This window comes from Pungitius pungitius, chromosome 19 (assembly GCF_949316345.1).
Source record: "Pungitius pungitius chromosome 19, fPunPun2.1, whole genome shotgun sequence".
Lineage (NCBI taxonomy): Eukaryota > Metazoa > Chordata > Actinopteri > Perciformes > Gasterosteidae > Pungitius > Pungitius pungitius.
In genome coordinates, this window is record NC_084918.1 from 9,387,644 (window position 1) to 9,964,359 (window position 576,716).

General features: G+C 43.5%; 19 protein-coding genes, 1 long non-coding RNA gene and 1 pseudogene across 32 annotated transcripts; 10 read left to right on the forward strand and 11 right to left on the reverse strand.

The window, feature by feature from the left end:
* The first annotated feature begins 15,144 nt into the window (after positions 1 to 15,144).
* LOC134107505 (piggyBac transposable element-derived protein 4-like) lies at positions 15,145 to 16,869 on the forward strand. Its single transcript, XM_062559331.1, has one exon. The coding sequence runs from the start codon at positions 15,145 to 15,147 to the stop codon at positions 16,867 to 16,869; it is 1,725 nt and encodes a 574-aa protein (XP_062415315.1).
* Positions 16,870 to 19,716: 2,847 nt separating this feature from the next.
* LOC134107518 (uncharacterized) lies at positions 19,717 to 24,639 on the reverse strand (annotated as a pseudogene).
* A 1,538-nt stretch (positions 24,640 to 26,177) lies between these two features.
* On the forward strand, positions 26,178 to 38,493 carry LOC119199020 (beta-1,4-galactosyltransferase 1-like). Its single transcript, XM_037456684.2, has 3 exons — positions 26,178 to 27,936; positions 28,452 to 32,762; positions 37,647 to 38,493. Exons 1-2 carry the CDS (start codon positions 27,577 to 27,579, stop codon positions 29,118 to 29,120), a joined length of 1,029 nt encoding a protein of 342 aa, XP_037312581.2. The 5' UTR covers positions 26,178 to 27,576; the 3' UTR covers positions 29,121 to 32,762; positions 37,647 to 38,493.
* Positions 38,494 to 38,538: 45 nt separating this feature from the next.
* Positions 38,539 to 55,928, forward strand: LOC119199018 (beta-1,4-galactosyltransferase 1-like). Its single transcript, XM_062559251.1, has 3 exons — positions 38,539 to 45,412; positions 45,920 to 50,197; positions 55,082 to 55,928. Exons 1-2 carry the CDS (start codon positions 45,053 to 45,055, stop codon positions 46,586 to 46,588), a joined length of 1,029 nt encoding a protein of 342 aa, XP_062415235.1. The 5' UTR covers positions 38,539 to 45,052; the 3' UTR covers positions 46,589 to 50,197; positions 55,082 to 55,928.
* Positions 55,929 to 57,399: 1,471 nt separating this feature from the next.
* On the reverse strand, positions 57,400 to 60,276 carry amer2 (APC membrane recruitment protein 2). Its single transcript, XM_037456681.2, has one exon. It carries the CDS (start codon positions 60,042 to 60,044, stop codon positions 57,957 to 57,959), a length of 2,088 nt encoding a protein of 695 aa, XP_037312578.2. The 5' UTR covers positions 60,045 to 60,276; the 3' UTR covers positions 57,400 to 57,956.
* A 4,251-nt stretch (positions 60,277 to 64,527) lies between these two features.
* mtmr6 (myotubularin related protein 6) lies at positions 64,528 to 75,086 on the reverse strand. The gene is made up of 15 exons (XM_037456444.2): positions 74,862 to 75,086; positions 73,604 to 73,735; positions 71,972 to 72,134; positions 71,710 to 71,867; positions 70,791 to 70,919; positions 69,750 to 69,884; positions 69,528 to 69,660; positions 68,324 to 68,433; positions 67,971 to 68,096; positions 67,780 to 67,829; positions 67,577 to 67,670; positions 67,381 to 67,487; positions 66,475 to 66,609; positions 66,238 to 66,364; positions 64,528 to 66,063 (listed from the first exon to the last, which is right to left on the reverse strand). Exons 1-15 carry the CDS (start codon positions 74,883 to 74,885, stop codon positions 65,644 to 65,646), a joined length of 2,043 nt encoding a protein of 680 aa, XP_037312341.2. The 5' UTR covers positions 74,886 to 75,086; the 3' UTR covers positions 64,528 to 65,643.
* Positions 75,087 to 75,609: 523 nt separating this feature from the next.
* nup58 (nucleoporin 58) lies at positions 75,610 to 86,656 on the forward strand. 4 transcript variants are annotated; one of them, XM_037456046.2, is made up of 14 exons: positions 75,610 to 76,052; positions 76,558 to 76,721; positions 76,852 to 76,887; positions 76,970 to 77,242; positions 77,525 to 77,690; positions 77,879 to 77,944; positions 78,214 to 78,388; positions 78,539 to 78,618; positions 78,800 to 78,918; positions 79,008 to 79,090; positions 79,188 to 79,389; positions 83,617 to 83,700; positions 84,652 to 84,747; positions 85,129 to 86,656. In XM_037456046.2, exons 1-14 carry the CDS (start codon positions 75,982 to 75,984, stop codon positions 85,293 to 85,295), a joined length of 1,782 nt encoding a protein of 593 aa, XP_037311943.1. In that variant the 5' UTR covers positions 75,610 to 75,981; the 3' UTR covers positions 85,296 to 86,656. The 4 variants fall into 4 exon arrangements, with proteins under 4 accessions (XP_037311943.1, XP_037311945.1, XP_037311944.1 ...); XM_037456048.2 differs by lacking the exon at positions 84,652 to 84,747 and having other exon boundaries at positions 75,611 to 76,052; XM_037456047.2 differs by lacking the exon at positions 83,617 to 83,700 and having other exon boundaries at positions 75,612 to 76,052; positions 85,129 to 86,655.
* Positions 86,657 to 89,356: 2,700 nt separating this feature from the next.
* On the forward strand, positions 89,357 to 93,112 carry ropn1l (rhophilin associated tail protein 1-like). The gene is made up of 6 exons (XM_037456116.2): positions 89,357 to 89,440; positions 90,185 to 90,317; positions 90,742 to 90,862; positions 91,447 to 91,608; positions 92,184 to 92,359; positions 93,058 to 93,112. Exons 2-6 carry the CDS (start codon positions 90,187 to 90,189, stop codon positions 93,110 to 93,112), a joined length of 645 nt encoding a protein of 214 aa, XP_037312013.1. The 5' UTR covers positions 89,357 to 89,440; positions 90,185 to 90,186.
* Positions 93,113 to 107,761: 14,649 nt separating this feature from the next.
* ankrd33ba (ankyrin repeat domain 33ba) lies at positions 107,762 to 120,591 on the forward strand. Its single transcript, XM_037455805.2, has 6 exons — positions 107,762 to 108,516; positions 117,047 to 117,176; positions 117,261 to 117,401; positions 117,608 to 117,749; positions 117,939 to 118,137; positions 118,735 to 120,591. The coding sequence occupies exons 1-6, from the start codon at positions 108,082 to 108,084 to the stop codon at positions 119,269 to 119,271; spliced, it is 1,584 nt and encodes a 527-aa protein (XP_037311702.2). The 5' UTR covers positions 107,762 to 108,081; the 3' UTR covers positions 119,272 to 120,591.
* A 4,210-nt stretch (positions 120,592 to 124,801) lies between these two features.
* On the reverse strand, positions 124,802 to 134,537 carry dap (death-associated protein). Its single transcript, XM_037455807.2, has 4 exons — positions 134,324 to 134,537; positions 133,469 to 133,574; positions 129,176 to 129,218; positions 124,802 to 126,610 (listed from the first exon to the last, which is right to left on the reverse strand). The coding sequence occupies exons 1-4, from the start codon at positions 134,376 to 134,378 to the stop codon at positions 126,491 to 126,493; spliced, it is 324 nt and encodes a 107-aa protein (XP_037311704.1). The 5' UTR covers positions 134,379 to 134,537; the 3' UTR covers positions 124,802 to 126,490.
* Positions 134,538 to 140,579: 6,042 nt separating this feature from the next.
* ctnnd2a (catenin (cadherin-associated protein), delta 2a) lies at positions 140,580 to 361,860 on the reverse strand. The gene is made up of 25 exons (XM_037455312.2): positions 359,406 to 361,860; positions 331,897 to 332,027; positions 295,623 to 295,735; positions 272,896 to 272,930; positions 272,280 to 272,384; positions 268,731 to 268,903; positions 264,341 to 264,395; positions 263,667 to 263,877; positions 263,334 to 263,451; positions 261,620 to 261,752; positions 256,655 to 256,828; positions 246,901 to 247,201; positions 227,566 to 227,698; positions 217,343 to 217,556; positions 206,715 to 206,901; positions 196,045 to 196,162; positions 188,559 to 188,741; positions 183,878 to 184,051; positions 181,362 to 181,512; positions 171,134 to 171,380; positions 169,713 to 169,797; positions 148,616 to 148,742; positions 144,600 to 144,731; positions 144,013 to 144,089; positions 140,580 to 143,163 (listed from the first exon to the last, which is right to left on the reverse strand). Exons 2-25 carry the CDS (start codon positions 332,023 to 332,025, stop codon positions 142,744 to 142,746), a joined length of 3,795 nt encoding a protein of 1,264 aa, XP_037311209.2. The 5' UTR covers positions 332,026 to 332,027; positions 359,406 to 361,860; the 3' UTR covers positions 140,580 to 142,743.
* A 2,428-nt stretch (positions 361,861 to 364,288) lies between these two features.
* On the forward strand, positions 364,289 to 373,999 carry LOC119198320 (uncharacterized). The gene is made up of 6 exons (XM_037455313.2): positions 364,289 to 364,417; positions 364,521 to 364,607; positions 370,994 to 371,122; positions 371,605 to 371,688; positions 372,016 to 372,135; positions 372,923 to 373,999. The coding sequence occupies exons 1-6, from the start codon at positions 364,307 to 364,309 to the stop codon at positions 373,085 to 373,087; spliced, it is 696 nt and encodes a 231-aa protein (XP_037311210.1). The 5' UTR covers positions 364,289 to 364,306; the 3' UTR covers positions 373,088 to 373,999.
* A 120-nt stretch (positions 374,000 to 374,119) lies between these two features.
* Positions 374,120 to 380,907, reverse strand: zc2hc1a (zinc finger, C2HC-type containing 1A). Its single transcript, XM_037456245.2, has 9 exons — positions 380,812 to 380,907; positions 380,053 to 380,126; positions 379,369 to 379,485; positions 377,804 to 377,945; positions 377,299 to 377,441; positions 376,739 to 376,841; positions 376,520 to 376,595; positions 376,187 to 376,288; positions 374,120 to 375,578 (listed from the first exon to the last, which is right to left on the reverse strand). The coding sequence occupies exons 1-9, from the start codon at positions 380,825 to 380,827 to the stop codon at positions 375,449 to 375,451; spliced, it is 903 nt and encodes a 300-aa protein (XP_037312142.1). The 5' UTR covers positions 380,828 to 380,907; the 3' UTR covers positions 374,120 to 375,448.
* Positions 380,908 to 386,258: 5,351 nt separating this feature from the next.
* bco1 (beta-carotene oxygenase 1) lies at positions 386,259 to 392,324 on the reverse strand. Its single transcript, XM_037456244.2, has 11 exons — positions 392,080 to 392,324; positions 391,864 to 391,992; positions 391,644 to 391,773; positions 391,245 to 391,392; positions 390,996 to 391,146; positions 390,540 to 390,760; positions 390,139 to 390,396; positions 389,941 to 390,046; positions 389,748 to 389,842; positions 388,351 to 388,462; positions 386,259 to 388,122 (listed from the first exon to the last, which is right to left on the reverse strand). The coding sequence occupies exons 1-11, from the start codon at positions 392,141 to 392,143 to the stop codon at positions 387,968 to 387,970; spliced, it is 1,569 nt and encodes a 522-aa protein (XP_037312141.1). The 5' UTR covers positions 392,144 to 392,324; the 3' UTR covers positions 386,259 to 387,967.
* A 1,871-nt stretch (positions 392,325 to 394,195) lies between these two features.
* LOC119198381 (TLC domain-containing protein 4-B-like) lies at positions 394,196 to 407,611 on the reverse strand. 2 transcript variants are annotated; one of them, XM_037455454.2, is made up of 7 exons: positions 407,226 to 407,611; positions 404,616 to 404,788; positions 403,663 to 403,752; positions 402,590 to 402,648; positions 402,341 to 402,435; positions 397,447 to 397,520; positions 394,196 to 397,303 (listed from the first exon to the last, which is right to left on the reverse strand). In XM_037455454.2, the coding sequence occupies exons 2-7, from the start codon at positions 404,777 to 404,779 to the stop codon at positions 396,985 to 396,987; spliced, it is 801 nt and encodes a 266-aa protein (XP_037311351.1). In that variant the 5' UTR covers positions 404,780 to 404,788; positions 407,226 to 407,611; the 3' UTR covers positions 394,196 to 396,984. The 2 variants fall into 2 exon arrangements, with proteins under 2 accessions (XP_037311351.1, XP_037311352.1); XM_037455455.2 differs by lacking the exon at positions 407,226 to 407,611 and adding an exon at positions 404,959 to 405,064.
* A 945-nt stretch (positions 407,612 to 408,556) lies between these two features.
* Positions 408,557 to 441,463, reverse strand: phldb2b (pleckstrin homology-like domain, family B, member 2b). Of its 3 annotated transcripts, XM_037455922.2 has the most exons (25): positions 441,235 to 441,463; positions 436,245 to 436,301; positions 435,920 to 436,043; positions 434,427 to 434,525; positions 433,751 to 433,834; positions 427,912 to 428,031; positions 425,780 to 425,964; positions 424,235 to 425,437; positions 421,342 to 421,740; positions 420,612 to 420,773; positions 420,256 to 420,393; positions 419,038 to 419,166; positions 417,889 to 418,044; positions 417,663 to 417,773; positions 417,454 to 417,528; positions 417,240 to 417,362; positions 416,688 to 416,840; positions 415,995 to 416,138; positions 415,674 to 415,773; positions 414,341 to 414,491; positions 411,951 to 412,041; positions 411,697 to 411,843; positions 411,065 to 411,284; positions 410,879 to 410,964; positions 408,557 to 410,733 (listed from the first exon to the last, which is right to left on the reverse strand). In XM_037455922.2, exons 1-25 carry the CDS (start codon positions 441,235 to 441,237, stop codon positions 410,593 to 410,595), a joined length of 4,401 nt encoding a protein of 1,466 aa, XP_037311819.2. In that variant the 5' UTR covers positions 441,238 to 441,463; the 3' UTR covers positions 408,557 to 410,592. The 3 variants fall into 3 exon arrangements, with proteins under 3 accessions (XP_037311819.2, XP_037311823.2, XP_037311824.2); XM_037455926.2 differs by lacking the exons at positions 416,688 to 416,840; positions 417,240 to 417,362 and having other exon boundaries at positions 441,235 to 441,460; XM_037455927.2 differs by lacking the exons at positions 433,751 to 433,834; positions 434,427 to 434,525; positions 435,920 to 436,043; positions 436,245 to 436,301; positions 441,235 to 441,463 and adding an exon at positions 431,684 to 432,122.
* Positions 441,464 to 443,904: 2,441 nt separating this feature from the next.
* On the reverse strand, positions 443,905 to 449,472 carry plcxd2 (phosphatidylinositol-specific phospholipase C, X domain containing 2). The gene is made up of 8 exons (XM_037456395.2): positions 449,099 to 449,472; positions 448,802 to 448,938; positions 448,548 to 448,667; positions 448,134 to 448,187; positions 447,844 to 447,999; positions 447,019 to 447,129; positions 446,624 to 446,754; positions 443,905 to 445,462 (listed from the first exon to the last, which is right to left on the reverse strand). The coding sequence occupies exons 1-8, from the start codon at positions 449,199 to 449,201 to the stop codon at positions 445,303 to 445,305; spliced, it is 972 nt and encodes a 323-aa protein (XP_037312292.1). The 5' UTR covers positions 449,202 to 449,472; the 3' UTR covers positions 443,905 to 445,302.
* mak (male germ cell-associated kinase) lies at positions 449,186 to 462,220 on the forward strand. Of its 3 annotated transcripts, XM_037456393.2 has the most exons (17): positions 449,186 to 449,272; positions 450,231 to 450,440; positions 451,729 to 451,936; positions 452,948 to 453,002; positions 453,152 to 453,273; positions 454,032 to 454,114; positions 455,110 to 455,242; positions 455,388 to 455,559; positions 455,912 to 456,079; positions 456,740 to 456,985; positions 457,158 to 457,366; positions 457,653 to 457,792; positions 458,711 to 458,854; positions 459,964 to 460,050; positions 460,688 to 460,807; positions 461,088 to 461,183; positions 461,416 to 462,220. In XM_037456393.2, exons 3-17 carry the CDS (start codon positions 451,833 to 451,835, stop codon positions 461,574 to 461,576), a joined length of 2,040 nt encoding a protein of 679 aa, XP_037312290.1. In that variant the 5' UTR covers positions 449,186 to 449,272; positions 450,231 to 450,440; positions 451,729 to 451,832; the 3' UTR covers positions 461,577 to 462,220. The 3 variants fall into 3 exon arrangements, with proteins under 3 accessions (XP_037312290.1, XP_037312291.1, XP_062415242.1); XM_062559258.1 differs by lacking the exons at positions 449,186 to 449,272; positions 450,231 to 450,440; positions 451,729 to 451,936; positions 452,948 to 453,002; positions 453,152 to 453,273 and adding an exon at positions 453,517 to 453,597 and having other exon boundaries at positions 461,416 to 462,218; XM_037456394.2 differs by lacking the exons at positions 449,186 to 449,272; positions 450,231 to 450,440; positions 451,729 to 451,936; positions 452,948 to 453,002; positions 454,032 to 454,114 and having other exon boundaries at positions 453,195 to 453,273; positions 461,416 to 462,218.
* A 33-nt stretch (positions 462,221 to 462,253) lies between these two features.
* On the reverse strand, positions 462,254 to 463,910 carry tmem14ca (transmembrane protein 14Ca). 2 transcript variants are annotated; one of them, XM_037456397.2, is made up of 5 exons: positions 463,768 to 463,910; positions 463,245 to 463,338; positions 462,908 to 463,009; positions 462,669 to 462,756; positions 462,254 to 462,435 (listed from the first exon to the last, which is right to left on the reverse strand). In XM_037456397.2, exons 2-5 carry the CDS (start codon positions 463,318 to 463,320, stop codon positions 462,378 to 462,380), a joined length of 324 nt encoding a protein of 107 aa, XP_037312294.1. In that variant the 5' UTR covers positions 463,321 to 463,338; positions 463,768 to 463,910; the 3' UTR covers positions 462,254 to 462,377. The 2 variants fall into 2 exon arrangements, with proteins under 2 accessions (XP_037312294.1, XP_037312295.1); XM_037456398.2 differs by having other exon boundaries at positions 463,765 to 463,904.
* Positions 463,911 to 467,052: 3,142 nt separating this feature from the next.
* Positions 467,053 to 480,622, forward strand: tfap2a (transcription factor AP-2 alpha). Of its 4 annotated transcripts, none has more exons than XM_037456386.2 (7): positions 467,053 to 467,184; positions 471,599 to 472,018; positions 473,219 to 473,270; positions 474,737 to 474,962; positions 475,719 to 475,837; positions 477,598 to 477,739; positions 479,005 to 480,622. In XM_037456386.2, exons 1-7 carry the CDS (start codon positions 467,152 to 467,154, stop codon positions 479,291 to 479,293), a joined length of 1,281 nt encoding a protein of 426 aa, XP_037312283.1. In that variant the 5' UTR covers positions 467,053 to 467,151; the 3' UTR covers positions 479,294 to 480,622. The 4 variants fall into 4 exon arrangements, with proteins under 4 accessions (XP_037312283.1, XP_037312282.1, XP_062415245.1 ...); XM_037456385.2 differs by lacking the exon at positions 467,053 to 467,184 and adding an exon at positions 468,772 to 468,958; XM_062559261.1 differs by lacking the exon at positions 467,053 to 467,184 and adding an exon at positions 469,971 to 470,226.
* A 40,696-nt stretch (positions 480,623 to 521,318) lies between these two features.
* Positions 521,319 to 526,822, forward strand: LOC134107476 (uncharacterized). Its single transcript, XR_009942746.1, has 4 exons — positions 521,319 to 521,685; positions 523,772 to 523,873; positions 524,020 to 524,080; positions 526,400 to 526,822. It is a non-coding gene; the product is annotated as an uncharacterized LOC134107476 (long non-coding RNA).
* The last annotated feature ends 49,894 nt before the right edge of the window (positions 526,823 to 576,716 follow it).

Consider the following 576,716-nt stretch of genomic DNA (forward strand, 5'->3'; position numbering starts at 1 on the left):
AGGGAAAGCAAGTCAGAGGATGATTTAGCAGTGCTTGTATGATGGGCAGACCACCCATTTAAGGCCCGTTTGTGTGAGCGCCAGAGGTGGGATCAAGTCACTGTTAGGCAAGTCACAAGCAAGTCTCAAGTCATTGCCCTCGAGTCCCGAGTCCAGTCGAGTCAAAGACGAAGCAAGTCCCAAGTCGAGTCACAAGTCACAGCCAACAAGTCTCAAGTCGAGTCACAAGTCGTACCATTTTAGTTTCGAGTCATTTCGAGTCCTTTTATTATAGTGGGGACGGGGAACCCTGGGTGATGGTGCGCTGCCTCACAGACCTAGACTACGAAGGGAAGGGTAATGGTGGATCGACTGTGACTGTGTTATAGTACTGTAACGCTCACCCCAATGCTGCAGCGTAAATAAGGAGGCGATGACTGGCTTGCAACTCCGCTGCATTTATTTATATAAAACAACTCAACTTCGGTCACTGTTGGCCGTCACCACGCCGAACGAACACTTCCGCATACACGGACCCCCAAAACTCGGGTTGTCTCGCGTAACTACAGCTGGTAACGGAGCATAACGTGAACACATGCAACATCTGCATAACTGATTAACTAATAACTTTAACTCAGCTCATTACACTACTTTAAAACGGACGTTGACATAATGTTGGCGAGGATTTCCATCGGAGTCTGAATCCGGGTTCAAAAATCCCGATTTTTGTAACCATGAACGAGCTGTCTCGTTGATACGGTCAAATGGACTGCAGTGGTTGGATGTCGTGCAGGCAGCGCTCTCTGCATACAGGTGTCGCATATTTTTTTGGCAGATGCAGATAAACAGAGCAGCGCGGTGGTGTGAAAATGTTTTCCCCCAGTTTTCATGGGAAGTAGCAAGTCTTCTCGAGTCAAAAGGCTCGAGTCCAAGTCAAGTCACGAGTCATCGGTATTCAAGTCCAAGTCGAGTTGCAAGTCTTTGTACGTTTTGTCGAGTCGAGTCTCAAGTCATCAAATTCATGACTCGAGTCTGACTCGAGTCCAAGTCACATGACTCGAGTCCACACCTCTGGTGAGCGCCATGCGTCTTTAAGACGATCTTTAAAATCTAAAGCTCACTGTGGGATTCCAGAATTTCATCTTTGTGTGTTTATAAAGAGATAATAGATTTATATTCATTTTGAATATAAAACAAAGTTTACAATCCTCTGTAACCTAGACGAACGTAATAAAACAAATACAAACACTAATGGTTGAGGATTGTTTGCAAAATGAGTAATAACTTGGGCTCATGTTTTGGGTTTGAGTGATGCTGGAGTTTATCTAGAATATCACAGTTATGATGTGTTTAGGTCTTGGCAGAGGAAGAGTGTAGCAATAATTTCGTTTTCTACTTGAATTCACCGCTTGGCTATTTTGCACCGAAAAAAGAAAAAAAATTCTAATATTATACGATTATGTCTTGCACACACAGTAAATCAATTCCACAATGGATTATTAAAAAAATCCAATTTCTCTGTTTTTTTCTATCAATGGAACCTCGAGCCATTTCCTAAATGTGCTTAGTGCGAGTAAGCAAGTATCTGCCAATAAATAGAACAATGTAGTTTGTTGAAAATATCAGAGGGCTTCTTTAATGACTTTGCGAAAAAGACATCGCCGATTCAAGAGGCTCGAAGCTATAGAAATCTTAAGCTCCATCAGCTTATGATTTTCTGACTTTTCAGCAAATAGGTAGTTGTTGTATCACCATAACGCCAGAATGATGTGCAATCACTCTCCCTGCAAGACACCTTTGTTCAGTTTTTTTTTGCAGAGGAACAGTTGACATCTAATTCACCTCGTGTTCATGGATTTAGATTTCATGAATCCCCAGGACGCGTTCATTTCTCCGTGTGCGCGCATGTGAGTACATGCCAGGGCATCTGTGCATTGTGTGTGTTTGCATGTATGTGTGTCACCAAGGTAATTAGAAATAGGAGGAAGGGAGAGATCAAAGCAGGCACTTTACACTCTCTCCGTTTCAATTCTGATGTGAGTGTGTGTGTGTCAGGGTGTGAGTGCATGTGCGCTTGTGTGATGATCTCCTCCAAGCTTTGATGCTGTAAGCTCCGCCGGTTAATGTACTACGGATAAAAATACTACACCATGTAATCTGGCATTTATCCCTCGAGAGCAGAAGCCCAAAATGTGACACATGTCAAGAGCAAGGAGGTAGGAAAAGGGGAGAAGAAGAACGAGCGGGGGGGGGGGAGAAGAGGAGGAGTTATTGAAGTAAGAGACCAAAAGTCTTTGGTTCTTCTTCTGCTGCTGCTGCTCAAATGATTCAAAGATTGGCAAAGATTTTTAACTGTAGAGAGAATTTCCCATTAATTATAAGAATTAATTCTGCATAGTAAAATGAAATACAAAGCTAGGAAAGAGATACCCAGCGCCTGGAGTGTACTTGTCTCTAGAGTTAATGCAACCCATTACACGCAGTAAAGACGGAGCCAGATCTCAAATGTAATGACTTACATTTCATATCCCAAAAGAAAAGTCATAAATTGAGTATTATTTTATACATTGTCTATCCCTCTAGGGTTTATTCTAACAGGATTAGATGTACCTGTAAGACTAAGTTACAAAACGTGATTTGTGTTTTCATAACACGCTGCTTATATTCAGAAACGTACATACAATACAATGTACAAAATCCTGCAGAACGATACACAAATTAGGAAACCAAAAGCCTGTGTCTCCGGCTGTGCTTCCGCCTCAGAGCAACCTACAGCATGCATATCACAAGTCTATTATATGGGAATATAACGTGTGTAGGTCATCAGATCTATTGACTGATAAGACTCAGCAGAGGGACAAATTAATTCAGAGTATAATACAGTTCAACACAAAACCCAGCGGCCTAAAGAAGAGAAGGTAATGTCGGTAAATAAAAGAGTAGAAGTGATCTGTGATGAGAGAGAAGCTGCACTGGAAACGAGGCGTCAACAGAAAAACACAGGCTCGACAACAAGAGGCTCGACAGTCCACTGACCCCTCGGGACTGAAGAAGAGCGCCAGGTGAAGGCCACGCATGGCGTCACTTAATCACGCAGTTCCTCACCTGTTAGAAGGCTATGGTCTGGATGCAGCAGCAGCAGCGTACTCCTGTCGGCTCGATGACGTCGGAGATTCGCAGAGTCAAAAGTTAGTAAACATTACTAACACCCCCCCCCCCCCGGCGCCGAGGCACGTGGGGTGCACGTTTTTAACATTTGCTACTTTTCGTTTCGTGGGGCCCGGCTCGAGCCCGTCGCATGCGCGTCTCGCGTCACTCTGCATGACGGCCGTTAGCTGAGGCTAGCTAGCCCGACCCTGACCCCCGCGTGACCTTCTGCCCCGCGCAGAAGGAACTTGTTGTTGTTCTTGTAACGGCAGACATTTGGTGGTTCGGTGGTTTTTAAGTGGGGAATAATTGATGAGGAAGTATGGAACTAACTTACTATTTACTTACTACTTAATTGCACCTGCTCGCATTCTCTTGTGACGTCAGAAAGGCTGCTACAATCTTACTATAACGTTGCTTTATGAATTAAAATGACATTTTTGTTTATTTTGGTTTGGGTTTTTATTGATAGCAGCCATTATGATATTTAGTTTGGGTTCTGCATTTGTTCATAAAATTTGCTGTAATTTATCTTTTAAAGAAAATGCTTCTATTCACTTTCTTACTGAAAAAAGCCAGTTTGTATACTAGTATGGTCAATATGGTGATATTTGATATCCGCTGAAGTACAAAGACAGGAAACAGCTGGAAAACAGCTGGCCTGAATCTGTCCATAAGACATCAAATCTGCCCACTAGCATCTGAAAAAAGTTGTTGTGACAGTGAGCCACTTCATCTGGGTGATGTTACGGCCTGGCCACACAAATAATGCTACCGTTAAGTATAGTTAGCTTGTTGCGGACTTTGGCTTGCATACAAAAGTGTGGTATGATTCTTGTGCAGCTCTGGTGGCATGAAAGCTAATTCGCAGATTTCACAAAACGTCAAGCTTTTCCAGTTACTATTTGTTAGCAATGGGCATTCACAGAGCATGGCCAGGGAATAACTTCAGACGGCATGTCTTTAAGGAGAGTGAGTGAAATATGACTTCTATGATAATATTTGACATATAGATATTTTACTTAATACTTTATTAATCGCACAAGAGGAAATAATTCTGCTACAGTAGCATTCATATTTATAGGTCAAGAAGGAACCACGACATATACAAAGAAACCATAATAATAATATGAATTAAATTAGATTAAATTAACTAACTGAACAGTGGTGCAAAGATTTAATCAAACAAGCCAACAGTGTAATGGCGTTAAAGTAGTATGATTGATTTTGCCCAGAGGTTATTTATTGTACGACCTTATTGCAGCGGCAAGGAACAATCTGGTGTTTCTGTCCATGTGACAGCAGAGCTGGACAAGTCTGCTGGGTGGTCCGGGGTACCGGGCCTATATAATCTCAATTTCTTCAGTTTCCTTCCCTTCCTTCCCAACACCTTTTCCAGACTTGGACTTTGACTTCCGTGTAGACGGAAGCCCACACTAAAGTACAAAAGTATTTTGAAATTTCACTGCTGTAACACACACCTTAAATGAGCACAGTCACCTGAGCAGATTTATTACCGAAAAAAGCATTTATTTACCTCGAAAAAGTTTTTATTTATTTTTGTATTCCTATATCCGAAATGCCAAGTTCTGTCTTTGCATTCAATGAAATGTTGTCCAACCCAAGATAGACACCAGATATTTGCATAAAGCCAGCCGCAACTATTAGATCAAATTCCCGGTGAATGACAGCGTCGCTGAATAGATCTTCTCATTCAGCAGGTCGGGAATAGGAAGGGCCGTGTCTTAAACTGGTGGCAGGCGAATAAATGAGCAAGGAGGTCCATCCACCTGAGATAGAAGGGACCCACGCTAATGAAGAGGAAAATGAGTGAACGAGCGTGTGAGCGAACGAGACAGCTAGTGCGTGGGTGTTTGAGGTATCAAGTGTGCGACTGAGCGAACAAGTGAGGGAGAGTGAGCCTCCGCGGTGCAGGAAGCGATAGTTAGGCGTGAAGACCATACGTCAATGGGCCCTAATTGAGCGCTTCTCCTTCGTTCTCCACTTGCCGACTGACACGTCGCCCCGGGGCCTATTGGGAGATTGCCGGCTTGCCGCCACATGGAAGACGAGGCCGATGGATGATAAGGGGAGCGGAGGATGGTGCTCGTTGTCTCTTCCTTCCGTGGCTTCAGACCTGGTGCAGCTCCTCGCGACTTCAGGTGGATGTTTCCTATAGCATTTGAAGAAGCAAAGTTGGCAACTCAGCTTTCTCCTAAACACTGCAAATGGTTTTGGCCCGAAGGCTCGAGTGGCAGTATTGTGACCACAAAACTGCAATAATCGAGTTCCTGGACAGGCTGTGAAAGTAGAAGATTGGAAAAATACTCATCTTTAGCAAGGCACTGAAACTGAACCGTGAATGTTAATTAAGAGATATCGAGACATATTTACCTCATTCACCCTCTAACAACAGCTGTCATGTCCCCAGTTGGGGATTATATATATATATATATATATAGTGTGTGTGTGTGTGTGTGTGTGTAATCTTTGTAAGTGGTGGACTGTTGTTAGCGGCGAGGTTAAATGTTCATGTCCACATGTTTCTTTTGGTACTCTCCTCACCGGTGAATATAATCACACAGCCTTGGAGCCCAGTAATGTGGCATAACTACTTTGAGGATATTAAAATAAACCTGATTGGGATTTTCCCTTTTGGTTTAATCTATTCATGCCATTCCATTCCTATTGCTGTCATGTTGCTGTTTAACTGCTTGAAAGACACTGTATTGTATCCTGTAACATCATTTTATTTTGTCCCACTGTAATATACAGTTATTTATCTTTATCATTTCTGTTTATGTCACTTATGTAATGTTGTTAAAACAGCAACAGATTGTGTTATATATCAAAAATTGCAACTACCGTATTTTCGCGACTATACGGCGCACTGAATTACAAGGCGCACCTTCAATAAATCGCCAATTTTAGAACTATTTTCATATATAGAGCGCACCGGATCACAAGGCGCATAGAAGTAACTGCAGTAAAACGTTTGACTGGGGCTGCGTTATGCATCCACTAGATCGGGCTGTGCTAAATCAAACGTTATTAAGCGTTCTGAAAACTCTTCACTCCCATGGTAACGTTGTTCAAACGTTAATGTGGATATTAACAATATCTCTTTCGTTATTGGTTAATGAAAACATTCTTGGCAAATGCTTTGGTGCATCTTGCACCGAGAGGCAGCGCTGGAACAGACGGTGGACCGTCAGCGCGATCCCGACATCCAACTACGAGCTTTAATATACTGTAGCGACTCTCGCTAATGAATCTCTGGGTGTGCTTATCTTCTGGTTTTATTGTGGAGAAACAGGCTACTGTCGGCCGTAGCCTACGCCGAACAAAAACACACCATCGCTCTCCAAAACAACAACAATTCCCGCGTCCCCATAGGTGGCACTAAGATGAGTGACGTCACATTGTGCGCCCTTCACTGACCATCCCAAAACTCTGTAAAGTGCAATGCCGCTCCAGAACATGAAAACACAGTCCGTTACAATACGCTGTTGGAGCTGGAATTACCGCGGCTGCTGGCACCAGACTTTCCCTCCAATGGATCCTCGTTAACCAGTATGGATCAACCAATTGAGCCATATATACGGCGCTCCGGATTACAAGGCGCACGCGCCGTTTTTTTAGGAAAAAAAGGATTTTAAGTGCGCCTTATAGTCGCGAAAATACGGTAATAACAATCTTTTATGTAAAAAAAACACAAAGAGACTAGATGTTCAAAACAACCCATTGTCTTTAGAAGTTTTCTACCAAAAGGTAAAGTTAAATCAGTACTGCTGCAAGGGTAAATTGAAATAGCGTTAAACCCAGCTGATCATGATCTATATTTTAGGCTGAAATTGAAGTAAATATCAGATTCAAACAAATACTTGAAAGAGGCCGACACAAAAAGACAATTGATTTATTTATTTATCTATTCAATTTAAATAACTTTAATACATATATAGCAATAAAAAATGTGCCTTTGGAATAAAGGCTTCGAAACAGGAATGGTGAATACATCATAGAATCAGATTTTGTCAGAACATTTGAGCAATGAGAAGCAGGTGGAGAGCACAGCAAGGTTGAGAGGTGTGCACACAATACACGCTCACATTCATTCATACAAACATGCTCACACACACACACGCACACACATGCACACAAACTGCTTTGTTCCCCCCGGGTAGACTATGGAGCCGTCAAAACCACTCTGATTCTGAATTAGCTCTGATTGGCTGTCATTGCAGTGTGTCCCACACAGCTGAGACCACTCAAAACCACACACACATAGACACAGATACACACGCACACGCACACAAGAATACTTTTATGGTCTGGGTATCATGTTTCACTAAACTGCTGAGTTCTCGAGGCTGTAACCAGGGCTGTTTTAAGAACTGTGGTTGAGTATAAATGTGCATCTGGGTGTTTGTGTGTGTGTTTGTGTGTTTGTATGCCAGTGTGTGTGTTCACATCTGTCTGTGTGATTACAGTAAATGCATTTAGTATATTTATTCAAAAGATCAGATGTTTGGTCAGTCTGTCCGGCCTCTTGCAACCTTTAGATGTTGTCCTAGGATCTACACAAGGCTATAATAAATCTAGACGTGTTTAATGTATTTCAGCAACAACGATCTACTGTAACATCAGTTCTGTGAAAATGCCTTTTTGTCACTCAGCCCTCAGAAGTAATTTCAAAGTTAACTTCCCAACAGAGTGAAGGAAAGTGATTGTTTTAACACTGCACTCAGATTCAGAAGTGTTGTTAATGTTAACATAAAGGTTGCTCTGACACCACAAGCATGCGTGCGAGGTGAAATGAGAGGCCAAGAAAAGCAGAGGCGCCCACCTCCAAAGGGATTCACACCGCCAGCAAAGACCTGGGGGGGCTAAACCGGCGGGGTGGGGGGGGGGGGGGGGAGTTTCCCATCTGGCTAGCTCTTTTGGGGTTAGACGTCCATGTAACAAGCCTACTACTCCAGTTAGGAATATGTCTTGGTAAGCTTCATTCTAATTCCGAAATTCAAGCTGGGAGCAGCAAAAATAAGAAAAATGGAAAGTGGGAGAAGGTGTAAAAAAAAAGATTCTATTACAATGTTCAAATCCAAAAACTAGATTCCATCTGTAGAGGCCTCGGTATCAGGTTCCTCCAAGAAAAGCACCACATCAATTCAAAATGGTTCCACTTAGAGCGGAAAGCTGTACTCCTCAAGAAAGCAGACACACATGTGAAGTAGCATGCATGGACACACCCATTAATGCATAGTGCATGTGTGTCTGTTGTCCTCCACACAGGAATGCCAAGTAATCCTGCCAAGACATTTCTCTTCTGATATGGTGCGGCTCTTTGTTTATTAGTGATGCGTGACTAGCCTCTAGTGGCGTTACACAAGACTACACTTGTGATATTTACAGGTACACTCGGCATACACTAATAGATCCGGCACACTGTCCTCCAAAATAATCAGCCTTTGTGTGCCCACTGGTGGTTTGCTCACTCTGGTTCTCAAAGCACTGAACCTTCCGCTCTGTAATTAGCTGTGTAACACCTTTTATTTACTCTAAATAGTAGGTATGTCATCTTTGTTAGTTCCTCCTCACCCTCCTGTCTTTAAAACATCTGTGAAATGTCTGAACCTGGAGAAGTGCACATGCATTATTCCAGTTTTTGAGGAGAGCAGCTTTTATGTTTGCCATTACTTGAATTGTAGTCAGAACACTTCACTTCAGGGTATTTTTTTATTTTTTTCCCTGAGAACTACAGTAGAGCGCCAACATCAACATATCAACCACGTATATCGCATGACTATAACAACAAAAAAAGGAATTCACATGGAACCATGGTTTAAACAAGACAACATGGGGAGAAAGGAAGGATCTTCATAAAAGTCCTGGGAAAAGGTCATGGAATGTGGGAATATTTGCTTATTTTTTACCAGCTAACCCCAGCATTACCACCAGCAGTCTGCAACCCTGCTCAAAGCCAGCCATTAACATAAATGGAATCAGTTGACTGATGTAGCATTTAATCAATCGTGAGCCCAACTTGGCCTCAGCAAACCATGACTTGGACACAACGTGTACATGTCACGGAATGACCAGGAGACTGACGGGAGTTAGTTGAAATGAGTTTATTGCACAAGAGGATCCAGCAAAGCAGAACTTCAATTGATGAGAAGGTATTACGATGAATGGTCCAAGGTTTCTCCGAAAGGAACGAGCGAGTCTCAACGTCGTGCATCAAACAAGACTAGACAAGGAGGGAATGTGCCTGTGCTGTTTATAAAGGTGGTGACTGATGAGGTGCAGGTGGTGAACTGGTGACATGGCGTAATGACGTGCAGGTGCGTGTAATCAGTACTGTGGCGATAGTGATTGGCAGAGAGGGTTGGGTGATGGGGAATGTGAATGAGTGGGTGGAGTGAGTGTCAGTGAAGGTGGGACCCTGACAGTACCCCCTCCTCCAGAGACGGCTCCCGACGGATGAGAAGAGGGGCGAACACGGCGACGAGGGTCTCCCCCGACCCCTTGGGGCAGGGCGATCTGGATGGTCAGCATGGAACTGGGCGAGGAGAGTAGGGTCCAAGATGTTATCACGTGGTTCCCACGACTGCTCCTCTGGACCGTAGTCCTCCCAATCGACTAGGTACTCGAGACGCGGACCTCGCCGCCGTGAGTCTAGAATAGTGCGGACCCGATAGATAGCCTCCTCGTTGACGGGAACGGGAGGAGGAGGCACCACGGTGTCAGGGTCTGTGGGAGGAGGAGAGACAGGGTCAGTAAAAGGTTTCAGAAGTGAGACATGGAAAGATGGCGAGATTTTATAGTGAGGTGGGAGGTTTAGCCTGTAGGTGACGTCGTTCAACTGCTTCTGTATAGTGAAGGGTCCGATGTATCGAGGACTCAGCTTACGGCACGGCAGGCGGAGGCGCATGTCCCGAGTAGAAAGCCACTTTCTGGCCAGGTTGATACTGCGGGGTTTCGGACCGATGCCGGTCTGCTTGTATCTTGTGCTTGCGTACCGCCTGTTGGAGCTGTACGTGAGCCGAGTCCCACACCCTCTCAATGTTTTGGAACCAGTAGTTGACAGCTGGCACTTCTGAGGGCTCACCCGACCAGGGGAAGAGAGGTGGTTGATATCCCAGTATGCACTGAAACGGAGTGAGTCCTGTAGTAGCCCGACGAAGGGAGTTCTGGGCATATTCCGCCCAGGGGAGAAAACGGCTCCAGCTGTCCTGGTTCTGGTGGCAGTATGTCCGCAGATGACGTCCAATTTCCTGAATCTTCCGTTCCGTTTGCCCATTAGTCTGAGGATGATATCCTGAAGACAGACTGACTGTAACCCCGAGGAGCTTGAAGAAGGCTTTCCAAACCCTGGAGATGAACTGTGGTCCTCTATCCGATACGATGTCCTCGGGAATGCCGAAGTTTCGGAACACATGGCTGAAGAGGGCCTCTGCAGTCATAAGAGCAGTAGGGAGCCCGGGTAGGGGAATCAGCTTACAACCCTTGGAGAATCTATCCACCACAACAAGAATGCAGGTGTCGCCGTTGGATCGGGGGAGGTCGGTCATAAAGTCAATGCCTAGATGGGACCATGGACGTCGTGGAACAGGGAGTGGCATAAGCTTGCCTTCTGGTTGGGAGGATGGGTTCAGGCTGGAGCTCTTCGGATTCTGATAGGTGAAGCCGAGAAAGAGCATCTGCTTTGCTGTTCTTACAGCCTGGTCGGTAGGTGATGTGGAAGTCAAAGCGAGTGAAGAAGAGGGCCAAGCGAGCTTGGCGGGGGTTTAACCGTTTTGCCTCTCTGATGTACTCCAGATTGCGATGATCAGTGATAACTTCAAACTGGTGATTGGCTCCCTCCAACCAATGCCTCCATTCTTCCAGGGCCAGTTTTATGGCCAAGAGCTCTCGGTTTCCGATGTCATAGTTGTGTTCAGCCGAGGAAAGCTTCTTGGAGAAGAAGGCACAAGGATGGAGTCGGTGGGGTGTTCCCTGCCACTGAGACAGCACCGCTCCTACCCCAGTGGAGGACGCGTCAACCTCGACAACAAAGGGTAGGTCTGGGTTGGGATGGGAGCGGTCACAAAAGCCTCCTTAAGGCATGAAAAGGCGGTGGTGGCTTCCTGAGACAGGAACAGGGATTTGGACTGCCCCTTAAGGGCTGAGGTTAGACGAGCGCTGATGAGACTGTAGTTGTGAATGAATCGCCTGTAGAAGTTGGCGAATCCAAGAAACCGCTGGAGGTCCTTGACAGTAGAGGGATGAGGCCAGTTTCAGATGGTATCCACCTTCTTCTGATCCATATGGACTCCGTGTTGGTCGATGACGTATCCCAGGAACTGCACAGAGGGGGTGTAAAACTCGCACTTCTCCAGTTTCAGGTACAGTCTGTTCTCTCTGAGTTTCTCTAGAACTAGGCAGAGGTGTCGTCGATGCTCTGATAGGGAGGGGGAATAGACGAGAAGCTGTTCCAGGGCCGCCGGAACAAGCGGAAGGGGATATCTGAACTTTACTGTTTGGGAATTTAGGGACCTGTAGTCTATGCACGGTCTCAAACCTCAGTCCTTCTTGGCCACAAAAAAGAAGCTGGAAGCGGCAGGAGAGGTGGATGGGCGGACGAACTGCTGCTGAAGCGCCTCCTCCACGGCTTTCTGTTCTGGTATGGAGAGGGGATAGACCCGGCCTTTAGGAATAATGGCTCCGGGTTGCAGGTCGATCGCGCAGTCCCAAGGTCGGTGAGGAGGTAACTTCGTTGCCAATTGTTTGCTGAACACGTCCTTGTAGTCCTTGTACTCAACGGGGAGGTCCACTTGGTGTTGGACGCCGGAACCTTCGATGGAGGTGGAACAGACTGGATACCGGGGTTTATCCCTTGTGGATGAAGAAGGGCTGGACTGGGGAATCCTCTGAAGCGGGGTGATACATGAATGGGAACAGTCCTCACCCCAGCGAAGGATTTCTCCAGTTGACCAGTTGATGGAGGGTTGGTGCTGCACTAGCCACGGCCGTCCCAAGATGAGCTCAGCAGTTGAGTCCTCCCGTACCATGAAGGTGATTTCTTCAGAGTGTAAACTGCCTATACGGAGCGTCAGTGTGGGGGCGAAGTGGCGAATCAGTCCCTTACCCAGCGGTTTCTACTGAGACACTCACACACACTATTGAGACACTCTCACACACACTATTGAGCCACTCTCACACACACTACTGAGACACTCAGCAACATTTCTGCGGTCGTTTTGTTAACATTCAGCCATCGTAAAAAATTCCATGGAGGATGTCGGAGACGTGAGGCGTAGTTAACGGGACCACCTGATGCCCCCAGCACCGGGCGGTCAGCCTCATCTCACGCCGCAGACAGCAGCCTGTTCTGGGCCAGACTTCTGTGAAATTGACTACTTGTATTAGGGGGATGTTGGATCGTCCTGATATGCAATGCCCTGACGCGTATTTGTCCTCCTTTTTTGAAGTTGCGCTAGGAAAACTGTCGCCCCCCCCCCCCCCCCCCCCCTCCTCTCTGGCCGTAACGTCCGCGCCACCCCCGCTAACCTGAATTGACTTTGACACCCGTGATTTACAGCCTCACGAAATATTGTCCTTTTTTATGGTGTTATGGATATGGTCACCCTACATTGTATCTACTTTTCTATAGCGGAGACACATGTGGATCTTACAATAGAAATATTCATTAATTAATATTTGGATTTTAATGTATTATTTAATCGATTATTATCCTTTGAAGTCGCTTTGAAGCTGATGTCCTGCTGCCGGTTTCCATGACGGTCTCCCCACAAACCTTTAATTAAGACACGGTTAGTTTTATTGCACAATGATAGACAGTACAACAAGCACGCACACTATGGATACAGTATAGTTTACGTATCGTTTATTAAGGTTATGAATTTAAACTCTGCTCGCAAAATAGCCGGTAAACAAACACCAGTCTCAGATTAAAAGTTATGAACACTCATCCTAGTTATACTCTCGTATATATAACCGCTACGGAAAAGTGGATGGAAGCGGAGTATTTCACAGAAGTCTGGCGGAGAACAGGCTGCTGTCTGTGGCGTGAGATGAGGCTGACCGCCCAGTGCTGGGGGCATCAGGTGGTCCCGTTAACTACGCCTCACGTCTCCGACATCCTCCATGGAATTTTTTACGATGGCTGAATGTTAACAAAACGACCGCAGAAATGTTGCTTAAACACCTAATTTCTCGCCTGAAAACGTCCTAAAATGACATTCCGTCCCTTGAATATGGTAGTATTTATAAACTTGGACGGGCGAGCCCGGACTTCAAGGCATATGAAGGAAGGGCGTATGATTGGCGCATTGCGCTGTTCAAAATCAGCGCTCTTTGCTTCCGCCTTCCGGTGTAACTGAGATGCCTTCCGGTGTAACTGAGATTCTCTCACACTGTATACTGAGATTCTCTCACACTGTATAGTGAGATGCTCTCATGTTGTATAGTGAAATGCTCTCATGTTGTATAGTGAGATGCTCTCACACACACTAGTGAGATGGCATGAGTGTCTCAATAGTGTGTGTGAGAGTGTCTCAGTAGTGTGTATGAGAGTGTCTGAGTAGTGTGTGTGAGAGTGTCTCAGTAGTGTGTGTGAGAGTGTCGAGTGTCTCAGTAGTGTGTGTGAGTGTCTCAGTAGCGTGTGTGAGAGTGTCTCAGTAGTTAAGTCCTAAACGGCCCCTCATTAAACTGGCTTACTCTCAGCTGTAACCACCACACAAGCAACCCTTTACTAAATTCAACAGAAAAGCTCTCAGAAAGGAGAAGATGGTTTTAAAAAATCCACACTTCCACGGATGGTTCGTGGATTGTAAAGAGTGGTCTGGCCGGCAAGGGACAATAACATAACTTTTTGGGGACCAATTTGATTGTCTATTAAAACAAATTATTATTTTTAGCTATGCTACTGCCACACGTTCCTTCCTGAAGCGAATCAGGACCCCCAGGAGACTGTTATTCAGGTCTGGTCCGGTGAGCAGGACATTGTTCAGAGAGATGGCATTGTATTGTGCACTCTGATCTGGTCTGGCTTTTTGGGATGATAGACTCCAAACGTCGGCAAATACCAGCACTCTTTTCCCTTGTGCAGTGGCGGAGCCAGCTCTGCATGGTGGTTGTCGAATACTCTCTGCATGAAAGTAAAATACTGCTCTTTTATTTTGGGTTTTCGGTCTAGGGTGCGTCGTAGAGAATTGAGGCGCCGCACCGGTTGCTCCCGATTTCCTGGCAGAGGTGGCCTTGGAAACTTGAAGGGGAGAGGCGCGACCCAGCTGTTTGAGTCGTCCTGAAAAACTTCTTTGTCCATCATTTTTAACCCTTAGATGCATAAGTGGGTCAAAAATGACCCGGTGAGGTTGTTTTCTTGAAATATCTTCGAAATAAAAAATTGTTATCCTTTCATATTCCAGGTATTCCTCAAAAAACATGTTTTTGATATAATGCCATTTACATTTCTAACATACCTTTTAAACATTTTAAGAAATTAAGGTTTTTGTACTACTACCCCAAGCTTCCATAAGTGGGTCAAAAATGACATGCATGCAGTTTCTATGGAATCCAATGGGAAGCTTCGATTCTTATGAGCTGTGGCTGTTTGGAATAAATTAACTGTGGACCAAACAGACTATTTCAGAAGTTTGACCCTTCAGGCAGATTGTTTTACAGCAAGAGCTGATACATGTAAGTATTATCTTCATACAGTATTGTGTGCGTCCTTCATGATTGTTATTTACTGTTTTTATTCATCAACAGATTAGCCTACTTTATAGTAGCTAACACTAGCTAACACCAGCTAGCTAACGAAGTTAGCTAACATTACTATATGTATTGTGTTTGTGCGTGTCATTCATGATTGTTGTGTGAAAGAGTTAGTATTATTCATCAATAAATTGGCCTACTTTACAACTAGCTAACACTAGCTAGCATTGCAATATGGTATTTAGTGTGTATGTGTGTGTAATGAGTGCTACGTGTTGATCTATTGAAAACATTACTCTCATGTTTCTTCATCAAGGATTCATGGCTGCTAGATACACAGCTGAAATGGTCCTACAGATGCTGGATGATGGAGAGGCAGTAACAGGGTTGGACTCAGAGTCTGAAATTTCCGATGATGAGGACTCAGACTATTGTCCAGGTGGCAGTGGCAGCCATCTACCTGGAAATCCTACTGAACAGGATCAATCTGATTCAGAAGATTCCTCTTCAGTGTCCTCTGAAGAAGAAAGCCAGAGTACCACCCAGGGTAGAACACAGAGCCACAATATCATCAGAAGTCGATCAGGGCCTGCACAAGGGCTAAGCACCACTGTCTCACCAAAAGATGCATGGGAGCTCTTTATCACTGATGATATAATACAAGAGGTGATGAAGTGCACAAACTTGGAAGGACGGAGAGTAGCAACAGCTAGAAGAAAAGAATGGAAAAATGTCACTAAAGATGAATTTATGGCCTTCATTGGATTGACCCTGCTTGCAGGAAGTGAGAAGAACTGGGATGTTTCAGTCCGTGAGCTTTTTGGGAGTCCTCTACATAATCCCATGTACAAGGCCACTATGGCTATTGGAAGATTTGAAGACATTCGCCGCACCTTGCGCTTCGATGATAAGACGACCAGAGCCTTCCGACTGGAAAGAGACCATATGGCAGCCTTCCGCTATGTATGGGACCTGTTCCTGGTCAACTGCAGACAGCGATTCATCCCCAGTGATTGTGTCACTGTGGATGAACAGCTTGTGCCATTCAGGGGTAGGTGCAAGTTCTTACAGTACATGCCAAGCAAGCCCGCCAAGTACGGCCTAAAGATCTTCTGGGTTTGTGATGCACACATCCCCTATGCAATAGATGGTATAGTTTACACAGGGAGACAACCAGGTGAAGACGTTCAGAAGAATCTGGGGGAAAACATTGTCCAGCAGTTGTGTAGTAGATTTAGAAACACAGGTCGAAACATCACAATGGATAACTTTCTCACCAGTGTGCCTCTTGCGCAGCATCTTCTGGAGAAGGATCTCACTATTGTGGGGACTCTACGTCTGAACAAGCCAGACATCCCTCCTCTGATGAAGCCTTCCAAGTCCAGGGAGGTTCACAGCACAGAGTTTGGATTCAACAACAGCCTTGCCATGGTCAGCTATGTCAGAAAGAAAGCAAAAGCTGTTGTGCTCCTGAGCACAATGCACCATGACAAAGTAGTGGATGAAAATAGCAGAAAGAAAAAAACAGAAGTGATCACATTTTACAACAAAACGAAAGGAGGTGTAGACACGACTGACCAGATGGTTGGAACCTACACCTGCAAGCGCCAAACACAGAGGTGGCCCATGGTGCTGTGGTACAACAAGATTGACATCGCCACCCTGAATGCCTACACTTTTTTTACGGCTCAGCACCCAGATTTCAAGAGTGGCATCACCAATGCACGACGGATCTTCCTCAAAGAGCTGTCAAAGGAGCTTGTCACACCACACATGAGGAGTCGACTGGAAGGCTGCCCCCAACTGCAAACCACGATTATTGAATCAATGGAAAGGTGTGGGGTGACAAAAGCCAAAACCCAGCCACAGGAAAGAAGAGGACAGGACCAACCAAAGAGAAAGAGGTGTCAGATCTGCCCAACTAACAAAGATTGGAAAGTTAACAACAGGTGTGGGAAATGCAATGTACCTGTGTGCAATGATCACAGCCAGAAACAAGTAGTTTGTCTCAACTGCATACAATGATCAGACAAGAAGGCAAAACAGGGAAAAGAGAGAGAACTTGTCAATGACTGGGCAGTTACATACATGCACACATGTGAGCCACAAAGTGCTTTATCCGTACCGCATACTCGTTTCAGCCGAGTATCCGGCTCATCTCTAATGTAGAGCAGTAAGATGATGTTCACTGTTGCACTCCTCACACTTCAATGTGCTTTTGCAGTTTCGAGCGAGATGCGATGATGATGAGCAGCACTTGAAGCAGATCCCCTGCTCCTTCAAGTACGTCTTCCGTTCTTCGATGGTTTTGAGTCTGAAGCTACAACATTTCCGCAGTGGGTGAGGTTTGTTATGAATTGGGCAGTGTTTAGCTATGTCATCCTTATGTGCTGAATTGTCCTGAGCTTCAACAGGGGAGACATTAGTCTTATGCACTGACACTGGAGCTTTAAAGTTAACATGCTTTAAGAATGTTTTTTGTCTTTGAGGGGAGCTGTTGCTAGGGAGAGCGAAGCTGGGGTCATTCCTCATTTTGGCTTCATGACAAATGAAATTGGTGAAGAAAGAAAAAGGGGGATATGAGACTTGATACTCCTCCTTAAACGTTGATCCCTGAGAAATCCATTTCTCTTGTAACCCATATGGAAGCTTTTCCACAATGGGTCCGACACCACGGGCAGTGTCCAGGTATGTTAAGCCTGGTAGATAACCATCTTCCTTTGCTGCGAGTAGCTCCATTAAAAGATCTCCCAATTCTCTTAATTTGTAGTATTCTTTGTTTGCTATTTTAGGAAAGCTGTCTAGCTTCTTAAAAAGGGCACATTCTATGACCTCTGGAGAGCTGTAACATTCATGAAGCCGGTCACAAACCCTTTTGAGAGCGGCTTCTGGTTTGTCTATGTGGACTGCCCTCAAACGCCGTACATGTTCAGAAGAGTCCTTGCCAAGCCATTTTAACAGCAAGTCCAGTTCTTCGCTAGCAGTAAGAACCAAGTCTCTTATTGTGTTGAGGAAAGACGACCTCCAAGACGACCTCCATGCTCTGTAAGTTTCGGGGCGGTCATTAAAGTGAGTCAGACCGCTGCTCACGAGCTCTTTGCGTGCCAAATACTTAGCCATGTCCATCATAACAGAAGATTCGGATTGGCGTGCAGGGGAATACTCTGCAGACTGTGGTGCATTATAATTTGGCTGTGCAGGCAAAACGTTGCGGAATGGTCTTTGCAATAAATGCTCTCTTTCAGATTGACCAAGATTTGTACTGCGTTGCTGGATCAACGAGTGGGGCTTATGAGAGGTCTGGTGTTGGACGTGTGGTGAGGCACAGGCATCAACGACGACATGCGGGTTGTCTACTTCCTTGAAGGCCCTATTAGACTGTTCAGAAGAACGCAAAGCGGGATTCTTTGTTTGTTGTTTGTGTGGCAAGTTTAGGAATGACTCTGGATGTTGGCTAAAACGACTGGTTTGGTCCCTGATGTAATCGCTCACACGTTGATGTGTGGCTTTTACTATTGCTGGGTGGCTTTTCCTACTACGAAGCTCACCCTCGTACTCTGCAGCTGACTCCAATACCTCTGCCTGGGCAATAGCAGCTGCAGCCTCCTTTCAAAGTGCAGGGCTTCCAGATTAGCTTCTAGTCTGGCTTTGTCAACTTTCATGGCAATCTCCCTCTCCGCAAAAATAGCCCGTGCTCGCGCTGCCTTTGCTCTTGCTTGTGCTGCTGCAGCCCCAACAGATGATCTAGAAGATCGCGATGCACCAGAATGTTTGGAATTGCAGACAGATGCTCCATCTTGTAAGCTCTGTGTTTCCTCTTCAGTTGCAGGTTTCAGATACTTTTCATCCATAGTGGTTGTTACTCACTGTGATCCGTTTCTTTTGAGTTGTTTAGCCAGCTGCATATCAGTCTTTTTACTATTCTGCTCTCCTTGTGTGTGTAGCTCCGTACACAATTTAGCAGTTAGCCAAACTCCATTTGAAGACATATGGGAGTCAGGAATCAGCGTCCAAGCTCCAAGTGCTTTATTTTGCAGCAGTTACATACACTATTCAAGTTGGAGTAAAACTAAAACAGACAGAAAAATACAATTAGCAAGATGTCACACATGAGTATAGAACAGTATGTAGCTTCTACGCTTCTGTAGCAGACATACGTATAGTGAAACAACAACATGCAGCACGTACAAAATTAACTTCTCTAATGGACAAAATGACATTATAGAGTTACTTTATGGTCAATGCAAAACAAATACTCACAGACTATTCTTTCGAAGGCTTTTAAATGTAAAGGATGATAGCGGATGACTTCTCTGAACGAACGATCCAAAACAATAACTCAGACGGCGAACTTCCGGTTCCGGGTTAAAGTGCGTGCCAAAATTAAGGCGAATTAATTAAATAATCAATAGCGCCCAGAAGGGGGAGCCAACTGCCCAGTTCTGAGGGCATCACAGTTGTGTTGCCTCTCATTTACTAGTGCAACAGTGCTGAATAAGTGTGTACATAGTGTGTAAGATGGCCTGTCAGGTCATATTTCTTACCTGTTACCAGAAAAGGAACTACTTACTGTAGTAAGTACTGTTACTTAAACAGGTTATTCAAACTTTTTGGAACCCTGAGGGAGAAGAGTTTAAGCAAAACAGAAAACCACACATAGAAAATTTAGACAATAAAATTGAAGAAAAAAACATTTGCTCAATTTCCAAAATGTTATTATTTTACTGTTGTTCTTTTCCTGCTTTCGTTTTGGTTTTAGCAAGTGTTTCCATAAATACACGTTGCCTGTAATTACCCAAGACAAGTATAACAATAGCCTTGCATGAAACTTGTAAAATTTATTGCACCAGAGTTCAAAACAACTGCAAGTAGGAACATTTTCTGATTGGTGAAATTGGTGCGGTTCTCGGTGGACCCCGAAATGCAGAGACAGGAGGCGGGATGGTCTTCAAAAAGTTTAATCACCACAGCCGGGCACACAGAAAAACACAAGGCGCTGGAAACGGAGGAGACGACCGAGGTTGAGCTGGCTGGGCTGGGCTGGGCTGGGCTGGAGTCGAGCACGGGGGGGGGAAAAAGCCGGGAGCCACAAGTTGCAGCGGGTACGAGCGGGGAGTGACGAGCAGAGCCTGTCTTTATGGCACAAGTGATTAGGTGGGATGGGAACCAGGTGTGTCTCGTTCAGCACCAACCTCGCCCTCCGCCGTCTCCTATTGCCAGGAAAATGGAAGAACACAAAAACAACAAGTACCAAAAATCAAACCACGACAGAAATATTACTTTGTATAGCAGCAATGAAGATATCAGCCATGCAGAACCATTTTTTTCCAAAAGGCAATGAATAACTGAAACCAGAAAGCCCATCTCCCTAAAATAAATAAGATACAACCTGTGCATCACTGCCACCAAAATGACCTTTCCCCTTCTAATTTCATCATGCATTCCAGCATGTACAAAAGTATTAAGACAATTGTATCGACAAAAAAAACATTACAACGTAGAAAGATCTAAATTATACAATATAAAACCCTATATTTATTATACTCTCCCTTGTAATGATATATATATATATATATACACACACACACACACACACATAAACGAATCAAATGGATGCGTCTACTTAATCCAAACCGCCATCTTTACTTCTTCATGAGCACACGGTTGATGTCTCTAAATCCACCACTAAGCGTAGCCCGATGCTCCACAGGTGCCTCAAAAGAATCCCCACCCTAAAACATTCACATTATGTGTGAAAGCCACAAAAAAATGATTCACTTTCGATTTTGACAGTAACGACGGTTGGTTGAAGATTGTACCGAGAAAACAAAAATAGAAAGAACATCTGCATACTTCATTTAGACACACCCGAGCACAGGTATGCATACAACACTACACCAAGCCAAACAAGAGGTTTCAAGAACATGCTCTCACTTGAAATAAATCCTGAAAGACCAAGAAATCACAGCTGTCTAATACCCACAGGTTCCATCTTCATTAATTTTATGGGAGCTTCAATATCCACGTTGATGAAGGTGAACAGTCGGTCCCTCTTAATCTCTTTGACTGTGTATTTGAGAGTATTAATGCCGTCTGTATCGATAGTGTGTTCAGTGTGTTGTAGTTTACCGGGATTCTCTGGATTAGCCTCATTGTGCAGGTCCCGGGTATGTTTGATCATCCTGTACTTTCCAATCACGGAGTCAGGGTGAGATATGGTCATGCCGCGGAGGACGATTCGCCCGTAGATATCGTCATCCTCACCGCCCCAGCCCCATTAGGTGTTCGGGAAACCGTTGATCTTTAGGTATTGGCTTTTGGACAACGCGGAAACTCCACCAAAGTTTGTGTTGTAGGGTAACTGGAAGTTGAATTTGTCGATGGCCACAGCCAGGTGTCGAGGATTGTCAAAGCACCTGTAGAGGTTACTGTCACAGCCGGTGTCTCGTTAAGTGTTTGTCTCTACCCCTCCCAGGTGTTTCTCGTCCCCTGATTGCCTCCCCGGTGTATTTAACCTCTGTTCGTTTGTCAGCTCCCTGCCAGATCGTCTTGTGATGTCTCCAAGCTTTCCAGCGTTCCCGTCTCTGTCTTCTCCCGGCCTGCCCTTCGTACCTGACCCCCGCCTGTCTGACCACCTCTGTCTCCAGCCTGACCCCCCGCCTGCCTGATTGCCTCCTGCCTGACCCCCGCCCGGCTGAGTACGCCTGTCCCCTGCTTGACCCCCGCCTGGCTGACTACGTCCGTCTCCTGCTTGACCCCCGCCCGGCTGAGTACGCCTGTCCCCTGCTTGACCCTCGCCCGGCTGACTACGTCTGTCCCCTGCTCGAACCCCGCCTGCCCGACCGTCCCGCATCGTGCCCCGCACAGACCACGCTACTCATAAATAAAAGCGTTGCACCCTGCTTACCTGTGTCTGCGTCTGCTATTGGGTCGCCCTCTGTCAGTGTCCTGACAGTACGATCTGGCCATGTCCGACCCAGCGGACGCCGAGGACTGGCGGGACGCCATCTCCCGCAGCCACGCTCGATTTGCCCACCACGAGCAGGCGTTTCGAACAATCATGGAGGAACTGGGGGAATAGCGGCACCTCTGTGCGGCGGCAGGGCCAGCCAGCCCCAACACCAACGCCCCGGTTCCAGCGCCTCTTCTTTCGTCCAGCACGCCGACCCGGGAGCCCCACCTAGCTCCCCCGGAGCGTTTTTCCGGAGACGCCAGTGCCTGTCGACCGTTTTTGTCACAGTGTTCCCTGCTGTTTCAGCTACAGCCGTCATCTTTTCCGACCGAAGCCTCCCGGGTGGCATATATGATTTTCCATATGTCGGGGCGGGCAGCCGCCTGGGCTACCGCGCTCTGGGACAATCGATCACCACTTTGTCAGAGCCACGACGCCTTCGTGGAGGAGGTGAGGAGAGTGTTCGGGGCACCCTTGTCCGGGAGGGAGGCGGCCAGGAAGCTATTCCGTCTCCGCCAAGGCGCTCGCAGTGTGGCGGATTACGTCGTGGAATTCTGGCCGTCGACAGCCAGTGGGACCAAGCAGCGCTCTTCGACGTATTCCTACATGGACTCGCCGACGCAATCAAGGACGAGTTGGCGGCACGGGACATGCCCGCAGACCTGGACTCGCTCATCGCTCTAGCCAACAGAGTGGACGGTTTACGGGAGCGGACGAGAGAACGCTACGGACCGGGAGGAACGGCACTTCCGGGTTCTCGGGACGAATTTCGCCTACGCCGAGGATTTTTCGCCAGACACAGCCGAGACTCTCCGGGCGCAGCCGAGTTTGCAGCCCCGGAACCCATGCAACTAGGTCGCTCCCAGCTTTCTCCGACCGAGCGGCAGAGGCGTATCAGGGACTGCTGTTGTCTCTACTGTGGGGAATCAGGCCACACCAACGAAGGACCCAGCGGAGTGGGGTCCCCAGAACCCATTCTGGGGAACCCGCCTGGCCTTTGGTGGGCCCCGCAGCGTGCAGCAGGCTGCCTGGCGCAACGCCAACCCCAGCTCGCCAGCAGGCTCCGGGCGGCGCCCCGGTCACCGCCCTCGCCCCTCTCCAGACCCAGGTTGGGCCTCGCCGATGGAGGCCAGCGTCCAGCCCCCAGTCCTCAGCACACGCTGGGAGCAGGTGCTGGAGCTGGCCGCCCGCCTCCAGGCCAAGTAGGACCCCCACGCCCTGGACCTCCGCATTCGGCGGCAGCGACGGCGCCAACGACACCCGTCTCCGCCCGAACCGGCCCCAAGACCCACCCCCCCAGCTCCAAGACCCACGCCCGTTCCGGCCCCCAGAGTCTCGTCTCCGCCCGTTCCGGCCCCCAGAGTCTCGTCTCCACCCGTTCCGGCCCCAAGACTCCAGTCTCCGCCCGTTCCGGCCCCAAGACTCCAGTCTCCGCCCGTTCCGGCCCCAAGACTCCAGTCTCCGCCCGTTCCGGCCCCAAGACTCCAGTCTCCGCCCGTTCCGGCCCCAAGACTCCAGTCTCCAGCCCCGTCCCCACGGCCACGACGACGCCGGAGCCGCACAGCTCGGCGCCCCACGCCACGACGACGCCGGAGCCGCACAGCCCCCCGAGACCCTGAGGCCCGGTCGCCGACCCGGCAGGCGGCCGGACCATAGCTGTCGGGTCCCCACCCTCCCGCCCCTTGTCTGATTTCCATGGTTCTGCCCCCCTTTAGGACCGTCTGGAATTCGGTCCTTGAGGGGGGGGTTCTGTCACGGTTTGGGTCGGCTTCTTGTCTTATTTTGTAGTTTTTATGTCTCTTGTGATCCTGGGTAACTTCACTTCCTGCCTTGTCCTGTCTTCCCCTGTAATTGTCTGCCGTGCCTGATCGTTTCCACCTGTGTTCAAACACCTGCACCTCCCTTGTGTATTCAAGCCCTGTGAGTCCCTTGTCTGGTGTGGCGTCATTACATGTCAACGTTCATTTGTCAAGTAAGTCAAGTCAAGTCTGTTTCGTGTTTTCAAGTCCAGGTCCCTGTTTTTGTCTGTTTTGTTTTCTCCTCCTTCCTCCCTTTTTTGGTTGGAGCGATTTTGATTTAGAGTTTTGACAATTAAAGTCTTTTATTTTTCAACTCCGCATCTGAGTCCTCCCTCCTTGCCCTCGACCGCGTCCCCCTGACATTGTGAGTCTCTTGTCTCGTGTGGCGTCATTACATGTCAACGTTCATGTCAAGTAAGTCAATTTGTGTGTTCAAGTCCAGGTCCCTGTTTTTGGTCTGTTTTGTTTTTGCCTCCTTCCTCCCCTTTTTTGGTTAGAGTGATTTTGAGTTTGAGTTTTTTGATTATTAAAGTCCTTTTATTTTCCAATACTCCGCGACTGAGTCCTCCCTCCTTGCCCTCGCACCCGCGTCCTGACACTATTATCCCCAGTGTTCTAACTGTTGTTCATATTCAGGTTCTTTTTTTTGGATTTTATTTTTTTCAAAAGAGAAAATAGAATGAGGCAAAAATCAAACCGACAACATGCAAGTAAAATATAAGTGAATGCTAAATACCGACAAGAACCCCCCCTCAAGTATAAGCAGTGTAGGCCCAGTCTCAGGACAGGCGTATAGGCATTGGCTGTGTAAACACTTAATATACAAAGTACGGCAACGTGTGAAAACAGGTGAAAGTTTGGTGAGCTTTTATGGCAGCAATTAGACTGTTCATCACCTACCTTCTGTTGTGCGATACAGCCTGACGGCTTGTACCGGCCTCCTTCCTGAAGAGGAGAACCGAATTTCTCTCTCACCTCATCCAGAGTCTGTTTAGAATTAAACTCCACAAGCAATGGACCCAAAAGATCTGGGGGGGTTTCATAATGACACGGTAATGCATAATGACACAGTATTTCATTTCTCTTTCTTATATGCAAATCAGGGGGCGTGGCTATCTATCACATTCAGAACAGACAACAGAGCCTCAGCCGACACTTGAATTTCAGTGCACGTTTATGCTGACATTTACGGTATTGAGCAAGTAACCGGACCAAACTTTGAGAAATGGTACCGTAAATGTCAGCACAAACGTGCACTAAAATTCAAGTGTCGGCTGAGTTGACCACGGATATCCGAGTGTCGCCTGAGTTGACCGCAGAGCTGCCGAAGTGGGAACCGCAAGCCCTAGTACTTCCAAAAAACCCTCAATATGTGTCAAAATAGTATCTGCAGATAACCCATGTTGATCGATTTGATCCGCTAATGCTAGCATGCTATCTCGGAGCCCACCGATGTCTTCCATTATGTCAACACTCTCACGTCCCTTAGCCAGCCTTTGTTGCATACGGCCGCACAGCTCGGCGCCCCCCGCCACCCTGAGGCCCGGTCGCCGACCCGGCAGGCCCCCCGAGACCCTGAGGCCCGTTCGCCGACCCGGCAGGCCCCCTGAGGCCCGGTCGCCGACCCGGCAGGCCCCCCGAGACCCTGAGGCCCGGTCGCCGACCCGGCAGGCCCCCCGAGACCCTGAGGCCCGGTCGCCGACCCGGCAGGCCCCCCGAGACCCTGAGGCCCGTTCGCCGACCCGGCAGGCCCCCTGAGGCCCGGTCGCCGACCCGGCAGGCCCCCCGAGACCCTGAGGCCCGGTCGCCGACCCGGCAGGCCCCCCGAGACCCTGAGGCCCGGTCGCCGACCCGGCAGGCCCCCCGAGACCCTAAGGTCCGGCGGTCATCCCGGCCGGAGGGACCCGACACCGTGCCGCCGACCCTTGGAGTCCCCTGGGCGGCCGGGGGTTGTCGGGTTCCCCGCCCTCCCTCCCTTGTCTGTTTTTCTGGGTTCCACCCTCCTTTAGGACCGTCTGGAATTCAGTCCTTGAGGGGGGGGTTCTGTCACGGTTTGGGTCTGCTTGTCTTATTTTGTAGCTTTCTTGTGTCTCGTGTCTCTGGGTAACTTCACTTCCAATTTAGTAAAGGGTTGCTTGTGTGGTGGTTACAGCTGAGAGTAAGCCAGTTTTATGAGGGGCCGTTTAGGACTTAACTACTGAGACACTCTCACACACACTACTGAGACACTCGACACTCTCACACACACTACTGAGACACTCTCACACACACTACTGAGACACTCACACACACTACTGAGACACTCAACACTCACACGCACTACTGAGACACTCTCACACACACTATTGAGACACTCTCATACACACTACTGAGACACTCTCACACACACTATTGAGACACTCTCACACACACTATTGAGACACTCATGCCATCTCACTAGTGTGTGTGAGAATCGAGAATCGATTGGAATCGGAACTAGCTTTGCCATTTACCCGGTATCGTTCAAAAGTTTAAAATTTGATTCCTAGTTTCGATTCTCAGTCCGCCGGCGCCGACCGAAAATAAAAACCGCTGAACACCAACAAAGAAGCGTCCACCGGAAGTGTTGGCGTAACAGCGCGATCGAACATGTATAGCGTGCGTCGGCGGTCCAAAGTGTGGTTGCACTTCTCGAAACAAACCGAAAACTCTGCAAAAAACTCCCGGTTGTTGTGAATTTGTGACGCATCAGACCAGTGCGCGCGGGTGCCGGGTGGCCAGAGCGGAGCTGTCCTATCTGTTAAAATGAGCAGTGAGGCTGGCGCTGCAAAGAAAAAAAAAGAGATTGTGCTAGCATTCCCCGCGTCGACCGCTAGCAGCCCCCCGTCAGCGAAAGTGTCCCTGATTTGAGGTTGGGAGAGTTGTGCGCCCCCCCGCTCCGTGTGCCCCGTGTTTGACGCGCTGCGCCGCCCGTCCTCCGCTGCCTCTTCCTCTGATTCCAAGCGTTAGCCCATTAGTGGGAGCAAGGTAACGTTTAAGTACCTGCAGTATCATACACTCACGTGTAAATGTGTTTTTGTGAGGTTTCAAAAATAAAGCTCTCTGGAGGAAAGTGTACCCCTGTTAAAATATATTCATAATTTATAATGTTTATACAATATTCAAGTTCATAGTTTGATATTTATTTTAGTTGAAAACAGCCCTGTTAGAAATTCATAGTAAAGTTAATAAAAAGTTCATAGAACTAACATTGATGGAGAAGGTCAGACTATTTCCTTCAGAAAGACCCTTGGTTAGCTAGCTCATTTAAAATATCTTAAACTTATACTTTTTTGACCCTGCCTCTTAAAAGAATCGGAATCGAGAATCGCTGGGAACCGGAATCGAAACCAGGAATCGGAATCGCTCAAATTCAAACGATACCCAACCCTATTCACAGTGCACCTTAAAAACCCATTGATCACATGTGTGAGGTGTTAAGATATCCTGTTGCACATGTGGTTGACATTTCAACCTCCTTGATATTTAAATGAATTTGGTTTTTTTCCCAAACCTGGATGAACTTTGATGAACCGCATAGTGGCTGTGACTTTATTCACATGAACTTAAACCAATCAAAATGTTCTTCATGCTAAACTGGAAGAACAGGTTAGTTGTTGCACACACGTAGGAAGTAATCTACGGGGCGGAACACTTTCCAGGAACATTTTACCAGAAGAGGTCTGCTACAGAAAGAAATACTCCACATCTTATTCCGCCCGGCACGAGACCACACTGTTGAGCAGGACAATAGAGATCATCTCAGGATCTTGCTGAGGAAGTCTATTGATTTAATAGTTTTATGGTCATACTAACCAAAACACAGCAATATACTTTAATTGAGTCTTTAAGTTGTTAGATCTGGGAAAAACAAGAGGAAACAAAATTGAAGTATCGTGATCGGTTGTTAATAACAGGTGTGAGCGGCTAGGTTTACAGAACTCACCTTCCGGGGAAGAAAGCATGTTGAAAAAAATCTTTCAAGGATTGGCCTTTTTTGTTTCTTTAAGTGTGGCATGTTTTATTTTTTATCAATTCAACAAGAAAGAAAAAACGTTACATATTTTTGTATCGTCGAATCGTTCTGTAAATCGAAGTAACCCACTTCTCCCAGTCCTGAATGTCAATGACGAAGAGAAACCAATGCAGACCACTCAAGTCCCGACTTTGGAACGCTGTCCCGAAACCCCCCCAGATCTTTTGGGTCCGTTGCTTGTGGAATTTAATTCTAAACGGACTCTGGATGAGGTGAGAGAGAAATTCGGTTCTCCTCTTCAGGAAGGAGGCCGGTACAAGCCGTCAGGCTGTATCGCACAACAGAAGGTAGGTGATGAACAGACTAATTGCTGCCATAAAAGCTCACCAAACTTTCACCTGTTTTCACGCGTTGCCGTACTTTGTAAATTAAGTGTTTACACAGCCAATGCCTTTACGCCTGTCCTGATACTGGGCCTACACTGCTTATACTTAAAGGGGGGGGGGGGGGGGTTCTTGTCTGTATTTAGCATTCACTTATATTTTACTTGCATGTTGTCGGTTTGATTTTTGCCTCATTCTATTTTCTCTTTTGAAAAAAATAAAATGCAAAAAAAAGAACCTGAATATGGACAACAGTTAGAACACTGGGGATAATAGTGCACCTTTACGTGGGCCTACTGTTTAAGTTCAGTAAAAAAAAAATCTATAATTCACTTCCATGAGATGTACCAATATTATAATGGTTTTAAGGATGCCACACGCCACGTTATCAGTGTATTTTGTTAAAAGGAAAACCCCCCCAAATATGAATTATTAGAAACATTTATGTTAAAGCCAACTAACTTATTTAATTTGTTAAGGTGGCAATCATCATCCCGTTCCGCAATCGGCACAAGCACCTCATTCATTGGCTGCATTACCTCCATCCGATACTGATTCGACAGCAGTTGGACTACACGGTGTATGTCATCAACCAGGATGGAGAAGGCGTGTTCAACAAGGCTAAACTGATGAATGCAGGCTACGTGGAAGCAATGAAGGAATATGATTACGACTGCTTAGTCTTCTCTGACATAGATTTGGTGCCTATGGACGACCGTAACCTCTACAGGTGCTTTGACAATCCTCGACACCTGGCTGTGGCCATCGACAAATTTAACTTCCAGTTACCCTACAACACAAACTTTGGTGGAGTTTCCGCGTTGTCCAAAAGCCAATACCTGAAGATCAACGGTTTCCCGAACACCTACTGGGGCTGGGGCGGTGAGGATGACGATATCTACGGGCGAGTCGTCCTCCGCGGCATGACCATATCTCGACCTGACTCCGTGATTGGAAAGTACAGGATGATCAAACATACCCGGGACCTGCACAATGAGGCTAATCCAGAGAATCCCGGTAAACTACAACACACCAAACACACTATCGATACAGACGGCATTAACACTCTCAATTACACAGTCAAAGAGATTAAGAGGGACCGACTGTTCACCTTCATCAACGTGGATATTGAGGCTCCGATAAAATGAATGAAGATGGAACCTGTGGGTATTAGACAGCTGTGATTTCTTGGTCTTTTTAGGATTTATTTCAAGCATGTTCTTGAAACCTCTTGTTTGGCTTGGTGTAGTGCATACCTGTGCTCGGGTGTGTCTAAATGAAGTATGCAGATGTTCTTACTATTTTGGTTTTCTCGGTACAATCCTCAACCAACCGTCGTTACTGTCAAAATCGAAAGTGAATCATTTTTTTGTGGCTTTCACACATAATGTGAATGTTTTAGGGTGGGGATTCTTTTGAGTGACCTGTGGAGCATCGGGCTACGCTTAGTGGTGGATTTAGAGACATCAACCGTGTGCTCATGAAGAAGTAAAGATGGCGGTTTGGATTAAGTAGACGCATCCATTTGATTCGTTTATGTGTGTGTGTGTGTGTGTGTGTGTGTATATATATATATATATATATATATATATATATATATATATCATTACAAGGGAGAGTATAATAATTATAGGGTTTTATATTGTATAATTTAGATCTTTCTACGTTGTAATGTTTTTTTTGTCGATACAATTGTCTTAATACTTTTGTACATGCTGGAATGCATGATGAAATTAGAAGGGGAAAGGTCATTTTGGTGGCAGTGATGCACAGGTTGTATCTTATTTATTTTAGGGAGATGGGCTTTCTGGTTTCAGTTATTCATTGCCTTTTGGAAAAAAATGGTTCTGCATGGCTGATATCTTCATTGCTGCTATACAAAGTAATATTTCACCAATCAGAAAATGTTCTTACTTGCAGTTGTTTTGAACTCTGGTGGCAAAATAAATTTTACAAGTTTCATGCAAGGCTACTGTTATACTTGTCTTAGGTAATTACAGGCAACGTGTATTTATGGAAACACTTGCTAAAACCAAAACGAAAGCAGGAAAAGAACAACAGTAAAATAATAACATTTTGGAAATTGGGCAAATGATTTTTTTTCTCCAATTACTTTTATTTTCTAAGTTTTCTATGTTTAGTTTTCTGTTTTGCTTAAACTCTTCTCCCTCGGGGTTCCAAAAAGCTTGAATAACCTGTTTAAGTAACAGTACTTACTACAGTAAGTAGTTTCTTTTCTGGTAACAGGTAAGAAATATGACCTGACAGGCCATCTTACACACTATGTACACACTTATTCAGCACTGTTGCTCTTGTAAATGAGAGGCAACACAACCCGCTTTGAAAGTAATGTTAATCTGGTCATTTATTTGTGAAATCAGGATATATTTCGGTTGTGTGTCACACAAAAGTTCAGTTAAGTGAACACGTACAAATGTTGAGTACTAAATTGAAGACATTGTGCTGTGTATCTCTCTCCCGACCTTTTAAAGGGAATTTCAGGCAAAATTCATCTTGTGACTCCTAATTCAATTCATATTCTAATCTGCTGCTCACAAGGTCCCATTGAGTTTGGATCATAATTAAACATTCTTAAACAGGAACGATTATAAACCAGATTCGGCTGAAGCTTTCCTGTTCTGCATGCTTTCATTTTTCACACTGAGCCAAAGAGCACTCTCTGCTCACAGCTTGTCTGATGGTGAATTATTGACAAGTGAAAGGATTACACAACATTGCCCTCGGAGGATCCGTGGCAGCATGCCAGAGAGTAAAGCAGAGTGATAAGGTTGGACAAAAGGGTCGTGTTAGTGTAGGTGATGCTGGGGGCTTTGCATGCTGTTGCAGAGGTGAAAAGCAGTGGAACCTCTTCATGACTTGTTGAAGTGTTCAGAACGACATGTTGGTTAGTGCATGGTTTTTATCTGCGTGAATGTTCAATCACGGCAACCCCCCAAACACTGGCCCATCCTCCTTCCTGCCCAGCCCCCTCTTTTCATTGGTTGACCTAGTAGAGTTACTATGGGAACAACTGTAGAGAGGCTGCCATGAAAATTGTGGGGTGCAGCTTGGTCTCCATCTCACACACACACACACACACACACACACAAACACACACACACACAGACGTTTAACTTGGCATGGTAACCCTACCTATAATATATATTATTAAATATCAGTACGACCACAACTCAACTGTATGATAGCATTTTTCTCCACCAGTATCTTTGATATATTGGTAGAGAGGGGTTCTTTATTGTTCTTTCTGAAAAGCCCAAATGAATATTGCTGTTTATGTGTCTATCTACTCCACTACTCTGCTTTGTAAACATGAACACCTAACACAATATAGTTTCATTGGAATGCCCCCAGCTTCAAACTGAGAATCAGCAGACACCAATGTAGCTTTAAACACAGACAAAACATAAAAAATTCAGACATGAGCTGGAAAGTAGTTGATCAAAACAAACTCATAATTGATGTAAAAATGAAGAAAAAGTGCCCCCTCACGCCTCTCATTTCAAAGACTATGCTGCTTTTTAAAGAATTCAAAGCTCATATGCAATAATTCATGTCACAGCATAACAATTCATCTGTGTTTCATTCACTACACTCCTTGGTGTACAGATTAGTTCAGTTAGGGGCTGACATCAGCTAATGCTAGCAAACCATGGACAGATGATGCACTAACTTATAGAATCAGTTTGCCAACCCTTCTCTTCTTGTGTTACTAGCACAGGAAGCTTTAGCAATACCACTAGGCCACTATTGCCACTTGCGGGTGCTGTTAACCAGATGGCTATATACGCTGGCTAAAAACTTCTAACGAAACAAATTGAAGCCAGAAAATCCCTTACTCACATCTTGTTCTCTCACTTTTCTTTTCACTCCCTCACATGTTTGCTCTCTCTTCGACGGCTCATTTTATGAAACGTATTCTTTGGCCCAAAGTTGATCCTCCCTGTCCCGCGTCATACCTGATTAATGCAAAGGAACAAACACGCACCCCGTAGGCTCAAACATGGCTCACGATGAGGACGAGTGTCCGCATCCAGCATCCGGGCAGCAGCAGATTAATGATGAGATCAGCCGACGCACACAATTTTCACTGTCAGCATCACTGGCCTTGATCTGGCGGGCTGGTACAACTGAGTGTTATGCTATTACGTAATGCTTTTACATAAAGCTCAGCAGAACCAGAGGGAGAAGGAACTGGGTAGAGGGAGGGGGGGGGCGCTGCACCATTCAAAAGGGGGATTCGCACTGCACCAAATCCTCCTCCCACCACACATGCATGCGCACCCACACCACAACAACATATGAGCTTTCTCCATAGCAACGTGTGTCTCCCTCTAAACAACGAAACCCTCCCTTTGATTGATATTAAGGACACATGGATGCAAACAAACAGGTTTGTCGTTCACAGGCATCAGCTGCCTGTCCACATTTTGGCTCTCTGTCCCTGTCTCAACTGTGCAACTTTACCCCCCCCAGAGCCCCAACAGCAGACAATTACACATCACATCAGGCTCTCATCTCAGCAATCAATATAGTGTATTGATAACCTAGTGCTTCCCGAGCCAAGCAGACCTCTCCCCACGACACAAACGCCACACACTGCAACAAATCAACAAAAGTATCTCTGTTTCACAACCTCTCTCACACCCGACCTGCTCTTTTGAGACTCAAGCCATGTTGGTGTTTGGGGAGGAATTTGCTCTAATCATACAATCACACAAAGCTTCTGACATGGAGTGTATGAGTTTTTGTGTAAATGGGGTTAAAAAGATGTACGGTGGGTGCGTCGTGCGGATAAAGGGCTCGGAGCCAGGATCGAGTATTTACAACAAGTTTTATTGTTTTCAGGAAACCGTGCCAGCGTCGGGCTCTCTCGTTGTCCCCGCTCTCTTCCTCCTCGCTCGTCCTCCCCTTACTCCTTAAATGCAGAGGACCCACACACACACACACGCACACACACCCACACAATCACCCACAGCTGATAATTATTATTTCCACCTGGCCCTGTTCCCCGAGCCACTCCCCCTCTCTCCCCCCTGCAGCCGAGCTGAAACCACGCCCGCCACCACATACCCCCACCGCCCGACTTAGGCCGGGGAGCCGTCCGGCCTAGCTTACTCCCCCCCCCCTCCCTCCAGAGGGCGGGAGAGGAAGTCCGCCACGACCATCTGCGTCCCCGGCCTATGGACCACCTTGAAGTTAAAAGGCTGCATGGCCAGATACCACCGAGTGATCCGGGCGTTAGTATCCTTCATGCGGTGGAGCCATTGGAGCGGGGCGTGGTCCGAACAGAGGGTGAATGAGCGTCCCAGGAGGTAGTAGCGCAGGGAGCCCACCGCCCACCGGATGGCCAGGCACTCCTTCTCCACCGTGCTGTACCTGGCCTCCCTCTCCGACAGTTTCCGGCTGATGTAAACCACCGGGCGGTCGACCCCCTCGACCTCCTGGGACAAAACGGCCCCCAGCCCTCTGTCCGACGCGTCGGTCTGCAGCACAAACGGGAGAGAAAAGTTAGGTGTGTGGAGGAGCGGCTCCCCACAGAGAGTTTGCTTTACCTTCTCAAACGCCCGCTGGCACTGCTCCGACCACTGGACCGGATCTGACGCACCTTTCCGGGTCAGGTCGGTCAAGGGGCTGGTGAGGTCCGCAAACCCGGCGATGAACCGTCTGTAGTAACCTGCCAGCCCCAAAAACCGCCTCACCTCCTTTTTTGTCTTGGGGCGCGGGCAGGCTGCAATTGCCGCTGTCTTGTCTACCTGGGGACGCACCTGCCCCCCCCCCAAGTGGTACCCCAAATACCGTACCTCCCTCCGTCCAACTGCACACTTCCCCGGGTTGGCGGTGAGCCCGGCCCGCCTCAGCGACTCCAGCACCGCGTCCACCCGCCGCACATGCTCCGCCCAGGTGGTGCTGTGGATAATGACGTCATCCAAGTATGCGGCTGCATATGCGGCGTGCGGGCGCAGCACCTTGTCCATGAGGCGCTGAAACGTGGCCGGGGCACCGAACAAGCCGAAGGGAAGCATGGTAAATTGGTACAAACCATACGGAGTGGAGAAAGCTGTTTTCTCTTTGGACTCTGACGACAGGGGAATCTGCCAGTAGCCCTTAGTTAAATCCAGGGTCGTAAAAAAACGTGCAGTGCCCAGCCGGTCCAGGAGTTCGTCGACCCGGGGCATTGGGTAGGCGTCGAATCGTGACACATCGTTCACCTTGCGGTAGTCCACGCAGAACCGCACAGTCCCATCCTTCTTGGCCACCAGAACGATGGGGCTGCACCAGGCGCTGTTGGACTCTTCTATTACCCCCATCTCCAACATTGCCGCTAATTCCTCCCGAACCACTTTTCTTTTGTGTTCGGGCAGTCTGTAGGGTCGTGACCTCACCGTCACCCCCGGGGGTGTCTCGATTTGGTGCATTATCAGGTCGGTGCGGCCTGGCTGGGGGGAGAACACATCAGCAAACCGCTCCTGCAACTGGGCAATGTCCGCTCTCTGGTCCTCAGAGAGATGACCCTCACACGGGAGCGGGGTGGGATTGGCCGCTTTTGGCACCTCCGGCCCCAGGTCCTCTCCTTCCGATACTGTGGAAATCAGAGACACAGACTCCGCCTCCCTCCAGGGTTTCAGGAGGTTGAGGTGGTATATTTGCGTAGCCCCGCCCCTGTCAGACCGCACCACCTCATAATCAACATCCCCCACCCGGCGTGTGACCTCAAAGGGCCCTTGCCACTTAGCCAGGAGTTTTGAGTTGGAAGAAGGAAGTAATACAAGTACCTTCTCTCCCGGTGTGAATTCTCGCAGCTTGGCTCCTCTGTTGTACAGCCGCTGTTGTCGTTCCTGGGCCTGGAGCAAATTCTCCCGTGACATCCTACCCAGTGTGTGGAGCTTTGCTCGTAGGTCCAGGACGTACTGGATCTCGTTTTTCCCGGGGCTCGGACCTTCCTCCCAGCTTTCCTTAATAAGGTCCAGCACCCCTCTTGGTGACCTGCCAAACAGAAGCTCAAAGGGGGAAAACCCTGTGGAGGCCTGGGGAACCTCCCGAACTGCAAACAACAGAGGGTCAAGCCATTTATCCCAATTACGTTCATCGTCGCTAATAAATTTACGAATCATGGACTTCAGCGTCCTATTCATCCGCTCCACCAACCCGTCCGTCTGGGGGTGGTAAACGCTGGTGCGGACGGACTTAATGCCCAGTAACCCGTAAAGTTCTCCCAGTGTGCGCGACATGAACGAGGTGCCCTGGTCTGTTAGAATCTCTTTCGGGATTCCAACCCGGGAGATGACCTGAAACAGCGCTTGCGCAACGCTCTTTGCAGAGATATTGCGCAATGGCACTGCCTCCGGATACCGGGTTGCGTAATCCATGAGGACTAACACAAAGCGGTATCCGCGTGCACTCCGGTGAAACGGCCCGATTAGATCCATGCCGACGCGCTCGAACGGGACCTCCACCAGCGGTAGAGGCCGCAGCGGGGCGCGCGGGATGGCTGGTGCATTGACTAACTGACACTCCGGGCAGGACGCACACCAGCGGCGCGCGTCCGCCCGGATGCCTGGCCAATAAAATCGGGCCATTATCCGGTCTAGTGTTTTCCCGTATCCCATGTGACCCGCCATCGGATTATAGTGAGCCGCCTGGAAAACCATTTCCCGGCGGCTTTTCGGCACCAGTAACTGTGTGTTTTCTTGCCCCGTTCGAGTGTCACGACTCACTCTATACAGTCTGTCCCTAATCAATGAGAAGTGCGGGTACGACTGTGCGGCGTCAGGGCGCACCAAATGACCATCAATTCTTATCACTTGGTCGTAGGCTGAGCGTAGAGTATCGTCCCGAGACTGCTCGAGTGGAAAATCTTCCATGGAGCGGAACTCGGGAACCGCCAGAGTCTCCACGGGAGGCTCCGCCGGTTCCCCCTCTCCCCCGGCGGCGTCGGACGACCTCGCGTCACCGCTGAGCACAGCACAAATACCGCATGTCCCTGTCGGTCGTGAACGCACCCCCGCAGCCTCACCCAGTAGCGCGTTAAATCCCTCCCAATCCGTTCCCAAAATTACCGGGTGCGTCAGGTGGGAGCTAACCGCGACCTTTAATCTATATTTTTTCCCCTTGAACCTAAGTTCGACGGACACTATGGGATACTCATGAACGTCCCCGTGCACACACCTAATTTTCACCCGCGACGCCTCCATCAATGCCCCGGGCCGAACCAGGCTCTGGTGTATCATGGACTGCGAACAGCCCGAATCCACCATCGCCTGGCGTGTACCCCCCTGGATTCTTACCGGAACGCGGTACGTCGCTCCCGGGCCGGGGGAGGGTGCTGGAGCGCCGGCAACCCGGATCACCTGCCCCACCTCCATTAGCGGGCACTCCCTCCGTAGGTGGCCGGGCCGCCCGCACCTCCAGCACTCCTGCCCTGGCGCTTGAGAACCTCCCTGTGGGTCGGGAAGGGGGCCGGGGCTTGCTGTGGTTGGGGGGTCGCGGTACGGGGCCGTCGGTGTCTGCCGTGGGGCCGGTCCGGGTCGTCCTGCCGCCCGCTGCTGGCTCCATCCCTGGGGTGCCGCCGCGGGTCGGGGCGGTGGTGGCGCGCCCTCCTTGTTGCCCGGTCCGCGGGGGTGTACCGCCAGGTGGTCCTCTGCCAGGGTGACGGCTGCCTCCAGTGTCGGTGGGCGGTGATACCGGACCCACGCCGCCGTCCGGGCCGGGAGCCCCTCCACGAACTGCTCGAGGACCACCTTCTCGAGGACGTCCGCGGCCGACCCCACCCCGCCTGGCAGGAGCCACCTGGCGGCCGTGTCCTTGAGCCGCTGCCCGTAGGCGAATGGCCGGTCCTCGGGTCCCAGCCTGGCCCCCCGGAACCGCCGCCGGTGGTCCTCCGGCAGCAGCCCCAGCCTGTCGACCACTGCCTTGCGCACCGCCCCGTAGTCCCGCCGGACCGCCGGGGGCAGCCCCATGGCTGCTGACTGCGCCTCCCCTGTTAGTAGCGGGAGCAGCCTCACTGCCCACTCCCCGGCCGGCCACCCGCACGCCTCCGCCGTCGTTTCGAAGGCCTCCAGGAATGCCTGCGCGTCGTCTTCCGCCGTCATCCGGTGGAGCGTCAGGCTCGCCACCGCTGTCGGGATCGGTGGTGGTTCCGCCCGCGCCACCAATTGCTCCAGGGTCTGGGCCTGCCTCCCCACCTGTGCCTGGAGCGCCCCCAGGAATTGGCGGTTGGCCTCCGCCTGGTCGCGCTGGATTGCCGCCATTTCCGCCAACATCCGGCCCAGCGCGAGCACTGGCTGGGCCGCCATCCCCTGCCGTTGCTCCTCATCCGCCATTTCTCCTCTCCGCCGAGTTGGGCGCCACTGTACGGTGGGTGCGTCGTGCGGATAAAGGGCTCGGAGCCAGGATCGAGTATTTACAACAAGTTTTATTGTTTTCAGGAAACCGTGCCAGCGTCGGGCTCTCTCGTTGTCCCCGCTCTCTTCCTCCTCGCTCGTCCTCCCCTTACTCCTTAAATGCAGAGGACCCACACACACACACACGCACACACACACACACAATCACCCACAGCTGATAATTATTATTTCCACCTGGCCCTGTTCCCCGAGCCACTCCCCCTCTCTCCCCCCTGCAGCCGAGCTGAAACCACGCCCGCCACCACAAAAGAGTCTGGAGCTATCAGCGCAAATAGTTTTATTCATTAAATATGAAAAAAGTGGAAAGATCGTCACATTGTGAACAGACTGTTAAAAAAAGAGAAGGAAAACCTAATGTGCTTTTCCATCACAGCAATTGACCACATATGAAGGCTCAGATTTCCGAAAGGAAGGAGAGATGCATCGACAATAAATATACAACGAATCGATTCGGTTAGCAATGTGATGCATCTGTGGTTGATGTTATTACTGTATACAGGCCAATGCAACTGATAAAAGTACCCAAACTTTACTCATTACTGTCATACTTGGAAAAAGTGAAAAAACAAGTTCTACTAAAACACCAAACTGCAGCATATGGGACATTAACCAAGTAGGATGCCATATTTAAACTAAGGACTGATCATTCCTTTTTTGTTAATAGCACCCCACTCTCCCTTAATCTTAACAGTGATGTAATTTGATTGGTGACAATGTGACAAATTATGATTTTTAGATTCTAAGGGCAAGGTTTATGTCAACATTCAACAACCACCACGTCAGCTGTTACAAAAAAAACAACTCTTTTTAGTTATTTAACCAAGTTCATAATAGTTTCACCCCAAAATCATCCGTCTTTTGTCAATTGGTACTCCAAAGAAGGGAAGATGGAAGTGATTGCATACTGAAGAGCGAAGAGCACAGTGCGCACACAGAAAACCTGAATGGATATGATCTTTGTCTGCTCCCTCGATGACCTTTAGCCTGCCCTTTTGAGAAACACTCTCACTGTGAACCTGGGATCAGGTAACCCCGTGGCCTGTCCTGCACTACACCATTCATAGATTGAACAGATATCTGAACCTGGAACGGGTCGGCTTGGATCAATCCTCACATTCTAAATGAGACAGAAAGCTATCATGAACTAGAATGACCCTCAAAGGTCGTTACTATCCTTGCGGTAAAGATTAGAGAAGACTTGGATCATCTCACAAACCCCCTTTGTGTAAGTGAATGTTAAGGAACACTCTGCTCCCTTTAACTTGACTCGCTGCATCACAGACAAAGGCCTTACAGGACTGTAATACACCCCCTCGCCCTTAAAACAAGTGCTGCTTTGCCAGACACAACGCACTGTGCAGCAGTTTTTCAGAGCACGGGGGAAAACAGTAAACTCAACCATTTGTCTCGCCCCCACAAAAGAGGGACAGAGAGAGAGAAAAAAAAGGGACCAACACAGCTGACCAATGGTCTCCGAAGATGACGAGCTACATTCAGATTCACACACAGCTGCGGGGGTTTCTTCGGTGAAGCTGTACAATGTTTGTATGTACAGCAGCATAGAGAGTGAGGGCCAAACACCCTGACTTCATTTAGCATAAGTCCCCAGGTTTTACTTTGCATTTTAAGCTGTGATCCAGATAATGATGCGATTCAGAAGTATTTTACTTATCCGAAACCCTATTAGAATTTCTTTTGTGTCTTTTTCTGGGTCACATCTTATTTTAAAACTCCTACAGGCATATTCTGGCTCTCTAAAAGTGGCAGACAGCAACAGTCTCCACGTCATCCATTCACATCAGCGCGTTTGGAGCAAACAGAAGCTGGTGCAATCACAGTTTAAGATCCGAGCTGACTTGTGAAAAAAGAATGGTTGTCTTGTGTCCTCGCACATACGTCATCCAGTGTAGCTACAACGACGATGCCAAATGTTGAACAATGTATGTGACATTCAGCATTAGATGATGTTCCCTGACCTTTGTGCCTTGTATGTGCAGCACTGCCTGCAAAGAGGGAGGGAAAATGCATGTGTCCATGTCTGAAATTGCATGTGTGTTTGTGTGTTTGTGTGTGCGCGTGTGTGTTTTGAGGCATTAGTGCACGGGATCCCTCCAGGTTGAGTATTGCGACAGTTCTGCAGGTTTTCATTGGTTATTCAACAGTTGTAAATCCCAGAGATCGACATCCTATGGATGCGCTTTGAGTGACGCGGTGCGGTGTAAGTGAAATTCAGATGCAACAGGCTGAAGCCGAACTTTCTCCATCCACAATAATAATAATGAAAATAGCCAGTCAAAACAGAACAGCGCCCGTCCTCAAAAGAAGGACAAAAAATAAGATATCGTGTGGCCTTCTGTGGTGCAACTTTGCGACATTTCTAGCTGCAAAGTAGGTAAATAATACAACCAGATCTCAGTCTCAGTGTTCATTCGATGGTCTGCACATACGGTTCAATAATCAGTGTGCGGTCAGAACAAAACCATCTTCAAAAAGCAGAAAAAACAGCCAAACAAAAAAGGCTGTGTTATTTCAGGCTGTGGGTTTTGTTGAATCTGTTAAAGAGGAAATGAGGAAGATTTTCTAACTTTCGCTCAAAAATCAAAAGATTTAGAGGTAATTTGTTACAGATTAGACAAGATGACAATTTTAGAAAAAACAACGTTGATTAGATTAGGTCCGTATAAACAAATTAGGAGATACCGTGTGGGGTTTCATAGATAAAAGGTGCTGTGCGTTTCTCCTTTTTTGCAGTGTGCAGTCATTAGCCATTAGTCAATCTCTCAACAGGTCAGGAGCTTTTCCAGGAAGTTACAAGGCAAACGTGTCAATAGCGAGTCCATGGATTGTCAAAAGTCCAGCTCTTAAGTTCCATGGAGGGAGGGTTCCAAGTGTTAACCCAGCTTTTTGAGTCTCCCTGTCACTTTCTCAAGTGAACAAAACCACCCATTCAATCCTGGGCCAGTCGTAAGCAGGAACTCTTGAGGAATGAGTGTTTTTAAGATTTCACAGGAATTTCTAAGCTGTTAACTTTACAGCTCAACATTTTTCTTGGTCTGGGAAAACTTTTGGCTCTGCTTATACACTCGAGTTTTTCTGCGAGCGGGAGAACTCCCCCCCCCCCCCCCCCATGTGACTGGAGCTACTTCTTGTGGGCCGCTCCTCTCGTTGTGCTGCCAGGTTTGTTCCCGGAGCGACGGACTGGCACCTTGGATACAGGGATTCTGGTGCGAACTGGGGCAGGCGCCTGGGTCTTTGGTGGAGGGGTTTAAGCCTCTAGAACGGACGCCAGGGCCGACTGGCTCACAGAGTGGGGAGGTGTGTCAGGCTGGGTGCTGGTGCAGGCGGAAGGAGGCAGGACTCAAATGCAGGAGTTTCAAAATTTCCAAAAGTGCTCTTTATTCTGCACAAAACCGAACAGAATCCAAAGAACGTGTCCCAACGATGACTGACTAAGACAATGACGCGACGAGGGACAACAAGCACACGGGGCTTGAATACACAAGGGAGGTTCAGGTGATTGGACACAGGTGGGAACACTCAGGCAATCACAGGACAGGACAGGAAGTGAAGCTCACCCAGAGACACAAGAGACAAGAAAACTACAAAGTAAGACAGGAAGAGGACCCAAATCGTGACAGAACCACCCCCTCAAGGACCGAATTCCAGACGGTCCTCAAGGGGGACAGAACCGGAGAAAATCAGACAAGGGGAGGGAGGGTGGGGACCCGACGATCCTGGGTCGCTCGGGGAACTTCAGGTGCTGACGGCCATGTCTCGGGTCCTTCGGGGGGCCGGCCGGAACGGCGGCCGAGCCTCAGGGTCTCGGGGGGTCTGCCGGGGCGGCGCCCGGGCCTCAGGGTCTCGGGGGGCGCTGGGCTCTGCAGCGCCGGCGTGGCAGGGGTAGCCGGGCTCTGCGGGGTGCCGGGCTGTGCGGCTCCGGCATAGTCGTGGCGGGGGGCGCCGGCCTAACCCCTGACCCCACCCCTCCCTCAAGGGCCGGATCCCAGACGGCCCCCAGGTGTTGGGGGAAGAGGATCAAGGGACGAGAGGGAGGGGGCACGATCAGGGGTCGTGGGGACGGGGCTGGAGACAGGACGGGCAGTGACAGGCGTCGGGGGGCCGGACACGGGTCGGGTTGAGGATGTCCCGTAGCTCGAGGCACGCCTTCTGATAGCTTCTGGGACCAAAAATGAAATTGGTTTTGCGCCGGAAAAACGGGCTACTCACATCAAGGTAGTCCGGGCCCAAATCGCACAAGGAGTCTGCTGAGTCCTTACTTGGTCGCGTCATTCTGTCAGGCTGGGTGCTGGTGCAGGCGGAAGGAGGCAGGACTCAAACGCAGGAGTTTCAAAATTTCCAAAATGTGCTCTTCATTCAGCACAAAACCGAACAGAAGCCAACGACCGTGCACCAACGATGACTGACCAAGACAATGACGCGACGAGGGACAACAGGCACACAGGGCTTAAATACACAAGGGAGGTGCAGGTGATTGGAAACAGGTGGGAACACTCAGGCAATCACAGGACAGGACAGGAAGTGAAGCTCACCCAGAGACACAAGAGACAAGAAAACTACAAAATAAGACAGGATGAGGACCCAAACCGGGACAAGTTGAGGTCTGTCTGCTGCTTACTGGGATCTTGGAATCCCGGGGAAGGCTGGCGCTGCCTTTCAACGATTGGAAGGAGGAAGAGGAGGATGAGGAAGGAAGAGTTGTTTGGGAGGTGGGGCTCAGTTTGTATTCACTGGATGGAGAAGGAGTGCTGTTCAGATCTTCATCTCCCTCCTGCTCCACATCCTCTCCCGCCTCCTCGGGCTCGTTGTAGAGGTCGTACAGGTGGTCTCCAGAGCAGCTGTCGCGTGGCAGGGCCGTCCTCCGCTCACGCTGCTGCCCGCTCTCGTCCGGTGTTGTCGTGGGCGTTGCCGTGGGTGTGTCCCAGTAACCCTCGTCGCTCAGCGGCTCTCCGGGTTACGCGGGATGACGGACGTGCGTGAGGGACGGGGGGTTTAGCTGCCCGCCCCCCCGCTGCACCAACCACCGGAATCTTACTGAGCCCCAGTGCCTTCTGCCTGCTAGTTTTCTCTCTCTGCCTGCCTCCCTCTCTCTCCTTCCCTCTCTCTCTTTCTCTCCCACGCAGGCAAACACACACACACACACCAGCTGGGAGCTGTGCCTTACTGTATCCATGGCAACCGGGTGGGCTAAGCAACTTTTGTCAACGTTGGCGGAGCGCCAGTGTCTGTCCTCCACACCCTCCCCCATCCCCATCCTCCTCCTAAATAGTAGGTATGTCATCTTTGTTAGTTCCTCCTCACCCTCCTGTCTTTAAAACATCTACCACAAACCGCTAATGAAATGTCTGAACCTGGAGAAGTGCACATGCATTATTCCAGTTTTTGAGGAGAGCAGCTTTTATGTTTGCCATTACTTGAATTGTAGTCAGAACACTTCACTTCAGGGTATTTTTTTATTTTTTGCCTTGAGAACTACAGTAGAGCACCAACGTCAACATATCAACCACGTATATCGCATGACTATAACAACAAAAAAAGGAATTCACATGGAACCATGGTTTAAACAAGACATCATGGGGAGAAAGGAAGGATCTTCATAAAAGTCCTGGGAAAAGGTCATGGAATGTGGAAATATTTGCTTATTTTTTACCAGCTAACCCCAGCATTACCACCAGCAGTCTGCAACCCTGCTCAAAGCCAGCCGTTAACATAAATGGAATCAGTTGACTGATGTAGCATTTAATCAATCGTGAGCCCAACTTGGCCTCAGCAAACCACGACTTGGACAGAACGTGTACCGCTAAGAACAGATGGGAATCATAAATGAAGGCCCAACTCCTCAGCGTTCCTTCTTTGTTGCAGGTTCGTTGTTGTGTAGAAAGTCACCCAAACTGAAACCTCAGTGTATTTGCCTTTATTGTATTGGAGTTTCTAAAGCCGCAACATGTGCACTAGGTTGTGAGCACAGTGGTTGTAAAATGCCACCAAACTGGCTTACTCTCAGCTGTAACCACCACACAAGCAACCCTTTACTAAATTCAACAGAAAAGCTCTCAGAAAGGAGAAGTTGGTTTTAAAAAATCCACACTTCCACGGATGGTTCGTGGATTGTAAAGAGCGGTCTGGCCGGCAAGGGACAATAACATAACTTTTTGGGGACCAATTTGATCGTCTATTAAAACAAATGATTTTTTTCAGCTATGCTTCACAGTGCACCTTAAAAACCCATTGATCACATGTGTGAGGTGTTAAGATATCCTGTTGCACATGTGGTTCAAAGGACTAGATGGGTGAAGCGTGTTATTGGTGCAGTAAGAATTTGTGGCCCTTTGAGGTGAACTATATTTACCTCTTGTTAATGCGGGACTTCTTAGTCTGATGTTTATGCCAGGATTCATTCATTCATTTCTTGTCCCTAAAAGCCGAACAGTTATAAAACTGAGCCAGTAAACTCCCCAAAAATTTGTTTGACATTTCAACCTCCTTGACATTTAAATGAATTTGTTTTTTTTCCCAAACCTGCATGAACTTTGATGAACCGCATGGTGGCTGTGACTTTATTCACATGAACTTAAACCACTCAAAAGGTTCTTCATGCTAAACTGGAAGAACAGGTTAGTTGTTGAGGTGGAAACAAAGCACAGCCGGGCGTGTTCGTTGAAACTACCCCCCCCCCCCCACCCCCCTCCATTTGTTTATCTAGAACCAGTTTCCTCCTTTGCATGGAACTTCCCTCAGTGTAGCTTGTGTGACGTGCACACACATAGGAAGTCATCTACGGGACGGAACACCTTTCAGGGACATTTTACCAGAAGAGGTCTGCTACAGAAAGAAATACTCCACATCTTATTCCGCCGGGCACGAGACCACACTGTTGAGCAGGACAATAGAGATCATCTCAGGGAAGCCAATGCATTTCAAGCAGAAAAAGTTGCAGCACCTGGGGATGTAACTAAAAGGTTTTCTAAAGGATCTGGCTGAGGAAGTCTATCGTGGGTTGAGAACGTCTGTTTTGGTTCTGAAGCTCTGAGACCTTTTCGACAGCATTCTGCATTCTTTATTTTTTTTTCTCTACCAAATCTAAGTAGGTTGTTTCTTCCAACATGTGACAAGTCTTACACAAGGCACTCGGGAAATCCGGTAATATCTATCCTTGACCACTAGAGGGCAAAGTTTCATAACAAAAGAAGTATTTCTCTCTATTATCTGAAATAGTTACACTGAATTTAAAACATAAAGATATATATTATCGAATAAGTTGTTTTTCATTTCTGTAAAATATGTTTATGCTGGGTTTGTTTCAACAAACTAACACCAGTTAGATCAAATTCAAATGAAAGGAACTGATTTAATAGTTTTATGGTCATACTAACCAAAACACAGCAATATACTTTAATTGAGTCTTTAAGTTGTTAGATCTGGGAAAGACAAGACGAAACAAATTTGAAGTATCATGATCGGTCATTAATAACAGGTGTGAGGCCGAACCTGATCAGCTGACGTAAGCAAGGAAGCTGCTTCCAGGAAAAGTCGTGTTGCTCTATTGTTTGGGAAACATTTGACTTCTAAAGAAATATGAGCGTGGCAGAGCTGTAGCAGAGCGGCTAGGTTTACAGAACTCACCTTCCGGGGAAGAAAACATGTTGAAAAAAACCTTTCAAGGATTGGCCTTTTTTGGTTCTTTAAGTGTGGCATGTTTTATTTTTTATCAATTCAACAACAAAGAAAAAACTTTACATATTTTCGTATCGTCGAATCGTTCTGTAAATCGAAGTAACCCACTTCCCCCAGTCCTGAATGTCAATGACGAAGAGACACCAATGCAGACCACTGAAGTCCCGACTTTGGAACGCTGTCCCGAAACCCCCCCAGATCTTTTGGGTCCGTTGCTTGTGGAGTTTAATTCTAAACGGACTCTGGATGAGGTGAGAGAGAAATTCGGTTCTCCTCTTCAGGAAGGAGGCCGGTACAAGCCGTCAGGCTGTATCGCACAACAGAAGGTAGGTGATGAACAGACTAATTGCTGCCATAAAAGCTCACCATGCTTTCACCTGTTTTCACGTGTTGCCGTACTTTGTATATTAAGTGTTTACACAGCCAATGCCTATACGCCTGTCCTGAGACTGGGCCTACACTGCTTATACTTAAGGGGGGCGGAGTTCTTGTCTGTATTTAGCATTCACTTATATTTTACTTGCATGTTGTCTGTTTGATTTTTGCCTCATTCTAATTTCTCTTTTGAAAAAAATAAAATGCAAAAAAAAGAACCTGAATATGAACAACAGTTAGAACACTGGGGATAATAGTGCACCTTTAAGTGGGCCTACTGTTTAAGTTCAGTAAAAAAAACTTCTATAATTCACTTCCATGAGATGTACCAATATTATCATGGTTTTAAGGATGCCACATGCCACGTTATCAGTGTATTTCGTTAAAAGGAATACCCCCCAAATATTAATTATTAGAAAGATTTATGTTAAAGCCAACTAACTTATTTATTTGTTTAGGTGGCGATCATCATCGCGTTCCGCAATCGGCACGAGCACCTCATTCATTGGCTGCATTACCTCCATCCGATACTGATTCGACAGCAGTTGGACTACACGGTGTATGTCATCAACCAGGATGGAGAAGGCGTGTTCAACCGGGCTAAACTGATGAATGCAGGCTACGTGGAAGCAATGAAGGAATATGATTACGACTGCTTAGTCTTCTCTGACATAGATTTGGTGCCTGTGGACGACCGTAACCTCTACAGGTGCTTTGACAATCCTCGACACCTGGCTGTGGCCATGGACAAATTCAACTTCCAGTTACCCTACAACTCGTACTTTGGTGGAGTTTCCGCGTTGTCCAAAAGCCAATACCTGAAGATCAACGGTTTCCCGAACACCTACTGGGGCTGGGGCGGTGAGGATGACGATATCTACGGGCGAGTCGTCCTCCGCGGCATGACCATATCTCGACCTGACTCCGTGATAGGAAAGTACAGGATGATCAAACATACCCGGGACCTGCACAATGAGGCTAATCCAGAGAATCCCGGTAAACTACAACACACCAAACACACCATCGATACAGACGGCATTAACACTCTCAAATACACAGTCAAAGAGATTAAGAGGGACCGACTGTTCACTTTCATCAACGTGGATATTGAAGCTCCCATAAAATAAATGAAGATGGAACCTGTGGGTATTAGACAGCTGTGATTTCTTGGTCTTTCAGGATTTATTTTAAGTGAGAGCATGTTCTTGAAACCTCTTGTTTGTCTTGGTGTAGTGTTGTATGCATACCTGTGCTTGGGTCTGTGTCTAAATGAAGTATGCAGATGTTCTTTCTATTTTTGTTTTCTCGGTACAATCTTCAACCAACCGTCGTTACTGTCAAAATCGAAAGTGAATCATTTTTTTGTGGCTTTCACACATAATGTGAATGTTTTAGGGTGGGGATTCTTTTGAGGCACCTGTGGAGCATCGGGCTACGCTTAGTGGTGGATTTAGAGACATCAACCGTGTGCTCATGAAGAAGTGAAGATGGTGGTTTGGATTAAGTAGACGCATCCATTTGGTGTGTGTGTGTGTGTGTGTGTATATGTATGTGTATATATATATATATATATATATATATATATATATAATTACAAGGGAGAGTATAATAAATATAGGGTTTTATATTGTATAATTTAGATCTTTCTACGTTGTAATGGGTTTTTTTGTCGATACAATTGTCTTAATAGTTTTGTACATGCTGGAATGCATGATGAAATTAGAAGGGGAAAGGTCCTTTTGGTGGCAGTGATGCACAGGTTGTATCTTATTTATTTTAGGGAGATGGGCTTTCTGGTTTCAGTTATACATTGCCTTTTGGAACAAAATGGTTCTGCATGGCTGATATCTTCATTGCTGCTATGCAAAGTAATATTTCACCAATTCCTACTTGCAGTTGTTTTGAACTCTGGTGCAATAAATTTTACAAGTTTCATGCAAGGCTACTGTTATACTTGTCTTGGGTAATTACAGGCAACATTGATTTATGGAAACACTTGCTAAAACCAAAACGAAAGCAGGAAAAAAACAGTAAAATAATAACATTTTGGAAATTGGGCAAATGTTTTTTTTGTTTTCTATGTTTAGTTTTCTGTTTTGCTTAAACTCTTCTCCCTCAGGGTTCCAAAAAGCTTGAATAACCTGTTTAAGTAACAGTACTTACTACAGTAAGTAGTTCTTTTTCTGGTAACAGGTAAGAAATATGACCTGACAGGCCATCTTACACACTATGTACACACTTATTCAGCACTGTTGCTCTTGTAAATGAGAGGCAACACAACCCGCTTTGAAAGTAATGTTAATCTGGTAATTTATTTGTGAAATCAGGATATATTTCGGTTGTGTGTCACACAAAAGTTCAGTTAAGTGAACACGTACAAATGTTGAGTACTAAATTGAAGACATTGTGCTGTGTATCTCTCTCCCGACCTTTTAAAGGGAATTTCAGGCAAAATTCATCTTGTGACTCCTAATTCAATTCATATTCTAATCTGCTGCTCACAAGGTCCCATTGAGTTTGGATCATAATTAAACATTCTTAAACAGGAACGATTATAAACCAGATTCGGCTGAAGCTTTCCTGTTCTGCATGCTTTCATTTTTCACACTGAGCCAAAGAGCACTCTCTGCTCACAGCTTGTCTGATGGTGAATTATTGACAAGTGAAAGGATTACACAACATTGCCCTCGGAGGATCCGTGGCAGCATGCCAGAGAGTAAAGCAGAGTGATAAGGTTGGACAAAAGGGTCGTGTTAGTGTAGGTGATGCTGGGGGCTTTGCATGCTGTTGCAGAGGTGAAAAGCAGTGGAACCTCTTCATGACTTGTTGAAGTGTTCAGAACGACATGTTGGTTAGTGCATGGTTTTTATCTGCGTGAATGTTCAATCACGGCAACCCCCCAAACACTGGCCCATCCTCCTTCCTGCCCAGCCCCCTCTTTTCATTGGTTGACCTAGTAGAGTTACTATGGGAACAACTGTAGAGAGGCTGCCATGAAAATTGTGGGGTGCAGCTTGGTCTCCATCTCACACACACACACACACACACACACACAAACACACACACACACAGACGTTTAACTTGGCATGGTAACCCTACCTATAATATATATTATTAAATATCAGTACGACCACAACTCAACTGTATGATAGCATTTTTCTCCACCAGTATCTTTGATATATTGGTAGAGAGGGGTTCTTTATTGTTCTTTCTGAAAAGCCCAAATGAATATTGCTGTTTATGTGTCTATCTACTCCACTACTCTGCTTTGTAAACATGAACACCTAACACAATATAGTTTCATTGGAATGCCCCCAGCTTCAAACTGAGAATCAGCAGACACCAATGTAGCTTTAAACACAGACAAAACATAAAAAATTCAGACATGAGCTGGAAAGTAGTTGATCAAAACAAACTCATAATTGATGTAAAAATGAAGAAAAAGTGCCCCCTCACGCCTCTCATTTCAAAGACTATGCTGCTTTTTAAAGAATTCAAAGCTCATATGCAATAATTCATGTCACAGCATAACAATTCATCTGTGTTTCATTCACTACACTCCTTGGTGTACAGATTAGTTCAGTTAGGGGCTGACATCAGCTAATGCTAGCAAACCATGGACAGATGATGCACTAACTTATAGAATCAGTTTGCCAACCCTTCTCTTCTTGTGTTACTAGCACAGGAAGCTTTAGCAATACCACTAGGCCACTATTGCCACTTGCGGGTGCTGTTAACCAGATGGCTATATACGCTGGCTAAAAACTTCTAACGAAACAAATTGAAGCCAGAAAATCCCTTACTCACATCTTGTTCTCTCACTTTTCTTTTCACTCCCTCACATGTTTGCTCTCTCTTCGACGGCTCATTTTATGAAACGTATTCTTTGGCCCAAAGTTGATCCTCCCTGTCCCGCGTCATACCTGATTAATGCAAAGGAACAAACACGCACCCCGTAGGCTCAAACATGGCTCACGATGAGGACGAGTGTCCGCATCCAGCATCCGGGCAGCAGCAGATTAATGATGAGATCAGCCGACGCACACAATTTTCACTGTCAGCATCACTGGCCTTGATCTGGCGGGCTGGTACAACTGAGTGTTATGCTATTACGTAATGCTTTTACATAAAGCTCAGCAGAACCAGAGGGAGAAGGAACTGGGTAGAGGGAGGGGGGGGGCGCTGCACCATTCAAAAGGGGGATTCGCACTGCACCAAATCCTCCTCCCACCACACATGCATGCGCACCCACACCACAACAACATATGAGCTTTCTCCATAGCAACGTGTGTCTCCCTCTAAACAACGAAACCCTCCCTTTGATTGATATTAAGGACACATGGATGCAAACAAACAGGTTTGTCGTTCACAGGCATCAGCTGCCTGTCCACATTTTGGCTCTCTGTCCCTGTCTCAACTGTGCAACTTTACCCCCCCCAGAGCCCCAACAGCAGACAATTACACATCACATCAGGCTCTCATCTCAGCAATCAATATAGTGTATTGATAACCTAGTGCTTCCCGAGCCAAGCAGACCTCTCCCCACGACACAAACGCCACACACTGCAACAAATCAACAAAAGTATCTCTGTTTCACAACCTCTCTCACACCCGACCTGCTCTTTTGAGACTCAAGCCATGTTGGTGTTTGGGGAGGAATTTGCTCTAATCATACAATCACACAAAGCTTCTGACATGGAGTGTATGAGTTTTTGTGTAAATGGGGTTAAAAAGATGTACGGTGGGTGCGTCGTGCGGATAAAGGGCTCGGAGCCAGGATCGAGTATTTACAACAAGTTTTATTGTTTTCAGGAAACCGTGCCAGCGTCGGGCTCTCTCGTTGTCCCCGCTCTCTTCCTCCTCGCTCGTCCTCCCCTTACTCCTTAAATGCAGAGGACCCACACACACACACACGCACACACACCCACACAATCACCCACAGCTGATAATTATTATTTCCACCTGGCCCTGTTCCCCGAGCCACTCCCCCTCTCTCCCCCCTGCAGCCGAGCTGAAACCACGCCCGCCACCACATACCCCCACCGCCCGACTTAGGCCGGGGAGCCGTCCGGCCTAGCTTACTCCCCCCCCCCTCCCTCCAGAGGGCGGGAGAGGAAGTCCGCCACGACCATCTGCGTCCCCGGCCTATGGACCACCTTGAAGTTAAAAGGCTGCATGGCCAGATACCACCGAGTGATCCGGGCGTTAGTATCCTTCATGCGGTGGAGCCATTGGAGCGGGGCGTGGTCCGAACAGAGGGTGAATGAGCGTCCCAGGAGGTAGTAGCGCAGGGAGCCCACCGCCCACCGGATGGCCAGGCACTCCTTCTCCACCGTGCTGTACCTGGCCTCCCTCTCCGACAGTTTCCGGCTGATGTAAACCACCGGGCGGTCGACCCCCTCGACCTCCTGGGACAAAACGGCCCCCAGCCCTCTGTCCGACGCGTCGGTCTGCAGCACAAACGGGAGAGAAAAGTTAGGTGTGTGGAGGAGCGGCTCCCCACAGAGAGTTTGCTTTACCTTCTCAAACGCCCGCTGGCACTGCTCCGACCACTGGACCGGATCTGACGCACCTTTCCGGGTCAGGTCGGTCAAGGGGCTGGTGAGGTCCGCAAACCCGGCGATGAACCGTCTGTAGTAACCTGCCAGCCCCAAAAACCGCCTCACCTCCTTTTTTGTCTTGGGGCGCGGGCAGGCTGCAATTGCCGCTGTCTTGTCTACCTGGGGACGCACCTGCCCCCCCCCCAAGTGGTACCCCAAATACCGTACCTCCCTCCGTCCAACTGCACACTTCCCCGGGTTGGCGGTGAGCCCGGCCCGCCTCAGCGACTCCAGCACCGCGTCCACCCGCCGCACATGCTCCGCCCAGGTGGTGCTGTGGATAATGACGTCATCCAAGTATGCGGCTGCATATGCGGCGTGCGGGCGCAGCACCTTGTCCATGAGGCGCTGAAACGTGGCCGGGGCACCGAACAAGCCGAAGGGAAGCATGGTAAATTGGTACAAACCATACGGAGTGGAGAAAGCTGTTTTCTCTTTGGACTCTGACGACAGGGGAATCTGCCAGTAGCCCTTAGTTAAATCCAGGGTCGTAAAAAAACGTGCAGTGCCCAGCCGGTCCAGGAGTTCGTCGACCCGGGGCATTGGGTAGGCGTCGAATCGTGACACATCGTTCACCTTGCGGTAGTCCACGCAGAACCGCACAGTCCCATCCTTCTTGGCCACCAGAACGATGGGGCTGCACCAGGCGCTGTTGGACTCTTCTATTACCCCCATCTCCAACATTGCCGCTAATTCCTCCCGAACCACTTTTCTTTTGTGTTCGGGCAGTCTGTAGGGTCGTGACCTCACCGTCACCCCCGGGGGTGTCTCGATTTGGTGCATTATCAGGTCGGTGCGGCCTGGCTGGGGGGAGAACACATCAGCAAACCGCTCCTGCAACTGGGCAATGTCCGCTCTCTGGTCCTCAGAGAGATGACCCTCACACGGGAGCGGGGTGGGATTGGCCGCTTTTGGCACCTCCGGCCCCAGGTCCTCTCCTTCCGATACTGTGGAAATCAGAGACACAGACTCCGCCTCCCTCCAGGGTTTCAGGAGGTTGAGGTGGTATATTTGCGTAGCCCCGCCCCTGTCAGACCGCACCACCTCATAATCAACATCCCCCACCCGGCGTGTGACCTCAAAGGGCCCTTGCCACTTAGCCAGGAGTTTTGAGTTGGAAGAAGGAAGTAATACAAGTACCTTCTCTCCCGGTGTGAATTCTCGCAGCTTGGCTCCTCTGTTGTACAGCCGCTGTTGTCGTTCCTGGGCCTGGAGCAAATTCTCCCGTGACATCCTACCCAGTGTGTGGAGCTTTGCTCGTAGGTCCAGGACGTACTGGATCTCGTTTTTCCCGGGGCTCGGACCTTCCTCCCAGCTTTCCTTAATAAGGTCCAGCACCCCTCTTGGTGACCTGCCAAACAGAAGCTCAAAGGGGGAAAACCCTGTGGAGGCCTGGGGAACCTCCCGAACTGCAAACAACAGAGGGTCAAGCCATTTATCCCAATTACGTTCATCGTCGCTAATAAATTTACGAATCATGGACTTCAGCGTCCTATTCATCCGCTCCACCAACCCGTCCGTCTGGGGGTGGTAAACGCTGGTGCGGACGGACTTAATGCCCAGTAACCCGTAAAGTTCTCCCAGTGTGCGCGACATGAACGAGGTGCCCTGGTCTGTTAGAATCTCTTTCGGGATTCCAACCCGGGAGATGACCTGAAACAGCGCTTGCGCAACGCTCTTTGCAGAGATATTGCGCAATGGCACTGCCTCCGGATACCGGGTTGCGTAATCCATGAGGACTAACACAAAGCGGTATCCGCGTGCACTCCGGTGAAACGGCCCGATTAGATCCATGCCGACGCGCTCGAACGGGACCTCCACCAGCGGTAGAGGCCGCAGCGGGGCGCGCGGGATGGCTGGTGCATTGACTAACTGACACTCCGGGCAGGACGCACACCAGCGGCGCGCGTCCGCCCGGATGCCTGGCCAATAAAATCGGGCCATTATCCGGTCTAGTGTTTTCCCGTATCCCATGTGACCCGCCATCGGATTATAGTGAGCCGCCTGGAAAACCATTTCCCGGCGGCTTTTCGGCACCAGTAACTGTGTGTTTTCTTGCCCCGTTCGAGTGTCACGACTCACTCTATACAGTCTGTCCCTAATCAATGAGAAGTGCGGGTACGACTGTGCGGCGTCAGGGCGCACCAAATGACCATCAATTCTTATCACTTGGTCGTAGGCTGAGCGTAGAGTATCGTCCCGAGACTGCTCGAGTGGAAAATCTTCCATGGAGCGGAACTCGGGAACCGCCAGAGTCTCCACGGGAGGCTCCGCCGGTTCCCCCTCTCCCCCGGCGGCGTCGGACGACCTCGCGTCACCGCTGAGCACAGCACAAATACCGCATGTCCCTGTCGGTCGTGAACGCACCCCCGCAGCCTCACCCAGTAGCGCGTTAAATCCCTCCCAATCCGTTCCCAAAATTACCGGGTGCGTCAGGTGGGAGCTAACCGCGACCTTTAATCTATATTTTTTCCCCTTGAACCTAAGTTCGACGGACACTATGGGATACTCATGAACGTCCCCGTGCACACACCTAATTTTCACCCGCGACGCCTCCATCAATGCCCCGGGCCGAACCAGGCTCTGGTGTATCATGGACTGCGAACAGCCCGAATCCACCATCGCCTGGCGTGTACCCCCCTGGATTCTTACCGGAACGCGGTACGTCGCTCCCGGGCCGGGGGAGGGTGCTGGAGCGCCGGCAACCCGGATCACCTGCCCCACCTCCATTAGCGGGCACTCCCTCCGTAGGTGGCCGGGCCGCCCGCACCTCCAGCACTCCTGCCCTGGCGCTTGAGAACCTCCCTGTGGGTCGGGAAGGGGGCCGGGGCTTGCTGTGGTTGGGGGGTCGCGGTACGGGGCCGTCGGTGTCTGCCGTGGGGCCGGTCCGGGTCGTCCTGCCGCCCGCTGCTGGCTCCATCCCTGGGGTGCCGCCGCGGGTCGGGGCGGTGGTGGCGCGCCCTCCTTGTTGCCCGGTCCGCGGGGGTGTACCGCCAGGTGGTCCTCTGCCAGGGTGACGGCTGCCTCCAGTGTCGGTGGGCGGTGATACCGGACCCACGCCGCCGTCCGGGCCGGGAGCCCCTCCACGAACTGCTCGAGGACCACCTTCTCGAGGACGTCCGCGGCCGACCCCACCCCGCCTGGCAGGAGCCACCTGGCGGCCGTGTCCTTGAGCCGCTGCCCGTAGGCGAATGGCCGGTCCTCGGGTCCCAGCCTGGCCCCCCGGAACCGCCGCCGGTGGTCCTCCGGCAGCAGCCCCAGCCTGTCGACCACTGCCTTGCGCACCGCCCCGTAGTCCCGCCGGACCGCCGGGGGCAGCCCCATGGCTGCTGACTGCGCCTCCCCTGTTAGTAGCGGGAGCAGCCTCACTGCCCACTCCCCGGCCGGCCACCCGCACGCCTCCGCCGTCGTTTCGAAGGCCTCCAGGAATGCCTGCGCGTCGTCTTCCGCCGTCATCCGGTGGAGCGTCAGGCTCGCCACCGCTGTCGGGATCGGTGGTGGTTCCGCCCGCGCCACCAATTGCTCCAGGGTCTGGGCCTGCCTCCCCACCTGTGCCTGGAGCGCCCCCAGGAATTGGCGGTTGGCCTCCGCCTGGTCGCGCTGGATTGCCGCCATTTCCGCCAACATCCGGCCCAGCGCGAGCACTGGCTGGGCCGCCATCCCCTGCCGTTGCTCCTCATCCGCCATTTCTCCTCTCCGCCGAGTTGGGCGCCACTGTACGGTGGGTGCGTCGTGCGGATAAAGGGCTCGGAGCCAGGATCGAGTATTTACAACAAGTTTTATTGTTTTCAGGAAACCGTGCCAGCGTCGGGCTCTCTCGTTGTCCCCGCTCTCTTCCTCCTCGCTCGTCCTCCCCTTACTCCTTAAATGCAGAGGACCCACACACACACACACGCACACACACACACACAATCACCCACAGCTGATAATTATTATTTCCACCTGGCCCTGTTCCCCGAGCCACTCCCCCTCTCTCCCCCCTGCAGCCGAGCTGAAACCACGCCCGCCACCACAAAAGAGTCTGGAGCTATCAGCGCAAATAGTTTTATTCATTAAATATGAAAAAAGTGGAAAGATCGTCACATTGTGAACAGACTGTTAAAAAAAGAGAAGGAAAACCTAATGTGCTTTTCCATCACAGCAATTGACCACATATGAAGGCTCAGATTTCCGAAAGGAAGGAGAGATGCATCGACAATAAATATACAACGAATCGATTCGGTTAGCAATGTGATGCATCTGTGGTTGATGTTATTACTGTATACAGGCCAATGCAACTGATAAAAGTACCCAAACTTTACTCATTACTGTCATACTTGGAAAAAGTGAAAAAACAAGTTCTACTAAAACACCAAACTGCAGCATATGGGACATTAACCAAGTAGGATGCCATATTTAAACTAAGGACTGATCATTCCTTTTTTGTTAATAGCACCCCACTCTCCCTTAATCTTAACAGTGATGTAATTTGATTGGTGACAATGTGACAAATTATGATTTTTAGATTCTAAGGGCAAGGTTTATGTCAACATTCAACAACCACCACGTCAGCTGTTACAAAAAAAACAACTCTTTTTAGTTATTTAACCAAGTTCATAATAGTTTCACCCCAAAATCATCCGTCTTTTGTCAATTGGTACTCCAAAGAAGGGAAGATGGAAGTGATTGCATACTGAAGAGCGAAGAGCACAGTGCGCACACAGAAAACCTGAATGGATATGATCTTTGTCTGCTCCCTCGATGACCTTTAGCCTGCCCTTTTGAGAAACACTCTCACTGTGAACCTGGGATCAGGTAACCCCGTGGCCTGTCCTGCACTACACCATTCATAGATTGAACAGATATCTGAACCTGGAACGGGTCGGCTTGGATCAATCCTCACATTCTAAATGAGACAGAAAGCTATCATGAACTAGAATGACCCTCAAAGGTCGTTACTATCCTTGCGGTAAAGATTAGAGAAGACTTGGATCATCTCACAAACCCCCTTTGTGTAAGTGAATGTTAAGGAACACTCTGCTCCCTTTAACTTGACTCGCTGCATCACAGACAAAGGCCTTACAGGACTGTAATACACCCCCTCGCCCTTAAAACAAGTGCTGCTTTGCCAGACACAACGCACTGTGCAGCAGTTTTTCAGAGCACGGGGGAAAACAGTAAACTCAACCATTTGTCTCGCCCCCACAAAAGAGGGACAGAGAGAGAGAAAAAAAAGGGACCAACACAGCTGACCAATGGTCTCCGAAGATGACGAGCTACATTCAGATTCACACACAGCTGCGGGGGTTTCTTCGGTGAAGCTGTACAATGTTTGTATGTACAGCAGCATAGAGAGTGAGGGCCAAACACCCTGACTTCATTTAGCATAAGTCCCCAGGTTTTACTTTGCATTTTAAGCTGTGATCCAGATAATGATGCGATTCAGAAGTATTTTACTTATCCGAAACCCTATTAGAATTTCTTTTGTGTCTTTTTCTGGGTCACATCTTATTTTAAAACTCCTACAGGCATATTCTGGCTCTCTAAAAGTGGCAGACAGCAACAGTCTCCACGTCATCCAGCTTGTACAGCGCGTTTGGAGCAAACAGAAGCTGGTGCAATCACAGTTTAAGATCCGAGCTGACTTGTGAAAAAAGAATGGTTGTCTTGTGTCCTCGCACATAAAAGTCATCCAGTGTAGGTACAAAGACGATGCCAAATGTTGAACAATGTATTTGACATTCAGCATTAGATGATGTTCCCTGACCTTTGTGCCTTGTATGTGCAGCACTGCATGCAAAGAGGGAGGGAAAATGCATGTGTCCATGTCTGAAATTGCATGTGTGTTTGTGTGTGCGCGTGTGTGTTTTGAGGCATTAGTGCACGGGATCCCTCCAGGTTGAGTATTGCGACAGTTCTGCAGGTTTTCATTGGTTATTCAACAGTTGTAAATCCCAGAGATCGATATCCTATGGATGCGCTTTGAGTGACGCGGTGCGGTGTAAGTGAAATTCAGATGCAACAGGCTGAAGCCGAACTTTCTCCATCCACAATAATAATAATGAAAATAGCCAGTCAAAACAGAACAGCGCCCGTCCTCAAAAGAAGGACAAAAAATAAGATATCGTGTGGCCTTCTGTGGTGCAACTTTGCGACATTTCTAGCTTCAAAGTAGGTAAATAATACAACCAGATCTCAGTCTCAGTGTTCATTCGATGGTCTGCACATACGGTTCAATAATCAGTGTGCGGTCAGAACAAAACCATCTTCAAAAAGCAGAAAAAACAGCCAAACAAAAAAGGCTGTGTTATTTCAGGCTGTGGGTTTTGTTGAATCTGTTAAAGAGGAAATGAGGAAGATTTTCTAACTTTGGCTCAAAAATCAAAAGATTTAGAGGTAATTTGTTACAGATTAGACAAGATGACAATTTTAGAAAAAACAACGTTGATTAGATTAGGTCCGTATAAACAAATTAGGAGATACCGTGTGGGGTTTCATAGATAAAAGGTGCTGTGCGTTTCTCCTTTTTTGCAGTGTGCAGTCATTAGCCGTCAATCTCTCAACAGGTCAGGAGCTTTTCCAGGAAGTTACAAGGCAAACGTGTCAATAGCGAGTCCATGGATTGTCAAAAGTCCAGCTCTTAAGTTCCATGGAGGGAGGGTTCCAAGTGTTAACCCAGCTTTTTGAGTCTCCCTGTCACTTTCTCAAGTGAACAAAACCACCCATTCAATCCTGGGCCAGTCGTAAGCAGGAACTCTTGAGGAATGAGTGTTTTTAAGATTTCACAGGAATTTCTAAGCTGTTAACTTTACAGCTCAACATTTTTCTTGGTCTGGGAAAACTTTTGGCTCTGCTTATACACTCGAGTTTTTCTGCGAGCGGGAGAACTCCCCCCCCCCCCCCCATGTGACTGGAGCTACTTCTTGTGGGCCGCTCCTCTGGTTGTGCTGCCAGGTTTGTTCCCGGAGCGACGGACTGGCACCTTGGATACAGGGATTCTGGTGCGAACCGGGGCAGGCGCCTGGGTCTTTGGTGGAGGGGTTTCAGCCTCTAGAACGGACGCCAGGGCCGACTGGCTCACAGAGTGGGGAGGTGAGGTCTGTCTGCTGCTTACTGGGATCTTGGAATCCCGGGGAAGGCTGGCGCTGCCTTTCAACGATTGGAAGGAGGAAGAGGAGGATGAGGAAGGAGGAGTTGTTTGGGAGGTGGGGCTCAGTTTGTATTCACTGGATGGAGAAGGAGTGCTGTTCAGATCTTCATCTCCCTCCTGCTCCACATCCTCTCCCGCCTCCTCGGGCTCGTTGTAGAGGTCGTACAGGTGGTCTCCAGAGCAGCTGTCGCGTGGCAGGGCCGCCCTCCGTTCACGCTGCTGCCCGCTCTCGTCCGGTGTTGCCGTGGGCGTTGCCGTGGGTGTGTCCCAGTAACCCTCGTCGCTCAGCGGCTCTCCGGGTGACGCGGGATGACGGACGTGCGTGTGAGGGACGGGGGGTTTAGCTGCCCGCCCCCCCGCTGCACCAACCACCGGAATCTTACTGAGCCCCAGTGCCTTCACCGGAGGTAACTTGCGGTCGGCACTCCTGTGGGCGGAGAGCAGGTGGCTGCTGGCCGGGTTGGACGCCGCACGAGGGGGATGGGTAGAGGTTGGGGTGGTGGAGGGAGTTTGGTGTGATCGGGGCAAAGCGGGGGAGTCGTCGCCCGTGGAGGGAAGCATGTGCCAGAGCCCCTGCATGTCTGCGTCGTCCACTCCCTCCGGACTCGCCATCTCTTCCCCACCGCCCATGTAGGCCACCACGCCGCTACCGGCCGTGTGCGGCTGTGGCGGAGGCGGTGCTCGGGCCCGGGCCGGGAGGGAAGAAGGCAGCGCGTTCAGGGGGACGGAGAACATCGGCTGGGTCAGCTGCGGAGGCAGGTGGGGTTTGGTTGGGGAGCCCCGAGACGTGGCAAGACTGGCGATACCAACGGCTCTCCCAACGCACAGTCCCACACTGCCCCCTCCTCCCCCGCTGCTGCTGCTGCTGGTGCCGCTGCCCCCGTTGCCCCCTGGCCCGTCCTCCTCCGCGTCGGCAATGATGTCGCCGCAACCCGTCAGTGAATCAAAGCTCTTGAGGGAGGTGACGTCAGTGAAGAGGAGAGAGCAGAGGCGGTCCACCGAAGGTTCTGATGGGGGGTCACCGGTGCTGCAGCGATCCAAAGGGGGTGTAGCGAGGGAGGGGGTGAGGCTGGAAATTGAGGCTTTGGCTTTTTGGGTGGGGGGGCGCAGCGGGGAGTCGGTGGGTGTGTAAGGAATGGGGGAGTCTGGCTCACAGGATTGCCCTGGCATGGCAACAACACACAGTGGTGGTGTTATGGTAACACTGGTACTGGGAGTCTCTGGGTCAGGTGATGCAAAGGCATCCCCACAATCCACTTGGTGATGGTGCGGAGGCGGTTCAAGGGTAAGCGTAATGTCCTTTGCCCTTTCGGGGTCGCCAACATCCCCATCCTTTTCCGCCTTCCGCTCCGCCTCTTCCCCGTCTAGCTCGTTTGTTTTTTCCTTGCGTCTCCATCGCATGCTGCTAAAAAAGCCCTTTAAGCCCCTCCCTCTTCTAACAAGCCCTGCCCCTCCATTTTCACCCGACCTAAAACTCCCACGTCGGAGTAAAGAGAAGAAACTCAGAGATTTGCTGAGGGACCTTACCGGCCCTGCCTCCAGGATGGCGAGCCCTTCCCCTCGCTGTCCATCAGCATCGTTATTAGAGCCCATTAGTCCATCGTGGGTTTTGCTCCGGACGAGCTCGACCGACGCCGCGGAGCCGTTCCCGTTCAAAGAATTCCCATTGTCAGGGTTCCCGTTGCTCCCGCTATTGGTAGCCCCTTTGTTCCTGAAGGAGAAGAAGCTGGCCATCCCAGACCCGGTGCGGCGCTTTCCGAAGAGTTTGAACGCAGCTTTGTTGATCTTCCCTGTGGGCTGGGGGTCACACTGAGGGGCCACGGGAGGCTCCGCACACTCCGTCTGTACCTCCATTATCTAGCACTCTATCGCTCCCACTCTATCGACGCCCTCAAGCTCTCCAGCAGCCTCTCTCTCTCTCAGTCTCCCGGACCACACATACAGCCACCCTCTCTCTATCTCTGTCTGTCTCTCTCTCTCTCCACCCTGTTGGCTGGTGCTCTTTCACTCCCCCTCTGACTTGCTCTGATGTCTGCCTGCTAGTTTTCTCTCTCTGCCTGCCTCCCTCTCTCTCCTTCCCTCTCTCTCTTTCTCTCCCACACAGGCAAACACACACACACACACCAGCTGGGAGCTGTGCCTTACTGTATCCATGGCAACTGGGTGGGCTAAGCAGCTTTTGTCAACGTTGGCGGGGCGCCAGTGTCTGTCCTCCACACCCTCCCCCATCCCCATCCTCATCCTCCTCTCTTCCTCTACCTTCCCCGTCACTAATGCACTGTTTGCTCTTTTCTTTTAATGATAATGCACACATTCACTGCGTCCATCCTTGTATTTGTGTCCGTGTGTGTTTTCATTGTATGTCCAAGTATTTAAAGATGCACACAGTAATTAATCATCACGGATTAGACATGCGCTCAATATGTTTATGTGCTTCCTCGTGGATCACGAGAGCGAGTGGAATGGCTAATTAGGAAGACTTAAATAGTTTAGGTGTGATGTTGTTTGAGGAACTTTGGATGACGTGAGGACAACTCTAACGTTAAAGCACACAAGTTTTTGTTTGAGGTAAGTCACGTCAAAGCGTTGTGCAAACATTGCTTGACAGGAAATTTATCAGCATTACTTACTTGATTCAGTCTTGTGTGCACCATTGTGTCTTTATGTGTGTGAGGGTGCGTGGAGGAGCTCAAAGTAAATTAAAATAACCATGTGAGAAGCCTGTATTAGACGACTCAAGTACGAGATCTGCTGATCAACAGTATGAGTTGGTTATGCCGGGATATAGATTTTGAAAAAAACATTCCAGTGCTGCTGTGAACTCAGGCGCACACACGCACACATACAGCCAGACGGCCCTCAAATTCGGTTGGGGCCAGACATATAGGCCATATGGCCCCAAGCCCTCTTCCATATGGACACACCGTACCAGGTGTCTAAGAGCCATGAAAACACATCTAACCGTCATCCTATCAATCTATGCGCGTGTGTCCGTGTGTGAATTTAGAACATAGCTATACCAGCTATACCCGAAGCATCTACCGTGGCAACCAGCAGAGTATCCGTAGGGATGGAGAACTAGTTAAGTGTTGCCCGGCTGCAGGAAAAAGCCTTTTTTTTGGCTTTGCCTAATCGTTGAGTTATTTGTTCTCTTAAATGTACATCGGATTGATGTAAAGTGTTTCAGGTTTTACACTGATAAAGAAAATGGGTCATCTCTGTCTGATATGAGACGTTGGAGGACGCCCTGTAAAACAGAGATTGTAAAAAGGCGATGCCCATATCTCTCCTGTTGAGCTATCGTTTATCTTTTCCAAAATATATGTTACCCTGGTCTGCAGGGCATTCACCCCAGAGTTCCCTATTTTTTTTCTCTATGGGTGCTCTTTTAACTGCCTTTTCTATCCTTGCAACCCCCCATGAATCTTCCTGATACCCCGACCCACTTACAACCCCCCCCCCCCCCCGTATCCTTCCTTCCCGCCCCTGCTCCTTGTCTGTCTCTCCTCCTCGTCCTCCTCCTCAGGGGCTTTGGGCACAGGCTCTCCTCTTCCAGCCCACTGCTATCAAACAATGTCTGCATTCACCAGCCCAAGGCAGCACACACACACACACACACACACACACAACCAGAGATCCACAGACATGTTCACACCCACACAAACACATTTGGAGGGCTTTCCCAGAGTGAAGCACTCAAGCATATCTTCCATGTGCTCGCCTCCAATGAGAAAGATAATCTTCCTCCGCTCAGCCAACCAGTCTGCCGTGCCAGTCAGTCAGTCGCCTAGTGTGCAAGTTTTCAGGTACATCAGATACTCAGGCTGCTGCCAGGTCAGCCGGCTGTTGGATGGACTTGAAACTGACTCTGAGCAGCAGATGGCCGGCTGACAGTGTGGACTGACGAGTGGGCTCAGTTATCGCACAATAAGACAAAAGAGTTCTTATGGTGGAAATGAGCTTCCATTAACAGTGAATAGCTATTGGTATATTCAAGACCAAGATAACCAATCTTGTAGTCATGTGCCAGTCTTCAGAGTCTACTTTCTAGTGCAGAAGAACCTGATTGGATTTGGTGTGAATGCAAAAGAGTTTAGAGGCCAGTAGCTATTGTCTTGAACCCTTATACTTTATCGATATGTATATAGATAGATAGATATATATATAAATAGATAGATAGCTAATATTGAGAAAACAAAGATGCTACTCCTCGATTGATGTTCCTTCTTCTAAAATGCAGGAAAAAGTGCAACTTTCACTGATTCATTTATTTCTCTGATAACTGTGCGCAAAAATATATCCACAGGCAAACAAGCAATAAAAGAAGCCCCCTGGCCCCCAGCTGCCCATCCAACCTCCATCTGTCTAAATAGAGTTCCCATTTCAGCCCCCCTGAGTGAAGCACATTACAAAGTGGGACAGTTAGAGGACATTTCTCTCTCTGCCTCTATGTCTCGCTAACTGTGTTTTGGAACAATTGCACAACAAGTGCATTTAGTACAGTAAATATCCTTTGCACTTCCTCTGTGAGTGAAAAACAGGATGCAAATATTGAATCACTTTCAAAAGCACATGGTAGCCTGTGTGTTTGTGTGTGGCACGGGGAATGGACGACTGTGTTATGCTGAACACTTGAGATCTTCATTTGCCTCTAAGGCCTGTACATCATTATTTGAAAGTAAAATAAAAGTGCATAGGCAAATAAGTTCCTTGGAGGCAAATGATCTGGTCCTTTTTACATACTACTACCAACCTTTATAACCACAACATTATTTTGACATAAATAGCTGCTCCTGTCAAAAATGAATACAATCAACAAAATAAGTACATGCCGTACGTCCTGCCGGTACCGGGATCTGATTAAACTGTATAATTACACACAATAGGATATGATGAATAATGCAAACAAGCCACAGGTGCAGCTGCTTGTCCGTTATTGGTGGGTACGGTGTGATCACACACACACACACCTTCTTCATTATTACCACTATCGGTCCTGCTAATCAAGGGGTTTCCAGATGAAGTCATAGTGCTTGTGTGTCTCTTTGTCGGCGCACATGTTCGCACTTTTGTGTAATTAAGCCCCCCAGGGGTAAAACCCCCCGTGCTCTTTTCTTACTTTAGTGATCAACAAGGACTGGAACTTACGGCTGTTAATCGGTCATAGTGCAGACACTTTTACATTCTGTAGGATTCCATACGAGCATGTGGGCCACAAAATGAATATATATATATATATATATATAATTATTGGATTAAATAATCTTAATAAAATAAATAATACTAACAACTAGAATAGTTCTATAGAGAATGTGTCATGTTATGATGATCTATTCTATGAAAATTTTGGTGATGAATGTTTTTGACATAAAAGCGCTATACTTTCTCAGTGTGCTTCCCAATAATCAAAGTATAGGTGCCAATAACTAATAATTGAAAATTCTGCTCTGTATAAGAGAGACACTCAAACGTATTGACACTACAGACAGACATGTAACCTGCATGTAGACTATATTTAAAGACTTTGTATACAGCATGCACAGCAATGTGGGCTCTCTTTATGGGCATTTTCCAAGAGTACTACTAGCGTTTAGTAGCGTTTATGAGTGTACAAGTACATTGTTCTCCCAACATGGCGTGCAGTACTCCTCTGAATGATTCAAAGCCCTGGGAGAGGACCCAGCAGCTTGCCTCTGGAAGAGACTCCTCAATATTTAATGTGAGGTAACGTGCACAAGTAGGCTACAGGAGGACTTCTGCAACAGAAATGGTGGTGACATGGTGATGGAGATTCCTGAACCTGAATGACGCCTTTTGTCAATATCATGAATAGAACACGTGCAGAACTCAGAGCTGACTTTCCTTAAAGCAAATAAGTATTGTTCTTGGTGGAAAATGACATTAAAACTTGAACTCACAAAAACATCACAACTAAGGTGGAAGATTGAAGATGAGAGAAAAAGGTTTGAAGATTTGTCATTCTTCTCCGTGTGTGTGTGTGTGTGTGTAGAAACACAAATCTCAGAAACGGGAGTGGCGTTTCAGGAGAAACTAGTTTACTGCCAGTACATAAAAGTATGTAGAAGCACATTGGGTGGCGTCTCTGGTGTGCTTTGCTTCTTAAGTGCCAAACCCAATTCATGTGGATAATCCTGAACTTGCAGACACACACACGCACACAGTCTTTATGGAGCAATCTGATAGACTATCAAATAGAGGAAGATGTCTTCCTGTACAGAAGGTTCAATCCAATAAAGATCAAATCCTCCCTGAGCTCCCATGCAAAATAAAGTTACAACCTCGGTATGGCATTAACAGAGAATTATTATGGTCTTTATTAAAAGCTGAGCCAAAGCACACATTCTGGCTTGCAAATATATATGCAATTCAGGCTAGATCAACAAACCACATCCCGGGGGAAACAACTGACCTAGTTCAAATAAGGGTGTATAAAAATGATAATGATGAGATTTAATCCTAATCCAGGAAATCCTGTTTGACTGCAGTATATTTCATGTATAGCATTAGCTATAATAATAACTAAAAAGTTAAAGAACTAAAACAAAATCATAGACTCAAAATAAAAATACATCCGAGTCAAATTAACCTAAAGGAGTCCAGCATTTGTAATTTGCTAGACACCTTGTATCCATGACCCCTGATCAGGGTCAGCCGTCATTAATAATCAGTCAATGACAAAGGCGGAAAGAAATGACCAATAGGAACCTGGGCTCAATGCGCTTTACTGAATGGGATTATCTGATCTATGTGAGAAGTAAAAGAGGATTACATGATCAATGAGGGTGACGGTTAACAGCTAAACCTCTCTAGGGTCTGGACATTACAGTTAATTTGCCCAGACAGAAATAATTACAGAAATAGTATTGTGAACAACAATTTTGTCTAAGCATAGTTTCCAGTGCTAGATTATCTTAGAATTTGATATTTTTGGCTTTATCAATCAGCCACATTCAAGCTAAATCAGCTCAGGTCCCAAAAGACATTCAGATTAGGTCAGTTTCAAGCCTTTGGATGAGATGAAATATTACCAGAGCCAAAAAAGTGATTTTCTGTGGGTTTTAATATAGATGAATATGATAATTTGTTGAGAGCATCAAAGTCGTATCCATCGGATTATATAAAAAGCTGAACAAACTGGAAGAGTCACTTTTTTTGGATGAATTTATTCACTTATTCTATTCATTAGTTCTCTATAGTGCTTTTCAACATTCATAAAAAAGAAGCTTTTTTTTCCCCTATAGGTGCAGTATATAACATAATAATGACACTTTCCATTGAGCTTTAGACAATACACACACACATACAACTTCATTCACTCCGCCCGCTCAGGACCATTGCGTAATCAGCCGGTCATCAGCTTCCTCTTAGCCACACACACACGCCTTCAGTAAGCCACGCGTCTCTCACTCTGCATCCCCCCCCCCGTTTGGTCTCAGCAGGTCATGCGTGCCACGCCAAACTCCAAGCTGACGACAGCTGGCTCCTCTTTTGCCAACTCGCTGTTGTATGTCCCTTCCAGCTCTCCGTAGCTCTGCTTCCTGCTCTCAGTGCCGCTGCTGCCCTCCACTGTCCGCTCGGTGTCGGTGATCTCTACCGCCTCCTCGCCCACTTCATCCTCTTCATCCTCCTGCTGCTGCTGCTGCTGCTGCTGCTGCTGCTGCTGCTGCTGCTGCTGCTGCTGCTGCTGCTGCTGCTCGTCCGCCTGCCGCTGCACTTCCTTGTGGTTTATGGCTGCCCCAAGAATGAGGGAATCGGGACGTGGCGGGAGGGTTTTGGAGTTGGAGCGCTGATCTCTTGTTGGCGGAACAGGGTCAGAGGTCACGACGGGGGTCACACCGAGCTGGTGGAGCCGCTGGAGAGGGAGGGCAGCAAAACAAAAGGAAAGACGTTTTGAAAATGAAAAAAGATTTTAGACAATGATATTGTTCATGAAAAGATAACAACCTTGTCATCCAAGTCATTGTGCTCAACCGTTTGTTTCCATATCGTCACAAAAAAAGTTTAGTTAGTCAACGCGTGAACTCACATCCTGCAGGGCTTTCAACGTGCTCTCTGCCTCGCGGCTGTTCTCTCTCAGAGTCAGTACAGTCTTGAGGACAGACTGGCGTGGGTGCATAGACCGGTCAAACTGGTGGTACATGTTCCTCCAGAACCTTGGGGGAAAAAAAGAAGAGTAAGGGCCAACACATAGTTAACATGCCACCAAAAGGATGGCATGTTAACTATGTGGCCACAGCAGGGAGGTGATGACGGATGCACTGACTTGAAGTGGTGAGGCAGAGTGGAGGGCTCCAGCACAGGGTGGCTTTCAGAGTATGCAGCGCTGTAGAACGGGTTGGAGTAGATCTGTTTTTCGCTCATCAGATATGCCCAAAGGGAGTGGGTCCGCTCTCTGAGCCTGAAAGAAAGAAAAACAAAACAACACTTAGACACTTTCACACAAAAGCCTGGATACCGCACGCCTTATGGGAGCTGTGTAAACAAAGTTATTAAAACTATGACAATTTAAACACTTCACGCCAATGTGTTATCTAGGTAGCACAGAAACCTTCCATCCTTTACACAAATACCGTAAATCCTCAAATAGTGACCGGGGCTTTTATTTACATGGGCTGCACAGCGCACAGGCCTGTATTTGGGGCAGGCTTGTATTAGGGGCAGGCCTTTATTTCTTACTTACCGGTGTCTTCTGTTATAGAATTGTATTATTTAAATAAAATAATGGGCATAATTACAGTAGGCTAATATCATTCATTGCATATGCGTTCAGCAATTCCTGCAACCATTTACCGATAGGCTACCGGTAGAATGAAACCGGTAGACCTAGAGCTAATCAACTTTCTGGAGACTAACTATTTAGAAATGGATCAGTAATAAACCATAGTGTCAGTCTTAAGTTTATCGCGTATAGCGCTTTATTTGCAGTGTCCTCCTCGTCGTTCTCCTCATCCTGGGATACTTGCGTGCGGTTCTCTTCCCCCCCCCCGCTGCCGGAGCTGCGCCAGCGCATTCCTACCATACTCTTTATTTGTCCGTATCGACCGCGCCCCCGGCTACTATCTGAAGCCCGGCCACTAATTGAATCCCGGTCTTTATTTGAGCATTTACGGTATATATATATATATATGGGTGTGTGTGTGTGTGTGTGTGTGTGTGTGTGTGAACTCACCGCAAGTCCTCCCTCTGCCTCTGATTGTTGCCGAGGAAGTTTCCGTATTGACAGGAGTGGACGTGTTCATGGATCTGCAGCAGGAACCAGTCGCTGAACTCAAACGCCTACGGAGATCATTCAATAAATGAACAATGAGCACACTGCATACAAGACGTTGAGCACTGTGCAAATACGGCACAAAGCTCCTGCACACCTGAGGGAACTGCTCGGTCAGCTGCCAAACACACTCCAGGAACTGAGTGAAGATGGGGGACACTTCCTTTGGATCCCCGTCCAACTGGTCACACCTTAGGGTTGACAATTGAGACACAATGGTAGTCCCAAGATCGCCGTTAAAGAGCCAAGTAGTACAAAACAGCATGCATGCTGGCATGTTGGATCCGGTTGAAACCTCACCTGTCTGCAAACTTGTGGCCGAAGGAGATCCAGTCTTTCTCAATCAGTACCTGGATTACACGTACAAGAATGGAGCCCATTTAAAGCAAGATGAACACTAATTAGCATAATAGGAGGCTCATATTATTATTATCATCAGCACTGCAAGTGTCCTGTATTTGTGCCAAGCTGTGTGTGTGTGTGTTAGGTACCATAAAGCCCTTGATAGTGCGGTAATAAGGGTCCATGAGCAGCGCCCCCAGTGAGCAGACCTGGGATGTTCGGTCCCATCCGTCTGAACAATGAACCAACACACTGGCTCCTTCCACTGTCACCGCCTGGGGGTGAATGCACACAGCGAATGATTACATTATATATTCTGCTTATTAATGAAGATACATACAGCCCAAGTGGAACTAGTGTAGTGGGTGGCCAGAGAAGTCTATACATCTATCTAAATATATAGAATCAATGCTTCAAACTAGTAATAAAAAAAGTCAATTTGCAAATCGATTCATATCGAGAGAATCTAAAGACGAGGAGCGCGAAGGGCGGAATGTTTCACCTTGCTGAGAAAGATAGCGGCATCGATGACAGCCTTGATGTGCCGCAGCCAGCCGCTGCTCTCCAGCCCCACCAGGTGGTCGCTCATGGAGACCGAGCGAGTCCCGATCACTGAGAGATGCACAAAGGAACATCAGGTGAGCTCATTGACTACTTCTTTAACATCAAAAGGACCCTTATAATCTGTGGGGGATTGCGATGAAGTGTGCGTTTGTGTTAAAACTTCTACAGGGGTGAAAGTAGTTTTTATTTCTTGGTGGTACTATGATACGTCATGACGTCACACGTGACATTTAGCCTCTTCTGGGTCCAAGCGCTCCGCTCGTCCAGATCTAATAATGGCGGAACCTGTTAATTTATTTACGATCACGTCCTACTTTAGTGATGCACCCTTGGCGGTCAAAAAGGGTTTAAGCTTAATTTGGTCAATTTAGTAGTATGATCTGACACAGCCCGGGCTAGCAACAGTACAGAAGTATTGTTATGATAAGGAGCGCTGGCAGCAATGTGTTTTAGAAGTGTTTAGGGTGAGGGTTAAATTGTTTTCAATACAGGTGCATGTTGAGGGTCAGGCAGTCAGGTACAGCACATGCGAGTGCCCAATCGGCAGAGTGCCATCATATGGCAGCTTTGTTGATTTGGGCAGAAACAAATGTGTCCCACAGCCCGCTCCCCCTAGAATGACAGCTGAATGTCACTTGTTTTTTTAAATCTATTTAAACAACACGGGACGCAGCACTGCGGCAAGTTAAAACGAAGTCTCTGTCTAACGGACTAACATAAACATATTTTTGCTAGCCTACCTGCTGCAAAATTACACCAAGACAAGTAGAGCTATTGTATCCAGTGTAATTTATCACTTATCACTATCTTGTTTTGTTTTTTTATCCTCCTCTTCCTTTCTCTTCTACCTTTTCTGGCTTCCTGAAGCATAATTCCGCTTCATGATGACTGCCGAGGTTTTGTTTTTAGCTCATGAGCGGGGCCCCTTGAGGGGGATCCCGATAACAGTGTAATTGCACTTAACTGCATTGACCATCAAAGGGGTCAAGCCAGCTCGGCGCCCCAAGCAATTGCTTGTTTTGCTTGCCTTGTCGTGACTGGCCTGTGCGTGTGTCGGAATTTCTTCCCGGTACGGCGCAACGTGAAGAAATTTCTTACCGGTGCGCCGTACCGGCCAGTACCGGCTTACTTTCACCACTGACCTTCTAGCAATTTCTGCAGGCTGGTCCTCATGACGTGGATGTTTTCAATGCCGACAAATTGAAAGCGGATGTTGGAGTAGTTATCCTCGTTCTCGTAGCCTTTACCTGCTGCTCGATTAGCTAGAGCATTCAACTGCAGGTGGAGATAAAACAAAACATTAAAAAAATAAAAAAATGATTGCAAATCATCTGCTGCCATGGCACTACGTGTTTAGCAGTCACCTTTGGCCTGGTATCCATGACGTAGACGAATCGGCTGTTGTGATTGGCCTTGCTGATGGCCTGCAGCATGCTCTCATCCTCTAAGCATCGCGCACTGAACCCAGAGAGAGGCTGACTGCATCGACACACTGCCGCCTGTCGGGGTGAACAGCACAAAAGAAAAACATAAATCGGTGTAAGACCTCTGCGCATAGTCTGGTTTACACTTTTTTGCTATTAAATTGGAATATACCAAACTTGTTTATGAAAATATTCTGTGGACCAACATCCTCTCCCTTTTACAGAACCATACCATAAGAAAATGATCATGTAACTCAGTTGGACCCTTATGAAGACTTAACAGGTTGTTTGAACTATGAGCACGCTCTGTTTGAGTTGTTAGAAATGATTTGGCAGCATCATATGCACCAAACAGTTCAGACAGTCCTTTATATCTGACCCCTCTGACCAGCAATTTCCTCTGAATAGGTGGTCATTTCGCTAATGGACTGAAGAAAGATGAACACACAGACAAACACATCAGATTATGTAGACCCAGAGTTAATTCCACTAGGAGTGAATGAATTGAACTAGGTTTTGTTGTGACTGACTGGCCAATAAGCTGCCGGTCTTGATTCCTTAAGTTCAAGGTTTATACACATTTTGACCAATGGATTTCCATGACTTAAAAAAAAAAAAAAAATTCCATGACCAAAAATGTTGTGATATCTCGGTGAAAAAGTGAGAAAATGTAGTATTTAAACTAACAATGAAAATTCTAAATTTTAACGTTTACAATTATCAAGTATGTGAGTATTGTTTGGCCTTTTCCTGATACCAGTGCTAAAATGATACTTTTAAAACATACCGGTGCCAAAACAGTGCCTGAACCAATACTTTTTTCCCCCCTTTTCTTTTTTTACTTTATTAAGGACAATATATGAACTGTCTTACAAGAAAATCCCGAATTACTTCTGATACTTAGTATCAAACTTTCATTTTGTGTTAGGGTAAGTACATATTTTCTTTCACATTCTTTCTACAAACCAAATAAAAACAAACCTTCTTTTCTTGGTAGAAGTATGTGAGAACAGGAAAGCGTCCTTTGCTTCTGAACTTGGAACTCCCCACAATGATGGGCTTACTGGCCGTGATGGGAACATACAGGTCCCGTGGATATGTCTCACACACCTGGAAAATCAAAACACAAAAAATATGAATGCGACACATACACAGAAGATATCGCCGGATGTCCCCTGATTTGTGACCATCTAACTTAGTATTATAGATCGGGTTCTGCACTTCCCTGCAAGTAATCGCCTCTTAAGTTGTTTGGACTACGGCTCGAGCCACAGTGAAACTCCAGCGCCCTCTGCTGGCCATATATGAGTCATGTTTCCATAGTACGTGGCGCTGCCTAGCTGGATACTCCATCACACAAATCACAACACATGACAACGGATTTGCCAAAATTCCACCAGGCCCTGATTTATAGCCTGCTTAATGCTTGATGTTTCAGCCGGCAAGCAGAGAACATCTACACAAAACACAACAAAGTGTTACAGAGTGTCAGAGCACAAGACTAAACCATATGAAGTTTTTTGCTCACACCATCTGTCCCACCCTTGGAAGGAATATACTTTCCTGCAGGTCATGTTTATGGCACACAGACACGTTCCAAGGGCAAACAACTGACAGGAAGTGCAGCTTTAACTGGCCTATTTATTTAATAAATGTCTATGATCCAATAATATCTTTCCACTTACCAAAACCCATAACATTATTTGAGGTGTTCCATTCCATCCCGAGGAGGTATATATATATAAATAATAAAACTTCAATTACATGTGCGTGTTCCTCTTCTCTGACACGCAAGAGAAGCATTCATATCTGAAGCATCAGGTGGAACAAGAAACCACCATCCCAAAATATTCTCCTCCTGAGGATTGTTCTCCGACCGCATTGCTAATTGGCCGCCTACCTTGTAGTCTCTGTTGACGTTGGTGAGCTGCCATTGGTCGCAGGGGACGCCCATCCTCTCGAACTCCGCCCCGAGGTCGATGATCTGCCACCCTTCCTCTCTCTGTCGGTCGCTCTGTTTGGGGTTGTAGGAGAAGGCGTAGAGCTCCTCGTATGACACTGCGCGGAAAAGGAGAAAAGGGAACAAGGGAAGGAGCCTTTAGGAAAACGCAGACCACAAACAGAAGCAGGGATCCGTCCCCTCGGGGCGAGCTGAAACCCACCAGGCCGCAGGAGGCGCAGCAGCGAGCTGTAGATGTCGTGGCAGTCTCTTTCCCTCTGCACCACAAAGTGAACCACGCGGAAGTTGCGACACTGGATGACCAGAGGACATCCGGTGGTGGTCAGGGAGAGCTTCTCCACGGACGCTATGTGGTGATGCAAAATCTGCAGAGGAGGGGAGAAGACGAAGGGGCAAGAAAGAGGGAGAGACAGCTGGTGATCTTCAGTCTTGGCTCAAGGTGGTTTTTGGCGAAGGACAACAACTGAAATACAAATGAATTACTCAACTATTACTGTTGAAAATTCATAGTATTGTAGCGTCTCAGGTATAGTAGCTCACTCAGAACCCAGAAATCCTTTTATTCATTAACAGTACAAACAGTTAGCAAACACCCCCACGCCATCGGTAAGCTATAACATTACTCAACACGCGGTTATCAACCGGAACTCTTCTACCCAACTTTTTTATACCACAGGACGGGAACACCCGCCTCTCCCCCCTGCCTAGCATGCAGTGCCTCCCCATGATTGGCCGGAATGACGTGTGTGGCACGCGCACGCACGCACGCACACACACACACACACACACACACACACACACACACACACACACACACACACACACACACACACACACACACACACACACACACACACACACACACACACACACACACACACACACACACACACACACACACACACACACACACACACACACACACACGCACGCACACGCACACGCGCACACACGCGCCAACAAAACAAACAGAGGCATATTCTCCTTACTCGACATATAAAGCAGGAAGGATGGTGGGAAGGCGGTCATGGTCCACAATCTGCTGCACAAGGCATTTTGGACCAAGCAGACCAGTAAGTTAAATATTCAGAGTACTATTTTCAGTTCCCTCAAACAGCAGGCCACCAAAAGGGTGTCCTCCGTGCGTGGAACACCACCGCAATTGTGTTGCCATTGCAACAGTAATAAAAAGGCGACGATCGTCAAATCAGATGCCTTACTGATAGCCAAATTAAATCAGCCACTTCTTAAAGTCTTTATGAGATGGAGGAACAAAACCTTGCAACTTTATGATAAGGGGTTGCAACCTCTATACCTGGCTTCCTCTTAGCACACACAGGCTTGCAAATGATCTCCTTTTGCCCAACACACACTCACAGACTCACAGACTCACAGACTCACAGACTCACAGACTCACAGACTCACAGACTCACACACTCACACACTCACACACTCACACACTCACACACTCACACACTCAATCCTTTGAGGTGGTCACGCTGTATCCTTTTTAAACTGTCTGCACATTCAGAACTAAACAATCTGACAGAAGCAGCAACTATTTGGCAAGAAGCTACTGGCACCATTACAGGTCCTGCCAGTGTGCAAGTGCATACATTATACAGTACAATACAGACTAAATGTTATTAAATACACTAAAAACAAGTACACATTGTCCACCATACCACATTGGAATTGGGGGAAATTGGCACTATGAGGAGAGAAAATATACAACTTGGGGCACACGGAGTAGCAACCAGGAGGACCGGTCCCCCCCCACTTTCCCCCTAGCAGACATCCATCTGGGTGTTGGTGGTGCATCAAAGTGACTCACCCAAATCTCCTGAGCGGCAGCCGTCGAGTTGTTTGAGCTGCTCTCCACAAAGATGAGATGCGTCGCCGTCAGGTACAGAGTGCCATTTGTGGATTTGTTGCTGAAGCGGTCCAACAGTCGCACCTGCTCCACCTGTGCGCGCGCGCACACACACACACACACACACACACACAATATTCATCAAATTGCATGTTTGTTTGTTTTTTACACATAAATCTTTATGAAACAATCAACTTAATTGTGGATTTGTTTCTTCCCCCCCAAAAAAAGAACCAAAAGCACCCTCCATAAAAATGTTGTATACCAAAAGATATGGTGATATTATCTTTCTTGGAAATCCAGCATGAAAGAAATCCTCAAAAAGGACTATTCGACTAAGAGCAGCTCAGCCAAAAACTCACACACCAGGTGAATACGTTTTGCTTTCCTCTGAACCAATACACCCTTCTTCCGCTTTTATTAAATCAAACATCCAAGAACATTGGAGAAAAAGGGGCCACACCCAGGCTGCTTGCATTCACACCCGTAGAGCCTAGCACATCCCTTATTAGATCCCGGATTCTATAGAAATGCATATCCCCAAAGAATCTCGTGCACTATAGTGGAGTCCTCAGAATCAGGTCCTGCTGCTTCCTCGCCCCATGACGAGAGCCTACCTCTCAACATAACGTTACATGAATCACACATGTGACGTCATATACACATGTGAATAGTTTAAGGCATGTTCCAAACTGTCAGCTATAGCAGCTAGTCCAAGATAAGTGTTGTTGATTTCCAGGGAATTGCACCAGAATCGATCAATGGTGAAATCTAAAAGTAGACGAACATGAAGGTGTAGTCTGTATAAACCGTAATCTGAAGGTTTGTGTGCGTGCGCGTGTATGTGTCAGAAATACAGGTAATTGGCCTGCTACACATGTGATGGGTCCATAAAACACACAGTCAAGCTTGGATGTGCTGTGGTGTCTCCTTTCGGCGTTTTACCACATTAAAACAGCATTTTTGACACCATCCCCACCAGGCAGTAGCATCTCATTTGCTGTACGGGGAATAAAACAGCTCACCGATGAGCTCGTCACGACGAACGAGCTCAGCATCGCGCAATCTGATGCACGGACATTTAACGGCGGGTTAACTTTGGCAGTCCGGAAAACATGATCAGACTCGAACGTTAGTGAAATCCCAAGTGGTCAGGCCCGAGCTGCTGACTTCTTTCGTATCAATTTGCGATTAGCTTACAAGTGTTAGCTAACGTTACCTTTGGCGTCCGGATGTGCTCCATTTCACCCGTTCGAACAGCTGTCAGCGCCCGCGAAGCTTCACACAACCACTCACGCCGATGGATGTATCATTGATAATGTTTGGGGAAAATTTGCTGCACAAGTAGCCCGCAATTTATCGGAGACGTACGATGTGTGTTTATTGTCAATTATTGCTCTCCTCCATCCGCATAAAGGTAGCGGTAATCACGTCAGCGCATCGTGTTGAATAATTTTCAAAGTAAAAGCACGATTTTATTTCGGTGTATAACGTGTATCACGACATCGCGACGGTCTCCCGCCACTCTGCAGGATGTGTTTGCGTTTGTTTCGGCTCAATCAAGTTCCATGTTGCCATTGAGGAAAGTGCGCCATGTGTGTACGAATACATGCATGCAAATACGCTAGAGTCCTAATGGTATTACAAATGGACATGTATGACCTACTAATGCAAATATGAAACCTAATACCCCCAAATTATTTTAGTTTATGATATGCTGTTGTATATGTGGGGTAGTTGCCAACTTCACAAGCCTTTAATTAGACAAAAAAAATATATATTTGCGAAAAAAGAAGTATACAACCCAACATTGATTGATTGAAACAAGCATAGGATATACAGAAACTGACGTCCTCTTTTAGATCTCAAATGGCGTGTTTTATTTTGAAAGAAGGTCTGGACGTGTTCGGTAAAGAGCCATTGGTATTTTGCTCATGTCACGGGACACAAAACTGTGATACAGACGATGGGGGATGTAGTTTTACAACAACAAAACATTACCCAGAATGCAATAGCCTACGGGAAATACCAGGCGGGTAATAAGAAAAGTAACACCATGAGAAAACTCATCTTGCGACATTTGACAGTTGTAAAAATATAAAGCACAATTTTAGTGACGCGGAAAAATAACACGTCAGTTGATTATTTCCCGTTAGTCGATAGCATCATTTGGGAAAGCCGAATTCTGGATCGTATTCTCAGTAAAGACGACAACGTGGATTCGGCCCTCACGCGGGCATCTCTGAAGGCTAACGTGTTAGCTGGAATGCTAGTCATGAGTGGCTGAAGAACTAAAGTTAAACGACAGTTGGTGTTGAGTGTTTACCTCCTAAGACAAAATGTCTGGCTTCAACTTTGGATCGGGGGCCACCAACACTGGTGGGGGATTTGCATTTGGTGCCACAGCAAGGTAATTAACTCAAAAAGCCGACTAAGCTAACGTTAGCACAACCTAAGCTAACCTGACGTTAGCAGGCAACACACTTCTCAGGACTTGTTAACATTTGCTGGGTGCTTGCACGTTATCGCTCTATGTAATTTACACAAGTCTGCGAATAACGTTACTGTGGGAGAGACCCTCGTTACTCGGTGTAACGTTCGCAATCAAACGAGAGAGTCCAGTGGTTTCATTTATTTTCAAAGTTATCTTCTTCTGTTGAATATCGTTACATGCGGGTTATCCTGCAGAGCATGGACTCATTTGGCTCGACATTCCTATGCAGAATAAAAAAGTCTAACCGATCAATTTTTCAAACATTAACTCCGACGTCTTTTTATTAACTTAAGTAGTTCTAACACGTTCTGTTTTGTTATTTTTTTGCATTACTGTGAGAGATGTTCTCGGGCTCCCTGACTCTCGGATCGTGAGAGGATTTTGACTATGTAACATAACCGGCTGCTTTCCTCCCCATCAGTGCACCTGCGGCCAACACTGGCGGCTTCTCGATCGGAGGTGCTCTGGGCACAGCAGGCACAACACTGGGCGCTGCCACCAGCACCCCGGCCTCATCTCTGGGTCTGGGAGGCTCTCTCTTTGGTCAGAAAACTGCAGGGTTCTCTTTCAACACCCCCGCATCAAGTAATCACGGCACACGCACACAAAATCCAACCTGTTGACTTGGATGCCCTGTGGATGCCCTGTGTTTATCAAGTCTGATGGATGCTCCTGTTTTATGCACGTCTCATGTTGGGATGTCGTTCTCTTTTAGGCGCCGCCGCCGCACCCACCACTGGCCTTACATTAGGTACGTTTTGTGTTTCTGTGGTATTTATTTGAGGGAAGTAAATGGGAAAAATGGATTCAAACTTTGATTTTTTTTTTCTCAGGTGCTCCGGCAGCTACAGCTGCGTCCACTGGCTTCAGCTTGGCCTTCAACAAGCCCACCGGCTCAGCCGCCCCCTTCTCCCTCACCACTGCTCCCACCTCCTCAGCGGCCCCTGCAGGGGCAGGTTTATCATTTGGCTCTGTCCTGACAGGCACAGCTCCCCAGCAGCCCGCGGGAGGCTTCTCGCTGGGTCTGGGCTCAACGATGACCACAGCGGCAGCATCGACAGGCCAATCGCTGGGCGGGAGTCTCTTCTCCAACACTTTGTCTACAGGTGAGAGTCCAGGTGCATGACACGTAGCTAACGCCAAGGTGTACCCCTGTTTTATGATTTATTATAGACAGAATTTAATTAATAAGTCTAATTTAATGAGAAACAATTAAATGATTTAGATTTACTTATAATAAATGTGTGTTATGGGACAAGCAATGTAGTGGTGCCATTGCACAGCGCTGTGATGTTTTTAACGGAGGACATTTCTACTGCTGCAGTGGTTCTGAATCACAACATGGCCCCATGTTATAACCCCATGTATATATTTACTTGGCGTGGCAGGTTTGGGTCAGACCACTCTTGGAGGAGGCGGGTTAACGTTGGGTTCTCTATTGGCTGCATCCACATCCATATCAGCGGCCCCGGCCCCAAGTATGGGCCTGGGCGGAGTCGACTTCACTACTTCCTCCGAGAGTAAGAGCGACCCGTCGTCTGGAGCCAATGCAAAGTAAGTCCTGCTGACCAACAAATGCATGGTTATTAAATAAATAGAAACACTATAAACGTTCATCAATGTACATGCTTTAAAATGAAATGCTTTAAATCTTTTATTGGCCCCATATCCTGAAATGTATAACTGAAAGGCAAAATTAAGTCTGTTGTCCTGATGAAAAGCATTATCTCTCTCTCCCTCAGGGACAGCAAAGCTTTGAAAGATGAGAACCTCCCTCCGGTTATTTGTCAAGATGTTGAGAATTTCCAGTAAGTGTTTTATGTATGTGTAATGTCACAGGATTTTAATCACCGGTCACATCCATCAGCACATTCTTTAGCAGAATAATAATCTGTTTTACCAGCCGTGTTACGGTAGTGAAGTAAACTCATTTGTTTGCTGTTTGTTCCATACTTGGCTGGAATTAATGTTGAATTTTACCGCAATGCCCTCTAAGAATCAAAAATCCATATTTCACATTAGTTCTAAGTAAAATAATATCCAATTGTCTTTCTAACTGTTTTAATTTTTTTAATAGAAAATTTGTGAAAGACCAGAAACAAGTTGAAGAAGACATCAGCAGGATGTCCTCAAAGGGCATTTCTAAAGTCCAAGATGACATCAAGAGCCTCAAACAGCTTCTCTCTGTCAGTGCCAGTGGCCTACAGCGCCAAGCTCTTGCCATCGAAAAGCTGAAGCTGGAGACGGCACAGGTAGAAACAGCACACGCAGGCTTAAGTGTCAACATCCATATGCTTACTCAAGTTTAGATCACATGCCTATTTGTTTTTTCAAATGTTTACACATATGGTATTGTATACTGTTGCCCATTTAGAATAACAATCTGTGCAATTGTTCTCAAGGAGCTGAAAAATGCAGAAATATCATTACGTACACAAAAGACTCCCCCCGGACTTCAGCATGAGAACACCGCTCCGTCAGAGTAAGTAAGCCACGAGGAGTCCTGAAGCGGCTGATAGGGGGATATGCAGTAGTTCATGTTGCAATAGTGTCGGCTCCTTGGCGTGTTAATGTAATATGCCCCTGCTGGCTAGTAGATCAGCTGTTTTCAATCATTTATATATGAAACCATGATTCATAACTCGTTGTTTTTCTGTGTGTAGTTATTTCCACAGCCTGGTCGAGCAGTTCGAGGTGCAGTTGCAGCAGTATCGGCAGCAGATAGAAGAACTGGAGAACCACCTGACGACGCAGAGCAGTGGCTCCCACATCACTCCTCAGGGTGAGTGGACTTCAGTCGGCCTTTTTAACACGACTCAGCAAAGTGTCTTACTCACGTCAGGGTTTTGAATGTTGTGTGTTTGTTTGCAGACCTGACGTTGGCCATGCAGAAGTTGTACCAGACATTCGTCGCACAGGCGGCCCAGCTCCAGTCCGTTCATGAGAATGTCAAGGTCAGTTGTTTTTTGAAAAGAATGCACACATCCTCCCCAAACTATAATTAATTTTAGGATTGCCATGTTGATTATACTCGTGTTTGTGACATCACAGATCTTAAAGCACCAGTACCTTTCGTACCGCCGGGCCTTCCTGGAAGACTCAACAGATGTCTTTGAGTCCAAACGGGCATCGAACAGGAAGTGGCAGAGTGCTCCGCGAATCACCACCGGGCCCGCACCGTTCTCCAATGTTCCCAACGCTGCAGCAGTTGCCATGGCAGCCACGTTGACCCAGCAACAGCAGCCAACTCCAGGTCTGACTGCCTACAAGTTCTAGAAAGTTTTCTTCATCTCGCTTTTAAAAAAAGAATAAAGGAAGAAAAGGAGAGAGGTAGGCGTTTAGACACACATTACGTGTGGTTTTTAAAAATTATTCTATTTTTAATTTTTTTACTGATTAGAGTGGAAAGGTCAAAAGGGGACAGCGGATGATTAAAAACTATGAAATCAACATAAAAGCCTCAGCTGGTCCCGAGCTATTGTGTCTCTACTACTTTGTAGAGCGGCACAGATGAGACGTGTTGCTTGATTTTGACAGGAAACCTTTGTACTGCCTTACCATCTTGTTATACTTGCACTTACACAAAAAAACGTAAATACTACAAATGTCATACAAACTCTTTTTAGTAATGCCAAGGACGTATTAACCTACTATACACAAGTTCTCTTTACCCAAGCTAATAGTATGTCACAGCATTTTAAAGCAATTGTATAATGGGATAAAAAAGTCCAGCTCTCAATTTTACTCACTTGAATTGTGAAGTTGTAATAATAGCTTTTCAATTTAATTTGAGATTAATTTAATAGATGCTTGAAATGAGCCTACTCCATGACTGTTATGTGACGGGTTTAGAAGCATTTGCTGTGCGATTAAGATACTTTACATGGTAGATATTGCCTGAGTCAATCGGATGTCTGCTATAGGTTTTTATTTTGTGTCTCGGTGATGCATCGTTCCCTAAGGTATGAATACATTTTAAGGTAGCGCCTAATGTCTTCAATTCCAGTGTTAAGAGGTGTCTTTAATGTGGGAGAGCTCCAATTGAGGAGCGCTTACTTGGCTGCTACATGACTCCTCTTAAAGAATGTATCAACATTATTTATTGAAGCATGGAGTTGCTTGATTGGGGTCTTACTGATCTTTGGCCTAATTCAGGCCAGGGTTAGGCCAGGCCCCACATTTAAAAGCAACCATACATGTAACTAATAAAACTTGAGGCCTACTTATATTTAAAAAGCAAGTTTATTAATATAAATGCAAGTTATATTCCTTAACTGTTAACTATCCTACCACACGCTACATTGTTCCCATCGTCAGCCGGTCAAAACAAATGTATTATGCATACAATATTCAACACAGTGTTATTATCCAGCATATGCGGACAAGTGAAGACTGATCTTTTTATTTCTCTTACACTGCCTACTCCCAGAGGAGTCACAGCTGTGTTGGGTTGTTTTCAGGGTTGGCGATTTATATCGCAAGAAATCTTAAATAAGCCAGTACATTAATGCTTGTGTTATGTTATTACTCCATTGCACACAAATTCACTTGTATTAAATAGTACAACTACGTCATTGTGTTGCCACATCACTAAGGCGTTGAACTAAATTTCAGACTTTTTGTAGGCTTTGGTTCAGGGGCCATTTCACTGGTATATCAGGGCACAGGCATGTTTCTGCTGTCCGTTTTAGTTTTTTGTTGTAAAATTGTAATTCAAATTGGATGAGGCGGCAAAAGCAGCATGGCTTTAAAATTCACCAATTTATTTTATTTGCACATTTCTGCTGCTTCCTTCTTACAAAAATCTTCAATAGTGCTTAGACTTCCATCATGTCCAAGAATGTGGCTTATATTTGAGTGTATAAATATATTTGGACTTCCCCATACTGTTGCTCTCTTACCAGAACAAGCTGTAGTTGCTCTGAATTAGCATCTTGCCTATTTAAGTATGTGCCAAGTAAGTTACCTGTTGGGTCATCTGTTGCTTGGACCCAATCTGGAAAGAAAAGCCCCACACAAACCAGTGCTATTGCCACAGTCTGTTGAACCCCCCCCCCCCCCCCCCCCCGGGGTAGAAGTGCACAGTACCGTTTGTGCCTGCTGAAGATAATTATTTTTGTTGTTCTCTCAAGCCAAATCGGTTTGTCATCATTTAAACACACATATGAACTAGTATTTGACTCAACCATTTCATTGACTAAGACCAATCACAAATGGTGGTCTTTTGTCTCTTTGGTATTTATTCACTTATTTATTCTTATTTTATTTTTGTGTGTACTTTTTAGTGTTATTGGAGTTGCATAGCGGCAGCAGGCCGCACCAAGCACTTAAAACACTAACCATGCAGCTGGGTGCATAGAACGATTGTGCCGGCCAAATGCTGGATTAGATTTGTGCCACAAAAGGTGCCAAAAGACTCAGGATTGAAAATATATAATATTGAATAGCTCAAACTAAGGTATTGTCTTTCCATTACCACTTTTACTCTTAGACGACCTTCTGAGACGGCCCCGCCCGTTGTCACTCAATCTGCCCGAAACAAATCTGTGATGGGTGTTTGTATACGAGCTATGTGAGCCAGATTGATTGTTCAAGTTGACGGCTCATTTTATACACGGATAGCCAACATTGATGAAAAATATTCGGGATTACCTCACAGTTCATTGCGACATTTGGTCGGCCTCATCACCGCTACCTGATTTTAAGCTGGATCACCTAAGGGCTACTGACAGAGTAACGGGGCTGGATCATTTCACATTCAATTCCAACCTAGAGTAAAAGTGCTATTGACAAGCAACTAGTCATTTCAGGTATTTTATCCAGCATAGTTGTGCTTTGTGTGTAAAGTGGACTTTCTTGTTGGTTTGATTTCATTGGTGGAGAGCAGTTTATTTGGAAGCTCGGAGGAGAGTGGTGCTTTTGCTGCTCGCACTGGTCCTAAGTCGCCACAAGAGGAGTCTGGGTGAGAATGTTGTTGGCTCTCCGGCGCTCGCCTGTATATTGATGGTGGATCCGACCTGGCTGGTTCTGTCTGGACGGGCTGGACGTCCGTTGGCCGGATTCCCAGAGTTGTCTAGCATTTTGACTTGTGTGGTGATAGTGAATATTAGGCCACCTTAATCCTTTGAGTTGTCACTCTGTCAGTAATGTGTATGCAAATGCAGTACTTTCTTGAATGCCATTAGTGACGCAGGCAAAATGTGAATTTATTTTACCTTGGACACAGTGCCAGCGCCAAAATGCACCTGCAGTGCTCCACTCGACTCAAGTTATTCTGAAACTAAATAATGAATCTGAACTCTTTGTGTGACGTTGAGCTTCAGCACCGCTGATCCCATGTCAGAAATGCCAGCCCGTTCTCTCGAGTCGTTGGCTGTCAGACTGTTTTGAATGTTCTTATTCTCTTTGTTATTTTTCTTTAAACCATTCATCATATGCTTATCTTTAGCTTGTTTTCTAGTGGTGTATGTGGCTTGCTGACGGTAGTACTATTGCAGGTAGTTTTTTTTTAATGGGCGAGGATCTCTGAAAAGGCTAGTTTTTTTTCTCAGGTGCTTCTCAAGCTAGTTTTTTGCTAATGTTCACCCGAAAACTAGACTGAATCTCTTTCACAATATGCTAACCGCTCACTTAACACAAACGCTATGATCCAGCAAAGAGTTCGTAGCCTGCGATCGAGTGTAGGTTTATCCGACGTGCAGCACTTGTGTTTTGTGGCTGTTATTATGTCTGAGAATACACTGGGGGGGGGCTGACTTCCACAGGCCACCTGTAACATGTCCCTGGGTCTCCTTGGCTTGGACCCGTTTACGCCAAATTATCTGAATCGCGTGTGCTCTTTGACTTGCAGATGAATGTGTTTTGAACCTATATAACCAATGCCTGTTGATATAGTATATCTAATATATAATATGGTGTGCCTTTTTTCTTTATCTTGAAGCTGTATTCAATAATTGTGTGGTTGTTTTGTTTTTGGGCATATGCTAGTTCATTCACTCTCAGAAATCTAAAAAATTTGGAAACTTGTCAAATGCAGTAGCAGTTAGCAATTAACAATCAATTATGTTCTACACTGTTTGTTTGTGTTTTATGTAAGTTGAATTGCATATCAAATTGACAATAAATCAATTTTAAAATAAAGAAATTGTCCTTGTTTCTTTTTGACTGAAGTTGTTTTAACAATCCAGACTAATTGGAAGCCTTACAAAATATGTATTAATTAAAAGAACAAACTGCATAGACAAGTTTCTGAGTGAAAGAACTAGCAACATTTTCCCTCTATCATCAAAGTTGAATGTTAAGTCTAAATCCTTTTCTAATACTATTAATGACCCAAATACAACTGTTTAATTACTAACTACTACTAATCTATTACAGACGGATACATTTAAAACCTTTTAAAGTAAGCTATTGATATTTCACCCACGGATACACAATGCATTAAGAGGAGTAAAGCATACGCTGTCTCTCTGTGCCTTAGGGACCCAGGCACCCTTGGGGGCGGGGTTTGGAAACCCCTTTGCTTCGGCAGTGGGCAGTAGCTTGGGCTCTTCTACCCTTGGAGGTATTACCTCTGCCTTTTGTTTAAATGAATATTCCCTTTTACTTTGAACGGTTCACCATTACCCTGTGAGCATTGTGTGTGTGTGCGTGTGAGTGTGTGTGTGTCAGAGTGGTGCAGTTCATGCTTACCAGTGTTTTTCCTCCTCGTTCAAGAGTTGAAGTGCGTTCACACCACAAGTAAACTGAGCAACCACTTGCCACGGGTCACTGTACCGTTTCACGTGACCGTTTACTTAAATAGGAGATATGTGGTCAATATCATTTTCTCCCTTTTGGATGTCAACTGACAAATCTTTTTGCCCTTAACAGCGCGTTAGGAGTAACCTGGCAGTGTGGTTACGGGTGGTCTGAACGCACAGCGAGCGGGTGTGTTCTCTCATAGTTTGTGTACTTGTTAAAAGGTGTCGTCCTGTGGGCCAGTGTACTGTGAGCACTGTTTTGTCTCCAGTCAGAAGGAAATGTGTTAAGCGCTGTTGATTAGGTTGTGGCATTTGTTTTGGGTAATTCTGTGTCAAATCAGACAACAGGTTTTTGTTCTAATGTTTGATTTTTGTTCAAGCTTTCAAAACTTTTGTGTATGTTATATATAATTTGGAGAATTCTTTTTTGGGGGGGGGCATTTCATGGGTGATTTCTGAAAAATAACTTCTCTGGGTCAGTTAACAACGTGTTAAATAGATGGGTGGTATACAAAAAATTCAATAATCAAAGGATTTCAAATAATATTGCCAATTTAGCAAGTTGTAATTTATTGCCTCCATTTTTTGGGGGGTTTTAAAGTTTTTGTTCTGAAGTTGTTTTAACAATCCAGACTAATTGGAAATGTAATCAAAAATTCTGATATGATGGAATGGCACCGACGTGTCTGCTCATGCCACTGCTCCTGATGTTCATGCCTGGTGTGGCCTTTGTGCATCGCCCCAACTGACGTCCATGTCACTCTCTCCCACAGGTTTTGGTGGTGGGCCAGGATTTGGTGGGGTGGGGACTGGGGGGTCTTCTTTTGCCTTCTCCACCAGTAAGCCCACAGGAGGCAGTCTGAGTGCAGGTACATGCATAATGTTTATACCCCCAGCAATTCCAAAAAGACTACAGTGTGCCCCCTGAAATGAGACATTTCTCTGAGCATATGTCATCAGAAGCAGTTGGACGACCTTCCTGTATCAAGCTACTCTTTAGCAATGTACACACACGCTGTATATAAGTAGGCTTCGTGCTTTTGCACAAGTTTTGCTGTCAGTTTGGCCAACAGGTTTTGGGATACGGGTTGTTACACCACATGGACAAAATCTGTTTACAACTTAGCTGAAGTATGTGTATTATAAGGATAGCTTATATTTCAATCCCTAGTTATTTGTAACATTTCTTGTGTTGTTCTCTCCTTATTTTTTCTCCCCTGCCCCCTCCCTTGTCTCTTTTTCATTTCTAGGTTTCGGTAGCAGCAGCAGCTCAGGCTTTAACTTCAGTAACCCGGGCCTCAACCCCTCGGCTGGCCTGACCTTCGGTGTGTCTAACCAAGCCACTACGGGCTTTGGTGCTGCTCCCCTCCTCCAGCTCAAGAAACCCCCCGCTGGTAATAAACGGGGCAAGAGATAAAACCAAGAGTCAAATCCCCTGACAGGCCAGCTGACTAACGGGTTTGTATCAAGTAAGGCCTGGTCTCCCAAAAGCTAACAAGTGCTCTATTAATCACTATCCAACTACAAAACAATCATTTACATTGAGAAAATCAGCAGGGATCAAATTGAAACCACAATACAGAAACTCATGTTTAAAATCACACGACTGTTTACACGTTCAGATAAAAACGTTATTGGTCGTACATTCTGTATTGTCCATCAATTTTAATCCGAATTGACATCCCGTGCCATTATTACCTCTGTTGTTGATACATAAAGTTGTCGTAGTTCACATCCTCCTGTTAGATTAGACCGTTTAATTGCATTGCTTCTCTCTTATCTGCAACCTGCGGATATATGTGGTAGATAGTGGAGTGCATCAAAATGGCGTTTGCATCATTTTAAACATTATTTTCCCCGTTTGCGTTAAATCCATAATGTTTAGCGCTGCAAAGCTTTTGGGAATGCCAGCCATGAACACAGCTGGCTCAATGACAAATAGTTCAGCTCTCTGCGAGGAGATGTGTTTTTGTGCTTTGAGGTCAAGAGAGCATTTGGTTTCATTGAGTTAAAGAAACTGTTGATCGCTTAGCTGCACTTGAACTCCTAAAATGGTCAATTGGCCCGAGCCACGTCCAGGGAAGGGTAAGATTCCATTTAAGGAAAGAAGTTTAGTGGGTTTGGAACAGTGTAGTTGCTGCGTACGGTGTCCAACCGGAGTATTATGTGATCCCAGGTGCTTTGTTTAGGCACAGGACAGTCCAGGGGAGTTTGGGGGAAGCACAGTTTTATTTTTCTATTAAGCGGAGTAAGAGAAGACGTATGGGAGGAGTAAAAGGGTACCAGCACCTTGAGATAGTCCATAATATAGTCCACATGATCTGTGTTGTTTTGCTAAAGTCCATCCTTCCATCATTGTTTCGTGGTTGCGTTTTCGACCCCTTTAGTTTGCCATAATGTAAGAACATGGGAGAGGAAACGCTGTGGTGTTTGTATTACATGGCTCCCATCATATGAAAAGCTGGTTGAACCTGGAGAGGATTTTACAAGAAGATTCTAGCTGCTCAAACCTATTTGTGTGCTAGAAGAGATTGGCACAGGTCTTTGTATATGACCTGACAGTGCTTGTGTGAATGTGCATGCTTATCGCACAAGAATGAATTTGTCTCTGTGATCTTTCATAATTGCTGACTTCTTTTGAGTGTCAAGAATAATGGGGAAATTCTTTTTTTCTTTTAATTGTCCATTTCTGTTCAGTTACCAAATACTGGGAGATGTGCTATTATTTACGAATCACTGTCAGTGTAAACATTATTTTCAAGAAGCTGTTTATTAATAAAATCTTCATTAGGATGTTTTGCCTGTTTGTGGCAACACTTCAATAAATGTGTGTGTTTACACAGAATGGTGTCTGTCATGTTCTTGTCTGAAAAAGTTTTTTTTCCACTTTCATGGTACTTTGTGGAACAGAATGTCAACTTTTCCCTTACATTTTGGCTGGACATTTCACAAACAAGTGAATTAATGAAAGACTTTGCTTAATCTAGTAGTTACAAAAACAGAGGCACTTAATCAGGGCGTTATGTTGCATCGTTTATTCCAGTTTCTTAAATGCTAAAACACAAAAGCCAATCCTCTAAACCGAATGACCAGTTGTCTAAACACAATTACTAAATCTAGCCATCATTTTCCAATATCATAAACACATTTCACATGTCACAAAACACAATCCTCCGTTCTCTTAAATCTTAACACATTTTTCTTTGCTAAAACACAAGTTGCAAAAAAACTGCTCATTTCCTCAAATGAAAGCTCGTGATGCAAAATGCTTGCCACAGTCAGCAATATTTGAACACAATGAACACACCTGGCGTCATTCATCGCACACAACGACTCAAAATTGAAGACACTTGTTGCTAATGCTGTGACCACATGGATAAAAGCAAGTTCAGAGTGCAGTTTGCTGAAGATTCCAAACAAACACAATGGATGAAGGCAGAGTGGTGAGCGGGGAAGAGGAATTTGAGTCAGAGGAGGGAGAAGAGCTGGCCATGGAAGAAGAGGAGCAGGCTAACAAGGGAGAGGAGGAGGCCAACAAGGGAGAGGAGAAGGTGAAACAGGTCTATAGGGTTACCTTTGAGCGCAACTCTGCGCAACACAAAGTCCTACGTTACGAGTATGTGCTGTTACAAGTTGTGGTGGAAGATTTTGCACAATCGTAAAGTAAGAAACAAAATGCTCTGAGTAAAATATTTCTTTCTCTGTTTATTTCCTTGCAAGGGAAGAAAGGTCACAACAGCTACGTGCTCTGCAGACTGACAAGATCCTCCTTGTCCCCTAACAGAACGAGGCAGTTCTTATACCTAAGTTCAGTTAACGTGGCATCAACAGAAACCTTGACCACCTTGTTGAGTATCTACAGCCAGGATACTGGGGACATCTAATCCATGTAAGACACATCAGTTCTTTGACCATGGACTCGCCCTCCCAACACTTAAACAAATCTGGTTATACACATATAAACCACTTTGTTTAGTCTCTAGAGCTAGGACGCTGGGGACATCTTATAAGTGTGAAACACTTCGGCTCTCATACCATGGCCTTTGCCATCTCAGCAGTTGCAATTGATAAATTGGTTATACAAATGAAGCATTTAGAAGAGTTACATATATTTTTGCCATTACAAAGTAGGTATACATCCATATTCACAGTACATTTAGTGGACATACTGTGTTGCTCAGTGGCCTACATTACTTCTGGACAATACTGTGCTACCTGATGGACTGTTGTTCTGAACACCTGTGCACTTTCACATTTTCACAGACGATATTACAGCCTCATCCAGGAAGGGTACCTCTTCCTGGATGAGGCTGGCTTCAACCTGCAGAAACCAAGGCAAAGAGGCCGTAACATCATTGGCCAAAGAGCCATCACTGAGGTTCCTGGCCAACGGGGGGGTAATATTACTCTTTGTGCGGCCATGGGTTTGGAGGGGCTTGTCCACCAGCATGCTGTTCTTGGGTCTTACAACACCCAAAGTCTCCTCACCTTCCTAGAGGAGCTAAAAGACATCTATGTGATCATTTGGGACAATGTATGCTTTCACAGAACAAAGCAGATCAGAGTGGTTCACCACAGTAGCCACTTTTTAAACGTCTGTCTGCCACCCTACTCCCCTTTCCTGAACCCTATAGAGGAGTTCTTATTGTGGAGATGGAAGGTTTATGACAGACAACCATACACTAGAGAGAACCTCATAAGGACAATTGAGCTGGCCTGTGTTGACATCCCAGTGGAGGTCTTCCAAGGATGGATTTGCCATTCCAGGGCGTTTTTCCCGCGGTGCCTGGCAAGAGACAATATAGCCTGCGATGTGAATGAGGTGATGTGGCCCGATGCAGCTCAGCGACATGATGCCGCACAGTGATTGTGGTGTGAATAAAGTAAAAAAAACTTCAGACCCTGATCATGTTTTCAAGAGTACTGTTGTGTGCAATAGATTCTGTTTTTCCATTGAGTTGTGTTACAGTAGTGTACATGGAGAATTTACTATAGATTTATACTCTTCATATGAAACTCACAAATCTAAATGCCTAATCCTCTGCAGAGATCTAAGAAGATCCATTACTGTAAAGTTTCTAAAAATATGCATTGGCAGTTATGAAACAAAGAACCTTCTCACAAATTGAGCATTGTGTTTTTGTTGTGGCAATTGTTTTGCTGTAGTGTGTAATGATGTGTATAGTGTTTACATTTTTGAAAGCTTTGAGCTGCTTTTTTGGTGTGAAGTTTTGAGTTTTGAAGTGAGAAGGTGTGGTTGTGTTTTATGTAGCTTTAGAAAAGGATGTTGTGTTTGGACATTGGGGAACATGGAGGAAACGTAATGTGTTTTAGCATTTGAGAAAAACTGTAATACAATAGACCAGAAATTAAGCTTACGTAATCAGTCGTCCCATGCACTGGCATCCCCAACAGGAGGGGGCAATGTCGCTCTTCACGTGGCATGACATCTACCCTTATAAAGCAAGGGAAGAAGACTGTTGCTATGCAACGGTGCTGCAAGCGACACACAGGCTGTCTCTCATATTGTCTCCTTTTTCTAAACATTATTCAGGAATCCAGGTAACGGCACATTGTTTTAATTCGTAGGTTCGTAGGTTTATTCAAAATAACGTTTCATCGTTGTTTGACAACTTCAGGACCGTAAAGTTGTACAAAAAAGTTCGCGGTAGTATTTTAACATTCGAGCAACTTGCAGTAAGGGCGCCGGTTATTGGACTTTCTATACCAAAACAAGAAGTATAAATACTTGATCAACGGATACATCATGTAACAGTTAATTACCTGTTTCTACTGCATCCTTTCCGGGACGAATGTTGATTTAATCTCGTGTTTTTTGGCAAATTCACCGTTAATCACGTCGGTTTTAGCTTTTGTTAACTTCCACCTTTGAGTCAGGAAAATCCCGTTGATAACACGTTCGGCTTTTTACTAACTTGAAGTCTTCCATCATTCACTTAAAAGCCTCTCAAGTTGACGGACGCATCGTTCATTTTAAAACATGGTTTTCAATTTGGAATTTATCTGATTGGTCAAGATGAGGAAATACATCTAGAGATGTTATCTTTTTTAAATATTGCTGCTATGGTCTTTAACTTCATATTCCTCTCAAACATATTGAAACCGCAACTTTTGATCCCTGAACCACCATTATATTTTTAAGTTAATATTCTGGTTAATGTCACTGCGTGAAGTTTTAAGTGGCTATCGAGCTGGGACTTTAGTTCAGATTATTTCTCACTGATGTTCTCTCTACTAGAGCTCCTATCTGCTAATTGGACTATGTTGCAATGTTTTATATTGCAGCCATGCCTCTTCCAGACACAATGTTCTGTGCCCAGCAAATTGACATCCCTCAAGAACTGCCAGACATCCTGAAAAGCTTCACCAAGGCCGCCATCCGTACGCAGCCCGAGAACCTGCTGCTGTGGTCTACAGCGTAAGATTCAATCTCTTGTCAGTGGTCGTTTTGTACAGGGAAGGGATACATGTGATTATGCTTAAGTTCAATCTTGATCCCTTAAGCAACACCATGAACAGTTTCTCCAGGCTACTTCGTGTATGTAGGGGAAGTAGACTCTATAGTGGCCATCTTTGCATTGACCGGCTGTAAAAAAAAAGCACGTTGGAATAACTGGAGGGAAATGTTCTACCCCTAAGGAAAGTCATTTCAGCTCTTCTTTTATTTGCCAATGTAGCTTGGCAGTGTTTACAGCAAAGGACAGTAAATAAGCCATCTCTTTTTGCCATGAAAACAGAGGAGATGCGGGACAAACAGGTTAAAGCCAAGCACTGTGTTTTTAATAATAGAAATGTGTGTTTAAAATGTGTTTGTGTGTGCGCGTGCGTTTGTGTGTCCGCAGATACTTCACTGCGCTGTCTAAAGGAGAGCGTCTGCCTGTGAAGGATAGGCTGGAGATGAATGTCACCTATAAGACGGACAGCAGGATGACTCCTGGTCTTCTAAAGACTCTCCATAAACAGGTGCTGTCCTTACAACGGGACCACACCTTAAATAACCAATCACAACTTTTGCTTTATCTACTGTCTTTAAACCTGCTCTTTGACCTTTCAATATAGCTATTGATTATAAGTTGCTACAATCTTGATACCCCCATTTTGCTTAGTCTTTTATTTTGTTTCTTTTTAGCTGCATCTGCATATTGCAATGATGTCGTCTCCCCCATGTGACTCATTCAAGTTTAGACTTATTGTAAAAAGTACATTCCAAAAGGTTTGCTCACTTCATGCCCACAAATAAACAATGAATGCAAAAAAAGTATTGTTTGCAGACATGATAGTAACACCCGGACATTCATCTTTTCAATCTACCAGCTCGGAGCGGTAACCGACCCCCCGTATGCCCATAAATCCGTGCTTTGTGTTAATTACAAACATGAAAGTCCTCCATCAGTCGTCACAATGTGGCTGATAAACAACGGCTTGCTGATTCACCGTTCATTAATGCACTCATCTGTTAATCTAGATAACCTTTTTTCTTCTTCTTCTTCTTCTTCTTCTTCCCTTCATCTTCCCCCGCACCTGCTGATCCCTCAACCCGATCTCAGCTATCCATCAGGGAAACGTGCAGCGAGGAGGAACTGCGGGAGAAATGGAGGGGTCTGTGTCTACCCACGGTTGAGCTGGAGACCCTGCTGTCGCTGGGCAGTTTTGGCTCAGACATCAATTGGATGGAGTTTTTTGCCCTGGGCTGCAGTTCTCTGGGAGTGGTAAGATGTTATATTAGGCCAGATATAAATGCTAACACCACTTTATGCCACTCCCTTTGAGGCCTAAAACCTACTGGGAGGCCACGCACAGCAGGAGATCCTAAAAAATATTTTTCATAATCATCTCACAGTCCAGTCTTCTCGAGTTTAAACTAGACATCAGTGATCCAGACTTCAAGGTCCGTCGAGGTCCCCGGACTCCACAGATCAATCCTTCTCTGACTACTTGAATGCTTTTAAGCTAATGATTTTGTTTCAAAGTAGCAGAAAGAGCAGCAGAGACACTAAAGAGAATTTCCCTCACGCGCGGAGAACTATGCAGATGACAGCTTCATAGCTCAGCACTGACAACACAATGTGCTCAGTGAGGGTATTAAACACTTTAAGCACATGATGGCAGTCATGTTCTGCACTTGTTCCTGTATTTTGCTCCTTTTTTTGTAACCTGTCATGGGTTGCTGCGCATGCATATAAGTTCAAGTTAAGTATATACTCCAATGCTGACCTCAGTTTTTTCTTATATTTCCTTCGAAAAAATGTCTGTTTCTCTTGTGTTCCTGCGTACACCCTCTCAGACGCTCATGAGTTCCCTCAAGGTTGCTTGCGAGCTCCTGACGGAGGACGAGGAGGGCGGCCCTGCGAGGATCCCGTTCAACACCTTTGTTAAACTCTACACCTACCTGGCTCACCTGGAAGGGGATATGCCACAAGATCACATCGAAAACTTCCTTCGCAGCCTGCAGGCACAAGTGTAGGTGCTGCGTGGATGTGTGTTGGTGTGCATGTGTCATTATGCTTCTAGAAATTAAGGCTAGTTCCTTTGCGTCTCCCACAGGGATGCTGCCGACTTGTCTTTTCTCAAAGCGCTCATTTGAATCAGTTCTCCTTGGGTTAACTTCCGTCTATGAAGATGATTAGTCATATGGATGGAAGAGACAAAAAATACTTTTTTCTTAGACTCACGTGACCTCAAAAACTCCAGTACTATGCACAAGCTAGCACAATTTGTCCATTGTTTTGATCACTCGATATAACAAGTCACCGAGACTTTAATAATGTCATAATGCGAGCACACATGATTCGACCCCCTTTTTGCTGCTGAAAAGGGCACATTCTGACCTTTTCAATTCAACTCTACATGAATGTTAAATCGATGCACAGTGGATTTTCTTAGAACTCCAATTTGAAACCATTGTGTGTTTGATAAGCCACATTCAAAAAGAAATGCAGGAAATACACTCAAAACGACTTTCGGCATTATGAATGCATCAATACGTCCTTTGCAGTGATTACTGTGGCCTGTAAGTGTTGGTTAGACACACAGACAGCTGAAGCCAGATCCCTTGGCCTTAAAAGATGCTGTGAGCTCACAATTGTTACTGTTGTGAAAAGCCTTCTTCTGCCAAGTCGAGCGGTTGCACTGATGGACTGGTTTCTCTGCCCCGACAGCAACAAGCAGGGCAACATGATTCAGGTTTCCAACTTCTACATCGGCAGGAAGTGAAAGCAGTGGACGACAGGAAGGGAGAGATAGAGACAACGAGATGAGAGTGTTCTATTAATAAATGGGATAGCTGATGCTCCTTCAAGCACAGCTGTTGTTTTATTACCCAGAAATTGGCTCCATTTCTTGTTAGCGTCAGACACTGTGTTCTATTGTTGGTCATTGTCCGGCACAAAAATGATGCCATTCTCAGTCAGATTTTTTGTTTTTAATGAGCAGCAAGAGAAGCACAGAGATTCCTTCCTCAATTGTCAGGTGGAGTGTGTGTCATTTTTTCTTGCCTGTTCCCTTCCGTCGAGGTTAGCCAAAGTTAATTTTTCACACACACAACTTGCATCAGCTGGCGGCCTCACCGCGTTTGGCCTCTCTGCGGGTGTATTCAATTCACTCAGCAGGAGAGGTATGGAGATATAGTCCGAGGGCACGAGAGCCTGATTTCCAACTCCTTAAAAAGCTAAAGCCGCTTGTGTTTAGTTCACTCCAAGGTTGGAAATGAGAATAGTACATGGAATCTCTGAGACACACACAGATATTCTTTTTTTTTTTTTTTCTACTTTTACTTTGTTCAACATAATAATGACTTTTTTTAACATATAACTTTTTGCGAGATAATGCATTATGACATTTTTTTCCGGCATTCTACACTCTTCATTTTCAGCAATATTGTCCTATACCTTTTGTTACCATACTTTTATTAATTTGTAAACCTATTTAACAGCAACAATTTTTAACATACAATAGTATGACTTGTAGTTAAAATACTACACCATAACATTTGTATGAGTTGTATGACCTTTTCCACGTCCTATACACCCATAGCTTTTAATTGCACGCTGCACAACACATCCTTAACATACTTTACTGTGACTTGTTTTTACATACTATAACTTATTTTATAATTTCTAAAAACAGACTTTACGATCTTTTTCTTTTTACATAAAATGGTCTCTAAATGATATATGCTCTACTGCAGCATGATTGTTTTGGGAAAAACTAAAACATAACTTTTTGATGACTTTTTACAATGAAAAAAACACACTATTATCTTATTATCTTATCTGTCATAGTATTGTATGTCAAAATACGTCATAAAAAAACTCGTAGCAGTATCAATTGTAGTAGTACTACTAAAGGTACTAGTCATTATAGTAGTAGTTGTAGTATTTGAAAGAGCAATACATTTTTAAAACAGCTTAATTCTGAGCCTCATGGTTAAGGTACAGATAATTGAGGCTTTTTCTTTAATTATGGATTGAGAGAGGGGGACTGAATGTTTGTCCTTCAAGAGAGAGAGAGAGAGAGAGGGAAGGACAGAGTTTTTCATTTTTTAAATTTGTATTTATTTAAATATATATATTATATATATGTTATTTGTTTAGAAGCTATTGACACGACGATCCATATACATACATAATAAATACATCATAAAAAAGGGAGAAAGAAAGGGGGACAGATAAGGGGAGGGGGGGAGGGGCGATAGAGAGAGGGATAAAAGGGGGGGAGAGAGAGAGATGTCCGTCTGCGGCATCAAGTGGCTCCACTCGTCGTCCAGTACTGTTCACCTGTGTGAGAAAAAGACACAGAGACTTCAGCCCGTGTCCGAGTTACCACGGGAACCGCACCCTATCATTTTATTACAAAATGAAGCATGAAGAGTGAATATTGTGTCACACAAAACCCATAGAATGTGACTACTTTTTGTGATACCTACCTCACGCTTATGTTGCATACTTGAAGAAAGACACTCTCAACAAGCTGCTGGGAAAGTTAGCCTCCATTTATTCATTATTTTCTCGGATCACTGCTCACTTTTCAAACACAACTTTTTCACGCTTCTTCTTTTCTTCTTCACCGTCATGATAACGGCCTTATTCCAGCGCCATCTATAGGCCAAAACGTGTAATTCGGGGGTATGCCACACTCTCCCCAGCTTAACAAAATGTCGTCCCGACATTTCCCATTTCCGTTCGTTCTGTTTTAAAACAAACAGTTTTAACCCTTATAAGGTGAGTCCCTTATTCAAGACACACATCTGATGACAGATTTCACATCACATAGAATCTCAACTTGATGTCATGTGTTAAATAGATGAAGTCATTGTGCACAACGACAACCATCCATTTACTCCGCCGTGGTCACGGGTAGCTTGTTTTGACTTGAATAGTCTTGATCTTTGAGCTATAGTGTAATCACATCGCATAGAATATCTCACTTCAATTATATAATTGAACTGCCTCCTTAATTGGCAGGGGGGGGGGGGGAATTAAAGAAGGCAACTCCAAAAACTCTCTTAGTCCGTGGGCGATCTTAGTTCAATCAAAAACTCACTCTCAATAATCACAGGAAAAGCTCTGCGTTGGAAATCGAGAAGCATCTCCAAAAAAGGAGCACAGGGGAAGAACGACCTCCTTCTCTGGAAAAACACAGAGCTCGAACTCGCGGCAAGCCACTGGCAGTTCTGATCCTTAAGTCCCCCGTAGGATGAGCTAACGGTGCGCCCCCAGCTCGTCCCCGCCACCCGGTGTGTAACTCTCTGGCTGGTCGAGCCCTAACACTACCCCCCCTTGCCAGGCTTCTCGGGATGGGCCCGATAAAAGGCGGTCAGAAGCCCTGGGTCCATGATGAGCCGGCGAGATACCCAGCTACGGTCCTCCGGGCCATAGCCCTTCCAGTCCACCAGGAACTGGTACCCTCGACGCCGAACGTCCATCAGTCGGCAAACCCTCCAGTGAGGGTGCCCATCCACAATTGTGGGTGGAGGCGGGTCCGGGGCAGGAGGCATCAGGGGACTGCAGGCGACGGGCTTAATCCTTGATACATGGAACACAGGATGGATCCCCATAGAAGCCGGTAGTTTCAGCTTCACTGCGGCAGGACTGAGCACCTTTGTGACCTCAAAGGGGCCCACGAAACGGGGGTCCAGCTTCTTGGCGGTTGACTGCAGGTGGAGATCCTTGGCGGACAGCGAAACTCTCTGCCCTGGGTGGTATGTTGGCGCTGGGTTCCGGCGACGGTTGGCCCCCCGGCTGCTACTTTCAGCCGCTTGGAGTAGGGCGGCTCTGGCGACTCCCCAGATGCGACGACATCTGTCCAGATGAGTCTGCACAGACGGAACTGCCACCTCTGGTTGTTTTGCCGAAAACAGCGGTGGCTGGTACCCCAGCGACACCTCGAAAGGTGAGAGACCTGTGGCAGAGCTGTCTCCACACTCTGGTTCATCCTCTCCGTCTGCCCGTTAGTCTGTGGGTGATAACCAGAAGAGAGGCCCGGTGAGAGGCCTTGCTGCGGGCACAAACGGGCAGAGGTGTTGACTCGAGTCATGTGACTTGGACTCGAGTCAGACTCGAGTCATGAATTTGATGACTTGAGACTCGACTCGACAAAACGTACAAAGACTTGCAACTCGACTTGGACTTTACCATCGATGACTCGTGACTTGACTTGGACTCGAGCCTTTTGACTCGAGAAGACTTGCTACTTACCATGAAAACTGGGGGAAAACATTTTCACACGGCCGCGCCGCTCTGTTTTTCTGCATCTGTCAAAAAAACGTCCGCCACCTGTATGCAGAGAGCGCTGCCTGCACGACAACCAATCACTGCAGTCCATTTGACCGCATCAACGAGACAGCTCGTTCATGGTTACAAAAATCAGGATTTTTGAACCCGGATTCAGACTCCGATGGAAATCCTCGCCAACATTATGTCAACGTCCGTTTTAAAGTACTGTAATGAGCTGAGTTAATCAGTTATGCAGATGTTGCATGTGTTCACGTTATGCTCTGTACCACCTACCAGCTGTAGTTACACGAGACAACCCGAGTTTTGGGGGTCCGTGTATGCGGAAGTGTTCGTTCGGCGTGGTGACGGCCAACAGTGACCGAAGTTGAGTTGTTTTATATAAATAAATGCACCGGAGTTACAAGCCAGTCATCGCCTCCTTATTTACGCTGCAGCATTGGGGTGAGCGTTACAGTACTATAACACAGTCACAGTCGATCCACCATTACCCTTCCCTTCGTAGTCTAGGTCTGTGAGGCAGCGCACCATCACCCAGGGTTCCCCGTCCCCACTATAATAAAAGGACTTGAAATGACTCGAAACTAAAATGGTACGACTTCTGACTCGACTTGAGACTTGTTGGCTTTGACTTATGACTCGACTTGGGACTTGCCTCGTCTTTGACTCGACTTGACTCGGGACTCGAGGGCAACGACTTGAGACTTGCTTGTGACTTGCATAACAATGACTTGGTCCCACCTCTGCAAACGGGGCAGGCCAACACAAAGTCCCTCACCTCGTTCCTCATCGTGGGCCACCAGAAATGTCGAGCTAGGAAGGTGAAGGTGCGGTGGACCCCGGGATGAAAGGCAAACTGGCTGGCGTGGCCCCACTGAAGTACTCGGGGCCTGACAGATTCCGGGACAAAAAGCCTTCGTGGAGGTACGCCACTCGCCGCAGGGTGGGAGCGCGGCGCCCCCCTCACGACAGTCTCGATGCCCCAGGCCACCATGCCGATCACCCGGGTTTCGGGGACGATGGGTGCCGACTCCTCGGTGGCCAGTCTCCTCCCCTGATGTAGTCGGGACAGGGCATCCGCTTTAATGTTGCGGGAACCGGGGCGATAGGTCAGAGAGAAATTGAACCGACTGAGGAAACCGGCCCAACGAGCCTGTCGCCCATTGAGACGCCTGGCCGTCCGGATGAATGTCAGGTTCTTGTGGTCTGTCCAAATGGTAAATGGCTGCTCTGCCCCCTCCAGCCAATGGCGCCACTCCTCCAGAGCAGATACCACTGCCAGCAACTCTCGATTACCGATGTCGTAGTTCACCTCCGCGGGAGAAGATGAATCCCAGCACTTTCCGCACCTCACCCACTGTAGCTGGCTTCCTCTGCTTCATGTCTTGCACTGGGGCTACTTCTGCAGGATCCATTGTGTAGCCTTCCTTTGATACAATCTTTCCCAAAAATCGGTCTTGGTTCTTGAAGAGCTCACATTTCTTAGCAGTCAGCTTCACCCCGTGCTGTTGGTAGCGCTGAAGCACCTTCTCACATCTTTCAGGTGATCATCCACCGTTTGGCTATGCACCAGGTTATCTTCCAGATAAGGCTTGCAAATTTCATCTCTGAGTCCAGATAGGCACTCTTGCTGGAATTCGGAGGGTGCGGCCGACAAGCCGAAAGGGATTTCTATCCACTCGTATAGGCCCCAGGGTGTTATAAAGGCTTTGAGTGGTCTACTACTCTCCTCTATGAAGCCCTGATGGTAGGCCTTGCCTTGGTCCAACACTGAAAACCATGCACTACCATGTAAGCTATCAAGCATATCCTGAATGCGGGGAATAGGATGGCGATCTGGCAGAGATTTACGGTTGAGTTCTCTATAATCACAGCAAAGACGGAGGTTCCCATCTTTTTTCCGCAGACAATGGGAGATGAGTAGTGTGACCTTGATTTTTGGATCCAGCCCCTGTTTAACAAGTCCTCTAAGTACTGTTTTACTTCTTTGTGAAGTGGCTTAGGCACAGACACGTAGTTGCGTCTTACCGGTGTTGTGTCTGTAAGCCTGATTTTCAGTTGTCATCATCATCTCTGGCGAAAGCTTTGCATTCCTCTCTCAACATCTGCTTTACTTGTCGCTGCTGGGGCAGTGCGAGGTGATTCAGTGTGATTGGTGGGTCCCACCTTTCCTCGTCCTCCGCTGTCCTTCCACCAGGCTCAGGCAGGTCCTCTCTGCTGATATCCCGACATTTGACTGGAGAATCTAGCCGGAGGGTGACTGGCTTGGCGTCCACTGGATAGACAGCTTTGACAAGTTGAATCTGTCCCAACACTGTGCGTGGGCTCAGGGTGACATCATGACAGGTGTTATTGGTGATGGGCAATGCTATGCGAGAATATGCCCCCTTGCCAGCCGCAAAAACACCAACATCCGGGAGACTAAGGTAGAGCAATCGATTCTAGATTCAAGATCAGGAGCGTGCGTCAAGCAAAAGGAGCGAGCACCCAATGCACCTTCGGCTTCGGATTGTAGCCATGTCCCATAATAACGGGGCTTTAACTCTTCTTTATTCCATCAGAGAAGAAATACATAAAAGAACATATAATGTTCACCCTGAACCAAAACGTTTGCTTACCACTGACAATATACAACTTTATTACAACTATACAAATCAGCTAAAATCCTATAAGCCTGGTTGACTGAGTGTGTAGCACAGCTGCTTTGTGGGACAACATTATTTTGCGAGACACGGTTCGAATCCAGGTGTGGCGAACTTTTAATAAATGCTCTTTTATGTATTTCTTCATACGTGGCAGTGAAAGCAAGTGCTCACTTGTACAATCGTAATCGCTGCAATGGATATGGGATGCATTTTTGAACATTTTCAACAATATGTTTGCAAATGTGTGCCGACTCAAGTGACGGAGGCAGACAACACCTGCCTGCCGGGGGAAAACAAACACGCACCTGTAGCCAAACCAGTAGTTCAAAAAGCAGTAAGTTCAAAAACCAGTAGGCACGTAACACCGTCACTGAAAAATGGGTTCTCATTTTAGACTTTATGGGAAAATACAGGATCCCTTTGAGTTAAATTCTAAAGCCTTGCATTAAGACGTACATCCCTTTATGTAAGACTCTGCGCTACTTGAAGGTCGCTGTGTTGTGCCAGATCCTCAATAAAGTTTACCCATGGCCATGCAGACTCATTTAACGTTACGTGGACTTTGAATGCCGCTTAATACCCAACTGAGAACGGCTTGTGCCACTCTGAAAAAGGATCCTTCCAACGACCACTTTCCGCACTCGGCGGTACTGCGGTTATTCCTGCATGTCCTGTCAGGTTTATGCGTCTCCACGCTCCGTTAAAGCCGCTGCCCTCCTCCCCCACTACGATACAGCGGCTCATGTGCCTCTTCAAGCGCGTTCCTGGTTTCAAAACTCCGCCAATCACTCCTAACAGCTTGTCGAAGGATCTCAGCATCATTAAATGAATTCAAAACTAGAAGAAGAGGCGTATTCTGAGCGGCTGTACGCTCTTGTTTAACTTCCGCTTAGTTCATGTCCAATACAGTCTGTTAATGTACAAATGTCAGCTGTCTATTACGGAATCTTACAGACACAAACCACACTGATGGCATAAAGAAGAGTTAAAGCCCCGGTATTATTGGACATGGCAACAATCCGAAGCCGAAGGTGTATTGGGTGCTCGCTCCTTTAGCTTGACGCACGCTCCTGATCTTGAATATAGAATCGATTGCTTCCTTAGTGTCCCGGATGTTGGTGTTTCACGGCTGAATTTTTTGGGTTGAATATTGTAACCCTTGATTTCTTTTGCGGCTGAATATTGTAACAGTTTTTTTTTTTTAGGTTGAATTTTTTTTCAGTGTTTTAATGTTGAAAAACATTCAGGTACATAATTTCAATGCATAAATATTCAGTGCTATAAATTCAATCACCTTTTTATTTCAACCCCCGATGGCACAGATTTACTTCCATCCACTGGGGAATGGAAGCTCTGGGGAGCTAGGTGTTCTGTTCATTTTATCCCGCAGTTCTTCCTCGAGTTTTTTGGTCGACGTCAAACGTCGTCAACTGCACTTCGGCATACTGTTTTTGTAGCCTTTGTAGCTCCTCGCTATTTTGTACATCCCTCTTTGATTCGGGCGCGGTTTCTCTCAAGCGCTTAGCTGTAGCTAACAACCCTCGTACCCATGTCTCGGCTACGTCATGTTCCTCCTCTTCAAAAACGTTATCAACTGTCTCATTAATTGCTCGAATCAACGTGTGCCTTTTCTCCTCATCTGATGAAACTTTGGCTTGGATACACACCTCTTTTAGCTGTTCAATCTTTAGCCGACACAGTAGCTCCGTTAGCTGATCCTGTAGCTCTTCCAGCTCCATGTTGCGTGTCCCAACGTTTCCTTTTTTTTCGGACGTCTCTTTGCATCTTTGCATACTTGAAGAAAGTAACACACTCAACAAGCTGCTGGGAAAGTCTCCATTTATTCATCATTTTCGCAGATCACTGCTCACTTTTCAAACACGACTCTCTTTTTCTCTTCTTCTTCACCGTCATCATAACGGCCTTATTCCAGCGCCATCTATAGGCCAACGTGTAACAGCATCATAACTTCAAAACATAAAAGGCCACAAAATCGTGGAAAGGGACCAAAGAAAAGAGAAACTCGGGGGTATGCCACACTTACGGTGAGGAAAGCAAGATGCGGCATCTGAAGCTCACGATTTGTATAACTAGCACCAAATGAGGGCAATGAGGGCATTGCTGGTTGGGTGGGATTTCTGTTCCAATAGCTGGAGTCCTCATTCTGCCTGTGTTTCCTGGCAGCATTGTGGAGTCATTCCACTCTGGTTTGACTTGAGCAATTGGTACAGATTTTTTTGTTTGTTTTCTGCTGTTGGCTACCTATGGCTTTCTTCTGTGGAATTGGTGGTAAAACACTTGTTCCTGTTGCTGCTTGTTCTCACAGAGTCGGGCGTCTTGAAGGGGGATTGAAAGACTTTTGGGGAATTGTCGGAGGCCTTGTTTCCGGTGTTTTTTTTGACATAATCAATGGTTCCTTTTCCTTTCTTTTGACTTTTAGCTGGTGTTAAAAGTGGTGGTCTTATTTTGGGGATTGGTTTAGGTTCTTCCTTTGGGTCTTTCTGGCCTTGGTACACTGGATTCTCTCGGTTTTTGTGGAGACCTGTTGCTAGGCATTTTCGGGCTTCCCCCCCGGTCCCGTTGGTAAAGGCCTCCTGGGTTTAGGGGGCACATCGACGTTTGCTGGAACTTTAGGTGCTGCCTTTCTGGGTATTGTTTTCTGTGTCCATGGATCCGGTGTTTTCTAGATAGGTTCATTATTCCTGGATTTAGTGGGCACTTCTGCTGGAACTTTAGGTGCTGAGTTTCAGGATGTTGTTCTCTGTGTGTTCTCGGCAACAACAGGGGTAAGAGGTACAGGCTTCCCTTCTTTACCTCTAATCAATGGTGCTTGCTTATTCCTAGCAAATTATTCCAAATCTGAGAAGATAAAAACGCATTTCAGAAACATAAAATGAGTACACGAGATTTAGCAATAAGTACAAGTTCTTAACTACATGTTAGTACCGAGCACCATCGGAGCAATTAATAATAGCATTACATTTTTAACAATGACCTTTAAACCATGGTTAATTTTTTTCAAACGTTTCTCACTTTGTGAAATTATCCGATTCTAGACATAAAAAACAATTACCAAAACATACTCTTTTATATATTTAAACAATATCTTACCGCAAGCTTCTTGGTATCGAAAGACTTTTTCAATGGGATTTGTTTTTCTTTCTTTTTTGATGAGAATTGATGAGAATCCGGTACACATGTAATTGCTCTTTAGCAGGCAGCATGGTTTGTTTTTACACCTCATCACTAGCGCGAAGCGGTCAGAGTTACTTATCTTACGTGTATTGAGATTTAGTTATGGTTATAAATATAACAACAATGAATAACCCGCAACACACGCTCTTTAACAGGGTGAAATATCACAACACAACAGATTGTGACACATAAACAACAAAACTCTATTGAAATTGAAAGTGATAATCTTCAAATCAAATCCATTAATTTGGTTCTGCTGATTTAGTATATTAGTAATATCAGTTGCAGTGTCACCACTGCTAATATAAGTGGTATTTTGAATACCACTTTTAGGAGTAGGAGTCATTTCAGTATTAATAACAGTTGAAATAGAAGTAGTGTTAGTAATAGTATGTTGAAAAATGAAAAAAAGTATGTTTGAAAAGGTTTTTCAAAAGTCATAGCATAGTTGCCTTTTTTTACTTTACTTTTTAATAACCTTTTTAAAAATACTATACAACTACTTTTCTGTGATTTCCTTTTACTAATACAATAATGTGGTTTTCTATATTAAATTGCACAATTTACGCTGACTGTTATGCCTTACTATACTATGACTTGTTTTGACTTTTTAAACATATTATATTGTGGGTTTTCAACACACTTTACTATACTATATTGTTCTCTAACCATTCTTCCATGAGGGAAGAATACCTTCTTTAATGACTTTTGTATGACATATTTGGGCTTTTCTTCCTTTTTAACATACTATACTCGGACCTCTTTCACTACACTGTATGACCATTCTAAACATACTTTTTTGTGACTTTTGGATATATTCACACATATCACTCTTTCCTCAAGCGGTGCACACAACATCACAGCTCCAGGGACACGATGAATGTGGCAGATCAGTGTGAAAGAGAACGTGGACACAGAGACTCCATCTCAGCATCCCCCTCTTTAGCTGTTATGTAACAGATTTCAGCAGAAGGATGAGGGAACGTATTCATGTCAGTCAGTTTGACTACTGAATTCAGTGCAGTTGTCCTCTCTTTTGTCGACACGATTTGCTATGCATTTGGTTGTATTATGCGGATTGTGCATTTAAAATATATTTCGTATATGTCTGACATCACACTTTGTTTCAGGGAGCTCCAATGTGGGATGATAAAACCTCTGGACTTCATCCATTTGGAGGACATGAACTCAACTGCTTCTTATCTTTCAAACTTTTCCAAAAAAAACATCAAAAGCTGATTCAGAATGGTGAAAGACGGAAATAACCAAGCCAAGTTCAACATCGAAAGCTGAACCAACTTACACATGATGACCCCGGACTCCTAAAAGGTGGTGGTGAGACCAGGATGCATCACGTGTAAGTTGTTGTGACTGAAAAAGAGATTTTGCTGGAAAGGCTTGACACTACACTGTAACTGACGTAACTATTATGCTGTCCATTCTGCCACTGATGTCCCACATACTTTCCTCAGGAGAGGTTTTAGGTAACTCACTCTTATCTTACAGCTGGGTGGAATGAGCCTGCTAAATGCACAGGTCAATCATGCAAACACCCCAAATGCATTTTTCTATTTAAGCCCAATTATCTTCTTAATGGAATCATGATCTCACAATCCCCACTGTGACAACCATAGATATAACATACATGAGTGAGAATATAGATGAAATATACAATCACTTGTAATGTATTTCAACAGAGAGGTCAGAGGGGTTTTTCTCTGATGTCAACACATTCTGGGAATTCAGGCCTCACCCAAAGACGTTACGAGTGTGTGTGTGTGTATGTGCATTGTTTTTTTTCCCTTTCTTAACAATATATATACAGTATATTTGATTCTTTGTAAAGTTGTGAGTGTATTTAATAATAATACTACTTTCCTGATCAGTTGTACCAGCATTTGTAGAATATGTTAACAATAAAGGATGTTGATTTGTCCAGTAATGGAGAGTTTTTCTTAACCACATGAAAACACATTATAAAAATAACCTAATTAGGGGTCGTTGCTGGCTGATTAAAATGTGTACATGACCTCTTGTGGAATATTACATTACCTCAACTGGAAGCCAACCTTTCTCCGCCCTTGGTTTACGTAAGTGTTCTCTCATAGCTTATGAATCCACAGTGTTGACTCTCCTGGCGACCTTAACTGATTAACAGTATGAAGTCTTTCTAATCAAGCTATTGCTAATCACCACATTAGGCCTTTGCTATAAGTGGAAGTCATTTTCAGGCTAATCTTAGTTACAAGCAACCCTGTTAAAACCTGTAAAAAATGTTGACTTTAGCATCACACGCCTACTGAAGCTTTAACAGTTGAGCACTTGTGTCAAGAGGAGACTCACAGGAGATCTTTGTATGGTGCTCCTGCTTCAGGTATGTCAGAGAAGAGGCCGTGGTGTGTTGGTGTGTTTTGGCTGCTTGTGGTCTTTGGGAGTGTAAATAAACGACTGAATGGGGAAAGGACAACAGGAGCTTGCCAAAAACCTTCCCTATCAGGACTGAAGTACATTGAAGTACATTGGCTGCATTTGGGATGCAGGCACATCTAGAAGAAAGGAGATGTTTGAAAATTGTATTTACATAATTAAAAAAAACACCTTTGAATAAAGATGCTTTCCCAGAAGTATAACGGTGGAAAGGGAACATTTCAATGCTAATAATGTGGACACCCTTTCTGTGCTGATGATCAAAGATGTATTTGAAACACATTCTGGCCAGTGAGCCTTTCCCACAGTGCCTCAATGTTCACATGAGCTTCTCAATAGCAGACCTAAAATTTAAAGTGCCTGTTAGAGTTGGGTTCTGATCACTTCCGTCCAGCTTAAACAAAACCTATTTGATCAAAAAGTATGCAACAAAGAGAAATAGAAGACATCATCAATCAAAAAATCTCGTTCTTATTAGCTCATTGAATCTATCACAAAACTGCTCTACATTTTTTTTGGGGGGGGGATTAAAGATATTAAATATCAAACTGCTTTTGAGCACTGAGGTCTTGTCAAGTATTTTCATTTTAAAACCAGCAACCCAGTAATGTACATGACACACACAAACACACACACATCTACAGAAGGATTCAAGTTATTAGTCATTTAGATTTTAATCAACTCTGCAAGTGATGGTGTTCCTATTCTTGTGCTATTTTTTGCACGTAATATAAGTTGATGCATGTACATTGACGTGAACACATCAAAGCTGTACAGCACTCCACAATAACGCTGTATTGCTGTGCAGAAGCACGTGAGGGACATTGTACATGCGAAAAATGGGATCTGGGACCATGTCTTCGTAACGGTTCTCATCCTCAACTGCAAGCCTTCTTAAATAATCAACAGTTCCCTTCCATTTTTCTGGAGATAAATATTGCCCACTAACCGCAGTAAGAATGTCCAATAAGTGCTGAGCACAGTGAGCATGGGTGTTTATTTGAATTCATAATACAGCTCCCTTAACAGCATATAATGCAAAACAAATAAATGAATTCAATTAATGCAACATGGGAAATATTGAGTATTTTCTTTTACTGTCATGCGGTTAACAGCGTATTTCTCTTACATTTTGCAATATTGTGGGATCTACAAACAGTATAGTGTCGCCTTTATTGTGCATGTGTCGTGCTCATTGCAATGAAGACACAACTTCAATACTGAATAAATGATTAATAAATCAACATAATATAAGCCACTCCAATACATGATTTTTCAAACATTTGTTTTATTTGAAATTCTGAATGTGGTCTAACACAACAGCCTTGCAATGAATCCTATGTACATTAAAATATTCAGTGATTATTATAGAGACGTGTATACAACTTTGTATCTATTTTGCCGTTTACTGGAGTTCTATTCTGTTTTACTAAGGTTTTTCCAACACACTTTGTCCACCCATTTTGCGTAAATGAGTATTGACACATGAGGAGGTTTTTTTTTTTCCTAGTCTCTTTTATTCCAATGCAAATGTTAATTTGTGTAAGGAAAATGTTAAAGGTTAATGCAAATAATGAGGGAGGCTGATGATACAACATGCATAATTACACACTTGACAATCCAAGATATAGTCAATGAGTGAGAAGTTCAAAAATGGTGATTATTTCAAATTAACCCTAACTTCACCGGAAACCTTTTTACTGAAAAGTATTATTTCATCACCACCTCCTCGAGTGATTGTGCATGTGGCTTGACCACATATATATCTCTGGAAGTGCCAACAGTGACTGTCAGCAGGAGGCCGATACCATAGAGATGGAAGAGCCACAGGAGAGCAGAGCCCTCAGGTGGGCGTAGATGAAGGTATAACAATAATGGGTAAACACACACTGGGACTGTTATGAACTTGGTTTTTCCACAGCAGCTGGTGTCAGCAAACTGATTATATTAATTACTGAAAGAAGGGGAACATATCTGTAAATAACTCTGTTAGGAAGTGCAGAAATCCCACAAAACTGTCACACATTTCTAATAATATCGCATCATTTGAATCTCTATTATATGTTTAGTCTTTGACTATCTTTGAATGGTGACAACAGAACAATATATATATATATATATATATATATATATATATATATATATAAAGACACCTTGAGTGGCATCGAAACAGCATGCAGAGGTCGAATCTTAACCCTACTAGTGTAAACCTCTTAGCCCAGCCTTATAGGACTGTAAGAACAAGGTCATCCCACCACAATAACAGCACATCCAATAAAGAAGCTGATGCAAACGGTCAGATCAATATCAACATGACAAGTCACATAGACACACTAATTGTCGTCCTATTAAATTATTTCTATGAAGTCTTTTTGAAATGATGATTTCAAAGTGATGGACGTTAAACCTCCTGTGGCGTTTTATGAATCAGATGTAGAATATCAGCAATTTTATTTTTCCCTTAAGCGTTTCGACTTTTTTTTTAGTATCACCCGAAAGCACAAAAACTTTGTAGAAAGACGCAGAAACAGATTTTCAAAAAAAGAAATAGCGAGGAAGCAACAAATCCTATGTATTTCGTGAGAACATTCATGATTCACCACCGGGTTGGTTTCAGGCGAGGGATTATAAATAATCTAGAGAGAGAGGGGGGGAGAGAGAGAGAGAGAGAGGGAGGTCTAATCGGATTATTGTGACTATAGGTTAACAGGCTGCTGTCTCTCCGCCCTACATGGGACGGCCGTGTGCAGACCTTCAACAGTCTGCTGTAGCTGCACTTTATTCATTTGTTTTCTATGTTGCAGGACCCCTGGATATTTTTTTCCATTCTCGTGCGCTGTTCACCGATTTGCTTTAATTGCATCTCAACGTCGCTTCGTTTCGGGGGGATTTTTTTTTTTGCGCGAAAGAAGAAGAAGTGTGACACTTCGTGGGGCGTTCAAGTTCTCCCTCGTGCAGCGATGTCAGTTCTGGGCGTTTAACTGCACGCGCGCCATGTTGCACTAGAAGGCCCACGCTGGACTGCGGGGTTTCTGTTATTTACGCTCCAAGTGACTCTTGTTATTTGTTTCAAGTCAAGCTACGGTCGTCTGGCTCCTCCGGAGAGACGGCCGGTCCCATGCCAGCGCCCTGCTCGCCTGGCTGCACTCCACCCAGAGGACGGTGCCCTGGGCTCGGGGGTTAGATGGTGCTGATCACGGACGACAGGGATGGAGGCGGCGTTTCGTCGCTCCGGGTTAAACAGCTCCATCAGCAGCATAAAGTCGGCGGAAACAACACCCAAGTCCACCCTACTATTGTTGAGGAGCCGCTGTCCCGCCCCGACGACGAGGACTACCTGGGCTCGTGCGAGGAGGACGAGGAAGAGGACGACGACGACGACGAGTCCGAAGAAGTTGACTTTGAGGACTTGCAGGATTGCCGGAGCATCGTGTCGGACGACTCCTTCTACCCGCCGGACGATGTGTTCGCGGACTCGGAGCGCACCCCGTCCCCGCAGAGCCCGGAGCCGCTGTCCCTCTTCCAGGCGTGCTGCTCCAACAACGCGTCCATCGTCCGGATGATGGTGCGGCACGGCGTGAAGGAGGAGGAGGTCCACCACAAGGACAGGAACAACAGGGTATGGCGTGCATGTCCACCAGGACCACTTTGAGTCAGGAACAAGTTTTTTTTTAGATGAACTGGCTGTTATTTCATATAGAAGTTATGCAGCGAGGAGTCTTATGAAGTGGTCCTGCTCAGGGGCACCTTACACCTTTTTTCTCTGCTGGTATCAAATTTAAACAGTTCTCCAGCAAGTCAGCCTTCATCACTTTACTTTAACTTAATGCAACAAGTTAAATGTTAAAGAACCTCAGATGCTTGCCCCGTCTCCCTGAAAACCTCAAAAAGTAAATGCTGTGTACCATAAATATGCATGCATCAATTAGTAAACAACTACACACAACAATGCATGTGATTTAGCTGACGCTTTTATCCGGTGCATTGAGGGGCCTGACCCAGAACAACAGGCATCCAGAAAGTACAATTCTTTCAAGAAAGCCAAACTAAAAAGTGCTATAGATCAGTGCTGTGTTAAGTGATACTAAAGCACCACCTATTCAAGGCAAGAGGTGTGTTTTTAGTTTTCTGCTCTGATTCCATTGGGTAGTTTATTCCACCAAGTGGAACAGTCGCCATGGTACTTGAAAGAGACGTCTCCTGCATGTTTTCTTTTTACATCGCTCTGGTTTCGCTCATTTTTATGAGCTCACACCTCCACCCCAATACATTTTTCATACCTAACATTTTTTTTCTGACAGGTCTGTGCATGTGTGTGTTGACTATACTCAGTTTTGCATGAGGGAGCAGCCTCAGGTTCTATAAAAACACAGAAGTCACGGTTAGCCCAACACACGGCCCTCTGTGTGTGATATAGTGTGTGTATGTGGGGTCATGCATATGTGTAGGAGTGTGTGTCTGCATTTCTTACTCTGGATTCCATTTGGGAGCCCAATGGTAAACACAGTAACTACCACTGAATTGATGGCAGTACTGTGTTTAGGAGCATTTCAAACCATACTACTATAAAGACCCGAGACACATCTTAAAGCCATCAATTCCACAACCAGAAAGAATGCAGTGAAAACACTGTTATCAAAAGAATGTGTGTAAAAGTTGTACAATTTGGGCCCCGTTGACTATAAATAATAGAACCACATTTATATTTTTCACTAAAAGCAATTCATTAAAAGAGTTACTGCTCAATGGGAAATGATTGGACATGCTGTGCAATCAAAGCATGTCTCCCTTAATGTGTATCGCTTCACTCCTGCCAAAATACTGCATCCCGAGGCAAAGAGACAAATCCATAGTGATGGAACGCCAGACTAGTTTTCATTCATCTGGACATTTTGTTAATAGTAATTGAATTAACTGGCAAAAGGCAATATGCTGAGAAGAGATCATTGGTCCCAAATATTTTCTATTGTTGTGACTATGAGTAAATGTTTTCATTTCTTATAATTGGATTCATAAAAGAGTTGACAAAGCCCCTTTTCTCATGAGCGGCCCCTTCTCGAATCCCATGGGGAATATAACTGCACTTTTCTACAATTGACAACTAAAGAGCTCCAAAACAGAAATTGGGGTGGAATTGTAGTCGCTTTCATTGTGTTTCATGTACTTTCTGCTTGCAAAATGTCCCGACTCATCTGTGTTTAAATACTACTGAGCTCAGCTTACTGTGTCCTTAACCTTAAGGTTACACCCATCTATCAAAGTCCTTTCTACAATGAGGTCATGGGAAGGAAGCATCGAAAATGACATCATTGGAATGCCAAGATTTCCCTTCTCCTCTGTGGGACATGCAAGACAGACTGGAGTAATTTGTTTGGCACACCATGAACGCTTTGACATAGCTAGTGTGTGTTTGTGCGTGTGTGTGTGTGCAGCAGTGAGCACCGGTTATGTGTTTGCGTAGATGACCAGGATGTGTGCTAGTGCGTTCACCATTTGCTTTGTGGTGACCTGTGACCTCAGGGGTGTGCAGGAACTTCTCCATTGTGCATCCACTCCTCCATTAGAAACACGTGTTAGTATGAATGTGTTTGCCTCTGCGTATGTGTTCAACATCCTGACTCAGATGTCCACACCCTAAAAGAGCAGACAGCCTGACAGTGTGGTTTGAAGACAGGGGGGTGGGGGGGGGGTACATCCCGGGTCACTATTAGATACACTATTCCCCCTTTATCCTCACGAGTAGATTGTGGAGTGAGGATATTTTAGGGAACTTAAAGGCTCTTGAGACGCAGAAAAGGTCGTACACTTGCCTGGTTTAGCAGAAATTATTGGGAAAACAATGGGGAGGTCAGAGGTCAGAGATTAGCTGCAGAACGGCAGACCAGAACCTGCTGGGGATTCTGAATTATTCATAAAGGAACTCGGCCAAGCCACAAATCTACTTTGCAGAACTTTTACTTTCCACCAAAAGAATTGTATTTATTTATTATCATATACTAGACTATGACTTTATTATGACTATGTAGGACCTTTTTTAGAATTGTACTATAACTTTACAATGACAAATGGCAAACTTTTCTCTTACGTTGTACTATTTTGTGTTGCATACTATGCAACTTTTTTGGATATTACATGATAGTGTATGTAATGATTTGTTATAATTTTTAAATGATTATTTATATGTTGTACTAAACAATAGCTGTTAATTATATTTTTACTTTTACAGTGACATTTTCACATTTTTACAGCATACTATTCTATGACTTTTTATGAAACATTCTTGGGATATTATTTCACTAACTTTTTATATCTCATAATACAATTACTTTTTCAAGATGACTTATGGTAGAAATAATAAATTAAAATCAATTTAAGATGTGAGTGTTTTCATATCTGATGACAATCAGTAACAGGAGAAAATGTTTTGTTCTTTGGTTTTGAACCAACACTTAATTGGCAAGGTTTAATAAAATAAGACACGCATCTAGTCAGACAGCCTCAAACAACATTTAGCGAAACAAGAACCCACTGGAAATATCAGAAAAGACAAAGATAAATAATGTTGGAAAGGAAAACAAGTCAAATTTGAAAAAAACTATCTATCTACACTGAGCAATAAAAGCCTACGCTTTAGGTAACTTAGTAGTAAAGTCTTATCAGAAGGCTTAAGCACATTCATGTATTTAGTACAGTGGTTCTCAACTGGTGGGTTGCGGACCCGTTTTTAGTGGGTCGCGGGCCGTTGCATGGGAAAATAAAAATAAAAAAATTCATGTGATTTTATTTTGAAGGGACTTTTTCTAATGCACCTTCCATGTTTTCAGTTGGCGCCGCAAAGACAACTGCTCGCCCCCCCCCCCAGGTCGACGTCGACATCGCTAGCACCCCCTCCTCCCCCGTCGACGTCGACACCGCTTGCACCCCGCCCCCCCCCCCCCCCCCTCCCCCGTTGACAGATCGATTTGGGTCGCGGCTTGTCATTAAGGGGTGATGGTCGGTCCCGGAGCCAGACCAGTTGAGAACCACTGATTTAGTATATTAAATTATTTCCTCCAGGGAAACTTCAATCCGGCCAAGAAACTGCCCATGTTTTGACTAACACATGCTAATTATAGCAAGACACGTAAGACCAGCCATTATGAAAGTCGTCTTACGTGTATTGAATTTTCATTCTATATGATTGTGCCACAGTAATTATATGCCCCATGTATCAGAATCTCCTCAGCGTATTCTCACTGTTGTGACGGGGATAGCGGATGTGTTGGATGAAATCCCCACAAACTATTGGCATTGGCTTGACAAAAGATTAATGCAAGTCAGTAAACATCAGGATTACCTCAGGAGTATGTTAATATATATTCATATATCAATATCATCAGCCACCTTTGACCTTGTTTAGCGCAGTGTCATTTTCTCATGCACACACACACACACACACACACACACACACACATAATTCAATACATTTTAAATTAGGTCACCCTGCAACTCCCCCACGCTCTCCCTCTTCTCTTTCTCTCTGTAACACACACACACACACACACACACTTCTCCGGTAGAGCACAATCACACTTTCCAAATAGCGGGGACTCCTTTAATCCAATGTATATGACAGGCAGCAGCCAGGCAGGCGGACCAACAACATTAGCTATCGGGGGGACAGGCAAGTAGACTTAACGGCACACTGGCGAGAAGAGGGAGAGGGAGATTTGGCACTGCAGATGGTACCGGGCCTGATGCTGTGAATGAGTGGAAAAATCAAAGCGACAGTCATGCACATCTGATTTGATACAGCCATGCGGACCCTCGGCTGAGGACGGGTACGCGGTTAAACAGGGAGGCTATTGACAGAAACCTGGCCCAGTGAGTCTGTGTAGGTGCTTCGGCTGAATGTGATTGAGGGCGTTCTTCGGTGTATTTGGCTGTGTACTGTACTGCAAAAATACAAGAGTGCAGCGTTTTAAACTTGGTCCGAGCAGGCTCCAATGACAGCGCTGGTCTGACGCTTGGATGACTTGAAGAAGCCATATTGGTGAAGCCACAGGGGAAGCAGACCCTTGGTTTCTCCAGCATGGAGGGCTAATCCATGACATATTAACGCACGTTTCTGTTCATAAAAAGGAAGTGCTTTAGACTTTTTGAATAAGGACAGAGCGGAAGGGCCAGCTAGATAGCATAGTTGATGCTAGGAACCCTGTAGCAGGTATTGTGTCTGTAAGGAACTTTTAAGTATTGTGTCATACTCACTGTAGCCAATTACTACAGCACTCTCACATCCACTGTAGATGCACAGTTACGTCTGCCTCCCTCCCCCTCTCTCTTTGTTGCTGACTGATACCACTAAGCCTTTCTATTCCTGGCTCTGGATATTCCCCAGATTACATTGTGTGTGTTTGTGTGTGTGACTGTGTGCTTCTGTCTTTGTCTGTGTGTTAATATGGGCTAATAATAAGTTGACCAAAATCTGTGTGTCTATATTCAGACAGTTTCAGAACCCTGAAATGCCCGTTTCAGTTGAATTCAAATTGAATTTTAAATTAACCAGAATGACGGATCCTCCCAAATCGTTGAATGTTTTAGAGTAGATTGAGATGCTAATGATTTAATAGCTGTGTAAAAGAAATACAATTTTGTCTCCACATTTATGTCCCATGTGAATGCCAAAAAATAAAGACATTTCTACCTACTTGTAACATATGCTGCTTTATACTTTGCTTTACAAGCTATTATAAAAGAAAATGTGAAGAAAAAGTGCACTATCATCCAAGAGACATTTTAGGGGTAAAAATAAACTCAATTTGTGAAAGCGGTGTAATGGAACAGAGGAGATTACAGTCAGGAGGGGCGTATGTCTACGTCCGTCAGAATAAAGTAATGAAAGCTTTAAAATTACCATAGCGGGCATCTTCATTTGGCCTACGTACAAAATTCAAAATCCTCCCTGAAGCCATCGGCTCTGCCGTCATAATCAAAGTCTGGCCTTATATTTTTCTGAGTCACACACACGTGCACTGCGCACACACTCATCCATCCCTGGGAGCACCTCTCTCGATGTTCCAGGGTCGTTGAGCTACCTGGTAGCGCTGTTATTTTCATCCCTTTGGCCCTCACATTTAGACAACGAGTGGGTAATCTCGTGTAGCACATGATTGCTTCTCCAGATTAATGTGCGCCTCTGCAATTGTACGCTGTGTGTGCATTTCACCGGGGTTCTTCTCTCAGTGCAGCCGCTGGTTAAGTGGCTTATAGTAGATGTGACACACATTCGAGATAGGGATGCTTTGAGAAAAACTCGAGCCGAGGAGAAAAGGGTAAAAAGGAACCATGTCCAAAATGCCCATGTGTTGATTGTGTTTGTTTGGGGAAAAAAAGTTCTCGGAGAAAAGAAATAGGACAGTGCCAGACGACTGAGATTGCTCCAGACGCGCTGCAGGGCACGCTGCTAAAGCACAGCACAGCGAGGCGGGAGGCCTGCCAAGAGCGTGTGTGCATGTGAGTGTGAGACGGAGACAAGGTCGGCATGCGTGTGTCGATCCAGATAAAGCCGCCCGGAGCCGTGCCAGTGTGAGGCGAACTTCTTCCAGACGATCCATCCGCTCCTCCGCAGGACCCCTGTGCACCTCAGCCCTCGCTCTGCTGCAGCGCCAACGCCACCTCACCTGCAGCTGCATAGTTTCAGCCCAGGGAAATCCACGTCTGACACACAGTAATACAATTAAAGGCAAATTCATAACAATATTAAGATAGATTTTTGGCATAAGACTATTATAGATTTTCACTTTTATGGGTGGCAATAGGGTGGAAGTCTTATCTCGTCCTTGTGTGTGTGTGTGTGTGTGTGTGTGAAGTAGGTAGACATGGGGGAAGTTGGCACCAATTTTGTATGTCGTCTGTACACCTCCAGGCCCTCCCTTTAGTAACCTCTCAGTCATTATTACATTTATTCAGTTCAGGGAGACATAACTTTTGATCACATCTACAGCAGCTTGATGGAATAATTTGGGGGAGTAACGCGGTGTGCTCGTACCAAGAGGTGCAAGGCATGAAGTACGTTTTATGAGTGCCATTACGAAGGGAACATTGTGTCACAGAAGAAGGTTCACGAATCAAGTAAGGAATATCAAATGTGGAACATATTGTAACAACTCATCGAAACATTATAATACTTCCCTCTTTCCAGCAAAGTTTTAACTGATGAATAAATGAGAAAGGTCTGATATTTACAGCATCCGACAGGGATAGAAATTGCTTATATTTTACTCACCCCGCCTTGTGCCATAAAACTAAAAGAATACAGGACTTTTATAATGACTTATTCTTTCAGGTTATCCAAAGTATTACACACCCTAATGACCATTTAAAAAAAATGGCATGTCAAACAATACATGATGAGCCATTAAAGCCAGGAAAGTTCATTCGGGATGGATTTTAACTGGAAATAAGAGGTCAATGCAGATGCCGACACTAGTGCAGGCACCTTTTTCAGAATAAATGAATATTTGTCTTGCCGCTGATTGACCTTTCCAGGATACTCAGGTTTAATAAAGCACTAATTAAGAGTCCCAATAGGTTCTGCTAGCTTGCCTGGATGTTGTGAACAACAATTTTATCTTGACTTTTTGCAAATTACATTTTTACAAAACCGCAGTTTCAGAAGTTTACATCATTTACTGTTCTTAATCCACCTTTTTGTACATTTTGGCTTCCTGTATCACCCCTCAGCATGTATCCACCTGTGCTGTGAGTGAAAGTAAAAGATTTGTCTTTCATAAATACTTCATACACACTATGTTCATGATACGTCAACTGAGAACTCAGTGTTCCTAATTTGCTGCTTCTCCCACCATCCCTCCTCTGGTGGTAAGCCTGTACGTCTTGGCGAGTGAACCTTTCAGTTTTCCAGGACCACCGGAAACTCACACTCGCAGACTAACATTTACACATACGTCCATACACACACTAAAGGGTTCTTATTCCGGCATTATCGCACAAAAGTACACAACATGTCAGCTTGTTTTTCCCCTTTGCCGGAAAACGTTCCCCACTCGGTGTCCAAATGGGCTTTATTAAGGCCAGAAATGTCCCAAACACATATACAAATATAAGAAAAGCTTTTCAGAAGCCGGCTCTGTGCAGATACACACATCATACAGACATTGCCATGTACTTCTGGTTAGTCATTAGTGCAGATGATTTTGATTTTTTTTTTTTTTTGAAGCATTTTATTTCTTGAACATGTAGACATTTAAAAAAAAAAAAAATTTAAATTTATTTAAAAATCAACATAGACATAGACCACAAAATTAGAAAAGTCACCTTTTGTTCAAGAAAAGGAGTAGAGAGAAGCAAAAGCTTATAGATACCCACCCCTATCTTATCCATATTCTCAATTTGTATATATTTGGAGATTAATATCATACATACATACATACATACACACACTCTCTCACACACACTCTCTCACCCTCACACACGCACGCATACTCACACTCACAAATAAAAACAATTTAAATTTCCGTCACTGAATATTTTCACAGATCTCATATTTGGCTAATGTGTATAATTTAAGATGTTTTTTGAACTGTGCAATATGTTTACAATCTCTGATCTTATCTGGTAAGTTGTTCCACAACTTCACCCCACAGACCGATATGCACCTGCTTTTGAGTGTAGAGTGCACCTTTGGTTGCCTCAGTTTCAGTCTCCCTCTTAAATTATAGTCTCCTAGTCTGTCGCTAAACAAACTTTGAAGGTTTCCTGAGAGTAGGCTGTTTGTTGCTTTAAATACAATCTGTAACGTTAAATTTTAATATATTTAATTTCAGAAATAATGTGTTTGTGTGTTCATAGTACCCCACCTTATTAACTATCCGTATTGCTTTTTTTTTTAATTGTGCATATTGCCTGTAGGGTGCTTTTGTAGGTATTACCCCACACTTCCACACAGTAACTCAAATAGGGGGCAAACAGTGTACAGTACAGTGTATGCAGTGATTGTATATTCAATATATGTCTGACTCTGACTAGTATCCCTACACATCGTGCCAATTTTGAGTGTACACGAGTGACCTGTGGCCTCCAGCTGAGCTTTTCTGATATTGTTGCTTGTTAAACTTTAACTCCTCTCATGACTCTTTTTTTTGTCTCAGATAGGGCTGTTGGTCGCATGCTACCAAGGTTATGTGGACGTCGTCATAGCGTTGTCTCAGTGTCCGTATCTGGATGTCAACTGGCAGGACAGCGAGGGAAACACGGCTCTCATCACTGCTGCTCAAGCAGGTAACACACACACGCACACACACACACGCACACACGTACACGTATAACTCACGGTAACAACCGTCCGTCCCTCTTTCCTTCAAGGCCACATAACCATCACCAACTATCTGCTCAACTACTACTGCGGGTTGGACATCGAGAGGAGAAACTGCCACGGCTTCACCGCTCTGATGAAGGCCGCCATGCAGGGCAGGGTGGAGTGTGTGCGCTCGCTCATGATGGCGGGTGAGGAAAATGTGTCCGATTCACTCGTGCGCACGTATTATCTGTTGTGTGAGGGTTGCACGCCGCTGGTCACAGAGACAAACAACAGCATCTTTTTCTGTCATGTCTTTCATCGCCTCTCTCAATCCGACCTACATATTTATGTGTCCACCTTTTGCTCCACTCTTCACATATTTGACCTTGTTTTTTTTTTGTGTGACCAACAGGAGCCGCCTTGAATGCCAGGGACTCAGGCCGCAACTTCACTGCCAAGGAGTGGGCCTTTTTCACGGGCCGTTATGAGACTGCTTGGGTGATGACGCGCCTGATGGAGCGGCCCTGCCCGCAACAGTACTGTGAATCATACAGGTAACGCTGTAGCCGGCTCATGCTGTGTCTCTGTGTAAACTGTATATAAATAAAATGTATACATACTGTACAAGACTCAAACAACTGAAGTAGCCTTGAGAGAGTCTATGACTGACTTCATAATGGTGAGAGGCGTGACCCCACCCTGCTGCTGTGCAGTGGATTCATATCCACATTTGTTCTCACCAGTCTAGAGTGGCCCCCACTGGCATCACTGGCGGCCAAAGCCCAGGAGCCTCGTGGCTGCCTGAAGCGTCTGTCCGACACCGTGCGGAACATCTTCAACATCTCGAATGTCACCAACCCTGAGGATCAAGGTGTTGTTGACCACATGGTTTCTATAACGACTGCCATGAGGAGCCCAGTGGTTGCTGTGGCATGCCATACAGTGAGTAATAGGCTCCAGATCATGTTTACCCTTCATTTTCTGGGGCACTCATTCATGTCCACCAATGTATCCCCTACACCAACCGTTTGAAACCACTCTCCTCTGTATCATTCCAGCGTACTCAGCAGGTTGGAGATATCACAGCTGTATCTTTAGATCAAACCAAGCATTCCTGTAAAATGTGGAAATCACCTTCCACAGACTAATAATTGTGTGTTTTTGTATCAGTAGGCAAATGACTTATCATATTGTTCTCATCGAGTAGTAGGATAAATAAATATTCAAATGATAATACTTTGGTAATGACGATATTCAAGGAAATCTGTCTCTAATTTATCTTTGCTTTTGATCATTAAATTATCCGCTTTTTCATGGAATTTGCACATAATAATTAAAGGCTATAATTAATCGGTCTTATCTGATAAGCAGGGTATATTGGATTACCAGTACTGCAATTCTGCAAATAAAAGGGAAACTGATCACTGCATTTTGTTTATAAAAAACAAACAATTATCACTACTATTGCTACTGCAGTGTTACAAATACTGATAATAAATATAAAGTAATACAACTCAGGGGCCGTTGCTCTTGTTTCAGGTGTGTCCAGACAGCCTCCCGAGTGTGGGCAAGCGGCGTTACGCGGTCCCGGAGATCATCCGCCAGCAGCGCGCCAAGGAGCTCCGCTCCATCAACCCCGACAGGGTGGACACCCACCTCAAACTCTTCCAGAACTCCCGGGTCACGCTGGTGGCCAAGAACACGGCCGACCGGCGGGCCAGCCTGCAGGCCCAGGGCCTGCCGCCTCGACACAGGAGCTCCAGCCTCAGCGCGGCGACTCATAACGAGGCCCTGGAGCTGCGGCGGACCAGCCTGCTGCCCATGCACATGGTGCTGAGGAGGAGCAGCGTCAGGCCGGGGTTCAGCATCCCCAAGGTGAGGGTCTCCAAGGCCCCCACGCCCACCTATCATCCAGAGAAGATACGGCGGAGGAGCAGCTCCAAGGATGGAGGGGGGCACTTGTTGCAACCACCAAAGTGGCGGTACAAGGAGCTAAAAGAAGAACGGAGGAAAGCTGAGGATGCAGAGAGGAGGAGGCTGGAGGTTTTAACCAAGAAACATCTTGATGGGAAATAATATAGCTTACTATACTTTCAGAGATCAGAGTTTTGGCTTTAATATTTCTCCACATGATAGGAATAACAGGATGTGTTTTCTAAAACAAGAATAAAATACTGAAGGCTGCAAGGGAGGTGCAAGTTGGCAGCATTACATGTACAATGCTCAGCGTTCTTCATGATGTCAACCAAAGATTTCCGGGGGGATTTGATACTTGAAAGGATTTGAATTAACTTATTTTTTGTATTTATTACTTTTTGATGGACGGCCTAGTCTATATTTTTTAACGCTTTGGGTGTTCAATACAACAGTGCTTTTACAGTGAGTTACACTGTAACCACAGCAGGAATAAGTTAATATTTCTGCATAAAAATTCAAGCAATTTATTAAAGGTGTTATAGTCGTGAAATGATTCACTGGAGAATACCCATCGGTGTGTCACGTTGACTGAAAAAGCTTTAACAGCAATATTTTAGATGCTTCTTGTTCTGCTTTGTAATGAATCCATGAATGTAATTACATAAACTTTCTATTTTAGATTTTAATGCTTTTTGATGAGAAATTTTATTTTTTATTAAAATTTAGACTTTTTCACTTACTGATGTACAAACAGCGATGTTTTCTAGTCTTAACTCTCGAGACCAACACTGAATTGTGAAGCACTGTTACTATCTCAAATGTTTACATTGCAAAACCCCAAATCAATGTGCTGTAAGCCACCCTGCTATTACATTCAGTGTGTACAGGCTATAGTGATGCTTTATTACAGTAATCAACCCCCCCCCCCCAACACGTTTGTGTGGAAAGTTAATAACAAAATGATGGTATTTTCTACCCTTCTTTATTTTTTATAAAATCATTAAGCAATACTGGCATGTGTTGGATCTATCTAGGGTGAACCAACGTGACATTATATGTGATAATAATGCCGAACATATGGACCCTCTGATAAAACTAGATGAACCATTATAGATTTAGTGGCAAGCTCCCTGTTTTAACATTCAAACAGTGAAAATAATGGCTGTGAGTTTAAAACACACTGAACCGCAAGGAGAGCATTGATAATGTCAGAGCGCAATTTCACGGTCGTAACTCCTCACGGCCATCGCAGCGTAAGTACCATCCACAAGCGTGTGTCTAATTAACATGGTGATGAGTTGCTAAGGGGTTACAAAATAATTTCATCTAAACCCGACAAACTGACCAAACTGCAGTGACAAACGGTAACTGTGAGGATTAACATATTTACCATCAACATTAGAGGATTTTTCATATGAAAATGGCTTCATGCTGGCAAGGCACAATCATGGCCAACACTGTCTTCTGTTTGCAGTTTGTTTTGCGGCCATGAATAAAAACTACATTCATTCATCTGTGTTTAGTGATTTCATGTGGAGCATTTTCACCAGGCTTCCGCAGGCTTTCTGTGAACTGGAGAAACTTGGAGAAGATGCATTTAAATGTATTACATGACATTGGACTCGGGTCTTCGTGTGTTTGTTTTTTATCATCCTCTATTCCAAGTTTGGAGGAATGCACACTACTGGGTTGTGTGTGCGTGTGTGTGAGAGACAGAAAACCTATTAGACCTGAATGCATCAGGTATTATTTAGGTCATGGTTGATGCTCAAACGGCTGTTGGCTTAGATTGCAACCTGAGATTATGAGGCGCCGAAGGCTTGGTCAGCGGTCCCCCTCCCCCCCCCCCCTCCCACACTCACACCCACATCCCTGTAGCAATTCAGCAATGGCCAAATAAACAGGACTGATATTAAGGCACCTATTATGTAATGCCAAGATGCAACAGCTTGGGATTCAGGCAGGAAGGCCTGATCCTAGATCAGCATTGAATGCCGCCGGAAAACCTTTGAAATTGGGGAAACTCTTAATTGAAGCCCTCTGCTGGTTGGTTCTAGTACAACACTTAGAGATTTGTGGAAGTACATCTAGAACAAGCTGCATCGACAATTACATACACTCACCGGCCACTTTATTAGGTACCCCATGCTAGTAACGGGTTGGACCCCCTTTCCCCCCTTCGGAACTGCCTCAATTCTTCGTGGCATAGATTCAACAAGGTGCTGGAAGCATTCCTCAGGGAGTTTGGTCCATATTGACATGATGGCATCACACAGTTGCCGCAGATTTGTCGGCTGCACATCCATGATGCGAATCTCCCGTTCCACCACATCCCAAAGATGCTCTATTGGATTGAGATCTGGTGATTGTGGAGGCCATTTGAGTACAGCGAACTCATTGTCATGTTCAAGAAACCAGTCTGAGATGATTCCAGCTTTATGACATGGCGCATTATCCTGCTGAAAGTAGCCATCAGAAGTTGGGTACATTGTGGTCATAAAGGGATGGACATGGTCAGCAACAATACTCAGGTAGGCTGTGGCGTTGCAACGATGCTCAATTGGTACCAAGGGGCCCAAAGAGTGCCAAGAAAATATTCCCCACACCATGACACCACCACCACCAGCCTGAACCGTTGATACAAGGCAGGATGGATCCATGCTTTCATGTTGTAGACGCCAAATTCTGACCCTACCATCCGAATGTCGCAGCAGAAATCGAGACTCATCAGACCAGGCAACGTTTTTCCAATCTTCTATTGTCCAATTTCGATGAGCTTGTGCAAATTGTAGCCTCAGTTTCCTGTTCTTAGCTGAAAGGAGTGGCACCCGGTGTGGTCTTCTGCTGCTGTAGCCCATCTGCCTCAAAGTTCGACGTACTGTGCGTTCAGAGATGCTCTTATGCCCACCTTGGTTGTAACGGGTGGTTATTTGAGTCACTGTTGCCCTTCTATCAGCTCGAACCAGTCTGGCCATTCTCCTCTGACCTCTGGCATCAACAAGGCATTTCCGCCCACAGAACTGCCGCTCACTGGATGTTTTTTCTTTTTCGGACCATTCTCTGTAAACCCTAGAGATGGTTGTGCGTGAAAATCCCAGTAGATTAGCAGTTTCTGAAATACTCAGACCAGCCCTTCTGGCACCAACAATCATGCCACGTTCAAAGTCACTCAAATCACCTGTCTTCCCCATACTGATACTCGGTTTGAACTGCAGGAGATTGTCTTGACAATGTCTACATGCCTAAATGCACTGAGTTGCCGCCATGTGATTGGCTGCTTAGAAATTAAGTGTTAACGAGCAGTTGGACAGGTGTACCTAATAAAGTGGCCGGTGAGTGTATATTGCTTATTATTTAAACAATTATGCTGTAATATCACAACGCAATGTTCTTACTTCTTTTCACGATTGGTGTGTAAAATAAGTCACCTTCATTGAACTGATAATAAGCAATAAATCGCTTTTCAGATGCAGCCTCATTGGTTAAATGTTTTGACAGTTGTTACACTGTCACTGCAGATGTCAAATCTTAATATTAGTTATTTTAATAATACAAAAAAACTTGTATATGGACGAGGAAAGGAGCTGAATGTGCTATAGTGAAGATGAAACGGGAAATATAAATGATTTCATTATTTCCGTCCTCCCAATAAAATCGGAGGCTTAATTTGTAAACAATCTACGCTCAAATTATTATCCTAATGGTCACAATCACTGACTCCAGGCTTAGCAAGTACTACGTGTAATATATCCTGGCGCTGAAGGTACAAGAGCCATATCATTTCAATTTCTTTTTTTAAGGATTCTGTGAAATGATAGCGTGATATAATCAAGGATAAAGTAGCTCCCCTTAATGAATTCCATTTCTGGAAAGCTGAAAAAGTATGAATAAATGAAAATGACTCCTGATTAAATCTGCATCACAATGATCTCCAACGTGTGAACTAAAAATGAACTGCAAGTGACGGTGCTGTCACTGATGCAAAGCTGGGAATACTTGTCAGAGAGCAGCTCTCTTCTCCCTGGAGTCACGATAACACCAAAGTTCATAAACAGTTCTGCATCATACTTCCTGTTAGACATTTTCAGGAGCTTCCTAGACCTAAATAGGTCAGTTTCATATGCAATCCTGTCGATGCGGCATGGCGACTGTATTATGTATAGTATGTGATGCTTGAAAGACAAAAAAAGTAGTTGGTTTTTACTGAAACTGAAGCCAAAATGTCACAGAACATTTGTCATTTCGACCGTGATGCCTTCCCAAAAAGAACTCGACCTGGAAATGCCCTTTCTTCCACTGGTGGAAGATTTTCAGCCGGCTTTGCTAAGGAAATGACCAGTCGCAACTAGCTGAGGCCAGTTGTAATGTCCCTGAGGGCCCCCTGGCTAACAGCTGCTGGTGTATACTCAGGGCTAATAAATGAGGAATGGGCACTAAGGGAAAATTGCATTACATATCAACCTTGACTGTTTTTGTGGTGTTGAAAGAAAAAAAGTAAAAAACATTTCGGTGCATGTTCAGTGTGGTCCCTTTAAATAGGCTAAATGATAAGTATGATAAGTGCTATTTAGAGGACACACACACATACACACACACACACATTCACCATAGGACATAACATGTCCAATTTAGCACGTCCAACGTGTGATTTTCATTAGTTCATTTATAGCTATTATTACTTATGCCAGTTTCTCGTTTTTTCAGCGACCTGGTTACCAGCTGCCAGTACCAGCTAGAGCAGACCACTGAGCCAGTAAATGTGTGGGTCCACCAGCTAAAACAAAGCTGTCCCTCTAAAGACTTCAGACAAGCTGAACTTATGTTCCTATTATTTAAAATGTAATAGATGTTAATCTATGAGGCAAATTCAAAGGGACAGTTCAATTAAACTTAATAGGTATTTTAAAGCACTTTTGCGATATCGTGAGAGACCGGTTTATTTGTCCCGGGTTGTCATGGTTACAGGTGAAGACTTATTTGCAGGGTCACCAATATATGCTAATGACTGACCTTATGTTCATTGGCTAGACTAGCAATAACGTGCAGTCTTTTTCAATGCATTTTGATCTTGATCCAATTTACCTCTTCATACAACTAGCGATTCCTGAGCAGGGCGTATAATGCATTTCGAGCAGTGGCTCGCTCCCATTCTGTTCTCCCAGTCAGTCTAATGCGGCATGGCAGAGGATGAGGGTTGTGCCACGTGGGGAGAACTGTAAAAAACCATGCAGAGACAGGGGGCTTGTGTCTGCTTTAATGGGTGTTACAGCTTGCTGAAAGAGGCTCGTACCAACTAAGCCCGCACTGGCCGGTTTATTGGGCTAACATAAACTGACAGAACACCTGGTTGCAGATGCTTGTGTAAAGATGGATTATACGCACTAGCACCTGGTGCATGCAGTGTGTGTGTGTGTGTGAGAGGAGCAGAGGGAGGAAACACAGTAGACAGCTCTCGGAGAGATGCTTCTGTTTCATTTCAAATCCCCAGCTGAGCCGTAATCCCTGAGCGCAGGGTGCTGCATCATGGGATGCTCCAATGCTTTAGGTAAGACACAATCAGTCAAGTGGGACTACTTTGAACCATAGAACTTCGGGGAATCTACTTGTACAGGAGAAATTCTATGAATCAAGGTGACGAGTATGTTTTTTTGTCAAGTCATCCCTCATTTCATTCAAATAAAAAGAGCAATATTTTTCAAGATTGATCTTTATTTACTATGACAACCACACCTAATACCAAAGATTCATACAATTTTGAACAATTTACGCAAGAAAAATAACTGAGAAAAACCCCCAAAATAAAAAAAAACCTCTTTTGAACTTAAATTAACATCGGAAATCATTCCTTCTTGGCAAGATATCTTTTGCTCTTTCATGAAAACCTGAATATTAGTGTTGCAACAAATGACATTTGAGTGTAAGGGAATGGGTGATTAAAGATAAGGCTGGTGGGCGTCTTTGCGTATTGATCATTTGAGAAGATGAAATCCTGGTGTGTTGATTTAAGTGTGTACTTAAACACTGACAATCCGCCACACAGAAAAGATATTTATTTCAAACACTTTTCTATGGAAAGTTATTGCCCAGCGATTGAAAAGTTACCTCCATTGTACAGTTAATAGCATCCTTATTTTCCCAGCTGCTTTGATCGGCATTGTGATGTTCAGACTTGTGTTAAAATAAACACAAAGCATCCTGCAGCCGCTTCGCCGTACCTCAAGATTTCATTACATCTTTGGATCTAATTTCATTCCAGTTGACTCTGGTGCGAGGCAAATAAAATGGAAATCCATGCGAGTCAAATGAGACAGAAAAGAAATACCGCACAATGAGGCACTGATGGGATACTTTTACCGCGAAGCAGGTCGAGTTTGCATTCGAAGAACATCATCAGAGAAGGATAGATATTTCAGCTCCGACAAGGCAGCATAAAAAACAGATCACTGGGTTATTAGACTCCTCTCGTTAAATAAAAGGTAACAACGGTGACATGGAACCTGTTGCAAAAGCAGAATAGACTTTGCGATGGCCCCAAAGCTACACAAGCGTTAGCTTCAAGCGCAGCTAGAGTTTTATTCACTACACTAACGGCATGCATCAAGTAGCTACTTGGGTAATAAAAGCCATCATAACAGCAATGCGGGCGTTTTCTTTTTCTTCTTTTGCATCTCATTGGTTTTCCTTATCGGGCATCTATAGATGATGAAATATTGAAATGGAACGCTTATCAAGCCATTAACCTCCGCGTTAGGGCCAATGATTGGCTAATGCACTCTCCTATGCAATTTGGCAAAAGTCTCAGTGATCCACACATCAGCCGCTCTTGTTTTTTGTTGATTCATTTAAAACTGGTGTTCCCCCCCCCCCCTCTTGATTTATTTGATTGGTGTGGTTATTTGCGTCTGTGAAAATCAAAAGTAGAAGGCTGGAGCTTAGACTGAGGTGTTTAGTTAGCTGAGTGACAGCCTGCTGTGAATGGCTTTTTGCTTTGATATGAGGATAGCCGCCACGTCGTTGTCCCCCCCCCCCCCCACAGACTCCGATCTGATATTTATTTTTATTAATGTTTCATTCCTAGAACGGTAGCAATTAAAACACCACCCACCCACGCGTTCCACCTTAAGACTGTACAGCTGTAAAAACAATATATCTTAAGAAGAAGGCCCAAAAGTGCAGAACTGATGGTGCAGCACCAAAAGCAGCGCGGGAGTGGGGTGGGGGGGGGGGGTGTTTCTGATACATTTCTCACACATTGAAATTCAAGAGGCTTACAGTGGACTACTCTGATTATTTGGAGCAGATCTGTGCCCGGTGGGTGGGGGGGGGGGGGGGGGGGGGGGGCTGGCTGGCTTGGGGGGGAGACTGCTCGCTGCCTTGTTCACTTGCGGGGCTGGTGGATGTGCTGGTTGATGTGCTGAGCAGCGGGCAGCTTGGAGACACCAGGCTGGGGCTTCTGGTGAGCCACCTGGGCGGCTGCAGGGGTGAAGTCCTTATCGCCCTGAACACAACACAGTCAGTCAAAACACACAACATAAGTACTGCAGCTCATTACCAATGGGCACTTACAATAATTGGGAAGGAAAAAAACAGAAAACCCAACAGGAATGTGTTCAATGAATTTGTGAAAGTGTTGAATACAAATGTTTTGAAGTTTGTTTCTGAGCCCATTTTTGTCTCATTTTTAAATCCTTTCCCTTTGATAATTGGAACAATGAGGATCCCTGATAGGTGAAGGCTCTCATCTGTCCTCGGGCATGTGCTCTGCAACCTCAATCTCTCATTCCAGGAAAAACACCCATACCCAAGCAGACGCTCGCTACGAAATCGGGTCAAAAGCTGCAATTTGATCATTCACAGAGGAAGGCTGAATTTCAATCAGAGACTTACTATCATGACTACATTCCTCCCTTATTTCTTTTTATGTTTACCGGCCAGGTTTCTTTTCTGTTCTCCTGAATGTTTCTCTCTTTCCTTACAGTGCTGTTTTCCCCCGGGGGACGTCTCAATTGTCTACATGTAGATTCTACCACGCTTCACTTCTCCCCATCGCCGAGAGAACATTAGTTCTAGCGAGTAGATGAGATTAAGAGGAACTGCGTTGCACATTCACATACAACACATAACATTGTTTAATTAAGGGGATTAACATTGAAGGATCTTAATTATTTAATTTGACTTTTTATTATTTAGTTACACTGATGTTCAGCTGATTCTATACCCAGGTGTTGCCATCATATTGGGAATGTTACTACTTAATAAACAACATTATGGAACCAATAGATGTCTCAAAAATATGATTTATTAGGATGCCCATATGTTAACATTTTTATAAGCTTCTGGCGAAACTTTATTACAGACCCTAATCCTCTCTGTATGCGTTTGTTTGGTACAGTGTGCCAGGCTGTGCACGGATTCACCTGCATGGGGTTGTGTGTGTGTGTGTGTGTGTGTGTGTGTGTGTGTGTGTGTGTGGCCACAAAACATTTACAATCTGTGTGTTTCTTTCATTTGATGCCAATTCCACAACTAACTGATGAGATGAGTATGGATTTGACCTCCATTTGCCCTTCTCCTCTCTCCTGAAGCTCAGCCTCTTTCCTCTCCCTCTCTGTCCTACTGCAGAGGTAGCAACCAATTAACTGTATTATTGCACCAAACTGTGAACTGGGTTTTGAATCGATTTTTATTTCTTAGGTGCAGCCATGTGAAATAGTACCATTTCTTTACAGATCATTTGCAATTGTATTTGTTTTGTTTTTCTGGGAGTTGCTAATGAAGTTGCTGGCCTAAACAATACATTTCTAAATGGATTTTAGTAATACAACTGTCAGCATCTAATACAAAAACTATAAAACGTAAGCCTCATCATATTTTTCTCTTCTTGAGATTTCTTGTCGCTGACTTTTTTGCTGAGGTAGGATGGATTTATTTGACGCTAGAATATTTTTTTGTAGGGAATGTAAAGAATATCAATTTATGGAGGGACCTGATCCCAGCATGGAAAATGAGTTGTGGTCTAAACCACAAAACCCAAACCTGAACCCATTTCCAGTTTGAATTATGGCTCATTTTATTGCACCGGCTTTTTTTTAACTCTGCAACTTTATGTGTAACCTAAATAAACAGTACAGATTATTTCCTTTTGAAGAGAAAGAAAAAGGTAGGAAATATCTTTATTTTTTCTCCATTACAAAGAAAACTCCACACACACTGAAGTGTTGCACTTAGCTTCTAAAAGGCATTTGTGCAGTGCTAGCCTCAGGGTGTGATGCCAGTGATAGGGGCGAATAGGAAGGCCAGAGGAGGATAGAGGGATAAATGGAATGCCTGCCACCTTGCTGATATCACTGCAATCTTCCGCAAACAATCTGCCTGGTGTGTGTGTGAAGCTTTTTCACACAGAAAAACACACACATATCTAGGCTCTTAGACAAAATCCAATACAAACATTTGAAAACAAACAGGTCCTTCCACAGACTTTGACCCACTGTTTAAAGTGGCAGGTCAAGCCCCCTCAGACAGACAGACAGACAGACAGAAAAAGGGAGAGACAGACCTTTTGACCTCTAACACAATAGTTTTAAATGAGTGTTGTGAGGTGCAATTATTAGGAAGTTATTTGTTGGGTTTTGGGACGCATTATTAAGGGTTTCCAGATTAAACCTTATATTAGGGATTTTCAATATACATAATAAAATATTGTTAAGATACTGATGTCACTCGCGGATGGGTGCCATGGTAAAGAGACAGGCCGGCTATCCGGTGACTTGTACATAAAAATCAGTTTGAACAGAAACACTTTCAAACTCCATTCATACAACAATCATCTTTAAATAAATACATTTAATTACTGATCACAACCCTTCCTTACTTTAACACTATTTCATGTTGATACGCTCAACCCTCTCTCCTCCTGTTCTGCCCTGTGATCCCCTTTGCTCCCTTAGTCTCAGCACTAAGCCTCCACCTCTCCCTGCAGACATCATGTCCCAGATATAATTCACCGGATCCTGCTGACTTCAACACCTAAGGGGGTCTTTATGGGAGTTTGTGTGCGTCTTACCTTTGTCACCACTCCAGACACAATCACAGGGACCTTTGGTGGACTAAAATGGAGAACAAAGGAAAAAGAGAGAACAATATATTGAAAACCATTTATATAATTCAAACAGTATACAATGCAGTCAACAGAATGTTTGTCCACTGATTTTTTTTTTCCTGATTGTGTGTTTGTAATTTGATATTTCGGATGAATCTTGCTGCATGTCTAAATTTACAAAGGGTTTACCAATCAGGCCTCTTCAAGACCCCCAAAACAGAAGTAAAATGGAGAAACCCAAAGTTGTCAAAACACATAATATCCAGTCTTACTCTCTCTGGCAAAACACACAAACACGCACACACACAGACACACACACACACACACACACACAGACCGGATGGACCTGCCAGCCGACTAAATAGCTCCCATTCATCCTGGCCAAACACTGGGGCTCACAGCTCCTGGATGGAAAGCATGACAGGAGAGAGGAAGGGAGAGAAAGCTGAGGCTCGGACGGGAAAAGAGTTAAAGAGCACGATGATGATAAAGGAAAAAAGGAGATGAAAAAGTAGTGTGAGGAAGGAAGGGGTGGGGGGGGGTTGGGGCAGATGCATGGGAGGCAGGGAGTGAAGGACGCAAGAGGGCAGGGTGGGGGGGGAACGAAACGCCTCTATAAACACGGGCCGTTAGAGAAGAAGAGAAAAAGATGGAGGAGAGAGCTCACTCAGACACTCAGAATGGATGCAGGCAGAGAGAGAGACAGACGAGGAGCACGACTGCAGAACCCCAGGAAAGGATCGACCTTGACGTGACAAACGAGCGTTGTAGTCACACACCCTCCCTTCGGCAAAAGAGCACATTTGTTGTAGCCACCTTTAAAACTCCACTTAAAGACATTAGCTGCAGCAGCAAGGGTGCCCAACTCACGGCTTACCTCATTATATAAATAAATAAATAAATATGATGGAAAGATGAAAAGTTGCTCACAGAGGCCACAAATTGCCGCATCAGCAGAGAGAATCAGAGCACTCCGGAAACATCTGCTACTTTCTGATTCATTTTATGAACCGTGCAGAACTTTTTAATCACTATCAATTAACAGTTATGGATTTTAAACACATCTGGCTCACCTCCCCTTCTGCAATCAACATCTTGGCACGGAATGGCCTTGTGCCATTTATCGTAATGAGTATACACACACCTCGCTATTAGATTAATGCATGGTGGATATGTTGAATCTGGCTGATGGCAACTTGTCATAATAACGTGGGCTTGAAAAGTTCCACATTAGCATCTCAATTAATCTGGCATATTAGCGCCGCGAGTGTTGCTCAGTCAAATGAATGCATTCATCATCTCGCCCCTGGCCGGTCAAAATTTAGCTTTGCGGTATAGTTTTTTATTTTAATCTTAAGGTTATCTGAGGAACAACCGGGGGAATAATGTGCATTGTATCAGAGGAAGAAAGAAAAGGATGCAAGATTTTAGCATTTATTTACAGCTAGTTCCAAGGGTAGAGGGGAGACATCTAACTGCACTGCATTCTGATGCACGCAATGCAACAAACTTTTGCACGTTGCTACCGGGATGGTGCATCGGCGCTAGAGAGACCGAGGGCAGACATACGAGACCTCGCTACGCAGACGGACAGGCGTGAGGAGCGTAAGCTTTGTCAGGAGGATTCTTATAATCCGACAATGAAAGTATCAGCTTTCCCCCTGAATGCTAGTCAGAGGACACTACAGAAATGATATGCTGCTGACACCTAGTTCTCATCCCTGCTCCCCTGGCTGGCAAAATGGAATGAGAAATCTAGAGAAGGGCACCACGGGGTATGGAGGGACAGAGCCAGCCTGCGGGGGGCAGCAGAGGTCTGCAAGGAATCTTTTGGGAGGAGTCGCTTTGTGCCAGGCGAGTTGGAGTCAGAGGGGAGGAGAAGAACAGCGGAGGAGAAAAAGAGAGGTGGATGCAGATAAGAATTCTAGCTAATAATTGGGAAATGTTAATTAATGGTATGGTGTTTTCTTCCTGGCCTTTTACCTCTAAAGGCACGCCTAACCCCCCCCCCCCCATCTCTGTTTGCTTCAGCAGAGCGGGAAGTTTGTTGCCCGTGGGCGAGGTGGTGGTGGTTGCCATAGAGACTGATGCCTGTCTCCGCTGCTCCTCCTCCTACTTCCCTTTCTTTCCTCTCAACTTTCAGCATGAGCTGTCAGCTTACTGCACATTTCACAACAGCTCCCACATTCGGAAGGGATGTGCAGAGATTTAGTCAAGCGCGCGCACGGCACCGCCCGCTCTCCCTCTCTTTGGAAGCCTCTGGAACATATCCACCTCTCACCAAAACATGCAGGAGAGGCGACAGTGCAACCAACCAAAAGGCCTCTGATCCCCTTCCATGAGGACGTGGGAGCAGTTCATTGACCACGTGTTCTCTCACTGTGACCGGACGGGTTTTCTTTTACACAAAGGCGTGGATTTAGCTGGACGTGTTCCTCCTCAGTGGTCAGTGGGCAGGGAGCTTCTGCTGCGTCATCAGCTCACTGTGGCTTATGCCTCTCAGGTTTCTGCCTGTTCTTCACTCCTACAAACGTGTCCGCTGCTAGGCCCTCTCTTCTTTCTTATCTCCATATCAACACCGACGGCATCTCTCACTCTCCATACCATAATCAATCCCCCCCCCCCCTCTATCCATCGCCTTAATCCTGGCAACCTATCTCTCCACCCCTTGCCCCATCTGTCCATCTCCGCTTTAATGGTAACGGCAGGTGTTCCCCTGACTACGACGCTTCGCCGGCTGCAGCTAATGCGAAATTTACCCAGCAGCCACCTGCTAGACGTCCATCAGCGTGACAGGGAGAGACAGAGTGTTTCACTGACTGCATTTACTGATGGAGTGTGGTTACTCGGCCTCTCTTTTAACGACGGGCTGACAGGTCATTTTTTTAGTAAAAGAAACATTTCACAGGTGGACGGTAAACCTGCGTTCACACGCCAGGCCAAGAGGAGTTAAACAGCTAAAAAAAGGACAGAAATTGTTTTCCTCAGCGGTTAAATTCCCTCTTCGTCCAATTTATTTATTCTAATACAAGGAATGATTCTTCCTCTTTGACTCGAAGCTAAAAAAAGGAAACATTTGAAGGAATAAATACTTACTGGGCAGTTTACACAAGAGGGGGGAGTGTCAGATATAAAGGGAATAAGGCAGTGGCAAAACAGGAAGCAACTTCTTTAAACTTCAATATTTACTAATTTTGCTCTTTAAACCTTGGATTGGTTGGATTGTCTTTGTCTCTTTGTCTTTTTGTTCCACAACATTGTCAACTAAATAGCTTTAGTTTTTGGACTGTCAAATATTGACCGAATTCCATGAATGCAACACACTTCTTGGCAATGAATCGTTTCGGATTCTAGTATAAACATTGAGCATTGAACAGGCTGGAATGGTGGACACACCATGACCAGTGTCTGCAACAGCGTGAGCGTTTATCTCATTTTTTGTGAGTGTCCTTCCCTTCTCAACAAAGCCTTTTGGGATTTCTACTTTTCTCACTTTTGCCACTCGTCTCAACACAAAGGAAAGAGGAACAAAAGGAAAAGACCTAACACTTCACCTGTACCAATATTCATTGAGTGGTCAATGTGGGTGTAGAATCAGACACAGTTACACTGGAAATAGGCAGAAACTTGCTTGCACAATGGAGTGACCTCGGTAGAAACCATGCATTCAAGCAACAAAAAAACCCAAAACACGCTAAAATGGAAACATAACTGTGGTCCCTGGGAAATAGAGCCGTGGTGACTTAAAACATGCAAACAAGGGCGGTTCGGAGCAAACGATGGCGACTGACGAATGTGCTGTTCAAGTTAATGCTGTAATTATGCAGTAATTATGTTGTTTACCAAATAAGCTGCAAACAGCACCCAACAAGTCTGCTACAAAACTGCCCACAGCTTAGCCTTATAGAAAGGACCAAGTGGCTTCTGTCTCCAACAAAAGGGCACAACATCTGGACTCAAAAGAGACACAAAATGCCCGTAAACAATGCAGCCATTTAGTTGGTCTCTATCTCCCTTTGTGGTCATTTTGCATCCCTGTGGTCATTGTGTGTCTCTCTGCTGCCATTTTGCATCCCTGTGGTCACTTCGTCTGTCATTGTGGTCATTTCGTCTCTCTCTCTGTAGCCGTTGTGTGACTCATTGTAGCCATTTGATTGCCCATCCAACCCGAAAGAGTCACGGGGGCCTTCTCCGCCCTCGGGCCCCTGCATCGTAGGCCTTTACAGTATTCTTTCTGTGACAGTGTGGGTGTGGTACCTCCTGCTGACGTACTCCTCCTCATCCTCTTCGTCGTCTTTCTGTGGTGGTTCTGGAGCAGCAGTCTGCTGGTGCTTCTGCACTATCCTCATACCGCCAGCTTTTACTGCAACACACACACACACACACACACACACACATTAGATGAGTTCACAGATTTAAAGATGAAAAGCTTTTAATGAATCTCTATGCATGATGTCTATATTGTTTACTGATTTACAACATCTGGGCTATTTCTGTGTCCTTGACAAAGGGCCTAATATGTAAACAGCTGGAGCTGAAGGACACATGATCCGTCGCTGCCTTGATCCCTGCGGCCTCACCTCAGTGGTGCTGCTAATGTGATATCAAGCCAGCAAGTGCAGGCGTTGTTCTCCCTGGTTGGGTGCGAGGGGGCATTTGTTATCTTCGTTATCAGTCCCTGCAGCGGCTGAGGGCCCCGTGACCTGCCACGCGCCTCATGTCCACGTACACCTTAGCCCACATCCAGAGACTACTGCGCCCCCCCCGTGTCATCGCCATTCGAACGGCATTCCCCACTACATTATAAATAAATCAAAACCTTTAACGAGCGACTACTACGGTGATTGCACCAGGTGTGATGACGATGTTGCACGGAGCCAACCCGGAAGTAGGGAAACGTGTGAATTTGAGAAACACGGCGTGCTGCGCGCCGTGCTACGACACGTCGTCACTCGCTGGCGTCGAAGAATTTAGTGATTGCACGAATGAGGATCGTCACGCTGTGATTTCTTTTTTTTGGTTTTGACAGGCCGAAGAAGCAAAAAGGCCCCTCGTGGGTTAAAAGGAGCCTTCCAAAAAGCAACACATCAGCAGCACTCGGAGCAGCTGTACCTGCAGGGAGATGTCCTCCTTTGGTTTCCACCTTTTCCTTCGGTGGCGATGACATGTTTGTACTGATCTGGAGTCTGCGGCGAGAAGAAAACCCAAAGCGTCTGAAACACCCAAATCCTGCTATATTCTGCCCCCTCAAATCACGGACTACACTTCACTCTTCAAACGTCAACGTGGCTAAATTTTTTTCATGGGCATTGTTTAGGAACGGTACGTGATGACGTAGGGGGATCGTCAGAAGGGGGAAGGACGTGAGGAGCGTGCTGACGTCAGTCGGAGCCAATTGCTGGTTGAAATCCGCTGTTAGTTGGTACAGTTTTGTGTATCAATGGAAATGATAATAAAAAATAGAAAAATAATAAAAATCAAATGATTTTAACTATTATACAACTAATATTAGCATTATTATTGACATCATCGAAAAAAATGTAATTACTATAGCATTATGTTTTTATTTAGTTATGTCTAGTCAAGTAAAGTAAGTAAAATAATGCATTCAATTTATGTTAATTGTAGGAATAAATACTGTTGTGCTCCAACTGATAAATGATTGGAATAAGAGCAGATTGAAAACGTAAGACACAACAAGTGCCTAATGGCTATCCACCTACGCACTGAAACATATATAAAGCACTAGTCTAATCTTCTTCTAATGAAGCAGACCATTTTTCGTGTCGTGACAAAACAGCAACAGTTGGAGCAATAAACTGTAGTGTGTGTGTGTGTGTGTGTGTGTGTGTGTGTGTGTGTGTGTGACAATGGTTGACTTCTCAGACCACCTCATTTTATTTTTTGTATTAAAGAGTCCACAATGGCTCGTTAAGTGACTAACGTGACACTGATATACGTGTTGTTGCAGTAAAGGTGTTACAGGTAAACAAGAACAGTTCTAATAAAACTGAAGCGCTGGATAATAGTTTAGAGGTATGCACCTCTGACTATTATATGATTAAGAGCATCTACTGTGAATATACACCACAATAGGGCCTGTGTGTGTAAGCTGTGTGTGGTGGCAGATCAGCTTTAATTTATTGTTGTTTATACTGCAATGTGCTTTATGCGAATAAAGAATCTGATCAGTGTGCATACATCTACAGTACATGTAGACCCATGTGAGTGTGTGCTATAGTCACAGCGATAAGTGAAGACCAGTTGTGAACTGAAGTGGCAGCTGCATACTTACCCGGACCACCAGCAGAAGAGATGTTTGCTGCACTCTCAGTCCACATGCACAGACACCGAAACACACAAACACAGACACACGCAGAGCCATTCAGCTGCACAAACAACATTTCTAATTGAGTATATTTGAATTATTTATTGGCATACACGACAAAGCACAGGAGCACAGATGCATTTAAATAACTTCCAAGACATACACACACACAGTGCTGATGAGCAATGGGATTTAGCAGTGGAGAGGTGGTCACAGCAAGTACAAAAATCTGCTGCCAGGGCATTGGTTTCCCTGAGGAGAGTGTTGACAGCCAATCAAATGCCAGGAGTTCACTCGCAGGTCAGGGAGCAGTCTTCTGATAAAAAGGATGAATCAAGATGTCCATTAAAATGTTTGGGCTTTGTTAACTCTTACAAGACAAGTTGAGTTGCCGTTTCTAATGGGAGTATCCCTGGCACAGAGGGATAACTGTCCCAAATGCTGTGGCATCCTAAGCCTCAGAGGCCAAGTTATTCATTAATTTTAGTCTCTTTATGGATCATGTTGCATTATGCATCTTGATACTATTTTCTGTCTGATAAATGCTCACATCGTTACCTCTGTAACTCAAATTTGTATTAAATTCAAACTGCAATAACACTAAGGGTATTAAAATAATAGGTTAGAGTTGGCTTGTTTGATTCTGCTTTAAAAAATGCACTCATCCATAAATCCATGCAGGTGAGTGTTGGTACATATGAGGCCACTAGATGGAAGAATACCGGTTAACTCCATCAGAGAAGCGTTTCCAGTTGTAAAAGTGGGAGTTTGTGCCCTGCGGGACGTCACTGTCGGCTTGGCCTATGATGTCCCAGAAGAACTGGAGTGTCACAGATAGAAACTTCACAACGTCAAACCAAAAGATACATCCAGCTCATATTTTTCCTCCCTCTAACACTTTTTTTTTGTGTCACTCTCCCTCCATGCTTTTTTCCTGTTCCTCGCTTTTTGCACTCTCTGATATACAGACACATGCAAGAATGAGAGAAGGGGAGAGCATTCATTGCACAGGGTGGAAATACATGGCAGACATTCAAACTGCCAAAGGTGAAATCCTCTTCAGAAGTCAGTGATCTCAACACCTGCCCATGGCTGATATGAATGTGCATGTGTGTGTGTGTGTGCGTCTCACTCCATGTGTTGCCTGGGCCTTTGAGAGGAGCTCTCTCATTGACGGCTTACAGGGAGACAGAATGAGGACGTCACAGGTGAGTGAATTTGCTCAAACTGACAGGTATGCACGCACACACACACACACACACACACACACACACACACACACACACACACACACACACACACACACACACACACGCACACATTTGTTCCCACACACACGTGCGATCATGCCACTGACACATACATACACTCTCTCCCTCTGTGTCACACACATACACGCGCACACCCACACCCACACACGTGTGAGGCTCTGTGGGAGCCAGCTGGGTCCTGTGCAGCAACACTATCACACATGAATAACCAGGGCTTCTTCTCTGCTGCACTGACTATTCAATACCTGACAGGGCGCCTTATGTTGTGTGTATTTATGTGTGGGTGTCTTGGTGTGTGCGTCTTGGTGTGTGCACGTGTGTGCATGCGACATAGAACCATCCATATTTGCGTGGACGCTTGCATGCATGTGTCCATGTCAATCGCCGTCAAACTGAAACATGGTGGAGAGTGACAGGAAAGAGAGAGGAAGCTGTGCAACAAGCAGATTGATTAGCAATGATGCAATCCTTTATTGATTGCCATGGTTTACATCCTTTGCTCCAATTCACCTCCACAAGAAGGCGGGGGGGGGGGGGGGGTGGGGGGTCAGGTTCAGTAAGAACTGAGTGCCGACTCTGAACATGAAAATTTGAAATGTCCGATATTTATTCGGAGGGCAAAAATATTCCAGCTCCCTTAAGACAGGGTAGCCATCACAGAGACGTGAGTGCAAAGTGCTCACTGATCTCTGTATGGTTTTGGAGTTATTCCTGCATTATGCTTCTTAAAAGGATTCTTAAGGCTCAAATTGAAGCATCCTGCCATTTCCGGCAAGGTGTAAATGAACCATGACAACAACCATATCAAAAAGCGGTAAACGTCTTTCTGTAAGGAGGGTCCCTGACATTTTTTCTTTTCTTTTGTGGCTAAGCTAGTAAATGCTGCAGAATGTATGACAGCGGGGCAAATAAGAAATGAGAGGTGCATGCAGACCGCTACTGCTCTCGCACTGGAGTCATGGTTTCCCAAGAAAGCCTGCTTTTACGCCTTCTCCACTCTTGTACATTATCTCTCCAATCATCTGACACTGTCTGTAATTTTGCATTCCATAAATCACAACCCATCCCTTTCCTTACCTCCCAGTGCAGCTCCACACTCATTCTTTGCTAAAGATCCACAGTGTGCAGCCTGAAAGTTAGCCGTCAGCTGATGCATCTATGGAGCATTTAGCAGTGTGTTACCTGGTCTTTGGGTTGCCGCCCTCCCTGTATCTTGTTGGTTTAGGCAGCCACTATATATGTGTCACTCAAATGTTGGATGGGGAGACAATTGAAGGGGAATCTTTGCAGTGCTAGACCATCAACTACAACAGTTATGGTGTCTTTAAACTGGGGCTCTAGTTGTCCATTAATTGTTTTGTGTTCTTCAGTGAGAATTGTTTGGCTAAATAAACCCTTCTGCAGTGAGAAAACCTGTTTCTTGTGCCTTGACAAAGCAGCTACAGAACCACATGATTTGAACTGTAGGTTGTCTCTGAACATGGTCCAAACTCCAGCTGGCAGAAGTGGCAGAACCGCTTGACACGCTTCTCTTCATTATTATTTCTTAGTAGTTAAGGTTCGGAAAGCTCCTCGAGGGAGAGTCACCGTGCTCGAATTTTAAAAATTAAAAAATATTTAATAACTGATAAGTGATAAGGAATACAATTTACAAAGTGAAATACAATGTGAACAGTGAAATATTTCGCTAAATAGAGAATTCTCTGACCAAGTCAAAGGTGACTTATCAAAGCGGCTGCAGGGGGGGTCTTTACGGTGCAAAATGTCTCCTCCTGGTTCGGCCTTGTCACAGGATGTGTACAGTATTTATATGATTTACGTGACTATAAATTGTCATTGATTCTAATGCATTCACTTCGTCTAACATACAAATGTAATATCTACTATCTAACATCACACAAACTACAATTCTACATGTTACATGTACTACAACATTACTACATTTAATATACTTCCCACCACTAGGTGTGCACTTCTACTTAAATCCCTAACATAGTGTACCATAAACCTTGTTGTTTTCAAACTTTTAGTGTTCATGGCCTCCTTCTTCTGCTGTTGATCCTCACATTGTTTAACTATATTATATCTGAGGGGTTCTCATCTTTTCTTACCTCTCCATCTTCCCTCCCCTCATTCATCCTACTTTTCCTCCTTTCACCTTCGTCCTCCTTCCGGCTCCGCTATTCCCTTTCAGATGAGAGCAATCATTTGTTGCGGTCTATCTGTGGCACGCAGTGGCTCTATCGAGCCGCACTTCTTCTTAAACACAAATTGATTTCACGCTCAAATCCTCAGAGAATAAATTCCAGACCCCTCCACCTGCTCCCAACTAGATCCCTGTCTTCTTTTCCTCCACATCTCACTGTGACCCTCCCTTAATGCGGACATGCACCTGCGTGCACTTGTATATGTACACACACACACAAACACACACTCCTGAGGCGTGTGATGGCTGAATGGGCAGGGAGGCTATGAGAATTAGAGGGCGAGCGAGCTATGAGAGAGGGAGTGAAACAGTGAAGGCCGCAGGCACACGCAGGGTGGAACAAGGCACTTTCTAGAGAGGTTGTGCGTAAGAAAATTGAGGATTTATATGTTCATGCCACATTAAGTTACACCATCCTTCCGCTATGGGACTATGCTCACACAGAGGAGGCAAGCCTCTATTGTGAAGTCTAATAATCAACACGATGGCGTTATTACCGAACGGAGCATTTCATAGGCCTAAAGCGAGACGGCATCAAAGAAGAAGAGGGGAGGGGGAGAGAAGTGGGAGAAATGAATGCCAATGGATTGTAACAAATGCTCAGCCTCATTCATTTAACATGCTTTGAGTTCAGTTCAATCTGGGGATGAATATCTGGATGAATGGGATGAAAGTCAGAGGGGGCGACGTGAAAAGAGAAAAAAAAATACGAAAATGGGAATTCCCATTACGGCATCTTTGATGTCAGTGCACTGTGTTATTAACGTGAGAATAGAGGCTGGTGAATTTTGGAGCCCTTTTATTGGCTTCACATCTTTGAATTATACTATTAACACCACTCTAACCAAACATCAATGAGGCAACATCACAGCGTCCTGTCATTTTTGTACATGCTTATGACTGCTGCACTGTGTAAAGGTAAGTATGATAACAGTCCGACATCAGAAAAGACTCATTATCAGTGGAAGTGTGAATAGGAACAGGATTACACATTCCCTTAGGCCTGTCAGTCAGGTCCCCAGCAAGATGTTAACAGCGTTGCCTGTCAGGTAGGGGAGACAACAGTGTTAAATTGTCTATATTAAATCAGATTTGACAGTGTTTCGGCATTATGCTTCATATATGAGCATACAATATATGTGCAACACTAATATTGTAAGTTCACAGGCATATATTTTGGCTTTGAAATATAATGTCCTTCAGCTCAGGCCTATAATAAAATGAGTGAGTGTAAAATCATGCCCCTTCAAAGTCTGGTGGTGTTTTATTAGATTTGATCATATTTTAAGCCGCTTTTTTAAAGTCCGGCTGAGAAACCTAAAGACAGGGAAATGTTCTTGAAAGTCACTTCAAGTCCTTTTTCTAAATGAGAGAATGAAAGCACAAGCTTAATTGTGAATTCATCTAAAATACATCAAAGTGTGTCAGATTAACCCGCACTACACACCAAACACCCTGCGATAGAAAAACGCTCTATACAACGTACACGTGAAGAAAACATCAGCTGCTAATACTAGAAAGAACTGGACATTCCTAACTAAAACATCAGTGGAGACCATGGGGTTTGATTGCAAAGAGTCTTTTATTTTTCCTCGTGTTCAAGTACGGTACGGTCCTCTCTCAGCAGGGTCATCTAAGAAGCATGGACACACAATAAACACACAACTCGCACCAAAGCCTGAGCATCTTCAGGTGGGATTTCTCTTTTGTCTTGATTAGGGAGGAAGGGGGTGGGGGCCCGATCAGCAGCTTCCATGTCTAGGTCAAGTGAACAAGAGTCCTGTTGTACACCACATAATCATTTTTTGTCTGCGAACATTTGTTGCATTTAGTGACATTGACATCTGCACATAAAAATTATATATATATATTTATATTTATATTCATATATTCATATATTTCTCATTCTATTTCAACAATTCATTCTAGTGATTTTTACCTTTTCATGTTGTAAAATTGGACAAACTGTCGGTAGGAATGCCTTGTTTGGACATTGATTTACACAGGAACGCACACGCACGCAACAGGAGGCACACGCACACACTACTACACACATGCATGCATAGATACGCTCGCTCAATTTACGTGTACTCACACGGGCCACCCATTCGGTCACATACATGCACACGTACACAAACGCACGCACACACGTGTCCCACCACACGCTCAGCCAACACAGAGAGGCAGGTCTGTACATCTACGGGAGAGAGATGTTTCCCCTCATCCCCGGCAATAAGTACTGCTTTACCTGATCAAAAAACACAAGAAAAGAAGAGTAAGGTCACGCACCCCATCGTCCAGAGAAACTTCGACAGAACGTCCTTCCGGACTGGTCCACGAGGGGTGTCAAAGTTTGGCACAATGTCATGTCTCTCTCTTCCTCTATCGCTACTGTACACTCGGACGGGACCAGTTTTCTATGCACAGGTGATGATGAGAAACCACGGGATAGTCGGCAGGGTCAAACGTATCAGCTCCCCAAAAAAGGAAAAGACAACCCTTTGCCGACGACGGAGTGTGCTTTAAACATACACATGTTTTCTTTAGGCAGTGAAAAAGCACTTTTCTTGACAGGGGCTCGGGAGCGATACAGCTCTGCCAATCGGATGCTGCTGCTGCCGCTTGAACTTGTCCACAATGACATTTATTTGATAGAGGGAGAAAAACACAAACACTGTAATGTTTCCTCTTGGAAAAGGTCAAAACAAAAGGTGTCCACTGACATCCATCCTGACGATGTCTGTCTCTTGCACATATTTTTGTTGCTTTTGTTGTTTCAGTCAGTTGTCAATCACAGGGGGAAAAAAAATCATCACATTTTCACAAGTGGCCTCACTTCACACACACTTCACATGTGTAATATACACACTTTATCACTTTGAAACTGTACACAAAATAAAAATGCTTTTGTGAAAATTTAGAAAAGTACAAGTAAAAACAAAAAAAAAGCTGTGAAAGAATGATCGCAAAAAAAGATGTCCGTTGACGATGACATTCTTTGAAATAAATTCAGAAGCCTCCGTAGGCGGCAAGGCCATTGCAACAAAAAAGGAGGGGGGTGGTGATTGGGTTAAAGCAGTGCTACGTTTGTCACACATCCACTTCTTGCTTTGTGCCTGGTGTGATTTCATTTTCTCTGTGCTTTTATTCCTCCTGACCTATTAAAAAGAACCTCACGCCATCTTTGTCCCTCTCCTCGTCTTCTCTGCCTTTAACAAAAGGTCGGGCCACTTCGTGCTCCTACAGAGTACAAGCTCACCCTCATCCCCTCCCCGGTATTTCTTGATCCCATCTCCCTCCTCTCCTCTTGGTCTCTTGAGTGCTCGCTCCTCTTGGTCTTATTCTCTCTGTATTCTCCTGCCCACTTCTCACTCACCTTTTAAACCAACTTCTTCATATCTAGTCCCCCTTTATCCACTCGATGGTTTTGCAATGGAGCCGAAATAAAAGAGAAATAAAAAAAGTCCGGAAAATGTCTGCATGCACATGCACAGTATCTCTTTGTCACTTGACCTGACGTTGCTTCTTAACCCAATCTAGCTCTGTCTTCCCCCCTTATTTAAATAGCACACATGTCTTGCCACTGGCGACCAGATCCCGTTGCAACAGGCCATTTACTGTCATCCTGTGTTAATCTGCTGTTGATCGCTTGCAAAAAAAATCCCTTTCACACTCGCACACACAGATTCTCTCTGCCCCCCCCCCCCCTCCCACAATTCTAGCCCAACTAGACCCAGGAGTCAGGCGAGGCCGGGTAGTGGCTGGTCTCATAGTTCAGTTCACTATACGGCCGAGAGGCTGAGTAGAAGTCTACGTAGTTGCCGGTGGATTTGAGGCCCAGATGCATGCGCAGGTCCTCCCGCGGGTCTCGGGGGGGTCCTGTGGAGCTTGGAGGCTGCTGGGGCTGGGCCTGGGGCTGGGACTGCGCCTGGACCTGAGGCTGTGGGTGGGACGGAGGAGGTGGAGGTCCCTGGTCCTCGTAGTAGACCTCGCTGAAGCTGCGACTCTGGCTGTGAGGTGGCGGTTGCGGCGGCTGAGGCTGGGGGAAGGAAGGAGGGGGAGGGTAGGGGTCGTAGTCCTTTAGCACGGCTGCTGACGGGCTGTCCTGCTGGGGCTGGGGGGGCAAGGCGCCGGGCTGGGTTGGAGCCTGGTGGGGGAGGGGGGGGGGGGGGAGCAGGTGGAAGTGGGGTAAAATTGGTAGGTGGTGGTGAGATTTAGCAAGCAAGAATGACTACTCATCAGGAAGGGAGATAAAGGTGGAGAGATGGAGAGGAGAGGTAGAGAGCTCATGGGGGAGGCGGTTGGTGGTGCGGGTAAATGGGCTCACATAGGAGACTCATGCTGTGAATTCTCTATTACATGCAGGTACTGAAAGAGGAAATTCCTCTTAAACGCTAACACTCACAAGCTAGTTGTGTGTTAATGTATGTGTGTATGCGCACGTCTGCATACACTTTGAAGGGTGAAGTCATACTTTTTCCAAAAACACTTTTTTGAGGCACCAATCGTGGTTATTCAGTAGTATTCATAAACTGCCAAGTGGGTTTTCTTTCCCATTTAGGGAAAGGTATTCAACAATGTATAAAATACATATATCAATATAGAATGACTCAACATATTCTTATCACTGTCGTCAAAGGGTATCTGCTTTCTGCTCCCTATTCACCAGCAGAATCCACAAACAGAGGCAAATAATTAGCGCAATCAGCCGAGCTAATGCTTCTGATTGGCCCTCGGGTGTGGTGCTAGGCTGCAGTGGTTTGATGCAGACTGAGCTGAGGGCGTGTCTCTGTAGTGAACACTGCCATTGGGCCTCTTATCACAGCCAGACACCTTCTGCGTGCATTTGTGTGTTTGCGACGCAGCCGTCCTGCGGTTATCTCACTTAATAACCACCTTGTTTTGACAGCGTTTGCCAATTTATGAGACGCCTGACCCCTGAGGCTAAAAACCATAGCTGTGTGCGTAGTACATGTATTGATCTCCAATTACTCACCTGGTTTTGCTTGATGTCATCACAGGCGGTCAGGTAAGAGTTTCGGAACAATGTCGATGTTCCACAGGAAACTTGAACTGGATAAAAAGGGTTATAGAAAGAGAAGCAAAAGATTACACCTTATGTGAAAGATAACTAGATCCCCTACTGCTGCTAATGATTCATAGACAAACAAAATCGTGGGAAACTGCACAATTGGCTTAGTAATAAAATCAGTTAATTAGATCCAAAATCTCCCTGCAGTTTGTCTAAAAGTCTGGCAATTACTACGTCCCTAGTGCCCTCAAGAGAACACTGTGAGAGAGACAAAAGAACAGCATGAAAGAAGAGAAAAGAGACAGAATGGAGAGAGGATGAAAAAACAAATCATGAGTGGAAGGATATTAAGAGAGCAGTGCAAAAAGATACTGTGAAAAAAGACGGCAACGATAAACAAATCTAAGCGTCTGAGAAAGAGAAGAAAGACCAGTGTGGTGTCAGAAAAAAGCGAGAGGGGAAATGATGAATAAAAATGGATGAAAGATAGATAAAGGCAGAAAGAATAAAATAATTTAATTCTGCTGTGTCTCTCCACCACACATACGCACCTGCCATGCCGTCTTTCCGGGATGTGTGCTCTCCTTTGTTGCTATGGAAACCAGCGTTGGTTGCTGTGGAATCATAGTCCATCTTGCGTTCCTTCAGACTCATCATCTCTCTGGGGGAGGCTGGAGCGCTTGCTACACACACACACACACACACACACACACGCACACACACACACACACAAACACACACACACACACACACACACACACACACGCACACACACACACACACACACACACACACACACACACACACACACACACACACACACACACACACACACACACACACACACACAAAATAATGAGCATAGACCCTGAACAGCATGTAGCGTCACACTGCATGCTTATATTAGTGTGTGTGTGTGTGTGTCTCTCCGCCTTTCAAGGTGCACAGTCATTATTCATCATTTAGCTTGTCAGCATAAAGGGTCACCTCCAGCATATTATAGGACTCCTGGGAATTTACACACACACAACAGTTTTGGGAATACATTATTTGACTATCAAATTATTTAGATCTGGTAAAAATATTCTCAAATCAGACAATGTATTTCTTCATTTGGACATCTTCTCATCACACCAACAGGCCTGAGTTTCTAGCAAAGGTCGACCCAAACTATGTTTTCACTGGGAAACGTAGCCCCAACTCTTGCATGGAGGCGGGCCATTATAATGCTGTAAAGACTTTACGCAATTACAGTTTACATCAGTGGTTCCAATCCTTTTTTGTGAGACCCCCTTGAATGCTCTATCAAATAAGTTCAATATGCCATCAACACCCCCCATCATGTCCCCAATGGGCTCTTTTGAATAGGGATTTAACTCTATGTGTAGAATCAATTGCTTTCCCAAACAAAAAACATGGTGATTGTGGATTTATTGATGCTTATGCTTGGTTTATTAATAAATATTCCCCTTTGTTTTCTGCTTGTTTTCTGACTGGTTTTGATGCAATCTCAATCTCAGCTGACAGTTATGACTGATGCCTTGAGCCCAGATCTACTTTACACCCATGAATGCATCACCAAATGGATGCCTGTGTGAACCCATAGTATAAAAAGCCCCCCCCCCCCCCCCCCCCGCCCACACATACACTCCCACACACACAAGCAGCACGTCCCAATGTAATCACCAACAGCATATTTAAAGTGCTTACTCTGTCCCTGTTATCTTGACAAATCAAATTGCCAGAATCCTGCCTACCTGTGCATCTTGCTCTTGCTCTTAACCTTCCTCTTTGGGTCGGTTTTGACCGTTGTCTTAAATCAGTTATAAAATACACTAAAAACATTTGTCTTGGTCACGTTGTTAGGTTTCTTTATCCATGTGTCAGTTGTTTTCATTAACTCCATACTGAATTGACCTCACATGGTCGTCTTTGTTTTGTCTCTGTGGAGGTATACTGGATGACAAAGGCAAAACGAGCATCCCCTAAAGCTCACATGACTGGGAGTGGTGCTGGCTGAAAGGTGCACTTATGATTTTAGTCTTGGCTCTTATTATTATAACTGGTCCAAACCGACCCAAATATACAGGTTCCTCCACAGACCCCTTGGACCTAACCCTGAGAATGAACTGTAGCTATGGTATGTCTCTCGCTGCTCAATATATGTGTCTGAATACCCACATACACACATGTTGGATGGAGCGCACCACTCTCAGCTGTGCAAGCAGAAGGATTTTGAAAATGTTGTTGTTTAAAAAAAGCCTCTTTTCTCCTGTACCGAGAGTCTAAGCTGGGCAAAAACCTGTTGATTAGCAGAGAGTAGAAAAAGGCTTTTCAGGAGATTTTGTCGTATGTTTGAATCTCACTCCGTCTATTCAAATACTAAAGGACTAGCTTCTTTAATCCAACTCCTAACATTGACAGCAGGGTCGCAATCTGACCGCTTATTGGTTCAACAGCTTTTTTGTGTCTTCCCGACAAATCGTGCAATTACGTTTGTCGGCAATGCCATAGAAATGTCTGTAAAGAAATGCGACCTGGATTGCGGTGAATTCAATTACAAACATTTAGTAGGGCAAGATAACAGGGGGAGACAGGAGCTACAGGCTATTATAACGTTTTGACACATTTTAATTTACATTTTTCAGAATTTGTCACCTCCGCAGTGAATTCCATTAAGGTGGATGCTCAGCCCCGTCACAGGCGGCCTCAGAGACTGTGCCGTCACTACTGGTTACGGCTACCGTGGGGACCTGGCTCTTAACTGCTGGATATAAGAGGCTGATTCCATCAGTCCAAGACACATCAGTACCATCAGTACCCTCCCTGTGTAATCCTTGAAGCCTGCATCCTCCTCTACTCCATTCTCTCTTTCCCCATTTTCTCTCCCAACACTAACTCTCACATTCCTCGTCCACGCCATCATTACTCCATCTGCTTTGATCCATCTCTAAGGGGTCAAATTAAAAGTCTGGAGCGTATGCAAAGAGGAGATACAGATGCATGTGGGTATGTGTGTCTGAGAGAGAGTGTGTGCCTGTGTGTGCACATTGAGGCAGCCTGTAAAAAGTGAGAGATCAGTGGGAGAGGTGAGAAGAAAGTCGGATTACTGCAGGAGGGAGGAGGAGAAGAATGAAACGGATGAACGGGAAGGGGCGTAAGACTGGAAAGGCAAAGGGAGGAGCAGGAGAGAAAATGGGAGTCATTTCCAGCCGTTCCCATTCCGACCCTCCTCCCCTCCATATACTACAGACATCCACAAATTTCTCTCCGCACTATGATCTCAAAACTGCTTATTTTCAATGTCACTGGCCAAAGTGAAATCCTCATCCTTCACTTCCTCCTCACTGCATTACCCATCCCTCAATCCCTAATTCTTCTTGCCTCCTTGCCTTTTCCCTTTTTCTCCCTCTCTGTTTATCTCAATCCTCCCTCTCTCTTTCTCGCTCACTCACACACACACACTAAGACTTTTTCTGCCCCTCCCTCCATCCCTCGTTCTACCGCTCTCTCTTTCAGCTGGGTCCTTGAAGACCTATCTAAGCCGAGAGGAAGGAAAAGTACTTTTCTGCCTCATCAGCTTGCTAAGCCCAGTTTGGAGAAAGCACAGCTAAAGGCTCTTAAACTACGGATGCTAACAGCTAATGCTAATGCACCCTTTGCTAAGCATGAAGGGCAATGGGCTCACTTTAGAGGCTAATGATACTTTACAGCATGGACCCCTGTGATGGGTGAGCACTAGCGCTAACAGTCACTAAGCCCTGATGTGACGACTGATGCACTGGTAAATGTTGATGCTAATTGTAGTATCATAGTTCATTATAATCCATGTGTGACATGCACCTTCTGGTTGTAATCATATCACACACACACACACACATGTAAAAATATGGGTTAGTTGTATCGTCACACACTGGACTAAAATTATTAATAAAGGTACAAACAATACGACTCGGTTAAATATAAAGCTTAATCGTGATTTGTTAAGTCTAGCATAAAGACAGGAAGCAGGGGGAACAGGCAGCATGACTCTGCAGGAGGTCGACGCAATCAATTAATAGCCACTATTAAACGATTAAACAACAATTTGTGGATTATATATTTATATTTCTTTTACAAATGAATACCAAATAAATTTAAATAGCAGTTGAAACATTTTAAATCAGCAAATCTGTTTTATCTAGCCCCTGCAGACAGAGTGGTAACAATTTATTTAACATAAATCAAAAAGAAACAAAAATATCACAAACTCTCTGAGCCATGAAACAACCTTTGAACCCTAAAAAAAAAAATACTCTGATAACTTTTCTGTTTGAGCTATAACTTTTGCACCTGCGCGAGACTTCATGATGTTGCTTAGCCAGTGGTCATATGAGGCTACACCAGCCTAAATCTAAATGATCTAAAATCAAAAAATTGTTACAATGGAAATTGTATTATGCAAAAACAATCCTTAGTTGAGAAACTTTGAACTGAAACTAGATGTTAAAAGGACCAAGGTAGGAAATCAGGCACAGACACAAACAAACGCACAATCGCTGCATTAAACGTTTCGCAAGGTCCTCACCGGAGCGGTTATTCGGGGATGTCCTAACAGGGGAGACAGAGGGAGTTCTTGAGGAGGAGTAGGGCCTCTGTCTGTCTCTCTCTATCGTTGAGGCAGAGCCCACAAAGTGGTACTGGGAGTAACCATCCTGCAAAGAGAACACACAAAAACAAAGATCAGCCACCTGCGCAAGCTCAAAATCCATTTATTTCTACTTTTTTAATACATTGACCATTATTCAGATACGTGATCAAAAGAGGTTTAGGGAAGGAAAGAGTTTTCTGTTTTGCGACAACGCTGATCCGGCGGCCCTTAAGGCCTCTTTTAGGAACAATTGGTTACTGAAGACAGAATTGTTTATATGACAGGATGATTTAAATGTTTGGAATTAAGTGGACAAAGTAAATGTTTGCAGAGGACCAAGTTTGTTGTTTGTTTGTTACGTGTCTGCATGTTTTGAATGTTTCACTAAAAGAAGTTTCTCAACCAGGGCGAGTCAAGGATGTATTCTGGACGTTAAGGGATACTGACAAACACTCGTGCAGGCATATTCAAACGTCCACACACTTGTGTGAAGCCCGAGCATAGTCAATAGCCAACTGTCCTCGTACAAAAAAATGAACACAACTCCACAAGCGTAATTACTGGCAAACCAATCTGTATTAGTTCAGCGATGATTGGAACAAATCCCTTTTCATAAAAATGGATTATGAAAGTCAACAACAATCACAGAGCTGGAACCAAATTCAATTTAGCATTAAGATAATTGGGTACCTCTGAAAGCAAAGCACAAGCATGTGATAAAAGCTAATGCAGACATGCTCTCTCATAGGTTTACCGCCTGAGGACCTCGGCTCAGGATTGGGAAAACCGGTTGGGCGAGGAGAGGTGGAGCTCGTCTTGAGACGGATGGAAGGAGGACGAGACGACCGAGAGATGGTGGAGATGAGGCAGAGATGGGGGGGGGCAGACAGAAGCAGAGGGAGACAAAAGATGACAGAAAGTAATGAGAGCAAGGAGGAGGAGGGAGATGGAGGTAACGAGAGGGAGAGGCGCAGATGGAGAGAGAGAGAGATATAGTCTGGACTGAGCCCGGCCTCACGGCCTTTGCCCTCACTCCCATTTACCGGCACAGCAGTGGGGACTAATAGAAAGCTGGATCTTTTGACACACAGAGGTATAAAGGTAGATCACTTCTAGTCTGCCCTGTACCTCCTGCCTTCATCTATTTATCCACCACTCCTTCAGTCTGCTTACTCAACCCGTTTTACAAACCCTGAGAGCGCCGTACAGAGCACAGGGCCGCTGAGCAGTTGGACTTTGTCAAACTCTCATGTTTCTCAAATGAGCGCTGTTAATGAATATTGAGTGACAAGTGTGTTCTGCACATTGATGTGTGCAGTCTCCTGTCTATTCATGTGACTCGAGGTCTAGAAATGAGGTTTAGGAATTACCCACAGGGGTCTTTAAGCCCCCCTCCACCTCCCCCAAGCAAAATGAGGACAAAATGAAATGGCAAGAACGGTTATAATCAGTGAGGAACACATGAAAATATATTCAAATAGCTGTCAAAGCCTACTGATTATCTCTCCCCATCTATTAATTGACTTTACACCCATATCTTATTGCAGTAAGAAGCTTTAAGATTTGAAAGATCATTATTTTACACACCATCTGACAGTATGATTTAGATTCTTTCACAACTTGTTCCAGCTCTTCATTGATTTTATGATGTTGGATTTATAACAGGCTCAATATATACATCACATCAACATTTCATATATGATTCCAGTGAAGGACTCAATCACTCAGAGCAGTTTCATTACTTTTAAACGGGGGTTGGAGAAGAGTAATGCAACAATCACTAGGCAAGGACCGTCCAGAGCACATTATACCAAAAACACCAAAAGCCCAATCAATTTACACAACACACAGAATAGGAATCAGGTGGGGAAAAAAGACAAAGGTAAAAGAAGACAGGACACATGTGGAGCGTGAACTTTCAAAATAAAACAGGAGACAAGTGAAAAACAAACTCTTTAGGACCATCAAACTTTCATTTGAGTCATTCTGTATCATATCCAATGTGCAATACTTGTTCAGTGTCTACTCGTCCTCTTTTTCTCTTTCACTTTCTCCAACACTTCTTACAGCCCCTACTGTAAATTAAAGGAAAAAAAGAGGTTGCTAGGCAACCATTTTGCCTGTTGCTCTTACCATCCCTGGATGGTTAGTTGAAGGTCACAGGACTGCGAGCTGAAAAGCGATTACTGCCCCAACAAAGAGAGGGTGTGTGTGTGTGTGTGTGTGTGTGTGTGTCTCAAGCGACACCTATGCCAGACAGCAATTATGGCAAAAAATTGTAAAAGGTTACCCATGTTGAGTGTTGAGCTCCTCTCTGGCCCTCGTCCACCACTGTGAATTGTCATTTTTTTACCGTCCTTCAATCAGTTTTGTCTCTCACTCATTTCACACACATTTTACGGTTTGCAGTAGCGAGCCATTCACTCACACATGATCCATTAGTCCTCCCTGGAATAATGTGCCTCTGACCTTTGCATTCTTTATTTTGTTTGCCTGTAGCTCTGCGGATTACAGAATTGCCCTTTATCCCACTCTCGCTTTTCTTGTAAATGACCAAGGACACTGTGAGCCTCCTAAGATGCAGTTATTAGCCTCTATAGTGAGACCCACATCTCTCTCTGTGTCCCGTACTGTCTGATACAGGTGGACATCAGAGGGAAACCAGGCTGAACACAGAAGCAGCTTCAGAGGCCTGAGGTGGGTTTGATGTCAACTGAAGTTGTTCCACTGTTTATGCAGTGCGTCAGTGGAGGACGGATTTATCTTGGCTGCCTCTATAGACAAAAAGCATATTTGATGAGTAAAGTTTGTTTTATTAAAATCAGGTGGTCACACATACACACAACAGTTGAATAACTTTATCAGTAACACATTCGGACAACCTTTAAATATTTTTATATATAATTTTATTTTACAGCAACATCGTGAGCATTTTGTGTGCAACGATCCTGCAAAGGACCAGGTTGTGCAATCAGTGACCTCACACACAAACGTCTCACTCACTCCCATCCCACATATGGAAATACACATCCCTGGAACATGTAAATCTGTCACACATGTGACAAACGCAGCCTCTCTCTGACCCTCAACCCCATCTGTCTTCCGTGTGCGTAGCTGTTGTTGTGATTTGTGTGATGTAAGTGTGATGTATGCCATATGATAATGATACATGTGCCTGTGTGTGCGATAGAGAGAGAGAGAGAGAGAGAGAGAGAGAGAGAGAGAATATGTTTGTCTAAGTGAGACAGAGAATTGGCTCCTTGTGGTCCGATTAAGAATAGGTTTATTTACAAAGTGACCCTGTTCCTGGTCCTTGTTTTCTCTAGAAATCCTGATGTAAACAGTTCTGCACATTTGCAGTTTACTCCTCGCCAGGGAACAGTAGCCTACATGAAACACTCATACACAGAATAAGGACGCATTCTGTCAAATAATCAAAATAAACTTGGTAAAAGTTGGTAAAAAAAGACTCTTACTGCACCCCTGGAGACTTTTATAAATGATTTATCCTCAAATCAGTGCAAGGGTTGCTACAAACAGATTTGGGCGCTGGTTTATTAATGACTGCTGCACCACTGATCTTTCAAGTCATCTCAGAATGCTATTTTCATACCAAGTTACTGTTTATTTATGGGCAGTCAACTTTTCATTTTAGTGCGTTCTACAACTGCTGGGCAGCCTCGGTTTGTTTGGTGTAATTCTCTTTTCTTTCCGTCTCTCTCTAAGGCTAGACTGCTCCCAAGGTAGGAAGTGATTAACTCATCTTACTCATCTTTGACAAAAACACGTTTTCAAAGACACACTTATACTCTCACACGTGTGTACCCACGCCCATGACTTCTGAAATGTATGTTTCAAAATGCTCTCATTACTTCATAAATTCAAAGCAAACAATTATTTGCCAACACATCTCAGACTATCTCACTATACCACACACTTTTGGCCTCTTATCAAAACTACACGCACACAAACACACAACTCGGCCCTGCTTATCTTCAAACTACAACATTTTCAAAAACTCCCTTCATTTTATTTGCCCACTTCTTTCTTTGGTTGTCCTCTTTAGCCACTCTCTCTTCCTCCTCCTCCACTTTAGGTTGCAAACATCTTGAAGAGACTCAAACTCCGGTCTCGTCTAAATTGTATGCTAATGTCAGGATCCGGGTCTCTCTCTCCCCTCTCCTCTGCCATATACACTCACTGTCACACTCAGTTACCCAGTAGTCTCACCTTAACGCACACACCCACTTCTCACATAGTCTTCCCACCCACCTGCCGCTCATCCCAATCAGTGCCCGCCCTGTTTGGTGTTACACCTGTTTCTTGTCCTGTCTAATCACCCTGGCTATATCTTGCATGTGTTCCCTGTGTGTCTTGTCGGATTGTTGTTTTGAGTTGAATCCGTGCCCTGTCCCGCAGCCTCAAGACTCCTCTACCTCTCACGCACAGCTTAGGTCTGCGCGCTCGATCTCCAGCGACGTGCCGCGGAGGCTACATCCGATGACGACTTCCCCGTCCGGAGGATTACTTTGTGTTTAACCGTTTGCCCAGCTGATCTCCTAGAGAGTACATTTTTGTTCTGTGTTCTACCATCGAGCTCGGCTCGTTGTTTTCGTTGAAAATTAAAACCTTGATTTTGTGACTCCCTCTGCGTGTGGATCCTTTCCGCCGATACGTGCCTCCGCGTGACAGAACAATCCGACCAGACTATGGATCCAGCAAGGGAGGAATCCATTGCCACTGCCGTAGAGTTCCAGGGAGCGATGCTGGGTCGACACCAGGAGGAATTGTCGGCAACCAGGCAGGCCGTGGAGAGCCTGGCCGCTCAGGTGAACGACCTGTCTATGCGCCTCACCCAGCCCCATCCCGAGTCTCCACTTTCACTCTCTCACTCGTCGTCTCCTGAGCCCCGCATCAATAACCCCCCGTGTTACGCTGGGGAACCGGCGGAATGCAGGGCATTCCTGACGCAGTGTGAGGTGGCCTTCTCTCTGCAACCGCGGACCTATGCGGAAGACCGAGCCCGCATCGCCTATGTGATTTCCCTACTGACCGGACGCGCCCGTGAATGGGGAACCTCAGTTTGGGAGGCTGGAGGTCCCCGCTGCGGACGCTTCCTCCTCTTCAAGGAGGAGATGATAAAGGTATTTGACCAGTCAGTCTTTGGACGCGAGGCATCGCGTCTCCTGACCACCATTCGCCAGGGAAAGAGGTCCGTTGCCGACTTCGCCATAGAGTTTCGAACTCTTTCCACGACCAGCGAATGGAACGAACCCGCCTTGGTGGCCCGTTTTTTAGAGGGGTTGAACATTGAACTCAAGGAGGAGATTTACGCTCGTGGGTCACCTGACGACCTCGACACACTGATCGAGCTGGCAATCCGCCTCGATCGGTGCTTTCAACAACGACGACGAGTCCGCACTGCTGCCCCGACACCTCAAGAGTTATTTCCCCCTTTTTCCCCCGAACCTGAGCCCATGCAGCTGGGGGGCATTCGTCTCCGGCCAGAGGAGAAACAACGCCGCCTCTCAAACAGGCTATGCCTGTACTGCGGTGCGGCGGGCCACTTCGCCGCTTCATGTCAGGTAAAAGACCGGGCTCGCCAGTAGACAGAGGAGTACTGACGAGCGCGGCGGTGTCTTCATCCTCATCCAGATCCCGCACCACCCTCCCCGCCGTTCTAAGGTGGGCTGGCTCATCCGCCTCCTGTCCGGCGCTGATTGACTCGGGGGCAGAGGGAAACTTCCTAGACGAGGGATGGGCTCGGGAACAAACATTCCCCTGGTGGACTTAGAAAGACGCACCACTATATTTTCCCTGGATGGTGGAACTCTAGCTGAGGTCCATCAGGTCACCAGTCCGGTGAGTCTGACTGTCTCCGGGAACCACCAAGAGACTATTTCTTTTTTCATTTTTTGTTCCCCCTATTCCCCCATTGTCTTAGGGCACCCCTGGCTCGTCCAACATAATCCCCATATTAACTGGGTCAGGAGTACTATTTTGTCTTGGAGTCTTTCGTGTCATAGTAACTGTTTAGTGTCTGCCATCCCTGCCGTGTCCTCTGTCTCTGTTTTTCAGGAGGAGCCCGGTGATCTGACTGGCGTGCCGGAGGAGTACCACGACATGCGGGCGGTTTTCAGCCGCTCCCGGGCCGTCTCCCTGCCACCTCACCGCCCTTACGACTGTAGCATTGACCTCCTCCCTGGCACCACGCCCCCCCGCGGTAGACTATACTCTCTCTCATCACCCGAACGAGAAGCGTTAGAGAAATATCTCTCGGAGTCGCTGGAGGCTGGAATCATTGTCCCATCCTCTTCTCCTGCCGGTGCGGGGTTCTTTTTCGTGGAAAAGAAGGACGGGTCGTTGCGTCCTTGTATTGATTACCGAGGGTTAAACGACATAACGATCAAGAATCGCTACCCCTTGCCCCTTATGTCGTCCGGGTTCGAGATCCTACAGGGCGCTAGATTCTTCACTAAGTTAGATCTGCGTAATGCGTACCACCTAGTTCGTATCAAACAGGGGGATGAGTGGAAGACCGCGTTCAATACCCATATTGGCCACTTTGAATACCGGGTCCTTCCCTTCGGATTGGCCAACGCCCCCGCGGTGTTTCAGGCACTGGTAAATGACGTCCTACGCGACATGTTAAACATCTTCGTATTTGTTTATCTGGACGACATTCTAATCTTCTCACCCTCCCTCGAGCTACACGTCCAACACGTCCGTCGGGTCTTACAGCGCCTGTTCGAGAACCGCCTGTTTGTTAAATCTGAGAAATGTGTCTTTCACTCGCATTCGGTTACATTCCTTGGGTCTGTGATCTCCGCGGGGGGAATCAGCATGGACCCCCAGAAGGTACGGGCGGTCCTCAGTTGGCCTGCCCCGGAATCTCGCGTTGCTCTCCAGCGGTTCTTGGGATTCGCTAATTTTTACAGGCGATTCATTCGCAATTTTAGTCAAGTGGCTGCCCCCTTGTCCGCACTCACGTCGACCAAATCAAGGTTTTATTGGTCAGAACCGGCGCAAGAGGCCTTCAATCGGCTTAAAAAGTTATTCACCTCCGCGCCCATTTTAGTCAACCCGGACCCCGCAAGACAATTTATTGTTGAGGTCGACGCCTCTGACGTAGGGGTTGGGGCTATTTTGTCGCAACGCTCCTCCCATGACGATAAGATCCACCCGTGCGCCTTTTTTTCGCACCGGCTCTCACCCGCGGAGCGAAACTATGACGTCGGCAACCGGGAACTATTGGCTATCCGGTTGGCGCTGGGGGAGTGGCGGCATTGGCTAGAGGGGGCCAGTGTGCCATTCATTGTCTGGACCGACCACCGGAACCTCGAATACATACGCTCCGCTAAGAGACTTAACGCGCGACAGGCCCGCTGGGCTTTATTTTTTGGCTGCTTCGACTTCTCCATCTCGTTTAGACCCGGTTCAAAGAATGTTAAACCCGATGCCCTCTCCCGTCAGTTCGATTCCACGGAGGATGCCTCAACCCTGGAGGGAATTGTTCCCCAACGCTGCGTGGTCGGAGCGGTTGTCTGGGGAGTTGAACAGACTGTTAAGAGGGCCCTGGCGCACGCCATCAGACCTCCTACTGCCCCCGAGGGGAGGCTGTTCGTCCCCGAGAACGCACGAAAGGCCGTACTCAAGTGGGGCCATGCCTCTAAACTATTCGCGCACCCCGGCGTGAAGGGCACGTTAGCCGCGATCCGTCAGAGATTCTGGTGGCCCACCAGAGAGCGTGACTGTAGGAGCCATTTTTGAAGCAAAGTTAATTGGGTGACGCCTGCTGGTCGAAGTTGCACACCTGTGGCAATTAGTGGACAGTAAGACAAACGATCCAGGAAGTTGTCTTTTTTGCTTCGGTGTTGAGTGGTGGGAAGACGTGGACGCCAGCAGGCATATGGTTTTTCAATTGTTGTTGTTAGTTTTTGCTTGTTAATTTGTTGGTTTATTTATAAGTTTAGTGACAGTTTATTTTTGTTATTATACGTGAAAGAAACACTGGAATAAATGAACAAGCCTATTGAAACCCCTGAGGCGTCCGAAGTGACCTTATTGGAAGGCACTGCATAAGTTGAAAAACCTTCTGCAACTGGAAAATGAAACCTGCTACATTGGAATATACGGATGTCACCTGAGTTTGGAAAGTTGGATTTACAGCCATACCCTGAGGATACTTGGAAGATTGGGAGCTGCATTCCTTAAAGTTTGTGGATTATATACGTTCCCGCTGGAAATACGTGAGGATTCAACCATTATTTCCTTGGACGTTTGTGAGTAAAACGCTGAATTGAAGCGAGCCGCCGCGCTCATATAATGACTTTGAACGTGAGCTGCCGTGTTTAGCCTACACTACAAACTGAACGTTGACTTTGAAATGCTATTTATTTCGTGTGTGATGAACTCTTGAGTTAATCTTTGAAAAATGGCTGACGAAGAGCCTGAAGAGCTGGATTGGAATGAAGAAAAGGAACTGTTTAAAATAATAGCAACACGTAGGGGGAAGCTTGGTGTTTTAACACGCAAACGAAACGAAATCCATAGTTTAATTGAAGCTGGACAGGACAAAGAAACTGTTAGGAAACAAGTTAATTTGTTTGAAGGATTTTTCTCTGAGTTTATTAGTTTACAAGCAGCCGTACAAAAATTGACAAAAGACGAATACGAAAGGGAGGCTGATAACTTAGACTGGTACCAACCCAAATATCACCTTCACAAAGGCTTCTTAAAAGATGTCATGAATTGGCTCGAGGTTGATCAAGTTAATGAGGAAGAAGAAGAGCAGGAGGATATAGGGGCTGTTAAGCCACAAGATAGCGCATCTCAGGTAGCGCACAGTGACACGCATAGCCGCAAAGCAACAAGCGCTCTCAGTTGCGCGTCACGAGAATCTACGTCTCATCTAAAGGCCGAAGCTGAATGTGCGGCAATTAGAGCAAAGGCGCAGGCTTTGGATAACAAATTTGATCTTGATATTGAAGAAGCAAATATCATTGCAAAATTAAAGGCACGAAAAGAAAAAATGGTCATAGATTCCGAACTTGCTGCTGCAGAGGCAAGAGTTAAAGTATTCAGAGAAGCGGAAAAACAACGTTCAGTGTCGGGCGTATACCGATACGTTACACCAACGGAAGATGATACCCCTGCAACAGTACAAAGACCAATGAGATCCCAGAGAGAGAGATTAGCCCCTCAAACTGTAGGTGCACAACAAAATGCCAATCAGAGCGCCTCAGCACCGATAGGAAGCGGAATTCACTGGGATCATAATGATACAAACGTCACTGATGTATTAAAGAGACAAACAGAAATAACTGAAATGTTAGTGAAACAGCAAACACTCTCTCTTTTGCCAGATAGAGAAATTCCCATATTTAACGGTGATGCTCTTCATTACAGGACGTTCATTAAAGCGTTCGAGCAATGTATTGAGAATAAAACAATTAATATGGATGACAGACTATACTACTTACAACAGTATACAAGAGACCAACCCAGAAACCTCATCAGTAGCTTTATGCATATGGATTCCTCCATTGCGTATAAAGAAGCTAAAAGGCAGCTAGAATACAATTTTGGAAACAGCTATAAAATAGCATCTGCTTACATTAGTAAAGTTGTGAACTGGCCAACCATCAGACCAGAGGATGGCAATGGGTTGCGATCATATGCTCTCTTTTTACAAAGCTGCCACAATACAATGCAAGATATTGATGGCCTAAAAGAGCTTGAAAGTTTCACCAACTTAAGACTCATCGTGTCTAAACTTCCATTTAGGCTACGAGATAGATGGCGAGCAAATGTGTGTAGCATGCAAGATAACCAGAACAGAGCAACGTTCAAGGACTTGGTAGGCTTCATTGAAAGACAGTCCAGAGCAATGCTTGATCCAATTTTCGGCGACATACACAACTCGACAGAGAGTAAAGTAACATCAAGACCTAAACCACAAAACCCATTCACCAAACTTGGTGGGAGGACCAGCTTTGCCACTACAGTTGCTCAAGCACCTGAACTAAAAAGGAACGAGTCACAATGTGGACCCAAACTGAATACAAGTAAGCGTGCACTTGAAAGGCTTTGCTTATTTTGTAAAAGAGATCACACATTTGAAAATTGTGAAAAGTTTAAGTCTAAACCAAACAGCGAGAAAATAGAATTCCTGAAATTAAACGGGATCTGTTTTGGATGTTTAACCATGGGGCACGTTAGCAAAACCTGCAAAAACAGAATGAAATGCGAAACATGTTCTCTGTCTCATCCAACCATCCTCCACATTCACACTGGCAGGGAAAAGGATGGAATTAGAAATGAAGGTGTGATAACTGGAAACAAACCACTGAGTAGTGCTATGGTTTCGTTAGAAGACGATGACCTAATGGGGGTCAGTCAATCAAAACAATGCACACTTGCAATCGTGCCAGTGAAAGTAAAGGTAGCAAATTCAGATAAAGTCATAAATACCCATGCATTTTTAGACCCTGGTAGCTCAGCTACATTTTGTACAGACTCATTGAAAAGAAAGTTAAACATCACTGGTAAAAACACCACAATTCTCTTGTGCACAATGGGGCAGGAGAAAAATGTCCACAGCAGTGTAGTCTCTGGTCTTGAAGTCAGCAGTATGGAAGGCCTACTGTATCACAAACTCCCAGAAGTCTATACTCAAACAAAATTACCAGTTTCAAAACAACACATACCAATACAAGAATCAATAGACAAATGGAAATACTTACATGAGGTGAAGGTTCCACAATTGGATGCTGACATTGAGTTGTTAATAGGCACAAATGCTGCAAAGCTTATGGAGCCTTGGAAAGTAATAAACAGTAGAGGTAATGGGCCATATGCTGTTAAAACTCCTTTAGGATGGGTCGTCAATGGGCTCATGCAAGAAACAACATGTCAAACGCAAGGAAGTCACTCATGTACTGTAGTTAATCGCATATCGGTAGCAGATTTGAATGACTTGTTGATTAAACAGTATCATCAAGATTTTCCTGAACTGGCAGCTGAGGAGAAATCAGAGATGTCAGTCGAAGACAAACAGTTCATGTCTATGATGGAAAGTTCAAAAGAACTAAGAAATGGTCATTATTACTTACCGTTACCCTTTAAAGAAAATGATGTAATGATGCCAAACAACTACCAACAGGCACAGCAACGTATCATGTCTCTGAAAAGAAAATTTGAAAAGAACGAACAATTTCACAGAGAATACACTGCATTTCTAAAAGGAATGCTTGAGAAGGGCCACGCAGAAGTCGTGCCATCTGATGAACTGGAAACACAAAGTGGAAAGGTGTGGTATATTCCACATCATGGGGTGCACCATCCGAAGAAGGGCTCCCTGAGAGTTGTATTCGATTGCTCCGCATCCTTCCAGGGGGTATCCTTGAATAGCAAATTGATGCAAGGTCCAAATCTCACCAGTAACTTGGTAGGCGTCTTGTTGCGCTTTCGCCAGGAGCCAATCGCTCTTATGGCAGACGTGGAAAGCATGTTCCACCAGGTGAGAATTATGGAGAAGCACGTGGACTTTTTGCGCTTTTTATGGTGGCCAAATGGTGATACAGGTCAACCACTCAAAGAACACAGAATGACAGTGCACTTATTCGGGGCAACGTCTTCACCAAGTTGTGCAAGTTTCGCCCTCAGACAAACTGCCGAAGATTTCAAAGATCTCTTTTTGCCCGAAACAGTGGAAACAATTAAGCAACATTTCTACGTAGATGATTGCTTGAAAGCTGTGGCTACTGAAGCCGATGCTGCGAAGTTGTGCAAAGAGCTTGAAAGAGCTTGCTCAATGGGAGGCTTTCATTTGCACAAATGGATAAGTAACAGCAGAACAGTCCTAAAGTCCTTCCCACAAGCAGCCAGATCAAAAGAAGTCAAAGACCTTAACTTGGAATCCAGTGATCTTCCTACAGAAAGGACTCTTGGTATACAATGGCACATAGAAAGTGACAAACTCACCTTCGCAGTGAGCCCGAAACAACAGCCATGTACTCGAAGGGGAATACTGTCCATCGTATCCTCAGTATACGACCCTCTCGGCTTCATCTCTCCATTCGTCCTTACTGCTAAGAACATTCTGCAGGATCTCTGCAAACTGAATTACGCCTGGGACAAAACTGTACCAAGCCACTACATACAGCTGTGGCATGAATGGATGGCAGGCCTAAGTTGCATTGGAGAGCTCCGTGTCAACAGATGTTTAAAGCCAAAAGGCTTTGATCCGATAACATCTGCACAACTACATCACTTTAGTGATGCGTCTGAAAGTGGTTACGGCTGTGTCACGTATCTCCGTCTCACAAATTCAGAGCATGAAGTGCACACCTCCTTTATAATGGGGAAATCACGCGTTGCGCCACTAAAACAAACTACAATGCCAAGAATGGAACTTACTGCAGCAGCACTAGCAGTACAAATGGATAAACTGATCAAAGCAGAGTTACAACTTGCTCTTGAGAACTCCATGTTTTGGACGGATAGTACATCAACACTGAAGTACATTCAGAATGAGAACAAAAGATTTAAAACATTCGTGGCTAATAGAGTGAACACAATCAGGGAAATGAGCAAAGTAAAACAATGGAGATACATAAACACTAAACAAAATCCTGCAGATTGTGCATCCCGTGGTCTCAAAGCTAGTGCTCTTCTGAATTCAAAGGTGTGGCTGAATGGTCCAGAATTTCTCAAACGTCAGGAATCTGAATGGACAAATTCTGACATTGCCATACAAACACATGAAGATGATGATGATGACGCGGAAGTGAAGAAAGATGTTCTCACCATGAACTTGATTGTAAAAGAAGAAAAAAATCCTACTCACACATTCATACATTATCACTCAAAGTGGAACAACCTAACCAGAGCAGTAGCATGGCTACTTAAGTTAAAAGACGTTCTCTTGCAATTAAGTCTGAAAAGAAAGGAAATACTTACCAACATGAGTATTAAGACCTTAGATGCAGAGAAACAACGTCTGATGGAAAGTAAAATGCAAACAGTCAAAAAACGCATGAATGTGCAGCAGATTACTTTAGAAGACGTCAAAAGGGCAGAAAAGGCAATCGTACACTTTACACAAATGGAGGCATTTCCAGGAGAAATCAAAACCTTGCAAAGGGAAAACGCTCATGTCAGTCATCAGAGCCACATTCGTAAACTGGATCCTATTCTGCAAGACGGATTACTTCGTACAGGAGGAAGATTAAGCCGAATGGCTATGCCCGAGGATCGAAAACATCCTACAATTCTTCCAAAACACCATCATGTGTCCAAGCTGGTGTTAAAACACGTTCACGAACAACTAGGCCACTGTGGAAGGAACCATATGTTGGCCAAACTGCGACAGCAGTACTGGATTCCAGCAGCAACTTCCCTTGCTAGAAGGATACGATCTGAGTGTGTGTTCTGTAGACGCCTACATTCAAATTTGGGAGAACAAAAAATGGCAGATTTGCCAAAAGAAAGAATAACACCAGATTTACCACCATTCACCTTTGTTGGAGCAGACTTCTTTGGTCCAATCATAGTGAAAAGAGGACGCAGTGAAGTGAAAAGATATGGTGTCATTTTTACGTGTTTCACAACTCGAGCAATACATTTGGAAATAGCCAATTCACTTGACACAGATTCATGTATCAACGCAATCCGCAGATTTATAAGCAGACGAGGGCAAGTACGCCAAATAAGATCTGACAATGGAACTAACCTGACTTCAGCTGATCGTGAACTAAAAAATGCCATAAAGGAATGGAACCAAAGCAACAAACTTCAAGTTGCTCTGCAACAAAATGGCATAGAATGGATTTGTAATCCACCTGCCGCTTCACACTTTGGAGGAGTATGGGAGAGGTTAATAAAACAGGTCAAACTAATACTTCTATCACTAACAAAGGATCAAATAGTAGACGACGAATCCCTTCACACTTTCATCTGTGAGGTAGAAGCCATAATGAATAGTCGCCCACTTACCTCAAACTCAGATAGTCCAAATGACCTCGAACCTTTAACACCCAACCACCTCTTACTTCTCAAAGGACAACCCACATTACCCCCTGGCTTATTTCAGAAAGCAGATGTGTATAGTAGACGCAGATGGAAGCAAGTACAGTACTTAGCTGATATGTTTTGGAAAAGATGGGTTAGAGAGTATATTCCAAACCTACAAGAAAGACAAAAATGGTTTAAAGAGAAAAGAAACTATGCAAATGGCGACATCGTGTTAATTGCAGATCCTACTGCCCCTAGGGGATCTTGGATGTTGGGGAGAGTTATTGACACAAAGAAAGATTCAAAGGGGATCGTTCGTAGCTTGGCTTTAAAAACAAAGACTAGCGTTATAGACAGACCGATAACAAAGGTTTGCTTATTGTTGGAAAATCACATGTGGGTATGAATGTCCAATGTATGTGTAATGTTTACTCCACCTTGTAGGAATTGACATGTATACTGATCTTTACACACGCACAATGGACTATGGACAATTCAAGCAAGGAATCTCTTGCAACCTGCACACATGCGTACATAAATATACCAATGCACACTAACATGGACCTTTGAACGCACAACGCCTTTGTGGCATAATGGACTATTTGCGTTATACACTGAAGAAGGACTCTGAAAAAAGAGCATTGATTGCATTACTATTTCATTGATGGACTTTAATTTGAATTGAAAAGAATATGGTCACAAATGAACTGGAAAAAAAAAAACTTGACGTGTTTCAAATGAAACCAACGTATTCATGTTTGTATGAGTGACCAATCGTGATCATTGATGATTCGACAGATTTATATCTTTACTGTGTACTGTATATTGTGAAATGGCTCCATATTTTGTTTTGTTTCTTTGTTATTGTACCTATTTAGCCGGTAGCAATAAGAGGGCCGGTGTGTAGGAGCCATTTTTGAAGCAAAGTTAATTGGGTGACGCCTGCTGGTCGAAGTTGCACACCTGTGGCAATTAGTGGACAGGAAGACAAACGATCCTGGAAGTTGTCTTTTTTGCTTCGGTGTTGAGTGGTGGGAAGACGTGGACGCCAGCAGGCATATGGTTTTTCAATTGTTGTTGTTAGTTTTTGCTTGTTAATTTGTTGGTTTATTTATAAGTTTAGTGACAGTTTATTTTTGTTATTATACGTGAAAGAAACACTGGAATAAATGAACAAGCCTATTGAAACCCCTGAGGCGTCCGAAGTGACCTTATTGGAAGGCACTACAGTGACATACGTCGGTTCGTTGCTTCTTGCCCTGTCTGCGCGCAAACTAAGTCAAGCAACGCTCCGCCGGCGGGTCTCCTCAGACCCCTTCCCATTCCATCACGCCCGTGGTCACACATCGCGTTAGACTTTGTCACCGGTCTCCCTCCGTCCGCCGGCAACACAGTTATCCTGACGGTCGTCGATCGTTTTTCTAAGGCGGCGCACTTTATTCCACTTCCCAAATTACCGTCCGCCCGTGAGACCGCGCAGGTCATGGTCGATCATGTGTTTAAGATCCACGGTCTTCCCTTGGACGTTGTGTCCGACAGAGGGCCCCAATTTGCCTCTCTGTTTTGGAAGGAGTTCTGTCGACTAATTGGGGCTTCCCCCAGTCTGTCGTCAGGATTCCACCCACAGACCAATGGGCAAGCCGAGCGGACCAACCAGATTCTTGGGCGCATGCTACGCAGTTTGATCTCTCAGACCCCGGCGTCCTGGGTAGATTTCCTGGGCCGAGTTCGCCCATAATTCTTTACCCTCCTCCGCAACCGGTCTGTCTCCTTTTGAGAGTTGTCTCGGCTATCAACCCCCACTTTTTTCGTCACAGGAGTCGGAGACTTCTGTCCCCTCCGTGCAGGCTTTTATTCAGAGATGCAAGCGCACTTGGAGGAGAGTGAGATCCGCCCTATGTCGCACCAGAGAGCGCACTTGTAGAACTGCCAACCGCCGCCGTGTAAAGGCACCCAGATACGTTTGTGGGCAGAGGGTGTGGCTCTCCACTCGCAATCTGCCCGCACGCGAAGGCTCACGGAAACTCTTGCCTCGCTTTGTCGGTCCCTTTTCCATTGTTAAGGTCTTCAACCCGGTAACCGTTAAATTAAAGCTGCTCGGTTCGCTACGCCGGATACACCCAGTCTTCCACGTTTCGTGTCTCAAGCCTGTCATTCGTGCACCCCCCCGCCCCGCTCCCCCCCCCCCACCTCTTGACGAGGTGGACTCTATCTATAGGGTTCGTAAACTTCTGGATGTTCGTCCCCGAGGGCGGGGCCACCAGTTCCTGGTGGATTGGGAGGGGTACGGTCCTGAGGAGCGGCAGTGGATTCCGGCCCGGGACGTCCTGGACCGCTCGCTCATTGAGGACTTCTACCGGACTCGCCAGACTCCCTCCTCGGAAGCGCCTGGGGGCGCTCGTTGAGGGAGGGGTACTGTCAGGATCCGGGTCTCTCTCTCCCCTCTCCTCTGCCATATACACTCACTGTCACACTCAGTTACCCAGTAGTCTCACCTTAACGCACACACCCACTTCTCACATAGTCTTCCCACCCACCTGCCGCTCATCCCAATCAGTGCCCGCCCTGTTTGGTGTTACACCTGTTTCTTGTCCTGTCTAATCACCCTGGCTATATCTTGCATGTGTTCCCTGTGTGTCTTGTCGGATTGTTGTTTTGAGTTGAATCCGTGCCCTGTCCCGCAGCCTCAAGACTCCTCTACCTCTCACGCACAGCTTAGGTCTGCGCGCTCGATCTCCAGCGACGTGCCGCGGAGGCTACATCCGATGACGACTTCCCCGTCCGGAGGATTACTTTGTGTTTAACCGTTTGCCCAGCTGATCTCCTAGAGAGTACATTTTTGTTCTGTGTTCTACCATCGAGCTCGGCTCGTTGTTTTCGTTGAAAATTAAAACCTTAATTTTGTGACTCCCTCTGCGTGTGGATCCTTTCCGCCGATACGTGCCTCCGCGTGACAGCTAATCCATGTCTGGATTGGAAACTAACAGGATTTTTGCTGCACTCAACACCCATGACCTAATACTTCATGCAGGGATTCTAGCAGTAAAGTCACTTACTGCACACTCTGGACTGCAGTGATAAAGTCAAAGAGGGGATCCTCTAACGCAACAATTTCCACAATTATGAAATTAGGTTTGTCACTCACAGGGCTGTGTTCATATTATTTAGAAAGTAAATAGTCAGGAATGGTGTTGATCGGCCTTTAAAAGTATTTTTTTGAGTGAGTATATAAGACTATAGAGTAGTGTTGAAAATGTCTGTTAGAGAAATGCCCGGCATTTAATAAATACAAGATTTTCTTGATTAAAGCATCATTTTAACTAACATTTACTTATGAAAAAATTATGATGAAGTACAGGTTGATAAAATTGAGGATATTACAAAAGGACTGTAGATATCTTGTTTCAATAAGCACCCCCCCAGTAAATCAACGATCATTTCATATCTGATCAAATGCAGTTGTTTTGAAATGTGCATCCATTAAATAAGCAAATTGCTTCTTTCATTATGAAACTGCCAAATTATAGTCTGGCAAAAAAGAAAAGAAACGACAGGTGGGGTGAAAAATGAACAAAAAGATAAATATCACCTAAAAACAAAATGTAGCAATATTGGTCAGAGCCGTCTGCAAAGCCAATGACCTTCATGTCTGATCACTGGAGTGTTATGCCATCCAGCCGAGTGTAATGCTATCCAGTGGCAATGATTAGAGAAGTGTGAAGCAGATGAGGCTCCAAGGGGCCACATGGGGATACTGTTGAGTGTAATGCTGGGGTTGAGAGGATGAGGAATAAAGAGAGCGACACAGTCGTCGGGATGAGGCGAGGACACGCTGATGCCGCAGGGCGGCCTCTCATGAAGTGACTGCTGCAACAGTCAGAAGTCATAGACGTGGAGCGGGAACCCGCTGCAAGATGCTCATGCAAAGTTTTTGCAACTCATTTCTAAAGCATCGAAACATACAGTTGTGTTTATACTGTTTTTTTGCTTTAGAACGTCAGCTCACTCTTGTTGTTTTTCGGGTTTGACAACATGTGCAGGTACATGAAATGCATGTAGGAATTCCATCACTTCATCATCTGCGTAAAATAACAAGATGTAATGACTGAGGTGAATCGTGTTTCTAGTGTACAATCCGTGTTCTGAAGAATGTCCTCCAAAGACATTTTCACATTAAAAGCCAAATGTGGGACAAAATTGAATAGTAAGATTTTCGGCGCTGTGGTGGACACCATTGTTTATTTTCCCTTCAAAACGCAGATGAAGAAGACACATTCAAAGCCAAGGACACCTTCCTGGAATATTTCTGCGTATTTCATTGAGACTTGTTGAACTTTTGGTGCTGTGAATGGCAGCTAACCTCACACAACAACGCCGTTACTGACAAGTGAAAGGAACGAACATCCGCCATTACTTTAAATCAAGTCGTTTGAAAACAGTTGTTGATTCTTTGAAAAGAAACAAAAGAGCCAGGAGGAGAAAATGGATCTACACTGTTTGTATGTGTGTGGGGGGGGGGGGGGGGAAGAGAGCGATAACGGAGTGTGTCATAGTCAGTGCAGCACACACACACACACACACAACTCTCCTCACTTTTGGCTTGTGGATGTCCTTCGTGTTCTCAGAGTTTCCTACTGCATTAATGAGCTACAGCATCCTGGTAGCCAGCGGCATCAACACTGTTTTGGGTTAAATACCTATTAGCTACGAGGTTAGCTCACGTACGTGTGTGTGCATGGTGAATAAAAGAAAAAACAATAGGCTAGAGAGTAACAAAGTTATTGATCCACCTGCCTCCGTAAACACTGTTGCTCAGTTGCGATGGTGCCCGCCAGAGCTCCACTATTCTTTTGTCTGGAAGAGGTCATGAGAGACCTGAGGGCCACAACGCACACGACTGCACACACACTCCAAGCATTCGTGGAGACACACTTAGTGCCATATACCCCACGGACTATATTCAAATATGACACTGAGGATGTCTAGAGGGAGACCTTTTAGTCATTTAACGGCATAGAAAAGAATGTCTTTTTATCATGTTCTTCGCTTTTCCAGCCAATCTACTTCACACTGGGTTAGTGTATCATTGGAGGGCCAAATGGAGTGTTTTTCTAATTTTGTGCAATGAGGACACGTGTGACGTTCAATAATAATACTACTTTGTACAAAACAAGAACACGGCTCTCTGTGGGGTCGGCTTACATACACGTGTGATTTTTTGCGGGCAAACGATGGCTAGTTTATTGACCGCGGTGAACCTATTTTTTTATTGATTTAGTAAAAGGCTGTTTACAGCCATGCACCTTATCTTGATATATCAAGTGAGATAAATCATTATAATTATTCAAGGAAAGTTGCTGTAAACTGTTTTCATGGGCCGTTGGTACTTGTGGAGGTGTAGGTTTGGTGGAGATTGCGTGATCCAGTTGATCTTTGACCTTTTCACCTTAACAGACCTCAACCCTGATGCCCTCATACAGCCCGGGTTGCTCCTGTCAGGATGGGCAAGCGGGGAAATGGAGTCAGGCCTAGGGTTAGGTCTTGGGTTGAAGGTAGGATGGAGGTTGAGGTTAGGAGAAGGGTTTGGATTGGGGTTAAGTTTTAGAAAAGGAAGAGGTTGATTACCAGAGGTAAACAAGGCACAGGCACAATAAAAGGTTTCCTTTACCTTCCTTTGACAATAGGCCCATGACGTCATGATGTCATAACATGTCTTTGTGATGTCGGAGAACTGTCTTCCTATAAAACGTTAATCTAACTGATATTCCTCCTTCATCAATGAGGAAGAGAGCTGTCCTATTTTCCTGGGGGAGTGGCGAACTAATCCAGAAGCTCAAATGAACCTGCGCCAGAGCAGTTTCAAGTTTTTCGATGTGTTGCTATGGCGATTTAGCTGAACCTGCTTCCAGGAACTGAAAAGCCTGATCTACGTCAAGTTTATTTGTATGGTTTTCCTGTATGGTGTAAAATGTTCTTGTTGAAGGATCAAAGGCTCTTTCAATTTCCCAGCATACTAGCGCATTTGCTTGGAATTTTACGGAGCAATGTGCGGATGTGTGTAGGTAAAGAATAAAAAAAGATGGATATAAAAGCAAGGATCAATGTCCATTATAATTAAAAGGCAGCAGCAGCGAGTTCTTGACACGCCCAACATAAGAAGAATTTATGAGGGAAAATGAGAAACAGGGAATATATGTAGAGAGAAGGAGGAGGAGTTTGGGTAAAAGCTTCTGGTTGGTTTAAAACCTTCATCACACCTGTATTGATCACATCACCTGATTAAGTAGTAAGTAACGGCGAGTTCCGTGCATCCTTTAATCACATGAATACAAAATACATTCAACACACTAGTAGTATTTGGGGTTTTCGTAATAAAAAAAAGCGGTCTTTGCAGTCTCCCGAACATAAAAAAACGTTATGCATTTATTTGTGTGATATTTAAAAGCATTCCATTAGGATTTAAACCCAGAACTCAGTGATATCCCAAAAATTAAAACAGAAGTCCTCCTGGCATTGTTAGCTAAGGGGCCCTCCGAAGAGGCCCACAAGAGGGATACAATTTAATAAAATTGTAGGGTTACAAATTTGGTTAAAAATACTTTTTTAAGGGTCAAGGTCCAAGGCCTAAATCGGAGGCAATGTACAAAGCACTAATCAATTATTGGATGACGTATGAAACATCAAACATGATTCTTAAAGAGTGTAATTAAATCCATCTTTCCAAAATTGTATTACTTATGATGCATATTGTTGTCTACGTGGACGTCAAGTAAATTGTCATGATCCGTAGGTCTCATTACTTCAACTATTAGACATACGTACATACTATTGGTAACAAGGAGATGAATGGTAGCGTTGCTTGCTTGTGACAATATGTAGCACGGTTAAAAAGTGCCTGGTATGAAAAAAGGATTCATTGTGCAGTAAGTCAGTGGAGAGTGAAATATAACCGATAAAATAACAGAATGCAAGGAGTTTGAGATGGTGAAATGAGTACATGGTGGGTAACACCTCCTACCTTCTTGTAGAGGGAGCGTAGGTCTCTGTACTGCCACATACAACTTAGGACCTGAGAGGCTGCCTTTACCACCTTAGCTGAGTGTCTGGGGACAGTCAGGGGAAAGAGAGAGAGCGAGAAAGAGAGAGAGAGAGAGAGAGAGTCACTTCTCCTGGACAACATTTCTTTGGGTAATGTCGCTATGTCCTTCGGCCCCCTGCCTTTACCAGCTGCACAAGATGGGTGCAGGCCAGTAGCCCTTGTGATGGCTGTAAGAGTCTGAGGGCCATTGCTCATTTCTGCAGAGAAGGACTTTTTATGTAGAAAAACTGAGTGTTTCCAGATGAGTTTTAAATGACCCTCTCTGCCATGCTAATGGCCCCATTCCTGCCACGTAGCTGAAAAATGACTTTAGAAGAAGTCAGTTCAGAGGCCCTGCCCTCCTAGCAGCGAAATAAGGAAGCAGAAGGGATGCTCATTATCCATTTGTGCAACAAAATGTAGTAAAGTCCACCTGAAATCAGCTTCACCCCGGGATTTAATTTTTCCCTGAATGAAGTACAGGGAGCTTTTCTGTCATTAATGTTATCAATGACATGCTGCTACAAAGACAGTCCACTGGCATGTACCATAACCGGCTAATCGCTGTCGATGACTTTGCAGTTTCAGACATATCTTCTAAGTTACCTCACAACCTTAAATATCATCAAGGCTTTTGATCTCTGGATTGTGGTCATTAACTGCATTTGACTGAAGCATTAATTCAGCGGGGTGAAACTCTGGGGAAAAAAAGACAACATTTTTGCAGAGTCAAATTTGTTGTAGTTTGTATGACGGGGATACACTCAGCCAACGTTTCAAATACAAGGTCATATACCAAAATCTATATCATTCTTTCAATTCAATGTATCATTTATCTTCTACTGTTTCAAATAAGTTGGTGAACTGGCTATGGTGATGTTATAAAGGCATTTTACCAATCTGAGTGTGTAAAAATGTGAACGTCGCCTGGCGCCGCTGATAAGGAGTATTTATCCTCAGACCACCCATGGAAATGAAGATGTGTGGGCCATTAGCAGCCAACTACCCTTACTGTGAAATTTGCTCTTATGAAAGTTTATTCCAGCACCTCATCTCTCTCTGTAATGGTGCCCCTGAGCACCATTCCTCCAATAGAGCGTCTCTCCATAACAATGAATGAGCGGTTGACCTCTGATAGCAGTCGTTGCGTCACTGCAACCCCTGACCTGGCAGTTTCCACAGCAGCTTGTTGGTCTCCCATCGAGCTGAAACAGTTATTCGGTGGTTTTTTTTTTCCGAATTTCATTGGAGAACTTTCTTACGTTGTCCTCATGCTCACTCTGAAGTAAACGTCTCTTTGTATTTGCTCTCGCATTGTGGCGTTAAGGCTGCAGTGTTCTCCAGAATATTGTCCTACTCACTTGTCTCCTTTGCTGCGGGCGATGCCGATGAGCTTTTCGATGCCCCCGGCATCACGCAGGGCTTTTGCGTTCTCCATGTTCTTGGTAATGACTTCGTGCAGTGCGCAGCAGATGGCGGTTACCGTGTCGTCTGACATGGTCTTGCTGGGTGGGCCGCTGGTGCCGGTGGTCCCACTGCTGGTGGCGTTGTTGTTGCTGCTGCTGCAGCCCGGTAACCGATGGATCAAATCTCTCATGGCGTATTTACCTGGGAAAAGAAAACGTTGGTCAAATGTTATTCTCTGCACATTTTTTCTGTTTAAAGACAATTTGTGTGAAAGGTTTCCCGGAAAATTGCCCTCCGGTAATAGAAGAAACACCTAATGAGGCAACTGGAAGGAGTTTCTTTTGATAATCCAATGCGTAGGGGGGGGCACTACATCACCATCATTCTTCAAAGCCTCTATGATATTACAGTAAAATTGTCCTCTTACTGTGATTTAAAGCAAACATCTAGCTAGTCTTGAGTTTGGATTACTGCACAGATCTTTAATTTGAGGGGGCACAGTAAGATCCTCTGGGGCACACACACCAATAAGAATCCAATAAGAAGGGCGACTCTTTTCTAAAAGGCTGGCATATGAAAAAGAAAAAAGTTGAGGTTCAAAGAATCGTTCTTGTTGAGATCAAGCACAAAGAGAGTAGGAGTCATTGAGAAGTGCAGGAGATTCTGGTAAATAGGAAGCTAAGCAGAGCAGATAGAAGAAACCACACTTCTAGTGAAGGGGACTTTGAGAGAAGCTGGTACGAGTATTGAGATGATGGAAGTTGAGGACAAAACAACCTACACAGTAAATGTAATCTCAATCTTACCCACACTGTCAATCAGGCTTAAGACGAGACTTAAATAAATACCATCTCCGAAATATAGATTGTTTCGAAGAAGATTTTTTTTCAGATTGACATATTTGATGTTTGGACAAATAAGTTTCACACACACAGTATATATCACAATTCTACTTGTCAAATAATAATTAGGTTAAATTGAGTGTTATGTCCTGCAGTGTTTCTGGCTCATTTACTCCAATACTCCCACGAGAGAGTTTCCCATGTGAGTGAGATCATAAAGATGACTGAGGACAGGGGCCAATAAAGGAGAGCTCAGGGCGAATAAGTGATGAGTGGAGGAACGGAATAGAGGAGAGGGATTGAGGAGATGAGGAGGAAAGAGAAGATTGTGCTGACCGAGGTGGTGTGTGGACATTCATCAAATGTGAGCGGCAGTCAAGGGGCTAAGCTATGCCTTGACTGTCATATAACCTGTCAATTACACTTGAGTCATCTTGAGCCCCTTGGGACAAAACCCACAGGTCATGTTGCAGGTAAAGAACCATCAATTTGGATGCAGAGGTGATTGTTGAATAATGAGCCAACAAAATCCACTCAATAGTGCCCCTGAGTACAAGCCCTCTTACCCCGATGCACATCAAGAAGGAGCACTTCCGTCTACGGAGCGTCTCCAGACAAATGATCAGCCTGCAATCTATGAGGCATGCATGTTGAAACTTTGCCATTCAAGCTGTGAGTGAGACACAAACGAACACCTAGATGCAAACTGGAGGTGTTACATAAAGTTTGGATTGCATTGTGATACATATTCCTCTATATTTTAACAGGCACAAAATAGTTGTGTATTTCACAGAGAGAATTTTTGGGTTGTTCTTTGAATTGATTAAGTCTTTGTGCAACAGTATTTCCACAATTCTTCCTATAATTACACTTATAGGTAAAAAAAATCTGTTCTGTGAACCTGCAAATCAACACAGAGCGGGGAAGTTGGATGACACTATCAACCTTCATGGAGTAATGGAACACACACACACATAAGAATAACACATGATTCTACCTAGGCCCTCTTATCATAAACATTGTTGTTGGACATTGTTGTTTGAGGCGCACTCATGAAGACAGGTGGTGGTTTCAGCCAATATGCATTCACAAACAGACATGATCAATCAAACACTTAGACACACACACACACTCTGATGCTAACTCTTTCCATAAGGATAGAGTGGGGATGGAGTTGATTGGCCGAGTGCTATCTCAGGCTGGCAAGCTGAACAGAGGTTAAGCGGTCATTGTCTTTCTGGCTGTGAGGACAAAATGAAGCTGCATCTTAAGAGGGAGACTCATTATTCCTCTATTTTCCTGATTGATTCACTGGCTGATGAGTAAATGATTCATTTTCTTTCTTTATTTAGTGATCAGACACAATTCAGCATCAGTGACTGAATTGTTTACTGACTTGCTGCATGACTAATTTACCGACTGGCTTATTTACTGACTGACTGACGGATAATTTACTGCCTGAATGATTGAGTGACTAACTAATAAAGTGTCAAATCTTTCGACTGACTGTAGGGAATTAAGCGATAACAACAGGTACCCCCTCTTGGGCCATCCTATCATATTTGTTGGTTGTTTTTTTCTGCCTGCACGCAGATGCTCTGATAAACTGCTGTCAGCATTTTCCTGAAATATGCCTGTGTGTGTGTGTGTGTGTCTCCACACAGGTGTGTGCGTGCATATCCCTATCAGGCTCGTCATCCCATTCTTCCCACAGGAGGCAAGTGCTTAACATAGAAGATGATACGGCAAGAAAGAGAGGAGGCGAGGTCGAAGGAAGCCCAGCAGTCAGCCATGTTTGAGCAATTGGAAAGAGGCAGAAGAGGAACAAAGGGAATGACTGAAGGAAGCAAGGCAAGAGGAGAATTAGCCTGCATACACATTAGCACACGCTGAGACGAATGCAATGTGAAACGCTTTGATAGCTGAAGAATGAGACAGAGAGGCCTTTGTTATTTCCAACCCTTTTAATAACACACCTTGTTAGAGACTGTTAATCACTAGTGGTAAAAGCATGACTGAAAGCCTAACATCCCGCAACCCCACCCACAGACACACACACACACACACTCCAATACACACAAAGCCAATAAAGCAATTCATTCAGACTGACGCAAACATACATATCACTCATTATCAGGGTTTCTGGTTGTTTGTTTTGTTTTGGGAACATTGATTGTTTTGATATAAAATGTTTATGTAGGGTAATTTTCATAATCCCATGAAACCATGCAATGCCACTTTTTGTCTCTTTTAAAGAGTTATCATAGAAGAAAGCAGAGCTGTGTTCAGACACCACTTAGGCCAAATAAAGTTGGGCCTCTTTCCCACATCTATAAACACCACAGCCTGCAAGAAGCGTATTGATGAATTATAGATTCATTTAAACGAGAGGGAGTTTCTGCCCTTTTCTAATGTCAATGCAAAATTGAACACATCTTAAAAGCTGAATCTTTTGATGTTCCCTTTACCCTCATTACCATTTTTCTTTAAATATGAATTATTACTAAATACACATTGTTTTTTCTACCAAGGCCATATTCAAGTTTTTGCTATTCAATAATATAATAATGTATTTGTTAGAATTAATAGAAAGGAAAACCCATCATCATTCTGTAGTACAAACAACCGAAAGTTAAGCTACGCGTCAAGGGCAGAAACCTATTCACGTAACCTCTCAGTGATCATAGGTAGGAAAGGAAAGGAAAGGAAAGGAAAGGAAAGGAAAGGAAAAGCGTGAAAGAACCGTGGAGCAAATTCCGATGAATATTTTACGAGTGGGTGGCGACTCCTTCTACTCTAAAGTCTTACTGTGACAGCTGAAATATGAGCTACACCTGCAACATGTCCTCAAGGAGAGAAACAAGCCCGGTGCTGATCACTGCACCGTCTAATAAACCTGTATTACACAACTCCTCCAATATAGCCATCTTCACCTGGGAGGCAGACATTGTAATGTGTTGCTCTGCTGCCTTCCCTCATGTGTCGCTAACTTGCACTGAGCGGGCCATGCTTCATCGGGGCCATAATGGCTGATTTGATTTAAAGGGATCCAATTACCCTCAACAATCGAGTGATTTGATTGTTTACTGACGGCGAAGGGAGAGTGTTATCAAAGTAAAATTGGAGGTAATTGTCTCAGGGAGATGTGGGGAAAGATGAAGAGGCTTGATTGGTTGCGGCGTCCTACCGTCTGAGAATAAAGGTCATCAGTGACTGAGTGGAAGTCCCCTCTGCGGGCGCTTCCAAAAGATTCCGTCTACTTTATGTCTATGTTTCTTCTATGAGGCTGAGCAAAAGCCCAGGGGCTATGGAAAAATATTTAGACTGCAGCTGTGTAATCTGTTGTTAGAAAATAAGTTGTGAATGTGATAACTGCTTTCTTAACCGACTCATTTGATCACTTTTTCAAATTGCAGATATGTTAATGAGGTTAACCTGTTCTAAACTCTGTATGTCTTAAAACAGTGTCCCCACAAGTTGTTAATTTAATATCAGCTAAATGTAAACTATACACTGTATAAAACATCAAGTCACAGCTGCAACATTATTCAGTGACAAAATGAGTGTTTCGTTGCCTTTGTAGGATTCGTGTGTCAGTTTCCTGGGGGTAGCAGTACACACATCACATCAACAACAGGGGGCACCAGATTCACATCAACGTGGGTATGAACCCCGTTCTGTGGGAATATTTCATCATTTTAAGCATTAAAATTATGATCCTTGTATGTTTTTTCAACGAATGTATGACTGTAACTCAGAACTATATCAACACACAAACCCGACATGTACTCTCAATCATTAATGTTGTCATTAGGGGGAGGCAGGGGCATTTTATTACAGCCAATTGTACTTACTTCCCCCTTAACTAAATAAGAATCATAACAAATTAAGTATTATAATGAGTTTTGGGTCATGGGCTGACATGGAGAACAGCCACAGAGAAGTTAGAATATTACAAACATACTGCATGAACACACACATAGAGATACACACACACACACACACACACACACACAGACCCTGCAGTGCCCAATTATCAACATCCTCACATTCTCATAAAGCTGAAATAGATATGAGTGATCTCCGAAGACAATCTGGTCCCTTACTGCAATGTGAGGTGCATTCCTTTAAACTTATGAATAAATGAATAAAAAATATATAAATGTATATATATAAATTAATAAATAATTCACAGGAGAGTACAAACAGATGAAATGAAACCCCCGTTTAAGCAGGCCAGAAATGGAGGTAAATTGAAAGCGGCACACCGTGGCTTCCTCATCATAAAATATTCTACCTTCCTCGTGTTTTGGTGCTTTTCACACCAGCTGTATCTCGCCCTCTGTGTCCCTCTTTGATGTCTATGGGTGACAGGTTTACATCATGATACAGAGAGAGAGAGGAAGGGCCGGGGGTTCCTGCCCCGCACCTCTGCGAGAGAGCAAAAAGACATTTTACTGTCATGGAGGAGAAGATGCAGACTTGAGGACAGAAACAATGAATAAAGCCAGACAAAGTCTCTCAATGATGACTAGTCAGGTCCTTAAGAGAAGGCGCACTCAAAATCCCAAGGGGACGATTGGGATTGTGAATATGTCGAAAAAAACCCAGAGGCATCTTGTATGCATCCGTTTACCTACCAAGAGCAGCCGAACAAGAGTCCGAAGTCGCAGGGACAGCTGTCAGACCAAACAAAAAAATAAACATGTATATCTCATGACAGCCATCTCCTACACTCTCTCTTTATTGCGCTCTGTTTCTATTTCTCTGTCTGTCGCGCTCCCAGTCTGGCAGAGCGGAGGATGGGAGGGGGAGACGAGGTGGGAGGGCGGGGAGGCATGAGAGAACAAAGTGGGCAGATAAAAGACATGCCAGACCTCCACACGCAAGAGATAGAGACGAAAGAGAAACTTTTGCAAAATCCCACAGCAACGGGGCCCGAGAAGTGTGCAGACCTGGTGGGAGTCAGGGGACGAGGCCACGCCGTCTTTCTGCTGGCTATTCTTCCACAAGGTTTTAAGTTCAGCACAGTGCGACCCGCGTACAGCAACAGCAAAGCGTGGAAGCATTGGCGTGGGTGAGAAAAACACAAAGTGGACATTCTCTGGTGTGGCCAGGGATCCACACATGTCACGCTCCCTTCTCTTAGTTTGATCCTTCGACATACCAGGCTGTGTCTGTGTCTGTGTGTGCCAACGAGGCGCTTTGATTTAACGAAAGTGGTGAGTGTTCTGTGTATCGCAATGTCGGAGACATGTTTCATGCGTGCACTTTACACACATAGCGGGAAAATGCGTCATCAAATCCAAAAGAAATATACAACTCATTTGGTCTTTATTAAAGAAAATTACTTTTTTGTACTGTATTTGCGATCGGATCAACCCGACCCAAGTGTTATCCGGTCCACACTCAGGCACACACCCATTTGCAATCATGCAATTAGTGACATCCCTGTGGTGCACTAGTTCACTTTCCACAGTAACACTCCTGAGCACTGATGTCATTAATGCGAGACATAAAGAGCGAGAGACGGAGGGAGAGGCGGTATGAGCTCATGTCTGAGACAGAGAGGGAGGGGTGGGTGGGTGCGGGATAAAGGGAGGAGGAGAAGGAGGAGGAGGAGGAGGAAGGAAAAGAAACAAAGGCGCAGAAAAGGGTGGAGAAAAAAAGAGGGATACTATTGATGTTGGGGACAAGACGGCGGCCACGGCTTGGAAAGCAAAAAAGTGGAGAGTAAACCAATGGGGGGGTGTGATCTGACCAGAGAAGAAGACAAAGAAACAGGATGAAAGGGGAGAGAAAGAGAAGAAGAAAGGAGAAATGTAAAGAGGGTGGAAGTGGACAAGTGGTTTTCTTTCGTTCTAATTTGAACGTTTTTCTTTTTCCTTTGTCATTATTTCAGGTTTTCCTGTGCTCTGAAGGCGTTTTCTGTTCCTGTGATGCAAACAGAACAAGGGAGCTTCCACATATATCACACAAGTGAACATCCTGATCAAATTTAGGCGCGGAGAGGAACAAGCACCCTGGGTTTCACATGAAAGAGTCGGTCTTCAGTCATTTTCAAGGAGCCCCTTGCATGCTTTGTTTGATGTATGTTAGTTGTTGCAGTCCGAATACAGGAGGCGAGATTTGGTATAATGAAAGTTTACTGGTTCGATTGTCTCTCTGTGTCAAACACAATTTTTTTTTGGTTTCTACAGTTTATGACTAAAAAGTATGAACCATTTGTTTTTAAAACATAGCTCAAAAGCTTTCACACCCAACTTGTTATTAATATATATTACAGACTAAATACAATCCGCAGTACACTGCAGGACTTTGCAATAGAATTTCATTTATGGAATTTAAATAAACCTCACTGGAGAATCAAGAAACCCAATTAGATGTAGTAGTTGGAGCCTCATACAAAAATGTCATGAATTCATTAACTGTTGTAAATTAATAGAGATTTTTAATTAGCGATTTTTTCATTAAACAGTCATTTTGGTTTGGATTTGGTTGCAGGCGCTGTGTGTGTTTATGGGAGTGTTTAGGATATGGGTGCTGTGTTTGGAAAAGACACAGCACCCTGTAATTCCAGTGCTGTTCCCAATTCATGTGCGTCAAATTACCATCTGTAAGTGAATGGGGAAGAATTGCACTGACAGACGTTGTAGCAGTGAATGGGACTCATTTATTGCTACACAGGCATACAGTACATTATGCAAATCAAAAACTATGAAGGAGGAGAAATCAGGAGAGAAACAAAAAAAGGTTGACAGATGAGGGGAATGATTCTCAATGACATCAATATGCCGGTAAATCCCATTACGGAGGGATTGGAATATAAGTATACATATGTGGATACAGTAGGTATTTAGCTCACTCTTCAGTTTCATCTTCCGTCTACCTAGCCCGACTTTGCCTTTCTCTGCTCTTCTCCTCCTTCCTTCACTAGCCTTGTGCCTCTCGAGCTGCTTCCCCGTTCCTTTCCTTGTCCAAAGATGATTCTCATCTCTGCTCGCTCAGAACAAGCAGCCGTTCCCTCACGCTGATGCTGCCAAACTCACCGACACTAACATCGGCATGACACACTACAGCGTGAAGATTTCTCTTTTCATTTTTTAGAAAGAGGTGATTTAGTCTAGATTAGCCATGCAAAATGCTATTACAATTTGGTGGAACTTGGATCTAACAAAGGCCGTCAAACGGCTCAGAGAAAATGCTTTGTTTCTTCCGGTAAAGCCCTTGTTTTGCAGAAGTGCATGGTGTAAAGAAGAATGTGTTTGACTCAGAGTCAGAGCGGTGAGTAAAGCTTGTGAACACGGGCCAAATGGGGCTTGTCTCTTAGGAGTGCCTGGCCTCTACCTCTTTTCTGTCGACATGTATCAAATCACACCTTGCCAAGAGCAAAGGCTCAACCCTGACTGATCCCTTTTACTTTTCTCCTCCTCTCTTCATTCTCCCTCTTCCTCTCTCAGGCTTTTCTTGTTTTTGTGACATTGTGTGTCATTAACTCTGACTGTGCTGTCTAATTCCCCATGTGCATGCCTCGACAGTCGGGAAGAGAAGTTGATGCGCCAGCTGCTTCTGAAGGCAAACGGATGATTTATTGCATAGATAGTGATCGGTTTTATGAGATCTTAATAATCTCTCATGGCTCAACAGAGCCAGGTTGCCACAACTTATTCTTATTCTGTGAATCAACAACCCACCCTGCAGCTCCATGCAATTTAAGGAATCAACTTACATTTACGTTTAAGTTGATTCCTTATGTTTTCCAGGCAGTAATACCACAACAGTGTTGGTTTCCAATGAAATCTTAGCCAAAATAACACACAAATTAGCATAGTTTCTGGTGGAACTAAACATCCAGCTGATATTATTGTAATTTGAGGCGAAACGAACGAATCAAAGGGGCAGAAAAACACACCGAGCCAGGAATCACAATCAAACATTTCAAATGAGGACTGAGAAATGTTTGAAAAAATAAAATACACAAAAACAAAAACAATGACAACAATCTTGCTCAGGATGTCTGTTTTTTGGAGCACTGTATCTATTTTTAAAAACCTCCCTGACTGCGAGTGCAGAATGATGATCTGCAATACCCCTAATTATCTCTGTTTTATATACACAATGTTAATTTGCATCCATCACACAACTCTCTCATTTTTCTGTCTCTTGCTTTGTTGTCTTGATCCTCAGAAATAACACTGTGAGATCTAATTCAGAAGCGGGCCTTAAATCATGTTATCCTGCAACTAAATAAGTCGAGCTTGTATTCAAATGAAAATGCCAATATCATTTGAATTGATTTTCTCTATGAAATTGTATGTGATTACATGTGATTATCCTTCCTGTGTATTTTGTTTGCTTTTCTCTCTATGAGGCAAAGAAAAGGGTTTTACTATGTTTCCATAACTGTTTCCTGTATTTGTTTGTGCTTGGGAAGCCAATGGCAATACAAAACACAAAAAATGAAAACTGACTATCATCAAAACACGTTAATGCATTCCTTCTAATATTTTTAAATCTAATATCTGGAAGTTACATTTTATATTTAGAAGAAATCCAAGGGATGGCGTGCCTATGTCTTTGCCAATCTTTTAAAGAGAACTAGAATTACAACGTGACAAACAAGAATCAAATGGCAATCAAATCAGACAGATAAATGTCTTTCAGCAAAAGCCTCAATCATCCCATAATATGCTGCTTGCGCCAGATAGACCATCCCAGTAAGGACGCATCGAGCTTTGCCGGCAGCATTCCTTGTCATCCTTGCAAAAAGCTCCAGAAGCCCTCGCCAGAGACGGATGGTAGCGGGGTTGCCATAGAAACCACCGAGCGCCACCAGGAAGCCGAGAAACTCAGAGAAACCACAGACGGAAAGGGTGTGGTAACACGCACCCAAATTACAGACAAAAGCTCAAACAAATCTATGGACGGAGAATGAAAGACTCACCCGTACAGAAACACACAGTAAGTGTCTCATTGTGTTAACCAATGATATGTAGTCCCTAGATGGAAATGTTGTTTTTGATTCAATGACATCCTCTGCAACAATATCTATCTTCCTCTTTCTACAGACGTTGTTTTTTTAACTCGACATGTTCCAGCAGTTTAACCCTTTCATGTTAGATTACACGTCAAGCCCTGTTTGATGGTTCAGCTCACTGCGTAGACTTGATCCCAGTTTGTGATTACAGATCAATGGTCTAAATCACACCCAATTCATTGTACGTGTCAAAATCCACCAGCAAAGTTGTCCACTTGGCTTATGAGGTGAGTGCAGAATGACAATAGGTTTGAATATAGCAACGACAAATGCAACCATTATTGAGCATTTTTGACTACTTACCAATGAGCTCTTTGTTCCTAATGTCCAGGGCCATATTTCTGAGGGCAGTGGCCACGGCACACACCACCTTGTCATTGTCTATCCTCAGTAATTCCACCAGGATGGGAAGGCCTTTCTCCTTACGCACGGCAGCCCGTATGTACACCGACCACTGGCATGGAGAAATCAGGGGGAAGGATGTTAAATAGCAAAAAATGTTATCGCAACAGTAGCTGGTTGCATGTACTGTAAAACAAACACTAATCCCATTGTGTATTTGTGGGGGAAACAACACAGTGGGTGTTTTGTGGCAATTATCATCTAGAAAGTAAAGGCATTTTATGTTTTTAAAACGTTAGTATTACCATGCAACAGCAATTAAGATAATATGCTCACAGCATGATACACAAACGACAGTATAAAAAAACCTTGTTTTGCTTGTGGAACTTGCTAACGTTAATAGCAACTCACGGTGCCTGTGCTTTGTGATATTGGTTATTTTCAATGTACACATTTGCATTCCTACCCTGTTTAATTGTCACTAGGCTGACTATTTTCTCTCTTTCTTTCTTTCTTTTACCAGACAGACAGAGCAGAAGATCAGGCCTCTAGTTGTTGCAGTGGGAAAAAGGGACGAGAGACAGACAAAGAACGATGGTGGAGTGTGAGATTTTTATATCCAGGGTCAATATGAGAGGGGCAAGTGATATGCTGTGAGAGGGAAAACTACATGAACAAAAGAGAAGAGCTTTGAGCTTGGAGACCACTCTGTCCTCCCTCAATAACCATCAAGGTACGGTTAAATGGAGCACTCGAGCCCAAGCAGCGAGAGTAAAGTCGCCTTGTGGGGCAACTCGAGAAGACTGGGAATGTGGCAAACAGCACCCAGATATTACCCAGATATTAGTAAGGACGAAGAAGTATCCTAGGTATGTTAAAGTTTAAAGTACAAAAGGGGCAAACTGTGGTTTGAATAAGTATTAGTGAATACTCCCCCCCGTTGGAGGGAAATGGCTATGATGCCCTAAACCATGCAATGTATGGACTCACAACTTCTATGGAAACTGTCAAAGTCGGGAGAGAGGAGGCACGGCATAGCACACACATGCATGTAGTGACACCTCGAAATAGAAAATGGGATTTCCTGAGAACCACCTGCCACCCTCGCCCTTGGCTTTCTACAGCCTCCTCCTCCATCTCCGCCTCGCTCTGTTTCTCTGTCCATTACAGTAGAAATCTACACCCCCCCCCCCCCCCCAAAAAAAAATAAATAAAGACACAGATGCACACAGCTCCCACACGCATTGTCAGAACCGCAGAGAAATCACTCTCAAGCACAGTGCGCTCTTTCATCTGAAACTGAATCAGCTCGATTTGGCCCAGGAAAAGTTTGACGGAGCACATTTGACCGCATCAACATTTCCATCAACATCACCACGTAGCCTATTTACAACCGAAAACGTCTTGACGCAGTTTCCCAATGTCATTCCCAGATTAAGTCCATACACTTTCTGCCTTTTAGCCTCATATACCCCTCCCTCTGGGCTAAAGCTGCCTTCACCGATTTCTACAACATTGCCACATGACTCATACATTATGACCATCTCGCTGTTTCCATCAGTCAGCTGCTGTTTGGCTCTATTCCCTGGTGTGTTCAGGCTTGGAGCCTTTACATTTTTGCAGTGATTGCATTGCGGCTCTAAGAATATTATATACTATAGGAAACATAAAACATTGGCTTGCGATTGATATTTCAAAGTCAGCAGTATAGAGTAGTGAGCAAATACAACGTTATTCCGAATGATTGAGTTTTGAGTTGTTTATCCTCTGTACTCTTTAGCATATACTGCAACCATATACATCAGCCTTTGACTTTTTATGAAACCAGAAATGAACTGTAACCAATGAGGGTGGAATTACTGTTGCCGAACAACCCGCATTCTGTCTTTGTGTCCTTGTGGATATTAAACTGTGTTCACCTTTTGATGGTTATATATATTCCTGTCATGGAAACTACATTTTTTACTCACTGAGGTCAGTCTGATTTATATTTGCCATCATGCAAAATGCCAACCCTCTCTAAGAATCCATCCATGTGACATTACTTAATAACCAACAATAGGCCAGATGTGGCAAACAGCACAACATCATCGTGGGTGAAAGGACGGAGTTCCAATGGCACAGAGGCTGGGTGCAGACAGTCCTTAGTCGCAGGCCGTGAGGTTTGTAAAAAAAGGACTCCTAGCCTACACACATATACGCAAAGTCGTGTGCACACACACACACAAAAAAGCACACATGCACACACAAACACTGGAGTTTGTCCAACTTACAATGTGGATATATTGTTCAATCTGTCATACTAATGAAATGGGTAAAAAAAGACACCTTTACAGTTTCCTATGTACCTGCAACACCCGGGCCTGATTATACTCTTGGTCTCCAAAGATATTTCTCCAACAATATTTATGTGTGACCAAAAAAGTGAAGTGAAGAAATAGGACGGCAAAGTACTTTTCAACTTTTCAAGCCGTTACCTTCCAGCTGCCTGCGGCAAGGTTCTGCAGAGCCCCGGCTGCTCCCTCCAGGGTGTCGGGATTGGAGCATTCAGACAGCAGGGTCAGGTAAGGTTTGACGATGGTGGGGTGCCACAGCATCTGAACTCCTTTGGGAGGATCAGCTGTGTCCGGAAAGGGGCCCACGCCGTCCCACTGTGAAAAAAGAGACAGAAAGGTGTGATGCTAACCACTAACGGTCTATAATCTGTCAACCGATTCTGTATTCAAATGAAGGGTTTCATGGAAATACTCTGGTTGCAAAGTAGGTTGCAGGTAAATGGTGGTTGTGGAGAAAAAAAAAGGCAGAAGCCAGCACAATGTTGTAATTTTGTTTTGTGCTTTAAAAATGAAAACTTGTTACTTCAGTTCTTGCATAGAGTTACGGAATATATTTTAAAAAGATTATTTTGGGGTTGTTCCAGTAAACCATGGAACGTTACCCGTTGTTGTGGACTGTTGTTTAGAGGCCTCTGGTTTTTGTCCATCGCCATCTTGGTTTTTTGCATCTAAAAGTGACTCGAGGGGGTTGATTAAAGTACAACTGATTGTAAGGCGACCAAAAATAAACACAAAGGGAAACGAGTAGCGGGGAAAAACACCACACTCCAAAAATCAGAAAACTCCGCGGTAACAACCTGTCCTTCGCAAGGGGGGGCAAAACCTGACGCATACCCTGCTTAATCATCTATTTTACTTCAAACTGAACCAGTATTTACAAAGTGCACCTGGTGCGGTGTTCAAGAAGAAATGACCATAAACTGGTTACAATGTGTGAGGTGATAAAGTAGCGTGATTTTTTTATTCATGTACAATGTGTTTTCTTTTTGAACCACAAGAGTCATCCATGAAAGCTTTTAAAGCGCTTCACGTTGAAGAAGTGTTGGTTGGCCTTCGATTAACATACCTAAGCTGCATTCATCCAAACTAGAGAAACTATGAGAGAATGTTTCCCGCCGATATTTGCTTTGAAAAATAAACCTAAAGCTCCATTCCCCTTCACCTCCATCCTTCTCTTCTCCTCCGCTGCAATGGATTCTCTTGATGTTTGAACCCCTTTGTTGAGTGACATGCCCACACCCGTTCCCATAGGCACGAACCCACAGCTAGCTCTCCCCTTTCATTTCCATCTCTCTCCTCTTTGACATTAATATCTTTTCCCCCCTTTTCTCTCCTGTTGATTCCTTCTTGATACATCTCTCTCTCTCTCTCTCTCTCTCTCTCTCTCTATCTCTTTATCTCTCTCTCTATTTCTCATTCTATTTCCATCCTTCTCTCAGTTTTTCCTCTCCCTATCGACCTTCTCAGTTTCGCTCCACTGCTTTCCCTTCTCCCCTGGTCTCAAGGTAAACTAGGCTAGTGTGCGTCTTGAGAGATGTGCTGCGGATTGTGTGTCTGTGCGTGTGTGCGACTATGCATGCGTGCATGTTTTTGTCTATACATAGATTCTCTTATCATAAAATCAAAGACTTCTTCTTAGTTTGAAGTGTGTGTAACAAAAGGCATCAATGCAGTACTTTTTGTTGCCTACAGACATCCTGCATATTAAATGTTCAATTGTGTATCTAAAATGTTGCAAAGATTATGTGTATCAAACATTTTCAAATGTACTTGCTTCCATTCAAGACAGTCTTACATAAACACATGAATGTGAAATTCCATACATCATATTTGTATCCTACATTGTAAAGAAACATAAAACCAAAGCTGACACATTCACTGCGGCTCAAGCTCCCCATCATCTGCCGTGCGGATCGGGTTATTATGTTGCAGCTGTCCAGCTTCATAACTCCAGTCAAGTAAATATTACATTAAAAAAAAGTTATTTGATCAGACAGCTGAATACCAAAGCTATCTATTTATCTAGTGAGAACGTTAGATGATCTGCCATCTGCTCTGTAGTTTTGTGGAAGTTCTTTTAAATGTTTTATTATTCAGCTATAATTTTGCATTAAATATCCCAGGGGGCCGTTCCTGTATCCATTAGGACTGTTTAGGTCCAGTTCGGGCCCCCATGCTGCTCCCTGGCCTTTCTGTCCGAATCTTGAATAAATGATTAAGGAGACAAGACTACATAGCTGCTTGAGTCTCCACCCCCTCTATTCAAGGATTGTCTGACATGGGGAAGCTGTCTTTGTTTGTACCTTTTTCCCAAAACAGTAGATCAGAGTAGGGGGTTACGTTGCTCATGATGAACAACATCTACCTTGAACAGCTTCACTGTCTTGAGGAGATTGCGTTGATCATTTTAGCTGTGCGTTTAACAACATCCAACCCAGCCGGCTGTGAGGCACAAACAGCTGGTTTTTGGGGTTAATTGAAGGCTCGTTCCATGGATTTCTTTTGAATCGCAGCCAGCAGGATGGATTCCGCACAGCCATTTACCCATTACGTTTATAAACCCATAATCTCAGGGGGCGCTGTTTTCGTCTACGATCCTCTATGCACTGAATACCAATGAGTGTCTCCACTTACTCTTGTTTTTAAATATGCAGATGATACTGTCTTACCTTAGGGCTTTTCAAAATGGTGTGGGTCAATGTTGGGTCAAGGATATACTCAAAAAAGTTAATTATGAACCACTCAAAAGAGTTATTAGTTATAATTATTTAGGCATATAATCCGATTACTGCCTATTAATGGCATTCATAGCCTCACATTGCAGCTGGATTGTCAAAAAGCCACAAGATCACATGAGAATCACAGGATTGTGTATCAAACAAAGATCCATCTTGTCGAACTTCGAGCGATGTGCATGGTAAACCTCAAATCAGCCTTCCGGGAGAAGCTTCAGTAGCTACAGGTGTGACTTTGTTGTGTCAGAGACGTTAAGATAGAAACCTAAAGAGGTTATTAGAAAAACAAAGATGTTTCTGCCATGGTTTGTGCAACCACCTTCCAAGTATTTCATATCTGTGCTTGCCTCTTCCTGGACTGTTCCCAATGCTTCTGAGATGGTTGAGCTTAAAGGCCGACGTTAAAATACTTCCACAGCAATTTCTTTCAAAAGAAAAGATACAATTTCCGTTGGATTTATAACATTCCACTGAGCATCCTGTCCATTAGCATTATTTGTGGGTTTGGTATAATGAGCAACCAAGACCCAAGCTAGGTTGGACTGCACGATCAGGTTGGTGAGTGGGGTTATTGGGGCATTAGCGGTAATCTCTCAGCTTTTCTTGGCACCACATGCCCCGTGGGCCCATGCTCGGTGGGGTATCAATAACCTGATATGTTCATGTCCTATCCCCAATAACCCATGAGCTATCCTGACCCTAGCTACTTGAGGCCAATGCATAACTTCAACCAATCGTCTCTGCATCAACAATCTATGCAGATCTTGCCAAAAAAATAGATAGATATTCATATATAGACGTCACGGGACGTGATCAGATGTTTGCTCCTCGGTTGGGTAAAGATCTAGTTAGCAAAGGGAGGATGCTGCGTGGCAAAATAAGAGCAAACAGGTTTTGAAAATATTTTATTGGTTTGTCAATTAGACGGCCAATTGATAGGGACACTCCAAAAACTTGGAATGTGGTGTTTTCTTGGTCAGAGCCATGAAGAATGGAAATTCTTATGCAGTTCTTCTATGCAGCATTGACCAACCATATTTTTCTGTTTGGAAAGATGCGATTTCTATGAACTAAAACTACTACCCATCTCTTTCTTAGCTGGAGTTCTAATTTAAATAGGACAAAATGTACAATAAGAATAATTTCTCTCTCTTTTCTCCTGTTTTGCTCGCTCTTTGCGAAAACGGTCTGTGCCCACGGGTGTCAGGTGTTTCAAGATACAAACGGAAATTGGAAAGAGCAAAAGAGACACAGCGTAGCAAATGAGTTTTATCAGCCTGGAGACCAAATGGCTAATAATGGATGAAATAAAACGAAACAAAGCTCCGGATCTCAGGTTTGGTTTTCAGTCTCAAATATCAGTCCAGGTTAAGCATGGTTAGGTGTTATGGGCTGTGTTTGTGTCTCGAGTTTGGGCCCATGGAAATTTCTAACATACACAACATAGAATAGGTCTGCGTTTGACTTCCTTCAGGAAACACAACCCCTTGAGAAGGGCAGAAGAGAGTAGACAACAGCATTTAACATGAAAAGTTAAAAAGCTCCAAATACATAAAATGTAATAGAAAAAAAGCAGAAAAAAATGTTTTTTGAGCCTATACATTATAAAAGAAGCCAATGTTTTTTCATTTTTGCTACTCTGTGATGTGAGATTTCCATTCCTCTTTTCCATTATTTACAACACACGTCCCTGTTGAAGGCTCGGCTGCTTCAACTGCTCCCACTGCGTTCCTGCCTCATCGTGAAAGTGGTCTTCTCATGTGGGGAAGAATAAAAGTAAGACCTGGAATAAACAAGTGGAGAGGCAAGGCACAAGCAATCACGTGGCCTTTCCAGTCACTCGGTCTCAACCGAATGGATCAACTACGAAGGAATTTGACTTAGACCGTGTCCTCCACAGCCATCATCTATACACCAAATGAGGAAGAATGGTGTCAATTCCACTTTCCCGAGTTCACGACAAATAGCATTGATGCTATCGTAGTTGCCTGACACTAACACCACATTTTGAGTGTAAACGCAACTTTTTTTCATTACTTAAAAGTTAATCGTTATTTTGTCGCCCTCATCACCACATCCATCCTTACCTGATCGGCTCCCTTCTTTTTCTTCTTCTTCTTGCCCCAGCAGCCAGAGCTCTCTGCGTCGCGGCCGTTGGCGTCACAAAGCAGGCCGTCCAGCTCCTCCAGCCCCCCCTGCTGGCCGTGGGACGTCTCGGCGGCCAAACGGTACGACAAGTTCCTCAGGATGCAAACACAATTCTCTACAGTCTGGAGATAGAGCGAGTTGGAAGAGATGAAGTGAGTCAGGAGAAAGAGGAGGTAGGAGATAAACAAAAAACAGATATAAATGAATAATTGATAAAGTTAAGGGTGGAAGATTTGTGTTTGATGCCATTTAAAGAAACATCTTGATCTAAACCACATCAAACCATGCTGATAAAAACTGCCCACTCACACTTTTACTATGAGCCTTCCACCCCACACCCACGAGCCAGACATAGAAACAGAGAGCGACAGAAAAGGAAAGAAGAAAGATAATCTCCCCTGCATTCTGTTAGCGCTGACTTTGAAAAGAGATTAGAAAAAGCCAAGCAAATGAGGAAAAACGACATGCCCAATATATTGTATCACACCCCATTAAACACTAAGTTTAGAGGCGATTCCACTGCGTGAGTGTGTGTGCATGAAAGCAAACCAATTCTAGCAGGGAATGGCATCAATGCCTAAGTGTGTACTTTCACTTTGTTTATACTTGCGTGTGTTTGTGTTCATTATAACAAAAAAAGGGGGGAGTCAGCCAAGTGGAAATTGACAAAGACAAATCATCAATCTTCTCCCTGTCTGACCGTTGGTTTACACAAAAGAGAACTAAGGAGTACAACTGAACAGCCTCAAGAGATGCAACAAACAAACCAATGTCTCACTCCAGCAAGCTAAAGTCACGTCTGAAGTTCTTTTCATATGCTGTTATAGAAGGATGTAGCAGCGAGTTTTATTTACAATTTACTTTGACATTTCATTTTTCGATCTGTTATTCCACATTCATTCAGTGCCCTGTTCTTTCCAGCTGTGTGGTTTAGGGAACCAAAAGGTTTTTTAAATGATTATGTGGTATTTCTTGCCTCCACGGGAAGGTCATAGGGAGGAAAAACTTTCAGAATAGCTGCCTTCCCACGAAGACTCCATTCCTATTAATCGTATAAAAATCAACACTGCAAACCAATACGAGACCACAGGCATTGATGTCGACAAAGGGGTTTTGTTGTGGTGACCTTGTGTGTCTTTCCACACTGTGCTTTTAGAATACACTTGTCCACAACCCTCTGGGACACCAGGTGATGGAGATTCATTGATTTACGGTATACTCCTTAATGTAAGCTGTTAAATAACAACATCAAATAAATAATCTATAAAATGTCAGCATCAAATTGGATGTATGTAGAGTGGCGAGCTAGTCTGTTCAAAAGGCTGTATCAGCTATAATAATGACTTTTGTGCTGTGTAGAGGTCAACACTGTGAAACAAGCCTGCCTGCATTTAAGCATCTCTAAAACCTTCCTTGCAGTATTACAGCGGTCATCTGTAGATTGTGTTTAAAGGGACAGTTGACTGTAAAACAGAGCCGATCTTGCACATGCCTGCCTGAATTTGTGAACATGAGGCAGAGCAGAAGAAGGGCCAATTGTGTTGATGATCAAAATTACAAGAATACTAAGAGTTATGGTGAGGGGAGTATTTATGAGACCTGTTTGTGGGCCTATGTGCCGGTTGATAACCGGTTATAATGTTACTTTAAAAATCTCAGCTTGTGTTTTCAAATCATTTCTGCTTCTACAGATTTTTTTAATGATTTCCACAAATTAGAGCTAAAGTGGTGTGGTGGTGGGGTGTGATTAGCTCAGCTGCAGGGGGGGAGAGCTGGGAGGAGGGGTGCAGGGAACGGTGCCGGCAGGTAATAAGCGCAGATGGGAGGCATTTGACTAATTGTCTCCCTGTGCTTAAGAACAGTGAGCAGGTCTGGAGAGGGACGCTGAACCCGGCACACAGAGCTCGGAACGCAGGAGCGAGCGCGGGTGGAGCGAGAGCGACGGCGTGCAACCCAAAAGAAATAACGAAATAACAAAATAAGGAAATAAAGAAATATTGAACTGAGCTGCCTGGTGTCCGCGTGTCACTCCCTCGGGATCTCTGCTACAGTGGCACCCAACTAAGGAATGGAACCCGGCGATCACCACGCGGAGGGGATGGCGCAGCCGGCGGTCACGCTCGGGCGGATGCTGGGCGAGATCGCCGCAATGCAGCGTGAGCAGGCCGAGTCTAACCGGCACTTTCTGGGGGCGCTCCAAGCCCAGACGGATCGGCAGACCCGGGTGTTACAGCAATTGGTGGCCCGGCCAATCGCGGCAGGACCGCCGACGGGTCCCCCGGCGTACGCGGGGGTGGTGCTGCACAAGATGACGCCGGCGGACGAGGTGCAGTCGTACTTGGAGATGTTCGAGGCGATGGCGGGGGCGTGCGGGTGGCCGGCGGACGAATGGGCGATCCGCCTGCTGCCACTGCTGACCGGGGAGGCGCAGACGGCAGCCCTGGGTCTGCCACCCGGGGCGAGGCATGACTACGCCGGGGTGAAGAAGGCCATCATGGACCGGCTGGGGCTCTCCCCCGAGGACCACAGGAGGCGTTTCCGGGAGGCGAGGCTGGGGCCGGAGGACCGTCCATTCGCCTTCGCTCAGCGGCTACGAGACGCGGCCAACAGGTGGCTGCAGCCGGGGGGCGCGGGCGGAGCACCGGCGGTGGTGGAGAAAGTGGTGGTGGAGCAGTTTCTGCAAGGGCTGCCGCCGCGGACCTCGTCGTGGGTCCAGTACCACCGCCCGGCGACGTTGGAGGCCGCGGTCACCCTGGCGGAGGACCACCTGGCGGTTCACCCCGGCGGACGGGGCGACGGCGGACGCCCGCCCGCGTCACCGCAACCAGTCCCCACGCCGCGAAGGAGGACCCAGCAGCCGGCCGCGGCGTGGCCCCTGCCGACGCCGCGATCACCAGCGCGTACCAGGGGGGGCGACCATGCGGAACCGACCGGGGCCGGCACTCTTCCCGACCCGCCGAGAGCGCCTCAACCGCCAGGGCAGGAGTGTTGGAGGTGCGGGCAGCCCGGGCACTACCGGCGGGAGTGCCCACTGATGGAGGTGGGCCAGACGGTGAGGGTTGCCGGACCTCCAACACCCTCCCCCGGTCCGGGAGCGACGTACTGCGTTCCGGTAAGGATCCAGGGGGGTACATACCAGGCGATGGTGGATTCGGGCTGCACGCAGTCCATGATCCACCAGAGGCTGGTTCGACCCGGGGCATTGGTGGAGGCATCGCGGGTGTGTATTAAGTGTGTGCATGGGGATGTTCACGACTACCCAGTGGTACCGGTAGAGATTAGGTTTGGGGGTAAAAAGCATAAGATAAAGGTTGCGGTTAGCTCCCGCCTTACGCACCCCCTAATCTTGGGGACGGACTGGGCAGGGTTTCATAAGCTAGCGGGGCAGTGTGCGGGGGTGCGATCACGATCAGCAGGGACATGCGGGATGTGTGCGGTGCTCAGTGGTGACGCGAGGTTGTCCGACACTGCAGACAGGGACGGGGAACCGACGGAGCCTCCCACGGAGACTCCGCGGGCTCCCGAATTACGCTCCATGGAAGATTTTCCACTGGAACAGTCTCGTGATGATACTCTACGCTCTGCCTTCGACCAGGTGATACGTATTGATGGTCACATGGTGCGCCCTGACACCGCATTATCATACCCGCACTTTTCATTGATCAGGGACAGGTTATACAGAGTGAGTCGTGACACTCGTACAGGTCAGGAGAACACCCAGTTGGTAATACCAAAAAGCCGTCGGGAAATAATTTTCCAGGCGGCTCACTATAACCCGATGGCGGGCCACATGGGTAGTGACAAAACTATGGACCGGATAACGGCCCGATTTTACTGGCCATGCATTTGGGCGGATGTGCGCCGATGGTGCGCGTCCTGCCCGCAATGTCAGCTAGTGAACCAGCCGGCCATTCCGAGAGCGCCGCTGCGACCGCTCCCGTTAATGGAGGTGCCGTTCGAGCGCTTAGGTATGGACCTTATCGGGCCGTTTCACCGTAGTGCACGGGGATATCGCTTTGTGCTAGTTCTGGTGGATTACGCAACACGATATCCCGAGGCAGTGCCATTGCGCAACATCTCCGCGAGGAGTGTTGCGCAGGCGCTGTTTCAGGTCATCTCCCGCGTTGGAATCCCGAAAGAGATTCTGACGGACCAGGGCACCTCGTTCATGTCACGTACACTGCGGGAACTTTACGAATTACTGGGAGTTAAGTCTATTCGGACCAGCGTCTATCACCCCCAGACCGACGGGCTGGTGGAGCGGCTGAATAAAACCTTAAAATCCATGATTCGTAAGTTCATTCACGACGATGAACGTCATTGGGATAAATGGCTTGATCCTCTGTTGTTTGCAGTACGGGAGGTGCCTCAGGCCTCCACGGGATTTTCTCCCTTTGAGCTGCTGTTTGGCAGGAAACCACGGGGGGTGCTCGACCTGCTTAAGGAACACTGGGAGGAGGGTCCGAGCCCCGGTAAGAACGAGATTCAATACGTCCTGGACCTGCGAGCCAAACTCCACACACTGGGTGAGTTGTCACGTGAGAATTTGCTCCAGGCCCAGGAGCGTCAACAACGGCTGTACAACAGAGGAGCAAAGCTGAGACAATTTACACCGGGAGAAAAAGTTCTTGTATTGCTTCCTTCCTCCAGCTCAAAACTCCTCGCCAGGTGGCAAGGGCCCTTCGAGGTCACACGGCGGGTGGGGGACGTCGACTATGAGGTGGTGCGATCTGACAGGGGCGGAGCTACGCAGATCTACCACCTCAACCTCCTCAAACAGTGGAGGGAGGCGGAGTCTGTTTCGCTGGTGTCCGCAGTAGCTGAGAGAGAGGAGCTGGGGCCCGAGGTTTCTAAGTCCACCGATCCGACCCGGCTCCACTTCGATGCCCATCTCTCTGCGGCCCAGAAAACGGACTTAGCCCGGTTGCAAAGTCAATTTAATGATGTGTTCTCTCTCCTGCCAGGTCGCACGGACCTCATAGCGCACCACATTGAGACGTCCCCGGGCGTGACCGTGCGAACACGGCCCTACAGGTTACCTGAACACAAGAGAAAAGTGGTTCAGCGGGAATTAGCGGCAATGCTGGAGATGGGGGTAATAGAGGAGTCCAACAGCGCCTGGTGCAGCCCCATCGTCTTGGTCGCTAAGAAGGATGGGTCTGTGCGGTTCTGTGTGGACTATCGCAGGGTGAATGACGTGTCACGTTTCGATGCCTACCCGATGCCCCGGGTCGACGAACTCCTGGACCGATTGGGCACCGCACGTTTTTTTACGACACTGGATTTAACCAAGGGCTACTGGCAGATTCCCTTGTCACCAGAGTCCAAGGAAAAGACGGCTTTCTCCACTCCGTTTGGGTTATACCAATTCGCCATGCTTCCCTTTGGGTTGTTCGGGGCCCCGGCCACCTTCCAACGCCTCATGGACCGGGTGCTTCGCCCGCATGCTGCATATGCTGCCGCCTACCTGGATGATGTGATCATACACGGCACCACCTGGGCGGAGCATGTGCGGCAGGTGGGCGCGGTGCTGGAATCCCTGAGGCAGGCCGGGCTCACTGCCAACCCAGGGAAGTGTGCAGTTGGGCGGAGGGAGGTACGGTATCTGGGGTACCACTTGGGGGGCGGGCAGGTGCGCCCTCAGGTAGACAAGACCGCGGCTATTGCGGCCTGCCCGCGTCCCAAGACAAAAAAAGAGGTGAGGCAGTTTCTGGGGCTGGCCGGGTACTACAGGAGGTTCATCCCGGGCTTTGCGGAGCTGACCAGCCCCTTGACTGACCTGACCCGGAAAGGTGCCCCAGATCCGGTCCAGTGGACCGAGCGGTGCCAATGGGCGGTTGAGGGGGTAAAACAGGCTCTCTGCGGGGAACCTCTCCTCCACACACCTGACTTTTCTCTCCCTTTTGTCTTGCAGACTGATGCGTCGAGCAGAGGGCTGGGGGCCGTTTTGTCCCAGCAGGTGCAGGGGGTCGACCGCCCAGTCCTCTACATCAGCCGGAAGTTATCGGAGAGAGAGGCCAGGTACAGTACCGTGGAAAAGGAGTGCCTGGCCATCCGGTGGGCGGTCGACTCCCTGCGGTACTACCTCCTGGGACGCTCATTCACCCTCTGCTCGGATCACGCCCCGCTGCAGTGGCTCCACCGCATGAAGGATACCAACGCCCGGATCACTCGGTGGTATCTAGCTTTACAGCCTTTTAACTTCAAGGTGATCCATAGGCCCGGGACGCAGATGGTCGTGGCCGACTTCCTCTCCCGCCCTCCGGAGAAGGAGGAGGGGGGGGAGTTGGTTCGGCCGGACGGCTCCCCGGCCTAAGTCGGGCGGTGGGGGTATGTGGTGGTGGGGTGTGATTAGCTCAGCTGCAGGGGGGGAGAGCTGGGAGGAGGGGTGCAGGGAACGGTGCCGGCAGGTAATAAGCGCAGATGGGAGGCATTTGACTAATTGTCTCCCTGTGCTTAAGAACAGTGAGCAGGTCTGGAGAGGGACGCTGAACCCGGCACACAGAGCTCGGAACGCAGGAGCGAGCGCGGGTGGAGCGAGAGCGACGGCGTGCAACCCAAAAGAAATAACGAAATAACAAAATAAGGAAATAAAGAAATATTGAACTGAGCTGCCTGGTGTCCGCGTGTCACTCCCTCGGGATCTCTGCTACAAGTGGTACTAGATATAAACCATATGTTGTTGATTATATGTAATGTCATACCAGATTATTTTGCCACCTTAACTGGTGGATGAGTAGATAATGTAAGGTGGTTGCCTAGGCAATGCACGTGGCAAAAATTAAGAATAAAAGCCAGTACAAAATGAGCACATGGCTAATGAACATCCCTATTTCCACAGTGACCACGTCCTGTTACACCTGCCAATCAGTCTTTGTTACCGAGGCGACAGCAGTACTCCTCAGGTGACTTGGTTCAGATGGAGAAGAAGGGTGGGCGGTTAAACAGTGATTAAAGATGGCCATTTAGAAGCGAGCTGGGAGACAGGGAGACCTTGAGAAGTCAGCCATCCACAACATTGTTTATGTATTATTGACTGGTGCCCCACATACTCTGTCAAGATCATATGTATACACTACACACCAACCCGTGAACCCATCCTAACACAGGAAATCACCAAGTGAACATAAACCAGATCGATACAATGAATTTCAAAGCATTCATTTATAATGTTTAAAATATGTTGATGAACTGCATCCTCCTTAAAAACTCAAATTCATCTTACTTGTGCAGCTGCATTGAACAGAGGTTGTTGTTTTTCTCTCCTGCAGCCCAACTTCATTTTTGAGTTTTAAAACGCACGTCTACTGCTTAACGATCATTTCATTCATGTATTTATACAGTGATGCACCATATAACACACACACACATCCACACACGCACAGACACGCAAACACACACACGCACACACACACACACACACACCTTGCTGTCGATCTCGTTGCTGCCTAGAGAGGTCTGGATGACGTAGAGCAGAGCATCTGTCAGGCCGTCGCACTCCCTCATCCTTCGTCTCGCCTCCTCACCGGCAGAGCTTACATTCCTGCAACGCACATACAGGAAATACTGCTCTGAGACTCTGTGTGTGTGTGTGTGTGTGTCTTTGTGTTTGCCAGGAAGAGAAAAAATAAATGGGAAGAGAAAGAGAGAGTTGGTGAGAAGGGGAAGATAAGACTGAAAGACAGAGGAAAGAAAACAAAAAGGAAGCTGGTAAGGAGGGTGTAGAGAGACAGAGAGGCGGAGAGACATAGAGAGAGAAAGAGAGAAAGAGAGAGAGAGAGATACCGTTAAACCTGGAAGCTCTCCCTAAACTAAACAATTGAAAATGGAACATTAAAATTCTGGATACATCTCAATCCATGCCCCGAAGGCTTGCTTCAATTTAAAGCACTTGACTAGAGTCCAAAAAAAGCAGGGGAGGGGAAGAAAAAAGAGCCGCTTTACTCAGACAGTTGCTTCCTGAAGTACATTGCCAAACACTCACACCATCGCTACTTTGATGAATTCAAAATATTGTACCATTTATCATGAGCCACCCTGCCAATGTGTTGCATGAAAATAACAAATCTAATTTGAATTAAACGGGAGATACAGGTGGGTGGTGTTGGGTTTGTTTCAACGTGGAGCTGTCTGTGAAACAGACACTCTTAGTCCCAGATGCTGATTCATTAGCCGGTGTCAATAGAATAGATACAAAACCGAGGTGTTGAGTGCCAGATTATTAGATAGAATATTCATTTTTTTCCCTCAACACAAAGAAGAAAACACACGGCTGAATGTAAAAGAACTTAACACAACTACATGATTCAAGGTCACACAATATTATCCATTGGCCGGAGCACAGCAATGCTTACGTTGCAGTAAATTACTCTACAGGGATTAATGATGATGGTGTAGTGTTTATGCAAATTCAAAGGGAACACTTTGAAAATTGAGAAACAAGTAGACTCATTTTACATTGAATAATAACTTTGACGTGAAGCGCACACTTTGTGTTTACATGGAGCTATAAAGAATTAGCAGCATGCTAGTGAGCTCTCAATCACTTTGTTTTTTTTAAACAAGTTCCTGGAGTTAGCTTTCCAAAGAAAGAAAATATAAAAGCATTAAATGTTTTTAAGCGTGTCTCTGTGGCGCTGTAGCCAGCCTCGAGGGAAATCTATATTAAAGCCAACAGCAAGTATAGTGAAGTATGTGCATCTGTCCTTTTGTAAGTACCAAAGTGACAAATGAATACACAGTCATAAAATCCTATTGTCACAACCTCCTGATATATTTCCTCAGCATAGTCATAACGTGTGAAATCAATCCCGCTAAATTCTACAGAGTACTGTCCTATAAAGTTGCTATATTACACAAGATTGTTGCTATTAATGTCGTGACATTATAGAGTGGGAATACATTCTCTCTATTGGCTGTCTCAGAGTTCATTTCTGTGCAGTTTTTGGTGGATGACTTTGATGGATGACTTTATCACAGAGGCACCCAATCTGACTTGGTGTTGAGATGATATCTGCTTTGAGGTTCAGTTCATAACATAACTTGATCATATGAATCAATAGCATAAATATTATTATCAATATCTTCAAATGATATCGAGTCTTCAAAGCAGGACCAAGGAGTAAGGCGATAACACACAAGTGCCATCATACAACTGTGTGAACATACAGCATATGTTACCTCTCAGTATTTATATGCTGTTACACGCTGGACCTTAATTTAAGGACCATATTGTAATGAACCTCCATTAGTCCCCCAGACAAGGGGGGGCATGGGTACAGAGGACAAAAAATAGAGCAAGAAATCAGAAATAATTAAGAAACCACTTCACAAAGTTACTCCACACAAAGTAAAACATCTTTCTATAGAGGTGAAATGTCAAAAAAACAGATAAAATGGACAAAAGAGGTTTGTACCAGGAGACAACGCGACGGACGAATAACTTAATCCATCACATTGGCTTTATAAAGAGATCACAGCTGTTTGCCCACTCTATGAAATGAGGTCAATCATTCATTGTACTGATGAGAAAGAGAGAAACCAGTGCGAGAGAGGAAGACACAGGAACTCAATTAAAACTTCAAGAGAAGGTCAAGTCATTTTCACCCGCGTGGAATGCTAATGGGGAAACAAGCATACGATGGAAAACTCGCTCAGCAGAGACAAAACCCTCAATATATAAAACAACAGAACAGCGAGAAACTTCACCTTGAGTAATGTTCAAGCAGCAAAGACAGCATGTGGGTGGGTGGAGAAAGCGAGAGGGTGGATTATGTATTGCTTTAACGCTCATCTTTGAATATGTTGACTACTCAAAGTTTTATTAGCTGATGTGTCATCATGGCTGGAAGTGCAGAAACCTGCCTGGGCAACATAAAGGTTTAAGAAAAAGAGCTTAAACGAAATGGTGGTGTTCCCAATGTCGATGAACAGGTTGAAAGAAAATGAGTGCCTGAAGATGCCGCTGCTTCTTTTGTTACTATATTAGACATTAATCTAGTACGGAAAAAGTCAAGGCAGTCTCTTGTTAAACTGTGAACAGCCCCAACTAAAGCATGCAGCACTTCTTGCGTTCTCTAAGTCTGTGAGTGGAGAAAAAGGAAGACCTTTACAAATAGTTTTTTTTGTTAATGTAATAGCTAACTAGTTTTTGGATGTACTTCGACTAAGACTAAGCACTGTACTGCTGTAGAATTAGTTTCAACCCTTTCTGACCAGATTCTATAAAAGCACAATTCTGCTTTTTCTACTTCAAACTGTATTGGACTGATTATTCTTATAAGATTTTCTGTATTTCACAATAATTACAGCAGAAATGTTTGATATAGGTCATCATTCTGATCTGAATGTGCTTTCATCAGTTTTGTAACAAGTGTGTAAGCATGTGAAAAATATCCTGCAAAAATATACAGTTTTTTGCTGTTTGTGGAGGGTTAATGACAAAAGTGTTTGTGGATTTTGAAAAAGGTGGTGATTAAATGCATTTTGTCTGAAACCAATGTGAATGTGTGAAGAGTTGAGAAAATATGGTTTGAGTATTGAACAATGCTTGTTAGCCATTGAAATAAAACTGTAATCCAATCAGGTTTAAAAAAAATGTTCAACTTGACAAATGATTTCATCCGTAGCCCAGCGAAGCAACCGGTAGCAAAGCCAGATCCCAACGGAATCCATCGATGTTTATAAAAATACGTGCATGCTTCAGGAAATCAGAAAAGATACAGCGTATTACTGATTCATTCCCTCGAGTCTCCAAGTCCCTGGAGCTCGTTACTTGCTCAAATCCTCTGTGAACGTTCTGTGCAAGCAAATGGCAATTATTACGATTTGTTGTTCTTTTTCAATGTCGTGTCCATAACTCCACTGTGTTGGTGTGGATTAGCAGATTTGGAGGGTTATGCACACAGCTGGAGACCAACATGCCATGTCTGTGTGTATATGCCATAAAGAGTGCATAGACGTGTCTGTGCTCACTGCCTGTTCAGATGTCTCGTGCTGCTGTAACGAAACATTGGGACACGCTTTTCCTTCTGTGCTACTTTTTGGCAAGCAGTTTGGCTACATTTTCTTACGCAGAAAATAGCCCGCTAACTTTCTTTTTTTGGGTGTAATGCGTCCTCAGGCGTTCTCACATCTCGCTGTGTTGCATCACGGAATATTCAAATGACGGTTGCTTGTTTGAGTCAGCTGCCTCGCTCTAACAGAAGGGATTCATGGGCCCTGGTAACCATAATCTGAGCGTATGGTTATGGCTCAGAAAAAGAGAGCGAGGGGGAGAGAGACACAGAGAGAGAGACAGAGTGAGAAAGCAGATCAGATGACACGTTTCATGAGGAAATGATGGATGGTTTTTATTTCTATTTTTACCTCGGTGTGTAAGTGTGTGCAAGGGTGTGAATGCCAGGTCGTTTTAACTGGTGATCTCAACTATTTAACGAGTCCATTACGGGCCTGCACTTCATCCTATCTGATGTCACTCCTCATTAATTCAGTCTCACTCATTAGCCTGCCGTGTTAAATAATGACTGAGCAAAAAGACACAGTACTAGATGAAGCATCCCATTCAGACGTTTAGAGTTGTTATTTTAGCTGCCAGTAAAATAAAAGCAATAATGTATTGTTGCTGTTTTCAAACTCAACTCAAAATCTCCTCAAAATGCACAGTGTGTGAGTCCTAATGGTAAATTACATTTACATTTTTAAGTTGTCAGCTCTCTTATCCAGTCTAGCAAACTGTCAAACGTTTTTATCATCAAAACCAGTACGCACACCTCTTCTGATCGACTGATTTGGTCCATCACACAAAAACAAAAAGTGCCATTGGAATATGGCATAACTATATATGCCTTTTCTCGCAGAAAACATGGCATAGTGATATCGCAAATAATCACAATTAAAACATCCTTATGGGTAAAACGTTTATTTTCTGAAAACTATCCAGACTGGTCTGCAGGAGGTGGATTGGAGGCCATTAAATCCTTTTTCATTTCCACATTCACCAATCAGACCAACAATCTTTTCAAACATCCTATACAGGTTATGCATTTGATTTTCAGCTCCAGGGTACAAAAGTGTACATTTGGAAATTAGTTGAACGTTGCTCAGGGAATCATAGTATAGACACTAGTCTTCAATTTTGTCTGTTTGAGGATTCATTTGCGGGAAAGATGTCGACCTGACTGAATCTCGGACAGATGGCTCTCTAATTTTGTTCAAGGGACAAATGGCCACTGAGTGAACTTGTCTCAAACAGCTGGTGTGTGGTAGCTCTTCACAAGTATTGGATAGTGTTTGTCTGTTTGTGTGTGTGGCTGTGAGGGGGGCAGCTAAGGGTCATCCACAGATGGAGCGCAGAAGCATACGAACCAATTAATATCAATGAAATATAGAAACAAAGTTATTTGTGACCACCTACTCTTAATCTTCTAAATCATCTGAAAACATATTATACCGCACTGTCACAACTGTGGGTGTCAGAAAGGAGGCAAAATCATTGTGTGTGCTGACTAGTGCACAAACACAAGCACACACACACAGTGTGTATAGCAGCAGGTTTTCTACAGCTTGGCTGAAGACCAACAACCTGCAGGGAGGTAAACAGCCTCTGAATGGGGGATATAAAAACTCCTTCACAGGATACCGTGTGTCTGGCCTGACAACATTTTGTGTGGGAGTGTATGTGTGTGTGTATGTAGGTGTGTGTGTGTGTGTGTGTGTGTGAATAGAGGAGAGAACTAATGCTTGCTACCTGATTAGACAACATATGGGTCCATCATCATTATTAGCTGCTTAGCCCACAGTTAACATAATAACACATGGACACACAAAGCTACATAAAAAGGAACATAAACACACCTAAATGAAATACCTGATGTCGTAAGAACGGTTCATTCCCATTATCATATGCAACTCCCCCATTCAGTTTAAGGCCGGACACTCACACAGCCATATACAGTGCATACCTATAAACGACAGGTGCATGCGAATTCCAACACACACAAACAGACTAACATCTACATACACCAGGGGGGTATTGCACAAAAGTAGAATAAAGAAATCCGGACTAAGTGATTAAGCGCCGCTTGGCTTAGTGTGACCAGCTCGTCGCGGCTTAATCGGTTGCACGTTTGCCAAGTCGGGCTGAGAAGGAGGAGCTAAGTCGATCAGGTGTACATAGCTGGGATGAGTGCACGTGCACGCCTTTCTTAAGTAGACCACGATATCGATCACAGATACACTGATGCTGAAATGGAGAAAACGCCGCGCGCAGCATATTTCTCACCCGCTGAGTAGCAACTGATCAAATATATGAGGAGGTGAAGCATATAATACGCAATATGCAAAAAAAGGAATACGACAGCTGTAATTAAACAGAGAGAAAAGGCCTGGCAGACAATCCCGGACCGACTGAATGTGGATGGATTTAAAAATATCTACTTACTAGGAAAGTTGTACACTCTTGTTTTAATTGCTTTTAATATGATTGTTTTATGTTTTGGCTTTATTGCTGTATCTGTGTCGATGTGCTAAATGTGCTTTGAAAAAGTGTCTTTGAGTAGCCTAATATGTAAAGCAATATACATGAATAACATGTATTATTATTTAGCCTATACTTTGCCTTAAAAGTGAGCAGAGGGAATTAAAGTTCCTCTGGAAATTTACCCTAAAGACTAGGCCTTATTTCAAACCCTTATTCACAATGTACAAATGTGTTTTACAATATGCACAAATCTCTATAAGATGTGTCTTACTTCTAAATATCTTTCTAAAATAATGTGCACGGAACAAACAAGACTGGGAAAGATCCTGGCAACAGGTCAAGATGAAATATAAAAACATTTTGCATAGTTGGTGAGTGCCAGTTTGCAAATGGTGTAGAAATGACTTAAGATGCCTGCTCAAATATTTTATCTAAACTGATTTAAGCAGTTAAAAAAGGCTACTTTGTCTGGCACTGGAGGGGGGGGGAGGGGGGGGGGGGGGGGGGGGGAGCACCATGCAGGCTTCCCCCCCTGCTTAGGAATCTGCCCTTGTTTGCAGGAAAAACTCCTGACTTTGCACCTGCATAAACTGTCCCAATCACCCATTTATAAGCATATGTGGAAATCCTTTAATGTAATACATTCTTCTGTGGCCAAGGAAGGTAATAAAGATGTGTGCCAAACACACACTTCTGACAAAGTAATAATAGTGCATTTATTACAGTTTCGGCATATAAAAAGCGCAGTGCCATACAGAGCGTCTGTAAGATGGTGAGAGCTTTGTGCTGGTCCGATCTGTCCCCAAACGTCTCCATACCAGCGCTTCTTCAGCCAAGACGTGGTTCAGAAATGGGCATCATGTAGCAAGAAGAAACATGGGACTTTATGAATTGCCCTCATCACGTTTACAAATATTCACTCCTCAGTGCGCAGTTTTGCCCACCAGCGGACGCCCCCCCCCGCCCCCTCCTAACCCCACCCTGTCGGTCGGTCCGGTATTTTGCGGCGCTTATTATCCGTAGGACCTTCTTATATTCTAATATTGTCTGACATGAAAACGATCCGTGAGGCAAAAAAGGTTGCGGATCACTGATCTAAACAACTGCAATAGTGTTTAAATCAGAATCAGAACACATTCAGAAAACAACAGAATAACTGTTAAACACAGAGCGGCAGCTGATTTAACACATGAGACTGCAGGATTAATCTTAGCCTGACTCTTAGCCTGGTCTGGAGCAGGCTAACTTCAAAGAATAAATCGCCATGGTTACTTGGCCAGGTTTAATTCAACCTGCTTTCGTGTAACCAAGTCCAAGCTAAATTCTTCCAGGATAACCTGGATAGCCCGGCTTAATCCCTTATCCGGGTTTTGTGCAATAGCCCTCAGGGAACACAAAAGCATACACACTCTCACCTGCAGTGCACAGACACACACAGACGCACACAGCGAAGGAATAATGAGCGGGGTGAGAGGTCGGAAATTGAGCTGATGTACAATGGGACCTGAACATTGTGCCCTTGTGTCAGTTTAACCCCCCCAGGCAACGACTCTGTGATAGAAAAGAAAAAACCTGGTTAGCAGCAGAAACACCTTCATTACTCTCTGTGTCTCAGCTCCCTTCTTTCAGATCTGGTTAGTCTTGTTCACCACTTTCTCTCTGATCTCATCTTTGAAGCGGCTGGTCTTCTCCCATCCTCCCTCTCTTTCACCGAGCTTTTTTAATATGATCTGTAACCTCACAGTATGACAGCGTTGTTTGTCTTTGCCTCGCACACACACACACTGAAGTCCCATAAACACCTTAGTGAGTTAGGAAATAATAAACTGGAGATAAAAGTGGAAAAGTCCATAGATATCAGCGGAAAAAAATTAGTCTCAAAAGTTCAAGGCAATACATATTGCTTTGGGATGAACACAAAACAGATAAACAACAAAAACACACTCAAAGGGTATGATTTCCTTGCTGAACAAATCTTGGCGAAATCGAGGAAGCACGAGTCTCCTTGTGCACAACATTAAACACATTAGTTTTAACGTTTTCACTGCGATCATTAAAACATATCCCCATGGGCCTCTGCTGGTATCAAGTCAAGCAGATGGTGAGGTATTTTTTCAAAAGTTTTTAGATATATGATATGTCTGTCGCCACCACAGTGCAGTGGGGGAGAATTTAGTTTTAATATGCAAAGAATTAAAAACTCAAAAAGCTGAAAAGCATAATGTTTCCTATCTGCATCAATAGATTGAAAGATGTCGGGAGAGTCTTTGGAAAAAACGTATTTTCATGTCATCAAAAGCTTCAAATTTGCCTCCTCTTTTTTGGTGTCATGAACAACACTAAGTGATTTGAATAGGTATTACTAAATATTTGTGACATGTAATAAAGATCCATTTCGGCTCATTTAACCTGAAACAGCAAAACAATTCAAATGAAATTGGATTTTTTTTATTTCTTTTTAATTTACAAAATGTAGTGTGAATATACTAAACTCATTATCGCTGATGCACAAGGTGCTACATCTTCCAACTGCAAAAGGAAATGTATTTAATTAATATCAAACAGATGAATTAGTTCATAATCACAATCACCTATACTGTGAACTGTGTTGCAATACACCCAGATTTTTCTCTGGTTGCCTCTGACAAAGATGTTCTTTTGATACTTAATATTGTGAAAATTACCTATTGAACCACCTTTTTTCCCCCTGTTGTCCTTCCTATTCACACACACAGGTGGAAAATATTGTTCAACAGCAGCCAAATTAAAATACATGAATGCAAAATAGTCTCAATTTTTCCAAATGAATATCTATTTCAAATGCAAAGCTATTAGTGGAATGAATTTTGATGTACAGGGGTTGGGGACATTGAGTCATTGAGTCAGGGAACATGACCGTTCCTGTGCTGAACCATTACAATTCTGACTACAAAGAAATAATACTTAAACTGGATTTGACCTCAAATGCCTATTCAATGACATCCAATACACCTGGCACTGTGGTTAAAATGTAGAATAGATATAAAGGTGCTGTACTTCCCAAAGGTCCTATGAGGCAGAAAAGTAGTGCACCAAAAACACAGAAATGTACAAGAGGTATGTAGCTAATAAGTCTGAGTTAGTTTTACTGTTTTAATGAATAACAATTGATAAAGGTTAATAAGTGCGCTAGTGTTGCATGGATTGTTCCCACTGAGTGGCAGCTTGGAGATGTTTATTAATGCCTGAGAAATCGCACTAAAAAGCATTCACAACATATTTCAACCAGAAACGCAAATTTTCATAGTTACATATACTGTATGTTTGAATGTTTGAGAAGACCACAAGTATGCAGGCTGGTTCTCATTTTAAAGCACAAATGGAACAATTATCAGAGCAACTTTGTAATGTTGATAATTGGGGAAAAATGCAGCAACTAACACACACAATTATATGAATTAAAAAGCAAGGTATCCTGTTTGTAATATTTTCAGATTGGCTTGAAATGCTTTTGGGAGACATTCAATAGCTGGAGATGAGCATTCCAAACAGCTCGAGAGAAGCTTTGCAAAGCGAGTGGACTCAGGTTTAATCCAGAAGGCTGCTGGCGGTTGATTGAGTGCACAGCTGTAAGAAAGACAGCCAAGTGGACATGGATTTTTCTTTGGAATCGTTTCAGTGCTCTGTGGAGCAGGTGTCACAGTGTGTGTGCATTGATGAACAAAGGTTGCTGTGCAGGATCAAAAACCACAGCTATTTTTTTGCGCTTTTGTATCTACAAAGGTTGAATGTCATAATTTTAACCAATAGACTCTAATTATCCAATGTGTACAATTATTAGTTTTTCTGTGATATCTCGATACAACAAGTGTCCTGTTAATTAATGCATTTTTAATTTTCACAAATTATTGTTATTAATAAATATTTGTTAAAGAGATAATTCAGCTACAAGATAAACTTGAAAATGAATTGATGGACACATTGCATGTATACAGTAGACATTTACACAGTGTTACATTATAAACTAATCTTTAAAAAATAAATGTAAGAGACAGACATGCTCGCACTGTTGTATGTCCACTGTACCATTTGATCAATCAAATCAAGCATAAGTGTGTGCAGGTTGATTAAAGATGAGAAAACTTCTCTGATTTCTGACAAGACCAAGAAAACGCAGTGATCAACAAAACTACAAATTGTCCATTGAACGACGAAAGTCTTGACACACAAAGAATATACAATTGGAGGAGTTGCTATGGTACCAGCACAAGTTAGGAGGAAAGATGTAAATGGGAGAGAGGGAAAGAGAGAAAAAACTGCACTGTGTTCATAGTTTGTGAATATATGCATCTATAATCACACAGCAGTGAACATTTAAAAGAGACGACACTCATTTTCACACACAATGAAGTTGACTCATTCCAGTGAATCCCAGCAACAAATAAACACAAGAAAACAACAACAGTGGAGTGCCTTGGCACGTTGATATAACATTATAAATGAGTAAGCTTTAAGGGAGAGAGAGAGAGGATGAAAAAAAGGGCATGTGCATTGACAGGTTTGTCTGTATATGTGTGTGTGTGGTGTTCTTTAGGGTCTGTGTGTGTGTGTGTGTGTGTGTGTGTGCTGCCTTTACCTGAGACACCCTGTAGCATTGCGCAGCACCTGTGAGGTATGGAGATGGAGCTTGCGGTCATCGAGGTGATTGGGGGAGGAGTCCCAGCTCGAGTGCGGTATGATGACGCTGTTGGTGAGAACGGCCAAGGCGTCCTGAATAATCGGCATCTTCAGAGCATCACATGACGACAGGTTCCAGAGCACACCTGCACACACACGCACACATGGAGAAACACACGTTTCTATAGTTGATAGTAGTCACATGAAGTTTACATGATAATTAAACCAAGGGTTACATTGTAAACAAAGTAGTCATGTAATTAATTACACATTTATTTGCATGTCAATTAAGTACATTTTTTGAATTCATTTTTCAAAAAAGTGATCATTAAAAACTTTTATTTTATATTTGTTCATTCTGGCGATATAACATTTAAGAAAAAAAACAATGTTAATGTTATCTCTGTGTTCTCCAAGTACAGCCCTACTCCTAACGAGGACATAAATTGTTCCTCTTTTTTAAATCACAGTTTAGGATGCTTTCCACTCCACTCCAACTTAACAAAATACCTGATAACTTACTATATCTGAGAAAGTTAGTCAATTGATACAGGTGAAAAACCCAACCATTCCAACCCATCGTCTATCACACTCCGCAGGAACACAAGCATGCACACACGGAAACACCCTAAGCGTATGCAGAGTTAATCAGTGAATGTATGCAGCTCCATGAACACAATTTGGAAGAAAAAAAATGTGTAAGTTTGTGTTATGTACACAAGGATGCTTTCAATCAGCTGGAAGGGCAAACATTCTATACACACTGAGAGGCATCTGCGTTCTAACTTTAACACCTAGTCACATACAGTGTGGGTACACACACAACTATTTTCCCTCCTGTTGTCAGATGGAGGACCAGATGCCTCCCTGCAGACGGGTGGCGGCGTTGGCCTTGTTGGTCAGCTGTGACACACTTGTGCACAAGCGAGCCACACATTCAATCCTACGGGCCTCATCAGTATTCTCCCAATCTCCATATGTTAATTGAGGTAGGAAAAAAGATATAGAAACAAAGAAACACACAATGAGATAAGAATGGTGTGATACAGGGCGGTGACAGAGATGAAAGACCCACACATAGATAATAATAAGTGGGGAAAGGAAGCTGCAGGAGCTGAGTGATAGGTTTGGGAGACAGGAATGGAATGAGAGGACGGAAGAGACGTGCAACACATTTTTTAATATGACAAACTATGAAAAGCTGATTTGTTGAAGGTCCCCCCCGTTTGTAACGCATTCGGTGTCGGACTCCACATGTCGTAGGTCCCGGGTGACTGATGTCATTAGTTACCACACAAATAGAACATGGTTACAGCTCCAGACTCTAAGTGCTCCCGACGCAATGGGCCGTGTTCTGTCAGCCGCAACGCAATGGGCCTGTTAGACGTGAATGTAAATGAAATGTAAAAAAAAGGGGGCTGGGAGGCTCGCTGTAGTGAGACAGCAGAAAAGACACCGCGTGTCAACTGAAAGGAGCCGGCACCAGAGAGGAGCCACACACTCACGGGCGCATTGGCAGGGGATGGATTGCTGCCGCTGAAAAAGCGCAGAACTTACAACCACCGTCTGCCCCGTCTCTAGGTCTCATTCGCAAAATATATTTGGGATAGTGATAATGCGCAAAGAATTGTAGCTCAACTACTGTAGAAGGTAGAGTAAAAACATGGGGAGAGAGAAATGGGGCAAACATCTCAACTCCCTGGATTACTGTACCCAGCCTGCCTCGGAGGCACTGCATGTTGATGAGCAGCCAGTTGTGCGTCGCCAACAGCAACGCCAGACTTGATGCCTGACGGTATAGTGCAGTCATAATGGAAATCTGAAAATGACCGAAAAAGGGACGGAAGGAGAGAATCAGGTCTGGGAATGAGAAAGCATGAGGAAGAAGGAATCATAATGAAGGGAGTTTTAGATGAAGGAAGGAAACAAGATGCAACCTCAGGCTTACTGCCGCCCTACTGCTCATATCTGTCTTTACTTGGGCCTGTTGTTGCAAAGCTGTTCAGTAATTGTGTGTGTATGCTTTGGTTAACCATAATTGACTTTGCTTTTACTGCTTCTTATTTCTGTTGATTGTATTTGTCTGGTTTCCTACGACTGTACCGATAGGCCTTATATCACAATTAGTTTTTGAAACGTTCTTGATTTCAGACTGCCAATTTGGCAGGTACTCGTGATGAAAACTAACTAATCTGGCAATGTATACAATAATGTTAATCAGTATGCATTGACCCTGAATCACGGTAATAATACATTAATAAATAAGATTCTCATTCAGAAAATATGCATGTCACTCATAACACACAGACCTAAAAAACACAAGCAACAGGGAGCATCATGAACTTTCATTTTCAAAGCATACGTCTGTAACAAGATTGTATTCAAAATAATTTGTTTTCAAAAAAAGAAACAAAAATTCCACAGCAAAATAAAAATAGTTAACACATTAACAACACTTTGGTCTAATCACTGATTGTAAAGTCATGTGGAGGTTCTAGTGCTCCCTCCCTCTTGCATTAGGCCACAAGTTCTCATCAACATTACATCTGATGTCCTCTCTGGCAATGCATCTTGGAAAGTATCTCCTGGAATGTCTAATCCAACCCTGGCAGTCTTCAGAAGAAATGCCTCCACACCACGCATTATTGCCTCCAGTAAAGTAATCTGGTCATGTGCAGGGTGGTCATAAACCTCCCACCTCAATGCAGAGAAAAACTTCTCTATGGAGTTTAAGAGGGGGGAGTATGGAGGCAGGAATAATACTGACATCCTGGGATGTGCAGCAAACCCGTCTGTGACTGCAACAGCGAGGTGGCAGTTTGACGGCCCTCGCCTTCTCTCCTCTGCTGACACAAGTCCATTATGCGGGTCATTCAGAAAAGAAAGAAGCCTCTCTGTATTGTAGGGGCCAATGAGTGGTTTGTGTAACAGCGAACGACCATTGGACAGGGCTGCACACATGTTAGCTCCCCTCTGGCCTGGGACATCCACAGTTGCTCTCTGTCCAATCACATTTCTTCCTCTGCGTCGTTTTCTTGCCACAAAGATAAAAGTATGTGGAGTTCGACTGGCTTCCATCTCCATTACCCTCTAAGTAACAGACCGTTTTACAGTAATTAGTAACAGTATGCATAACTGCATGTGTATGTACCCGGTTACTGAGCATACATCTTACCTGGACACACTGATACCGGAGTTCATTCACTCGTTCAAAGTTTCTCTCAAAAGGGTACAGTGTACAATTGCTTCATCCTTATTTTATGTTTCTCTAGGAGTCTGGCAATTGTCGTTGTGCTGACTGTATTCACATTTTCCAAAGTGATATTGTCTGCCAGCACTCTGTCCTGAATATCTCGCAGTTTTATTGCATTGTTGGCAATTACCATGTCAACAATGGCAATTTCCTGCACATCCGAAAAATATCCTGCCTCTCCCTCCTTTCGGGGGCAACCTTTGGATCCTAAAACACAACAATTACTGTACTGTAATAGGTTTTAAGGTTTCAAAATGTAGACGTATTGTACTGTAATATGTCGTCTCACCTGTTGTTCTGTCGGAAAATTTGTACTATTGATGCAACTGTTGAATGGGGCAGATTTGGTTGCACCCTTAGACCAGCCTCTCTCAGAGTGAGACCCATGGTTCACAACATGGTCAATAATTATGGCCCTTATTTCATTGGATACCACCGCTCTTAGTCTTCCTCTCCTCTGTCCACCACGCACTCTCCCTTGTAGCGCTCCTCTTCCCCCACCAACCTGCCTTCTGTGATCCATGATTCCAAACCAAATCAGTTCCAAGCCAACCCCTTTTACTGAAACATTGTAGTTAGACTAAAGCAGGACACCTGGGCTGATTGAGCTGAAATTGCAATTAGCTTGGAATGATTATTATTTCATTTTCTATATATTTCAAAATAATTACTGAAGGAATGTTTGAAATTTGAATGTGCTTTTATCAGTTTCGAAAGCAGTGTGTTAGCATATGAAAAATAACCTGCAAATGTGTAGTTTTTTGCAGTTTGTGGAGTACGAATGACAAAAGTGTTTCTGGATTTTGAATAATTTGGTGATTGAATGTATTTTGCCTGAAAGCAATGAAATATTATTCACAGTTACGTCCGTATGCAATTGTGTGTCGCTGAATGTGTGAAGAGTTTCGAAAATGTGGTTTGAGCATTGAACAATGCTTGATAGCGATTGAAAAAAACCTGTAAAAACAAGAAGTCTAACCAAAAATGAAACTGTGCAAGACAAAGGGTGTAAGTGTGTGGAAAAAGCTATAAGGAGAAAAACAAAGCTTGAAAGAGGGTGAGAAAATGTGTATCAGTGTGTGTTTGTTCCAGAGAGTGTGAGAGGACAAGAAGAGGAGGGTGATAACAAGGCGATGACCTTGTATGATGTTTGGCAGCAATCAAGTGCTCACTCTCAAGCTATGAATGTGTGTGAGTGAGTGAGTGCATGTGTGTGTGTGTGTGTGTGTGTGTGTGTGTGTGTGGCAGCGTGACAACATTTGCCTTCACCTTTATTAATCAGGCTCTTGTTTCTCTTCTCAAGGTTCTCTTTTTTCCTCTCGTACTCCCCTTTTCACAGGCTCCTCTCAAACCAAGGTAACAGCTCAAACATCGGGAAACACGCGTGCACTCTGTGGCACTCTAGTAAAACCCTTCCAAACATCTTTTTCTTCTCGCCTCGGCCCGTTTTCTCAAGTGGCGAGTGCTCTCAGTGTGTGATTGCAATCATGTAAAACCAGTGTCGTCTCTGATGACAAGAACCTGTCAGCGGGATTATAAAGATACAGGCACACCTTTTTTTTGGCTTCTCCAACTAATGCACATTGATGAATTAAAACACGCGTACACACAAGACACACTAGGGGTGTGAGAATTTGGGGTTAGGTTTTTTTTTTACAGACAGCGGTGAAGACAAAAATCAAGCAGAAGGACGGAGGACAGATTCTTCTGCCATTGTCTGCCAAGAGTCAAGGTTGACACAAATTCAACGGCACACAACTGCCAGCTCTGGAAACGCAGCCCTGAAAATGCTTCACTAAACCTCAGTGTCCTGAGGAGTACAAGTACAATCAGGTGAGCATCAGACTATGATGTCATCCAACTGGAGCGTTTATGTCCATGCGTCCGTGCTCTCATCCTGTTTCCCTTCCTGTCTCCCTTTTTCTCTCTCTCTCTCTCTCTCTCTCTCTCCCCTCTCACCATTTCCCTTCAGACACTTGACGGACAGTTTCTCGGGAGCCGGGTGGTTTGGGGCAACGGAGGAGATGATTGCATGAATTCATGAATAAATGACAGTGTGACTTGTAAGGGGAGAGTGAGGCCTGTTAGGCCTCAAGTGGCAATGTTTTATTAAACAGCCTTCATCTGTGCGGGTCTATGTGAATTAGTTAGCCGTGGGGTCAGAACCCGGTGATGAGTAAAGCCAGAGACGGAGAATTACATTGCTAATGTGGCTAGTGAAATCTGTGAGCGAGAAATCCAAAACGAAATATTGATTTGGGGTAATGGTTTAGGTGACAGGATGTTAACAATTGTTGAGCTGACCTTCAGGTTCATACAACTCAAGATCCTGCAGTCGGTCAGTCAGCTCCGGTCCTGTATTTTGGTTAAATTGTCACTGCTTACACGGGAGGTTTTCAATCCAACCAGGGCCTCCGCAATGGAAGTACTGCAGATACATTTCTGCAGGACTTGTATAGCATAGCAGCAGCAGCAGAGAATAAGGCATCAAGGATCTCCACTGGAATCCCAGTAACCACTGTGATGGAACATGGAGCATTTTTGAAAAAACGTTACAGGCTTTGCCTTCAATTAAAATGGCTTTGGCAAATACTGGAAAAGTAGTGGGGACATGGCTTTTTGGACATCTCCGGCAGCGAGAACTAATGTTTTCACATAACAGAAAGCAAACAACTTCCCGCTAAGGAATCGCAGCAGCAGTGCTATTTCTCTATGGTAATTCATTTATGTTTACACAGTAGAGTACATTTATTTTGCTTAGGGTTGCCTTTATGCAACGAGCCTTCGAGCCTCAATCCATCTAAATCTAATCTTAACTCTTGTTCGCTCATTGCTGTATCAATCGGCACATTACAGCCACGTGTACACTTGTCCCCGTTTAAAAGCAATTAAACAAAACACAGTTGTTTGTAACAGCGTCGTAATGCATTGAAGATGTTTGCACCAACTGCAGCATTTTACACACACGACTTTCCCCAGCTATTGCTTCTGCGCCCAGAGCAATGAGCAGCAGCTAGTTAAGTTATGCCATGGTCCACTGCTTCAAGGTGAGCCCACGAGTAAGGATAGCATCTCCTATTGACACCCGAAGCCCGCGCATCGACCAGACTTTGACTGACAGGCCCGGAAGCCTTGACTTCGTCCTATCTACCTCGCACTTATACCCGGGAAGCCAATAAAGCTTGTCTATATTTAAACTTCAGGACCAACAGGCAGATAGGGTAAACTGTTGAGGGAAGGTTTTACGGTCGTTCTCATTTCCTCAGACCTAAACAGATTCTTTTAATCCCACAGAATAGGAAAGTGCTTTGACGGAGCTGACAACACTGAGGCCGTAATGAGGAAGCTGATTTGTTATGACTACAGTGCAAGCACTTCTTTTAACGTCCAGCAGTTGAAGATTGTGTCTATTGATGTCATTTGAGTATGCAACACTGCCCCTAAAGAACCTCTCAGACTGCCATTTTCTTGCTTTCAAATCATTTAGCCACCAATTAGTAATGAAGGTCATGTCCGCGAGGAAAGTAATTTGGCAATAAATCCAATGCCGTCTTGGTACGTATCCCTGCGGAGCCGCTAATGCGGTGCCTGGTAACTCTTTTTAAGAAAGATTACAAGGATATGTCGAGCAATGGTCTGAGAAAAGAGTTTCTACGCGTTCACACTGACTTATCCAGTAGCTGCCCCTCACACGGTCCAAAGCATCCACAGGTTCAGTTCTTCAGGAGGGGGACGGGGAGTTACTTCATCAAGTCTTGCCTTCTGTATTTCTGTCACTACATGAATCTCAACTAAAGATCTCTCAACTTATTTTTGTCATGAAAGTTTTAAAAAAAAATCTGTCTTTTGTCCCTCTTTTGAATTACAGCGCCTTCTCCAGTTTCAACCGGTACACATTAAGTTTGACTTATTTAACGTGTCATTTTCTAATTAGAATAACGAGTGACCTGAACACAAGCACTGTTGATGTGGCATGTCCGCCCTCTACGACACTCTGGCTTAATGATCTGACATCTGTCAAATATGCAATAAAGGCTTATTTTGCTAATTTACACAAACGATAGAAGCTTATTTTCTCAAATGTAATTTTCTCAATGCGTAGTGGCCTTCTTTTACCTCTTGCCGTATTTTTGACTGTGTGAGTGCATTTGTTCTATGTCATTTTGTTTCTTTTCCGTGACCTTCTGCGAGGTTGGGTTGGGTAGGTGCAAAAAAGCTGTGCTAGTTACTGGATGTGGGGAAAAAGCATGGCGTTTGTTAAAACTTTTTCAAAAGCATTTACAACATAATCCAATGATTTTCACACGTGGCACTCATTGTCTTTTTTTTTTTCAGAAAAAAAATTCTCAACGCACTCCCTGATTGAATTAAAGTCATTATGCAAACAGTTTTGAGTGGTAAATTAGAGCCCAGGCAGGTGTTCCTTGAAACAAATGAAGATTGACTTCAAAATGCAGCAGTACTGGCATGAAAGCAATTGAAATGTGGAGTGCAACGCTAAGTACCAGAGTAAACAGACAACAGTGAAGAGTCCTGCATGACACCGATTCCCTTAGCCAGCCGCAAGAGAGAGAAGGCAAAAGCCTCAGCGAAAGCGAGTGGGAAAGTAGACTCTCAGTGTGTGTGTTTGTGCAGGAAGACTATTCATGAAAGTCAGAGCTCAACATATGATGCAGAATGACTTGCGGTGCACTTTATTAATTCCTTAAACTGCTTACAGATTGCAAATAAACACATTCCATCTCCGAGCGGTGCCTTTGATCTATTCCAGTGCTGCGGTGATATTCATCAAGGTGCCAGCGCATCCCCGTAGATTACGTCTATTGACTGCCATAACTGACTCATTTATCTGGAATACACAGTAAATGTCCTTATTGTTTACTTTCTATATTCTTTTTTGAAAGAAGAATATAGGAAGGTGGTTTATCCCTCCCATCTTTTTCATCCTTCTTAGTAATTTCCATCCCATTTGTTTTTAAAAATGTTCTCTTCCTTACCTCTTTCTTCCAATCAGGTAACCAGCTACTTTATTAATAAAAACTCATCTTCGCAAAAAGAACAGCTTCCTTCATTGGACTGGTCCTATTTCTTTCTTCTGCATCCACTACATGCACGTCTCTGTCCTTCCATTTCCTGCCTCTGCCCAACCTGTTACAGCGGTGTCAATAATATTGAATAATAACCGACCTCCATCCTTCTTCTACTGCTTTGCTGTGTCCAGGCTTTGTTTGTCCCCGCCATCCCCCGCGGGATGTCTGTTGGCCCCTTCCCCAAGGGACACGTGAGGATCTAAGCATCTAGGGATGGATATGTGAAGATGAGCTCCGTCCCACTGAGATAAAATGGGGTCAGAAGTCAAATTGAACATGGGGGCACCACCGACTTCAACTCAATATTCTTTGTGTGCATGTGTGATATAGTGTGGTTCTCTTTGTCTGTTGGGTTCTGTGTCCACGTGTGAATGAGCATGGTTGTACTTCGTCATCGGGAATGTCCAATCCTCTAGCACACGCTCTCTTATCTCCGGACTGACCCGGTGCAACAAAGTGAGCTTTTGTCTGAGCAAAGAGCGAGAAACAATGGGGCCACAAGTGCAGATACATACCGCCGCAGCACCGGGTGGTGCACGACACTGAACCCCATAGAAGGCCAGCGTGCACACGGATAACAGAGAGATTACATTACATTCCATGTCCAAAAGCCAAAGCCACTTACAATATGTGCCTTTCAACCATAAGGATACAAACCCAGAAGAACAAAAACAAGAAAGTGCAATTTCATCAAATAAGCCAATCTACAACTTGCTATCGATAAGAGCCATTATAAGTACAATTGAAGTGCTACAATTGGTTTAGTGTTTTTAGTCAAGGTGTAGTCTGAAGAGTCTTTAGATGGAAGAGGAGCCGGAACGAGACAAGGACATAAGAAGTGGAGAAAAGGAAAATAGGACGAATTAGATCAGTGGTCCCCAAACCACCACTTGATACCAGGGTGCGCTGAAAGAAAAATATTATATTTTGAAAATCTCCCAATTACATGCGCTGGATCCTTTTGACACATTTCCAAAAGTGTCACCACATGTGTTGTGCGCAGAGACTACTGACAAATTAGATAGCAAAATGTTGTTTCAACATAACTGCTCATTGTAACACCGGTGCTATCATCCCCACCTTTCAAAAGTCACAGCTACCCACTTCATTTAATTCAAAATAATACTTACAGAGACACACTGGTTGTTACTTGCTGAATTCCACGAGTGACACAGGTTTTAACCGCTAAGACCTTGTGACACATATGGGCAAACAAGATTCACACGCACACACATGCTCACCCTTCATCATTATTACCTGTCCTGAGGCTGGAGAACCAATGTCATGCTGGGAAATAACTGTAGCTGCACATTACACATATGCTGGAGGTGGTGTATGTGTGTGCGCATCTGTGAGATTGCGGTTAGCAGAGATGGAAGAAATAAAGGGCCTTTATTAGAATATTAAGTTCTTAGTGTGAGGCATGTAGCAGAACAGCGAATTATAGAAGCTCATACTGTATAATGTTGGTTTGCTCAGGTGGGTGTTCATATTTAATCCATACATTTGTTTGCCTCCACAGATATCCGTGTATCTTTCTGCAATAAATGCTGCACATCTGAGTGTAGTTGAAGGAGTGTGTGTATATGCTCATCTTAGTTTCTGTGCGTGGGCGTTCAGCCGGCTGTATGTGTGTGTGTGTGGGTGTGTGTGTCTCCAGTGCCGCGGCTAACTTGTTTCGCTCTCGCCCTCCAGGTTAAGTCAACATTGACCAGCAATGGTAAACCACCACACTTGCTCGTAGGGACGTAAATGTTACGCACACATTTTCTGTGATTATTTGCAGGCACTGAAGCAAAGAAAAAGTAGAGCCAAATTGCCATTAAATAAAAACTCAAACAGATGAAAAGAAAGGACACAGAACAAAACACATTGCTAGAGAAAGAGGGAGAGGCCTGATGCTTCCACTGCATTCTTTCCAGATGTTATGCCTTTGAGTCCTTTAATCTTTTAAGAACTGTGATTTAATATAAGACATCAATCAGGTGAAATGTTAAATTGTTATGCCTCTGAAGGAGCTAAATTTGAACAGCCTTGGCTTCTGCATTGTGAAAAGTAACATGTAGCAGCTCCACTGATCCTTGCATCTGCACACCTCACCGTACACACACGTTCAAGTACTATTTAAATCTCTCCGCGGGCCAAAGCAGCAGAATCTAGCATGGAGAATAAACGTAGCTTAACCCGTAATATATGTATACGTGCGAGGGAGATGAGGTGCACGTTTAGCCACAGCCACGGTACCTGTGACCAGCTCTCTGATCTCCACATCTGCAGTTTTCCTCAGCAGGCGGACCAAGGCAGGAATCCCGCCGCAGTTCTTCAGGGCAATTTTGTTCTCATCGTTGGCCTTGCCATACACCAGGTTCCTCAGGGCTCCGCAGGCGCTGCGGTGAACCTCACTCATCCTGTGGTCCAGGAGGTCGACCAGCAGCTGGATGCCTCCCTGTCTGCGGATCTGAGGATCAAAGGAGACGAATTGTTAAAAGATTCAACAAGAAAAACATCACTAACCAACATATTACCCACTCCGCCACCAGAAAGGTGTTCAATAAAATGATCAACATTTGTATATGCAAGTAACTACTTATGTGTTTTCAGGATTTGTGTGCGGCCTATAGTATCTGTCAGTTCTGCCAATAAGATTAACAACCCAGAGTGTACTAATTAAAGATAATACAACACAGCTAATGACTGTGCTTTCACAAAATCACACTTAATCACACTGGTGAGGGAAGGAACGGAGCAGTGAAACCCGCTTTGCTTATAATCTAACAAAACGTAGCGTTATATTAATTTTGCTTGTCCTTCTGCGTGTCTGTGTTGAATAACTGCTCATAACGAGCCTAAACTGGACATATGAGGGGCTTCTTTAGAACACCAAAAGACCTAAAGCATATGGGAACAAAAATAATATACTGCGCTGAACTCACTGCTTCTGCATTTAGCTAAAAGAGTTTTAATTGAAAAGAAGAAGATTTAAAAAGGCTTTGTAAAATGTTCCTATTAATACTTAGAAGTCTGCTCCCAGACATTTGCATCTAATATTTATTTAGTGATTAAAATATGAATGAATTAAACCTAATGGCAAAATTCAGGGTGACTAATATGCTCTCAAATTGATGTTGAGATTTTTTGGTTTTAACCAAGTAATCATACCAGTGTGACTCCTCAAACACCCTCAATAGTAGAATCAACAGGCTATATGAAACATATTCATGGATGGATACAAGCAACATCTTCACTCTCCAAACTGCTCATCTAACTCTGTATTCTATGTGAGTCTGTGTTTGCTAAGTAAATACACACATTCGCACCAAGAACACACAAAGAGCGAATAACAAATAAGCCAATCAGTGCAGATTTATGATTGTGTTCCTGATTCTGAGAGACAAGACATTCAGGGCCGTTAGCCCAGTGGAGATCACATTGAGGGCACTCGGGTGTTACACATTGTTTCTTCCCCCTACGGTGTTACCTATTATGCCTTCCCACCATGGCGATACAAGCATTGCCTTCTCCCTACGTTGGTGCATTTTAAAGCCTCCCACTTTGCTTCTCCCCTGCAGGGATCTTCATCGGCCTTAGGGGGCCACAGAGCTTACAGCAAGTCGTGTTTAGTCCAATCGACAGGGGTGTGTACTAATCACCAGAAGCAGGCTGCTGTGATCTCCACAGGGGCCAGTTGTTCAAAACATTTAATCTGGATCAAAATTATCCGCATTTGGAAATCCCCTTTTTTCCTATCCAGGATCAGGTAATCCATCTTACTTTTATGCCGGTTTTTCAAAGCAACATTGGACTGGATCACTCTGATCCAGATACACAGTTTTCAAGATTACCAAATCCGGATTACAGTGCTCTAAATGGGACAACATATCACAATGTGGGCTATGTAAAGAACAGGTAGAAGTAAGAGCCAACATAGGGTCACTGTAAGTGTTTATTTTGAGCCAAAACACAAAAATAACATAAACATCCACTTCCATTCATAATTTAACTTTAATTAAATTATATTAAATAATAATTATATTAAATAATTACTTTTATGACCCCTCATCTGAACCACAACAAATAAAAAACAAATATACATTAACAAATACATAGTGGATATTTTGAAAACATCTAAAAAATAAAATGGCTAAATATCCAATTGTTAACGAAATAAAGAATGTTCAGGGTTCTTAGCATTTACCAGCATTTCCAAGCCCTGCTTTTAGGAGGCGGATCTGAAGTTTGATTTGTCTGATTTGTTCCTCTGCCAGGAATATCTGTGCTTCTGCTCTTTCAGTTTCTCGTTTAAGAAGTGATTCATAGGCATCATCATTATTATTCGGCAAAGGATGCTTCAAGCCTCTTTTCTGAGCTCCTGTGACTGCTGGCTCTACCAGTGAGGATCCAGGTTGTTCTTCAATAATAGGGCTGAGATCCAGAATGAATGTTTCCTCTGCATTAGGAAGAACTGGCTCACTTTCCTCTACAATTGTAGGCTCACCATCCCCTACAACACCATGAATCCCATGCAGAGCTTTAGAGTTCTCACCTCCAATAATGTCCAGAACCACATCTGTGTATTCACCTTTCTTAAAGGGTTTGTTGCCTGTTTGGGTGTTTTTTGCCTCAGCAAGGTCTTTCGTTGCTCTGGCCCTCAGATTCTTCGATCTAAATTTCACTTGCTCCAAGGTCCTCTTCTGGCCAGACCCCATTGCATTTACATTCTGGGTGATTTCAACCCAAATGTCTTTCTTCCTTTTGTTAGTCACCATTCCACCTGCAACAGAGCTTCCTACTATTGAGGCATAATGGCACTTAACACCCTCCAGCAGTGCATGGGTTTCTGCAACAGTGAAATTAGGTCCTTTTGAGTCCATGGTTTCACCGCTTCTGTTGTAGTGAAAATAGTATTTGTAGGCCTTGGGCATGATTGATTTAATTGAACACAAGCCACAGCACGTCAGCCAATTGGTGTGTGGGTATTTGACAGCCATCTTATATTCAGCCTTTCTCAGAGGACTTAGAGAGAGACACTGACATGGCAGGTATTGTCCATCGCTACCACCGTGTTGGTGGAAGAGGATACCGTCAAAGGGTGTATGTTGAGCGTGCACAACCACTGGAGCAATACACCACTGAAGAACTGTATGCTCGCTTTCGCTTTGGGAATGCTGATATTAAGTACATTGCAGACCTTGTCAGGCCAAAACTTCAACGGAGAACCCGAAGGAGCCACAGTCTGTCTGTGGAAGAACAGGTCCTCTTTGCTCTGCGCTTCTATGCATCTGGGACTTTCTACCAAGTTGTTGGTGACAATATAGGAGTGGACAAATCAACTGAGTGATGTAGTGAAAGCTGTGTCAATTGCATTGGCCAGCCTGGTCAATCAGTTTGTTTCACTTCCAAAGGATGTCCAGATTGCCCAGACCAAGCACAAGTTTTTTCTTTTGGGGAATATGCCCAATACTATTGGGGTTATTGACTGCACTCATGTGCATATCCAAGCACCTCATGAGAGGGATTGGGAGTACATCAACCGAAAGGGGAGGCGCAGCATCAACATCCAACTTGTGGGCGATGCTGACCTCATCATCACAAACTGTGTCGTGAAGTGGCCTGGGTCTGTTCATGATGCACGCATCCTGAGAGAGAGTGCTTTATACAGAGAGCTCCAAACCAACCGACCGGATGGCATAATATTAGGAGACAGTGCCTATCCACTCCTACCATGGCTGATGACTCCTTTTCTTGCAGCAACCACACCTGCGCAGGCACGCTTCAACACTGCTCATTGCAAAACAAGATGTGCAATTGAGCGTTTAAATGGAGTTCTGAAGAGACGCTTTGCATGCCTTAACTACTTGCGAGTGGAACCACAGGGAGCATGCAACATAATACTTGCATGTATCGTCCTGCACAACATCGCTACCAGGCGCAATGTCCCTCTCTGTGATGATGTTTGTGATGCACCTGGGCCTGTTGAAGAACCAGACCAACCTCTGGTGGTCTGTCAGAATCAGGGACTGACTGGACGTATAGTAAGGGATGCAATTGTTAGACATTATTTTTGACAGGCTCATCTCTGATGATTGTTTCTTTGAAATTAATATACGGTGATGAATGACCAAAAAATGAATATATTATTTTAGTTTATTGAAATCTGTTTGGGGGATTATTTCATGGGGACACAATCATTTTTATTTTATTTTTACTTTACTATACTGAATAGCTTAATTGTTAGCCTATGTCTACTTTATCACTGTTACAACGGTTACACAAGTTAAGTGCAAAATATAAATAAAAGTATATACACTAAATGATACAAATGTATTATTTGACCAATTTTAAAGTTTTACTACATTTTCTTCCTAAAAACCACCTTGAAATCCTACCCCCTGTTGGGATCAGGATAATCCTGTTTTTTTGGATCAAAGTTATCCAAATCCCACTGACAAGTTTTGAACAACACAAACTGAAGGTTTGATCCAGATTAAAACTAGGATTGGATTCCCTGATCTAATCTGATTTCAGATTCCTTCTTTCCCTTTTGAACAACTCATTTTCAAGATTTGATCCAATCCGATAACCAAAATCCGATCAGTTTACCTTTGAACAACTGGCCCCTGGAGTAAAGCAACAGGCATAGTTACTCATCCAGATAACTGGAAAAACTGTTTTTCACGGTTGACTGCATAATCAGGCTTCTTGAAAACCTCCATTATTTTGTTGCACATTCTCCACAACACTAGGGATATCAGGCACATGTACTCTAAACTGTTCCTTAATGTTTGTTTTAATTGTGAAGCAACAAATGGTTGGAATGTACCATTCAGACATGTTGACAGGGATGCAATGAATAGACTTTCCTGTGATTATGCCTGCAGATCATTATTTTTTCATTACATCTCAAGCATTTGCCATGAAGAGTCCAATAAAAAAGGAAAAGGAAAAGAACAAAACATATTCACGCCGGAGAGAGTGTTTACAAGTGCAATATAACTTTGATTGAAAAAAGATTGATAAGTGTGGGCAAGGTGGGGAGAGAGGATTACTGTGAAAGGAGGGAAAGAAAGTGGCGAGGGCAGAGAGTGGGTGGAGGCTTGTGATGACACAGCAAGAGTTTATCGAGGAAAATGACTTTGCTTATCTATTCAATTAAAATGGATTAAGGGATGCAATGAATGGCAAACTAACCTTGCACCACTGGCCACAATTTCCTCAACCAGATTTGTTGCTTCATTTTATGCCCACCAGTCCTCACCTCAACCCCTCTGCACCTCTCACCCTCCCCTTTCCACTCTTGTGCTCCTCTCCTCTTTATTCTTGTGTCAGTTAATCGCTTATTTCATAAAAACCTTCGGGCTATTACTCCGAAATGCCTCGTAGAGTCACCTACAAGGCTCGACAATACCTCTGTGCCCATCCCTCTATTTCATTTAAGGAAGATCAGAAGCGCTGATTGATTGGTCTTTGTCTCGTGCTGTTTTGCAGGTAACCCATGGCGACGGCATTGCCGTGGTAACAGTTAGCAGGGGTGACAACTGAGATAGTGGGAATCGGTGGTGCTGGCGCTATAAAAGTGGGAGGCTCATGCCAGGATTGGTGGCACGTCTAAGGAGTGTGTTCCAGTCATTACATTGGAAACAACAATTAGCAGCAGAGTTGTGTGCAATGACACAGGGTGAAGACGTGTCACACCTTTCAACCTCATGCCGGCATACACACACACGCGTGGGCATTTGTTTTTAGCTGACACTGAGCCGCGGGCTAAATTCATTTTAGAGCCTTTCAACCTTCGGCTAATTAAGTTCCTGGCCCGGGGCTAATATTTCCCTCTAGAGCCCTCTAAACTGGGCCAAACATGCCATTAACCTATTGCTAATATTGTTCTGAAGAAGAAAAACAGCTCATTTTAAAGTAAGAATATCACCAATAAGACCCCCAACATACCTTGACAAGTACACTAGAGCCACTACTCTGTTGTTTGAAAATGATGGCAAAAGAGAAGCACTACTCTTGGCAGCAGGGGAGAGTGTTAAATAATCTCAGTGTGTGAGTATACGTGCAGGTGCGTTGGTTGGTGGGTGGTCCTCTGTGGTTTCATACTCATGACCATTTATTAAGATGTACACACATTTATTTTCTGCACCAGAGCGCGGAACTGAGGTGACCAGACCAGGGTATTGTGTTTTGTTAAGAAATCAACATCAGGAAAGAGGCTTTTCTCTTCCAGAAATATGGCTAAACAAATTAAAAAAAGGTATTTTGAATTAAAGTGGTCATTGATGACCTTTTTGAAATTTTTGCCACTGGTGGGAATTTCCATTGGGATTAAAAATAAACCTTGCGTCTACTCCCATTCACTATTTTACAGAGTAATCAGAGTGTAAAATTGCATACACAGAATGCGTAAAGAGGCTCGGTAACATGAAATATCATTTCAATATTTGCCATAGATCATTCACGGTGTCTGTTACATCTTTCATGCTGATCTCTGTTCAAAGTTTGCCAGTTTCACAGTTCACGCTCTAAACAATCTAAAACCAGAAAGAAAGGAAAGAAAACATTTCATATAGTAAAATGGTGCAGGGGGGGTTGTGGGGGTGACACCGTGTCAGGGGGCACGTTCCTCTCCCCCCAACCGGTCTATTGGATAAATAGATATCGACAAGGCTGCTACACAAAATGAATTACTGATGTGACTGAACTCTAGTCTGACACTGTGTGTGTGTGTGTGTTGTGCTTCTGCGAGGGTGTAGCTAAAGGTGATGGAGGCATAAGTCAATAGTGTCATGAGTACGTACGTACTCAAGATGGCAGTTTGCAAGTGAGCATCAAAGTGTGTGTGTGTGTAGAAGAGGGGGGGTATAAAGGATGTTTAAAATGAATATGGCCAATTGCCTCCACGCTCAACTGTAATCTTTCTCTCGAGGTACATGTGAATGGATACAAGCATACAGGAAGTGGCCGCACTCCACATCAACGCATGACCTTAAATGCACCAACAGACAGCAAATAATCTCACACAACGACTTGAAATATCAAGAGACAGAAAAACCACAGGGTGCGTGCTTGTTCCCATCCTGATAACAGTAAGTCATATTTTCGGCGAATAACAAGTCATGTTCGCGGCTGTGTCTAGCGGCTCAGTGTGTCCCCTGCCATCTGTGTTTATCTGGCTAACTGGGAGATAAGACTTTAGTCTTCAGTGCTTCACAAATAGCTACAATCTAAGTTTGTATTGCCTGTTACTGGAAGTGAGATGGCCCATCTTACATGTAAGCTATGCTGTGTGTTTGGTGGATCTTTTACACTACCTGCCACACTAGTTGACATTTTTGGTAGCTATCATTTTGTAAGAGTGGCACATTGTTAAATGCCTTGTATTACAAAGCATGATACAAAGATGAATTATGTAAATATATATGACTAACCATCAAACATTGTGTTTTGCCTTTGGGATAAGTGGATACCTGCGTGAGACGGGGCACACCAGAGAACCTGAGCAAAACCACAACATGTGACCCCCCTAAAGGAAAAGCACCCCCAGGTACAGAGGACCTCCTTTTAGGAAATGTCAACTGTGTCAACAAGAAAATCTAAATGCCTTAACTGTCCTCTTTTTCTTCTGTGGCACATGCTGTGATAGGGTAATAGAGCTGTCAGGGACATGCATATTCAACTACTGCTGCAAAGGTTATAACGGGTAAGCGTACAGATTTGAACACATACAACTCTACTTCTATAACATGCATTGTGGGAATCAACTATTGCTAGAAGACTGCGGGATGTCCTTTTTTACTGTATATCTGACTCAGCAAACGTCAATTTCTTTTTTTTTATATCACAACAAAGAATGTTGGTACTTTGGATATGAGTTATTGTAATGGCCCTAGAGAAATCAATAGTCTCCTTTGCAACCCAAAGTAATCCATCAGACTTCGTCTTGTCAAAAATAGCCATAATAAAAAGAAGAATGTACCCTTTCAAAATCATCACAGAAGTCCAGTGTTTCCCCACCACATCTTGTACTTTCCTGTGTGGTCCAAATCACATGACTGCTGGTTTCTTAGAAGAATCATTCAGTGCTGCACAGCTGCACATTATGTAATACTGTTTACACAATCTTGTTAGTTTAAAAATCCATTTGGAGCCATTTTAAAATAAGAGAAGCATAAATGTACATCATTGTCTTACACTTGGGTAATCATTCTGAAGGGAAGGGTTTTTGTCACTCCTGATTTGTTCAATGACTATTGGACCTTTTGAAAATCCAGCAGTATTGTAAGCGACACGGGGGCATGCTAATGAAATTATTCAGTCTAACGTTGTGGGTTTTCCTCAATTAACTCTGTGATTCTTCAAATTCTTTCAAACCTGCCGGCGGGTTGAGGGGTTCTGATGGTTGTCAATTAAATGTCTCTTTTTCACAATTAATTCTTGTAAACAGCGTCAGTGATATCCATGGGTGGATGAAGAAAAGAAAGTATTACTAAATTATGCCAGAAGTCTCACTAGAGATACGGCTGCCTCTCAGAATTAATAAGAGATCATTTATTCGCCTGCCTGTAGAAAAAGAGTCAAAGATGTTTATTTGATTGATATTGCATTCTCCTAACTAAATGTCCCTGCAGATGTTTTTTTTCAAGCCTGGCAGAACAAAGACATTTACTCTTCAACCTTGAAACTTATTAAAATTATGAGAATAAGCCCTACCTAGACCAAGATACATCAAGAGATTCACAAGTTGAGTGAACATTAATAGACCATATTCATTACATCTTAATTTTGCTCTGGAACTTTCTTTGGAATCTTCTTTTTGTTGAAATTGAAAGAATACTGCAAGAAGATCTGTGAAAAAACGACGCCAACGAGAGCCAGGATGTTCCGAGATGTGCTCCGCCATTAATGTGATGGCTCTACACAGTACATACACAAGCCTCTGCCTCAGCCTCTGTAAATGTAATACAATTAAAGGTGTTGAGCTTTTAGACGCAAAAGATAAGCTGGAAGATGCACACGATGGTTTTCACTCTCAAATGTGACAAGAATAATGTCAAATTCTAACTCAATGGAGGGTTGCATCATCATATTAGAGAGAAATCAAACGCAAACACTGTTGGTAACAGAAAAGGATTCATTGATTTGTTCTCTGCGTAATGAAATAAATGTGCATTTATCATGTATCATAAGAAAACAAACTCATTACTTTCATCACTTTATTAAAGCATACAGCAAAATCTTTCATTCCAACAATACTATCTTTAACAAGACTAATATCCCGTATCTGGCTTAGTGATCGTCTGTCATCTCTATTTTTCATTTAAAAACAATTAGGAAACATGATTGAGGGCACATTTCTGTGCCTCATTGCAGAAGAGTTTGCACAATGCATTTTGTCATTGTAACCACATGTTGCAACGTGTGCATGTAGATGTATCTGTGTTAAAGCCTGCTTTTATTTGTTGTTATGCGGAGCATCAATTTTGGCTCGTTGATATCTCTTGCCAATTTAATTTGTGTAAATAGTGTTTAGCAACGCCTTGGGCCATGAACAAGACAAGCAAACAGACCGATGAAGACATCCACTGTCAACAAACAGTTGCTATTTTCTCCATTTGTGGAAACCTCCATTAGGCCACAATTACCCCCATTACAAAAGACATGTACTCTTTGCTTTGTTTCACAGGCGCAGGGAGTGGACTGAGATTTTTTTTGCAACTATAAGTGTGATCTCATTTTTGTACTTATATAAGTGTGTATCTTTGTTTGCACGGGTGGATTGATGAGAGTAGATATAGCAGTCTTTGAGTTTAATTGCCTAATTTTCAGTTTACATTCATTATTCATTTTTTCCCAGGATGCATTTAGAGCTTTTAAGAGTGTGTTTGCATACCACATGTGTGCACATCATGCTGATGTTTGTTCCTTTGCAACTGTGAATCAAAGAGCCTTTTAGCGATGTGGGATCACACTGACATTGCAAAAGCAGCTATTGACTGTACAGAAATTATCTTGAGTGAAGAAAATGAAAGGTCAATTCCCTTGTCTTCATGTACTTGTAAATTGATTACGAAGGTAATGGGTGTGTGGGTTGAGTGGCATTTGAAGAGAGACAAAAAGGAAATGGAAATCTGTAGAATCTGAAATTTGAGTGTAGCAGCATCTCACTGCGAGCATTTTAAAGGACTACAGCCTCGTTCAAGGTGTTTGAGAGTTCAAAAGGGACTTCCAACTAAAATAGCTTCTGAGAGACCATCTTACTTTGGGTCTAATTGAAATCCGCTTTCACTATAAATACTCCTCAATAATAGGCAAAGCTTGATCCTTGTGTTTGATCATTAGTTAAAACTTTCTCCAAAGCAGCCTGAGCTGTCACGACGTCAACTCAGAAGAAGGGATTCAGTTTGTATTACTTTTATCATCCACGTTACAATCATTCCCAAATACCACAGACGCACACAGACACAAACCTCGGCTTTGATCTTGTTGTCTCCGAAGCAGAGATGCTGTAGGTAAGCGGCAGCGTTGGACTGCACCGATGGGAACTGGTGCTGTAGCATCTGGATCACCTCTGGCAGCTCAGGATCTCTCCACCCAAACTCTCTGCAGAGACGGACAGAAAGAGGCACTTCAATTCCCGCAGCACTTTAACAAAGCATCTCACCAAAACACGGGAGATTAACCAAAAGTAGTCCATTAAAATCACAGACTCCTTTTCCCCAACATGCCCACAGATACACATATTCCCACTCTCACTCATGTGGTTACATAGGGTACAAACAGAAAGAAAGAAAAAAAGCGAGGCGAAGGAGAGACTGATTGAATTGGAAAAAAATCAACTTCCGTTATCACCAAAGAGCTCTCGTGTTAGGGGAGAGGCCTTTACAAGATAAGCATACAAAGGGATAAAAATCATACACTGAATGCCCAATTTGGCAAAACATTGTCATTTCTACCCTTCACAGGAAGAAAAATGAAGCCAAGTGGAGATGATGTCTGCATCCATGTTTACTTTTACAAATAGGTAAAGAGAAAGCAGGCTCAAATGTACTAACAGCGCAGGTGAGTTTGGGCTTTCTTTGGGGAACAACACAGTGAGTCCTCTGATGTCTCTACTCTCTTCGGCCAAGTGATTCAATGTGGCGTAAGATGCCATTTTATGTAAACTGCAAATTGCAGTGAACACAGTAGAATATGGTTCTTGGCAAACACGAATATGCTCTGGATTACCATGTCAAACCGAAGGCCACCTGAATGGCCGTGAAGTATTGCAACACACTGCAAACAAGTTTATAAATAGTAAGAGAATTTCAGTGCAACCACACATGAGAACACACAAGTCCCGAAATGGTTTTGAGTAAACTTAGAAAACGATATAAAAAGTTTGGAAGAATTGCACAGTGCAGCATTACTTCCGCTTGCTTGCGGTCTGCAGCGTGAGTGGTGTGAGTTATGTTCTATGCTTTCTGCCATTAGGACTTTACAGCACACTGGACAAAGTGACAAAGTGAAATAAATGTTTTGTCCCTTGGTAATACCCAGGAAATGGTGTACTTTATTGTATTGTACCCTGCTGATAATTGTTTTGCTACGGTCCCCCAAATGAGAAAATTATGACTCCGCCAGAAAGTGTGGGTGACTGTGTGTACACGTGTGCCCACAATCCTCTGTAACATTTTCTCCAATAACCACTCTGTGGGCTGGTTTTAGTTGCGTCCTCGCTCTCTTTCTCCTTCTCTCTCTCTCTTTTTATCTAAACGCTTGAAAAACCGTAACTCCCGATATGATCCGGAGAAAACCTGCGTTGAAAAGTTGCCGCTGCCATCGATTTTTGTAGCTTGAGGATCGATTTTGTTGTTTCTGGCGCCAAGCTCGCTGTTCTGTGCCAAAATGCGACTCAACGTAATCACCCATGGAGATGGTGTAGAGAACCGTGATTTATTTTGCCTCCAAGCTCAGCCTCAATAACCATGAAAATGTGACAACTACGGGACAATTGTGGAGGTCTTATTGACGGGGTGGAGGACTGTGAGTGCGCTGGAGAAAATGAAGCCTCGACAGTGCACTCTCATCTCAGTCAGATGAAGCTAACGTGCTCTGTGAAACATCTGTGAAAAGCAGACTGTTCACAGGGAGTAAACGTGGCCCTTAAAGATAAAGCGAGCTCCAGCGTGGACGGCTCTTTATCTGCCAAATGATAAGTGTTCATTCAGCCAGAAAGCAGGACCGAAGGAGGGAGGTAGAGGAGAGATAGCGAGAGGGAGGAAGAGGGAGGGATTCCCAAGGCTTTTAGGGGATTTAGGAGGAGAGACCCTCAAACAACACCCTTTAAATCACGCAGCCAGATACCATCAGGACAGTTTGTTTATATGTGTGTGTGTGTGTGTGAGTGTGTGTGGTAGGAGCGAGATAGGATCGTGATGTGTGTTTACGTGGACGCAATTGCCATTTGTCTCTGTGTGAGTTTGTGTCTATTAGTGTGTGTGTGTGTGTGTGTGTGTCCATGTGCACAGGTGTGTCCATATTCATCCTTGTCTGCTCTTCAGTGTACATATGAATCTGATTTGACTGTGTGTGGATGTGTGTGTGTGTCTGTGTGCGCGTGTGTGTGTCACCCATCCTCTACGGCCTCCCAGCTCCGTCGCTGTAGTTAATAGAAAGCAGAGTGATCTGCTGATAAGATAAGCATCACGGCACGCCATTAATTAAAAATACGCCTGGTAGCGAGAGAGGCGGTGGGAGAGGCAAAGAGCACGGGAGAACAGCGAGGGAGACGGAGTGAAACACGGAGGGAGAAAGACAATGAGGACGAGGAGGCGATGGAAAAGGGTGTGTTTTTCGAAAAGTAGCCTCGGATCCATCGTTGCAAAAGAAGCCGGTAGAAGATGGAGAAAGTAAAAACAAAAAGAACACAAAAACATCCCTCAGAAGAGATGCCAGTCATGTCAACACAGGTGCTAATGAGAGCCAGAGCCCTGGTAGACGCACCGCTAGGCGACAAGCCGATGACGTAAACCAGCGGGATGCAAACAAAGAGGGACACATTCTGCACAAGGGACAATTGATCAAAGAGGCACTGGCAAAGAACTTCTCAGGTATCCGCCCCACAGCACGCACCCGCCCATGTGCCATATTCTCTATGACACTTCATTATTTCATTCCTGTGGTAATAAATGCCCCACGGAAGAATTTGTTGACTTGCCTTTTTTTATTTTAACTTGAGCTAAGCGTTCTTGGTGCGTTTCTTGTGCACAAGGATAATTTAGATGGCACTGTCTCTACTTGGCTGTTACTCGAGGCATGCGTAGGCGTGATGCAGCGAAATACTTTGACTGAAAAGATGAGGTGCGGCAGGAGAGCACTGTGACATGCGGAGAATAAAGGTAGGTGGCAAGGGGGTCTGTGGAGGCAGAGAAAGAGTGATATAACTGGGACAGAGGAAAATATGTGTGAGGGGCGAGGCTTTGATGCAGGCAAACACACACAGCCACACACGCACGCACAAAGGAACAGGAGGAAGGCAAAATGTGACAGCAGAGAGCAAGACGTGAACATGTGAAGATTATCAAAGGATTTTTTTTTTTTTTTCAAGAAAAACTTCTCTTCATATTTCTTTCTTTTCATGTCCAGGTCTCATGGGACAGCTGGATCTCTGGCTTGAATCCAAACATGACCACTGATACATGTATGCAAACACACACATGCAAAGCTAATTTACTAGGGAAATAAAAAACACTAATTGGATACATAAACAAGCAGTGGTTGATATTTGGATTTTGATAATAACTCGATGAAGCTTGAGGCATAGCTTGAGGCATTACATCATCCCTCTGTTGCATCAGTCATTGTCATGTTTTCCGGTACCCCTGTAATCTAACGAGTGAAATGGCAAAGAGTGAATGGATGACTTTTGTATTTGACAATGTGTTAAAGAAGACAAAAGAAGAAGGAAAAATGATGATTGTCTTCTGTTATGAAGTTCTGCAACTTGTGTTCATGAAGAGTCCAACTGCACATAAGGGCGCTGCAGTGGTCATCTGCTATTGGTTGGTGTACAAGCATATCTGATTCATTGTAAGCCTTTTTTGTATTATGTTTGTTGTTTTAAAGTCCCCCTTTTGTCTCTAATTTTAACACGATATGGGGAGCTTCACAACTTTTTCGGATAGACTAGAACTGAAGATTCACTTAAGGTTTAAATAGAATCAACACCATCAATAAGATTCAACATGAAATGGTAATAATATTCAAACAGAAAGTCAAACATGTATAACTGTGGTGCTGGATTTATTTGTTCGTAGCTGTAATATATGCCGTGCATGATCAAAAACACAGTGGCACACGATTTGTGTCTCCTAACCCTAATCACATTCATCAGCAGGGACCACAATGCACCTGGAGTGACAGCTCCACACAGGAAGTCTATGCCGATGGCCTTAAGCTGATTGGACAAGGCCTGTCATGTCTGTTAACTGATTGGATGGTCCGGAATGGACGGACTGGCAGTGTGCATACCAAAGCAGATGCTAATTAGGACTTGAACATCAATCTTCATCACTGTTTTGGGATGGATGGGGAGAGAGAGAGAGAGAGAGAGAGAGAGTGAGAGAGCAAGCGTGGGGGGAAGAAGACAGATCAAATAGAGCAAAAAACGAGGAAGAACACCAGAATGAAAATGCAATTTATGTTGTTTTCTGCCTTGCTGAACAAATTATTCTGTTACTCGAGAGGAATTGAATAAGAATTTGAGTTGGACCGAGAAGCAAATGGCACATTTCAAATCAAAACTCTACACTCTCCTTTTTCCTAAGCCCTCTCTTTATGTTTTTTATCTCTCACTATGTGAATCCTCTCTTTGCCTCCTACTACACATTTTATAACGGATCTATTTATATTCCCTCCGTATGGATGGAAATGCTGAGGGGAACTGCATATGAATGTGTAAGACTTGAGTCCACGGTATGTTTTAGTCTGGTTTGGATGCAAATACATGTTGGTCTTCTTTTGACAGTGTGTGTGTGTGTGTCTGTGTGTGTGTGTGTGTGTGTGTGTGTGTGTGTGTATGTGTGTGTGTGTGTGAATCCTTCGGTGACTCCTTCAGTATGCTTTAGTTAAAGTAAAGTCAATACACAGAAGAGACATCAGAAATTACCCCAATGAACAGCAGTCAGAATAAGGTAGAGGTGAAGATGCACAAGCATCGCCTCAAAGTGGAGTGCCGGGTTTCTTTAATTAAAACCTAATTAGGATGCTATCCAGGAAACAAGCCAAGTCTTTCGATGTATCCTTCTGACATGGCTTGAGAAGAGAAGTTTCTCTTTGACACGCACAGCCAAGGCTGTGGAAGTGCAGACGGTTGTACTGGTAGACATAGGAAAGGGTGAAAGATGCGTCTAAATATTTTCTCACAACCCTAAAAATATATTCGTTTCTTGTCTAGTCTCTGTCCAGGTGAGAATATGCGAAAGAAGTGCATTTGTGGGTGTACAGCATGATAATATGAATGATGGTCTCATCCAGCATTTGTAGCTAATATCTATTAAAAAAAAATCACAGTAATTTGTAGATATCCTAACAAACGAATTTCTTATATTTTGCTCGTAATTATAAACAAGAAAGTATAAAGACGGCAGTAATGTTTATTTATTGTATTGTAATTTATTCTGTTAAGATTAACAACAATCTTTCTCATTAACCTGACTAAGAAGTTATGTTGTCGTAATCCAACTATTTCATGATCTATTTCTACGTCTAATGAAGTTCTCTTCCCTAAACCTGACAAAAAAAGATGAACAAAATTATTTAGGGTAACTACAAATGACTTGACAAAAATGACATGCAAAATGTCATGTGCGTGTTATCTTGGCTGAATGGCCTTTAGCATGTTGCATGTTCTGCACATGCTCCTCTCTCATGTTAAATAAAACTCTGTCTGAGAGACCTGAACTCAAAACCCTGTAAACAGTAAAGGGGATCAATGAAAGGTAAGAGAAGAGAGAGGGTGACAAATGGCCTGGGATGAAACCAATCTAGAAATAGCCAAAGAACAAAAATTGGTGGGGATTGGTGGTGAGTAAGCTGCAAAGAAAACATCCCAGCTTCTGTCCCCTTCCCCCTCCCCCCCCCCCATGCCTACCACACCCCAGTTACTGATAGGAGAATGACAATGATTGGTAGTAAGAGATCCCTCTCTCCACTGAGAGGAAAGGTGAGATGGTGCAGAAGATGAAGGTATCATTAATGAGTCAAAGGAGAGAAGAACGTAATACGAGAGACCAGAGGGAATGCAAAGGAATAGAAATAGAAATAGCAATAGAACGGATAAAGGAAAAGTTGTTTCTGCATCTCTACAACAGTAACTACTGGTCCGATGTTTATTTGACCCATCCATAAACCCAAACTCTGAACCAACAGTACTGATTACTATTGATCACATTATTTTAAAAGCCCATAGCTGATCAGCTTTCATTTAGATGTCAACAACAACACACTAGTAAACACACTACAGTACTTTTAACATTAAAAGTGCTAAAATATAGTTAATGTAATATAGTTATATCCTATATTTTTATCAAGTATAGATGTTTTTTTGTATTCTGTTATTAAATTCATCTCTCATTCTTTTATGTAAACAATAACAATAGTTTTGGTCCTGGCATTCTCATACGATCACTTTAGTATGAGAGCCACGTATGACCACTGTATCTCTTTCCTCTTTACCTCCTTTGGGCCACACACAGCTCCATCCTGTTTCCCTCTATTTACCTCCTTCTCTTTCTTAGATTAATCTGGAGTTGTTATTGTTTTTTTTCTCCTTCTATTTGGAGCCCATGCGGCAACCACATAGAAGAGGAAAAAAATCAATACGCCTTCTCTCTGGCCGGGAGTAGGAGGCTCAGGAGGTTGAATTAAAGCGAACAAAGAACGGAGTAAGAAGGATGATATTGACTTACATGAATGGGACAGAGGAGGAGATGATGGAGGGAAAAGAGCTGGTGATACAGCGAACTGTATACTAATACCAACCTAAGAGAGAACTTAAACAATGATAATATAAAATAGTAAATAGTTACTTTGCAGAATATTATTCAACCTCATTGGTAAAAGAATCACGGTTTTGGGGGATTTTTCTTTTTCTTTTTTTTTTCCTAGTATCATGATTTTCAAGTAGGAAAGTGCACTTCATCAACAATTCTTGTACAAGTCCTACGTTAGTAGGAGGAGTGATTACGCAAGAGGTGTCAAATGCAAAGTAGACTTCACAGGAATGAGAAACGGCGCCTTTTCATCTTTGAGGTTTCATTTGGATCTGTTCTCTTCTTGCACCGTGCATTGAACTGATCTACTCCCCAACTCGCAGTTTATGAAAGTTGCCTTTTTCTACTCTTTACTGCTTTGGATGATTTGTTCTGTGTCTACTTAAAATCAAAAGTCATTTAGGAGTGTTTTTGGTTTTCTGGTGAGGCTGGCATGAATGGGGCTGTTGAAGGGCAGCATTAGGGAGCAGGGCCATGGAGCGATTTGCCAGAGTAAGGAAAACACAAAGGCCGCCGCTAGTCCTTGCAAATAGCTGATCACACAGAAAGAGGCCAAATCGAACACGACATTAAGCTGAATGACAGGTGTTCATTTATACACAAAGCCAGCATACCGAGCGTATTGAATACACACACACACTGCAGTAAGGTGCGCACACTCCCATGCACTTAAACATTCAATAAAGCCCACCCACACTTACGCACACAAGCACTTGTATACTTCTTGTATATTGAAAATATACAGACACACACACTGCAAACATGCAAATAAACACATTCACACTGCTATTATCCCACTTCTGCTGATCGGTCATTTTAGCCCGCTGGCACTATTCCCCCCCGTAACACGGTGCAATTACTGGATGTTTACAAAGCCAAACAATAGGCCGGTAAAACATACACTCAGTCAAACATTCATTAGACAGGCCAAAAGAAACGGAGGTGATCTGGACCAGTACAATGTATCACTTGCTCGCTCATTAAGATTAAGCAGTGTGCTCTACTGTAATCTGAAGCAGGAAGAAAGCACTATTGGATTCTCCGATCGAAAAAAACAATTTAGTAGCAGTAAGAGATTCAGTGTGCTACAATGCTGACTTTATCAAGGTGCTATCCTCGTAGGCAAGGACTTCGTCATGGGGTGAGTAGAAACGCACAGTTTACTATTGATGTGTGTAAGGAGGTCTGCTCATTGAAGGGGTGTCCGGCGATTGTGCCCCCCTGCTAACATCGAAGCAGCAGCCGTAAAAGATGAGATGAGTGCGACACAATTCTTTTCCTCAAGGTTGAATTTGGGATTCGAGCGCATTTGCAGACTGGGGTTAAGGTTTTTGCACAGAGCAATAAAAGAACCGACATCGCCGAGTCCCGCATCAGCAGAATGTACTGCAATGGTGTCCGACATAAGGCCGAGAACCTAAAGCGTCCGCAGTGACACAACACGAGTGAACAGATTGACCAATCAAAACTCCATCCGCTGCACTCAGCCAATCACAACGCAAGCAGAAGATTAAGCTGTTGCATGAAGGCGAGCCCGCTGAAAAATTACTGTCCCATTGTCACTTGATTTGTAAGCCGAGATGCAATCATGTCACAATCTGCTCCGGCCTCCGAGCGACAAGCGGGGAAAGGTGAGCTATTTATACTGCGATGGTGCGAATGAGGATGCTAACCTAAGCCATGTATCCGTGCGTGTGTGCGTGCATTGGACAACACATATGCCTCATATCAGATGACCGTGCCACTGACTGTCAGTGTGTGTTCGTGTGTATCACCCGAGCAATAATTATCCAGAAGTATTCTGTCCGGTGAATATCGCACTGATAAGGTCAAGCTCGACATTGGCATGATCTTAATATACAAATACGTGCGTCACATGCACCCACTGTCGGACTTACTTATCAGAGGCATCCATTTAGTGTTGAGGTCAATGACCTGCCCAGATATGAACACATACACTATTTATTTCCCTTTTTCTAGACAACACATATACGCACACTAGCAGATGTCAACCATTTATTTGTTTAACAAGAAAAATGAGGCACAGAGGTTCCTGTTGAGGTGCTTGCTGTGAGAGCCAAATATGGTGATGCTAATACACGTTATTTTCTTTGTATGCACTTGGGCTCATGGGCTCAGGTATACACGTCTTAACCCGACGTCATCAGGTGTCGGTAAAGTGCTCAGTGAAAATAAATGAACTGTCTACCAACCCAGTGTCTGTGGCTCTTGTATCGACTGCAACGCAACAAAAAAAAAAAAAGGTCGGCCAACTCAGTAATATATCCATGTCTGACTGCTGTTAAAGGAGCCAGCAGCATTTACCCATGTACTCCTCGTTACACCTTTAAATAACCACTATAAAGTATTACTAACAAACTCCCCGGTCCAAGTTCTGGCCTTGCAAACATTTCTAAACAATCATTTTAAATAATAGGTAGCTGTGCAGCTTCCTTATATAAAATCCAGCATTACTGGGTAATTATGGAATAAGCTTACATTTCACCGTGACGTGACTAAACTCTCCCTGGGCATGTGTGTGAGTTTGGTTGTGGGCACATTTCGCATTTTGCATTTCCTTGTGTGCAGCCTGTGTGTGTGCGTGGGAGAGATACTGTAATAAGCAAGGTGACGCAAGAGGGAAGACAAACTAATAATCCAGTGATTAGCTGCCGCACCTGCTGTTCTCATTAGTTCATAAAAATACAGAAGTGGGAGCAGCACTGTATTTTCTCAAAGCCGTGCAAGAAAATACAAGGAATACAAAGACGCTGACAAATACAGATGACGACATTTAGGGTAAAAAGATGGCATAGATGAAATATTACAACAACAAAACATGAGGGATGACAGAGGCAGTAACGAACAAGATGCAATCATGACGTCTCAGGCTTTGGAGATTTATCCAAGCATCAATAATGACTACTTCTGCTATGTGTGTGAAAGACACTGCGATGGTTGTGATGACTACATCCAAGGCTGGGGAATGCGGTATGACACAGAAATAGCCAGTTGCATTTAAAGATTTTTCATGTGAGAACGCGTTAGCCTAAGCTCTCACACATTAATGCAACCTTCAAAAGCGGATTAAGTGCGACTGAAAGCAGTCATCCACTTGAAGGATTGGGGAAGGGGGGGGGAGGTGGGGGGAGGAATGAGGGTGAGAACTGTGCGATATAAACCATCACAGGCTGGATCGTCAACATGGATACATCATGCAGTATGACAGAGTGACGACTATATTCACACTGGATTTACTCAACATCAAGTAAAAGGAAATACTTTCCAGTGGTGTGTACACAACTACACAAACACTGGCTCCCTCCGTAGAGGAATGTAGGCGGAGGAGACTATGGTGGTTACCTTTCTAATCAGTTTGATCTGAGGTTTAGGTGGATTTGCTGCCTTATATTAATTTAACACGTTTTCAATGACACAGATGACTGCATTCTCTAAAGTGGTATCATTTGGTAAGAGACATTACATTTTAAACATGTTCACCCATACTTGTTAAATGACTGCTGCCATGAAAGCAAAACCCGTGACGGAATTGGAGCAAAATGATTACCAAGCAATGGCTGTTTGACACCTCTGTGACAGCTAGAAAACAATGAATCCAAAAATGATTTGCTCAATTTGTTTTACTGAGGTTCTCCGTATATTTGGGAATAAACCTTTGGTCCTACTCTACGCTTGAGTCGTGTTTACACTGTGTGCACGGCAACTCCACCAATGTTGACAGTATTACATGCAACATGGCACAGAACTGGCAAGAAGATTTGCCCACAATGTTGAGCTATCCTGAAGTAATTACATGGTTTTTGGTTCATAGGATGCTGGTCCAGGCGGTGACAAATGCTGAATCAGTGAAGTGATTCAGAAAAATACACACAAGGTACAAAATATACACCAGGGAAAAGCCATAACACGTGAATGCGCCAGTGCCCAGAGATACACACATCCTGTGTGTCCATCACACACACCTTTAATAAGAGGGGGAAGAAAACACCAACAACTTACCCTGCACATATTCCTCAATTTGTCTTTCTCTCTCTCTTTAACGGTTTCCCTCTTTTCCCTCGATATCTGTGTGTTTCCCTACCTCGCTCTGCCACCATTTCACCAAGATCAGTGTTTCACTTGAGTCCCGTTCAGAAGAAGCTTGTGTCTGGCTGACAGGATGACCTTTATTGATACTATCAGGTGAAAGCACATGCCTCGGTGCAAGGCGGAAACGCACACTCGGATGCAAACATGCACAAAGGACTATTGTCAGCATGGTCCGTAGAGCTTGGGGATCATTGATAGAGGGGGAGGAAGCCAGGACGGGGAGGGAGAACATTGTGGGAGAGGGATGAAGGGATTTAAAAAGGGAAGAAGAATAGACGGGCTGCTGTAATAGATGCAGAAGACCACATGGACGGAGGGAGGTGGGGGGGGGGGTGTAGGAGAGCCGTGTGTTTAGAGAGAGAACACAGCGTTTTCAGGATGAATGCCTACACCTCCCGACCCATCATCACTGTCACACGCCACCCTTACCTGCAGAAGTGTAATGGAGAGATGGATAAAGGTGGAGCGATGGATGCATCATAGAGGAGTGTTTCTAAATTGAGTCAGCACCCCTTGGATGCATGAGAGTCATTCTGTCATGACACTACAGATCACAAGTGTGTGTGTCTAGGTGTGTGTGTGTGTGTGTGTGTGTTTGGTGGGGGGGCACTTTTTACACTGTAGATAACTATGCCTCTCCACGTAGTAAATAACCATGTTCATTCCTGACAAAAAGCAACCACCAGCATTGTCTCATCAATGCATCTGATTCAGTGGAGATGGATGCTTTTCATTGCAAGGCACCAATCCACACTGGACACACAACCCGATGGGGTGGACACTGAGCGGCCTGCTAGAACAGTTGAGAGGTTAAGGGCCTTCCTTAAAGGCTCTAAAGTGGTTACTGGTCAGGAGGGAGGTGCGGTCTCACCTCCAAATCCAGACGTTTTGTGAAGGTCTGGGGATGGAACCAATGACTTTCCCGGTCACAAGACAGTGATCTTGCAAGTTTTATTACAGCATATGGAGTTTCCATATTAACATATGTTGCGCCATTCTCCATTGCACTTATGTCACGTTTTGAATGTGACTTTGCTATTTACAGGGCCTTACTGGAGAATTATGTCCTACGTGTGTCAAATTATTATTAAATTATCTGAGGTAAGAAGTTAAGTGAAATCTCATGGAGGGCAAAAAGAGTAACCTGCTGTAACCTACAACAAGTCACTGATAAAAAGTCAACATACTTTGCCTTGACGTGTGAATAAATAGCATGCTTATCCTCCTAAGCCCAGTTAGCTGCTGCTGCTTTATGATTATGTGGACTTTGCAACACACGTGTGAGTCAGTTGCCTCTATTCAGCGTGTGAAATAGAAAGTTGAACAAGTATACAAGCGATGTCAGTTTAAGTTGCTGTGCGCATATGTATGTGGGTATGTGAGTGTTTTATATTAGGAAGCTCACTTACACAGGAAGGTATTTTGACATGATTGTACTGTGCATGCGGTTTAATACCTATTCAGCTAGCAGATTACGTAATGGCAGCATTGCTAAAAGCAATCAGCTGAGAAAGTACTCAGCTTCACTTCACTTGAGGATATAACTTTCAATTTTCTGCCTTTCGCAGAAGTTACTTTTATTATTAAGGAGACCTTTCTCTTTTTCCTCATGTCCAACTGCTTCCCTATTATTACTACTTTAATTTCGGTTCTCCTAATTTTAGCGTTATTTAAGTTCAGTGGACATAACTCGGTCCTGATGGGTCCAAAAGCAAGCATTCGAAAGGTCAAGATTCCTCTCCTGGACATGAGATATACAACTCAGTGACCTTAAAATGTGCAGCCGCTGGGAAGATTGAGTCTTGCGCAAAGATCGCACCGGCATGCAAGATGTACAACTCCTTGACATTAATGGCTGTGGTGGATGTTAATACAAGAGGTAATTAAAGAGAAGATACATTTCTCTGAGTGCAAAGTCAGTAGTGCTGAGTTCATGCAATACTTCATTGAAGTGTAAGGGCAAATAAAATGATGAGGGTAGTTAAACATTGTTTTTTGTTCTCAAGCCAAAATCATAACATTAACACTAACCATTTGTTACAATCTTTATTCATGTATATATTTGCGCTCCCAGTGTACCATTCATTCAATAGACAGAGTATAGTTAAGCAGGCTTCCTCTCAAGTGAGTGCTAGAGGAGAGGAAAGGTGTAGTGAGACGTGGGGAATATATAGTAGTTCTGCTGGTGTGACATTTTCCCATAATCCTTCCCAAAAGGCGCTAGTGTCCTGAGACAGAATGACAGGGAGGTGGTGGGAGAAGGCGAAGGAAAGCGGCTGTCGAAATACACTATGGCTATCGCTAAAAATCATTTATAAACTATATATATAATAACCATTCATCAAATCATGTTTTTACCCCCTGTAGGTTGTTTCTAGCCCTGAGTAGGGGTATTTGCTTGAGTGTGCCTGTTTCTGTGTATGTGTGAAAAGAGGTTTAATAATTTAACAACTGCACATATTTTGGGTAGATATACACACACATACAATGAGGAAACTGAGAAAACTTAAGTGTATTGCATGATTTCTATTCTGATTTCGTTGTTAGCCTTATGTATATGTTTGATTCGGTTCGTCTCCCTGTACCTACATGCATACTTTCTACTGCTAGCAAGAGTGTGTCTTCTGTTGTCCGTCTTAACCCAAAGGCAGACACACAGGGCTCTTATCATCCCAAGGTCACACACTCACACACACACACACCCGCGCACAAACAGAAAAGGAAAATAACTACAATGGGCAATTTACCCAGAACAGGCAAGGATGATGGCCAGGGCACAGATGTGTGCGCGCGCACACACAGACACAGCTTTGCCTCAGGGCCAAGGTTCTGGCAATGCATCATTACCCTCCCTTGGAGGTGATTCCATATCCCAGCATGCATTTCTCATGTGGAGAGGAAATTACCCCTGGGCCGTGCTGAGAGCCAATAGAGTGTGTCCTCTCTCCTCTATCTGTCTCTCTCGCTTCCTTCCTCCTTCCTCTTTTAAATCCCCTGTGACTGTGCCTCTAACACCCTCACACCCCCCCCCTCCCCTTACCCCCCTCCCTTGCTCTCTCTCTCCTTGAGTCATCTAGTTTCTAACCCATTGTTTCATCTTTATTTATCTTCTTCTCATTGCCACTTCATTTGCTTCTCTCTTTGGCTTTTTCTGTTCCATGATGTCGAACACAGATTAATAACAGAGGACAAAAAAGGACTGAATGGCATACTCCAGTTTTGTGTCCTTCCCTCGCTCGATTCCTTTTAGTCAAGCAGTTGTTTTGTGTGAAGATAAACATCAGATTTTGCCTTCGAAGAGACCCGAAAGATATAGAACATTTGACAGAGAAAACCTTTCAGGAATTTTACACAATGTTTTATTAAGATCCATATGCAACATACATAAATGAATACTATCATCCACTATTAACAAACCAATATTTGGAGGTATCCGCTACATTATGTAAGCATCAGCCTGAGGTGTTTGGTTTTAAAACAGTTCTGTAACATGTGCATGAAATTGGTTATTTAAAAGAAAGAATGCAGTGATGATCCCTTGCCACAGCGCTGTGTATTCCTCTGGTCTGGATAAATTATTTGAAATGTACATCTAAAGTGACAAATAAGCCACTTTTTTAATACTGTGCAATACCAACACCCTGAATCAGGGTTGAATATTTCTATGGTCTCGTGTAAGGAAAGGAAAAACAACATTTTTGAATTATTTATTTTCACCTCAAAAACATACTTTTTTTCCATGTAGTTGAAAAGTTACCTAGTATGACAATGCATAGTCACAGGTATGAAATAGTCAATGCTTGTTCGTGTGTAGTGGGTGAAGTTAGAACGTGGTACACGCAGCAGCAGCTGTGTAACACTAGCAGAAGCTGACCCTCTGTCCCTCCCCGTGGTGCTGAAACTTTACATCCCAAAGTAGCTCTGCATCTCTGTCCATGGTGCTGAAGCATTCAGAATAAAAAATCAGCTCTGTTTGCCATGTAGCTTACAAAAACATTGAATTTTACTCTGTTTTTTCTTTTACTCTCTTTGTCATAAAATAAGCTACAAACATTATTGTCTCAATTCAAAGCCCTGTATGTCTTACACCAGTACAAACAGTGTCAAACAAACAGTAAAGTGCTTCCCATAAAGAGCACCGCTGACTATTGAGAACACCATTCATTTCTGAATGCTGGACTTGTTATGTGAAAAAAAAAAAAACTACTCGACATAAAGCCAGTGAAACATAATCTGTGTCCAGAAATCCCCAGGTGCATATTACTGTAAACTGTGAGCTGTTCTTAAGTGAGTGAGGGACTTCCCGAATGAATAGAATTGTAGGGTCAACAACTACCACAGAGGCCCACACACACGCATACTGTCCACCCACCCACACACACACACCTTAAATTTTCCTCTATAGTATGTGGCATACATAATCCATATGTAGTCAACACACAATGCACTCGTGAAACCATTCAGTTTTACAAGAGGGTGATAGAATCTCCTTCACACACGTGTGCACATAAATAAAAATAAACATCAGTGCCCAACTGACAATAAGAGTAATTCCTGATGCTCTCTCTGCTTCCTGAGGACGCAGACACACATGGACATGCCAGTGTCCTTTAAACTGTGTGGCAGCTGGGAATGCGATAGAGAAAGCTAGAAACACACTCAGCGCTGACCATTGCTGACTGTCCACACGAGTGTGATATGTTTTGAGTTTTGAGCCAAAAAACTAAGTCATCAAATAGCCACCACTGACTATGACATTTCACACCAGCTGACATCATGTCAAGGTACTGTAAATAGTGACTTAGTGTAAGCAATGTCTAGTCTATCTGTATGTATAAATGTTGGACTAAAGACGGAGTGAATGAGGACAGTTTGATTTAAAGGAAGTGAGTTTGATATATCGTATCTCGAAGTGGTGCATCCAGGTTTCAGGCTAATTGAGTGTTTGGTGAGATAAGACAAGCAAATCCTGAATGCTGTGAGGCTGAATTCTCTTCGCTTGATGTAAATACCCGTTTTCTAACTGGCTTCCTAAATTCCAAGTGTAAGCTATATAACCATAATCTCCTTGGTCCCATCCTCCCGTAGCTAATGTTTGTGTCGCTCTCTTTCTCATTCGAGTCCTTCCCCTATGCATCGACCCCTCAAGGTATGTCTCCCTTATTCCCTAAACAAATGTCTCTGTGCTTTCTGCCCTCACTGAACATTCTACCAATCCCCTTTATTTATTCCCTTTTCTTCTCCCTCATTGTTTTTTAGCTCCCAACCCTCCCAACCCTCCTTACTTTTACTGGTTCCACATGCTCAACATCTTCTTCTTCATCTTTCTCCCTACCATGTATATTAAGATTCAATTTAAGAAGACAACCTAGTGGGAACGGGAATCTCGTTTTGCAAAATTAGCTTAATTAAAGGAGAAAACAAACAAAACAATGATGGGTAACACCTACTTGTGTTTTAATCTGCCTTCTGACTTCTACATATTTACCTTTCTCCTTCTTGATATTCATCATCTATCATCCCCTCATTATCACGTGCCTCTTTTCTCCCCCCCTTTCCCTTATTCTGCGTCGCTCATTTACCTCCCTCCCCTTATCTATCTCATCCCCCTCTCTTCACACCCATCCATTAGCAGTTATTGAGTTTTCCCTTTGTGTTGCTGTCAACCCCTCTGCTCTATCGTGCTCCCTCCTCTGCAACTGTAATAGCCCCTGACTGTGTTACTAGCTGCCATGCAAACACACACACACACACACAAACACGTTAGGTATAGCGTGTGCTGCTGAGTTATGAAAAAATACAGTTGTCTCATGAACGCACAGTGCACAAGCAGATGGTGAACACACACAGACCTCTGCCCTCAGTCAGAGTGTTCTTTATATCTGATTGATGCTAAATCATTTAGCACTTCATGTAAGCTGAGCTAAGTCCAATTAGAGCAGGAGAGAGGGTGAAGCTTGAGTAAGGCTATTTAGCCTCATGGTAAAGATACATGTAACACATGCAATGATAGTGAGCGTAAAAGATTATATCTAGTACCAGTCAAAAGTGTGGACACATTTTCTCATTGAATTGGATAAGAAAATGGGTCCAGACTTTTGACTGGTACTGTATCTATTGTAAATATGTAAATATACTTAATTCATCCATCTATCTATTTATTTATTGTTCTAAACCACTTTAGGAGACACAAAAACAGACTTAGGGTGGTGACACTTCAATTTCCCTAACAGAAGAGCTACTGTAACACAATGGGACCTTACTGGTGAAATAAAATAAAAACATGGTGAACTCAATAAAGAGTCACATATTGACCAACATTTAGGGTTATGCAAAGTGTACCTTTCAAGCTATAGTCAGAACAATGTAGCCATGCTTTCAGGGATACATCTTTGGGGACTGGAATACAAAAAGCAGAATTGCTATTTAATTTTTAATCTTAACATTCTCTTTCTAATCCACTGGCTAACTGTTGCTATAAATGACTAGGATTTCATCATCGCTGGCCTAAATTAATTTAAGTAAACAGTTTATGCTGAGTCCAAAGCATTCTCCCCTACTAATACAGTTTGAATTATAAAATAATAAAGATACATTTGGCAACTTTTAATTAAAACATTTCCTCTACAATGTAAAAGAATTAATGGCAGAAAACCCATTTTGTTTCTTCTCTGCAATATTTTTAATAAATGTGAATAACTGCAGGTTTTCTGACAGGCAGGGTGTTATTATTCCACTTTATTATGAGCATAATCTTCCTTCATCTGATTTCATATACATTATACAAAATTCAGCGTGTGCACTCCATGTATGAATGTATGTATGTATGTCTTTTTCTTCTCTCTGTCTCCCTCTCCTGTGATTGAAAGCTGCTGCTGAGACTGGATCCACGCATGCTTCAGTCCCTCTCGCTCTGTAATTAAATGAATTGGATATCAAGAGCCTTTTGAAATATATATATATATATATATATATATATATATATATATATATATATATATATATATATACATGAAGTACGAAAAGTGAGCTTTGCTTAATTGCTTAGAGGAGAGAATGGAAGTGATCACAGCCCAGTAGGACTCCTTTACACACAGCGTGACACTGGGAGACGAAATGGAGCTTCTAAAGCAACCGGTGTGACACTCTATTAAATTCATTTTTTATTTGTCTTGATTGCGATCGGGGCCGATGTCTATACTTAAATAAAATCAGCATTTAGCGCAGCAAAAAAAGTTTACCCAAGCTTAATTTTAGACGCAATGTGACATCATCCACCAACCTCCTGAGTGGGCCTATAAAATATAAGCAAGTGCATGTATTCTGCTGTTTACCTCACAGAAGGCTAGATGGAAGATAAATTGGGGTTGACAATAATACTGAAAAATAGTTGTAAAGTACTTCCTCATTGTTGTTGGAATGCTTTTTAACATCTATTCAACTTTGTTCAATATCACTGATTATGTTTCATGAGTTTTTTCGATCTTAGAGATTGAGATTTACATTAGTTTGGGCGGAGCCGTCTAGAGTGAATAACAAGAGCTAGAGTGGAGAGCAGCATCAGGAATATTCACCCCCCATTTTGGGATAAAATGATAGGGTGCGGTTGCGGTGGTAATTCGGACACAGACTAAAGTACCTGTGTCTTTTTCTCACACAGGCGAACAGTACTAGACGAGTAGTGGAGCCACCTGACGGAGCTGTGCAGCAGACGGACAACACTTGAAACAACATCTCTCTCTCTTTGCCTTTGTCCTCCTCTATCCCTCTACCCCCTCTTTATCCAGCCTCTCTATCCCCTCTCTCCCCTTCTCTCCCCCTTTATTTTCCTACTTATCTAATTCAGATAGTGAATCATAAAGTGGTGTTTTGGAACCAGGTTTTTATCAGGGTGCAAGGTTTTGAAGATGTAGTGGTCACAGATCAAATGTTTGAGGTAACACATCATACCATCAGCAAGGACAGGGGAGAAAACTATATCAAAAAGAGCACAAAGTTCCAGTGATTATTGTCCCTTTCAACTCCAGCCCCAAAGATGAGTGGAGCACCTCAACACTGTGCATGAGCATCACAGTGATGATCAGGTCAGTACTAATCAGCAACCAGCCACACAAAGACATTTTGGAAAATTTAAGTCATCAGCCAACGAGTCTGTGTTTAAGGTTCCTCCTGCTATCACACAGAACTCGCTTGATGTCATGTGCTGCAGGCATGCGGTCTTTCTGAAAGCACTGTCCAAACAATAGTTTGTTTAATGGAGGAAGTTGTCAAAGTAAAGCCTGAGAAGCAGTTTTCTCCCAAAACAAAAGCAGTCAGACCTTTTTGACCATTTTGTAAAATGCTGTGCAGAGTTCTGGTGTCTGCATAGCTTCTAAACTCATGGACATCTCAATAAAACATTCATTCTACCTCCAGTGAAAGGGGAAACAAGCAGCCTGATGTAAGAGAGAGCCTTTAAAGAAAAGAAAGATACAGATTCACAGTGCATATATCAATTTTAATTTGTACCTCTTGGTGCAGGAGGACTTTTGTGAGTAAAAGTTAGAGTTAAGTTGGAGTGAGGCTCAAACTATTGAATGTGAGTGTACATTATGTGGTCTAGTGAACACCATGACACACACACACACACACGCACACACACACCACTTTCCACCCTACCTGGGGTCTTTCTGGATCGAGTCGATGGAAGGTGAGCGCTGCAGGCTGCCTTCAGGTGGCAGGGCTGGTCCAGACTTGCTGTAGGGCGATTCCACCACTGAGGGGCAGTACTGCAGGGTGCGATAGGGGTCTGCCACAAAGGGGTCTGAGCCGTACACGTCTCCGCTACCTCCGCTCAAGGTGTAGCCCGGTCCCACTGTGGCGTAGTTGTTGGTCCCGCCACGGCTGTAGTTTCCCGTCCCGGTGCCATGGCTTGCTGTGCGCTGCAAAGGGGCGGAGTCGACACCGGGGGAAGAGGGAGCTAGGACGGGAAAGTAGGGACAGAGGACATAACTTAGGACCTGGTCATGGACACGCTGGGTAAGGTCTGCAGGGCAGAGGAGGCGACATATTGAGAAGCAGGAGGAAGAGACAAATGGAAAAGTGAAGGGAGAAGCACAGCAGATGAGAGAAGAAGAGAGAGGAAAGGAAAGGGGAAGCAGAAAGGCACAGAGATGAACAGGTTTTTGGGAAAAGACAAGTGCGTCATCATATGGTGCGACAAATGTAGGCCACATGCCAAGGATTAACGACAGAGGGATTGATTGCAGAGGGGAGAAGAGAAAAGTAGACAGTAACAGTTGTGTTGGCAAAAGTTTGAGTTTTGTGAAGATAAGCAATAAGCAACAAAAAATGGCAGTTTTTACTGTTTTTTTCTGTGGATCTTTGGGAAACCATACAATATTTAGGTTTTTAACCAATAATACAAATGATAATGAAAAAGTTAACTAATAGCTTTCATTGTAAATTTGTTTAAGCAATCAGAAAGAGCAAAAATGCAATAGTTCTACTCCAGGTAAAACCATAGTTTCAAATGAGGGTTATTAAACAAAGTTAGTTTGTCACTCAAATGACTCATTAGCCTTCCATTCCCATGTAATGAAAAATATGAACCTCGCTCGTGAGCCTATTTTCAGGTACCTAGGGGATAATTGCAAAAACCTCACCGTGAGGCATCTGCCTGTTGAGCAATAAGTAGAAAAAAATACATTGACAAAATAAAGTAAAACATCACACTTTTCTCTCTCTTTAGAGTGAGATTGAAAGGAATTGGGGATTTGCCCATTGGATGTAAGCGGACTGCAGAGACACAGTAGCTGTCACCTTCCCTCCCCGTCGCGTCAAAGCGGTGGATCGGTGATATTTCAAGGTGTTAATGTAAGTCTGGGGGCTTCGTATCTTTGGCCGTAAAAGCACTGAGACAGACGGCATCATCCGTCATTAGAACCAAGGTACGTGCACACAGACACACATGTACACACTAACATAAACACCATCTTCAGACAGTATGTGATTAATCACAGAGCCTTGAAATCAATATGTGGCCAAGTGTTTGGTGCCTTTGGTGCACAGGGCAACGCGCCTGAGAGTTGGTCTTTAAAAAAGTGTCTGGATAGGTGAGTGAACACAAAGAAAACACAGAAACACGCGCGTTAATACATTATATAAGTCCCTCTACGAAAAACACAGCAAAAAACGAAAGGGTGGTGGTTGTGTTAATATGAGGTCTCATTGTCATGTGACTAGAGTCTTGACCTTGACCTTCACGACCCTCTTACACATTGTCTGATCCGTTCAACCTGCTTGGTGCATCTTTAACAATCGTCTTTCAAAGCTCTTTTTAAAATTCTTATCACCGACTCTGGTAAACCCCATTAGTCGGCCCACCAGAGGCACAAGGAACCCTTTGGATGATGGCACAACATTAGCCTACTTTTTTTTTTCTTGACGCTATAATCAGGTTACAATAAAAAAATGAAAAATGAAACTTCGGGGCTCTGCCTTGAAAAGCCCATGAGGCTAAAAGCTGTGTGAGCTCTTCAGTCGATGCCCTAAAGATCTAAAGAAAGACCAGGCGGGGACACAGAGAGCAGCTGAGAGATGGGGGTTGACGCCGAAGCCAAAGCAAAAGGAAGAAGGTTGGGACACGAGGTCGTGAAGTTAGGGACGTACAGCCGAATAGAACTGAGGGTATATGAGGGTAATGAAGCAGAGTTGCTCCAATCAGCAGCAAATCCCAGTCTTTTCTGTGCTCTTTGAGTGGTGTCTGTGGGGTGTCTGTCCTTCAGAACGTCTCATTAGTTGCCGGGGCTTCAGGCTAACACCACCAGAGTCGGTGTGCGCTCACTGAGACACTTGACACCCGAATAGGACGAACCTCTGAGCCAAAGAGGGGGAGGCAGAGCAGTAAAAAGAAGAAATAGGGGAAAACATAAAAATGGCGTGTCAAATTATTTTAATAGCCTTTGCTGAAAGCACTGAATAGGGATCATTTTGGGTGCAAGCTGTAAAAATATAACATAACAAAATAATAAATTACAAATTACAAATAATAGAGAGAGACTGAAGACAGAGAAATCCCCCTAACATTGTTAAATTACTGTTTAAGTCATTTTTATTTTGTTGTCACTTTGTATTCAGCATCAGCACAACACTTGCGTTTCATCTTCTTCTTTCCACAATTCTTAATGTCTGTCTTCCCTTTCTTCTTCTGCTGCTGCTGCTGACGTTATCATTTGCTCTGTTAATGGTGTGTTCAGGACGATGACTTCACCTTCGGGGCCAATGTGGCGAGGCAGAATCCAGCGTGTGGGTGCCTGTTTATGCATACATTTGTGTAACGGTGAATGCACTCCCTGTGTATGTGTGGTGTGAACATTTCATTAAACAGTAAACAGTTGGGGTTTTAGATCAGTCTTTAGGTTTAAAGTCCATGGAAAGAACGCAGAAATGAATTGTCTATAACAAGGCAAACATCTGTGTGTATGACAGTGAGTGTCATTCATGAATTAAAAGGCCGTCGTGAAATGCGCAGGGACACACACCCACGCTCCACTAACACTTCTCCCACAGAATGCTCTGGTGGAGCTAAATTGTGTCAGAAGAAGAAAACACGATGACGGGTGTGTCTTTGTATTCCCTTGCTTCGAAGTAGAGTAAACAAATTGCTGTTGACACACTGATACGTCTGCAATTAGCCAGGCGGCTGAGGGGCCGGCGAGCTGAGAGCGGGAGCACCATGTACAAGAGATAGAGTAAAACAGGAGGCAGGGGATAAGAAAGAGGGTGAGAGGGAGAAAGAAAGAAAAAAAAGCAAGAGGGAGATCAAACTAATCAGCTGATGTTCATACTTCCTTCTCATTCTTTCGTTGCCTCCATTTCCTTCAATCCTACTCCGACTCGGTCGCCCCCCTTTCGCCATCCCTCCCTTGCCCTTTACTCCTCTTTCTTTTCCCTCTCTCTTGGCCTATCCCTCCAGCCATCTTCTCTTTCCCCATCTCCTCTGAAACCTTCTCTTTCAATCCCTCTTTTGCTGTTGTCCCCCCCCCTAAACACCACCACCACCTCCTTTCTTCCCCCACGCCCTTCCGCCTCTCTATCCCCCTCCCTCCATTGTGGTTGTAGTAGACTATGTGATCCGAGCTGAGGACATGTCCTTTCTCTCGACACGCTTCAGCGCTCAGCGCGATTACACAAAACCCCTCGCAGTCTCTATCCCTCTCGCACACGCGCACCCGCGTGGGCACGCGCAAGCACACAAACACACAATAATAGAATACGCGTGTGATTGACATGGAGTAAATATGCATGCCCGTAACACATCTTTTCCTAATGCTTTAGGGTAATAGAACAGCATGAACACCCAACCTTGCCTACGGAAGCCACGGGTGAAGCACACATGCGCACGGACACACACACACACACGCACACACACTGCATGGAAGTTGTGGAGAGCAAGGATTATGTTTCTCCCTGTTTATCCCTGGGAGATCCTCCTGGCCAACACACAGCTCTTGATGTTCCTGAGCCGGAAGTACTGGAGAACACACTTGAATACACACACACACACATGCACACGTGCACACAGGCACGCGCACACACACAAACACCATTTTGCAATTTCAGTATCAAGTATCCAGCGTTATACAGCGTGGGAGCTGTCAGACACTTGGCTCTTTGAGTCAAGGTGCCACATCTTTCACTGGCCACTTAGACACAGCAGGGGCCTCCGGCCGGCGGCTGCTGAGTGTTCATGCTGCTGAAGGACAACCAAAGGATGTATATATACAGTATGGTATACAATGAGATATGTGTATAAAATACCTACTGTATATGTTTTCTTGCAGTTAGCTGTCTTGAAAATAATTCAGCTAACTAACATAAGAATTGAGCTATGTTTCTTTCATATCTTTACGTGTACCTTTTTGTCTTAAGTAACATTTTGAATGAACTTGTTTTCAATAGATATTATACCTTTTCAGGGATTTTCGCAAGGAAAATCTGTGTGCCTGTTTATCCTACTTGCAATGTGACGTGGTAGGATTTTTTAACTGTTACCCCGATTAAGATTGATAGACTTGACTAAAACATCACTTATTAATGTAGCACATTTGAGTTGTTTTTAGTATAAAGAAATCCAAACCATGGTTGTAAGCAAGCAATGTATGCCTAGATGAACTGTGAATCCATTAACGAATGAAACCCATTTGAACAACAGATATAAAGGTTTTGAGTCATTGCTGATTTTGTGCTGACTTCTAGCGTATCAGTTTCATCTCTGAGGACAAAAAGAAATGAACAATTCTCTCTCAAGTTATGAATTCATTACTGCTGATAAAACAGAGAATATGCTAATCATGTAAACTAAGATAGCATGGGATGCAAGTACAATGTGTTGATGTGGGTGAGCTTCTGTGGATGCTTTCCGCACGCATGCACAGTATTTGAGGACAGTGTTGGTGTCTGTATGTGTGCGTGCATACGTGCGACACACAGACAGAGGGGGACACGAGGAGGCTAGCACCAACTTCACTTAAAACCTGCATTTATAAGGTGCCATATGTTTTCACGAGGGAAATAATTTGTGCTGATGTGTGGAACTCAGATGCTTTGAGCTGGTAATTAAAGCTTTCTGAGGCTTCAGCAAAAATCTCACTGCAAATACTGCACGAGTTTAAGCCACAACATAAGTAACCTGGATTAAACTCAGAAATTGAGCTGTTGTCCACTAACACACCACCAAGATAAAAAGCCCAGTATTTGCTTACATTGCCTGTCAGTGTAGTCCTTATATTAGAAAGCAGACCATAGCAGAGAAGAACGTCCCTTTATAAGTGAGAGCAAATAACGTCCTTAATGGTGCTTTAACACCAGGGGTTCATTAAAAGATCAGCAGGAATGTTGGAATTGATCCTGGCCAAACCAATGATATCTGACCTCGCAATAGACAGAGTGTGGGGAGCGACACGTTCAAGAAACTGTCCAACGGTGCTGTAGTTCCTTACAAACTGAAAAAGAACTAGTGATTTAGGTCTACTGAGACTGGTCTACTCCCCATGCGACTCATTCTGCACTTATTTCAATCATGAACCCGCTACCCTTGGAAAAAGATAACTTAGTGAACAGTGATTTAACATATTTTCATATTTTATGAGACTAAATGCTTATGAATGCATGTGCATGTATTCATACATCTTCGCATGTGTTTACAAAATGTACAAATAATGTTGACATCTTCGAAGTAATAGGCTCAAAGAAGACTGGTCAGTCACTAATTGTCACTGAACGAGGTAACGAGCCGGTGATCGGCCCTGTGGCGCCTTAACATTTTGCTGTATCACAGAGAAAGACAACCCAAGTATCAACATTGTTTAGATCTCAGGAATGTGAGATTACACACACCTGCAATAAGAGATTTTCACCACAAAGCTGAAAGAAACGAGATTGAGATGCAAATCTTTAAGATTATAAATTTTAAAAAAACTTTAAAAACTTTAAATCAACTATATCCACAAAATTGAACGTGCACAGACCAACTGTCTGTAATTAGATTCACAAATCCCATTTGGATGAAATGTTTTTGTTTAGTTTCAAGGATTTGTCACTTTCTCTATTCAATACGTGACGTGCTCTTTGCTTCCCACTGGTCAGAAAAAGGACAAGAACTGCATCCTCTCTTCCATCCTCTTCATCTTTACCTTCTCTCTGAGGCTTGATTCGTTCTCTCTCCTCTCCCTGACCATCAGTCTCTGGTCTGTCCCCCTCATTAGCATTTCAGATCTCATTACAGAAGGAACATAGCAGATTTAAAGTGGGAAGCAGATCGCTTTAATGCGTTGATGCAAAGCCCTTTTCAAATTTCATCTTCTCTTTTTTACTGTGCACGTGTAGAGCCGGTGCTAAATTTTAAGTGAAAGCAATCCAGCTATGGTTTTAAAAAAACAAAACACAGACACACACAAACACACACACACCTTGCCCTGATGTGTATTGATCCCTTGTTGCTTGTTGAACAAGCATGGATTTAATTGCAGGAACCTAATGTTGATAAAGTGTGTATTGACATATTTCAACAGAAACCTTCAAAATAAAACAGAAAATAGAATAACAAATATTATGAACAAAGATATGTTACAAGAGAGTAATTATTCATGTGCAAAGAATCCATAACCGTCCTCATTTAGAGGAGGAGTGAGAAAAACAAGGCTATGGGGCATAGACTGAGGTGCTTCAGACCAAGAACATATGCCCAAAGGTCAAAGATTAGGCCAAACATTTACACATTCACACAATCACAAAATAGAAAATCTGTTTCTGGAAAGGTTTACTCAAAGAAATGCATAGAAAATCTAACAAGATTCTTGATTTGGGAAGCTCCTGCAGTGGATGAAGAATAAAGCACCGTCAATTGTGTTGTCTGGTTAGCAGGTTTACGCACTCAAACAAAACCAGAGGACTGCCCGGAATATTGTTTGCAAATATGTGATGTGGAATGCATCTGCATGATATGGGGATCTAGTTCTGTTAATAGCTGAGAAAACAAACCCTTGTTTTTACCATGGCGCAGTGATTAATGGTTGCTGAAGAATTTATGTCGGTCTCCTTCAAAGATACTGGAGGGAACAATGTTAACAGCCCTTATCAACAGCAATAGCTCAGTCTGGCTACTAGATGCACCTGACAAATAGTCTGGGCAATGAATCTACCCAATCTCTCAGCCGCTACCTGAGCTACATGCCGCTCTGATGATGAGCCATTAAAGAGAAAAAGTGCCACATCCGTTCAGAGCTGATGCCATTCTCAGTGGTCAGAGTCATTAATACGGACTAAGATAGCTTTGATGAAACAAGGAGGGAAGGTAGAAAGGCAAAAATAGCCAGGACGGGAGAAACAAAAAGGGAGCAAGCAAGGAGGGAGGGTCAGAGGAAAGGAGGGAGGAAGAAGAGAAAAGGAAAAAGCCAAAGTGAAATAAAGGACAGGGAAAAAAGAGAAGAGTGGAAATACATTTGTAAGTAGGAAAAAATAGTAAGAAGCAGAAGGAATGAGGTCACTAAAGAGAATAGATGGAGCATTAATGTCAGGAACATCAGGATGTAAGAAAGAAAAGAAAAAAAACATATAAAAGCAACGTCTTAAACTGCATGCTGATTTTAAAAAAAGACAATGTCTTCTTGGAAAAAAACAAACAAATGTGTAAACCACATCCTGAGGCGTCTCCTGTTTCCGTGCTTTAATTTATCCTTGGAAGCCGAATGAATGTGTGTGGATGTGTGTGTGTGTGTGTTAGCGATGCTGTGACCATGCAGGAATAATCGCTTGAAATAGGCCACATTAACCTGCAGTCCTCTGGGGCGCTGGCCTGGTTTAATCCAAGAAACGTCGCTCGCCGACTACACACATGCACCGTGCAGAGAAATCCAGATACACACTCTCACAGAGAAAATAACATGACGCTGTGCTGGAATATGCGGAGTGGATATAAAACTGGATGAAGAGGTTAAGACAGGAGTTAGTGATAATATGAAGAAGTGTGTGTGCAGGGGAGAAATGCTCTCCCAGATACAGACATGAAAATAAGGATGTTTTATGCATGTTCCTACTATAAGGAGGATGCCGAGGGAAGACACAAGTTCCTAGAAAATGGTGAAAAAAAATAATATCCTCAGCAACAAATACAAGTTATTGTGTATTGAGTGTGGTGATTGAGCAAAACGTTTTTTAAAGCAATGTTGGCAAACTGGCTGCGAACCAGGCGTGTGACCTCCACCAATTCACCGCTCCATATTTCCTTCCACCTGTTTCTCTGCCCTCAACTGGGTGTGAAAAAACGATTGAAAAACCAGTGCGTGAACAACTACAGTCACTTAAATGGCTTTTGTACCACGCGGCTCCTCTTCATAGTTAAGTGTCCAGTTAAGTAATGTGGTGGCCCACGCTCTCAATGAATGCTGTGAGCTTCATTTGACTGCAAGTGCCTTTTTTAAATTGGCCTTGAATTAGCCTGACACTGTGCACCGTATAGACACATTCTGGAGTGAAACACACACACACACAGACAGACAGACACACACACACACACACACAGACGTCTACATTCACGTTCCACCGCAGAAATGACTTATAGCATTAATTACATTGATCAATGCCGGTTTAATGAACCAATAATGTGAGCCTGCCGTTGCTAAGAAAAGGCACTATGACATAATTAATGACTTTACCGCTCACCATGTCAGCACCGCTCTTATCAGTTCACCCCGTGCTTTTATGAATCCTTATTAGACACACAGACTATTAACATGAATTTGAAAACATGCTGCGCTAAAGCCGAGCCTCAATTCAGTGGCCCAGCGGCTTCAAGGTGCGGTGCATCATCGGCATGTGGATTTACTACGGTAGTTACATGGTCCGAGATCACAAAGGAGGGAAATAAACGGAGGATTTAGTTTCAACAACATGGGACAATTCAAATACTGTATCACAGGAGAAGCCTATTGTGAACCTCAAGCGTTGCAATTAAATGTACACAGTCTAATCCACAGTCTATTGATTTCTGTAGCTGCGGTACAAATTCCCTTTGTGAGCTTTCTCGTACCCATCATTCAAAACTACAAATAGAAGGCACGGTAAATTATAGATTATAGCAGTAGATCCTCGCTGCACACTTCTGAAGAGCAGTTACTATATTAATTCCTGCTTACTAAGATAATCCTATGACTGGAGCCTATCGATTGCTCGTGATTTCACCGACAGTCATCAAAGCACTGAAATATGTTCTTCAAAAGCCACTATTATTTTTTAAGGGCAACTGAAATGAGTCAAACCGATCAACTGAACAAACACTGGTCCATTGGCATATTTCCCGCTCTGATTCTGACCCAAATGCTAATGATAGCTATTAAGGCTAGGCTTAATGACATCGAGGGGGCTGGGAACATGGCGTGACCGACTTGGGTGTTTTCATGTGGGTATGATACGGTAATGGGATTAACAAGGCTTACCTAAACCCACATTGAGATAAACTCAATGAGGCCCTATTAAAAACACATTGCTGGCAACAATGGAGTTAAGGGAAGAGCGGGTGTGAATGAGTGTGTGTGACTGAGTGACTTTCATAAAAACACATCAGTGGCACACAACAAATGTGTTATTGATAGCTCTATTTTCTCTTATCTACTTTCTCCATTTGTCCCTGGGTTGAATGAAGTTATTGGAAATGTCTACAAGTAATCATTCAGCATGAAGAACAAGGATAAACCAAATGCACCATTCAACTCATGTGGGAAGAAAAGTGTCCTCATGTCTGTTGTTGCAACAGTCGAGTTGTCAGCGTTGAACTATTAGGACTGAAATTTGTAGGATGAATTTCAGCTTTAAAGAAAAAGGAAATTACAGTGAAGTCAATGAAAACAGTAAAATGAAATTTCCAAAGCCTTACCGGTGTTGTTGCGGTATGGGCCTGTGTCAGACCCCTGGCTCTGGCTCAGGCTCCTCATGGGGCCCTTGTTGTGGTAGACACGTTCTTCGTATATGGGATCAATATGGTGCTCTGGGGACCCCAAAGGCCGAAGGGGCTCCTGACTGTGCTGACTACTGTAGGAGCCACGGGAGCCTTGAGAAAAGAGACATCAAAAAACGACGTAAGGAGGATAGGTAGAGAGGATGAAAGAAAGAGGCTAAAATGAGGAAGAGGAAAAAGGCAAGACGGGGTACGAAGAGGGTAGAAAAGACACTGTATTAACCCTCCTGTCATGTTGCGGGTCAAATTGACCCGTTTCAAAATTTAAAAATCTAGGAAAAATATTTGAAAGTACTTTTTTTGTATGAAACTTCTTCTGCTTGGCTTAATTAGTGTAACCAACGTAAAAAAAAATTAAAAAAAAATATCATGCATTTGAAACCCCCCCATGCAGGTTTATATTACAGAGATGATGTTCGGGTCAATTTGACCCGGCAGTGAACGTGGAGGCTATAAGGGGTCAGAAGTGTCAAGTTTAGACCATTTCTTTCTTTGAAAATGTGAGACTGTCTTTCTTATTCACTCTTCACCACATTTCTCTCTCTAACACCACACACACACACACACACACACACACACACACACACACACACACACACACGTTCACAGCCCCACATATAAAGTTGTCCACATTTCAAACTTCAAACAAAGAAATCAAGTGTTTGTTATTGGAACCGATCTCTGTCCTGCACTTATGTGCCCATCCCCCCACGTGAACCAGACGTGCGTCTCAGATGCACTCTCTTTCTAACGGCCCCCACCTGTACAAGAAATAAATATACTATTTTGGTGGGAAAACCCCGGCCACATACAAAAGGGTTGCTGTGGAATCTTACAAACATTACACTCTGAAGAGCATGCATACAACTCAGCAGCTCAGTAAAAAACTATGAGCAAAAAAAGAATGATGGCCCTGGAGGCTCTGGAGCTCATCTTTGATCGCAACAGCGAAATAGAGGAGGATGTGTCCGAAGATGAAGACCATCTTGAGATGAAATTCGGATTCTAAAACATCGGATGAGGAAAGTATAATATCTGTTCCAAGCGAAACATTCCTTTCAAAAAATCGGGAAATACAGTGGTCATCCTCACCTAACGCAAGTTAGCTGAGACTGACTGCCAAAAATATTATAAAGACCAGGCCAGGCCCCACCAGGATGGCAGTGACTCGTGTCACAGACATCAAGTCAGCTTTTGAGCTGGTCCTCCCAAAGTCATTACAAAAAGTAATTCTCAAGATGACTAATCTAGAAGGGAGACGTGTTTTGGGGGAGGATTGGAAGGAGCTGGACGAAATGCATTTTCATGCATATTTGCGGCTTCTCGTCCTTGCTGGGGTCTATAGGTCAAAAGATGAATCGGTAGCCAGCCTGTGGGATGCAGAGACAGGCAGGGCGATATGACAACAAGACAAGCACAACATGTGTGACATGTGCAAAATTTATTTGCACAAAGCACACCGTGACGACATGTCACTCATGTGCTGTGTAGACACACACACACACACACCCACGCATACACGCGCATACACACACCTCGTTAATTTTGCTCATCTCTTGTTCATTTTTGTAAATGTCTGTTTCTTAACACTATGAATGAAGTTTACTTTCAATAGAAATTCTTATTTACTCATTTGGCTTGATTTTGAGTAAGCGGGTCAATATGACCCTGAACAGCATAGGTGTCTCATCTCTATTTATCTACATCACCCCATGACATTTTTTTTTCTTCAAAAAAATAATAAAATATAGCAAAAAATACATGTTATGGTAGACTAATGCAAATTATGTCTAGGTCAAATTGACCCGGGAACATCATTGCTGTACCTAAGAAACGAACATAGCAGGAGGGTTAAGAGGATGTGAAAGAAAGCGGATGAATAGATAAACAAGGACAAGCGAGTGTGGCAGAAGATGATGAGTAGCTACACATGAGGGATCAGATGAACGTAAAGGAACAACGGTGGACATTATGGGTGATAAACGGCAACAAATTATGAAGCACAGGACACCATTTTGGGGGGTTTAGAATGAGTGTTGCGGTGTAAGACAGCACACTATTCATATAGTGGACGGATTAGGGTGCATGTGTGTTTGTGTTACTGGTGTGTCTACTGGGGGTGGGACAAGCGTTGACTTACTACTGCACCAAGTTGAAGTAAAGGAATATTCAGACAGTCACACATGAGGAACACATGAGATAAGAATAAATAGGCCGATATAGAGAGAGGCAGAGAAATCAGATCAAGTAAAGGAGATGCCTTTGTAATTCATTTTTAAATCTCCAAGGAACACATTGCTGGTCAGCTATAAAACAATGAGATATAGTGCCACCCCCACCCACCCCCCCTTCTCCATGTCTGGCAGGAATCCTACAGACAGAGGGCAAGGAAGACATTGACAGCAGGCGTTTGTTCATGAGCCAGCAGAACACTTGTAAGGCCTCCCGTTTGAAACCACGGAGCTAAATTAAAATTAGGAAGGTAAAGAAGAGTAGGGGACCGGGGAAATGGGATAAACAATGAGTTAGCAGGGCCTGGGTGACATGGCAGGGAAAGGACATGCTCGCACAGCTATGACTGGGGGAGGGGGAGACATTGTATCATATCGCATTAGCCCTCAATCGATGGCGAGCCTTTTTAAGTGGAAGAAGAGAGACGAGAGACTCCGATTCAGACCAATGTGTGCATCCGCCATCAACTTAACCTCGCCAGCCTTCGGATCATATCAGAAAGCAAAGCACGTGAGGTGCTTTCAGGGCCATGTCGCCATGCTCTAGTTTTTCATGCAGCTTAGGATCTGCGTCTAGCTCTTGTTTCAACTGCCCAATGAAGAAGACCAAGTCCAAAAGAGTATTTTAACACTGAGCAGTGAATACTGGGACGCAAACATACAGGGGAATCTGTTCTGCCCTAAAACCTCTTTTATCGAACAGCCTACAATAGGAAGGTGCAAGCAGCGATGGGGATAAACAAGAGGCTGCCTGCACTCCCTATACTATGGAAAAAGACGAATCAGCGCTGTGCCTCATTCTGCCCTGTCTGGAACATGGCCGCGGGGCGAAGAGGCGACTGCGTTATGCGCTTTGAGTCCTCCTTTTCAGGTTAACAGACTTGGCGGTTTGACCTGCTCGCTAATGAAAAGGGAGGTTGTTGACCGTCACACTCTAGTAGCCAGCAGCGGAGAAGGCCAACCCAACGATGGAGACAGTCGGAATGAGCGAGTGAGAAAGTAAGAAGAAGGAGATGGAGGGAAAATGACGGAACCGTATACGGACATTTGTGATCCTACAAAACCCATTGGGCTCAATTTGAAATTAGAATTTTGAGACGGAGAGGAATAGGAAACCTAAACACGATAGAGGCAGAGACGGTCAGCATATTCATTAAGGAGCACTAATTAGAGTCATGGACACACCCATTAAGCACATGATTCATCCCAGCTCTTTCTCTTTTCCTTCATCCCTTTCATCTTTGAAGTCTTGGGGAGTCAGTTTCAGTTCTTCATTCATTCATTTTTTTTAACTCACAAGGGTCCACTCATGGATGTACTGACCTCTTTCTTTCAAAGCGAGAGGGAACTTTAAAAAGAGAAGATAGACTGATGTAGAGGAGAAATAGACAGATACCCTCCCATGATGTTTCATTCTGTAAAATATTTACAGATATTTTTTTTTCCATTACTACGTGTTCCTGTTCAGACTTGTCTTTTTCCTTCATCTTCATTTAAATTCTTTGGAAGAGGGAACAAACCACAGGCGTTGCTTCGAGATCAGAGTAACGCTTCAGGGTAACGTATGAAGGTCATGTTCTTAATCAATATACCTCAAAGTTAAAGGACTAATCATTTAATTTACGCCAGAGCTTCAAAACATTGCTACCTGGTTAAATCAGGATTAATCTCGTCAAAAGAAATCTTTAAAGTCATATGAAAAATTGAAAACACTCAAACTAAAACAAGATTTTAAAAACCTGTGGCAAAGGATTCACTAACAGAGGCGTCAGAGACTGTTGTTACTATACTAAGCTCACAGATTACCCCAAACATAACAAATAAATAAAAAGAAGAAATAAAATTGCCAATTTAAAAAACGGTAAAACCCCTCAAGGTATACAATTTTTTTATCCATCCACATGACTTTGTAATCGTGAATGAGTTTGAAAATACATGACATTTTAGCAATGTCAAATGAGAAAAGGTAAGGATATGTAAAACGACTCCCCTACTCTGAATGGCACTTGCCGTGCAACCCTTAAGAATCTAAAGTCCTCGAAACAATGGGTTATCAATCATATTTCATTTGAACAGGAACAAACATTGAACCTCAAGTAAAATTGCACACGCTGGACCATTAAAGGTTTCCACAAAACGGTTTCATTTTCACTTTGATATTCAGCCAACTCAATTTTGTAGTCAAGAGAGAAAGCAATTAACTTGTCAATGCAGCTCCAGGGGCAGATACAAGTCTGTTGCTGCTTGTCGTGACACACCAGTGTCATCCTAATACATTCAGCTCCTAGTAAATAGATCTTATTAGACAACACAATTAGAATCAGCATCACTTTAATCTCCTTAAAGCAGGTCTCTCCATGGTATTCACAACACACCTGTTCATAAGCAGCCCAGAAGTACGCAAATGAAACTGCAGAACACTGGTGCATTTTATTTTGAAGTTGGTATTCATAAGGGGAAGCCGTGACGAGGTTCAGAAAACGATGTGCGCATGCTGTGATGTATAGAGCAGGTAGCAACACATTGCTTGTCAAAAGATTGACTGATTCCTCACACATGACTGTGGGCCTTTGCTGGTTTTTGGGGGATGGCTATGAGATATATTGGAATGTACACGGAGGATGTTCGAGTGCATGAGTGCGTGAACTCCCACCTGCCAGGCTGCCCGGCCTCTGGAGTGTGGCGGTAGCGTAGAGCTCGTGGGCGATCTTGTACTGGTCCGAAGCGTGGTGAGCTGCCAGCCGTTTGGGAGACAGAGTGGCATAGCTCCCTATGCCCGAACTCATCTGCAAAGAGATTTTTTTTTTCAATAATTGCAAATTGACTGATTTGAAATTCGAAATAGGTGAAATATTCTGTGTACGATTACAATGTTATGGCAGCTAAATGTGTAAAAGCTGATTTGTTTTGATTTGCGTGGTTCAGATAGCAGGGGAAAATGATTTTTCATCACGGTACAGTGGGAGATATCAAACATAAGCAACCAACTTATTTGGTTTGAGGTTTAAATGAGATGCTACTTGAAGATTACAAAGTTTAACACTCCAAGTCAAGATATGGCTGTACCTAATTGATCTTGGGGGGCATCACAACATTCTTTGTTCTCAAGGAAATAATCTTCAACCTAACACCCAGCCCACTTGGCTTTCATTAGTAATATCACAACACTAACATGCCAACCCTCACACATGATCAGGATATTTTACTGGCCACATGAAGCCTCAACATATTCGTACATGACCTCACAATTTTCTGCACTGAAGAAGCGAGAAGGTTATTTGTGCATACACAAAATCCTCAAAATGCTCTCACATGTGTGATACATTTATATTCCATCACTCATTCTTGACATTGATTGTACTCCGACTAATCAGGAGAAATATAGTTTGTAATTTTGAAGCCACTCTTATCTTCCTGGTATAAATAGCACTGAATAAGATGATTAAATAAAAACTGGTTGTTTTCTCTAAACCATGTGGCCCTATTAAATGTGAAAATGAATATATCACCACCTTGGATCACCAGCATATGGCAGTAATTGGGACAAGCGGTCCCCTACATTATTTTCCAGGATAAAATAGCCACTTTAAACACTGCTTTACGCTCTGGAAGTGGAGCTTATTTCTCCAGGGTGATAACAGAGGGAGGCAGTGGCTCCAGAACACCGTTTATAACTGTGAATCAACGGTTGAATCCCTGCCCAGTCGGTGACCTTCTCAGTCAAGCGTCTCCTGCAGCATGTGAGGAGCTTTTTGGATTATTTTCCAATCGTATGCCTTCTTTAGGGTAGAAATGGTTACAAATACTCATCCTCAACCAGGATTTTTAACACAAAGAACACTAATTACACACAAAAATGTTTGAATTGTGTAAATTTAAACTCATACAAAACCTAACTCTTTCAGAGATTACTTAATGTATCCATTGAATCTGGATTTTTTCCTGCTGCCTTAAATACAGTAACGAAAGGATTGCACCTTTCCTGAAGCTGCATCAGTCCTCCTTCGTTTAATATGCTCTTTTCTTAAGATCATTAGAATCTTCATTTATTTTTTCATAGTTGCACAGATGATACACAGATGTCTATTTTGCTTAAGTCTGATGATGATCATCCAAGAAAGCCAATGCAATGCTACGTTCCATTGGCAGCAGGCATGAATAGATCCTAAGGTTATTCTACTTGATTTACTTGATTCTTCTTAATGATCCAATTTGACTGACGAATCTGCTTGTGTTTTACTATTACTATTTGTTTTGTAAAGCACTTTTAGCAATAACCTTTGTAGGAAAATTGCTTTGAATATAGAGTTACTTAAATTACAACTATATCTATTGTACAAAATGCTTGAGTAGGTAACGTTCTGTACCTGGTGAAGAGGGGACGATGATGAACCGGCCCCTCCCCCTGCTGCTGTTGAGTTGGGTGGAGATGCGACCCTCAGGGGAGACACGCCCCCTCCTGCTGTAGTCACAGCAACCGTGGTGCTGGAAAGAAAATGGACACAAAAACAAATAATGACTTGAAACACTTTTACATACATTCCATTCTACTCTATTTATTCACAGATGCTCATTGTTCATTTATCTCTCATTCTGTCTGTAAAACTCAATCAAAATCACATCTTCAAACACTATAAGACCCTATCATACAACAGTGTTAACACATAAACATGAAAATCAATATCAATGCCACAGGCTACCTGTATGACTTGGCGAGTCGAGTACCAGGTGACTGTTTGCTGGGAGAAGAGGAGGACGGCAGGCGCTGAGTGGTAGAGTACCCCGCTGCGTCGGAGGCTGATCCCAGCCGCTGGAGCTTACCCGGGGAACCGGATCCCGAGCCTCCTGCTCCTCCAGAGAGAGGGGAGCTGACACGCTGGGCGGGTAAGGTGGAGCTGGAGTAGTAGATACCTGGAGAACATGGTGAGAGGAGAGAAAACGTAACAAATGGAGAAAAAGCAAGAGAATGAGGGAGAATATAGTGATGCTTGCTTCAGTCAGACTTCTGGAGACTGGTTCTTGAAAATAATCCTGCCTGGGAACCGTATAGTCCATCTGGGGGACTTAAATAACCACATGGGCAACAATGGAGAAACCAGGAGGAATTGAGATAAAGGGTCTGATCCAGTGTTGCTTTTTTATCGGACTTCTGTGCTCGTCATGGATTGGCCAAAAATCGACGAATGACTTTGTGGTAGCATCATCACATCTGGAGTCTTACCATAAGAGAGAATTATACTCAAAAACGTCTTCTTCAAGTTCCAATCCTCATGCATGTCTGTTAGCATCTCTGATTGTTAAGTAAAACGCATCGCAAGAAAGGGAAAAAGAGAGGAGTAGGGAAGTGAAGGAGAAAGGAGAGGAGAGTTCTTACCTGACCCTGCCCCAGAATGTGACTGTTGCTGCTGGGCGGCACGGCTAGAGGTCACCTGAGGATATGTGGGGTAACCCAGAGCGAGAGAGATGGGAGACGAGTCATGACAGGGACCAAAGGATGAATAGAGGGAGTGATTTGTGGAGGATGAGAAGTCGGGAGGAGTGAAAAAGAGAAAAAAAAAGTTAAGAAAAACTGGATAAAAGGGATAAGGGTAGTGGCCATTAAAACTCTTTTTTATGTACAATGAGTACAGTCAAGCCTTTGAGGAGCTAGTAATGAAATCCCCACAGAAATCAGAGGGGGATTCAAACAGACTCATAGAAGCAGGCAATGAAGTCCTCAGAGCTCAGCTAACTGAAATTATTTCTCATAATGCCTCGTCGCACCACCCACTCAAAGTGGAGGGAACGATTACAGAGTCATTGTGCATACACGTCTTATTATTCATCCTCTGTAATCTCGTAAAACACAATATCCACAAAGACCTAAAATAACTCAATCGTTGATAAAAATCACATAGCGACAAAGACATTTGTTAAGAAATCACTTCAGTTGATTTTTTGGTACGGTAACATCTATAAAGCTATTAATATTATACAATGTATATCAGAAAATCTTAAATCTTGATTTAAAGGAGGACAGCGGAAAAAAAATCAGTTCTGCTACCTACGGTGATGACTGATAAAAGCAATTAATTCTTTGTGCCAGTGAGGAAAACTTAGAGCATGAGAAGCCTTTTGTATCCCAAATCACATGCCGGTCCATTTTAATGTATCCTCCTTAATATCCAGAGGCAGTCGGGGAGAGCATATGCCACTGCTCCACTGAGTGTCATTCAGCCTTATGTGGATGCTCAAAGCTGTAAAAGGGAAAGGCTTGTCGCTAAAGTGACAATTTCTGGTCCAAAACAGCTAAACTACAGACTACGTATAAAACGATAAAGAACGGAGCGTCTTTATTTATGACCTCCCCAAAATTCTCTAGTGTACCACCCAAGCCATTTGGAAGCCTGACATGGCTGCAGCTGTACAAAGGCCACATTATGCAAGCACAGTCCCTGAGTCACCTTGGAGCTTTGTCATTACGTCACAGAGAAATTAAAGCATCCGTTTCTCAGAATTAAGACTAGGCACACAGTCAATTTCATACATGGACATATCAGGGGAGACTAACAGATGTCAATGTACACTGGCAGAAAAATTCTTGTCTGTACCTGTTGTTCATATCTGAAGCTGACAAACTCAAAAACACATGTAAACCCAAATGCAAACACAAAACATAAAGGACCACAAACATTATCTGTCTCACAATAGGCCAACACACACCCGCATACACACCAACAACTTGGAGTAGGCTATTCTATAAAAAAAAGATGCCTGCTCAGCAAACCTTCCCCGGTTAAATAAAACAACACACACACACACACAGGCACACGGTTTCCAATTATGTTCTGAACAGCGGTTTCTGGTTATGTTTTCCAGCTTTGCGAGGAGCTGTGTCTGCGGAAGACAACAGGCCTTTGGTTCCAGCACATGCTTTGTTTGCATTGGGGTCATAGAAACTGATTCTTCTTTGGCTGAGTGGATTAGCGGTCTCTTTAAAAAAAAGGACACACAGTTTATGGAGGCAAGCAGCGTACCAGAGAGAGAGACACACCGACAACAACTGAGAGAAAAGAAACAACAAGGAAATAGTTTTTATACGTCATCTTACAGGGTCTTGATTCAGTAACATGCTACCGCTTTATGTGTGGAAGCGCTTGTGAAAGAGTACAGTAGAGCATTCAACCATGATTTGTGAATGCACCCTGCTCTGGATGCTGATGGAATGCATCAAAACTAGAATCCTTTTGAATGGCCAGCAGGTGGTCACTCCTCTGGTTACAAAAAGAAGTCTGGAATGAAAAAATGAAATGGTAATCCTAGTTCCCTGTCATGCTACTTCTGGTTGCAAAAAGCCAACTCCACATCTTGCTTCTACTACCTCTTCATAGAAGGCAACAACGCAGTTTAGATCCTCGCCATTTATCAAGCGATGCTGTTTAGCTCACAGCAATACATGAAGCAGTTCAGTTCAGTCCAGCTTACAGCTTTTCAGGCGAGTTTAGCTCCTGGCTCTCAATCCTGCCTCGCAGCTTCTCAGCAGCAAGCTAAATAGTATTCGCTAGTTTTCATCTTTCCTTTTAAAAATGAGAAAAGCTAATGTCAGCAAGACTCATGACATACAGTATATGTAAATAGCATAACTCAAACTGCCGTGACTGCTGGAAAAAACGGGCCCAATTGAGTCCATGCAATCCTCTCAGGCTAATTTTCTGCTTTCTTAAGACGGAAGTTTTAAGTTTTGCCAAGCAGTCATAACCTTAATTTGCACAAATTGCATCAGTTTAAACACCATCACTTGATCTATTTTTTTTATTTGAGAGCACATGGAAAGGTTTTTCTTTAATCAAATCTGTCATGTAACAGAGAGAAATAGAAAACCGATTGTTGACAATAAAAGTATTTTACATAAGTCCCTTGCGTTAGTTTAGTAAGTTATGAAGCCAAGAAAGAGAACTAAGGCTGATGAGATGCAGGCCACAAACCTTACTTTAAGACTCCTACTAATGGTTTTACATGCATATGAGCTACAGCTATCGTGATGCAAAGTGAGACAGAAATGGACTTCTGACTGATGAAGAGGTGAGCAATTGAATTAATAGATAAACAGATGGATGGCTGATTGTAATAAATAAACAGTGAGTATAGATGACTTGTTGGCTGTCCACTAATAAATAAAAAGCCAGACAGACTGCGAGAGGGAGAGCACTTCCTCCATCCCCTTCTGTATCATCTTGCAGTTCTGCTTCTCTTCTCCTCCTGGAAAACACTGCGATGTTTGAGGTGCCATGTATCCATGCATTATTAAAGCAGGTCCTCTCAGGGTTATAAATACCCTTCAGTAGAGCAGCAACCCTCTCAATCTCCCTGAAACGTAACTTTTATACACACATGGAGTGCAATGAACACCCCTTGTTGTAACTGCATGAGCACATGACTGCAAGCACACTAACAAAAAAATACGGCATTTAATGCACATGCATTCGAACTTCACCTCTCTATCGGCACTGCCTTGTATGAAGCTATTCATGAGCAACAAGCCCTGCTGACAAGACTGGCCCCATTACACTGACAAGCCCAAAACATCAGAGAAGAGGGTACACACAAACACACACACATACACACACACACACACACACACACATGCTAATGCTCACATAGACAGAGATGGTGAGCAGGAAGGACAGAGAGGGAAGATGGGGGGGGGGGAGAAAAGAGGACGGGAACACTGCAATACAAGGGGAACAGAGGACGAGAAGTAATTCAGAATTCAGACTACGGACAATAAAAACTCCCTTTGACATAGCTGCCCATCCATCTCCAGCACATGCCTTCATCGGTTTGTCTGTCTATGGAGTTCGCCTCAAGTATTTGTGTTACCTATAAAGGGAAGGAATGGGATCTCTCTCTCGGAAAGCATCTCTTTACAGACTGTTGGGACTGTCTAAGGCGGGGGGGGGTCCAATGAATGAATGTGTTCACAAAGACAAATATCACCTTTCTCTTTCAAAAGAACATGGGTAGACAGACGTACAAACACAGATTTTCACACCCACAAAGCAACAAAAAATAAAACGGTCACTTCATGCCTGCTGTACATGTTTTCAATGAGGTTGAAAACATGTACAGCTTCTTTAAAGGATACAGATAAAGGTTTCCCCAAAGAGCTTGTTATTAAATAATAATCTGGTTTATAAATATAAATATGTCCTTAAATATTTATTTAACCATCTAGCACTAATGGACAATTTGCCCCAGACGCTCTCAATACTTTTTAAATCAGATGCTTTACTAATTAAGCAGTTCTTCTCTTATTAAAAGGATGCATGTGTGTGTGTATGTGTGTGTGTGCGTATGTGTGACCATTTCCTTTAAATATAACGAAAATAACTGACGGTAATTTGGTGGGGTTTCTCTCTTCATCAGCTGTGATTATCATGTGACTTTGTCTTAAGCTTTTAAGAATACATTTAATCAGATTTCCTCTGTGTGCATCATCTTTTGGTCTATGAGCATCTGATTTCCCTCTATCCAGCTTGGAGGAATTTGTATAACTCCATGTCTCACCTCTAGACAAATGTGGTACGAATTACGTTACAAGCCAGAACATTTTTAAATTTCATGAGAGAATAGCGTTTAGGTGGAGAAGCTCTTACTGTCAAGTTTACACACTAATACGAATTGACTGTTTCAGAATATCTCGTCTTTTTCATAATCACGCACTTCACCCACATCAACACTTCCGGGCATCCTCATCATCATCTACGTAAAGCAATCTTTCCTACCTGGTTGTAGCTGTGCACGGCTCCTCCAACCTGCCCGCTGCGCTGAGAAGTTGCTGCGGAGATGCTGTCGCTAAGGGCGAGGGTCTGGTTGCTATGGTAGCTGGCAGAGTACTGGAGCGAAGCCTCCGGGGTGGAGTTAAGCTGCAAGGTACTCTGGGAAAGAAGAGCCGGTCCTACCGATAGAGAGAGACCCAAGAGTTGTGTACGGTTGGGCAGTTGTTGGGGGTTGGTTGGCAGTTGTTTAGTTTGTGTGTGTGTGTGTGTGTGTGTGTGTGTGTGTGTGTGTGTGTGTGTGTGTGTGTGTGTGTGTGTGTGTGTGTGTGTGTGCGTGTGCGTGTGCGTGCGGTCGTTATATATAGTGATAGCAAGAGAGTGAGTAGAGAGAGATTAAGAGTGAGAGAGAGGGGGCGGAGGGGAGCGATTGAGAGGCAAAAAAAGTGAAATGGGGAAGAGAGAGAGAGCAGCAATTTAGAACAGATAGTGCAGCAGTGCAGCACTCCGTGAGTTAGAGATGGCATACATAATTTATTAGCAAAGGGAAAGAAAAACACAGAAAAAAAAGAGAATATGAGGAGAAGGAGGAGGAAAAGGTGCAGGGGGAGAGGATGGGATGAGGATGGCTGGGAAGAAGAAAGTTATAATCGATGGATCACCTTATAACTTGCTACCTCCCAAAACATTTTTTCCTTGTTCTAGACCAAAACTTTCCTTGACCTCGTTTCTATGATATCGTAAAGTTCTGGTTGGGAATGAACTACTTAATGTTGCTTTCATTAGCTGTTTATTAAGCTCTGCGGGATTTTAGAGTATTGCCTCATAAATTTCATTAGCTGGAGTACATAGTTAACCGTCTGCACATGAAGCTCATATTGATTGTGAATAAGAACATCATAAGGCAGTGAGTGAGAGGAACCACCTTCCAGACTGCATGCAGACTGATAACTTGGACTGAAGGGAAACGGTTGAATGTGAGCCGTTATATAGGTTATCGGTTCGTGAGTTTGTGTGTTTTCGCTTTATTGAAGAATATTTGGGTCTTTGACATGTTCAGAACAGTGTTTACATGTATACATGTGTATACATGTTTCAATTAGCAATTAGCTTGCTATTTTGACCCTCTCTCTGACTACACATTTCAATATGAGTCAGGAAGTGAAAACTAAGATGTCAAGTTTTGTGTTTTTTAAACACACATATCATGAACACGTCATGCGTCTTCAATAAATATCCGCCCCAGAGCTCACAGGTATGTTAGCTTATTTTTTTTCCCCCAAAATAACAAAGCCCCCCCCTCACCATCATATCATCCCCCTTTATCTGTTTACTTTCTCTTTCTCTCTCTGTTCCCCCAGAATCCCGTTCTCGCCTTGACTCCCTTTGCGCTGTGAACCAAGATCAACTCCTCCGCTTCTTGCCCTCACAAAAGACTTGTCTTCTCTCATCTTGATTCATCCCTTGCTTTTATGAATTATTGAACAGCACTTTGAGTTGCGCTGAGTGAGTGGGAGCTTCCGAACTCATCATCCCTCGGCCTTGATGTTTGTTACATTGTGTGCGCAGCTTGACAAAAAAACTCTTGCGCGTCAGTTTCAGCGTTGGTATGCGTGACGTAAAGTGATGGTGATGACTCAAAGGTTATCAGGCGGGTCGATCGGGAAATGTATCAAGGAGCTGACGTGCTTGTGCATGCGTGTCTGTAAGCACTCAATGTGCGTGTTTACTGTTAGTGTGTGTGTGATTACGTGGGTGAGAATGAGAGGGGGAAAAATAAAAAGCACTGACACCAGATCCTGTTTGAGTCTCATTGAGTCTCCACTCAGCCGCTCGGTCAAATGACGACCATCGTATTCTCATTCAAACTGTATTCACCAACATACGTCCCACACAAATGCAAAAGGTGCTGTTCCTTAAACAAAGGGTTAAAGAACAGTACACCAAGGCCTCACAGTACGTTCTTTGAGACGTATATTAGTTTCACGATTTTAACTTTTTTGTAAGGTTGGGACTCAGAGTACTCATTTATATGTATTTGTGCTGCTCTGTTATGACACTTTACCAACTACAGGATTAGCTGAAGGAAAAAAAGCCTCCCCGCTTTGTGCAACCTTTCACTGAACAAAGCGACATGTCACAATGCTGTGTGTTTACCGCTAAGCTTTTTGCAGTGCTACCATTTTGAGGAAAAACACACACCCAAATAGCTATGCAGAATGCATCTGCACCCACACATTGCAATGCTTTTGGTAGAAATCCATTTGCAAGATGGGAAAAAGAGCTGGGTGTGGAGCATGCACGTGTGCTGACAATGATGGGGCACCTATTTGGACTCATTTAAGGAGAAGTGATTCAGGCCCTTTCTGCAAATGTCATAATAATCTTATGTCTCCCATTGTTTCGCAGTCTTATAATATGAGAGTGTACTCTTCAAGTAGAAATGCCATTTATTAGAGCAATATTAATCATAAAGGTCACAGACAATAATAAGTCAAATGGCCATGCAAGTGTTCCCAGACCAATTCCATGCACCTTTAGCAGATTTAACACACGGGCTGCCCCTCAGCCCCTGCTTGAATTGGTATATCACAATACAAGGCCTACAGGATGGAGGTGGACGTTTGTTGGTTACAAATTCAGGAGCATCTGCCTGGCCGTAATCCGCTTGTCTCCATATCAAAGGAGTTGGGACATTTTTATCTGCCTAATGAGGAACACGTGTAGTTGTGAATAAGTTGCCTCAAAGTCCCTGTTTTGGGGTTCAGCTTCACTTAATAATTGACAACATGAATCTCTCAATGCCAAACTACAGCTGCCCCCTTTCTCTGCATGAAAATACTTTGCATTTTGAAATACTTATTTCTAACTATAATGTCCAATCCTCCCTTGACTCAACATGCTTATTGTAAGTAGAAATAAAATGCGAGGAAGAACTCAATATTAACTCAGGGAATTGCTGCACTTAGGCCAGATATCTAATGGCCTACGGGACTAATAAGAGAACATTTTCTCATTTCCTTTCAGGAAAACAAAAATAATTGACAAACAATACACGCCATAATCCTTCCGTAGTAAAACCAACCACGTGCTTTGGTTTTATTAAGATTGCCCCCATCGTCGCGCTTTTTAAAGACAGACTGTGCATGACAATTAAGAATACAATTTATATTCATTTTGAGGTAGTAAAAGGTTTGTTTACCCCATGCTCAAGTGCCCGCTAGAGTTGGGCACAGAAGACCTTAAAGTGTTAACAAGGTCTAATTCCCTCTCTATGAATTAAATCCTTCTACAGACGTGACTTCACATAAACGCATGAAAGCCAAAATGAATTCACATCCTTTTCTTCTTAAAACTGAAATTGCACTTTGTTGGGGTTGAGTCTTAAGATGGTCTGAGTCAACTCAAAACAGAATGAATTGAAACTAAATCTAAATAGACACTTTATGTAATTAACTTCATACTCCGCTGCCTACTGGCAAACACACACACACACACACACACACACACACACACACACACACACACACACACAATGCTGCTGATTAGTACACTTACGTTCTCCACTGTCAAGTATTCCTGATTCCTGGAGGGAGCGAATGCAGGAATCCACCAACTCCAAACCAGTTGTCAACTCGTCCTCAATGTCCTTTTGTCCATCGGCTATAAAGGGGAGAAGAGGATGAGGATGTAAGCAGAAGATGAGTGAGAAGAACCGCACCGCGTTGTCTTGACATGATGCAAATGAACCCTGACTAAAACATGAAACACTAGTTTTGTGATATGTATATGGGAGGAGATTATGTCTTTGTGTGAATGCGTGTGTCTGTATCTGTGTGTGTTTTCACAATCATGTTTTCATCCTTTTAGATCATCATGTGGCTGCTGCTGCACATGCATTCATACTGGGACGCTGATTATAATTAAGAAGTTCCTTGACACAGAAGATCCAACACAAAGTGGGTAAAGTCCTTGTTGGGAGGCAAGGCAATTCATCTAAACCTTAACTCAAGATGTCTTTCAGACATACAGTATATCCTGTGTGTGCTAGTATGTGTGACCAGTCTACAACTTAAGCTACACAACTGCAGCAAAAAGGATTGGCGTCAGATCTCGCAACCTTTGCACAGTGTGAACATGGGTGATTATTTGTATCATTTATTGGTAACTTTACCTTGAGCTCTCCACCGAAACTGCTCATCTGCTGAACTGCAAGAGAGAGATAATGTTAAAAAACAAGATAAAAAATAACAACATAATATAGGAAAAAGCAGCAGTATATTAAGATCTTTCTTTAAAAAAACAAAGAAATTACGATAGAGCTTCCAGAACACTTTCAGAATATGAAGCACAGTAAAATATATTTAAAAAAGACATGACATGTTAAATCCCACAGCTCATTTGCATTGAATGTACTGCCATTCAAAAATTAGATATTCAAAAAGGGTAAGTAAGCATTTTAATATTTATAAAATATGTTAAACAAACCAAACATAACAAACCAAATGTACTGAAAGTACAAATGCCTAAATTCTGCTAAAATATTGTATGAAAAAATAACTGAGGAATACAAAAATAAATGTAATTCCATCTGTTAGACAGAATGATAAGACTTCCATTATCATTAATTATTATACAGTTTACAAATCTAACATTTTTGTTTGTCATGTTTCAGTCCATTAATGGATGGATGGTGTTGTAGACACAATTCATGACTAAACAAAGACACACACACACGCATACATGCACACGGACACGCAGCAAACAAGACTTCTTTCACTCTTCATGGCAGTCAATGGATCGTTGATTGAAGGGTGGTTGAATGGAGAGAAAGATGACAAAGTGGAAATAGAAAACTGGAGATGAGTATTGAGTCGCCTGCTGTGTGATCAATGCAGACACAGACAGACTAACTGATACGTATAGACTCCGTCATCTGATTTCATTCACGCCATCGGAGCTGTCTGGACTAGTTGGCTCGGGTCTGCGTTTGTCCCGTTTCGACTGTTTGCTACTCTAGATGCCTGACTTTCAAATTGCGGGTCCCTGTGCGTGTGCATCTGGGTGTTATTGTTCAATTTGTGGCTGAAGGGCTTGTGTGCCTCCATGTGAGAATAATGTTGGAAAAATAAAAGCACAAATTGGGACATACTGTACATCTCACAATTAGCTTATTGGAGTATATGCAAATGGACAAACACATTAGCTTATTTGTATAAAGTCTATTTGCCTTGTTAGTAGAGTCTTCCAGTGATTGGCCTGTTCCAAACATGTTTCCTAGATTGACTTGACTGTCAGAAAAAGTCTTGACTTTAAACACAGTCTCGTTTTTTTGGAGCATCAGTGTGTTGAAAAGCATTGGAAGAGGTTAATCTCTGCCTTGGGAACAGAGAAGTGGAGCTATTTGGTGAATTTATAGATAAATTCATTCAGTCACCCGGTTTAGTCAGCGACTGTCCTCGCTGCACCTCGAGACTTGTGCTGCTGACAGGACAGCTGCTTCCAAAGCGTAACGACCACACCAGAGGTCAAAGGTGGTGTGGACTGAATGGATGGACGCCTCAGTAGCGCTTAAGAGCCACTGACCCAAGGTCACAAAGTGGTTCCATATGTGCTTTTAGATTCAAACAAAAGAGAGGAAGCTGCTGCGCCGCGAGGCTTCCCTTCATAAGTCGGTTTGAATAAACACTCAAGGGGAAAGCAAGTTCTCTATTATAGATTGATCTCTGCCGTTTAATACCTGTTTGTATTTAGCAACGTTTCTGATCCTTGTTACATAAAAAATAACCATAATATGCCTCTATTGTCACTCTACAAGTAGTTTAATTTGCTGTTAAAATGTGTTGTAGAGAGCTGATTCTGGAACAGTATCCTACTTTTTAATACCAAACTGCAACTACAGGACTAATGTTTTATTGGAAAGGATATCTGGAGAGGCGAGGTAACACTGGAATCATACACACAAACAAACCAGCAGAGACAACGGCGAAGGAGAATGACAATAACAACACGTTGGTGGAGGAAGTGTTCTTCTTTCATGTGCCTGCAGGAAACACAACAGGATAAGAGACGCAAAAATTGTGTCACTTTGCCAAAGTCTACTTGATGAGCGAGGGAAACAAGGGGCGAGCGAAAGGGAGAGCAGACTTTGCGTGAGTGAGCTGATAGACAGCAGACAGCGATTCACTGAGCACGCTGTCCTTGTGCAGCGCTGCACGCTCACGCCTGCGATGCAACGACACCAGCGAGGCTCTGTGATCCCGCGTTAAAGACACAATTCCAACGCACTCCTCCCCTCTCGACGGTCACGTGGCTTGAATCAACAGACAGCGTCCCCTACCGTCTCTCTACCGTTCCCTGGGAAAAATCAACAGTCCCACACAAGCTATTTTTGCATTCACAAACGTGGAGACTGCAAGATAAATATGGTTTAGCTCAAATAGTCCCAACTTGTGTGTGTTTGTCTCTCCCGGGAATGCGGATACTCAAAAGAGTAACTGCTTTCAAAAATAGGAAGTAAACACAAACAAACAAAAAGTCTCTGGTGGTATGGCAACCTTGTGGTGACAGAAAAAACTTTGTTTACCAATTAGAGATCAACTTGAGCACAGTCTTGTGAGTGTGTGTCTAAATACGTATATGTGTGCTTAAAACTGCGCTGTTGTGTTAACTGTTGTACTAATTCGAGTTTTGCTTAAAAAAAGATGTAAAAAAGCTATAGTTGTGTTTTAAATTGTGACTACACCGATCAAAGCACGTTGTGTTGGTTAAAGTGTGTGGCCATCCAGACAGGAATCCCAGCAGCTACATTCTTCATGACTCATTAGTCCCTCAGAGAGCATTCCTCCGACAGAGCCTCACGCTGCTTCACAAGGTTCTGCTCAAATCCTCCTGCAGCATCCCCTCATGGAAAGAAGCACTTAAGAACATTTGTCCATCCTGATAAGGCTGTCAGTGGGGCTGTGTGTATGCATGCTCCTCACGTGGCCCTCACACACAGGTCAGGCATGCAGATAAAAAGCACTTCAACACTCAATGTGTTAAAAAGCGATTTGAATCTTTAAGCATTTCTATTCTGTTGCATTGTAGAGGGGAACCGGCTCGGGCAGTTTGTTATTGTCAGTGCAAACCTTACAGGCCATGATGCTCCGTCACATATTTACAATACCGTGGTATACATCTACACATACTGTATATACAATACATTTTTTGGACAAAAAGACACTTCACAGTTGTTGTTGTTGTTGTAGTAGTAGAGGTGACAGCTGTTCATCACGGCTGAAATAAACCTGAAGGATAAAAAAAACGTTGAAGCCAAACGAGGGTCATTACAAAGCAGTCTGGCCGTTTTCATTAGGCTATAAACCTACTAATTAGCTCAGAATTGTTTCCTACCCATATTCCAATACACATAAAAGAGAGGGAGTGAAAGTAGGGAGTAGTAGGGGAGTAAAAAGTAAAAAATGTAGCTTAAGCGCAAGTTCAGTCAGGAAGACAACCAGTCTGACTCTGTTCGCCTCCTTTGCAATTACTCTATCAGCTGATTGGAGGCGGGCACATTTTAGTAACCAATCAGATTCTACACACGGTTTCCTTAAGCCAATCACGTTGTCGTTGTCAATCTTTAAAAGTGTTCTCCTCTCTGTTGGCTGTCAGCTGTCATTTCAGCGTGTAGCTGAAGCGAGGCGAAGCGAGGCAAAGCAAAGCGTTCAATTAGCGGGTCCGGCACCAAAGTGTTGCGGTAAACTCCAAACTCCGATTGGACGATGATTGATTGTGGAGAAACTAAATCAATAATCTGAGCCGTCGTGCAGCCCGCCGAGGTACCGGCGTAGTAGCACTCGCCTACGAGGCGCAGCAGGAAGCAGTCCATGCTAAACGGAAGAGCGCGGTACCAAGCCTCCTCTGCCCAGGTGTGAGTGGGTAAGGCTCACAGCTGGCAGACGGGCGGAGTGAATCGGAAACAGACCATTATGTTTTTATGTAACGTCATTCACCATAAGATATAATCCAAGGCACAATAAATGCATTCAGCAGAGGGTACAGAACAAGAAGCAAGAGAGTACAAATAAGTAAGAAGCCAAACTACAAGTGCTTTATTAAGAGCCAGGGCATAAACAGTCTGGTTGTGGTTAAGGGGTTACGTTAGATCTCTCTGAGGGAGCGACAAGCACCCGCTACGCGGGCTAACCGGGAGAGCGCTACACCCCGGACGGGCTCTCCAGCTACTGCGGGACATCGAGGACGGGAATCTCCTTCATCTCCAACGCCTGGGAAACACGCAGCATTCCGTCCAGCAAGCAGCATAGAAGCCTCTCAAAAGGCTAACACGCGGTAAGGCAAGTCGACGCTCCCCATCCACGTTAAACTGCTAACGTAACGACACGCTCAGCTGAAGCTCCGCGATGCAAAGCTATACCCCGGTTAGCATTTATCCGGCCGTCCTCTATGTGATGCTAGCGCAGCGTCTGGTTAAGTAAAGCACTGTTTAAAGTACCGCTCCACGGGGGAGCACGTAGCTCTGGCGTTGTAATGTAATGTATACCCTGAGGGGGAGCATGAGCTAGACTCGTACAGAGCTGGGTAGCGATCTCAGCGCGAACTACGGGAGTAATCGTTCTGCCACCAGTAAAGCCAGTAAAGCTTTCAAAGTCCTCAGGCCCACTCCACCGCATTGACTACAAGGAAGGGATCCTCTACACGACCATAGCAGAATAACGGCTTCACCTGGACTATTCTATAGGCTATGATGTAGATAATGTATATGTCGTGAACGCAAAACAAGGACCAGACTTGAGACTTTAATCAAAGCAATATGACAATGTTTATTTGTGACAGGAGTATTCAGTCCTGCAGTCATACGTGCACGGACCTGTTTCAATCTGTCTAGCAACAGCAATGAAAGGGTGCTTAATTCAAAGTGCGCTCGGAATATAAAGTCTTTAAGAGCATTCTTGATTGGTTCACTATGATTGAGGCAGCTCCTTTGTTTATGACCTTCGGAGAGCCCCATTGGAGCACAGGGATGTCCATCCCTTCAGGCTCTCGGATCATCACGTCTCCTGTTGTTCATGAGTTCACTGCATACTTGAGACAGTTTGTGTGTGTGAGACATGTTAGTCTCAATATTCTGTTTTATCTACATTTGACCCTGGGAGGGCGTGCAGTTCTTTAGCAACAGGTTCACTCCATTTTAAGGCTGTTTTGCGTGTGAGCCATGGTCACCCCGTCCCATGTATGGACGTGACCCTGAGAGTGTGTGCAGCCTTTTTATCAACATGTTCGTGTGCTCCGGGTCATACACGGCCTCCACTCGTTATTAGTATTCAATTATTGTTCAAGTGTAATTGCAGTCTAGCGTGAGCATGCATGATTATATTTGATCCTCAACATATAGCATAAATAAATACACTACAGGACCACTAGCAATAGAATAGAATAAAATAAATAATGGTATGTCTGTATGCAGGTACATGGGTTTCGAGGCTTTCAAGCAAAAGAAGTTAATAACAACTTGGACAGGAAGCTTTCAAGGAACTCTACTTTCTCGACAGTCAACTGCGCTCTCTAGCCGTGCGGCATTGGGTTACCCAGCTCCGATGGCCTGTCAGCGACGCGTCAACCACCTGCTTTGGACATGGAACAGTCATTGCGGCAGCAAGAAATCTTCGGGTATGAGGTCCTAAAGCCTAGTTTATGGTCCTGCTTTTCAGAGAAACGCAGGGGCGTGCTTGGTTCCACCCTCTTGCGACCGATGTTCTTGCGGGATGCGATTGGTTGGCTAACATCCTTTCCATCCATCCTTTTCGCATAATACCGGCATTTTAAAGGATGCTAAGCGATTAATCAGATTGAATAGCTTCTGTCGGAAGTAATGTGGAAATAGGACCACTTATTCAACCAGTCATTGGCAAACTACAAGGACACCCATAGGGACTCTAATTCATGGCGGGAGATCTCTGCAAACGTCGGGTGGCTGGTTAAGGGGTCCGATAGTTCTGCAGGAGAACACGGGACAAATATGTCCGCGAACAGTGGAAACGAATGAACAAACAAACGGCTTTCACACACCAGACGTCGTTCTCTGGGTCGTCTTCAACAAGGGACGTTGCTCCACTGTGCTGGCAGTGAAGTTCTTTGAAGCACGTGCAGGCCCCTTTTAGGAACACTAATTGGGACGAGTCATCGACACAAGTGCGCGTAAGATGGAGCTGCATTGCAGCACCATGCAAGCTAAACTACACTCGCAGCATGTTGACGAGAGATTGCGTTAGAGTGAGAGGCTCTTTTGCCATATGCTTCATCTCAGGCGGACCTGCGTTTCCGTTCTGCTAGCAGGACATGGCGTCTTTGCAAACTGAATCTGGCAACAGGATCGGTACGGACAGAGCGTGGATGGCAGGGGTTTCATATGATTAGGGTAACCGCCACAACAGCGGTTCTGATCAGCAACTTGAGACAATGCAGGCCATCGTTTTTTGGGGAGGTTCAGTCAGAGCCACAGCTGGCTAGACCATGGCCTCCTTTCTTCAGATGATTGCATTTAGTGTGACAATAGAGTGCAGCATTAATATCAACTAAGGTTAAAATTCTTTTCTTAGCTGGCTGAAATATTAGATGGTCCACTTAAGGAAGTTAGTATCTACAGTACGCAAGTCATTCGTTTAGGGGCAGCTACGTTAAACTATAAACAAAGGTATCTCCTCTTCATCCCTGACACTAATGGGACGTTGAACTGCGGCAACCCCTACAGTCACAAACATCGAGGATGGTAAGTTGGGTTCAGGAAAGCTCTTTTCGTTGGGTGGTTGCCGATGTAGCAGTATTCCTCATGCAGGGTGCTGCAGCACTAAAGGGTTCCCACAATATAGGCAGGGGATCTTCTCTCGTGTCCCTAGAAGTCCTTGCACGCCCGAGGGTTAGACTCGGTAATCTGGCTCAACTTGACAAGTTTGCAGTTCTAGGAAGTAGCAACTGCACTAGCACGTCGAATGGCAGCTGCTATCTGCTTTAGCTACTGTTAAGCATTTTAAACCCCCCCTATCTTCGCAGGTTGCGCACCGGCACTGGAGGTAGATCTAACCTGCGTTTTCTGAGCGCTCACCCCGGGAACGAGTCACTGGCAGGTTGCGAAATGTCGCTGCAATTTCCCGTCTCCAGACTTCCTATCGCCGCCCATGCGGCTCCGGACCTGGCCCATGCTCAAAGCTCCACTAGAGGCTGTCCTACACACGCTCAATACAGATAAGGGCTAGAGCTGCAGCAGCTACCCAAGTGAGTGACAAGCTCACCGCTGACAGGGCGGTGGTCGGCGGCGGCGGCTGCTGCGACGTTCCTCCAGCCTGACCATAACACGGTACTTGCAAGATCCCTGAAGCGGTAAAAGAACAGGCAATCATGCATATAACTGGTGGTGGTGGTGTATTCCCTTGGCAATGTGGGGAGTTCACTTCAGCGTCCCCTTACAGTGGACCGCCGTGGTTCCTTAGTGTCCCTTGGAAGAGAGGCCGTAGGGTCCCATCAGGAGGTCATCATGCAAAGTTTGTGGGCCATGTGTGTAAGACCCACCATATGCCATGATTCAAGTGAGGGCCGTATGTGTAAGTCCCAGCAAGATGTCATCTTTACTATGGAGGGGGCCGGCTGTGTAAGACCCAGCAGATGACATCAGTCAAGTGAGGGCCGTATGTGTAAGTCCCAGCAAGATGTCATCTTACTATGCGGGGGGCCGAATGTGTAAGACCCAGCAGGTGACATCATTCTAATGAGGGCCATATGTGTAAGTCCCAGCAAGATGTCATCGTTGCCATGTTGAGGGCCGAAGGTGTAAGTCCCAGCAAGATGACATCATCCTAAGTTTGTGGGCCGAGTGCGTAAGTCCCAGCAAGGCAACACAAGTTTCAAGGTCTGGGGCCGATTTCATAAGACCCATCCAGGTAACCTTCTTTCTAAGTCTCAGTCTGGTAAACCCGGTGGGCGATCGGCAGTCCATTGCGACGTCCTATTCTGGGCTTTGACTCACCAGATCTCTTACCTCTGTTTTGACATCAACCCATGCAAGTTTAACTTCAGTCATGACTAACTTTTGGCGTTTGCTTAGGAATTTCACTACGGCAGTGGGTAAGGTATTTATTTATTTACTTATTCGTAGAAAATAAATGTCTTTTGGGGATTGGGCTTATTGGACCTCACTATCCCTGCCTTCGGGGATAGTACTTCGTGATGGAGTCCAATCGCCAAAGACCTTGCACAATTCATATTTTATGCTTGTGGAATAAATTATTGTATTACTATTAAACGAGTCTCTCCTGATTGAAATGTAGCTTAAGCGCAAGTTCAAGCAGGAAGACAACCAGTCTGACTCTGTTCGCCTCCTTTGCAATTACTATATCAGCTGATTGGAGGCGGGCACATTTTAGTAACCAATCAGATTCTACACACGGTTTCCTTAAGCCAATCACGTTGTCGTTGTCAATCTTTAAAAGTGTTCTCCTCTCTGTTGGCTGTCAGCTGTCATTTCAGCGTGTAGCTGAAGCGACCCTCCTCCACCCCAGTCACCTCCAGTTGGCATCAGCGTTGTTCCTGGTTCGTCATCAGGTTGCTGCTATTGTTTACACCACCTCCACCAGTGTCTGGACTCCAGGGGGATTGGGCTTATTGGACCTCACTATCCCTGCCTTCGGGGATAGTACTTCGTGATGGAGTCCAATCGCCAAAGACCTTGCACAATTCATATTTTATGCTTGTGGAATAAATTATTGTATTACTATTAAACGAGTCTCTCCTGATTGAAATCCCACTATCTCACTTAAATAAACCAATGGTCTCCGTGCCTTAATTGTGGGTTCATTGTTCAATTGTTTGTTTAATGTGTTTGGTTGTTGGCTTGCGACATACTTGAATGAATCACTTATTTACAGTATATGCACAGTATGTTCTGCACATATGCTCTTGATTCTTAACTATCTGTGCAAATAAAAAGCTGAGAGACATCTCAAGGACACCTCATAATGGTTTTGATGCAGACATTCAGAGATACCACGACATATAACTTTACAGATTTACAGTATTGGACAGTGTACAACCACATTAATCTGAAAACTTTATGAGCTTTCATCTGACATAACTGATTCTTTCCAGGGATTGGCTCCCAAGGTATCGATAGGCAAACTCACTTTAAGGCTTGGAGCTGCCTCTTTTTTAGAGGTCTATTGTATAGACGGTTATCTACCCACCGGTGGTTGTCATAACAACCGTTTTGTACTTTATCATTGTCAGCATGACAGTTTGACACTATAACGGTTATCTGCCAATCAAGGCAGAGTATTTGGCTTTCATAATGGATGTGAGCTGGAGAGGATGTGTGTGTAGGTGTGTGTGTGTTTGAGAGAGAGAGATTTGAAATAGGCTTTGTGTTCAGAAAGGACACGCAATATGTCGAGAGAAAGCGCTGGTAAGAAAGTGTTTTTTGTCTGTGTATGTGTTCAGTATATACAGCATGCGTGTCTCTTGATATGTGTGCGTATGTACACACCCATGTGCGAGTGCCCTGATACTCTATTCAGAAAGAAGTCTATTGTACTCACAACAAGGCCGAGGAAAAAACTTTTGTGGAAATGACAGCTGAGTGACGGTTCAACAGTCAGGACGGAAGAGAATTGTCTCGTCAAAGTGTTCACTGAATTTACTTTTAAAACCCGACTACTGACAGCTGCTGCGAAAAAAACAAAACAAAACCAAAACCATTTCAACTCTCTGCAGCTTTCTCCTCCAGAGCCTTTCAAGTCCTGTGCACTCTTGTTATGCAGATGTTTAGCCTGGACTCTTTAACAGCGGCGTGGTGTAGTGAATCTTCAATGTTTACAGACCACTGCAAAGATTGATTGTTTTGTTTTGAGACATTGCCAAGAAGATAATGGAAATCCTGATCCATCACACAAAGATTCAATGTCCCCATTAGATCCTAGAGAAAGACTTTCTTTCAAAACGGAGCGTTCATACAACATAAACAATTTTCAGAGACGGAATTGTTTCAGAAAGGCCGCGCTCAAGAAAGATTACACACAATGCTAGTAATAGATCGGCAATATCGGCCTGCACAGGCACAACTGGGCATGTGTCTCAAGTATGTACGAGCGTGCCTTCATGCGTGCCGTCTGAGACGTAAGTTAATCCTGTGTGTGTGTGTGTGTGTCTGTCTGTGTACATGCATGCGTTAAATGTGGGTTCCCACTATGAGCTGCACCTGCTGGTATCACTGTTTCACCTCAGGAACATCTGCCGCGTGTCTGAATCACCAAGCTATTATAGTTATTATGATAGGTTGGATATCGCAGGTTTGCACCAGCAGAGATAATGACAGAATACCTCTGTGCATAATTCACCAGGGACTGGAGGCCTGACACTGGGTGCGCCCTGTTTTATTGTACTCCTCACAGACGGGGACTGTCTCATATTTATACTCATCTAAAATGGCTCACTGCAGCAAGACTGTCGTGACATGGTGTTCAGCTGGAGATTAAAAGCTCCACTGCACACGTTATGAAATGTTAGAAGCAAAAGTTTCACTTTTGGTAGATTACTGAACAATATAATAAAATTTGCGCGACAGACGGCAGGAGTCAATTTTAAAATATTAGTCTTATTGATGAGATAAGCTGGATCCTCACGATTAAAGTACAGTATTCTAACCTTTGCTTCACTTTTGGCACAATCAGCACACTATTATTTGAGAGCTGGATTCTGCCTACTCTACTTTTAAATTTTAGAGTAGAGACCCAGGAGCCCTATAAGCGAACATGTATTACATGCACATGCACAGCAGTGTTTAGAGTCAGATCAGATAAAGACACATGCTGCACTCTACTGCAGTAAGTAAAGCCCTTTATTACGGGCTGCAGGCGAATGCATTGAGCGTCCACACGCTCTTGCCTCTCATACTTTGCCTTGTTCAACCGATTTTAAATGTTCTGTTGGTATGCATTTTTTCCACACCTACCAAGCGGTGTAAAACCAAAACTTTTAACAATTCCATCAACAACATTAAATTAAAGCCATGCACTTCAGCTATGACGGAATCATAATCCCACGAGATGATGATTGGCGTAACAGTCGTAATTTACATATGAATAATGATACCACGGGGCTGCTAAGTAAACCAGCAAATTAAAGTTGAAAGGACAAATGATGTACCAGCGCGCTGCTGGCCCGAAAAAAAAAAACTAAACTGAGAAACAGTAACTCCCCGAAAACAAAGCACAGCCCGTTTAAAACAAATCAAAAGGGATGAAGATGACAGTTTTTCCGGTTGCATTGCAGGGGAAAAAAACATGTACTAATATTCTACGTGATGTCAAACCCAATGATCATGCTCCCACACCACTGTATGAGAACCAATTATTAGACCAGCAGCATGGGATGAACACAGATGACAGAGGCCAAAGATAAAAACACACGCAGCCGTCATCATTTGTCAGTTGTGTCAGAGGCTCACAGCGAGAGACAGTTTGGCCTCACGCAGCGGGAGTCACTGATGATGGATTTATACAAGCAGGACTGTCGCCGGCTCTAACTGAGATCTGAACAGTGTGCATTCAATCATCAGAACACTTGGAAAACTTGCTGCTCGTGAAGTGGAATGTGCTCTCAGATCATTTAGTCCGACGTTTCACTGTGAAAGTTTTGCTTTATTGTGACCCGACACACAAGTTGGATTCCCACTCCTGACATATTATTCTCATGAAGTGATGGAACACTTTCAAAACTTTTTTGCACTTTTAGCAATTTCACACTTTTATTGTCTTTTTTTCGTCTCATCCACTGGTTGGAAGGGGGTACGTTCTGTTCTTATGTGTAAGCGTATATATATATTTTTTAAAACAACAAGCAAGATCCCACCATCTGTGTCCTGTCCAAAAAAAGTATTGTAAACTCCTGCAGCCCGTCATGGACTGTGAAACTCAAACACATGTGTTGATATGACAGACACACACACACACACACACACAGACTCACAGTGAAGGACAGTAATGTGATGTCATGGGTGGGTAGGACATCTCTAAGTCTAAATCCCCCCGGGGATAATATAACCAATGATTTACTGGGAATCACAGAGTCACTCTCAGCAGCTTCCACTCCAGTGGAGAAATATATATATATATGTGTGTGTGTGTGTGTATTTTTGCGTGTCTGTGTACAATATTTGGCTGAACAGACAAGGAGGGGAGAGGTTATTCTCCTTACACACGCTCTCTCTTTGAGGCCCCCATGAGACCAATTACCAATACTCTGTGGCTTCACACAGCCACTTGTAATCTTACACCTCATAGGAACTGTCGCTGCTTGACTGTGTGATCAGGGTAATGGCTCAGCTTGAGCCTCATACTCTGAATGTTCACAATTTAGGACAAACCGGTTAAAGCGCGGCATAGTTCTGATTCAAAAAAGCACACACGCAGAGAAAATGACGTGACTTAAATAAAACCAAGGGCAATATTTAACATGTCAGATCAGAGGAAGCAGCAGTACATTTTAGCTGAGAAAACGGTTGGTGACAGACACTGATCTTGTTACAGGGAGATTTGTGCCATCCGTGTTCGGTAATAAGACTGATCTGCGAGTTCAATCTGGCCACCCAGCGAAACTCTGAATGCTAATGTCGTTCCAATAATTTCAATTCGGGATCATTTATTGTGTCAATATGGCATTTGTGTGATTTCAACGAGTCTTTAAGTGGACGTATTGTACTCCTCACAAAATGGCAAGCTCCTGGGATGCATTCAAGCATTATTTTAAACATTCCCCTTTCAACCCGTTCCCCCAAAGCTATGTCTGAAAACAATGGTCAGGTAGCGTGTACTTGTCATTCATCCGTTTTTCACATTCCTCTTTACCGCAGGGGTGTCAAACTCATTTCAGGCTGCAAACTTCGATCGAACGCGGGCCAGACCATTGAAATCACAGGGAGGGGAAGTGCTGGGACGATACAGCCAAAGACAGGGGGGGGATAAGTGCGTCTGCAGGTGTGCGCCGCAATGAGGCGTTCCACCAAGCCTACATGAATTATACATTCGCTACGTGGGAATGTTTATATGCATGTATATGTTTTATTGATCGATGGGAATGATGTGACGTAACACTGAGCAGCCTGGGACTGAGGTTTTAATTAACTGGTGGGAGAGTCTGGCTTTCGAAATATTTGTCTCGTTCGCAAGCACACACACACACACACACACACACACACACACACACACACACACACACACACACACACACACACACACACACAGACACACACGCACACACACCATCTGGCTAACAGAGTGCAGCTAACTTGCACCATTTTCAATGTGTCAACACCTTAAAAAAGAAGGCAAAAAAGATGTTATGATTCAGTGACTGGGTCAAATAGGAAGCTTGTATTGTAAAATACGTCAGTGCGGATGATATTTCTTGGCAATATCAAGTTGATTTTAACAAAAGCAAACAGAAAACATTGAAAAAAATAGCACTTGACAGGGGCCAGGAGTCTCCCATCGCCAAGTCCTGTGCTACTTTCCTCTTAATTTACTCCATTTGTTGTAAACTATGTGCAGGTGGTGCTTCTTGCTATGCTTTTTACAACATATATTTCTGTATCAATTTAGCGTGCCTTTTTAAGTGATCAAGATCCCTTCCTTGTTCAATATGATGATTTTTCCATCCAATGAAAAACATTTTTTTGCATCTCCTATAAAAACAGCATCTCATCTAGAGGACAGTACAGAAACATAACATTTTTTATGCTATTTAACGAGGAGAGTTACCTGTGGGCTGGAACCTGAGAGCAGATCAGCATATTGAAGAGTTTGAGTTTATCAATGCAAATGTCCACTGTTATTACAAACCAACAACTATACAAAAAAACCCTGTTTGAAATACTTTAGGGTTAATATTGGAACAGTGTAAATTCACATTGGATGTCACACTGACCCTTCTCTTCGCATCATTCGTATACGTGTTGAAACGCAAATGGTTCTCCACAGAAATTCATCTGAATTGTGTAGGTTTTAATATATATATATATAATGACTGTTGGGAAGACATCCAACCACATCCAACCACATCCAACCCCTGGCCCACAGGAAATAACTTGCTAGCCTCACTGTGTCCATCTGAATCCACTTTGAAGTCTTTCAGGAAACATGATACTCTGTACAAGAAGGTGCATGCACTGCTTTCTATCTCAATGATCTTTTTGTGGAAGTGGTTAAAAAAAGTATTTACATAGGCAGCAGAGTTAAAACTGCACAGTAAAAATTTGGAAACTTTGTTTGTTATCACACTGTTGCGTATTAATGACAAAGTGTTGGTGTGGTGTGAGGAACTTGGGAAAAGAATAGACCAGGCACAGATGAGTGCAAGCAGATAGCACACACACACACACACACACACACACACACACACACACAACCGATCACCTGAACAGCCTCCACCATGAAATCTTCTTCTCAAACTGCTTCGGGCATTGATTCATTTGGCCTCAGGGTATGATGCCTTGAGAGGACGAACTGCCTTGTATTATTTCTCTCTTACCCTCACCCTCGTAGTCTCTCTCTCTCTCACTCGGACAAACACACACACAAACACACAGCTTTCTGAGGCCCTCGAGCACCCACTTGTTTGAAGACATCAGTAAGAGGACATGAACTTGAGAATGGTCATGTTCATAAGCCCTGCATGTTAATTTCCATGCACATTTTACTTCATCACTGCCTCTGCTTCCAGATAGTCCTTTTGCCCCAATAATATTTGAGAAATATATTATTGCTTACATCAACTCCTCATCGCCTACCTCAACCTCTCACCTTTCCTCTTCTTTACTCTTGAATCCTCTGCCCTCACATCTGCTACTATCTCCGTGCTTCCTCCCTCACTTCCTCTCTCATCTTGTAAAAATTAAGTTTTGTATAATGCATCTCGACAGTGATCACTGGGTATTCGACCGTAACTGTTGTGAATTAGAGTTAGCGTCTTTGAAACCAGCTAACTTAAATCCTGTTAAATGGAAACCTGTTCTCACACTGTGACTATACACACACATACTTAAGTACAGAAAAATACATGCCTACAAGACCGCAGAGCGGTGCGTCTCTCAAGGGTGATCCTTCATAGACACACACAAACACACACCTGCGAGCATCGCATATTAAAAAAGGGGCCGTAGTAACCTGTCATGTCCTATGAGAGTCCGGTCAACAAAACATCTCAGGACCTCTGTATGGATGAATGCACACACGCATATTTTCTGCAAATCTCTGCAAATTGACAGCATCGCAGAGAGCATAATCCCACATAAACGCATGCTAATAAGTGCCTACACGGATACATACACACACTCGCTCACAATCACTATAAGCTTCAGAGGGAGTTCTGAACCTAATGGTGCACACACAAACTGAAAGTTTCATGTGTTGAGATCAGAGAACTTCACCGCAAAGTAGAGCCTCTTCAGCACAGATCAGGAAGAAATACATCAGCAAAGAAACACAGATGGAACAACATGGCACCAATCACCTCATCATCCAATCAAGTCAGTAACATATGTATCCACTTGTTCTGGCCTCTATCTGTATATATGTTAAATCCTGCCAAGTGGGAGTGAGGAGAGTGAGATGCGTCCTATTCTGCATTTTGTTTAAAGGTTATCAGAGCTCTCTGGCAAATAACTGATGAATGAGTGACAAACCCTCTACACACTGATAAAATATCATCATGCAGCATTATTATGTCTATTGCTGTAAAAAAAAAGTGTTCAAATAGCCATCAGGTGTCCTATTATATAAGCTCTGGGGAGACATTACCTCGCACAGCATTTTTTAATAAGCTCATTTCTCTTTGGTCTCTCTGTGCTTCTCATCCTCTTTTCTCCCTTCCATCTCCACAGCTTGCTTTTGCCTGTCTTTTTTTTTGGTATCTCACAGGGTTTTGTCTCGGTATTTTTCTCTCGGCTTCTTTCTGTCACACTCTCACTGTTTGTTTGTCTCTGTCTGCCTCTCTGGCATCATTTGGTTGGTTGTTATCTATTCTCACCACTATCTGGTGTTGAGGGATGATAAGCATGCATTTGCATGTCTAATGAACCAAATAGCCCCGATTCCCCCCAGCATGAGGATGCACACACAAGGGTACGGATACACACATGCAAATGCATGCACACGCTGCTGCTGTTGGCCCTCAAGGCCTCCGTCTCCTTTCCACTGACATGGGAGTCACCAGCTGCGGACTCCTACAGGAATAAACATGGCCTATTATCTATTCGGCTTCACACCTACAGCTGGAATGACATGGGGACGTAATTCTAAAAACGGAGGGGGAATCATGTGACACATTGGAAGAAAGAACAACAGGGTAAAGTAACAGGATGTCACAGGCAAGCATGGACACCCGGGGAAGCTTGACTGAGGCCACTATGCAATTAGAATTAGGCCGTCTCATTTTCTGTCTGTGCAAAATTTAGAAATCAGTTCCACAATCACACGGATTAAAGATATGAATAATAGTTATTCTAAGAGCAGAAGAATAAGACAGGGACCCTTCCCTCAGAGTAAAAGAGTTAAGGTGTAGGGATGGATCACGACAAAGAATTTCAGAAGCGCCCCGTTTGGCTTCACATTTAGTCAGATGGTTTCTCTACGTTAAACATCTAGAAGAAGCAGGCCTTTCCTTTTTCTGGCTTCTGTTCAAGCGATCGGCCTCTGACTGACTCGACAAACTAAATTAAAGCTCTAACTATACTTGGCATTCGCTTGCTGAACTTAGGTGTCCTTAAAGTAACAATCAATCCCTAAATCCCTTTCCATGTGTTGGTCTTTTGAGAAAAAAGGGCATTTGTTTTTTTTTTGCAACATCAAATATCCAAATGCAAAACAATATACCTGGCTGCTGAATACAATAAACAATTTAAAGGAAACGCAAAGTCAAAGTTAGGGTTTCGCTAAATAAAGTGAAATGTGGGAAATGTGAAGAAAAGGGGATCCACCCTCTAAAATGTGAAGGGTCAAGATGTAATTTAAGAGCGAAGACGGATATATAGAGGAAAGGATGAAACAGAAAGACAGAAAGATAAAGAGTGGAGACGACAGTGGTGTGAGAGATGTCGCCACCTGGCACCATTTTTCTCCTCTCCCCTTTGGAAAAGCATCATCAGTCATTAGGGGGGAGCGTGACTCGCAGTATCATCATCACTCACACACACACACACAGGCCCAAACACAAGGCGTATTTTAAGGTATAATGCAGCGGCATATCATTTAAGTTATCTCTATGCAGCATTTTGCTGAGCTTATAAAACCGCCTGCAGCTAATGGTGTGATGGATCCCTCCATTATCACCATACGCAGGAGACCAGAGTGGGGTATAGTAAGATAAAGGAATGTAATTGGATAGTTTTTTAGAGAGGGTACAGAAATAACCAGTAAAAATAACAATTGCATGACGGAGTCTAAAAGCCGCTTGAACGTAATGGACACGCCGAAATCACAAAATAACCAATGTTTGTAAAATCAATTCAAACTAATGTAAACTTTAAATAGAAAATGCAGAGATGGCAATGTCAGTCATTGACTTCACTTTGGTCCAGACTGAAGGACAACGTTTTGACATAGTGGTGAAGGTTTGTCCAGACATTCACCCACACAAGATGTGATCCCCTGACTTTTCCACTAGCGCCCAGTTAAAAATGTTTTAACTTTTTGAATTCAAGTACTATTAAATGAAAAATACTGGATAGACTTCTATGAAGCTGTATCCAGCAGTTAATGTTTCTCACAGGATCATTTATGGTAACCTTTCAAGGTCACAAAGTCTTTTTTTGACCGATGACAGTCCAAATGTTTCTTGCACTGTTTCATGAACACTTTGATCAACTGTTGATGAGGTGGGTGAGAAAATGTGCGGGTCTGTTGGCATCACGCGGCACAAGGACTGGTCCCTGCTGGTGTGGAACTAAATGTCACAGCTTGATTAGAATAAATAGTCTCATATGGGCTTTGGGACTGACACCAACGCACAGCAAGGCAAGAATGAGTGTGTGGTGACTCATTGCTTTTGTTCTCTCTCTCTCTCTCTGTCTCTCGCTCTCTCATTAAGAACGCACGCGCACACACACACGCATGCAAACACACACACACACACATGCAAACACACGCACACACTTGGGCACTAAGGCCTTACCTTTCTCTGACCTTACCCAGGGGCCTTTGGGCCGATGTGAACATCACAAACAGAAAGTTGTTGCTGCCTCAGGACATGAACTTTACACCTTGCTCTCTCCCGTACATCCCTCCCTCTCCCTCTCCCTCTCTTTCACTGTCACTCACACAAACCCACACGTACACACTCTTGTCTCAGAAAGTGTATCTCTTCAACATGCCATGCAAACAGCTGAATTCAAACACACACGCACACACCAGCAGTGTTCCTGCATTCCAACAGGTGCTTGTATGAAAACATGTGTTCCGGTGCAGATGTTTATTATCCATGCATGCTTTTGGGTTGGGACGTTGGGCCCGAGTCGGCCAGTGCCTTCTGCATATATTCATTTTGGTGCATATCAGTTACTTTTATGAAGGAGATTGTGTTCTCTTCCTTTCCCTCCACATTGCAATTCCTCATCGCATAAACCATAAATATTAGTGAGGCCTGAAGGAAGGATCTGTCAGTTTACAAAATATACATAATCCACATGCTCCACCCGTGAGCATCATAAATACATGACAGTGGGATACATAAGTGATAGGGCCGAAGGGAATGTCTGGTTAACAGAGGTGGCACTGAGTGATTGTCCCACAGACCCAAATACACATACACACAATACCTATAGTATCCAATATATCCTCTGCTGTAATTAAGTGAATACATTGAGACGGTTCAGTTCGATCGTATGAAAAATATAATGAAAAAGATGTGTAAAGTAAAAGAAAGAATACTTCCAGAGACAAGGAGACAATGAAAACAAGCAAAGAGAGAGAGAGAAGAAAATGAAGAAATAATAAATCAACAACCCTATTCTGTGGTTGCTTAAGGGTAATGAAAGCTCTTTATTAGTCATCTATCCCTTTCTCTCTCTTTCCTCCTAGCGGCTGTCCTTCTGTCTCTCTCTTCTTTGCTCTTTCTGAATTGCCTGATGTACTCTCATCTCTCCAGTAAACGCTAAAAATTCCATTAAGCACAACAAAACACTCGTTTAGAGGTGACATTTGTTTCGCTCAAGTTTGCTTGTCATCTGCATATCAACCGAGGGGCCGCCTGCCTCGGCTTGGATTCCTATTATCTGACACGACCTTGCTTTATAATAACTGGCAAATCATAATGGATTCGCTACTCCTTTTTTCTTTAATGACACGGCTTTACAACAACTGCACTCTGTCTCTGTCTCACTGTGCATTGTTTGTTTCAAAGCGTTAGTGATTTCTGTAATATCTACAATTCTTCACCTTTTATATCACGTGTTTATAAAGATACTCCCAAAAAGTAGCGACAATGTAATAAGTCGGTAGCATACTTGCTAGCAGCCAGTGTAATATCACAACAATATAAATACATTCATCCAACCTTGTAAGTGACACTTATGGCCTTGGTAATCCACGTCATGATTAGATTTGGACACATCTGGTTGGCTATACACATCATTTCCTCAACAGTGACATCAGGCAGCGCTTCAATGCACCGATAATATGTCCCAGAATTCCCTGCAAGGTCAAAGTAAGGCAGACGACGGCCATGGGACTTTTGATGTAGTTCCAATGATGTGGCCTTCAGTGATTTGGAAATAGGGTTCAGGTCTCGGTTGATACCACAATCAAATGATTTACAACCCAACAAATTGAACATCCTGTAGCACTTGGAGTACTTACAGAAAACTGTTATTGCTGTTGGAGGTGTTACACCCTGCTTCTACGCCCCTGGAAAGACTCACACATCCTATTCTCAACCCTAGATCTTTTGGTATTGTATCACTGTCTGCTGCAGAGTCCCTGTATCTGTAAAAAAAATAGATGAATACTAATTAAAATACATCATCCATAAATGTTGTGGTTTAGCCCTTTAAAAGAGCACTGAAGGCTTGAGCTGCACAGCCAGTCAGGCAGAAAAGACAGCAGGAGCAAATGTTTCCCACTGGCTGCCACTTACCACTAATGTTGGTGAAATGATAAATGAGTCCCGGCATGGTGTTTGGAGTCTACGTGTGTGTGTGTCAGCGCGTATGTGCACCCATATCTCTTCCCTTCGTGTAAAGTGTTGCGTCGCATGCCAACAGTTCACAGTGTGAACAGATGTTAGCCAGTAATGCTCTGGGTTTCTGCAACACAATAAGGCATTTTCTCGGGTCCTCAGCTACGAGGAGGAGTCCTATGAGATGCCTGAATTGCTTTATCGAGCGGAACAAAACTAAGGACACGCAGGCTCGCAGCGGCTGCCAGTAAAACACAGGGAGACGCAAATACAAACACAGAAACTCGCTCCAAGCATGTGCGATACGAACCAACAAACAGTGCATACAAAATACCACACACCTAGAATAACGATGACACACACACAGGACTCTCAAAGCCAACAGGAAACCTTTTTAACCGTTAACTTTTTTAAAGACAATATAGAGACAGGGAGATATAACTAGAAGGATGTGAGTATGTTTTTTCATAAATGTCGAATAAAGATACTATGTGCAATTTATAAAAGACCCCCATTGTTTGTCTGCCTATTGGTAGCTGTCACCCTTTTTCCCAATCCAACACCCTTAATTGTTTCCTAGTGCTTTAATATAACAGAGGCAGTCAATGCACTCTATATTTAGCCGCTGCCTGTCACTGAGAACCTGATAAAGGGGAGGGAAATGAGTGGTGATGTTGGAGACCATGGGAGAGGTTAGCTCTGTCTCTTTGAATAGAATCACACTTTCTATGATCATTCTTTGTTACATTGCAGGCGCTAAAATCTATATTTAAGCTTTGGAAAAAAATCTGGCTCCGTTGGAATCTGCATGAAGAATAGTGTCAATCAAAATGACATTAAAATAAAAGCACAAAAGGGAGGGCTAATCACATCAAATATTTTAGTTGACATGCATTGACATATTTGGGTGCATACAGGGACAGATGTGGACTCAGTGGCACATAGTAAGCTGGCAGCAGACAAAAGCTTAGCTAAACCAATCCTCTATATCTGATGTGATGATCGTAAGATGATGTGACCATGAGACAGCAGACCTGACAGCAGACAGGCTATTGCCCCACAGGCACAAAAACAAGCAGGCCTTCTCACGAGCACGAAGCAAATGCATCCAAACAGATGCACGAGTTCAGATGAAACCTTGGTGAAGGGTCCCTGTCAATGACTTTTACTTCATGCAGAAGACTTCAGATGACGTCTTTGCTTTCTGCGGTTCATCATTTACAAGTGCTGACGGAGCTGTTTTTAAATTTGCTAACTTAAGGTGAATTATGAAAAAAAAAATAACAGTTAAGTATAAAAAAAGGAGTAGAACTGAAACCTTAAAATCCATGGCAAATTAATACATAAATGGAATTTAATCTAAATTGAGCTCTAGTTTTAAGTCACATCTGGGTTGTTTGGAGACAATTATTTGATCTAATAACTTATCTTTCATAGTTTACATTTATTAACTTAAAATACTTTGGGATACATAAAAACTGTTTTTATAAGTAAGTAACAGGCTCACATGGCAGTTCGGATTGATTCACAACCCAAACACACATAATAAATGAAACAAATAAAAACCCCAAATCCAATCAATGATATTGACTTTAGTCACAGTATTTACTTGTCTAAAGGTTATATTGTATTTATAGTACTTAACATCCTGGCATATTAACAAATAATAGAAGCTCAAAATATACCCAGGAAGCAAACTTCCAAACTTTTGAGAAAAAAAGTCAAAGAAAGCTGGAACAAGGAGAATGAACTGGGAAGGTTCCTCCTCCTCCACTCAGGCTTGTGTACTTAGGGAACAAGCAGCCTGAGGGAGTCAGAGGGATGATGAATTCGTATGAACCTGACTCTTTGACAGAAGAAAATCATGCAAAACAAAACACACATACACACTGTGACTAACTTTACTTTTCACCAGGAATTTTATTTAAGGGGAGGCGAAGCCTTTGCAAATGAACATTTGAAGAGACAATGATCCTCAGTGGGAGGAGAGGGCCAGATACCCAGCTCAAGGTTTAAACAAATTAGCATGCTAGTCGCGTTCATCTCATCTCCTCCATCCACCCTTCCCTCATCTTTGCTCCCCCTTTCATTAAGGGCTCTCTTTCCCTCATCTGAAAATACATTTGGCAACAGAAAGGTCAGACTTATAATCGGGGAACATAATTAAGTATTTTGAAGGCTTTCAGCGCTGTGGCTGAAATGCTTTAATTAATGTAATTAAAGCGGTTTCAGGAAGACTAGCGGTGAGTCTCCGTGGCAAAGCGGAGTCCCCAAGAGGACTTTTTGTAACCATGCACATGTGTGGGGTGCCGCGTGTGTTTTCACCCTGTGCGTTGCCACCCCCTCATGTGACCCACGGGCAGCTGTAATGTGTCAGTGCAGTACGTGAGTGTGTATGCATGTGCAGTTGTGAAAAGTGCTATCCTATTCTCAAATCGTTATGTCATGCGTCTCTCTGCAACGTGAATGTGTGTAAAAGGTGTGATTTAGCCCCATGTAACACCACTGATGTGATTTTCACTTGAGCGGAACTGCGTCTATTCCTGTGTTTGAATCTGCCTGTAGAGCTCAGTGTTGTCCCCCATCTCACCAGCTGTCTCCTTCTCACACGATAACCCCACCCGCCGCGCACAAAAGATGCGTAACCGCGTCCCCACCACCCCGCAACAACAGGGGCTTCCATGTTACCTGATGCTGCTCATGCTCCCCGCCTCTGATCCCAGCTTGCACCTCTCCAGCTGGGTGGCGACAATCTGACGCTCGGCCTCAAGTTCCCTGGTGAGGCGCTCGAACTGAAGCTCCTGGGGAGGAAGAGGAGGAGGGAGAGGGAGCGTGCGTTAACGACAGTGAGAAAGAACGGGAGCGGGCGAGCGAGGGAAGGCGCGGAAGTCCGGAACTGGAGCTAAAGAAAGGAAACTCAATAGTACTTCTATTCTACACCACAACAAAAATAAACTTTCATTTCACATCGGACTGGTCATTGATGGAGTGACGGGTGTCAAAACCATCAAAAAGCTACGTTCCCTTTTTCCTTTGAAAGCCACCGAACGGAAGCAGAAAGGGTATTTCAGTGTGAATCAGAGAGAAGTGAAGTATTGTCAGCAGCAGATCACGGAAGCAGCTTAAGGCTGGCTGACAGCGACGCGAAAGCTAAAAATGAAGTGTGATCATTAACATGAACGGGATTGACAGGTGAGAAAAGGCGTGAGGCAGAGAGGCTGGTTAAAAGTGTTCTAAATGTGTGAGCAAAAAAGAGTCCTTTAATCCCATCTGCTGTGAAGTAGGGAGGGGGTTGTCAATCGGAGCGGTTGAAGCACTCCACCTGAGACCGGGTTACAAGCTGTGAATCTGTCTCATGAACAGCGCGGTGGAATCCCTTTGTTTTCCTGTTTCGTCCATGAAAAAGAATTTCACGTTTGAAAAATGACACATTCTTAAAAAAGTAGATTAGAAGTGTAAACAAAAATGTTATGTTTTTTTCTTCACTGCAGCTCATAAAAGAAGCTTGAGATTTTAGATCTCTTAGAATCATAATATGGCACGGTTGTTGTCTTTTTCTGTTTTTAAAGGGTGATTTTCTGAACTTGACAAGCTGTTCTAATATTTGCCTTCATATTCTTCATTCTAGAGTTACATTTTGTAAATATTTTGAGGGACTAACAATATCTTAATTGATGTATTTACTCAAAAATATGATTTTGTGTTTCTCACAAAAGGCAGGTTTTTGGCAACAATGCAGCATATTACCAGCTTATAATTGAAATTGCAAACATCAGATCACTGCAATAAAACTCAACAACATGCAGCGAAAGCAAATAACTTGCAATGCAAATGATGTAATTCTACTGTTGGCAGTTGGAAGTATGGTTTTAGAAGCTGCAGTGTTTAGTATTGTGAGTATCATATTCAGTGCATACAAAATACCACACACCTGGAATAACGATGACACACACACAGGATGGACCTACTGCCTACTTCAATATATCGGCTGCAGCTTAAAGCCAACAGGAAACCTTTTTAACCATTAACCTTTTTAAAGAGAATAGACTCAAGAGGGGAGATATAACCAGAAGGATGTGGGTATTTTTTTTCATAAATGAAGATACTATGTGCAACGCTAAAAGCTTCATGGAATGAAGATTAGCTAACCCTGTGTGTGTGTGTGTGTGTGTGTGTGTGTGTGTGTGTGTGTGTGTGTGTGTGTGTGTGTGTGTGTGTGTGCCAATGCATTAGCTATTTAAGTGGCTTGCTGACAGTTCCATATCAGTCATTTAGCTTTGAGCCAGACGGATGAGATTTCAAACGAGCATTTGCTGTGTGCAGGTACGTGCACGCATGTACGTGCACGCAGGGGCATGCATGTTGCATTCAAGTTAATCGCAGCCACATGGAAGTAGATCAATAGTGGAGTGAGCTGCACCCTACTGAAGATATTGTGCACGAGGAGGTGATGTGCGAGACCATGAGAGAGAGAGAGAGAGAGAGAGAGAGAGAGAGAGAGAGAGAGAGAGAGAGAGCGAGATGTAGAAAGAGTCAATGCTGGTTTGATTGGTTTTCTCAAAGCCATTTGAAGCTCTGAATGTGTTGATCCCCCCCTTCGCTATCTCAAGTCTCCAAACTCAAGCCGCTCTCCTCTCCAACACTACAGAGCACAATGCACTTCATCTCCCTCTCTCTGCCTCACCCCTTTTTCACACACGCTTACATCAACCACTTCCTTCATATGCACACCTTCCCCTGGCTCCCCTGTTTTACTCTACACACTATAGTACCACGCTCTCTCCTCCTCTCTCTCTCTCTCTCACACACACACACACTACTCAGGTGCCAAATGCAAGCCACAAACACACAAATACGTGGTACCAGCAGCAGTAAAAATCTTTTACTACCAATTGTATGTGACAATGTGTAAGTTTCAAATAGAAATAATTAACAAGTAAAACTTGTGCCCTTTACACCAAGAGCCGCGAGGCACAATCCCATCCCTCTGTTATGTTCTCTCCGTTGATAGCTCAACCTCCTGCCCGAGCCCCCTGTCCAAATGCTGTCTTTTTTTACAAAGAGATGAACCTCAATCAGATGAACAACAAGTAGCGGGAGGCTCAGCAACCCCTGCGATTTGCAAAGTGCGGTGACGCTGTAATTCTAAATTTCGTTTGGAAGCCCCGCTCTGCTCCCCACAGAAGACTGACTTGTCGCATTGTTTGCCACTGCTGCAAAGGTTTTAAATCCTCAAGGTGTGAGAAAAATGACTTAAATCCATGCACCTTAAGAAGCATTATGCTAATTGATGATATGTAACACCTCAACGGTAAAGTATCTAAAATGCTTAATGCTTGAATGAAAATACAGATGGGAAACCTGTTAGGCTCTTGCATCCGGGTAGAATTTATTCAAATATGCATAACCTTTTTGTCAAATGTTGTGCATTTGAATCTTTTGCCTCAGGAAAAGTTTGTCAAATGATGTCTAGGAAGATGAACTGCTACTGACAGTTCATTTCAGAAGCACATTCGTGAAATATCATACTATCTGTGCGATGAGTGAGTTAAGACTACAGAGAGAGCAAAGAATGAATTTGTTCATTCCTAATTAATGTAGGAATTAACAGAGAATCAGTAATCAGTAGTTTAGAATCTGTGCTGCATCTTGGGGTTTATTTTTAACAATTTAAACTGAAAAATCCTGTGGGCAGCTTTTTAGACACAAAATGTATTATATGATTTAGAGCCTCTCTATTTTTATAGATAATATATAGTGCATATTATTGTGAATTCAGCTGCAGTACCAGAACAGTGACTAATGCTATAATCATGTTAATACTGTACTAATTGCTACAAAGATTAGCAACTCAACATCACGAAGGCTATGCATGTTTTCAGATTCATGTTTACTTTGTTGAATTAGGCTTTTTGCAGACAACACATCTGCCAACCCGGTAACTTTTCTCTCTGTAAAAGCTTACTGAGTCGCCAGAGCAGGGAAATTTAACTGACGCAAACATCAAAAAATAAAAAAGTATGACGTACTGGCAAAGTAAGGAACTATTCTAACAACATCCTGACTTCAGTTCAGTTCAGGATACTGACATAATCTAAACGCAACTGGAATAAAAAAGAAGGAGTTAATTATGGCTGAAAAAATAATAGAAAAGTGTACCATTTAACTTTATGTGACACACAGCTGCTAAAGGTGTAAGTACTTGGTATAAGGAACACACCCAAGCTGAATCTTGGCTGGAGACCACTCGTATTCTTTACTGCACTTTAAAATGTTATCCGATTGTCATTGGACCATAGTCCAACAAGATATTAACTCAACATGTCATCCCACAACAATAAAAACAAACAACTTGTCATACCAGCTATTTCCATGGCTCTGCATGTGTGTTTAAGAATAACCTGCTGTTCCACAAGTTGTAACAATGGCGCTAAGCCATTTGTTCTGTGTGTAGTAATATATTTTACCTCAAGACGTGCATAGACCACAACTACATAAATCCGTAACCAATGCGTCGGGGCGAGCTTCAGCTGTTGCTCCTTTCGCTTTGATCGTGCGTTTCTATGAAATTGCACAAAGAGCGGGATTCCACAGAGTCGTTTGTGCGTCGTGTGCGTGTGCCACTGCCTTCCTCTCGTGAATGAATAGAAGACAGCACCCACAGCAGCCTACACAGGTCTCTATGGAAACTGAAGAACCATATGCATCCCCCACCCTGCCGGCATAGATTAGGCCTAGACCTGACTCACACACACACCTGCACACAGAGGTGTCTGCGTATAGAGAACAGCCTCTACACATAGAGGAAGTGACCAGTCTCCTCAAGTTTCTTAGTGTAAGTAATGCTCATTTGACTGTCACCCCATTATTCATAGGCTATTAAAGCCAATTAGAGAGCCGCACAGCCAGAAAATACAATGTTACAGCTCTGTGCATTTTCAATTCCAGCTTTCAGGATTACATCCAACACAGCTGTGTTGAAATGCAACTGGATGAAACAGTATGAACATATACTGTCTTGCTGAGTCAATCCCACAAGCATGTATAAAATAAAATGCAGTGTCCCATGTATTAGAGCTTTAAATTAGATAAATGGCAGCAGTAATTCTCTCTCTGTTTAAGCGAAATCCCCCACTTGCCACCATAAAGTCACTGTGGGCTGTCTGTGCGTGATGGTCTCTGTGTGTCCAGAGATAAGGCCCAATCATTATAAAGTGGCCTGTGGGCAGCTATTAACAGTGCTGTTTTTGGGTGGGAGACAAAAGGCTATCAAATTGAGCTATGACCTTCTAGTTGAGTAGTATCTCCCTCCTTCGCCTCCCTTACCTCAATCAAGAAAGACGAATGAAAACAACTGAGACGAGATGAGTGGGAAAGTGGGAGTGTAAATGGGACCTGGTAAAAAGGTCACTCTCTCCTCTCCTCCGTCACTTCCACGCATAATAAAATTCACCATAGGGTACCAATGAAGCCTGTCCCTCCTTTCGAAACCTCCAGATGCGGTTCATGCAGCCCAGGTATGGTTCAAATTTAGCTGGGACTCATTTCTGCCTGTCTCGTCTGTCACTTTAATGAGTGTGAAAAGTCAACCGCGAGTCAGGAGAGGAGCAGCAGGAGGAAGGGGGGCAAGAACCGGAGGGGAGGAAAAAACACAGAGTAGAGACAGAGGGAGCAAGGGAGAAAGACAGAGGAGACGTCTCTGCTGATGAAAGTCACATGAGATGATAGCCGAGGGAGGGACACCTGATCCACTCCCCATGCGTGTGTGCGCAAGAAAGAAAGAATAAAGGGAACGGAGTGGGCTGATCATATTTATGTCTCTTTTATACCTCAATGTGGGTATGGAATGCCTGTAAGTGAACACTAGGGTTTACTGTTACCTGCTATGGGGCATGTGTGCTTTTGCTCCTGATTTTTATCCTGGGAAGAACAAACACAATCTGTTGACTTTTGAAGTGGGAGCTATTTTGCGTTGGGAGTATCCTGGATTTGGTTTCGATAACTTCCATTACTTGTAACTTGAATAGTATTTGTTACACTCACACTTTACACGCTGAAGTGAGATTTGGGAAAAAGCAACATGGCTAAAACAAGCAACTGAACATATGAAGAAAAAAGGATGCTAATTGCTAATTGAAAACAGTTTACCAATTGTATGTATCACTTTATGTTGAGATGAAACTGAAGGCAGGCTTTTGAGGAGTCAAAAGGTAGGTAAAACAATATAGATCTTAAGATTACAAAGAAAACCAATGTGGAGTCCTCACTAAAGAACAAGAACATTTGTTTGTGTATGTGTGCGTGCCTGCAGTAGTTGTGTAACCCTTTTCATGGGCGTGCATCCTTGTGTGGGTGTGTACACAGGTGCTCTAGCAATCTGGCAAATGCTGATACTAGACAAAGAAATATTACACAGCTCGTTTTGGCTTCATTCTGCATCAACCTAGCTCATTAACACATATCCCTTTCAAAAAACACATGATTCATTATTGTTGTGCACCGGGGATACTACTACTCGCAGTGAGCACTGGCCTTTTCTGTACAAGCAAGCTTCTAAAGAAATTTAATTCACATTAGTAGCAATACCTGGGAGGCGTTCTTTAATATGATTATGGGTTTGGCAAAGATGCAATTTACTCCTGATGATAACAGTCAACTACATAATCCCAATATATACACACAAGAAAACACTACAAATACCATCAATGCTAAAAATAACAATCATGAAAATAATGGCAACAACGAAAAAGCCTATTAGTTGGAAAACAAATCCACTGGTGTGATTGACCTTGTCCGAGAACCACTACGGGTAAGCGCCGACCAAGCGTGCATTAAATAACCAAACCCGCCATCCATCAGTTCACTTAAAAGAAAAATCATGACAGTGTTTTCTTGCTTGTGGCAATTCATTAAATCTGACATTTAAGGTTCAATATACGTGATTCAGATAATCAATGCAGTGGCACACAAGGAATTGCAGTGAAGAGAAGAGATAGCAGAGTCATGTCTACCGCATGCGTGGGCGCGTGCGTGTAGTAATCCGATGTACTCTGATCTTTGTTGACATCGCCGGCCTGGCCTGGTGTGAATTGGCTAGCTAACGGCTGGCGGCGTACAGCGGTCATACGGCGAACGCGGCGCACGGCTCCCCCCTACGGTTCCTCCGCCAGCCGCCGCCTCGCTCACTCAGTGGCTAAATAACTAAGGCAATGACAGTGAATGAGACAATGGTCACAGCAGCTACCACATCCGTAGGTTTTTAATACCACCAATATGACAGTATTTAAGAGAACTCAAAGGCTCACAGTTCATTGGCAATAATACAAATTAATGTAATGTAATTCAAATTACAGACTGGAGATTCTTTGTTTGTAGTATGGTTGTATATGTAGTCAATACAGTGACTTTGGGCTTTGTGTGCCATTGCGGTCTGAGTTCTCTAGTTTCTCTTTGTGGAGCAGATGATGCGAACAAAATTTGACTCGCCCAAATCGTAGAGGGAGTAGCTATCAAGTCTTTTATAACAGGGTCTCATTTAAATTCGCTCTAGTTGACTGGAATTTCTAACAAGCCAACTGACCGGAAGTTTGGGACCAAATATTTTCCTCTTTCTAATAGTAACATTTTTGACAAATAACGTCATTTTTAGGTTCCGATCATTAAGATTCTTTAAATGTCTTGAGATAAGTTCCATCTGTGGTTTGACCAAAAAATTTAAAAAATGAGACGTCACTATGAATCTAAATTTAAAGTATTAAAAGTGTTGTATAATAATAGGTTATAATTCACTGTCAAAGGAGACATTGTAACCTTTGCTCAAAGAGAAAACTTCTTAACCACCGTCCGTGTTCTGCTCTGAGTATTTATAGCTCTAATCAAACTTCCAGTGTGTCGTAGTTCTGCTTCTGAGGTGTTTGATAAATATGAGCCCAGTATTAAAATAGCTGTGATCCACCCAAAAAAGGAACAGCTTGAAAGACGGACAAATCAAAGCGCCATCACTAAACAATTGAAAATAAGCCATTTATAAGTCTTGAATAAGGCTAATGGTTTGTCACTAGATGAAAAATACTGAAAGATATTGACCATATTTCTTATAGATAGAACCTCTAAACTAGTAATGCCAACAAGAATAATCAGCTGTATTGTTTGGATTTGGAATTCTAAAGCTACTTTCAAAACTGCACAAACATAAGATATATGACTGCCAACAGCTGGGCCATAACAGTTTTATATGCATTTTAAATATTCAACACACAAACACAGTACTACTTTGACACATTTCTCCTTGTTAACTTATTTAAGAGCTCAGTGGGCAAAATAAAATCATATCAATGTATATCTCAGAATTTGTCTCCGTCCCTCCTGCTGTCACTCTCTCTCCTCCTCGTTCCAGGACCGACGTCTCTTTTTCTTTGCTTTTATGGGTTGCACAGGTATGTGTGTGTGTGTGTGTGTGTGTGTGTGTGAGTGTCAGAGACAGAGACAGTTTTAGGGGATTTTAAACAGAACGGGACGTTAGCTCAGTTAGCGCGCACACACACACATACAGATGAAACTCGGATGTGCTAATTATGGCAAAAGTACAGCTTTGGTCTGTCAGCATTACATAAGACATTAGAGGGAACACTGAAAAAGAAAATGTGGTCGTCAAAGACTTTAACTGCAAACTCTTTACTATTTTCTTTTCATTCTGTTAACTGGGCGCACTTGTGGTTTTCCGGCCCTTTTAAAATTCAGTTTTTTTTTGCCGCGCTGCTTTGAAACAACAAAGACTAAAATGGTCATTGTCAAAACCCTGTAGGAGCAGAATCGTCAGTGAAGAATCGCCTTAGTAGCGGCCTTTGTTAATGTCATTTGGTTAAGCCTGTTTGGCCCCGCTCCTTAATGCCTGCGTGTGCTCATTGGCGTGTGTTTGATTAAATGTGTGTGAACCTGTCAATGAAGTGCTGCAGTGATTAACTCCTTCATTATTAACTGTCAAGAGTAACATATTACGTTTTTACATGTGGAGATCAAATTATTGCATTTGAATACTGTCTAAAAGTTTGACTGTATTTAACTTGTCTAATTAGTGTGAATTATACGAGCAAGTGAATTCATTGTAAATACTCTAATCCTTTTTCTTTCCATTCTCTCATTCATAAATGGCTAATTCAATACTACTGACGGTGCTGTATATAATGTTTAATATCTCAGTTTACGGTTTGGGTTATAGCTTCACTTGGCTGCTACCAACATCACTGAGGCCTCCTTTCTGTTGTGGTCAGGATTGATGGTGTTATAACAATACATTGATTAAATAAAATGAAGAAACCTTTTTTTTTTTCATTACTGTGACATTTATTGAGACCACATTTATTGTTAGACTAAATAAATGTCACCAGTCTGAGAACCACAAAACGTCATCCATGTTTTTTTTTTTTTCATTAGTTCACCATCTGACAGCCTGAAAAGATCAATGCTTTAAAGAGATCAGCTTTTTTATTTCTTTTTGATTGAATCAAAAGTCTGACCCTGGTACCTGCTGTTTAATAATGACCACAGAACTATTATCCCTGTCACACTAACGAGACAGAATGCCCTTTGAGTTTTTATTATTATAGTATAACCGGGAAACGTGAACGCTACCTTTATTTAACTTCATGAGTGTTCTTCTTTTATAACTGTCCCAAAACTTTGGACGGTAAACGCTGAGCAGCCTTCAAAGAAAAAGCTTATAAGTTTATAAAATGATTTTATAACTCCATTTGATCAAGAGGTAACTTAAGAATGAATGCAATCGTTGACGGCCAGACATATTAACATGTAATTCATCTGTCTATTGGTTTCAGTATTGTGTGCGTGCTCTCATGCTCTTGTGTGCAGGGTGGGTGACATGGACGTGTAAGTGTTGGCTGTTGGCTCTATGACAGCGTAGGAGACAGCCTGATTGGGTTCACACAGTGAGTATGGGTTCGGGCACAGACAAAATGTCACTCGGAAAATGTCACTGCCTAAATGCCATTGCAGCTCTAGGTGGCCTGTGTGTGTGTGTGTGTGTTGCGGGTGCAGGAGGGTATGCTCACAATACCCTCGTAGCACATCCAGTAAGCGTGTGTGTTGGGGCTCTATACGGACTCGTCTGGTTGGCAGCATCATCTTGTCTGACATCCTACATGTGCCGGTGGTTAAGTGTTTTCCAAATTTGCTGATGAATTTGCCGTACTGTGGATATTGGCAGACAGACACAACATCTGTCTTCGGATGACATCCCGTTGAACGTGTTTCAGCTTGAATTTTAAATAAATACCCAGAGGTGCTTGTTAATTTGATGCCCATTTGCAGCATTTCAGAAAGGAAAATATATTAACTCCATTTTATATTCAAGAGAGAGCATTTATTCACTCATAAAGTGGTGGTGGTAAAGAAATGGCTTGTAAGCAGTAGGCTGTAGTTTTGAATTTTCCCCGACCAGCTTGGGAAAGTATAGGCACGTAAAAGTGAATGCGCAAACACTCGGCCTTCTCTCAACACTTACTGGCAGTGTGCCCTTGAGCAGGGCAGTCAGTGCACAGTGATATAAAGCACAGCAGAAGAATGTGGATGTTCTGGGCAGCTGCCAGGTTAAACTTAGTACATGAATACAAAGTAGGGGCGATGCTGAAAAAATGCCAGCATGCTCAGCAAAACTCTTCTGTGAACAAAAAAAAAAATACAAACCACAAAATGATTCACCCGGCAAGTGTTTTTCTAGCATTTCTTGTCAGCTCTTTCCACTCCTGTCCTCTATCTCCACCACATGATGTGACAGAGGACTCCAGAGAGGCCCCAAAGGTCATCCGTCCGCTGGCAGTCACAAACACTTGTTTTGATAGATTAGCCAGTGCAAGCACACGCAAACGCTTGCACAGATCTGGGCCTACATATGCAGACGCATACACAAGGGTCCGCTCAAGCAACACTCCCAAGCACGCTCACCCATGGAAATGGTTTACTGGGAGGAGAGGAAATGCAAATTAACTAATGATAAAAAGCAACAACATATTGAGTCTAATTCTTAACAAAGTTTAAGTTAGTCAAGTCCTCCCTGTTTGCTATTTTCTCGCAACTACAAAACTGCATTGTGAGTGTAATTTCAAGCAAAGCGTCTTGTTGTGAATTATGTTGACTTATCACAAATGAGTCTCCAGTGAGTCAGCCAAAGTTGGCCCGAGGAGGGGGTGCGTGGTGGAGGAAGGAAGTAAAATTAACTTCTCTATTGTATGAAAGACAGCAGCAGTTGACCACTTTGTTATTTTAGAGATTTTAAGAGCTGAAAAGGAGAAACCAGGTAAAGGGGAATCTACAGTCAATGACTTTCCTTTAATTTACACATAAAGAGAACAAAGGGACATTTTGGACATGCGTCCTCTAAATGAGGTAGAGATGTAGAGCAGGCACACACCAACGTGTGCAACGCCACCACTGGATCAGTTAGTGTGAAGTGGAGAGGAAGCAGAGGAGGTCGCTGCTTTCTGATTTGTTGATGGAGGCTTCAGGTCCGCGCTTGCATGCATGTGTGTGCGCGTGTGTGTGTGTAATCTAGTGTGAGCCGTGAGACAGCATGCTGTCTTTGTATGTTAACCGCAGTCGGGCTAAACTGTCGGTTCGTCTGAGCGACTGAAAGCGCAAACAGCGTGTTGTCCCTCTGCACGGGTGGCTGCGCTTCCACGCGCGCGCGTGTGTGTGTGCGTGCACGTGACTACAGTGCGTTTGTGTGCAGGTACGCGTGTACGTGTGACAGTGCGTATGACAGATACAGTATGTGAGTCCTTAAGCCTAAACCGGAGCGAGGAGCGTGACGATGATCCAATCGCAGACAGGCCCTTCGGCTCAGTCTTCTATGATGGGCAAAGGTTTAACGAGCGCCTCTGCCAACTCATTCACAGCGTTAAAATGCATTCGCATTTCATTCAAATCAGAGGTGTGTGGCCCATTGGATACGAATCTAATTGACACAGACGCAATGGAACCTCCAGCATGTAGAGGTTGAACGTACTAACCTGTGTGAGAGCGATCCAGTCACTAATTGAACTGAACTGGTGAAATTATATATTTCACACTACCTTTTGTGAACCCTCACTGTCTATTTCTCCTTTTTCCACTTCATGTGGAGGTAGCTGCAAGTGCTTGTGATCGTCTTAGTGAAATGTCAAGTGCTCCTATTCGTTTGGAAGACAGCGGCCTTGTGAGGAGCAACCGCTTCTGTGTCATGTCGAGCTTGAATCCCCCTGAGGCTCCATTGACCGGTCATCTCATTACCTTTATAACGCCGAAGATGCCATTGAGCCATTTCAAAGAGTCTATTTTCACTTTAGCTCCATTAAAACAGATCATTTAAGAATAAAGGCTTTGTTTAACTGGATTTAGTTGTTATAAAATATGTGATAAATGCACTGTAACATCATGCAGTCTTTTTATACGGTGTGTGTCCACATTCCAGCCATTGTCATCCATTTTGTAACAGAGCTCTTGTACTGAATGAAACACAATATATGAGTGAAGGCTACTCAGTTTGAACCTCGTTGTGCTTCCCTGGCGCAGTCACAAAATCAGTTCTACTACTACAACCGAATGGGGAATCAGATTAACTGCTTGTTTTCAGTGATTTGGAAGCCTTTGATGATTCACCGCCATGAGAGGCGTTATTTCTCTACGGTGACGCAGCGCCGGACAGACCGCCGCTTGTTACCACGTGAGCCGGCTCCCATCAATCTGTAAAAAGACTGCCGCCGCTCTCATCTCTAAATCAAACAAATGAAACACATGGAGAGATTTATTGTTGCTTTTAAACTACTGGGATGAGCTCACCAGCCTCCGGTTACCCTGAGTAGGTGTTGGGTGTGAGAAACGATACTACCGTCTGACTCCTGCTTTTGAAGATGATGCTGTCCTCTCTGTAAAAAAAAAGGCTTGATGGATTGTAGTCACAGTAGGTGTTTGGAAAAGCTATTCATCCATCACAAATTTCCTTTTATAATACAGGTAGATGAAATCCAGCGTTCTGATTGTGAGTCACGAGTTGTACATTATTCAGCGATAATGTACAGTTGCTGTTCACACTGCGCACTCAATGTAACGGGTTAGATTTTGCGCGATCGTTAGTTGACATTTCAGTTTTTAGCTCGGTGCCGATCGGCCGCAAAAAAACTGGAAACACCACAAATGATCGGTTTTGGACAATGCGAGCTTTCGCAACTGGAGAATTATGGTGGACGTCATGAGCGATGTGGATGAATGAGACGGTGCAAGATCTTGCAAGGAGACCCAATGTTGTTTACATGCATGTAGGCTACTGAAATACAATGGCTATATACTATTTTGTGCTGAAAGGCAGCTATTTAATTACCATTTATAACGGCCTTGGTAACCACATCAGGCATAACAACGCCCTCAAACTGTTACATTATTACGATAAAGTACAGCCTCTCGTACCTTACTGTTAAATTAAGTAACTACTAACTAGTTCATTACTAAGAAGAAGACATAAGTTTGGGTATCACAGTTATAGCATTCTATCATTTTCTTCAATGAGATGATAAGCATACTCCGGATTTTGGACATAATGTACAAGCATAATGGACCTCTCCACACAACTGGGAACAACTGGCAAGTGTGTGTGTGTGAGTGTGAACAATTGCAGTGCCAGTGTGCACCAAATGCTTCAACATTATTAGTAGATTCTTAGCGGCAGTCCTTATTGAATTAGTCATTCGTGTTGTTGTCATAAAAGCCTCCTGCTTTTCTGCTCAGAAGTGCTGTCCATGGTGCTGACCCTGGTACCGCAAGGAATGCCCAGATGTAAAGGTAAGAAATCAGTAAATGATCTATGGTACAGACACACTGGGTGTAATTCTGTTCCCAGGCAGCAGGCACCATTTACAAGTTTAGTTTCATCTTGGCCATCTCTGGGGAGGTAGCACCCCAAATGATCATCCAGGCTAAGACCAAAAGTAACCAACGCAAAGTGTGTGTGAGAAAAGGGAGAATAAGTAAGAGATCAGTACAACTTGTAAACCAGGATCACGTCTTGGTAGACCTGGCTGTAAGCAGGATATTTGTTTTTGTTAACACGTCTTTAACACACCTCTTTGATAAGACGTATGAAATGACACGTTGTCCCGTCTCTACTTGTTACGCTGTGCCCTTCTCAGGAGAGCCAAACTGGTTTGACAAGTATGATCACAGTGTGGGCAAAGTGTGCACTTCTTATACCCAGAGCTTGGCAGTAATTTGTGTTTTTTTCTCCCATTCTCTCCTCTTTCGATGTCAACAATATGATCGAGATAGATGAGAGACTACACTGAAAATCCAAGGTTAAAACTCAACCATGCGGAAAAAACGGCAAAGAACCAAAGAAAAAGGCCTTGTGCTCTACACAAACATTCAGAAAACGACAACGTAAATAGACAATGCAAAGCAACGGTCTGATGAAAAAATCCTACACACAAAAGGAGTGTATTGCTATATCACTAGCATATATACTACACACCTTATCATATGCACACAGTCTCACCTCCCTATACGGTACGTTTGTTGACTACATCTCTGGCCTTTGAGCAGGTCTCCTCATTTTTTCGGTTGTGTACACAAACAGACGTAATCTCTGAAGGCAAACAGGGAGCTGGCGACTCCACCACTAATTGGCAGCAGAGAAACTGTCACTAAGTGGAAGACCCACACGGTCGCAATGTCATCTCATTAGAAAGAGAAAGGTGATGTAAGGGGGGGGGGGGGCTCTTAATGCAAATTAACTGACACAAACAATCACATATTTTTTCTGCATATTAATGGATATCTAGTCTGTAAATCAATGAGTTATTTTGCATGTTCGAGTCAATCAAGGAGTGAAACATGGCAACCACTATTGGCATGTGGCCTTTAACTTGCATACCGTCTCTAATTTAAATCACTTCACAATAGCAGATACAAAAAAAGCTTATTTTTCAATTAGCCTTTCTGTTAAAAAAAATCCTGTTTACCTTGACCCTCATTCAAGTTGTAGCATGAATGAAAGCAAATTAATTTCCACCTATTCAAAACTTCCCCTGGTTATTCCTCTGTGCTAATGTTGCCTCACAATCTCAGAGAGAGATCAGCTTGTCTTTGTAAAAAGTAGAGTGTAGTAGTATACTATAGTAAGAGTACTCTTTATTTTAATTGGGGAATACATTATAATGTTCAGCAAGGATATAAAACGTAGAGATTACAAAACATTATGCACAAAAGATTCATATCTCTTTAATTTTAACAAAGGTAAAACTTAACATGGACCACAGGGGATACAAACTAGAATTGTCTCATTAAATAAGTGGATAAACTGGATTGAAATAATAACCCAGAATGTCTCCCTATTGATGTACATATACTGTAGATACATATTAAAAGATTATCTCCACTTCAAAAGTAAGGAGGTGGATGAACTTATCTGGTTTTACCTTCCACAGCTTCATAATCACCAATAATTAACATAATTTCTACTTCAACTAATCTTTCTGCAGGTTTTACATTATATCCACATTGAAGCCTATTGTTGATCTGACTTATACAATTAAATATTATTAGGGATTTAAAGACCCAACATCTTCTTTCCTGGCAGCTTATGAGTACATTTTTTAGATTGTACTCATTGATTGAGTACAAATGTACTTTTGTGCCCATATGTTTACACCGTCGAGGTCTAAATTATTTTTCTATACAGTACCAGTCAAAGATTTGGACATACGTTCTCATTGAATTGAATGAGAAAATGTGTTCAAGCCTTTGACTGGTACTGTATGACGTAAAAAAAAATAGATTTGACAAATGACATGAAGCGGCCACACAGGTGTGTGTGTCTGTGTGTGTGTGTGTCTGAGAAAGAATGAGGGGAAGTTGTTAACTATCATATGTTATTGGCTGATAGAAACATAGCTCCTGACCCCCCCCATGAGCAGGATGAAGGCTAGACGGAGCTGTTGGGAGGAGGGAAGGGAGGTCAACGGTGGGAGAATGATAAAAAATGTGGAACTCTCTGTTTTTTCATCTTTTTCCAAATTGTGTATTTTTGTCTATGTTTGAAAATATGTCTGCCTGGGACAATCTGGTCCAAACCAGTGTCTTAAATAGCATATGTTCAAGATTTGTGTAATCACACTCCACACAAAGTATGTGTACCAGTTTGTGCACTTCTTGATACGTGTACATGTGTGTGCAGGACTGTATTTGTGTAGTATCCTTTTAACGCTGTCACCCACTGAGAGAGTTGTTCATGTTGAAGGCTACCCACTGTGTATTGCTCTGTCAGTAATTATGGGGGGGTTGATGACTCACTGTCATCTCTTTGATGCACAGCAGCATCACATTGCTTTTGTCTTTCTAGTACTCTGAGAAGAAGTAAAGGGAGGGATGAAAAAAAATTGAGAGAGGAGTTTTGAGACAAAGAGGATATAGATGGAGCTGTTGAGATACATGAGAGAGAGAAAGAGAGAGGGAGAGAGAGAGAGAGAGAGAGGTGAAGGACGGACTATAAAGAATGTCTGCTTTAGATGCAGTTTGTCCCTTAGATTTGTCATCTGACACCATCTCTCACACTCAGCACTTTTAGTGGAGAGGGACTGCTGAGTGCTCCCCCTGGAGAGGTGTGGAGAGCACAAACACACCCACTCATACGTAGACATTTACTCGCACAGGGATGCGTGCACAGGGAGCGTCTTCACATCGTCGAGCTAAAGTTTCAAGCTAAAAAAAAAATATACTGAATTGCTGACTGTATGAAACCAGACTTCTTCCCTTCAGAAATTTTGTCAAAAGCAAGGTCTTTTTGTTAAGCACAATTAAATGAAGCACCTTAACACGATGTCTTGTCTCCCACATGAGCGTTTGAGATGAGCATAGGGTCTGAAGCGTGCACAGGTTTTTTAGAGGTCATTGCTGAGACAAAACCCTGAGCATGTCAGCTTCGTCCATTAACTATGCCTCAGAGTAAACCAGATCTACTGATGGAGACCCGACAGTAAATGATCAAATCTGAAAAAGCTAAGGGTGGGTGGGCAGCTGGGGGTGGCTGACACACACCGCTTAAGAAAATAAAACGCGATTTGGAATGAAATACTAACGGTAGATCGTAACCGTCTGGCCTCTTCATCCCTGTCCTCAAGTAGATCCAACTTGTAGAGAGAAAAACGAAAACCGGTGTCATCTAATCCCTTTGTTTTATGACTTCTCGTATTGCGACGGGCGGTTATTGATTACGGCATTATTGATCAACGCTGTCAGGAACCTTCGGGTAAATTACAGTTTGAGCACCTTCTCATCCGACAAACTCTTGTGGGAAGGTGAGCCGCAAAACCACTTAATGTAATCTGGTCCTAAGCAGTCTCTATGCAATCTGGTTTGTTCAAACAGGTCAGCCTGGGAAGCGAAGAAATGTAGTATAATAAAGCCTCCCTAAATTAAAACATGGAGGAGTGGAGACTGACAGAAGAGAGTTTATCCTGCTGTGAAGAGGGACAGGAGTGGGTAATGGAAAAATAAATAATAATGGCAAAATGAAGACACAATTCTCTGTATACACTGTAGATAAAATGCAAAATGTTCCCTACTGTACGTGTATGCATATGTAGGCAGTGATGAACCCAGTTACAAATTCAAATACACACTGCATAAAAAAAAACCTTCTGAAGATGTATTAAGATATAACCTTTTACACACAGGTAAGGTGTTTTTTTTCCATTTACTACACACCTTATTATTTTTATAAATGTAATTTCCTAAAACCCCATGAATACAGAGAGTGACATTCATGCATGATGCAGCTTTGTGAGAGAAAAAAAAAACAAAGAAAAAGGACAAAAACAAAAGGCAAGGCAATAAATCTGTTTCATTCTGAGTGGATGGTTGAGTTTGCAGCTCTGTGAATGGTTATCGCTTTGCAAACCAATGCAGCTGATACATGGAACGGGTGTACATAGTGTGAGTGAGGTCGTTGATATGGTTATTGAAATGTCGCTATGAGTTGTGGGTGTGTACAAGCTGTAGCTTGGAGAGGGCTTCACGATGACTCAGCTTAATTGCGCGTGTTCTTATGAGCTATGGACCAATATCTTGTGATATGTCAGACCTGAGTTAAAAACAAATTTGATCATGATTCATAGTAATGCCTTTGAAGAATCTCCTGGAGGTTGACAGGAATACCGGATATAGGAAAGTAAAAGTGTGCCATGACAATGCAATACATGTGCAAGGAATATCCTACCACTGTGATACTGGTTTAAAAATACCACATGATTGTTTTTGCTGCCCTGGTGGAAAATGTCTCCATTTATTTATTATTTATCTCTCCGAATGGTTAACTTCAACGTCAAATACTTCTCTCTGGCCATCATTAACTTGGCTTTGCACAACAACTGCACATAGAGTAAGGACAACATAACATGAGGACTCGTGCATGCTGTACTTCTCTCCCTTTTGTTTTCTTTAATGCTTATTTCCAAAGGACCTCTCCAGAGATGAGGTCAAAGCAGGGTGAATAATATTTTGCAATTCAAGATTTTAATGAATAGACATTTGAGGAGACTACATTACTTCTGCTTATTGCCCTTTATAATACAATGATATTTGCCCAGGTTAAGCAACAAGCCACACAAAAATGTTTTCCATTATAAGTGTCTATTTATTGTGGGATTCTTTACAGTTGATTCTTTACAGTGGTGATTAAAAAGGTACATTCATTTAGTCCAGCTGCACACAATAATGGCTGAGCAGACTATGGGGGATAATAGTACATTTAAATAGTTTAATTACATAAACTGAGCGCTCCATACAATGATCCCTCTGCTGCTCCATCACCCTCAATGACAGCAGGTGCAGACTTTTGAGCTTTTTTTTCTTTTTCTATCTGAAGTACTCATAGGTCTTCAGAACCGGAACAGCCGACATGTGGGGGTCAATGCCACAGTTACCAGACGTGAGGTATAAAACATCCGTTAAGGAGCGAAAATTGATTAAGGAGTTAACTGATGTGATCACCACTGACCTCACCTCTACTTTCCCACCATGCCCCAGGTTGCATGTAAGGAGGTGTTAGGTGGCAGGAGCCGCCTTTTAGGGCCTCTTTAATCAAATTAAGACCTGGATGGAAAGCACTTTAGCTTTTAGCATTTGCTCCACAATGCTTGAGGACATGAGAGAAGAAAATAAGGGATAGAGAATCATGTTAGTCTGAGCGTGTGTAAGTGTGTGTGTGTGTGTCTTTACATCTTTGCACATAATACAAGGGAGCAAATGTCAAAATAAAATGTAATCATACTCATATTAATCTTGTGTTTTGATCTGCAATCCTTTCAGATCCTGTTTTTCTGTATCTCGGCTTGTCCTCAATCCCTCGATCCATGATTGTTTCTCCTTTTGACTTCTGTATTGATTCCATTGATCAATGGTTGCTCACTCACATTTTCCATGTATTGATCACATATACATATACATAATGTCTAAAATGTTTGTTTTTTACACTACATCATAATTAGTTCATGCACGCTCACACACTCATGGCACATCCTTCAAGGACAATTTAGGATTCAGTATCTTGCTCAAGGACACCTGGAATCGCTGTCTTTCTGCCTAGCGCCCGACTTCCTGCACCACGGCCCCGAACCCCCCCCCCTCCCTCCCCCATTCAAGTGTGTCACCAAGCACATGCATGTCACACATACTGCACAGTAGGTACTTATCAGTCAGACTCCCGTCCCAGCTAGGATTTAATAGTGGTCTCCATCTGCTGTCAGGGTCTCCGTGGACCTGCCCATCATCACAGCCGTCAAGGTTCAATGTTTTTTTATATTTTTTCTACCTTAAATACAAGTGTCCTCTTGCGTCAGTCATTACTGTACTTAATAAGGAAGGAAGGAAGGAAAATATATAGCAGAAGTGATTGCAGTCAGTATTTGTTTGTTTGTTTGTCTGTTTCTGTAATAGTTGAAGATTTATATAGCAAATTCAACACTATGTGCAATTGGAAATAACAGCTTTTTTTACTTTAGCTACCTTGATTTGATTTTGATTTGAAGCATTTTATTTCTTGAACATGTAGACATTTAAAAAAAATAATAATTTAAAAATCAACATAGACCACAAAATTAGAAAAGTCACCTTTTGTTCAAGAAAAGGAGTAGAGGGAAGCAAAAGCTTATAGATACCCACCCCTATCTTATCCATATTCTCAATTTGTATATATTACTTTGGAGATTAATATCATACATACATACATACACACACTCTCTCACACACACTCTCTCACCCTCACACACGCACGCATACTCACACCCACAAATAAAAACAATTTAAATTTCCGTCACTGAATATTTTCACAGATCTCATATTTGGCTAATGTGTATAATTTAAGATGTTTTTTGAACTGTGCAATATGTTTACAATCTCTGATCTTATCTGGTAAGTTGTTCCACAACTTCACCCCACAGACCGATATGCACCTGCTTTTGAGTGTAGAGTGCACCTTTGGTTGCCTCAGTTTCAGTCTCCCTCTTAAATTATAGTCTCCTAGTCTGTCGCTAAACAAACTTTGAAGGTTTCCTGAGAGAAGGCTGTTTCTTGCTTTAAATACAATCTGTAACGTTTTAAAATCTTTTAAGTCCATACATTTTAATATATTTAATTTCAGAAATAATGTGTTTGTGTGTTCATAGTACCCCACCTTATTAACTATCCGTATTGCTTTTTTTAAAATTGTGCATATTGCCTGTAGGGTGCTTTTGTAGGTATTACCCCACACTTCCACACAGTAACTCAAATAGGGGGCAAACAGTGTACAGTACAGTGTATGCAGTGATTGTATATTCAATATATGTCTGACTCTGACTAGTATCCCTACACATCGTGCCAATTTTGAGTGTACACGAGTGACCTGTGGCCTCCAGCTGAGCTTGTGGTCTATCATTACACCTAGAAAGGAGTATTCAAACACCCTTTCGATTTTTATATTATCGATCTTTAGTTCAATGTGTGTGTTTGCTTCCTACCTTCTTATTTTCCTCTTGGTTCGCATCTTTCTTCCAGCAGTCATCCCTGCCTCCATCATACTTCATGCACCCGTCTATCTCCTTTATTCAGATGGTTTCTGTCGCACGTATGTCAGCTTTCTATCCATCTCAAGAGCTGAGCTCCTTCCTTTGATACTTCCTGCCACCTTTCCATTCCGACCAGCCTTATTTCCTTCCGTTCCTCCACTGATCCTTTCTTGATCTTCCTCGTTCACTTCTGTCTCACACACTTTCTAACCTTCCACCCACAATTCTTTTTGCTCTTGTCTTCCTTCAGAGTTAAAAAGTCCCTTTCGCTTGTTGTTACTTCAATGGCTACCAGGGTTTTGTGATGCCAATTATAATATGATAAAATATGCCTGAGTCCAGATGTTGCTTTGCCACAGTAGAGGAGCAACAGTCCATGAAAAGGATTCACTCCTGTTTGTGGTGGGGATAATCCATATATAATCAATGGGGCTTGTAGACAGTGTGTGAGTGTGTTTGGAGGGAGAGAGAGAGAGGAAGCGTGCATGCATGCATGCATACTCTGCCTGTGTAAGCTCCCGTAAGTGTGCATGTTAGCCAGGACTCTCGGGGGAGTGTATAAGTCACAAAAATCAGAGTCTTTACCATGTAAAAAAAAAAACGAGGGAGAGAGAGAGGAAGAAGACACGCAACATATTTCACACACAGTCAGATGTCATTACTATCATTTCCCTTTTTGAAAAAAAACAACTAATAAAGCTTTCATAACTGAGGATTAAAAAAATATAGAAATGAAAAAAGCTGCATATGTTTATCCGCGGGGAACATGGGTTGCTGAGTGCATCCATGCATGTGCTATTGACAAACACCTGAAACAGCTAAGGCCACGCCACAAAAGGGAGAAACTCCCTTCCTGCAGCAAACAACTTGCGATGTTGTTGACTAAATGTGGAGTGACACATTGTGCTGTCTGCTGGCTTACCTTCGTCCAGTGGAGCCCACGGGGTCTGCACCTCCGCCCCATCTCTCTGTCTCTGTTTCTGAGTCACACTCTGTCATTCTTCTCCTGTTTCTTCCTCCCTTAGTTCCTCACGCTCTCTCCCTCTTCTTCTATCTACCACTGCCATCTCTACTTACATTAGTCCCATCCCAACATGTCCTGATGTGTCCCTCTCTCAACTTCCTCCGAGCCCCAGTTGATACTCTCCTCAATGCTGAACCTTTTTCCTATTGTTCTCTCAAAAGGGCCTTTGCCTCTGTCTTTGTGACCCTCTAATTATTTTTGACACTTTCTGTGCACGTGCAATGACCCGTTTTAATGGATCAAAAACGCAATTTATTTTAAAAAAAAGACAAAAAAGTGGGCAACGAAGGGTACCAACAACAAAAACAGCAGCAGCTCTTTTCGCTCTGAAAGGTCAGCTGCAACTAAGGTCAAAGTGGAAATTAGTTCAACTTTAAGTTCTCGGTGGCAATCATCAAGGAAATCAATGGCAGCAAGGTTGTTCACAGCTGATCATGTGTGGCTTTACAGTTCTGTACTCTGTTCTGTACATCTGAATCAGTGTGCCGATTCTTTCAAATGTGTGTTCACCTGGTCATTTGCGCCGTCAGGAAATGTGTATAGCGTTGTTGCCTCTACTTTCTCTATGGGCCATTATTGGCTGTTTCAATGAGAACACGTCAGTGGCAATTCGAGGTTGGTGTTAATCATCATTGGCTGATCAGTGTCAGACCTCCAGTTACAGCAAAGTATGCCATTTGGCTAAAATAGACCTTCGTTCTGAATGATTTGCAAAACACCAACAAAATTGGAGAAATAGTTTGCGACGTAGTCTCTGTCAACCAGAACTATTTTACCTGAAGGCCAGCTGCCTGATTGTAAAGCTGTAGTTTTCTTTTTATTTAAAGCACTAAAAGCCAATTAACATACTCAGAACTACAGTATATGTCCTAACCCGGACTGGTTGTATTCATAACACAGCTGTGGGAGGACACTTTCTTCTACCTAAATGACACATTTCTACATATTTTGGAACACATAAAATGACTCTTATACCCATTTTGTCAGGGCCATTGCTCCTAATGTGAATGGGTTATGTAGGTGTCTTTCTTTTCCTTTCTAATTTCTCCATCCTCCATCCTCATCATTCCCTGACGTTTTTTTTTCTTCAAATGTTGTTGTGTTGCGATCGGCTCTGGCAGAAGTGCACCTCAGCGGCTCGGCATGGGCAATCCAGCATGTCTACACATTTCTGCCCGAATGGATCAACTCTACGGGCCTTTTGGGATATCGAAGGTTTATTAAATGGCTCATTGCATTTTTAAGAACTGGTTTTGATGTTTATTGATGACAATCCAGGGGCCACCTGGTGAGACCAAAGCAACAAGCACCAGCACCTGGAAGAACTAAGAACTTTACACTCTTCCGATGAAAATGACAGTAAGATAATTGATCCCCTCTCTCTGTCAGCATCACCATGACAACCTATCTCTCTCTCCCTCTGTCTTGTTCTCTGTCTTGTTTGCCTACTCCCCTCGGTGGTTTCCAGACCCAAGACCGTTGGCTGCATTGCCAAACTTTGAGTGATCAGCAGAGCGAGTTTTGAATGTTTAATGCCACGTTGACAGACCCAGTCCCCAGCCATCCATCTGGGAGGACCGATGCAGGCCGGCGCGGGGACGACTGCCTCACCTTTCAGCGGCAGATTACAGATGCACACCGTGATCAAGAGCTCCAAAAGGTGAGCGAATAAATCTCCACTGACAGGGAGATATGTCTTGGCTTCTAGACCCAATATTGCAAAAGAGGTGAGGGGGCAAAGTAGGTTTGAGTCAGGCCACCTGAGGGATGGCGAGGGAAGCAACAGGAGAAGGAAAAAGGACAGAAAAGCACTGCGGTAGGCAGAGAGAGCAGCAGAGAAGAAAGACGAAGATAAGTGAAAGAGACTAATGGTGGAATGGAGATGAATGGTTACAAAGGGTGTCCCAAAAAAGATAACAGACAGACGGGTGAAAGGAGAATGGGGAGAAGAAAGTGTGTAAGAAAAAAATGAGACCAGAAAAAAATGAGACAGACAAAGCGCCAGAGGATGGTTAAGAATGAGTCCGATAAGGTCAAGGAAGCAAATTAAGAAAAGTTTTAGAAACTCATGGGTCAAAAACAAGACATTAAAGAAAAATATATAGATATTAGGTCAAGCTAAGGGGGTAAAAGCAAAAAAACTGACTGAAGACAGATAAGTTACTGGCACACAGCGACATAAGGCGGATGGAGAGCAGGAGGAAAATAGACAATTGCAAAAAAAGTAATTCCCATTTAAAAGGGCAAAAATGGCAATCAGAAGGTAACAAAAAAAAAAAAAAAAAAGGAAACAGAGAGAAAACCAGACCACCCGGAAAGGAGTCTGGAGAGAGAGACTGCAATTGGAAAACAGTGAAGGGGTGAGAGGTCAAATAAATTGGGGAAACAGAGTGAGAGGCAGACAGGAACAGCCAGGGAAAGAGTAAGGATGGAGGGATCAGAAGAGGGTCAAATAATCTGAGCGAACCCAGGAGAAGGCAAGAAAAAGGAAAGGAGACAGAAAAAGAAGGCAGGGAGACTTTCTTTTTGTTGTATAACATCTCAACTGACATTTACATTTAGGCCAGAGTGAGTGGAGCTGCTACCATGAGCATATCCCACTGACAATATGACATGTCCACCCCAAAAGGTGCCTGGAGAGAAGAGTAAAAAATAGAAAATGAGGTTTCACCGTCTTCTACCACTAAAATATTCAAGAATCGGTCCAGAAACATAGTTCAAAGGGAAATCCTGTATGATGACATGTCCCGTCACTAAAGAGAGGAGCAGGGGAATAGAACACGCCTTAGAATGAATAGCCAAGACGGGCATTTTCCAATCTCGTCAAAGTAGGATACATTTGAATAGATCTAGGTTTGGTGGGTATTATTGAAACTATTTTAAAATGCAATTGCAATCTTCTTTTGCTATTAGGGGACTTTAGGACTGAATTTACGTTAAAAAAAATACTGGATACAAAAACAAACAACCAATAACTGGTTTCCTCAAGTTGTTAATGGATCAAATCATATTAATCAAATTCCGTTTGCTCTCCCGTCTCCAGCCTACTGCCGATGATTGATTTAAGCACAAAGTAATGATGGGCACATTTAGCAGAAACAATTTCTATGGCAACCGCAAATTACTTTCCCAACAAAAACAACGACAGTGACAAACACAAGCAGGCTCATTAGAGATGGTTAGATGCACATCTCCAAATGTCGCAAAGCACTGTGGGTAGGGGGTGGTGGGGCGGGTGAAAGAGTATGATGCATTTGCAACAACAAAACCTCATTTATTCCGCACAGACAGAGTGCAATGAGAGAATGAAACACAGGAATGAATGATGGGTGCAGATGCAATGGAGCAATAAGGGAATAAAGGAAGAAAGCACGAAAAAACTGGAAAGACTGAGAACAAGGGAGAGAGAAAGAGAGATGGAGTGATCTGCCTTATTTCCGAGACAACTCCATTGACAGAGCCATTCTTCATTAGCCACTCTCTTTACAGTGTATATGTCAACCCTGGCGGCCAGACAACTGCACAGGAGTGTGATCATAATTTATCTATTTAGAATGCCAAGGGGAGAAGGATACGGTGCCGTGCAAGGCTGTTAGCTGAGCTTTCCTGCTGCTGTGTGCAGGGTGGTGCAGTGACATATTACACTGAACGTGATAGCTGAAGTCAAAAAATAAACTTTGCCGAAGAGCATATGGAGATGTAGTGTTGCATAAAGTAGGCAGAACACTATGCATCATATGCTGAGGACATAATTCTCTATAATGTGCCAGAAAATATAGGCATGTGTATCTCATAAGGAACTATGCCAATGCAAAAGATATACTCCTGCAGAGAATACCAATCCTTTCAACTACTTCTGCCATTTTTTAAAAATAAAACCAAGGGTATTTATAGAAGTAATGTAGGAGATAACAAGATCAAAAGCTATGTTAGGTGCAGAACTTGTTACCAGTATTATGTTTTTATCAAATGTCAGATGTGCAGAACTAAAATCTCCCATATTTGAAAGAGAAAATATTTTAATTCACAGTTAATTAATTTAACATGTGACTGGTCAGGAAAGAGAAATCCCTGATCAAAGAAAAGGAACGTATAGTGTGTGTGTTGCAGCGTGGTGTGCGGCAGAGACTGGCTGGACAGTACACTGACTTCATACAGCACTTGTGAGACTGGGTCCAAATAGTCTGTCAATAAAGTTTGATTGCAGATCCAAAAGGAAAAATCACACATTCCCACATGAGTGTCCATGATAGTAAATCTAGTCAGTTCAAATCCAGCACAGGTCCACAAGAATGAGCAGGTTTGACAGGATAAAAGTAATGAGCCTACTGATCTCCCCCAGTAGACCAGTAGTCTTTGTTGCGTACTCCCAGGGGTGACTTTGTGTCCCAATGCAGGGGCTGGATCAACTGAAGGACAAGACCCACAAAGCAGGTCCTTCATTGGACCTACAAGCCAGATTGATCCCATGGCTGGGGAGGCGGTGACTACTCACTGGTATCCAAAATAGCTAGGCATTTAAGCACCTCTCACCCCCATTAAGAAGTCAAATATTTTATTAGATAGTTACCTTTGGTATGGCACTTACTGCATAAGATCTACCAGGGGTCCAAATGAACCCTACGCTAATCTAAAGAGGGCTGAATGTCCTGATGTATTCATTCTTAATAACAAACAGTAATTTTGTTTTCGGTGCACGGTCACAATCAGCAAGCATTCCCTGGATAAATAAGGTCAAAGAATGCTGGTGAACTGATAAATACGTGCAAATTTTCTGAGCTTGTTTCCTGCCCAGCTCTTCAATGACTCTTTCCATCACAATCTTTCCATTTTCTCATTTTCCGATCAATAGGGACTGAGGGAGAATGAAAGGCCTATTTCCTCTTAAATAGGGATAAAGCTGAACCGCATGGGGCCGTCTCATGCTTTCTAATCATGTCCTCCAGACTACAGGACCAGATGAAGTGGCACCAAGTGCAAAGAACAAGTCTATCTTTGAATTGTCGTACACAAACTCAAGTTTAAATAATTGCCAAATCTGCCAAAAAAAGAACAGCCATAGCTGTTTAAGGGACAAAAATAAGTTCCTATCATTAGTACAGAGCAATTTCAAATGCAGAGTGGGAGGGCGGCCGCTTCATTGAAGTAGTTAACCACACAAAGTGGTAAAATCAACAAAGCTTAAAAAGGGAGAGCAGTATGGAACCTGTGTGGGAAAGGTACCCTTCAAACACCCCCTCAACGACACCTGCTGTGTCTGTGGTGGATTTGTAAAATGGGGGAGAGGACAATGAAGCAACCGAATGATTTAGCCACAATCTTTTTTTTCACCTCTATCCAACAGTTCCATCTCCCCTGGTGTCCGACCCCAACACTTAACAACAGGCGTTGCCCGTAAACAAAAGCCCCCTGACGGAAGTGTTCAATTAATCAATTCCTTTCTCACACATCATGGTGCAGGTTTCCGAGAATTTTGCTCATAGCCCAAGGGTGTCCGCTCCCTCCGGCATTAACACAACGCATGGCTGTACCGCTTTAGACCCGGAGAGAGCACAGACAGGCAGAGTAACAACAAAGGATAAATGAACATTGATGCAGTGAAACCGACTTTAAGTCAATCTTGCACAGCGTTGTTTTCCTGAATCGTCCCGTAACGGTCGTGTTTTTTGGCAGCTACATGACAGAGCATTTTAGTTCAAGGAATGAGAATTAAAGAAACCTGTCGGTATTCCAAATTAATATATTATTAGCATTCAAGATGCACATTGATCCTCTGGCTATTGTAATATTAGCATTCAGAATAATGCCAACAGGTTTATTGGCATGCAGGCAAATGAAAGCCTGAGTTAGAGATGAGGTTCAGGTAGAATTTGCATGCAGTGGGTAGTGAGGCTTTGAGGTATAAAGGCAGGACGGTGAGGGCTGCAAAGCGATTAGCGGGAACATTGCGTACTTCACATGCAGGATCGGAGTTGGGCTCTGTCACATCGAAAAGGCCAATGAAACAGAACCCGGGTGAGGGCCAAGAAATAAGTGGCTGAGCCATGATCACACACGCATAATCTCACAGTCCTTCTCCTGCAGAACTCCAGCAGAGATCCACAAATAGCCTTCTCGGTTTTGGTTTCATGCAGCTACGGGCATGTAGACGCACAGTTTACTTCAATTATCTAAAAAGTACTCACTCACAGTATAGTGCCCCACAAACATCTGGTGGCCGTGTTTTGGCTGGATCCGCCTGTTGATGAATGCATAATCCAAGGTCTCTGTGATTAAAATCGCTCCAAAGCGCTCCTGACACTCCATTACCCAGCATGCCCCGGGTGAGGCTGGATTTTACATATTGATTTCACGCTTCATTTGACTTGCTGTCTAACAATGCCATTGTTCCTCCTGGTTTAACAGGATTCTGCATCGTTCAGAAATGACCAGGTATAACTCTGGGAGGGGTCAGTGGACACTTAACAAATGAACACATTAATAAGGCGTCAGGGCTTGTTGGAGCATCATTGGGAAACTTTTGACCCAGTTTACTCTTCTTTAAAGTTGCTGTATATGCATTTAACTCGCATCGACAATCTCATTCATCAGCAGACATTGGCATGAGTCGAGGGGTGAGGGTTAGGACATCTCACAACCAGAGTGTTATGTGCCACGGTACAACAACGGCTGCATTTGTTACTCTGGTCATGTAGTCAGGAATCAATAATGAGTTCATTCATTGACGTCAGGGAGTTCTATCCAGGTGTTGGAAATCGGTACCCAGGTCCTGGGGCCATAGCAGAAGCAGATGGTATTTCCTGCAACTGACATATGAAATGACCAGCAGTGCAGTTGATGAAGAATGTTTTCCAAGAAGCTCTAGTGTAAACACACCTGCCCTTATTCTCCATCTGCTTTGATGTAAAGGTTTTCACTGTGTGGATGGTTTTCCTGCGAGAATTCTTTTATTTGTTTCCTGGTGCGCTTCCCCAAGGTCCCAGTGTTGGGTAATTCATCCCTGCCACAGCGACTGTGCAAACAGCATTGTGCTGTGATTCCCCTTTCACTGATTGACCTTCAAACGGTAATTGGCAAGTCTGGTTTGGTAGTTGTCTCAGAGTGCTGGGTATTGGATGTCTGCCACTGCACCTCAGCGCTCGCTCTCTCTCTCTCTCTCTTTTCGGTCTCTGCATCCCCCTCTTCCTCGTTTTCTTCCCTTCTTCTGATTCAATTCATTCACCAGTCAATACAATTCTCTGAATCGGTGCATCTTCTACCTGCACCCTCAGTCCTTTCCCGTCTTATCTTACATCTTCTTGCCTCTTCTCACCCTGCTTCTCTCTCTCAACTCAAGGTTTTCCTGTTTCAGCTAATCACTCTCGCTCAACCTCTCTGTCTTCCTGCTCTATCCCTCTTTGGCCCAGAGCATGGCAGCTGCAGTAGCATGTAGCCTGCCAGCTGCCAGTTACAATGATGGTGACGGTACAGTGGGGGTGCTGGCTGGGTGATGTTGACTAAATGGAACATTGCAGCAACACTGGCTGACACAAACTTGTGCACAAGTGCACAGATGCACACAACACGGCAACACAACAAAACAACGCAAAACAACGGCGCCAAAGAGCACAACAGCCTTCGGGCCAATTAATAATTCTTCCCCAGCCACAGCCCGGGAAAGACAGCTGAACACCACCCTTTTCTGCCCCCACCTCCCACAGATCCGTTAGTAAATGGCAAGGGGATACTGCTACCGTGATTAACCTCCCACTCAAGCCTGCATGAAAAGAAAAATGTTAGAAGTCACCTTGACAGCTTTTAGCTTCATCTAATGGCCACTCATCATCGGGAATATGAGTCATACATGTATCAACATATCAGAATGAAGCAGGTGTTCTGGGTGCTGCAGAAACACGCTGCAAGACATGCACATGCAGCACCACTCTCCATTGAATGAATGGCCAAGCACTGTTAAAAAAAACAGATCCACTTCAGTGAGACAGGTTTGGCTCCACAGCGTAATCCAATATCAGTATGTGTGTGTGTGTGTGTGTGTGTGTGTGTGTGTGTGTGTGTGTGTGTGTGTGTGTGTGTGTGTGTGTGTGTGTGTGTGTGTGTGTGTGTGTGTGTGTGTAAAAGGCATCCATGCCTCCCATTCTTTCCTGCTGAGTGTGTTTACTGCTATAGCTTGACAATTCCCTCCCCACTAAACAGACAACCATCTCTAAGATCTCTGCGATATACTCATCCACATCATTTACCCAAACTCACAGACAGGTAAGCAAGCAGGAATATACCTATACACAGCCATACTGTAGGCACAGAAGAGCATTTACTCTACATTAAATATGTTCAATAAGTGTAGTCACACACACACACACACACACACACAAACAGACTGTTCGCACACAGAGACCAGAATATATCCCTGCTGGCACAATGATCTGTTTCTACACAGGCACAGTGAAAGAGACACAGTTTGAAGGACACTGAGGACACACACAGAGTAAAAGTGGCACAGAACCCAATTTTCAGATTGAAAACCACTGACGGAGGGGCTGGAAAAGGGTTGAAAGCACACAAAAAAGCTTTGAACTCTCTAACTGTAAGGTGCTATGTGTCATTTCAGAGCCACAGCAGCACGAGAAAAACTTGTGCTGGGTTCCCTGTTTATTTTGCAAACACTGAAAGTAAAGCTCAGCGATAAACCGGTTTTAGCAACTGGTTTGAATTCATGGTTTGGGAAAACGTATAAAAATGTAAACTTAATTTTCAAATCAACTTGGGTAAATGATGTACAGGACTAACACCGATTCCTTGAGCTTTCTCTCCCAAGCTCCCTCCAGGCACACGTCAAACATCAACATGGCAGCAAAAGCAGTAAGTGATAAGTTCCCATAAAAGGCGCCGGATCTTCAGCTGACTGTTGGAAACGCTAGTCGTCTTTTCAGTAGAAAATAATATAATCAGTAAAAATCAATTCACAAATTAGATATTATGTTTAAATTATATGATAACAAAAAATGTTTTCTTCCGTTTCATAGATTTTACCTTCCATGGACATCGAAAGCTCAAATCCTTAATAAATAATGGTACAACTATTATACAATAGCTTCACAACTAAGGAACAACACACACACAAAAGCAACTTGTTTTTAGATTTTCTTCCAATGCTGAATGATCGATTTCCAAAATCTCTGAGAAACACAGGACTTAGAGGGGTGTTTGTTTGTGATTCCTTTTGTGGAAATTTAAAGTCTTAAAGTCTATAATGCTATGTTAAGAAAAGAAGGAACACTGATTCATGGCAAAGATGCAAAACGGCAGGATAACCAACTAGAGCCTCCAAAATAACTTAAAGCTAAAAGAAAAGCACAAAATAATTACCTAACCAATGTGAAAGAATGATTTCACCTCATTAAGAAGATAGTCTTGATGTCTTGAAATCTAACAGGAAGTATAGATCTAAGAAAAATAAACGGAATCTTTCAAACACCTTGAAAAGATTGGACTGTGACTGCTTCTCATGTTTAGAGGGGTTTTCTGGCTCAAGAGAGAGAGCATCATTGTTTACCAATCCTTAACACCAAATGACCATAATCTATGAATAATGGAATGTAATTTGAAAAGTAATAAATTGGAAAGATGAAAAGCGCAGATGAAGAAAGCATTAGCTCTTTCAAACCAGAGTATTTTTCTCCAGAAAGATTAATTGGCTGCTGGGAGAAAATATAACAGCTTTCATTAAACTCGTTATGATAGAATCATTAAATCACAGCATCAGTTGGGGATAAAGCAGAACATGAACTAGATGCAGGTTATAGTTTAGCAAGAGAAAAGGTTAACTTGCAGAGGCTTATTTCAAAAACAGAGCAGGACATTACCTTCAGCTAAATGGAAATATGCAGAAGACTGAGATTGTATTGCAAATCAGCACCGGTTAAATTGGTCTCTGTGGAGCTCTCCGGAGGCAAGAACTGATGCAACAAAGTGAAAAGTAGCTGAAGAAACCCAAATGGCTGAACTGCATCAGAGAAACTGCTGGATATGAAAATCTAAGAAGCCAGTTAAAATTTAACTGATATTGTGGAGATTTAGCATGAGGCACATTTCCTGTCGAGCTTTCGGACAATTTTCTATATTCGTCTAACTCAACCCATTTGTCGACTTTTAACTGGTGGCTCACAGTGTGCAGTGTGTCGTTAATATCATAGTACAGCATAATGACATGAGAGATTAGTAAATATGAGCAATACATGGGATGATGGCTGTGGTGCATAACTAGCCATCATCCAGTTGTTCAGTAAAAGGTAAACCAGGTTGTAAGCCTAGGCTGGCCATACAATGTGGGTAAAGCCCAATGTTAAGCTATGCCTGAAAATGTTTGATTAGTAACAAGAGGCTGCATTTCTAATTAGAGAACTTTTTGTTTTTCCTTTCAGCAGGGAATTGCTTTAATGAAGGGAAGAGTTACCACCATCTTTGTTTATTTCAATTTCTTCCTGATTATTTGCCAATGGATTTGACTTTTGTAATTTCAGTGGTACCCCAGGGTATAGGCAGAATTTAAGAGAAAGCCTCCTCCTCCTAAATCTCTACAACAACTACAGAATCTGGTTTCAGTCGTCACCTGTCATGCAGTAAGTTGCCTTGTAATTCACTCATCCTCCCTATTTTTTAAGTGATCCTGATGACTGTTGTTTTCTGTGACAACTACCGTTGGGCTTCTCTTTGTAAATGTAAGGGCCCGTAAACGCCTTTGAGATAACAAACTGGGATTTAAAGCTTTAGCAAACTCAACTATTGGCAACATCTAACAACTGTTCCCGTGGCATGTTCTGCAGTTTATTCAGGCTTCCACCAAAGAGACATGTGCATCTTTATTTCTGATGAACGGTATGCATTCTCTCTTAAATTACTTGTAATTGGCTGAAGTCTTCTGTCACATTTTAGATTTTCCAAAGCTACAATGAATGGAATTTGTGCCCGCTATATGCACCCGCAATCATTGAGTTCTTGAGTGCTCAAGTGCAGCTGTGTGTGGCTTATGTTTAGGTTCATTTAAACTGGTCATCAGAGGCTAATGTTGTGGGACGATGCATAGCTGCTGCATAGATTTTATTCCACTTCTTCCACAGTGGAATCAGGATGGAGGCGAGAAAGGATATGCACCACCGTTTTTGCAACAGATGTGCTGCAAAACATTTGCATAGCTAAAAGAGTGCATGTCCCAAAGGAGCATTTGGGACCAGTGGAGGGGACAAGCTGCAGAAGAGGATGTCCCAGCTCGACTCATCAAAAGCAATACATTTCCGGCTGTTGAACGTGTTAGAGAATGTGTTGCGTTTGTCTTTTTTCTAGATCTGCCCATGGTTCAAAAGAAGAAACAGCATGTTAAATGGTGTCTTGGCCTAAAAAAATACAGCTTGTAATAAATTACATTCAATTAAGTTGTGCGATATATTATTGCTCAATCTAGATGTTTACATTTTCATTCACATGCATGGGATTTTTCAGGGATGAAAATGTATTTAGATGTATTGTATTACTTGTATAACTGGGCTTTTGATCCAACAGATAAATTTCTCAAGTTCACTCCTTTTAAGCAAGTACAGTGCAGCCAGTCTCTGTGGGGCAGTTGCAGCATGACAGCTCAGTCATCTTATGCATGAATGTTTGGGTTTTTTTTAGTTGAAGAACAGCTCTGATCAGTTGATTGATAAATAGCGTGTCCTGTATAACCTAGAATGATTGTCAGTAAGGTGCTCAGTGCCAGGTTTCATACCTCATACAGTTATTTGCTGTGTCTATCAGCTATGTTTCTGTGAGTTAAAATTGGCGCCAGCCCCCATTTAGACTGAGACTGAGCGTAGCTTACTCAAGGGTGAAGCTTCAGTGCAGTCGAATATCTAAAGGCTTATTTTCTTTTCAAAGTAAAATGGCATAAACTGAAGTAAGCTGCAAGTAAGGTAACTGTGGTATTGTGTCCTTGTGTTTTTGATCAATGCAGTGTTTCCTTTCTTCATTGTGAATAAACACATATCACTAACCATGATGCAAAATATCGACACAGGGAAGGAAATTTCTGAGTTAAGAAAAAAACAAAACATATATACATATTCCATTCAGCATTTAGAGCAATTATGTTTAACACGTGTTGATTTTCTGGCACTTTGAAACATACTTTTTTTTTTTAAAACATCTATTTATAGCCCTAGGAAAGGTGTCCCAAACGGTCTTTGGTGCTATCTTTTCTGTATTCTGACTGAACACTAAATTAATTCATTGCAAAACTGATGATCTTTGTAGTTATGTCATTCTTAAAATAATATAATAGACCCCCAGGGCTAACAGGGCTGGTTGGCGATAATTTATTAAACATGAACATATAAAACGTAACTTTTTACCCAACGACCAGAAACACACGTACACAGACACCCACCCACCCACACACACACACACACACACACACACAGACACATTCTCAAGTAGACAGATGGCATCTACTAAATAGAATCCAAGCCATGTGTGTATCCTCGATGGTACATAATCGCTGAGAGAGGTGTGTATTCGGCAGGATGATGTGCTGCAAAGGGAGTAAGCCTGCTGGGTTACTGGAGCAATCTGCAGAACGACACATGCATGCATACACACCTGGACTGGATATGCAAGAGCTATATATAGAGTAAATCTTTCATCTCACATTTGCATCATGCATCTATTGTACACTGCTTAGAAATATGTTCTATATTACAGATATGCTGACAAAAATAATGATTATACAGAGGGCAGTTGGGGGGAGACTGTAGAAAACTCTCTCCCTTTGAAATTCTACCATCTGGGTAAAAAAATATTTTCCAGATAATGGAATTTGGGGAAATTCAATAATGTTTTGAGAGTTTCAATTGAGTTTAAATAAAGGTTAATGAAACCTGATAAAAAGCAAATACGTGTTTGCAATTATTCATTTGATAACGTTTAGACTAAATTCATTTTGGGCTGTCTGGTGTAGAGACATGATGACAACAGGACTTGACAGTAAAAATATGACTAATGTCATGTTAATAGTTCTACTATTGGTGGAGAAATTCATTTTCTTGACCCACTGATCTCTTGATTTGATTATCAATTCTAAAATTGGTGCATCTAACATCCATTCCTGTCGAGTCATTTATATTTTGAAACATTATCAGTAGCCCCTGTCTTTTACTGAGTTAGTAAGTAAGGTCTTTTGTGGTGCACAAGCATTTTGAATAATTCTACTGCTTCTGCTTCTGCAGTGCAGCCAAAAACAGAAAGCTCTTATTTTTCTTCTTTGGCAGTTTTGGTGGTACATTCCACTAATTGCGATGCAGCACCGCGACAACGCCACAACAATGCGGATGTATGGCGGAAATACATTCAGAGCAACCTTGGTAAGAAAGCAGTGTCTCCCATGAAGAAACACGTCAGAGCTGGAGGCCGGATGAAATATTACCGAGGCAGCCGCCTCCAAAAACCGGACTGCGGACTGTACGGGGCATTTTTTTAAAGTAAATTAAATATTTCGATTGAGGAAGAGCAATTGCAATTCGGTCACATATATGATTATTGTTTCACTTCCCTACCTGTCAATGTTGCATTGGTACGATGTTCATCAATAAAGATGAATGAAGTAAATCTGGTTTAAAGATTCAGGAAACTTAAAGAAGAAAAGGGGAAAAATGCTATCAAGTATTTTGGCTTATTGTAACAACATAGGATGCAAAGGCATTCCTGTTGCCTGTTGATGACTGAACAAGGATCTCATTTTGAATACTGATCGTCTTTCCTCAAAGGAGTAGTTTTTAGTGGAATACAGTAGAAAAAAACAGGGTTTAACAGTGTTTACATGTCTGTAATTTGTTCCCTTTTCGGTAACCTCAGTAAATGTACTCTCCCATCAGGAGGGGGGATCTACGGGCTCAAAACTGGTCCAGAGCATGTAAGTAAACCCTGCATGGTTCAGTAATTCATGTGAGAGCATTGGGAGGATCTGTTAAAGAAAAAAATAAAACACGCAAATGGAAGCCATTTGCAAAAAAAAAAAAAAGGTAAATTCCCATCAGCAGATGTCCTTTGGCTAGTAAGGGTAAATTAATGAAATATTATGCAGTATTAAATAAAGGGCAACTTCAGAGTCAATGTAGATAGGTAAAATGATAAATTACGTTTTGCACTCGATGATGAGCTAAATCCAAATGGAATCGAATTCCATTAGACAAAGAAATGAGTCCAAGGTTAAACACAAATCAGTAATTGAATTAGTGGGAAGCTTCCAATGGAAAACATTCAAATCATTGTTTCCTTGCACCCAATTCTCTCCTTACACACACACACACACACACACACACACACACACACACACACACACACACACACACAAACACACACACACACCAAACCAACCCACTGCTCCCTTCATATACGCCCTTTCGTCTCTGCCGTCCCTACGTCCTGCTTTGCTTCCCTCTCGCCACATTTGACGCCCAAAGCAGCACGACTCTGAGTGACCTCTTGCAGCACTGCAGCTACATACCAACGTCCCACGTCAAGTAATTGCCTCAATCTTAATGACTTTTCCAATTATGTCTGCTTGGCTACAGCTGTACATCTCCATCATTTCAATCCATTACACTCCCGTATTCCCTTGGCAGTAATCAATCTTTGGTTTTGTTAATTACTTTAAGGCAGCCAAGTGTCTTTTCCCCCACAAGCAACAACCTCCTCGTGGCGAGCTTTTTAAGGGCTAGGAGGGGTGAGAAGAGGAACCAAACGAAAGCAAAAATAAATAAAAATAGCACCTTTCTTCTTCACTGTACAGGTTTGGGCACCATGCACATTGGAGGGTTCCTACCTGCTCTTTCACAGAGGCGAGGATGGAGGACGTTGTCTCCGTCTCAGATCTGTCTCCATTGGAGGCTGGCATCACGGGGGCAACCGCGGCCCCCTTCTCCTGCTCCGCAGGCTGCTCCGGCACCGGCATTGCTAATGAGAACAAACCAACACAGAGACGAACAATGACGAAGCTGGAGTTTGAAGCCGTGTAACAATAATGGCCGAAGGCAACAGCTGTTTTAAGGCCCTGAAAGAAAAAATGTCAACCGGAAGCTGACGCATCGATACATTCCTGGAAGAAGAGCTGCAATCACAGCTCAGGTAGGCAGACAACAGGGCTATTGTTTTATTTTGCTCTTGTGAGATCTAATCCAGCTCAACAACACCATTGAAAATATACATGTAATGTAATCATATTCGCCACAGTAGACATGAGATGCTGCTTGAAAAATGGTCAGTAATATGTTTGTGAAAGTGCGGGGAATCTTTTGAAAGAGGCCAATCACCTCCGCCGCTGTTAGGTGAGCCCAATGCGTGACAGAGTACGGAAAAAACAAGTTGGTTTGAAGAATGGACATAACACTGCACGGGGGCAACCGCCTGTGCAGCCTCTGTCCATCTCCCTTTTTTATGCAAAGGACTTGAGGTTGACAATCTGCACCAGCAGAAATACATGGTTTGTTAAAGTTTGTTTTATTATTAGTCTTAATAGTCATTAGTATTTGATTCATGATATTTCCAATGTAAGGACATACATGTTCATTTAGATTAATTATACAATAAAATGTTCCCAAATCAATATTTAGGTCTTATTATGTCTTTCGTCATGCATAATTCTCTGATCTCACATGACACCTTTTGATATTATTATTCAATGCTTTACTTGTGTTCTACAATAGTTAGTTTGAGTTCAAATATCTTTATTTGGGAACTTTTCAAAATAAATATTGATAAATGTTTGAGATTAGATACGCATACATATATTTCCGACTCCGATGTAATTGTGTCACACTCTTGCCACCCCATGAATATCTTTCTAGATCTGCCACTGTTCACTTCACTGAATACCAAAGGCTGGGTTAAACAAATACACCAATTAGTCTGCAACACACACCACATCACACTTCTCACCTGTTTCCCTGCCAGTATGTCACTTCACAAATAGGGGTCCTGGTAGACTCATTAAAATGTGACGCCCCACTTATCACAATTTTAATTATTTTATTCAGGATAGCGGACAAATGGTGCGTGTCTCTGACTGGTTCATTTCAAAGATGTGAGACTCAACATTTGGATCTTCAAACCTCATCAAACATCAGCTCACCAACTGCAACACATTCATATCAGTGCTGTATAAAGGCATATTTCCTTAGTCTTCGCTAAAAGTCTTCATTACAAATGGATGCACTACAGGTGACAGATGAATCATATGACTCTTCTAAATGGAACCATTCATTACATTTTAAATGCGCTTCTTTGTCATTAATTGAAATAGTTTTGAATGATCAACAAAAGGCAGAAACCTGTTTTTTTCTCTCTGAGCACAGGGAAAGAAATCAAGATAAAAAGTCTGAGTTTTTGAGACCGTGGGGATGGAATTTTGTCAATACAGCGCAGGCTTCAGTGCAACACTAAATAATGAACTGATTGAGAGTGGGATTTGAAAATGGAGTCTCTTACTTTGCAATTTGCCTCAAGTCTTTTTTCTTTTAACTTTTCACGTTTGATGGGGAGATCGAAAGCTGGGCTAGCTTTGGTTACACCTAGTTATTCTGAAAGCACACATGGGTCTGGACTGCAAATTTAGTCATATATTTTATTAGCGTTTCACACTTTTAAGTAGGCTTTCTTCATATTTACAGTAAATGTCATATAGAGCTAATAAGATAAACATTGAGCGTATGGGGGCCATTAGCAAGTCGTGCTTTCAGAGTCGGGGAGGGATGCAGACAGACTGCAAATCAAACATCCAGTCACTTCATCAGCCAGTCAGCTAGCCAACAGACAGACAGCAGGCCAGACAGGGTGGTGTCGGTAAATAAAAGATGCTAGCGAGACGGCCCGCAGATGGTTATTTTCAAACACCACGACTGTGTCTGGCATCTCCCTTTCCTGAGTGGAGATGAGTCACCAGAGTTTGGCTCCTGAGCAGCCAGAACCCCAGCAAAGAGCGTATCACACCAGCTGGACGACTGCCAGGCTCTCGAATGAGCCAAAGACACGAGTCAGAGAGGAGAAGGAAAGACTCGCCTCACCATCACCGTGGAACACCTCGGGCAAAGCAGCGAACGAACCGATGCTCCATCAATAATTGAATCCCTCGCTCTTTGGCAGTTTCGGTCTCGTGCTGTGGTGTTTTTAGGGTTCCGTTCAGCAACGTATCCTATTACTCTGTAGCGCTCAAACACATAGTATTTGGAAATGCGCGCCGCAGACCTTTGTCACTGTAGGAAAATCACAGGTGTGACTAATAACATTTAAAGGGCTTCACTCCATTTCACTGTGTCAGTAAGCAATGGCAGCATGCCTGTGTGCACAATGCCACAGACCCTGCATTGGCACGCGGAAATGAAATGTAGCCGCTATCAGTTAAACCTGTTTGTCGCTGTGTCGGCATTGACTGGTCGTGTGTTTTGTCTGTTTTTACACTGCTGCATGCTGAGGAAAAACTCATTCATTAGAGCTTTCCAAATGTCTGTTTTGCATCACCTGACACTGAGGAGCTGGCTCATCACACACACCCATCGCCAGGCTTTCCGACAATATACTCGCGATATTGAGCACATTCACAACTGACGAATACAATTGTTTTTGGGAAACCTTTTGTGAAGCGAGAGGTGAGGGATTGTGGTAAGTCAATTCCTACAGCCAAAGTCTGAATCACCACAATCACAAAAAAAAGAAGAGAAAAATATTTGAGCCTCAGCATACAACAATACGCATAACTGTGAACCATTTATCGCCTGAAAAAGCCATCTGATGTTATTAGCGGAAACCTTCTGTGATTAGTGTCCCCACAGGTGCTTTGTTAAGAAAAGAGCTAAATTGGCTCCCAGTAAACTAGCTGCTTCAATGATAATCCCAGTGCCAACCAAGTGTTGTTTCTGGGTTACTGTTAGTTACTGTTGAATAGAAGTGTTACGTCCTGCAGGGTGAACCTTAAGAGGAGCCTCATGTTTTAAGCTCTGGGGAAACACATAATCGTTACATATTCTGGTTGATTTGAGTAGTTCACAGCTGAGTAGGAATGATGGGCTGATGTTTCATTTGGCAGTGGTCCTTTAAAGAACAAAGTGTAAACAAGAGGAGCAACCAGTAAAATTACTTCTGTACCTTCCTGGCAGGCTCATGTTTTATTTTCAGGCTCAACAACGACTCAAACGACGGTAATCAAAACATTATCTTATTATATTATATACCATAATAACTGGTCAATACATCTGTTTTTCTTCAATCCATTATCAACCGACTGCATAACGGATTCTCTTTTTTGTATTTGTAAGTAGTTTGCATTCAATCAGTCATTTTATGTACTGTGCTGGATAAAGTAAAGGATTGGTACTGGGATCAATCTGGGTGTATTTTGATGAATATTTTAATTGTGTTTGCTCATGAGAGCATACAATGAATAAGGTAGGCCTTTTTTAGAAGGCTACAGGTGTTATTTCAATGGATAATATATGTAATTGACAATAAGGTTGAGTCTAGCTAACGGCAGGACTCTAACTTGGGTTGAAAATAATACTTTTTAAGGCTTCATTACCATTTAGTCAAATATCATTAATAAATCAATCCAAAGGCTCATTGTAATAAATGGAGGAGATATTTTGTCTCAGGGTTTTAGAGTCAAAGTGACGATTTTTTGGCATTAGGTGTAACGTCTTAGATTACAGATCGTTACAAGGTTAAGCATGTTACCGTCTGCTCACAATTGGTTCACTTTAAAGCAACCTTTGTAACATGTCATTGCAGGGTAAACACAGGAATTCATTCAGGGTGGATCCGGGACCAAATATTGTGCTTTCTGGCTTTGTGGCTTTGACACACTAAATAGACAAGGACCATAATAAATTAAATCAATTACACCAGTGTTCGCCCTGCAATGACCTGTCAAATTGGATGCTGTTAAGAACGCCGATCCAAAGCACTTCTGTTCCACACGCATGCAAAAACACATAAATGTTAGTACGAACACAGAGGTGACTCACACCTTGAATCATAGGATTTGGCAGGAAGGGCACCTCTGACCCATGCTCACACCATGACCCGACAGGCCTCCACACCTGCCCCCCTTCCGCCTGAGCACACCTTACACAAACATGTGCGTGCTCACCAAAAACAGACACGCATAAACGCACACACCTTCCTCTGAGGTTCAATGAGGTGTCCTTTCGCTCTACAATGTGACCCGTCGGCTGTCGAAGTGCAAGGCTTGTTGGCTCGGCTTCGCTGCACTGCTCTCCTGTCTGACCCCGACTTCTTTTTTTATCCTCCTTTTCTCTTCTAACTTTCAGTTTTTCACATCTAAAAGTCTGGCTAGAGGATTGCAAGGATCCTTTTCCCCTGAACATGAAGATCATTAATGTTGAACTTTTATGTTAGAGAAAAAAAAGATTTTAGTGCCTCCTCACTAAATGGAGTGACCAGTTCAAATTAGCATGGATGGATGTTTCTTCTTGAAGGCTTCTGTAAAATCTGCAAATCGAAATTCAAACAAGACGTCAGATTGTTTTCTACTTGTAACTGCATGAATAATTATCACTAAATGTACATCAACCATTTCTTCTCACTGTGTCTCTTTTAATCAGATCTCCTCTTCCGTCCACACTAAGTATTGTGTTACAAAGAGGCCATTGCCCTGAGCATGTCTGCGTGAGGACACAGTCAAAAGTTCTCTCCTTCACATGAAATGACACTGATGAAATACTAACAGGGCTTTGGAATGTAACTCGGTTTGAACAAATTGTATGATGGCTATACAAAGCGAAGGAAGCTCTCGGGATGTAAAAATGTAGTTGAGTCCTCCTGCAGGAGAAAGTCATTTGAACAATAATTTGATTCATTTCAAAACTATTTTTTACTCTGTGATCTTTTACTTTTTCTATTTATTTATTCATCAAATCATTACTTTGTGCAAAAGACTGTAATGAAACGGAAACTGTCAAACCTTTATCGATAGAATGCAACGTGTATGATGAAGGAAGAAACGTGGCATCAGAAAGATATTGCATAGTCTGTCAACCAAGTGGCCCACAGAGAACTCACAACTATTGCGGTCTAGTTTAAGCCAGCACAACATTATTTGCTGAGCTGCTCAAGAGCTGCAGCTATCCAATCGATCCAGAGAAGGACTCATTTAGTGATTAGACTGGTTTTCTTAACCTTGGCTAAAGGCCAATACTACAATCAAGGAAGGAATCACGCGTCTGTGGCCGGTTGGGGAAAGTTCATTGAAGAGAACATCTTATATTCAGTCAAAGAATGCCGAGGAGCTGATTAATGGTCTTTACAAAATAACTTTTCGGGATTTTTATTAATTTATATCTGTGTATCCGTCTTCTTTGCGGCTGCATCAAACTGCATTAAAGGACGGATTGAAAAAAGATCGGCAGCATTTATTTTACCTTTTGTGAGCTCAGCTGTCATGGCAACTGTAAGCCGGCAGCTCAAAGTTAACTGTGCACTAACAGTGCAAACTACACAAACATGTTGACACGGCTAACGGTGTTTACCTTTAGGGGGATTCAGAGGACGGCTGCTACGTTTCTGCTGTCGGTCCGGAGCGCCTCATCCGCTCTGTCTGCCATATAAAAGCAGACTGGGGCACACTCAGAGGCAATTTATTAACTATTATCAAAATCTTCTGCCACTTGCCATACACAAGTAGTAAAATCATACGCCGATTTGAAGGACTTTCTTTTTCAGTGTAAACAGGTTTTCTGACTCACTGCTGTCTTTTGTGTGTCTGGGTAAGTTCTAGCTTTTGCAGACACATCATCAACAATATATACTTGTGCATGAAAGCTGCCTGTTTCAGGCATCAATAAGTATGAAACAAATATCCACTTCTAAAAGTCGGGAACTAGTTAGAATTTAGCATTGGTTCGTGAGCTCAAACCTTGATCTGGGGCTTTCACTCTCTGAGGACCAGCTCTATTAAGAAAACCCACGAGAAATCTTGTTGTGCACTGTCAGTTAGTCAGTATTCAGTCAGTATTTTCTTTTGACATGCTTAAATTGGCCTCACAGGAGCAAATACACTGGGACTTACAAAACACAAATATTTTAAAAATAGCTCCTGCAAAGGCTATTGGGGCAAATTAGACCACCTGATGAGGCGAAGCTACTTTCTAAAAATTAGGATTTCTGATGGGGTCTCTCTTTAAACCCGCAGACAATGACCCATACATGCACAGCCACACAGCTGTTAAGGACGTATTCCACTGGGCCCAAGTCCCGTCTATTGATTGTGGTTAACCATTTTGCTTCATTAAAATTGAGAAAATTGGAAGGTGAGCAAACATTCATGTGATGCTGTTTCCATAACTCAAAATGAGAGACGTGTAAATTGGACTTGAAAAAGCTGTCTGACTTTCTGGCTTTTTATTGCAACTCATCGACCTCCTCAAAAGTTCTATGAATAATTGTCCCAAACATACGGCTAATAATCCAAATGTCATCAGAATAAGGGCAAAGCCTGAAAGAGGCAGATATAATAATTAAAATTCCCACACGCAATTTCCCTAGTCAATTCCTCCTTATTTCCAAACCCGGTAATGCCTTTTCATAAATGATTCCAAAAGTCTGCCACATATGAATGTCTTGGATGATTGATAGCTCCAATTTACCTCCATGTAAAGTCTAATATCAAACTCTGAATAATGCATTATTCAGTTAGCCCTGCGAAGAGATGGGGAGGCTGTGTGGCACATTCTGTCACGGTTTGGCTTCGCTTCCTGTTTTAGTTTGAAGTTTCATGTCTCTTGTGGTCCTGGGTTAACTTCACTTCCTGCCTTGTCTTGTGATTGCGTGATTGATTCCACCTGTGTCCAATCACCTGCACCTCCCTTGTGTATTTAAGCCCTGTGTGCCAGTTGTCCTTTGTCGCGTCATTGTCCGTGTTACTTTCCGTCGGTGCACGTTGTCCTGTTTTTCGAATAAAGAGCACACTTCGTCTGTGAATCCTGCATCTGAGTCCTGCACATCCATGAGGCAATTCCCCTTGTGACACATTCATGTGGAGAAACATACATGCGAACATGCACACCACATCACAGCTCACTATGCGTGCCTGTGTGATGAGCACATCTGCCTTTTTAAATATGCAGACACACCCACAAGCAGAAACAGAATTCTCTTGTTTGTTATGACGTGAGAGATACAAAAAGGGATAAATATTTTCATGTTTCAACAAATAGCATTCATGTTGGTTTTGATCTCATAAACCTTGTACAGCATTGAAAAATGCAATTCTTGTACAGCGTATATATATATATATATATATATACACACACAATACAAAATTGTATATACGAACATACATACACAAGTAAGGTACATTGTTGTCTGTGACCTGGACTGGCTGCTGTTAGTATGTATGTAAATACACACAGTGTATTGGCATGCATGTGCACAAATTTGTGCAAATCTACAACTGTACCACACAATTATCCCAAGATTCGGTGGGTTTGTAGCATTTAGTTTGCATGCAGTCCCAGTCTAAATGGTACAAAATTGTCCATCCGATGTCTTGAAAATGAACATTGACAGTTTGTCAAGCATATATTCCCTCTGAGAAATAAACAAACTAAAGACAACCCCCAGAAGAGGCGATACCAGAGCAAAGTGTGCGACTGGAGGTGGGTGTGGTTCATGGATCCAGCAGCTGCACTGATTCAAGATGCTGCTCACAGACAACTGTGGTATAATGCCTCAGGCCTGTTTTCTCACTTTCAAAAGCCCCAGTGTTAGCAGTCAACACTGGGACAGAAACATTGATTATTCCAGTCGATACCGCCAGCTATTACTACTATAGCATTTCTATGAAGTACTCTACTGTATTACTTTAAGTCCTCTGTTGCAAAAATTAATATTCAATAGGTTTCTCTTAGTGGAGAAAAGGCAAATATGTTTTCATTTTCTGTTGTTGTTTTTTTAGCTTGAAGCACTGAATGTGAAGTGCGCACACACACACAAACACACATGCATATACACAGTATGCACACAGCTCAGTCTGTCAGTTGGGAAGCAGCGAGATGGTTGACCTAGATTGGTTGCTGGGTTTGAAGACATGCAGTAGTAACCATCTGCATACAAAGTCAGAAATATCTACTTCAATAGTCAGAAAAACCAGAGAATCGAGGTTCCTATAGAAATCCTTCAAACTTTTTCCTTCCACAAAAACTTGTAGACTTTCTTCCCTAAAGTGTTTTTTTTTCTTTCGTTTCGGCAGAAGGAAGATAGAAAGAAGAGGCATGGGCAGAGGAGACATACATACAGACAGACAGAGGATAGCCTCCAAAAGATCAGAGCTTCCAGGAAGGCACATTGGCAGCGAGGCCACCTTAACCTCTGAAATCCAAGACGGGGAACTGCCAGGAAGTAGAAAGTAGAAACGTTAGCCTCACAACAACAAGGATGGAGACAACGTGAACAAAATAGTAGAGTAAGTGATGCAGAGAGGTTAAGTGATCAGCTGGATAAGGAGACAAATGGGTTGAAGATTGGACAGAAGATGAAAGGGTACAAATAAGATAGAAGGAGTGTGTAGGAGAGATGGCTGAGATCAGACATTTCCTTTCCTGAGTGACAACTTTTGTCTCACACCTCTTTCAGACTCCTTTCACACCTGTCAGAACAATGTGCACCTGATAATCTCCTTATAATCAGTATGCTGCCAAGTACACACACGCCCACAGGATACAAACAAACTCTTTTCCTTCCAGCCTGACACTCTCCAAACCTGTTTCCTCGACAGAGGAGAGGGGAAGGAGCTATAACAAGGTTATGTTTGAGACAATAGGTGTCAGGGTCATCGGGGAAATCTGCTTTTCCTTTAATGAACGTGACCTTTTGTGAGACAGGGTATAGTAGTAAGATGTATATCCTGTACAAAATGCATTGTTGATTTAGCAGAGTGCTACCTTGAAGTTGGGCTAGTTTTTCCACCCATTCGCATTTGTCACACTTAACTGACTGAATGATCCGTATGACATGGTTCAGTGGTGCTGCCCGGTGCTGCTGTATTAGCTCGGAGACATACCATCACCCAGGATCACATGTCTCAACATCGGTCAGCCTGTCAGCCAGAAGGCAAGGCATTAGTCCATTCCGCTCCTCTATTTCTGTTTATTGACATCCGTCTTCACTACTGTAAAGAAAGAGCATGTGATGATAATCTATTCCTTACATATATATGTTCGCTTGCTGTACATACGTTTGTGTGGATTGTTCCCAAACTTTCATATATTATAAATGTATCGTGACAGAACAGGAAGCACACTACTTACAATGGCATATTTCATGAGCATGAACCTATTTCATATGCTAAGAGACTATGCATTCCCTGAGGCACACAAACGCATGCATATAATGATGTGAGCTATTCCCAAATCCATTTATAGCAATGGAAATACAGTCCGTCTTGTAAGAAAGACAGAGGAGTTAATGCTAAGAACTAGCAGCCGCCTGAGGGGAATCTACTCATGGCTCTCACTGTTACTGCTATTTAATCACTAAAAGCTTCCGCTATGTCTCAGAACAATTGTCCTGGACTTGAATCCCTGTCAGGGAACACAACAATATGCATTACAAACCATTGGACATTTGTGAATGCAGGGGATCGAGGGACTTGGCAGCATGGCATAGTTTTCTATATACATTTCATATGAGTAAAACTTAAACACTTTTCCCGCATATTTCCAGAAGCTACAAGTCCTAAGGATGGAAACCATGACTCTGCTGTGCTTACTTTTCAAATATCCTGATTAAACAGTCGCCATTGGAACAGCTTCTTCTGCACTTATTTCTTTCTTTCTTTCCATGTTTACTCCAACAATCTACATATATGATTTCTTTCTGCCAGAGATACACAGGAACTTATTACATTCAGTTTAATCTGATAGTGGGTTTGTATTTCTGTCAGAAATATTATTTCCATGCCTCAGGTCTAGCAAGATCCAGCTGGCCCCGATGAAAAAAATTAAGCATCATTAGGGGGCCCCCTTGCCCAAAAGCACAGCCAAATGTGGCTTGTTCAGACTGAAGCCACCCTAAGCAGTTCAAAAGAAAGTTCATCAATGTAATTGAGAGGAGAGTCTGGCTTCACAGCTGCAGGCGACTAGTTCCAAAGCGAACCTTGCTATTAGGGAAACTGATTGACATTAATAATGAGAGTGCTTTGGCTGGCTCTTTGGGACCCTGTAGTGAAATTTAGGCTGTTGAATCCAACGATGGATATTAAAGCTCCAAAGATAACTTGACACCAGCTATGGAGCTGTCTGCGGTGCTGAAACACACTGCTTCCCCATTGGGTTTTTTACCCCATGCTTATGAGACAGAGGTCATAACTCCTTTCATTTTGCCGCCTCAAATGACTGGAACACATTACAAAACACGCTCAAACTAACAGCCCTCACCTCCCTCAACATATTCAAACATAAGCTGCAACGAGCCATAGTTGACTGCTGTACTTGCTGACCAGCCCTCACTTCTCGCTTCCATTTTTTTACAAAGTACTTCCAGTAATCTGCCTTTTTTTTGTACATAATGTTTATTAATTTAACTGTGTTGTTTTTAGACATGTGTTTGTCATACTGTATTGTGTCTGAGCCATTTGTGTCACTTGTGTGGACTGTGCCTGCCTCTTGGCCAGGTCATCCTTGTAAATGAGAATCTCAATGGATTTTATTTGGTTAAATAAAGGTAAAATAAAATACAAATAAATAAAGCTATTTAAAAGAAGCCTCTGCCTTTGATATAGTGAATAAAGCCCTATGCACAGAGCAAGGTCATTCAGGATCACACTTCCTATTTGTTATTAACTCATATACAACTAGATGGTATTAATCTATCCTGAGTTGTTTTTGTTTCCTCTTTCCTCTGTACAATACAAGCATGTTATCACTCACTGCTTGTAATTCAAGGGTCACGATTCACCCTTTTCTGCACTATTGTCATCCGAGTTTGGAAAGCGCTAACCTGTTAGTGCTCGGGAAGGCGCGCACTCCCAGCCCCGCAGACAGGTGGAAAGAAAGCGTGGTTGAAAGAGACGCAGAGGAGGAGGAGGAGGACGGCGAGGGGGGGGTCAGAGTACGACGTTACATAGACAGAGAGCGATGAGGGCATACTGGGCTCACGTGATAACCTTGACTGCAATAGTCATCACAAGCTGTCTTGTAAATAAAGCTATGATTGGCATTCCAAGGAGGTGGGGGCCAACATTTAGTTGGGTGTTATCTTTGAGGCAGCAGGCCTTAGTCGGTCTGTGATATAATGAAAGCGTGCAGGGCTAAAAGGGAGAATGAGATACAGAAGCAAAGAAAACATACTGCATATTAATAGAATTCATGAGAATTTTACGATTAAATCATTACACACAAACATTGGGCTTTAATAAATCTGTTTTCTGCACTCCTTTCAGCCTCCTTTATGATGAGATTAATTCATGTTGTTTTTCTTCTTCTTTGCACTTGTGGGAGATCGAAACAGACAGGTCAGTATTTTAAACAATAAAGATAGATAAAGAGACAAAGAGGGAGGGGATACAATAAGGCAAGGGAGGAAGCAACAGAGAGAGAAAAGAAGAAATTAAAAGGAGGAAGGGGGAGAAAAGACTGCTGCAGTCCGATGGCCATGTGATGTGAGCCTATGTGAGTTTCAAAGGCAATCTGCTTGTATATGCACTCACACAAACCTCCACCAGGTATCTAAAAAGTTATCTGTTTAATAAACTAAAAACAGATCTATGTCTGTGCACTATGTATACACACTACCTCGCTAGTTTGAATCCGGCAACTAGCTAGGAAAACCTGCATGGAGAAGTAAATTCATTAAGTGGCCCCTCCCAATTTTACTCATACTTGCTCGGTAACATGGCACCAGCTCTGGCGATAATCTCCAGCAAGTCGCAACACAAATAGCAGTTACCAGCTGTTAACACCTCATTTCACTGAAGGGATAAATTATCTGTCGCATTCAATTTAGCACATTGATCATTCGCGTGAAGTATACCGTGGTACAGAGCAGCTTGGATGTATCACCGAAGATGCACATTTCGAAACTCCACTAGTAGCTTTTTGACATTCATTATTTCCATCCCTTGCAGAGGCTTCTGTCGACTACAGACCTTGCCACCTTGCCACAGTATGAAACCTATGGAGCCACAATGCAGAGGCTGCAGTGAGGCTTGAAAGGAAGAGGAGACCCCTGAGAGTTAAATAAGTGAGGGAACAAACGTCCAACCCCTCACAACCGTGACATGTAATGCATGGTATGCACGAGGTGACAGGCGAACAGGCACACAAACAAACACCAACGTGCATACACATGTGCACACTGCCATCTGTATTGCACGTTGCAAAAGTTATTCTGCATTTATATGAAATGGCTATTAAATTACCTCTAAGTAAAGAGCCAGGACTAAATCAAAGGCTTTCAAAAATTCTAAGTGCCTCTGCTGGCTTCAACAAATGCTTGAACTACAATCGTAAGAACTGTGATAAACCCGCCCGACCATAGGACCAAATCAACTGAATACAAAAAGAAGATTGCTGTGTATTTGGTTATTGATTGTTCTCACCTCTTCAAGGTTTCTGAGTCACAATTGCGAGTCAGAATTTTTTTTTTGCAGTGGATACAAATTATTTAAGGGAAGATTTATTTTAATGAGGTATTCCTCATCACAAGCATCAGCCATTCAATTAATTTAATGGATCCCGCTGCTAGCTGTATTAGATATAAGTTCCTTGAATTTACATTTGATCAATTCATTAAGTACGTGTAGTGTGTGCATCTAAGACATAGAGAGAGTAGAAAGTGGGCTAGAAATGCTGTGATCGGCTGGGATGGTTTTTTTTTGCTCCTCCAGCTGTGCGCAGCTGAAACTCTTCTCGCCGGTAGTCTTTGATCGCACCGTGATGCCGTAGATCTGTCAGAGGAAGGGAGATCCCACTGGGACTGAGCAGCCTCAGTCCTTTCACTATGACGTCATCCTGATCTAACCTACCTCCCTTCCCTTTCTGCTGTCGTTATCGCTATCATCCGTTTGAGGGTCTTCTTTGCTCTCTTATCAAGCCGCTCTCTTCTCTCTCCACATTGCTTTCATGTGCTGTTGCCGTCTCGTCTCTTTTGAAGACAGTCATCTTCGGCACTGGGAACACCACTGCTACAAACACCACATCTGTAACGTATGTCGCTCGCTGTTTCGTAATGCAAATCAATAGGGATCTAAATTGTCTTTTATTTGTGCCACTAAAAGATCTTTTTGTCCGGTGCAACACCCGCCATTCAGCGCCTGTCAAGCCATTACCAGCAATATGATAAGAACACAATGCTGTATGTCTAAAATGTGAATGTGTGTGTGCGTTTGTGTGTACACAAAGCTGTTTGTACACAAAAAATGTTGCTGCTCTGGCATTTCTGTTCGAGGTTCTGTTCTGTTGCCCACCCCCCTCTTCCCCCCACCCTTATCATCCACTGAACACATTCCTCCAGACAAATGCATGACGTTGTGTGTGCTTGTTTGTGTATGTTTATGTGTGTGTGTGTTAACAATAATTGCTACTGTTTGTTTGGCAATGCCTGAATAAGTGCGGAACATCATGAGCAAGTATACGCGTGTCTGTCAGTGAAATAGAGGTAGATAGAACCAACGAGAAAACGGAAAAAGAGAGAGAGAGAGAGAGAGAGAGAGAGAGAGAGAGAGAAAAGACAATTCAGTGCTCGCTCTCCTTGGGTCCAAAGCCCTTGGGTGTCGGAAAAGAGTTGCACTGTGCTAATCTCTATGTAATAACTGAATCACGCAGAAAACAATAGAGCTCTCTGTCCCTTTTCACCAGCCAAAAGGCCTTGGGGCAGCTGGTTAGTCTGACTGCGTGTGTGTGTGTGTGTGTGTGTGTGTGTGTGTGTGTGTGTGTGTGTGTGTGTGTGTGTGTGTGTGTGTGTGTGTGTGTGTGTGTGTGTGTGTGACACACAGACACACGTGCGTGCCTGAAAATTGAAAGCCCGACGATAGAGCGCACTGCTTGATCTGAATAAAGCGAGCGAGGTTTAGAGGATCCTCCGCCTGAATCCGGACTCACGCTTACCACCAAAACAAAGACACACAAACAGGCCGGAACATTCAATTCATTATAAATCCAATGCATTGTGTGGGGAATAATGCAAAAAAATAAAAACAGAGCAATGATCAGAGTGACTGGTAGCAATGGGATTTTCTGAGATGCTGTGTCAAGTCGATTACCTGCTATTCCATTGTCCCTCATTAAAAAAGCATTCAGGATATTCTTCCTATTTCTTTTCCTCCATTCGCCTGAGATACAATCAGCCTTTTAGTATCCGCTATTCCTGCAGGAGACATATGGAACCTCAGTGAGTTGTTAACCTTCCGGCTTCCTACTGCTGCATATGTGTGGGTGATAGATTGGACAGAGAGACAGAGAGATTCATTGAGCGCTTTTAGAGAAAAGGAAAACTCATACTTATATATTTGTTCACCAATGTGTCTCACATAGCTTGGATTCTAAAATTTCAAATAACAAAAAGTGGGAGGCATTGGAAAGGCAGACCCCAGGGGCTGAGATCTTTAGCTGTGGCGGCCATTTTATTCTTGCTGCCTTGCTGCCTTGCTAGAATGTGGGGACATATCATCATAAGATGTAAGATCGGGTTTTGAATGACTTCAGATGAAAAGTCACTAAGAAGAAAAAGATTGAAAAGAGTCACACACTTTTTTCCGCTGCATTTGAATGGCAACCACATGCTCTGAATAAACTACTGCTAAGTTACATTGAGCAAATGCATTTCTTTGTCTGCTCGGTTATCCACGGCTTGTCAATAGAGCAATACTAGACAACACACAATAACTAGGAGTTTGCCATTTTCCATTTAATGACGTTATTGATTTTGATTTGAGTAAGATATTAGAGTAATGTCAGGGCACTCTGATATAAAATCATGCCATATGGCATACCTTCATTAGTATGTATGACAGGCTGCTGCTACAGAAGAAATGTAAGTTGAAATTAAATTTCCCTTTCCTGAGGTCATAATAATACAGCTTTATTGATAAATCAGTTTCCTCCTAGCTAAGCCACAGGTAACAAGATCTTGCCCATACATAATAAATAGATAGTTATTAATATATGTGACAAAGTAATATAATGTAACAAATAAATAGGAATCAAAATAAAATACAGTACCAGTCAAATGAATGAGAAAACGTGTCTATATGTGTATATAAAACGTCTATATATATACTGTATATACATTTGTATATATGACAGCATGTTCTGCTAAAGCTACACAAAAGTCACTCCCATTTCACTCCAGCAGCATTCAATATCTATAAGTCTCTGATCAGACACAATCAGTGCTTCTTCTTGCTGCATTATGATGTACACCTCTGAAAGTCTAATCCCCTCCTTCCACTGGCCCATTATTTCTCCACCCCTGCAATAAGCTGGTGATCTCTAGGCTATCATCATAGTTACAATTGCTTGGTTACAACCGGGCCTCAATAGGACCCTGGATTCTTGCTGGTAACCTGCTGCTGTTCCTCCATATACCCTGCAGTATCATACGGGGCCAAGACGTAGGACAAGGCAGAAGTTTTCTATGTGCACTGGGATACATTCACTGTGTTTATGTATGCGTGTGTGTGTGTGTTGGGATGCAACACAAGTACACATTCGGGCGGAAACAGCACGGTGCCGTCTCCACTGAGCCCCTACCAGTCGGCCCACAAAGAGCGTCCACAGCTGGGCATGAAGCTGAGGGCGCTGAGCCTCCGCTGGGAGGCGGGTGGAGGCCTCTGTGCTCTCTCTCTCCCTGGTCTCCTGCTGTCTTCACGAATGTGGCATAACGGTAGAAAGAGTAATACAGCCTGGCCGAAAAGCGATGGAAATTCAATTCGCCGCACAGCAGGACACGCAGAACATTGTACACTGTATACAACACATCGAAGTGTACATTAATGTGTTTCCATCTTGCCGCTGCGTGTTGCATCAAATGTTTGAGTTTGTGTCTCGTTCATAAAATTTACTTCACTGACCCGTCGAAATGGAAGGGAGATTAATTAACAGGTTTTGTTGCAATACTGGCACATTCTTGGGAGAAGAACCGGAGATGATGTAACACTTTGAAACACTTGAAGGGATCTAACTCCCCCCCCCCCCCAAAACCCCACCTCCCACACACACACCTGCTGTGTCATTAGTTTTGTTAAACCTCTTGATCCCACATTATTCAACACAAAAATGTTAAAAACAATGTTCCATTTACTTTTTCTTTTAATATAACCGATTTAAAATAGGTAAAACATGTCTTTATCCTTTTGTAAAGACAAAACAATTTCCTTAAAAATGCACACGTGTAGTACCTGCTGAGAAAAGGTAAAGGACAAAAGGAATTCAGGTGATTTTGGAAAATCTCTTTCAACTTAAATTATACAGTAGGTGTTCAAGCCCTCTAATAATTACGTATTCACACATGTGAAGTGTATTTGATTTGAGAATGAATGCCTCCCAGCCCATGAGAAACTGTCCTTTAGCTAAGTCTGACCTCTGACCTTCTCAAGAGCGGTGCAGCAAAATGCTGGTGAACATAATGAGACCTATTTCTGACCCAGCACACTATGGGATTTTAAAACGGTAAATGCCATAAAGAGAAAAATCATAATAAGTAATATAAATGTGACCTTTTAAATGTGGAAACTCTAATATTAACTATCTAGCAGAAATGAGGATGAAGATAAGGTAACTGTCTCTAATAAATGTAATCCCCAGCTTCGCATGCTCTTTCTGCAAAATCAAGATCTTTGGGTTAGACCCGTATCGTCCATTTCAGTATAAAAACGTCTCCAAGCCAAAGGTCCCTTTGCAGAGACACACTGAGAAAAACATATCGCTCCATGTCTAGCGTGCAGGTAAAATGGGTTTGATTAATATCACATGAGCAAACTAGTAGCAGTGCAGCAGGGGTATACCAACTCAAGCCTTCCACCTCTATAGTTTTCTGGCAGTGGCTCATTATGGTCTGCAGCTTGCGTGTTTGTGAGTGAGTGCACAATTCCCTGGTTGGAAAGTGGATTTGTGTTGCAACTCTAGCCTACGTCCTCAATTGTTTGTCTCTCGGTTTTAGAATAAGTGTCTTCTTGTCTATCTGCAGTTGTCAGAGAGAAAGCCAGGGGGAAGAGAGATAAGTGACAGAGATGGTGTGTGTGTGTATGTGTGTGTCTGTGTGTGTGTGTGGGATTTCTGCAGTTACTGTGCATTTCTGGGAATCTGCGAGTGTTGTTTCTCAATCCCTTTCATAGGCTTCTTTCTCTGACAAATAAGGACTTTCACAACAAATCTTAAGCACAAGCCTGGAGCCGGCAGATTTAGAGACTAATTGGCCCAAACAACAGCAAGGGGTATCTCGTCTTTGAAAACGATTGTAGCATTTTGTCATGTGAGAACAGCATTTGTTTGTTTTGCCTAAAAAGTTCAGCAAATATAACTTCAGCCTTAAAATGAGCAAAGTTACACATTGCAGATATGACACAATCTGTATGAATGAATTAAATGAACCGTAATTGACAGAACTAGTTAAATACCAGACGGCAGTGGAAAATAACAGGTACCCGTCACTTTGTTACTTTTAAATCATTTAGTTTTTGGTCTGTAATTTTATAACCTTCTCTTGGTCATTTTGCGTTGCATCAGCCTGTAGAATCAAACTGTGATCACAAGGCAGCCCTTTTTCTGCTGCTAAGAGACAGTACTGCAAATATCTTCAATGGACCCAGCAGATTCCAGCCATAATTGGGATGCAAAACAGCGAGGGGTGGCTTGGCTTTGGGAAAATCTCATTAAGAGCCTTTGGGTATATATATTTTTTTCTCATTCATTTCCTTTTTACCCACAATTTAAAACATTCCAGAACACAAAATGTTTTTTGTGCTCTCTGGAAAAGAGAGACAGAGGAGCTGCTGATGTACTTCTGTGGTGCCACTGTTGTATATACGCTGTTAGAAATGCATGAGCTGCCCAATATCTAAGTCAATTCATATGCGGAGATCAACAGAGAGTTGCTTGATGAATTATACATAACAGATGCAAGCTACAGAAGACAGATGAGTGAAATGAATGTGCAGTGCCAGATCCTCGCCACAGTTGGGATCTGTGCAGCATCACCATGCAGGAGAAGTCACAGACAATGAGCAGGTAACATGGAATCCTGTCTATGAGGCCTGCCGATGCTAGTCGAGTAACCACAGACGTGATGATTGTATGTAGAGAAAATGTAACTAATAAATACATTACAGAGGAAGAAAATAATGACTTTAATAATGACTACAAAATCTGAATATCAATATTGTAACAAAGAAGGAAATATAACACCAACACATCTCCACACAAACTCCATCTAAAGTTTTCCCAGCTATCAAAGCGAATAACAGTTGATCAGCGTTAACACGTCAGAGGAAAGGACGTCCAAAAACATTTTCTTTCGGAATAGTGATCTCCTGTTGGCCTTTGAATATTTAAAGACTCACCAAACCACGCAGAATTACATGTGGAGTTATTGAGAGATAATAACAGTATACATTTGCATTTCAAGGATTTATTTGAATCTTGACTGTGATACTTGATGTATGCAGTTTAACAGTTTGTGATATATTTAGCATCACCCGAGACACAAGATGAAGGGACAAAGTTAAATATTCAAACACATTTAACGGCCTAAAAGTTATAGAATATTAAAATGATAGCTAATATAAAAAGAATATTAGTAATATTAGAAATAACAATGTTTCCTCATTGGCACCTGACAGGACGCCGCTTTGCTTGAAATAAGATAAATATATATTTACCCAACATCCAGCTTGTTGAACTTACATCATTACAAAGTACTGTATCTTCAGCATTCGCTGCATGCTTACAGATCTTAGCATGAGGCATTCCTCTTCCTCATGTCTTTTTATATATAATTCAAGGCCCACCACCAGCTTCACACACAACATGCATCTTCATCTTGATTATTTTTTACAGAATAGCTCCATGTTGCTGCGGTTCTCTGCAGCGGAGCCATCCACAGGACTTCCACTTGTGTTTTAATCTGAACACACCCGACAGAAGGAAAAACCTGTTATGTTAAAAGAAAGGATTTAGTTGTCAGACGCGCTGCATAACAAAACATGCCTCGGGAGGAACTGGGCATAGGTAAAGAAAAAAAAACAATAGAAGCAGAATATTAAGGCAGAGCGCATACATCTTAAACTGACACAAGCTTTACTGGAATAAGCACAACGTGCAGCTAGACAGAAAAGCAGCCCTCGTCAGCGCAGGGACTGTGAAATGAAATCGAATAATGCGAGCGGCAGGAGAGGGGGCCCGGCCAAGGATGCAGCTCTCCAGTGTCAACTCACATCAATAAACTGCCTAATAAAAAGCCCCGTGGTCAGAACATTATTTCAGCCGCCCCTCTTCTCCGAAAAAGATCTCACGGCTAAATCCTGGCGTACGAATCGTCCTCTGGGGTCGGTTTCCCTTCAGGTGGCTGCTGCGGGTTCAGGGAGCGGGTTCATGGAGCGGGTTCATGGAGCGGGTTTATGTAGCGGGTTCAGGGAGCGGGTTCATGGAGCGGGTTTATGGAGCAGGTTTATGGAGCGGGTTCATGGAGCGGGTTCATGGAGCGGGTTTATGGAGCGGGTTTATGGAGCGGGTTCAGGGAGCGGGTTTATGGAGCAGGTTCGCAGAGCGGGTTCATGGAGCGGGTTCATGGAGCGCGTTCATGGAGCGGGTTTATGTAGCGGGTTCAGGGAGCGGGTTCATGGAGCGGGTTTATGGAGCGGGTTTATGGAGCGGGTTCATGGAGCGGGTTCATGGAGCGGGTTTATGTAGCGGGTTCAGGGAGCGGGTTCATGGAGCGGGTTTATGTAGCGGGTTCAGGGAGCGGGTTCATGGAGCGGGTTTATGGAGCGGGTTTATGGAGCGGGTTCATGGAGCGGGTTCATGGAGCGGGTTTATGTAGCGGGTTCAGGGAGCGGGTTCATGGAGTGGGTTCAGGGAGCGGGTTCATGGAGCGGGTTCATGGAGCGGGTTCATGGAGCGTGTTCATGGAGTGTGTTCAGGGAGCGGGTTCATGGAGCGGGTTCATGGAGCGGGTTCATGGAGCAGGTCGCTTGCCTCTGACATTGGCAACACCTCTCGCCTTCTGTCTCGTCTCCCACTCGCCTCGCCCTGTTCCTTTCGGATGTCAGTCTCTAGTCACTATACGCTCCTCTTTGTTCAGCCGTCAATCGAGGCCGACACGAATTCAAACAAATCCCTCACACTCTCACTGACACACACTGACACACACCATGGCAACATACAATATGGTGGCTCGAACCATTATTGGTCTGATCCTTATCTCTTTCGGTCTGTGTCGTTCCCGTCATTTCCATTAATTCCTTTTATGTGGATGTGAGGGAGCATTGATTGACAGGTGGAAGTAGCCATAGCAATACACAGCTGATAAGGATCGGTGTGTGCCGCCGATGGCCCGTCTGCTGATCCGACCGCAGGCATCTGGCCTAGCATTTATACCACTTGGCTGGCCTCAAGCTTTTAAGATAAAATACCGCTGTGTGTGTGTGTGTGTGTGTGTGTGTGTGTGTGTGTGTGTGTGTGTGTGTGTGTGTGTGTGTGTGTGTGTGTGTGTGTGTGTGTGTGTGTGTGTGTCAAGGATCAAGGATTACCAAAGATCTTGTGAGTGAGATAAACAAAGAGTAAATAGTTATAAATAAAAACATCTATTTTGAAGAATAACGGAGGTATTTTTCACATAACCCTCAGCATGTTGAGTGTCTTAGTTTTGGAGTCACACGTGGCCAATCAGATTCTTTCACTAGACTTTAGATTACCTGCATTTGAATGAAAATACATTTGATAGAATAACTTATTCTAAGGGTGGAGAATGTATGGAGACAATACCATTGAAGGGACCCGCAATGTACATAATAGTCGCAATATATTGGAGAGAAGGCTGACTTATCAACGACCGATATTTCTGAACAATTTGGCAACGCCAAAACAATCTAGAGTGATAAATAACACTACATTTAAAAGTAAACATGTACATTTTTTATATGGGAGGACCTAACCCTTTAAATGGTGTATTATCACCATTACACATTATTACACAGCTTTATTTATAAAATCCAAAGCAAGCCTTGTACACTAATGTTTTAATGTAGGCAAATGTTCTCTTCAAAAATAAGGATGGCCAATACAGACAGCTTGTGAACCATCTAGACTTGAAAAAATCCTGAATAACGATAAAGATGTGATTTAAAATTACAGTACTAATTATTTTTTTACAATGTTGATTAAGATAGCTTAACATGGTTTCAGATGGAATATATTTGAACATTAGCAGAGATGAAATCAGTTGAAAACTGTATTTTTATTCTAAAAGCTTAAATCAATGAAAGCAGCAGTAAAGCTTAGGTGTGCAAGGGGACGGCTCTGTAACCCTGCTGTTGGATGATAAAAGCTTGGCCTGGTTTCACGCGCTACCCATCAATGACAATGTCTGTCCCTGTGTTGACAGAGAGAGGCCGGGATGTGCACGTTAACAGAACAGACAAGAAATAAACACACACACACACACTGGCCCACAGCCACACACACAGGAGCAGGTGTTCATATCCCATCAAACATGTTATTTCCCACTTGACCAGACAAAAAGATACTATATATACTATGTAAACAGACTGTACAAAGCCAACAACAATATTCCTCCCCGCTACCTGCCGCGCAACATGTCATTACCTCGCTCGCTCTCTCTCTCTCACACACACAGACTTTGCCGCCTTGCTGGACTCATTCCAACCCTGATGCATCGCTACCTCCACTCTTTTCCTCTCTCTCTCGCTCTCTCTCTCGCTCTCTCAAATGCATCAGGCTCTTGTTGCATATCGCTTCTTAGAGATTTTTTGGACAGACCGGTGAGGCATGTCGAGCGCTGTCTAATTACTTCTCACAAGTGGAGGGCCAGAGTGCAAGTTCAGCGAGCGTAAAGATCACGATTCCATGTTTCAGGCCATAATCAGGAATCAGGAATGAACAGGTAGACGTAGATACCCCCCCCCCCCCTCCCTCGTCCCAATCTGCACAGTTCCCATGATTAATGGCAAATAAAGGACTTAATCACAGCCATAAACATGCAGGCCCACTTGCACAGTCATACACTGCAAAAGTCAACTCTACGGCTACAATTCCGCTCTGGGAAATCACGATGATCTGTGCTCCAGCTATGGCTTCTCTTTGATGCTCAATTACCTCCGGCAGAACTGGCAAGCTGAGCCCATTATTAATTTGGCTTAGCAAGTACAGTGGGGCGGGCGCAGAGGTGATGTCATGGCTAGGCAAACACAGAGGCGCTGCTCTCACCGTTTGGCCTGCTCTGAACACATACCATTAGGGTTTAATATGTTTAAGTTTCACACCCCTTCTGTCTCTTCTTCACTCAGCATTTTCTGCTTCTTCCTCTCGTCACTGGTCACCAACCCGTCTGACTCCCCTAAGCTATGGTGATAGCTCTTCATTAACACCTGGTCTTCCATCTGTTATCATCCCTTCCTGGAAAGTTCCTCTTCTCTTCTTCTCCTGCAATCTTCACCCCTTCCCTTTCATCATGTTTTATGTGAAATTTTATTTCACATAATTTACTTTCCTTTTTCTTTGTATTTCTTTGTTTTCCACTAAGCTGATAGAGGGAGTCCCATCTGCAGTGAGCTCATTAGAAGACAAGAGGAGAGTCAGGAACTGAAGCACAATGGTAGGCATCCAGACACATCCCTTTCTTTATGTCTGTCGTTCACTCACACACACACACAGACAGACACACACACACACACACACACACACAGACTTTGCCGCCTTGCTGGACTCATTCCAAGCCTGACACATCGCTACCTCCACTCTTTCTCTCCGTCTGTCGTCTTTCTGTCTCCTCGCGCTTGTCTTGCTCTCATTTATCTCCCATTTATCGCTACAATATACACTACACAGTACTATGAGCCCATCAGTGAAAATCAAGCCTTAAAAGACAAAAGCAGTTAAAGCTGGAAATTGTTATTAATAACAATAATAATAATACTTTTGTTATTTAAAGCGCTTTTCTTGGTACTCAAAGACGCTTTTTCAATTTAAATATAATTATATATTATATATAAAAAATATATGATTAAGTACGGTAAAATGTACAGATAAGAGAGACAAAAAACACTAAAAAAAATTAATTGATACATTTAAAAAAATAGAACTTGACAAAACTGGAGAATGAGTCATGTAAGGGCTTTGCATATGAAAGCGAGTTTGAAGAGGTGGTTTACTTTCTCTCATTATTTTCTTCTGCAGTGAAAGAAGGAGGAGTGTGATTGATTACTGATGGGAAGATTAACCACTCAGGGAGACTTAAGTAAGCTGAATTCCAAACTGCTAAACTGTACTTTTGTTGATGATGCCATTAAGCTACCCAACAGATTAATGGGGGAAATATCAACAACTGCCTTGATGTAGAAAATAATGAGCAATAAGTAAATTCATATTCTCACATATTGGCTTTAACTCAGCCTTTTTGATCCAATGTAATGTGAAGTGTAACAGGTGTAAACTGACAAAAGAAGCCAGTCGCATGAACCAGCACAGGGCTGCGAAACGCCGTCCGCTTCTTCCACCTCTAAGCTAAAGATCTTTTTCACCATCTTTATGGATTTGATGTGAAGGTCAGCAGATGGTGAGGATGCAACATGGTGCTGTAAACATGAAGAAAAAAAATCAAGTCATATATTCAGAAAGCTGGTCTGTACGGTTTTAAAAAGATCAGCATTCTAAGTGCTATTCCCATGAGTCCCCCTTTATTGGTAAACTGTATCTTGTTCAGCTGATCCCCCATCAGGAACATTTGTCATTGTTTCCCCTTCCTCCCAAAAAGGCCAAAAGGTCAGCAGCAAACCACCATCTAAACTGCATGGGTATCTACAGTATATCCTGCTCAAGGACACTCAAGTGATAAAAATGAGGCCTTGACTCTGGACCTTTTGGTTGAACAAAGAGATCCCCCAATAAATACACCAGAGTGAGTGGGTGACATGAAGCCACTTCAATCATGCTTAACCCATGGGTTCCGCTGGTCAAAGGTAAAGAAGAGATGCTCCGGTTTCTCATATGCGCTCAGTTAACATCAAGATCAAAAGGCTTTCTCTAAAGCTAGCATTGGATTGGTTTTGTCCTTGGCTACTGTAGAAACATAGGGTTGAGGCTACTAGTCCAGTACTTCACTTCAAAGCTGCTGGGCATAAAACAAGAAATCAGGAAGGTTCATAGACCAACTCTGGTAAATAATAGTAAAGAAAGCAATGATACTTAAGACTACTTCAGGACCTCCTCACACGGACACACTTGAGCACAGAAGGATAACATTTAGACCATTACCTGGACATCCCTGTAAGATACCTATGTTGAGTGCACTGGACAGCACCCTCGAAGGAAAGGAAAGTGATATTACAGGTTTAATGGTGCGTAACATGTATGTAATCTTGTACCAATTCCACAGTAATGGGGGTATTGTAAATGTGTCCACTAGCAGTGGCACATCAGTATTGTGTATGTCATTAAACAAGCTCATAAGAGCCCAGTCCCTGACGTGGGCATCAAGTCGACCGATTGATGAGCACACTGAGGTTAGCGCCTCCCTTGTGGCCATGAATCTGCAATCAATGCAGTCGCCATGTATGGCTCAGACGTCAGCCAGTTGCCTGGGGGCCATTCATATTGTATTATTGTGAAGGCATGGAAGACAAAAAACATACAGCACATAACAGAGCTTAAGGATATTGAAGTGTTGAAAGCGATGCATTTGCTCTACTTGAATGTTTCATATTCTACATGTATCTATGGTCCGTTTGGTATTTTTCTTTCAGGTTATAGTCATAATATTGAAAGAATAATTTATATAGATAAGTGTCCATTACAGAAAATACCTCTTTCTGTGTGTTTTATGAGAAAACTTGATAAGTAGAGCTGAAATTCCTATTAGCCAGTAACTCATATTGACATCAGATCTGTGCTTGTGTCAAACCTCAAATAGGGGCCATATTCAGCATTGAATCCTCAGTAGAAAAAAAAAAAGTCATCTAACCCAATGTTTAGGTTCTCACAAACAAATGTAAACAATGCGCTATTGGAAAGTCATTATCATCATAATGTCATTACTGAATCAGAATGTATTCCAACAGGTAAGTGGGGTGTATCATTGCTGTTAAAATTCTAAATGTACAGCGTGACACAATGGGGAGGATCTTTTTGGCCTTGTCCAAGGTCGAGGGTCATACTTCTATATAGAAAAGAATCCCTGGACGTGTTATACGTTATATGATCAAATAGTAAACATAGTCAAATCAGAAGATCTAATTACTGACATTTGGCGATCATTAAAAGTCCCTATACCCCACTTACTGTCGAAGCCTTACCCGTACACGCTGAAAGGAGCTACTTCGCAGCCACCAGAGATGCTTTTCGGCAAAATATCAGCAAAGCATCCAGACATGAAAGCAGACTTTAGGACGGGCAGTTCAAACCTCTCTTGATCTCCATCTCTGCTCATTTCCCGTGTCGTGGCCGACAGCACGGTGAGACATGACATGGTGTGACAGTCACCGACTGGTGCTTGATCTGTCACGCCATCGACGCCAAACCGCTCGACGCGTTTGCTCTCGATTGAAAAATCATTTTGTATCTAGTAATTACAACAGCTGTATTTTTTGGATCCCCGCCTATGATTCAAACTCTTCCCTCCCTCCACCAGCACTAGCAGCTCATCCCGGCAGCTATTTGGACTGTCGTCAGCACTCCATCCCGCCTGGACGCCGGCCAGGAGCCCCTCGGTCCGATCAATAGGCCCCGGCGGCTAGCTTTCCCCCTTTCGCTCTCTCTCTCTCTCTGTCTCTCTGTCTTTCTCTGCAACCTCGGTATAAAGGACTGTTCTGTTCTGCAGGCACAGCATAGTGATTAGGCATTAGGCCGGGGCTGCTGTGTGAATTAGCTTAATCTGTGTCCGCGATGAAGGGCGAGGCTTTTCATGCCCACTGGAGACGTTCACTGGACATAAAAGAAGCCAATCTTTAGGAAAATTAAGAGAGGGTTTTGAGAGTGTGCGTGTGTGCACGTGTGTGTGCGTGTGCGTCTGAGGGAGACAGAGATTGCCCAAGAACAGTTCAGACGGTTCCCACAGTGATAGATCTTTTATAATGCTATTTATCCTGGAACAACATGAAATAAAAACATGTAATGTATTGAAGTTCTTGGAGATGTGTGATGGAGTGGAGGACATGTTGTGTGACAGGTCTCTTTTTTTCCCAGACTTGTGGTCAGGTTGAGGGGGATTGTATTCTCCTTGTTTAGGCTGCTTACCTCTGGATAGTTTTGAAGCAACACCCACCAAAAGACAAATTGATGTAATGTGATATAACTCTTTCCGGCTCCGTGCCTCTGCCGCCCATCATGCACCTGCACAAGTGCTGACGCGCCCTAGGCTGAACATGTACCCCCACTATGCCTAACAGCAGCAGCCCCCCTCAACCCTCCCTTTCCTCCCCTTCCTCCTCCTCCTCCTCCTCCTCCTCCTCCTCCTCCTCCTCCTCTTCTCCTCCTCCACATCATCAGCTGGATATACTGTACGCCCTTGACAAACTGCCAGCGCAGAATCCCCCCTCCTGCAAACGTCTATTGATCAAAGCTGGAGCACAGTTGTGGGGATGGCGTGGAGTCTTACCCACACTATTGTACTGGTATCACTTCTCCTGCTAGAGCACCTTTATGGACAGAAATATAATATAACACCTGAGGCACATGTTTGGCCCGACACCAAATCATATTTATTATTACATAGTATTATGAACAAATATAACAATTTAACTTCTGGAAACGAAGGAATGGAAACAACCATCACCGGTCGGGTAAGAGCAACCCATTTTGTTTACACGGTGCTTTCCACGCACCCGAAGCACTTTTACGCACAGCCTGTGGTGAATTTGGGTCAGCAGTCAAATGGAGCCAAATATCTGCGGTGTGTCCACTAATCCGCGCGCAGTCGGGCGCCGGACTTCGCGGCGTCGTCGTGAAACCCGGCAGTTTGCCCCAAAAACCCCTTCCGTGAATGATCAAAAGGTCACTTTCAGATTTCTTGTTTGTTCAAAACCACGTGCCACTTTTTGCAACGACGACCGACAACAAACACAGGAGCCAGGAACCCCTGTCAAATAACGCGATGACTTACCGAAGTGTGATCCTGGCCACTGTCAGCGGGCGGGTTCCCCTCGTTTCCCTCTTCTGCCCCTGGTCCCCCTGGTCCGCTTCTCCCCCTCTCTCTCCCCCTCTCGTTCTCTCTCTCTCCCCTTCAAGTCAAACCGCAATGTGCACGGATCAGATCACAACGGAGCGGTGCGCCTTTTCGCTGCGTCCGGACACGCTGGGGATGGCGATCCTTTGCCTGGATCCTGGGACGGGGGTGCGAGGTTGAGGCATCCGCGAGGGTGGAGGAGCAGGATGTGGAGGGGACGGGTGGCGGAAGCAGACGAAGCGATGGGAAGCGAGAGAGATGGAACAATTCAAGACAAGAGGGACGGGAAGAGGCGGGAGAGCCTGCAAAAAAAGAAGCACTGCAGCGACGGGGAGGCAACACCGCCGGAGAGTCGGCAGACAGCAGCTCCCTCTGTCTCGCTTCTCGCACTCGCTCACGCACATGCGTGCGCGCGCACCATAGGAGTCACAAAAGGGCATGGAGCGCCATCTTCAGGCGGTGGTTGGTAGGAAGTGGTTGGGAGTTGTCTCGCACGTTTCATGCGCACATGCACATTTAGATAGTCACAGTTTTTTTGTTTTTTTTCGTGCTTTTAGGTTTATAGCAAAGGCCCATGGTGTTGCACTGTAGATGTCTTTATGTGACTGATGTAGCCTGCAGTTCCCAATTCTGCGGCTGTTTGCATGTGGGCGTCTCTCTTAGAAGGTCATCCATGGCAACCATGTGTCTCTTGTAAACCCCCCACCTTACACAACACATGGGCACACATGTATTCCCTGGGGGCCTGTGCTAGTTTAACCTTGACTGGAAGCACTACACGCCTAACCCTCAGTCTAACTTCAACCCTTCACCAAAACCCTGTTGTGAGACTAAAATTCTGTTACGATTTTAAAATGATTCCCTACATATGACGATATTGTACGGATACTTTCCCTAAATACCACCCCTATCCGCACATGCACACTCCATGGCAACCAGATCCCTGCTGGATTGTGATGATGACAATATCACCTGACCTGCACTCCATCATCTTTGCAGCCACCTTGTCTCCTTCACTTTTCACACACGTACATCTGTTTCACAGAGTCAACAATATGAGTTTCTTAGAGTTTCTTGTGGCTACATCAGACGTTCATCAGACGCTCGTTCAAGTAGATTCTGGAATGCTTTTCTCTTTCCTAATTCACTTTGTTTAGTCTTTAGATACATTAAAACATTTTCATAATGTGGAAGTATGGCCACAGTGACTCATTTATGTTTGTTTTTTTTTAATCTGTCTCAAAACCATCATTTATTTTCTTGTTTCAAATTTTGTTTGGTATTTGCAAATCATTTTTTTTTTTTTCCGCAGCACAGCAAAATTATATTTTTACCATCCAAATGAGTTTGTAGTTTTTAACAAGACGTTATTATAGGACTGGTGTTGAAGAGCTTGTGCACCTTAAAAAGACATAATGATGAGCCATGACATTTTTACACAATTAGTATATTTTCTTTCTGGCAATTTCATGAAATTAACAGCATGGTGAGTGTAGCTGCACAGACAGAGAAATAGGCACCAATCAGAAACTCAGATGTAAAAAAGTGTATTTTAAATAGAACAGATTAAATGAGGTAACTGTGAAAACTAGTTGCTGGAGAATGTCGTGCTTTGATTTCGCTTTTGGTTTTGTTCATCCCACACTGTGTCATTATGGTGTCGTTTTTTTTGTTTTTTTCATCCTGCCCATATGCACAAAACAGAGACGTCTCACTTAGTGAATCCATCATCGCATATTAAGCATTGAAGGCTAAAAGGATATTTAAAAAATACATTCTAAAATCCTTCCTGTATTGCCAATTAATTGATATATTTTGTGTGTCCCTGCCTGCTGTTTAACAGCCTGAACTGATTCTTACAAGGTAAACAAAAGGCAGAGAAATATAAAAAATATGTGAATGCGCTCAATTTCAGCTTGTTTCTACTCCGTATCTGTGTGCTTTGTTGGGAGACAAACCACCAGATGGTGCCACTAAGCTGAGATGTGACTTGTTATCTAAATACGTTTTTAAAAAGTCTCCAGATTCAAGAGCCTTTGCATAAAAGTTTAAGCAGATTTTTCCAAATTGTTCTTATGTTACTTTGGGATTTCAACACACTTTGTTGTTGAGTGTGAAACAGCAAGCTGAAAGAACAAGGCCAGAAGATACTTGTAGTTAACCGACCGGGTGAGAGATAATGGCCAAATGCGTGCTGTCACATAAAAGTGTATTTGGACATAGCAGCGTTAATCTCTCTCCACATACCACGTAGGCATTAAATAGCTGCTATAACAACACTGTAAATGATGCAATGAGCTAGATTCTGTACTAACATACAACAACCAAGGAAGTCGCCAAGTCAAATTCCTCTATCATATATGGCAATAAATGGCTTCTGACACTGAAGTTTAACTATTTTTTCAACTTTCCCGTTCATAAAATGTTTTGCAACTAAGTTTATGGGAAACGTTCATAGTATTGTAGCTTTGAGTATCTTAAGCAATAGCTAACGCCAGGATGTTACACAGGCATTCCTTCTGTCTGAGTCTATTAATAGCTGCTTATACACAGCGTGCACAAAATATTGGCTGCTAAGTGTTATGCTTCCTGCTCAGTCTACTTTACTAGTGTTATGTTTTAGTGATACAAAACAATTTAATCTACTAGAAACATGTATGTATGTATGAGGCAACCAAGATTGCTTTATACCACTCACAAAAGATGACAGAAGGCACTCAATAAAGAAGTGTGTTGATAATCAAAAACGTTTTTCTTTCTGTTCATTTAGATGGACCTGCCTTATTAGAGCCAATACAAATATTTTATTTCATAGTGTAACAACCAGTACAAAACATAATGTTTTTCCTGACAAAGTGTTAGTTGTTCTTCCGTGATCACAGCCACTGCCAGCTCACTATCTAACAAACACCAGGCACACACAAAAAATTGTAACTGAAAAAAACCTTCTTCAAACAATATTTTCTCAAAGTGCATTCAACTTGAGTTGACAGAGGCTGTCCATAAACTGCAATGTATGACATCGCTCTCCCAAGGGGAACCCCTGATGACTGAACGCCAGTTTTTTTTTCTAGTACGTTAGGTCAGAATGCAGTGAGGGAGGGAGAATTGAACATTGCACATATCAAAGTCCCAAATGACTTTATTTTCCAGATGTAATATGAATATTTACTTCATCCACTCTGTTTATTGCATCTACTGTATATTGCTTATAAAAGTTTCTATTTCACAACTTACTCATGTAACCATAAATAACCATGAATGCCTCTATCCACAGCCTGTGCACACTTTAGGCCACAGGGGAAAAAGACTTACTGTAGAGTCATAGTAAGGGCTTGGATCTCTCCAGGAAGTTTTCTATACTGATGTCATTTAATGATTGGAAAACCGGTGACAGCCTGACTAGTAGGAAAAACACATTAAAAAATCGTCAGTGTGTTATAGTATGTATGCCATGCACAGTGTCGCTAGAAAGAAGACTCAAAGCATGTGTTAAATACAGCACATCCAGCAGGCTGTAAAATAACAACCTGTATGCATCCTCAACAGAATGGAAGTAAACATAAAACGGAACTAAGAAGTGGAAAGCTGCACGGACGATTGAAGTGGCAGACTATCAAAACAAAGATATAAATACCTTGGATGCTGTGCGTCTTAGTAAACGGCACACATAGTTCACAAGTGAATCACAACGCACCAGGAAACAAGCGTGATCTTGCTGTGTAACATCATCTGTGTGTTTGATTGAAGTTGTCCTGGTTACCCAGGTCACGCTTTGGGTCCCACGGTTGCAATGAGTCAGAACAACGCTGTCAAAAACTGATGCATGTCTTTAATTACTGCAAGCTCCAAAGCTGAAAAACACAAACACACATGAAGGTGTTTCAAGAAAGAAAACAAAATACTAATGCTTGCAAAGGGCAGATACAGAGCTAGCAGTTATTTTGTTAATAAAGCAATGGTACTTAAGCAAACATATACAGCGATTTAGCAAGTCATTCATTGTAATCTCTGAATGACAGCTCCAAACTACATATCTGAGCAAGGCACTCACTCCCTGACTGCAACAGTGCTGTTGTGACTCGAACAACAGCCCTCACTGCAGTCTGACCTAACGTACTATAAGAAAAAGTGGCGTTCAGTCACCTTGAGAGAGCGATTTTTATTGTATTGTCATAGCTAGCTGTCCTTATTGAACCAATGATTCCATTATAACTAGCTATCCTTCATCTGGTGCATGTTTGCTGTATTGAACCAATGGGACCATTGGTTCAATACTGCAAACATGCACTAGATGAACTTGTTGACAACAAGTTCATCTAGTGCATGTTGGCAGGTTTTAGAATAATTAGACCATCTGAGCTTCCAACAAACAGGCCTAACAGCTATGTATTGCAACATAACACATTGTTCTATATTTGCAGATATTTTCAGTGAGAAAAAACTGCCCACCACGTGGGTAGCCTCTGTCCATTCAAAACGTTATACAATCTCGGGTAAAGTGAAACCTTTGCATTTGGGGAGGACGGAAGTAAAAATCACATGGCAGAGATACGCAGGACGTCGCAAAGGACAGAAATAGTGATCCCTAAATGAAATAAATTAAATAAAACACCCCCGGAACCGCTGGAATACTGAGAGGACCATTTGGACAAAGTGACAATCCGACCGACTATGAACAACCGAGAGAATGAATCCCTTTTCACTTCTGGCGTGCGGTGAACAGAATTGAAGAATGACCAATGGTAAGTCATCTGCGCATCGGGGGTGGAGGTTAACCCAAGTCGCCCCCCCCCAACACCCAAAAAAACAATCTAGGGAGGAATAACGAAGCACTCATGCGAAGTCTGCGCCGGCGTGTACAGCGGCGTGGGGACCCGACGTCGCGGAACTTACCGTGGGGCGACAACGCGTCCGTCCACTCGCTCTCTCCGCGCAGCGACAAGCTGGTATACTATATCCAACACACTCAATCGCTGATGCAAACTGGGGAATTCCTCGTTAATAACTTTGTGCGAGTCAGAAGGAAACTGAAAGTTTTATTTACCGTAGGCGACTTTTGATCTTCGGGAATTAGACTCGGGTGGGAGCGCTTTAAAAGCCACGCAATGCAGCGGACCAGTAAGAGGTTGGATCCAGGTGAGACTTTATTCATTCTAAATGATCAAATATATCGATGTATGTAGGTTTTTTTACTTGCGTGAGAAGCATCCAAAAAGTGAGGAAAAAAGAAATGATTGTAGAATGGCATTTTAGTGTTACGATCAGCTGCTGTAATTCGGGATTCCGTGTGTTAACGTGTGACCAGTTTTATTATCTGGTCTTTGGTCAAGGCGTGGCAGCTGCCATTTCTTAATTATAGGGCATAGATGCTCACAAGTCACATTTTTCATGTCAAAGTCAAGTCTCAGGTATGTGATTATAAATGATCTATCCTCGGCTGCGTTTGGCTTTTACCTGAAAAGCATATCATCATTCCTTTATCTGCGTTGATATTATCACCTTGAGGAAATTACAGTTCCTTGTGTCACAGAGGAGAATTCGAAAGACATTGAAGATATAAAATCTTTGTCAAACGATGGCTATAACAAGGCTGATTTAATCTGGTGCACTTTGAGAGCAAATGAGGATGCTCGATGAAGAATGTTGGTCCTGTAAAGAAGTTGCTGCTCTTGCAAACAGTTACATACACAATGCATACACAATGCATGTATGGCTATAAATGGTGATTACAATGCCAACATGTTCATGCTCACAAAGCAAGATGAATGACAAGTGGACGTGCAACTCTAACTGTGAGTGAGACGTGTGTGTTTGTAACACAGACCCTCTACTTAGTTACACAAGGTCCAGTCGGACGGTCAGGAGTAAGCCAGCACATATAACAGCAGACAGCATTCGGACGTGTTTTTGTTGTAACATTTTAAGCTTTAGGTCACAAAATCCCTATTTTTAGCTAAATAACAGTTGGGAAGTGTTCATCACTCTCTTAGCCATTGTCGGTGTTAGGAGGAGGTCTGTCATGACTTCTTCTAAAGGGAGAATTTGGAGCGATCCCCAAGAGCAAACAGCACCAGCACTAAATCCCACTGTCTTCAAAAAGAGCTTGACCACAGGAAATGGCTGTAGCACACACCTCAACTGTAGATGCGGCTTAATTGTTACCAGCGTTTGAAGGTAGGTCAACAAAAGTGCAAGGGATACAATGTTGGATCTTAGCCTGTTTTGACATGCCATAGCCAGAAGGTAGGCCAACTAGCCACATAGCTTGCCGCAGTAGAAGAGAATCTAGCGCCCTAGTAGTATGCACCCCTGTAGGACGCAGCCCTAAGCTTTAAAGCGCTCCTGTTCTGCAGTCAGGCCCACAGCCATCTGCCGAACTCTGGTAAGTGCATATCTGCGTCATTGGAGCCGCCACATGAATCCCACCTGCACCTGCACCCTGGGTGGGATTCATGAATCATCGACAAGCTTATCCACTTTGGCTTGCTTTGGCCATCTGCTTTCACCCATTCCATCGCGCTAGGTCCTATGCCCCGAGGATGTAAACACGCTCCGATGGATAGCTGTTTGACTGCCACTTTTGTAGTGACCAGGCTTAGCGTATGATGCCCTGGTGGTTGATGTACACTGCTGCTGTCATGTTATCTTTCCTCACCCTCACATGTCTCTTTGTAGGCTAAGGGGCAAATTGTTTCAGCACTTTCAGGACAGTGGACGGCGCCACACCGTTTATTCTGACGTTCGGAGGATTTCCCCCCCCCATCTTGTCATCACACCTCTTCCAAAGGGGCACAGGTTCATATAAAAAACTGAAATGTATGACATCACTCTCTCAAGGTGACTGAACGCCAGATTTTTTTCTAGTATGTTAGGTCAGACTGCAGTGAGGGCGGGAGTAATCCTCAATGACACTGACGGGCCTGGTTGATTCAGAGTTAAGTTCATCCAGCCTGGCTGGACACCACTCTGCTGTCATGGTGATTGCGTTCATGGATAGCATACCACGCTGAGCTGTGTCTTCCGTAAGCAGGCATGCGCATGTCTGTAGAGCGTCTGTTAACATAGTGTATGACCAGCTTGTGGTCTCCTCCACCTATTTGCTCGCGATGAGGCCGTCCGGTGCTGACCGTGGTGCTGAAAACGCACAGCCTCAATAGGTGAGATGCACACGCTCCCCTTATTACATCATCGCCACTGACAGTGATGATGGGGCTGCAGCCTTAGGGGGAGAAAGCGCAGTGATGTCTGCGAAGCTGCAGTTGAAGTTCAACTTCGGTCCAGAAGATGCGTTTCCGAGGCCTCTTCGCTTCTCCAGCAGCTCCTAACAACAGGTGGAGCCAGAAGTACAGTAACTCAAAACTTTACTTAAAAGCACATACTTTCCCTCAATGTCATTGTGAACGTTGTTGTGGAATATTTCAATAAACGTTCGGAAGAGAATGATTTGTTGCTAGGTTCATCTAATGAAACAGAGTCTTGATGAAATTGTCCCTTCTTCAGTCACAGTTGCAAATGGAATGTCATGGGAGAACACGTATTAGGACCTAAAATACAATCACCGGAGCAGTATATGGTTACCAAATTTATTCGTTGCCTCAACCAATACAGTTCACAACGTGAGTCCCGTGGCTCGAGTTCAGATGTAGGCGGATCACGGTGTGAGTCCCGTGGCTCGACACTGGAGACAGGCAAGTCACGGTGCGAGACCCGGGGCTCGACACTGGAGGCAGGCAGGCAGGTCGTGGCGTGAGTCCCGTGGCTCGATGTCGGAGACTGGCAGGTCACAGTGTGAGTCCCGTGGCTCGACTCACCGAAGGCAAGAGGTGTACCGGAACTCTATTGACAGGGAGAGAGGGAAACTCGGTCAGGCAGATTAACTCACAGAATGGCAGTGGTGACTACCAGGGAAGAAGACGAAACGGACTGACCACCCAAGCCTGCAGGGCCAGGGTTGAAATACAGCTCATGACGAGTCACCATCTGCGTCAGCTGTGTCCTGCTTGGGTGTGGAAATGGGCGGCGCAAAACAAACAGGGGTGACAGACACATGAGGGAAGGAGACTTGGGGGGAAAACAGGGACAGACTGGGTCAGACAAGGATCCTGACAGTACCCCCCCCCCCCCTCAATGGGAGCCTCCAGGTGACTTGCCTCTCTTGTGTGGATGCAGCCGCCAAAAGTCCTGGAATAGGGTGGGGTCAACAATCCTTGAACGGGGTATGCATTGGCGTGGGTCTGGAACATATCCCTCCCAGTCCACGAGAAATTGGAAGCCCCTTCCCCGTCGGGGAGCATCCAAAAGTCTATTCACCGTGTAAACCGGGCCCCCCTCAATGAGCCAGGCGGGTGGAGGGGGTCTGGCCGGTGGGCACAAGGGACTAGGGGACACTGGTTTGATCAGTGACACATGGAACGTTGGGTGGACCTTTAAGGATGAGGACAGTTTTAGACCGCAGATGGACTGATGATTTGCGAAATCTCAAATGGGCCAATGAACCGGGGGGATAACTTTCGTTATTCTGTCTTTAGCGAGATGTCCTTGGCTGACAGCCACACCCTTTCTCCGACCTGGTAGCAAGGCGCAGGAATGCAGCGGCAATTTGCCACCCTCTTGTTCTGCTCCGCTGTACAGAGGAGAGCCGCTTGGGTCTCCCTCCACACCCTCCTACAGTGACAAATGTGGAGCTGCACCGAGGGAATGACTATTTCGACCTCCTACGAGGGGAACAGGGTGGGCTGGTATCCCAGAGAGACTTCGAACAGTGAGCGACCAGTGGCCGAAGATGTGTGTGAGTTGTGGGCATATTCAACCCAGGACAGGTGAATATTCCAGCTAGAAGGGTTTGATGCAGCCATGCAGCGCAGTGAGGCTTCCAACTCCTGAATCAGTCTCTCCGTTTACCCATTAGACTGGGGGTGGAACCCAGATGACAAACTGATAGAAGATCAGAGGGCCTGGCCGAATGCCTTCCAGATCTGGGAAACTAATTGGACCGCAGTCAGTGGTTGCAGAAAACCGGCGGAGGGTCGTTGAGACGACTTGTTGCGGGAACAGGTGGCGCAGGCGCCAACAACTCACCTTGTGTCTGCCTCCAGCGATGTCAACCAAAAGCTCCGCCGCAGCATGTCGATGAACGCCCGGGTGACAGGAGAAGTCGAAGCACCCAAAAAATAATGACCACCGCGCCTGGCGGGAGTTTAACCTCTTGGCCGTCCGAATGTACTCCAAGTTTTTGTGGTCCGTCCAGACCACGAATGGATGAGCAGCACCCTCCAGCCAGTGTCTTCCTTCCTCCAGCGTTAGCTTGATTGCTACCAGTTCTCCAACGTTGCAATTCTTCTCCGCAGGGGTCAACCGGTGGGAATAGTAGGCGCATGGACGAAGCTTAGAGTCTTTGTGAAAAACTCTTGTGTCCGAGGCATCCACTTAAACTACAAACTGTCGGGTGTCGTCAGGCTGGTTCAAGATGGGGGCGGAACTAAACCGCTCCTTGAGGAGTTGAAACCCCAGCTCGGCCCACTCCGTTAATGCCTTGACCTTCTCTGGATTAGCCCTCACCTGACCCGTCTCGATAATGAACCCCAGGAACCGCACAGAGGTGACGTGGAACTCTCATTTCTCTGCCTTCACGAATGGCTTGTTCTCCAGTAGACGTTGGAGGACCATCCGAACATGATGCTGGTGCTCCAACAAATTTGCAGAATAGATAAGAATGTCATCCAAGTACATAAATACCAAGGTTGAGGAAATCTCGGAGTACGCTGTCTGAAATACTGCAGGGGCGTTGATTAGTCTAAACGACATGACCAAATACTCAAAGTGGCCGAGATGGGTGTTTAATGCCGTCTTCCACACGCACCAGGTGATACACGTTGCTGAGGTCCAGCTTTGAGAAGACCGTGGCTCCAGCCAGCGGTTCGAAGGCTGAGTTAGACAGGTTATATAACCGACTGGATGGGTTAGAGGCTCCGGGGTGGAGGTCGATGGTGCAGTTGTAGGGGCAGTGAGGTGGCAATGAGAGAGCCTGAGTCATGCTAAACACCTACCCAATGTCGTGGTAGGTGATGGGGATGGAGGCGAGGTCGCTCTGCGAACTTCCTCCAGGTGGTAGTGCCGACCATAGGCAGCTAGCATGACAGTAGGGGCTCCAAGCCACAATGCTCCCTGTCGCCCAGTCAATTTGGGGGTTATGGGTGGTAAGCCACGGCTGGGTTTTGGGGCGAAGGGATAACCGAAAACTGTCCGAAAAAGTCTCTCTGTGTGATTCCCGGACAGGATAAGGTAAAGCGGCTTTGTATGGTGGGTGACTCTGGCCAAGAAGCCGCCATCCAGGGCATTGACCAGAGTCAACAAACGCAGAGAGATGGGGTGTGCGGGAGTGCAATCATAGGGAAGCAGGCAACAACAGTCTTCGTAAGGGGTTGGGAGAGAAAGAGGGTTCGCTCACCAGTTAACCAACCGCTACTGGCGAGCTCCCCCGTTTGGGCGAACTGGGCAGGATGAAACAGAGTGTCCCAGTCGGCCACAGTACAGGCACTCCCCAGCTCCTCCTCGTCTCTCCCTCTCCTGAGACGAGAGATGAGCGCAACCAAGCTGCATTGGCTCCCCATCTGAGGTGGAAGAGGAGAACCGGCTGGCGGGTGAGGAGCCTATGTGCTCCAAGTGACCAGCTGATGCAGGGACAGGAGGGCAGAACCTGGATGAAGATGGCGTACCGGACAACGCTCCCTGGAATCTGTAGTTCCGCCCCCGTCATCTCTCTCGCATCCGATTATCCCGACCGTGAGTTTGTTCAGCTCCTCCAACGAACCGGGCTTATTGCAGCTGGCCAGCGCATCCTTCACCGCTTCAGATAGTCCATGAAGAAAAACGCCCCTGAGCACAGTTTCTCTCCAACCAGAATCTGCAGAAAGGATGCAGAGGTTTATTGAGTGCTCTGCAACACTCACTGGGCCGTGAACGGAGGAGGCGCTGGTCTGGAAAAAAGGGGAAAAGACAGACTGGGTCGGACAAGGATCCTGACACGGAAACCTTGAATTTAATCTGCTTTGCACGTCAGTTCAATACAGACAATAAGCACTCTTTTAGCATAAGACTACGTTATAACATATTTTACCATTACACAGTCCTCTGGTTTAAAATGATGTTAGCAAGTATGTTTTTGTTCTAATGTGATATTGATAGGTGTCTTTTATGAAGGACAAAGGAACACTTGGGAGGTTCTTGATCCTTCAAGTACCTTGATTTCATGAATTTTTTTTTGATATTTTAGGTTAACATTTTAACATTAGTTAACATCTGTCTCAGCCATATCGATTCAGACTGCTTTGATTATTGAGCCTTCCGGGGGCACATGAACAAAGCTGTGCTAACATGGATGGATGTTTAAGGCCCAGGTGGTTCATCACATGACAATGTTGCACTGCTGTATTACATGTGAACATGTTTTGCGTTTTGAGTTGACCCACCGGTTTGTCTCCCTTTCTCCCTGTACCCCTCACACTATGTCTGTACACGCTCAGCCTCTTCTCTGCATCAGTCTCCTTGCTCTTCTGCTTCTACCTCTATCTCTTTCCTGTGACAGCGAAAGGCCGCACAAAGAACTTCAAGAGGAGTACAAGCTGGTCGTTGAAACGGATATCAACAACGCGGTAAGATACCAAATCTGCTTATGAAATATATTTATTTTAAGGTTAAATAGATGTGTGTCGTCCTATAGAAGGAAGCTAACACAACAGCCAGGGGATAACAGCTCAAGGGATCAATTGCATCTCATGTAATTAGGGATGCATCACAGTCTTTAAAATAAGAAATTGGCTTTTCAATATGTTGTAGATATTTTTGTGAATTACACTAATTTGAACGCAGGTAAGAGCCATAATATGTCCGTGAAATGTAATCACTATGATGCCAAAATAGAGAAGCAGACAAGTTCAAGCAGCACTTAAGACGCATCCGCAACCTCATACCAGGTTTTAGATGACATGTTTTGTTTGTAGAGTTTTTCACATATTACAAGTTTTGCTTTGGAAATGTGCACCCTGGTTTCAACATGTCGCAGCAGGAAAAGAAACATTTGCAGGGTCAGGTAGATTGCTAATATGTACCCCTGTGATGCTTTCCTCCATTCAAGAATGAGAATATTGCAAACTTACTGCAAAACTCTTCCTGCCCAGCCCTGAAACACAAGTTACATAACTGCACGGCAGACATCAGAGTGAGTAATGTTTATTCGGTTTGGCTGCTTTGTTATCTTTGATATCTTTTCTTTGGATTTAGTAATTTGCTTAGTCTATAACTTGGTAATGCTTGACATGATATCCATAGAAACCTGCCCATCCTCTTCATTTGGTTTCTGCATGCATTGCATAACACAACAGCAAAGCATTTCCTCATAAACACAAACCTCCCACAAGCTCACTCCCACGGTTTAAAAAAATGTTAGGAGTACTCAAACATAATTAGCTGAACTATTTGAAGAACCTTGTTTGCAAAAAGGGGGGGCACTGCCTCAAATACCACATGTTTTACTTCTACTCTGCAGGAATTTGTGAGCTCCCTGCACCTCCTAACCTGCAAAATGAAGAAATTAAGAATATCGCACACAGACGGACTGGTCAGGTCTGTTCTAAACTCATTACGATGCCCCTGTCTCGAGAAACCGGTGAGTCTCATAAAAATGTAAATGTTCTTACAGTGTAGCTTAGTCTTTGGAAGAGGCAGTTACAAGGGGACCAACCTAAATCACAGATTATCTCACTTCCATTTGTCCCTTTACCTAACAGGGAAAGTGGCATGCTGTAGAGATTCTTTTTTACACATAGGGGCCATCTCAGTGTAAGCTATGCAGTTTATTGCCTTACAGAGAGTAAAAAAACATCTTTAGCACTGGGTTACTTGGTGCCGGGCAAAGATGCATCAGAAAACGTGCCTGAAGATGATGAGGAAACAATATGCTTCTTTGTGCTCTTGAAAACACTTGTGAACGGTGTGTCCCAACCACACCCTCTTTAGTCCAGGATAAATCAGTCGACCTGAACGTCATTTTGAAGGGTGTCAGATCAGAATCAAATTTGATGATTCAGGTTCATTATTGAGGACTGAGTCATAAAATAGAAAAAACAGGGCCTCTTTACAGCCTTAGGCTTCACCCTAGTGCAGGTTTAAAATACTGGTTCACAGGGTTGTTTTAGAACTTTGTTAAGACTGCCCTTTGCCTTATACAAAGACACTGTACTTTGATACACAGGAGAAGTAGAATTACAGAAATTACATTCAGCGTTGTCAGAGAGCCTTGTTTCACTCAATTTTGATACGGGATTAATACGCATCACTAAGAGGAGTAATGCAGTGATAATTAACATTATACCTAACTAATGTTGATGAGATCGTATGGCTAAACTCAACACTAATTACCACATTGTGTTTGTGTGTTGCCTTCTATTGACCAGACCAAAGAACCCACCGTCAGGTTGAAGAAGAGGACAGCAACGAGACATAGAAGAAACCAGCGCAAAACAAGGAGGGACAGAAAAAAACTTTGCAGATCCAAGGCAATCCTGTTTGCCATGACCAGATGCTACCAGATCCTGAACTCAATGCTAATGGCCTCCTGAGTCCAAACTCGAGTTCATTGTGATGCAAAGAAGTTGCACGCCCTTTTCCTCTTGCTACGCAGTGCTTCTCTGGATTGTACGAGAGGAAACTTTGACTTCATTTATGCCGTGTCCTGTATCCTGAAAAGTAGCAGTATATCTCTCTAGCAGCTGTTTCGGATGTTGTGTGACTGTTGACTTCAGATGGGTTTCCGAGGCACTATCTATTAAGCTATCTGGAAAAGATTCTCCAAAGGTCGTGGACAGTTTAGTGGACTCATTGTACAGTGGAAAGTCCTTGAGATGTGACAAAAAGTGTGCGTTGAACAGCACAAAGAAGGTCTAACATGGCGGAAGATGTATTCAAATGTTAATCATAATGTAGCGCTACACACTTTTAAAAGAAATGTTTTGTAAATGCTTTGACATTTAGTTGCACTAAGCATTGAGAGCATGAACAGGAAATATTAAGTTGCTTTAATATTTTTACTTTTAGTTTGGAACAGAGCAAGTGGCCTTGGCACATTTTTCCCTGGGGAGTTGTTCTAGGCTTTGTGTCAAGTCATTAATACTCTTACAATATTGTGTTGATTCACGATACGAAGATTGACAGGTTAAAAGCATATCCTGCCACAGATGGCCGAGTTCCCCACACCCACACACACAGTGCTGGGATACATCTAACCAGCTTTCCTGTCATTTGATTGATAAAGCTTTGATTAATGATGGTTGCCTGCCTGATTAATCCTACAAGGATTGTCCTGGAGATTTGGAGGCCAAATGTGTGGTTTTATATCACTTTCCTATAATCCCATTTCTGCATGGAAAGCTTTTGTACCAGAAGCTGTTTTATGATCTTGTCACTGACCATTCACAACATTATCACGTAACTACTTGTTTGGTATATTCTTATAAAATATATTTTTTGGGAAAATTGAGGTATTTATGTTGTTATTATGTCTGGTTTATTGGACTCAAATGATCTTCATAGAAACGCATTGTTCGGGAAAATATGTGCCATCGGTCGTACCAGTGCAGGAAAACACACCTGTCCAATCTGTTGAAACTTTTATTGTCATGTGAGATAATTAGAATTGACTTCTCAAAGGACTCAACGATGATCATAATTACTCCAACATTACATTTGCAACTTAAAGGAGAGGCCTTCTTTCCATCCCACCTGTAATTTAACTATGGTGGGTCATAAATAGTGGATTTTATAATGAGGACCAAGATCAACCAATCCTATTTAGAATGACTCAAGTGTTGGTTTACTATTGAACCGTAATACACTGAACGCAGTCACAAAAGAAAAACTGATAGGGGGGGTCTGTGCAGATAAGTTTCATACAATGCCAGAGAAAAACATTTTAATTGAATAGAGCATTAATAAAAAAGATGCAGTCATTGTTCATTCAGTAAAATGAAATGGGAAAATAAATAATCAATTGCATGGAACAGATTGAGGGCTACGGTTTAGGTTAATGCTACATTTTTTTTCTAGAAAAGCCTGGCATCGGAGGATGACATCAAGACAGCTGGAAACAAATGACAGCCGACTCTGTTATCTTTCGAAATTCAAAACACACCTCTTTAGCCATATTGTTTTCATCAGTAGTCAATCTTATTGCACATCAAGAGGAACATATTTTGTTAGTGCGGATGGGATTAAGGAATGCCTTTTAAGATCACGGTTGACTGGGTCTCAAGATACTGGGGAAATCACACCCACCAAGTCAACAAACACTAACCCTTTACTTCCTAATTACCATTTTAAAACCCACCTCTTTGCTTTTAGCCTTATCGTATCTGTACTATCTTATAATGATGCACCAATGGCTTTCAGTTGCTGACAGTGACTCTATTAAGCTTAACTATTGTCCAGCAACAATAAAAACTAGTAATTACTCTAGTTTCATGGCAATCGTGCTTGTGTGTGTTGGAGTAAGAGTGTATGCCAGCACTAAGAAGGAGATCAACTGAAAACAATGAGTTGCATGGGTTGTTATTGATATCATGAACCGGAGCACAGTTCAACATAATGTTTTACGATGTCGGCTTTGCCAATGAAAACCATTGGTCACGAAACGCAGCAATTGTTGTGACTAAATGCTAAAATGATTGTAGATTAATGTTAGGAAAATGTCAGAAGGTTTACTAACGGTCTATGAAGCAGGAAGCACTGAACAAATTTGAATGAAGTGAATAAAGTCCACAAAGGCGTAGGGTCTCGGGCTGACGATGACGTCACTTTACTGCGGGCAAACTAGACCCGGAACAGTAGAAATACCGTCGGGGTCGCCCTGTCAAACACCTACGGCGCCAGTTTAAAAGACCTGTGCGTCCCCAAATGTTTCTAGTTTCTCCCTCTGCTGGCCTCCATCAGATACACATCTTCTTGACCCCACACTCGCAGCAGAATTTGGCAGATTCAACCGGGTACTTGGTCCCACAAGCGTGACAGAACTTGCTCTTCATGCCACCATTGCCGACTCCGTCGTTGACATCATTCCTGTCGATTTCAACAGAGACGAACAAGCAGCAAAGTTAGAAGCTCCGTACGTCACATTGTACGTCACTAATGACATTTTAATCCGGGGTTGACGATGCTGTTGGTAACTTGGTTATTAAGAATTTACATAATGTAGGCACTTGTCATTATTATTTAAGTCAATACGCAAACAAACTAAGAACTTAAATTAAGTGAATATTTGTGTTAACAGTAGGTGTACATTATAGTTTGAGGACAAAATGCGTCAGCTGTCCTACAAGGTGTCCTTTGAGGACTTCAAGATAAACATATTTGACTAATTTGAGCTTAATTGTATTAGGCGGAGTGTGTCAGCGTTACTAATCACCCAGGTGTTGTACGGCTTGCATTATTATTCACATCGTAATAAATGCCGGATCTACAGCTTCCTTTGATGACTGCACCACTCTGGTAGACCACGCACATGAAGCGCAGATCAGTAGCATGAAGAACCGCTACTAAATGGGACCGCAGCGTGCAATGCCCCAATAACACACCGGAGGGCAGGATTGTTAAGATGAATTGAACGGTGGTAGAACTTTGCTTTTTTTCGTTCACCCTTGTTTATCAAACCTGTTGAACTCGCTCACCTCGATGTGAAGGAGTCTACTTTCTTCTTGTTGTTGATTGCTGTTCCCGACTGAATGGTCCTCACAGAGCCGTAGGTCCCAGCTCGAGTCTTACTCCCCACGCTGAGAGGAGGAGCACGACGAGGAGCAGAAGAAAAACACTGCTGTGTTATAAACCGCTTGGGTTCGTAAAGACAGATCCAAGTGTAAAACTCACATTGCAAGGTTCAAAACTCACATTTGAGCTGAGCCACTGTATTCACAGATGTAACTTGTTATTCTTATGCCGCCATCAATTAAGTCAATCATAGTGTTAACCATAACTTCACATGAGCACTGTGAGAGAGCACTGACCCTGACGGAGGGCTCGTGAGGCCAGAGGGATTGCTCCTCACTGAACCGGCAGCGGAGACCTTACTAGACGGGATCCCTAGAGCAAAACAGAAAAAAAGACAAAGAGAAGCCCCAGACATTTCTTTTAAAAATATATACGTTTTGAAAATGGTCACAAATACACAGAACGGTCAGCTGTGAGCTCAACACCCTTCTTGACCAACAGAGCTGTGCCCGTACCGGAGAGTTGTCCAAGACCTGATCTCTGGGGCAAACGAGAGGAGGCGGAAGGGTTGGGTGACACAGCCGCCGGGGAGGCCTTTACAGAAGCAGGAGGCTTGCACTGAGACAGACACAGGCAGAGACAATGGAAAAAAAATAAGTGGCCCACATGAAACATTTTCTAAAACTAAGGGCTAACCATAACGTGCAATGTAGGGAGTGTGGCTTCACAGAAAGAGGAATTGAAAGCACCGACCGAGCTGCACGGATCCACAGCGAATACTTAAGAAATGGCCCACTGCAATGGCAACAAGCCAAAAATACTTTAGACCCTTATTTGCTGCCAAATTAACGCGCTGGTGCAGATTGTATTAGAAAAGGAATGTTCACAAAACTGCATAGCTATCCACATTCTGATCTTTGCTTAGCACATGCGCAATGTACCATACATTTTTGCAGTGTGCAAAGAAATTAATTTAAGAAATGAATGCTGCAATGCTGTATTTAGAGAATTTACTTAAATAAAACACGAATGGTGCACGACCATTCAGTGGTGCTGTGTGTGTGTGTGTGTGTACCACTGAGCGACCAGGAGGCTTCTTGGCATCTCCTAACTTGCCCTTGCTGGGCATACGGGCAGACTTCTCCTGGCAGAACTTGATGTGTCTGTCGGCTGCACCCTCGTTGAACCTCCGCTGACAGTAAGGACACTGGACGTAGTCTGAAGACCAAACAGGTCGGTGAGGACAAAAATCACATTAAGTCACCCATGTCCTGTATATAGAGACACTTGTACAAGGCAGAGCTTACTACACTACTACTACTTACACTACTGAAGTGTTTTTATTTTCATTTGAGATTTTACATTTCTAGTCCAGTTTATTTTTCACTAATATTTAACTGCTTTACTTGCTCCAGTGTGTAAAACAAAAAGAACAAAAATCTTCACTAAATCCCGAGCACTTTCAAGGCACCATGTGTTCACTACAGAGACTTGTTTGCCAGTAAGAAGCAAAAGTAAAAAGTTTCCTGTCATTCTCCTGTTCCTTAATGAAGTCGGCTCCTCGCGGAGGTTGGTCTGACCTGGGTCAATGGTAGGAGGGGGAGGTGGAGGTAATGGTCCGCCCTCCTTTAGGACCTTATCGACGACCTTGGCGGCCCGGATGGTGGCGATGAAGTCCTCATGTTTTTGGCGCCAGTTGGATGGCTTCTTCGGAGGTTCTGCCTGGCGGGACGCAAACACAGAGGCTCAACCCAGAGTGGTCCTTATTGTTTATGTGCACACTAAAAACTGGCCATGTGTCTGTTAACTCTAAATGATCTACTGGTAGGAATGCGTTAATGAGATTCTCACAAGCCATTTGTGATCAAAAATGTGCTCTTGACAAAAACAACAATGTTCTTATTGACATGTTTGGTTGTAACGGTTGAAGCGCCTAACAACGTGCTTCTGGCTCCAACTGCAAATTAATGTGATCTCTATTAAGAGGCAATAATTCTATCGCAGCAGTTTGAGTATTTTCAGAAGGCAGCTGATGATTCCTGACAGAAGTAGTTCACTGAGCACATTCTGAGCTACATCTGTGGCAACATGATAACCCCGCTGGCGCTGACTGAAAATGTTTTTATTTCCCTTTAACCAATCACCAGTTACAGTAAATACCTTGACTATATGATCAATTGATTACATTTTTATAATTCGGCTATCACTAAACATTTGGTCTACAGCATTTGTTTAGAACAGCAAACCCATTAATAACTGGAAACCAAAGATCAATGAATAAATACCATTCCTGAGTGAAGTTTTTTAAAGATACAATCAATAATGAAGAATCTAGACATTCCATACCACGTTGTTCCTATGATTTGAAAGAGGGTTTTTATTCAGTAAGAAGCAAAGTTCAACTTGGTTTACTTCAGGGTCTCCATTGCAGCCTCTCTGAATGCTACTTAGTTGTGTGTGTGTGTGCATGCACGTGTGTATAGTTGAATGAGCTCATCCCCTACACAGAGAGAAGAAGAAACGTCCGCTGCAACGTAAAAATACATTACACCAAAACACTGATACCTCTGCTGTTAATAATTTAGTGCTATGGCTCGTTAAAACGCTGTTTCCAGTCCCTGCCCGTAGGCATGTGAAAATGCAAAAAGACTCTAGATCTAGTCTTGCCTGATCTAAGCTGTTGAAGAAACACGGGGGTGTAACTGTGCAGCCTCGATGGAAGAGGATCGGCTTCCTGTGTAGAAATGAACGGCTATTTGTAAACTAACAAAAACATCCTTAATGGCAGGGTCATTAAACGCTAGTGAAAAAAAGCATTTTATTATTCTGTTTTTGCTAATGTTAATTCCTTGGGAGTTTATGATAATCTATAAGATGGCATTGCAATTTTAAAAAAATAGACAATGCTGTGGATTTATTATGGTGAGTGATCAAAGATTAAGAGAATAAGTCCACAACAGGTTTAAAAGAAGCATTACAGCTTGAGAAGGTGGGGGTATAATATTTGACATATTCAGTGTTAAAACTGTTCCGGCAGTTATTTTCGCACTGAGAAGTACAATTTTAAGCAGTTTTTCACTTCTTATTATTCAAATTGAACTCTTGGAAGTAATAAGTCGGACATCCTCTGAAGGTGCAGTCTTACCTTTGGTTTGAGGGGTTTAAGGGTGGGGATGTCCGTACCCTCAGCTCTCTGTCGGCCGGAGTCAAAAACCTTCCTCTTTTTGATTGTTGACTTTTGGCAGATTTTGGCATGCTTCTCCTGTAGGGAGAGGAAAAGAGGATTCACATGAGACACAAAAACAATTTAAATTGTTTTCTGTTTTTCGGGGAAGGACTGCAGTTTATTTAAAACCTTCAAAAATGGATGTTGTTTTGAGAAAGTTAGAGCCAGATGTATACAATTTATAAGGGTTGAATAACGCATTATTGTAATCATCAGACAACTACCGAGGGTGACTGATTGTAGAAATGCGCCAATGTGTGTATTAACATCACTGGAAAAATATATATATGTTGCAATAATGTATTAAAATGACTTTGATATGTGACAAAAACCCATCTCTGTGTTCTTGAGGTTAGCAAAATAAAAGAAGAATGATAGCAAATCCAAACAGCGGACATGCGGTAAGCTAAAAACAATGGTGGGAAATATTGTCTCAACATGAAAGATGCATCTTTTCACCAAAAACTATTGACTGTTGAGTCTCAAATTTGATAAGACCATACCAATGTGCAATATCTAAAAACACAGTAGTGATCTTGGTTTTATTACATCTCTATCAGGGAATGCTAGAAAATACTCATGAAGTGGTAATATTCTTTTTACCAAGACTTTAGGGAAAAACCATCTGCTGCAGGTGTTGCATTGACTCAGGTCCACAGCAGGAGGAGCATCGCTGTCTGCAAGCAGAAAAGAGGTCATTCTGATTCATGGTGAGGGAGTTTACATATGGACGAGAACATGAATGAAGCACATCTCACTGCTAAGATCAGCGAGTTCACACTGACATCGCGTTCGTTGAAACGCACCACAATCGGCCCCACGTAGCTGGTTAACGTGTAACGTTCTTCTCTCACATAACATGTGGTTTTGAGTTGTGTCGTTCCCACGGCAACCACATTTCCAAAAGGTGAAGCCCAGACTGGAAGTAACGTCAGTCGGGCAGTAACGTCCGCTTCCGTTTCAGATTCCTAAACATTGTTCAAAATATTCGAACCCAATTGGCATAGGGGTACGGAAAGACATGAATTGCCTTACGTTACATTGAGCAGCTAAATGCACGTCTTTACTTCAATTCCTGTCAAGGTTCGTTAGTTAGCAGCATGCTAACGCTGGATAGCCCCCGTGACTAATGTAACGTTAGCTCGGGATCACACCCATTCGGAGAGTGGGAGCTAAAGCTTCATCTTTGGCCCTGGCGTTACCTAGCAGTACTTGGGCTAAATCCAACCCAAAAGATAGGTCGCTGACGAAAATGGAATGCTAAATCCATCATTTTGAAATAATAAAAGCGGAGAGGCTTTTGGCTCCACTTTGCTATGAGACGTCGAAGTAAATGAACGCATAAAAAGGCGTTTTGTTCACCTTCAAATTCTTCCATCCTTAGGTTATCTCTTGTGTGAAGCCGCTGTTGTTACGGACGGCCAAAAGTAGCTAGAAGAAGCGAGATGACTCCCTGCTACGAACATCCGGTTTCGCTAAAATAAGGCTAAGGTCTCAAATCGCTCAAATTATTCTCTGTCTCTACAGAAAAATTACAATTAAATACAAGCAGAATGCAACAATATTTAGGGTCTTTGTGAATGACTGATAGCCCCGTGTAAACTACGCATTCAGGAGCTTCCTCTCGCACAAATTATTCCTCTGTATTTTACTAGTCGTGTTATATAACAATAATTTTGTCATAATCGTTCATTCATACATCATCGAGATGCAGTTCCATTTCATTATTTATATTTAGTTGGCAGGATATTCCCTGTGACATTATAACTAAGGTCAGTCTCCCTCACCCATATCTTTGTGGGTTGGAAGTGAGAACTAACTCTCTTGACATTGTTGATCTTTGGCTTCCAATAGCAACTGGATTGTGTGGCGCCGCTTCACGTGCTAACATCAGAGTATTTCATTGGACGTTTCCCTACATTTCAGCCCGTGAGTTCAGTGCCTAACACGAAAAAAAGCAAAAGAAAGTTGGTGGTAACCCCTGTTCTCTCGTTCATATCATTATGTCCAAAAAAGCCCTAATGACAAAATTACCTCAAGTAAAACGTAATTGTTATTAGTTGAAGATGAACTTTGAAAAGTTACTCAAATCTAGGTCAATTATAGAGCTGTAGGGCTATAGGGCAAAAAAAAACGTTGTCTTGCATACATAATTAAATACAATTTCAAGTATATTACAGATGGTTTTACTTTCAACCTTGTCTGCTGACAGACCTCATGAGGTGACTGGGATCATAACTCCAAAACAAAGAAACTAGTGTATTTCCTCGTTGCATTTTTTGGCGCAAACACATTCCCAAGGAACTCTGAACTTCCTCGCTTGGCATATTGACCACATATGTCCTCTGGATGGAGTAAATCACAGCCAGATGTTGACCGGTCATGGCCTCATTGCCTTCATCACAACAACATCACTGTTCTCACACTGGCTCTCTGTTATTTCCCACAAACACAATAACGGCCCTGTATGTCATCTGACAGCTTGGCTTTCATTGGAAATGTTGTTACAGTGTTATATTTAGGGTTGGGTACCGAGAACCGGTACCAATACAGCACCGGGTCCTATAAGAACGGTACCTACCATACCGAAACACAACGCCGATTTCGGTGCTTGCTTTTGTTTCCTAAGCCGATTGAAATACTTTATTTACGCACTCTGATGACAACGTCCTCGCAGCACCTGACGATAGCCCCCCGCTTGTGTAACTACAGCGGCCAGCTAGCCATCTACCTTCCATTTATATTTATTTTAGTCAGTGTTTCCCTCCGTTATTAGCGACAGTCCTTCGGTGTTGTTCGCCATTAAGGCGCATTAATCTGCAGACACGTGACTCCATTTCCTTATGCGAATGACGGCAGATCGTGATTCTTTTTGTTTTTTATTTATGGTTACAGTATTGTTTAAACAGTTAATCTATTGTTGAATTTGAAGAAAACAATTTGCCTTGCATTAAAAAAAAATGTTGTGCTTTTTAAAAAAAGTATCAGTTGAGGGACCAGTATCAATTAAAAAAGGTATTGGGAAAAAACCCGATTGTTTTTGTTTTTAACAATCAATAAATTTAATGGATTCAAGCACTACACTGGTTCATTTCATCAAAAAAAATTCATAGGTCAGGATATTTGGTAATGGTAATGCAATAAATTAATCTCGGGCCTAATGGTTCGTCCTATTTAATGTATGGTTTTACTTCACAATAAAAAAGGCTTTATTTTGAAAAATCTTCCGGATGCAGTTGTATTCTGGCATCGGCTTGTCATTGGTAAATCCTCCAGTCGTGTGGTCATTCCGGAGTGGCATTCAAATTGGTGTGATTGAGTCGTGCAAATCCCGAGGAGCCCGTCCACCCAAACAGGTACCATGCTGATAATGCGAACAATAAACACATAGTCGCACGAACAGTTTGTGCATTCCGGCATCTTAATTCCACGTGTTACGTGAACCACGCAGCTGAGTTAACCGACACGGACTGATCTCAATGAGAGTCTTTGTCAAGGGGGAAAGAGTCGACATTTAATTCAATTATTATTGGAAACAGTTCGATTATGTCCATATCCCTGGGCCATTCATGGCATGTCTCTTTGTAAAGGTTAGATCCTTACTGTGATCACTCGCTCATTACCGATTGCGCACAACCTTTGATGCGTTATAGCGCCTCCAATTAGCCCTTAAGAATATATAATAAATTAGAAAACTGCTCAAATAAGTTTTTTTATTTTAATTGAAGAATTCTCGCATATAATTCTTATAAGGGCCGAGATCCTCCTTGTGGCAAGCAATGGCAAGTCTTAATTGACCATACCTTAAGCATGACAGAGAGGATCCAGCAGCTGGCCTCCTTACATTTAGTGAGTTCATTTGGAACCATTGGTTTGTTCTGGATATATTTTGGTTCAGGCCAGCTGAGCGCTGGTGCCTCTTGGGAGTGAGGCAGGCAGAGCTTTCATCCGCCAGGGCAGGATTCTCACGCAGGACACACACACACGCACACACACACACACACACACACACACACACACACACACACACACACACACACACACACACACACACACACACACACGCACACTTTATCACCTTTGGCTATAAATTTAATTAATTAAGTATAAAGATTTAAAAAAAAAACATTCAGGCACAACGTGACAACTCAAATTTGATGGATATAATGCGCTCTTCTGTTTTGCTGAAGATAAATTGCAATAATCATTTTAAGACCACTCCCATTTAGGCATAACTCCCAGAATATTTTGCATGTTTTATTTTGGGGAAATACGTTTTTGTTTGAGATTTCTGCTGGTGCTGAAAAATATCTTCAAGTTGTAATATCTTAAGAAGAATGATAGTTTCATAAGAATTAGAAGTCATAACATATATTATTGTCACTGTCTGCATCACATCACTCTGACATGATGAACCAACTCTCTTTTTTGGTGCTTTCACATGGGAGAAATGCCTCTCGTTTCACTCTGTTGAGGCTGACGATTGTACGTGGACACTGTGTGTTGGATTTGGCCAATCACAACAGTATTTTGACAATGACAGCTGCTCAGATGAGGACATAGAGGTTTCCAGAAATAGCCACAGTCAATCGCAGTCAGCGGCTCTGGAGCCACAAAAGGACGTGGAAGCTGAGGTCATTTTTTAAATACATATTCCTATATGTTAAATCCCCAACATTTCAAACCAAGTGAAAACATAACAATCCAGTCCAAAGGGACATAAAGTGTCAGAAATGCATGATTTTATTTGTACGGGTTATGAAAAAGATTATTTTAAAATAATTGTAATTAGGGCAGCCTCACCCAGGCAGATTAATACAAAGTGTTAGAGTGTTAACAGAGGGGTTTAATCTAAATCTATATAGCAGCACAGCTAGGTAGCAGCAGGATGACATTTGAATACAGTGCTCCCTCGTGCCATTGTTTCCCTTTTCGAGTTTGGGTTTTAGGTTGGTGTTCCATCAACTCAAGAGCGCCCGGACACCGACCAGCAGCCTATTCCTCCTCTGCCGCTTTGCACGTACCCTAGACCAAGATTCAAATAGATTAATCAGGGATTATTCCATAAAATAGGAGGGAGGGATATATCGAATCAGTGCACGTAACCTTTTGCGTCACAGTCTTCATGTCAACATAAACTGACATCGCATCCATTCTGGTTGCAATAAACTCAGCTGCTTTTCAGCTCCACGATCCTTTTTTGCAAACAACAAACAAGTGTCCCGTGTGTACCTGTGCCGCTGTGCGCACGAGGCCCCGCTATGGTGACGCGCGTCAGCAATGACGGCACTGTGACACATATTTGCACAGGGGTCACAATTAAAAATTGCATTGGAAAATGCATCAATGTACAGTGTTATGGACAATGGACATTGCAGTTTCATTGTTGATACCACCAGGGGAAGCCAAACACCTAAAGTCTTGATTTTTCTACAAAGCTATTTATTTTCAAGAAATAAATAAAGAGGCTGTAAAAAAGGCAAAAATGATATTAACATTTCACTCAGAAATTGGATGACACCTTGTGTCCGACTCCGTCATATTCTATCTAATGTGCTGAATTTGGGTGTTTCCCTACATTCACGCCTGCATTAGTGAAACCCACTGGCCTCGCCTGCATTAGTGAAACCCACTGGCCTCGCCTGTAAGGTTTGCTGTATTACTATTCAGTATATTTAGAAGCCTTACAACAAGTGCCCTTTTGAGTTTTTTTACCTAGTTCTACCTGTGTGACTGCTGTTTACTCGCCAATTTACTGGACCTCATTCGCGTCACTGACTTGACGAGTAGTTAGTAATGCATGGAACTGACTGTCCGAACCTCTCTGTCCCCCATCCTGTCTGTGTGTTAGGGGAGGACGGAGAGAACGCTGACCAAAACCAGAGCTCTCCTTCCACAGCAGAGGAGATCCAGACTGAGGGCACCTAAAGGGACCGTTTCTTCTGGTGTCCCTGCGACCTGAATTCTGTGCCTCTAATGGCTGTTAACCACCGGGACAAATCCTCTACTGCCACCCTCCCGATATCAGGGAGTCATAACTGTTGTTTTCACTTGGGTGTGGTCCAAGCCCCTTTCTTGCTTTACCTTTAAGGCTGCTGATGTGATGTGATGCATGGTGAACACAACATGAAACAACACTGCGGTAACTTCAGAGTTAAACTGCAGATTCAGAGGCAGTATTTGGTATTTAATGTGTTTCTTTGTATGTTTTTCAAACCACTGATGCAAGTAGAAAGAAATGTGGTAAGCAACGCTGCAATCTGACACTTAAAATAATACATTGATTGCTCAAACAGTGCCTATTGAAATCAGAACATATGGCATTGATTAAGTAACAGCATTGATCTGCTCTTTCACCTCAAGTCAACATCAACAAAAAGTAAAGCAAAATAACAGCTATGCTGTTTCTTGCTTTGCTTTTGCACACTGACTGGGCTGCAAATATAAATCAGCCCGTTTTTGTGCCGTTGCCAGAATCATTTTTCTATAAATTCAAATTATTGATTAGGTTTTGTTCTACATCTTTACATATGTATGGGAAACCGTTGATTTCCGTTTCTCTAATTTACTGTATAAACATTTTGTGACTGCATGTAAGCCATTAACTACTAAAATATTAACTGTGAGTCCGCCTTCTTGCTCTCATTCATATGTTTGCGATTTGCTTTGGAAAAACACATTTTTGAAACCCATGTAGTCCGGAGGGTAGTCGTATTAAAATCTTACCTCTTGTTGTCTTTAGCTGGTCTACCGAGTAATCCTATGTAAGGGTGACAGGGATGGATAGAGGTGTTCCTTCTCAAGTACAAGGTGTCAAAGGTTTTGAAACATGTTTTATGATGTCTTTAATCATTGAATGTCTGCTGGTCATCATACAGTCTGTCAATACACAACCCGTGCTAGCAATATCCAAACGTGTGTCCGCAACTGTGAGCTTTAAAGTTTTTTTAATTTTACACTGATTGCACTGAAGTACTTGCTATTGATAATGTAGTATATTACTGTCTGTAGGTGGTGCGTATGTTTCTGTTACAGTAATTAATGTTGTGATTCGACACACACACACACACGCAAAAAAATCTTTAATTTTGTTATCAAATCATACATTTCTTTAAAAAACAATGACGCAATAATAACTCAGGCCGGTATAGTGTGATTCAATGACGAGTAGTTTTGACCTACAGCACCATGATCATGTTGCATTGGACATATTGGTCGTTCATGAGTCACATCACTGTGTTGCAAATTACTTAAAGTGCCCTCACATATGTTTTTGTCTACTTTAGTTTGGATATGCCATTAAATATCAAAGGTGAAATATGATATAGCGTTATGATGGGTCCATAGCCCAATCCGATGTCCCCCCTGCGGCCTGGGCCCTCAGGTAACGTCAGCTGGAAAATGGAAAGTCAGGCTGTAAGGGCTTTAAATGGTGTAAATACGACGGGACAGCACTTTGAAGAAACATCTCACATTTCCATGACAACCACAAAAACATGTACTCTTGTGTTTATCAATTTGAATACATTTTTACTCCCCGATTAGAATGTCTTCAAGGATATGTGAACAAACAGTGTACAAATTAAATGTAATTTGCCAGGCTGAACACATGTGCGTTCTGCTCCTGGTAACCCTGTGTTTAACATCACATTGCAATAAGTTTTGGTTAATGAGTCCATTATGAACCCTTGAAGCAATACATAACAGAATAATAAACCCATATGACCTGTCCTCTATAAACGCCTACAACCTAGTTACATATTGCAGTTTGCTCATATCTAATCGTTTAGATACTGTGGTTCAAGGGCTTCATGACTGTCAGCTGATGTGTGTGTATCCAATGAAGGCTCAGAGTTACCTTAAGTGCTTTTTGGGAAACTGTCTTCCACTGAATGTGTATAGCTGTTACCATGTTGTGCAAAATGCTGATTATTTTCTTGTGATTATAGTAGTACAGGCACAAGGTAAGTTTTGGCAACAATATACGAGTTAAAGGCCTGTAAATTTTAATTTAATATATGAGTTTCAAATAAACGTGTCATTAAAGATCTTGTGAAGTACTTTGTTTTCAAAGTTAAGCAGTAGCCGGTAATTCAAATACTGAATTACAAACTTCTTTAATATTGCATTACATTTATTCAATACTACATTACATTTTTTTCTCATTATCTTATGTAACGGTAAAATGGGAGCACGCCTCAGAAATGTCAATATTTTAGCACAAATACAATTTCATAGCAGTACAATAAAATAATGTGGACTGAATAATATGGATGTATATACACAGAAAGAGATGCTTAAACAACATGTTGATCCATGCTAAAAAAATTACACACCAACTGCATATTATTTCTAGACAATTTGTTTTGATAAAATAGCTTTAAGGAGAAGCGGTAGTCAATGTCAGCATTTAGGTCCTCATAATGCTTCTTTCCTTCATAACACAATGTTCAGCAGAGAATTTTGACTTTTCAAACGGACTCCTCAGCCCCAAAGCACAGTTGGTGTAAAAAGCAAACTAATTTTGTTGTGGGATAAAAAAGCCGTGCATATCCCGGTTGAGCGCCGTGTTCACGTACGCGCGAGCAACCTCTTTAAATGTTCTGCCGTCGAGGATCAAGAAGAAACTTGACTGTTCCGGGTTAGAGTTGATAACTGTTGCCAAGACGACGCCTGTGAATGAAGCGTAAGAGCTTATTGTTAGAGCACGAAGTAGGACGTCACAAATCTAAAGCCAAATATGGATGGTTTTAAAGTCTTAATACAGATTTACTCAGTGAGGGATCTTTTCGTTATGGGACAATATTGCCATATATTTGTTCTGTGGCTTTATAGTAGCGTGTATACACCAGATATACACACACACACACACACACACACACACACACACTGTATGCTCACCATCATCTTCTGACTCCCCATTTGGTCTGGGGATGAAAACCGGCTCTGAGGGCGAGCAGTTGTCTTCACTCCAGTGAAGCCTTGTCTTGGTCTCTGTGTCGAATTTGGCAATCTGCTCCCAACAAACACATTAGGAAAAAATTTGTAAATTTACATTTACAAAGCACCAACACGTCACACATCTGAGTGACAATTATTTGACATAGCAGACGCCAGAGAGTTGGATTAATTTTATAGAATTATATTTTTTCTGATAAAAAAAAACTAAAATAAAATATTTAGTAGATTTGGGAGCTACGTTAAAGGGTTGAAGGGGAAATATTCACTTCTTATCTTGTAGACAAGCAACGTGTCCGGGCAGCACTTTGACCCAAAAGCGACCTGCGCACTTACAATAGAACTGTAAACCTTTTTCACAAATCAGAATCATAGAAAGAGCTGTGCCGGCCGTGGTCAAAGTGACTAAATACCAACAAGAAACAGGACCACTTTCAATGCGTTGCGACACTGCCGAGTGAAGCCGTCCAACCATTGGCTGTCCCCAATCACCCTCTGAAGGTTTATGGGCGACCTGAGACACGCAGTGAACCCTGCAAAGGTCGGACAGTCACAGGGCCGACACGCAACCAGTCACGCTCACGTCTGCAGGCACCGTCACTTTGAAAGAGGAAAGCGGAGTGAACTAAATATTGTTAGTTCTTATAGCAAATTATTTTTAAAAACAGGCTTGTATGTACAAGGAATGTTTGGATGAGCCGGACGTATCTCAAAATGAAAAAATAGTCTTAGTTTCTGCGATAAACTATTCATCTCAATGATATATTATAAATTTTTCCTTCGGCTGGTGCAGTTTTTTTATTTCACATTACGCACAACAATTAAATTCAAAGATGTGCTCTCTTCTGACGTTTCGAAATCTGCCTCACGAGGGAATGAAAAAAACCAATATCTTATTGTATAAACCAGGATGTTTCCTTCTGTTCCTTCCTCTTTGCAGTCACAATACCTCCGGTCTGAGAGGATGCAGTGAGACACGAGGGAAGCTTGTTTCCACAGAGATTTGCAGCCCATAACTTTGAAGCCTTGCAGAGCCAATTGCTTCTATCATACACTTCAGGTGCATTAGAATGAAGTGTGCATCCAAAGCGAGCTTCCCATGAATTCTCACATCGTGAAAGTGTATCCTACCGTCTGTCGCGTCAGTTGTTACGTCTGCGCTTTCCTTCCTGCCTTTTGTAAAAAAACAAAGCTGCAAAGAAGAATCTGTTTCCCCAAATACCCCCGTGACTCAATTCTGCTCTTTAAGACTAAGCGAGTTTTGGTTCTCTTAGCAACTATAATTTAAGACTGGAAGAAACGGTTCTGTTCCACAAGAGACAAATCAAAAATAACAGTACCTCTTTCGCCACAGCACACTTCTCCACACTGCACCCGTAGACAAACCGGTGCTTCTTGCCATTGAAGTCGTAATTCATTCGTGGCAATTCAAAGCCTGATGGAATTAAAATGACAGTAGTGTTGTAGTAGTTTTGTAGAAAATGCCACTTTAACATTTGTTTGATTTGCCCTGTCTCTAAGCTTTAGATTTACCACCACAGAGAACCTCTGCTTGGCACATCAGTTTGCCTTCTTTCTCCTTCACGGCACTGGCTGTTGTGTACTTGAGTTTTACCAAGTCTTCTCCAACTGCCACGCCCTGGAAAACCCAAATAGAGTGTCAAGTGTGAGAAGAACATCTTCTCCCACTTTCCTGATCAAATCAACTTGACTCATCGTTACAAACCCCACCTTGTCTGGATGGGTTGGCAGTACAAATCGTTTGTAGCTTGGTTTGGTGTAGCTATCGTCCTCCGACCCGGGGTTCTCCTTCATTCTGTTCAGGTAGAATGCATCATATAGGCTGTTGTCTTTGTAGGCGATGACGTCGACGATCACGTGACCATCGTCCTCAAATGCGTTCACGTGATGGTAGACGACCATTGCGCCAGTGTAGTACTTTGTATCCACCACTTTGCCCGTCTTTCTGTCTATCAGGTGGATCAGAGTCTGTGGAAGAAAGACGGTCACAGTTACGTCAACCCAGGGATGAGCGCTAGCAGACTAGTGCACACCTTCAAAACATGCTTCGGTATCCACACTGGTAGTTTGAATAGAAACAGTAACTTAAAAGACGATAAGTGACCTCTTACATTTTCCTCCGGGCTGAACTTCAGACAGCTGGCCCAGTTGACCCCCCTCATGTACGCCGTGGCCATCTTGAGGATGTCCAGTTTGAGAGGCTGCTCGATGAAGATGAAGTAGTTGTCCGTAAGGCCGAAGCTGTGGTAGTAGCTGGGTGTGAGAAGGGAACGGCAGGGCACCGTGCACAGCACCTCCACTTTCTTCAGGGCGGGCCCATCCTTGGCTTGGTCTGAAGGTTTCGAGTTAAGAACAAAAGTTAAAGAAAACACATCAAATCTGGTCAATGCATTATGTTCATTGGTTGGCCTTGAAGGTATTAATTCATGTGTGGACTGTACTTAAATCAAACGACACCATGCCCGTCTTCCCGTCCAATCACATATTAGCATAATTAATGGTGTATAACACTTTCAAAGCAGTACAGGCCATGTGGACGGATCAAGCCGGTTGTGAGGTTTACGTACCCGTCTCTGAGACAGCAGGGACTTTAAACAGGATGTACTTGGTCTTGGCCTTCTCTGCTATCGAAGTCCCAAAGTTGTAGGCGTTGCCCTCCTTGTCATAGTGAGGATGGGACGAAGCCAGGTTCACCGGCAGGTACTTCATGTAGTCCACCTGTGTCGTGTTCAGCAACACATGAGCTCAAATGAGACCCAGGGCATCCCTTGGATGAGTGCCATTGGTGAGAGAACAAGGTCAGCATGTGAACTGACCTTGTCCTGAGTTTCCAGCGTCACGGGATCGATCTTGCGGATGTAGTTGGTCTCTGACGTGGCGTAGTAGTCGTTTCCGTATTTGATGATATTGCTTGCGCCGTTGTCAGTGAAGTCGGGCACTGTGTGGTTGAGGAAGGTAATTGCTCTGAAAAGGAATAAGAAATAATATGGCTGGGGGGGGTCATCCAACAAAAAAATGCTGGCTTTACAAGACTATTCTGCAATATGAAGATTACCTTCATAATGCAGATCTTTTAGAAAACTGCATGTGAATGACTCGTGTTGCAGATGTTGCAGAAGTTTTAAAATGAAGATGTCACACTACCATATAATAAAGGATGGTATCTCTAACTCAAAGCAAACACATTAAAGCGTTAAATTGAAAGGTGGGCTTACTTGACAATGAAATTCTTGCTGGGGTCCGGGTATGCCATCGTTCCCATTTCAGACACAACGATCCTGTTCGCAGCCTTGTTGACTTTGTAGGTGTCACTTTCTAAAAATCTGCTCCTGTAAGTAACTTCCCCTGGAGCAGAAATGCGTGGACGCGTTTAGTATCTCTTCACGTAAACGAAACGATGTTTTAACAAGAAAGGAGCAACAAAACAAGACGAACCGTCTTTGATGGCGAAGCTTTTCATGATCGCCATCCCATCGAACCAGTGGTTGTAGCTGGTGACCCCCACGGAAAAGATGCCGGGGCCATTGCGCAGCAGTGTGCCTTGCAGCCAGCTGGGGATGTTCCCTAAACAAAGCAGCGCAGAGAAGCACCAAACCGTCAGGGACGCGACGATAAGTCGCCGCGCGCGCGTGGGTCACTCGATGGTCATACCTTTGACTTCTGCCTTGCGGGGCTCCGGGCTCTCCTCTGCGTTCTGGGAAAAGTGTGTCGTCATGTTTGCTGGAGGTGCAGCGAAGACCACGCAGAGGTGTCTGAATAAATTGTGTGTTCAATAACAGCGTGAGCCACTCCTTTTAAAGCCCCTGGGGAATGGCATCTGTGCGTAAAGACGGGCGTCCTGTGCACTCTCTTTACATTGAAAAGAGATTTCTATCGCGACGGAAATACATCCTCGCTTCACCTTTGGCTCGACTTCAGATAATGCGTCATGCGTAATCTACTTTTATTGGTGCCCGCCGTGTGGATTTGTATTATCTTGTATTTTAATCGAGTGCTTCGAGTTGAATAATTAACTCCTCGGTGAATCTGGCTGATAAATAACCCGTTAAACTCACGCGTTTGTATTGTCCTCAGAACTGTTATACGTCCAATATTTATTCAAGAAGTTGTAGTGTCAATCTGCTCTGGTTATTTTAGCACTTAAACGGGAACGCCACCTAAATGTAGGATTACAATCCAACAACGTTTGTGAAATGTGTCAAACTTGGGATCTCATCAAGTATAAATATGAATAAGGATGTTTGTTTTATTTGTTTGTTGAGCTTTATTCTAAGTGACATATTTTCCAATTCTTTCTTTAGGTTCTGCTGTGAGAACATGCCAAAAAGAGTTTTAGCACTTAAGGATTTCGGGGGAAAGTTGTTGAAGACAAGGCATTGGAAATGAAAATGCTTTCCCTTGAAGTAGATTAACATATTTCACCTGCTTTGGTGACATTGTAACATATATCACTCCACAGGTCATTTTATTCTGTGACTTTATTTTTCTTGAATGAAGTTAAGTAACAGTGAGTTCTATCAGCTGTTATCCAGTCGTTGATAATACTGGGAATGACTAGCAGTTTATGATGGTTAACCCAGAACTGACAGTACTAATGATAAATGGTATCGGTACGTTAAAGTCCACATGCACATCACCTATATGCACTATATCGTGTCCGCTTGTTTCCGAGAATAATCAGCTGATGCCATTCTGCGTTTTGTCTGCTTTAAAAAAAAATCTTCTACACAATGCTGTCGTGGCAGAATTAAAATAGTCCTCTTGTTTGAAAAGATAATTAAGTATCACAAAGTGTTATAGGGAGGTTAAACACGAGATTTACTCATATTTTAAAGACAATTTAAATTTCTAAAAACAGCTTCAGGAAAACGAATAGCTCATTTTGCACATGCAGGCAGTACACAAAGGTCAAAGGTAATTAAGAGAGTGGGAGGTCAAAGGGAGTTTGAGTTCAGTTAACAACATTGTTAAAATAAAATAAAAATCATTCCTTTCCTCATGTGGTCAAAACAATTTTATAGTTGAAGTCAAGTGCATAAAATAGTAGTTTAGCCATACTTAAATAATTGGGAAGTTGCACTTTCCAGACAACTTGTTTCTGACAGGTAAAGTAGCATCTTCAACAGTCTCTGGTGTCCCATCAGGGAACGCTGCCCATGGATGTGTCACGGGAAGCCTACATCATGAATTACATGGCAACACTGCCATCTAGTGTCCTGTGGGACACATTACCTGCTGGGGTCACGTGTCAATTAGTGGGGGGATTGTTGTTGTTAAAGCATGTTTTTGTTGATTGTATATCTTTATTATGACAATTATACATAATCACTACACACTTACACACTTCCACTTACCGAGAAACTTGCAAATTCTGTCAAATCAACACTAGATTGAGAAAACATGTAGACGTTGTTGCCTTGTAAAGTGGCAGGTTGATTGTCTCTGATGTTCATTTTTGCTCCGTTTGCCATCAAACAGGACTCTTGGAAATTGTACCCCACTCAGAACTCCAGTAACTGCCAGGAAAAAGTTGAAATAAACAAAGTAAAATGCACTAAATCTGTTAAGACATGAAATATTTTCAGCACTGCGTCGTTTGGGGCAAATTGTATCTCGTGAGCATAATTAAGACAACGATGCCTTCAAATAATGGAAAGTACCACTAATTAGGATTTTACAGTAATGAAATCCATATCCGAGAAATTAGACGCTCATTAATTGTTTTTCATCTTCCAAACCTTTCAAAGCCCGAATGATACACACCAAGCTCTGTTAATTTGGTATTTATTGTAAAGAACAAAAGAAAATGTGAATGACAAATATATTTCCTCTTCACAAAATACATTCATAGAATGTCACTTAAACCTCCACCTACTCACCCCCCCCCCCCTCCCCCTCCGTACAACATTCAGAACAGAAACACCAACCTTAGAAGCACCGGCTTTGTTTCACATCTACTTTCCTCGGATTATAAATTCTACACAATTGTACGCATATAACGCAAGATGCTCAAAGGATTCAGGTCTATTTGCACCGCCCATTGTTATTGACCACGCTCATTAGTATTCAAGTATTCCTTTACTGTTATAGTTATTTCTGTGCTGGGTATTATACAAAATAGCTGCTGTATGATGTTAATAGCACACCATTATCACCATCACCATCTGTGGATTACATCATGTGGCACAGTATAAGAGTTTCAGGAAAACATTATGTACATGTCCTAGGAACAAAAAGAAAAGAGAACACAGTCTGTCTTACAAATGTATATGCGATTCTGTTTACAGTGCAATCCCCATGCAAGTCCACATGTAGTAATAGAGGGTGCATGAAGAAGACCACCAGACTAACCTCGTGTGGATTTCATTGAACCAGTGAATTATTTACCCAGAGAGGAGAGACTCTGAATGTGTTGTGATGATTTGCTCAAGTTCATCCTGTTCCAAAACACACTGCTTGCAATGGGATGGCAATTGACTAATGTATTTAACGCCGTTGGATCACCCCAAACCGCACTGAGCCTCCTCTTCGTATGACTAGTCACAGCGTGCAGAGGTGGGTGGCTGCACAGACTCAAATCACGGCTGCAAGTTTCCACTATGTAAGAATTCTCATGGATATGACGGGGAAGTAGTTTGGAGTAGTAATGGCCTAAGCACTGGCACACAGTATGCAAATCTATTACAAGTTAAAACAACAGCACTAAAAAAAACACTAAAACCACCAGCCTGAACAAACCTCATGGTTTAACATTTGAAACAAAAAGGCCAAACAATCACATTAAACAGGCATCAATTGTGGAACACGTTTTTTTTTTTTTCTATGTAAAGTATTCAGTGTGCAATCATGAGTTGTTTTAAAAAAGGCAACAAAATCAAAAGCTTAACATAGCAAGGCGTGTTTACGAAACCAGCAATCCCTGTTTGGGTTTCACGAAACATTTGACGTACAGCTCAAAAAGAGATCATTTAAATAAATGATAATTCAAGTACATGATTCTTGAATCATTGATGAATTGCAGCTTCTAAATCAAACAGATGAGAGGCCTACGTTTGTCTTCAAACCCTTCGAGGGGATTTCTTCCCGTGTTCAGTGTTAATAACAATAATCAACAGCTTTGTCAGTAGAAGGACGCTTCAGAAAACTGTTTCTATTTTAATATTCACTTTTCCAGACATTCCTGTCCACTGAAAAAAAAAGCCGGATGAATAAACATGGAGGTGCCTATTATGATGCACATTATGATGTGGAAATAGGAAGATTTTTTGGTAACTATGTGGGGGAAAAAAAACAACTAAAAAGTTGTCCTCTCACACATTGATTATTGGGCTTGATTTGACATCAAACTTAAAATCCGCAAACACGAATTTGGTCGAATGAATGTGTTAAAATCATGTACCGAATTAAAATGGCAGCAAAAATGTTCAATTGCTACCCGGAAAACACACATAGCAGCCAGCAGCTTGTTGTTGACTACGGCCTGGGGTCAAAGTGGAACACGTTACGTCTAAAAAGATGTTGAAAGTAGGAGAAATATGAACCTTTTGCTGAAGGAGTAACATATTTCCCACTAAGCCTCTCAGGATACACAATCCCTTCTAAGTAGCTGCTCTTTGTCACTCTGTTCTGTGTTTCACATTTAGTTTTATGGTTTTGTCTATGACACTGATTCCAAATCAGCACTCCAGGTCTGTTTGATCCCTTCACATGCACTTCCCCATGTGACATGAATGACAATTTAGTGACACAAAACTGTGTCCACAACTAACCTTTGTCAACACAATGTCGATTATTTTTATTTTTTTCCCCACCATGAGGAATTTCAAGTTCTATACACATTTCATGAAAACGTTCCTATCGATATTATTAAGAACATTGAATGTTCTTCCATTGAATCAGTTTCAATGTACAAAAACACAGCATCGACATTCAGTTTCCCTTTCAGCATTTTGAGGCTACTCTGTACACCAGCATTATTTTAATTAAAAGCCAAGCCTTCAATCATTTTGCATGTTTGAAAACTCAATTGCCTCGACCCGAGCACGACAAAATCAATAGCGGGCCGGGGCCCTGTCAACCCTGCATTACATGAATTACACCATTCAAATCCAGCAGAGACTCACAACGTCTGATGAACTTCTCTATACTGTTTGGCAGTGGGCCAGTGATTACCTGTGTAGTTCTGGGATTGATAATAATAATACATAAAAATATATATATGTATATATATATATATGTATATGGTTAAATAAAGTCTTTTTTTCCCTCCTCCCAGCACAACGTATGTGACGGACAGTAAACCTTTTGAGAGTCCAATGTCCCAGGACTCCTTTGTATGGTAAATCGAACAACAACAGGCCGTGCAACGCGGCTTCAGGGCTCCTGGGCTGCCAGTTCGACCCAATCTCCCTCCTTACATTCGGTCCTGTGACGCGAAGGGTAAGCGTCCGAGCGGCTGCTCCATCCAAAACGGCGCCGAGAGGGGGGGTGGTGTTGGACGCCGTCGTGTCCATGTCGCCGGTGGCTTTTCCCGCCGCCGAAGGCCCCCGTTTTCCTCTACTCCGTCTTCCCGTTCTCCTGAGGGCCGTGCCCTTTGCTCTGGCGCGCCGAGCGCAGCACCCTGTAGCAGCCGCGGGCGATCTTGTGCATCCACATGACGTTCATGACGTCCAAGCAGATGCTGGAGCCGATCCAAGCCACGCGCCCCCCCCACGGCACCAGGTAGAACGCGTCGGTGCCGTAGACGGCGTACATGCGGATGTAGTAGACGGGCATGACGGCGATGCGGACCGCGAAAAAGACCACCGCCATGGCGACGCCATTGGCCATGTTGGGCCGGGAGGACTTGGGGTAACCTAGTACCTCAAAGAACCAGCTGAAACACAAGATGTGGTTAGGGAAATAGTGTGGAGCGCCGCGGGAAAATGTTGAAGATGATCACGAGCACTTTACACCTTTCGTCTAAAGAAGTAAACCTTCATTTAATGACATTTCAAGTCCCACATTTGAGGTACGTACCGCTGGTTCACACATGGTGTAGAAAACTCAGCAAGCAGACGGAAGTTTGCAAAATAAGGCAACATTCCTTCGCCCTGGAAGAACAAGGTAAGAACAGGAAGACAGCAAAACATGAAAGGGACAAAAGCAAGACTGCGAGTCATTTGGATCAGCCGGCATGAAGCTGACGGAGCACCTGCTCTTCAGAGTAACTTGGTAGTGAAGGTCGGCCTCCAATTCCAAGGAACCTTCAAATATAACCATACGATATGCAGTACTTCAATACACACACTCACAGTGCGCCGAACAAGTCTAAAATTAGATGGCGTCCTACCAAAGATTTGGCAGATCTAAGAAAAGCTCCTTCTCCCTAAGGGTGCAATTAATCATCAGATATAATTAGACTGTTCTTTAATTTTACTTCCCAATGATTCCCCCCATCTATTGCGAGCATAAACTAGTCCACACTACAGAAAGCAGAAAAAGAACTATAATACATTGGGATTCAACTCTGTGGTTCACACTTTAGGGGCTCGTCGACTATTCTGACTTCAAATCAACAGACACGCATGTGCCGACCACATTTAATGACATTCAATGTGTTTGAGTATCAAATATCGGAGGTAAAGGCGATTGTTATTGCTAAACTTTTTCACTCTCTGCTTCACTGTTCGTAGTCAGAGGACTGAATGCCAAAGATAAAACTTTTTGCGACAGCGGACCCTAGTGGTCTTTTGTGGACATGGAACCCACTGAGGAATCTATTGCTTAAAATTAGTACGTGCCAAGAACATTAATTGGGGATGCACACAAAACGCAGGTGCATTTTCCCCATTAAAGTCGGTAACTTAACTAGAACACAATCTTCACTGGGCTATGCTTGATAGAAGATTCAATAACAAAAAGTCTTGCACTTTTGCATTTCTTGAGATAAAAACCATTAATGAGTTGATACTAAATTGAATTTATTTTCATCCAGAGAGCAAAAGAAATAAACATACTGTGAAGACTACACACTGCAGTAACATCTCAACATTTAGAGAGTATTCTGCAAAGATCAACACAGCAGAGGCTTTGATACATATGATGTACAACCATACATACATTAAGCCAGCCACTATCCAAAAGGAGCAACCAGAAGCCATGCAGTGTAGAAAGCAATATGTTTAAGAGCCAGGGACTGAATTCTATGTTGTATCAGATCATCTTCAGCGGGTTTGTAACTAAACTCAAAACTGGGCCTTGAAAATATTCCCAATAAAGGTAACCGTGGATGCAATGTTACAGCTGCACATTGTGGCCCTAGGGGGACCCTCCCATGAGATGAGCTTTAACAGGTTGAGTTTAGTTCCTATTGAACAATTTCAGCCAATGCTAAATGGAATGAAGATGATCTTACAACTGAGATGCTTTCATCTCCCATCTTGAACAGTGTTGAGCCAGCCTACCTTATAAAGTCATAAGATCAAGCACATTAAAAAATACTGGATTATCCTGCTGTCTATCCTGCTGCTATCTACGTCTTAAATCTAATTAAAAAGTTTGAGCTTTGTGTCAAACTCCCCAAAAGGAAACATTCAAGTCAAACTCAAAAATAAAGAGACAGATCACAGCATCCAATTTTACCGAAAGATCCAAAGAACTTTAAGATGATTTGGCTTTAACAGCATGTTAAAAGTGGACTTACCGTCAGGGCTGAAATAAAAGCTGGACATTAAAACATACTTACTATGTGACACAAACAAGGTAATCTACACTGCAATGTGTGTACTTGCCACCTAGCAGGAGAATACTAGTACCTCTAGGAACTGGTAAGTCCATACTGTGACTGGGCATCATATCGGCTCAGTGCAACACAACAGCAATTGTAGCAGACAAGACAGGAATAGGAAAGTCCCCATCTAGACCAAGACCTGCTCTGGGTTTCTAAATGACCTTTCTGGTAGTTTTTTGCATGAACGGGGACGACACAGTCCGACTCGATGTTGGCCGTTTATTTGCATGTGGGGTTTGAAGAGGGGCCATTTATGTTAAAGTCAGCGGAGGACACAGAGACGGAAAGACAGACGGACAGATATTCTAGAAGGAAAAAAAAAAAAGATGCAACCACGATGGGAAGCAAATAAGAAGCAACACTTACAATACCGGGACGAAAGCATGCGTCTACTAGCTGCATAGCAGTTAATATGTTGTCTTTTAATTGTTAGCTATTCTTCTCTGTTAAAACACACAAACAGAAGGTCATACTATCCACAAAGAAAAAAACTTTTGCCCAAGCCATTAGTGACTGATCAACTAATAATCAAAACATACCAACAAACTAATTTCATTCAGCTGATCCCAAGTTTCTTATTAAACAATTCAATGAGGCCTTAATCTGTCCACGGCCTCGGGGGGTTTAATATTCTTGTTACGAGTAGGCAGCATTGATTGAATATTTGACATGAAGACTTCCACGTAAACACACCCAACACATTAAGAAATAAGACTTTGACAACATACGACACATTTGACTAAATACTAAATTAAATAAAAATTACATCAAGGGACGACCACTTTTGTGGGGAGTTTTAACGCAAATTGAATATGGCTACAGCAATACATGAACTCTAACACATGGACTAACGCGGAGCATTCCTTCTGTTATCCCACATGGATTTCAGATCCAGTCTGAGGAAATGACTGTCCAGTAACAGTATGGGCTACTTCCTTTCATTTAATATCCATTGCTCTGTTTCTTAAAAATGAAAGGCTGGATTTACAGTCGCTCACAAATCATATTGTTATTCCAACGAGGAAACGTTTTAATCGTATCATTGTTTGGACGCTATGTATGTGGAAAAGCGGTGTTCCTCGTTATGAATGCAATGCAGACTGATGGACCAAAAGAAAACCTGGATGCTGTTATGAGATGTTTCACATTAAAGAAGAAATCCAATCTGTAAATCCATTTAGTGACTGTAATGTTAGCAGTAAAATGGAAATCTTAAATGTGAGGTTTACACCAAACATGTGGTCCAAAACCAAGTGTCAAAATGTTCAAATATTGGGATACAGGCAGAGAAATGCACATCGAGTATCCTTTTTCGTAATACTCTATATAGAAAATACAGAGCATGTATTTAAAGGGAATTTGCAGTAAGTTGTCTTGAATAAAAAAAAATGGGTATGAAAGGAAACTTTAAAAAGCATTAAAACAGTAATCCTTTAACACCTGATAGAACACAGTCAACATGACATGCCGATCGGGCGATGCCTTATCGCCCTAGGGGGTCATGTGACGTTGTTTGAGGGGCTTTGTCAGTTTTTCCCCCTTATTGGGGAATCTCAAGGTGGAGTTTAAGGAAGAAAAAGAAGAGACAGAACTGGCACAAAAGCAGAGAGGCGGCAGGTAATGTAAATAGGCAGGGAAGTAATAATAAAGAAAGTCAAATACTGTTCGTTGGCATGCACAGTGACAAGATAAGGAAACCCTGCCTGTGCAGAACGCATGCACACGGGGAGGGGGGGGGGGGGGGGGGTCACAGCTCAGCATACAGCTGCGCTAAGCTTGACTTGTGTCAGATTCACACAACAATAAAAGGGGGTCAGTAAGACAAATAGAAAGCACAGAGATCGTAAAGGCAAGGTGTGGGAGGGGGATCATCAGCCAGTACCATCATTGAGCATTCCATGCAAAAAATACCATAGTCATTCATTTGCATAGAGAATATCAACAGATCCTGGCGACCTAGAGGGTTACAGAGTGAACCAAGAGTGAACAGCACTGTTCATTAGATGCTGAGGACACTAAGCCGCACACTACCTCGGATCAATCTGACATCTCTCCAGGACTTGTTCGCTTCCAGGACCTTGAAGCGGGCCAGAAAGATTGTAGCCGACCCCTCCCACCCTGGACATGAACTGTTTGCACCCCTTCCATCCGGCAGGAGGCTGAGTTCCATCAGGACTAAGACCTCCCGCCACACCAACAGTTTCTTCCCTTCAGCAGTCGGGCTCATCAACAGAGCCCGGGGCCGCCCCTGACTGACTCTCACTCTCATGTACATTCACTTTGTCACTTTCACTCGTCACTTGCTTTAGCTGGTGCACTCTATCTTTTGTTTTTTTATTTTATCTTTATTTCTGAACTTACTAACCCATAGCTTTAGCGTACTAACCCATAGCATATATTTTATTACACTTTTATTTTATTTTTAGCTTTTTGCTGCACTACGTTGTCGTTATTGTACTGTCTTCCGTCATGCACCAACCGCCAAGTCAAATTCCATGTATGTCTAACATATAATGGCAATAAACATTTCCTGATTCCTGATTGTTACATTGTCATATTGCTAGCGTCAATACCCACAGTTGATGCCATAGTAAAGACAGAGAACAATTCTAAGAAAGCCTACGCGAGATTACATATGTAACCAGCATGTTCTTTTGATAAGATTTCTTTAAGGGCGGGAGAAAGGACAAACAAGCCTGAGACATAGTCACGTTACAGAAGGACGGAAGGAAACCTAATTTTAGGTCAAAGAATACAAGCACTTAACACATAGCACATCTCTTCCTGGAGATACTCCAACCAGTCAACTAGTGCATTACTGAAGCACCTCATTGCACTGCCACTGAAAACGATGACGCAAAGGAGTGTTGGGGGGAGGGGGGGGGGGCAATTAAACAACAGTACGGTTCCCCTCTCTGATGTGATTGTACAATTTAGGGTACGTCACTCGTCACACATACTGTACTTGCATGTAGACATTTCCACCAAACGTTTATGAGCTGCATGGAAGGCAATTACAGATACTGAGGGGGGGCTAAATGAGGGGAAAAGGCCCAGCTTCACTGGACACAGCTGTTCACCCTTGGTTGTCTCCTTCCCATCTTGCCTGCATGTTCTGCTATTGGACAATAGGGCACTCACCAGTACATAGTAGTAAGCATACAATGCTGCCAGATGGTGAACTACAAAAAATTTGTCGCCTATCGCCTTCCAATAGTAAAATATCAGCAGCAGATCTGGAAAGACAAAAGCACAGGGGGGGGATCACATGTCAGGGTGCAACTACAAGATGTGAAGTACCAAAACTCAGTTATCACATCCTATCACAAATTGTTCTTTTGGTGTGATTTTCCCAAGCATTACTCCTTTGTATCAGTATGTTTCACTTACCAGATATGAGGTAGCCTGTTGTGATGGCAACATTAGTCTTCACCCATGTAGGGTCTCCCCTGATGAACAAGAACACATTATTGATTGGTTACAAAAAGAAGACTACTACATTTCTGATTGCCTTTATAGGCATTATGAAGAAATGGCTGACAGTTAAATAGGGGGTGGGAGATTTACCGGTTTCATCAATGTGGATCGCAGGTTAAACTTATTCAACCGAACCGAAGAGTGGAGGAAAACAGCTCCCCAAAATATCTTGTGCCCAATTGTGGTTCAATAACGACCGAGGGTCAGTCACACTTTTCTGGGCAGGACTTCTTGTTTGTTTTTTCAGGAATATTGTTGCAAAAGTATTCTCCCATATGATGCAACAGTGCGAGGACATCGACTAAATGAAAGTTTTAAATCAGTAATATATTCATCTGTTGCGGCCCAAACTTTCTTAAATGTAAATAATACATTTAGTTTCTGAATAATTCTGTGGATGTTTAATTACATCCACCAGCAGGTTTTTCATTTCGCTCCAAACCCCGGCTGCTCCGGGTCCCGTGTCCCCCGAGCAGGACACCTGACCCCTAATTGCTCCACGGGCGCCTTCACGGCAGCACACTGAGACATCCAACACTATCGTTATTGATGGGCTTGGATTTGTTGGGGCAGTAAATGTCCTGCTCCACTCTGAAAGAGGCACGTTTTCCTAACAGAACCTCAAAACATAAATAATTAGGAATTACCTGTTGACCTTATGAATTAGCCAGATATGTTGATTGTTTAAAAGCTTGCGTTAAATCTGAATCTGAATCAGGATGAGATTTATTGTCCATGTATGCGTAGTAACACATAGATAGAATTTGAGGCAGATAGAGGTGCAGTGTCTGATTAATTGATTAATAAGAGAGAGACGGGCCTTGTGGGAAGAAGCTGTTCCTGTTCCTACAGTGGTCTGTGGCGCCTACCAGAGGGGGAGGAGGTGGAACAGGTGGTGTGAAGGGTCTGCACTCAGTGATCTTTCCCTCCACACACAAGGTGAAAAGTAAAAGTTAAAAACACACAATTCACAGCTAAACTCTCACCACACTGGGTCTTCATTGACGGGATCATCGAAGAACAAGATGTAGAGGCAGAAGATTCCCACCAACAGCGCGTGAAACGTCGACACCGTCCTGAAACGAGAAAACAAAACACAGCCGTGATGCTCTGTGTGTGACACACGTCAGAGACGCTGCACTCAATAGGCTCGCCAAAGCAATAGTGAGCATCTATCTCTATTGTGCGGCTTAGAACACAGTGTCTTTTTGTTTTTTCGCTCACAGTGAATCAACTGATTGCCTGTTGAGGGCTGCACACAGATTCAGACCAATTAGACTAAAGAGATTAAACACTGCTGAAGGGTCGGGCGTTCAGTCATTGAGGCGCTCTGCCAGTCCTCAGAAGTCAGTCAGTCAGTCAGACTCATTGACAGCCGTCTGTTACACCGGTCCAACACAATGCGTAAAGTCATGGGCCTCAGAAAGGATCGTCACAGACCGGATCCAGCTCCACTAATCTCTCACTTTAATTCGCTCATTTTTTTTTAATTTCACACGTGCTCTTAGCAATAAACTTGATGAAAAAAAAAGGACTTGTGCTAGTGTGAGTTGGACTAAGCTGCGTCCTTTCAAAAGACGCTCAACAATCACAGCAGTCCGCCTCGCTCAAGGCTCAAAACAGTGATATGACAACGGATGACACCTGGTTGTTATTTATATTAAATTGTTTGAAGCCTTCCTACCCGTCCGTGCATTCAGACATTCAGACAAATGAAAAAGTTAAACGGAGTACCATGTGGATTTACTGCAGGCACATTGGAAAACAACAGCATGTGGAGCAAAAAAAACGTTGCAAGAAGCAGTCATTTCCCCTCAGAGTTACTCAGATACTCGCATGACAGGAAACGTGTGGGGAGATTGAAACAACCTCCCCCCCACACTCCCCCCCCGGGGCCGTCAGCCCATCGTGGTCAGAAGTGTGCGTCGCGTCACGTCACCTGGAGTTCCATTCAATCTTCTGCTTGTCGCTGAGGCGGAGGAAGCCGGGGCTGCTGATGCGCGTGGACATCCAGGGGCTGACTCTGTGGAAGAGCCACTGGAAGGTGAAGAAACTGGTCACCGAGATGGCGACGATGAGCTGGTTGAATGGGTCCATGGCCATCCAACCCGACTGTGGGGAGCAGGGAAAGAGGAAACGGTTAGAGCATCGCTCGGCGTGTCGAGTCACAATATTCAGACGGCTTAAGAACGTGGATCAAACATCACGTTGGTTAATAAGAAGTTGTCAACTTTGCTCCAAAACGGGCTGAAAAATGTTCTCAAGACAAGATACCGCGTTACCTTTTGGCTCTGGGTTAAAGGGGAAGCGTGGCTCCTCACACAGAGAACATAACGTGTCGAGACGCAATGTGTGTGTGTGTGTGCGCGCTAAAACCAGTAATTGTGGTTTCAGCACACACACACACACACAGACACACACACACTCTGCTTCTGAAACCACACAGACCTTCGTTTCCCAGGAAGCCGTACAACTATAACTGCATATTTCACCCAGTGAACTGCCAGATGACTGTGTGTTTCTTAACCCGTCCCGGACTTTGCTTTGTGTGCTTTTCAAAAGAAATCCAAGTAACAGTGACCTTCAGTCACAGAAACGTGTTTTATGTAAAAACTACATGAAGGTACACTATTTGCAATGGAGCAGAATGAAGTTATGTAGTCCCTTCATATCCATCCAGTTTGCATGAGATGTAATAATGCACATTACGGCTGGATTGATCGGAATAACATGAAGTTGTCAGAGCAAAAACTGTGATGCCAATATGACTTTCATTATGGTCACTTGGGTAGTAATTCTTAGGACACAATAGGACACAGCTCTGCTTTTTCTATTTTAGGACGTTATGAGAGGCTGGTATCTGAGCATCCGACGTGGAAAACAGGTCAGTCATGTGTTGGAAAGTGTGAGTGGAGCAGATCAGTATGGGGCGGTTCAATAAAATCCACTTGACATTGATTAATAATTTAATTGAAAATTTAAAAAGCTAGAACATAAAGTAGCACAATGCGTAGGGAGCACGAGAGCCACCCAAATATATATATATATATATATATATATATATATATATATATATATATATAATCACTCTAACATTGGTTGGACTAAAAGTGAGTGTGAGTGATCAAGTGAGGCCGTCTGCACACTGCAGCCAGTAAATGTATGTCACTGGACTGTTTTAGGAGTGTTTCCCGGGGCCACCTCCACACGGACTCATTTGACCGGCCGATGACGCTGATACACATGTTTGCATTTTCCAGCACAAACACACTTATCTCCGTCCCCACAGCTGTGGCCTTGGGGAGTTTTAGGCCTGCTTACGTTCCTACATTGAGCCAAAGCCATGACCGAGGGCAAACAATGTACCTCACTGGATAACTTTGTTCCCCAGTGACCTGTGCACTCCTTCAGCCGGCCCATAATGCATCATGCCAACGGGCGGAACTACGTCGGTCATTACGGGGCTGCTTTTAGAGCACACACTGTGATTTTAACCAAGGAGGTATATAGATACCAAAGCAAACACGTCTTCGGCCAATCTCAGTGCGTCTACATTAGGTGTTGTTATTTTGTACGCGCATGTTTGAGTTCACCCACGACGGACTCACGCTGCCAAGGGCAAATGGTTACAAAGGTCACCTTAAATAGGATACAAAAACAAGCACACCGGGGGTTGGGGGGGGAGTACCACTACAAACAAATCAAAAGCCTGCCTCTTTATCCAACGGGTGTCACAGACAAGTGTATGCAAAAGAAATACAATAAACAGTGAGTGAGTGAGGCTGGCAGGGAGCTGATAACAGGCCAAACACGTGTGCTGGTGCCCTTGATGGAAGAGAAACCAGTAGGATGCATTAATAAAACAAGGGGGAGGCAGCTGTAACATCCAGTCAAGACTTATTATTTAGGAAAAACTAAACATGATTCCCCCTGTTTCCCGTCCACACACACTGTAGTCACGTGGCACGAAGCGGACGTGTTTAGTCCCAGTAGAGACACACATTTCCTTGAAAGTGAAGAATAGTTTCATTTCAGAGGACCCAAACAGGTTTCTGCCCGAGAGATTTTGTTTTTGCACGCTTCGCTTGTCCTTAATACGTAAAGGGAAACTGCGCTTGCGTAAAACGGGGTGGACACTTTTTTTCTTTTCTTTTTTTTTAGGGTTCTCCTTTAAAAAGGAATCGATAGCCCGCACGAAAATAACTTGAGTTATGTGTCCCCTCTCGTCACATCGAACAGACGATCCATCGCCCACTCGATCGAGCGACTACCCACGCTGTTATTCCCTTACAGTAATATATATATATATATATATATATATATAATACGCAAATGCATTAATGCATAAATAATTTGACATACATTTATAAATACATGTATATAAATACATGTAGATGATGGCATTCTCAAAGGCAAAAGCACGGCGCCGCTGCTGCTGCTGCTGAGAAATCTGTTGACGGGGAAAATAAAACAACAACACTGCCCCGGTAGTGTGTGTGTGTGTCTGTGTGTGTGTGTGTGCGTGTCCGTGTGTGTGTATCGGGCCTACCTTGTGACGTTCATTAAGATGATCTGCGGCCGCTCTCTCTCTCTCAACTGGTTCTGGTGTCGAGGCTCGTGTGCGAAGCGGTGCACGTTGAGTCGAAGCCACAGCGAGACATTTTTCTTCTCTCTCTCTTTTTTTTTTTACAGAAACAACAGCAGCACCGCTCGCGCGCTCCTCTCACGCGCTAACAAGTCGTGGGCTGTGACGCGCGGCTCCGTGTCCGTGGTGGCTTCGCGGTGTTTACCGAGAAACTCATCCGACACGAGACGTGCATGATGGCAGAGGCGCAGATCGGGCAGCTCGACGCTCGATTACTGGGACGATGGAGGGTGGTTGTTGTGTGTGAGTGTGTGTGTGTGTGTGATAGGCATCTCCCCCCCCCCCTCCCCTCTCTCTCTCTCTCTCTCTCTCTCTCTTCCCCTATAGGACTCCGATTACAGCTGAATTCTTAAAGCCACACTCCCACGCACACCACCCCAGTGGTCTGCCCAAGAACGCCCACTGCGTCTATTTATAGACACGGACAGGACAGCCAGGGAAGGGACCTGCAGCCTCCATTGAAGCCCCCCCCTCATTTCTTTTACATTACTCTTTGCTTTGTCACATACGGTTTTTATTCAACCTCCTGCGGGGCTCAGATGACTGTGTGAGAATCAAAGCTGTGGAACACACACACACACACAAACACACACGTTCCCTTCTCAGATGTCAGCCACAGTGCAGAGTCCACACACATAAGGTGATTTTATGACCAATATAAGATGTTACATGGTATGAACTGATTGTGCAAGGCCGGGGTATTTACAGCAAAGGGATAGGCCTCACTCACAATCAACCCCGGACATATCAATGAAAACCAAAGGCAATTTAGGGAGTTTAGTCAATAGGAGCAGTTTTGTCCACTGTAGCCCATCGTATCCTTGTCCTTAATCTCCCTTCTGTCATGTTGTTTGAAACAGGCAGGTTGGTCGGGTCTTTCAGGTGTGATGAGCGCAGGTCAGGCGTCATTTCAGATGTGCGTTTTTTCAAAGGATCCCGCGTTGTTGAGGCTGTAATTCCTATCGATAATCCGAAAGACTGATTTGTGAGAATACATTTCTGAAGTTGCGTTTCCTTTAGGGAGCAACGTTACCCGGCACTAGAACGTTTTGCTGCTTTCACACCTATCTCCAGGACGTCGTCAACCTCTCAAATGAATGAACCAAACCACCTATTGACCTGGGGCAGCATTTCAGGGGCTTCCCATTCTGAAACTATAGGGCCTGTTGCTGTAAGCTTTTGAGTTCTTTTTTTTGTGGCTTATTTTTCACTTCTCATCATAAATCATAAAAAACTAAAATATAGAATTTTTTAATATTCATATGGAAATACAAAATTAAGAAAACATGCATTGTATAATAGTATAAATACAGTAGGGCCAACATTGACATTTGTTGGAGAAAAAAAGGAAACAAAACAACAGCTTATGGAAGCTTCACATGTAACAGTTCCTCTAGATGGTGGAAAACAAACAGAGAGAAGTTAAAGCAAAGAAACCATATATACATTATATCACATAAACATGTACTTTGGTCGATAAACAAAAAGCTATGCCAAGATGCAAGAGTATAAAGGCATCCATCAGGGGACTGATTTATTCAGACGTAGTATGTGGTACGCTGTGAAATGTAAAAGCAGCTTTGGTAATCAATGTGGAATAGTCAGTTAAACTAAAACATTGAATTAGTGGCAATAAAAGCAATGAAAGCAATAATCATACAGTTTGGATGACTAGACGCCTCTTTGGTGAATGTACCGTGGATTCTTTCTTCCTGTCACCTACATCGGCTCCTAACTCACGAAACCCCTTAGGGCCCTGCTTCCACTTTTTCTCACCAGAGACGGTTCTGCATTTTAAAAAGATACATGTAGCTCTTCAAAATATAGATATTAATTCATTTCAAAAATACTGTCACACGAAAAATTATTTCTAAAAAGCCACACACTTTTCTGAAAAGTTCTGAGGTGATAATGGATCCTCACAATCGTCAACCAACTACAAAATGTACAAATATCACAATGCTGTGCCTTTGTAAAATGAATTATTTTTAATGCTCATTCAACCAGGTGCTCACATTGGAAACTAGCAAGCCTGGTCTAAACTATGTTTAAATAGTGCTTCACTTCTGTGCCTGTTGTGACAGTAGTGTAAACCCAGCACAGCGATCCATTCAGAAATGACTAACAAACACTATTGAGGGAAAAATTACAGTCCAATAAATTGAAATATGTTCTGTGATGATGCTTTTTTGCTTATTGGTGTAATTCACCATGTAAGAATAGCACCTTGGAGCTATATTAGAAGCTCCTAGTAAATAGAAATCTAAGTAGCGTGTGCAATGCAAAACAGGCACTTAGAAGAGAAAACGTGTGTAAATTCCCACATGATCATGTGACGCATGCATGCACATCTATGCACATCCATGCACGCAGTTAAGACCTGAGAATGGCGCAGTAATAATGATGAAATTAGATGAAAAAAAGTTGGAAATTTAAATACACTTCAATTACTTTTCCTTTAAGAATAAGCATTATGTATTCTGTAGGCAGGGAATTGTGGATTAGAACACACACTTGAAACAGTCTTAAGTCAATCAAAGCCATCTCATAATAGACCACAAACTCTTCCATGACCAGTTAAAATGTTTTGGGCTATGTATAGCACTTAGCGTTTCCTAACACAACTACTGTTCTGTTATGTTACCGTTTATTCATAAATGTCTCTGTGTGCACTTTACCTTTGCTGCTGTATGTCCCACTGCGGGACAAATAGAGGATGATCTTATCTCTTATTTTATGTCAACCATGACATACTTGATAATGACTTACTGTAGAGCTCAAACGGGCTGACTCAGCATGACTTTTGCCAACGGTATCTCCACATTAAAAAGCTTTTGTTAAAAGTTTCATATTGCTAGAACAGCTGTTGAGTAACAGTCTGAAGAAAATTGGTTGTAAAAAGCTCATACAAAACATATGTACTCTGTATTTCTCACAGAGAACTCCCACACACAATGGTGCACCGCAGCGCATATCAGATCTCCATTACATTATGACTCGATTGAACACGATTGGATGAATGTCTTCAAATGAATATCTTGGATATGCCCACAATTTCACATCAACGCTCCACATGTTATTATAAACCCCGCCCACTTTTCCAAATGAGGCGGATAAAACGCAGCGAAATGATCATGACCTCGGGTAACTCAGGCCTGCCGCAGGGTTCAACAAAAGATGAGAACAACGTCTCTCCAAAAGAACGGATAAAGGTACAAAAAAAAGAATCAAAGTCTTAGAAGCGGAGAAGAGTCGTGGCCCGCTCCCTTCACTACACCATGAACTGGGTGTAACCCTCAGCGCCTGTGACGATCACATCCATCCAGATCCTCATGGCCTCCGGAGAGGGAGCGACCACGTAGTAGACTCGGTCGTGAGTCTTCACACTGAAGGTCAGGGAGGGATTCGGGCTCTGAAGGAGAGGACGGGGAGAGAACATGTGGGAGGAAAAATGAGCGAGATGGGGAACGACGAATGGTGCATGGGGAGACGGAGACCAGGATTCGACGCGTTCATTAGCATGCGTGGCTTTTGTAGCATCATGTACACACACGTACCTTATGCGCATTCTTCAAGTGATCGTAATACACTTCTTCAATAGCTTGGAAGTAGATGACTCCTTTAAGCTTGGCTTCATGCTTGTCTGCGGAAGACAGAGTGTCTTGTTGACTTTTATTCATTCAGTCGTGGTGCATGTTAAATGTAAGAAACACTAGATATGTGCATTTTCTGCCCTACAGTACCTGAGTAGTAGGAGAGCGTGCGCCGGTTGCGGTCAAAGACGAACCAACGCTTCTTCCAGGTTTTTATCTTGCCTCCCATTTTGATCAAGTAGCCCCGGCACGTCTTCTCGGAGATGGATAAGTGGAAGCACGTGTCCGTGCTGTGGCCCGCCGACTCAATGTGAGCGCGCAGGTCAAAGTCGTCCTTTCGCACCGGCAGGTAGCGCGTTAGCGGCCGGGACTGCGGAGAGAGAAAGAAGGGAGCGGCAATGGGTTCCGGGGTATTTTTATAGCTTCTTTTGTGCTTTGATTTATTCATACAAATCATGCAAATGTAAAACATATGTCCGATGGATTAAAGGAGAAGATTCTTTCTTCTGCTGCCAACAGAGCATGGTGAGGAAGAAAGAAAGAGAAGATGACGGATGAAGCTCATGCTAAGGACCATCAGCAAGTTCAAAGGAACAGTTTGTGTGTCCTTTTTCTTTTGAGAGAAATACTTCTTTCATAACAATTGCAATACAGTTTGAGATGAATGACTACAGGCGACTAAACTATTTTCCCTACCAAAGAACGATCACATGTTGAGAAGCATTTTCCATCGACGAATAAACACAATCCCTTTATGCCCCGGTTTAGTTGCCCACTCGTACCTGTGCCCTCTGTTTTTCTCTCAGCTTCACTTCCCGGTCGATGAGCTTCTGGCGTCTGTTGGTCTCCTCCTGTAATCTTTTCTCCAGGTCCTCCCTTCTTTTCCTCTCCTCGTCCAGCGCCTGTTTTCGCACTTCCATCTCTTGATCCTAAGGAGGAATTGGAATTGTTAAATAAATACCAAATGATGTAATTTCAGAAGCATTATTAAAATAACATCTACTGTCTCTTAATGTTGAGTTTCTCTTGTAGTAACCTTGTATTCAAGGAGTCGGCTCTTCTCTGCCTGGGCTTCTCTAAGCAGGCGCTCCATCTCCTCTAGCTTTGCCATATTTGAAGTGCTGGCACTGCAGCGGACCAGCACATAGAACAAATATGAGAAATAAAAGAAGGAGTCAAACACAAAACCAACGGTGAAGTGGCAGGACCTAAAAGACACAAAGTAGGTAAAGTGACGCCAGCACAGGCTGCTCAAAAGGCCTTCCCCTGGTGTGAGTCTCATCATTTAACAACACATTGATGATTGATGGGAAGCTAACGATCCGGCTCATGTGACGGCCCTTTAAACAGGTCGCAATTACCAGCTAGTAATCAATGCAGCCAAAGCAAAATCATTTATTATGTGCAAAAAACACAAGATCTGAAAAAAGAGTGGTGAGGTCTGGTAGCTCCATCTTGTGGGCTGAAGAGGAAATGCCATGGGGTTAGTTTAAATACAAAAATTGGTGGGGAATTCACATAGCTATTGTTTTGTGCGATCAACCAATCTAAAATACATTTATTCAACATGGCAAAAATTATTTCAAATGACCAACGTGTTAATAGCTGAGACTCTGCATTATATATGTGTATGTATGCAATGAGCTGATCACAAGATTAAGCACAGTACAACCAAAGGATCCAAAGAGCACCTGTTTGTAATTACCCCGAAAACCCATCAGCAATTTATACTGCATTTCCTTCACATATTTTCTACTCTAGGGTTACGCTAAACTGCTACATTGAATACATCTGATCATTCAGTGTTTGTGTGTGATGGATCAAAGAGGGAATCCATTCTCCCTGTTTCTAGAAGACTCTCTGCCTGCTGCTCTAAACTGAAACAGGGAAAGTGGAGAGTATCTCTTCTGCAGATGGTCTACACATGATATGTATTCTTGACTAATCCAAAGGAAGGGATTTTGGGGATATGTTTGTCAAGCTAAACACTTTTTTCCCCTCTCAACGTTCATCTTGATGCCAGATCACGCTTTCTCTTTTATCGGAAGCCAGAATGAAAACGGATACCCGATCTGTGATCCCAGCATCGTTGAGATGAATGGTACACATTAGACTCAGTCTAAACAAAACAGGAGGTACGGTGGGTGGAGAGAGAGACCCGAGTAACCCAAAAGAAGAAAAATAGAAGGATTTGGAGGGAGCGTATTAAAAATGAAGAATAAATAAGAAAAATGGGAAAAGAAAAGAGGTTTCCCGCTCGCATGAATATTTTTCATAATCAGCCTTTAATCCTCCCAATCTACATACTTGTGAGCTTTGGATATGAGTCATAGCATGTTCTTCAAAATGAAAATGGCATCCAAAGTATGAAAAGCATGATGGGTGGGCTTCATAAAATCAGTACGATTGCATTTTGTGCAATATCGTCGTATACTACTCAAGCGTAGACTAGAACTAATCTTCCTGTAGCTCCCAGTACTCACTTTAACCTTGATCCAGCCTCACTGTAATATCCATCCTTTCCTCTCTTCCTCCCCTTGCCGTTTTCTTACCTCAATCGCTGAGAGGTAACCACACTCATTGTCATTTTGGACCAGCTCAGTTCTGTCTATTCAAGTATTGGATTCCTTGAGAAGAGATTTTTTTTATCTTGGTCCAACAGTTGTTACTCCAGAAAACGTCTTCCAATTGCCCTCCAATCCAGTCCAATCCTGTACAACCCAATCCGACTGAAAGCATGCTGAGGATCACAGAGGCATTCTGTTCCAGGGAAACTTGCAGAGAGATAAATCTGCAAATGGTTTGGAGCTTTGCAAATTCTGTCTCTAAAAACGAGGCCATACCATTCGTAGAAATGGGGGGGGAGACACGAGACGGATGCAACCACTGTAAAGCGGCAAGGTTCAAGCACACATGGGTTTAGTCCAGTCCTGAGGGGGGTGACTGTGGATACACACACACCTTCATGTTCTCCTTCTTCCGTAACCTGATGCTTAGAAAGCTAATCAAGAGTCCCCCTTAGCTCATACAGCACACACAGTCCTACACATCTTGTTCTCCGGGGGGGGGGGGGGGGGGCCATGAAAGGCGGCAAATCTGTGCGCTGCAACTCCACACACTTTTTACATTAACTCACCTCCTGCTCTCTTTGTTGACCCCCGTCAATTTCTAGACTCAATGTCCCGTGTTAAGAACATAAAAGGAACATTTTTGCATTTTTCAAAGCAGTTTTCACTTCTCTCTTCTATTCACTTTTGTCTTCATCCGTCATATTTTAAAAACCATTGAGTAAAAGGAGCATTAAGTCGTCTTCATCAGCTTTATAATCCACGGATAGAAATATCCGAAGGGAGTTATTCTCGACCACTTCGATAGCTACAAACACAAACACGTGTGCACATACACACGCACCCTGGAGACACCCACCTGGAGACATTATCCGGTGAACAGGCAGAGATGCTGGTGTCAACGGAGTCCGTGCTATCCACGCTCATCGTGTCAAAGGCCTGGTTGTCACGGTACCCAAAGGCATCGAGGTAGACGTTGTTCTGGGACGCTGCTCGTGAGCCGGGCTGACCTGGAGGCACACACGGGAAATAAACAGGATTAGCAGGGCCTAAACGTCATTCATTCTCCTTGAGCATGCTCTTGTGCTGTACCTGTCTCGGTCACTCCATCAGGAAGAACCGTTTGCCCAGATGGCTTCAATTTTGGTTCACCCTGCCCCGCCACTGTGAAACGCTCTAGTATGTCAAGTGCAAATAGAATTCACACCCTCCTGGCGCAGCTATTCTTGACCAAATTTGTCTCAATAGTAAGACTACCAAACAACCAAATGGAGTCCTGGAAGTTCTTTAGGCAGTCCAAAGTGTCCGGAAAGAAATGAGATGTCCTCGGTAGTCGAAGGAGGAAAGACGACAATAATTGTGGCGCAGATACTTTTAAGATAGACTAAGTCTGCCTGCGGGTACAGGAAGAAACACACAAAAGCCTGATACCATCTGGCTCGCAGCAGACCCACCCATCTGATGAGCCAGATGAAGGGACCAAAGGGCCCGAGGGGCCAGATACACACGTACAGAGGTACCGGAAAAATAGCACAACTCTTAGAACATAATCTTAAATGATTTCAGAATACACTTTTTCAGCATATCTGTCTTAATCCGTCTTAAAAGTGGGACATTGAAAGCGTCCATCTAATGGAAGGTCAAAATTGGTTGAAGCCTGCGGTTTGTTTGCACTAATTACTTTTTCATTGACTTGGACAAAAAGGCATAGGGTCCCTGAGGTTAGAGACAGGCCTTCATCTGTCAGCATACATCCAAACCAACAGGGTGCAAAGGGCTTTACAGTCTGTGGTGAATGAAAAGCATATTTTCTTAATTATGGGAAATGTTTGGTTAACGTTTGTGGCAGGAAGCAGCCAGTTTTGTAACAACTGTTTTACTAACTAACACAATGATGATCAAAGAGTTTTAGTCAAACCATTACTTCTGTTTTACTCACTCACACACACACACTCTGAAACACTTTGGATGGAGCAGCCCTCCTCCACTTCCTGCACTATCTCCACTGACACATAAACAAATGAGAAACTCTGTCGCACAACTAAACACAGCAACGTGCACGCACACAAACAAAGCCAACAACGAGAGCAGATGGTGTTTGCAAGTGAAGGTACACGTATTCCAATGTATCCGTGCACTAACAAGTAGTCTCTTTATTTGGGCAGTAAGTGTGAGAGCAGACGTTTGAATACCTTTTTGCAGACGGCGAGAGTCAGTTTCCTTGTTGGATAAGGAGAACATTCTTGGGAGAATGCTGCCGCAACTTGTGCTCTGCACCAAAGGGTGATGGGCCTAAAAGAAAAAAAGAGACAAAACCTTTTATACTTTAAGCGTTTTAGTAATAAAAAATATTCATTGTTTGATTCTTTAGACAACGTAACATCACAAATTATAATACACTAAATAATTTCATGTTGAATTTGTGAAAAACAGAGCAGGCCAAAGTATGACACCATATATTTTGTATAAATTTGGGTAATCTATTCACGCATAAACATTTACATATAAAGCACCTTGGTTGGGTAGCTGCGTCCCAGGGTTGCACACATAAACTGGGGGGTCGTGATGGGTGTGGTTTTCTTCCTGGGTAATGTGTCACTTAAATGAGAACCTACTTCTCTGTCAGACCTCTTCCTCTCCTCCATCAAACGGAAATGCTGTTAAAACAAACAACAACACACACACAAGAGGTAAAGAGACACAATTCCTTGACAATTTTAAGTGTGCATAACCACTTTTACCTAAACATGATCAGTTATTTACTTTACCCTCCGGTTTTGGCACTTTGTGTTTGCCATGTGAAAACAGAAAAACACAAAGCTGCTCACACACACACTAACACACACAAATTACCTGCCTGTGTCGGTGGTGGTGGTGTTTTTTGACAGGGAGGGGGGGTGGGGGTGAGTCAGGGACGGGGGAGGGGTCTCTATAAGACACCATGATCTCTGGCCAATGCACAGAGGGTGTTTTGGGGAGGGGACGAGGATGAAGATGGGAAGAGGAAGAGGAGGAAGAAGAGGAGTGACAGGCAGCAGTTGCGGAGGAATGGCAAAGCTTTGAAAAGAAGAAAGGAATATTGTCAGAAAAACTGAAAAGATAAAGAAGAGGATCGAGGGAAAGACTTTCACGCACAAAGGCACTTTGAATCTCCTACGGCTCTATGCTAAATTATAAAAGCAAGCACTTAACACCCCGACACACACCTCATCCTCCGGTGGTTTGGGGGTGTCGTCGTCAGGGGAGGAGTTTGACTCGGTCTCAGGAGAGTCATTGGCCAGAGTGGGGGCAGGGGCGGGTTTAGGGTCCGCCCCGAGCTGTGAGTAAAGCTCATTGATTTCACTGACTGTGACATAGCCCTGGAAGGTGTCACAAGGAAAAGGGGGGGAGAAAGGGGTGAGGCAATTCATGATGTGAGTCAGCCATATTAAAGACAAACTTTAATTAGTTCATTAGTTGTTAGAATGATGCATAATTATGTGGCAATTCAGTTAGAAATAAATTAGACACAGTAGGGGTAATGTAATGTAATGTAGGGGGTAACGGTTTAATCAGTGGTTTACACATGGCATTAGGCATCATAAGAGGTGTCCAAGGTATTAATACATGCAAGTATAAGCTGTGGATCACAATGAGAAAGGGTGGGAATACAAGCAAAATAAAGGGACAAATAACAGGACGGATGAGATGGATTAAAAATAGACCATACTGGACTGAAAGTAAATATTAAAATATGAATGGAAATAAGCCAAAAATACCTCTGCATTCTTGAGAGAAACAGAGGTGAGGAAGTTGACTGGGGGAGGAGAAATTGCGGCTGAAGTTGTGTCACTGTAGCGACCACTAAAAGACTGACAGACATCAGCCAGAGAGGCTGCAGCCTACCAGAGAAGGAAACCCCAAAGATGAAAAAGAGTTCAAAGAGTAGGACAATCTCCATGTCCTTGTCAGGCAGCTGTCTGTCAAACCCACCTCTCTCAGAGTGAAACCTCGGCCACCAGTGAGTTCAGAATATTTCCTGTCCAGCATAGCGAGGTTTTCTTTCTCCTAATTGACGGAAAAGGGAAACAAAAACAATGCAAAAAAATAAATAAATCTTTTCACGATTGCTTTTGCTTCCTACACAGAAGGAAGGACGGCCACGTGCACACACATGCTTGCAAACATGGATATCGTCGTACCCTCTGCAGCATTGCTTCGAGGGTGCTCCTCTCCTTTAAGAAACTATCCTTCTCTCGCTGAGCCTGCTGGGTAATCTGTGTCGCCTGCTTCTTCAGAGTTAAAAGACGTTCCTGAAAGAAAAGTGAAATCAGCTTGTTGCGTGATTTTAGCTTATAAATAATCACACTAAAACTAGAGGCAATGCAGCTGAATGAAATAAGTTTCTAAGCTTTTCCCACGTGTCACCTTGCGTGTGAAAGTGCTCCGCTGGTAGTCGGCGGTCTCCCGGAGGAGCTGCTGCGTCTGGGTCTCCTTCTCCTCGTCCTGCCTGCTCTCTCTCTCCAGCTGCTGGAACTCCAGGTCCTCGAAGCGCTTTGACTCCGCATCGAGCACCTCGCAGTCCTGACACACAAAAACACACACAAGAACCCATGTAAAGCAGGCAGGACGACGGGCAGCGCGTGTACAGGACGGACTTGGCACCTACACATGCAACGCCGAAGGCAAACACAACTAAATATACCGCTTTACAAGACCTTTGACTGGAGGTCTGTGACGGGGCGACGCTGCCTCTCACCCAATATCAGCTGGATTGGATAAATAATGGGTGGGCTGCTCGATTAAGGCCAAAACATAATACAATCATTTTGTATAAATATTGATTCATGGTTCCTTTTTTGTTCATTTTTGGGCCCAAATATGCTCCATTGCTCTTTCACATTTAAATAAACAGAGCACCTGCTTTTTCTTCCTTCTAATTGAAAAATCTCCAAAATACGATTTCAAATAATCACGTCTTTGCATTTGATTTCAGTGCATTATATTTTGCCACCGGCTCTCTTGCATCATGACTGATACTACTTTATATGAGCACATTTCAAATACATACATACCGCAGTCAATCAGGCTCATTTAACTTTGGGAAGTCAAATTATGAATAATAATCAATAGTGCAGCCCTGGCGGGTTGGATATTATTACGCTTCAAAAACATAAGGGCCTTGGACGGTGTGCCCAAATGTCAGCATACTTCTATAATTGCCAAACAGGTCTCAAAGCTCTCGAAATCCTCTACACTCCAACAGGACCAACGCTTCTGGTGTAGACGCAGAACAGCTACAGAGTTACACAGTAGAGAAGGGAACAAGAACCAGGTAAGCATCACAGGTGACTCAGGAAAGAAAAGGTGTGCATGCAAGTTTAAGTATGCGAGCATCACGTGCCGGTTCACAGAGTGTCAGTGCGCATAAGCGTACATACATTCCCCTTTGATGTGGATTCCTGTGCCGGTCATTTCTCCGCATGGATCAATTGGTTTTACGGACGTCAGCGCACATCTTCCCATGCATGCGTTTGTGAGGTGTGCGTGTGTGTGTGTGTGCGTGTTCTTACTGACCCTTGCCAGCTGCTCCTGCAGGGGCTCCTTGGTGGCCTCGGGACAGCTGTCCAGCTGGGAGCGCTGCTCACACACAATCTGAGCCAACCTCTCTACTCTGCCCCTCTCTGCCTGTAGCAACTCGCACGCCTGGCATTCACACATGTGCAGGACACATAGACGCACAGACGGGGCCCGCGCAGACACGCATTTGTTCATGTGCACAACAGACAGAGGGACAAGAGACACACAAGCACACAGGACAGAGAGAGGATGGCAGCGTTAGTTGGGACTGGGGAGCCACAGTTAGTCACTACGGCGACCAGGTCAGCAAGATTAGCCTAGAGGGAGGGGAGGGAGGGGAGGCTGGGGAATAAACGTCTACTGAATGGATGGAGAACTGGGCGGGGGGGGGTGTGAAGGGGTTTGTATATTGAGTAGGAATGAAGGTGGTATGAATAATGTCATGAGCTCTTTATCCGGCCTTTTTTTTCCTCCATTTCCTTTGGCTGATGACTGATGGAATGAATGAGAAGCAACGGCTCAGTGGATCAACAGTCCTCTATAAAAAGCACAACATATACACACGCTCCAAATCTGTGCATGCACTCATATATCTGATCGCTCTGTCTCTCTTTCCATCCGTCTGTCGGTTTTGTGACATACACTGGAAATCAGGCCAGGATTCGATCCGAGTAGGGATGAAACATCCAAACCAAAGCGTGTCCTCGCAAACACCTGTTAACAAATTCAATCTGCTGGTGCCGTTAAACTTCCCACGCTGTCGATGTTACCATATACTGGGAAAAACGTAGACACACACACTCATCCACACCCATGGTCGTCCCGCAGTGTGTGTAAGACCGGATCACTTGGCGACTGATATACCCTGTCAAGTATTAGCAGATATATATTTGGACCAGAGACGGCGTGAGAGGGATCAACACCCACCAGATAGTCACGTGACCCCTACATGTATGAGAGCTGTTTAGTTTCCTAAACAAACGCAAACAAGCACCATAGGAGGGGAAGTGCAGCAAGATACAAACCCCCGTTTGCTTTACAACACAAATCCACTATGCACACTAATAATATCACTTCCACTTCAGCAAAGGAAAACAAACAATTTGCGATGGACGCGTTGCCCGATGCGTAGTCTGCCGATCGATCCTCACTGTGTCGGCCATAGTGACTCTTGTCTCTCATTGTTTGACAGCGAAGCATATCCTTTGAAAGTACCTTTTCTTTTTCCAGCTGGGACTTGGTCTCCAGGTCAGACATCTTGGTGTGAAGTGCTTCCAGAGCATCTTTTTCCTGCTGGAGGGCAGCTACCTCCGACTCCTGCTCAGCCTCCACCAGAGCTCGCTCCAGCTCCACCTCGGGTAAGAACACACCGGTAAGAAAGCCCTTTGTCGTGACCTTGGGTTTAGCCTTACTTTTATGACACTACTTAATAATGTGGGAACATGTTACTGATCCCGTTATCATCATTTGAAAAGTAGAATCTCTAATTTCTCTTTACAAATAGCAATTTTAGATGTATCATTAAACCATGGATTATTAGCACAATAATTGAGTCTATGTTTTCTATTTACCTCTTGGGCAGATTCCTCTATCTGGTTGTCCAGCTCTTTGATCTTTTGCTCCAGCTCCTCCATGTTGTTCACCACCTGGATCCTCTCCTCTTCCACGCGCCTCACTTCCTCCTCTGAAGGCATGGCGTCCTGTCCGCGGCGACGAGCTGCATCATCCACAGCCTGGGAACAATTTTTGTTGATTTTTTTAGATTCATGGTAATTCGCTGGTGGTGACATCAAGTTCCAAATACTGAACACTGGTTTGCTGTGGTTTGCTGTGGTTTGGCTCAAAAATGTGGGAAGACGCAATCACACATTCCCCCGCTGTCCGTTCTGAATGTCAAAACATAACCAGGTCGAATCTAATAAATGATCTGGATAAAACTCTAATCTGTGTACAAGACAGATGTGTATGTTACTCCTTATGCCCAAATACTTAGCTACAGAATAACTACATAGAAACTCTCCGTTCGCTCTCTTTCTTTCTTTCTTCAATATTTACTCGGGACAAAGCACACTGGCTCTTTGCTAGTGCTGTGCATTATTAACCCACGGCCAGCCCCAGACCACAGGGGGCGTCATACGGTTAGATGACCTTGTTTAAAAAACCATTACATCTATGTTTTGTGTCTCCGAGCGTGTTAAGAGTCGAGTCTGAAAATATTAAGTTGATTATAGCTCTGTTCAACAGCTCCACATGTCATATTGTGTGAGTGCATAGGAATGTGCAGACGGGAATCCCTCGTACCTCAATGGTCCTCTGTGCACGTGGAGAAGGAGACGGTGCAAAGCTTCGCAGACTGACGGAGGGGGACTCCGCCCTGTTGTCCCGGTGGCCGCTGCTGCGCCTCCGTCGTACCTGGACATCATCATCACCACAGTAACCGTTCTGGGAACCAGGGGAGCCCACGTGTCCATTCCCCGTCGATCCATTGTTAACAGAAGAGTCGGAAAAGACCGACGGCGTGTCGTCATCGTCGTCGTCATCGTCGCCGTCTTCGTGCAGTCGAAGCTTCTCAAGCTTCTGGTTGATCTTCCGGAGATCGGCAACAGCTGAATTGGGACTCGTTGCCGGGCCTCCCTCATCTCTCGCAGACCGGCCCAGCTCCGAGCACAGAGACAGGATGGTCTCTAGCCGCTGCCGTTCCTGAGGTGAACACACACGGACCAGTGTGTGAGGTACGGAATGGATGTAGGTCAAAGACATGTAATTCCCAGTGTAGTTCTAAATGTTATTGGGCCTGTATTCAAGTTGTTATCAGATTGTGAGGTTAAAACTTCATGGTTGCTACACCGAGTTGCAATCACCAGGGGTCGCCAATTTCTTTCGGGTATATTCTTTCACAGTATAACCGTGTTATGAAAATATTAAGATTAAATGACTATATACAGATATACTAGCAGTGATTAAAAAAAGGAATACAGATCACTTATCATTTTTATTTTTCTATTAGTCAAATTTTAACTCAATACCAGTTAAACACAGTGTTGTACAGGTTCTAATATTGCATCTTTACATGTGTGTGTTTTTAAATTGTTTAAAAGAAAAAAAAACACAAATCAAACGTTCTGTTAAGTTCGAAACTAAAGCAGAGAACCATTTCTTTCCATCATAAAAATATATATACGTGATATATAAATATAAAATAAAGTTTCCAATTCTTAAGTTACCTGTGGAAGCATCGCAGAAGTGAATCGCTTCGATTGAACGTCCTTGTTAAGTCCAAAACACACTTAGAACCTTCCTGTTTAGCTTGTAAAATAAATAGTCTCCTTTACATATAATTTCTCTAAAAAATACTTCTCTCCCTCATTGGGAATCTGGAACAGGAGCTCCCCTTTCCACAGTTCAGTGTGCCTGAACGCAGCTATATGGGGAGCTGCAGAGAGTCAGAATATACCCTCAGAGTTTCAGCAGAAGCTTCTCTGGAGGGAGGAATATTACCCCTGTGTAAGGAATATCAGAGGCGGAACGAGGGGATGGGGGGGGGGGGGTAGGAAACGTGTGTGAGACAGAGGTGTGTGTGAATGTGTTGGCATCTGAGCGAGGGATATATAGAGAGAGTAAGTTAATGAAGAGGTGGACAGCTGTCAACTAGGATCGGAAGTGTGCACGAGAACAGGCCATGACTCCAAATGCAGGAATGTGTGTGTGTGTGTGTGTGTGTGTGCTGCCACACAGGAAACAGGGCACTTTCTAGGAAAATGTGCACCAGGTATGCTCTGGATTACCTCTGGATACGGTCAGTCTGACTGCTCATCCTTTGATTTTATGAAACAAACATTGTCACTAGATCACTAAAAATATGAACCGGTGATCACAATATAAATTGTTTAGTAGTGGAATCATCTTTTTTGTGTTAGTGAGCAAATAGAAGAAACACACACACACCCCAATATAAAGTGTGTAATGTTAACCAGGAGCTGAAAAACAAGCCTGTCAGTCTCTTTGTTCTATTCTAATGGAGCCTAATATAGCATAGTTGGGTATATAGTATATATCACGGTCAGACTGACGGAGGGGGGGTATATATATATATATATATAATAAGGTGCATGTGGAATAAATGCATGTTTCCTGTACTTTCACTAGAGGGCAGACTAGATTAAGACAATGCTTTCCTGAGCTCAGACTCAAACTCATGTAACATGTAATCGTTGTTCTTTTATCAATTATTCAGAGCTGTCCTATATTAACATTAACAAGTTACATTTATGGATCTTTAGCTGGTTATGAAACAGTGTTAAATTATTATTGGTGCCTCAAGGCAATTTGAATGCCTCATTTAAAAGCACACAACAGGTAATGGCCATGCACTACACTGGAGCAAAGACTAAAAACAAATGTTTTAAATCTAACCACATCATATAAAGTTCTGCTGGGTTTAATGTTCTGCTAAAGCCACTGAGAAACCCAGTTTATACAGGATCCATAAAAGTATTTCTCCCAGCTCTCCCAGCATACCAGATCACTTTTTAAGAGGGAATGTGAGTCCAAATGTCATTATATGTTGAGCATCTGTGTGTTTATCCACCTGCTGCACTACAACCACTCTCTAATCTTCTTGGTTTTTCTAACCAACATCTGACTGATGTGTTCTGTGGCTCTTCAGTCGACCGAACCACACTGGGCGGACCTCCAGATACACTCACATGCACATGCATATACACACATACCCCCTCGACCCAAGTACAGGAGTAAGAATAGTCCTGTTAGTACGGGCTAACCACACGTGGCATCTGTGGAGTGGTGAGCCTCAGTCTGTGTGTGTGTGTGTGTGTGTCTGTGTGCTCTCTGCGAGAGTATGTTTGAGGGGACAAATGCAAGGATGCATTCTCCTCATCTCCTGCCATTTCTTGTGCGTCCTTGTGGGATTGTGCGTTGTATGCAAAACAACAGCAAGCGTAAATTTCAAGTGGATACCTCAGTCTTCTTTCAATGTCTGCAACTGCAACAAACTGTTCACCTGTCAGAGGGTTGTAAATCTGTAAACTAATTAACGCATTACCCCAGATCTCACAGGGAACAACTACATAACTAATAGGTGTCACCTGATCTGAATGACAACATGGTGATGTAAATGGCAGAAGCTGCGTGTTCAAACAGAGAAAGACACGTGTGCAAACACACTCAAACTCACCAGTCTTTCCACCTCCTGCTCACGGAGTCTCTCCTCTTTTTGGTGCTGATGGTAGTCGGTCAGTTCCTCCTTCCCGCTCAGTGAGCTGATACTCCCCCTTCTTTCCCTGAGACCTCCTGTCGGGGTCACTCCCGCCTTTCCAAATGACTGCCTCCTCTCGCCCAGCCCCATCCCATGTTCCAGTCCTGCCTTCCCAAACGAAGACCTCCTCTCTCCAAATCCAAAGCCGAAGGATCCAGTGAGCTCTTGATCTACCCCTCGCCTGTCCCCCAGAGATGGGCCCTCTCCTGTGTACAATCCGCGGCTCGCCAGACGGTCCATTTCTGGAGGGCTGGAACTCGTGGAGCCCAAGGAGCTGGTGGAAGTCAGGCTGAGTTTTTTGGCCACACGAGGAGAAGAGGAGCCCCCTGTCCTGGATGGGATGGTCACATCAGGTGGGGTGGTTGGGGAAGAGATAGTGGGTGTAGAGGCGGGCAGGTTCTTGGGGGAGGAGAGGGAGATCGAAACAACACTTTCACCCTGATCTGTGGTTGGAATTTGATTCCTGTTGGCGGAAGGCTGGGTGGATTTACTGGAGTTGTGGTTGAGGTCAGGGCTGGCACTCTGACCGCTGCTGTAATGGTCCTTGCTGAACTTGTAACCGCCGGCAACATTGGATCGCCGCGGGGGCAGCGTTGACAAGGTCAAGGCTCCGCTGTTGTTGTCACGGGGCGATTGGAAGGGGCAGAGGCGGGGCAGTGAGCGAGTGTGCTCTCCTGCCATCATCCCATTCAGAGAGCCGGTTGAGTACTTTCGACTTCTACAGCTGGGAGCCGTATCTTGGTTGCCGTAGCTACGCCGGCCCAGACGGGGGCTCGAGGGCATGCTCGCTGCCCCTCCTGTTGAAGGGGTGCGCGATGAAGAGGAGGGAGGAGGAAGAGAGAGCAGGGCGTCGTTGCTTCCATCAACAGAGGCGGTGGAGCCTCCACCGTTCCACGTGGACAGTAAAGAGGAGGAGCCCGGGTTGTACCGGCGCATGCCGTGGCCGTCCTGACCGCGAATGGCCGAGGTGCGCCCGGCTAGAGAAGAAGAAAGGTCGGACCGGCGTCCGGGAGACAAGCAGGGAGACGATTTCAAAGACGCGGGTGCACGATCCGAGCCGTAGAACCGCCTTGCCTGCTCCTGGTAAGCTGATGAAGATGTGGTAGGTGTGGTGGGGGGTGACTGAGAGATAGAATGGGAAAGTATTTATATATGCAATAACTGAAAATATATAAAATTATATCAAAATCAAATAAAGAGACATAAATATATTGACAAGATAATTTTAAGGGTTTAGTATATAAACAAACTAACCACTTTTGAACAAAGAAATCTTGTGTAAACAGTTGAACAGTAGTATAGCACAGTAATGTGTTATCTTCTACATAAAGAGTAAACCCTGGTTAGCACTGGTTAGCCCAAGACAAACACGCAGGCTAACCATACAAACTCTACTAGACGGGTTGTAGTGTGACGTAGAAGGTGCAGTAACACGTCCTCAAGCGGTGCTGAGTGATGTCTGACCTGTGTCACGCTAAAGTAAGAGGGGTTCGCATTCCCGTTGGCTCTCAGGCTGTTCTCCAGGGCTGTCTTCTTGCGCTGCAGTGTGTCCATCAAGTCCCGGAGCTCGGAGGCTGATCGCATGCCCCTAGCGCTGTTGGTGCCGCCCACCACCGCATGGCTATAGTCGCTGCTAAACTTCAAATAGTCTGAATGTGGGAAATAAAAATCATGGGAAATAAACGTAATGAGAAGGCTGGGGAGGCGTAAACACAAAAAGGTGACAAACAATGACTTAAATAAATGTATGATTGGGTGGAGCAACATGGGGACGGACACAAAGCGACAGAAAAGCGCCGTGACGAGGACGAGCGAAAAACAAGATGCTGGTGTGTACCTGAAGCTCCAGCTATTCATAGAGGGGGATGATGTCAGAGCACATCCAAGCCAAACAATCTGCAACTGGGAGACCCTCAACCAGAATAGGAGACAACTCTCCCAAACGCACGCACACACACACACTCCCTCTCGCACAAAACCAGCCATTAGCTCCAAGACAAACATTTTAAATCAAACTTCTGCTCCATGGAGTAGGATTTTGGGAAACAAAATATTCTGGAATACCTTCAAGGCCCCCGCCCTTCCTAAAGCCTCCTTTTCACTGCTTCAGCAGTGAGCGTGTGTGGGGGGGTGGGGGGGGGGGGTCGGTAAGACTCAGCAGAAAGGAAGTTAAAACTAAAACAAAAAGTTATTTTACTTGGAAAAATATTGTTGAGGTCAACGGAAGTACTGTTGGTTAATAGCATGATTTCTACTTTCTGAGCAGGAATGAAAAGAAAACAACCTCCTCGTATGTCATCCCGTCATCAGAAACAGGTAAAGCACCAGGCGCAAGGCAGCACAGAAGAATGTGTGAGAAACGGGCCCGATGGTTTGAATTTAACTGGGGCTTTATGTGGAAAAGGAACAATTATAATAGACCACCCAGAGTTTAGCCACAACTGTGGCTCCGCCTGAGAGGAACACACGCATGTGCACTTCCCATGAGCTAAGAGTGTACATATGTGTTCAAGAATTCAAGCATCACGGGTAATACTCCACTATAGCTACTGCTGCTTGGTTTATTTGTATTGTTAGAGAGCTGAATACTTGACGTGTACCTCACAGCCGCATAAAGCCTATGTGTGGAAATATCAACCCTTACATGGTGGAGAGAAATGGGGCAGAAAAAGAAAGCCAAATCATAAGATCTAGACACACACACACACACACGGGTGCAGGGTATTAGTGTCCATACATGGGCAGGTGGACACTGCAGGCCTGGCGTGCATCAAGTCTGTTCTATCATGACTATTCTTCTGTGTGGCCAGCTCTTTTCCTTTGTGTGTGTGTCTTCACTTTGGGTGCACGTGCAGAGTGTGAGTCTTGGCAATCTGGAGGATTGAGGGTCAAGATGTTTGTCTGTCTGTATAAATACGCAGTGTGTGTGTGAGAGAGAGATGTAAGTCAGCTCTACAAAAACATCAGAAAAGCAGCAGAGAGACGAGGGCATTCCTTAAATCTTGGAGGTAAAAGAGGAAGGATTACGATGATTATGGCGCGCAAACACACACACACACACACAAACACACTCACACCTTCCTCCAAGCCCGATCAATCACTAAGGAGTCAACGGAGTCCAGCTGTATCACCATGGGAATGGAGAGACACCAGATGACAATAACATTCCCATATGCTATAAATTAAGGTTTAAGGTTTGAGTGTGACAGTGAGAGTATATGTTTAGGAAACAGTAAGAAAAGGGTCAAAAGAAACGGCTGCACCCACTCTGACTTTCAATCTGACTTGCGTCTGTAACACATGCCAACCAACCACACACACACACACAACTGTCCAGGTTGTGCATACCTGTAACTACACCTGGAAAACCCTGTCAGGAAAGTATATTTTCAGGGACAGATGTTGCATGTTGAGAATAAGCTGATGAAAAACAGGTGAAAAGAAGATGGAAAAGATGAGTGAGGCAATGAAGGAGGGAGAAGAGGAGGGTGGCAGAAAAAAGAGAGAGAGGAGAAACAAAGGAAAAAGAACTGGGATCAAGAAGAGGTCATGGGTCAGGTCATCAGGTAAGTGTGTGTGTGTGTGTGTGTGTGTACCTGTGTTGTAGGCTAAAGCTGACACAGGGCTCTTTTGTGGAAGCATGCTCTTCATTCTGCTCGCCTCCTCAGGATGGTTGAAGCGGAAGAAGTAGGACTTACCCAGACACAGGGAATAACCTGGGGAGGAAACACACAGACGTGTGAGGTACAACTACGGATATAACTGTTTACTGCACCAGAGGTTGATTACTCTACATTCAGGTTGACTGTAGTCTAAAGAAAATAGAACAATAACCCGTGGATCAAACAAATACTTGTAAGCGGCACAAACAGCAGAAACTCCGATTCTCCCGGCTTGTGACACAAACAGGGTGACAGACGAGATAAATACATAGAGCGCTGTCGAGTGTATGAAGAGGCCATCGCAAGTACAGCTTTTGCTTTTATTCTCCCCCTTTCAGCCATTCCAGACCACAGCGCTCCCTCTGGCCATCAATTAGGCTGACAGGGCCAGGTATTAAACAAGATGTCAGGGTCACAACCTCTGTAATACACACAGACGGCCACAGCTGTCCAAATAGCCCCACAGGGGTGCCAGGGGGGAGACAGCGGTGTGCACACACACACACGCACACACACAAACAAACAGAAGATCCTAAAAAAAAGGAAAAGTGAAAAAAGTAGAAAGAGAGCAACAAAAAATGAAACAACTGGTCAAATGTAAAGAGGACTGTACAACAAAGAGGAGAGATGATCACAAGACAGGGTGGTAAAAAAAAGAGTTCCCCCCTCGCAAAGACACAACTTTTCACACACACACTCTTTGCCTTCTCTGTTCCCCCGAGGGGTGAAGTTTCATATTAGCATTACAGTAAACCCCCACCATGCTAGCATGTGTGTGAAAGGATAAAAAAACACCTCCTTAATAGCTCCATTACAGTTACATCAGATTCCTTGGACTTGAAGTCAGACACAGCCTCTGAGGCAAGAAGGAGGGGAGGCGCGGGGGGGGGGCGGGGGGGGGGGGAGATAGCGAGGGCCAATGGAAAAAGTCTGAATGGAAGAATGTCCAAGTTGTTTTTCTCACTGTTCCCTTCTCTCATTCTGATCCCTTGTTCGTCCCGTTCTCTCTCTCTCCGCCTCATGTCCAGGTTCACAAACCACCTTCGCTGAAAAGTTGCGCTAATGGTCAAATCAGGGAGGACCGGTGCGCTGCGTCATGTCTGGGCCTAGACGCTGCCTTGGCAGATTTCTCTGTAATTCCTCCGCACGGTGGGGGGGGGGGCAAGGGGGGGGGGGGGGGGGACCTGAGTGCTGTGGTAAGGTGACGCTAACACCACACACATGAAAACAGGGAAGGAAATGTTTAGTCTACACAGCTGGACTGTGAACTCCTCAAATACACAGCCATGTAAACACAACCTTGCAGGTTTCCCCGCAAACTGTGAAGCAGTGGCATCGAGACAGAGGGATGTGAGAGGTGTTTTGTCAGTAACGCGAGAGGGAAGAAAAAAGACACACATACACCTGTCATGTGTGGTAATAATCTAATAATATGCATTTTGAGTCATCTGTGTGCATGTAAAGCACGCTGTGTGAATCTGTGTGAGGAGACATGCCTCTTAACAGCGTCTGCCTAATGACTCGCAATAACTCTCAGTATTTAACAGCGACGCAAACACACACACACGCATTGCCAGCAGTCAGCTCTTGTAAAAATCTAATTTCCTGCCCTCACAAGCATCGCCATGTGCCCCCTTTAAAGTGTGTCGCCATGGTTTGTTCACAGGCCCCACCTCTTTCGTCCATCTAATTTCCTGCCAGTACTTCTTAGCTAAGACATAACTAGCTAATCCTGCCCTCCCTCCGTATAAACCAATACAATGTGTGTGTTTGTCACAAAGAAAACACAGAAAATGATGAGACATTCAGAAATTGTACTTCTCTTTTTCTCACACATACTACACTGGATTACTGTGGAAAGAACTAGACCTTTTTTTTAATTAATAAAATCCATCTGTTAGAAGATAAGGAGGGAACACAAACTGTCTGCCACATTCGATCAAAAGAATGTGGCTCGTAACTGCCTGCACACAAACTAAATCTGAGTCTGCTCTCCTCAATAAAAGTCTAATAAACGCATGCCAATTCACTTATTCCCCAAAATAACACACACAACAAACCACTTTAATCTCATTTACGTGTTCACTTGTTTACAAGCAAATTGACTTTGCTGCCCACGTCAAAGCCCCCCCCAATAAAAAAACACGTATGAGACCCTCTCCAATAAAGAGAAAGGGGAAATTAGTCCCTAACATACATTTATGAGATAATTTAAAGTGCGTGATCTACAAAGGCAGACCTCAGAGTCTTTGAGGGCACAGATGTAGGAGCTGTATCATGTCTGGAGCCAATTTTTGTTTCCATGTAGATCTAAGCAGCCCAAACTACACTCCCACCGCAGTGTTATGGAAGGGGAACTCAAAACCGTTTCTCTATGTGGTTAACGTAAGCGGAGGAATTGCCAAATTGAGACCATTACGTTAAAATGAAAAATAAACCTATAACAAAGATGTTGTGTTGAAAAACCTCACTTTCCTTTCTTGGCTGCTGATCAGCCTCGTTGGACATGCAAAGTAATCACTACAACCAAAAGTAAACTACCCGAAAAAATGCTAAATGGACTCAAAAGTATGGACACATTATTTAAAAAACTCCTCATATAATCCCTTAAATCACTATGGTACTGAATCAAGACTGAATTTACTCATTCATGAAAAGACACATTCCCTAAAAGGTCCCAATGGGAGTTTTAATAGGCCTCAAAACCACAAATTAACCCTCTGTGGGGCAAAGAGGTCCAGCAGTAACATCATTAAAAAAAACAGACTGGTGTTTCTCAGGGGACTAAAGTGTAGATTAGTTTAGACACGCACATTAACACACACTCACATACACATAATCTATCTCCTGCCCAGAGGCCCAGTAGATATCTTATCTGCTCCATCTCAATGGGAAAAAACAGAAAAGGGTAAAGCGCAAACAAAAAACAAAAGGATTTCTTTTCGTATTCACCTGGTTTAAAGATTCTTCATCTCTTTTAAGTCCCTGTAAATGTGCTCCCGGCAGGAAGAAGAGAGACTTGTGAACGCAACCACATCCATGAAAATGAGGTAGGTTTTCTTTTCAGGTGTCAGGTATCCTGACCGCTGAGCCATGTGAGGCTGCTTCTCTTTTGTCACATGCACCACACCACACGCTGGTCTGTGAACCTAAGAGCTCATTTATGAGATATATATTTTGTTTTTATTTATATTTATTATATGCTACAGCCAGCCAACAGTTTGCAGCCAATGTGAATATAAAAAAAACACCATGTGGAGTTGGCCTTACAAAATTGTATTAGTAGTAGTATAGCTATTACCATCTGACGACGGATGGGTCTCAATTTGTATCTATGGTGGCTCGCTCCGCAGCCAATCAGGAGGGAGGAAGGCCAATCGTGTCAGCTGATGAGGCCGAGCATGACCAGCCAACTCATATGACAAGGTTCAAATGAACAAATGCATCGACAGGCTGGTTCAAATCAATGTCTTATTCGTACTTTCATATAAACTGTGCGCGTGAGAAAGAGCGAAGAAAAGGACCTCATAGGGAACCAGAACGGCCCACAATACCTGTAAGGTAATAACCGCAGCATACAATACACACAGTGCATCCAAGGAGAGCTGTATACGGGATGAGCCTCACTCTAAAAAAGTGCACTTCAGTGGAGTAAAGGCTGTAAAGGCGACTATTTACTTTTGTTGAATAAAAACCCATTACATACCGTGTGAGTCCCATTCAGTGAACTCGTTAGACGACAACGAAAACCCGTTCTTTTCAGGAGATAATGTCAAGACGTCAAAGGAGCCGTGTTCTAGTGAAAATAGAGTGAAGATGAGGTCGTGTCGGTGTGCCGTGGGGTTGCCCGTCTCTCTCCTGTGGGACGCCTCTTCACCCGTCCTGACTCCGTGTGGAAGAAGTTCACCGCACTGATTTAACCATCCACGAGTTTGAGTACTGGACTGTACCAACTCTCGGTTAAGAAAGAGGGGGGAGAAGGTTTCGTATTCACGAGAGAAAACTAATTAAAGTACCGTCGAGTAATAGAAAAGGAAGATGTGGAAGATTCAGAAATTTGGAACACCAAATAAAAGAGAGATGTAATCGGGATTTGTGGTTATTAAACGCACATGTAAACTAACAGTGGTATATCACAAACCCCTAACCTATATTTGGTAGGTTCAAAGGCTATTAGACAGTGAGGTATTCGGCGGACGCCCCTTCAGCTTTTCTTTGTCTACCTTCTATTTTCTCTCTCCTTCTTTTGAAATACCTTGAGTTGGTGTAACCCCCAAAACAGCTGGATCAAAGCGACTGACTGTCTGGCTTGCTTCGATTATAATGACAAACCAATTCATTTTGCCATTCATTCATTTGACTTGATACAAAGCAGCATGTGGGGAAGGGGCAGAGAAGAGTTTGGGGAGAAGCCAGACAGACTGACTGGCTACATAAAAAATGGAGGATTATGGGAGGGAGTAACTCTTTTAAATTCTCCCCCGTGCCTCAGTGAAGGGTCGTCTCTCCAAGGCTGAACTTGTACTGCTAGTTTGTAACTGTTGTGGTCGCCACACAGTGATTTATATTGTCATTATTTTGCTATGATGCTGTACGGACGTATTCAACAAGTCGAATCCAGCGGTTCAAGTTAGTTAGAAGTGAAGCTGATGTGATTCCAGGTAGAGTTCCCAAATAAAGTACAGATCACTTCCTAAACATAGCTAATCATCATCAGGCTGCAGTGTGCATGTGTGTGGTTACACAACTCAACCCAGGGCATATGAGGCAATTCCTAAAAGATGTTCTCTCTCTCCATAATTTTTCAAACCATGCCCTTCTGACTTTTTTTTAAATTGTTCTTATCCTTTTTTCTCTTGCAGTCTTTCTTTCCATCCCTGCAACTCCACAAAGCCAAAGCCCTGTGTGTGTGTGTGTGTTTCTGTGTGTGTAGACATACCAAGATGATGTCAATATTTGAATCAGCCTGGCACAGCAGGAAAATAAATAGCCCAATCAATGTTTAACTTGAAATGGTCAGTCCATACGGGCCCCAATGAAAAGGAGAAAAGATTACACATGAAAGGATGTATATGTGTAGAAGGAGAAGCCAGGTGCAAAAACAACTCAGTAACTCTGCAACTCAGTAAATCCATAAAAAGGGGATTTGTGGGAAGAGAGAGAAGATAGAGGGCGGAGGAACATGAGATCAAGAGAGTGGCAGACAAAAAACAGACGGATAGTCAGTGGTGGAGGGAATGATAAGAGAAGATATGCGTTTTGGGAGGATCCTCTGTTTGTTTGTGTGTGTGTGTGCGTGTGTGTGTTCTGCAAGTTTTCTGCGGTCTGCTGTAACAGGGTTTCATGTGCAAGGTTCACTCTCCCGTTGCTGGAAGCTGTGACTCACTGTAGCAGCTAGTAGTTTCAAACCACAACGAATTAAACCAAACCAGAAGTACATCCACTGCATCGTTCAGAACCCACACACAAACACATGGAAGTGCTCACACACACAGGCATATAAATTAATGTGAAATACATTCACACACACACACACACACACACACACAAACGTACTGTACACCGTGCTCATGTTCCAGACTAAGAGCATGCACACTCAATGAAATGAACTGAACATTCACTGCACCTACTTCCATGACCAGTAGGTGGCAGTACATCAAACATGTACACCTAATGAAGTGTGTGCCTTCCTATATACACTCTATATTACGGGCTCTCTCTGAAAGAAGACCTATACTGTGAGTGTGTGTGTGTGTGTGTGTGTGTGTCTTACCCTGTGTGAGTGGTGTGGGGACAGTGACCTGTGCTCCATCCAGGCTGCACAGGTGACCACAGGGGTCCAGGGTCACCACCCCTCCTGTGTCACAGGTAATAATGACAAAGCAGGGGGATCAGTTTACCTTCAGGTTGAAAGTAAAGCGTCTACAGTTTCTACATCGTCCTTGACTCAGAAGTGCCTCCTTGTTGAAAGATGCCACCACAAAGCCATGCTATTTCCACCTGCACTACAGGGCTTTGGTCTGAATGCTTAGCGTGGTAATTATACAGGATGTTTCACACAGGAACCAAAAAAACATCAATCGCCCTCCCTGTCTCTTCAAAGATAATTGTCTTTTCAGTTACTCAATACACTTGGCAAGGTTTTAATTGATTCCGTTTTGTGGAGATAATCCTCTCAAAACAAGACAGATTACTGTATTCAATGGATCATCTCTTGACTAAATATTTTGTAATACTGTGATCTTTTAGGCCAGCTTGTTTTTAGAGGATTCAGTATTTTATATTAAAAAAGCCTGGTTGAATAAATGAGTCATGGACCAGCACAATGTACACATGAAAACTGAGAAAGGAACTCAGATCAAACCTGCCACTCATGAAACAACGACTATTTAACTCAGAGCTCTGGCTGTGATACGAATTGATTTTGTGCTGAGTGAACTGACATCCACCTTCATTGACGATGAGACAGTGCTCTGCCTCGATGCCAGCACCCTGGATGGTGATATCTTGAGGAATTGGAGCATCTTCTCGGCCTATGCGGGTTACCCCTGGAACATCGAGCAATATGCAAATAAAAATGACATAAATGCAAAAGATTTTAGAGCCGCATGGGGGGGGGGTCTGTCATTAACACTTTGAAGTGGCGCTTCAGCATTATCAATTCCAATTGCTTATTTTTGTCGACATATTTAGGAGAAAAATAGACCCTGTGTTCTCCTCAAATGGCCTGTTCACATTGTTGGCATTCCTCACTGAAATGGAAATGGGACACTGAGCAGGGAGAAAGGGAAAGTGTGTGGCAATGAGGCAGAGGTTAGGCAAGACAAAATACAGCGTGAAATATGAAATGTCATTTTGTGACATTGTAAAAACATGTTCATACTGTATAACTCCATCTATCGCAATTTTTCCAACTGCACCGCTCTCCTGGTTGAGTAGGCAAAACAAAAAGAGTCTGTTACTCTGTATTAGGGTAACAATGACAACTTTGTTATCCGCACACAACATGCTCTCTCTGAAAGTGCATTTCAGAGTCATGAGTGCTATCTAAGGACATGTAGTTTAACTCTTTTATGTTTAATGTTTAAAGTATGTTTAGTTTGTGTTAGCATTCCATTACAATTATAACGAGTTGTACAAGCTTGTCTTTCATGTTGTAGACATCACTATCTTTGCTCCCATCTCTTTGCTGTTGTGTGTTTGGCCGACTTGCTGGAATAATAATGCTATGCCAAGTGTGGCTTGCTGATTCAATGAATGTGTGTGTGTGTGATTTGGGGGGATAGAGGGAGACCGAGTGCAGGACACCTGTGGATGGCTGATGAAAGCGATACTACAAACCCTCATGTGCATTCAGCCGTGCTTTAACTGATTCGGATACTTCTCTAAGGAACAGAGTGGATTTCAGTCAGTGCTTCTTCTCTGTGGTAGAAGACACTGTGGTGAAACCATGGAGTTTGAGTCATCCCTGTTTTAAAGCTTTTTTTTCTACGTTTAAATGCAGGCCCAGTCTGGGCACTGACCAATAAGTGGGGTAATTTTCGTCTCCAGTAACATAAAAACAAATAACCTGGGAGGTGGATGTAGTCGTTGGTTTTAAATACAGGGAGCACTGTGCGAGGTGTTTTGTTGTTTTGACTGCGACAGAGTATAGTTTCACGTTCCCCTATCAAAGCGCCCCCTTCCTCACACACACACTTCTCCAGTAACAGTGAGATTAAGCAATTGAAGGAGAGAAAGAGGGTAGCAGCAGATTGGGGGAAAGGCAGAGAAACAAAAGAAAGGAGGGAGGGGAGGGGGCCGAGGAGGTCTAGTTCCAGCTTTACGTGACTTTTGAGAAATTACATTCATTATAATAAAAAAAACTTCAGGGCATTAAAAAAGTGTATGTGTTTTTATGTTGTATGTGTTTCTATGTTGTATGTGCGTGTTTGCGTGTCACCTTCTCTCAGTGGCAGCAGGGTGATTGCCACACTGAGCCTCCCGCTGCCCAGGCTCACCAGATGGGGCGCGGCTGTCTGGACCTTCAGCCCCTTCCCCGTGTCAATCAGGTCCAGCGGCGGAGGCTGCAAGCATCACTCATATTGGGAAGGTAGTCTTCACTCATTGACCGTTATTATAGTCTTCAGTGTGAGAAGACTAGAAGCTACCACATCCATTAGAATTGACCGTTAAAATCAGCCAGCATACAGCATATATGTATATATATAAATATATTGTTAATTTGACTAATGAATAACATAAAATGCCTGCTTGTTTTCTCTCACCTTGAGTTCCACTGGAGAAATTTGATCTGACTCTGGTTGAAACATCATCTCAGAGTCCTGCAGAATGGATGAGAGAGGAGTGGATACCAGCTCAGATGATCATTTATTCATGATAGTGTTTTATGTTCGGTTTTCTTTTCATCTGTATTCCAATGTTTATTGTTCAACGTCATTTCATTGTGTGTATAAATTGTGTGCATCTTGGTGAGTATGCACTACACACCAGAGTCACACAAGTCCATAAAGTTGATGATGACAGTCATACGTAGCTACACATACACACAGAAAAAAAACACGCCTTGCATGGCCAGCTGCTGCCACATCAGAGGAGCTCTCCGTGTGAAAGTGTTCCAAAGGGAAAATTGCACTTGAGAGGAATAAATACACACACACACACATGCATGCACACGCACACACACACACACAGCTCAATGAAAACAAAGATGCCACAACACGTTGGCACAGCCTGCCATGACTTTGCTGCTTTAAATATGTTTCACCCAACAAGCAACACAATCAAATTATACTTTGACATGGCACATGGGGCAACCAGGATTCGACCCACCAACCTTGCGGCCCCCAGCGCACTGCACTACTCCATGCGCCACCATCGCCCCATAAATAAAACGACCATAGGGCATTTCCAACAAACAGATTTTGATCAGATTCACTCCTTTATGCTCCTCTGGTCAAATGTCCAGATATGTAATAATCCAAAAGAGATCAGATTCATGATTGGATGCTTTTGATCTTTGATTTTAGAGCTTTGATCAAGTCTCCACTTCAGGCCAAACCTCAGAATAGCCAGAGCATTTGCTTATTAGTGGAGCGCCTAATATACATTACCGCCTTTTTGGGCCACTAGCGGGCATGGCTATTCTTGTTTAGTATTGGTTAACAAAAAAATATTTTAAGGGCAGAAGAAGAAGAAGGAAGCCTTGAGAAAACTGAAAATAGCAGGGTGTAATTCGACTGACATAAAAGGAAGAGTACGGCAAAACTAAAAAGAGGAATGAAAACACAGCGAGTTAAAACAGGGGGAAAAATCTCCAAAAATGTGTTTGAATAAACAAGCTCAGATCTACTACCAAGGACAACCCCTGCAGTACCCTACAATTCAATAAAACAGACTCGCTTCTATTTGTGTGCACACACACACACACACACACACACTCACACACACACAGATGGTTCTCACCAAAACACCGCCCGACCACATATCCGTTTCTACCTTCCGTCATCTTCCGCCTCACTTCCTCTTCTCTCTCCATGTCATCCTGTAATAATCCTGTGATAATATACAGTATGGACCTCACGCAGGTTTCCCCATTTTAGTATCTAAACTCTCCACCTTGCAAATCTCTTTACATTTGCAATTTCTTCAGCAGTTCTTCCAACTCTCCTTCTGTCTTGACTTCTCTTTTTCTCTCCCTTTCCCTTCATTTCTACAACAGACTCTTTTTTAAAAGCTCCCTGTCCTCCTTCTACGGTCCAGTCGCCAGCTTAGGAAGCACAGATTCAAGTCTGCTTCATACCACTTCCTCTAATTCAGCGGCAGCTTCCTTTTTGAGGTCACTTCCTTTACTGCCTTAACACCCTTTTGCCTTTAAACACACACAGACACACGCTTGCTGTTCTTTGCAATTCAGCCACCCCTGTAACCCCTATGCACACACACACACACATCCACAAATACTGTCACGCGTCAGCTCTTTTTGTTATCGCATAAAGATGTGAGGCCCCTCATTGCACGGATTTTCTTTTCATTACCGTTGTAGACAAAACAAACACACAGTGTGATGGCAAGAGCTGGACAAATACACAGATGAGTTGTGGATTATGTTTTTCAGGATAACGTTTTTTCCCTCTTCTTTTTCTATCTAATATCCCAGTTCCTTCCTGTATGTCCTTGTTCTTCCACCTGGACCTTCCCCTTCTGTCTAGAATTCTTTACTCCATCATTTTACCTGGGTGTATTTCATTCTTTCCATGGCCCCTTTCATCTTCTTCCCCCGGGGGAGCTCCGGTCTGGGCAGGACCAAACACGCTTTTGGTCGTGTTGGGCTCTGGTTTAAGCACAGCAGTTGCGGATCTCGCAAAGAACATGTGAAAATTGCTGTTAATTCCTTCTAAAGCTGCTCTTGCCAATGACATTGAAAGTGAAGGTCTATAATGGGATAGCCATCGCTCTTTGTTGCAAGTAAAAACTCTTGTGTTCCTATCAGATGGAGCTTTTTAACATTTTTCAAAATTCTCATTTCCTCTCACATAAGGCAGCCTGTTTTTTGCTATCCTCTATGCCAAAAAGCTGTGATTAACTTCCCTGCTCAGCATTAAAGAGCATACATAGATAGAGGATGGCAACTTGATGGGTACCATAGGGGAGGATTTATATATAGTTGCTAAAGAGCCGGATAATTTTAACAAGTTGGGGAAGACCAAAACAAATCCTCTATCCTTCACAAAATGTACTTTTATTGACAAATACTACTTTAAAACAAATTAAATGCCTAAATTAATATCCAAAATGACATAAACACACAAAAAAAGGTTTTTCAGCAGAAATAGTCCTTTAAATAACTGGAAACAACTTTGTGCATGTACCGTTTTTAAAATCACTAACACGTAAGTAAAACAGCGCATGCGTCCACATCTCTATTTGATCCCATCTGTGGGACAGCTGAGTATCCCAGAATGCTTTGTGTGCCCTGCAGCTGGAGTCAGCGGTGGAGATAGAAAAATGGAGAAAAAAACCAGAAGGACATTCTCTGTTTTAATGTTTTTCTCCATGCTTTCATCCCTCTGTCCAGTCGCTCTGTTTGTATTTCCTCTACATCTGTTTTTTCTTTCTCCCCCATTCGATTACTTTCTTATTTTCTGGCAGGCTGTATTCTCATAACCAACCCCCAGGTCATCCCAGCGTTTCCTGTTAATAACACTCATTGGGAACATACTTTTTAGTGCTCTAGTTTCCCAATCTGTGAAGAATAACACATTTCAGTCCCATGTCTGTCCGTTTTCTGGGGGGGGGGCGACATTACTTGTATTTACTGCTTTCATCCAAGTTTTCCTTTACCGTGCCCTTGCTGCACTGCTCTCTGTCCGTATCTCTCTCTTCCTCCATCCCTCTGTCCCTCACTAGCATCCCCTCCCCTTACATTCCAGCATTAGCCTTCCGCCCACCTGACAAAGCCAGCATTGTATCACAGATGCTGTTTAGTATGGAGTGCCTCTGTCTGGGGCTGAATGGGGTAATCTTCATCCTTTCTGCTCACTACACTCGCCGTGCTGTGAAAACCTGAAGTATGCCTTACGCATGCACCATGGAGGTCAACATGCCCCCCCCCACACACACACACACAATGCTTCCTGTTGGACATAAAGCATTGCTCTTCTCTGTCACTTGTCTAATTCGATGTGCTTCATTGTCTGAGGGTTAGTGTGCTTGTGTTTTTGATTGATTTTAATGCGTGTGTGGTTTTGGTGATTAACACTAACAAAAGCCGTGAACCCCTGCTGTAACACAAACAAACATCCAGCGGCATTGTTCTCCAACCTGAACTCTCTCACACTCAAATGAACTTTTTCTCTTCTATCATTTGCCCAAATATCCAGGATCCTCACAGGAAAGAAAGTCCATTGTTATTGCAGCTGACTCAAAGCTTGAGGAAACTTGAATTTCTATGGAGGGTGTGCGTTTCTTCGGAAGAGCCCAGATTACCTTTACTGCCATATGGAGAGGATCAACTGATGTTTGGGTTTCTGAAGGGCCGGATATGACAGAGAGATAAGGAGATATAACTCACATTTAACATAGCTCACATGGTGGAATCAACTGTGAGTGCTGAAGAAGATGCAAAGAGGAAGGCAGATGACAAACAGAGTCTGGTCAACAAACAGCAAAACTCAAGAGTGGAAGGAAAAGAGTTGGGCCATGGTGGGCCCTAAAAAGTTTCATCGAGTTGCACCACTCTCCTCTAAACAATACAGGATCCCTTTCTGCCCTGACGAACACCCAAGCACCTTCCCGCTAAACTATGTGCCAACACAGAGAAGAAGAACGTTTCATTCTCAAAGGGCTGTAAGAACACTTCTATCACAGCTCTTAGGTGTTTGGTCACGTATACTGTACGAGCCTATAGTAACATTACTGGTATGTTGGGTGCATGTGACAGAACAGTTGTATCCTCCTGGTTTCTACATCATGAAAGGAGACCAGCTGACCAATAGTGGTTTTAACATCGCTTCCCTCCCTGGGAAGTTTAATAGCACCCTACTACACACTCACATACCACAAACATGCCCTCCTCCATCAGGATACGTCTGACATATTCCTGGTTGATTTCCACGTTCTTCCGGATCATAATGGCTGCATTAGAAGGGAAGCAACGTGTATGCTGCTCGGATGAACTCATGGCAGCTAGAACACGTGAGTCATGGAATAATAGTAGCTTGTGCATGCAGTGATTCACGAAGGTGTTCTTTAGGTCTGCTTGTGTCAAATGTGGGATGGAGCTACATCCCCAAGATGAGCAGTCAAAATAAGTCACTGCTGTGATTTGCTGCCTTATTAAAATATCTTTCAGATTCCAATATGAACCTTGTGTCAGCAAACATTCAAAGTTATTCTAACTAAAAAACAATTTAGACACTGATTATCCCACGTGTAGTAAATATATTGTTCATTGTTTTACTTCTTAAGTTTACTAAATCTTGTCTTGATCTTCAGCATGTACTAACACACACATTTCTATATGGGGACTTTTGATCAGCAGCCCAGAAACAAACAAAACGATCCCTCTGTTGTTTCTGCACAGACCAAAGTCTGGAATTAAAGTCGGATAAGATTGAAGCTTATCTTTAAGGAACCCGGAAAATACTCCCCAAGCTGTGGATAAACACTGCCGGCTGTTCAACCACCGGGAAAGGAATTGAATCACCTACAGTCCCACATTTAAATCGAATTCGGAACATGTACACGCGCGCTCACCATTATTGACGCGGAGCCACTCGTGTCATCGCGACGCGCAACAGCTCCACGCTCCGTTCTTCTGTCGCTTCCTCCGTCGATGCCGCGATCAAACTCGACAATCGACGCGTTCCCGGTGCAGCGGTTTAACCCTCTGTCACATTCACACGCGCACGCACGCGCACTCACGCTCCAAACGTACACAAACGCAAGAAGCCTATTGCGGCGTGTGTGTAGGAATGCAGCAACAGCTGGAAGTGCAGGGGAGGGAGTCTCTCTCTCTCTCTCTCTCTCTCTCTTTCTCTCACGCACACACACACAAAACCTAATGTGCAGGTGTTAACGGACCACCTTCTATTGACCTCTCTTTTGAGCAAGTGAGAACGAGAGAGGGGGATAAAAAGAGTGTGTGTGTGTGTGTGTGTGTGTGTGTGTGTGTGTGTGTGTGTGTGTGTGTGTGAGAGAGAGAAAGAGAAGGGGAGAGAGAGAGAGAGAGAGAGAGAAAGAGAGAGAGAGAATTTCTTAAGTACCAGTGGGTAATGATAAAAGAACACGATAAGAAGCATAGCTGATGATATTACGACAGGAATGCACATGACGTGGTGCATAACTGCTGGTTTTGATTCAGACACAAGAAGCTCAACATCATGCGGTAAGTTGGTAAACGCTCTTGAAATGTAAATAGCCACCTAATTTTGTCAGGGAAGTATATTTTCTCCCTGGGTTTGCATCAAAAACCTCCTAAATGATGAATCGTCCTCAACAAAACGATTATAACGACATTTCTGATTCCAAAGGAACAACACAACACACGTTGGGGCAAAGGTCAATTCTCTGTGTCCTTGATCCTTCGTCCGTCAAATGCTGAACATGTGGAACCATCAGTATTTATTAAGCAGTGGATGGCTGCTCTTTGTATAAGTTATGTGCACCATGTGAACATTTTTCAGCTGCATGCATCAGACTGAAGACAACATGGAGCCGGCAGTGCTGTTTTGGAGGTAAAGGTCATTTCATTCTGCAGATGTTTACACGGTTACTTGAAACAACGGCAAGCATTATGTAGAACTATAATACCATCGGGTAAGGATTTTGTTTGGGCTATGCACACGGACCTGAGGCAACTGAGGCGCAGCGCCTGGTGTGTTGTTATGGTTGGGAAATGATAAATGTAGTCTTGCAAGTGGTCCACTGGTTGGGACTGAGGCCATGGGTGGTTTACCCACAAACAAACACACACACATAGCACAAGATTATCTCGTCTGAGAGGCACCGCGTGGATCTCTTTGTGGATAAACAGGAAGGAGGCTTGTGCACACCAGCCCGGCTCCGCTTTCTCCACTGCTGCAATGTGCAACGATCTGCTGCCCATAAAGGTTTGCAACCCACAGAATTACATATCCCTCAAAGTGAGAATCTGAAAACGACAAGTTCACAAGTTTACAAATCCAACTTTGTTGCCTCTGTTTTGGTAATGATTGAGAAGGGAAAAAGGAAACGAAGGGGTGTTGCCCCGACAAAGAAAAGCCTTGAAATGGAACAGCTAAATGTTATCAGGAAAGGGCTCCCTAGTCTAGCATCCTTTTAACTTTCTCTGTTGTGTAATTTTTCCAACCCTTTTAAAGCTGCTATGCCTCCATGGTTTCCTTTCTATACTATGAGCGCTGCGAAGACATCATCACCGGAGCCCCCCCATGTGACTGCAGGAGGCTGAGCAGGGTCTCTGGGGCTGTTCGGAGACATGGATTTAGACCAATGCATCTTGCTTCAGCCACTACATGTCTTAATTCTTCCACAGGCCTTGAAACAGTATCCGAACGACTCATCACAATACTCTGACAGCTCAATTAAATCTCGGGGAAATCCCTGGTATCATCATTGATGTGTGTGACTTTGAGGATTCGTGTGGGTAAAACTATTCAACCCACATACTCTTTTTTTAATTATCAACCTAATGACAGATAATGGCATGACATCGACACCGTTTGTGGCTCACGGGTAAGTGAGGTGTATTTTCAGTCTTCTGGTGGCGAACCTCCTCCCGTCGTGTCACGTCTCTCTCATTATTTTCTCCCACCCACAATCTGTCAGAGGGAGGGATCATAATAAGATACAGTGCCATGTGTTTTTACAGCTGGCTCCATACTGACATCATCTTGGTCTAAAAAAGAGAACTTTGTGATCTGAATGTACTGAGTGTGACTGACCTGGTCCGCCAGGGTCACCGGGGTTACAGCAGTGGTTAAATGGACCCAAAGTCGGTCGGCTCACTTATATATTTGCGGAGTACCATCGTTATGCTGATATAAATAGCTTTCCAAGAACTTTATTTAACGCAAACACACCAAGCAGCCAACCCATTTGGACTTTAGACATTAGATGACGAAACAAAAACTAATTTAAAGTTATTTTCTTGTGATGAAGCCAAGTGGCAATTGTTTGCTATAACTTTGGCACTCTGGCAGGGGAGGGTTTGTTGAAATAAGGAGAGAGGGGGAGAAATGACGTTATAAGACTTATATGTAAGTTGCAGACTGAGACCGTGATGGCCAACCAATCCCAAAATACTTTTTTGGAGAGCTGTGTGTGGATGTTAGCACCACTTTTGGGCAAAGGCTGCTGGTAAAATCACAATATACTGGTTGACAAGCATACAAGCACAAGCACAAATGTAGTAAGAATACTTCCGGATTTTATTGGGAGTCAATGGCCGAGTTGTGGATTTCTCCTTGGAGTCCTGGGAAGCCAGCAGGTATATAGAGGGGTGAGAGAAGGAGAGAGAAAGAGAGAGGACCAATTCAAACAACCAAGGAATGCTCTCCATCAGTCAAAGCTTCTGCTCTCTGCTCTCCCACTTGCCTGCCATGGTATGTGTAATTACACCACAATTAAAGTGCTTGTGTGTGTGTGTGTGTGTGTGTGTGTGTGAGTGAGAGAGAGAGAGAGAGAGAGAGAGAGAGAGAGAGAGAGACTTGGTGACCACTAAGCATGTCAACAATGTGGCGTGGACAGAACAGGATATTTCACACAAGTGAGGGAGTGGAAAAAAGACAGGCAGGACTTGATATGAAAAGAAAATATTTGACTTCCCTTTTAGATGATGCTGCTGCTACTGAAGGGGGGGGGGCAGGGGGGCTGTCGCGATACCTCTGTCCGCATCCTCCATTTTTTTCAGTTTGAACTTTCTCTTACTTTCCTCTCTGGCGTCTAACTGCCTTGGCTTTGTAAATGACTTCTGCAGTCCGTCTCTCCTCGTCTCCTTCTCTACTCTGACCACAGGAATGTAGGGCGACTGTCACTGCAGTGCTAGCCTGGTCACGCATAATCACAGAGCCCACAGAGCACACACACACGCACACAAACAGCACAATCAACAAGTCAATAAGTCAATTTAGACTACACGACATTGGCCATTTTTTCCCCTTGCTATTTCTACATGCAATATACAAGGTATATCTTATTGAGCCTTACTAAGACTACAGTATTTACAGCACAGTATACTTTACAGTACAATATATTTACCCTAGTCCTTTTCTTTTGAAATTCCCCTACATACCTTTTCTGCGGAAAAATACTACAAGCCTTTTGAGCTGTGTATACATTATATAAATAAGTTAAGCTAAGTTTGCTTCCTGCATGGACTTGTGGTGTAAATGTTACCAATGTAGTATACTGTATGTCCAGTATTCCCCCGAGAGAAAATGTAGAGAAAGGAATCAAGAAGTTAAAGCTGTGTTAGGATTCATTTCCTACTTTTCGATTTGACGATGTTGGGTGTGAGAAAGTAATCTGCAGCCCAAACTGTAATGTAACTGTACTAGTAGTGCAAAGTATCCTGAAACTTGGAACAATCTTGAGCGAGGAATTGATACCTTGCTGGCTGAAGGAACACATATTTGCTGGCTGATGATAAAAAAATAAAAAAACAACATATCAAAGAAATATAACAACGTATTATTGAAAATAATTTCCTAGAAATTCTAGCTTTATAGAACATCTATATATCCAACAATAATGGAGGTATCTATCGTCCAACTTCCACCACACCCGTGGGGTCCACATGCATTTGTCCTGTTGTGCAAACCTTGGTCATCTCGGTTTGCGGTCCTGTTCGGACACCAGCAGGTTGTTGAGTTTGATGACAATGTTGGCAAAGTCTGTGAGCTCCACAAAGTCCGAGGTGATGATGTTGACTCCCTCCACCCCCGGCCTCTGAGCCTCAACCCAAGACATGATGGTTGGTAAGTTTCTAGAGCCAATAAAGAAGAGAGCTTCTATTAGAATGGCCTTGCAAGTACAATCAAAATACAGCCAAGTTTCATTTGTCGGTCCACCAAATTCCACGAAAAGCTGCTGATAAGGTATCTTAATGTGGGAGAAAATGGTAGAAAGGGGAAAAATAGGGAGTGATGTTTGTGTCCATCTGTCAGTCATCATTGCTTTGCATTCAAATACTTTCTCTTATAGTCCTTGACGTAGAGGCACAAACACACACATGCCATGACTCACCTCAAACAGCCTCACATTCTCCGCTGCGTTTGAGCCGCCACCAGAACAAAACCAGGAAGTCTGAATGTTTGACCAACTGTGATAAACAATCCCGTTTCCTCGGAAGTGCAAAGTTAGACCACCTCCTGTCTCGCCAGAGAGCGTCCAGGAGTTTTATAAACCAGCACCGGTGGCTTTTTCTCTCACTTTTAAGGGCATGGTGGGTATGTAGTCAGGATTTCCTCCTTCATTTCCACTTAAAGCTTTGGCTCAACAGGATTGATGACCGCTAAGGTTTTACAGATAATTTGGTCCTTGCTTAAGAAGTAAGATCTCTTATCTGAGAGGTGAAATGTGTATTTGTTTAAGCCTCTATAGTTTGGAAATGGATAAAAAGGATTACAGCTAACCCTTAGTTAAATAAACCAGCGAAATGACAGTTTTTGTAACAGAGACGACGAACTTATAGATGCAGGGATTGACAGATGCTGCAGGCAGTGAACCTGTTATATGTAGAGGAAACATCCACAATGGTTTTACTACTACACTGCGTTCTCTATCAGAGGGTGTGGTGTGTAATAGATACACACTGAGTAATAATAGCTCAAAAATGTACATATTGTTGTCTAGATGGTCGCAACACGGCACAATGTGAACACACAGATCCACAAATCTGCAGCCACAACCAGATTTTATATTTTATTTGTACAATGACATATAGAAATTAAAAGGTGGAAGGGAGTTATATAGATATAATGCTAATATGTCCTATCCCATAAAGGGTCACATTGTTAAATGTGCTTGGACGCGCGCTTAAAAGCATGGTATATGTAAAGCTAGTGTCCAATCCCCCAAATATGTCTTATGTGCATCCTCACACATGAAAAACCTTTACAAAAACACACTAAAGGAGGTGACTGACTTTTCCACGAGGCAGCTGCGTAGCCCCCAGACCAGGCCCTTGGCCACGGTGTTAGCCTTGGGCGTGAGGATGGCCTGAGACACGTGGAAGGAGCCCTGCTTGGCCCTTTCCCTCAGGGTAGTTTCCAGGAACTAGACAGGAGAATGTCAAACACAGAACGGTTCAAAACAAAGCAAATGTCATCCCAAACACCCCTTGATGGACTCTGGACACAGCTTATGTAACGAATGCCTAAACGGCAAATTCTTTTAGCTCGAATCCAACATTGTGCAGAGATAGCAAGCCGCAGATACGTGTATCTGTGTTGATTTTCTGCTGATTGAGAAAGAAGAAGTAAACATGCAGCCTCCGTGCTGGTGAGTATTTTTCTTTTTCTGCCAATGTTGTTTCCTGACCTGTGTGAGCTTGTTGGGTTGGGTGGTGTTTGCCCAGGGAGCAGGGATCTTGTTTCCCGGCCACATGGCAGGAATGGCCTGAGCTGATGGATGATGGTAGAACACAATCACCTGAGGATAAAAGTGAATGGGCACAATTAAAGAGACTGTACATCCGATTGCGTGTCTTTTCCAATAGCACGTTTAACAAGACAACTTGCTGCCCTTTTGGAGCTGGTAATCGGCAAATCGGTCCTCCTCTGGTGGCCTCTCGCGTGCCAACTAAGCCAATCACAAATTAGGGTCACCGGAGCGGGAGTTAAACTGATAGCATCGGAATGAGGCACGGACATGCACAGAAAACCGTAGAATGAATCACAGCAAAAAGAGAAGCATATACACACACAGACACAGATGAATGTCTACGTGGGGCTTCTAGTGTCCACATATGCAAGTATTTGTGTATGAAAAATAAAAAATAGAGCGATTGGAGGCCGTAAAATGAAGAGTGCAAGATGAGGAAATAAAGGGAAAAAATGTACGGAAAGCCCTCCCAATTCCCTTTTGAAGAGGAATGGAATGGAATATAATGGAAGAAGGAAATTATGGTATAAGTGTTAACAGGATAATGTCACCACTAATTCCAGTCCGGGACAGTTGCAAGGATTACCTGTCCACAAGGGTTAAGTGGCTTTGGTTTGTACATGTTAGATGAGCTTTAAATGGTCTGACTTCACCAGAGTTGATACACACGCAAATTAAACTGGTTTGAAGTGAAAAAGGTTTGGTTTTAAATGTTCAGAGGCACATTATGAGCCCGCTTTTACGGCTAAATTGTGAGCTCACCTGGTACTTCTTTTGCCAGAGGTAGTCCAGAGTAACGCTCTCCACTTCACAGTTGTTACAGAGCTTGCTGCCAAACACTTCCTTGAGCATGTTAATTAGGTACACGTGATGCTGTGCTTCCATTGCATAGTAGTGGTTAAAGTCAAGAAACACCACCTAAAATCAATCAAACATCCAAATCACATGTGTGCAAACTCCTTCCTTCTATAGCCAGGCCTATGGATGCGTATGTATCTGTGCTTCTTTCAAAATGCATTTTAATGAAGAACATGACTAAAGGAGATTTTCACCTCTTTCCTGTGTCGGTTTAAGAAGGAATTGATTTCCAACAAGCCATCGCACACCTGTGGGGGAGAACCGAGTGGAAGATCAAAGGTCATTTACTGCATCAAACCTAAAAAAGTTGTCCATGTGTCACATGGACCACCGGCACATGTCAGAATCACCCGTGTCTGAAGAGGGATGTCAGAACTAAAGTCACATCCATTGATCCTTGTTCAAGGTCATCTCCATCCCACTACTTACAACATCAGAACACTACACCAGCAGAACACATTCTCTGCTCAGGCTGTTGGACAAGAACGCATGATAAACACTGACGGACAACACTGGACTGTGACCGATTAAATCAAATCAAGAAAAAGCGCATAGAAGCTTTGTAGCGTAGTGATGAAGCATTTAAATGTCGGTACTCCACGGCTCACCTTGTGGCCAAACAGGCCGTGGATGAAGTAGATCTCATTACCAGGCTCGCCTGGTTTGGACGACACCCGAAGATCAAAGTAGCGAATTCCTGCCTCTAGCTGCTCTTTAAAAGTCAAATTCTAGAAGTACAAGCATTATATATGACATTATAACAACGAGGGGCAAAAGCCAACTCATCTGTTATTTCCAGGCCAAAAGAGATAATTTAATATTTCATCTGCAAGCTAGCTGGCTACTAATCTGATCTCAGTACCTGGGTCATGGACCACTTCACCATGACCTTCTTGGCCAAAACGCTGAACATGGTGGCGAGGTACTTCACATACGACTTCTGGTCGGGTCCCACAGGAGCGTGCACATCCACCCAGTAGGTAAACGAATCATGAGACCCTGAAAGAGAGATTTGATCACGGCGGCGGGATAAGAAAAAAATCAAGAAGCAGCAAATCCCATCCCTTTTATCTTTGTTATTTCTTCCCAAAGTGTACAGGGATGGACTTAGTGAAAGACGCGCCGAGGCCACACCTCTTTACGCGGGGACGTGGCTCACCTGGAACCGCAAGGTGTTTGAGGGGCATGGCACTGAGCTTAAACGGGAGGGAACCCATCCAGTCGGCGTTGACATTGCCGATTCCCGCAGGTCGGGTCTTCATGTCAGAAACAGCGCGCCAACAACCGCTATCCGGGGAAATCCTGGTGACGGATCCCCATGCGCTCCCAACAGGTAAAAAGTAGCGTGGATCATTTTGCCATGTTTCGGTTTAATGGAGGTAACCCGTAGGGCCGCTTCAAGACGTCCTCTGATTTGCACTGGAGCGAGGTCGACCCGTTCCCCGGCCGGTCCCAGGCGTCGCGGTGCGCTCTTCTCCAACCGGCGACTGGTCCAGCGTCCGTTGACGAGACAGAAAGTGATAATCCTCTTTATCCTCGTTATCCCCTTCTCCCGCCTCACCTGCCTCATGCTGTGTGTGTGTGTGTGTGTGCGTGCGTGTGCGTGTGTGTCCGTGCGTGAAGACCATCCCCTGGACCAATGCAAAACACGGGCACGCAGGGCTTTGATACAGCTGATGCTTGATGATCAAATTTTGATGATCAAAACATGTGTTTACACTTTGGTCAGTTGTGTTCCATTATATTCCATGGATCCATCACTTTTAGTGATCGGCTTTGACGTGACACGTGGGCTTGGTCCGGCCTAATTGTAAGGTCATAAGGGGCTACGTACAAACTAAAGTTAAAATAAATTGCCATTTGTAGACTACTGCAATGTGTTTTCGCCGCTCTCCATTGGTCAATATGACAAACCACAGCGCAACTGCTCCCCCTGTTGGCACAGAATGTGCATTACCACAATATAAGTGGTAGTGGGGTAAAGAGCTCACACACTTTTGATTCTTCCCAAACAATACTGTGACTACCCTGGAATAATTGGGCATGTTTGGCACATATCTGTATCCATTTATAACAGCTATATTTTTGAGAGAAGATAACAGAGATATCAAAGAAGAAGAAAACGTTCCTCTTCTGTAGTTCCGTTTTTTGCCTTTCACATATGTTTCTACAAAGATAAGACAGTAAATAGGTGTAGGACATAATGACTACATGGCATTTCTTCAATCCAACTAAAAGCAAATAAAATGATCAATTTTATTGTGGGAAATGTTTTTTTTTCTCTTCCGCAGTCCCACAATGCACTGCGCCCGCAAAGCCACTCGTCTCCTAGCAACTTAAACCAGCGTCGCGTTTGTGTGCGCGTTTCCATGGGGAGCTGTCGCACGCAGCCTTATCGCACGCGCTAAACTAGGCGAGGACACTGCGTGCCGTTGGAGCGAGGAGTCTCCGTGCTATCAGCAAGAAACAGACAACAGCCGAGCAACGGACCGACCCAAATGGTGAGTTCAGAAACAAAGAAAGAAAGAAAGGAGAGGTTGCCACCAGAAGAACAGGCGTGGGTGAGCCGGGTGAGGGAGGGACTTCCACTTAGAGGCTGACTTGTCAACAACAAATGCTCCTCTCGTGAGCTGTGACGTCCTCCTGATGCGCCGAGGCTTCGCTGTGTATTACGCGCCGTGTTTTGACGAAGGTGTGAAGGAAGGCAGAGCTAATTATAATACTTTGTATTACTATAATTCGAAACAAAAAAAGCACACATTCATTTTACTAAGCAAGCCTTGCCCTTCTTACAACTCTGTTTGCACTGTCAGCTGTGTGTACTGATTTGTTTTCAATATAGCTGACCTTGAATAGCCTCCCAGTGTCCTCTGGCTCAGAGAGGCCACATCTTAATTCCCTTTAAGTCTGTCTTCGACAGATTGTCCGCCGTTTGTGAAAGCCGAGGACAAGCCAGCAGTCCTCTGGCTGGCATCCCGGCTCGCCTCATGCTTATTGTTGCAGTCCGACTGGAATATCAAGCAAGAGTTTTGTTCTACTCTGCGAAAGTAAAAGGATAGATCGACTACGCCATGCAGAAACCATTGGGGAAATTCTTTAAAAGATTTACACATTTTTAAATTGTACTCATGATTCATTCATTTGGACAGTCTCTTTGGATTGAATTTAATGAAATAAACATTTGATTCAGCTGCCCTTGGCCTATCTGTAACTTCAATTCTGCTTACATCCAAATGCATTTATTCCCTAGAATGTGTGTAGGCATTTCAGGATGTACAACCAAATATCCACAGACAATTCTTTAGCCCCAAAATACCCAAGTATCCTGTCATTACCCATATTATGTGTATGCATAGGGTTTTTTTCAGTCAAGTGTTGCTACCTAACAAAGAACAGTGACCATCCATGCATTGAAAAATGAAAAAAAAGAAAGAAAAAAAAGCTGTTTGAGTATTCCTGAGTCATTTTTATGTGTGATCTCCGTGGCGCCAATCAACGGATGCAAAGGTGCTTGGGGAAAGTAGTGGATGCCGGTAAGCATGATAGTGACGTAACATTCTATTTACATCCCCGTCGGCCTAAGCTGCCTAGGGCCGGCTTTGTCATCTCCCTTGGGTGGTCATTCTCGGAGCCTCCGACTAGTCAGACACACACCTAATCCTCCTTTCTAAGGGAAAACCAAGAAATCGTCGTTGATTTCTCCCTCAAAAAAACAGTGCAGTTTGATTTTTTATTTGTAGTGGTGTTCACCTGCTTCTGAGGTTTTCTTTTCTTTGCTGTCGCCAAAAGGATCCCAACGGCACGGTGTCGTCTCTTGGCTGATCGTCCGGATCCCGCCTCTCTAACCAGCGGATCAGTTACGGCAGGATGAGTCTGGATCTTCAGGACATGTGATGATGAATCGCTACACCACTCTGAAGCAGCTGGGTGACGGCACCTACGGCAGCGTGCTGATGGGGAGAAGCAACGAGTCCGGAGAACTGGTGGCTATCAAGAGGTGAGGATGGTTGAACCATTTCTCACTGTTTAAGCAGAGCAATATATTGATATAAAGGGAATGATGGTTGGGTTTGGTTCTTTTGACATAGTTGTGTAGTTTCTCGCTGTATTATAAAAGGCAGCTTTTCCAGTATTTCTTATTCCATGTGTATAAACAGAGATTATCAAATCCAGCATTTCAGCTCTGGCCTACAAACGTTTTATTTAATAATAATTGATCTCTTATGTTGACCTACCTTCACAGTTCTAGAAAGCAGATGTACTCCATATTCTAGATCTAGTGGGACTAAATATTCAAAGAATAGAATTGTCATACTCTGCATAAAAAGGATAGTGAAAATAAAATTCAAAGCTGCTGGTTTGCTCCTATCAGCAGGCCAAACAAACCGGCTTACACACCTTTTGTTTCTGCAGCATTGCAGCAGGTTTTCAATAATAGATGAGAAACCGAGGCAATGCGTCCACCTGTTGATCATTTGGTTACCGTGCAAGACAATACATGTGGTGACTGTAAAAAGGGAGCGAAAGTATGGAGTGTGTCGGGTTGCTCACATTGTGAAAAGGAGTAACGCAAACTGGCAGGCGCCCAGAGAAGAGGGGGGGGGGGAAAAGATACCTGCACCGTCTGTAACTCTTAAATAACTCCAGTTAGACGGAGCGGTAAGGTTGATCAGAGGAGATTAGTGCTTGTTCAGGTGTCCCCTACAACAGCTGCAGTACGGCCATTCAAAAGATGTATTCCACACTCAATTCAAACAGATAAGAAAAACAACAGTAAAGTGTATACAGTAGCAGAATCACTTGCTTTACTGCTTCTGAAATTAGAGACACGTCAAATGAAACAAGTATTTATGTGAAAGTAACTTTGCAAAGATGGGACTTTTTTGAGTGTAATTGAAATGACCAGCACATGGGATGCCTTCTATTCTTTAGGTGATGTACATCTGATCTGTACTAAAAATCTAAAAGTTGTTTCCAACCTAATTCTGGTTTTGACTATCTCTCACAGAATGAAGAGGAAGTTTTATTCATGGGAAGAATGTATGAACCTAAGAGAGGTCAAGGTAAGGGTGGAGATACTTTACACAGTGCTTTTGTATCTTCACATTTCCCAACCCATACTTTAAAACTGAAATGAAAGGACCGGAAATGACTGTTTATCTTTGACCAAAAAATAATTTACATGTTTTTTAATCAAATGTACTCACACCAGTCGCTGAAGAAGCTGAACCATGCGAATGTGGTAAAACTGAAGGAGGTCATCAGAGAGAACGATCACCTCTACTTTGTCTTTGAGTATATGAAGGAGAACCTGTACCAGCTTATGAAGGACAGGTAAGAGAAGAGAAATACCACACTTTGCCAGGCTAATGTCTTTAAAAGGTTAATAACACAGTGGTATAGTTTGATATAAATTACCAGCACCTGAGGTTGCACACTGCCCTTACCCACCTGGGTTTGTCACCTGCGTTGTTTTTCAGCATTGTGTTACCGGTCACTGTGTGTGTACAAAGAATGTTTATGTATTGGTGCATCCATTAGCAGCCTCACAAGAATTTTGTCAATTTTATGTTTACAGAAAAAGGTTGTTTCCTGAATCAGTGATAAGAAACATAGGCTTTCAGATTTTACAAGGCCTGTCATTTATTCACAAACATGGTAGGTGTACTGTGTTCCCTTCACGCCTTTTGCCATTGCATGAGAGCAACAGCACACTGCAAGATTCACTGATGAAACTTAGAGTATAAAATATGCAATATTTTTGATCCAAAGAAGTGAATTGTCAAACTGGTGATTGATTTATCAGAATCTTGTAGTTTGGGAGCTCTTCATCAAAGCCTCATTCTCCAACTCATTGGCCGGCATTTCTTTAACATAATGGATGTGTGCAAGCTTTAAGAATATCACAAAAAACATGTATTCAGAAGTTGTGTGTAAATGCAAACAAACCCATTCACAGCAAGCCCGTCTTTGTCTTACAGTGCATGCTTCCACACATCCAGAGCACAAGTGCTTATTCAGGATTTCTCTTCTTTCTAACTGCTTTTCTTCATTTTCTCTTTTACTCCACACCCCCCCGGTCTGCTGCTTAGAGAGAATAAGAAGCTCTCAGAGAATGAAATTAGGAACATCATGTTTCAAGTGGTTTCTGGGTTGGCTTTTGTACATAAGCATGGTAAGAGGTTTTACCCTATCATTCTTTTCCAGTTCAAACATCCAAACACCACAGTTCAGTACTTAGTTTGGGTGTATATTTTTCAAGAAATCTTGTCAATTAGTGTGACCCCACCAAGGGCATAACCACGCATTCTTTGGGGGGGTCGTGTGTCCTCCAATTGTGAGAGAATACCAATAGCTGTCCCTCCCCAATATACAGCAGAAAATATAAAATATATGTTCTACTTTTATTCCTTTTAGATGTGAATTCAATTGGTCAATGTAGTCCTCGAAACCATGTTCTAAATCTGCGAAATTCCATATATAAATATAGAATTGTAGGGAATGCAATTGACAAAAAAAAATTATGGGCAAGGGTATTCATTTTGGACCCCCCCCCCCCCCCGAATGTAATGGTTACGCCCTTTGACCCCACCAAAGTACAGGCGACAGGAACACACGGAACTTAACTTACTGTGCGTGTCCAGAGCACCGCTGACGCAGTGGTTGAGATAACAACCCGGCCAGAGCGGTTGACAAGTCAGGGCAGACACACTGCGGGGCTGCAGCAGGTGCGCGGACTGTCAGGTCTAATTACCTGTTTGCCGACAGGTGTGTATGATGGGCAGAGTCGGTGGACGGTGTCCGCACATGCGCTCGCGCAGATGAGGGAAAGGTGCTGCTATGCCGCAGCATGGCCATCACTGTGACTGTTAATAATGTGACTGCTAAGTGCAGTGACCAAGTTTCTATTTAGAGATATTCCCTGTTCATCTGTACTCAGATACTTTGAACCCAGGCCACCGCTGTCGAAGGCCAATATATACCCATTCAGCAGCTCCCCACTTTTCCTTTTTCTTGTGCTTTCTGATTTTTTTTGCAATTAATGTGAATTAATAATGTAGAATAGTTGCACATTATTCTATTTTATTCATTTTGGACCATTGTACATTGTACATACATTGAGTTGGCTCTGTACACAGTGGGCTCAACTCAATGGTAACCTCTCCACAGGTTTCTTTCACCGAGACATGAAGCCAGAGAATCTGCTGTGCATGGGTCCAGAACTGGTCAAAATAGCAGATTTCGGACTGGCCCGAGAGATCCGCTCTAAACCGCCTTACACAGACTACGTATCTACCAGATGGTGAGAGCATTGTCCGGGCATCACAGAGAAGACCCTATGCATAATTAACAGTGTGCAGACCATTCGAGAGCTTCCACCTTGCTCAATAATGGCCAGTTCATGCAGATATGCAGTGTGAGTTTATTAGAGTGTGTTCTCTGTCCAGGTACCGAGCCCCAGAGGTGCTGCTCAGGTCCTCTACCTACAGCTCTCCTATTGACATGTGGGCCGTGGGCTGCATCATGGCAGAACTCTACACACTCAGACCCCTTTTCCCGGGGAACAGTGAGGTGGATGAGATATTTAAAATCTGCCAAGTCCTAGGCACAGTCAAAAAGGTGAGAAGAAGCTGAATGTAAGTCGCCCTTTATTCTTTGTTAAAAGTAAGCCAAACGATATCATGGGGGGATGTCTTTTCTATCCTGTTGTTTACAATACAAAAATCCATGTGCCATGATTGCTTAGCAGTCAAAGCCAATTAACGCTCGGCTACAAGGCCAGGCAGCCAATACAGTAACGCACTGTGTATGAGTGTATTAGCTCACAAGAGGCGAAAAGTACTATGTTTTTATCCAAGCATATTTCATGATATACTTAATGAGGGTCTTGGAAGGTGAGATATTTTATTTGTAAGCTATAATAAAAATATAATTCAATAATAATGAAAAACAATATTGTTTCTTCTCCTAGACTGATTGGTCAGAAGGCCACCAATTAGCCTCCGCTATGAAATTTCGCTTTCCCCAATGCGTGCCGACCCACCTGAAGACACTCATCCCTAATGCCAGCAATGAGGCTATTGTCCTGATGAGGGATCTGCTACAGTGGGACCCCAAAAAAAGACCCACTGCTGTACAGGTAGGCAAAACCAAGCCTAAAAGGTCTGGTTACATTGTGAGAAGCCATGGCTTTGCTTGCCACATCTGGTCGATGTAAATGCATTTTTTACCATAAATCCTACCTGTCCATCAGAAAGGTTTAATTTAAATAATAGCGCAGGGTTCACCCCTACATGCAGATTAGCTCTCGTCCCAATACTGAGATTGCATTAGCATTCTAATCCCAGTCATTTTAAGTAGGGTTTAAACCTTTCCACTACCACTGCCTGGCTGCTCTGCGTTGCATAATGACATCATGTACAACACATGGTCATTACGAAGGTACAGATAATTATCACTCCCCCGTTGGATCCCTCTGTGGTCCCTCAGTAGAAAACACCTTCCCAGAGGGAGTAATGAAGCTTTTCTTTTCCCTGCTACAAAGCACACAGCTGTGAGATGGCCATCCAGTTTTAGCCAGATCTAAGGAAACCATTTGAATGCACTTTAAACTTACTTATGTTTATTTCTATAAGTCTACACAGCAAGTCAATGTTTCCATCATGCTTGTGTTTCAACACAAAGGCCTAATTCATGTTTTTACTGTATAGAAGTTAAAGTCATTGACTGTGTTTTGGAGAATATCCCGTTGCAGATTATTTTGAATGACAGTCTGTCTGGCCTTGCTCTCCCTTTGCAGACCCTGCGTTACCCTTACTTCCAGGTAGGCCAGATCTTGGGGCCTCGCCCTCAGAGCCAGGAGGTCAAGAATTTCCAGGCCAGGCCGCCGGCCCAGAAGCAGGTGTCGGACTCCAATGCGGATCCTCAGCAGTCTTCATCTGAGTCCAAAGCCTCCACATCCTCACCCAGAAACCAACAGCATCAGCCTCTTCAGCAGATTCCCCTTCCCCAGACTGAGAGTAAACCAGGGGGCCACAGCCATGCGGTGAGGGCTTTATTCATTGCATTTCATGTTCTAGAGGATGAATAAACACTGTCCCGTAGATAGTTTCCATATTATAATCATAAAGGAATCCTACAGACCCCTGACTTTGCGAATTAGACTTCTCTCCCAAAGACTGAGACCCATAAGCCATTCGTGTCGTCCTCATCCGCAGAAAGCTGCGCCGCTGGACGGCGATAAAAGTGTCGGTGCTGCTGGGCTGGGGGTGCTGAAAAATGGCCGTCGTCGCTGGGGCCAGACGGTGGTCAGGACATCAGACAGCTGGGAGGAATCCGACCCAGCTGAAACCGCCGCCTCCAACTCGAAGAAACCCAGCCTGGGAAACGCGGAGGAGGAGGCGAGCCCGAAGGAGCACCGCCCACAGTAGGTGCTTGGATGTCTCGACGGGACTGGATTTGTAAAATTGAAAATAAATGCAAGCTTTTACACTGCAGCATGTGTTGAATATAGCTGTCTCATGCATCATACATTATGTGAGAGGATTTTCTAAGTTGTGGATTGTTATAGAGTTACAGTTATAGAGTTGCAGTTACAATAACACTGTTTGCCCATGCTAATAATTCCTGCCCAATCGGCATTGATTATCTGCAACATCTCAATAAATAAGTAGGTACTGTTTGCCCTTTAAATGTCTGGTTTCCAATTTCAGGCCCAAAGAGCAGAAGCCTCTGTATTCCTTCAGTACAGTCACTAAGCTACCCAACAACGTTAGGATCGGCCAAATGGACTCTAATGTCCCAGGATCTGCTGCACGGCAGCACTATCTGAGCCAGTCACGATACTTGCCAGGTAGGATCACATGACATAACGGTCAGTGGGGTAATATTTATCTACGGAAAGAAGTTCGCACAACGCCATGTTATAAGAGCAGTCGAAACGTTCTTATTATAGTTTTGCATAAATCTTAAATGTGCTATTATAAATATCTTGATTCCTTCTTTTATCTACAGTATATGTATAAGGGGATATTATTGCCTTTTTACAAAAAGGGTCCGTAGTGGCCATTTGTCCCTGGGATCAACGAAGAATTGATGTACCACCATTTGGTTTCTTTTACGTAGCAAGAGAGCGGATTGTCCAAGCAGGCTTTCCTTTCCTTTTGTATTCATTTTGCTTACAAAACAAGCCAACAAACACATAAACTTGACATCATTTGTCTGTCTTTCCTTTGACTGCATTTCCTACCCTGCTCTGCAGCCACTCGCTGTGGCTGCCCTCCTATGCTGCTAAAAACGTGTCACCCAGGTGCATGCTGGTCCTATACCTGGCTATGCCCATAAATAACCTCCAGGTGCCCACCCAATTCATTAGTCATCAAATTAACCAAATAATTAACTAAAACTAGGTATACTTGAGACCAAAAAATCCTTAAACTAAATTGACTACAAAAACGGAAAAAGCTATCTTAATATTTCATTACATCAAACCTAAAGAATTAAACAATAATATTTAAGAATAAATAATAACTGCAAATGAAAAGCTCACACAGGGTCCATGAACAACAAAAATCCAGAGGTGCAGGCTTAAGAGAGCCTCAGATACTCAAATCATCAAGTCCACTAACACAGATGTTAAACCAGAGATGTCCTCCAATACCTGTTGGATTCACTTGGAGTCACCTGAACAGCCGGTTTCATACAATTTCTAAATGCCTTTTTTAATGTTTGTACCATTGGTTTTTAATTGCAAAATTCCCATCGCTTTAAGGTTTGATCGGCAAGAATCAGACTTCTGCTGATAAGAAGCTGAGTGGTTTGACGCTGCGGGACTTGTGGGAGAACTCCTCCAACAGCGTAAATAAACCGCTGGCTCCTATTGGAGGAGGATTATCGGTCACTAGAGACCACGCAGGTAAGGACTAATGTAGAGGTGTTAGGAGTGTGCTCCTCGGCTTCCCGGAGGTCAATCCAACGTCTGAGAAGCCATTTAAACACCTGACTTTCCCCTGATTCATAGACAGTTGCCAGTTTCAATCATCGGTGAATATTTTGTTTTCCTATGTCTATATTAGCCTCTTGAATAGATTTTGAAATAACACGTTTCACCCGCTGTGGAAAATATGTTTTCAGAGAGTCTATAAATGAGCCAACCTTTTGTTTGTCTACAAAAATAAACATTGGCCGTACACATTTAGAGACAAGATGCACCGCGACTTACCTCTGGCCATGTGGTGGAAACCTGGCGACTGTCTACTCTGCGCCACACAGTCACATTATGCTAAGTGTACTGATCTCGCTGCTTATCAAATCGAGACGGACGTCCAACATAGCCATTTCATTTCCAAACGTAACCCAGAGGACAGATACTTTATCCATTATCGCACGTCAATAAACCGTTTTGCTCTGTTTATTCGGCGACACCTGCATCGCGTGAGCCGCCTGGTTGTATTGACCTGTGACCTAAATGACAGCGGCATTACACTCCCACGTGGTGAGAGGTTTTACACGACAACAATAGCTAAGTGGCCCTCACGCTAATGATCCAGCTAATGTCATCCTGATCAGTAGTTATGGAGCCATCGGGGGTGGCGTCTGCGGCTTTAGAGTAGGGAGACTTGTATGAATCATTTGTCATGTAGACCGACACACTATGTGTCCCCTTCTTTCTCTTCCTTTCACTGACTCTGCCTCACTATTGCTTATTCATGAGATTAAGACTGTCGGTGTAAGATCAAGTGCTCTTTAAATGGCCTTCAACTGCAAAACCTCTGCTCCTTTGTTCCACCTCCCAGCAATTACACACACACACACACACACACCCACACCCACACACAAGGTTTGTTTTCATACTCTTATGAATAAACCTCACGACTGTACTTTTCTTCATTTAAATTAAGAAAACTCTTTTTTATTTTCTTTTAGTTTTGTCTCGTTCAGCTGATATTGCTCATTATTTTTTTTCTTCTTATCTCTTTCTGATTGCATGCCCATCTGCTCCGACTCCACCAATTGGTGTAAAAGAAGAGAATGCTTCTAAATGTGTCGATAGCCCACCAGAGAAAACGGTTGTTAAAGAAAGAATACTAGAGAAAATCGATCTCTCCAAAGGTATTTCATCGAGACGACTTCACGGGAACTGCTTTGTTGTATATTCACAGCTGGGAGCTATGTTGTGACTTGACTTAACTCTAAAGTCGCTATGCAGAAGCTCTTTTGTGTGAGAACATTGTAGTTGCCGTTAGATACAACCAGCTCCAGTGACTTAACATGCGAAAGAAAGCCGGCAGCTAAAAGGCTCCGCGGGGGGACACTGGTACAAATACACAGTTTAACCAAAGAGCTCAGAACTCCAGTTGCTAAATAGATGTTAAATTGCACTACAACCACAACATCTTCATAAGGTAACAATGGGGCTTTCCACTAATTATACTGATAACCATCTGTAGCTGCCGGTGCAGCAGATCGATGGAGTCGCCTGGGAAGCTGAATGACATCAATCGCTTGGCCCCCGCTCACTTGTTTGGCTCCTCAGTAGCTGTTGCATATGAAGTAGCCACTTCACACATGTTCACACCAACCCTTTGCATCAGTAAGGCCAAGTGCGAGGACATCTATTAGGCGTGTTTGGAAATGTTTTTGAATGGCACACGTTATTTTAGCTTATTTGACCCTCAGCGGCCTGCTGGTTGGCAGGCTGTAACATTGAACTACAGAGCAAATTAACTGCATTTCCCTCCTCTTCTAGGGAACTTCATAAGCACCAAATACAACCTCTCTGGCGGTTATATACCTTCATTCCAGAAGAAGGAGGTGGGCTCAGTGGGGCAGAGAATCCAGCTCGCCCCTTTGGATAGCCAGCACACAAGTAAGCTTTCATTCTTTGTGAAGCTAAAAAGAAAAAACAGATTCTTGGTATTTTGGGGTCAGATTACCTCCCATCCCCACTTATCTAGCTCAAAGCTTTAGACTCATCAAATGTTGAAACAGTTTATGCATTTGGTAGAAATAACACCCCTCATGCGTAGCTGTCCAGTACTCGGCCGGTTCCTTCTCTTTGGCTCTATTTACTTTCTTACTTGCACTTTTTTCCTCCAAACTCTTGCTCACTGGGTCGGTTTTTCTGCTCTTTTTTTCCACTCTTTCAGTCAACTTGTCTTCCTCTCCTGATAATAAAAAAGAAAAATTGAAATCCACAAAGTCCAAGCCTGTATCCAACTCACCTATGAGCGAAACTAACGAAGGTATTGAAATGATAATGGTTGCTTTTGATTCTGGAAGGATTGTGTTGATGTACAGCAGAGCCTTACTTCTGTATTTTTTATCGCTGTCCGTTGCTGCTACAGTACCAGTTTTTTTCTACTTTTGATGTTATTATATGCTAGCGTGTATAAAGACAGATATGCGACATAGAAACGGCATTGTCACTGGATATATTCAAGATGGACAAAAGGACTGACTGGCTTGTTCTTCCAGATTACGAGGGCTGGAAAAGGAGGGCAGACAGAACTCAGATGAAGGGCAGCAGCTACTCGGCTCTTGGCAAAACCTCCGGGAATCTCCTGACCAGAGCCCCCCCCGTGCAGCCGGTCCACGGCAGGGTGGACTGGACATCCAAATATGGTGCAAATCGGTAGTTCAGAAAAGAGGTCGTGCAGCCTCTACCGCTGGTTTGGACAGTTGCCTAGTGATACACATCTTTAGCAGGAAGTCATACCCAAACACACACACACCAACTTGCATTAACTGCAGTGTGTTCAGCCTCCAATATGGAGGTGTCTGGTAGGGGACAAAAAGGAGTCACGCATTTCTTTGGGGAGACATTTTCCTCAACACAATGGCATCGCTTCGCTCCCAATGATGCGTTTGTGAGGGCACGCGGAGCCTCCGTGTTTAGACGATGACGTTTGCCATTAAGCTGAACCAAGACGAGCCGGTCTGCTTCACAGTCCCACTGCATTCCTGAAGGAGCCAGCGTGAGCCAATTCTGATGTTTGTGTTAGGGTGTTGTGAGTAAGATCTAACTGTAGCATATCTTAATTTTTATACTCATTGTCAAGTATTGTATATTTTTACTACTGATGATAAAAGCATTAAATCAGTAATTTAACAGCTCCTGCAATGCTTCCTCTGCTTTTGTCATAACAAAATCTCCAGTGTAATGGTAACAAAAATGATTACTTTGACTTATTGTGTACCAAAGCACACCTCTTTGTGTTATGCAATTGATTGATTGAACATTTTGTAAACCTTTTATATGAATAAATACATGTAAACTTCATTATGCATTTACTCAAAAAGGACAAGACGACAATTCCTATTATATAGACAAGGTACTATATTTGATCCTTTACAAAATGACATCAACAGTAAATGACAAATGCTGACAGGAACCTCCCGAATCAGAAGATGAGGTACACATCAGAGTCTCAACTTCATCACGACTCATGCGGTTTCTGGAGCAATGTCAAAGCGAGCTTTCCCACCATCAAAAGACTGGAACCAGAAACAAAAAGAAAATGTCACATTTCTCATCTTGTTTTTTCTTCAGCTCAGCGAGGTGAAGACGTCAGAGTAATTTAGTGATCCAATCACATAAACATTTATCAAGTACATTTGCTTCCATAGACGTAACAGTCACGTGGTCATCCTGACCAGAAACCCACTTCACTTGAATATGTTTGAGTGTGTGTAACAAGGATAGTCAGTAGTGGCATGAAAATGGATACCTTGCCCCCGCTATCAAGCCGGCTGGCATTAACTTCCTTGATCCATAGAACCTCTTTCCCATGACGGCGGTCAGAGCTCCAGATGTGGCTGGAAGACACCGTGTGGTGGATAATGTCAGTGTAAGGTAGAAAAACAGAACGCATTATGACCACAGTGATCATTGTTAATGTATCCGCTCATCACATAGTTCACCTCCACACAGCACATTCACACTATGCAGTACAATCTGTATACCAACCGAGGGACACCCAAATGTTTTTGGGGTCATTGGAGATCTGGTAGGCACCAAAACCTGCAAGGCCACCGAAGAGAAGACCCGCCGCCAGGGAGGGGGTGCTGCCTTAAAGAAGCAACGCACAGGTGTTTCATGAGAGTCATCTATTTTGGTTTTACGTGCATAATTCCATCAACGTAGCTACAAAAAAGACACTTATTATGGAAGAATGTGGTAATCCCAATTCTATACTTACTAGAAATTAAAGATCAGTTTAATTGTGAACTTGAGGGATTCAATGATATGTCAAGAAAGTCAGAGAATCGTTGTCATTTGAAAAATAAAAAAGTGCTCTACATACGTGCTTTAAAATAACCAATGGCTCCCCCGGAAGCGATGAGGGCTGCATATCCATATCCTACGTAATCAGTAGACATGTTGGACACTTGCAAAGTCTTAACAAGCCAGTGAGGGGGGAGAACACACGTGACGTTAGTAGTGTTCACGGTCACTATTTAATTCAGACGATTTCCTGCTACGCAACGAAGTTAAGGCCACTACCGCAAAACAGAACACCAGAAACACGGTCTAAGTGGAGGAGGTTTTCCCCGCTGTTACACAGCTGCGATGGTCTGCTTTGAACCAGAAATCGTTACATTGAAGCCTGACGTCTAAGTCAAGGCTGTCTATCCGTTTGAGGACTTGTGAGGTTCAGCTACGTTAGCTGCTTAACAGTTTTATCATGCGCACGTGTATCGATCGCATGCAAGCTCACACAATATATTGCCTGCGCCATTTATTTTAATGTGGAACAATGTGAGCTTAAAAAACGTCTGATACTATCACAAAAGAAAACGTGAAACGCAAATAAAGCCACATACAACCTTGCTCTTTCAGTTTGTCCTCTGTCACCACCGACGGCAGCCTGTTCACTGTCGAGCACGAATGATTGGTGCACACAACACGCACCGCGGTGCCTGATGGGACATGTAGGCCACTTGCTTCGGAGGCAAATCAGAATCGTCTTTAGTGGACATTTATGCTTGCCAAACATCGAACTTGACTCCGGTTTTCACATTAACAACAACAATTAGAGTCCAATTGGAGAGGTAGAATACTAAATGTTGAGTTCAGAAAAGGGAGAATTTTAAAGCAATGCAAATTGATATATATTTTTATTTAAACTTTGCAACGATATTCACCAAACCACTGAAGTTGATGGGATATAGCCTTTGGTTACGTTTTAACCATGACTTTCACGTGTCTCCATACAGCAGGTCCTGTCATGTTTGTCTCTCTTATACTTTGTGTGTAACTATTAACACGTTTGACATTATCATCCGGATTTTTTATTAAAATATGAGTTGACACTGCCACCTGATGAGACGGGATTTGAGTCATCGAGCAAAGCCTCCCCATCTGTTTCCACATTGATGTGCATTGTTCAGACAGACTATTGTTTGCAAGTAATTTGCTGTAAGGATCTCATAAACACCTCTGTTGTCTGATATGCCATCATGTTTTTGTTTATGCTTATGCTCTACTAATGGAAAAAAACAGGTAGCTATCTTATGACATAAGAGTGAAAATAAACTACAGGTCTACAATTCAAGGGTGGACCTTGTTTTATTATTACCGCCACAAGATGGCACTACAGGATTAGATGAAGTTATATTTCAGCCATATCCCGCATCTCCAAGCTTTGACAAGACCTGAGTTGTTTTGCTTTATATGTAGAGCAAAATGTCTGAAAAATGATAAAACACACACAATAGCATCAGAATATGTATGTTCAGTATTTGAGCCTTATGGGTAATTACTGTGAAAACGAACAGGTCTTAGAAGTGGAATTAGGGTCCATTAAGAAAGAAAAGTGCTTTCAGGTGAACGAAAGCTGGTTTGACCAATGAACCCAATGAATAGCATACATTTAAATCTAAATTTAAATCAAAGCTAACTGATAAACCGGACATTTGGTTAAATTCTGAGCCCTGTCATATGTTTTTTTGACACCTGCTTTTTGTTCCACCGACATCGCTTTGGTATATCACCTATGTAGGAATGCTCACTGCGCGCACATTCTCATTTGGTTTCAATTACAATGCAATATCATTTTAAATTCATCTACGGAAGCAAGATGGCGCTATAATACAATTCATCACAGTGGGGATGCAGCGTTTCCATGCAATGGGCCCTAAAACCTTCCCACTCAATAGACACTAAAGCGCCTGACACCGGGACTCCTGTACCGGGACATGATCCGTCCTCAGCAGGCTGACACGTGCAGCTTCCACTACAAAAACAGCATCAACAATAACAACATGGCCGCTTTGTAATAACCGCACCCATCACAGCTCATGGTTTTTGTGCTTTAATGAAACGAGGCAAAGAGGAGAGAACATCAAGTAGAAAAGTTGGAAGTGATTCTTTCTCATTGACACTGAATTCATAATTAAGGCAGTTTACGTTTCAAGAGGATTCGTTTTTTCAACGAGACACGAGCCCCCCCCCCCCCCCCCCGTTCACACACACACCACGGATACCAAATCAATATAGAAAATTTTATATATAATAACAACAATGATTACAACAATAATAAGTTATTGTAATTTGTCTAAATGGGAATGGCTGTACGAATGGCCTGCGGTGCAGCCGACGCCTATTAAACACAGCTTGCAATTTTAAGAAGCCGAGCGTTGCCGGAGGCCCAGCGCGATGCTGGAAGTGGTTGAAACCGAGTCTTAGACAAACAGGCTGGATATCCAAAGGGGACCCCGCTCCTGTCTGAGAGTAACCCATTCTCTGACAGCTCCGCTTTAAAACGTACTCCTCCCTTAGTGCGCAGAGCCCCAAACTATATTCCTGATCTCCCCCCCTTTACCCAGTCCTCCTTTGTCCAGTCCTGGAGAGGTCTTTATAGCTTCAGGTATTGTGTGTGTAGTTAAAATGTGTTCGCCTTTGAAGTCAAACATGAAGGCTTGTTTTAAATATTAACACTGCAACGAAAAAAAGAAGAAAAAAAATCTTTAGATTCAATACGGAATTATTTAATTAAAAAAACTACTAGAAAACTAAAAGAATAAAGGATTTAGAGGACAAAATGCAAAATCTCAACAAAAAGTTTGTCCAATAATCCCAGAGTATGAATTAAATATGTCTAATATAAAGTATTAGATGTGGTGAGGGAACCGACGCAGCGACGTGCTGTGTGTGTGTGTGTGTGTGTGTGTGTGTGTGTGTGTGTGTGTGTGTGTGTGTGTGTGTGTGTGTGTGTGTGTGTGTGTGTGTGTGTGTGCTCCGTAAACGACTTGAAAGAGGACAAAAACGGGTTTTGGACTAAAGCTTCGACCATTATCACCTCTATCAGTGCACGTGTTGCTCTCCTCTCTGTATGCGTGAGTGTGTGAGCGCGTGTGCGTGTGCGAGACAAGAGAGAGGGAGACCTCATTCGCTCTTGGCCTGAGGGGTCTACATAAGTATTAGAAATAAACAGTGGATAAATAAATAATGACCCTCACAATAGCAGGGCTTTCTGCGTAGAAGTAATGATGTTGGCAGTTAACCTTCAAGTTCTAACTTGACACAGTTTCTTTTGCAATGAGGATTCATATACAATTAACAGAAGGAAACAAAGATTACATACCATATTTGTCTTTAATTTGATATAATATAACTTTTCTTTCCCCAAACTATTTATTTATCTCAGATTATTCATGTTTATTAATTCAGTTGTCAGGAAAATTAAGGGGAAGCTAAACGGCATCGCTTTTCACTCCTTTTCATTTTTAATGCAAATTTACATGAAGTAAATAATTTGTTACCAAACAATAAATTAACTGGATGTGTTAACAGCTCAAATTTACACTCTCCTGCAATATAATATACATTTCGTCTTCACAGCAGGGACTTTGGATAAGCTAATGATTAAGCCGTCCGGTATCTCTGAGGTTTCCTCAACAATAACTAAAATTTAAAAAACATATTCGTTCGCTGATTTATTGTTTCATAAAAACACGAAGTATTTAAAAAGACAAATCAGGCACAAAGTAGTCTATTCCACTTTCCCCAGGTAGTTTCTCCTTATGCGTCCACACCCGGATCATCGCGCATGCGTCACCAGGTGGCTCCGCACCACTTTTTATGGCCAGGTGAGACGATCCGGTCAGGCGAAAAAAAACAGTAAAGGTTCAGTTCGGCACCGAAGGCTCAATGAGATAGACACGGAACCGGATCGACCGAAAACGACCAAAGGCAAAAGGAGATACAGAATGTCAATTATGGGCAAAATGGGAGAATGGCAGGTATGTGCTGCTTACTTTAAGACAAAGACACGACGGGGTTAACCATGCGAACTGTCAAAATGTCTACTTTTATTGTAGCAAGACGCTGCTCTTCCTAAAAGAGAGTTGGTGTAGTTAACGTTATAATCCGCGAGGAGATCACATACGAAGAAGTTATTTTATTGTGTAAACTATGTAGCCTTTCACCCATCACGTAGTTTCTGTCTTTGGGGGGGTGATCGTTATAATTCAGGCGAACGGTCATGTGTTCGAATCAGAAATGAGAAATGTGTGGAAATCCCGAGACGTGGGCTTGGTCGTGGAGTGTTTGATGTGAAACGTAACGTAGCCCTTATCTTGTCGTTGCGTCTCTGAGGTGAGATCTGATTCGTCTAGCCTCCATATTCACAGGGGATCCACATTGGGATTAAATGTTCCGAAGCATCCATGGTCTCGTCACTGAAGCACAGGCCTAGTTTTGTGTCGTGATGAGAATGACGGCGACGACCTGCTCAAACGCCACGACTTTAGTATCACTCGTGTAAAAAGAACCGATCACCCACAGACAGCCGGGCTGGATCAACAGAAACGCACATGCATATAGCTGTCATTGTCAGCCAGTTTCAGCGCTCAATTCTCATTAATAGCCCAACTGATGCAACAACAACAAACAAAAAAAAACAGGCACTCCCACCAAAAATGGTAATCCAGTTTTTTCTTTTTTTAAAACGAGAGGAGCCAACGCCTTGAAAGAGCCAGCGACCCGTCTGCTGACCCGCGACCTGCTGAGGTGAAGGCTCGGCCGGCGACAGGGAAGAGCCAGGCTCCCCTAGCCGTTCATTCAAATGAAACAAGGCCGTGTTGTTGTGTTAATTATTTACATCCCACACACCCCTGCCCCCCTCCCTCGCCCCCCCCCCCCCCCACACCCCCGAACCCCTCCCCTTAAAGGTAGTCAATGGACCTGTAGAGCCGCTCCGAATGGCTCACCTTCTTACCATAACATAGGAAGAATAGCCTCTCCAGGTCTGCACTCTCAATGGGATTAAAATAACAGTTTGGGAGTTTAAAAAAAGCCCAAAAGTGTGTGTCAGGGTTGTCTTTGCATAGGCCCGCTGTCCTAGAAAAGTAATGGAGAAACGAGGATGAGCAGATTTTTTTTTCTCAGTCAGTGTAGACTTCTTTATTACATGAAAGACATTTTAATATTATTATTATGTTTCATTATAAAATCGAACGCGAACGTCATCATTTCTGCAGTCCAACGTGCTTTGCTCGAGCCTCGACTTGCAGAAACCGTTCCAGGTGCATGCAGATCCAAATGCATGACTCTACCACCCCCCCCCCCCCCCCCCCCCCCCCAACACACAGACACACACACACACACACACACGCACGCTCGCTGAACAGGAATAATAAGCAGGTATAGCCTCCTATCGTTTTAGTTTTTACCATTTACCTGTACGCTGTCCATTGGTGTTGTGTGAGCAGATGAGGGGAGGAGGGGGGTGAATGAGGGAGGGGGGGGGATCAAACGACTGTTGATATGCTAATGAGGCCCTGTGCCAGTGTTATTACAGAGCTGCTCCAGCCCTTCACTTCCACCATTAGAGGGAGACCTCAGAGCGCAAGACAGACAGAAGCCCACAGCTTCAATAAAAGTAGTTTTTCTGAGCGGGGAGCACAATCCACTGAGTGAAAACAAGGCTAAGGCGATACCACTCAATATCCACCTCAACAATCCATGAAAATGCTTTGGAAATTAACTGATAACATTAAATATGAAGATTGCGAGGTAAGGGACTCCTCTTTGATTTGTTTAATTTAATTTAACTTTTTGTTTGAGATGATCACTTTAGGGGTGTATTTCATTGATTTAAAATGTCAGTCTTTTGACAGGTGTTAGTGAACACATTTAATTCAAGTGCAGAAAGTATTAGATACATGTTTTTGTAATATCATTTACTAGGATCCTCTGTTTGTCTAAATTTGTTTGTAGCAAATTTAGAAGAAAATTAGATCTTGTTAGAAGATAACATGATAGTAGTAAAATCGATAGTAAGAAATATATCAACAATATTAATACTAATGTTAATTTTGTATTATGGCAATCACAGAAAAATGTAAAATCTCAATTCACACTAGTTACATTTATTTTATTTTTAAAATATCACATAAAATATTATATCCATATATAAAACAACACGTGGAAAAAAATGTGTACTCCATTAATTTAATTAATATAAATATATTCTGACCAAATGGCAAATGCAAGCGCCACTCTTCGCTGCTTTACCAAAATTTACTCCTGAGTTTTAATTTGTTTGAAACATGACGCGTGTGTGCATGTCCATATGAGGTGTACGCGCTGACTGATGTTGTTGTGGCCATAGACAAAGTTTGGCAGCAATATCACGGACTTGTTTAGGAGTGGGGGAGCCGGTTGAGCGTGTTTTCACTCGCGTCCTGAGAGGATATTCATGTACAAAAAAAATATCAACAATAGCTCGGCACCTCCTGCGTTTAGATTGTGGAGATTTTACATTTATTTTTGTAATTTGTTATTTACAGGCAATGTTTCCCCTCTGGTGGATGCAAATAAATATAAAAAACGTGCAAATGAAATCCAGTCACAGCCCGACGTTTCGTTATTTGAAAAAAGAAAAAGGTGTGCTGAGGCAAAAAAAGGGGGGAGTGGAGCTCTTTGAGCCGCGTGTAAAAAAAGTTGTTGAGAGCGCCGGATCCGCGCGGTCCTGTCATGTAGACTTTGGGCATTTTATTCCCACCTCCACCTCCACCTCCACCTCCACCCGCCGCTACCCTCCGTCAACATTTTTCTAGAAGTTAGCCGGTGTGCGACTCTTGTCTTTTTTGGAGTCGGAAACGGAAACCGGTGGATTTATTCGTCGGAGCAGACAGAGGAGAGAGAGGGAGAGAGAGGGAGGGAGAGAAAGCCCCATGGAGGACCGCTCGCTGTCGGAGTCTGAGGCGGAAAACAAAGCGTGGATCTGTAGAAGTGAGCCGCCCGGAACGTCTTCTGCAGGAGTTTCACCCAGCTCAGAGGTGCACGATGTTTCCTTCCCCGGCTTCTCCCCCCTGGTCTGTGGTCCACCTCCCTTCATTCCTATGTCTTTCTTTCACTTTTGCGCTTTGGCCTTGGGACCCTTTTAAAATCCCCCCCCCCTCCTCCCTCGGACCCCCCCCCCCCCCCCTCCCTCTCTCTCTTTCTGATTCGTCAGACGGGAATGAGTGTCCCTCTTTTTGTCTCTCTCTCTCTCCACTCCCTCCACAGTCTCCCTCTCTCTCTCTCCCTCTCACTCCCTCTCTCCCCATCGCTGATTAGATATACTGATTCCTCCTTTCAATGGACGTCATTTAAAGCGCAGACTCCTGCCTTGAGTTGCGTCCTCCGCTTCACGCCCGATTTCCGACCGCTCTTTTCCTTATTATTAAGTATTCCTGCGGTATTAACAGTCATGAATACGTTCTATTAGGAGTCCGAGAGGGAGACGAAGAAGCGGCTCTTTTGCTAATATGAGCTCAAGCGAGGGGACGGCAGCACTGTGATAGAAGCCAGGAGAGAAAGGGGAGAAAAGAGGGTTCCAACCAAGAGAAACTTTTCTACCCAAATCTGCCAGCACCGACGAATATCTACATTTTTTTTAGACCCACACGAAGGGCAGCGGGGATCTAACCGTTTATTTCTGATGGATTATCGTCCTGCTTCTGTGGCACATATCTGACCGCCGGGGCCATCGTGAGCTTTTCGGGAGAGAAGAGTCTTCTTTCGGGGGCTATTTTTTGTTTGGCTGGTTAATTCCATTTGCTCGCCCCCCTCCCAACCCTAAACACTCAAAGTGTGTTTTTGAACTGATTATTCAAAAATAAATCCTTTGAAATGTTAGTGCACAGTTTTTCCGCGATGGTAAGTTGCTGGATCTCCGTCTCGGACACTTGGAAATTTGTTTGCATATCTGATTGTGTTATAACGCTTCCTTTCTGGTTATTATTTGAGAATCTTGCATGCTGGACACTGGGGAAGTGTTGGAATAATACGAGGCTCGGTTATACTCATCTCGAATGTTGTGTTTTTTATTTGAGGATTTAATCATACCTTTGTATTATTATATAAGTTATTGTATTTCTAAAACTGCAAAAAATATCCCCATTCGGTGCGTCAACGTGTTGTTTTTATTGTTTTAAATCCACAAAGTTCCTCAGATTTAATAGGCTACAGATTCCTGTCACTCAGGCCATGTTTGATAAAGCCCCAGCATAAGCCCAGAGCCTTCTGCAGTTAAAACAAAGAGGGAGAATGCAATCATTTATGGTTGTGTGTGTGCGCGCGTGTGTGTGTGTGTGTGTGTTTTTATTTTTATTTAAAAAAAGAAGTGCATTTAGGCTTACCACGTTTCTTTCTGTCTTCCCCTGCCAGGACCGTCACGACGGCACCAGCAATGGGACAGCCAGGCTACCTCAGCTGGGCGGCGTGGGCCAGAGTCCCTACACGAGCGCGCCTCCGCTCTCCCACACGCCGAACTCGGACTTCCAGCCCCCGTACTTCCCTCCGCCCTACCAGCCCATCTATCCGCAGTCTCAGGACCCTTACTCGCACGTCAACGACCCGTACTCCCTCAACTCCCTGCACGCCCAGCCGCAGCCGCAGCACCCGGGCTGGCCGGGCCAGAGGCAGAGTCAGGAGAGCGGCCTGCTGCACCAGCACCGCGGCCTACCCCACCAGCTGTGCCGGGAGTACCGCAGGGAAGTGCTCCTACCGTCCGGCCATGGCATCGATACGGGACTGTCGGACTCTATCTCTCTCCATGGAATACCTCACTCTTTAGACGACGTTCAGGTGAGGCGGCATTTAGCCGAGGTTCTTCGTGGGCTTAGATTGTTCTGTTCAAAAAAAGGGGGGGGGGGGGGAAGAGAAAGAAAGAAAAAAAGTTGATTATTAAAAAGCACAGTTGGTTTACAGCACTGGTGTCGTTTTTAATAAATATAATCATGTAAAATATTTTTGTTTTAAATAAATATTTATTGACGTGCAATTTGTTCAAGCGCCCCGCCTTTCATAATTAGGTTATTATTTTAATATTATATAGCCATTTGTAGTGTTTTCAACATTATTATTGTTGTTGCTCTAGTTTAATAAATGTAAGCAGGATGACATCCATTAGTATCGTAATAAAGAGTTTTATCTGAATGCTATAAAAAATAGCATGACATTATGTTTAATTTCATCATGATAATTTCGAACAATTTAGCTCCAATAATGTTATGTATAGAATATAGTTTACAAACGTTCCCCATGATAATGCGTCTCTGTTGCTACATTCGATGGGGTTTTGCACCACCTTATCAGTTTAATCGAATTAAATGAGATCGATAAATACATAGACAACAGCGCCCTTATTTCCACAGGGTTCTTTTGGTGTTGTCTGACTATATATTTAACTCAGTCTAAAAACAGATGAAGCTCGCGGCTCTGCGCAACCAACAATCCCATCGTGAAGCCCTTACAGGAGGGTTGAGTTTGGTGGATTGAGTTATGGTAATCGGTGCGCGATCTCTAAAGATGCATGATAAATGAGCGCCGAAAATTGTCTATAACCCTCAGTTCTTATTTAGAGCACTCTTCCCAGTTTTTAATCAGAAACAAACACCAATAATCCTCTAATTAGTTCATAGGCCTTTAATAGGCTGCGCCGCCGTAATTACTATCCAATCTAGATTAGAAGTTTCCTTGTGAGTAGAGCCGATGCGAGGGCGAAATTAGGTCAGGATTATGGGGCGACACAGCCTCGTTATTTAAGTCTGACTTTGTGATCTGGTGTAATGTGCCCATCAGTGTTACCCGCTGAAAACAGCCGTGGACAATAATAACAGGTATGGAGGCCTTCGAGTCCCTCCACGTTGGGTGACTGTGGCCGCTAATTGTGTCAGGCTTTGTTCGTGTGCAGCATCACGCGTTTCACACACGCGACTGGGGCTGATATTTTTCCTGCCTTTGTGCTAATTTTTGTTTTCTTCTTTTCTTTTCTTTTTTGCATAGTCCGTTGATGATCAAGGAATTCATATTCCCGACCAGACTGTAATTAAAAAAGGTAAGCAATTTCCTCCGAGATATCATGCATGTTTCTGCAAGCTGCACACCAATAGGCTTCACACGCGCGCACACGCACACACGCATACACTATTCTGCTCGAGAGACCCCGATGCAATGCGGTAATGCCTGACTGATCCTAATACGCAGTAGCCTATTTTTCATTACATGGTTTCCAAGTGCATCAAACTGGCTGCACCTTTTTTTCTTCTTCTCTTCTCGTTGATGGAATTTACTGTCAGCGTTTCAGAGGAGATGAGGAGAGCTGGTGGGCTTTGTGTGCCCGTGGTATTGATGGACAAAGATTCAGGCCTATACGATTCCTGGCACTTCAGTGGAGAAAGCCAATAGCTGCACGGTCAAATTTAAAATGGAAGTTGGTAGCGCTGGATGGTCTCTGCGTGACCATTTTACTCCTTTAGGTAAAACTTGGCTTTGATAAAGCACCGAGTGATTAGGTGATAAATAAGATAATTTCTTATGTATTTACTGTGGAAATTATATCAACAGGGAAGGGGGGCGGGGGGGGGGGGGGTTGTTCATGTTCGCGTTCAAAAGCGTGTTGTCAGGTCAAATTAGAACTCAGCACAATAGATATGGGGCGAGTTTTATTTCCATTTCTGTGCTTTTGCCCCTTATATATTCTCTCTATTTTGAGTGCGTCTATCTGCGCATCAACATGATAATTGGCTCCTTATATTAGTAATCTCAAGAGTTCGTTTAACTCCTATTGTCTCTATTAGGCTCCCCTGAGCCATTAATGTCACAAGTGATCTATCCAAAGGCGCACAGTCCCCTTTGTCTCCGGTTACTGCACACCAAAACGGTGTAAAGCCCAGTGGTGCTGGGAACCCCCCCCCCCCCCCCCCCCCACACACACACACACACACACTTCCCCTACACCACCCTAGGTTTGAAATCACACACGGGCGATTTTGCTGGATACCGTGGATATGTCAAAATAGGTAGACCTGAACCAAAAATCTCTGGGTTGGCGTGGCCGCTTTGTGCAAAGTCGATCCACGGTGCGCAAAAAAATGAAACGAACGGAGGTGATATCCTGGGGAGTCGGAGTCTCCACACGTAGATGTTGTAAGGCAATGCTAATGCAGATTAAAACAAAAATACACGAGATATAAAATATTTTGTTCGAAAAATATGGCAACTAAATGCTAAATAATTCAACATGGCGCACACATTACTAGTAATTATTATTTCTCCATGACTATAATCCTCATATCTGGCGCTTTTCTCTGCGTGTCCTTTCTCCTGAAAGTGTACACATGTGGTGTTAAAACTCTTAAATCCGGGGCCTAACCCCCCTCCTCCCCGCCTCCTTCTCATTTAGCCAAGGCTCTGCATTGCATGAAATCCACTGAGCACGGTCTCTCTCGGTCTCACCCCCCGCCCCCCCCCCCCCCCTTCCCTCCCTCCTTTCTCACCATCCCTTTTCTCTCATGGCTACAGGTCCAGTGTCTTTATCCAAGAACAACAACATCTCCTCCATCCCCGTAAATAAGGACGGTCTTTTCGGAGGAGTGGTTAACCCCAACGAGGTGTTCTGCTCGGTTCCGGGTCGCCTGTCCCTCCTCAGCTCCACATCAAAGTACAAGGTCACTGTGGCGGAGGTGCAGAGGCGCCTCTCGCCGCCCGAGTGCCTCAACGCCTCCCTGCTGGGTGGAGTGCTGAGGAGGTGAGTTCGACTAGAAGGCTGCTAAAAAAACTCCTCTCTCTGTACCTGTCTTTCTGTGTGTGTGTGTGTGTGTGTGTGAACTCTCTCCCTCTATACCAATCCACACTCTCTGTGAGCCTCTGTCTCTCTCTCTCCTCTGTACCAAGAATAATTAAAATCGACCAACCATGACACCTAGCTCCTGCATTTAAAGCAGGAGGGGTCTGTTAAATTCCATATTAACTTCACTAGCGCACTGGATCTCTCTCTCTCTCTCTCCCTCGCTTCTCGCTCTCAAATGAATGTAGGCCTAGTCTGTTTCATGCCCCAGCTCTATAGGCCCAGTGAAGGCATTACACGTGAAAACATTGGTCTCCAATGAACTGTCTGAAGTGCTGTAGACACGCAGCCAGTAATAGTCCTCCGTATTAAGTAGGGCTTTATATATTCGTTTTGTACAGTATTTGGCTGCCGGTGAGGAGGCTGGCTTTTTTTTAGTATTATTTATCTGTGAGATATAATGGAAGGCAAAGCCTGATAAATTCATGTCCATCCACCTTTTAATTTGTGACAAAGAGCTGGACCACATTTATTGGCTGATATACGATATCATGCATCCTTGAAAGCGTCACCACAATTTGAATATGAAAGGACATAATTGGAAGAAATATCTGCCAATTTGTGCATGACGTGTAAGTCCTAAACACAGCTTCCCCATACTTTCACGACATTATTGCATATTTTATATATTAACATATCTGCTCTTATGCGTCTCAGGGCCAAGTCTAAGAATGGAGGAAGATCCTTACGGGAGAAGCTGGATAAAATCGGCTTGAATCTACCTGCGGGCAGACGTAAAGCTGCCAACGTCACGTTGCTGACGTCACTAGTCGAAGGTAAGTTGTGAGCCACAAATCACGTTCCCACTCCTGTTGCTCCCGCGATACCAGGTGCTTTCAAACAGTCCCCCCCCCACCTCGCTCCCTCTTTCTCTCTCTCTCTCTCTCTCTCTCTCTCTCTCTCTCTCTCTCTCTCTCTCTGTGTGTTGGAAATCAGCATATGCGCTCATCCGTGTAATGTGGACCGACTTTGCCTCGCAAGTAATAAAGCATGAAGGATATCTGTGTGTGTGTGTGTGTGTGTGTGTGTGTGTGTGTGTGTGTGTGGAGAGAGAGAGAGAGAGAGAGAGAGAGAGAGAGAGGGAGAGAGAGAGAGAGAGAGAATGGTGCTGGTGATTCTAGTGGCTTTACAGCGTTGGCCCTCGCTTCCAGGAGCCTACTTGCAGGTCCACGGCCGGCTGGCCTAGTTTATACACTGGATGAATTTATGTCGAAGTCCAGTTAATTATTGAGTCCTTCTTGTTTATTGGGCCCCGCCGAGCTGCTTCACCTCACGGATGAGAAGTCGATTGATTCATTAACCCTGCGTGCATCCAAACATTATTACAGCCCGGGTGCGGCGGCGAGGGTCTGTATTTTAATGGTGACTTAATTATTTCGTTGATAGCTTCCCGTTCTTTGGCTGTCACTGCCGACTTTTGTTGCATGCAAATGGCATGGCGCTGACCTATCGGGAGCTATATGTTTTGCGCCTATTACAGAATAAATTAGTCAACGGTGGCGCGCTGAAAAGAGGGTTTTCTTTTTTTTGTTTACGCGACTGAATGAATCCGTTTTGCTTGCAGAGTTGAACCTTATTATTCAGTGCGGTGGTATTTTAGTGTGCTGTGGGTTTACAAAGGTGAAAGCCTGAGATGGTTCATTGGTCCCTGTTAATCATTATTGCACGGAAGGGCCGAATGCAGTGTTCACTGCGCTTCGTGGAAATGTGGCGGTGTATTTGTAATGAGCCCTGCAGAAATGTTTGATTCTCGGTAATAACAGGAGTGGTTGCGGCACGTGCGGGGCTGGTGGACCGCGGAGGGTGGGAGAAGTCACCCGGTGCTTTAGTGGAGACACCGTGCGTTTGCAGAAGCGCTGTCATTGTTGAGGATCCGCTCGGTTTTTAATGGAAACGAGTTTACTGGACTTGAGCTTTGATGCTAATTGGCGTATGCGTTCTTCCGGAGTAGAGGCTTATGGGCAGGAAGCCCCGCAGTTAAAAAAAACTCTACTGCTTCAGGAAATTAAAAGCAAAGAAGAAGCAAAGGGTTTGGGAGGGTAAATAAAAATAACAACCAACAAAGGAAGCGAACTTCTCTTGGACAGATTGAAAGCTGTGATGCTCGCAGATCAGTAAAAACTAAGTGAGATTTAGGGATAGCCGTTTAAAATGGCTTCCCCGTGTCAATGTGATCGGCTGGACTTTCAATAAAGTGCAGGCATTGGTAATCAATGACATGGCGTTAAGCATGACGCCCCGTCTATATTTCACATCCACTCATGGTCCCCCCTCCCTCCCTCCATCTTTAACCGCTCTCACGGTGTGGAGCAAAGAAATAACTTGGTTTTATTATTGTTTGATTATTATTTTAAGGGTACGATCCCTCGTGTTGTTTTGAAGGCACAGGTGCCATCACCCTGGCGGCTAGACGCGCTGCTCGGATCCGATTAGCATGCGTTAGGCCAAGCAGGGGCTGTGTGAACTGCTCTCAATTTGATGTAACCATATTTAATAAGCAAACACATTCTGCTCTCTTTTTCCCCTTCTTTCTCAGGCGAAGCGGTTCATCTTGCCAGGGACTTTGGTTATGTATGCGAGACCGAGTTTCCAGCCAAGGCGGTAGCTGAGTATGTAAACCGTCAGCATTCCGACCCAAACGAACAAGTCCAAAGAAAAAACATGCTGTTGGCCACAAAGTAAGTGCTGTTATCACATCTCACTGTGTCACAAACGCACGCCAGTCGTTGCCACTGTGTGTGTGGGGGGGGGGGGGTATTTAACACACATTTGTTACATGCACATTTTGTATCTTACTAAAATGCAATTTTCCTCCGTGTCACAATTTCAAAAAGTGATCTCGGAACAAATACGTTACATTTTATGTCAGATGTGGCCTTATGATAAACCAGCTGGTCATCATTGCTCGGGGATAATATAAGTCCACTATTAGCTAGCTTCATACTAATTAATACTCTTTTTTTGGACACACACCCCTGAATGTTACATTTCTGCTAATTACAGATTTTATTCGGACAATTATTTTCTCATTATTTGGGCTACACAGGCGATTTATTATTAAAGCATACATGATAATTCAAAGGATTCTCGTGCTGCTGTTGGTATGTTGACTGAGCCTTTCCCTCATCTGCACGCACAGCTGTGTTTAGTGTGCATTTGTGATTCCTTCGACATTGACACATAGCTGGTTCACCTGCAGCGCTGCCTTTGGCTTTTGTTTTAATTTATTTTTAAAATGCATTACCTGAAACATGGGGACTCCTTGAACGACCTGCATATAATATTGATGACGTACTGCATACAGCTGTTTACTGCTTGTTAAAGGCGTTTCCAGTGTTATAAAGGTCACTTGATTGAACCTTTAAATAATGTAAAATATAAAGTTTTACACGATCTAAAAAAATCTGCACATATTTACAGTGTACTACATGTAATTAAGATGTATAGAGGAAGGTGGTTTGAGGGAATGACACCGTGGGTTATCATTACTTTTTCGTTTAATTGTGTTTAAGCATGTGATAATCAGTGAAATCGTTAGTGCTCATGTTGTCTTAAAATCCTCGTAGTAAGTAAGTAAGTAAGTAAGAGCTCCTGAGCTGAACTTCCACCTGTTTGTAGCCTCAGGACATTTTCTTTACCCAAGTGATACATTTTGAAAACAAAGCAGAGGGAGAAACACTTGTAGTCCACTAATGATGTTTTGGAGAAAAAAAGAAGGAGAACCATTTGAATAAGTAACAGCATCTCAACTTTGCGGGTGTTCACTTTTTAATTACTTTAAGAAAATGCATAATGTAAAACCCAGATTATAAAATGGCAACTATTGCACTGTGCCCGGTTTGATTTGTTTTATTTCTTAAAATGCATGCGCAGACGTGTATGCTTTATTCCCCCCCCCCCCTCCGGCTTGGTCACTAACGCGCCGTTCTATCAATCTCTTTAGGCAAGTCTGCAAAGAGTTCACAGACCTGCTGTCCCAGGACCGCTCGCCGCTTGGGAACTCACGGCCGCAGCCCATCCTTGAACCGGGAATCCAGAGCTGTTTGACCCACTTCAGTCTAATTTCGCACGGCTTCGGGACCCCGGCACTGTGCGCGGCAGTCACGGCCCTGCAGAACTATCTGACCGAGGCTATCAAAGCCATGGACAAAATGTACCTCAACAACAACCCCAACAGTCACTCAGATAACGGCACTAAAGGCGGAGACAAAGACGAGAAGCACAGAAAGTGATGTTTCCCTTTTCCACACCTGCACCGAAGGCCAACCCCCCCCCCCCCTCCCCTCCCATCCATGGGGGGCCGTTCTTCTACACCGGCCCCACACCCCTCCGCCTTGCCCCGGGCCCTCCACCCACCCAATATAAATATTATAAATACCTTATAAATAATATTGATAAAGTTGAACGTGCCACTTTCTGATCTTGCGCGGTTTTACATGTTTTGTTTTTACATCCCACTTTGGATTCAAGGGGAAACGAGGCAAGAATCTTCCTCTTCTTCCTCTTCTTCTTCCAACACCTGAACCATATGAAATGTTATTTTAAAAAAAAGAAAAAAAGAAAAGAAAAAAAGTGCTGCACCGGGACAGCTCCAGGTCGAGGAAAAGGTGTGTTGCCTCAGCCAGAGGACTTTTTATGTACTCCCCTTATTTTTTATGAGCTGCAACGAACGGACTGCGATCCAGCGATCCCTCTATATCTCAATTTTACGATTGTGACAAAAAAAAACGAAGCAAAAAGAGGATGAATTCTTATCAGTATTGTGAATAATAAACTTGAAAAACAAAGAGAAAATCCACAGAGCTCCATGTCATGACTTCAGTTGTAGACTCTCACTCTCTCCAAGCGACCAACGAACTTTTTTGAATTTCCACACGATTCGCAGTTATATAAGGGAATCCGTGTTCATGTATGTATATATTTATTTATGTGTAATTTAATGGGAATTGTAAATATGGTGCGTCTGTTGAAACTTCTTTTTTTTATTTATCTGGGTCCTCCTGTTTTAGTGGGTTTGAATATTCGGTTAGTTCTTCATGTGATTTTATGGTTCTTAGAAAACAGAAGTTTGGGGTATTTTTTATTTCTCTGGGATATTTCAATTCAGCCCCCTTGTAGCATGTTGAGGCGACATTGAAGCAAGTGAACAAATTGAATAGAAATAAACATCCATTTCGCTCTCTATATATTATCCTTATTCAGTTTTTCTTTAAAATTGAGACAGAGGTGAGACCCTGAGGAGCTGTTTGTTTTTTGTGTTCCTATTTTCGTTTTTATACAAACTTTTATGTGTAGTGCCAATCAGAATACGTTTCACCTCTTGTTCTCTCCTTGAAGCACCATAAAAGCAATAAATGGAAAATTGTCTTTTTTTTAATGTTGGAAGACATTCAAAAAAACATTTTTTGGGACCACCTGATATCTTGTTATGTCCGATAATGTCCAAAATTGGAGGCAGTTTTAGCTGTATTGTATAGACATGTGCTGGCAATAGTTCCCATGCCTGTCAATGTATTATAGTCCTTTGTTGCCCAGAAAAAAAATAAATATTTGATACGCTTCATCTCGATTTTTATTCATATCTTTTAATTTTTTATTCACTGCTTGAAACGCCCTGGTGGAATTTTTTTCTCTTTTTTTCCTTTTTGGTCTTAGTATTTTTCCATTCTGAATGGCTACAGTAATTGAGTTTAAGTCTCCCCTGACGATTGCTCCTTGCAATAAGCAGCTGAACTCATTGTTTCCCTCAAGTATAATAAAAAAAAATCTTACTTTAAACTCCCTAGTTCAGAGCACAGGATCTTATACGGGCCAAATGGCTCACAACAATGGATCTACTCGCGTTTGAAGTGTGCAGCTCCACCCCTCCAGCTAAAACCCTCTGAGATGTATATAGGCCTGGTGTGCAATGTTTGGTTGTTATGGGCTATATTCGGCTCTCCCCCGGTTTATTCTGTGCTGGAACCTTTTTTTCAAAGACATGCATCAAATATTTGTTGTTTGCCTCTCCGTGTAATCAATGAACAATCAGCGCTCAGTGTGCTGGATTTAAATCCATATTCCGTGATATAATTAGGCCTCTACTTCCATAAAGAATCTCCTTCTCTAACTGGTATTCTGTCTCCTTTCGTTGTGTTTGCCCGAGTGAGTCCATAAATGTGGCCATCACGCGGGCAGTTAGAGCAAATCCGAGGCCGGCCTTGGCTTTATTTCTGCGCGCAGAGCCGTTGCATAACATCTCAGTTGACTTTGATTGTATATTGCCGGCCTGCCACCTATATATAGCTCGAGAGCAATCTCGTCTGGAGCATGAATCCGTCTAGTGATGTATACATCTTGCTGTTTTTTTTTGTGTGTGTTGTTGTTGCATCCCCTATTTCACTGTCTGGTAACCATGCCGTTTAAAATATTGTAACATCAGGCCACCCCTCCTCCCCCTCCATTTCCCTCTCCCCTTTTCCTCCAATCTCCTCAGCAGCTATATTTATTATCTGCATGATTCTCGGGGCCCGTGGTTTAATTCTGAGGCAGTTGTTTTGCAAGAGGGTGAATGAAGCCTAACTGTACATGTCCTTGGCATAATTGCGATGCACAGTGCTGGAGCAGGTGAAGCGAGGCATTGTCTGTCAGCCCTGTTTTTTTTGGCTCAGTCTTCAGATTGTGTGTGGGATCCTGTCCTCGGGCACAATAGCTCAGTCATAAAGGGGAGAGACTACCCGGCTGTTCCTGCTATGGTGGGTGTGTAGGGGGGGCGGGGGGGGGGTTGAGCATAAATAGTCACTTTAAAGGAAAACAATCGTATTAAAACATCATTCATAGGTATTAGCTAAAAAAAAGGAAACCCCTCACGTGTGTCATTAATGCTAATGTTGTTTAATAAATGTATCGGCGTTTTGCTTGAATGAAAAACACGTTTGTGAGGGTGAAACGAACGCATTAGAAATAGGGGTGTCTGTGACAATGGTGGATATTTGTGCGTGATGATGAGGCTCGCAAGGCCTGTAATTGTGTTTGTCTGTGTAACGGAATTGGAGTGTAAAAGAAACTACCGTTTGTTTACACCGACACGTGTCTGTAATTTGCAGGGCGTTTTAATACAAAATCATAATTTTGCCATAATTTGATCTCAAATAGAGCTACTTTCTTCCAAGGCCTCACAGTGAAAGCCATTTGCAAATAAGAAAATAGAAAAATAACAAGGAAGTGAAATTTGATGAGCCAGTCAGCAATACCCAGCTGAATTTGACTAATTCAATCCATAACTGCTGCTTGTCTCCACTAAAGCAATTACAGCTGATTCCCGTATAGTAATTAATAAGTGTTAGGCCTTGTTGTTATCAAATATTCTGCAGGATATGCGAAATGAAATATATGCTAGGGGTTAGAGTGATAGCACACACTTTGTGTGATTAAGCATCCTCCGCAGATGATGATGCGCTTTTCATTTCATGTGCTTCTCTGGTAAAAACAGGTTCACTTGGGCTGCCGCTCTGTTGTTATTTATAGTTTGCAGCAGAGGTGTAATGAAGGCCAAACAGACAGACTCAATTGAACCACCTCTGAGCGCGCGCTTTCTTCTGGCGCCAATCTATACTTTAAATCAAAAGCTGCAGCGACGTTTGCATGGAGGATTTACGCAGATCTGGAATTGACGCTCCTAGTGCAAATATACTATATTACTGTACTTATTTTTCAAGCTACTCGCCTTCAATCGATCACTGTCCGTTAAGCACGTGAGTGCAACTTTTCATCTTCGACCAGCTGCGCGCGCGTCACTGCTGCGCACATCGGTCCTGTACAAATGCCTTCACCAATCCACTCTACACGGCCAGCAGTGATGTTCGGAGAGTGTGTGTGTGTGTGTGTGTGGGGGGGGGGGGGGGGGGGGTGTCAGAAAGTATTTAGTTGATGCTGCCGGAGTCACCGCTTAGTGAAAGCAGTGACTGCGTGGCCCAAATCGCCCGTAGCAACGTCGCTGCGACGCTCTGCACTGTACCGCTTGCAGGCGACGAGTTGGAGCTGCTCGCCTGCATGGGAAGATACGGGATGGAGGGCAAAAGCAAAAGGGATTCGTTAGCTGCACGGCTACACATGTTATTGGTGTGATTGGAATTTGATACAATTTCAGCCCCCCCCTCCTCCCCCCACACACACCGCCCCCAATACTTTATTAAAAAGAATGCCTTTGCAGAGGATTACTGTGGCCGTACAATAGTGCACGTTTTTCCTTCGTAATGGAAGAGGGATGCTTTGATCCATTTTAACTGACTTCACACGTTGACGCTCCAGAGACACTGTGAGAGGCAAAGTCTTCCGTGATGGAGAGCAGATGGTTACTTTATCGATGCAATTGCTGCAAACATATATATGCCGCCTATTATGCCAATACTTGTATCACATGTGTTACTCCGGGCGCATTTCAAACTGCCGGCTTAATAGTAAGTGGCTTGGACAAGACGCAGGGTCCCTCTAAATGACATTTGATACGGCTATTGGCGGAATCGAATTATGACTTTAAAGTTTGCAATGAAGCGCAAAATGGCTAATTGTCCTCAACTCTGACATCAGTCGTCATTTGGGGCTTTGCTCCCCCCCCTCCTCTTCCCCTGGCGCTGACCCCCTGTGGGCCCCTTGCCCACTTTTGTGAACCAGGGCTCGGAAGCCAAGAGAGGTCAATGACTCCACCAAATCAGCCTTGATTACTTGAGACATTAGGTAATCGATTAGAAAACATTAGGCGGCTTTGAATAAACAAAGGGACTCCTGATAGGCGCTGCTCTGCAGCTCCACTGTCCAATACGGCTCATTCACAAAAACAATCAGAGGCGTTTGATTGGTTGACACGTGAGAACACGTGCTCCTCTTCACGTGCACGCGTGAACCAAAAAAATGATATACACACACACACATATTTATGTGTGTATTATCCACTTTGAAAAGGTTTTATAAACAATAAATAATGTTTGTTGGAAGGATCCCTAGTTGTCTTCCAGTGTGAGGACGAGTTTCACAATTTCACAAGTTTGTGTATCCCCAAATATATGAAAAAAACGTAGATTTAAATCGTGTTAATAATTATCCACTTGGTTATCACAATTTAATATTCTAGTTTCAGTCACTCTGTCTCTCTCTCCATGTGTGCCTCCCCGAGTCTCTCCCTGCATCTTCTGCAGTCAGCCAGGGGGGGAGTGTTGCCCCGGGCGAAACATATGCTTCTTTCCATTGCACTAATCCAAATGCGGCGTGGAGGAATAATTGCTCGAGTGGCCGTGGCTTCGCAGGGGCTTTGTCCCTCACTGGCTCCCGTCAGCCAGGCACACGCCATTTCAATCAACTCCCTCTCTCTCTATGAATCAAACCCCAGACTATTTATCAAACCAGACCCTTCATAAATTAATAAACAAATAAATAAATACACATATAAAGCATATATGTCTTTTTTTCTTTTTTAGGTAATATAATCTCTATATATATATATATATATATATATATATATATATATATATATATATATATATATATACCATATTGACAGTGCACCACGTTGGTAGGCTTTATTGGCAAAACGGTTGCATGCGCAATGACTGCAAATGAACATGTTGGTGGCTATTTTAGACCAGCATTACTTTACATTAAAAAGGACACATCCACGTGGTCATCCAACCGAGTTGACATAGCTTATTAAAACCTGCGTCGTGGCTGTAATTTGTTGTTTGGAGGCACACAAAAATCCGGTGACAAATGGCGCGATGCGGGGTCTCACAGATGTTACTGAAACCTTAAGGCGTTTGGATCGAATCTTAAATGCCGAGGGCCAATTTAAAGTAAGCTAAAGTAGTAGTGGTAAATAAATTAAATCATTAGGATATACTAATGATAATAATAATGACAATGATAGTTCTAATGTTTATAATAATAACAAAAATAATAATATAAGTCTGACTTACTAAATGTAATTCACTGAATTTAAACATGACTTGAACACAAAAGTTGTATTAGATCTCACTTCAAATGGCTTCGCTATTAAAGGTAATTCGAAAAGGAAACCAAATTGCCTAAATTGTGCAAAAAAAAACAAAAAACGACAACGTTTGTCCTGCAAGTGTGAAAAGCAGCCAGATGAACGTCGCCCTGTGTTGAACAGCTTTCACAACCCCGGACATCCTTTGACTTTTTTTTTCTGTGAACCGACGATGGAAAATTCACTCAAGTAAAAATGTAGCATTTGCCAGGAAATCACATATTTCCGCGGATAAGAGATGTAAAATGACAGAGTTGTGGAGGGGGAGGGGGGCGTGGATGTCTGACTGAATTAATAGACAGGATAATTTCACACTTTTTCATAGTGAGCTATCTGTTCCATCACAGCAAAATAAAAGGGTCACTGCGCAGCTGTGGCAAACCCCGAGCGTTATTATGAAGTTTGATGACAGACCCCCACCCTTTCTTTCCTTTTTTCCTCCCTCTCTTTTTTCCCCTTCTCTCTGGTACTTCGCTTCGGGCCAGCAATAGCTCGGGGCCACGCCGGTGCCTCCCCATGATAAAGGACTTATACTCTGTCTGTGCGCAAAGAAAGCCGCAGCAGCTTCTCTCGCTCCCGAACCTAATCAACTCACTGGCTTGGCCCTTTTAACGATTGGTACCCCCCCCCCACCCCCGGCCCCCCGCGCCCCTGTCTCCCTTTCTCCATCCCTCTCTTTTTTTCTTTTTGTGTCGCTTTTCTCTCTGTGACAAACTGCACGTTTTGTTGTGGATTTTTTTGACCTAAACCTCAGACACAACTTTATTAATAACAACAACGTTGCAATAATACTGTTATTGCATATTTAATATCTATAAATATCTATAAAATATTACCAATCAAAATAAATATCCATTACAGTACTTCACTTTAAACTTATCCAAAGTTGTTATTCAGAACCATTTTATTAAATACTTTTTGACTCCGACACGTTTTTGCTGGGCACACATTTTTTGCTCAGAAACCAAACCGATTTTGCTCAAATTCTGAGAACAATGTTCTTTGTTCCAACACAAAGGTCTATTTGTTTCCCGAAATAATAAAAGAAAGAAGTGGAAGAAATGCATAAAGAAATGGGACACACATTGAACATAATGTGGACCTATTCCCCTGCAGCTTCCAGGTTAATGGGTCCTAAAACTCTAACGCCAGGTGATGGGGGCCATTCTGTCCATATGGGCATGTCTCTGCCTTCAGGTCAGACAGTTTCAGCTTCATCAATGAAAGACACACTTATGCAGTTTATTCTTCAATGGAGGGTCAGTAGACTGATTGCAGGTGCCAATTAACACCATTTATTATCAGAAAATATAGTTTTTTTCTTCCTTTTTTCCTTTTTTATATATTTTTTATTTTATTTAAAAGACCACTTTGAAATCTCAATGAAGAATAAAGATAAATCGACCCGCAAGGACCCCTGTTAAAATGTTTAGTCCATGCTGCTTCTCTCCATATTGATATTTATACAACAACAAATGATCATTATTTTATTATTTATTTATGCATGAAAAAGTGACTGAACATGCATTACCATGACCGGATCATTACCCTTTATCATTTTACTAAGCTGTATTTCTTCTGCCTGTCTTCCATATCTTACTTTAAGTCATGCCAAAGAGCGTTCCATTGTTTAGCCAACAATTCCACGCATTACAGAATGGAACACCCTGCAAAACAGCACTGAGATTTGGTGAAAAGGAAGTGACCCATAAATCAGAATTTGGAACTGAATACATATAATATGCAAAACTACTTTATAGCAATGTTGTCCTATAATATGACAGTGTTTTGGGTAAATTTGGATCTATAATTTCAGGCAATACCGCAATTTTCAAATTATGGGATTTTGGGACTCACACCAGTTTTTTTTGTTGTAAGCTTGCAACACAACATTGCTGATCATGGGACCATTGCAGTGTCACCAGATCAGTCATCCGTGTGAGTTCCGTGACAGAAAAAGCAATTACATCTTTATTGCTTGTTAATTTAACTTAGTCACAAAAATAAACTTTCCATAGCAGTGCATGAACGCGACATCATTGGTGATTTTCAGAATATCCTTTGAGCAGCTGATTGTAACGTAGTATATTGTACGATAAACAACCATATTAGCTTAACAGAGTTGAGGGAGTTAGAGAGCCTGGTCTGGCCTCTCAGAGCCTGTGAAGAAATGGTTTTGATCTTACCACAGGCTAAACACTGCCAACAGGACTTGACATTGCTGAACAATTTCCCAATTACCTTTTGACATGCATATTGACACAAACGCGCAAAACTGTAATTTTCCCTCTGAATTTGTTAGCTTGAGGGGCTCACTTTCATGCCAGTGGATTGTCAGATGTGCTGCTCTCTCTCCCTCTGTGTCTCACACTCACTATCTCTCTCTCTCTCTTTTCCAGTTTGCTTACATGTGAGTGTCCAGAGAAAGAATTCCCCACAGACAGCTGTAAAATGGAAAAGATCTTTAATGGAGAGAAAAGCAAAAACTTGAGGTTTTGTTATTATGAAATGGGTTTTCTGCCAATATTTAAATTCAGTTTAAAGTGTGTGTTCAAGTTATTTTGTGTCTCATGTGACATTTGATCCAATCTGTGAACAAGTTTCTATTTTTCACTCATGGTTTTTGAAAGCTTAATGGATGTAAATGTGATCTGATGGTTTGCTTCCACAAACAACTTTCATCTAACACTATAGAACACTTGTGTGCCAAAAACCTCAACCTTTCCCAATAAACTTTGCCCAGCTCACAAACATGTTGTCTCTCCATTGTCAATCTCAAGGTTCTGGCCAAACTCAACATGCCAGTTGACACTGAAATGCCATAATCACTGGGATGTTTTCCTGCATTTGAGATGTCCAGGCAGCAAAGAGAAGAGAGAGGACGATGGCGGTGTCATCACGAGCTTGTCATCGTGTTCGGCCTGAGTGGCACATGCTCGGCCAGATTACAGGAGCTGGTGTTGACGGAGGCTCACCCTCAATCTCCCAGCCGTCTGCCATCAGGAACCCCCCCGAAAACTGGGTCAGACCCGGGCTTGGCTCTGCCCCGAGCTCCTTCGACCCAGCGTTAGTCCCAATGCCAGTGCCGGGGAAGAGGAGGATCAAGCCTCAGGCCTCGGAAGGGGCCCAGAGTCCAAGCTTGTATCTCCACAGTCCCCACGTTCCCCTTTCCAAAAATGGATTCATATATTTGGCTTTCAAAAATGTAGATAAGATAATTGATGTCCTTTGGTTGGAAGCAGTGATTGCTTTGTTTGTTATTGGGTGTAGGCAGTGGCTGGAGACAAGACATTGGGTGGGAACAGCTGTTTATTCTGCATACATTTAACACTTATTTCAAACAATAAATGATACAATAGAGTCTTTAGCTGTGTTTATTCCTAGAAAACTGTCATGTTTAGCCCCCGCCCTCGCGATATGGGCCACACTCCCTGTTTGGTTTCCACTCTACATTTAAAAACAGCACAATCTCCACAATGTATATATGAATGTGAAGAAAAACGTTGACATATGGGTTAATTTACATTGGACTCCCGATGTTCAAAGTACATAGTCGGTTTGACAAACAGTTCATGACCAGCCAAACTGTTTAGAAAACACACATGCAAAGTTTCTTTTGACACTACAGGATAAACTAATGGGTCAAATACAGGATATACTGTATTTTGTGTAGTGGAGAAATCCAATGGCATAAAGTTCTCCCTGGGAAACCACATTAATGACTATGGGGACAGCGGGCGGAGTTTGACATTAGAGTGACTTTATACCACTAGCAAATTAAAGCAGTGTGGCTCCAGTGATGTGGGTTAAATGTTTTAAAAGTTACACAACCATTTTTAGTAGTTTGGTTGGAAAGCAGAATATTGTATGTACTTCAATAAAAGTATAAGAATCCGACTGTTCTGAAGTTCATAGATGCAATCAGGAACAAGATGGATTATTCCCCTAACCCTAGTCCCGCACAGCAGATACAAATGAGAAAATGTAAATGCAGCCTATGTGAATTCACCACAGGCACCCGCTTTATCTCCTTCCATGGTACACCCTTTCAAAAGTGTGCAACCCAAAAGAGCTCGGCCTTCATTCAGTAGTCACCTAAATTAAAGCAGCAACAACTAAGGGCTGAACGCCAGAGCTTTGCAGTGGCAGCACCGTGTTTAACACAAGTTCCATTAAAAAGAGCCCATTACTACTACTGAAGGAAAGGATGCCTGGGGCCTCTCTAAAGTGTTGCGAAAACCTCATTGATAATTAAATGTTGGTTACCCCCGGTATGCATCGCTCCCGCACTTTGCTTACCAATCAAACCTCCGCCCACCACCACCGCTGCCATTTGCTTTCTCTCCTCGGTATTTATCAAGGAATCATACAGCTCTCTAATAGGTGCCAATTAGAACCAATGGGGGCTCTGGGGTTAATTATTCCCAACACATTATTTGATTGAGCGTATTCAGAGCAGTACAGTGCAGGGGGGACATGGTGAGAGGGGTAGCGGTAGATAACGCCTTAGTCTGTGTTTACGTACACTTACATACTTACAAACGCGCTCGCACACCCACACACACACACACACACACACACACACACACACACACACACACACGCATCCACACAAACACACACACAAAAAAAACAAAACGTGAAAACCTGTTCCTGATTTACTTCCTTCCTTCTTCCTGAAGCATGAAGTATTCCATATTTGACTTGATCTGTGCCTTGTCCAAAATAATATCAAAATGGTGCAACGGGTCTCAAGTTCCACCTCCCTCGTTTTCCCAAACCACTGTCAATCAACTTGATCCAAAGTCCTCTCGCTCAACTCTCAAGGTAGTGTGAGAATACAGACGGCAGGACAAAAGAGGCAGCTTGTTAATAATTTGTATCGTTGAATAATCTCACTCACACAAATGAGAAATGCCCCAAATGTATTAGATTTAAGTGCTGAAACCAACCAACCAAAACAACAACATGTGAAAAATCGTTATGCGAGTTCCTTCGAGGGCAACACCGTGTATAGGCATCAATATTACAATAATATGTGAAGAGGGAGAAACAAATGTGGATTCAAGCAGTTCTCCTTGAACAGTAAACACTGGCAGGATAAGAAAGTAAAGAAGAATATACACCAATGAGCTGTAAGTACTTGATTTATGCCAAGCTAATAGATAATAATCGTTATGCCCAAATAGAGCCTCTCCTCAGTCACTCAGCAAAGAAGCGAAGAAATAAAAGTGAGTGGAGAATAAAGCGTTTGACAGGTTGATAATGGATCGCTGTTGGCCCATCTGTTTCACTGCAAATAGAGAAATGGTGGGGTTTTGATTTGGATGTTGAAACTGTTACCACTGTCACTGTAAACAATAATTGTCAAACATATTTACCTCGCAATCGCTTTAGCAGATGTTACGCTTTTTGTTTCAAGCGGCTTTTTTGTGTGTTGTATCTCCCCTCTGCAGACACACCACATGCCCCACCACCACCACCACTGCTGCACCCCCCCAACCAGAATATTGAGCAGGTATTTGCGATAGGTGCTCCAGGGCACAGAGTGCGAGGGATTGGGTGGGGTGGGTTGGCGGCGAGAGGGGAGGAGGGGGGGGAAAGGGAGAGAGAAGGAGGAGAGGAAGAGATTATCTGGGCCCTTCATCAGTGGTTCAGCCCCCCCGTCCCCACCTCCTCCTACCGCTCCTGCCCATCGTGGAGCCCTGAGGGCCCGTGGAGGCGGCCCCCATGCCTTGCAGCTCTGCAACCTCTTTATCACTCTAATCTGTTAATTGTAGGCGCTCAATTGGCACATGGTGGCTTTTTATTAGAGCCTCCCGACATTAACTAGACAGAGAATGTAGAAAGACTGGTGTCTGCCCTCGTCTTTTTGGTTTTATATACCTATACCATTCAGCAGGACCCATGGTGGAGTCACTGTCTTCAAACCTTGGCTTGAATTGAAAATACTGGATGAAAAGAAAACCAGTGATGGAAAAATCGCACAAAAACTCTAACAAAGACATTTAAGATAAAGCAACATCATGACTATTCATATTCAAATAGTCATATATAGTGAATCCCTTCTATTTTGTGGTTGATATCTTTCTCTGACAATAGATGGCTCCTTAAAAGGAGAGTAAATGTAGAGATGACCCCTTTACTGAGGGCAAGCAGATCTTATATCTCAGGTGTTCAGCTGCCCTCCCCTACTCTCCTGTCTTTGTGCAGACTGTTACAGTGAGCTGATCCCCCCCCATCCCCTCCCGCTCCCCCCACCCCTACCACTCCCACCCCCTAACCCCTCGTCCAAGTGACTCTGAGGGAAGACGGGTGGAAGGCCAAAGGTCTCCCTCCTGTCCCGTCCAGGCTTGTCTGTGGTGATTGCTCTTTTTGACCCCCCCCCCCCCTTCCTCCCCATACAATTCCTCTGCCTCGTCCTTTGTTTGTCAGACATGTGCATTGTATCAATGAGACAAACTGAGACTTCCGTCGATTAATTTTAAAAACAAAAGGGTTTGGGGACGTACTCAGGCTGTCCAGGTGACATGATGCACATCCAATGCTTTCTGCGGCCGAAACAGCTCCTGTTTGTTGTCAAAAGACTGATTAGGAAAATAAAGACCCCTCTCTGCTGGCGCTCCCAAGCCCTTACATAAGGTCAACAGCAGCAATTTTCTGATAAATCAGCGTGTTTTTGTCCATGCAAACATCAATCAAAATATCAGCATTCTACCAAAAAGTGCCTGTTCAATAGCTTGACTAATTTACACAATAGTCAAACGGTGTTCCTCAAAAGAAGGCAGCAATTTCTTCATTCAAATGAATGAAATATTGTTTTTTTTTTACGTAGATTACATGGCCGGAACCAAATGGGTTGTAAAGACGTTGAAATTCAAAAGGCGTTCTACATGTTTGTGAAAGATCTCTCAGGAGTTTGTATTTTCCATTTTCAAAGGTTTGAACGTTGAGCCTGCCGATTGAAGCTTTAAAATGTTTGATGTCATAGCAAACGAGAGGAGGCGGCGATACACTTTCAACAAAGTTTTCACTTCCCAATCCCACGGAGAAATGCTGGCCTCCAACTTGGTGACAGAACAATGGAGTGAGCGATTTATGACTGGCTATTAACAACTCCTGCTTTCAGGCCTCCATGCTGCAAACAGGTGTTTTATGAGTCCGCCTGCTGTTTATTTCCACCAACTTTCAGAGTTTCCATTTTGACTCCTGACCAAAGGGTGAACGTTTTTTTAACCGCTCGCTAGATGATAGCTTCAAATCACATGGTTTGGGCTCATACAGGGGACTAGAGATAAAACAAAGCCCTGAGAAGAAACACTGGTCCCTTTACAGCTGAATGATGAATATTTTCTTTGCCATGATTGATCACTCACTGAGCCTCTTTAAATCAGTTCTTCAACACAGAGGCCATGAATCTTAATTAACGAGAAAAGTCCTTGGAAAGAAACTATTTTTTTAAATCGGTAAAGGGCAAAGCCTCTCGAGGGAAACAAAAACATCAAAAGTTGACAGAAACTACAGCATATTCAAACATTTCCAAAACACCCAGGACTAAAGTACAATCACAACAAGCACTGAAGGAGGAACGATTTGCGACAGTGTTAGCATTAGCACTTGAGAATTTATATATTTTTTTACTTTTAACTTGCGCTTAATTTGTAATTTGGAGCAGTTTCTATCTTGATTCTGTGGCCTGGTCACAAGGACTCTATGTGGCAGACAACAGTGGGGATAACACAGAACTAAACACGGCATGAATTTGTCTATTTTGGGTCAATAGAGCCACAAAGTTCAGCTACAGAAACTGTCTGTGCTCTGAAAGCTGCCTAATTTCATCCGCTCACACTCCGCACAGTTAAAGATAATGTAATTCATTCAAGGAGTGACATCAGCCGCCAAGATAAATCCACATTTTAGACTATGTTTGTGTGTCCCAAGGTTTTTTTTTCTTTCTGTAAAATGGTGGAGTAATCCGTGGGAAAGGAAGGGAGGTTGTGAAGCGTTTCCCGAATGGATACATTCTCAGGTTACGGCAGAAGACGGGGAGTAACTCTGCCATCCAGCATGGAGTGAAACTAATCTAATTCACTTTGAGGAATGCAAGTGGGCCAATGCATACAAGGTGTGAGGCGATAGCCTGTAAACAAAACTCTTAATTAGAAACGGACACACATACAACATACCTTTGAATAGCTAAATATAACCAAAAATTGCTACCTTGGCCATCATAGAAAATGGTTGAGATTTTACTGTAATGTCTACGTAGTTTAAGACAAGTTTTAACAAAGCAATATGTGCCGCAGGCTCGTTGACTGATTGACTTGTAAGCCAAGATGCACGATGAGTTGCATAAAAATGTCTGTGCTTGTTCTCACTGCAACGTTCTTTACAGATGTAACAGTTTACAAAGAGGAGAAACATCAATCTTGAGAGTTGCAACACATGCTACTAGTAAAAATCCCTTCCTTTGGGACTCCTCTTGTAGAAAAAGGAAAAAATATATCACTGTAGCAAAACAGCGAGTATAAAGTGCCTATATGTCTGTTTGTCAGGTTTAAACTAATTGTCTGTGTTGTGAACCATTAGCTGTTTCCTGTTGTGTTGACAGCTTTGTCATTGGCGGTCAAACTTCAGCAGTGGGCTGAACATGCCACGCTGCAAACCGCACTCCAGTTAAATAGCTTTTATTGGATGACTTTTCGCCAGACTAAATGGGGATAGGCTTTATTCGTAGTGTTTGGGGAGAGCCCGAGGTGTGTACGGCCAATATAAGTGGAAAGGCTTTGCAACTTAAAGGAGCCCTTACCTTCCGGCACTGTTTTATTACAACTACTGTTTACATCTCCCAATACATCCTAAGTATTTCCATTATTAAGTTTGGACAAATCATTTGCCTGGGGTTCAAGGTAGTATGCCATTGAAACATGATCCTACTGTTGATCTTATTACTGCCAAACCAAACAAGCAGAAATCAGTTTCAGCAGGAAAGGTAAAGGAAGAAGAAAAAAAAGAGGAAATTAGATCAAAACGATTGGGGGTGGTGGTTGCAGCTGTGGGTGCAGGAGAGGGGTGGGGCTAGGAGGTATATATGCCATCAGTGTTTGTTCGCTGCCCAAACAGGTTGACAAACAGTGAGTGGTTATTTGTAAAGCATTCAAATATTGTATCTCTCCACAGAGCTTTCTCCCCCACCTCCTGCCCCGGAGGTGAAAGCAGACACCTTGGATTACAGCGTTTATGTATATTCATCACATACTGTGCTTGGTTATAAAGACTCATTCCACACTGTGAGAAAGTATGTTCCAGCTGCTTTGGTACTAACAACGCCTCGGGTCTGCTTCCTTGACAGTGTAAAGGTTTTCATACACCGGGGTTTAATTTCATAAAATGACCTAATGGGGTGTTAATGAAAATGCAGATGCTGTTTCTCTATACTGTACATCCTGTATTTATTATTTGTTATTGGGGAAGAACGTGCAAAGAGTTAATTAGACATGAAATTGACATCCTGTAACGTAATATTGCAGATTAAACTACATTTTTTGATCCCGGCGTTCAGAAGATAGAAGTTGAAGCATGCAACTTTAAATTGAAAATCAGTTTACGCAACAAATAAAGGATTAAGTACAGTGCTGTGTCCCACTGGACACTAGTGCATTGGACCACCGCAGAAGAACCCCAGGTGAACTAAAAAGTAAGGTTCTGGCAGCAGGCCTCTTGATGAACCTATAAAATAATAGCATCCCAGATTGTGTCTCTGCTACATTCTTCTCATTTGGATGGCACTGGAGAGGACAATGCCAGATGAGTGATGTCATGGAAAAGTTAGGCATGTTTCACAGCTTCTACCCACACCTGGTCCTACATCACCTTTCCCCTCTCATTACACACTCCATCTCCTCCTTTGTCCACGCAGGAGATGACCGTTCACAAAAACACCCACTAACTGCACACACCATGTTTGTCTGCAAATACACACGCACACGAACGCAACTTTGCTTAGACGCGAATGCACCCACACACACACACACATATACTGTATATACAAAATGTGACAATTTTGATGTAGTCTTGAAATAATAATTAATAGCATTTTAAAAGAAAGTTGGCTGTGCCCGCACATATACTGTATGTAAAATGTTGTTTTCTTGTTGTGATTAAGATCTGTCTATGATGAACGTGAAGAGCGAAATCCATGCAAGAATAAAATGGCAAACCCTTTTTTAAGCTTCAGATATTAATATTAACAATCAAACTTTACAATTTGCATTCTGCTTTCACGTGGTTAAACCCACGTTGCGGGCCTGCTACTAACATATGGCATATTCCTTAAAGATCATGCATATTTCAAATATGTTAATATGTCACGAAATATATGCTGTGCGAAGTTACAAAACACACATTAGAAAGCCATGAATTAATCTCATGAAAGATGCAAACCTGTCTAATTATTCTTTGGGACAATCAGCAATTGCAAAACAGCCTTTTGCATTTAATTGGTGAACAAATGGGGGGAACTGCACACATTAGCATTTTTTGTTGCTGCTTCGAATAGCTGGGGAAAGGTACACATATTCCTTAAAATGCATGGGGCATGAGTGCAGAAACATACACAGGGCGATATTAGAGTGTGTGCAGCATTGCTAACAGTCACTGTGTCTTATATCCATCAAGTATAAGCTCAAATTGTTTTGAACACAAGAGAGCAAGCATAAAACAGATGCAACAATTAAAGATAAATGCAGAACAACAAAAACAAAGTGCGTTCAGTACCATGCTAATAATTCAAATGCATTTCCAAGGATAAAACCATCAGAAGTGATGTTGAAAGGTATTACTAAATGCATGCATTGAATAGCAAGGCTCTATGGCAGAAAGCTAAGGCCTGCCTTTGACAACACACTACGTTCTATAAGCAGTCCCTTGTGGCATTGTCAAGGCAGTCAACCTGTCCGTCTGAATCTGTCACACACAGTCAGTAGAGATGATGGCATGTCCACGTATTTTCCACCAGAAAAACAACAACAACGAAAAGCTTCTCCCTTAATCACATCTAACATAATGATAAAGCAGGAATGTACCTTTACTTTTTGACAACACACAACTTTTAGGCATTTAGGCCTCACACTGTGTATTACACAGCTAAATAAAACAACTCCGACGTGTCAAGTTAATGCATCTCTCTACACTCAAGTCAAAACATATTTATCTTAAAACTTTAAAGAACAGCTGCATTTCGTCAAATGGTAGCATGGCCTTAGACAGGGCTCTCACCACTCCTTTACCGCTCACACATTGAAGAGAAGACAGTATTTCTTTGATGCTAGACAACCCAAACGGCAAATATAATACTGCCTGCAAAGTGTGAATATTTGTATTTTTTTTCTTCCTCTTCTCTCTTTTTTTTGCAGGCCCTGCTGTCTGCCTGTGTTGTTTTGAAACGGTGAATAGATTTAAAAGATGCAGGATGACAAGACAAAGAGCTGGAGAATAGCCCCGGGGCTATTGTGCTTTAAGTCATGCCATTTCCTTGCATGGCAGGCAGCCCTAAATAAGTTACTTATAAGCATTTATTGATGCACAAGTGTGGCATCTGTTCCTAGGCGGCGGTTCTGGGTGTAATTAGCTCAGAACCTTACGCACTTCAATCAAGCGACGCATTAAGAGATACAACTCCCCCACAACACCCTCCCACCCTTCAATGTTTCTTCCTCGTTCTCTTTCAATCTCTCTCGCTTGGGTGTTTTACTCATTCACACTGCGCGAAATCCTCCATGCACAGTAATTACTCCACGATAACCTCCATCATCATTATCGTTATCCTCTCCAGCATTCAGCCAGCATTGTGGGGATTGCTTAACTGTAACGCCAGAGAGGTGGTGCCGCGTGGACTCATTTTGATGACATCATCGACCAGAAAGGGTAACCAAACAATCAAGCAGCCACATGAAATCTGTCTCTGGCGTGAGCTATTTCACAGAGCCAGTTTTGAAACGACCCCTGAAATTCTTTTAATAGGGTTTGTTTCACTGTGTAGGGACCGCTTTGTTGCCTTGTGTGTGCGCACACAAACACACCGTGGTGTGTGTTTGTCCCTGTGTGTCCGTGTGCATGTACTTAGGCACGGCGCAAAGAGGAATTAAATTTGATTAATTTCAGACGGATTTTGAAAATACAAACTATTCATTTTGTTGCATAGAGCACAAGAGAAGGTTTAAACCTAGCCCAGGGGTAGAGCCTTTGTGTTGAGTCGTCTTTGATATTACTGAAGGATTTTTATTGAGCTCTTGACATGATAGATAAACCATACAGTGGATTGAATGGCCTTCCTCGGCAGCACCCAGTAAATGCCATTTGCCATTAACAATCCTGCAGTGGGGTACATAAACCATTAATGTAACCTTTATGACCATGCGGTCTAACTGAGCATGTCTGCTTTTCGCAGCTCCTCTTCTGATGGACGTGTTAGCTGAGGCCTCCTCTCAATACCACTAAAAGAAGAATTTAATTGAACCAAACAGATGAGATGACAGACATTAGCTTTTTAAAGGCTGTCGTAAAAAGAAGACGCGATGAAAAACAACAACGTGCACACCTATCTTGTAATAAAAAACGGTGCCTCACCTTGGAGGAATAAAAAAGGCCGGCTCTATGTGGTCTGACAAAGCCAGCACCCAGTAACAAGGAGTCTATAACCTGCTGTGTGGGTTTAATTGAAGGGACAGGACGAGGGCCTCTTCCAGGCCAGGGGTGTGGAGTGGGTGGAGAGTGACAGGCGATCAGTCACAAGCTGAGTGGGCCCAGTATTGAGACCTGTGGGGTGCCGCAGACCTTCAGCTACTCCAGCAGGGCTTGACCATTGATCATCACCGGAGACCTACCAAGGAAGGGATGTGACTAAAGCAGGCAGGCGTGGAACAATGGTCCATAGTTTGGCCGACGTGCTTAAGCAGCTGGGCGTCAGTGCCTTTAATAGAAGGGGTAGACTCCCTCTATATGGTCCACAAAGCATTGTCTGTTTCCCCCTCAGACAGAAAAGGTGTTTTCCTGCGAGGGGTTGGACCCACTATCGCGTGGTGGCTTTTTACCCCTCAGCCAGCAGTCTCCATCAGCTGAATGGACTTTGTGGCTGACATGGTCTATATGTTTGTGTGGGGATGGAGGGGGGGAAGCTGCAAAGGAAGAAAGCAACCCATTGAGTTACATATGAAGGGGGGAACACACACAGCATATCACAAGGGAGCATCTGGTTGGGGAATTTGTACGTGATGTCAACTGATATTCCAAAGATAGGGCAGCCTTCATAAAAAAACGACAAGGGTGATAAAGGACAGGCCTGACAAAAAGAGAGAGATTAAGAGAATCTTGTTTGCATTCCCTTGACAGAGAGTTTTCTTAAATGGGGTTCATTGGCAACGCAGCAGAAGATTCAGGAGGTCTTTCCATCTTGTGACACATGAGTAGGAATGTTTCCATGACCAAGTAAAATGTCTGACTCAAATTGTATTGTTGGCACACAATTGAACACAATTGTGCCCCCCCTCCCTTCAACTCTTTCCATTCCCTTCAACATCCTCACCAAGTATGTCTGTCTGAAAAGATACACAAGTTTGGGAGAGTGTACATGCAAATCCACCTTGATCTGTCCCCTGGATGTGCACTTACTGTCAGTGTGAGCCAAGTCATGTCCAGGCACATTGGAGCAATTAAGAATCCTGAAGACTCATGCCGCAACGCTCTGCTGTTTGAGTCTGGCTACCAAATCACTCCTGTCTATGCACAGGTATCAGGCCTTACTTTACAAAAGTCTGTTATTCAACTGCAGAAGTTACCCCTTAAGTTAACCAGGCCATGATAATGTTGTGCAGATATTGCTGAAAACAATAATTGTTGTATTGTATTTAAACATTGTCAGTTAACATGATTGATGTTTTTTGTTGAACAAAAAGTATATTTATAATCTAATTGATAATTGTGGTTCATGACTGAGATCAGGATTCATGGTCATTATTCAGCCACAATGCTTACTGTGCACAGCGCCGCATTAAAGATTAATGACACTTTATGAACTATGTTTCGTAAAATTAGACAACAAATCATTAGAAATGGCCATGTTCCCAAATCCAAATAAATGGCTCTGGTCACAGCCCCACAACCACACAGCTTCATAAAGACCTACTGGACGCGGGAAATAGATACTGAAGTAGCCATTTATCATGTGCTTGTCAGATCTTGACCTTTTTACCATTACCAGGCAGATGTTGCCCAGCTCTCGAATGCACTCCGTCTTCACATTGAGAATAACCCCAATTAGTTGTTATGTACACACGCATTTACACACACGTAAAAAATGTTCTATGGGAAGGAGTCAGGGTGGGGTAGGGTGGGTGGTGGTCGCGAGCAAGTCACGAGGGAACACTCAGCTCAGCTTCGAAACCCCTCGCCGGTTGACCTATCCACCCATCTTTTAGCCATTCTCTCTCTCTGTCCCTTGGGGCCTGGCTGACGGAGCTCTACCCAGGGGGTCCTCCTTTAAGCTCCTGACTATTACCTGTGGACAGAGCTGTCACAGTTAGTATACCTGCACCGGGGAGATACTGCACACACACATATGCACTGACACTCACAAACACGCACAAATATTCTAGTTGTGACACCCTAAGGGAGCATTGTGGCAAGAGGTGGGGGATTGAGACTACCAGCGGAACCAGTAGCTCTGGAGAAATAGAGCATGCCATCAGTCTTCTAGCCATGTACTGGCAACAACAGAACATGATATGGGTAGCTAACAAACTACATCTACGATATATGTATACAAGGACACATGTATACAAGGATACATGTAGGAACACTTGCTGAACATGATTAACATGTTTAATGCCATTAGATTAATTAATGTTATTTTTGATTAAGTAAGTAGTTTGCAAGATCACTAAAAATTAAAATTGTAAAGTTTCAAGAATACCCAAGTTCTTTAAAGGGCTTGGTTTAAATATGTTTCAAGTGTTTGAAATGAAAGGATCACAAAGAAAGGTCAACAAAAGAACCGTACACTTTTCATTTATTAAATTTTTTGCAAAAGGAAAATAAAATGCAAACTATTTCCTGCCCATTCAGTTATAAAGGATGTCCGTGTAACAAGCAGACAATGCTCACAACAAAGACATTTTCCTCCACATTTAGGTAAATTAGCCACAAGTTGGTCTTGAAACAATCTGTTAACCCTAACCCTCATCCTATCTATCATTGTCAATGTTTGACACATCAATTCCCTTCTGCCCCTCGTCCTGCACTGAGAGCGTCAATGAATCAACTGCTTAGGAGCAAATGTTTCATTTACTTTGTTTACCAGTCTTCACCACCTACTATTTGGTGACAGAAAAAGGCTTTTGCTAACATCTCTGCAGCTCCTTCCCTCCTCATTCCCCACCTTGAAACGATGTGACACGGGGCACATGAGGTCCGTGGAGTCATTAAATAGCCCAAGTGAATCATTAGCTTGGTTTGGTGCCAACCAGCTAACTCATTAGCTGCGTTAATGATCCCTTGACAGAAGCTCCTTTATTTTAAATACAACAAAAATTCACTGTCCTTTTTTTTTTTAATGACAATTGCATCTCATGGCTGGCTATAATCTATCCAGCTGCTTTTGTCGGCAGCCCTGCTGAGCTACCTTTGGCCTGTCAGTGGCAAAGTCGTAGTTGAGGTCTTTTGTCCCAACTTGGAATGCCCCAGATGTGCCGTCTCTGGCTATGAACGGAAGTCAGACGTCCCAGGGCCACTGTAACTTTATTAAGCACAATGCCAACCCTATGCAGTGCTCAGGACAGGGCAGGAGGGAGGTGAGCTGGACAAAGCACACCATTGTGGGTGAGGTTGGAGGACTGGTGTGGAGAGCCACATGCTCCTTTCCCACACTTATCAGTTGGGACCAAGATCCGAAAATAACAGCTGATTGATAATAACAGCAATAGAAAGCAGAAATGAACAGTTTAGATAAAGATAGCAGGCCACTGTTCTCTGTGTTTGAATCCCATTATCACCCACAGCATCATTCCTGCTAATACTGTCACCAGTAGATTTGGTGTAGTAGACGTGTTTTTTGGAGTCACCTGACATATTGACAGAAGTGAATAGAGTCATGTTTTTTTTATTCTTTTTTTTCTGTTTCACGCTGTAATTTGTTTCAAATGAATGAATTCTGTCAATTTACTTTTATGGGGCTACGGTTCATTCAGAGAACTGGCTGACTGCTCTGTGCGTGGTTGATATTTTAAGTCTTTAACCCTTTTACTAAAACTGTAACAAACAAGAACATGACAAACAAGAATGTAATATTTTGTAATATCAATCATTTCTAACAAAAACCTTGAAAGATACGGTCCAGGTCAATCGAAGGGAATAGTTACAGATACACACAGACACACAAACAAACACAGGAGGACATAACAGTGATAAACATTCATTTTGTGCAACCTTACCCTAACCATACTATCCAAATCCTAACCCTTAACCTAACCGTATTAACTCTTACTCTAAAAGTCTTAACCCTAAGACGCAATGACGTCATGGAGCAGTGCATTTTGTACCCTTAAGGAAGATGAGTCCTCACAATGTGAATTTGTTAACCCACAACATGAGTAACAGACGCGCCCACACAAACTGACACTGTAACGCTCGCGCGCAAACACACAATCTATAGACACAATATGATAATGTGACGATTCTGTCCAATAGTTGATCGTTGAACTGATCACACTCAACATATATTTTTGCATTGAAAAAAAGTTGTCTCCCTGAGCTGAGAGGTTGTATCCTGGCGCAAAGCACTGACCAGCGGGGTCTCTAGACAGCGGAGCAGAGAGAGAGACGCAGAAAACAATCTTCTGCTTGTTTCTGCTTTACCTCTTCTGACATGGCCTGACCCCTCCATCGATCTCCTCTCTGCACAATGGGCTTCCTCCTGAAGAGCAGACCATGTGTGTATGAATGTGTGTGTGTGTTGGGGAGGGGGGGGGGGCTGTATGTGTGTGTGTGTCCTCTTTTCTGGCAACATTTCTTTTTTCTACCCACCATGCCAAGAATTCTCCAGGACAAGTCTCCAAGGTGTTTTCCAGGAGGGCTGATTCCGATGTTCTGATAGAGAAGCTTGGAAGTTGCACTAGCATGCTTATTTACTTTTTATACCAAAACTGCACAGGGTAAATGGTTGAGATACATATGTATTTATTTTCTGATGGAGTGACTTTTATTTAATTCAGTAGTCATCACCCGAGGTGTTTGTGTGCCTTGTCTGTGATTTTCAGGAACATTTACCAGCGGAGAGAGCAGGTTTCCCTTTATGCTTGTCAACATCAATGACAAAAAGCAAGTTGAATCATCTCACCACACACACACACACACACACACACACACACACACACACACACACACATACACACACACACACACACACACACACACACACACACACACACACACACACACACACACACACACACACACACACACACACACACACACGTACCTACTCACGCAGGCTTGTATGCACACAATCACTGCCCACTCATCTTATCTTACACTGTGTTGTTAGAAGTAAATACAGTACAGTGAGTAAACCAGGTCTCCTGCCAAAAATGCCAAAGTCAAAATCAAAATGAAGTGAGGAGAGAAGAAGAAATTAAATTCAACGAGAACAAGGAATGGAATGAGGAGAGCTGTTTGGGCCTAGAAAGTCACTTGAGATAAAAATAACTAGTCACACGACCCAGAACAGATCTGGGCCCTGTTTCTCTCGCCCCAGGGCTCAGCCTGCCCAGCCACCACTGCCAGAGAGAGAGGAGGGTTAAAAAAAGGAGGGATGGAGAGCTGATGGCAAAAAAAACTGAAAGAAAGGTTTTAGAAGATGGATGGGTAAGGGATTGGAGGGTAGAAGGTGGTGGTACAGGGAAAAATACTATGAAGCTCACAGAGGGAGGTGGAAAAAGGGGGGGATATTCAAAAAAGTGCATTGAGTGAATACTACAGGGACAGAACGTAGGAAGGATGCAGAAGATAAAGAGTTAAATAGCATCCGAAGAAGGTAAAGGGCAGGAGAGTGTTAGGGAGCAAGACAGCCAGAGAGATACAAAATAATGGAAGAAAGAAAATGGAAGTTGTGTTTGATGTATAATCATTCTTCCTGAATATGCTGCAGGCCAAATAAAAATTCTTGTGTGATTAATTGAAAAAAAGGGACCATTATGAACCGACTGCACAAAAGCCGTGCGTACAGTAATATGAATACTAAATGAGCACCATACAATGCGATGCAAATAGATTTTGCATCATAGAGTTAAAAAACACGGCAGGAGTGTTTCAGTTAATGTGTGTTCAGCTGAATTAATGTATTATGTATGGCTCTTTCCCTTTGTCTCTGGGAGGGAAATTTCATTTTTTCGTGAACATCGACAACATGTGAAAGTCCATCGGTCAACTTCTGGTGTCTTAAACGGCCTCAGGGTCTAAAAGGTTAAAACAAATTCTGGCTTTTGAGATTATTTGTATAGACTCGAACTAACAAACACTGGACTTCTGCTGCCACTCAAATACAACGTGAGTTGAATGATACTTTTGGGCATTGAAAAGGTCACCAAAATCCCTTTCTTTTCAAACCCTTACATCTCCTTCCAGAAAAAATGTTGTTTTAACACGTGATAAGACCTGCCAAACATTCCTGGTTAACACAATTAGTTTCAGAAGTTATAGTTTCTAGTACAACTGCCAGTGATCTGAAAACCCTGCCAAATAAAACTGAAACTATCTGTGTGCAGTGAGTGAGAAAATACGCCTTTTGGTATTTAAAGTGACCCTTTAAAATGGGGAGTCATATCCAAATAATGCTTCAACGTCTCCAGCAGCACGGTGTCTGGCAGCTTTCTTTGCCTCTGCTAATGTGCTGTGCATCGTGTGAACCAGCAAACTGTCTTCAGGACATCCCACACAGCTGACCTGATGAATGGTGCAAACAGCTCCGTCACTGGGGGGGGGGATCCTGTCTTAAAGTCCATTCCGAACAAGCAGCTGGAGCGAAACATCGTCAGTCCCGCCTCTGCAACTACGTAAAAAAAACTTGTGTTTTTCTCTTTGTCAATGCGCAACTGACTGACAACAGCGTGTTCCCATCCTGGCACCATATGCCCTCCATGCTGATTAACAACCTCGTCAGTGGAGTCTGCAAAGGACCATAAAAAAATAGGCGACCACGGATAACGCCTGATGGCCATTCTTGGCAACGGGAGGGGGCTCCCCTCCTCCTGAAGCAAGGCTAATTAACCAACAGGCTTATCTAATGATACCCCTATCTCTCTCTTTCCGTCTCCCTCAGCCTCGGCCCCCACTTAGACGCTTCTCCCCGCACACTACATTGTTTCCTATTATTATTCAAGCACTGATGCCTCTGTAAGCACTAAAAAGCCAGTTGACCATTCAGTGGCCAGTGGAGAGGAGAGCTGGGGCTGTGGGTAATTATAAGTTCCCCAAGTCTTTGGCCCTGAGGGGTTAAGAGGAGAGTAGGAGCTGGGGGATTTAAGGGCCTTAACAGAGGCCCTCAGTGGTAGTCGTGTACGCTCTTTTGGGTAGTTGCACCAACAGAACTCAGTATAAATCCGATTAGTAACAAGCTCAATTCAATATAATCCCAACTCTTTAATAGAACAGCATGTTGAACCATGATGTAGTATGTGTTTGAATAACTGGATAGGTAGCATGAATAGTGAGGTTGCGCGGAAAAACCATCTCTACCTCCAGAAAATGTATTTTAAAAAAAGAGCAAAACTGAAACAAAAACATCAGTGATGTTGGCATTGAAGAAATCCCACAATAAAATGGAACAACAAAGCAAAACATTACAGATCTCATGGATTATCAGTTTTGCACCCCCTGGTTCTTGCAGGCTTTTGGCTAATGTGCGTATCACTTATCTTTTAAGCCCTGATATGTTTAATCTGGCTGTGGCTATAATATGGAAATTAAATATTTTTGTTTTGGCTCTTTCATTTAGTCAGTGAGCTTATTATTTCTTTGTTTTAATTTTTCTCTGTGCACCGGTATTTTGTGACACCTTAGAGCCTCTTATCAAAGTTTGTTTTATATTGACATATTTACATTATTACCAATGTATTGTTTACCATTTTATTTTTTAAACAAAATCCTCAGCATCACTCACCAACCCCAATGTACTCTGAAGTTCTTGTTGAGTTCCTCAGAGCGAGAGGAGCCACAGAGCTCCTCTTCCCCGATCAATCTGCTGATTAACCCTCATTACTGATTGGCTCTTTACAGATTGTGTCCCATCAAAAAATCCTGTCTAGCCCCAAGGCCTGTGTATGAGTGTGTGTGTTTTTGTTTGTGTGAGGATATATGCTGGGGGCTGTCACAGCTCACTTCATTACCAGGAGGTGAGGAGGAGAGTGGAGGGGGAGGGTTTGACCATCACAACAAACACATAAATGCACACACTACCCAGGGTCAAAGAGGAGGGCCAGAGTTTTTTTCTTCTTATTTTTCAATAATCTCCATTTGCCGGCCCTTCGTAAGTCTCTTTCTTCCCACCCTCCGTCCCCTCCTCCTTTTTTAGGCAGGCAGATTTAAGCTGGGTCAAGCAGAAACGCTAGCCCAGTTTCCGCTGCTATGGCCGATAAGGCATTGTACCTTGGCCCAGTAAACAATGGGATGCCATCTGTCCATTAGCGAGAGCACAGCGTGAGGAGAGAGAGAGAGAGAGAAAGAGAGAGAGAGAAAGAGAGAGAGGACCCATTAGTGGGTCCAACGTGAGGGCAGCTTGAAACACATGAATGGGAAGGCTCCTCGGCGAGGGGTCAAGCAAGATCCTGCTGTAACACTTGGAAGATGAAGAATGAGGAGATTTTTCCATTAAAAGTAGTCGATGCTGTTATCTGTGATTCCTTCTTACACGCTCACATGCATGACACAGCCCATGGGTCGTGTAAGGACACTGTCACATCCTTTACACCTTAAGATCTGATTTATGTTTCAGCAGGAATTTGGTCCCAAGAAAAGCATAATTCCCCTCAAAAATGAGAATTTGCAACATCACAACCTTGTGGCCCTCCGAAGCTTAGTCAGCTAAAGAGGTGAACACAAATATTCCCTGGGGGCACTACGTGTCCGCCTCCAGCCACGACCCCTAGGAGACCACAGAAAAATAACGCCAGAGGGTGAATTATATCTGTGAGTCAAAGATTTTCCCTCCCAGTAATAGCAGATATATCAAAATGAGTCTGATGTAAGAAATTCCCATCAGTCATGTGTTTTGTGGTGTTTTGTGATAGAGGCATTGTTTATATGGGGTGAGGCTTGTCTTGGTGTTGTGGAGGCTGTAACCTGACTGAGTGGGTGCTGCAGCTGTCAATAGTACATTTTCAAAATTTCATGGCTAAAATGAAGAAAACACAGTTAGACAAAACTACTGTTTGTTGGTGTAATAAAACACTTTAGAATTCCCACAAACACAGGTGTGTGTGTTCAACTGTTACACTGCTAAGTACTTGTCTAACATTTCCTTCATTGAAATGTGAAGCCTCATCTTTAAAGCCTGACAACCGCTCTATCTGTCTTCTGCTCCCCTTTCTCTGTCTCCCTCTGTCTGTCTCCGTTGTCTGTCTTCTTCTTTTCTATCCACATCCATTTTTCTCTCACATGGGGAAGATGTGGCTTCACAGCTTCTCAGACTGAAGGAGCAACAGGGAGCAAGTTACAAATTGCCACACCATGGGAGCTGCTCTTTAGATGACACTTTGCGGCACAGTCCTGACACTCTAGGGACACTGTGGAAGAGCGAAAAAATAACTTAAAAACTTGTGTGTGCAAGTCAATTTGTGCAGATGTCGGCAAGCATGTTGGTTTGTTTTTTCACGCACATGCATCCGCGTGGACATTTGTGCAAATGTATTAAGGTTTATGCATGTGCCTACTTGGATTGACTGTGGTGGGTTGTAGGGAGTGGGAGGCACACATCTCAGTTTCATCCCTTAGGCAAAGAAGCTCTTCCAGTGTTTTCACAAAACAATCTATTTCTCGCTTAGGGTTGTAACTCTCCCCTAAAATGTGTTGTTTCCTGCTGCTAAAATTTGACAGGGTGTAGTACATGCTTGAATCATGGCACACGTTGACAGGGCCGCAGTTGTGAAGGAGCAGGTGTTAATGGCAAGATTGCGTAGCACAGGAGCATGCATGCTACACACATGAGGAGAGTTTAATGACAGCTAGGCTGGGAGCTAGAGGTGGTAGTACTTTTTATCAATTTTTAGAGAACAATGCAATTTGAATAGAAAATAAATCAAGAGCTTTAAAATTGGGGTAAGAATGTCATGATGTGCTTTAAATATTGCGACTGAAGGGCCTACACATTACTTTCACATGCTAGTTCCTTAAGCAGGATGAGTAGATGTTTGGTGAGAAAGGGAGAAAAAAGGAGAGATGAATATGTGTTGAGAGCGAGGCTGAAATAGACAAGACTGACATAGGAGAGGGGGGGTGGGCCGAGAGCCTGAGGGAGGATGGCGAAGGAGGTGGAAGTGGAGGGATACCTGCTGCGAAACTTCAAAGTCCAAGCTGTCACCTTCATTATTTGACCTTTCACCCCCAACAAACCCCATCATCATATTATTGTTCAACATGTTCTATGTCCGAACCAATTTTGAGCAACGGGTGGCTGGTGAGACATGTTTTACCACCCACCAAAAAAAACTAAAAACTAGAGGACAGGCTACGGGATCTGAAGGTACGTCATGCCTCTATGGATTTACATTTCTTTATCTGTCTTTCTCTCTCAGTCTGGGCTTTTCTTTTGCTCTATTTTCCCTCCCGCTCTCAATCTCCTTCAATCTATCTTCTTGTGACGGTGGCAAAGAGAAGATGCCTTAAAATGATTAGAGTTAAATAAACGGTGGCGGGGCCTCGGGCCCTGGAGGCAGAGCTGATGTGAAATACAGATGCTATCAGCCAGGTTAAGCCTGGCTCACCTGGCTCCGCAACAACAAGATGAATAACTGCCACGCACGCCGCTGAATTATCAGGATTTACATACATTTCTTTTTCCGAACCGGGACAGGGACCGGGAACCGAGAGAGTGTGAGCTGTGAGCTGTGAGAAACAAAAGGAAATACAGCCAGTGAAGAGCACGGCCTTTGCTTGGATTCTAGCATCGCACATTCACACAAACACACACACACAGAGCTTTTCATCTACAGAATACATACCATCAGGAATCAAGTTTTTGGCCGACTTATCAGTGGAAACTGCAACCGGAGAGATGACAACAATTGCAAACAATCAATCTGCTTCAAAGCTACATTTTCCCATGTCAACTACAAGCAAATGAATTACGATGCAGGCCGGAAAGAAGCAATCCATTCTCACAACAGCAGAGGAAGCACACATAACGAACCTCTAATGGTTCAAAACAGTTACTTTTGCAAACAAACACACAAACACTTCAACAGCTTTAACATCCGTCACAAAACCGCAAACACTGGTGCTGTCTGAAGTCTTGCCTGTGTTGTAATCTATCTACTGTGTGTGTGCATGTGTGTGTGCGTGTCTTTGTGAGCGTTGTCTGTATGTCTGAGGTCATCCCTGGATGGCTATCTATCTTTTTGTGTTACGGTGCCTAAGGGGAGATACTGAAATAAGATAAGCCAAGCAGGAGCGTAAATACCTGGCTACTTTAACTTTACTGCTGAGGAGGACACACCTTGTGTGTGGGTGTTGATCTGTATAATTTAATCATTATTACTTTTGTGCCAACATTGATTTATACAAAGTGAAGAGAGAGAGAGAAAGCAGAAGAGATCCTGTAGCCCTCGTCTTCCTTTCTCAAGTTGACCCACACGAGCGACCCCGCAGCAGCACACCTGCCACCAGCAGTGTGTGAGCCGCGTGCGTCTGCTTCACATCAATCCCGCTTCTTATTACAACTGCAACTGTTTTTTCAGTGAAACCGACTGACCCCAACATCTGTCCAAGTCCCTGTTTCTGAATTCTTAGTCCTCACTTTGCAGAGCAGACCCCGGCGCACAATGGAGCTTCATCGAGGGCCTGCGGCGCCATTCCCACAGAAACGAGAGACGAGCGGAAGGGGGCGCCGGCGTGGTGAACGCGCTGTGGCGCTGTGTGTTGCACGTAGGTGGCGGTGAATTAGAGATGCTCTTCGTTCTTTTTCAACAACTCGACCCTGACACTTATTTGCTCCAGCAGTGGTGAATATGGCACGACTGGTTATACTGGGCATCTCTCAGGTGGGGGCTGGAGAGCAATCTTTTCCACTAAATAATGCATTTTCTCTCACAATACAAAACATTTCATTATCTTATACAGATTTGTATTTTTTTACAGACCTGCACAAGCACGTGCAGCTAAGGGTGCACGTCCCTGTTAATGAAGGTGTGTCGTGATTGCGTGACGGTGAAGTACAATCCAGGACCTTTAGTTTATCCCCTGCTGAGTGTCTAAATCCAGGGGAGCAGGCTGGGGCAGGCTCTTGAGACGGGAAACCTTTTTCATTCAATCATCATTGGCCGCTTTGATGTGTGACCCCTGCTCCTCGTGCTGGAAGAGGAGAAATTATTAAGCTCTTGGTGAGTTCAGAGTGTGTGCCACATTCATTTGAACACAAGTAGATGCATCGACTCTCGCACTACATCAGGTGGTTTATCGGCCTGAGAATATTCTCGGTGGCTAAATATTTATTCTCAGCGATGAGCCAATCCAGACGTACTGTGCAACTGGCCATATCACCTTAAAACTCTCCTGCTTTTATACAAACTAAAATGATGAGAGCAATGTGGTGGCCTATTTGACTTTGCCATTTTGAATCAATTCAACCTTCAAAGGTTCTCGCCAATACAATCTGACCGGGTCGTCTGAACCCTCTGAGGTCAAAAAGTTATCCTCTAAGACCCTTTTCTAAGCTGCAGTCATCAGTGTCCGTCCAACAACTAAATGCTTCCATTCTTCTCTAAGACGTGCAGACGCAGACTGGGTTTGGAGACATTAAGTTACTGCAGAGGAGGGGGATCGGGGATCCTTTCTCTACCTGACTAAGGCAGATGGGCCCAGAGTATTACTGCAGCACTTGAGCGTGCGATGATGCTGATCCACTCAGAATGTGAACCTATGACCCCCAACCTGCACCTCTCACACCCAAAATCAGCATCCTCCCCTTTCGAGCCAATCCCATGACACATTCATGCGCTAAAGCCGCTCTTTTATCTACCTTGGCGCTGTCTCAGACAACAGCCGCGTCTAAAAGCGTTTTTTTTTATTTTGCCGAGCCACCCTCCATTTCCCCTTGTCAACTTTGTCTTTTTCTTTTTTTTTTTGCAGTTGACGGCTTTAAAGGGCCCACCTAATCACCGGCCACGCCCACCGCACCCGCCCCGGACCGAATCACGTGCGTGCCAAGTGATCCCCTCTCTGCCGTTGCACGCTGTGTCTTTGTATGAGCATTACGGGGGATTTAGGAAAGAACTCGGGGATGCCAGCACACTTGATCTGTTACGGAAACACATGTGGACAGTCCATGTGGCAAAGAGACACCGCTGACTTGTGTTTACATCTCTCGCGATGCCGTGAGGAACGATGAGGATCTATTAAAACCACATTGTCGATATATGTGAATGTCTGGCATGAATCTGGGGAGGAAATTTTCAATTCTTACTGTGTGTTTGCTTTTTTCCCCGCGTCTTTTTTTTTTTTCCTAATGATTCCCATGTCTGGCCCTACATAAAGCACGGGAACTACTTTTCTGTTGAAAACCTTAACTGCACAGTACTATTTAAGGGCATTTAGTGGTTTGTGGCAACTGACTCTAAATTGCTAAAACATTTGCACGGCAATACTCCCTCGCCTCAGAAAGTAGTTTCTAGATCAGGGTTTTATTGTGTTTGTTGATGACTGCCGTCTTTTTATGTGTTTTGCTCCATTGCTTCACTCTGCTTCACTTTCCCTATTTTGGAGGAAAAAATAAAAAGCAGGGGGGAGAAAGAAAAAAAAAAAGCATTCCACTCGTTAATTCGCTGATCTCACCAGCAATCGATTGAGATGTGTTTGTCACTGTTACGGCAGATGGAATGGCCCAAAAAAAGAACATAGAGGCAGTAAAAGCAAGGACAGTTTAATCGGAAGTTGTGAATGACCATATTGATTTGCCTTTTCCTTTTTGACAGGACAGGATAGCGACTCAGAATCCAAGGTAATAAGGCCGCCGCAACTGTCACAACACACTGTTTATCTCGTCTCGCCTCTGCCTTTCACTCCTCTCCATGGTTTCGGCTGTGCTTTTCCTTCAGTCTAAGGTGTGACCCATTTTCCGATAGCACATTTACTCTTGTCCAGATGAGGGAATATATGAAGGAAGACTTTGGAACTGTTCAATATCAAGTGTCACATGTGGAGATTGTGTGTGAAAAAGAGAAACAAATAGCCTCCAAAACAATGATTTCTTCATATGAAGTAATAGTATATTCATTCAGCATCTACTAAATTAAAGTAGATGCAGTAAATGTCCTGGATTGTCTTTTACGATACATCTATGACTACAATCAATAAAAAATGAAATGTCCCCCAGGTCTAAATTAAAAGATATTAACTTTAACTCGACAGCACACAGAGCTCAGTGCAGCCTGCACCAGAAGGAAGCTCATCTCTGTTAGTGAGCGTGGAGGTATTTGCCTTTAGAGGGCCTTGTGGACACATTAAGGCCTATTTACATGTCCATAACGCCAACAGAGAACCCCATCTCTGCACTTAGGCTCAGTGGAGCCGTAGTTTTAAACATTGAAGGGAAGCAGAGCATTGACTCTTTTACAGAAGAAGTAAGGAGTCCCTACAACAGCTTGTTTTGGATGATTTAAAACACTATATCAAACTGTTGGAGAGGATCCCTCATATGGTGTGGCAACTTGTAAATATATATTGACTGCTACTGGACTTTTATCACCACTGTCTCCAAGACATTTTGAAAATTTGCATAAGTTTCCCAGGAACACAAGAGTAACCTGTGATGTGCTCAATTGACCTCAGTGTGGAATCTCTATCTCTTGTTTTCAAAATTATGCAAAGCGATGGCCTTTCTTGACCATTCGCTGAGCCCCTCCCCTCTCGCTTTTTTAGAAAAATGTTACCTTTTTCTTCCCCTTTTGTCCCAACCGCCACAATTAAGGGCCACGGCTCTGAATAACAAAACAGGGGGCCCCTCCTTGCAAGGTAGCCTTAGGTTGTGTTTACACTCCAGGACATCAAAGACATTGCTGAACTTTTCCAAGCCCCTCCTGCTCAGGTGGTAATCCCAAAGTATAATCTCTTTAAAAACTCCAAAACCCATTAGAGTGACACCATCTAAATCCTCCCTGAAAGAGAGCGAGAGAGTAAGAAAGTGAACTTCGTGGGCCTCTAAATTGAGACAGTCGCTTATCAAGTAGATTTAATAATGTGGCGGACAGAGAGGAGAGATCGCATGTTTACACTCAAAACTTCCTGGGACATCTTTGCGATAATTGGCTAGATGGATGGTTGCTTCTTGAGCAAACATGCTATATGTGGTTGAAGCAACAAAATGTTTGCTTAAAGAAGAGATCTAATGGTGTTAATTTGGTTAAATGACTCTGAAACAACAGCCAAGCCAGTAAAACAAACACACCTCTTTAGCTGCCCTGCCTTTAGGGGACTTCAACACATAATTCAATCTCAAATACATGTTGTAAAACGCCACCAACGATCCCATGGATTTGGGCCTAGCTTATCCTTGCTATATTGCACCGTAACAATAACACTTTATTCCCGTAGTTGTATATGGTAATGACCTTGTCACTCCTCCATCATGCAATGCTTTTCTCAGTTGTATCTCTTTCTCCTCTTTTATCTCCCTTCTCCTCCTTCCCTTCTCACCAGCACATATGCACTCCACCTCACCTTTACCACACATTCCCACTCGATTACAACCCGCACACAAATATACAGCACACACACACACTCACACAGAGTCCAATCATCCACTCCACATGCAGCGAGAAACTTTCTTAAACCCATAAATCCTGGGGTGAAGAAATATTCCATTTTTCCGGCCCCTTGCTGTGTATAGTCCCCTTGGTCCGGGCTCTGCCATGCCGTATCACAATCAATTCCATAAGCTAAACTGGGGTGTAAGGTGCTGTATGAAGGTCAGACAACCCACTTTGACTGCCATCTGAGCGTGAAGCACTTACCCTCCATACCATGTCCAGGCCTGCTGCCAAGCGAAAACCCTAATATACCACCTTGCAGCACCATAACTCTCTCCATAGGGTTTCATCCTGCACAGGTCTTTGAATGCCAGATACTGATAGCAGGATACTCTGTGTATTTATGGACTGATTTTCATTTTGGGTATTATTATATTTGACTTTTTTAATGCCAAATAATTATGGCATCCAGCAGAATTTTATTCTCATCAGGGTGAAAGCACCTTCCACCGCGGCAGACTAATGAAATTACTTTAGGTGGGTTAGCATCTGCTTTAGGCAGGGTGACCCACCCCATTTATTCAATCAAAAGGGGAACTCTGGGATCCATTATTGCCTTTAGATGAGGAATTCATTTAGAAAATACATTGTTGAATAATAAATGACTGGATGAAATGTGGAGAGAGCATTTCATTTCATTGCCGCTTTTCAAACTTTGTATGCAGCTGTGGTCAAGAGAGAAAACTCAACAGGTCAGAAGTGTGCAATTCAAACCAGCTGATTAACACATTAAGTCAAAGGTCATTATTGATCTGATGCATGCGCATTTTCTTTCACTATACCCTCAATTCTGGCTCCCTTACCACTGTTGCTACATACCCTTTGACCCTCATCACCTCCTGCCTACCTGTCTGCTTCTATTTCCCACCGGGCCTCAGCCTGGTTACCCTGAAAAGCACAACTGTACGTGATGGAGGGAAGCACTGTTTACCTCCATGTTCTTGATTAAACACGGCCACAGAGAAGGAGAGTATTCTCTTTAACAAGCGTGACGAGCGCGAAGGTGTTCTCGTAAATCATCACATGGTTTACAAACTCAATAAGTTAGGGCTTCCTGCCTCAGCACGCTAGGCCAGCGTGCACCTAAATTATTAACGAAGCTGGGGGCCCCCAGAGGCACAACTTTGATGATGTTATAAACAGGGGAGAGGACAAGGTGCCTTCTCAGCAAAAGATTATAGGACCTCCCACCCCCCCCACCACCGAATCCCGGACCCCCATGCGCTCACTCCTAATTACCCACCTCTAATGGTGAGCAGGAGATATAGAGATGGGGGGGGGAAGCATCTAAATAAACCCGATGCATTCTTTTCCTCCATATTGCTCCTTAAAGTAATCAGCACCGTACAGTACACTGTTGCCTGTGCATGCAAGTGGGCAACACAAGTTAAACTCTCTGCATTTATGTAAAGGAATACATATTGCTCCTGCATTATTATTATTATTATTTCTTTAACAGTGCCGTTGATAATTGTAGATCTTTGAGGTCCAGGATGATCACACAAGTTCCTCCGTCAGGGTTTATCCCCCCCAAAAGGATGAATTTGTCTCTAGGCAATACATTTTGAAATCAGTTCATCAAGCCTTGATGATAGCTGAATCAGCTTTTCTTTGGGTGAGGTCTGGAGAAATGCTGGAAGAGGATTGGGAGAGGAGAAGGTGTAGTTAGAGAGGAGAACAGCAGTGGGTCAGGAAATACGCTGACCAAGTAGAGGTAATGAAATTATATAAGACAAGCTGGCAGCTCACTGTAGATAGAAAGAGACAGAGAATACAGTAGTAAAAAAGAAGTGAGCAATTGTGAGTGAGAAACCTAAATCAACTTATTGAAAACCCTTGACACACAAAATCCAAATACCATCCATCACAAACAATGATAGAAATGTTTGTGAAATTTTGAAATAAAATATTTCACACATGTATTTTATTTTTATCTCAAATAAAGCCTACTATATTTGCAGGCCCGATAGTACCATGCTAATGTTAGTAAACTAAAAAAAGTCTCTAGTGAGAATAGGACAAAGACGTATGATTTCCCGAGTGAAAATATGCTCCAAATTAAGAACCACAAAGCAGTCCCCCATGTGTTCGTTCTCAATCTGATAGGAAGTCAGATGAATTTGTCATTAAGCAGATAATAACTGCAATGGTTTCAATATGAATGTCGGCCATAATAAAATCACACATAGCACTCATTTCCATGTAAAGACATATTTTTGTGCTGTAGTGGTTGAGAGAGTGAGAGGATACCATATAGTATGCATTTAACATCATTACAGTTTTGCTGATAAAGGCATTTAGGATACACTTAATCATGTTTTTACAAAGCCCCAGGATCAAGATGAAGCAAATACCATCTCCCTAACTCCGCCTTCTTTCTAAACTCACATGGACTTTGATTTAGTAAAAAAAATGTCTCTGCTCAGCCTATTGCAAATATCTCTTTAGAGCAAATTAACTTTACATTCGGTTGTTTGTTGGCAAATAACCAGATGATAGTCAAGCAAATCACAGCACTTGATGATATAATAATCTGACACTGAACATGTTGATTTCTGAATATAAAATGATCCAACGTTGGAATTCACCTTGAAGGGAGCAAAGCTATCTATCGCACTAAAACACACTTAGATTTAATTGTGCGTTTCTATATTAGAACTATGCACAAATGCTTGAATTAAAATCTGGGGCCACCCAAAAAAGAAGTTTGCTTTTACTGGAAATAAATCGACAGATGTGTTTGCTAATGTTAATGATGCGTATTTTCACTCTGTCCTCCTGCGTCCCTCTGCTGTGTCTCTCAGGCAATGTCCTCTTTCACGTGAGCGACCCCTCTGACTGGTTAGTGTTTGGTTAGCCACAAGTGAATACACAAACACAACATGCGTGCACCTGAATAAAGAATCAACAAACATGAGATGGCGTTTGTCAAAATGACACCGACGCAAGTTCGCCAATTCCCCCGAAAAACAAAACAGGAGGGAGGAGAGGCTCCTCGTTCGAAACGTCGCTGCCATTTTTTCATTCCTTTGCCCCCTCCATCTGTGGGGCTGCAGTCGTGGCTCCACACAGGGCCATCTGTGAGCGGGGTGGATCCAACCACGCACCAAGCCCTGCAGAACGCACAGAGCGGGGCTTTCATGCGTCTCCCACCACAGTCAAGCAGAAAATTGAGAAAATCGTGTCAAAGACGAGGGAGCTTCCCAACCTCTGGTCCTGAACTGGGGAGACAGCGTGGAGGAGTCATGGTCACACACGCGGCCTGATCGCTGCATTGCTCTGGAACGCCCAAAAAAACACAGACGCCCCAAGGGGGTTTGATGGCATACGCGAGTCTCTGTTGTCTCCGCTTTTCTTTTTTCCCTTGAAAATACGCGTGGTTCTTGAATAATGGCGTCAGATCAGATGACTTTCGCCGAAGTAAACATCCCCCCTTCGCTCCGGTACTTTGCGTGTTCACATTTTTCTCTCGCCAAAGTGTAACAACTCCCTCCCCTCATGTGCTTTAATCCAGATTCAACAATCGTGCTCTTTGTGTGGATTTGTGCAAATGAATTAGGGTTTTCACATTTGGGGTTTCTTTTTAAAGAGAAGCTCCAGCTCTGTGTCAAAATGTAGGATACTGTACATTCATCACTAGGGGTCCTAATGACCATCAGTAGACAGCAGATAATAGGATATTTTGAGAAGGACTGATGCACTGGAGCAGAGGGGGTTAAGTGCTTAACAGCAGCGGTGGGCCACGTTAACACTTGTTTCGGGGGGGGCGCACATTACAGAAGTTATGATTGACCCTAAGTCGTGTATCCTCAACTCAAGACACACACTCAGACAACAATAAGTCATGTGTCGAGTCCCCAAATTAGGCTGATGACACAGATGCCAAGAATGCATACTGAGAGGGAAGTGATGTCACTGCTGCCTCCTAAAACTGTATCTGCCCAAATCAAATTAGATCTGCGGCGCCCCGGCACATGAAATTACCCAGAATACCACCAGAGAAGCTGCCGTGATTTGACATCTGCAAAAATAAATGGAGTGCAAACAAAGTCTCTTACACTGGCATCCAGACGTCCCGTCTGAAAGGACTGTCTGGGTGTGAGCCACTGTACGACTGTGTCATGTGTGGATAGCGCTACAAACAAGAGCTGGAAAAAAAAGTTGGGGGGGGGGGTCCTCATCTTTTGATGAAAGGGACAGTGCCTTCACTCTAACTTTGTTGAACTTTTAGTTCATAAGGACTAGACGTATACTTCTGCACGTATTATCCAAAGCAAATGAACGCAGGAGCTTGAAACAAACAATCACCTCATCACGTTCAGCTACAAAAAGAGAAGTGGAATCCCTTCCTCAATCAGCCAAAGCTTCATGCATTGATCAGAGGTCATTGTGTTGGATTGGACTCCCCAGCAGTGATCTTAGGTGGGGTGGCTTCATGGCCATAATTAGCTTGCCACCCAGGGGAAAGTTAATGTTTCTCAAGTTGAAGTGGAGCTTATTGGTTTCGCTAGATAACGCGGCGTGTTTGGTAGGGCAACATGCACAGACACACACGTGCACGCAGGAGGAGCACAGTCAGACACGCAAATCTATCCCCCGCTCCCCATGCGACAGAGCCGATCAATAGTCATCAGTGACCTCGTCCACGTGGCCGTCGCTTAAAACCAAATCCGCAAGACACACACTCAGCAGACGCTGTGCTTGGGACACAACCCACATAGGTATGCGTGGACAGGTGTGCTTTCTCAGGTCTCATACACAAATCTAATGAAATGAAAACGCCAGGGCTTTTGTGCGTTTGCAAATCAAAAGTATTGCCAAATATGCTTTTTACGGGAAAACTGGGTGTCAAAATAGAGAAATCAATTGTTTCTTTTGGGTGTGTAATATGCCAATCATATGAATCAAAATCGAATTATTCATACTTAACAGCTAAATGCTAATCTATTTCTTTCAACCAATTCATGTTACCAATTCATGTCTTAGTTCAATAATTGTACTCCGAATATCAAAAATGCTGCTATGTAAGTTTTTCCACTATGTATCAAGTAAGCTGTAAAAAAGTTACTGACTAAAAACATTAGGCCGGTGGCATCTAGGGAGCTAGCAGTGCCACCACAATAACAACAACAAACAAACGTTTGCTGATAAATAAAACATATCAAAGCATGAATGCTAATGAAACGGGAACCGGCAATCGAATGAGCCGAGAGTGTGAGCTCTGGCACACACAAAGTGTGAAAGAGAGGTGTTAATTGCTGTGCTAATTAGGTCCTGATTGCATTGCTCTTGTTTTGCACTTGCAGGTGATTAAAATTTCAACAGAGCCCATTATTTGGCACTGTTAACAGGTGCCAAGCTCAGCACACAACACAAACACAACGCGCACTCACAAAAATACATAAACACAGGAGTGCACTCACACATGGCTGCATTGATGAAGTCACAGCATGTGCACGCACGCAAACACATACACACAAATGGTGCCGTAAAGGGTCATTACTACTTTTGTTCCTTGTTTCTCAAAGCTGCTAATTCACAACAGCTACAGAGGTCATCTATGCATTTGAATTTGTTGAGAAGTAGACACATAAAATTTAGAGTGAGAAAGCACATTGAGGAAATATTACGATTGCTCTCTTTCTGGACAGATTTTCTGGTGATAAGTTATGTATGTTCATTTATAGGATTTCATTCTTTGTACCCAACCACGTGGAACAACGTTCCACATTGAATTTTTCCCAAATACATTTTCCTGGATTCAATGGATTCGACCCTGATGATTTGATTGCAAGTTTGTGACAATGCAATGTCTTCTGATGTACACTGTAAAAAAAGATCCTAATTTTACGGGAAATAACTTTACATTTTTACAGTAGTTTTCCCATTTTTTGTAATTACGTAAAAAACGCTTTGAAAATAAAGATATTATATGTAAATTAACAGTCCAACTGTAAATTTACATGTAATGCTAATAATGACAAATTAATTTTTTTTCCCATTTTTTAATGGAAGAAATACTGTAATAATTTTAGAGTATTTTCCTGTTTTCTTAAATTACATTCAAATCACGTAAAAAAACGGTCAAATGACTGGCAGCTGCGGCTGCCAGAAAAAAACCTTAAAATTAAGTTAAAATCACTTAAATCAAATAAAGTGCGAAAACTATAAATATACAGGAATTTTCTTTAACAATGTTACAGAAAAACACATTATTTTATAGATTTTTCCTGTTGTATTCTGATGAAACACCTTTTAATAAAGAGATATCACCAAATATTCTGCCGCAAAAAATGTTAATTTAATGATTTTTACTGTATTTTTAAATTCAAAAACAATCAATAGATCTCTAAAAGATGTCATTTTACAGATTTTTCAGGTATTATTACGATCAAACACCTTGTTAGTGATATCAAGTTTTGCAGTAGAACACTACCATTTCACAGATTAGTCCTGTAATAGATTTAATGTATTCAGGTGTACATTCACAATATCAAGCAATTATTCAAAAACAGTTCTCCAGGGACCCCCAAGAGGAACAAAACATTTAAATTGTCTATGTTTCCTAGCTTGACAGGGGGCTCCACTTAATTTGTGCTTATATGACAAACATTCCACTAAGGTAAATCATAAGTTTTATATTAACGTGTATTCAAACACAAATTGTGGATTTCAATTTGGCTTTTATTATTACATCAGACCTAATCCAGTCTTATTTTGAAGTAGATGCAAGAATGATACATTACGATTTATGTCTTTTACAGCAACTGCAGACTGTTGTCCGGTGTTGTAGTTTCCCAGAGCAAAACACTTAACTTTTAACTGCTCAACCTTTAACTGCTCATTGTCAAGTTGCTATTGATAAAAGCTAGAATGTTTTGTAATGTAAGATGCTGTAAATTTCAACCTCAAAAGGATTTTTTTCCCAAATCAGATTTAGTGGGAACTTACTATTAAAATTGTTCACAATAATCAATGTTTCATAAACGATAATAACACAAAAGACCGTGAAAGTTCAAACAGATACTGCCCAGTTCAACCGAACGCGGGCCACTGAGTTTGACACGTTTGCAATAGAGCATCTTTGGGATGTGGTGGAATGGGAGCTTCGTGCCCTGGATGTGCATCCCACAAATCTCCATCAACTGCAAGATGCTATCCTATCAATATGGGCCAAGATTTCTAAAGAATGCTTTCAGCACCTTGTTGAATCCATGCCACGTAGAAAAGGCATTTCTGAAGGCTTAAGGGGGTCAAACACAGTAGGTGTTCCTAATAATCCTTTAGGTGAGTGTATACCAAGATTTCACTAAATGTTTGATCATAAAAGTTTGGTTTAAAGTTATGGAAAAGTCATGAATATCTATTGGTCAAAATGTGTATGAACCCTGTGTTCAGAATATTGAAAACGTTTGATTTCCACATTCTAGAAATTGTGCAGTTATAAAATAGCTTGGATGCTACAGTTTATGTCCACATGGGCACCTCCAGATCGTGTAAAGAGGCTGAGTTTGCCCTAATGATGGAGGCCTGATTCTGCGAAAGTGGCTGCCCACAATGGGCATCCTGAGGCTAAAGAGGGTGTCCTTAGCCCTTGTGATGGAGGGCCAGTGCTGCTGCAGTGCATGAAGTCATGGGCATACATAATCCGGCTAAAGACTGCATTTAGACAGGGGAAGGGAGGGCAGTAGTGGTAACACTGGCGTTGTTACAGTGGTGTTGGCCGGCTTTAATTCCTCCACTTAAGCCCGGACCCAGAGTTCCAGTAGTGGCGAATGTGCAATCGAAAATCAACGGTGTTCGCAGGCTTAAGTCAGCCTCTTGAGCCTCCTGATAGACTGGGTGCACATACACAAGGATTTCACAAAATGTTTGGTTGTGGAAATTTGGTTTAAAGTTATGGAAAGGTCATAGTCCCGCCACTGGACTTGTTTTATAGACACCCCAAAAATCCAAGTGAATAAAATTATGTTGCAGGGTGGTCCATCTATGAGACAACAGATGGTGTCTTGTGTTATGTCCTCCCAGAACTGTCTAGGCGCATTAGTGAGCTCCTGTAGTCTGAGGAGCAACTTGGCCCTGTCTGATAGACTGAAAAATGTTGTGCATCAGCGTATAGGGTCGGACTATGGGTTTCATCCCGATACCTAATGGAAATTTGTTTGTGAGCCTGTAGTTATTATTACCAACAAATAAAACTAAATGCACATATTTATTTTGTTTATTTTAAAACTAGTCATGTTTTCCTACAATTGCTATTGGCTTTCTCAACATGTTGCTTTGAACAAGATGGGATAATCTGCCTGTCAACTGGCCAATGAGAATAGTGCGCGCTCACATTTCAAATGACTCTGTTAGAGCGGGAGGCTGCTACCGGAAAGTTGCTCCTCGGCGCCGCAGCGCAGCACGGCTGGAGGATTTCAACTTCACTTATGGATGCGAATTTGAGTTGTGGGATGTCAACGGACCAGACTGGAATATGAACACACAGGATCTGTTCACTTCAGTAAAGAGAATTTATATCCTGCAAAGATATCAGGTAAGAAAACATTTACCCTGTATTTTCTGAAACAACCTAACAGAATTATGTTTTGTGATGATGTTCTTAAGTTATGTAGCCCAGTCTAAAATATTTGTTTAATGTTTAAAACGTTACTACGTTAAAATCTCCTCGCTGTTTAAAACAGTTTACAGTCGATTAAATATGCAATAGGCGGATGAACGGACGTAACGTTATGCCGTTTATATGAGGAGTTCGGTTAACGTTAGCTAACGTTAGCCGATAGCTAACGCTAGAGTGTTAAACTAGCTACGGGTAACGTTAACTAACGTTAGTGAGGTAAACTAGCTACGGGTAACGTTAACTAACGTTAGTGAGGTAAACTAGCTACGGGTAACGTTAACTAACGTTAGTGAGGTAAACTAGCTACAGATAACGTTAGCTTGTTGGCATGAAACATACTTGATTTTACACACAGGATCTGTTCACTTCAGTTATTTGAATAAACTACTTGGTTTATTCAAATAACGTAACGTTAAATGTACAGTTACTATGGAATGCCGTTTTAGTCAAAATTAAATAAATGAACAAATACACGGTAATGCATAATGACACTGCATTTCATAATAAATAAATAAATAAAAACACGGTAATGCATAATGACACTGCATTTCATAATAAATAAATAAATAAAAACACGGTAATGCATAATGACACTGCATTTCATAATAAATAAATGAATAAAAACACGGTAATGCATAATGACACTGCATTTCATAATAAATAAATAAATAAAAACACGGTAATGCATAATGACAATGCATTTCATAATAAATAAATAAATAAAAACACGGTAATGCATAATGACACTGCATTTCATAATAAATAAATGAATAAAAACACGGTAATGCATAATGGCACCGTAATGCATAATGACCCAGTATTTCATTTCACGTTCTTATATGCAAATCAGGGGGCGTGGCTATCTATCACATTCAGAACAGACAACGGAGACGTGTGCAAAAAGGGCTCGCTAAGGCAGTGTTTCTCAACTGGTGGGCCGTTTGTCTAGAGCTGCCGAAGTCGGAACCGCAAGCCCTAGTACTTCCAGAAAACCCTCAATATGTGTCAAAATAGTATCTGCAGATAACCCATGTTGATGCTAGCATGCTATCTCGGAGCCCACCGATGTCTTCCATTATGTCAACACTCTCACGTCCCTTAGCCCAGTAGTTCTCAACTTGTCTGGCTCCGGGACCCACCTTTACCCCTTAATGACAAGCGGCGACCCAATTCGATCGGGGGGGGGGGGGGGGGGGGTGCTTCCGCGTTCGCTAGCGGTGTCGACGGCACACGGCTCTGTCGTCTGTTCTGAATGTGATAGATAGCCACGCCCCCTGATTTGCATATAAGAACGTGAAATGAAATACTGGGTCATTATGCATTACGGTGCCATTATGCATTACCGTGTTTTTATTCATTTATTTATTATGAAATGCAGTGTCATTATGCATTACCGTGTATTTGTTCATTTATTTAATTTTGACTAAAACGGCATTCCATAAGTTACTGCATCTGTAAACGGATTGTAGCACAACTGCAACAGGCATAACGTTACACATTTGCCTGAGGACGTTATATTTATTTGGAACACAATAAACGAATATACTCATATTGAAGGCAGGGTGCGCAGTTACTGATTTATTAACAGTATGGATGTTATTAAAGCAATAAGGTGAGAGGATGTAGTCTGACAACAGTTCAAGGTTGTTTGTTCCGATGCAGCTGCACAACTCTTACGTTATTGAAGATAAAGTACCTTATTTCTTTTGTAAAAGTTTACCAGCGACATTATAAATAGTAAGTAAATAGCTGTCTTTCATCACAAAATAGTTGTAGCCACCAAACCTTGTTAATCTCATTTCAGTAGTCTAGAAATGTGTGGGGGGATTTAGGGAAGGGTGCATTATTCAGCATTAATGTACTGTTCACCTTGACCTGAGTATTTAAATAATGCACACCCAATATTATAATAATTTAAAAAGATGCATGTCTTTAATTCTACGGTTGAAGTTTTGAAGTATAATTGACAGTTTTCTTCACTGTTTCAAACTACTTGACACAGCAAAGGCCGCTATGCAGGCCCGTGATCTCATGAGAATGCTGAAGAACCAGGACTGACAACATGCCACCGGATTGTGGCGTACAGAATTAAACCCAGGGACAGGTACGCAAAAAAGAGGCAAGATATACACAGATGGAATCGTTCTAATATAAAAAGTGAACAGGTCTGAATACTTATATATGTGTAGTGGCAAATACTTTCTAACACTGATAACTGCTAATTATAAGAAACTGTCTTAAATTTTTCAGATTAAGCATTGGAACAACGTGGGGAGAACAGACACGCAACAACACCCAAAGTCCATCACTAGTAAGTAAAAACTTCACCCAAATGACAATACATGTGCAGCATTTAGAAAACACACTGCAAATTCAGGCCACACAGTACAGAAAATACAGAAAAAGATTAAAGTGTTTCCAGGGGACACTAAAATTTGATGAACACTGCTTGGACAAGCTTGTTGTTGTGACTCCTGAAGTTATGAAGTCAGGTTTGTGTATAATTTGTTTATGTTCATGTTGTGGACTTGCATCATGCTACTGATCTACGTTACATAAAGTGTGCTGCATGCACCTCGCAGGACCTTGCAGAGTGGAAAAGCAGAATTTTATTTTTATATTTGAGATTTCACAGATTGGAAACTTCAATCCAGTTCAACAGTGGAATGACGGTCTGTAGCCTGCATAATAATCATATAGACATTATTAAATAATCAATACAATTCAAACAATATTCTGAGTTATAGCTAACAGTAGGCCAAGATTCCCAGGAGATCTCCTTCCTTAAATAACCCCCATACAGACAACTATCTTGTGAAATGTACACACTCCACTACCATCACCACCACGGATTAAGGTAATGCTTATATGAAGGCTCAGTGTTCCCCTTGTGTTACAACTTTGGGGAGGCAGACGGATTGGCTACAATTCTGCGACCCCCCCCTACCCCCCTTGAGTTGCGTGCAGTGGTCAACAAAAGTCAGTTCACAGAGTAAATATAAGGATAGTCATCTTCACCACCTCCTTGGAGACAGAGGGGCCGGGGGGGGATTCGGGGGAGGTGACTGCACAGCGCTGCGCGGTAACGACAAACGGTTCGCGGGCATGCGCGGCGGGCACGATTAAAAAGCCTAACGGGCCGTAGTTTGCCCATGCCTGGGACAAACTCTCAGCTGCACGTGCTCGATTCCACCTGCAAGTGGATCACTGAATTCCCGTCCGACAGGAAGCAGCACGTGAAGCTGGGGAAACATGTCTCTGCCTCTCGGTCCATCAGCACCGAGGCTGCGTTCTTTCCCCTCTGCTCTTCTCCCTGTACACCAACAGCTGCACCTCACCAGTCCGTCAAGCTCCTGAAGTTTGCCGATGACACCACCTTCATTGGACTGATCTCTGGTGGTGACAAGTCCGCCTACAGGTGGGAGTCTGCCCACCTGCTGACGTGGTGCACAACCTGGAGCTAAACACGCTTAAGACAGTGGAGATGGTTGTGGACTTCAGGAAGTACGCAGCCCCACCTTCTCCCCTCACCCCGTGTGACTCCCCCGTCACCCCTGTGGATTCCTTCTGTTTCCTGGGCTCCATCATCACCCAGGACCTCAAGTGGGAGCCGAACATCAGCTCCATCACCAAGAAGGCCCAGCAGAGGTTGTTCTTCCTGAGGCAGCTGAAGAAATTCAACCTGCCAAAGAGGATGATGGTTCACTTTTACACGGCCATCATTGAGTCAATCCTCTGCTCCTCCATCACCGTGTGGTACGCTGCAGCCACAGCCAAGGACAAGGGCAGGCTGCAGCGTGTCATCGCTCTGCAGAGAAGCTGATTGGCTGCAATCTGCCGTCTCTCCAGGACTTTGAAGCGGGCCAGAAAGATTGTTGCCGACCCCTCTCACCCCGGACATAAACTGTTTGTGCCCCTTCCATCTGGCGGGAGGCTGAGGTCCATCAGGACTAAGACCTCCCGCCACACTAACAGTTTCTTCCCATCGGCAGTTGGGCTCAGAGCCCGGGTCCCCCCCGATTGACTCTCACTCCATGGACTTGCACTGTCACTTTCACTTGTCACTCATCACTTGTGTTTATCTGTTTAGTTGGTGCACTAACTCAATTTCTCAAATTTGCATTCTTATTTTTTATTTTTATCTATATGTCTTAACTTACTAACCCATAGCTTTCTAACCCATAGCATATTTTTTTATCTTATCCCTTTTTTATTTGTTGTCCATTGTCGTAATGTTTGCTGTTTTGCACCAACCGCCAAGTCAAATTCCTTGTATGTCTGACATATTTTGCCAATAAACGATTCCTGAAGGGAATGACCTTAACACAGTAAACAGTAAAGATACGATATTTGTTTATATTTCATAATTCATAGGATTGGGGCAGCAAAGTGAACAGTGCACACAAGATACATGGTAAACCTAGCTGCATATAATACAATCATAGTTGGTTGGATTGATTTCGATGTGTAAATTAGGTTTGTTTTGTTTTGTTTAGCTACAAGTGTGTTTACCTTGCTATGATACGTCTGATAAGAAGTGTTTAAAGGAATGGTAAAAAAATGAAAGCCTACTTTCTATGGAATTTTCAATGAATCTTATTTTGTTCTTTTTCTCTTTTTCCCCCCCCAGATGCACTAAGGATCAGGCTGATAAGAGGGATTTTGGACAATTGGTTTCTATCTGCACAATGACTTCTGGTAAAGATTCATTGACCTTTTGCGGTATGTTTTGATTTTACTTAATAATACACTGCTTAGTTGGGATTCAAAGTGTAATGTTTGTGCTCATATATTATCAAAATTAAATGGAGCCACCTAGGGTCTGGAGAATATTATGGATAACTGTATAATACTGAATTGGAAAAATCCCCTCAGCTCAACAGCCTAATGTGTTGCTTTCTCCACCTGTTTTTCAATGGTGAGGTCAACAGTCAAGATAGAGAAATGCCATTTTTAGTTTTTAAATTCTTCCCAGAGGGCTCTAAAAAGCTGTATGTATGAATAATCAATTGATATTTGATAATTGAATTTAAATTTTTAAATCAATAGTGGTTTAATTGAAACATTGGAAATCTTCTAGATGTATCAATTTATCTTGTTATTTTCACAGTAAAAATGAAAAGCCTATATTTTTTTAAAGAATGTGTGTTACAAGAAGGATCTGTAAGAATCCAGTGTTTGATGATAAAACTTTGTAATATCCCTTTTTTGAAGCTGTTTGATCCTAATAAAATGGGAAGAATGTGTAAAGTAACATTTTTGGCCTCAAATTGTTTTGTGTTATCCCTTTATTGAAAGTGTTTAATTATATTAATACAAGAGAAAACTGTAGAATAATAGTGTTTAACTGTACAACCTTTAGAGAAATTATGTTATTAACAGTGTTTCACTGAAATAATAAAGGAAAGGTTTGTAGAATAACAGTTTAACACTAGAACTTTTTGAGATATCATTTAATTGAAAGGGTTTCATCATTTTAAAAACAGGAAGAATATCTAAAATAAACGTTTTTTTAACGCATTGTTTTTAGCAATATCCCTTTATTGAAGGTGTTTGAACGTAGTAATACATGAATAATATGTAAAATAATAGTGTTTTACTGCAGATTTTTGTGTGATATCACTTCATTGAAGGTGTTTCATCATAATAAAAAGGAAAAATATATAAAATAACATTGTTTTTATGCTGAATTTTTGGCAATTATCTCTTTATTGAAGGTGTTTGATCATACTAATACAGGAATAATCTGTAAAATAAGGTATTTCAATGCATTGTTGTTCAGCAATATCCCTTTAATGAAGGTGTTTGAACGTAGTAATACATGAAGAATCTGTAAAATAACAGTGTTTTACTGCAGATTTTTGTGTGATGTCACGTCATTGAAGGTGTTTCATCATAATAAAAAAGGAAAAATATATAAAATAACATTTATTTGATGCTGAATTTTTAGCAATTATCACTTTATTGAAGGTGTTTGATCATAATAATACAGGAATAAGCTGTACAATAAAGGTATTTCCATATATAAACTTAAATGGAAATAACCGTAAATGTATGGTTCTTGCAATTTTTTTGAATTACAGTATTTTACCTTAGTTTTAGGTGTTTTGCATGGCAGCCGTAGCTGCCAGTCATTTACCTTCTTTTTACGGGTTTTTTTTTTACAGTGTAGAAACTCAAAACTTAATGTCAACCTAAAAGCTAATGGGATTCTCAGGAGGGAAAGAGATAACCAGCCACTGGGCTACAGGGTTTTTTAAAAGACACACTGCCATGTGGCGCCAGCTTTTCTGATGAGCTCAGGTGTTTCCACTCTGCTGATGACCCTGTGGTACGACCAACTCCAACGCACCTGCAAGGAGAGCAGTCACCCAAACAAAGTAATATGTAGACGGGGAATGGGGGGTCGCCACAATGTCATTTACCAATATAACCCCATTGTAAAAGCAAGCCGTCCACCTGCATTGTTCGGGGCACCTATTTCCTGCACCATGTCTAAAATGTGCCAATAACCTATGGCCATGGTAAATGCCAGAACATTTTTATTCCACACGCAATTAGAATTCTGCATCGTAATTAGAAATTACACTCACAGTTGTGCTTGAGTGCAACATATTCCCATGCAAATTTGCATTTAATCAAATAACTAACCAATTTGCAAGGGGTGAACCCGCGGCCTCTGAGGCCCTAAAGAATAGGGAAAAAAAGTATAAACAGTCCAACATGATCATGTTGCATGTTGGGAAACTGGGATGCACTGTTCACTCTCACCACAGTGGGTAACAGGAGGTAGTCCATCGGCAACTGGCTGGCTGGCTGGTTGACAAGTACGGGTAGGAACTGCTGTTGGGACCAGTGCTAGTGAAATAACAGCAAGCGGAGGGCGTGTGATGTGTTCTGTTCCACAACAGTTGAGCGGCTGTCCCCATTGAGGCAGCAGTGTGTGAGTGTGTGTGTGTGTGTGTCCCTATATTGACGCACAGCCTGGGAAAATCTGCATCTGTTACTTGAATGGGATTGTGGCGAGATTTGAGCTGTCAGAGTGACAGGATAGCGTCTCCCCTTTCTTTGTGATGTGTCATCTATCTATCTATCTATCTATCTATCTACCTGTCTGTCTGTCTGTCTGTCTGTCTGTCTGTCTGTCTGTCTGTCTGTCTGTCTGTCTGTCTGTCTGTCTGTCTATTGGTCTACACAGACATACAGGGAGAAACCTGAGCAGATAAACGGACAAACTGCTAGATAGACGGACAGACAAAATGACTCAATGAAGGACATTTGTTTGTCCCTAACAAGCAAATATGATATAATCCAATAAATTGGACATTTAACACACAGACAGTATTGAGTGTTAGCAAGGACACAAAACTTGGAGTATGGCAGTAAATACACCATTTTAATAGTCAATCTTAATTGCTTAATGTAATGTGCTTTTTATTGGGGAATCAATGGAGAAGACTGCACTAAGTACACAGAACTCACTCTTGCAGTTGTATAATGCAGAGGTATGTGTATAGATCACTCTCCTCTCCCTTTGTAGGATAAAAACTTGACTATGAATTAAATGTGTTGGTCATGTAAATGCAATTGGTATAACACTGTTCCGATTGAAATGTGCTACTTTTGGTTTTCATTATGTACTACTGATAGTTGAAGTTGATTACTTGGGCTGCAAATTGATCATCAGCTTGAGGCTAGCATTATCCTTTGGTTTTAATGAGCAATGGTAAAAACACTGAACTTAGTTTACTTAGTTCCTGTGTGTTGCAAACATTAACGCAATGCTGAGTTCATGCAAAGTCAATCGAAATGCACAAATTAACATGTCATACTCCATTCTAGAGCAAAATGGCAAGTTTAAGTATTGTTGTGTTCTACCACTACAATAACAACAACACATTCTTAATGAATTTGAAGTTTATTGCAAGTGACTGCCACAAAGTCATAGTATACAACATTTGAGTCGGATGACTTAAACTAGTTAAAGTGTACACACGCACACGCACACGCACACGCACACGCACACACACTCACACACACACACTGCCCGGGGTCCTGACCAGCTGCTTTGTCTTCCAGAGGGTCCACAGTAAAGGACCAAGACACCTGTCATTCTCCCACGACTGAGAGAGGCAGACGGAAAGAGTGTGACAGACACATTTGTGTTTTTGTATTTAGAAACCAACAATGTTGTGTTTCATGCCAATAAGGAACGGAACGCTTTGAACTGAACTGCGCATACAATTAATGCAACCATGCAGTTAAAACAAACAAGTCTGGCTCAGGGATATGATACAATGTATTTAGGCTACGGGAGTAGCATTCATGCTACTTATCAAGGGTTTTTTTTTTCAGTCCATTCTCAAACACTGTTAAATAAAACTTTGAAATTACGTTGAAAAAAGAATCTTTCGTTGCAGAAATCAAACCAAGTTCACCAGGCCATTTCTTGGGCTGTCAGACGCCCAGACAATACTCCCAGCTGTACATTCACATCATGAAATGTGGTATAATTTGTCTGAATCTGAATCTTGAAGGTATTCCAAAAGGAGCAGAATAGGAGTTCAGCAAGGACGTGACAGCTGTCCTTTAAATCTGCATTTAAATCTGTAAAGTACCACATATGCCACAAATCTTTTCCGCAAAATAATTTACAAAGGTGCACAAAAATCACTGGTGTGAAAGCCAAATGGTCAGTGCTTCATACAGTGAACATACCAAGACTGTTCAGAATATTGAAGCAGATTGGATATGCTGCAAGCATTAAGAAAAGCAGACTACCAATTTAGGGCGTCTTAGTCTTTTAGAATAAATATTTTTTCTTGGCTTACACAAAGCAACAATATACGCAGATGAATAAAGTAAGATTAGGTAATACAGAATATGTTTTGCTACTAAATAAAACATTCTGATGTGGAAAGTTAGTGTTTCTTAATGGTCATGGTTTGGCTGTGTGTTGCTTGTGCTGCTCAGAGAAACAGATGAAGCTGCTGGAAATATCTGCCCTATCATTGCCCCAGACACGTTGAGCTGCTGCTAGAGATCAATGGCACTGCCAATGATATACATTCTGAACTGCCAGTTTGTATTGATCTTAATGTGATGCTTTCAGCTCTGAGGATGGCTGAGGGAGCCAGCAAAGAACTTCAACAACCACAAAAAAAAGAAATAAAGAGTAATATTTTAGGCCACTATCTATGATTTTGATGAACAACTCAACAAGACCAATGGAAATGGCTCTATGAAATATGGGCTCCAAAGGTGTGTGACCCTTTTTAAAGAACCAAATCAGAAGCTAGTTTGTTCCAAATGTGTTAGCACTAGAACCATGTTCAGGATTTTCCTGAATTTGGACTTTAGACTTGGACTGTGCTAAAAAACATATTGAAGCCAATTGTGGTCGTGCAAAAAACAGGAGGAAAGGAAATGTTATTTTGTAGGGCTAGTGCTGGTTTGTATGTGGGTTATTCCAATAGGGGGAGGGGGGGCAATGGGAAAACACAAGCAAACACAGTTTCTTGTACAGCAGACCTCTCTTCTATATATATATATATATATATAATGTGAATATGTCCTCTTCCATCAGTCAACCTTTACTGGACTCTTGGTTGGGGGGTCATCATGTGGGACAGAGACCAAACGCGCAGCGAGTTGAGCTGGAAGGAGTCCTGTCACTTCAGAATTTAAAACAGCGTCATATGAAAACATTACACCCCTCACACACACCGTTACATCCCACCCATGTGACTTGTAGTTCTGATTGGACGAGTAATAGGCACCTATCACCAGCTAAAATGGTACACAGCATTGTCTAATTATGGCTCCTCGGTAGAATACAGGGCTTTTATCTGCAATCGGATAAGTTAAATGGCTGCAATTACCCAACCATTTCCTCACAATGCAGATGTAGAAACTGTAGAACAGGGCCTGCACCTGGATATACTCAAGAGTCAAGGGATGTCAACTTCCAGCTCGCACCCCCCCCACCCCTGAAAACACACCTGAACTGTCAGCGCTGAGGTAATCATCGCCGTAACAACCCCCCCCCCCTCCAGCTCTCTCGTCTTCTGTTCGACTTCTAAAACTCATACAGTCATTATCCAGCATTTGATATTCACTGTCTTCTATTCGATCTAACAGGTTGAGTTTCCCCTAATTGGGGCTCCATAATACTGAGAGGATTTACGAGTGACTTCTCTCCCCCGTTGTGCCGCGGCCGCTGCAGCGCAGATTATGGTTTCATTCCCGCCGAGGTATCATTTCTCTTGACTGGAAAAGGCCCCTGTTGAGTTGTCAGGCCCATTGCTCAAGGTGCGCCCTGGGTTTCAGTAAGGGCCCGTGCTGACACCTTCATAAATATGACACCTTGTTTTGTCCTTCTGGCGTCTTTTTGGTTGGTGATGGCCTTTGAATTGGAAACAGGTAAGCTAATAGGGCTGCGTCTGATGCATGGGAACCGTGGGCTCCGGGAGAAGGCAGGGTGGCCCCGGGCGACACGTGACAGGCAGATAATGACTGTATAGCTGTCAAGTCAAGGATACCTGTCTGCCGGTAAATACAGATTTGCCTTTTTGACATCATTCTTCCACCTCCTGGAAGATCAACTGAATTCAGCTTTTAGACTATTTCCGACCAGACTATCAGACGCGTTGACGCACATACGCACATGTATGTTCGTGCACATGAACACACATTTTAATGCCGAGAAACACTCACACTCACCAACGCAAGCAGTAAAAGCCACGAAGGCACTTTAAATGTATATGCTCATAATAGTCATTTTCAGCACCGTACGACGTCCTAACGTAAAGCTGTATGTTTGGGAATGCATGGAGCGAGTTAATATAATTCCATTGTAGTCACGCATAGAAGATAGCGAGAATGTGCGTGTGTGTGTGTGTGTATTTCTGCGTATATATGTATTATATGTATGTATTATGTGTGCGTGTGTGTGTGTGTGACTGGCAGGCCGGCTGAGGCCTGTGTTTTGCGCGTCGCCCCGGGGAATGCAGGTGAAAGCAATCTTGGTCCGTGAAAGCCGACGAGATGCGCCTTTCTGCACCCAGAGAGCTGGCGAGCTGATTTCTTTTTGATAGGCTAAAGCCCTGACACCTCCCGCGCCCCCCCCCCCCCGCATCCCCCCGCCCCCTACACCCCACCACCACCCCCTCCCTCAAACCCCCACCCAACCTCTACATCGCCACCAAGCAAGACCCTGGTCGTTCACATTTCAGCTATCTCTCCGTTAGCTGTAATATATTCTATGATGCACAAACAACACTATCCACTCCCATAATCCCAATGTTCTATATGCTGTCTATTAATGTCTTTCCCATAAACCCCACCGGTTTGCACGAGCGCTTTATTGAGCGCATACAACATAATCTCTTTCACTTCCCCTCTCTCTCCCTCAGCTTCCCAGGAGCCGCGACAGCCAAACCGCTTGGTGCATGGCTAAAATGACGAAACGGAGCCTAAATATACCTCATTTATTTACTATTCAGTTACATTGCCTGCATGCAGAATGATTAGGGATAAATCGTGTTGGGTTTTAATCAAGAGGTATTTATGGCTTGATGTGTGCGCTGGGTTGGTTTGTACATTGAGCCTAATCTTATAATAGACCAATTGTATTAATTCTGCCTATGGATGAGGCACTGGCTGAAATACAAAAACACAAGTGTCTCCAGTGAGCAGTGGGCAGCTCTACATGATGATTTGAATGAAACTTATCATGCTGGGTTTGGTTTTATAGGATTTCTGATTATGAGTTAATGCTTATCTGTTTGGTATTTAGTACCATAAGCAGGGCTTAGGATAAATGGTTATTGTTGTAATGAAGTTGGGGATATCATGTCTGAATGTGTGGTCTGTGGGTACTGCAAATTCAAACTGGGTAATTGGGTAAACCAGGGTACTCTGTGTGTATGTGGCTGCGTTTCGTCACACACACACACACACACACACACACACACACACACACACACATACAGTTTTGGTCACACACCACAGACACAGATGCAGAGAAAGGCACTTAGAGTATTTTCATACACACACACACACACACACAAATACCGCGTACATCCCTAAGGGTGAAGAACACTGACACTTATGACAGTTTATTATACAGAGACATGGCCAGTGAGCGAGGCTAAAACAGATTACAATCTCTCTGAAAGCTGTCGGTATTCAACTATAGCTGCTAGAGGCCACCCCTTCAATCCAATGAATCCAAAAGTAAAGGATAAAGTATTGCTCAACCAAGCAATAACATGATGGTTTAGTAGATTCTACCCTTCATTTATATCACTTTAAAAAACAAAATATTATACAGTATTGTGTCTATAATTAACAAGTGACTCAGGGCTGTTGCTTCTATTGACCCTGCAATTTTAAATATATATTTTTTTTAATGGAGAGCAATTTATATGTGCGGCTTAAATACATTTTATTAAGAGAGACAACCTTGCACTCTTCTTTTCTTACAGCCATGGCAGTCAGTCATCGTGCTGGCCAGTCAGTCATTCAATATCAACCTCTAGCCGGCCCGCTAGCTAAAATGGAAATGCGTGTTAGAGGCAGCAGTTGGAGATTGTGGAGGGACTTAGCCTTCACGCCGTTGAGATAAAGTAGCAGGCCTGAGCCTCGCCTGGTGAAATGACACATCCCTCCCACCTTACTTTTCCTGTACAATTGCCATAATATTGTGTTTCTATGCCGGGCCTGTAACCTTTGATTAAATTAGTCCAGTATTGCCTGGGTCCTTTTTCTAAACTGTAGGCACTGGAGAGCTACTTAACGGACCCTGTCCCTCGGAGGGAAGAAACTGCTTGAGCTTACAAGTGTACGGCCACGGAAATATCAAACCCCTCTCACTCAAATCTCTCTCTCTCTCTCTCTCTCTCTCTTTCCATCCCTCCCTCCTTTCTCCTCATTTCTCTCCACATTTACACCGTTATGCCCACTCACCTCGAGTTTCCCGAGGTGTCTTTCCTCCGTGTGTGTGTGTATGTTTGTATGAGTGTGCGTCTGTGAGTCGATCCATCACACCGCGTCACTCTGCAGGTGAGCCGCGCATTATGGAACGTCAAAGAAAGAGCCGCGAAATGACATTTTGTTGTTGTTATTTTTCAAACCTACGAACTATTGGCGTTGCGCAGTGAATGACAGCATAAATGAACGGATCAGAATTGCATTTTGTTGATGGAAGTGGGATTAATGTGAGGAGAAGGGAAAAGAGACATGGCATTGGTCAAACGTCAATCAATAGTGGGGCTCGGTTAGATGAAATGGCACTTCTGGTCCACATTCAGGGTGTTATTTACTGTACAGAGGCAGCAAACCTTTGCTCAGGGGCCCCATAATTTCCTCTCTGATGTGTGTGACTTTATAAATTATGCAGTGTTTTTTTTCCATCAGTCTTTTCCATCATGTAGTTGAGAGGAATATTTGGAAAACTTTTTTTCCCATTTGTTTTTGGTGCCGTTTCTGTTTTGTGCCATAAGCCTCACTTGGCAAGCAAATCGAGTAATTATTGGATGCATGGAGCACCAGTTTAAATAATATAAAATATCTAAGCAAAATCTGTGAATAAAGGGAAGGGAATTTGAATTCAATTTAAGACATTGACTTACTTGATATATTTAAATAGGGGACTGAGGGAAACCTTTTTACTGGATCACATGAACAGAAACACTAATAAATAATGTTGTGGTTTTTCTTTTTGGTCAAACATTATGCATGTGACCTGCTGACAACACTGTCAATTTGTCAAATCTCCCACTCATGAAAAATAATCCTGAAACCAAATGAAACATCCTGCATTATCCTACATAATAGTTCACAGTTATCTTTTCCTGATTGACTTTGAGCTTTTTCTCTCTTTTTGACCGGTAACTAAATCTCCCTCATATCTGCCTTTGTGGTTTTCTTCCCACAGTTATCTGGCTACTGATTCCTTTCCGGAGGACGGTTGATACAGGGAGAAATCACCTGTCAACAACCGTCTAAATGACTACTGTTTGTTAAAAGGGTGGTTGTCTGCCAAAATGTAGTTGTGCATCTCTGATTAGTAGTGTTTGTGTGATTAAGGAAGGGGGGGGGATCCAAAACTCAAACAGGACACACAGACAAATGACTTGCAGCCAGTGCTGTTGACTCCAAGTGAAATTAATCACCCTGTCAAACTGCGGTGGCATTCGGCTCTGTGGTGATAGGATCCACTCATTTGAAGCGTGAGAACAGGGCGACGCACTGTGCGATCTTCACCATCTGAAAACTGTTACTTCTACTGTTGCAAAATGATTGAAAGCAAAAACGTCTTCAGGTGACATACTCAGAGATAATCATGTTATAGGCTGCAGACCTTATTGAATGACAGAGTTCAAGAAATTATAGCCTGCAAGTCTGCTACTGGATTTTCCTGATTACTAATAAACTTGGTGAATCATTAAAAGTGTATTCAGAACAGGCGTTTTTTTGTTGCAACATCTAAACATGTTAGAGATTGAGCACTTGTGCATTTTCCTAATAAATACCCACAACACAAGTGAATTTCCACTTGTTGCATGCATGCGGTCTTCAGAGGAAACTCAGTTTAAGGCAACAAAACCACTTAGTTCATGAGTAGATCATTATTTGGGCCAAGTACCACGGAAGTGCATTCACAGAAGTATACACGCATGCAAACACGTCAACATTGCCTTCTCTTGTTATAAGGGCAATAAAGTGTTGTCTCCGGGTAAAACGATCAATATTTATTGGACATCCAAGTTCCCTCCCGGCCACAGGCCCACTGTGTGATTTAACCGTCCGTATGCGTCCTCGTTCGAGATGACACGGCTAACACACAGTTCTTTTACAGTTAAATTACAACACGTGTGGTACTGCTACGGAAGCTGGGTGAGACCAGTCGGCAGAGCCTCAACAATACTGTCTGCGTTAGGCAGGTGTGTGCACGTGTGTGTATACACACCAGGGACTGGGTAGAGTGAGATGGAGCACCACCCGCCTTCAGATCCCTAATGGGAGATCTATGCACCTGGGTCTACACACACACACACACACACACACACTGCTCCCACGTCATATTTCATGTGAGTGGGCATTTGGTTGTAGACATGGGATACCATAACATGACAAGGTGGAGCGGGCTTTTTCTACAAGGTGACATCGCCGCACATAAGGGGATCTGCTGTGTTAGTGTGTGTCCATGTGCGTCTGCGTCTGTCTCCGTGCCCACACTTTTCACACATGTCAACACACAAAAGCCACATGGGAGGCCATTGAGAGCTGCAGCAGCTGTGGAATATGTTATTCAAATGGTGTGTGGCTGTTTGTGTGTGTGTGTGTGTGTGTGTTTGTGTGTGTGTCACGGTATTAATATGTGGGTGTTTGCGCGTGTTATCATCTCTGCTTGTAGGAATAAACTGCAGTGATTTGTCTCTGCGGGGAGCTTATAGAGAATCACTTACCTCTCTGCTCTTGCCGTGGCGTAGCATTGAGTGACTCAGTTCTTCACGCTGCATAGTATTAGGACAGGAAACATTAAATGGAATCACATGGCCAAAAGAATAATAATGGCGGTCACGCCTCAGATAGTGAATACAGGGGATGTCGCAAGAGGAGGGGGTAAGGATGACCATTGCCTAATTTGCCCCTACAGAACACCTGACAGTCTCGGTAGCCTTTCTCCTATGTTTGTAATGACGCCATCTATGATTGGTAATACACTAACTATGGGCCAGTACCTCATTCCACCCAACTACAAATAATCTGAATTAGCCCTTTAAAGTGCTGTAAACAAGGAACCATCCATGACATTCAAACAGACATTGCACATACACCAGCACCACAAAAAAAGTAGGGTGGCACGTTTCATTAGTTTTGCCCTTTTAAAAGGCTTTAGTTTGCACTGGTTTGCTTGGTGCTGAAATGTGTGTGTGTGTGTGTGTGTGTGTGCATGGGTTCCTGGCCCTCAGTGTGTCTGCGTGTGTGTTTTAATGTCTGTGTGTGCATGGTTGGCTCTCTAGCCTGTGTCTAGCCTTTGCGGCACGGGCCAGGGCTCTGCGGCTGCCCCGGGGCCATCATTGTCCCCGGTCTCCACAGCCCAGTGGCCACAGATGTTCCCCGTTTGATACCGTGCTCCTCGCGCATACTCCCCGCTCCCCTGGATGTGTGGGTGGCCAAGCGGGGCGCCCTGTTGCGTGGCACGCTCGCACGCCATTGGGCGCCCGGTGCCCGCACGTGACACAGAAGGGAGAAAGCCATCGCGTCTACAGTTTTAATCCTGCCACCATGCATAATGGAACAGAAGTAGCCCCAAGTGGAGCGGGTAGCTTTGCACGAGGAGGTGTTCATAAAAGGATCATGGGGAAAACAGGGTGCAAGAGGATAGAAGGAAAGCAAAAGCACACTGATATGTTGTTCAAAGCACCTCAAGAAAAACGAAAAGACTTTGGAACTGTCGTCTCTCTCTCCCGGTTGTGCTTCCGTATCGCATGTGTGTGTTTGCGTGTGCATGTGCATTGCATGTAATGCTAGAGGAGGGATTGATCTGGTGGCTCAGTGCGACAAACAGGCCTTTCAAATTAACGACAGAAGCGACGATGAATGCTGAGAGACCTTGGCATCACGGCTGAATAAAACAGTTACGCCTGCTTTCTAAGCACACACACACACGCATGTACATGTATTTTCCACTTCTTCTCCACCAGCACAGGATCAGGGAGCGTCTCAGCGTCTGCTAAGATGGCAAGTTTCTAGTTTTTTTATTCATACAGGGAAGAATTCAAAAGTATATATGCAGAGGTTCCAGCAACGGCTTTTATTCTCCCGTTGGCCAAGAGCAGTATGCGATAAGGGAGGGGTAAGCAATATTTGGATAATTCTTTTATAGCCATATTTCTTGGTATAATTATGCAATCATAATCATAATAACGCTATCGACTTTCAGCGCCGCTTAATAAAAGTAGGAGATTTTTCGTTTGTGCTGTGTTGCAAGAGACAACAGAGATAACACATGTTAACAGAGCCACGTTGTTCAAGTTTGACCTTATCTCTGCAACAGTCTTTTGTCAGTCTGCTTGCTCACAAACTCAAATTTCAGTTTTCCAGTTAAACACCTGACAAATGTTCGCTGACAGACCATGACAAGTACAGAGTAAGTTCAAAGCATCATATAGAAGGACAAAAAGGAAACACGCGCCACCAGTTTGGTTGCGTGACAGTGGAAAACGAACCTGTCACATAGAAATAAAGGTGTGTACCAGAAAGAACCGACAAAAGCAGTGTCAATCTACAAGACCTTGAAGCGAGTGACACTCACCATAATTCAAAAGGTTCAAGAATGACTTCAACAATCTGCAGAGATGTCTCTGATAATGGTGTTATGGTAGTTAAACCTCTCAGTAGAAGCAGGTGAAAAGCTCTCACATTAAAGGAAAAGGTGACAGATGAAAGTGGGCGAAGGAGACGAGTGAGGCCGCCCTTTCATAACCAGTTTGCTACCGGCCAGAGATAAGAACTAGCAATGCACAGAGACCAACCTATAGACAGAAGTACAAGAAAGAACTAGTTTGATAAGGGAGGAAGGGGACGCCATTTTCTCCTGCTCCAAGACACAGCTCAGTCTTAATCAAAATCTCACACAGGAAGAACACTTGAGTAGCTTAATCAAAGATCAGCCTGCTCGGTATTAATAATAGAGCAGAGTGGTGAAATGGAGTTTTACTTATTCAAGGCTGCACTTATTCGCCTCATATACCTTGGGAGTATATTAGGCTCTGGGTGTGGCAGGGGGGCCGACTGGACCTAACACAGCCAGTAAAGGCCTGTACAGGAGGCAGCCTTCCAGCGAAACAGACTGCAATGTATAATACAATGAAGAAAGCTGTTACATGCGTTCCCACCATAACTAGCACTCAGCCATAAGGTTTTTTGTTCTCATTGGACCTGCTCTACGGTGTTAAAGCTCTGTGCACTTTCAGGGCAATGTGCATACGGTTTTACTGTAACAAAAGTTGGCCGTGAGCATCTACCTATCCACTTTCGAAACTAAATTACACAAATCAGTTGGTAAAGGAATCAGTAAGCTACAACTATAATTTCACGGAGATGCAGTTTGATTGCGCGATATGAAAGGCAGGGCCCTTAAAGCCAAACAATCACTGATATGTGAATACTGTATCGCATTGTTTTCTTGTCACTCCACTTTCATGACATGACGGTATGGGAGGTTTCAGCTATAGTAGGCACCTGGCGTGCATGTAGGTGCGCCTTCTTGCACCAGTACAAGTACTGCAGGCCATAATTAGCTTTCATAGTGATTGACAGGTTTGTGTGTCACCTATATAGGTACTGTAACTGGAGAAAAAAGGTAGTTTTTTTACACACTCTCCCGTTATTATTAAATCACGCAGATCATCAGATTATCTTTATATCGACAGTTTAACCCCCACTTTCACCTCCACTCTTATTTTCCCCTCAACTGCTCCCAGAACAGAAGACACCTTGCAGCATCACACCTGCCTCCCCTAGGGGCAACATGACTTGAAAAATATCTTATAGGCTTGACTTTCTCTCTCTTTTGACTCTCTCATCTTGCTGCTCTTTAGGTGGTATGTGTTTTTGGAATGCAACTCTTCCACAGGTCAAGCCCGGCATCCTGGAAAAAGCTTTGTTTTAACGATCTGGCGACAAATTTTCCCAGCCAATAGTCGGAAAAATTGGATGTTGAAAATAACAGACTTGCCCTCCAAATTGACGCTATTTTTAAGAGGGTGACCTACATCTTGTCTGGGTCAAACAGAAACACTTTGTAGCTCGCTGTCTCAAATCAAAACAGGGTTTTCTGGAGCGCTTTTTGAGATAATCTTTCAGACGTTGCTTTAAGATATACACCCCCCCGTCTTAATTTAAATCACAGTTCTGCATTTTTCCTTGAAGGTTATTTTCAATAAGTTGAAGTTGTGAACATGAGGCTTTGCTTCTTAAGGCTTTTAATTCCTTCAAGACAAAAGACAAAACGGAGGAATTCAGAGGCAATCAAATATGGTCTTTAAAGCCATGTCTGGTCATGTCACTTCAGGACTCAGATCCAGCGAGCCAAAGACAAAACACGCAGGCGTTACATAGGATTATAGAAGAGAACCTGAGCAGACAATAGCCTGTACGGATACAGTGAGACAGAGATTCTTGCAGTGACAGCAACAATGGACATGTGTGGCGTGGAGATAGGCAGGCGTCAGCTAATTAGCTCAGTGGAAACCCCCCCTATTGTCTGGGGTTGGGGACGACGGCGCTTCATTGGCACCTCACTTGTAGATTGGTGCGTTGCACACCGGGGCTCCGTGAGGCTGGGCTATTGTTGAGCTAAATGCTATTAACTTTTAAGCCGAGCGACGCATAAAAGTGAAGCCGTTGTAAATTACAATTCCCCTGCACATAATCCACTTGCTGATGGTAGACATTACAGCGGCCTTGTGTCTTGACAACAGATTACGGCGCCGGCTTTGCCCTGCGCCGCTCGCAAACAGGAGAAGCCACAGGATTTCGGTTTTTATCCGCCCCGTCCCTCCTTTCTCTCCCCCCCTTTCGTAGCTCCCTCCATTTCTGTCGTCCCGTTCTCCCATTGATCCCTCGGTGGTATTCAGTATCTGCCAATGGTGCATGCCTGCAGGGGGGCCACCAAATCCATTATGAGGATAGGACAACAGTTTCCACACTGTTTCACTCACACTGTCTGCTATGCGGAGGAGGGGCGGGAGGGAGAAAAGACAAGGAGGAGAGACGGGGGGGGAGGCTGAGATCTGCAATATCTTTTTAAACCAGATTAAGAGGAAATATATATTAAAGAACTGTTTAGAAAGATGAGTGTATTCCACACCACATCTCTGATCTTGCACAAAGGGCATGAGGCTTAAACACTTACAAATACCCAGCAGTGATTTGAAGACATCCTCCATCAGTACCACAGATTTCTCACAACTTTTTCAGGTGGTTAATTACTAGTGAGTCATAGAGTAATATATTAGAAACATGTCTGCACAAAACCTCCAATACGGTCAAATGACTTCAAAGGTGCGTGATTTATTTTGACACCGGTGCAACTCAAAGCATTACCGCCGTGAATGACAGGCGAAGATCAGACGAAGCGTAAGGTATGACAAGTGAGTGGCTTTTCTTTTCTTGCCAATAAAAACATGCTATAAGACATATTTGAAGAATCCTTGATGTTGAAACAAGACTAATACACACATGTGTATTAGACACACAAATTCAAATAATTTCTGGCTTGATCACTCTAATCTACTATATCCAGGTGTGTGTGGATCTGTGGGTGTTTCAGGAGGACAAGCCACACTTCTGCTAATTTCAAGAAATGTCTTTTCAACCGGGTGAAAAGCCACAACACAGACTGAGGCTGTGGTTCGGGTGCAGCAATGGTCTGTGCTTGTTGAGACTGGTCAGACTGGGGACACTGAAACACCACTGGCAACTGGCAGCATTTACTACATCTGACACACACTGTGGGTTACACTGTGAACAAACCAAGGGGCCATTGCAGCAGTAGTCATGGCCAGTGTGCCAGTTTGAGCGCGAGTGTGTCTAATTCCAGGCTAATGCTGCCTACCCCCAAGGTCCACCGTCCTTGGCCGCCTGCCACTCTCTCAGTACTCACTGGGCTTCTTTAAAAAAGCCTTTCAAGGAAAAGGACAGGGGCATAAAGCAATGAAACAAAAAGCATAGGGAAGAAGAATGGCCGGTCCACTCTTTTTGTCTATATGAGACAGGTATGCTATTAGGACAATGTTTGAGGCAATGGGCAACATTGCTGTAGGCGGTGCAGAGTGGAGTGGAGAATGTGGTGCTTGGATTTTTATAATATTATGTTAAACGTAAATTAAACGAACATAAAAGTTACTTATTCATAGCTGTTAGTCAAATTCGTAATGACTTGGCTTCCGGATACTGTCCGTGAAACGGTAAAAGCAGTGAACTAAGAATAATCAAATATTTCCTAATCTATGAGAAGCAGAATTCTCAGGTACAATATATGTACTTTGGTGCAGTCTTAGCGGGAAAAGTGCTCCACATGTCTGTCATAAAAGAGAATGAAAGGTTGCCCCTTTGTGTGAAGCCAGTGGGGACATTTCAACTTTAAAGTATGAGGTCTAACCTGAATTTTTACCACATCTGACCTCTAACCTTTGACCTCTTCTTCCACTTACTTCCCCCGACTCTCTTTCATCCAACACACCACGTCAAATTATGACAGACTCTTTCAGCCCTGGCTTTTCCTTTGCTCTATACCTGTGCTTATGCTTCATGTTGCAGGTAGGCTTTGGCTCCCGAGTGCACACATGCACACATTTGTACAAATGTCCCTCCGGGCCTGTGGCTTGATGACATTGTGCTGGAGGCTCTCCCTTTTGAAACCTGACGCCTGGAGCAGAAGCTTACAGATTGTCGGGTTGAGTCAGCCCGGGGCGTAGTGCCGTCTGCACGCGGGGGTGAACCAACCAGTCAGGCCTGTGTGTCTTGTTGTTGTAGTTGTGTTTTGCCGTGTGAGCCTGTCTTGACTCCTAACTATCGTCTAGCAAACCGCTCAGTCCTGAAGAAACACGCAAATTAGTTTACACACACATGCAAATGCATAGGATATTTCTGTAGACATAATGTAAACTATACACACACAATACACACAATGTATGCTTTTAATGCATCTGGCCCGGTGTTAACAAGAAGTGTCCAGGAGCACACCTATCAAAGTGTGTCATCTACTGCACCCAAGGCCTTTGTGAATGCTTTGCGCTCCTCCCTCTTCCTCTGATTCCGTTCTCTCGGGGAATGCAGAGTAAATATCCCCTTCATACCTTATGAAACATATTGTCATTACATTCACCCCCGAGATATGCATTTGAAGCAAAAAACCACAGGCATTTTTTTAAGGAGATGCCAAAAAATAAATGCTACGCTTCAGGTAATGGAATAAGAGGTATATATTTAGCGCAAAGGGATCCTCAGTGGAATCTAGACAATTATTTTTCTTTTGTCATCTAATTTGAAAGTCTATTATTTACTATTTGGCTTTGAGAGCTTTCAAATTGTTGGATGGTCTAAAAAAATCCAAAAGGTTTGGCCCCTTCACTACGTTACAGTCGCTCAGTAATTTCATTCAGGTCCTCCAGAATATCAGCAATACCACACTGCACATTCCATTTTGCCCCACTGCTTTTGGTCAATCATCTTTTCTGTAACAGCCACTAATCAGTGGAACCCCTGCCGGACGTGGTGAGGGGCTGCAGCTGCATCAGCGCTTTTAAAAAATCCATTAAAAGCTGCTCAGCACCCCATTCATTCAGAAAAGTTATTATGGTATTTTCTACTTAATTTTAATGTGCTAGTCTGTAGCTTTGTATTGTGTGTCACGCGTGTTCTTTTCACCACTTATAATATCGTATTATGTCGTTCACCCTGTACTGTTTGTTATTGTGTCATGTTTGTCATGGGACTGCAGATGCGGATCAGCTAAAGCTGTCATCTGGTACCGCGCATCAAATGGTGACATTTAAGTTTGAACCAATATAAGGTCCCTTTTAAATAAAATGAATCGCTGAAATTCATTTTGTTAGAAAAAAGACTGACAGTCACATTCACAGTCTTCACCGTTGGAAATTTATTTAAAGAACTTTAAAAAATTAGTGTGGCAGAAAAAAAAGAAAGAAAATGCCACAAAAACTACATTTTCCTTTTTTTAAATATATTTTACACTATTGTCAATGTATTTTCTGTGATAAAAGTACAAACTGCTGCATATATAATATTGATACTCTCAATGGGACTGCGAGAATAATGATGAATCTAAAAAGAAATAGGATGATATCAAGATTATTTCATAATCATTATCCTAAAATCCTTGTCCATTAGTCATGGCTTGAAGATACAATACTAGTGTGGTATATTTAAAGGTTAATGGCCATGGGTGTCCATGTGCATGTGAAAGCGTGCTGATGTGTGTATACATATGAATTTAAAAGAATATGTGCAAATGTCTGCTGACATGCACATATCAGGCGAGACAGATGAGGTTGACAGATGTGAGTGTATTCGTGCATGGTTGTATGTGGGAGGAGGAAGTGGTGGAGGGGGATTCATGTGTGCATGATGGAAAAATGTCGAATAGACATGGAAGCACAATGACTGCTCTTTGAGTTTCATCCTTCTCCCCATCACTGCCTTCATCCCTCCTTTCCCCCACTCTCCCAAAGGCACAAACTCTGCCAGTTGTCACCTTAGAGTATTGCAGGCCCCGTTGAAGCACTCCACTCCTCGGGAGGAGAATGTCAGCCCAGGCTCGGGGCAGTTTTGACAAACAGAGTATATATTGATACATGATAAAGTATGCTAGAAATCACCCGACTGCTGAGGGCTACTATAGTTTTAATATCATCATTTGAATTAACAAGCATTCTGTGGAGAAATAATGAGCTTTCATTATTCAGAACATCATCCTTACCCCGGCGGAGACTCGCAGGGCTATTAGTGCTTGAGAACTTAATGAAAAGAAGATAAAGAAGGTTAGAGATAAAAGTTTGAATGGCCACACTCGGTAACCAGAGTTAAAATTTAATGCGGCCCCAGTGGATGACGGATGAGCTCCTTATCTGGGGCCTGGGGAGCGAGTAGACGGGGGATCCGCTTCGGAAGGTGCCATTCTGAGGAAGGTGAAGAATGTGCACCCCTCTTACATTTTTCGACAGGCCCAGTTTGGTGTGCCAACCCGAGTGGGTTCACTCCCTACCCCACTGCTCAGTCCAACCAGTAGCTACACTGACAGCACTTTTAGATTTACAACCCGAAACATAGTTTCTTTACCAAAATGATATTAAATTAACTTTGAATTTGATTGGAAAATATGTCTGACTATCATTGCGCCCAAAGTCTGTTTCACTTCCCTTCTATACGCTACAGCTACAGTACATTACATAATTAATGATTAGTTATCAACAAGAAAAGATAATTGATGCCCACAGGAGTTGGTAGTTTAAGTGAAGACACATCAGCAAAGATGTGAAAAAAGTAAAATATTTCAACAAATGAAAGAGTCTTCTCTTCTGTTCTATTTCATTTTTCACAACTACAACCTCATTAATGTATTCAAGAGTGCCTTAGGACAAAATCTCTTCATTCAGCTAACCCTGTGGTGATGCCTTTCCTCCAAAACAAGTGGTGTGTGCTTCATCCCATCAGTGTGCTTTGGCACATCATATTACATAACTGACCAAAATAGTTTCATTTAATCCAACACCAAGTTAATAACAGTGAAAAAAAACCTGTAAAGTGTATCATTATAAATCTGACTACCATCTGGGGGATTATTTTTTAATAGGCCAACACAGGTGCTTCAGTAAGACACTTGTAAAAAGACACAACTCATTGAGAAACGCACACACACACACACACACACACACACACACACGCAGGGGGAAAAAAGACAGCAGCAACCACTCCTGGAGTCCCTCTGCTTGATGCTGTGTTTGTCCCAAGGGCCTTCAGGGAAGTATGTTTGCTTGCTGAACCATTGTGAAGTCTCCAACAGACATGTCTAGCTTGCTGCTGCGCTGCTCACTGCTGCAGGAGATCTCTGTGAATGGGAGGGGAATGCATTGATTTGATGAATGAGTGCATATTTGTGGGAGTACTGGTGGCCAATGTGCAGTCTGGTGCGAGGAGTTGTTTTCATGGCAAGAACTTGACAACAAAGCCTTTAGCTCTAGACGCAGACTGCAAGAATCACAGCTCAGTGAAATGGTTGCACAGATGTGATTTTCTCACGTGGTCTTTATCTTGAGGATAAGAGTTGTGTAGCCTTGTTAACATTTTGGCGGGCAGTTATTCAATATTTAAGTAATTAATAATCAAATTATGGCTGTTCATCTGCAAAAGTATACACTTTGTATGAAGCTTAAATGTGGAAGAGGAAGTAAATCCAGTTTCTAACTCAGATACTGTTTTACAGCATCTTCCCATAAGCTCAAGTGACTGAACCCAAAGTATTTCAGGCTGTGTTTCCCTTTAGCAGTCTGTTGCACTGTGTCCCATTCCCATACATCAAAACACTTACATATGCTGCCAATGTGCTTTTCAGTTTATAAAACTCTTAACTTGGCCAATATAATCTTTTTAAAATAACCAATTAATATCTCTACTAGGACAATAAACTTTGACATCAAACCCAGGTGTTTTACGGAAAAAAATGTAAATATAATTTGAATTCGTCTTATACCACAGCTTTTACTATTCCTGACCATGAGGTGCTTCCCACTTCAAAGAAGCTGCTTAATTTTTTTAAGTTCCCATAAAAGGTGGCTTATCCATAATGGCAACCCCATTTATAGTGGCTATATAACTTTAATTAAACACACCCATGTGTCAGCTGGTACAAGCACTTTACACAGAACAGCAACAACACGACCTGGTAAAAGACATATGAGGGAGACGCAGGAGGCTGCGACCTGTATAGGGTTTCATGCTGGTTTCCCAAAGCCGCTGCAGCACTGGAATCATTAATGCCAGTCAGATTTCTTATGTTTTTTTTGGCCTCCCTGAACAATATGGAAAATATTGTGGCAAATTTGAGTCAGTTCACAAAACCATATATTATTCTAATGGCTATGACAGTTTTCAGCACTAAGAGTTAATTAATTCACATCTAGCTGAAGGTTAAATGTGACACTAAACAGTAGACCCAAAATTTTGCCAACATCAGGAATTTATTGGGGGCACAATACTGAAAAACTTTCAGATTTTCTCAGCCTCTTTCATTTTGTTCTACTGCATCATTTGAATAGGATTGGCCAGGGATAGCTGGGGGCTAATGCTGGGGGGTGAAGAGCAGCTCGGCATAAGTCATGTGCAAGTATCCACAAGCCTAGCAAGCAGGCAAGCATCGTAATAAACGGCTCGCTAATCATTTCAACGCACCACCCAGACAAGGCGGGAGGGTGGATTTATGTACAGAATGGCATGACAACAGGGTGTATTCATGTAACCTGAAGGGACCCCGGTACATCAGATCGGATAAAAAGTCAGGACTGAGGTGGAAGGAAGCGAATGAGGGAAAATCGAATAAGTTTGGGCCTTTTTTTCGTTCTGATCCACCAGCGAGGGAAAGACAAAGAGGGGTCTGAGATGTGATGTAACAGCGTCAGAGACAAAGTGAGTGGAAGGCAGTGCGTTTTTACAAGGTGAACGTGCCTGAGACGTGGAGGCTCCTCATTTAGATAACTGGAGTACGGAGTCGCTGTCATCTCAAGGGGAATCTCGCTCCTAATTTCCCCTGGAATCACAAACAGCTGTTGTTTAAACTAGATCACATCACTGTCACATGGCTGCGGGGGCCTGCAGTAGTGGCTCTGCCGCTACTCCCGACCGTCACCACCCGATAGCCATTTTTAACGCTGATCCCTTTCAGGTATTTTAATGTTCTCGCCGCCTCGCGAGACAGCGGGGGGGGAGTGTGTTCTCTATATCTTTAATAAGCTCTGACCTGAGCCCAAAAGGACACATAAGCCCGCAGCCCGAGTCCTGCTAATAAAGATGGGATCTGTTTGTCATCTTTTATCCTTTTTCCTTTTGCTTTCTGACCCAGGATGTATGAGCCCCGTCTCTCTTCTTTCTTTCCCAGGGTCCCACGCTCGTGCCATGTGTGGTTGCTGATTGCAAACATGTGGTTTGATTTCTGCAGACGGTAGGCAGACATAACAGCAAAACAGTCAGACAGAACTGTGAAGGATTTATCTTTTTTTGTGCCCTAAATCTGCTAAACAACAGGAAATACGATACTATTATTGGTACTTGTACACGTATCTCTGCAGCATTTTAACTCAGCAATAACAACACTGGCTCTGGTAAATCATGACTTTAGATAAAAGGCATTTTCTACTCCCCACAAAGAATTTATTGGGATTGCATAATGCTATCTTTAGACATTGCCTTAGCTGAGGTTGGATGCAGTGAGCACCTATCACCACATTCAGTAACCTCTCTCTCCAGATGTTTACAAAGTATTGAAACTGCTATTGAGAGTGATAATCAGCCTTGAATAGTCTCTACTTGGAAACAACGTGGTCCAACTCAGGGTTGAATGTTTTACAGGCCAAATTATTTAGATTTTTTTACACCTGCCCATAGAAATAGAATCACTTGAATTGGTAAAGCCTCACGTCTAATGTTGTTTTGGCTAATACAGATGAAACATTAGTTTATGATGACATGTTCTAATTTTTAGTGTAATGTTAAAAAGGACACATCTGTTGTTTGGCCTCAAGTCTGATCTGAAGCTGGAAGGTAAATTTCCCAAGAGTAAGCCTATCATAGGTGGAGACGCAAAATATCAATTGAAACAAAAGTCATCAAATGTCCTTAACTTCCGTGCACATTGAAAACGTTGTCCCTGTGGAGATCTGTCTACCTTTACCTCCGCCAAGCAACAGTAACCGTTCTAACAACTGTGTCCTCTAAATAATACTCAACATAATTAGGGTGTACTCTAGCTAGCCTTAAGGCTTTACTGGAAGCATGGCTTGTATTTACACATCTGACAGTTGAGAGAGAGCGAGACATATGCGGAAAGACAGACAAAATGCAAGTGTGTGTGTAGGTGTGTGAGAGAGAGAGAGAGAGAGAGAGAGAGAGAGAGAGAGAGAGAGAGAGAGAGAGAGAGAGAGAGAGAGAGAGAGAGAGAGAGAGAGGGCAGCATGCGGGAGAGACCACGCTTCAGAAGACAGACACGAGTGTAAAAAAGCAGAAATGTAAATGAGTGCTTCCATCTATCCAAAGCGGCGCACAAAGCCTTTGCACATGTGAACTTTAAATACCACCCACCCGGCTCTCTCCCACGGCCCTTCTGTCTCAAGGAAGGCCAGCGGAACGCACTCTTTATTCATTGATTATTTGATTACATTGCTTTAAAGCGCAACTACGTCATTCTCCAGCTCGTCTCACGAGGACGTCTTTCTTTCCGGGACTGTGCTGGATGTCATGTGGTTAGCCCGAGTGGGCGTGATGTCTCACATGTATGTTCAATGAGCTTCTGTTTAGTTCACACATGTAGTCCCTCATCAGTATTGCACGTAGCACCATCATCTACCTTTTTACACACTGTAGGAAGCCGCTATGTTGTGTTCCCTCACACCTTGAACCTCATATTATTCAGGGAACAATTACCATCTTTGAATTTCAGCCCGTGAAAAGAAAAAACAAACCCTGCCGTTGTATGTTGCTCATACCTGATGTGTGGGATCTCCCCGCCGCGCTGTTCACAAAATGAGAGGCAAATCATCAGGTGAGTCAGAGGGTGCAGCATTCTTTCATCAACTGTTCCACTGTGAGCCTGAGAGTTACCACACAGTTAGACCCACAGATATAAACACACACACACACACACACACACACACACACACACAGACTCTCTCCGCAGGTGTTCCATAAATTAAGTGCATGAGTAACTGTCTGGAAGAGGGAGAGAAAAAAAATGTGGACCAAAGAGACATAAAATGCCAGCACTCACTCCTAAACAGATGTCTGCAGGTCTTACTCGTACACCCCCTACATACTGCTCATGTTTTTATAGATAAATGTGTACAGTGAAAATGTCAGCATCATGCAGGTTCATACAAAGACCTTGTCTTGTTTGCCCAAGCACTGTTTTTTCTGAAAACAAACGAGTACAATTTGAACGGTGATTATTACAGTTTTTCATTTCCGCTTTCGGATCACCAAGAAACAAGGGCAGGTTAAGTCCGGTGTGTATGCTTATGAAGGCCACTATCTACCATGTTTTTGGCCTAGCTCACCTGTTCATTTCTCTTTCCATGACTCTACATTCATCCCTCCATCTGCATATTTATGCAAGAGAGTCCATGCACGCTCCAGTGCATGGCTTTGTTCTGAGGCCTGTCAATGCCAGTGACACAGAAATAATACAGAAAATAGCTTCCCCCACCGCAGTCACTGCGGAATGTGGCAGAAGGCAGTGGCAACTCAACGGGCCGGTTCTGCATCGGCGTGCGACGAGACAGACCAAAAGGTCAGAGACTTCAAAGCCTGAAAGCGGCCTCCAAACTGAGCTCCAATCTCTGACAGCTACATATTTGTTGTGTAAGTGTATGCTTGAGTGTGTGCTTGTCTGTGTTTGTGATTCATGAAAAGGGGAGATTTTGATTCGTGGGTTTTGATGCAAGTCCGCCAAAAAGAACCGTTGCACGATGTTGATGGTTCAACATTAAAAAACTGAACTGAATAAAAACTGTTAGTGTTGGTTATTGAGACCGACTTGGGGAAAGGAGACTGACAGCTGTGAGTGTTTCCTTCATGTGAGCAGTCATTTTGTCAAAGCCGCTTTCCCAATTTTTTCATGTACATATACTTGATTTTGGAATTGAAACAGAGAGGCAGAACGAGCGCTACGTGCACCTGACATCCAGTGACCTTCTGCAGGGTTAGTGTGCACACGCTCTTGGGAAACTTAAATTGAAAGACTCAAAGGGATGCGAAGCTGTGAATGTGCGTGGGTTTGTATACGTAAATACTCGTGGCTGCAAACCAAGGAAGCTATTCTTTGCTGGCGGATGCAATCAATACACATACATCCACTCTCACTTGCTTTGTCTCGAAACTCTGCAAAGTCACATTTAACTTAGGCCGCACTTTATTTTTTGGAGGACTCTGAGAAATTAATTTGTAAGCCTGACACAAATAAACAGCTCATGCATAAATATGCCCATAACTTTTAGACAAAGGGAGAACAGCTCTATCTTCGTAGCAAGGGGGGGATTTCTTTCCTTATCAAAGCAACACAGGGCAAGATTAAAGAGTCAAAATCCTCCCCACGTGTGTGTGCATTCGCTCCTGCATGCCTGCCCCCGGACGTTCTCTCTCCTTCTCCTCCCTCCCTCTCGTCACTCTCCCCATAGCATTAGGAGCTAGCTGCCAGGCTCTTTACCATCCATCCATCCCTCCATCCTTGCCCCCGGAGGAGTCTGCATTAATCAGTCCTTTTTCGAAGGAGGTCCTGGTACGGTAGCTGTTGCGTTTCCTCCCATTTGTTACAATGCAGATGTGGCCTACAGTGAAGTCACATCAATCCTTATACAGTGGAATTACACGGCCAATCAATAACAGTCAATAACAACAGGCCATTTGCCCATTGGGCTGTCCACTCTTTCATCCCAGCCACTGACAATGGCCTCTAGTTTCTGTGCGCACTGTTTATGTTACACATTGCACTTGGAAAATAAACCTGAAAAAGACCAACACAAAGTAAAGCACTTTTTCTGTCACTATGTTACAAAAGGCACAAGAAGCAAGGATCTGTATATGGAAGCCGCTGCCCAAATGTAGTGAAGAGATGTCATTATAAAAAAGGAGGAAAACTGATCACTCCTTTACCTATGATAAGAACTTCAAATTCAATATCAGCAAAAGGAATCATGGAAGGTTAATATTGGCATTTGAAACACAATCTTTTCGGCAAGGATAGGAACACGATCATGAAGTGAATTGTTAAAAAAGCAAACTTTGCAAAGACTTGCAGGAGCATACGCAATATGGACCATAATCTTCATTTCATGCTTGTTTAGGTTAGCAACAGGTGCTGGCCAGAGCAGTGATGGTGTTAGACAGTAGTTAGACAGTAGTTTGCCCCAATAGAGTCAACTTACTGGAATGTGGCTAATGTTGCCTGAAGTGTACGGAGCTACAAACCTGAGAATAGAAACCAAACCAGAGAATCTTTGAAGAGAAAAAGAAAGTAGCACGCAAATAATGAAAAAAAAAACGAATTGTTGGTATACCTCAACTGTAGTTGAAAAGAAAACATATATAATTGTATCACTACTGGATATCATTTAATATATCACTCTCACTTTGAAATGAAGTCATCAGAATAAACATATAAAGTATTGCTCATTATGCACCGATATGTAAATTGCAAGCCTTCTAATACCAACCCGCTACGCTGGGTCCAAATCAAGCTGTCAGCGAGCGTGCCAGCGTGCCCTGAGGGCGTCGCCACACATACGGTACCGAGCTGCACGCAGACACGGCTCCATGCAACGGGTTGACGGTGGCTGCCAAAGGCCAGAGAGGAGAGGAGCATGGAGGGCACGGACGAGCGGGGGGAATGTGGGACAGAGAGATGCAAAGAGAAGGTGTGGAGAAGAGAGAAAGTGGAAGTGGGAATGGCAATGGGTTTACAGAGGATAGAGAGTAAGAGAGGATGAGAGAGTAGGTGGAAGATGGCAGGAGGGCAGCATGCAGATTGCCCAGGACCTGACTGGCATTTTCTTGGACGGCTAACAGACGGAGAAAAAGAGAGATGAGGGAGGGGTTGGAGAGCCGGGGAAAGTTAGGGCCCTCAGGATGTTCTGTCCCACTGCCAGCCCCAGAAGTGTGGCTGGGAGATAGCAGGCCCACGTGTAGTGGTGCTCCATGCACACAGACACACACCAACATGCACCGACAGTGAAAGAGAGGGAGAGAGCAATGCATGTATCAAGATGGATGCGATAAATTGGATGTACTTTAAGAACAATAACAGGGAAGGGTGAGAAAGAAAGTCGGAAAAAACAATATTCATGCCTCTTGGACAAGTTTTTAACCTAGGTAGGTAGCTGATTGACTGCAAAACAAAAAATTCAAACTCAGAGTAACATTATTTTAGTGAGGTGAGCAGCCACATTACTTGGAATTTTGTGAAGCCAAACCGCATCCTTTCTCGGAGACCAATATGTTTCTGAATCTCCAGTCAAGTCATCTCTCTTTACCGGCTTTAGTTTCTCCATCTGTATCCTCCACTCTCATTGGCAATGCAGAGTGAGGGAGCCGGAGGCCATTTGTGCAGGTTTGGGCCAATTATAGGGATTCTCATCAGTGCCGAGTTGGCTTTTTTGCTGCAGGCTCAGAGCACACAGAACAGCAGAGGGTCCACACGGGTCAGCCATGTACCCCTCACATCTCCACACAATGAGCATACCTGGGAGATGCTGGGCTGATGGTTTTGGCAGATCTGATATATAAAACACAAAAAAGATCGAAAGGCAAATGAAAACATTTGTTACTAGTTTGCAACAAAATGTTATATACCTATTCAATCAATGACAAAGCCAACAGAACAAAAATAAATACATGAAAATACTGGCAGGGGTCTCTCAAAATTAAAATTTAGGAATCTTACCGTTAACAACTTGCACCTGTTGAAAGACAAACAAGAGGTTGTTTTATTGTGCTAATCTGAACCAGAAAAACTCTACTAAAGCTGATTAACAGTAATGCATTACATCTCTAGGGCAATGTAATCCAACAGAAGTTCCACCAGCTTCAAGATAACATTATAATATTTCAGAGAATTTTATTTTAAATTAAGTTTGCAATGTATAAGACCTTTTAGGCTTGAATGAGAAATGTCAAAACGTAATGATTGGGGCAAAACATCTGCAGTGCAAAGTGCTCAAATCTCGATGCAGTAACACAGGTCTTTTGTTGGACTCCTTACCCCACTAATGTATAAAGATAGTGCAACTGTATTCTTGTGTAAGCCCAAAAGCACACCTGCATTTCCCTCTGATATCATGAGCATGACCATTCAGGCTTGTTGGATTTATAAAAAATGTATTTGGCAAACTTTTTCTTGTGTTTGGTAGCTTGTGCATTGCAGTCTATGTGATACCCACTGGGTAACAAAACTCACTATGAGATGATGAAATGTGAACAGTGAGAATGTGAAACAAAACTTCAAAATATCACGGTGAGTAGCTTACGGCATCTTCTTCGGCTTTGAAAAATGAGTTTTGACCAGGCAGAAGGAGTATTAAAATACAATATTGATTTTTTCATAGAACTGAGTAACTTAATAGCAGAAAAGTGCCTAATGAATGGGCCCTTAACCGACATCATCAGGTTGTGTGATAACTTCCTGAATTTACCTGCAGGTGTTAACATGGGGGGGTGGGGGTACTATACCAGATCTAATGTATATAACAACAGCAACAAACTGCAGGCCTTAAAATATACACTTTATTCTGCCATAATTACCAGCTTGGAGGGAAATTCAGCTGAGAAACTGGATTAAGCATGACTGAATCTTCTTAAGTGGTTATAAAATCAAAGCAAACGGAATGTTTGCCCCATACACATTGGCTTCGGGATGAAAGGCTTGGCCGAGGTTTGTGAACCAGCATCGACATCAGGACGTTTTTTTTTTTTATTTTGTCAAATTATCTGCTTTTATACTACTAGAACTTTGAACAGTGCTGGCCTGTGTGCATGCGGCTGTAACACAATCTCAAACATGGTTTGGAACTGTGTCTCTTGGAGGAGAAACCAAACTTGTGGCCTGTTTGGCTCGGCCGCAACGGCGCAGCTCTGAAAGTGGATTGCGCTGGTTCCGTGGATTAACAGAAGGCAGCAGCAGGAAGTATGTGTGCGTGTGTGTGTGTGTGTGTGAGCGTGAAACAAGTATGTGTGTAAGTCTGTGTGTTGGCGCTGGAGGCGAGCGTGTGGTGAGAAGGGAGATTCGCACCTCCATGCACGATGCTGAAAACCTGCTAACCGTTGCATTTACAACTCTCAGTTTGGTGAGGTAAACACATTTTTAAGTGAACCTCCTGCACCACCTCCGCCTGAACATTTTTAAAGGAAAAGTAGCAAAGAAATATCCAAAATAGACATTTGGGATTTCCAAATAAAGCTTGACATCCAAACGCAAGCGTTCGTTGATACAATCGCATTGAATTAAGCCTCCTTACAAAATTGAAAGCAAATGACGTGAGGTCACCGTCCCCACAGATACCTGTACTGAGGTAAAAATCACCCCCTGAGATCATGCTAATCGACATTAACATAAATTATGTGCTCATGTTTTTCATCAAAAGCACAAAATAAATTCTCATTGGTATACTCTTTTTCACCTAAAAAGAGAAAGATGAATATGACACCCAGATTTCTATCCCACAATGCATTTGGGTTCTAAGTTGAAGAGGAAGAAAGGCAGACAGAGGAAGCTTTAAATCTGTGTCGAAAAAAGAAAGACATTAGGCACTTGCAAGATGTTCATTTAGGAAACCTGGTGTGAAGGTAGGTCCGTCGGTGGCCCATTAATTACAATAATCACATCGTAGGTGTTAGAATAATTCATTAACTCAGATTTAGTTAAGGCTTCATTTAATAAGTCCTTGTTGGTCAGGAGGAAAGAGACAGGGGGGAGGAAGGTGGGAGGGAGACAGAGATAGAAAGAAGGAAGGAAAGGGAGGGAGGAGAAGCTGGAGTGAGGGAGATACACGGTGCCTATTAAACCACTAGACCTGGATTGTCAATTTGTGTCTGAGCGTTCCACTGGGGGAACAGTTCCATCCTTTTTAAGGGATATATCATTTTATAAAAGACCAAAGGGAAGGGAAGGAAGGCAAAAACTGGGGGGGGGAGGAAGGTGGTAGTGGTGGTAAAAGGGAGGGATGGAGGGAGTTATGGAGGAGGGGTGGTTGGTTAGGGAATCAGTTTTGCCTACTATATTTAACTGACCCATAAATCTGTTTTTAAATTCCTCTCCATTTAAGAAAGGCCAGAAGAACGGCATGAAATACAAGTCGAGTGAATAGAGGAAGGGGAGGGTTTCTCTTTTTCGCGCCGGTTGTTAAGTACCACAATCCATGCATAGCCGATGCTACATTTATCCTAACAATGTAATTGGTCCAGCTCCCTTGGCTGGTGGCTCAGTTACTGGCCCTCCCTCAGGCCCTGTGTATGCATGTGTGTGTGTGTGTGTGTGTGTGTGTGTGTGTGTGTGTGTGTATGCATTTTCAAGAAGGCCCTCCCCTTCAGCCCTCGAATAAAACAAAATCCCTGCCTTCCATTGAGAGAGAGACTCACTAGGGGGCATGGCAGCTAGGCTAACATGGCTAATGCTAGCATAAACTAGACACCTCACTGCAGGGCTATGGAAGTGTATTTGTGTGCGTTTGTGTGTGGGGTGGGAGAGTGGGGGTGAGGGGGGGGGCGGTCGGGCGTGGAGTTGTTGATTGCACCATTGCACCATAGGCTACAGAAAAAAGGACGCAGACTGACACAAACACACACACACAAACAACCCAGCGCCCCCCAACCCCAACCTCCCCAGACCTTCTCCTCCTCTCTTTTTTAGTCTTTTTCTTTAACACATACAGTACACACACACACACACAAACACACATTCACAGACAACCGAACACACTCTCTGCATTGAGCATCGGTGCAATTACGAGGAAGAGGACAAAAGCTTCACAGACAGAAGCAACATAAGGGTCGGCTTGCTGTTTCACCTGGAGCTAAATATCTAAAGCAGAGGGGAGTCAGAGAGGAGAGGGAGGTGTGGAAGATGAGGGGGGCTGGAGTGGGAGTAAGGGCAGAAGGGTTGGAGGAGGACAGGGTCGGGGGACAAGCGGGGAAGAGGCAGGGAGAATGCAGAAAAGAGGGGAGAGCAGGTGCTTTCTGGCAACTATTGTGCGGTTGGATGTCACATTTGTGTTGTTTTTGGCCAGCATTGTCTGATTACCACTTTTGATGACTTTCTTTAAATGATGTTTTAACTCTCGAAAGCTCTTTTTTTTTTAAACGAGGTGATGAGAATAGAGTCCGAGGCAGCAGAGCGAATAGGATAAGGATAGCTGTTGGGGTTAGGGGGTGAGGAAGAAGAGGGAGGTGAGAATGTGGAGGACGGGAGAGTTGGGGGGAGTTTGGGGGAGTTGGGACGGTGGTGAGGGAAGAGGAGGAGACGGGAGCCGCATAATGAAGTGCTGGGCTAATTTGGAGAACTCCAGCTGGCTGAAGCCAGAGGGCCTGAGCTTCCAGAACATCTGAAGCACCTTAATGTTGCATGCACACACACACACACACAAACGCGCACACACCCATCTACTGCAACCTCACACACAGGCAACATCATTGGAGTTGTTCAAACAGGCACCTTTACACACCAAACATCACATGCTCCCTTTGACCTGAACCTGTTTTGTAATCTAACCTAAGCCACACACACACATGCTTACACTCTCACGCACACAGACACACAAAGCGTATACACTACAAACACTGTAAACCATCAATAGGGTAGTTTGTACTTGCTCGTGGAGATGTTTGGGTTGGGGATTTATTAAGGCCAAAGACTTTGATTCTCTTTTGTGTGTCATGATGTGACTTTCCATGGAGTTATTGAAATGCAGGACAATTCTATATCTTGCTTTAAAAGGCCTATTTCCTGCATTTTCCAACTTCGGTTGTATTCGTGATCTTGCAGAAATTTGTAGAGCCAAAGAAAAAAGTTTTGTAAAAATGTTTTGTAATTCCATATTACAGTAAACAGAAAACTAAATGGCCACTGACATCTAGCAAGGCGAGATGTTGCACCCTCTGGATTCATGATAAAGGCTGTGCATCTATAACACAGGGTTTTGATGCCTTGTGTTTAACAGACACAGATGTCAATGACGTTGTTTTGAGGACACCTTTACAAACAGTGACGGGTCCGGTTGATCCCCTGATGAAGAGAGTTGCCTTCATTGTATTATTAACCCTATGTCTTTGAGCAGAATTCGATTGGCTGAAACATTAGAGTAAAATTCATTTTCTCTCAGGCTACATCACGGTAATGGCTTAAAACACAGCTGGATTAAAGCCTCTCTGGTTTACAACCAAGGTTTCCCATCTGCAAACAATGCCCAACTATGTTTTTTTGCCCTCCTCCATTTGGTTAACCTCAAGCCTTTATGGTTACCTACGGGTGGCTTGGGGTGATGGCATTTGACTGAAGACCAGAGCCAAAGTGAAATGCTGACTAATCTGTAACATCTGGTGCATTTTATGAGAGCAGAGAGGGAGAAAATGATGCCAGGTTGGCAGGTGGAGGAGTGAGGAGCACTCATAATCCATTTATATAGCCAAACACACACACACACACACACATGTACACACAAAACTTTCCATTGCCCGGTTGTGGTAGGTACTTTTACCAAGCAGTGCGTCTCTGTGGTGCCATGAAATTTTACGACCCAGAAAGTTAACCAACACAAAATCAGGCGCTGTGAAATACGACAAACAAAACCTTTTTGGGCACCGGTTCCCTATTTCACATGCACACAAAAAACTTCACACAACAAAAAGTGTGTGAGGCGTTGATTAGTGAGTTCGTGGCCCGTGCCATTTTTAAATCATCAACCAGGCCTTCACTCGCAAGACCCGGGAGCTGTCAGCAGCTAATACTCTAATAAATGCTACTCAGAGTAGGCCTACAATGGAGGTCTGATTAGTTTCAACCCAGAGGCCACACAACAAAGTACAAACAGACCCACAAATTAATGCACAACGGTAATAACTCATTGAAATTAGCACACAACAACTAATTCACTGTAATACTAGGACCGTCTCTCCTGGGCATTTCAAATGTTGTGAAGGACTAAATTACTACCATACCGAGTAGTTGGACATTCTTAAGGTTGTCTGTGTATTCGGGGATTATTTGACGATGTTTGTACAGCTCAGACCTCAATCTCCAGGTGTGAAAAATGATGAATTATCATAATATTGCATTCTTTCTAAAGGACAGCAGAGAGTGACTCCAAGTATGAGAAATTGATCCTTCTTTTAACTTGATTTATTAGCTTAGTGAACATTGGATACATGAGTCTATGTTCTCAATCTCAAATCTTCTTCCGTACATAATGTTCTCTTTGTAGACTGCGGTCCCATTTAGATTCAAACAGCTGATAAAGTTGGTTATGGGCTACCTTAAGATTGACGAGTTGCCAACGGGGTGTTGTCCGCTGTGGGAGTTGTTTTTGTCTCACAACTTTCAACCCTTCCACAGTTGTCAGTTAACGAAAGTCAAATGTCTTATTTAGCATTCTTTGCACTTGGCTGCGACCCTCGTGTCCCTTTCAGGGGCCAAAAGCCCAAATTGCCAACAAATAACTATGGACGCATCCAAAATGCTCAACTTAAGTCTTTTAAAGGGCAATCCACCAACCAGTTAGGGTTAGTTTCACTATGTTACATTACAGCTAACGGATGAGAATAAGAAAGTGTCATATGTTTTAAATGACTGCGTTTGAATGTGCAGTTGGAATATTTGCTCTTCACGAGAGACCCTATTCCTTCCCAAAACACTCTGATATCCAATAGAAAAATGAAAACGTTATTACACACAAGTGAACACAAAAGGGAAAGAAACACATGCAACACACACATTAACACAGAGTTTACTCTGTGTTCTAAGTTGTAGCAATCACACGTGTGGTGCGCACCGGGGCGAGAGGAACAGCAACAAATTGGATTTTCCGAGGATGATGGTGTGATGAAAGATTGTGTGTTTTTCTCATCTACCGCCAGTGCTGTTAGAGAGCAGCATTATTAAATAAAACCTTGCCCAAGTTTCAATAAACACATTATAACAATTGCATTTCCTTGACAAAGATTTAGGGACTGGTGTGATGCGATTGGATTACTGGGGAACATTGAGCTTTTTTAATGCTGTTTTTGCCCTGCCTTAAGTTGAACGTACACCTCCACTTGAGCAAGTTTATGGTATTTCTCTCCTCTCAACATGTGGTTAGGGACACATTGATAATAATGATTCTTCTGCCTTTCACGCGAGTGGTAGAGTGACTTCATCTCATGTCATATTTAGTGCAGGGTTTTTAAGACAATAAGCCCACACAATTAGACCACATTCCCAGTATTATTATATGTGATGGTATACAATTGTTTATGTTCCACATGCAGAGAAACAAAGGTCACTCAGTGCTTTGGATTTATTTTTTTTATTTTTTCTGTACGGTGTGGTACTGGAACACTACAGCACAAATGGTTGCAAGGCCATACTCATGCAGTCTATACTGACACATACAAATGAGGTATCCAAACAGTAAAGAAGTCTTTCAGAGAGAGACGTCTGACACACCGATGAGTAAGATGTGAGGGTGACGCCTAATTTGAGAGAGAGAACATGAGAGCAAGTCAAATCAAAAGGTCTAGGTCATTTGTTGGCGTGTTGAAGAATGTTATCCGCCGCGGTGGAAAAATTGCACAAATGCTGGATTTAGGTTCAACTGTCAAATTTCTTCATTGATTTATCCTTCAGTGTCAAGTGACTCTTATGAGCACACTCAGGTATTGCCCAACGCTACCCGTATGTGATCGTAGCAGGTGGCAACAAGCCGGTTAATAACCCCCCCCACCCTCCACACACACTCAAAGATCACACACTTGTAAGGTTTGTTAGAACACATTATGAAACGTTTCATGCACAGCTGCATATGTTAGTCTCTGCAGACATGAAATGATGTATCCATCACATGTGTGTGTGTGTGTGTGTGACATCAGTAGCATTTTTGTAAGCCCTGCGTGTTAATGTATTGATTTTGTAAGAACAAATATAATGTCGGGCCAAATGACAATAATACGGACTCTGACAAACATAAACACTGTATAATTAGCTTTGTTGCAGTTCCTATCCATCATGCAAAGTGCAATTAGAATGATTACACCAATAGTACTTCTGAGATACGTGACTTACTTCCATAGTCGGTTCCATCAACTCCCCGCATAGAGACGACTGCGTCTGGGGCAATGACTTGAACTAACCCCAAGGTTCTGTATTAACACCCATCAACGTCGCATTGACAGCCAGAAAAACCAGAAGGATGTTAACAAGAAGGATGGGGAGATGTGTGATAGCTTCTTGGTCAAAAACACAATCACGCTATTGGTGGTACATACAATCTGGTCCAAATACTGAAAGGACAATATAGCAATAAACAACAACCCTAACGACACGAAAGAAGCCATTTTTCTGTCACTGCCAAGCAGACAGGAGCGTTGCATGTGAATAAAACGGTGTGTAAGACTGAATTGATAAAAAAAAAAAAGAGATGCAACTGTTATTATGATTATTTTAACAGGCAAATATATGACTGGAATGTCATAAAAAATTGACATTGAGTAATGACAAAAACATGCAACGATATGCCGCCATGGCAAAGCGTTCTGTGTCAGATTCGTTCCCGACTTAAAGAGACACGCAAAGGTTCCCCGACGCAACAATAAAAATAGAAAGCCGAACAGCATTATAATGAGAAGAAATTGTTTTATTAATGTTTCCCCTTCTTCTCTCCCTTCACTCTCCGTCAGAAGCATCCAGCATTCTCCACAGCGTAGCTCACAGTTTTCTGCCTGCTCGCACTCTCTCCTTGGAGGGAAAGTCAAAAGGTTTTTTCATTTATCTCAGAGCGAAGACGAAGCACAAAACATGACTCCCCAGAGAGACCCACGAGGAAACGGTGAACACCTTGCCCCAAATATCTGATCTTGGAGGAGCAGAAAATAGCATTGCACGTATTTGTTTGCCGGGACGAAGACTCCCCTCAGTTCCCCAGACGCCGTGTTGTCATTGAACACGCTGCCGCTGTGTGTTAGGCATATAAAAATAAATTTCGATTTCTATTGGGGAAATAGAACACCTCCCAGGAACAAAAGATAATTGTATTGATTTGTTGAGCATGTGGAGCCGTTCAAAAGGTGTCTGTTGATAATGCTTTCGGCGCCGAGGTTGTTGAATGTGTATTTTTATGCGTTTGTGTGTCTGGCTTGTTTCAGATACTGTTTGTTGTGTTGACAGAGCTTTTGCCGATTGCCCCAAACAAAAGGGATCATTGGGCTTTGAAAGTAGAGTTTGATAAACAGCTGAAAAGTGCCAAAAACTAAGAGAAAAGACAGAGATTTTCAATCAAAAAGTTTTGAATTCATTAATGTATTTTTGTGACAGTGTGACTGCATGATGGTGCGTATGTGGATTGTATAACGATGCAAGTGGACATAGGATGTCTGGTTCATTTTAAGTTGTTGATTTTAAGTGTTGATTCAAATCTTCAATCCAATCCAATGAACAATTGTAGATGTGGGGAAGTCAACAACATACTGAGGTTACATTTGGTCTTTCACTATGAAATAAATGAGCGTTGTTTCATGGTTGCTTTCACCGCGTCTGAACAGCGTCAAGCACAGCTGTTAATCCGACTCACTCGGAGGAACCGGAAGTGTTCATTATCACTGATGGCTCAGGGAAACATTTCCTCATTTACTTACTCTGCTTATTCTCTCTCTCTCTGTTGCTTGAAGCTACGCTAAATCTGAGAGATTTGTGTGTTGATAAAGGCCACAACTTGACTGGAGCAGTGTAAATAGCCGTAGAAGATCAAAAGAACAAAAAGTGATCATGCTTTCATTGCCTTGAGTTGATAGGCTCTGAGGGACATTCTTTCTCTCTCTGCTTGACTGTCACAAATACAAATGCATGTATGCAATAAAAATGAATATAAAAATGATATTAAATACAGATGCATATTACAGTAATACCGATTATACAATGCAGGCGGTAATGATCACGCTCACAGTCTCTTTGTACTAAAAACCCCTTTCTCATTTCACCTTTACACCCTCCCGCCCATTCCTTGTTCTGATTGGCTCCCCCATGTGAACAACAGAGCGAAAAATAAGTCGGGACAAATTTAAATGCAACTAAAACTGTAGCAATCTTACACACTTTTCCAACCGTACTTCTCTGCGGATGAACCCGAAGGCCGAAACAGAAATGACAACAAGCTCATGTCAACAAATTAGCAGGCCGCAACAGATGTAATATACAACCTGGTGGTTTACCTTCTTCTATTTATTCATTCATCCTTTACCCAATTCATTTGCTCATTTGTACATTAATTTTCGTGAATTTGTCGGTGTATTCATGTTAGGTTACTTGGAGTTGCTGCCGTAATGGTTTTTCTATGAATACGATGGAAGTAAAAGCTGTTATGTTGGTAAAAGCTAAGAAATGAAGGCTAGCATAACTATAGACTGAATTCCGCCCATTTGTTTGTCCACTTTTTACAAGAGACATAGAAAGAAGAACTCAAAGAAAATGAAGAATCTGTCTCTGTATTTCGTCATGTGCAGTGAACGGACCATGCAGTCTAGCACAGTGGTATCAGAGGTGGCTCTTATGCAGCCAGTCCTCTCAGACACCTACAGGTGCATTCACAGCTAACCTGTTTGATCTAGCCTTCTTAGTACAGTTCTTACAATACTTCAGAATACCTCATGATAGTATTAATGCATATAATCATTTATGTGTCCAAGAGCTCTTTGTGGTCAAAAGCATTAACATGTCACAGGAATTTGAGTTTGATCCGATCAACGTGTCATTGTGGTGCGGAACTAAAATGTTAAAATTTCTTTCTTTCGGTTTAGCTCTAAGGAACAGGACTACAGGTGTGTCAGCATCCAAAAGGTTCAGAAAGCATTCCTGATTAGAAGCACTGACAATTACAGTGTTGAAAGGGTGTCTGATGTCTGCAAACATCAATTTGCAACAGCAGAAACATTTAGAAACAGGTGGTAGTAGAATAATGGCTACTATGGGAAACATACTGTATATTGTCCTAATCAAGATGAACACATCACTCACTGTTTATCTGAACCCAACACACATGGAACAGAGATTCTTACTATATGCTGCACTCATATCCAACAAAACATTATCGTCCTCTTTCAGCGACACACACACGCACACAGTCAGAGAGAGAAAGTTTCAATCTCGTTATCAGCTCTGGTCTCTTGGCTACAGGGCTTGTGGGATACCCCTGCTTCTTGGCAGTCGTTTCTAACACAACCTGGAAAAACAGGCATGGGGGTTACTGTGTGTGTGTGTGCTTCTGACTCATTTTTGTCTTCACATGAGTGTGTTTTGTCTTGTGAGGCATTTGCATTTTATTATGGCTTTTTGGGGGGGCAGTAACCTGTGTCTGCATGCCTCTGCTTGCATGTACATTTTCTTGTGTGTGCAGATTGTGGCTGGAAAAAACAGAGCTATAAATAGATTGGGACACTGAACAACAAAATTTAAAAATTTGTGAGGAAACTACAATCGGTTAGAGAATGAGAAAAGACAGATCCAGTCAGTTTTTTTTATATATACTACTTTTAACTTTTCTCGCCCGAAGTTGGCTGGGATAGACTGCAGCCCCCCCACCCCCCCGCGACCCAGAGTACAGGATAAGCGGTTTGAAGATGGATTGATCGATGGGCTTTTAACTTTTTGTGCATGCAAAAAAAACCCACATAAGACATTTTTTGGTCTGTTCCTTCATTTTTAATTAAAATTAAATCGTATATATAATATAATAATCTTTATATGCGAATGTATAAATGATATACATTTAAAAAAAAGTTCTGTTCTTCCATTTTTTTGGGGCTAAATTGCCTCAGAGGCATTAAAAACTTGAACATTTCATATCATGTTACTTTGACTCTTTCTCCACATTGTACAAAGATGTTTTGTAATTCAATATCAGTACCTTTTCTTCAAATATGACAACTAACATGTTTTATCACAATACTACACAAAACCAAATGTCTGAAATCATCATAATAACACAATTGAAACAATCAGGGTCATGATATCATTACTGAGGCAAAGTTTAAAAGAAGGATATCCGTTTACATCTCACTTACACAGTTTCCTAAGGAATACCACATGCACTTCTAAATGCTGTTTTTACTGCCTCCTGTCTGGGCTTTCAGGTCACCTCTTTAATTTAATTACCTCCATCTGTCCGTCCCTACATCCCTACATCCATATATTAAGTCTTCCAATTCAACTAAGAGAGAAATAACAGCTTTTCTGCAGGACACGGACGTTCGGTTTTTAGCTCTCTAGTATGTGTTTTGTCATTTTTAATTCATCACAACCAACACACTTAAAAGTTTTGGCATCTTCCTAAATTGTAACACCAGGGAATCCAAATGTGCCACGTATCCGGTTAATGAAGTACAGGCCAAGCATTGAACACATACAGTTTTGGATTCAACCTTCTTCACAAATAATATAGAGGTAAGAATAGCTGTAAACCCTGTCACTTGCAGGTGAAGTGGTAACAAAAGACAAAGATTCAGATTCAAAAGTAAAGAAAATTGTCTTCCTCTCTCTCTTCCATGCCATTTCTTGTCTCCCTTCGTCTCTTTATCCATCTGGTAATTCAGGCTGTCATCAACAGATTCCGATTTAAGCTTGCATTTCCTCCTAGAGGCCACAGAGGATGAAACCTAGCTGCTAGTTTGGCTCATACATGTCCCACTAAGTGCTGATGTGCCAGGAGCCCTCCTTATAACTGGTTGACTGTTGCCTTAGCAGCCTTCTTTGCAATAGCAACACACCCCCCTCTGCCATTTCCATGATCCTACATATATTTATAACCCTTTAATCCTAAAAAAAAGGTAGATGGGTTGGTTTAAGATCGGATTTATCTGGAGATGATATCGTCGTTGTGCATGATGTTAACAGAAGGGTGGAGCAGAGATGGTGAGGTAACCTTCGTACAAGCCAGCAAGCCGGGGCGCTTACATCGCTGAAAGGCAAAATTAGGAAACTTACTAATCCCACCCTGCCTGTCAGGAGATTTTTAGTTACTTGCAAAGGCAGCCAACCTTTCTTGGAACAAATCTGGGAACTGAGTGAATGGGTTCTTCTCCCAATCTCCCAATACAGACATCTCTGCAGCTGTGCACCACTCACCTGTAATTCTGCACTATAAAATTACATCACTTCCTTTTCCTGTAAAAACAAAACCCTTGGTAGGCCCCGATAACGCCATTGAACACAAGCACCGTAATAATGTTTAATTGGAAAGAAAAAGGTTTCTGAGAAGAAAAAGAAGAAGAATGAGAAGAATAGCAGTTACCTACTAAATAAATGAAGACATATATTCATGTGATCGTGTGTGTGTTCACCACATCCATTTTTCCACACTCAAACGCACTGAATTAAAGTTTTGGTTGTAAAATTTGGCCTCAGAATGACAGCAAACAGCTCTGCAACGCCTTTAGTAAACCAGGTTAGTCTTGTCCTTGACTTAAAGTTGTTTAATGACCGCAGCTAATGCCGCTGTGCTCGCCCCTCTTTGTCTTGTCTGCGTGGTCGGCCTAATCGCTGCTGACAGTCAGCTTTGCTCTTTTATTAGCTCTGCGTCGCTTGCAATCAGTGGCAGTGAAGTCAGGCAGCAGGACGGGCTTGTGTGAACTCAACACCCACTCAGATTTGCACACACACACACACACACACGTGTATTTCCCAAACAAACTTGCACACTCCTTAAGCCGCGCAAACAGACACCTGACCTTCTCAGACACATTCACATATGCACACATGCAAACACAGATGTACATGTGGGCGCACGCAAAAACATTTCTCCATACGCACGCAGCCAAATAACGGAACGACGGCGCCTGGGCAGCCGTTGGCCTCACTGTATGTGGGTCAGGCCCATGCAAAGCTGTATTGATTTTTTTATTTTTTTTGGTCCGAATGTGTGCCGCTAACACGACAGCCAGCGAGCGCGTCTAAAAACACACGCGCTCATTCACAGGCGAGAGGTTCCACAGTTTGCGAGCCTCTCCTTGTCAGCGCCTCCCACGAATTGGCAGACAATGGACTTGTTTGATAAAGAGGAGGGCTGACATTCGAACGGGCAATTTGTGAGCAACGGGGCGGGAGAGAGGCACGGGGGTGGAAAGTGAGGGTCAGGAATTTGCCTCACTCCCTTTAAAGAATGTAGCGTCACCCATACGTCCGTCTGCCCCGGTGCATACTCGGTGGAGTGGAAGGGCGAGAGTGCTCGTTCCCTTTTTTCTTTCTCCATTCCCAGTCTGCTTTGCAGGCACGACGGGCCTCTCTCCTTCTCACTGAGGTGCAGAGCTAATGCTGTTTTGTCCCTCGCGTTAAACCATGCGGCAGCCATTTAGGACCCTATGTAGGCCACAGCAGGGAGAGGGATGGCTTTAAAACCTGAGCCATCCGCGCAGCCGAGGTCAGGGCAGCGCATGACTCAGTCACAGTGAACTATCTCCCAACATTTTAAAAGCTGCAGTGACACTCACCCTGAATGGCCGGCGCCCATCCTTCTCTCTGGTAAACGGGGCGCACGCTCCACTTAAGTGCTTTTGAACGAGCCCTTATTAATCACTCTAACTGCACATTTGCACCTCATATTTACCACAGCTGACCTTTCGACCTTTAGCCACTGGCTAACATCTAATGTTGAAAATTGGGTAATTTGTGAAATGGCAGAATTTAGGGGCTAAAGACCACTTAGAGCTAATAGATGTCTCATCTGAATATAAGCGCCACGCTTAGGGGAGGGCACGCGCAGGGCACCAGGGCTACCGGTGTTGGTGAGGTGTATTTGTGAGAATCCATCAGAAAGAAGCCAGATATTTCTCCACCAAACATTAATCTGAATAGCTAAGACTTTCACTGCCTCCATTATCTCATCATCCGTTATCCTTGTATGCTGTAGGCTTTTTCTCAATTACAGCCATTTATGGTTTCTGGAGTAATTACATCAAACTCAAGTCAGTTACCTGTAAGGTGTGTTCCACTGTAAATTAATTTGGAGGTTTCTGTCTTACTTCCTTCCTTTCCATTTGGTAGTAATGGGCTGTGCTTGTTCTTATGCAAGACAACCAGAGGGCTGAATGAATTCTGAGGCAAGAATCTGACCTCATGAGGGAGGGAGACAGCATTTCAAGAGTTTAGAGACATTTCCATTAAAGCCGGGAGACAGAACATGATATGTGACAAACGATGCCAGACCAGCATATTGTGCCAAGTCGGTACTTGAATGCAGAAAAGCTTCCACGTGGATTATCGGTCTCTCTGTTATGCACTCTACAAAAAAAAGTCTTAGTTGACAAAGAATGGATTTCCATCATAAACGTGGGCGGAGTAACCTGCCTAATGACATTTTTTCACTTGGGCTAACTTTGTTTGTAACATGATCAGGCAATGATGGTGTTTCCCGCACAATGGAAATAGTTTTAAGCATATTCTTTTTTAATTGGTACATATTCTCTCTGAAATTGCACAAGAAGGATGCATGATTCCAACAATACTTGAGAAAAACTATTTTTTTCCGCTACTCACCGTAATTTGAGTATTAGATGTTTCACTATCTCTGTTACCTTCAGCATATTTAGCCAGCCCTTCATTTGCACTCGTCGTTAAGGCTAACGGCTTATTCCGCCTGTTTATGGATGGCCCCTCAGAGCTAAATTAATAGAAGAGGCTTTGGGGACCAGAGAGGAAAGTCATAAGCAAGACTGCAATGCTCATTTGCAACGTAGAGGCTAATTACCAATTTGCCACTCTCCAATCTCGTTTCATAATACGTTCACGGCTCCACTTCTTCCGTGTTTGGGCGCCTGCGAGCAATGAATGACTTTTATACAACAGAGGATGCTTTGCTTCTGACTTCATAACTTTGTGTTCCGGAGATATTGTGCTCTTAGACCTGCCCTGTTCAGGCCCCGCTCAGCTTTAACTGCATACTCTTATTTGTTCATTTTTCACAAATATGATTTATGTCATGTAATGTTGATATTATGTCACCGGCAATGGAGTAAAGTAATGAACTTTTTTAAATGCTCGTCTCGAGTGTTTACTTGTTGATGGGAAAAAAATTGAATGCAATGTGCAGGATTTACAGTCTGTCAACAAATTCACGGAAGAGTCTAATCTCTCAGAGATGTTGAGCTAAAATGTGTAATCCGAAGCCAGCAATTATAGAATCATCCTGACAAAATGCGTCACCTGTAATAATATTGACTTAGCCTTTTATGTATTTTTCATCTCTGGTTAAACAAAGGGACTGCTGATGCTGTTCATCTCACCGCAAACAAGGTGTGTACTTACAAAGTCTGAGGATTATCTGGCTTTAAACCCTGCATTCTTTAAAGTCACAAACAAGTATGAGTTCAGGCTGTCAACCTTCAACACTTGAAGTTAATAGTAATAACTGAATAAATAATAATAATAATAAAATAATCTAGTAAGCCCTACAATGTCAAAACAAAGATTCATTTTGTTGCTACTTGTTGGTAAGAAAACCAACCTCGGCACTCGATGACCTCGAATAGAGGAGTTCACAGGTATGTGCCGTGTTTGCGCTGTGTTTTTTTTTATCCTGACAGAAAATAAAAGGAGAAAACTAGAAAATACAGAGGAAGTTATTTCAGGTTAGGCCTACGCTAGCTAGCGTGACCTTACGGAACCTTGGAGAGTAGTTATACTGCTTTACCCAAAACACATATAGGTTACTTAACCAAAAGGAATAATCCATTTGTCTAAAAGTCAAGTAATTGAGGCTGTGTGGATGGCAAACAGCTTTTAATAAACTTGTTCAACTGACAGTAAATTAAAACGTCTTAGATCTCACGCTGACAAACGTTAGTTCTAATCATTGCCAAAATGTTGAAGTATGAAACATCCGGTAGGTTAAATGAGGCAAACGCAGAGTACAGTGTTACCTCGGTTAACTCTACATCATAAGTTGTCCTTCCTTTGCCTGCATGTTAATATGTCAGTGCACACACAGTAGTAAACTTAGTGTTGAATCATTAACTGTAGGAAATAGATCATTAAAAGTTCAAAAGAGATCCAGGTTAAACTCACAGAGTGAACATTACACCCTTTAAAAAACTTAAAAGGAAAGAGGCAGAGGACACAGTCTATGAATAGTCCAATGAGTTTGCTACTGGCCTAGGGGTCAACGTTGCATGTCCATTGAAGGCCGGCTGAGTGGAGTTGGTCATTGAAGGCATTTACATTTCAAACACTCTCCTAGATATTAAGACTGATGTGTGGGTTGTCCAGTGAGCTGGGACCTCTGGGTTGAACCCATTTCAGGCCGTTGTAGCAGGAATACAAGGAAAAACTGGCCCATTCTCGTTACTCATCTGTGAATCAGCATTTCTGAGTAGACAGGCGAAAGAAACTCCTCTTTCTTGGGTTTTGTGTTTTAATTCTTACTTTTAAACATTTTGAAAGTATGCACAACTAATTGATATGATAATGATTTGGTATACTTTAGTTGTTATTGTTCACCATGATGCTGCACGGTTATGTAAAAAAAACAATATATTATGTCAAGGCAGTTTTTCTTCTTGACCGACATGGAAGGGCAAAAAGTGTCATGGACAAAACACCAGGAAATAAAATGAAATGTAATTAACTACAAACAAATGTATCATACTGATAACCAACGTTATTGCCTTTATAACAAAAGAAGCCCTATAACAAAAGAAGCCTTTTTTAAGAAACAATTTATTCTGGATGGCAAAATATAGACTCAAATTTTCATTTGTATGACTCTTTAAAAACAATTGTGTAAAATCCTCACGTAAAAGCAATGCGGGCCACCAAGGCATGCGACCACTTCCAGAGTCTTTGCGTCAGCTGTTGACTCCGTCAGCGCTTTGGTGCTGTAGTGTTGCTTAATGTTACGTTCAACCCTCGGGTGTTTCACCGATCCTCCTCAACGCGAGTAGCTGCGACTTGTGTTTATTTTAGAGCGGAGTTAGCCTTTTTTCCGCCCCCAAGCCAAGGCTATTAGCCTTAACTTTACTTTCACACATTTCTCTAACCGGGTATGTTAGAGTAAGTATTCAAAACTACAAAGTAAGTATACTAGCCGATACTCTTGGGTTGCATATTTTGCCGTGCCTCTGCAGGACATAGTTTTAATATTATAATTATATGTCCAGGACAGACACATTTTCTCGTTCAATTGAATGAGAAGGTGTGTCCAAACCTTTGACTAGTACTTTACATTATGAGCTGCTAAACAGTATTAGGAAGTTAAGCTGTTTGTGATTCCCAACGTATTTAAATCTATTCCTGTGAAAACATTTCTTCAAAAATACTTTAAGTCTTAATTTGACAAGATTAGTGTTTTATTTGAACACGTCATGGTAGCCTTATAATTGAGCCTTATAATTAAAGCACCATGCATGGGAATGAATTATAATATATAAGACATTAGTTTTTTTTCACACTACAGATTACTTTGCAAGCATTATGACTTCATCACTCGGGCTGATGCCCTTCACTCAAATCCTATGATGTGTGTGTCACTGTGAGATACTCACTATGCTGTTGAGTGCCACGGTATACAATCAAAACCTCCCAGAATTTGAAATTACATAATGTTTGAATTAACTTCTCACCCATGATGCACCTGCATTGTGTCATAGGGTTTGTGAGGTAAAAGCTGCATTCATTTTTTTCTGAAGACAATTTCATGCAAGACAACAGAGTGGAAGTGCTTTACTGTATGCATAGAAATGTGTATTTTTGGTAAGCAACATCCAATCCCAGACCTTTATGTCTGACTGAAGGTTTATGCGATCTAAAATTTCAATCCAGGATCCAGAATCTATTTCGGGAGACTATGATTACTGTGGAATATTTTATTCCAAAGTGCAATGATGAAAGGTTTGAATTTGTTAATGCCCGGATTTTTTTTCCCTCTGACAAAGCAGATTTCTGACAAGATTAGTTGTCAGGTGAAGTTTTTCAACATCCATCATCAAGTTTATCTGGTCTTTAGTCAAAAAATGACAGATTTTACTCTGACCTTCAAGAAAATTCTCTGCACAAAGACAAGTGCAACTACTGCCACTATTATTGAATCCAACTCAAAATGTCGTTACAGCATTTTCAGGGAAGGCGCCAATAATCGCCTCGCTTTTCAGCTAACGACGGGAATGAAACATAGGTTTCATTGTCAAGCACAAGAAGATGAGCAGAGCTACAAACTAATCGCATTAAGTTGGCTGGAAAACAACTATCGCCAAATTTAATTTAATGGAGAGAAATAACATCTTTTGTTACAGATTTATTCTTAATTTAAAAAAAGGAATAAACGTCTCTTAAAGCCACTTTACACACATTTGAGGGTTTGGTGGTTGATGTTGGTCATCAAAAAAAATATTTTTAAATGTGAGAATTGTATGCGTTACCACATATACAGTGATCAATTGACAAACTCATCATTATTCTACATGTCTCTTTTCTTTCATCACGAGTCACTAAAGTGTGGTTCCTTTGAATGATTTGAATGAGTCAAACTCATCCGTCAGCTCGTGTAGCTTAATGCCTCAGACTGTATTTCATATCTTTTCCAGCACATACCGAACCTGTGAGCCTCAGTCTCACCACTGCCTGTGGCCTCTTGATCTTTTAAAATGGATCACAAGGCCATCACTGTGTGATGACATCACGGCGTCTCGGAAGCAATGACAAAGAAAGAAAGACAACGTATTAATAGTGCAGAGCTTCATTCTGACAACTGTCTAATTTCCTCAAGCGCTTTATGGGTGAAGTCAGTGTACTCATCAAAGGGGCAGATTCACTGACTCAATAAATCATCAATTAATAAATCCGTGTCACAGAGGAGTCTCTAGCATGCACGATGCCCCTTGTTGGTCAGCAGGATGCTTCTCAAACACTCCCCCCTTGCTCTCAGTTTCGCTGAGATCATGCCATAATGATGACCCTAGGCCCACTTTTAATCACTCTTTGCATTGCCCTTTTAACAATTATTCCAGTCCTCTGCACAATTTAACTCTAGATGGATGGGATGGATTCCTGTTGCTGTTCATTGCTAGACGCGTTCGTTTATTTTCTCACAAGATAAGATGCGCTAAAGGAAATGTAGAAATATTGGCTCCTGTGGCTTTTCCTCCATGTATTTCCTTTGCTGTATCAACGAAATGTAATGTAATAATGTAATGCATGATGCGAGGCAAGTTAACTTCCACAGTACTTACTCCCAAGTTTGATAGATGCAAAGTTGAGGCTTCAGATAGAAGTTTTTATTTTCCCTTCTTCTCAAATGTCACTCACTCCCACTCTTGCAGACAAAATGAACTATGTGGTCCCAGAGAAAGCAAAGCCAATGCAATAGAAATAACTTAAACCAACTAGTTAGACTAAATGACGCTGACCTCTGATTGGAAGACCGGAATCCAGACACAACAATGCGTGTCAGCAAATGCAGAATATTTTCTTGCAGTACTAAATCAACATTTAAGTAAGAAACAGCAACATATCTGATATCATTATCAACAATAGTTTTAATAATTTGTCAATTGTAAAACTGTAATCTTGATAAGAATGGCAGTTGTTGTATATACAAAGCAAATGTGTACATTGATTATATGTCGAATTTTAGAATTTCATTTTAACAAGGCAAAGAACAAATTGTTACAGTCTTACAGTCATGAGTCATTTATATATTATATATATATATATATATATATATATATATATATATATATATATAAACATGTGCAACATGTTTGTAGTGCTGCAATTTGTTCTTTGCCTTGTTAAAATGAAATTCTAAAATTCGAGATATAATCACTCTGTGAACTCAGAGGTTTCTATGTGCAACATGTTTCTAGTGCTGCAGCACCACGTCCACATTTGAGTAATCTGCATGTGAATAATAAAGTAGCCTTCAGGTTCATGTGTTTCCCCTTCACAGGCGGTGTTATTAATAGCATCATATTTCTTGCCGGCCTAAAATACAGGATGAAATATTTTGACATGTCCTTAGCGGAGGGAGGGAGTTCCAGGCCAAATAAACATTTGTTTTAATTAATCATTAGATTGTCAATCAAAGGTAGCTTTACAGCCCACTGGCCTCTCTATTTAGTTCTGACATCAGCTTGAGTCAGAGGTCTGTATATATTTAAGGAAAATCTTTACAAAGATAAATTATTTTTGAGAAACGAAGGGTTGAATCTCATGTGTTTTCTTTGACCTTGTGAACAAACTACAGAAAGTGGAGCAATCGATCGCTACCCTCTGAAGATGCTGCAATATTGTATTTTGGAATGAACAGTGAAAAAAAAAAAATAGAAGTCAAGCCAGATGAACAGCTGTGTTGAGATAAACCGTCACCCCATATGCTGAGGGAAAACAATCTCTTCACATTATGGAGAGTGAAGATGAAAAAAAAAATGCACTTAATCAACTAACATTGATATTACTTCTGGCAATTAGGAGCATGCTGGTAATGATATGAGTTTTCAGCTGTAAATAATTATGCTGCCTGCGGGCCATACTTTAATTCTCGGCTGTATCTATAAACAATAATCAAACCAACAGCAGCAGGCTAAAAGTTAGAGATTTGCGCTTTGCAGAGCAGCGACTGAGGAGCTTATTGGAGCCCTGTGGTGATGCCAGTAGTCAGGGTCACCTTCAGGTGCTCTCTCATCTGTACACCAGCACGCTAATGCGCGGCTCTATTGATCAGCATGTACCCGTCAACACATTATAACACACACACACAGGGTTACATGCATGATACTTCATAAATACTCACTCCTATATACATACACATCGGGGTACTGGGATAGTACAACTACGCTTTGATGTGTTCGGTTATTTTTTTAGGTTCCCGCCTTTTTTAGTCGACTAATTTTCTTATGCTTTTTTTAAAATGCTAAACAAAGTTCCATGTCATGAATTTCTAAGAAATTGATGAGCACATCTCTAGTAAACAACCTAAAATACATACACATGCGTTGATACCTGTTTACTGTAAGGCTGCTGCTACTATGTGACAGTTTAAAACGAGTAAAGACAGAAAATATAATACAAGAGTGAGATTTGACAGCAAACAAATCACTGTCAAACAGGAAGTGACAGCTTGCTGATGTACAGGGACTAAGATGAATTGCATAATCAAGGAAACGTATGAAAGTCGGCACTGGGCCTGAGATTAATTAGGAGTGTGTCGATGGCCTCATCAATATCCGATTAACTAATGACACATGGCCCAATGAAGGCTATTGATCTGCTCCAAGTCTGCTGCGTTAATAGGTTGAAGCCGACGTTGGACGGGAAAGCTGACAGAAAACTGCGAGGAGAGTTTCGCTGGACTCAGTGCCCTGAATACGGCAACGTCGGAAATGTCCCCTCAGTCATGAGCAGTCAAGTCACATCCGTTTCAACGCGTCCTCACGGGATTCCAGTGATTGCTGTGACCACCACTAAACTTATTCAGTGCTGCTAGAATTCCCATCCTTTTAGTGATAATTAAAAATGACCCCAAAGGATCCCCCTACTCCAAAAAAAAAAAAAGAAAAGAAAACATAGGACTCAATCTAGATTAATGGTGATAGCGCGGCCAACATCATAAGTTAGCCTCTTTATGATAATGATTGTAATGATAATAATGAACACTTGGATGAAGAATGAACAATCCCCTGTCCTGGAGTTGAATCCCTATACAGGTTAATTAGGTAAGATAACATCATTAGCCACTCTTATGCCTGCATGGAAAATTAATTGGAAAAAAAGGAGATTTAGGTCTATATTTAATCGCATAAACGATCAACGACAGCTAAGCCGGGTAATGGGAGGTGCAAATCGGTGGGAATCTTATTTAGATCACATTTTAGATGCTTAATGAGCAAAAAAAAAAGAAAGATCCCTGTGGTTTGTCGCATGAAGATCCACTTTGCATGCACAGTATTGATTATAATGTATATTAATGAGGTATTATTGTGCCTTGTTAACTTCTGATTGTTTCTGCATTGCAGGATAATCAAGGAGTGATTGTAACATGGGTCACTTGAACAAACACAACAAAGTTCACAGCACCAAACATACAAGCTTACATATACCATAACAATAACTTTCAACTTTCAAAACAAGGACTGACAATATGAGGACCATTCATTTCTATTTCACTCAAACAATCTCTCTTCCTCATTTGAAAAGGCCACCAATGGCCGGGTGGCTTCGCAGTCATTAATAAAGCCCCGTCTAGCTTGTTTGTTCAGGGGGATGATTTAGGTGTACTTCATGATCTGTTCTAAGGGGGACATCGTCGTAAATATCCTCTTATGCAGAACGTGAGCAGACTGATCCGCCGGCCGTTTTGTACCTATTCTTCACAGCAGCTGCAAAGCTCTCTGCGTTGTGTCCGGGTGGGGAAAATCTGTTTGTCTGCATTTGC

Excerpts from the sequence above, each read along its gene's own strand:
- ropn1l (XM_037456116.2), top strand. The coding sequence starts at position 90,187 with ATGCCTCTTCCAGACACAATGTTCTGTGCCCAGCAAATTGACATCCCT. Across the intron at positions 90,863-91,446 it reads TAAAGACTCTCCATAAACAG|CTATCCATCAGGGAAACGTG; the intron begins GTGCTGTCCTTA and ends ACCCGATCTCAG. Across the intron at positions 92,360-93,057 it reads CGCAGCCTGCAGGCACAAGT|CAACAAGCAGGGCAACATGA; the intron begins GTAGGTGCTGCG and ends CTGCCCCGACAG.
- amer2 (XM_037456681.2), bottom strand. The coding sequence starts at position 60,044 with ATGGAGGTACAGACGGAGTGTGCGGAGCCTCCCGTGGCCCCTCAGTGT.
- LOC119199018 (XM_062559251.1), top strand. The coding sequence starts at position 45,053 with ATGTTGAAAAAAACCTTTCAAGGATTGGCCTTTTTTGGTTCTTTAAGT. Across the intron at positions 45,413-45,919 it reads GCTGTATCGCACAACAGAAG|GTGGCGATCATCATCGCGTT; the intron begins GTAGGTGATGAA and ends TTATTTGTTTAG.
- plcxd2 (XM_037456395.2), bottom strand. The coding sequence starts at position 449,201 with ATGAAGACCCGACCTGCGGGAATCGGCAATGTCAACGCCGACTGGATG. Across the intron at positions 448,939-449,098 it reads CAAACACCTTGCGGTTCCAG|GGTCTCATGATTCGTTTACC; the intron begins GTGAGCCACGTC and ends TCTCTCTTTCAG. Across the intron at positions 448,188-448,547 it reads ACGGCCTGTTTGGCCACAAG|GTGTGCGATGGCTTGTTGGA; the intron begins GTGAGCCGTGGA and ends TCTCCCCCACAG.
- bco1 (XM_037456244.2), bottom strand. The coding sequence starts at position 392,143 with ATGACGACACACTTTTCCCAGAACGCAGAGGAGAGCCCGGAGCCCCGC. Across the intron at positions 391,774-391,863 it reads AAGCTTCGCCATCAAAGACG|GGGAAGTTACTTACAGGAGC; the intron begins GTTCGTCTTGTT and ends TTTCTGCTCCAG. Across the intron at positions 389,843-389,940 it reads AGCAGAGGTTCTCTGTGGTG|GCTTTGAATTGCCACGAATG; the intron begins GTAAATCTAAAG and ends TAATTCCATCAG.
- mtmr6 (XM_037456444.2), bottom strand. The coding sequence starts at position 74,885 with ATGGAGCACATCCGGACGCCAAAG. Across the intron at positions 66,610-67,380 it reads AGGCAGAGGGAGGACTTGCG|GCTCAGAGAGCGGACCCACT; the intron begins GTGAGTTCACAC and ends TCTTTCTTTCAG. Across the intron at positions 66,064-66,237 it reads CGTTGAAAGCCCTGCAGGAT|CGGCTCCACCAGCTCGGTGT; the intron begins GTGAGTTCACGC and ends CTCCCTCTCCAG.
- dap (XM_037455807.2), bottom strand. The coding sequence starts at position 134,378 with ATGTCATCGCCACCGAAGGAAAAGGTGGAAACCAAAGGAGGACATCTC. Across the intron at positions 133,575-134,323 it reads AGGAGGACATCTCCCTGCAG|TAAAAGCTGGCGGTATGAGG; the intron begins GTACAGCTGCTC and ends TGTGTGTTGCAG. Across the intron at positions 126,611-129,175 it reads TGTCTGGAGTGGTGACAAAG|GGCGATAAGGACTTCACCCC; the intron begins GTAAGACGCACA and ends TGTTGTGTTCAG.
- LOC119199020 (XM_037456684.2), top strand. The coding sequence starts at position 27,577 with ATGTTGAAAAAAATCTTTCAAGGATTGGCCTTTTTTGTTTCTTTAAGT. Across the intron at positions 27,937-28,451 it reads GCTGTATCGCACAACAGAAG|GTGGCAATCATCATCCCGTT; the intron begins GTAGGTGATGAA and ends TAATTTGTTAAG.
- LOC119198381 (XM_037455454.2), bottom strand. The coding sequence starts at position 404,779 with ATGGCCATGGACCCATTCAACCAGCTCATCGTCGCCATCTCGGTGACC. Across the intron at positions 403,753-404,615 it reads AAGATTGAATGGAACTCCAG|GACGGTGTCGACGTTTCACG; the intron begins GTGACGTGACGC and ends TTCTCGTTTCAG. Across the intron at positions 397,304-397,446 it reads ACACCATGTGTGAACCAGCG|CTGGTTCTTTGAGGTACTAG; the intron begins GTACGTACCTCA and ends CTTGTGTTTCAG.
- LOC119198320 (XM_037455313.2), top strand. The coding sequence starts at position 364,307 with ATGCGAAGTCTGCGCCGGCGTGTACAGCGGCGTGGGGACCCGACGTCG. Across the intron at positions 364,418-364,520 it reads CTCCGCGCAGCGACAAGCTG|GCGACTTTTGATCTTCGGGA; the intron begins GTATACTATATC and ends TATTTACCGTAG. Across the intron at positions 372,136-372,922 it reads GCCCCTGTCTCGAGAAACCG|ACCAAAGAACCCACCGTCAG; the intron begins GTGAGTCTCATA and ends TCTATTGACCAG.
- LOC134107505 (XM_062559331.1), top strand. The coding sequence starts at position 15,145 with ATGTTTCTTCATCAAGGATTCATGGCTGCTAGATACACAGCTGAAATG.
- tfap2a (XM_062559261.1), top strand. The coding sequence starts at position 470,122 with ATGGAGGACCGCTCGCTGTCGGAGTCTGAGGCGGAAAACAAAGCGTGG. Across the intron at positions 474,963-475,718 it reads CTGGGTGGAGTGCTGAGGAG|GGCCAAGTCTAAGAATGGAG; the intron begins GTGAGTTCGACT and ends TATGCGTCTCAG. Across the intron at positions 475,838-477,597 it reads GCTGACGTCACTAGTCGAAG|GCGAAGCGGTTCATCTTGCC; the intron begins GTAAGTTGTGAG and ends CTTCTTTCTCAG.
- phldb2b (XM_037455922.2), bottom strand. Across the intron at positions 433,835-434,426 it reads CTGTCTCATCGTCAATGAAG|GAGGGGTGGTGACCCTGGAC; the intron begins GTGGATGTCAGT and ends CCTGTGACACAG. Across the intron at positions 416,841-417,239 it reads TTTCTCTCAAGAATGCAGAG|GGCTATGTCACAGTCAGTGA; the intron begins GTATTTTTGGCT and ends GACACCTTCCAG.
- mak (XM_037456393.2), top strand. The coding sequence starts at position 451,833 with ATGATGAATCGCTACACCACTCTGAAGCAGCTGGGTGACGGCACCTAC. Across the intron at positions 454,115-455,109 it reads GGCTTTTGTACATAAGCATG|GTTTCTTTCACCGAGACATG; the intron begins GTAAGAGGTTTT and ends ACCTCTCCACAG. Across the intron at positions 456,080-456,739 it reads AAAGACCCACTGCTGTACAG|ACCCTGCGTTACCCTTACTT; the intron begins GTAGGCAAAACC and ends CTCCCTTTGCAG.
- nup58 (XM_037456046.2), top strand. The coding sequence starts at position 75,982 with ATGTCTGGCTTCAACTTTGGATCGGGGGCCACCAACACTGGTGGGGGA. Across the intron at positions 76,053-76,557 it reads GCATTTGGTGCCACAGCAAG|TGCACCTGCGGCCAACACTG; the intron begins GTAATTAACTCA and ends CCTCCCCATCAG. Across the intron at positions 76,888-76,969 it reads CACCACTGGCCTTACATTAG|GTGCTCCGGCAGCTACAGCT; the intron begins GTACGTTTTGTG and ends TTTTTTTCTCAG.
- tmem14ca (XM_037456397.2), bottom strand. The coding sequence starts at position 463,320 with ATGTCTACTGATTACGTAGGATATGGATATGCAGCCCTCATCGCTTCC. Across the intron at positions 463,010-463,244 it reads CATTGGTTATTTTAAAGCAC|GCAGCACCCCCTCCCTGGCG; the intron begins GTATGTAGAGCA and ends TGCTTCTTTAAG. Across the intron at positions 462,436-462,668 it reads GGCTTGATAGCGGGGGCAAG|TCTTTTGATGGTGGGAAAGC; the intron begins GTATCCATTTTC and ends TTCTGGTTCCAG.
- ankrd33ba (XM_037455805.2), top strand. The coding sequence starts at position 108,082 with ATGGTGCTGATCACGGACGACAGGGATGGAGGCGGCGTTTCGTCGCTC. Across the intron at positions 108,517-117,046 it reads ACAAGGACAGGAACAACAGG|ATAGGGCTGTTGGTCGCATG; the intron begins GTATGGCGTGCA and ends TTTTTGTCTCAG. Across the intron at positions 117,750-117,938 it reads CAGTACTGTGAATCATACAG|TCTAGAGTGGCCCCCACTGG; the intron begins GTAACGCTGTAG and ends TGTTCTCACCAG.
- ctnnd2a (XM_037455312.2), bottom strand. The coding sequence starts at position 332,025 with ATGCCGGTGCCGGAGCAGCCTGCGGAGCAGGAGAAGGGGGCCGCGGTT. Across the intron at positions 272,385-272,895 it reads GTTTCGGTGGAGAGCTCAAG|CCGATGGACAAAAGGACATT; the intron begins GTAAAGTTACCA and ends TCCCCTTTATAG. Across the intron at positions 188,742-196,044 it reads GCAACGAGATCGACAGCAAG|ACTGTAGAGAATTGTGTTTG; the intron begins GTGTGTGTGTGT and ends CTCTATCTCCAG.
- zc2hc1a (XM_037456245.2), bottom strand. Across the intron at positions 376,596-376,738 it reads AGGTCTTGGACAACTCTCCG|GGATCCCGTCTAGTAAGGTC; the intron begins GTACGGGCACAG and ends GTTTTGCTCTAG. Across the intron at positions 375,579-376,186 it reads GTAGACTCCTTCACATCGAG|GAATGATGTCAACGACGGAG; the intron begins GTGAGCGAGTTC and ends TGAAATCGACAG.